A 473,738-nucleotide genomic window follows, 5' to 3' on the forward strand; every position below is an offset into this window, starting at 1 on the left:
CAAAGCCCAAAAGTGTCTTCAGATCAACCCAAAATGTTTTCATCAAGTTGCTACAGAATTTTTTAAAAAATGAAGTCAATGGAATTTTCTACTCCCCGCCTGCCTGATTCCTTCACTCAAGCGTAGCAGAAAACTGGCTACAGCTACAGCCCTAATTCTTTTGCAGAAATGTTTTTAGATTGCTTAAGAGAAAACCTTTGGTATATTGATAAATATACAATGCTTACGCTATTGTCTTACCTTTTACCCTTCTTTACCATGGCCATTAGTCAAGGTTCTACTCCTGAGTGTTAATAGACTACAGTACGGCTTAAGTCTACCAGTGTATATGGCATCAATCTATTCGAATACACATGGTCCCCAGGTGTACCAAACTATTTTGAAAACACGCGTAGGTGACTTGCTGTTGATATCGATCAGTGAGAGCAACTCACGGCGAACTATATAGCAATGTGTAAGTCAATAAATATAGTTTATTTAGTAACACTGTTAAACCGAGTCGGGTCATCCAGGTCCCACTTTACAGATTATCAGGGTCTGACCCCACTTGCTAAACTAAATGTGGACATGTTACTACATGTCGTAGCATATCCCTGCTTCTTTTGTGAGCCACGCCCACTTACATAAATTACTGTCTGTAGACATATGATAGCCATGCCCATTCATCAGTCCGTAGGTATACACGAATCCATGTCCATTATTGTCTGTAGGCTTATGTAGAGCCACGCCCACTGATCAGTTGTTATTTTATGAGTCATAATCTAGTATAATAGCACTGTGATTACCTCTTAAAGTATTGTGACTGGTTTTGTGAAAAGCAGGCTATTTTGTGGTCATGAGCTTGCAAAAAAAAATTCACAAACAAGTATATGAAAAAATTAGGAATTTTTAAATTAGAGTAGGGACAGTGCATAGTGCTGCAATAAAAAGTACTGAAACAAGCTGGATTGGAGTAGTACGTAATGTCCAAATACTGTAAAATAATAAGAAGTGAATATCCCTACTGTGCATTGTGTGTAGCACAGTAGGGATATTCACTTCTTATTGTTTTACAGTATTTGGACATTACATACTACTCCAATCCAGCTTGTTTCAATACTTTTTATTGCAGCACTATACACTGTCCCTACTCTAATATAAATTTCCTAATTTTTTCTTATACTTGTAATCTTAAGACCATCACAGATTTTATTCTATGGTTGTAAAGTAGTATATATCAAAACAGCCAAGCTGTGATAAAAGGGTATAGCTCCTAAAAAAGCCACAGTGAAAAATTATGCGAAATACTAGGTGATATCCAAGAAATGGTTGTGATGGTATGTACTGTATACAGTAGGTTAACTGCAAAAGTTTCAATTACAGGTAAATTTATGCTCTTTCAAGGATTCAGCACTAAATTTACCTAAATTGTCATAATTAAAAATATTGCTCCTACCATCACGGCCAAGAAATGGCTGTCACCTTGAATTTCACTTTTTTTCACCATGGCTTTTATGGGGTCACACCTTTTTCATGTCAATTCTTTTGTAATTATATGGTTTGGGGATTCTTTCTACCTGCCATTTTTCTTTATTGCAGAAAGGAAGAGATCCAGAGCAGACATTTGATTTGTGGATAATACATACATATATATATATATATATATGTAATATATAAACCATGGCTATGAGGTGTATTGCACTTATATACACCCCAACTCCGAAGTCAGAGGAAGTTACTGTTGATAAATGCCAAGGCAAAGCCGAGGCGTTTATCAACAGTAAACTTCCGATGACTGAGGAGGAGGGGTGTATATAAGTGCAATACACTGAAGTGAACCATAGTTCATATGATATATACCATGTTTCTAAATTAATCCACACTACATTACTTACTAACAACCCATATGCACACAAACCAACTTAAAGTATATACTTACACTTAATTCGCCATAGTTTGGCATGGTAGACACGCTGGAAACATCCCTCTCACAATTCAGCCCTCACAATGAAGAATCAAATTGATTGTGGGACTTAGTAAACATATCTCAATATATCGCCAGGACTTGTCCGTTCATATCAACAAACATAGGAGTAACGTTACTTGCTGCCACCCATCATCAAAGTCGCTAGGTATGGTTATAAAATGAGTCCAGTGGTTGGACTCGTACTGGATGGGGTGATTGATCGCCTAACGTGACGAAGGCTATTAGCCTGAGTCATCTGGGTGATTAGTCATGCTAGTGTGGGCATCATTCGCCCGCCCACGTCAGGCTATCAGCCCGTAATCGTGACACATTATCGTGACATCCCAGGTGAGTATATATATATACTTACCTGGGTAAGTATATATATATACTCACCTCAGGTAGGTATAAATATACTCACCTGTGGGTTGGGGTGTATATGTCCTATATGCAACCAGCGGCGCCTTTGAAGTTTCACGTGATCATGGTATATATATATATACTAGTGGGGCAAAAAAATTATTAATTTTCAACAAGTAGAATAGGGATCAAAGATTTGATTTTGAAAAAAACTGCGTAAACAAGAAGTAATAGGGATGATAATCCACAAAATTCTATGCATCATCAGTTCAAAGCAAGTTATTTGAATAGTGTACACTCAATTTGCGATTCCTATTTCAACATTTTAACAAAATTTAACCACAAGTTGAAAAAGGAATCGCAAATTGAGTGTACACTATTCAAATAACTTGCTTTGAACTGATGATGCATAGAATTTTGTGGATTATCATCCCTATTACTTCTTGTTTACGCAGTTTTTTTCAAAATCAAATCTTTGATCCCTATTCTACTTGTTGAAAATTAATAATTTTTTTGCCCCACTAGTTTCATGATTTTTTTCATGTCCATGCACATGGACTACTTCAACCTTAAATATACGTTCAACAGTACATGATTGTTTAATAAAGAAACCCATTGTAATATCAACTGGCAATAAACAATTACATAAATAAGTTTAATAAACAATTAGTTAACAATACAGTTAACAATACAGTAAACAATACCACTTTCCTTTGACGAGTAGATAAATCCACTAGTGTGACCGTTTACTGCAACGAAGCGGTGCGAAATCTCAACACGAGTAAAACACACGCTTGACAAAACGTGGTCGAATCCAATTAAAGTGCTGAGTATACGGAGTATCCTGCTTTTTATTTTTCAATCGCGTACGGAAGGGACACACCCCTTTTCAATTCGAAATTTACCAGTGTGTTCCAATAGCTTACAAGCCTTGTTATGTCGACTCTTAGCTGGTAAACAGCTGAAGAATATAATAGAAAGTATACACGAAAGGCGTACAGTAATAGTTTAAGTGACGAGGTGCGGGCCACACCCCCTTCACTGTCTCGTAATGAAGGAAGTCTAAAACCCGAGTTTCAGTGAACAATAGTTATGTTTAATGTTTAGTGTGATACAACTTGATGCATTTTAGTCCTGTGAGCTAAAGCAATGGAATTTTAAACAATTCTATATTATCATCTGTATGGCTTCTCGATCGAATGGCGTCTCGAAGAGTGATTCTTGCTCTATATCTCGCAATCGCATTAGAGAGGGAAGATTTTAATACCACACAGACCTGGGTACGAATGTTTTTTAAATACGCCATACGTTTTTAGGGCTGATATCTACTTCCTACGAGCTGTAGGCGCGCGAAACAAGAAAGAAAGAAGAAAGAAGAAGATGGAGAATCTAACCATTTTCAAAATTTAAAAAAACACCTAAAACCATTTCCCTTACTTTTAATACTTGTTGGCTAGTGTTGTAAACACAAAAGAAAGGTCTAGAATGTTTTAGAAATAAAATCTAAAGCCCGGAAGGCTGCTTTTGGCGTGCGTTCTATTAGAGTGTTTTGAAAAATTTCTGCCTGATCCCTATTATGTACCACTACCGTGGTACATGATATATACATTTTTTGCTATAAATTATACAAATTTGTTATTACTACTGTATGAAATTATTACATGAATTCTCCTCTACAGGTTCACTTGTGTTTAGCTGAACCCTCTAGATATTGTAATAACATGTGTAAGTGTGATAAAACCAGTTTGATGATTATACAGTAAGTGTATATACTCAAGGCTACAATAAGGCTAGCCAGTGATGGGCCTACATGAACAATAGCTACTCAATATGGGGAAGGAACACCTCTGAAAGGGGTCTGGGGTATGCCCCCAATTTTTTTGAAAGTGATTTCAGCAGTATAATATTTAATTGAGCATTGTATTAGGTGACTGCTGTAATAGGGTATCTTGAGTAGGGAACACAAAGGAGTAGGTATGGCCCACAAAATAAAATCACCCAAAAAAACAGCCTCAATTGATGGCCTCCATTCATAACGGAAATCGTCTGTACTTTTCATAGTGGCTGTTTTGATTGCAGAGGTGCTTTTCGAACAGTTATCGATTCGTACTGCTGTGTAACAAGTTGAACATAGCCAACAACGAAGCATAATATTATTATGGATACTCACTTTTCAGATGATAATTGATATAACTGGGGGGTGAGCGGCGCCATTTCTTTTTTTGGTATGCATGGATTGCAGAGGCGCTTTTCAAACAGTTTTTGATCCGAAATGCTGTGTAACGGGTTGAACATAGTCATAGCTGGCAACGAAGCATAATGGATACTTCACTTTTCAGATGATAATTGGGGTGCGCAGTGTCATTTCAGATACGGCATGCGTGGTTTCGCCAGTCATAATAATTATTTACAAAAAAAAGTTAACAAACAAGTACATAGAAAAATTGGAATTTTCAATTAGAGTAGGGACCATAGCACATCGATAAAAAGTACTGAAACAAGCTGGAGTAGTGCATGATATTAAATCACAGTAAAACAATAAGAAGTGTTATACTGTATCCCTACTGTGCTCAAGATACCATTATGGAAATGCACAGTAGGGATATTACACTTCTTATTGTTTTACTGTGATTTAATATCGTGCACTACTCCAGCTTGTTTCAGTACTTTTTATCGATACACCTCTTATTGTTTTACTGTGATTTAATATCGTGCACTACTCCAGCTTGTTTCAGTACTTTTTATCGATGTGCTATGGTCCCTACTCTAGTTGAAAATTCCAAATTTTTCTGTGTACTTGGTTTATAGTAGGAAATACTGTACATCTCACCCAGGAAACTTTCCCTCTGAAAATGAATGTGAGAGTGATTTTTCATGGCTCACTATAACTGCTATTACTGAATATTTGCATGCAGACTGCTGTACTAAGGTGACTGTTCTATTAGAGCATTTGTCCTGGGGCCAGAAGGGGTACTGGTTTGCTCTGAGTGCACCTTTGAATAGAAAATTAAGTGTGTGATATGTCTCTTGTGCAGAAGGAATGCAGTATTATGCCATGATAACCACCTAAATTGATTCATATTCCTTTGTTTTCATTGTTGTTGATAATGTGTTCCCTACGGTTGGAATTGGCTGATATTGGTTACTAACCGATTAATCAGTTTTGATTGGTAACTAACTGATTAATCAGTTCTGATTAAATCAATTGCTGATGTTAATCTCCACTGTGCTATGTATGTGGGGGAGGCTAAACATAAGTTATTTGGCATTTTAATTAAGTTATTGTGTTGATGGTTTAGCAGTGACTACAAGCCATGCCCATAATAAACTGTCAAAGTTTACCATAATAAACTGTCAAGTTTTAACCCATGCCTAACAGTAAACTGAGGTTTTAATTTTCTATGTAGTACCAGCCACTTGTCTCACTTGTATAACAGTAGTTAAACCTGTTTACCATGAGTAAATTTTACTTGTGGTATACATCTAACTTTACATTGTAGCCTAGAATGAGCTGTATATCAATATTTATGTCACTAATATCAAGAGTTCATAATAATAGAAGAGGGTACTCTTGCTAATATGAGCCATTTAATAATGATGAGGATGAGTGTTAGTGTTATTGGTGTATATCGGATCAGTTATTGGTATCGGCTAATTCTGTTGCTCAATATCGGTTATCGGAATAATTGCCTAATTTGGATATCAGTGCAACACTACCTACAATAATGTCTTCGGGAAGTTAGCAAAGATTATTCTTAACAAATGTCTTCTATTGTATGGTTGGTGTTCAGAACAGATATTGATTTTCACACAACGTCACCATCACAATACGTAAGAAAAATTCTTATAAGACTGGATCTGTGAAAACCCAGCATAATGGCACAAGCTTAAATTTTTAGTACAAGCAATTGATTGCAATGCAGTACAAGCCATTGAATTGAGTACAGTGGAAAAAATACTTGTGTAATTGAAACAAAATGTAAACATTTTATTATTACTAAAGAAAGGGCCTATTGACAAAAATCTAGATATCATCTCATTCGCCTACTCAAGGTGAGCTCACAAATCTTTGTTTCATTGCAAAGGATACATAAGTTATGGGCATTTGTTTATGTCATGTCGAAGCAACCTAACACAATCAATCTTTCTTTACTGATTTCATCTCTGTACATAGTAAATAAAGGTGATAGATGGAATAAGTTAACCAGCAATGGACTCCCCTATTCATAGCGAGCATGTCACAACTCTGTACTGCATTGTGTTAGTAAGTTACAGCTGTTTTTATAAGCACCTTTAATTTATTTTCCCAATACTTGCTGTACAAATTCACTAGTACAAATTGATCTTTCTGTTGTTGTTACTTTGTAGGGCTGTAACTCCAAAAGCTGTTGGCATGCAAGGCTGAAACTTGGCCAGAGCATACACTTGGCTAAATAAATATATCAGAATATGTTAAATGTGTCATTATGCCAGGTTATTGCAGAATCGGTCACATATGAGTTATGCATTAATTTGCAACCAAGCAAACTGATTGGTCACACCAGATTCTTGTAATCTAGCTTAAGTACATACATGATGCTAGAAAGACCAGACCCTTAATTCTTAATCTATGTGGCAGCTGTGACATTTGGGCACAGTCTCCTTTGGTCCCCTCCTCACATTCGTATAAATGTTTACGTATGGATAAACACAGATGGGTTTATAGATAGATGGGTACTGTGCATAGAAAGATATAGGTACAGTGTATGTAGGTAAATGAGTACTCACACACAAAAATTCTCATTACACTGCCCTTGCAGGTTACATGTTCCTCCAATGGGGGAGCAAAAACTCCTAACGTGGATTATACTATCTTCTGTGGACAGCAAGGCCTCTAGCACTCTTAATCCAACATGGACATAATCACATTGTTCACTTTGTTCACACTGCACTGCACTGCACTACACACACACACACACACACACACACACACACACACACACACACACACACACACACACACATGCACACACACATTTTTTGAAAGCATCAGGAAAGCAGATGTGTACCCACAGCCTACCTGTGACCAGTTTTAGGTACATGCCTAGTGTAGTAATGTATGTTGCCTACATTTTAATGGTATCTGAAGTCAGTCTCATCTCATTTCAGTGAAACTGCCAGTCGATTCAGTTATAGGCTTGCTGTGTTGCCAGGTAGCCAGTCTTTCAAATTTTATACAATACACTTACGTAATACACATTTACATGACGACATTATTTAGCTAAAGATTTAACAAGTGAATTCAAAAACAATAATCCAATAACAGGATGTGAGAGCAAAGTATTACATTTCACACACATGCACATTCTTGATAATTTAATCAAATACATATGCTTCCACCTCACCTTTCTGTTTTCCTGAAGCCATCTTAGTTAGTGCTATGCATCTACCATCACATCTCTTGTTATGTCCTACAGAAACAAACCAAATAAGAGGTAGGATACTGGAAAAGCAAGAATTCATGTAACACAAGTTTGCATAGGATTGTCTGTCTAGTATTCAATAGTTTAGAAATAATAAATTAAATATTGTAGATTTCTTGAGAAATGTAATAATTGTATACGCATATTCAAATTTTGACTTTCATAAAGTGAATGTTGTCTTGATGACTACAACATGAGCTAGTTACTATAAAAATTAGTGTAATATTTTCTACTGCAGTTGAACCAGATTTACAGTTATTGATGATCAAATATTAATATATGGTATCATAACCCAGGGGCGGATCCAGAGTTTGGAAAGAGGGGGGGCACCTTTCTGAAAAACGGTTGAAGACCAAAACAACTTGCTGAAAACCAGTTGAAGACCAAAAAAAAAAAAAAAAAAAAAAAGTCACGACAATAATAGCTAGTTATCCTTACCAACTATATCACATCTGTTATGTAAAATAAAATCCTATTTATAGCTTCATAGGTAAGCTACACTGCCTCATGAACATTGTGACTGCTTTATTAGAGTAATTGACTGCTCTATTAGAGTATCTCGATCTTGTATGCAATTTCTTGAAGGGGGGGGGGGGCATTTGCCCCAAATGCCCCATCCTGGATCCGCCATTGTAACCAATCCTATAATGCAACATATGCAAGTCAAATTAATCACAGATAAAAATTACTATGATCAATAACTCCGAATTACTAAAATATTAATCATTGAAAACTTTTGGCTACATATGTGTGGTATCTCATTAACCGTGGATCAATAATAAAAGCATAACAGGCTGGAGTGCTATACCAGCATAATGTTAGCATATTACATGTATTCAAGCTATATCAGGACACATGATAATGTGTCATGTGGCCAGTGCAGGTGCATGACAGACAAGTATGTATTTTACAGGAACCAAGAAAATTTAATGCTGTTTTCACACATTTGTAACTCAATAGTGCCTGAACAGAAATTAACTAGTTTTTGGGTGGACACTCCCTCCGGGTGGGGCACCCTATATTCCAAATGTTAGTTGAATCTGCCAATCCATCACTGAGATACACAACTTCAAAGTTTGTCTGATTATCTTTGCATATTTCTTAGCTTCTTACATTTCTTCTCACACTTCAGAAAAATTGCAATAACTCATGTGTGCAATAGTCAAATTTGGAGGGCAGTAAGAGCACACTGCAGCACATTTACAGCCCAATTTTTGTACAGACTGAACTAAGAACAAAGGGAATTATGTGCAATTTTGAAAGAGCAAATTTAAAGCGATTGGTTGTCACGTCTACAGAGTAATCCGCTTCACAGAATACCTTGAAATTGGTCTGTACATGAAGTTACTATCATACTGCAAACCTTTTTTAGTTAAAGTACTGAGAGTATTAGTTAAGGAGATATAAAGCAAAACCAAGTATGTAAAAAAGTGCAATCAAGATACTCCAATAGAACACCGCAACTGAGAAGTAAAAAACGTGAGCAAAAATGTCAGAAAAAAATTCTCCAGGCTTTGAACCAGGGACCTCTACACCCGTATTCCCAAGACCTTATACCACTTTGCCACTGCTGTCAGCTGCTCGCCTTACTTAATTTTTACCTTATAAATGAAAGTTCTGGGTTAGTACAAGTGGAAATTCTAGAACATTCTTTATGCACTACATTGAAGTGCTCAGAAAAAAATGTGCCCTCTATTAGAGTACTATAAAACTTATGAAAACAGCCGATATAATATTATTTGATTTACGGGAACCAACAAAACACTGTATTCATGTACCATGACTCTGTTGCATTTGAACTGTATAATTAACCCTTTCTGCTGCAGAAATTTCCTCAGTAGGGCATATCCCATTCCTAATTTGAGTCAGCTATCATTAGGATATACGTGTCTTCAAAATTCATCTTATTCCAGTTCTTTGTAAATAAATATTATGTGACCTACGTAATTTTAGAATATACGTACATTTATCAGAATTCATTTTATTGGTTCTTTGTTGTCTACAGGAACAGAGAAATGGATTGGCTAAGTTTCAGCTTCATAGGTTAAGCAGTGTGGGAAATACAGCAGTAGACAGCCAGATGAGCAAATAAATCAATATGTACAGAAGACATCGAGAAAATAATCTACAAGTGCTTACATAAACCATCATAATGTACTGATACAATGGCGTACGGAGTTGAATCTTTGCTCATTGTGTTCGCCATGAATTTGTGAATCCACCACGGCATAGCGTTTGCCATAGGTATTCTTCTGTGATCCAGAAGGAAGGCGAATTCATTAAAGAAAGGTCATTCTAAAGTTTTCATCACCACAATGTAAACAAACGTCTGTAACTCTGCAACCCACCTGTGTATTAAAATGAACAAAGATTTGTGAACTCCCTATAGATAGGGGAACACAATGATACCTAGGATTTATCCACTGGAGTGTCAATTCACCAATCAGGAAGGTGATAAAAACTTGCACAATTTTTTCTGAAGTTTGCATTTTTACCCATTGTTTTTAAATGCGTTTTATTACAAAAGTATTATTGTGCGTAGATCGATGGTTTTCTAAAATTAGGTCACATATAGTCTTCAACAATTCCTGTAGTAGCTAAAGGGAAAAATTTAAAAGGAAGCATCAAGGCCAACCATAGGCTGGCTTTGGAATTAGCATTTACAAAATGGAGTGATATTTGCACAAAAACAGCCAAGCTGTGGAAAAGATGCAACCTGTACATTGTTAAAATTCATTAGCATTAACATCGTTGCAGCCATTTGTTGGCTGCCACCTTTGATTTCACAACTTTTTCCAGGATATTTTAAGGCCGCATCTTTTTCACAACTTGGCTGTTTTTGTGCAGATATATACCGTATAGTAAAAAACTTTGTCAATAAAAAGTGTGGCGAAACCCCTCTGTTAATAAAATTGGCAGAAAAAAACTTTGGTGATTGAAACAATATTCACCAAAGTGTTTACCTGGTCACTCAATGTGCTCATGTGATCACCTAATATAATTGGGAAAAAACTTTGGCGAATTGAACGCTATTTGCCAAATTCTCCAAAGTTTTTTACCACCAAAGTTTTTACTATACGGTATGAGAATATGGAGCTTAATTCCTTGAAAATAGATCAATACTCCCATATAGAATGGTCAGTGGGAAATAAAAACTGCAATAGAGCACTCAAATGCATTCTCCATAGCTCCCTCTCTAATACTAGTCACTTTGTAATGAAATACTGTTATAGAACTTTCACTGATTAAAATGTTTCAGCTTATGTTTCTGGTGCCTTGCCTCATCTGTATTTTGCTAAACAAATTGTACAATCTTTATAATATGATTGTTAAAAGTTTATAATTTTTATACTTTTGAAGGATGTCTTATAGTCACTCCTTTCTTTTGTAACCTTTTTTCTCCTTTTAAGAACAACTATAATATACTGTATTATTGTCCCATAATGAAACAGTACAGTAGTACCATTTAAGTAGGGATCGTCTACAAAATTTGTATGCCACCCAAAATTCTGCTTTAAAAATCACTCGAGAGACATTTTACATGACGAAAATCACCTTTACGGAACAGTACTAATCCAATTATATAAAATATAATAAAACACTTACAGGTGGCTGGATATAGAATTCTTAAAAGTTTCCAAAACTCAAATTTTAGTCTCACTGCCTGCCTCAACTGACCACAGTCGCAAGGCTAGAGGCCAAACGAAGCAACGCATAGCCACCATTTTACATCACAATATCAAACTCACCAGTGGGATCTGCCTTTTGGGGTTCCGATGAGTGTAGGCTCTTTGTGCCTAGTCTTTTCTTTCATCTTCAATCAGGCTGCTGGTCTTCTTCTTTATCCAAGGAAACCATATCAAGGGTGTTAATTATCCGTATCAACAGTTTCTTTCAGCAACATATATGTACAGATGCCACAGAATTATTTTAGAGCTGGATGTCAGAAACGCTTCAGTCCTGACACTATACTAGCTAGATATCTGCTGCAAATTCGCAATTGTTATCCTGTTCGTGATAGGTTCATAACCACGTCCATCAATTAAAGGTCTAGGTGGACAAATAGTGATAGAGTACGGGGACCACACCTCTTAAAAATCTAGCTGTTTACTTAACAGTAAACAAGATTACCTCACTCCTTATTGGTCTAGCTAGCTGCACACCTCTTGGTTGACTTGAGATATACTCTAATACAACAGTCACTCTAATCGAACAGTCATGTATGATATTCTGTTTGAACAGTCACAAGTTACATTGTAGCTAGTAGCAACAAACTAAACACACTAATATTTTAAAAATTGCTAATTTAAAAATGAAGTAGGGATCTATGCAAAATATAAAAAGTAGTGTAACAAGAGATAAATTATAGTATTACAGCATAGCTCAGTGGGAAAGTTCCTATTTTGGCACATTAGCTATAACAATTATTTTGCTCAATGCCAAAGTAGGAACTTTCCCACAGAGCTATGCTGAAATACCACTACTTTTTATTGCATAGATCCCTAGTTTATTTATAAATTAACAATTTTTAAAATACTAGTTATATGTACTGCTTTGTAAAATGTAGTGTACCACATCAAATAACAATAAAAACTAAAGCAAAATAAAACAGGCCTGGTCACCTGGTCAACTTCGGGGAGTTGTTAGACTTACCAAGCTACATGGTAGTGGGCCGTGTGGCCCAAGAAGCCAGCGTACCACCCTGAGTAATTCTAATCCAAAACAGCCAAGCTGTAAAAAAAGAGTGTGGCCCTCACAAAGGCTATGGTGAAAAAAGATGTGAAAAATTTTGGCACCAAATCCACCTGAATTGTCGTCATTAAAATTTTTACCATTAACCTACCATCACAGCCATTTCTTGGCCGCCACCTTGGATTTCACATCTTTTTTCACCATAGAGGCTGCACTCTTTTTTACAGCTTGGCTGTTTGGATTAGAAAGTATATAGCTAGAAGGATCTGAATCAGATAAAAGTCCAGGAGAGACATCGATTTCCAAGTTTCTATTTGCTCTGCGGTCAGTGCATGTGAGTTACATATTACATATGAAAATAAAATTGCTATATAATACTTTGGATGTTTTGTCCTGTTTGCCATTTCTTGGCTGGTACATGCCTTTGGCGCATCCTTCCTGTCACACCATGTGGTAGTACAAGTTGTCCATTAACTCATCTCCAGGTTCTAGCATTTGTAGGGGCTCACTTAGCTCGATTGTCTTCTGATCAGCTATTGATCCTTCGTAACTTTTGAGACACAAATGTTATGGCTCTACTTAGTGTAAATCCTATCAATACTTTAACAGTATTTCTGTTTTTATAATTGGAAATGTGTACAGTGTAAGCCTGACCTAGAGGTGATGAAGGTTGCTCTATAAAAAACTCTATTATAACCTGGATACTGTTTTTTGAAAATCTTATATTTGTTAACAACATGCATTCCATAATGGGAATCGTTCAATAGGTTTAAAGTTGTGGCAAAGCAAATTTGTCCAAGTCACTGTTATGCATGACACAGATGATTGTGAGACAGCAAATTGGCTGGCCAATTCTAACTATGGATATTCCACCAGTCGCAGTAATGTTATAAACGACTCGTGTGTCTGATATATCGTCCACCTAACTGTTCTGATCAATATAATACCTCACTCATGGCATACCTCAATTCATTCGATAGTACCCAAAACATTGGTTTATTGGGAGATTTAAATTTTCCTGACATAGACTGGAGTATCTACAGTGGTAGTTCCCCCACAGCTGATGATTTCGCAGAAGTAGTATTTGGACTCAATTTGATTCAATGCATAACTGGCCCCACGCATCGCGCTGGGAACACCCTAGACATAGCCTTGTCTAATATTTAGTGGCCTTCAACATATTGAAACCTGCACAAACCTACCACCCAACCTCTCATCTGACCATTATTTGATAAAACTTCTCATTAACCATGTCCTCAGCAAACCTACAAAAATACGTATACAAAGATTAGATTACAATAAAGCTAACTGGGAGGACATGAACCAATTCCTTACAGAATATGACTTTACCTTAGCATTGAATTCTAAAAATGTCGAATTTATCTGGCTATACCTGAAAACTGCCATAAATAGTGCTTTAAATCTATATGTTCCTAATATCTCTATTAAAGAATCAAATCATCCCAAGTGGTTTAACCCAACAATCCGTCACAAAATCAAGTGCCTCCGCACTGCTAAGAGACAACTTGTGAGACATCCTACAGAAAGGAAAAGACTTAAAGTGGAGGATCTACAAAGGGAATTACAACAGATGATAACTGAAGCAAAGCATGATTATGAAACAAATCTAGCTTTATTCTATGCTCACAGTAATAGTAACAAAATTTTTAAATATATATCAAGTATCAAAGGGCGAGAAAGCTTTCCTGCTAAAATGTACCACATAAATGAATCAGCATCCACTGACTTGGAAAAAGCTCAACTATTTAACAATTATTTCCACTCAGTTTTTCCTACATTTACAGGTTCAACATCATCTGTATCTGACTTACAATCAAGCAGTGTCACTCCTCATGTTCAAGATATTCTGTTTTCTGATTCTGACGTCCTTGACTTACTTATATCTCTTGACGAAACCAAAGCTTGTGGCATTGACAGCTTTAGCCCAAAAATCTTCAAATACTGTGCAGGGCCACTACTTCATATAATTTGCCATCTTTTTCACACGAGTATATCATGCAGTTTTAATCCTCTTGACTGGCGCACTCATTGTGTGGTTTCTGTGTACAAATCTGGGGACAAAAGTTCTGTGAGCAACTACAGACCCATCTCACTGTTATGTATTTTATCGAAGGTTCTAGAAAGAATTGTGTATAATAATATAATTAATCGTGTCAGAGAACAATCCACCAAACATCAGTTTGGTTTCCTTCCTAGAAGATCTACGTTACAGCAGTTACTAGTATTTGCAGAAAACGTCTTTGAACCTAACAAATGTGAAGTGGATGTAGTATACACGGATTTCAAGAAAGCTTTTGACTCTGTCTCTCACCACCACTTACTTGGCAAATTACTAACCTTTGGAATAACTGGTAAAGCAAGACAGTGGTTTGAAGCATATCTACACAATCGCTATCAATGTGTCAAGATAGGAGATTCACTGTCAGAATTATGTTATGTACATTCAGGGGTGCCCAAAGGAAGTGTCTTAGGACCTTTGTTATTCGTCATTTTCATTAACAACCTACCCGAATTCATTCAATTTGCAACTCCTTTTATATACGCTGATGACACCAAACTTCTATATGCAATTAGATCTCGTGAAGATACTGCAAAGTTACAAACTGATATCAACAGAGCTTCTAATTGGAGCACCCTGACTGACTTACCTTTCCACGAATCCAAATTTATTCATTTACGTTTCTTCTCGACTACAACAGTCCCTCCTACATACACCATCAATGGAAATCCTATTAAATGTCTAGCACAGCATAAAGATCTTGGAGTAACATTCACATCTGACTTCAGCTGGTCAGCACACTATAACAACATATGTACGAAAGCTTACCAAACCTTAGGACTTATCAGAAGAACATTCTAGGTTAACAGTGCTGAGGCAAAGAAACGTCTATACCTAGCACTAGTCAGATCACAACTATTATATTGTTCACAATTATTGAGGCCTCAACTAATAAGAGACATTACTGCACTAGAACGCATTCAACGAAGAGCCACTAAATATATCCTTAACGATTATACATCCTCATACAAACTCAGACTGGAACAACTGCATCTCCTGCCTCTCATGTATCACTACGAACTCCAAGATATACTGTTTCTAATAAAATCATTAAAGTCACCCACTGATAATTTTAACATCTACAACTACATTACTTTTGCAAGAGGCAACACCAGATCTGGGATTAACCAAAAACTGAATCATCCAAGGACATCATCAGTAACACAACATCATTTTTACTTTAACAGGATAGCCAGACTATACAATTACTTACCAGTCATTGATCTTTCACTATCTACCAACACAATTAAATATCGTTTAACTAACTACTTATGGTCGCATTTTACTAATAACTTCAACCCTGAGAGAGCTTGTACATTTCACCTTTTGTGCCCTTGCCACCGCTGCTCTAGAGCGCCAATTTCTACCAATTTTAACAAACTCTAGCTATCTATTGTAATTATAAGTAACTAACAGTTGTAATTATTAGTTATTGCTCTGTATTGTATGTATGTTTCTTTGGCAGTGGGTATCTATTACCCACTGACCTTTAATGCAGTCCTGAACTGCATTAAAAAGTAAAAAAAACAAAAAAAAAACTGTTCTAACAAAGGAAGTTTTTGAGATCACCCACAATACATTTCATCAAAATCATTTTTATATTTTTTTCTTTTCAAATCCTCATTATTTCTCCAAGACTACTGTACTTCATAAAAAGTATCCAAGTTGCATAGTTTGGGATGCCTGTAATGTTTCAAAACAAAATAATTGCTTTTCTGATTTATTTTTAGCTTGGTGCAGTTTATTCTCCAGTTCCCTAATCCTTAACTCCAATTCACAGACTTTGCTTTCCAAAGCATGGAATTCACTTGATTGTGAGTCCATGACACAGTGTCATGTAAAAGCTACAAAATCTTGTACAACTTTTAGCAAATGTTGCTTGTCAGACATTTGTGAGCTCAAGTGTGAAGGCTACGGCCATTGTCAATGGTCAACAGAAGAGGTTCACTAGGTTAGTCATTTCTATAAACTAGGATAGCCATGGTTAGAATCTTACAAAGTGTTTATGTTCACAATTAATCCTCAAAAATTTGATATTATATTTGTCCAACTTTAAGCTAGCATTTAGCATATAGGGCTATGCAATTATATCGATTACCATAGATCAAGAAATTTCAGGTTATAAAATTGCCATGAAATTAATATGAAGTCTTTTTAATTTTGAATAGTTAAGATACACACAGTACAAAAAAATATTTTTATGCAAAAAATTATGGATGCAGTGAATAATTACTTTCGCATACTCATACAATCTTCCCAGATGGAAATAGCTATAGCGACAAAAGTATATAACACGGACAGTAACTTAATGTGTATTTTATACCGCTTTCTCCGCATCTTTACAGGTAAACTGGCAACCATCCGTAAGATCAGCTGTGGAGCCTCGATTTAGTGGAGCGTATTACAAATTAAACCAGAAGATCAATGCTATACCAGCTGGAACCAATGCATGCTAGCTACACTGTATATGCATATGTAAAGATCCTCGCTACGTAGCCATACACATGATTATTATTGTGTTGTCACATACACAATGGCATATTATGCTGAGAAAGTCCCAAGTTAAAGCTATTATGTTAGTGTCATTAATTTTGTATATCAATCTTTTATAACTCCTATAACTTAAAAGAGTACTAAGCCACGAGAAAACTACCAGAATTCATCCACTTCATAGTCAATTGTTTTTTATTGTTGTTCAGTATAGTGAAAGCTGCAGGCACACACATGTAGGTGTTAATCTTCACTGCTCAAAAATAATAGCTAACTAGTGATACAGGTGCAGCTACGCATGCAAAATGGGATCTCTGGCTAGCATCAGTCCTCAATCAATACTGTCATCTCATCGTGAGAGTAAAACAAGGCAGGTTTTTTGGTATCATGGGTGCCGCCCACACCTTTGTTGTTCCTACTGTAGTACTTGTGATGACAGTATGTCATTAGTGGTTAATTGAGGGGCCGGAATCAGTCAACTGTATTACAGCATCTCAACCTCAAGTCTCCAACGCTATGTTTTTCCTTTGGGTGGGGGAAAGTGTGCATTTCCCCCAATCAGATACAATAGCTACTAATATTATAGGGCACGTGATAACTATCCATTCGGGCCCGTGAGTGATAAACCCTTTGTCTTGGGGAGCCTAGCTGAGACGATCTGGGATGTTTTGAGAGTTATATTGTGCGGACGCCCATGCATGACATTCCCCATTATTCTTATCTATCATATATCTTAACCTATACAACAAACTTACTACAATCAGTGCTAGTCACCTCGCCAGTTAAGCCGACATTTCTCTTCTGATCTATATAACTGAAACAATTAGAGTACGTACTACTACAGGTAATTTGTGGCTGTGCGGGCGGGCGCCTAGCTATCTGCTTGATTGTACGTTTGATCACTGCACGTACGGCATAATAACACTTTTGAAAAACCTAAATAAACCATTAGCTAGCTAACCATTTTCCCCCCCGTTTAAAGTACTGATGTAATGACTTAACAACACAATCTGACAGTGGCAGTGACTGACAGGGGCGTGCCAAGGGGATTTCCAGGGGTTTCAGGAAACCCCTACTGAAATTGTCGGTAGCAAGCAAAGCCCAGGCCAGTGTGTCGCTGCTGATTTGTTGGCAAACGCAAAAATCAGCCCGAGTACATCATTATTATTGCAGTGGAGGATCTGGTGGGAGTGTCTGTACAGCCCTCTCCAAACAGCTTCCCTCGCAACTCTCAAACAATATAATTATTATACAAGATCGAAATACTAGTCTAATAGAGCAGTCAGTGACACACTCTGATAGAACAGTCACTAACACTCCTGCACAGTTGCTTGGTATGAAAACTTGCATCTACAACAATATGCCATGGGCACACTTAGCCTGCTACGTAAATGAGATTTTTAATTTGTATGAATAGTAATTCTATAGCTATTCAATTTACTTTGGCTCATGAGACATAACTGAACTACGACATGATTTAGTCATTCAGTCTTTGGTCGACAGTTTCATCAGGGTTTACATTGACTTGCCCTATATCCGGGTTTATGCTGACCTTCCTAACTTGCGAGCCAGTGAGTCACCCCCATCTACACTTCCACCTAATGTGATTGTGACCCCCTTTAGACCAGACATTGTTATCCATAATACCGTCACTTCTAGTATACTTTTATTTGAACTGACATGTCCATTGGACAGCGCCCACCATCTTGAGCAGGCTAGATCTCGCAAACAAAATAAGGCTGAATACCACCAAATTCTATCAGAGCTAGATTGGTTAAATGTTACCAACTTTTATGAGACTCTTGAGATCAGCGTTTTAGGTCACTTCCAGCAATTTTCAGTCACTAACACTTACAATGTACTACATTTTATTGATAAGGACATCAATATCACAAGGTCACTGGTTCGACGGATGCTGGATGATGCCTCGAAGGTTTGTATGGCTGCATCCCAGAGGATTTTTATGGCAAGGGATTGCCGAGAGTGGTTGTGATAATGTACTTGTAATTTAATATATTTGTTTTGTTTTGTAATCGTTGTTTTTGTTTGTAATTGTAATTACTTTTCTCCCTTGCCATGCCCACGTTGGTATCACTTGATCACCAGCCTTGTGGTCGCATGTGACCGAGGGTTACTGAATTTGTAAATGTATATACATGTCTCATTTATTATGATGGTTTCAACTCAACACTGATGACAGCCACTGATTACCTTAAACTTAAGTGGTATTCTACAGCTAATCTACTAGCTGGTTAGCGGCCTGGGTATATTATGTATTATGTTACTACTGATGGAGGCAACACAATTATAATTAATTTTGTTAAAGATACAAAAAGTGTGTGTGTGTGTGTGTGTGTGTGTGTGTGTGTGTGTGTGTGTGTGTGTGTGTGTGTGTGTGTGTGTGTGTGTGTGTGTGTGTGTGTGTGTGTGTGTGTGTACCAAGAGTCACGTTTTGTTAGTTTTAAGGCTCTTAGAAGTACTTAATGTTATTACTATAGGAATTTTAGAACTAAAATATGACACACAGTATATGCTCAGTTCTATAAGTATGATGTGCACTGAGCCAGCAAAACAGGACATGTGGGTACATAAATTTTTTCTGTTTTTTTTCAAAATATGACTCACAACAGTTTATGGTGGCCATCAAACTATAGCCATGAAATTTTCAAGTCAGAACTTTTTAAAGTTTAATTGGCTCTGTATATAATACTATGTCAGTATGTAGATATTGTAATACTAAAATACAATCTGCTATCTAGTGATGAGCTGTAGTTTGTGCCCACATGCCTGGTTTATACACGCTAACCACATTATGGTAGACAGGGCCTCACTTATGCATTGAATATATATGGTGATCAATTGTAAACTTGTAGTCACGGATATTACCAAAAGTAGCTACTGTGATTAGTTCTCATGCCATCCCTCCCTAAGGGCATTGTAAACAATACGTCACATTAGCTAACATGAAATGTAGCAATGATTACAATTATACCTACAGTAACTGATAATCATACATGTATGGTATATAGTTAATCACTTCATTACTCCTTGTTCTTTGTTAACATACCAGAATGTATTAATAGTTCAAGTATTTTTTGTTTCATAAAGTAAATGACATTCATTAGTTTGATACACTGAAGCCATATAGATTATATCTACAGAATCCCTTCACAGCATACTGCCTCAGTGATTGACATGTTCATATAATGACATTCATTGACCACATAGATTTTATTTATGTGAATCCCTTCACAGCACACAGTTTGCTGACTGCCATGATAGTAAAGAACTCATAATATAAGATATCAATATTATATGATATTATGCATGTTATATACATGCAGTTCATCTTACAGTCAACCGGCTGGATGTACATATTGCAGCAGTGATATCACTTGCACAGCATCAACAAGATTATGTAACAGAAATAACATCATGTTACATAATACCTTACACTATATTATAGCTGTGCTATTGAAGCTCTTACAAATGCCAAAAATGACTAGTCCAGTTAATATCACCTTACAGTATTTTTGTCAAATAGTGTATAGCTAGAAGTTCAGTATGTCTCACAGCTTATGACCTACGTAGATTGCGCAGTGCTACATGTGTGTTTGTGATTACGGCAAGTTGAAGGCTTTAAGGCTATGAGCCACCTGTATAAAAAACTGCCTCACTAAAAAAGCCAACTTTAAACTACAGATCCCTTGACGGGACATTTATATATTAATCCACTGTCAAAAGCAGCCACCTGCATACCAGTTCAGCCCAGAAGCTGCTGTTTTAGATAAGTTCCACTGTACAGGTACTTTAATCTCTTCTCAGAACTTTCCCTGAACACACTGGTAATATATTATCTAATCAAAAACAGCCAAGCTGTAAAAAAAGGTGCGGCCCCCAAAAAGGCCATGGTGAAAAAAGATGTGAAATCCAAGGTGGTGGCCAAGAAATGGCTGTGATGGTAGGTTAATGGTTACATTTTAATAACAACAATTCAGGTGAATTTGGTGCCAAGACCAAGCGGCACAAAATTCACCTGAATTGTCGTTATTAAAATGTAACCATTAACCTACCATCACAGCCATTTCTTGGCCGCCACCTTGGATTTCACATCTTTTTTCACCATGGCCTTTTTGGGGGCCGCACCTTTTTTTACAGCTTGGCTGTTTTTGATTAGATATCACTTCTTTTTGTATTTGTATACTGCAAAGCCGGCCTATGGCTGGCTTTGGGGCTTTTTTAACCGATGTGTTTTTTTCTTTACTACAGGAAGAAGAAAAGAACTTAAAGAAGAATTTTAGTACTTCAATTATTTTTGATTTTATTAGTAATTATACAAATTATATACATATATTTATTACATACCCATTATTCCCCACAGGATATTTTTTTGCAGCTGATCTCTCTACTGGGTGACTTGAAATGTAGCTGAACTATATACAGGATGGTTTCTTTGTAGCTGAACTCTCTACAAGGTAACCTCTTCTAGCTGGTCTCTCTACAGGGTATTTTGTTTCTAGCTGAACTCTCTACAGGCGATTTGTTTGCAGCTAAACTCTCTACATGGTGGTGTCTTTGTAGCCGAACTCTCTACATGATGATTTCTTTGTAGCTGAACTCTCTATAAGGTGACTTCGTCTAGCTGAACTCTCTACAGGGTGATTTTTTTGTAGCTGAACTCTCTGCAGGGTGATTTGTTTGCAGCTGAACTCTCTACATGATGGTTTCTTTGTAGCTGAACTCTCTACAAGGTGACTTCGTCCAGCTGATCTCTCTACGGGGTGATTTGTTTCTAACTGAACTCTCTACAGGTGATTTGTTTGCAGCTAAACTCTCTACATGGTGGTTTCTTTGTAGCTGAACTCCCTACATGGTGGTTTCTTTGTAGCTGAACTCTCTACAAGGTAACTTCTTCTCTACAGGGTGATTTGTTGTAGTTGAATTCTCTACAAGGTGGTTTGTATGAGGCTGAACTCTCTACATGGCGGTTTCTTTGTAGCTGAACTCTCTACAGAGTGATTTGTTTGCAGCTGAACTCTCTACATGATGGTTTCTTTGTAGCTGAACTCTCTATAAGGTGACTTCGTCTAGCTGAACTCTCTACAGGGTGATTTTTTTGTAGCTGAACTCTCTGCAGGGTGATTTGTTTGCAGCTGAACTCTCTACATGATGGTTTCTTTGTAGCTGAACTCTCTACAAGGTGACTTCGTCCAGCTGATCTCTCTACGGGGTGATTTGTTTCTAACTGAACTCTCTACAGGTGATTTGTTTGCAGCTAAACTCTCTACATGGTGGTTTCTTTGTAGCTGAACTCCCTACATGGTGGTTTCTTTGTAGCTGAACTCTCTACAAGGTAACTTCTTCTCTACAGGGTGATTTGTTGTAGTTGAATTCTCTACAAGGTGGTTTGTATGAGGCTGAATTCTCTACATGGCGGTTTCTTTGTAGCTGAACTCTCTACAGAGTGATTTGTTTGCAGCTGAACTCTCTACATGATGGTTTCTTTGTAACTGAACACTCTACAAGGTGACTTCTTCTAGCTGATCTTTCTACAGGGTGAATTGTTGTAGCTGAACTATCTACAAGGTAACTTCTTCTAGCTGATCTCTATACAGGGTGATTTGTTTGTAGTTGAATTCTGTACAGGTGGTTTCTTTGTAGCTGAACTCTGTACATGATGGTTTCTTTGTAGCTGAACTCTTTACAAGGTGACTTCTTCTAGCTGAACTCTCTAGGAGGTAATTTCTTTGTAGCTGAACTCTCTATATGATGGTTTCTTTGTAACTGAACTCTCTACAAGGTAACTTCTTCTAGCTGATCTTTCTACTGGGTGATTTGTTTGCAGCTGAACTCTCTACATGGTGGTTTCTTTGTTGCTGAACTCTCTACAAGGTGAATTCTTCTACCTGATCTCTCTACAGGGTGATTTGTTTGTAACTGAACTCTGTACAAGTGCGTTTTTGTGGGTGATCTCACTGCAGGTTGATTTGTTTGTAACTGAACTCACTAAAGGGTGATTTGCTTGTAGCTGAACTCCTTGCATTGTATCTAGTTTCTAGCTGATCTCTCTACAGGGTGATTTGTTTGTAGCTGATCTCTCTACAAGTTGATTTGTGTGTAGCTGATCTCTCTGCAGGTTGATTAATTTGCAGCCGATCTCTCTACAAGGTAATTTGTTTGTAGCTGAACTGTCTATAAAGTGATTTATTTGTAGCTGATCTCTCTGCAGGTTGATTTGTTTTAGCTGAACTCTCTACAGGGTGATTTACTTGTAGCTGAACTCCTTACATTGTGTCTAGGTTCTAGCTGATCTCTCTACAGGGTGATTTGTTTGTAGCTGATCTCTCTACAAGTTGATTTGTGTGTAGCTGATCTTACTACTGGTTGATTTGTTTGTAGCCGATCTCTCTACAGGGTAATTTGTTTGTAGCTGAACTCTGTACAAGGTGCTTTTTTGTAGGTGATCTCACTGCAGGTTGATTTTTTTGTAGCTGAACTCACTAAAGGGTGATTTGCTTGTAGCTGAACTCCTTACATTGTGTCTAGTTTCTAGCTGATCTCTCTACAGGGTGATTTGTTTGTAGCTGAACTCTCTATAAGGTGATTTGTTTGCAGCTGACCTCTCTACATGGTGGTTTCTTTGTTGCTGAACTCTCTACAGGGTGTTTTGCTTGTAGCTGAACTCTCTACAGGGTGATTTGTTTCTAGCTTATCTCTCTACAAGTTGATTTGTGTGTAACTGATCTCTCTATAAGCTGATTTGTTTGTAGCTGAATTCTCTGCAAAGTGTTTTGTTTGTAGCTGACCTCTCTTCAGGGTGATTTGTATCTAGCTGATCTCTCTACAGGGTGATTTTTTTGTAGCTGACCTCTCTTCAGGGTGATTTGTTTCTAGCTGATATCTCTACAGAGTGATTTTTTGTAGCTGACCTCTCTTCAGGGTGATTTGTTTCTAGCTGATCTCTCTGCAGGATGATTTTTTGTAGCTGACCTCTCTTCAGGGTGATTTGTTTCTAGCTGATTGCTCTGCAGGTTGATTTGCTTGTAGATGAACTCTCTACAGTGTAACTTGCTTGTAGCTGAACTCCTTACTTTGTGTCTAGTTTGTAGCTGATCTCTCTACAGGGTGATTTGTTTGTAGCTGAACTCCTTACTTTGTGTCTAGTTTGTAGCCGATCTCTCTACAAGGTAATTTGTTTGTAGCTGAACTATCTATAAGGTGATTTGTACATAGCTTATCTCTCTGCAGATTGATTTGTTTTAGCTGAACTCTCTACAGGGTGATTTGTTTCTAGCTTATCTCTCTACAGGTTGATTTGTTTGTTGCTGATCGCTCTAAAGGTTGATTTGTTTGTAGCTGAACTCTCTGCAAAGTGTTTTGTTTGTAGTTGATTTCTCTACAAGGTGATTTTTTGTAGCTGAACTCTCTACAGGGTGATTTGCTTGTAGCTGAACTCCTTACATTGTGTCTAGTTTCTAGTTGATGTCTCTACAGGGTGATTTTTTGTAGCTGAACTCTCTACAGGGTGATTTGTTTCTAGCTTATCTCTCTACAGGTAGATTTGTGTTGATTTGTTCATTGCTGATCGCTCTAAAGGTTGATTTGTTGCAGCTGAACACCCTGCAAAGTGTTTTGTTTGTAGCTGATCACTCTAAAGGGTAATTTGTTTGTAGCTGAACTCTCTCCACAGTGACTTGTGTGTAGCTGAATTCTGTGTAGCTGAATTCTCTAGAGAGTGACTTAATTGTAGCTGAATTCTGTGCACAGTGCATGACTTGTTTATAGCTGAACTTTCTTCAGTGTGACTTGTAATGTTCTGAATCTCTATAGTGATATATTTGCTTAACTCTCCACATGGTGATTGTCTTCTTGCTGAACTGTCTATAAGATTAACTGTTTGCAGCTGAACTCCCTATAGAATAACTTGTGATGTAATAAAATTCTATAATGGAATAAATAAACTAGCCGAATGCTCTATTAGGGTGACTGTTCTATTAGAGTATCTCGATCTCGCATTTGCTACACGGAGTTGGCTTTCGAATCATAACTCAGTGGTTTGTAATCCGATTCTTCTGTACTACTGCAAGGACTTTCTATGAAGATTATTCCAGCTATACGCCGATTTTCAGCTCATTGCTCTAAGCGGTTTGCCTAGTAGGCGTGAAAATTAATACTTTTTATTCATAAAAATCGATCGCGTAATTGTGACACAGGTTGGGTTTTGTGTCATATCTCCGTGGTCTTTATCTCGATTCCTTTCAAACCACCAAAAGGCACTCCTACGATGGTTACTCCATCTACATAGCAATTTTTAACTCATTCCATGAAGCGGTTTACCCTGTAGGCGTGACAACAAATCGATCTTGTTTTACGCGAATAATCGGTCATAACTCCTGAACCATTCATCGGATTTGTACCAAATTTGATGCTAGGATTCGCCTTTGGACTCCCTTTCTTTGTGCCAAATTTTAAGGCGATCGGAGTACGCGTTTGCTTGTTATAGCAATTTTTGCAAGTGTGCGAAAAGACGAAGAAGAAGAAAAAAAAAAACGTAGAAAAAAAACGAAACTTTGGCAGCTCGTATCTCGGAAATGGCTGGAGCGATTTCCTTCAAAATTGGAATGTAGACTTCCTTGGCTGGCGGAAAACTGTGTAGCAAATTTGGTTCCAATCAGATAAGTGATCACCGAGATACAAAGGTGTGAAAATGACGTTTTCGTTCTTCCTGTCAATATACTCACGGGTGTGGCGCGCCGGCTTCTTGGGCCGCACGACACACTACCGTGTGTCTTGATATGTATATAAAAATCAAATATTTACAAGCTTCCTCTGTGCATGTACGTATCATTTCACTCATTTTACAATTGCACTAATTTCTTTTTTTAAATGAATTCTGTGGAAAACTTTGTAACCAATAATTTAAATACAACAATGAACAATTTTTAAGAGGCTCTGCGCATGTGCACATTTAGAATTACATGTATGTACGCATGCCGATGTATGCATGCATAATATAGTGTATAATTTCACAATAATATTATTAATTATTGACATACTGTATGACTATTTATTGAGCAATCAGCAACACTATAAAATTAATGTTTAAAGGGAAATCTAGATCTTATAGAGTGATTACTCTTAGTATTGGCACCAAAACCATCATTACAATACGTATGTACATTATACATAATGCTATTCAGACACATAAACAGTACCTACAGTAGCAAATATTGTGTAATAAGCCAACAAGCAAGACAGATACATTATTTATGTAATTGTCAGTTTAAGATTACTAACTATTATTCCTTAATTCCTTGAAGAGGAAGAACAGTCATAGGAACTATCAGCCCCTGAAATGTATTATGTATTATAGTTGTGTGTGTATGTGTGTGTGTGTGTGTGTGTGTGTGTGTGTGTGTGTGTGTAGTTACAGTTGTTAATTGCACATATATGTCCTTTCCTATTTATAGTAAGTAAGCATTTATTACTGTACTTAGTGGCACTTTTATGTCACAATAAGTTAAGGTATGTGTAGGTACATGTAGAGATGTGTACTCAAAACAGTTTATCAGGTTTGTGCCGTTTGTCTATATACATGCTACAGCTGGTGTCTTACACATAGTCACATACCTATGTGCTCTATATATGTAAAAAAGACTTCATAATATGTTTATGGGGAAGAGTATCTGACTGGAGCACATTTAGTAAACACATTGCTCAAGTAACATCTCAGGCTTCTCTTAGAAAGGCTTGAACTTTTCAATACTAATCATCACCTATCAACAGTTCTTTGTTATTAGTAGTAGAGGTGTACATATGATCAAAAGTGAACTTACAGCAGTGTGTTTGTACAGGCCATACTGGCAGTTATACACTCTCCCCCATACATTCTTATGAACTCCTGGTGTGTAGCTACACACATGAGCATATATAAGGTGTATAAAAGCATATAATTATACTCCAGCATAAATTTTGCAGCTTGCAGCATATTGAGGAGGCTACGAAGGGATGGTAGACAACACAACCTACACTATTTTCCATGAATTTTGTGTTTGTATTAATGAGACAATAATAATCAATCTCTGAGATATCTATTTTGCTTTTGAATTAACACTAGACAGTGAGATTGGTTTTTCGCAAAACTTTTTGATTACGTTAATGTACTGGAGTCCACTAGTGATACTGCAGAATGGTATTATGGTTGATCACTTTCAATAGTTACAGGAAGAATGAATGTAGAAAATAGTATAGTAACTCTTGTACATATTTACCAGTACAGCATTCATCATATAGCATACATACAGTAGCTAAGTAGAAATCAGTAATTTCTATGCAAAGCCACATACATATAACCTGCTTGCAGCATAAGTACCTGTATGTGTTTAGCTATGTGCTTTAATTGCATGACCTCCATTCCTGGTCAGCAAGCGTTAAGGTTAACTACAATAATAGCTGCAGGATCCTTACACTACCAGATACAGTGCATGAAATTTCCATGAAAATAACCATGAAAATATCTATGGTTTATCCCATGAATTTTAATGTTTCATGGGTACTGCACCAATGAAATCTCTGCAATGCCATGAAATTACCATGATAATCTGATCAATAGACGTATTTCATGGCCCATGAAACAACCAATGGTATAACATAATCAACTTTCATGGTACATTTCATAGGGGAGATTTAACATTTCATGGAAAATTCATAGACGTTTCATGGCATACTTCTCTGGTAGTGAATTAGTGAAGCACTTTCAGTATCACTACAGAATATTTAGCTGGAGGTCTCACTAAACACTCCACATTAATTACATAGCATACTCAGTATAAACTTGATTTATTTAGCTATGCTCAAACACATACAGAATAACTTCTCGATTCTGTGTACATGGGAGATCCTATCTTTATGTGTATACATTCAATTCAACATGGTGATCAATTGTAAATTATTACCATCATTAGCCTATGGGATAATGGGGTATTAGTTCTCATACCATCCCTCCCTAAGGGTATTGTAAACAATACGTCACATTAGCTAACATGAAGTGTAGCAATGTTTACAATTACCTACAGTAACTGATAATCATACATGTATGGTATATAGTTAATCACTTCATTACTCCTTGTTCTATATGCTGACATATGACTCATTATGCCATACCACTTCAATATCATGTTTTGATAGTGTCAATACTGGGCTTCTGTGGATACAATCATTATAGCTATCAACAGGCAAAGCATCTATATATGTTATGCACATTCATATGAGCATACAATTATGTTAATAGCATACCTGTACAAACAATTCACACTAGTAAAGTTAAGTTCAGAAGTATGCGTGACCTTATGTCCATGCATACTGCAACAAAAAGACTATAGCTACTGTACCTTTGAAGCACAGACTAAAGCCACTTAAATTATTAACCACTATAGCTATTGTAGGCATGAATTCCTTCAAACCTTTGTGTACTTACTGAGCGAAGATGTTTTTATGCACGTACCATAAAATTCAAAGTACTCAAAAGATATGTACATATGTACAAGTATCTAAATGTTGATCTTGTGCTTGAAATGATGCAAGAAATGATCATCATTTTACATACGACATTACAGCTAGATGTCTCTGTGTATCCACATTTGTGGGAACTGAAGACAACAAGTTAAAGACAGCAATACCATAAAATTCAATTTGGATACTGAATTCTGCAATACAAATGTATAGGAGATTACTGCTCTACGCTGACTACAGAACAGCACATAATGTATAGTTTACTGCAATCCATACAGATGTGGCTGTAAGCAACAAGTGTATTAGTGAGTATATCACTTAAGAAATTCTAATATGCACGCTTCAGGCAATTGTAAACTGCGTAATAATGATGTACTTGTCATTGCATGCCCTCTTAATATTCTGTTGTTTACTGCACACTGGTCTCTGCATACTAAAAGTACCAGAATTTAGTAAACTGCACTTGAAATAATACATATAATACATTTGTTCATCAAACCATAATTTACTACTAGGAGATATGATTGTTATTTTACAAATGATAATATTATGCACTTTAATTGATTTGAATTTATAGCTATAAAAAAGCAAAACACAATTCTCTCTTAGGCCACAAAATGTTAATTATATGTTTTTGGTTCCCTTCCTGGTAATTTTTTGCTTAATGAATTATGCAATCACCATACAATAAGTTACAATATTAAATCTGTTGAAGGGTTTTCATGTCTTGTAAACACTCATTATAAAGATGGACTAACTTCATACATTTCCCTATAATTCCATGTACTGCTATATCAAATGTAGTGTACCACAACACAAAGTTGCAAAAAAAACCAGCCTGGTAACTTGGTCAATTTGGGGAATTGGTAAGACCAGAAACATATAATTAACTTTGCACAGCCTAATGCCTAATGCAAGGCAAAAAAAAGATGCTGTCGAAATACTATCAATGATTATCAGAGGGAGAACTATCATTGGAACTATCTCCTCTTATGGATCATGTATATCAACTAGTTGTGTAGTTCATAGTTACTTTAGCTGATCATACACATATACTTATGTCCTTAGCTATTAATAGTAACCATGTACATTATGTAATTTGTGATGTCACATACATAGATAATACACAAAGTACACCATTACAGCATGAATATACGAGTGTACATAGTTATATCTACAAAAGGCTAAACAATTCTAACTATGAAATTCCCAGAACTATTGTACACTGTATGCATTATACAGTGCACAAGTACCTGTACACTAGCTGTAAACATAGGATGATAGCTTTCTTGGAAAACATCTTATTAAACTCATAATTCAGACAGTACTTTGTGAGTTTGTTCTGTCAATGTCCTTTGACCTAAGTGGCTCTTACAAATCTCTGTAAACTGCAACATTTAATAGTATTCATAGCAGATAGTTAATAATAATATATTATTATTATTATTATTATTACTTTATGGCAAGTATGCCAAAGGTCTGCAAGCAACTGGTGCTTGCAGCCTAAAACACAAGTTATACATACATTATAATTACTTTAACTAATTATAACTTAGCTATAGTGTTTGAAAGTTTGATGGTGGCGAGAGATCGTGACATTTGCTGCACGGACATAGATAATGGTAGGTACAGTGATTGTCATCGTCAAAATGAGTTACAAAATGATTCCACATAAATTTCTTTAGTTTAGCCTTGATGGTTGCAATTGATAAATTGGTATTGATTACAGGAAGAGCATTCCACAAACGAGGAAGGCGATGGAAATAAGAGTTTCTATTTAAGTTTGTACTATGGAGACGATGTTTGAGTTTATTATGTGTAGAGGATCTGGTGTGACCCTGAGTAAATGTAATGTACCTATTAATGTCAAAGTTTCTTGTGGGTGACTTAAGTGACTTGATCGCAAACAAAACATCCTGAATCTCGAGGATATACATGAATGGTAGAAGATGAAGTTCTAATAACCTGGATTTGTAGCTGATATTATAATTATTCAAGATGTGTTTGGTTGCTCGACGTTGAATACGCTCAAAACATAAGATGTCCTTGATTAGGTACGGTCGCCATAACTGAGAGCAATAGGTAAGATGAGGACGAACTAAAGTAATATACAGATGTAGCTTGACTGATGGGTAGTGATTGGAACAAAAAGTACGTCGTATCAGAGCCAACGATTTATATGCTTTAGATATTATAGAATTGTAGTGATTTGACCACTTCAGGTCACTGGAGACAATCACTCCCAGGTATCATACTACTTCATGTATAAGACCACATGTTGCCTTTGGCAGTCGAAACGCAACCGTCACAAATTACGCTTTATTACCTCGGTTTAGTTGCGCGGTCTTTATTCGCCGGGAAAACAAAACGCTTTTCACTGTGGACACCACCTAAATTAACAGCGCTCGCTAGCTTCGACGGCTACGTCTTACGACAAGTTACATTAATATACGGAACAACACGTCACTAAGCTTTCCCAATGCACTGATATCTAGCAGCTGCACTGCCTTAGCAACAAGCTCCAACGCGGTCAGCAAACATGGTAAGTTTATCACATTGTGGTTTTCATGTGTGGTACAATTTGTTTCAGAGTATGTGGGGCTTCGTAATCATGCTAAACGCGTAGAGAAATGTTTAGTGTAGATAACAAAATAATAAAAACTTGTGCACTATGGCTGTAGTACCCACTATACATTTATACAATAATAGCATGATAATACAATATTTAACAATAGTCATCAGATGGAGTGGACTCTCCAAGTAAGGAAAGATCTGCCACTTGCTCTCAGCCAGCTGACAGTGTGAAGTGCTGCACCCTATGTGGTGATAGAGGTAATGGTAAGCAAATGACTAAGTACAGTTACTGGGGGAGTGCTGAAAAGCATTTTGTGTACACACACCTTGGAAAATGCCCCCCAGATGAAAGCTATGTTTGTAAGAAACATTTAGTAGAAGCCAAACGACACCATAATGACAACACATTTACACCAAAATGGAAAAAGGCTAATGAAGTTCACAATTCTCCTAAAGGCTGTATACATCCACAGTGTCATGACAGATTTCATGAAAAACTTATGAAGCCTGCTTTTGCCACAATCACTGCATTGAAGACTCACCTTGAAGTGCAGGTAGCTGATGACATCCCATTTCTGTTGTGTCCAGCTTGTTACAGCAAGGTATACCATCAGTTTAACTCCCCAAGTAGATGTTCATCTTGTGGAGCTACATCAAAACATGGACAAAAATTCATTCGCTACAGTCCCAATCTTACACTGATATCACAGTACCTCACAGAAACAATTGGTACTGAGATAGTCATAGGACCAAGTGACAGAATATGTACAAGCTGCTACAACACACATAGTAGCATAGTCAAGTCCATAGAATGCCAACTGAATGGAACAGATGAGATGCTAGAAAAAGAAATTGAAACATGGGAGGTCACCATTAGAAAACATGATGACGATAAACTAACAAATGCAATTCTTACTGCAGTGCTTTTTGTTGCCCAGTCTTTACTGTCACAAAAGGCTGTTCTCCTGCCATGGGTATGCCAAGTATTCCTTGAAGCCTATGGAGTCCAGTATAGTGAAGATGTGAAGTCGGTCAACCTAGAAGAGAGAGAAAGGATAATTCAATTTTCATCTCGGTGGCTACTAGATCACCTTATTGTTCACCTCCATCCCTATATGATGCACAAGTGTATACACATGAGATTTGGTACGGTGTTGTACCGAAGAGGGGCAGATCTCTTGGTTGCCTTGTCTTGGGCTCTCAGTTCATCACAGCTTGTGTCATCATTTGAACCTAGTAAACATCATCATAAATCACAAAGTAAGCATCCTAACACAGAGACCACACTAAAGGAAGCTAGTGTTATAATAAATGACCTAATCCATGAAGAAATCAACAAATTATCACCATCACTTTTAATCAGTATTGATGATAGTCTCAACAATGTGAACCCGTTACTACTACAGTTCTTAACATTTATCACTGACACCATTCGAGAACGTAAAACTTCTAGCATTACCTCACATGCAAAGAAAATTCGACTGTTTTTTATCCTGTGCCAATTAATGTTTTGTACCAATCCTAAGAAACCACCACCAATCTACGACATAGTAGCAGATACCATCGAAGTTTGTGGGGGATCTCGCAAACTTATGAGAATTTTAAACAGATTGGGATGTTCCAGTTCCCCAGACACCCATGACAGATTCGTGACATACCATGCTACGGCTCGACGTCAGGCAGCAATCTGGGATAAAATTTCAACTACATACTTTACTGTAGCCTCAATTGATAACTTCAACATGCTACAGAGTTATTCTGCTGTTTACTGTGGTGATCAACAGCGGAGTTACCATGGGACAACTCTGCAGCTTGTACAACCAGGAGTACCATTAATACTAACATCAAGCAATGAGTTTCAATCTGAACTAGAGACAGCCACTACAGCAGCAGGTACAGATGTGGAGATGACCACACCTCCACCACAATCACCTCCCATTAGTATTCAAGAAAGCAATCCAGCTTTTACAACCAATAAACTGATTCGACAGCAGCAACGACAAATGTCACCAGAGAACTCTCCTCACAAGCACGGAAAAAATGGACCCAAGCGCCAAAGGACTGTGTCAGTTAACAGCTTAGTACCTTCTCTACAGACCAATTTAGATACACTACCACCACCTCAACTCACACTTACCTTAGAGAGTTTCCTAGAGAACAACCATCAAGCAAATGAGAGGATATCATTGGACAATAAGCTGTTTTCATACATTATCCAGAAGTATTGTTTGCACTACCGCCAACACACAGATAGCGTTTCACCAAATGCTGTTATCAGTGATGTTAGAGTATTTCTAGATGACAACAGGCACTGTGATTTACAGCACACACAGTGTACATCAGCTGTACATTATATGGAATTATTGGATGAGAACCCTGACTGTGCAGAGACAATGTCAATGGTAGCAGAAGATCTGTTGGCAAGATTTGATGGAGTCCAGGATGGATGGGTGATTTTAGTGGGAGATGGGAAGACCTATAGACACCTCATGAATGTCAAGAAACAGTATAGCACAATGTTGAGAAAGCTACTAATTTTTCCAGGAGACTGGCACATTATGAAAAACTACCAGCCTATTTTAATGAAGGAATACTACTCTGCCGGTCTAAGAGAGCTGGCTAAGAATTCTGGCTATCATGGGACCACACTTAAGTCGTTGGAGCACTGTTCAAACTTTAAACGTACACACTATTTCTTGCTGCAAACATGGGAGGCCTTATACAGGGAAATGTGGCGTGCGTATGTTTTAACCAATAAGACTACCATCACTGAGGATGTCACTTGCATACTCCTTACTGGCATACAGACAAAGAACTCACCTAAGAACATGATGGAGAGAATTTGTGAACTGGTGAAGGACAGCAACAGTGGAGAAGACTTCAAGAAGTTTGTGAAACAGATGGGTGAAAATGACAAAACATGGAAGTTTTGGACCCAGTTTGTTTTTACTGACTGTTTTTGTTACTTTGCTCTGTATTTAGCCATAAGGAGTAGCAATTGGGAGTTACGCATAACCAGTTTAAAGCTAATGGCTCCCATGTTTGCAGCATTTGACAGGGAATATTATGCCAGAATATTGCCCCACCATCTTGGTGAGATTCAACACTACCCACCAGTGCTTTTGAATTGCTTGGAAAGAGGAGCATTTACTGTCAAGCTAACTCAGCAACATTGGCGAGCTGTAGCCCTCGATGAGGCACATGAAATGTGCATTAATAAAGATTTAAAGACTGCCATAGCTCGCCCTACTAAACCTTACCTGCAGAAAACCACATTGTTTTTAAATGATCGAATTAAAGTACACAAAAATCTTATTCAAGAATTGTTCCCAGAACGTTTCGAACACCACAAAGAGTCAAATAATAACATCCTTGATGATTCTCCTCAGGCATGCAAATATGAACAAAACATCAAACAGCTTTGCAGTGTTGCTTCAGAAAATCAGTTGTTTTGTGTACAGCCTAAGAATAGAGAGCTTTTGAATGTATTCACTGGACAAGTAGCCACCAATGAGCAAGCATGTGATATGCTTTCGTTTCGTCAGATTGGAGAGCAAGCATTTCAGGATTACGTCAAGTACCACATGTTGCAGTATCCAACCACAACAAAGCCCACTCTAAGACAACATAAACTGTTGACTATGGCAACGAAAAAAACAGTTAAACCTAAGGGCACAGCCAAGGAGAGAGATGATAAACATCTAATCACATGTTTACGACGCCATTTAGTTTGGTCCAACTATCATAAGCTTGGGAGCCCATCAGAAGTACAATATTCAGAATGGCCACGGGCACTAGCGGATGAGCAAGGTAATCCTCACAAAGGTAATAAGAGCACTTGGACCACTAAGCTGGCTAGCCGGTATCAGTCAGCTGATGCTCCCATCCTAGTTTCACACTTGCCATTTATACCTCACATTGCTATTATCGATGCCATGTTTATACTAAACACAAGACCACTTCGCCAAACTAAGACTTTCTCTGAATATACAGTCTTTCTTTTTAATCAGTTCATTCTACAACACTTTAAGGCCGGTACATCAGAGGTTCATTTAATATTTGACAAACCTAATGTGCAAGCGTTTAACCCCAAACAGTTTGAGCAGGCAAGACGGTACTCAAACAGCAACACTGACCATCAACATGGCTCTTTTGGTCCTGACGCTCAAGTACCAAACAAGTGGCAGGAGTGTTTACAGTGTCAACAGTGCAAGCGATTATTAGTTGAAGCTGTTGGGCTAGCTCTACTTCAGAAGGGACGCTATCTCCTAACATCTAAACAACGACTGATTCTAGCTGGGTGTTTCTCGGGTTTAGGTGAGAACACTGCATGGTTGTTAAGCCCCAGTGAACTTGTTGCAGAGCAACTTGAGGAGTACTACTCAACTGCACAAGAAGCTGACACCAGAATGTGGCGCCATGCTGTGCAGTCACAAGCTAGCAGTGTTCTCATCTATTCCCCAGATACTGATGTCTACAACATTGGATTAAGTTTCGTGAAGCAACATCCTACAACTACGTACATAGTACAAATTAATGTTCCACACTCTGACAGCAACAAGTACATCAACATTAATAACTTACAAACAGCAATGTTGAAAGACTTTGATTTAAGGAGTATGCGGCAGAATGACCTGGGCTTGGTATTGCAAACTTTATTTATTTGCTCAGGATGTGATTACATCTCCTACTTCAGGTCCATAGGCAAGGCTACAGTACTCAATTGTTTCTTTCAGTACGCATCATTTATCTGTGGACAAAACATGCCTGGTTGTTTACATGATACATCACCACATAACAAAGAACAAGGATTTTTAGCCTTTGTTAGATTGGTCGGATCATTGTATTTTAGAAAGCATTTAAAAACATTTGAAGCAGCTAAAGGACATAAAACCCCCATCCACCTTTATAACTCCATAGATCCATTGTTACAAGCTGAAGAGAGGCACCGGCTATGGCTAAACCAAATTAGAGAAGTAGTTGGTACCAGAATCATCCATGAAGAGGAAAGAGTACCCACTGTGACATCTCTTTGGCAGCACTGGCTACGATCATGCTGGATTAGTCAAATGTGGCAGCAATCTAGTAAGCCAGACATTTACGGATCACTACCACCCCCAAATGACTATGGTTGGAAACTGACTGATGGAAACTACACCATTGAATGGGAATCCCCTGATACGCAACAGAAAATAAGGGATAACATAGAATTTTTGCTGAAAGGTTGCAGCTGTAAAAGTGGCTGCAATACTATGAAATGTGGATGCAGAAGGAAACAAAGAAAGTGTGGTCCAGGGTGCCTATGCCAAAGTTGTATGAACACTGATGAATGTGAGAGTAGCAGCAGTGAAGATGAAGAGACTGATTTTGAAGGAACCAGCTGTGATGAACCTGAAGTAGTATTAGAGCCAATAGAAGAAGAGATTATAACTGAAGATGACTTTTATGATACTACTTATGAATACTACATTGTTTAACAATATTTTATGTATCAGTTTTTATGTAAGTTAATGAGGTCTCGTACTACACTCTATCAGTTTGCACGTGGTACAATTTGTTTCACAAAAGCACATACTTTTATATTGCTTATACAAGTAGGCCATACAAACCTTTCAAAATCCGTAAAGTCAGATTTTGTGCACTCCTCATCAGTTTTCAAAGGTGGATAAAAGTTCGGGGCAGTTAAAGAACGTCAACTTTTTCATAGACAAATACTTCCAACTCTTGAGTTCCAATGATTAACGAACTAAACAGCTGTCTTCGCCATGTATTCTCAAAGACATTTTTAGCAAAAACACCACTGCATCTCTTCAAACAAACGCTAAGTCTCGCATCCACGTGGTACTTCGGAATCGCCATTTTTCACATTACGTAATAATTGCGCTGCAACTAAAAATGCCCATTTTTTGACGGTTGCGTTTCGACTGTTGGCATTTTCTCTTGAGTTTGTGAACCATTTTCAAAGTCTAGGGGAGACATAGGTGATTCTAAGGGGGGGATGGGGCTATAGCCACCCTGCTGAAAAATAACTTTTTAAAAATCTTTGGAAAAAGTTGCAGTATAGATTGGTATTGTTATTTTTAACATTTTCATACTTTTAGCATACATTAGCATACATTTTAGGCTGTTTTCGAACCTTCAAATTGCAGAAATCCTGCAGCTTCTGGGGGTTGCACCCCAGACCCTCCTGAATTTCTACTGGCTTCTATATTGTAAAACAGAAATATGGCATGGCTACTATATGTACATGTAGCTATGTGAAATGACATGATAGTAGCTACATAGCTACACATGTGTCTACTTATGTATGTAGCTGTGTAGATTAATAATTGGCAACAGATTTGTGCACCTGACAAGCTTTCTCTACAGAGAAAAACCATCAATATTATTTTGATGAATAAAGTGTAGCACAAAAATAAGTGAACACACAGCCACAGATGAGGTAAAATACCTCTCGAGTGGGTATAGCAAGAAAATGAATTAAGTTACAACAAGAGTTCATAATATAGTAGCAATATTATGAACTCTTGGTTACAATAATAAGTACTTAAATCCAAAAAATAGAATTGAAGTGGTCAACATTAAGACTCTCCTGACCATTCTGGGAAATCTCTTGCCCCATGAATAGCCTTCCCGAAGATAGAGATTGAAACAGCATGCAACTGTCAAATCAAAATTCATCTGCAGGTTGATTTTTTTTTTCATTTTGAATATAATTAAACTGTTATGAAATGACAAAAGGAACATGTAATGGCCTAAGGCACTTATTTCAATTGTATCACAAAAAATAGGGAATGCTTAGACTACAAAAAAACTCATGGTAATCTCTCTTTCTTTGCAATTGTTTTCTATCCCTGGCAGTCTTGAATGTTCTAGGAGCATGTCAGTTCTAATAAGGCCACGGCTTCTCAGCAGGATATTGTGTATGTGGTAGGAGGAATTGTTGCTTGCAGAGAGGCACTTGCATGCAATCCAGGTAAATCAGCATAAACTGAGACCATGTTTATAGTTCAGTAGTCAAACAGTGCAAAACGTTATGGATTGGCAATATGTGACATGGCCCTGTGTCAAGGCACTGGGACAGCCACTCAAAACATGAGCAGTGTTAGGATGAGTGCAACTACATAATCTGAACTTTGTATGTGGCAATGTTTTAATTTTAACTGACTGCAGTGAGTAGAGCGGAGTCAGAGATGCCACAAAAATAAAGGAGAATTACCCTGGGTTGCATCCAAGACACATGTAGAAAGTACATTTTGTTACTCAACAATCAGCTTGCACTGATTCCATCATGTACTCTGTCAAGTCTTATAACAACTGATGAATTAGCTATAGTCTAAGATGAGAAATACTATCAGTGGTATGTTTGGAATGAGGCAAATACTGTAAGCTATCAGGCAACTGGAACTAACTTGAATTGTTTGAGCTCTACTAATGAATCTTTTGTCACAACGTAAACATAGCTATTGCGACACATCGAGACGTGTGGGTCAAATAACAGAAGTCTTAGTAATCCCACTGCCTACGAATTACACCTACATGATATGAATCAGAAGTCATTTGCGCATACCATGACATATCGTATATCGTGCTATAAAAACTCGAATTTGTCTGAAATGCAAACAAGCTAGGACGTTGCTTTTCAGAAATGAGAGCAACTGTAACATTTTTTGTTAGCTTGCTCCTCTACTGTGAGCAATCCAGTGCACAGCTTACTAGGGAGGAGAAACAAAGCGGCCTGGACCTACACAATGACTTGAGGAGACAAGAAGGAGCCTCCGACATGTTATTAATGGTATTGTTACTATTACAATATACACATCCCGAGATAAAGCCTCTTGTACAGCTGTACAGCGAGTGACAATATTAAATTCCGGCTATGGTTACGTCCATCAATTATTTAATTTAGTTGTTAACTCCGTTTCGATCTACGTAATAATGTGCCCCCCGCGAACTTTAAATTTGCTGCTGCTGCTGCTCTTACAGTATATGTACAAACAAGCAATTGTCAAGACTAAAATAACAATAAACACTATTTACATGCAATAAATACAAATATTTCTATAGCTATTGTTGTTTATTTTACTCTACAGCAATGGGATCAAGATTTGGCAGAGTTTGCACAGCAGTATGCTGATGAGTGTAGATTTTCCCACAGCAGTTCAGCTGATCGGATGGGCCTTGTTAATGACTTCTCGTGGATCGGTGAAAACCTTTATGTTACGAGTGCCACAAATCCTGACAGTGTATTGGACACCGCAATACAAGCTTGGTATAATGAAATATCTGATTACGACTACAATAGCAACACTTGTCAACCAAGTAGAGTATGTGGACACTACACACAGGTAAGAAACAGCATTAATTTTCCCTTTCATATTATATATCATTCTTAACATGAATACAGTAAAATGGTTCAAGTGCATGTACACATTATTACACATGTAGATTAGTATCAACTATAACTGATTTTAGGTTTTACACATATCCAAACTCTACAGGTGGTGTGGGCAAGATCATATTTGGTGGGATGTGGGGCAGCCTCCTGTACTAGACTATATGATGCTGGATTCTCATCAGGAACTCTTGTTGTGTGTAACTATGCACCAGGGTGAGTTACTCCCTTGTAAAACTGAGCATGTGACTACAACAGTACTCCTTATGAATACAACATGATGATGACAATGTACACATTATGTTTTGTGTGTGAAGCCAGTCGTGGTGTATCAGTTTACAGATTACCATTTATTGATAAATTCCTTGTAGCCATTGCCATGAATATCTTGGTGACGATGTCTGCACATCAATAAACAAGTGATAGGTGTATTAAATTTGGACGAATTTTAAGTGTAGGTTAGAATGTAATAGTCCTAAAATGATGTTTCCCTGTTCATAATCAAGCATGAACATGATTTCCATGACTGTATTTCAGAACTCTGACAAAGAGTTTTAGGCATGAAATTATGGTTTTTAACAGTGATTTGATAAGGTCACCTCAGTTTGAGATTAGAAGTATGGTATATCAATAATGAGGAAGTGGTTTTAATAGGTCACAATATTGAGCTTGTCTTAATAAATAAAGAGGTATTACTGAATTGTGCAACTATAGTTATATCACCTAGTAACACATAATTATGATAGTACACAAACAGACAGTGTGAATATTTCTAATGAAAATAAACAGATTCAGTTGATCACTATTATAGAGTCACTTCACACTACATTATATCTTGAACGGTGCACATCAAATAAACTGACTACCAGTATGTAAACTATTAACTTTCATATACTGTTTTGATCACCACAATCACTAGAACAACAGTGTGGTAATGCTGATTGTAGCATGTTATGTAACTACTTTCTGTACGTATGGATTAGTTATGTTATCATCATTATAGAGGTAACATTATTGGTCAACATCCTTACACTGTTGGTGGAGCCTGTACTTCCTGTCCAGTTGATGCTAGCAATTGTGTGGATGGACTGTGTTGTAAGTTTAGCAACATGTAGTACACTGTTGCTATGTATAACTATCTCCATCACTTCCGTCTATGTAAATGACAAAGGTCTTACTCAAATACAGTCCAATTAATAATTTGGTATAGTTGTAAAAGTGAGAATATCTGAAGCATGAACAATGTCAGATTTTAGCTAATAATTAGACAAACTGTGTAGGTAAAATTTTAAAAAAAAACTTTAATTCATTTGCTGATAGTGTATTAGCACACCTTTTTCATAATATCTTTATCAGGGTCAGATCTAGACTTTTTAAAGCGGAGGGGTCACAACATGCAGCTCATCAAGTATTAGTTAAGGTTAAATTTGGCTTCCATGGAATCCTTGGATCTGCTCCTCACATCTTGTAATATAAGTGCATAATAGTATGGTATGTTGTAGTTACTGTATGTATGTGTGTTTGAATAATTATGTCTTGTGAGGAAACAACAAAATCAATTGTGTAGTTATGTTGTTAACTTTACATGACCTGTTACACAGCTGCTCTGAGTGCACCATTTGCGGTACCTGATGATGACAATGCCGGAGAGATCATAAAGCCTAGTGAGTTTCAGTTGTACTGCTTATGTAGTAGTATGTAAATATACTGTATCCTAGATGGTTTGTATTATGTATTGTGTAAATGCTTAACTTCAAGGAAGTTGTTACATCTATTTCATAATCTCACAAGAAGGTTGAACTACTTCAACATGACACCTCAGACTAACATGGGGATTAACATTGCTTATGAAGTACAAACTGTAATTGCCATACTGCATAAGTGATCTGATTGGTAATATTGGAAAAATTAATTGCCACCTTATTTGCTCAATAAGTACAGCTTGCCTATAGTCTCACATGACCTAGAAAACAGTCATTTGCCAAGTTTGTTGTTATGCTTCATTAGCCAATCTACCAAATACAAGAGTTATAATGGCACAAATATTAATGTAATAGGCTAGCAAAAGCATTAAGCATTTTACGTTAGAGATGTTTAATTAAAATACATGTTGTAAATACCAAAATACAGTGAAATAATGAACAAACTACTAATTATTACTACAATTTCATATTCACATTTTGCAGAGATACTCTAATGCAGTAGTCACAATAAATAATGCACATACTGTAAACAAATAGTCAGCTCTCAAGCATGCTTATTAATTACATCTGAGAGCTTAATTTTGAGCATGAAGGGCTTGAAGTGCTCAAAAGCATAATATATCTTTTCAAAGCAATATTATTGTGTATCCCAGGGCCTTCTCTAATCTACCATAAAGCACAATAATTTGTTTCTTTATGTAATAAACAACCAGGTGCCATGTTTGGTTGTGTAATCACATCTCATAGAGTTATTACATTTGACCAATGTCCCCTAGTTTGGCTTAGGCAAAATACTGTACATATTAACATTTGCTTCTTCTGTGTATTTACAGAAGTGAACTCAGTTGTTCCTCGTAATGGCGGTCTTGGAGGTGGAACAAGAATAACCATCTCTGGAATAGGTATGATGGATACCTTACTGTACAGTATGTTTGCTTTGAATAATATTATTGTGTCCCTACAATTGGATATACTATATGTACTTAGAATTACAAGTGCTAAAAAAATAACCATGAGCTGCATTTTTCCAGTTCTTAGTCACTTTCAAATTCTTTGTAAAATGTTATACATTGGCATAATTTAGTGAAAGAAAATGTGTTGCTATATTATTCTCCTAACAAAACAACTATATAAAACAGATTGCTTCATTACTGGCCATTGTGTAACATTTTTTCTGTAGGATTTAGTCCTGACCAATACAGTTATGATGATCCTAGTAAGGGTAATCGTGTCTACTTCACTAATGGTGACAACAGAGTAGAATGTCAAGTATACACCTACTACACTACCACTGAACAAATAGTGTGTGATACTGGGTATGTGGTATTCATTATAATATTACAGGGTTTTGCATATTACAAAATCACACTAAACTTCAAGTGACATAATAGAAGAAACTTGTGTAGCTGTAGATAAAACTTTTATCATGCACCTTATAAAATAAATTATTAATCACTGTCCATGAAGCTATGCTTATACAATGTACATGCATAGCAAATGGAGCCCAAAAGTGTTTTTATTAGAGGTACATGCTGTCCACCACCTATGACAATAACGACAGTTATTTGCTCTTCCTGCTCATTGGGGAAGCTTGGATATCTTTAGCTTTAATATAATATCACAAGTGACAATGAGTTAGCTGCTTCCTGCAGTGTCAGGTCACTGAGCCTCTTTGTTTGTGCATGTATGACCTTTCTCAGAGTTTGATTTTGTTGAGGCTCTTTCCTATTGACAATCCATTAAGTCAGAAATGCATTCTTCTAAACTTTATCTGGTAATTGAAATCCACTTTTGCAAAGGAATTTGTGAAAGAAGTTTTGAAGAATTGGCTTACAACACTCCCATTGAATGATCCAGAATGAACTCGATTTTGCTATGCACCAGCTCTGCCTTACAGGATGCTTTGGCCTTGCATTATGGATAGCCTCCCTTCTGTACATGAGCTCTTGTACTTTTAGGGTTTCCTTTTCTGTGGATCATGTGCTTTCTTGTTCAAAGGAGAATTACCTTTTCTTTGCCACAATAAGATGAGTAACCTAATTACAACCATTTTGATGGAGGTATGCTTTCAAGTGTGTACTGAACCAGAACTGCAGCCTGTCCATAATCCCTACCTTAAATACTGAAGAGGGGACTAGCTTGGACATCACCATGACTGGCATTTGGGGTGGTGATTCTGAGAGATTTTTTTGTGGATGTCCATGTCTTCCACCATCTACTTGCCCCTTCTAATACTTCTCCCATGCTTTCATCAAGCATGAAAACATCAAGCATCAAGCTTATGGCCAGTGAATTTGTCATGTTTCATTTACACCTACAGTATATTACCGAGGACAGGAAATCAGCTCACAGAGCCACAGTGTTTTACAAGCAACTGCATGGCTTCTTTCGTATTGGCTAAGTTGGGTGATGAGTACCCTGTAGTCTTGGGTTGGCTTCGGTGCTGTCTGGGTTTTCTCTGCTCCAGCCAGCCATTCAATGTATTTGAAGTGCATGCTCTTCCATTGATGTCTACACTAGGACTGCACCACCAATGGATTTTGCACAAGTGGAGTCCCACCTGCCTGAGTAACATACCCGCTGAGCATGTTATTCCATTTTTTGATTGTTTTGCAGTTGTCCAGAATTGGCCATTCTATATGCTGGGGTGGTAGGCAAAGGCAGTCCATCAAGCTCAAGAAAAATAAATTAATAAATTAAATTGGAGTTCATGTCAAGAGGATGATATAATTATACTCATATGTTGCTGATTTACTCAATAGTCAAGGATGTACTATAGGTGTTCTGTTAGTAATGTGGGCTAGCATTTTGCTACATACCACTAACTTACTATATATATATATATATATATATACAAACCAAAATCATACCAATAATGTACTATCTATAGCTATATGTGGCATGCTAAGTAGTAGGGAGTCAGAAACAAACGACTAAAAACTCTGTTGAATGCAGAATAAAATTCCAGACCAGGTAGTGACTTGATCCACATACAACTTGCAGTTTATGCCTCTATGGCTGAGGAGCCATACAGCATTCAACCAGTACTTAACAATATGATCTTTCCTATTGTGTTTAAAACCCCTCATGGTTCATTAAGGGTTGTTTGTGTTTCATTAATAGTCATATGCTATTATTTTTGATTAGTCCTTCACCTACTGGTCAGGCAGGAAGTTATGCACTTAATATAATTATTGATGGTAAAACTGTCACCGAACTTGAAGGAAGCTACTGTGGGAGTTGCAACTTTGAAGTGAGTGAATTATAATTGAACTGTTTGTGACCTACTATGTCAGTGTTGTTACTACTGTATGTTTGCTTTAATCTGAATAAATTCCATACATAGTACCGAGATGACAAAACACCAATGATTGAATATGTTTTTCCACATGCTGGTACCCCAGGTATGTCAGTTAAGTATATAATTCTAGTACAATGTACATGTAAGCACGAATACTCTTGCATCTTAGACATCCTATCCAAGTAGAGAGCATGCTTGAACACACACTGTCGTGCTCTAATAGTCATATTCTATGACTATATGTTCAATCTGAGAAACAATGTTCTTGTAGCTATTATGTTTAAACAAATGTGAAACTGCAGTACATGCATATTCATAGCTGCCTGCTCAGAACATATTTCTGCTGTCAACTCTTCTTGTATCAATGGGATTACTTATTAATGTTATACAGGATCAGTGGCATATCTCACTGGAAGGACCTACACAGTTAATGTTGATGATCCTGATGAGGAGGACCTCATCACCAGGTACGCTCCAGTGAAAAACTCACAAGTAAATGCTAAAAGTTTAACATCATTATTAATTTTTATTTCAGAATATTTGTTGGTAATGAAGTATGTGATCCAATTGATTCTGTCACCGGAGAATCGTAAGCTATTTTGTTCTATTGTATGCTGTATGTACAAGTACACAGAAAATTTTGGAACTTTCAACTAGAGTAGGGACCATAACACATTGATAAAAAGTACTGAAACAAGCTGGAGTAGTGCACGATTATTAAATCACAGATCTTACTGTATGATATGTGACTGGGCCTGCGAAAACAGTCCACATGCCCTGTTTTTGAAAGGCCCAGTCACATATACTGTTTTTTAATTTTTGTTTTATTTTAGTGTTTAATCAGTACTTCTTGTACCACACAGGAATTTTTATGATAATCTATTGCATCTTTCAAATTGTGTAGGTACAACAGTAGTCTGTCTGATACCACTGGTATGGTTGGCTGTTTACCAATGACTGGAAATAGAATCGGTTAGTGTTTAACATAATTCCATTGGTACATTGATGTATGTACATAAATGGTTAGCCAATTGCTTGTAACATACAGAGATTTAATTACCTTACTATCTAAATAAGTTGTTAGAAGTAAGGATGATTGTTGTTATACAAACTGAACAACTGCTGAATAATTCAGTATGGTGTTGTTACTGTGTGGTTTAGTTGTGATTACCTTAATATGTATTTCATCTTTAGCTTCCATGAATGCAACCTTAATTGTTCCGAGTTACGGGAGGTAGGTATATGCAACATGCCTAAAATATAAGATAACTTCATGCATTTCTGATAAACACTTTCTGGTATTGTTAAACTCTTTTTGATTATGTAGCGCTGTCACTTCAATGGAAGATTATTCTCTGGACAACAATTTGAGACCATACATTTACCAGACACATGCTGGTGAGTGAAGATATTATGATTGTTCTAATTAAAGTAGCTAAATATTTAAGATGAACTTTGTTAGTGCACTGTAGTTAAATTTACAAAGAATGGAATAATCAACATGTGCTATAGGTAACAGTTGGCCTGAGTCAATTATGTTCTAAATTGTGCTCAAAATGCTTCAGGAATTTCCCTATTATGCTCTTCAGTGTTCAAATCATGTTCCTAGATTTAACAACGTTTCTTAACATTTCAAAAAGTTTTAATCAATGATTGCTGTATTAAAGTATTTCACTACAAAATGGCTGTTCTATTAGAGAGTGTTGATCTAAGGAACTGTGTACAATGCATTTGAGTGCCTTAGCATTTTCCACTGACTGCTCTATTAGGAAATGTGACTGGATCTGGGAAAACCGGTCTTATTGCCCATGTCAGCAGATTTGATTTTTCATCATAAAGACAAGCTACGTGAATAAGCTATTAAATTTCATTACCAAAATCAGCTAGACTTGAGTGGTCTGCTTTTGCTGGCTGCTTTTCCCAAGTACAGTAGCAATCTGTACAAGAGGTCTGGGGCCCTAATGGAGCTCTGGCCAGCCAGGGAGTTTGGGTCAGCTGTATATGGCTGTACAGCACCATGGTGTTGAACAAAGACCTGTGCTGTAAATGTGCTTTCATTTAGCCAGTTTTGAGACTAAAATGGCCCATAACTTGGCTTAATTCATCCCTAAGCCTTCCTTTTCAATTTTTTGACCAACCTTTTGCCCTTCTTCTGGGCCCCCGCTTCCCTCCCTTTTTGGAGCTTGCCTGATACAGTCAATCTCAGTTTAAACACTACAGGGGTGCATCTAAAATAGTGGGAAACTTAGCTGTTGGCTACTTGCACATGGATGCTCTAAAAGGTAAGGAATTGATGTAAACGAGTGAATATTTGATACACATAGCTTCAACGATTAGCGAGTTACAACACATTAAATACTTAAAACTGGCATTTCAGAATACTTTTAAGTAGGCGATAAGACTGGTTTCCCAGACTGCATCACAAATATTGATTTATTTTCATAGCATCAGCTCCATAGTTTGCTCCTAATTAGCTAGCATTATGCTAGCATAACACTCCAGCCAATTATTATGCCAGCATATATGACACAGACCTACATAGTAAAAGTATACAGTGTTTTGAGGTAGGTTTTTTGAATATGATTTTAGAAATGTGATATTGTCTGTACAGAGATTTTATAAGATAATAAGACATTAGTGGTGTAACACTTATCTAATCCAAAACAGCCAAGCTGTAAAAAACGTGTGCGGCCCTCAGAAAGGCTATGGTGAAAAAAGATGTGAAATCCAAGGTGGCGGCCAAGAAATGGCTGTGATGGTAGGTTAATGGTAAAAATTTTAATAACGACAATTCAGGTGAATTTTTGTGCCGCTTCACAAAATTTACCTGAATTGTCATTATTAAAATTTTTACCATTAACCTACCATCACAGCCATTTCTTGGCCGCCACCTTGGATTTCACATCTTTTTTCACCATAGCCTTTCTGAGGGCCGCACACTTTTTTTACAGCTTGGCTGTTTTGGATTAGATTTCATTTCTTTTTGTATTTGTATACCCCAAAGCCGGCCTATGGCCAGCTTTGGGACTTTTTAACCTATGTTTTTTTCTTTACTACAGGAAGAAGTAAAGATGAAGTAGATATACTTTAAATATTTTATCAGTAAATGTACAAATTATATATATAATACATATGTGACTGGATTTGCAAAAAGGGGCCTTCCACAAACATCCTATTTGCCAACTTTGACAATTGATAACTTCAGATTGGAAAGAGCTATTGCCTTGAAATTTGGGCAGTGGTGATTTCTTTGCAGCTGAACTCTCGACATGATGGTTTCTTTGTAGCTGAACTCTCTACAAGGCAATTTCTTCTAGCTGATCTCTCTACAGGGAGATTTGTTTGTAGCTGAACTATCTACAAGTTAATTTCTTCTAGCTGATCTCTCTACAGGGAGATTTGTTTGTAGCTGAACTATCTACAAGTTAATTTCTTCTAGCTGATCTCTCTACAGGGTGATTTGTTTGTAGCTGAAATCTGTACAGGTGATTTGTTTGCAGCTGAGCTCTTTACAGAATGGTTTCTTTGTAGCTGAACTCTCTACAAGGTAACTTTTCTAGCTGATGTCTCTACAAGGTGGCTAGTTTGTAGCTGAACTCTCTACATGGTGGTTTCTTTGTAACTGAACTTTCTTCAAGGTGACTTCTTCTAGCTGATCTTTCAATAGGGTGATTTGTTTGTAGCTTCACTCTCTACAAGGTAACTTCTTCTAGCTGATCTCTCTACAGGGAGATTTGTTTGTAACTGAACTCTCTACAGGTGATTTGTTTGAAGCTGAACTTTCTAAATGATGGTTTCTTTGTAGCTGAAATCTCTACAAGTTAACTTCTTCTAGCTGATCTCTCTACAGGGTGATTTGTTTGTAGCTGAATTCTGTACGGGTGATTTGTTTGCAGCTGAGCTCTTTACAGAATGGTTTCTTTGTAGCTGAACTCTCTAAAAGGTAACTTCTTCTAACTGATCTTTCTACAGGGCAATTTGTTTCTGGCAGAATTTTCTACAGGGTGATTTCTTTGCAGCTGAACTCTCTACATGGTGGTTTCTTTGTAGCTGAACACTCTACAAGGTAATTTCTTCTAGCTGATCTCTCTACAGGGAGATTTGTTTGTAGCTGAACTATCTACAAGGTAACTTCTTCTAGCTGATCTCTCTACAGGGTGATTTGTTCGTAGCTGAATTCTGTACATGCAGGTGATTTGTTTGCAGCTGAGCTCTTTACAAAATGGTTTCTTTGTAGCTGAACTCTCTACAAGGTAACTTCTTCTAACTGATCTTTCTACAGGGCAATTTGTTTGTGGCAGAATTTTATACAGGGTGATTTCTTTGCAGCTGAACTCTCTACATGGTGGTTTCTTTGTAGCTGAACTCTCTACAAGGTAACTTCTTCTAGCTGATCTCTCTACAGGGTGATTTGTTTGTAGCTGAACGATCTACAAGGTAACTTCTTCTAGCTGATCTCTCTACAGGGTGGTTTCTTTGTAGCTGAACTCTCTAAAAGGTAACTTCTTCTAACTGATCTTTCTACAGGGCAATTTGTTTGTGGCTGTATTTTCTACAGGGTGATTTGTTTGCAGCTGAACTCTCTACATGGCGGTTTCTTTGTAGCTGAACTCTCTACAAAGTAATTTCTTCTAGCTGATCTCTCTACAGGGTGATTTGTTTGTAGCTGAATTCTGTACAGGTGATTTGTTTGCAGCTGAACTCTCTACAAAGTAATTTCTTCTAGCTGATCTCTCTACATGGCGGTTTCTTTGTAGCTGAACTCTCTACAAAGTAATTTCTTCTAGCTGATCTCTCTACAGGGAGATTTGTTTGTAGCTGAACTCTCTACATGATGGTTTCTTTGTAGCTGAACTCTCTACAAGGTAACTTCTTCTAGCTAATCTCTCTACATAATCTCTCTACAGGGAGATTTGTTTGTAGCTGAACTCTCTACATGATGGTTTCTTTGTAGCTGAACTCTTTGCAAGGTAACTTCTTCTATTGATCTCTCCACAGGGCGATTTGTTTGTAGCTGAACTCTCTACATGGTAGTTTCTTTGTAGCTGAACTCTACAAGGTGATTTTTTCTAGCTGAACTATCTCTTTCCATAGTTGCATGAACTCCCTACAACGTAACTTCTTCTAGCTGATCTCTCTACAGGGTGACTTGTGTGTAGCTGATCTCTATACAGGTTTCTTATTTCTAGCTGATCTCTTGAATTCTCTTCAGGGTGACTGCTCTATTAGGATGACTGCTCTATTAAAGTATCTCGATCTCGCACTTGCCGCACCAAGTTGGATTTCGTGTTATAACTCCGTGGCTTTACGTCTGATTCTTCTACACCATTGATGAGCCTTTCTAAGATGATTACTCCATCTGTACAACGATTTTCAAAGCATTACCCTAAGCGGTTTATCTGGTAGGCGTGGCAAGCAGTCGTTTTTTTATTAGCAAGTACGAGTACGATCTACTGACACCTCATCAGTCAGGATTTCGTTCTGGTTATTCCACTCATGATGTGCTGCTGTATGTAACAGATAAATGGATTAGGGCTATTGATAGAGGTGAATACACTGGAGCTGTGTTTTTGGATCTGGCTAAGGCCTTTGATACTGTTGATCATGCGATTCTGTGCTCTAAGTTGCAGTGTTATGGTTTTCACGGAGCGTCTTATGCCCTGTTATGTGACTATCTGTTAAATCGACAACAACGTCTGGTGTTTAATGGTAACACATCAGACTGGGGCACTGTTACAATTGGTGTGCCCCAAGGATCTGTTTTAGGTCCATTGCTTTTTGCTTTATACATCAATGATTTGCCATCTGTCGTTGATTACTCTACTATGGACCTGTACGCTGATGATGCTGAGTTGCATTATAGCCATTCAGACTTGGGTGTTGTGGAAGCACAAGTTCAATCTGATTTGGACAAGGTAGCTCAGTGGATCAGTAGTTCTCATTTATGTCTTAATGTTGTGAAGTCAACTGCCATGCTCATTGGAAGTCGGCAAAGAATTTCGGGCAAAAGTTTTAATGTCTCAATTGGGGGTATGGCTTTAAGCCAAGTTGACTCTGTTCGATATTTGGGTGTTATAATTGATCCCACATTATCGTGGTCCTTACATATCACTAATATAGCCTCTGGAGTTAGATCAAGATTCTCATCAATCTTTCGGTATGGAACTTTGACACCTGCAGTGCTATGTTTGCTTTATTCAGCTTTTGTCCTACCATTGTTTGATTACTGTGATGTTGTGTGGTGCCCCACCACCGCTAAGTTTACTGCACTGATTGAAAGAACTCACTCTAAGTTTATGAAAAAATTGCCAGCATTGTACCAGAGCAAGTTTTCCTTTACTTTGGTGGAACGTCGTAAGTTTCATACAGCTATACAGATCTTTAAATCTATTCACCAGAAGCTACCTTCGTATCTCCACAATATATTTCACTATTCCAGAGATATCACAGGTCATATTGGTCGAAACATTAATAGACTCTTTGTTCCTAGAGTAAACAACAATTATGGGAAAAGAAGTTTTTATTACAGGGGAGCTATGATATGGAACAGTTTACCATCAACTGTTACTGAAGCAACCAACTTATCTAAATTTGTACGGTTATATCATGATAAATTTAGTTGATTGTATCTGTGTAGTTTTGTGTACTGTTCTTTGTATACCCTTTTGTGTTGTATGTTTATGTATGTATGTATGTATGTATGTATGTATATATGTATTTGTGTATGTATGTATGTATGCTTGTTTCGCAGGGCTCCACTGAAAATCAGTGTTTTTCACTGAGTGGAATCCCTGTTTAAATATTACAATTACAATTACAATTACAGCTGATCTCGATTGCGTAATTGTTACACACTGTTGGTTTTTTTGTTGTATCGTCCTGGTTTTTAGCTCGATTTCTTTCAAACCACAAAAGATTTGAGGTTCAATAGTCAACCTATTCACCCACCGATTTTCAGCTTCTTCCCATACGCGGTTTACCCTGTAGGCGTGACAACATATTGGTATTATTTTTCGTGAATAATCGCTCATAACTCTTTGCCTGTTTATCGTATTACAGCCAAAATTGGTACCGAGATGCGCCTTTATATCCCCCTTATGTGTGCCAAAGTTCAAGACAATCGGATATGGAGTTCGAGTTTTATAGCAGTTTTTGTAAGTGTGCGACAAGAAAAAGAAAAATAAGAAGAAAAAAACGAAGAAACTGAGCCAATTTTTGAAGTCGCATATCTCGGGAACGCGCGAAGCGATTTCGCTCACATTTGGAATGTGGAGTGCTGCAGTTGGAGGGAATGTCCACAGCAAAAATCGTCTTGTTTCATCAAGGAAGCACAGAGCTACGGAGGTGCGAAAATTGCGTTTTCTTTCTTCCTGTCAATATACTCACGGGTGTTACGCGCCGGCTTCTTGGGCCGCACGACACACTACCGTGTGTCTTGATATAACACATAATTATAATAGCTGCAGTGATATACACACATGAGTGCTACCATGGGAAGCTTAGGAAGTTTGGTGACTCATTTACAATCCAAACTTTTTGTAGTTCCAGGGCTTAGCTACAAAGCATTATAATTAACATTGTGTAGAAAGGATGGTCTACACCAATAGTGCACATGTACACCTGTATTTCAGTGTGAGAAACATACTATATGTAGATGTCAATCTAGGAGGCCTAGGCTCTGGGAGCATGCTCTCCAGGAAAGATCCTCTGAAGCCAAATTTGAAAGTAGTTTGTCATAATACTGTTACTAAAGAATGGCTGGCTGTTGTATTAGGGTGACTGCTCTATTAGGGTATATCTTGATCTTGTTTGCACAGTTCCTGGAGTCTCATAACTCCCTGTAGCTACGCCTGCTTACCCTTAGAAGATTATATAACTAGCATAATGAACAAAGTGCTATTCAACTGCATATTGTATGCTACTTCTAGGCTCAAAATTTGCATGACACATACATCCAAGGCTGGTATGCATCAATACTATGCTTTGGGATAAATTGTTTGACTTCAGGATAACAAACCAAATTAACAATGGTTTTATAGACAACTATAATTATCTCAAGACTTGATGTTTAGTGGTTTATTGAAATATACTATAAATATTTTTTGAAGAAGCACTAAGGATGATTTCTCTATCACCTATGCAGACATAACTGGAGTAAGTCCTAATATGGGTAGCATCAATGGAGGAACTACCATCACGATATTTGGAAAGCACTTTGATCCTAATGCCACTGACACTGAAGTGTTGGTAGGAGGTGAGATATTATTTAAACTATTACACTATTCCTGAATGTATGTTCTATTTGATATGATAATCCAGACACAAAATATATATTTTTTATATGTACACCAAACCTTTTATTTAGTAAAGACAAAAATAGTAACAAACTAGTGTATACAGGGTACATGCTTCTTCATAAAATGAATACAAGCATATAATTTTATACTGTTTTGTGCTCATCATAAAAAAAGAATTTTCATGGAATTTGTTGAATACCTTGTTACTTATAAGTCACAACATTAATCCAATCTTATTTTTGGATGTGAAAGGAACACTATACTGAGATAAATTATGTAGCAGATTTTTAATCAGTGAGCACTCTAATTTGTGAAAATGTACATATAGAAAAAGTACATACAAATTGTGACCACTGTTTACACATCCATCACTTAGGGGTACCTTGTGACATTCAAGATATCACCACAACAGAAATTACTTGTATCACTGGTCCCAGTCAAGGAAATTATACTCACTATGCAGGTACATGTAATTAACATGTTTGCCTACATGCTACACTACATAATAATAATAATAATTATCCATTGCTGCTTTGTACAGGTGGTAGAGGGTTACGTCGTCAACTATACGGACATAGGTGGAATTTAGAGAATTTTAGATCAAATGCAAATGCTAACCCACCAAAGAATGAGAGCTATACTGAAATTGCATTTGCAACTTATCTGCGACCAGCAGAATTTGGAGAGAGCACTTATTTCAACACAAAATACACAGGGTTTTTTGTACCTCCATTTAGTGGCTTCTACACACTTTATGTTTTATCTGATGATCAAAGCAGGTTTTATCTTAGCCATAACATGTCAGCAGAACATGCTGAACTCGTAGCATATGCTGATCGACATACTAGAGGCCAATGGAATCACTTACCTACACAGAAGTCTATACCTATTGAACTAGAAGGTGGTAAACCTTACTACTTGGAAGTTTTACATACCCAAGGTCCTGGGGCTTGGAATCTTGGATTTGGTGCTAAATACCACAATACTAATCTCACATCTAGTGAGGTATATGGAGAACATGAAGAACAACAAATAGTGTTATCAGCAGAGCTTAAGAAGGAAACACAGGTAAGAGAATATGCTATTGTGTATACACCAATGTTAGATTAAGTATGAACAGATAGTACTCATAGTAGACATCATAATAGGTCAAATCTTTCTTCTAGAGAGATTTACCAGGAACTCATAGTAAACAATTTCCTTGTAGTCAATAATAAAGTTCATACTATATGTAGTTCCCAAGGCCCAAGGGTTGTATAACTAACATAAATCTTTATATTTTACACTATGTTGACCTCAATTTACCATGATGTAACAAATAACAGCAAAACAGGTTTCTTCCATATTCCAGCCTTACACCAAGCATGTTAGCTTCATTTTCTGTAATGCAATAACATTTCAAAGTACATTTTATTATGTGTATGCATGGCCTTTGTTAGGTGGTCACCATGTATATTGAACCAATGATATTGAATGTTACAATCACTGGATCTGCATCTTCACCATTTACACTACGATATGGTTCATCAGAATCAACTAGCTTAACTGCCAGCACATCAGAAACTCAGTTTGACTCAGCTGTGACAGCAATCATTAATGGGGCTAATGCATCGAGCATTATAGTGACCAAGAGTGTTGTTGATGATCAAACTACATTTCAAGTAGTATTCTTTGAGGCAACACAGAGAACTACTACCTTAGAAATTGGGCAATATGATTCATCATTTATAACTATTGCTATTGTAACAGTTCAAATGGGTCGTTTTCCTAATGACTTGATGTTAGGTTTATCAACTCGAATGACAGACACCATCTCACTACCAGACAGTGATAACAATTTCATAGTAGGCCAACTCCATGACATCATCTCAGTCACTTGTACTAAATCTTCAGCTGGTCAGATATACTGGACACACAGTTATGATGGTACTACTGGTCATATTTCTGGTACATTTGATAATACAGTTAATCCACAATGTGGACGATACTCACTAAAGAATCCATTTACAGTATTCACAGCAACTGCCAGTGTAGATGACATCACTGGAAACACCATGCCACCTTACCCTGTAGCAGTTTATAACTGGGTAAGGTAACAGTATGTGTATCCTGTAAGAATTTGCCACTTACTGCAACTGTATGCCAATTCTCAAAAACTGCATAAAAATTGTAATTTCATAATAAAAGCAAACGTTTTGCCCCCACCATTATTACATAGCATACCATTATGGATGGATCAAATGCTACTGCCATTTTATAAATTATTACACTGGTATGTAACACAGACTGACGTATCACTACTGGAGCTACCACTTCAGACTACTGGAACAACTGTGTGCAGTAAGATTGCTAATCTATGGCTATTTTGCTATAGGAGACACGTGTCTTCATTCACTATACAAACGTATTCCACAGATACAGCAATGAGACTACATAGAGTAATAAATCTACTATATCTTTACAAACAACCATACAGTTAAACACCTAATACTTCTAGCATTTACTGAGGCTTCCCATAGCACATAGAATTATTATGATGGCCAGACTCGTAAACACTCCACACAAATTTCATGGGTATGTTAGACTATTGATTAAAGTATTACATATAAGATTAACCATAAAATGCTACTTTGGTATACATACAATAGAGTAACAAGGCTGCTCCTGCAAATAAATAGCAAACCAAACCATGGCTATCAATCATGTGCATCAAAATTAAAATCTCAGTAACTATTGGAGCCTCTAATGTTTGTTATTGGTCAATGCTTGTAATAAAAGATTAAGGTACATAGAAAAGCCACCTTTCTAACTTTCATAAGTAATAAGTCTATACACTAATCCATCTGCCACCTTCCTATTAAAGTCAACAAATCTCGGCCCAAAGGTGGCTTAGACAGGTTTCACATTTAGAGCTATCAACTGCTATAATAAAACTGTCAGCACCACCCTAATACAGCAGTCCCATTTTAAATTTCTTCCAGTTGCAAGTAACTGCTTAATTCACCTGAAGCAACCCACTATAAATACTACCAAATAGCTTCTAAAATCTAAAATTTTCAAAAGGGATGTCCGTACCTGTTGTATACATGTGCTTAAAAGGATGTCCGTACCTGTTGTATACGTACATGTGCTTAAAAAATACTATAGTATTTTTAGATGTCCGTACCTGTTGTATACATGTACATGTTGTATACATGTACCATACCTGTCGATTTTGAAAATCTTAGATTTCAAAAACATCGTTGTACCTGTTGTATACGTACATGTGCTTAAAAATACTATAGTATTTTTTAAGCACATGTATACAACAGGTACGAACATCGTTTTAGTCTAATATGTTACTTTCATTCTCTAACCCTCACTCTCTGAACTGTTCTATGACCCCTGTTTTGTGCAGTGTTAATGTTTTGTTTCCCATTATAACAGTGCTTGGATACATATGGTACATAAGTTGATGATTTTCAACAATGAACACTTCTGTATATTGCTAGGCTCACATACAAGCTAGTATAGCTCAAATTCATCTGACATAATACACCACTAGTGATAGCAGCAATGCATTGAATTCTATGGACAAGGGAACATGCATCTCTGTACCATATTTTTGATTACATAATTTCTTACAGTAGATGCAACAGAATGGCCTGCTACTCCCAACATCTTATGTAAGCTGCCTTAGCCATCCAGTTGAGTGAAAAGTTCAACTGGAGTAATTTTGCATCACTAGCAAATAAAGAAAGGCTATGCTATGTCTGTGTCACACAAAAATGACATTTAACCTTGTTATCATAACTTTGTTTTGTGGTGTCAGTGATGTAATGTGATGTACTCAAGAATGCTCCTCTTTACAATGTCCTAATAAAGTATTTTAAAATTCATTTTTGTACTATATACAAGACATCCATGCCCAAACCCTGCAGTTTACCAAATTACATGTTTCCTTGTCCTTACGCTTCAAACTACAGTACTCCTGGTAATAGCTATCATTCCACAATATAAATTCATTTATTGTATATACTTGAAGGTTACCTTTATATGTAAAATGTGTATTTGTAGTTTTGCTTTGCATATCGTGGAGCATTACCATTAGTACTGAATACTCAACCTTCTGTATTAATGGCTGATGGGAGTAGAAGAGTTTATGGTGTTGCAATTCCACTACCTGAAGATGAATTTCCACGCTCCTCAACCAGTTGGTCTTACAGATGTATAAATCTTTATGAGTATTACACTGTGTCCAGCCATTTTGCAGGAGTAGGACTTGAATTTACTGTTCATCAGTTGCTGTTCAGAATAAGTGGTGATTTATGGGTTGATGAACTTTCCATACAGCAAGGAAGTAATCAAAGTAAGATATAGCTATCATTATACATATGCCGTAATAATCATCAATACAAATGTGTGTCACTTAAAACAATAATTCATTACACATTCCTCTAAATAAAACGTGTATACGTATAAATCTAAACCACAACAGCTAAGTTCTGAAGTACCTGTATATGTACATATAATATATATATGGCAATTACTGGTGTGAAAGAGAAGTGATGTCAAAGTTGGTGAGAAAGAACTAGCTGCAGTTATGTTAATATCAATACTCTGGGTAACAACTATCATTGCAGCTACCATCTTTCATAACAAATCAGTAACATTTAACAGGCTGCACATATTACAACTCTAATGAGGTGGTGTTGATACTTGCAATTTAAAAATTATTTAGCTTTAATTATTATGAGTAGTCCTTCTAGAGTGGTTATTCATTGTTACTAATGTTGTTCTTCGCTATTAAATGATGGGAAGAAAATTATTGTGTGCTTAACGAGTGCAATTCTAAGAACTTACTAACCCCTGTACTCTCTTTTGTGCAGTTTTTATTCAAGAACATCCAGTTAGACCCAATGGAATATACATTGATGAAATAGATGTGCAGCACTCTGTTGTACCATATGAAGGCCTGACTCTATCTGATTCATCCACTTTTGTAACAAGATATCTCACCTATACTGTTAAATACACTGTACATGACTGTGCTGTTGGTATACCACTATTGAGTTACACTACTACTAATGATGACTTGATAAGTGTCCAAAGAACTGTTGGTGCAACATCTGGGGTGACAGGTGAATTTACAGTCTCTGCACCACAGTACACTACCACAGGAGCTCAAACAATGCAAACCTTTTCATATAATGTTGATGATTCCACACTTGAAAAATGGCTTGAAGAAACATTTGATATTGGTGATGTACAAGTCACAGCAAGTGGTTCATGTCATGCAGTGACATACAATATCCAATGGTTGGAAAGAGGTGGTGATCAAGAGCCACTGATGGTTGATGGTAGTGGCTTGGTCCAAGAAGTTGGAGATAACACTTCTATAGCAGTAGAGACAATTACTAATGGTGGAGTATTTCTGAGGCCTTTCAGAGGTGACATGCTCAGGCTCCCAAAAGAAGACCCTCAGGTACTTTAACCATAATTTTTTAGTATGCATACACAGAGAAAGAGTATTATTTTATTTTTGAATATACATATATTTATTGCTTATATAGAGTTGTGTGATAATGTAGCATATAATTTACTGATGTAAGTTATTTTTCTGTATTCTATAGGTTGAGGTCATAATCAACAGAATCCCATCATCTTGCAAAAATGACAACTGTAGCTTCATTTTCTCAGCTAACATGACCCCAACTGTGACTTTCATTTCTCCAATAACTGGTCAATCTGGAACCATTGTTAATATCACTGGTAGTGATTTTACTCCAAATGTCACAAGTGTGACAATAGGTGATGCTCCTTGTTACATACTGGAAGCTGATGATAGTTTTATTTCATGCATGGCTGGTGTAAACACAGCTGGTACATATGATGTATATGTCATGATTGAGTCTAAAGGTCTTGCAATGAGTAATGCTACATTTGAGTACACCTTAACTATTGATGGTGTGTATGACTATGATAGTGGTAGTATAGGAGGAGGTACTCTAGTCACCATACAAGGTGAGGGATTTCCTGAAGTGGATGAACGAGATTTTACAGATCTCATTGGTGAATTTACTGTTGTACATTTCTCTAATGCCTCACACATATCACAAACGCCAAGCACAGAACTTACCATTAGGTTTGATAACATTGTCTGTATCATTGTCAAGTCAAGTAATTCACATGTCACTTGCATGAGTGGTCCTCATCCAGAAGGCATGGTTGACATCACTGTTAATGTCAATAGCATCACAGCTGTCATTGAAAATGGTTTTCGGTATTCAACTACAGCTATTCCTGTAATAACTAGTATCACACCTTATCATCTAGCTGTACATACAGAGACTACCATCACTATAAGGGGGTCATGGGCAGTAGGCATGGTATATATGAATGGTGCAGATATTAGAGTTGTGATAAACGGCCTAGCTTGCGAAGTGATAGCATACAACAATGACAGTATTGATTGTGGAGCCCCACCACAAGCACCAAATACTTATCCACTCTTTGTGTCTGTCAGTGGGATGGGTTTTGCGATTCAAGAAGCAGCTGTTACTAGTAATTCAGAATTCTTATATCCACCTGTACTTTATCAACTACAAGTGTCTTCTGTAACCCCTACTATTGGTTCAGTGCTAGGAGGAACACCAATTACCATATACGGAAGTGGGTTTACCACAGAATCATCTGAAATTAATGTCACAATTGGTGACATTCCATGTAATGTTACTGCTGCTAACACAACTAGTATAGAGTGTATTACTGGCAGTACTTCTAAGACTGCTACTGTGCAAGCTGCAGTGATAAATTCCACTTTAGTCTGGGACCCATCAGTTGTTGTACTACAAGCAGGAGATAACGTTGAGTGGACATGGAGTGGTGGAATTTCTCTTGACCTATTCCAGGTTGCCAATGGCTCCAGTGTCTATGATGGTCAGGGATTCAAAACCAGCCGTATGCAAGATGGAAGTTTTGCATATACTTTTTCAAAGTCTGGTGTATATTTCTATGCCAGTGATTTTGATAGCTCTACACAACTTAGAGGTGAAATTATTGTTGAAGAAGTAACTGAACTTACTTTCCCAGTAACAGTAATGATCGGAGATAGTTATGCAGAATATTTGATCACTGACAACCAAGGTAAAAGATCTATATTACCTGGATCATCATCTTGTGAAGGTACACCATTTCCTGAAGTTGTCACTTTTGCATACCTCTCATGTACCACTCCAATGGTATCTTCCATATCTCCACTCAATGCAACCCTACAAGATACAATCACCCTCACTGGTGAAAGATTTTCAGATGTTACAGAGCTCAACACAGTGAAGATAGGAGATCATGACTGTACAATAGTTGACATAACTCACTCTTCAATTAGCTGTATTATAGAAAATACTGCTATTCCTGTTAATGAACCACTATCAGTTGAGGTCTCAGTGTTCAGTTGTGGATATGCTCTTATTGCTATAAATGATGAAGTTGACAGGACAATCACTTTCTATGCATTCATTGATAACTACACTCCCAAAGTTGGATCTATTTCAGGTGGCCAAGAACTTTCAATCACAGGCTCAGGATATCTTGATACCACAACAGTGGACATTGATGGCAATGAATGTGAGATACTGTTTTACAACTATACCAATATTGTTTGCATGACTCCAGCATATTCTGGATCAGGAGAAGAAATTCAGTCTGCAGTGGTGGTCACTACTAATGGACTAGAAGCCAGGTGTAGACTATCCTCATGTTACTTCAACTACTCCTTGTCATCCACACCAACAATCTCCTCAGTAGACCCAACCAGTTTTTATGGTGACATTCCCATCAATTTAACACTAACATTTGATAACTTCTTACCTCTTTCACCATACGATGTGACAGTTGGATACTACCCTTGTGATGTCATAGAAACATCTAACTTGTCAATCATTTGTACACTCTATCCTATTCCAGCTGGAGATTACACTTTGGGAGTTACCACATCTTCTGGTGAGGCTATGTTCACTGTATCTCCTAGAGTAAAAAGTGTGGCTCAACTCATGTCGCTTAATCCATCCACTGGTAGTGTTAAGGGTGGCAACACCATAGTGATCATGGGTAGTGGATTTTCTAGTGAGACTACTAACCTTAGTGTGCTCATTGGTGAGCAAGAGTGCCAAGTTTTGTATAGTAATTACTCTGTCGTTTACTGTATTGTGCCTCCACAAACTGATATGTACAACACAGTAACAGTCACAGTCAATGATGTGGTCTTCCCTACTGCTACATACAATTATAGCACAGTAGAAAATTCTCCACAGATAATATCCATCACTCCCACATCAGGTCAAGGTGGAGACAATGTAACTATTACTGGAGATTTGTTTGCTACTATTTCTTCAGACAATGTGGTCACTATTGGAGGTGCTGAATGTGTTATCTATGATGCATCAATAACAGAGATTAGTTGCACCTTGGGACCAACACTTTCCGGATCTTATAAGGTTAATGTCTTGTTAACTGGTACAGGATATGCTGTAGGAGATGTTGACTTCATGTATGTGCTAATGGTCTCCACAGTTTCACCAATGCAAGGAAGTTTTGCTGGCAAAAATACTCTTACTGTCTTTGGTGTGGGATTTGAACCAGCTTCCACTTTTGTCACCATCTGCAATCAATCCTGTATTCCTACTAATGATCCTCCTAGTTTAACCATGTTAAATTGTGAAGTACCAAGTTATACCTACCCTGGATCAGATGTAGTATGTGATGTTATCGTGACCACAATGGACACTATTTATGTAATACAAGATGGGTATACCTACATGAACAGCTTGACACCACAAGTAACCAGCTTCTATCCACAAATGGGAGGAACAGCTGGAGGAACTACATTAACAATAACAGGTAGTGGATTTTCACCAAGTGCTATTGTCACTATCAGTGGGGTACAGTGTTCTATAATTTCCATGAATGATTCAACCATTACATGCCAAACTGGTGCCATTGGCAGAACTATCAAAGCTGAAGTATTGGTTGAAGTTGAAGGAAACTTTGCTGTGACTGGTGGGCTAACATTTTTCTATGTAGATTTGTGGAGTTCTACGTACACTTGGGGAGGAGAATCACCACCAGTGGAAGGGGATTTTGTTGTTGTACCCAGAGGACAGACTTTAGCACTTGATGTACATACTCCCATCTTGTCATTTCTTCTCATTCAAGGAGGAACTGTGATGTTCCTTGATACTCAAGATGTCAGCTTGCATACTCAGTTTGTTCTAATCACAGACAATGGAGCATTACAAGTGGGAACAGAAGATGAACCCTTTACCCATAAAGCAGAGATAGTCCTTTATGGCCATGTTCTGTCTACTGAATTACCCCTGTATGGTGCTAAGGCATTAGCTGTTCGTCACGGCACACTGGATCTGCATGGAATTCCACTCAACGTAACATGGACTAAACTTGATGTTACTGCAGACCCTGGAGATACCATGATTACTTTACAAGAAGCTGTACCATGGGAAGTTGGTGGAAAAATTGTCATAGCATCAACTAGCTATAGTCAAAGAGAAAATGAAGAAGTGGAAATTACTGCTATTGATGGGTCAAGGACTGTGTTAACCATTAGTCCTCCACTGCAGTACCAACATTTGTCAGTTAAACAGACAATAGCTGGACAATACATTGACACTAGTGCTGAAGTAGGTTACTTGACCAGAAATGTAGTTTTCAGAGGTAACAGGATTAAAGAATGGGACACTACAATACCAGATTGTCCCGAAGAGTTCATGCCTGGCCAATTTGATGTGCAGACTTGTTTCCAGGGACGGTTTGGAGAAGAAACAGAAAGCGATCAATTTGGAGGCCAAATCATGTTACACGCACGAGTTATGGATCAACATTTAGTAACAGGAAGAATTGAATATGTTGAAGTGACTCATGCTGGACAAGCATTCAGACTTGGTCGCTATCCAATACATTTCCATCTCAATGGAGATGTTACTGGATCATACGTGAGGGGATGTGGTATCCACCACACTTTCAACAGAGCTGTCACTGTACATGCTGTAAACAATTTGCTAGTTGAGAGGAATGTTGCTTACAATATAATGGGACATGCTTACTTTTTAGAAGATGGAGTAGAGGTTGGTACGATCATTCAAGATAACCTTGGTGTGTTTGTGAGAGGTTCCAGTAGTTTACTTAATGTTGATGTAACACCTGCTACTTTCTGGGTCGTCAACCCAAACAATACAGTAAGAAGAAATGCAGCTGCTGGTGGTAGCCATTTCGGTTTCTGGTATAGATTGGAGAGGCATCCCAGTGGTCCATCATTCACTGATACAATATGCCCACAAAATGTCCCTCTAGGAGAATTTGATGATAACAGTGCACACTCAATGGGCTGGTATGGCTTGTGGGTATTTCAAACATACTTTCCCAAAGTGGGGGGAGAATGTGATGGTACAGAAGATCAACCTGCTATATTCAATAGATTGTTAGCATGGAAGAACATTCGAGGAGTGGAATTTCATGAGAGAGTTGGAGCACTACAAGTGCATAATTCTACAATGTTAGACAATGAGCTTGCTGGTGTAGAGATAACAGAAAATATTGGAGAATGGGGTGAACGAGGACCACTAGTCAAAGATGTACTAATAGTTGGCCACAGTGACCTAAATTCAAATAATACTGATTTCTGTTCTGAATCTGGTCTTAGATCACCAAGGTCATATTACTTAACAGTCTCAAATGTAACCTTTGTTAACTTTGATAGACCAGGCTGTTCAGCCATACTAGCTTGTTCAGACTGTAAAGTTTTTCAAGGTGGCTTTCTAACAAGATATGAACACATCACTTTAATTGATTCCCCTAACTTTTCAGAATGGCAATGGAACTTTGAACATGTCCATAGAGATTTAGATGGCTCTCTGTTGGGATTTCCTAATAGTTCACTGGTTCCTTACAGTGGTGTACTACCACCTGATCACTGCATGCTACATGAGTCCACCAGCAACTCAATTATCAACAGCAGTGTGTGCGATGCCACAGTTGATTTTGTAAGGATAGCCATACATAGTGTTACGCCATCATCTATATCAAGCCGGACAATTTACCTGACCAATGAATATGGAACTGTGAATTTAGACTATGTGAAAACAAGACTAACTGGTCCAGCAGGGTACATGGCTATATTTCCTAAAGGACATGAATATCTTTTTAGATGGGATGAGGGTGATCACTTGACAAACATATCATACACCATGCTGATTTCTGGACTAGAGGAATATGAGTATATTTTGATTTGCCACAATTTTTCCCAATCAATTGATGGAGTTGTTATAAATGAGATAGAACAAAATGAAACTAACACAAAGCCGAATCCTGCTGTCCATAGTACAGGTGATTGGTTTATTGATGACTCTAACCTGCTAACATATTTGGTAAAAGGTCAACGTGGTAGTGATAGTATAACAATTAATTATGCATCTTTTCGCTGCTTCTATGAAAACTGTGTTCCGCCAACTCCACCACCCACTCTCCCTCCAGGTGAAGTTAATGATACACAAAACTGGTCAGATGTTTCAATCTGGGAAGGAGGACAACTCCCACAAGAAGGTGATAGTGTTTACATTAACTGTACCCTGTATGTGATAATTGACATACTAATCCCGAGACTGAAAAATATTACAATATGTGGTGGACTGGAACTCCTAGACTCTCTCAATCATACAATTGAAGTAGATAACATATTGATAGATGGGGGAAGACTGGTGGTAGGCACACCAATCAATCCCTTTCAAAACATGGCCACTATTACTTTACATGGAACTCAAAATACACCAGAATTTATTTTGCCACCGATTGGGCCCATCCTTGGGGCAAAAGCTATTGGAGTGTTTGGCCAAATAATTCTCCATGGCCAAGAAAGACTTGTTATTTGGACACATTTAGCAAAGACAGTACTTCCAGGCTCTAACACTATAGAAGTAGTTGACACTCCAGACTGGAGAGTAGGAGAAGAGATAGTAATAGCATCAACTTCTTATGAAATGTCACACACAGAAAAATTTGAAATTCTTGCTATATCAGGCAACACTATAACACTTAATGGAAACCTACAGTATAAACATCTTGGTGAAGAGACTACAACAGATGATCACATATTTATACAAAGAGCTGAAGTAGGCCTCTTAACAAGAAATATTAAAATTCAAAGTGGAGATTTTGCCATAACTGATGATCAAGCCTTTGGATGCAGAATACTTGTTGGCTCATACACAAATTCATTCTCAGTACAAAATGTTGGAAGTGCTCAAATAGATGGTGTAGAGATCATTAATTGTGGACAAGAAGGATACCCAGACTCCTTTGATCCACGGTATTCATTTGCCATACTCAACACTAGAACTACTGCAACTGATACTGACATTACTTACATTAGAAGAAGCAGTATTCATGATGGCTATAACTCTGGCATTGGTGTGTTTGGATCAGACAATGTATTGGTCTCTGATAATGTCATTCATAGTACTGTTGGTCCTTCAGTGATTTTACAAGGATCAGGTCACACACTGGAAAAAACAATGGCAACTGTAGCCTTATTTCCTGGGACATATCGTGGCATTGATGATCCCGAGAATGTTAAATGGACTGCAAATTTTGAGCTAACTGGTACTACAGATTTGGTGCTAATTGGAAATGCAGCTGCAGGTGGTGGGAAAGTTGGTTTCCATGTTGATGGTGAGCCATGTGATTCTCCAGTAGTTAATGGTACACCTCGATGGGAAGGAAATGTGGCCCATTCCACATTACATGGAATACACATACCATATCCTGATGGGCTGCCCCAATGTTCACAGCTGAGCCACTTCACAATTTATAGTTGTTACCATTATGGTATTTTTGCATACAGTCAGTCTGGAATTTATATGCAAAACAATGTCTTGGTTGACAATAAAGCTGCCATTTTGTTATACGTGTATGCTCCACGCTCCCTATCACATCAAACATCCACAAAGCAAGTAAGAATAGAAAACAGCATCATTGTTGGTAGTAGTCCACATTTAACAGCAGAAGATGACAGTATTGTTCCAGCAGTAGCATCTCATCCTAAATCATTTCAATCTATACTAGCACCCAATGGTGGTCATGTTGGACTGATACTTTCTAGCTTTATGTCTGGCATAGGGCACTTTCCTAAATTTTCTTGGGCTTCTCTCAACTCATATCCAGCTATAAGTGGTTTAACATCATTAGATAGTGTAAGCTTCATAAACTTTGGTAGACGTGGCTCCATGCGAGATATTGCATTTATGAGTAATCCCGTCAGTGAAGACTGCCAACATCCCACTTATGTGTCCAATATAAAGCTGATTAATGTTGATAGCAATTCACTTTACTATAACCACATGCCCAATCTTGGTAGCGTAAATCCTTCTGACTGTGTTGATCTGGACTGTGATGGTCAGAAACACATTCTTATAAAGGATTTAGATGGGTCACTGTTGAACTCTGGTCCTGATGGGACAATTATATCACAAGCAGAGTTTGAATGGGATGGAGATCCCAGAAGGGGTCTTGGAGATTTCCGCATTCCAAAAGTATTAACAGAAGATACAAGCAATTCCTTGCCAGTAGATGACCTGTTTCCTCTGAAAGGAATTGTGAGAGGTGGTAACAGATCTGAGTCCAACTGCACTTGGATTTCACAGTGGAATTCCTACAATTGTACTGGACTAGACCATCTAATGTTTATCTTTGAAAGTTTAGATGAAGACACAGAAGTACGAAGGTTGTCACCATTTGCTCTGGCTGCTAGTGGATTTATCGACTTACTAAATGGACCACAAGATCAAGGATGGTGTGGTGCATGGCTACACATGTCAAGAAAGAATCTCAACATTTTATGGCCTCATTGCTCCAGGATTAAACTATGAATTAGCTCTATCCAGCACAAACCCACAAAACATGAGATTTCATTTGGTATATGCTGAAGAGAGTGATGCCATAAGAATTGCCTTTAAGTACACCAATCCACAAAGGCTAGATATTTACTATGGAGACTCTTACATCAATCCAAAAAATGTTGAAGAAGATGAAAATGGAGAGCTTGTGTTTAAGTCAAAAGATCCCAGTTTACCATATGATCAGTTTCTTCCTACACTTGATGATCCAGCGGGGTCTAACTTTTATGAGAGATCATTGGAACAATTGTACTTCATCCTTCGTGGCAATACACCCATCACTGTAAGAACAGCTCCTGTAATCCAGTTGGCAATTAATCTTCCCCCTGTTACTGTTGATGAATTTTTTGAAGATAACTTAGTTAACAATCTTGCAACATTGCTTGGTATTGATAAGAGCAGAATCAGGGTGGTAAATGTTATCTCAGAAGCTAGCAACCGCAAGCGACAAGTAGAAGGTACTTCTGTGGAAATAGAGATCGGTAATCCACCTGAAACTACTCTTAATAATGAAAATGATACAGCAACTAATGAAACTACCACCACTGATCCAAATGCTCTAGATTTTGATATTCTTGAGAATGTCACTAGTATGGTAGCTGAGGTTATTCAAACTGGTCAGCTGGAGGAAATGCTCAATATATCTATTTTATCTGCTGATGTACAGCCACCAGTGGCACCACCAGTAGATCCCACTAGTGGTGTACGAGCAACACCAGATACAGGTGGCCCACAACCAGGGGAAGTTGAGAATGGTACACTAACTTTTGGAGATAGACTAAACACTTCAGAATCTGATGACACTGGTCCTATTACACTGGCTATTCCAAGTGAGCTACGATTACTGTCTCAGCCAGAAGGTGGCATTGAGGGGTTGTCACTGACTCCTACTCCAATCCTTGCTGTGTATGACAATAATGGAGAAGTAGTTACTAACCTTGGAATAGGTGATCCATGGGTAGCATCTATAGTTGTAACCAGCACTGGTCAGAGCAGTGTTCAAGTGATGCCTGATACGGAGGTCACCTTCATTGGAGGATATGCTAATCTTACTGACATTTCAATCACTCATCCAGGGTTTGGTTATGTTCTTACTTTCACAGTTACCGATCCACCAGTTGGATTTACTATGGACACTGCTCCATTTGATGTCTCAAAAAGAGAATTCATAATCAATGTTGTTCAGGGTTCTCAAACTGGTAGCACTGCATTAGAATTATCACCATATCCCATTGTAGAACTGTTAGATAAAGGAATTCTGGAAAAAGTTACTAATATTGGATGGAGAGGCAGAAAATGGTTTGCCAAATTAAAGTTGAAAACTGCCAGTGGATCATCAACTGGTCTGGAATGGACTGCTGAATTCAACAGTAATGATACTACCGCTGCATTTAGCAAAGTGTTGATAAGTACCCCTGGAAGCTATCTGATGGTGTTCACTGTATTTACTATTCCAGACTCTGACATCATCATCGCTGGGGTGGAGTACAGCCTAACAATCTCAACATTTCCATCAGCAAAGATGGGCTTTGTACTGGATGCGGATTATGACACTGTAGTTAGTAATGACAAAATGTCCTTTATTTCTTCTGTTGATAATCAACTCTCTAATATTCTTCCAGACATCACAATCTATAACATTTCAATAGCCAAGGGCAGTATTGTTGTTGATTTCTATATTCAGTCTGCGAATAGACAGGCTGTAATGGATGCCATAAGCACTTTTATGAACACTGACATTGTTATTGAGTATAATGGACAGACCTATTTTGCAACAAGCAAGACAACTAGCTTCATAGGTGCTTCTGATGATGATAAGAATGATGATAATGATGATGATGAGAATGATGATGATGATGAAACAGTTATAATAATTGGTGCTGTAGTGGGTGGTACAATTCTAATAGTATTAATGGGCCTGTTCATATTAGTATGCTATTCATGTCATAAGAAACGCAATTCAAAAGAATATGCCACAACTAGTCATGGTAATGCCGAAAAATATGAGACTCGAGAAATGAACTGGCAAACATCATCAAGTGCTCTTGTTAAAGAAAATGAAGGTGCTTCCATGATGACTTTCAATGACAAACCTGAAAAGCTTGCTATTGATAATCCTGTATATACTGGAGACTACAACTAAATCATTAACATCAAAAAGTATTTATATTAAACATTTTGAATTAAGTTAGGCAGTAAAGGAGCCAATTATGCAATATCTTACTCATGCATCCTGTAATAGATTTTAACTATACATACATGCATTTACTTAACATAATAATTTACTGCATTGCAATATTTTAGGCTGTTAGCAATATTTAAACCCTTTTTGTACTGTACATTGTATGTTCAATGTGTATGTGAATTGGACAAACCATTTTGTCAACACCTCGGTCACCATGGTAATCAACACACAAAGTATAATGCATGACTGTAAAACTGATTTTTAGTAGCTAAACAAACATGATTCGTAGCTGCCACTGAGATTCACTTGACATATTAATAGATGTAATTTAATGTCTTTTAGTCAGTGAATCTTAAGAGTGGCTCTACTGCAGCTGATTTTAATACTCTGAGATTTATTATAGGTGCCAGGCTATCAATATGCACTGTATTGTCCATGAAAAATGGCTTGGCCACAAAAAGGGCAAGTCTATGAAAGCAAAATAAACTTGCAACCAAAAGAGCTGACAATTGGAGTAGCCAAGAACGAATGCTAACATAATTATACAACTCACTAAAATCTAAATTATTGATTCATTAAACCTTTATCATTGACTTGTATTTTACATTCAACATTGTTACATTACTGCTTAATTTCTCAAATTCCAATTGGCTAAACTCCAATTGGCTAACCTCCAATTAAAAGAAATTAATCAAGAATCCACAAAGGTTTAATGTAGAACATGATTCATTTATATACAGGTCCAATACTGGTATTAAAGCTTTGGTTAGTTGTATTCGCATTCATTCTTGGCTGCTTCACGTAATAAGTTTTTTCAGCCACCAGTTTATTTATTTCCATGAATGTGCCCTTGGATCACAGACAAGCTGATTTTACATTGAGGATTTCACTTTGCATTGGTATAATTTTTATTATTGGTATGTGATCTGTTACTAACCTGTAAAACAATATCCTGGAAAGCATTTTGACCACTGGCTACTTTTCATGGACCATCACAGCACATTAATTTTAGCTAAATATGGTGTATCACAATTTTTACCTTAAGTAATTCACCAAAGTCAGAGCTTTCCTTTATATTCATCACTACCAATAAGTGACAATAACTATGGATATTGAGCATAATGGGCTCAAACCACACCTAACATCTCAACACTGTAAAGGGAATATCTGTCTTCTGTAATAACAAGACAATAAATGTTTAAGAAAAGTAATGACAAAAAAAGTTATCGTCAGTCATGAACATTTGATTAAGTAAGCAAATTTATGTGCCCAAGTTTTCGAAACAAAGTTATAGGCTCTCAAGTTCATATTATATACTATTAGAGGTATGTGGAAAACTCCTTATTGTGCACATAAAATTAATTATAACTAGCACATCTAAATTTCCTGGTATTATTACATATCCTTAAATTAAAATTGCAATTACATCACTGACCAGATAAACTAAAGGTATACAAATTTAATAACAGCAAATTAATTTTGTATGCAAGTTACATTATAATATTGTAGTTAGTGTCACATGCTATGACTGACTCACATGGTGCACAGGATGGCTGAACCAGAAACTTGAAAATGTTCCTGGTGTATTTACAGGGGCTGATACAGGAGGGGTGGATGGGGTGGCTAGCCAACCACCATGAATTGAACTACTTTACTTACACATGCAAATCAAAGCATTAATAGCTAAAGTACTCATACCAATCATATAAAACACTTGTAGTACACATTTTTCTGTTATGTTTAGTCACAAACTCTTTGCATATTTGTTCAACATTCAGTGGGAAACTAAATCCTTGCATTGCTAACACTCCGAGGTTACCCAGTCTTTAATCATTCATAGTGGTGCGCAACCATGAGTGGATTTGCCTGAGACAAGAAAAGGTCCTTTCTGCTTCACTGCTTCTGACTAGTATTGCCAATATGCAGAGGAGTTCTTGTATATTGGGGAAGAATATAGGATTTGCATCTTCACTCAACAAATGAGTTATAGACTTATCCTTTAAAGTTGCACAGAATTTACTGCAGTGAGTTTTCCATCTTCAATTAAACCTTCTTGCCCAATTTCACTGTCATTGATACTTTCATTATTGGTTGGGGTTTCACTAACAGGCTTCGTTACTTGTTGAGCTTTAAGTTTTGATCCAAAATAATCTAAAATAGACTTGGACATCTGTACAAACTAGTACATGGCATCTTCAATGCACTTTAACTGAAGTAAAACTTTCAGGTGTCACAATGTGGTTATGTTCATTTACAGCTGCAGTTGTTAACTGGACATATGCATCATAGCATAGCTACCAACAATTTGCTAAACTTTACTTATAATAGCCACTAACATTTATCATTGTTTCTTTAGGTTCAGTACAAGTGGCCAGCACAAAATTTACATTTATAATTTTCAGTCAAAATCACTTCTAGCTTCAATCTCAGGAGGGCAATTTTCAAAATTTTCCTTGGGGGGGCATGCCCCCAGACCACCTAGTAAGAGCATGCTTTGTACACTGAACCTATTAACAAACCTTCCCTTCCCTACACTTTGATAAATCCCCACTTCATTATGGCAGTGCTCATTGTATAAAAAACTAGCAAAAGCATGAAACTAAGCCAGCCACCCCCTTTGATTTATTTCTCGATCAGTCCTTGATTTACAACTGTGAGATGTTTGCCAGCTGCTGCCAACATGGCCACACAAATTGCACACTGTAAGTGTCTTGCTACCAGCAAATGGCAGAAATGTTTGTCTTTTTATTATTTTATTTATTAAGGCTTTACAGCACAAGTGCTAGGACATCTTGTCTTACATTTGCCAGTTTTTCGCATCATGATCAGTTAGTCTGGTGAGGCTATTTCTTAGGGAAAAAAGCATCGTCTTTTATTTGATCCTCTATCCTGAACTGATCCTACAACTTTTTTCTATGACATTATTATATGGTTAAAGATTGGTATTCAAACTTTCCTGGCTCAGATGCAAACTGTGCATATACACAATTTGGAAGGGAAGGTTTGGCACTTTTGTCATAATCAAAATTTCCCTAAAAAGATATGCAACAGTTCCACAATACAGGGGTGGATCTAGTATTTCCCAAGTGGCTAGGAACATCTATAGTAGGACTAAAATATGTGGCAACTACAACTAGTAGTGCAGTGTGAGAAGCACACTTAGCATGAGGAACCTGATTTATCTAGGGCATCTATAGGCATGCACTTACAGGAAACTTTTGTTTGCAAATTTAACTTTCTGAGATGGAATTTGGCAGTTATGTTGACTGAACCTTATTGAATGAGCATGTGAGCCACTTTAACTACACGTAAGTGATATTTCTAGCAGTGGCCAGTGGTAACTAACATTCATATAAAGGGCACAGCATAAATACTGCAATATGGTTTGAGTTCATAGTTGAAGTTCAAGAGGTCTAGGAGTTGGTCTTTGTTCTTTATAGTTACAATAATTTTAATGATGGATGTGTAGTTGACTGTTCTATTAGAGTATTTCAACAGTTTTACCCTTTGATACGCACTTGTTGATTCCTAGAAGAAATTATCTCTTCTGTCTTACTCTTTCCATGTTTTCATTGCCCATGTATGTTTTATATGCAACTGCACTTGTACTGTAGCGTCTACTATCTTTTAGCTAGCACATAGCAAAATTTTGGAGGGGTTGCTTCACCCCTCATGAACCAACTCTTGCAATAGAATGTGTTTGCTTTTTCTGAAGGTATATATAGGTATGCTGCATGTGTAGCTATATGGCACTCACATATCTCCTATAAACAAGGGAAGATCCTGTATAGAACATTTGGGGAAATGCTTACCACTAAAGAGACTGTAATGGCTTTTGCTGACTATATATGGAAATGTGTAACATTCAGCATGTGTGTGTGTGTTGATGTGTCCTACCTGGCATGTGTGTGTGTTGATGTGTCCTATCTGGCATGTGTGTGTGCTGATGTGTCCTACCTGGCATGTGTGTGTGTTGATGTGTCCTATCTGGCATGTGTGTGTGTTGATGTGCCCTATCTGGCATGTGTGTGTGCTGATATGTCCTACTTGGCATGTGTGTGTGTTGATGTGTCCTATCTGGCATGTGCGTGTGTTGATGTGTCCTACCTGGCATGTGTGTGTGCTGATGTGTCCTATCTGGCATGTGTGTGTGCTGATGTGTCCTATTTGGCATGTGTGTGTGTTGATGTGTCCTATCTGGCATGTGTGTGTGTGTTGATGTGTCCTACCTGGCATGTGTGTGTGTTGATGTGTCCTATCTGGCATGTGTGTGTGCTGATGTGTCCTATCTGGCATGTGCGTGTGTTGATGTGTCCTACCTGGCATGTGCGTGTGTTGATGTGTCCTACCTGGCATGTGCGTGTGTTGATGTGTCCTATCTGGCATGTGTGTGTGCTGATGCGTCCTATCTGGCATGTGTGTGTGTTGATGTGTCCTACCTGGCATGTGTGTGTGTTGATGTGTCCTATCTGGCATGTGTGTGTGCTGATGTGTCCTATCTGGCATGTGCGTGTGTTGATGTGTCCTACCTGGCATGTGTGTGTGCTGATGTGTCCTACCTGGCATGTGTGTGTGTTGATGTGTCCTATCTGGCATGTGCGTGTGTTGATGTGTCCTACCTGGCATGTGTGTGTGCTGATGTGTCCTACCTGGCATGTGTGTGTGCTGATGTGTCCTATTTGGCATGTGTGTGTGTTGATGTGTCCTATCTGGCATGTGTGTGTGTGTTGATGTGTCCTACCTGGCATGTGTGTGTGTTGATGTGTCCTATCTGGCATGTGTGTGTGCTGATGTGTCCTATCTGGCATGTGCGTGTGTTGATGTGTCCTACCTGGCATGTGCGTGTGTTGATGTGTCCTATCTGGCATGTGTGTGTGCTGATGTGTCCTATCTGGCATGTGTGTGTGTTGATGTGTCCTATCTGGCATGTGTGTGTGTTTGATGTGTCCTACCTGGCATGTGCGTGTGTTGATGTGTCCTACCTGGCATGTGTGTGTGTTGATGTGTCCTATCTGGCATGTGTGTGTGTTGATGTGTCCTATCTGGCATGTGTGTGTGTTTGATGTGTCCTACCTGGCATGTGCGTGTGTTGATGTGTCCTACCTGGCATGTGTGTGTGTTGATGTGTCCTATCTGGCATGTGTGTGTGTTGATGTGTCCTATCTGGCATGTGTGTGTGTTAATGTGTCCTATCTGGCATGTGTGTGTGTGCTGATGTGTCCTATCTGGCATGTGTGTGTGCTGATGTGTCCTACCTGGCATGTGTGTGTGTTGATGTGTCCTATCTGGCATGTGTGTGTGCTGATGTGTCCTACCTGGCATGCGTGTGTGCTGATGTGTCCTACCTGGCATGTGTGTGTGTTGATGTGTCCTATCTGGCATGTGTGTGTGCTGATGTGTCCTACCTGGCATGTGTGTGTGCTGATGTGTCCTACCTGGCATGTGTGTGTGTTGATGTGTCCTATCTGGCATGTGTGTGTGCTGATGTGTCCTACCTGGCATGTGTGTGTGCTGATGTGTCCTATCTGGCATGTGTGTGTGTTGATGTGTCCTATCTGGCATGTGTGTGTGTTGATGTGTCCTATCTGGCATGTGTGTGTGTTGATGTGTCCTATCTGGCGTGTGTGTGTGTTGATGTGTCCTATCTGGCATGTGTGTGTGCTGATGTGTCCTATCTGGCATGTGTGTGTGTTGATGTGTCCTATCTGGCATGTGTGTGTTTTGATGTGTCCTATCTGGCATGTGTGTGTGATGATGTGTCCTATCTGGCATGTGTGTGTGTTGATGTGTCCTATCTGGCATGTGTGTGTGTTGATGTGTCCTATCTGGCATGTGTGTGTGTTGATGTGTCCTATCTGGCATGTGTGTGTGCTGATGTGTCCTATCTGGCATGTGTGTGTGTTGATGTGTCCTATCTGGCGTGTGTGTGTGTTGATGTGTCCTATCTGGCATGTGTGTGTGCTGATGTGTCCTATCTGGCATGTGTGTGTGTTGATGTGTCCTATCTGGCATGTGTGTGTTTTGATGTGTCCTATCTGGCATGTGTGTGTGTTGATGTGTCCTATCTGGCATGTGTGTGTGTTGATGCGTCCTACCTGGCATGTGTGTGTACTGATGTGTCCTATCCAGCACGTGTGCGTGCTGATGCGTCTTGTCCAGCACGTGTGTGTGTGTGTGTGTGTGTGTGTGTGCTGATGTGTCCTATCCAACATGTGTCTGTGCCGATGTGTCCTCCTTAGTTGAACCATTTGCAAAAATACTGAGTCACAGTGTGATGGTTGGGTGGCTGAGAGCCTCACATAGTGAGGACATCATGCAGGTATGCATGGAGAAGATCTAAGTGCATGTGTGCAACATGTAATATTAGTGTATGTATGCTCATATAAGTTGGCTGATTATTAGCATGTTGCAAGTGAATGCACACCATTTATATGTCTTCAGTCAGTTGTAGCTTGAGACTAGCATTCAAGCATAATTAGTTATGCTCCAATAGAGCAGTCAAGGGCACTATTCAGTGGACTGAAACATGCACTGGACTCAGGTGACCGGACTGGACTAGACTACTGGACTGACATATATATTTTTGATTTTTACACATTCTGTGATTGGATTTACTGAGTCTCACTAGTTAGGGAACATACTAAATGCTGAATACAAGCACTGGAATATCTGAAAACTGTCTTAATAGCTACTTGTGTTTTCTATGTACTGTATGTTGTGCAATGATGGTGATAATTAACTAGCACTTATCTGCTGCAGGAAATTAATGTGATTGCCTTAGTTAGCTAGCAATTACAAAATAATTTTCAAGTTGATCATGTTCTTATAGAATCCTTTTAGAGCAAAGCGAGGTAGTCTTGTGTGGCCAGACCTGTATTTCAATGCAGGAGCATACTAATCAATCACTGCCTCGTTGAAAAAATCTCTAATTGGTAAGCTCCCATGCTGAAGTAGAAGTCAGGCACCTCTTGCTACTAAAGCTCACATCTCAAAGGAGTGTCATCACTTATTAACTACTGTTGTTACATTCCCTTTAACATTACTATACACCATGATTAGGAGTAAGTGCTGTATAGTGATGTATAACAAACAGTAGAAAAAATCTGATTGACTATATGAGACAGTTTTCACATAATCCACTGCTCATATTCAGTGTTTAGTAGTGCATTGCAGCTTCCCTGAGTGCCCTTAACTATCAAGACTCAGTAAATCCAACCCAGGAGCAGATTTAGGATTTTTTGAAGGGGGGGGGGGGGCTAAGCTGGACAGGGACATAGGTAACTAGGGGGGTTTGGGGGCATGCCCCCCCCCCCCCCCCCCAGGAAAATTTTGGAAATGAGGCCCTCTAAAGGTGAATCTGAGAGTATTTTTAGTAGTCTTTCGGTGGAAAATAATGGAATTTCAGTTTATCATATATCATTCAAATTTTACTTTTCCATTAAATCAAGACTGTTTGCAATATGCACTGAGTATAGCTATCATGCATGCTGATAATATTTTCAGTTATAGCTACCAAGCATTTAGGTATAGCTAGCTCAGGGGCAGATTTAGGGGGGGCTGTAGTCCCCCCTTTCCTTTCTAAGTTAGTACTTGGCCAATAAAACCCTAAATCTTCTGTGTATCAAAAGCAGACTTATTTCAGGAACTATGCATCACTACCAACACAAATAATGTCTATGTAACTATACCTATTGTTCAACTCTGTTCCAGGAGAGTATAGCTTCCTTTTCCTCAAGAGTTCTTCAAGAAAAGGTTTCGATTGTGGGTTGCATCTTTAGTTACAAAAGTTTTAATTGTGGGTTTTGTTTTATTCAGATAATTAGCAGTGTTTTCCACTATGGCTATAAGAGGTGATTAGTTTTTTTATATATTATTCAAAAAGTGTTACTTGAATTGGTTTAATTGGTTAGAGTTATCAGCTTCAGTATAACATGTATGTAGTTACCAACTCAGCCATTTAGCAAACAGTAGTCTTTTGGTATTTTACAAGTTTATAAGGCAGCTATAGCACTTTTGTCTATGAATGTTAAATTTGTATCAGTTACCTTTTGATATGATCCCATGCTGTGGGTTTTGGCGCTGGTATTTGTAGCTAGCTATAGATCAGTCTTCATAACCCAGCAGATCTAGAAATAAGTTGACTATCACAACAGCAAATTCAGAAACCCCATAAATGCAAATATAGTTGCACTTTGCTAAGGATTTCCAGTGGACTAGCTAATAGCTACTAGTACCCTTCACTGCATTCTGCTTTTCAGTACACTTTATTATTGGTGTTAAGGCTAACAAAATGTGGCTAGACTAGGAAGCATGCATATTAATAATTGTGATGTTCAACACCACTACTACTTAGCTATACAATCATGCAGACTGCAAAATCATCACAGTCAAACTTGTGTAGTTTGTAGTCATAGTCACCCAATGTTGATGAATCCCAGATGGTCTTTAGAAGATGATGGCCTAGCATTCCATAAAGAGAGTCTGCCTTGAATTTGATGCTGAGGCTGGGGTAAGCATATTCCACAATTCTTCCAACTTCATGATGTGTGAAATAATTTACTCCTTCCAGTGGGATACAGCATTATTTTTATCAGTAAGTTAGACATTTGAGGCTGTTGAAGAGGAGCTGATGCTTTATGATATATACTATCTAATCCAAAACAGCCAAGCTGTAAAAAAGTGTGCGGCCCTCAGAAAGGCTATGGTGAAAAAAGATGTGAAATCCAAGGTGGCGGCCAAGAAATGGCTGTGATGGTAGGTTAATGGTAAAAATTTTAATAACGACAATTCAGGTGAATTTTTGTGCCGCTTCACAAAATTTACCTGAATTGTCATTATTAAAATTTTTACCATTAACCTACCATCACAGCCATTTCTTGGCCGCCACCTTGGATTTCACATCTTTTTTCACCATAGCCTTTCTGAGGGCCGCACACTTTTTTACAGCTTGGCTGTTTTGGATTAGATTTCATTTCTTTTTGTATTTGTATACCCCAAAGCCGGCCCATAGGCCAGCTTTGGGACTTTTTTAACCTATATTTTTTTTCTTTACTACAGGAAGAAGAAAAGATGAAGTAAATGTCCTTTAAATATTTTATCAGTAAATGTACAAATTATATATATATATATAATACATATGTGACCGGATTTGCGAAAAGGGGCCTTCCACACACATCCAATTTGCCAACTTTGACAATTGATAACTTCAGATTGGAAAGAGCTATTGCCTTGAAATTTGGGCAGTGGTGATTTCTTTGCAGCTGAACTCTCTACATGATGGTTTCTTTGTAGCTGAACTCTCTACAAGGTAATTTCTTCTAGCTGATCTCTCTACAGGGTGATTTGTTTGTAGCTGAATTCTGTACAGGTGATTTGTTTGCAGCTGAGCTCTTTAAAGAATGGTTTCTTTGTAGCTGAACTCTCTACAAGATAACTTTTCTAGCTGATGTCTCTACAAGGTGACTAGTTTGTAGCTGAATTCTCTACATGGTGGTTTCTTTGTAACTGAACTTTCTACAAGGTGACTTCTTCTAGCTGATCTTTCAATAGGGTGATTTGTTTGTAGCTTCACTCTCTACAAGGTAACTTCTTCTAACTGATCTCTCTACAGGGAGATTTGTTTGTAGCTGAACTCTCTACAGGTGATTTGTTTGAAGCTGAACTTTCTAAATGATGGTTTCTTTGTAGCTGAACTCTCTACAAGTTAACTTCTTCTAGCTGATCTCTCTACAGGGTGATTTGTTTGTAGCTGAATTCTGTACAGGTGGTTTGTTTGCAGCTGAGCTCTTTACAGAATGGTTTCTTTGTAGCTGAACTCTCTAAAAGGTAACTTCTTCTAACTGATCTTTCTACAGGGCAATTTGTTTGTGGCTGAATTTTCTACAGGGTGATTTCTTTGCAGCTGAACTCTCTACTTGGTGGTTTCTTTGTAGCTGAACTATGTACAAGGTAATTTCTTCTAGCTGACCTCTCTACAGGGTGATTTGTTTGTAACTGAATTCTGTACAGGTGATTTGTTTGCAGCTGAGCTCTAAACAGAATGGTTTCTTTGTAGCTGAACTCTCTACAAGGTAACTTTTCTAGCTGATGTCTCTACAAGGTGACTAGTTTGTAGCTGAACTCTCTACATGGTGGTTTCTTTGTAACTGAACTTTCTACAAGGTGACTTCTTCTAGCTGATCTTTCTACAGGGTGATTTGTTTGTAGTGAACTCTCTACAAGGTAACTTCTTCTAGCTGATCTCTCTACAGGGCAATTTGTTTGAAGCTGAACTCTCTAAATGATGGTTTCTTTGTAGCTGAACTCTCTACAAGTTAACTTCTTCTAGCTGATCTCTCTACAGGGTGATTTGTTTGTAGCTGAATTCTGTATAGGTGATTTGTTTGCAGCTGAGCTCTTTAAATAATGGTTTCTTTGTAGCTGAACTATCTACAAGATAGCTTCTTCTAGCTGATCTCTCTACATGGTGATTTGTTTGTAGCTGAATTCTGTATAGGTGATTTGTTTGCAGCTGAGTTCTTTAAATAATGGTTTCTTTGTAGCTGAACTCGCTCAAGGTAACTTCTTCTAGCTGATGTCTTTACAGGGTCACTAGTTTGTAGCTGAATTCTCTACATGGTGGTTTCTTTGTAACTTAACTCTCTACAAGGTAACTTTTTCTAGCTCATCTTTCTACAGGGTGATTTATTTGTATCTGAATTCTGTACAGGTGATTTGTTTGCAGCTGAGCTCTTTAAAAAATGGTTTCTTTGTAGCTGAACTCTCTACAAGGTAACTTCTTCTAGCTGATGTCTCTACAAGGTCACTAGTTTGTAGCTGAGCTCTCTACATGGTGGTTTCTTTGTAACTGAACTCTCTACAAGGTGACCTCTTCTAGCTGATCTTTCTACAGGGTTATTTGTGTGAAGCTGAACTCTCTACAAGGTAGCTGATCTCTCTACAGGGAGATTTGTTTGTAGCTGAACTCTCTACATGATGGTTTCTTTGTAGCTGAACTCTCTACAAGGTAATTTCTTCTAGCTAATCTCTCTACAGGTAGATTTGTTTGTAGCTGAACTCTCTACATGATGGTTTCTTTGTAGCTGAACTCTCTGCAAGGTAACTTCTTCTATTGATCTCTTCACAGGGCGATTTGTTTGTAGCTGAACTCTCTACATGGTGGTTTCTTTGTAGCTGAACTCTACAAGGTGATTTTTTCTAGCTGAACTATCTCTTTCCATAGTTGCATGAACTCCCTACAAGGTAACTTCTTCTAGCTGATCTCTCTACAGGGTGACTTGTGTGTAGCTGATCTCTATACAGGTTTCTTATTTCTAGCTGATCTCTTGAATTCTCTTCAGGGTGACTGCTCTATTAGGATGACTGCTCTATTAGAGTATCTCGATCTCGCACTTGCTGCACCAAGTTGGATTTCGTGTTATAACTCCGTGGCTTTAAGTCTGATTCTTCTACACCATTGATGAGCCTTTCTAAGATGATTACTCCATCTGTATAACGATTTTCAAAGCATTACCCCAAGCGGTTTATCTGGTAGGCGTGGCAAGCAGTCGTTTTTTTATTAGCTAATCTCGATTGCGTAATTGTTACACACTGTTGGTTTTTTCGTTGTATCTTCCTGTTTTTTAACTCGATTTCTTTCAAACCACAAAAGGTTTGAGGTTCAATAGTTAACCTATTCACCCACCGATTTTCAGCTTCTTCCCATACGCGGTTTACCCTGTAGGCGTGACAACATATTGGTGTTATTTTTCGTGAATAATCGCTCATAACTCTTTGGCTGTTTATCGTATTCCAGCCAAAGTTGGTACCGAGATGCGCCTTTATATCCCCCTTCTGTGTGCCAAATTTCAAGGCAATCGGATATGGCGTTCGAGTTTTATAGCAGTTTTTGTAAGTGTGCGACAAGAAAAGAAAAATAAGAAGAAAAAAAAACCGAAGAAACTGAGCCAATTTTTGAAGTCGCATATCTCGGGAACGCGCTAAGCGATTTCGCTCAAATTTGGAATGTGGAGTGCTGCAGTTGGGGGGCATGTCCACAGCAAAAATCGTCTTGTTTCATCAAGGAAGCACAGAGCTACGGAGGTGCGAAAATTGCGTTTTCTTTCTTCCTGTCAATATACTCACGGGTGTTACGCGCCGGCTTCTTGGGCCGCACGACACACTACCGTGTGTCTTGATATAGCTAACTATATCTAAATGCTTGGTAGCTACAAATGAAAAAATTATCATGTATGCATGATAGATATACTCATCAATGCATATTGCAATCAGTCCTGATTAAATGGAAGTGTTTTGATAAACTGAAATTCCACTGAAAAACTGTTTAAAACACTCTCAGACTCACCTTTAGAGGACTTAATTTTCAAAAGTATCCCGGGGGGGTGCCCTCAGACCCCCCTAGGTTGTCATGCTTCACATGCTAGTGTGCTTTGCACACTAATGTAGTCACTATTCCAAATAGCTAATTTGACCATGGATACTGCATGAATCTTACCACTAGGGCCTTGTGAGAAGGATTGGTATCTTCTAATGTCTGGCTAGTTACCTATGTCCCTGTCCAGCTTAGCCCCCCCCTTTCAAAAATTCCTAGATCCGCCTCTGTAGCTATATGCCATAATGCATCAGCTCCTCTTAGCCATGCTCTAATCAGCTAAATCTGTCTGGCAGAAACATGTATAGCGAAGTAGTAGTGGTGTTGAACATCACAATTATTAGTATGCATGCTCCTAATTAGCCTCGTGACACTTTGTTAGCCATAACACCAATAAAGTGAACTGAAAAGCAGAATGAAGTAGTAGCTATTAGCTAGTCCACTGAAATCATTTTAAATCACACTAATCACCTCTTATAGCCATAGTGGAAAGCACTGCTAATCATCTGAATAAAACAAAACCCACAATTACAACTTTTGTAACTGGAGATGCAACCCACAATCGAACTTGTTTTGAAGAACTCTTGTGGAAAAGGAAGCTATATTCCCCTACAACAGAATTGAACAATAGGTATAGTTACATAGACATTATTTGTGTTGGTAGTGATGCATAGTTCCTGAAATAAGTCTGCTTTTGATACACATAGGAGATTTAGGGTTTTATAGGCCAAGTACTAACTTAGAAAGGAAAGGGACGGGGAGGGGGGGGCTATAGCTCCCTTAGCGCCCCCCCCCCCCTAACTCCGCCCCTGCAACCATAGAATGTGTCAAACTAAAAAGATGTGTCAGTCCAATAGTCCATTCCAGTCCAGTCCCCACTGAATAGTAATGCCCGCAGTCAATAGAACATTGTTATAGTATTTATTTTGCTGAAACGTATTGGATTTCAGGGGTTTTCATCAGAAATTTGTATCTGTGTGATATACTTTGTGTAATCTTTACAGCTTTTTTCCTGGATTCTGTGTGATATAATTACATTATTGAGCTACATGTAGCTACTTTATGATAGCAATCTGTTGAGTATTGAACCATGAAGTTCTCCAAATGGTTGAATGCTGCACACTCATACCCCACATCTGGTGGAAACACAGTGGTCAAGCTACCATGTGAATCTTATGGTGAAGACATGCATCAGTAACTGAAGGTCTTGAATAGACCCATGCACCTTTTTAATGCCAGATTGTAGTAAACTAACGTTTAGGCTGAATGTTCTGGTAAGTGTTTGATCTGTTAGAGTATCTCATGATCAATCTCATGCATTTTCAATGATCGATACAAAACTTGTTACAAAAAATTCTACTGTTCACAACAAGATGTATGGATTGGTTAATGAGTACAATTGCTGCCTTTTAGCTTCATCTTAGTTTGGGATAAATGATGGAGCACTGCATCGATCTCCACTTAATATATTTCTCTACTTCTGGAAATTTGATCCATATAGTTAAGCACAGTATATATGTAGTACAGTGCATATTATAAAGGATTTCAAATAGTCCATGCAAGTGAAATGTAGATAGTACACTACAACCTACTGTATCAACGAAAAATGAGGTTTCATAAGGAGATAATGACTTTAAAAGCCTAGTCCTTTTAGGTGACCTAGCTGTTTTGATAAAGTCATGGAACAGATGTTTGGAACCTAGCTATTATTACAATGTGAACAGATGGTCTTTGTGAAGAGGGTGGTCTATATAAAAGGTGACCATAAAGTGGTCTTATAAGGTCTGTATGCCTTAAGCAATCTTAGAAATCTTATTATTACAATGTGGTCTTTGTATGAAAGTGGTCTTTATAAGAAGGTGGTCTTAAAGAGGTGGCCAATAATCAAGGGTTTTACTCTAGGGTACATTTATATGATTTGACCATTTGGCCATTTCCACTTTCCGTTTCCATTTCCACTGTTTCCAATAGCCCATTTATACGTAGCAGCTTATTAGCTATGTCAAATTTTTAAATTATCTAACTCAATGGTTCATTAGAATTACTGATAAGGCTACACACCACTGCTTTATAATTATTTTTGTGTGTGAAGAGAATGTACAGAAAAGCACACAAGGCTACAAATAGAATAGCTAAGTATGTGAATCTTTTCCACTGATAACAATTTACAGTATGGCAAAAATCTACCCAATTTTCCCATCATACTGTGAAGTATGAACTGTAATTTCTTTATTTATGTTTTTCATGATAAAAATTTTTGTGTAACAATATTTTTGTATGATTTATGCGAATGACTGCTCTATTAGAGTAGCTAGTTCGATTTTACATAAAAATTTTCATGTAATACAAGTTTTGCAATTGCGCACAAAAAAAAAAACAATGAAAAAATACAGTAATTTTGAATCTCAGTTTTCTTTAAAATGCTCATTTTTGCCTTCCCTATAATATTTTTCTATGAAATATGAATCCCATTTTTCTTTTCAGACTCATTATATTCTTTTAGTTACTACTGAATTGATCAATTTACTCATAAATACATAAAATTTAATGTTTGTCAACACAACAATTGTTCAGCAAAATAATCATAATAAATTATGATTAAATAAATAAATTTATATTTGCATCAGCAGTGCAAGATACAGAAGGGTATTTGCAAACAAAGTATCAAATAATAATAAATAAGATATTTAAGCAAAACTGTGTGTATAGTAAAGTTGTGTGTAATATTTCTGTGACATCAGATATCCACACATTTCTCAGTGATTCAGTTTTCATTATAATATTCTATCTCAGCTTTATCGTTGAAATTCACAGTGGAAGGCCTAACAACAAATTCATTCTCTTCAACATAACACTGTGATGCTCCTTGCCAATAAAGTTCTTGGATTTCGTACTTCTTGGTGTTGTCATGGTGATCATTACTAGCTGCAACATGGATCCTCCATACTCTAGAATTAACCTTCTTGTAACGTTGATAGCTGACAAATGCCAGTAGAAAAGCAAATAGTAGCAGAATTACACCTCCAACGACAGTAAAAGTAATGATCAGTTTCCTATGTTCATCATTATCATCATCACCTGATTCACTAGTTGGGTTTATAAATTGGGATGTCTTATTGTTAGCCACATAGATCTGTCCACCATATTCAATTTCAATATCTGTATCGGTAAATGTGCTTATAGCATCTGTTACATCTTCTTCACTGTCAGATTGAACAAAAAACACAACCACAATACTGCCGCTGGCTATTGAAATATTATAGATTGTGACATCTGGGAGGATATCAGTGAGTTGACTCTCAACAGAAGTAATAAATGATGCTTCATCACTACCAACTACAGTGTCAAAGTCAGCATCCAATACAAAGCCCATCTTGGCTGAAGAATATACAGTGATTGTTATACTGTAATCTGCTCCAGTGACAGTAATGTCAGAGTCTGGATTAGTAAATGCAGTGAAATACATCACATAACTCCCAGCAGAACTTATCAACACATCACTAAATGAAGCAGTAGCATCAGTACTGTCAAATTCAGCAGTCCATTCAAGTCCAGTTGATGATCCACTGGTAGTCTTTAGCTCTAATTTAGCAAACCATCTTCTACCTCTCCATCCGAGATTAGCAACCCTTTCTAAAATTCCTGTGTCTAGCAGCTCAACTATGGGATATGGTGAAATTTCTATTGTAGTGCTGCCAGATTGAGAGCCCTGAACAATGCTTATTATCAATTCTCTTTCTGAAACATCAAATGGAGCAGTGTCCACAGTAAATCCAACTGGTGGATCAGTAATTGTGAAAGTAAGAACATAACCAAACCCAGGATGAGTAATTGAAATGTCAGTAAGATTAGCATACCCTCCAATGAAGGTGACCTCTGTATCAGGCATCACTTGAACACTGTTCTGACCAGTGCTGGTTAGATTTATAGATGCCACCCATGGATCACCTACTCCAAGATTAGTAACTACTTCTCCATAATTATCATACACAACAAGGATTGGAGTAGGAGTCAGTGACAATCCCTCAATGCCACCTACTGGCTGAGAGAGTAACTGTAACTCATTTGGAATGGTTAGTGTAAAGGAGCCACTGTCTTCAGTTTCTTCAGCGCTTTGCATTTCTGAAAACGTCAGTGTACCATTCTCAACTTCTCCTGGTTGTGGACCACCTGTATCTGGTGTTGCTCGTACACCACCAGTAGGATCTACTGGTGGTTCCACTGGCTGCTGCATATCAGCAGATAATATAGATACATTGAGTAGTACTTCCAATAAACCGGTTTGAATAGCCTCAGCGATCATAGTAGTGGCATTAACAAGAATTTCAAACTCTACAAAATTTTGGTCAGTAGTGATGGTTTCATTTGTTGTATCATTTTCATTATTGATAGAAGTTTCAGGTGGATTTCCAATCTCTATTTCCACAGAAACACTCGCTGTCTGTCGTTTTCGGTTGCTAGCTTCAGATATGACATTCACCACTTTAATTCTGCTCTCGTCAATACCAAGCAGTGTTGCAAGATTAAAAACCAAATTCTCTTCGAAAAATTCGTCAACTGTTACAGGAGCAAGGTTAATTGCCAGCTGGATTACAGGAGAAGTTCTTACAGTGATGGGTGTATTGCCACGAAGGATGAAGTACAATCTTTTATCAGATCTCTCATAAAAGTTAGACCCTGCTGGATCATCAAGTGTGGGAAGAAACTGATCATCTGGTAAACTGGGATCTTTTGAATTATACAAAAGCTCTCCATTGCTATCTACTTCAACATTGGTTGGATTAACATAAGTGTCTCCATAGTACACATCCAATCTTTGTGGATTGGTATACACAAAGGCAATTCTGATGGCGTCACTCTCTTCGGCATACAATAAATGAAATCTCATGTTTTGTGGGTTTGTACTGGATAGAGCTATTTCATAATTCAATCCTGGAGCAATGATGCCATAAAATGTTGAGATCCTTTCTTGACAAGTGTAGCCACCACACCATCCATGATCTTGTGGTCCATTTAGTAAGTCAATAAATCCATTAGCAGCCAGAGCAAATGGTGACAACCTTCGCACTTCTGTGTCTTCATCTAAACTTTCAAAAATAAACATTAGATGATCTAGACCACTACATGAATATGCATTCCACTGGGACATCCATGTGCAGTTGGACTCAGATCTGTTACCACCTCTCACAATTCCTTTCAGAGGAAACAGATCATCTACTTCAATTGGTAAACCAATGCTTGGATCAGCAATTAATACTCTGGGTATACGGTAATCTCCTAGACCTCTTCTGGGATCTCCATCCCATTCAAACTCTGCTTGTGATATAATTGTCCCATCAGGACCAGAGTTCAACAGTGATCCATCCATATCCTTTATAAGAATATGTTTCTGTGCATCACAGTCTAGGTCAACACAGTCAGAAGGATTTACACTACCAAGATTGGGCATATGATTATAGTACAAACAGTTGTCATCAACATTAAACAGCTTGGTGTTGGATGCATAAGTAGGATGCTGGCAGTCTTCACTGTTGGGATTGCTCACAATTGCAATATCGCATACAGAGCCACGTGTACCAAAATTAGCGAAAGTCACTCCATCTAAGGTAGTCAAACCACTAATGGCGGGATATGAAGCAACTGAAGCCCAAGAAGATAAAGAGAAGTGTCCTGGACCAGACAAGAAGCTAGAAAGTATCAGTCCAATATGGCCACCACCTGGTGCTACCATGGGAGAAAATGATATAGGGTGAGATGCTACTTCAGGAATAATATTATCATCATCTGTTAAGAAATATGAACTAGCACCAATAATTACATTGTTTACAATTTTCACTTGCTTTGTGGATGTTTGATGCGTTAAAGCACTTGGAGAATACACATTTATTAATATGGCTGCCTTGTTATCAACTAAGATATTGTGCTGCATGAAAACCCCTGATTGACTGTATGTGAATATTCCATAGTGATAACAGCTGTAGATTATGAAGTGACTGATCTGTAAGCATTGAGGGAGCCCATCATCATAAACAACATGTACTCCATGTAATGTGGAATGGGCCACATTTCCTTCCCATCGAGGTGTACCATTAACTACTGGAGAATCACATGGCTCACCATCAACATGGAAACCAACTTTTCCACCACCTGCAGCTGCATTTCCAATTAGCACTAAGTTAGTAGTACCAATGAGCTCAAAATTAGGAGTCCACTCAATATTCTGAGGATCATCAATGCCACGATAAGTTCCAGGAAATATAGCTACAGTTGCCATTGTCTTTTCCAGTGTGTGATCTGATCCTTGTAAAATTACTGAAGGACCAACTGTACTATGAATGACATTATCAGAGATCAATACATTGTCTGATCCAAATACACCAATACCAGAGTTGTAACCATCATGAATACTGCTTCTTCTAATGTATGTGATTTCAGAATCAGCTGCAATCATTCTTGTGTTGAGTACAGCAAATGAATAACGTGGGTCAAATGAATCTGAGTGTCCTTCTTGTCCACAATTGCTGATTTCCACTCCATCCAACTGAGCATTTCCAACAAGTCTTACTGAATAGGCATTTGTATATGAGCCAACAAGTATTCTGCATCCAAAAGCTTGGTCATCTGTTGCAACAAAATCTCCACTTTGTATTTTGATATTTCTTGTTAAGAGACCTACTTCAGCTCTCTGTATGACTGTGTGGCCATCTATACTAGTCTCTTCACCCAGGTGTTTATAACTTATAGTGCCATTTAATGTGATGTTGTTGCCTGATATAGCAAGAATCTGAAACTTTTCTGTATGTAACATTTCATAAGAAGTTGATGCTATCACTATCTCTTCGCCTATGTTCCAGTCTGTAGTGTCAACCACTTCTATTGTGTCAGATCCTGGAAACACTGTTTGGTTTAAATGTGTCCAAATGACCAACCTTTCCTGGCCATGGAGAGAAAGTTGACCAAATACTCCAATTGCTTTTGCTCCTAGGATGGGACCAAAGGGTGGTAGAATGTATTCTGGTGAAGATTGAGTTCCGTATAAAATGAAAGTGGCCACGTTTTGAAAGGGATTTGTCTGTGAACCTACCACCAATCTTCCCCCGTCTATCAATATGTTATCTACTTCAATTGTGTGATTGAGAGCATCTAAGAGTTCTAGACCACCACATATTGTAATGTTTTTCAGTCTTGGGATTGGTATGTCAATAATGACATACATTGTACAGTTAATGTAAACACTGTCACCTTCTTGAGGGAGCTGTTCTCCTTCCCAGATTGCAGCGTCCGACCAATTTTGTGTAACATTTGGAGTACCAGGAGGAAGAGTGGGTGGTGGAGTTGGTGGAATGCAGTTTTGATAGAAGCAGCGGAATGATATAAAGATAATAGAAAACTGAGCTCCACCAGGTTGACCTTTAACCAGAAACGTTAGAAAATAAGATTCATCAATGTACCAGTCACCAGTACTATGAATAACAGGATCTGGCCTTGTGCTGGTTGCATTCTGTATTCTCCCATTAATATTAATCCCATCTACTCTTTGTGAAAAATTATAGCTGATCCAAAAGTACTCATTTTCTTCTAAACCAGAAACGATCATAGTATAAGATATGTTTGTTAAGTGCCCACCATCATCCCATCTTATGACATACTCAAGTCCCTTAGGAATTATAGCCATGTAACCAGATGGGCCTGTAAGCCTTGTTAAGGCATAATCTAAATCAGTTGTTCCATATTCATTAGTCAGAAATATTGTCCTGGTTGATATAGATGATGGTGTCACACTGTTTATGGCTATCCTTACAAAATCAACTGTGGCATCACATACACTGCTGTTGATTTCTGAGTTGCTGCTGGCCTCATTTAGAGTACAACTATCATGTGGGAGTACACCACTATAAGGGACTAGTGAACCATTAACAATACCAAGCAGAGAACCATCTAAATCTCTATGTACATGTTCATAGTTCCATTGCCATTCTGAAAGATTTGGAGAATCAATGTATGTAATTTTTTCATATCTTGTTAGGTAGCCACCTTGAAAGTCTCTACAGTGTGAACATGCTAGTATGGCTGAACAACCTGCTCTATCGAAATTTACAAAAGTTACATTTGAGACTGTTAGGTGATATGAATGTGGTGCTGTAAATCCAGATACAGAACAGAAATCAGGATCATCTGAGTTTAGGTCACTGTGGCCAACAATGAGTACGTCTTTAACTAGTGGTCCTCGCTCACCCCATTTTCCAACATTTTCTGTTATCTCAACACCAGCAAGTTGGTTGTCTAACATTGTAGAATTTATTACTTGCAGTGCCCCAACTGTTTCATGAAATTCTACACCTCGATCATTCTTCCATGCTAAAAATCTGTTAAAGACAGCAGGTTCATCATCTCCACCATCACATGCACCATTAACTTTAGGGAAGTACGTTTGAAACACCCACAAACCATACCAACCCATTGAGTGTGCACTGTTATCATCAAATTCTCCTAGAGGGACATTTTGTGGGCATATTGCAGTTGTGAATGATGGACCACTGGGATGCCTCTCCAATCGATACCAAAAGCCAAAATGGCTACCACCAGCAGCTGCATTTCTTCTTACTGTATTGTTTGGGTTGACGACCCAGAAAGTAGCAGGTGTTACATCAACATTTAGTAAACTACTGGAACCTCTCACAAACACACCAAGGTTATCTTGAATGATCGTACCAACCTCTACTCCATCTTCTAAAAAGTAAGCATGTCCCATTATATTATAAGCAACATTCCTCTCAACTAACAAATTGTTAACAGCATGTACGGTGACAGCTCTGTTGAAAGTGTGGTGGATACCACATCCCCTCACGTATGATCCAGTAACATCTCCATTGAGATGGAAATGTATTGGATATCGACCAAGTCTGAATGCTTGTCCAGCATGAGTTACCTCAACATATTCAATTCTTCCAGTTACTAAATGTTTATCTATCACTGGTGCATGCAACATGATTTGGCCTCCAAATTGATCACTTCCTGTTTCTTCTCCAAACCGTCCCTGGAAACAAGTCTGCACATCAAATTGGCCAGGCCTGAACTCTTCTGGACATGCTGGTATTGTAGTCACCCATTCTTCAATCCTGTTACCTCTGAATATCACATTTCTGGTCAAGTAACCTACTTCAGCACTAGTGTCAATGTATTGTTCAGCTATTGTCTGTTTAACTGACAAATGTTGGTACTGCAGTGGAGGACTAATGGTTAACACAGTCCTTGACCCATCAATAGCAGCGATTTCCACTTCTTCATTTTCCCTTTGACTATAGCTAGTTGATGCTATGACAATTTTTCCACCAACTTCCCATGGTACAGCTTCTTGTAAAGTAATCATGGTATCTCCAGGATCTGCAGTAACATCAAGTTTAGTCCATGTTACGTTGAGTGGAATGCCATGCAGATCCAGTGTGCCATGACGAACAGCCAATGTCTTAGCACCATACAAAGGTAATTCAGTAGACAGAACATGGCCATAAAGGACTATTTCTGCTTTATGAGTGAAGGGCTCATCTTCAGTTCCCACTTGTAAAGATCCATTATCTGTGATCAGTACAAACTGAGTATGCAAGCTGACATCTTGAGTATCAAGGAACATCACAGTCCCTCCTTGAATGAGAAGAAATGACAAGATGGGAGTATGTATATCAAGTGCTAAAGTCTGTCCTTTTGGTACAACTACAAAATCACCTTCCACTGGTGGTGATTCTCCTCCCCAAGTGTACGTAGAACTCCACAAATCTACGTAGAAAAATGTTAGCCCACCAGTCACAGCAAAGTTTCCTTCAACTTCAACCAATACTTCAGCCTTGACAGTTCTGCCAATGGCACCAGTTTGGCAGGTAATTGTTGAATCATTCAGCGAGATGACAGAACACACTACTTCACTGATAGTTACATTAGCACTTGGTGAAAATCCACTACCTGTTATTGTTAATGTAGTTCCTCCAGCTGTTCCTCCCATTAGTGGATAAATACTGGTCACTTGTGGTGTTAGGCTGTCCATGTAGGTGTACCCATCTTGTATTACAGTATTAGTACTGATGTCAGTCACAGTAACATCACAGACTACATCTGATCCAGGGTAGGTATAACTTGGTACTTCACAATTTAACATGGTTAAACTAGGAGGATCATTAGTAGGAATACAGGATTGATTGCAGATTATTACAAAGGTGGAAGCTGGATCAAATCCCACACCATAGACAGTAAAAATATTTATGCCAGCAAAACTTCCTTGCATTGGTGACACTGTGGAGATTGTTAGCACATACATAAAGTCAACATCTCCTACAGCAAATCCTACACCAGATACTAAGACATTAACCTTATAAGATCCAGCAAGTGCCGGTGCCAAGGTGCAACTAATCTCTGTTATTGATGCATCATAGATAACACATTCAGCACCTCCAATAGTGACCACATTATCTGAAGAAATAGCAGCAAACAAATCTCCAGTAATAGTTACATTGTCTCCACCTTGACCTGATGTGGGAGTTATGGATATTATCTGTGGAGAATTTTCTACTGTGCTATAATTGTATGTAGCAGTAGGGAAGACCACATCATTGACTGTAACTGTTACTGTGTTGTACATATCAGTTTGTGGAGGCACAATACACTGAACCACAGAGTAATTGCTATACAAAACTTGGCACTCTTGCTCACCAATGAGCACACTAATGTTAGTAGTCTCATTAGAAAATCCGCTACCCATGATTACTATGGTGTTGCCACCCTCAATACTGCCAGTGGATGGATCAAGTGATGTCAGTTGAACCACACTTGTTACTATAAGAGATGCAGTGAACATAGCCTCACCAGAAGATGTGGTAACTCTCAAAGTGTAATTTCCTGCTGGAATAGGATGAAGTGTACAAATGATAGACAAGTTAGATATATCTATGACATCACAAGAGTAGTATCCAACCATCACATTATATGGTGAAAGAGGTAGGAAGTTATCAAATGTAAGTGTTAAATTGATGGGAGTGTCACCATAAAAGCTGTTAGGGTCTACTGAGGAGATTGTCGGTGTGGATGACAAGGAGTAATTGAAGTAACATGAGGATAGCCCACACCTAGCTTCTAGTCCATTAGTGGTTACCACTACTGCAGCCTGGAATTCTTCTGCCGATCCAGAATACACTGGAATATTGCAAACGATATTGGTGTAGTTGAAAAACTGTATCCCACATATATTTCCATCAATGTCCACTGTTGTGGTATCAAGAAATCCTGATCCTGTGATTGAAAGTTCTTGGTTTCCATGGATAGAACCAAATTGTGGAGTGTAATCATCAATAATTGAATGGAAAAGGATTTTTCTATTAACTTCATCATTTATAGCAACTAGAGCATATCCGATGCCAGATACTGATACCTCCACTGGCAGTGGTTCATTTATTGGCATGGTAGTATTTTCTGTAATACAGTCAATCCAGGAAACATTAAAGTCAATAACAGTGCAATCATAGTCTCCTATTTTCACTGTGTTTTCCTCATATGAATTAGAAAATCCTTCACCAATAATATTGATTGTATCTTGAATGGTAGCATTCAGAGGGTTGATAGCAGTTACTATTGGAGTAGCACAGGTTAGGTATGCAAAAGTAACAAAATCAGGAAATGATGCACCCTCACAAGATGGTGATCCTGATCCTGACCCATATAATACTGACCTTTCATCTCTCTCATCCGCAATGTAATGCTCTGCACAGTAATCTCCAATCATTATTGTTACTGGGAATGTAAGTTCAATTTCTTCTTCAACAATAACTTTCCCTTTAAGTTGAGTAAAAATATCAAAATCACTGGCAAAATAGTATATGCCAGGCTCTGAAAAGGTGTATTTGAAACTTCCATCTTCCACACGGCTAGTTCTAAATCCCTGACCATCATAGACACTGCTGGAGCCACTAGCAACCTGGAATAGATCAAGTGTAATTCCACCACGCCATGTCCACTCAACAGTATCTCCTGCTTGTAGTACAACAACTGATGGGTCCCAGACTAAAGTGGAATTTATCACTGCAACTTGTACAGCAACAGTCTTGGAAGTGCTGCCAGTAATACACTCTATACTAGTTGTGTTAGCAGCAGTAACATTACATGGAATGTCACCAATTGTGACATTAATTTCATATAATTCTGTGGTAAAACCATCTCCTAAAATGGTAATCAACGTTCCTCCAAGAAGTGAGCCAATTGCTGGGCTTACTGAATGAACTTGAAGCTGATAAGATACAGGAGGATATAAGAATTCTGAACTATTAGTGATGGAAGATTCTTGAACTCCAAACCCAACTCCATTGACAAGCACAAAGACTGGATAAGTGCTCTTCTCTTGTGGTGGAGCTATACAATTGATAGTGATGTTGCTGTATGTCACCACTTCACAATCCAATCCATTTATTGTGATACTAACATTGGATTCATTCACTGATGCAAATCGATTACCAGATATAAAACCAGCAAATCCTGACCCACTTATAGTGATGTTGGTCTCTGTATGTACAAATAGTTGATAAGGTGAAATATCGGTTATTACAGGGGTGGATGCAGTTGAATACTGAAAACCATTTTCAATAACTGTTGTAATGCCATTAACATAGATAGTAATATTAACCAAACCTTCTGGATGAGGACCACTCAGGCAAGCAACATGTGTGTTATTTGACTTGATAATGGTACAGATTACACCATCAAGCCAGATGGCAAGACCTTCAGCAAAAGTATCCAATATATCTGACTCGTTAAAAAAATGTGTATTAGCAAACTTTCTGATGATGTAGGAAATGTCTTGTTCATCAACATCGGGAAAGCCCTCACCTTGTATGGTGACTAGTGTGCCCCCTCCTATACTACCATCACTGTATTCATATACACCATCAATAGTCAGTGTATATTCAAATGTAGTATTGCCAATTGCAAATCCTTTAGATTCAATTAGGGCATATACATCATATGTACCAGCTGCATTTGTACCAGCCATACATGAAATAAAACTGTCATTGTACTCCAGTATGTAACAAGGAGCATCACCTATTGTCACACTTGTGACATTTGGAGTAAAATCACTACCAGTAATATTAACGATAGTTCCAGCTTGACCAGATTTTGGAGAAATGAAATCTACAGTTGGAGTCATATTCACTGAGAAAAAGAAACTACAGTTGTCATTTTTGCATGATGATGGGTTTTTATTGATTATCACCTCAACCTGTGAAACATAATTGAAACATGTATAAATATTAGAAATCTATTTCACATACTTTCTAAAAATGTATCGTTTTAGACATTGCACTGTTTGCATTAATGTAAACAGCAATAGCTTGGCATTTATAACTAGAGTTTGGAAAATTTAGTGTATCAAGAAAATTTGCTGAATTTTATTTGTAAATTGGCTATATTGCTCAATGTTGGCTGCATAATTATAAAAATCACCCATTTTTATCTGCCACCCTGCTTCATGTGCTAATATACCAAACTTAAGTCACACCAAAACTTTTGTTGTTAACAGTATTTATTTACCTGAGGGTCTTTCTTGGGAAGTCGCAGCATGTCACCTTTGAGTGGTATCAAAAATACTCCACCATCAGTGATGGTCTCTACTGTTGCACACGTGTTATTTCCAATCTCTTGTGTCAAGCCACTACCATCAACCACCAGCAGTTCTTGGTCGCCACCCCTCTCCAACCATCGGATATTATGTGTCACTTCTTCACAAGTACCGCCTTCTATGACTTCCACATCACCAGTATCAAGTGTTTCTTCCAGCCATGCTTCCAGGTTAGAATTGTCAACATTATATGGAAAAGCTTGAGTGCCAATGGTAGTGTACTGTGGTGAAGAGATTGTAAATTCACCTGCTACCCCAGATGTAGCACCAACAGTTCTTTGGACACTTATCAAGTCATCATTACTAGCAGTGTAACTCAACAGTGGTATACCAACAGCACAGTAATGTACAGTGTATTCAACAGTATAGGTAAGATATCTTGTGACATAAGTGGATGAGTTGGAGATACTAAGTCCCTCATATACAATTAGATCTCTTTGTACCTCTACGTCATCGATATATATTCCATTGGGTCTAGCTGGAAGTTCTTTTACAATTACTGTATAATTGTTTTACAATAAATAGACACTGTGATTATTTTTATGGTATAATCTTACTTTGATTAGTTCCCTGCTGAATTGAAACTTCATCCATCCACAAATCACCAGGTGTAGCATCAAAAAATATTTGGTAAATAGTAAACTCAATCCCTACATTTGCAAAGTATCCACTGTCTTCTGTAAAGTACTCATAGAGATTGATACAGTGATATCTCCAACTGTTGGGTGATGGTGGAAAATAATCCTCTGGTAGTGGCACATTTATACGATACAGTGGCCTTCTTCCATCTTGTAGCAAAGTGTATGTGTAGGTACTTAGACTTGAAGGTAGAGTTCCACGATAAGAAAAGCAAAACTAGAGTCACAGAAAAGTATGTGGTAATATTATGCAAGCACCAATTATTTTATACAGCAGTTGGACTGTGTATGTGGATATGACATCGTACTATATTTTTGCTTGATATGGTATATACGTGTATGATCACCATCCATTTTTCACCTTTTGGTTTGCTTTGAATGCTAAGCAGCACCAACTGTTTATGCTAATAACCACATAGTGATTTTGTTTGCCATACATATTAACAGTGGCACGTCTAGACTCACTGGCTTGGTAGAACATTGAAGAACAAAAAAGGTAATGATCATCTGAAAATGGCTGCCCTCCACCAAAAAGTATTGATGAAGTACCTATAAATCCTTATTTACAACTATGTAGTTTGCTACATTGTTTTTGTGCATACTGTGACTGGTTTATTAGAGTGATTGATTGCTCTATTAGAGCATTTCGATCTCACTTTTGGTGGGGCACCATAACTCTTTGGTAGGGCAAAGGCCCCACTAGACCCACCCATAGATATGCCACTGGAGTGGAATTAATACCAAATCACATGGTTTTAGGCACCGGCCTATTATGCCCAAAATTTTACCTATTATGCTTTTGAGCATTGCTAAAAAATTAAGCCTATTATGCTCAAAATAATGCTATCAAAATCAAGATTATGCTCTAGAACTGACTGTTTTATTAGAGTATATCAGCCTTTCCTGACTGCTCTATTAGAGTAAGTGACTGCTTTATTAGAGTATCTTGATCTTATTTCTGCAAAGTGTGAATAACCAACAAAGAAACGATTTAATAAGTTATATTACATGTTTTTAAATATGAAATGCACTAATAATACTATTGGCAGTGAATATTTGCTTTCTTTCAGACGCATGTATTGCGCATTTAATTAATTTTTCTAACATCGTCCCTATTTAATATGCTCAGGGGTGGATCCAGAGTTTGGAAAGAGGGGGGGGGGGGGGGCACCTTGCTGAAAAAAGTTGAAGAGCAAAAAAAAAAAAAAAAAAAAGGTCACAACAATAATAGCTAGTTATCCTTTACCAAATATATTCTATCACGTATGTTATGTAAAATAAAATCCTTATTTATAGCTTCATACGTAGGTAAGCTACACTGCCTCATGAACATTGTGACTGCTTTATTAGAGTATCTTGATCTTGTATGCAATTTCTTGAGGGGAGGGGGGGGGGGGCATTTGCCCCAAATTCCCCATCCTGGATCCGCCATTGATGCTGGCATTATGCTTGATGCTTTTGGTCACCTATTATGCTTTAAATTATGCTGGCATAATCGGCCGGTGCCTACATGGTTTGTTCTGTTATTGCACAGTAAAGTTGCCAATTTAAAAACAAAATCACAGAAGCTTTTCAAGTGCAAGAAAAGTGATATAATATATAGGCAATCAAATATACTGACAATAGAAACCTTTCAAGTGTAATGTTGATATTTTGAGTAGTCAATCAGATATTACTAAAGCCTTTTAAGTACAAAACAAATGATATATCAATTATTTAATCAGACCGAGAAGCCTTTTAAGTACTGGAAGATTTGATACAATCACCTGTTAGAAGTTATGAGCCACACAGAACTGGATAGATGGGTACTACAAACCATGAAGGGTGATCACTTTGTGGTTAGTAGGCAATCACAGACACTTTCATGCAGTTAAGAAATAATTGTACTCATAACAGCCAAAATTGCACTCTGTGATGAATCCAAGTGAAATTTTGGCGCTGCTATGAGGCTCGGCAATGAAGCTGATAATATTATGTCTATACAGGAATTAGTATTGGTAATTACATTCATTTTGAAATAATTGTACTCCTAGCTGCCAAAATTTCACTATACTTTAAGCAAACAATGGCAAAGATGTTTTTTCTGATAAGTGTGGAAGAACCTTTGCTAACCTGAGTAAGTGACCTTCCAAAATTCCCTTTAATAACAGTGCTGTTTTTATTGCAAAACTTAGAAATTAGCTTGATGTACCCTCACTGCTTCATGCAATGTTGTAGGGTGGTGGAATATCTGCACACTTATTTCACTATGCTTACCCTCTGGAATATCTCCACAGGAACATCACCCACAGTTGTTCCTGTAATATCATTTACACTTGCATATCTTCTAAATATAAGAAAAGGGTCCTTTAATGCATATCGTCCACACTGTGGATCTATTGAATTATCAAGGGTACCCCAAATGGGACCAGTACTGCCATCATAACTGTGTGTCCAGTATATCTGACCAGCTGGAGATTTAGTACAAGTCACTGAGATTATATCATGGAGTTGGTCCTGTATAAAGTCATTGTCACTGTCTGGCAGTGAGATAGTCTCTGTATCTCTATGTGGTAAACCTAATACTAAGTCGTCAGGGAAACGACCCATTTGGATTATGTTGATGGCAACAGTGATAAGTGATGAATCATAATCTCCAACTTCCAAGGTAGCAGTTCTCTGTATTGACTCAAAGAACACAATTTGAAATGTAGTTTGATCATCAACAACACTCTTGGTCACTACAATGCTTGATATGTCAGCTCCATCAATGATAGCAGTAACAGCTAAATCAAACAGACTTTCTGATGTGCTGGCAGTTAAGCTAGTTGATTCTGATGAACCATAACGTAGTGTAAATGATGAAGATGCAGATCCAGTGATTGTAACATTCAGTATCATCGGTTCAATATACATGGTGACCACCTAACAAAAGAGATACAATTACTCTTATTGTTACCCACTGTCATGCTTAGATAGTTTACATAATATGACTATGGTCCCTGGATGATCACATATTGTATGAAAGACATGTATTAACTGTACATAATTTTATGATTACAGCTATAATAGCTACATTGATGTAGTGCCACATGCCTTAGTATATAATTACCCCTCTAGGCCAGAAATCAAACATAAATATTATTGATGTCGCTCATAGATCATAATTTATGTCAATAAATTGTGTAACATTTCAGATGATGACTAACAATTGCTTAGCTTAAGTTTCTTGTGTACTCTTCAAGTAAAGTACTTCATACACAAGTTGCTTTTAGCAGTACATTTTCACAGTAGACAAAATTGACTGGTTTTTTCTTACAGCTACATTTGATATTCAATTGCTCAAAGGTCGGATGGAATTCCATATCGATTTGTATATATACAGTAAGCTAATGTTTTGGTATGCACCCGCATTAATCACTTTTTACAATCTACTGTACTAACAACAATGAACATCATTAGCTGTACATACTTCATGGTGAATGAAAAGTGTCCACTATATACTGCCTGTATGCTTCAGCCACTTTACTGTATGTACGTGATGTGTTCTCACTTGTGTTTCTTTCTTAATCTCTGCTGATAACACTATCCTTTGTTCTTCATGTTCTCCATACGCTTGACTGGAAGTCAGATTAGTATTGTGGTATTTAGCACCAAATCCAAGATCCCATGGGCCACCACCTTGAGTGTGTAAAACTTCCACATAGTATGGTTTACCGCCTTCTAGTTCAATTGGATCAGATATTTGAGTAGGAAAAAAATCGTAAAGACCCCTAGTATGTTGTCCTGCATGGACATTTAACTGAGCATGTTCAGCTGACATGTTAGAGCTGAGATAGAGTCTGCACAAGTCATCACATTTGATATAAATTGTGTAATTGCCACTCCATGGAAATACAATAAATCCCACATATTTGGTGTTGAAATATGTGTCCTCCCCGAATTCTAGTGGCCGTTCGGAAGTTGCAAATGCAATCTCAGTGTTGCTCTCGTTCTTGGGTGAATTGTCCCTTGCAAATTCCCTAAATCTATCAAGGTTCCAATCGTGGTCATATAGTTGACGAAGTAGCCCTCGACCTCCTGCACAGAATAGTAATTTGGTAAATATAACACATTATCCCATAAAACTAACTTTTCACATTACCTGGATAATATGTATATTCTCCTAAGCTTGCACCAGTAACACAAGTAATTTCTGTTGTGGTGATATTGTGAATATCACAAGGGACACCTAATTAAATAATATTGAGTGTGTAATAACTATAAGAAGTGATGTACATGTATACAAGTTTTATACAGTGTGCTATGCATGGATATCAAAGAATAATGATTGAGGCACACTTGAGGAAGTCATACACTAGTAAAATGTTCTGAGTTAATGTATACAGTGGAACCTCAGTTATCTGAATCCCACTAATCCGGATTCTCAGTTAACTGAACTACAGAAACAACTGCTCTATTAAAGTATTGACTGTTCTATTAGGGTAGTTGATAATACTGATTTTAAAAAATTCTTTAGCTACTTTAAGGTTGTTTATACACAGTTTCAGGGAAATGAACGTTTCAGCCTTGGTCCTAAAGGGTTTGGACAACTGAGGTTCCACTGTATTCATTCATAAAAATAATAGCAACCTTTCAAGTACAATCATTCATGCCATGGTATAGAATACAGTACTGCTACTAACACGTAATCAACAGGTAAACAATTACAACTATTATGACATAACACTCAAGCTTGTCTTGTAATGCTGCTAACATCTGTCTGAATCGTAGCAAGATGAAAATGTGCATGCAAATACTTAGCTATAGTTACGTAAATATAAATAAATGGAAAAACATTGAACACATAGAAAATTATCTCACCTCCTACCAACACTTCAATGTCAGTGGCATTAGGATCAAAGTACTCTCCAAAAATTGTGATGGTAGTTCCTCCATTGATACTACCCATATTGGGACTGACTCCTGTTATGTCTGCAAATAAACAAGAATTTGCAAATGATGTATAATTATAAAACTATTTCTTCTTAACCGTCCAATATTTACTTACCAGCATGTGTCTGATAAAGATACAGCCTCATATTGGTGTCCAGAGAAAAATCCTCCAATTGAGTAATAGCACTACACAATATAGTGAATAGTAACATCAGTATTAACCATATATTACAGTTTGATAAAAGGAAGTTTAGAGGATAATTAAAATGTGGCTGGGGCTACACAAACTCAACATGTGGACACATAAAATTTGTTAATTCTTTCAAGACTCATAATTTATCATAGTTACATGTATAGTAACATGACTAAAAAATTGTAATGCCTATGTAGCCTGGATAATCAAATTTAATATTGACTTTGTATTACAAACTACAGAATGAAGTTGTTCTATTCCAGTTTTTGAGATATACCTGTTGTGTGATGGAGTGAATTTTGTGTCCACATACCCAGTCATATTATATTTTGAATCAAGTGGAAGGTTTTTATGTACAGTAGTTGTCAAATGTGTAGAATTTTAATTTCTAGGATATGTTATAAGCAATATAAAATTAATGTTCTGGAAAAAGGTTTGCACACTAACATACTTTTATAAAATTAATACAACCTTTAGCTAATTAGGCTTTTGGGCATATGTGCATATAGCCAATAGTTAAAAAAAATTCTATAAAAACTTATTCATAAATCAACTACCTTGTGTATATTACATACAGTACATTTATTTAGGTTGAGTATAAAGTGTAACTATTTTCTGTAACATGCTAAATAAGATATAAGGTAACTTGTTGAATCCAGTCAATTGTGTACTATAAAAGTTTAATATTGTACTAGGGTAAGTGATGTTGACTAGGCCCAGTAACACGGAAATGGTGAACAGTCTAGACAAAGTTTTACTGCACGATATATGCCAGCATACAGAACATACCTCCCATAGCTTGGAACAATCAAAGTAGCATTCATGGAATCTATAATATAACAGGTGTATAAAGAAATGTAATCAAGATCGGAATTGTCTACAGTTTTACAACTTATTATATTTTAAGTCACTGACCACCATATGATTGCACATAAGCAATATTATATATTACTGAATGCTCTATTAGAGTTTAAATTTCACTGCTGTTCAAGAGTACATACTGCTAAGAGATGGCTATTTTATTAAAGTTCTTTGTTTTATTAGAATATGCTGATATTGGTGAGGTGATCATTCTGTGGGTCACTGAATAATTTTTGCTGCAAGCTTTATTTGTGCTTATTATTTTGCAGCAGCCATCCAAGATAAATAGCCCCAGAGAATCTCTATCATGTGTAATTTATAACTTCATTAATCTATCCAATTTGGGTAAACTATAATCTATTTGTGTGCTAGTCTATTTTACTATATAGTAGATGATATTATTGGCTATTTGGAATTCCTCAAGAGTAGTACAATGAGCCAAGTACTTTTCTACTCAATTATGTGTTTTTCTAGTTTCATTTGCTACAGGCTGCTGCACGTACAGTTGATGTCACATCATAAAAGATATCTAAATAATCTTTGTGGTCTTCTTAACCCTTAGTATGTGCATGGTGCTGCTTCACTTTACTCATATTCCACAAGTTTGGGTCTTGGCATTGCTTAGTGTTGGTGACAGTACAATAATGCTGTGGTGTTCCGGTTCCCAGAATCTTGCTGCAATAAGATACCTTTCTTTTTTGTCAATGTATTATTTAGTCTCATTGGCATACATATGTACTGTATCCTTTTTGATGGGAAAGGAGAAAGACTACATGAAATAGGAATATATAGGCCTGAGTCAATCATGCTCAAAATTTTGCCCAAAATGCTTTCAGGAATTTCTCCACTTATAATGCTCTTCGGTGCTCCCATTATGCTCCTAGGCTAGCAACATTTCTAACAATTATGTTGTAACATTCAATCAGTGAATACTCTATTAGAGTATTTCACTACAAAGTGACTGTTCTATTAGAGAGTGTAGATCTAAGGAGCTATGAACAATGCATTTGAGTGCTCCATTGCAGTTTGCAGTTTCCACTGACTGCTCTAATAGGAACCATCTATCTATTTCAGGGAATTAAGTTCCATGGTTTAAAATATTCACCCTACAGTATATGCTAACATTATGTTGGCATATTTGACATAGGCCTAGTAGGACTATACCACACCTCCATAGGACAACTACAATAACCAATAATTTATAGCATTGGCCTTGATCATTTCAACTTATATGGACTGGTTTAATTCAAACTAGTACAACTCACCTTTAGTCTGAATTATTACATGTCCTCTAGTCAATTACTATAGGGCTACTCTACAGAACATTATTGCCTAAGTTAAAATTTTAGCTTAATGAAAGAGCATAAATCCATGTACATTTTTAGTAGATAGATGGAATTTTAAACATGCTATTTAAATCACCAAAGTACATGATCCATTTTATACTGCACACTAATAATATCAGAACCAATGAACTAACCAATTCTATTTCCAGTCATTGGTACACAGCCAACCATACCAGTGGTACCAGAAAGGCTATTTTCATACCTGCAAAATCAAAACAGACTTTAGCAAACAACAAAATTTAATTATTTCCATAATATGTTATAGTAAGGCTAATAATTCTGTATGTTCTATTAGAGTACTTTATGTGTACTCAGTTTGTAACACTGGGTTTTTGCTATTTTCAAATTCAGAAGAGATTTTTATTAAATATCGTTTTTAAATCACTGCAAGGTTGTAACTAGAGTATTTACTAAGAGAGTAACAACTTACGATTCTCCAGTGTCAGGATCAATTGGATCACATACTTGATCTCCAATAAACATCCTATAATAATTATAATATAAAAGGTGGTCATATGTACAATTTTATGACCAGATTACAGCACATATGTGCCACAGTACCAGGTTTAGGCCCAAGTAAAATGTGCTCAAAATTTTGCCTAAAATGCTTTCAGGAAAAATTCCCAAATTTTTCACCTATTGTGCTTTTGAGGTGCTCCCATTCTGCTTGCATTAAGCTATATAGGTTGGCCAACATTTCTTACAATTGTCTTGGAACACTTTGCTTTCTATTACAATATTCTACCACAAGGTGACTGTTCTATTAGAGATTATCAATCTAGTAAATGTAGTTTGCTGCTGGCATAGCACTCCAGCCTATTACGCTATCTATTATGCTGGCATATTTGACACAGGCCTAACCAGATTATTAGGTGATGAAATCCTATACTTTCATGTTTTTTTTTATAAAATACAGGGGTGTAGTTGCTCACAAAAGATAGTTTATTTTGACGACCCTAACTGAGCAAGATTAGTAGGATATTATGATAAGTTTTCCAGGAGTAAGCTAAAGAGTTAAGAGGTTGAGCTATGTGAAGTTTGAAGCATACAGTACCATTCTACAGGTCTGGGGGCATGAAAAAGTTTCAGATCTTTAACACCCTGAGATATGATTTTTACTGTGTTGGACCAGGTAAACTAAGTAAGGGTCAAAAACAACAAAATGTCACTGTACTATTACTATTAGAGTGTTTCGATCTTGTTCTAAGACTGTGGTTGAATATTATCTGAGAAAATTTTGATAGCTATTTACCTTACAAAGTGCATCCTTTGTAAAGCATACAAAAAATTAGCCTATCCAAAGCCTATTTGATGGTAAAGTGCATTAGGGTAATACTGTTATCAGAAGAATTGTGACTGTTCTATTAGAGTATATTGATCTTAGCACAAAAATTCAGACTCATTTGCCTCACAATGTAGTTTATAACTATAAGCATTTTCTTCTGGCTTTCTGTACTTCTAAATACAGAATGAATGCATGATTCCTAATTCTGGTGTCAATATAATCTGTAAGTATGGGGGGCAAGACAAGAGCCAGGGACTTTGGCCCCACTTGGCCGTCACACAGATCCACCTATGCCACATAGAGTAATATTATGTATAATAAACGCATCCAACTTATATGTTATCAGAACAATAATAGCAGTTTAGGGCATCAGACTTTATTATGCAGTCTTTAATAATTATAAGTATATTAGCAATTCAACTTTGCTGCTATTATATTAAGTAACATGTAAATTCACCTGGTAATAAGGTCCTCCTCATCAGGATCATCAACATTATCTGTGTATGTCCTTCCAGTGAGATATACCAGTGATCCTGTATAGCAAAATGTCAACATAATGTGTCGATAAAGCATGAACAGTAATAGAAAACAAACATCAATATACTTTAGTACAGCAAAATTCACCAAAAAGTGTGACTACAAAAAGTGCATAAATTTTCTCCAGTGTAGCTAGCTATGCACATATGTGACCGGATTTGACAAAACCAGGCTTCCACACACATCCAATTCTTCGACTTTAATCACTTGTAACGTTCCCAGTCAGCAAGCTATTGACCTAACATTTTCACACAATTCTCTCATCGCAATGTGCAATAACAGGTCAAAAGTTGAAAGTGATAGCTTATTCTTACATTGAGTTATAGTTCTTTGGAGTCACAAAGCTGGATGTGTGTGGAAGCCTGGTTTTGTCAAATCCGGTCACATATATATATATACTCGGTTGTTCACTAGAGTTTATATTATGTCATCATGGATTCTACAGTTATACATGTATAGATTTTTACCAGAGTAACCCATGTTTTCAAACCATCACCGTCTCACCCTCCCATAAGTTAAAAGTGCGCTTAAACATGTGGTACTGCATAGGATATACTGCACTGCATTTATAAACAGATATAAATGGACAGCAGGGACGCATAGAATAATTTCCAGAAAATTGAGGTTGTAAGAACAATTCTTGAATAATAGGACGATTTTCAGAAATATGTAATTAAAGCTCAAAAGTTACTATCCTGTTTGCAGTATGCTATATGAATTCCCTTAGAGATTCCCCCAAAACACTGCTAGCATAAAAGCAGTATAAAAGATCTAATAGAGCATTCACTTACCCTAATAAAGTAGTCACAAAAATATTGGTAGTAAACTGACTACTCTATTAGAGTATCACAATCTTTTAAGATATAATTTGCAACCGGATTTGTGAAAAGGGGTCTTTCACACACATCCAATTCACCAACTTTGACAATTCATAACATTGTATTAGAAAAGGCTATTGACCTAAAATGTGGTCTGTATAGTGAGCACTAACTTACCTTAACTGATGGTCATGCTTATGTATGCCCTGAACTAACACTAAGTTATGGTTATCCAATTTCATAAATTGGAAGTGTGTGAGAGACCCATTATTGCAAATCTGGTGCTTACTATGCTAGTAATTGCCTCTACAGTCATAGAATTAAACAAATGTATTTAACTGCATTTCAGGAATCATTATTAGGGAATAACTGCAGGAATAATATGGGTAAAGGAAAAAAATTAATAGAAAACACAACAGGAAGATTTAAAAGCCTATTTCACAGTAACTTCCTCCTAGTTCACAGTATACATATGTTTTCCACATGAGTTATACACTGCATTTTGTACCATGTACTGTATATCATATTGATGGTATATAATTACACAATAGTGAACTCCTCACATGCAAAGTCACACATACCTGGGGTGCCAGCATGAGGAAAGACATATTCGATCATTGGGGTTCTGTCATCACGATACTATAAGACAATAATAATATTATTATTATTATAACAAGCAAATGTGAATTAGCTCTTAGATGTACACAGTGCATTCATGGCAGGGGCAGATCCAGGAGCTAGCAAGGGGAGGGGCACAAACAGGCTAAGTTGTAGGTGGTTGGGGAGAGCCAGATTCTCTTGTTAGTTCCTACATTGCAGCAAATAATCACCTCATAGTAGTATCTCACTGTTGATTATTTTAGCCATTTTGGCTTTTGTAGATGGTTGTGAAGTCTTAAAAGCTGTTTAGCTAAAAGGCTGTGAATGTCTTAAATAGCAACAACACAATTATTTTAGAGACGCTTAGTTTGAATGAAGGTGCTGGGTGACAGTTTAACAGCTAGTTTGACTTTGATTCGCTTTAGTTTCAGGTGAATTTGTAATAATGCTAGTACAATGTGCTTATTTTCATGATGAGTTTTATAAACTGATCTTGGCCTGATAAAGTTTAGTATTTTAATCAGAAGTATGGCTGGCTCCTCCACAAGGGATGGAGGGGGGGGGGGGGGGGGGGGCATTTGCCCCAAATGCCCCATCCTGGATCCGCCATTGCATGGTTTACATAAAATGGGTTTTAAAATAATTATAATTAATCTGTAGTGTGTGTTATTACTCACATCAAAGAAGCAACCACCACAGTAACTTCCTCCAAGTTCAGTAACAGTTTTACCATCAATAATTATAGTGAGTGTGTAACGTTCTCGGTCTACATCAGTAGGGGATGGACTACATAGCAAAATAACAGTGACTTAGAAAGGAAATCAGATTGAGTCACTACAATGTACATTAATAGTATACATTGATGGAAACTCTGCCTAATAAGTGTCGGAACATAACAAAAGTTATCTATAATGATCCTTGAATACAGATTTCTCTAGTAACCCTATAAAAATGCAGCCTTCCATTTATAGTAAACAACAAATGCATGGATTAACTACAAATGCATGGATTAACTACAAATGCATGGATTTGATCACAAAATGTAATGATCATGGCATAACCCATTTTAACAGCACCGTAAAAGGCAAGTCCTACAAAAAACCATAATAGTTAGTTAGAGAGACACAATATGTGCTATCTTAATGTAGATTGTGTATATAAATTTAAGAACATACATATATATACACCACATACCCAGTATCACACACTATTTGTTCAGTGGTAGTGTAGTAGGTATACACTAGACATTCTACTCTGTTGTCACCATTAGTAAAGTAGACACGATTACCCTTGGTAGGATCATCATAACTGTATTGGTCAGGACTAAATCCTATTGTTGGAAGGACACATAGCTAAAATTTTAAACATAACAATAGTAGTAGTAGTAGTATAGACATAATAGTACAAGAAACAAAGGAGGAACAGGGTCTAAATTGATGAAAGTTACATTGCCAGGATAAGATGGTGTAGTAGTACTAAAACTGAGACATGCTTAATGCACTCGTATATAGTATATAGGGCACAGAAGCACAAAGCATACAGAATTATTATATTGTGGGAATATAAGTATTGTACAGTATTATGCTACACAAAGTATAGGACTGGTATGTATTTTTAAATACAGTTTTAAGCTGCATAATAATTTTAAATGTTGTTAAGTTATGCTGACTTGTCAGACTTAATTTGTGCCCGGGTCTGCAAAAATAGGGCATGTGGGCACATGATTTTAGCCTACTTTTTCAAAGTCTTGTCACTCATATCTTTTTGTACCATTATGCTATGGCACTGCAATTTTGAGCTCTTAGTCAGCATTTAATTGGCATCATGATGCAGGTTACAAAATGAAAATATACTTATTATCATTATTACTGTGTAAACCTCATGCAGAGTATACAACACAGATAATCATACAAATGAGTGCCATAACAAATAGTGTGCTAGTTTATCTTTAAATTCATCTAAATTGTTGATCATTGCCAGTGACTCGGGGAGATTATTCCACATCTTGGTAGTTGAGGGTAGGTATGAACGTGCAAAGGTTTCAGTTCTGATGGAAGGGATGGTATAGCAGCAGGAATGACCTCGTGTGACTGAATCCAATGGTGTCAAGCTTATAGTGGTTTTGACAAGAGCCTTCTCACTTTTGTAAAACAAGACATAAAGCACTAGCATGCTTTTTATCATTTATTGCCAGTTGTTTTATAAGAGTCATTCATTCATTATCTGAAAACTGCAAGAGCAAATTCAGTAAACACACCTATTATCACCATTTTTCATGGATAAATGTGATCGAGCTTGCAAAAACAGAGCATGTGGGCAAACACTACACCCTGTCACTCTACAGGTGATATTTGAGTACTCACAATTACTAAACAACTAGGTACCTCTTCCAGTGATAGTTATTCTTGTTCCACCTCCAAAACCACCAGTCCGAGGACTAACTGAGTACACTCCTGTACAGTAAATAATTATTTAATATTATATACGTAACTATTAGACATAGCTTAGCATGTGTACTACAATTAACTGCATGGATATATGTGTACAGTAAATACTCCATGTACAATACAACATCACAAGTTCTGATTTATTTGATTAGTCACTATCTCACTAGGGATCTGCATGAAGGCTATCAAATGGGCTTGCACCAAATATGCTGGCATACTTTCAAGCATGATAGGCTTGCAAAGGCATCAAGTATCAATACACTAGTGCATTTTATATCAAGAAAATTTGCAATGTTATTATTTTATTGTTTTATTTACTCTTTGTTAAGATATACTTTAATAGATCAGCCACTTACTCTAATACAGCAGTCAGGAAAGCTGATATACTCTAATAAAACAACCAACTCTAGAGTATAATTTTGATTTTGGAAGCATAATTTTAAGCATAAAAGGCTGGATTTTTTAGCCTCAAAAGCATAATTGGCTATTTTCAAAGCATGATTGATACTACTAAAAGCCTGTGTAGCAAGGAGCCAGAAATATGTTATTAATGAACGCAGAAAAATCCCAGACCAGGTGGTGACTTGATCCACAGACAGCTTGCAGTCTAGGCAAGTGCCTGAGGAGCCACATAACATGGGATCCAGTATTCCATCTGCATTCAACCATTATACTTAAAGGACATTGAATTATGTGCCAAGTACACGCCATTGTCAAAAAAGTTATTATTAAATATCTCACTAGGTGGTTCTGTTCCTTCAGTATTATCATCTTGATCTGGTACCACAGATGGTGAGCTCAGTGCAGCTACATACATAAATAAGAGTCATATGTTTTGTCTGATACTATATGGGAAAGATGATCAGGTAAAGATGATCAGACAGTGAATTAGTATAGCAAACTTTTAGAGGGCTATGATTATGCCAAAAGTATTTTTGATGAAAAACAAAATGCAAACCAAATATGTCACATGCGACAAATTCCCAAAAACAGTAATATATAAAAGTTTGGAGTAGCTATATACTGTATTTGCAAAGAAGCTATGTGGAGATTGCCACTACAGTCTTAACACTAATTATTGAGAATGTGTAATTCATTTATACATAAGCCATATTAGTAAATTTGCATGAGGCACCCATTACAGAGATAGACCGGCTGTGGATATACACATATTACATGCCAAGATAGTCATAAACTTACAACACAGTCCATCCACACAATTATCACCACTTGGACAGGAAGTACAGGCTCCACCAACAGTGTAAGGATGCTGACCAACAATGTTACCTCTATTACATAGAATCAACAACAAAATTAGTGTGGTATACCCATCAAGTAAAATATTTGCAAAGCATAATTGTCCATATGCACAAGTTACATATCTACAGCTATTTGCCAGAATTTCTTTAATTTTGTTGAAATTCTAGCACCCAAAATTTGTGAGTATCATTGCATGGCTTTTCATGCAAGTTGGCTTATTATATACTAGCAAAAAAAAATCAAGGTCAAAATTTCATGTTTATTGCAGGTCATAATGGAGTCACATGCTCAGTTTTACAAGGGAGTAACTCACCCTGGTGCATAGTTACACACAACAAGAGTTCCTGATGAGAATCCAGCATCATATAGTCTAGTACAGGAAGCTGCCCCACATCCTACCAAATATGATCTGGCCCACACCACCTGTAGAGTTTGGATACGTAGATGTCAACATTATTTGCATTGCATGATATTCTGTACATACTTATCCATTTATGTTATAGTGGTATACTTCTATAGCTCAAAGTATACACCGATTAAATATTTACTAGGTTATACCTGTGTATAGTGTCCACACACTCTGCCTGACTCACAAGTGTTGCTTTCATAATCATAATCAGATATTTCATAATACCAAGCTTGTATTGCATCTTCCACTATTTCATCTGGTTCTAGGGCACTTGTAACATAAAGATTTTCACCGATCCACGAGTAACCATCAACAAGGTCCATCCTATCAGCTGAATTGCTGTGGGAAAATCTGCAACCATCAGCATACTGCTGTGCAAACTCTGCCAAATCTTGATCCCATTGCTGTAGAATGTATACAAACAACCATGCAAAACCAGTTTGTGGAGATATGTTATATATAAATAGCTTCAAACACATTCACCAAAATGTGCTTATAACCATACAGTACACAACATTGTTATCAGCTATGGTGCAAATTATTTTGATTACTTGAAAAATCACACATTTTGTTAATCATTTGTGTAGGAGATACAAATAATTGCAGGGTTGAGTCACTTATCAACACATTGTGAGTAGAAAATGGTTTTGTTGTTGACCAGCAAAACAGATAACTTAAGTATCGGATCAAAGGTTGGGAAAGATTCCACTGAACTATAGCAAGGTATAATAGTGAAAGTCTCTCCTATATATATATATATATATACTCTTCAGCACTAGTCATTAATTTCACTGCTGTATCTTACCTTTCATAGAAGGGTCAGCATGTATGTAATTTTGTTTGTCCCAAAATAATGATAATATAATGTAGCTGTATAACCCCCTATATATAAATGTCACTGACTAAACATAATATCTAATAGCCATTCTGTGTACCTGGAAAATTGATAGTTCTGCAGACTACAAGCTACTCTGCCATACTAAGTCATATCATTGGCTTCTACAGGTCAGACAGTTTGATCTCCTTTATAAAGAGTTTTCTCATACAATCATATCAATGCTGCATATCTAATAAAGCAATCCATGTTGCAATAGAATGGACCATGCATTGTATGGGAAATCATTATCAAGATTCTGTAGCTGATTGATTCTGCCTATACGTAATTCCCTCCAAGTATATTGTTATAGACCTTCAGTGCTGGTCACTGTAAAGCATTAATACAATACAATACAATAGTTCATTGAAATTTATTTTGACATTTGTACTCATAGCACTATACAAAATTAAGAATAGCTACTTTACTATAATTATAGTATAAGGCTTCTTCTTACACCTCTATACTTGCTATGTGGGTGTGCCCCTTCCCTTTTCTGGATTCTCTCTTAGGGATGCATCACACTTTATTTTAATTATATTGCTATATTTTTAGTTCACTGAAACTATCATGATTTAGGAACTATAACAATATGTAATGTAATGCAGTTTACAGAGTTTTAGAGTAACACTGCCAATGGTATAGCTATATAGATAGCAACTTTATATAATCAGATGTAAACTAGTTAGCTATACTAACAATATGGCTATATGATTCCATACTACATGCATGCATATGAGATGTCACCAAATAAGTAAATACTATATTCTGCTTTCGCTACATGTACAGATTACTTAATAAAATCTACCAGTTGCCGTAGCATTAAGCAGTATAGCTGACTGTATAGCTATTCATATATTCATACAAAACACTTGACCAATGATCATAATGGAAAGTTGATAGCTGTAATGTAGATGACATCATCAGATACCCACGTTTTGGTTACTATAGATACCTGTGGATATAGCTACCATCTCAGTAGTTGCACAAATATACATGTGCATAGCTTGTCTAGCAACTCCTGCTTGTCATCACTTACCCAATCATGGTAGTACTGCATGAGTCCGCAGTTATATCTAACCAGCTATTACATTAAAATATAATAAGCTGAACTCATTTAGTGAGGGTGACTATTAATGGTATCCTTTGTTAATTTGGTTACCATGGAATGCATGCAAGGTGGAGGTGATAAGAAAAACAAGATTAACACCTTGCGAAGTGCTGATTCAGTGTTAAAATCTGGCAAAACAACCTAGCTCAGTGCACGCCGAGACCGAGAGCTCACTCAACCCGTGTAGCTGATGTATAGCTGGTACCGGCAGTAAATTGGTAGTTCCAAATATGTGACGGGTATTTGCAGAACTGAGAGGTCTTCAACACCGGCACATTCGCTTGTTCAAAAACGAAAAAATCGATCTAGCTATAGCTACTAGCTAGCTAGTTAGCTATCGGCAAACTGAGAAACATCAAAATAAAATTGGTCAAGACTGTGACCCTTTTCACAAATCCGGTCCGTGTGTGCGGATTTGAAGACAATATCATCGCTAGCTAGTTCTGTATTTAATTCACAATAGTTACCATACCATTAGTAACATATCGGAGGCTCCTTCTCCTCTCCTCAAGTCATTGTGCAGATCCAGGGCGCTCTGTTTCTCTTCCCTAGTAAGCTGTGCACTGGATTTCCCGCAGTAAAGGAACAGACAAACACACAGAGCCACAGTTGCTCTCATTTGGTAGAACACGAGCAACCAACTTACAGGCTGATTATAGAGGCATCGGATAGTTGTTTTTATACGTAGCTAGTTACGTATGCATAAAATTATATGCACCGCGTGATCATGCCGGAGTGGCTAATGTCATAGAATAGTATGGGTACCCGAATAGTATAGAGGGCGCGCCGAGGATGTTAATCTATGCCAATGCGACGATTAAAAGGCAATAATTATTGCGAGGTGCAAATCTATTTATATTATAATTATAGCTAGTCACAGTTCCAAATTATGACGCAACGCGATATCTATATATAGGGCGTGGCACTCTGGTTATGCAGCAGGCTGCAGCTCCAAGTTTTGCAAAAGCCCCATAATTGTCTCCAGACTCCTGTATAAATTTGCTCAGTCACTAAACCTGCAAGACACAAATTATTTCAGAAGAATTAGCTTATCTTTACCAGCTGCAGAATATATTCATTTCACCACCAGACACACTAGACATGTACATCACCATCTGTTTCACTTAATTGTGCCACCAAAAAACACCACCACCTACATGACAAGTTATTAACTATCCGGGAATGGAATTTTCTGCCACCGCAACTAATTGAACTGAACAATTTAGCTACATTTTCAAACTTGATTGAACAGCACTTATAATTTGTAATTGTTTGGGCTTAATCAGCTTTGCTGTCTGCCCTTTTCCCCCAAAAAATAAATAATAATTTCTTGAATGATACAAAAGGTTAGGCAAAACTGTTCACATAAAGATAATGAACTTTAGTTTTCCAGCAGAACCGTTAAGCTTCACTGAAGTCTGTACCCCACATATTGTAATTCACTGCATGATGTATGCATACCGATAATAGTTGGACTACTGGAGTGCATGAAAGCTTTTTATCTGGAACATTTTCTTCTGCACATGTGCAGTATAGCTACAAAATGTGGTGTGTTACAAATAGATACATAGTACTTTATTTAACTTAACAAAAGTGCTGTATTCTTAAAGTAATGAATACTATATAAAAGTGTGTACATGTTAATGATCTAGTCATCTTCATTAGCAAGTGGCCCCAGTTTATCATCAACCAAAGCCTCATTGTAGTATTCCTGCTCTGGTCTTTCATTGAAACTCATCATGGAAGATCTAGTTATATATTCATTTTCTTCAGTATGACCAGATGATGCTTGCCAATTAATTTGTCGTATCTCATACTTATTTGTGTTGTCATGAGGTTCTTTGCTAGCTGTAACATGGATCTTCGACACTTTGGAATTCTGTCTCTTGTAGCATCGATAACAAATAAATATCAACAGACAAACAAGCAGTAGTAGAATTACCCCACCAGCTGCAGCAATTATAATAATCAGTTCTGTACTAAGTCCATCATCATCGGATCCATCTGTTTCACTTACAAATTGGGCTGTTTTATTGATAGCGATATAGGTTTGTCCATTGTATTCAATTTCAATATCTGCACTGGTAAATGTGCTTATGGCATTTGTTACATCTTGTCTGTTCTCTGATTGAACATAGAAATTAACCACAATACTGCCCCTAGCTACTGAAATATTATAGATTGTGACATCTGAGAGAATATTAGAGAGATCACTTTCAACAGAAGTAATGAATAAAGTTGCATCATTACCAACTACAGTGTCAAAGTCAGCATCTAGTACAAAGCCCATTCTTGCTGAAGGAAACACTGTGATTTTAATGCTGTACTCTGCTCCACTGACACTGATGTCAGAGTCTGGATTAGTAAAGGCAGTAAACTCCATGATGTACTTCCCAGGGTTTCTTATCAACACATCACTAAATGAAGCAGTAGCATCATTACTGTTAAATTCAGCAGTCCATTCCAGACCAGTTGATGATCCACTGGCAGTCTTCAGCTCTAATTTGGCAAACCATCTTCTACCTCTCCATCCAAGATTAGTAACCTTTTCCAAAATTCCTTTATCTAACAGTTCTACGATGGGATATGGTGATAATTCTAATGCAGTGCTACCAGTTTGAGAACCCTGAAAGATGTTAATTACCATTTCTCTTTCAGAAACATCAAAAGGAACAGTTTGTGCCATAAATCCTACTGGTGGATCAGTAATTGTGAATGCAAGAACATAACCAAAGCCTGGATGACTGATGGAAACATAAGTAAGATCGGCATATCCTCCAGTAAAGATGACCTGCATGCTAGGCACCAATTGAACACTGCTCTGACCAGTGCTAGTTACACTTATAGATGCCACCCATGGATCACCTATTCCAAGGTTAGTAACTACTTCTCCATTATTGTCATACACAGCAAGGATTGGAGTAGGAGTCAGCGACAATCCCTCAATGCCATTTACTGGCTGAGATAGTAATCGTAGCTCACTTGGAATAGCCAGTGTAATAGGACCAGTGTCATCCGATTCTGAAGCATTTTGTCTGTCTCCAAAGGTTAGTGTACCATTCTCAACTTCTCCTGGTTGTGGACCACCTGTATCTGGTGTTGCCCGTACGCCACCGGTGGGATCTACTGGTGGTGCCACTGGTGGCTGTACATCAGCAGATAAAATAGATACATTGAGCATTTTCTCCAGCTGACCAGTTTGAATAACCTCAGCTACCATACTAGTGACATTTTCAAGAGAATCAAAATCTAGAGCATTTGGATCAGTGGTGGTAGTTTCATTAGTTGCTGTACCGTTTTCATTATCAATAGAAGTTTCAGGTGGATTACCAATCTCTATTTCCACAGAAGTACCTTCTACTTGTCGCTTGCGGTTGCTAGCTTCTGAGATAACATTCACCACCCTGATTCTGCTCTCATCAATACCAAGCAATGTTGCAAGATTGGAAATCAAGTTCATTTCAAAAAATTCATCAACGGTAACAGGGGGAAGATTAATTGCCAACTGGATTACAGGAGCTGTTCTTACAGTGATGGGTGTATTGCCACGAAGGATAAAGTACAATCGTTTTACAGATCTCTCATAAAAGTTGGATCCTGCTAGATCATCAAGTGTAGGAAGAAACTGATCAAATGGTAAACTGGGATCTCTTGATTTGTATATAAGCTCTCCATTGCCATCAACTTCAACATTAGTTGGATTAACATAAGTGTCTCCATAGTAAACATCCAATCTTTGTGGATTGGTATACAAAAAGGCAATTCTGATGGTATCATTCTCTTCAGCATACAATAAATGAAATCTCATGTTTTGTGGGTTTGTACTGGATAGAGCTATTTCATAGTCTAATCCTGGAGCAATAAGGCCATAAAATGTTGAGATCCTTTCTTGACAAGTGTAGCCACCACACCATCCATGATCTTGTGGTCCATTTAGTAAGTCAATATAGCCATTAGCTGCTAATGCAAATGGTGACAACCTTCGCACTTCTGTGTCTTCATCTAAACTTTCAAAGATAAACATTAGATGGTCTAGACCACTACATGAATATGCATTCCACTGTGACATCCACGTGCAGCTAGACTCAGATCTATTACCTCTTACAATTCCTTTCAGTGGAAACAGATCATCTGGTTGAATCGGTAAGCCATTGCTTGGATCAGCAGTTAATACTCTTGGTATACGGTAATTTCCAAGACCTCTTCTAGAATCTCCATCCCATTCAAACTCTGCTTGTGAAATAATTGTCCCATCAGGACCAGAATTCAACAGTGACCCATCCATATCCTTTATAAGAATATGTTTCTGTGCATCACAGTCCAGGTCAACACAGTCGGAAGGATTTACACTACCAAGATTAGGAATGTGATTACGGTAAAGTGAGTCACTATCTACATTAATCAGTTTTGTATTGCATACATAAGTGGGATGTTGGCAATCCTCACTTATGGGATTGCTCACAAAGGCAGTATCACGTACAGAGCCCCTTACACCAAAGTTTATAAAACTTACTCCGTCTAAGGTAGTTAAGCCACTAATGGCTGGGTATGAGGTAATTGAAGGCCATGAAGACTTGGGGAAATGTCCTGGACCAGACAAGAAGCTTGAAAGTATTAGTCCTATATGACCTCCACCAGGTGCTAGCATGGGAGAGAATGATTTAGGATGAGACATTACTTCTGGAATAATGTTATCATCTTCCATTGTTAAGTATGGACTAGCACCAACAATGATGGTGTTATTAATTCTCACTTGCTTAGTTGATTCCTGATGTGTTAGAGAACTTGGAGAATACACATTTAAGAAAATGGCAGCCTTATTATCAATTAAGACATTGTTTTGCATGTAAACTCCTGATCGGCTGTATGTGAATATTCCATAGTGATAACAACTGTAAATGGTGAAGTGACTTAGCTGTAAGCATTGGGGCAGCCCATCAGAATATGGAACATGTATTCCATGTAATGTGGAATGGGCAACATTTCCTTCCCATCGAGGAGTACCATTAGCTACAGGAGAATCACATGGCTCACCATCAACATGGAAACCAACTTTCCCACCACCTGCAGCTGCATTTCCAATTAGGACTAAGTTAGTAGTACCAATGAGCTCAAAATTAGGAGTCCATTCAATATTCTGAGAATCATCAATGCCACGATATGTTCCAGGAAATAAGGCTACAGTTGCCATTGTCTTTTCCAGTGTATGGCCTGATCCTTGTAAAATCACTGAAGGACCAACAGTACTATGAATGACATTATCAGAGATCAATACATTGTCTGATCCAAACACACCAATGCCAGAGTTGTAGCCATCATGAACACTGCTTCTTCTAATGTATGTGATTTCAGCATCAGCTGCACTAGTTCTAGTGTTGAGTATGGCAAATGAATAACGTGGATCAGATGAGTCTGAGTGTCCTTCCTGTCCACAATTAATGATCTCTACACCATCTATCTGAGCACTTCCAACATTTCTTACTGAGAAAGCATTTGTATAGGAACCAATGAGTATTCTGCATCCAAATGCTTGGTTATCAGTTGTGACAAAATCTCCACTTCGTATTTTGATATTTCTTGTCAAGAGACCTACTTCAGCTCTCTGTATGAACGTGTGATCATCTATTGTTGTCTCTTCACCAAGATGTTTATACTGTAGGCTACTACTGAGTGTTATAGTGTTGCCCGATATAGCAAGAATTTGAAATTTTTCTGTGTGTAACATTTCATAAGAAGTTGATGCTATTACTATCTCTTCTCCTACTCTCCAGTCTGGAGTGTCAACTACTTCTATAGTGTTAGAGCCTGGAAGTACTGTCTGTGCTAAATGTGTCCAAATGACAAGTCTTTCTTGACCATGGAGAATCAATTGGCCAAACACTCCAATAGCCTTTGCTCCAAGGATGGGCCCAGTGGATGGTAGAATGAATTCTAATGAGGTTTGAGTTCCATGTAAAATAAAAGTGGCCATATTTTGGAATGGACGTGTTGGCCAGCCAGCAACTAATCTTCCTCCATCAATCAGTATATTATCTGCTTCAATTGTATGATTGAGTGAGTCTAGCAGTTCCAGTCCACCACATATTGTAATATTTTTGAGCCTCGGAATTATTATGTCAACTATAACATACAGTGTACAGTTAATGTGAACACTATCACCTTCTTGAGGGAGCTGTCCTCCTTCCCAGATTGAAACATTTGACCAGTTATGTGTAACAGCGGGAACACCAGGAGGAAGAGTTGGTGGTGGAGTTGGTGGAATGCAATTTTCGTAAAAGCAGCGGAATGTTCTGAAGGTAATAGTAAACTGAGCTCTACCAGGTCGACCTTTTACCAAATAAGTCAGAACATTAGATTCATCAATGTACCAATCTCCTGTACTGTGCATAGAAGGATCTGGCTTTGCATCAGTTGCGTTTTGTTCAACTCCATTAAAGACAACCCCATCCACTTGCTGTGAGTAATTGCGGCTAATCCAAAAGTACTCATTTTCTTCTAATCCAGAAATGATCATGTTGTAGGAAATATTTGCCAATTGTCCACCATCATCCCATTTTATAACATACTCATGTCCCTTAGGAATTATAGCCATGTAACCAGATGGACCTGTAAGCCTTGTTATCACATAGTCTAAATCAGTAGTTCCATATTCATTAGTCAGAAATATTGTCCTGGTTGATATAGATGATGGTGTCACACTGTTTAAGGCTATTCTTACAAAATCAACTGTGGCATCACAAACACTGCTGTTGATTTCTGAGTTGCTGCTGGCCTCATTTAGAGTACAACTATCATGTGGAAGTACACCACTATAAGGGACTAGTGAACCATTAATAATACCAAGCAAAGAGCCATCTAAATCTCTATGTACATGTTCATAGTTCCACTGCCATCCTGAAAGATTTGGAGAATCTATGTATGTAATTTTTTCATATCTTGTTAGATAACCACCTTGAAAGACTCTACAGTGTGAACATGCCAGAATAGCTGAACAGCCTTGTCTATCAAAATTGACAAAAGTTACATTTGAGACTGTTAAATAGTATGAACGTGGTGCCCTGAAACCGGACACAGTACAGAAATCAGGATCATCTGAGTTTAGGTCACTGTGGCCAACAATGAGTACATCTTTAACTAGTGGTCCTCTCTCACCCCATTCTCCGGTATTGTCTGTTATTTCCACACCAGCAAGTTCATTGTCTAACATTGTGGAATTGCGCACTTGTAATGCTCCGACTTTCTCATGGAATTCAACTCCTCGGTTGTTCTTCCATGCTAACAATCTGTTAAAGATGGCAGGTTGGTCTGCCCCACCATTGCATGCACCATTTACTTTAGGGAAGTACGTTTGAAACACCCACAAACCATACCAGCCCATTGAGTGTGCACTGTTATCATCAAATTCCCCTAGAGGGACATTTTGTGGGCATATTGTATCAGTGAATGATGGACCACTAGGATGCCTCTCTAATCGATACCAGAAACCGAAATGGCTACCACCAGCAGCTGCATTTCTTCTTACAGTATTGTTTGGGTTGACAACCCAGAAAGTAGCAGGTGTTACATCAACATTAAGTAAACTACTGGAACCTCTCACAAACACACCAAGGTTATCTTGAATGATCGTACCAACCTCTACTCCATCTTCTAAAAAGTAAGCATGTCCCATTACATTGTAAGCAACATTCTTTTCAACCAACAAATTGTTGACAGCATGGATGGTAACAGCTCTGTTGAAAGTGTGGTGGATACCACATCCCCTCACGTATGATCCAGTAACATCTCCATTGAGATGGAAATGTATTGGATATCGACCAAGTCTGAATGCTTGTCCAGCATGAGTTACCTCAACATATTCAATTCTTCCAGTTATTAAATGTTGATCCATCACTGGTGCATGTAACATGATTTGGCCTCCAAACTGGTCACTTCCTGTTTCTTCTCCAAACCGTCCTTGGAAACAGGTCTGCACATCAAATTGACCAGGCCTGAACTCTTCTGGACATGCTGGTATTGTAGTTACCCATTCTTCAATCCTGTTACCTCTGAAAACGACATTTCTGGTCAAGTAACCTACTTCAGCACTAGTGTCAATGTACTGTCCAGCTATTGTTTGTTTAACTGACAAGTGTTGGTATTTCAATGGAGGATCAATACTTAACATAGTCCTTGACCCATCAATAGCAGTGATTTTCACTTCTTCATTTTCTCTTTGACTATAGCTAGTTGATGCTATGACAATCTTTCCACCAACTTCCCATGGTACAGCTTCTTGTAAAGTAATCATCGTATCTCCAGGATTTGCAGTAACGTCAAGTTTAGTCCATGTTACATCAAGTGGAATTCCATGCAGGTCCAGTGTTCCATGACGAACAGCTAATGTCTTAGCACCATATATTGGTAACTCAGTGGACAAAACATGACCATAAAGGACTATTTCTGCTTTATGGGTAAAAGGTTCATCTTCTGTTCCCACTTGTAAAGCTCCATTGTCTGTGATTAGAACAAACTGAGTATGCAAACTGACATCTTGAGTATCAAGGAACATCACAGTTCCTCCTTGAATGAGAAGAAATGACAAGACAGGAGTATGTACATCAAGTGCTAAAGTCTGTCCTCTCGGCACAACTACAAAATCACCTTCCACTGGAGGTGATTCCCCTCCCCAAGTGTATGTAGAACTCCACAAATCCACATAGAAAAATGTTAGTCCTCCAGATTCAGCAAAGTTTCCTTCAATATCAACTAGTACTTCAGCCTTGACAGTTCTGCCAATGGCACCAGTTTGGCAGGTAATGGTTGTGTCATTCATGGAAATTAAGGAACATTCTACCCCACTAATAGTGACTTTACAGCTAGATGAAAATCCACTGCCTGTTATTGTTAAAGTAGTTCCTCCAGCTGTTCCTCCCATTAGTGGATAGATGCTGGTCACTTGTGGTGTCAAGTTGTTCATGTAGGTATACCCATCTTGTATTACATAACTAGTTCCCATAGTGGTCACGATAACATCACAGACTATATCTGATCCAGGGTAGGTATAACTTGGTACTTCACAATTTAACATGGTTAAACTAGGAGGATCATTAGTAGGAGTACAGGATTGATTGCAGATGGTGACAAAAGTGGAAGCTGGTTCAAATCCCACACCGAAAATAGTAAGAGTATTTTTGCCAGCAAAACTTCCTTGCATTGGTGACACTGTGGAGACCCTTAGCATATACACAAAGTCAACATCTCCCACAGCAAATCCTATGTCAGTTACCAAGACATTAACCTTATAAGATCCAGTAAGTGCTGGTCCCAAGGTGCAATTAATCTCTGTTGTAGATGCATCAAAGATAGCACATTCAGCACCTCCAATAGTGACCACATTATCTGAAGAAATAGTAGCAAACAAATCTCCAGTAATAGTTACATTGTCTCCATCTTGACCTGATGTAGGACTGATGGAAGTGATTTGTGGAGAGTTACCCTGTGTACTGTAATTGTATGTAGCAGTAGGAAAGACCACATCATTGACAGTAATTGTTACAGTGTTATATCTGTCTCGTCTTGAAGGAGCAATACAGTAAACCACAGAGTAATTACTATACACAACTCGACAATCTCGTTCACCAATGAACACAGTAACATTTGATGGCTCACTGGAAAATCCACTACCCATGATTACTATGGTATTACCACCCTCAACACTACCAGTGGATGGATCAAGTGATGTCAGTTGAGCCACACTTGTTACTCTAGGAGATGTAGTGAACATGGCTTCACCAGAAGACGTGGTAACTCTTAAAGTGTAAACTCCAGCTGGAATAGGATAAAGTGTACAAATGATAGACAAGTTAGATATTTCTATCATATCACAAGGGTAGTATCCAACTGTCACATTATATGGTGAAAGAGGCAAGAAATTATCAAATGTTAGTGTTAAATTGATGGGAGTATCACCATAAAATCTTGCTGGGTCTACTGAGGAGATAGTTGGTGTGGCTGACAAGTTGTAACTGAAGTAACACGAGGATAGTCTACACTTAGCTTCTAACCCATTAGTAGTTGCCACTAACTCAGCCTGAAATTCATCTTGTGAACCTGAAAATGCTGGAATTGTGCAGATAATGTTGTTGTAGTCAAATGACAGTATATCACATTCATTGTCATTTATGTCCACTGTTGTGGTATTGAGAAATCCTGAGCCTGTGATTGAAAGTTTTTGGCCACCTTGAATAGATCCAGCTTTGGGAGTGTAGTCATCAATGAATGCACAAAAAGTGATTGTCTTATCAGTTTCATTATTTATTGCAATAAGAGCATACCCACAACCGAACACTGAGACCTCAACTGACAGTGGTTCATTGATAGGCACAGTAGCAGCATCTTCTATAATACAGTTGATTGAGAAGAATGTCACATCAACTATAGTACAGTCATAATCTCCTATCTTCACTGTGTTGAGTTCTGGAACATCTGAAAATCCTTTCCCAGTGATGGTGATTGTATCTTGTATGGTAGCATATAGAGGGGCTATGGCAGTAACTATTGGAGTGGCACAAGTAAGGTATGCAAATGTAACAACTTCAGGAAATGATGCTCCTTCACAAGGTGGTGATCCTGATCCTGACGATACTGACCTTTCATCTCGATCATCCATGATGTAATGTTCTGCATAATAATCTCCGATCATTACTGTTACTGGGAAGGTAAGCTCAGTTACTTCTTCAACAATGATTTCACCTCTAAGTTGTGTGAAACCATCAAAATTGCTGGCATAGAAATATACACCAGACTTTGAAAAAGTATATGCAAAACTTCCATCTTTCATACGACTAGTTCTGAATCCTTGACCATCATAGACACTGGAGCCACTGGCAACCTGGAATAGGTCAAGAGAAATTCCACCACTCCATGTCCACTCGACAGTATCTCCTGCTTGTAGTACAACAACTGATGGGTCCCAGACTAAAGTGGAATTTATCACTGCAACTTGTACAGTAACAGTCTTGGAAGTACTGCCAGTAATACACTCTATGCTAGTTGTGTTAGCAGCAGTAACATTACATGGAATGTCACCGATTGTGACATTAATTTCAGATAATTCGGTAGTAAAACCATCTCCATTTATGGCGATTAATGTGCATCCAAGAAGTGAGCCAACTGCAGGGTATACTGCATAAACTTGAAGCTGATAAGATACAGGAGGATATAAGAATTCTGAACCATTAGCAACAGCAGCTTCTTGAACTGCAAAACCGATTCCATGAACAAGCGCAAAAACTGGATAAGTATTTGGTTCATGTGGTGGTGCTATGCAATTAATAGCAAGATTGCTGTATGCCACTACCTCACAATCCATTCCATTTATTACGACACTAACATCTGATTCATTCACCCATTCAGATCCGGCACCAGATTCCAAACCAGCAAATCCTGATCCACTTATAGTGATGGTAGTCTCTGTATGTACAGGTAGTTGATAAGGTGTAATACCAGTTATTACAGGAGTAGCTGTAGTTGAATACTCAAAGCCATTTTCAATGACAGCTATTGTGCCATTCACATTAATAGTAATATTAACCAAACCTTCTGGATGAGGACCACTCATGCAAGTAACATGTGTATTATTTGACTTGACAATGACACAGATGATGTCATCAAGCCAGATAGCAAAGTCATAATAGTGATGATGATGATGATAATAATAAAAGCAAGGTGCATCTGAATCATTGAAATGGCTGATAGTAAATTCACAAAATAGTTCAGTAAAATTTCGTTCATCCACATCAGGAAATCCCTCACCTTGTATAGTGACTAGTGTACCTCCTCCTATACTACCACTATCATAGTCATACACACCATCAATAGTTAAGGTGTACTCAAATGTAACATTACTCATTGCAAGACCTTTAGACTCAATCATGACATATACATCATATGTACCAACTGTGTTTGCACCAGCCATGCATGAAATAAAACTATCATCAGCTTCCAGTATGTAACAAGGAGCATCACCTATTGTCACACTTGTGACATTTGGAGTAAAATCACTACCAGTAATATTAACAATAGTTCCAGATTGACCAATGGTTGGAACAATGAAATCTACAGTTGGGGTCATGTTGGCAGAGAAAATGAAACTACAGTTATCATTTTTACAAGATGATGGGATTCTGTTGATTATCACCTCAACCTGTGGAATAAACCACAGAGAATAATTATACACCACAACATGGCGTATTCATTAACTACTAACTTTTAGGATTTCATAGACTAAAAGCCTATAAATATGTGTACATAACTATATGTTGGAAAGTTCTCTTTGGCTTTTATATAGTTACAGCAAGTACACAAAAAAATGGAATTTTCAACTAGAGTATGGACCATAGCACATCGATAAAAAGTACGGAAACAAGTTGGAGTAGTCCATGATGTTAAATCACAGTCAAACAATAAGAAGTGTTATATTCCTACTATGTGCCATAACGGAAATGCACAGTAGGAATACAACACTTTTTATTGATTTAATATAATGTGGACTACTCCAGCTTGTTTCCGTACTTTTTATCAATGTGCTATAGTCCCTACTCTAGTTGAAAATTCCAAATTTTTTGTGTACTTGTTTGCTAACTTTTTGTAAATAATAAATTATTATGACTGGTGAACCCAAGCATACCGCATCTGAAATGGCGCCGCGCTCCAGCTATATCAACTATTGTCAAGTATCCATTATGCTTCATTGTTGGCTATGTTCAACCTGTTACACAGAATTTCGAATCAAGAACTGTTTGAAAGGCACCTTTTCAATCCCCGCATACTGAAAGAAAGCAATGGTGCTGCGCACACCAGTTATATCAATTATTGTCTGATAAGTGAAGTATACATTTCGCTTCGTTGTCGGTTATGTTCAACCCGTTACACAGCAGTACAAATCTAGAACTGTTCGAAAAGCACCTCTGCAATCAAAATAGTCACTATGATAAATATGAACGATTTCTGTTATGAAAGGAAGCCATCACATGCTACTGCCAAATTGACACTTTTCACTGTCAGCAAAGATGTATGGGACGCAAAGGATGACACTGGTAAGTCCATGAAGAATGCATTGTATGTACTGCGGTATGCCAAAAGGTACCTCTCGGGCCAATGCAATGTAAAACAGTGAAAAAATCAAGCCTGTACAATTAGCCATTATCGAGTTACACTTGTCTGAAGACATCAGTCAATCAGTTACTCAGTCAGTTAGTAGAAAATTCTGTTAAATATATATATTTTTTAAATTCTGTAGCAACTTGTTGAAAGCATTTTGGGCTGATCTGAAAGTTTGTTTAGGCTTCGTTTTACCTAACCAATACTGCCTCATCATCATCAGGGAAAATCGAGGCTGGATTTTGGGGTGCTATTTCGTGGACCACGCCTACTCCTTTGTGGTCCCTACTATACAGTACTATTGTATTGTATGATTTGATCAATGCAAAAGTACTAAAAAAATCATGTCACTTGTGTCATTATTGTCACCAAAAGTAAATTAGCAAGTTTTAATACTTGAGTATTTCTTTTACTTTCTGTTGTAGCTAGAATAATAGCTTAATATGTTCAAGTGGTGACTGTTCTATCATAATATCATAACAACCTGAGGGTTACTGCTTTATTAAGGTATTTCAATCTTAATGTTTTTAGCATACCGGATCTCTTATATATACAGTATATAAAGTTACCCTGCACAAAAAAAATTCTGAAGGTGTGGTCATGATGTTATGGTTATGAATAGTAAAACTGGTGCTGTTAGTGATACAATCTACTCTCATGCAAAGAGCCATATTACGTGTGCGCTTCAAATAAATCTTTGCCATCTACAGCTATCACATAAAATATTATGTGTGACTGTAAGGAAAGTTCCAATACGAAATCCATTCATGTGTCAAATTAGTTCCTTACATGAAGAATATGACAATAAAAAGATGTGGAAATGAAAGGTTAAAGGCAAGACACAGGGAAAGCAAAATCATTGGAACTTCAAAGGGTATATGGTATGAGTAAGTGTACTATAGTTGTGTAAGGCGGAAGTTCTGCCATCTGTCATTTACCTTCTATATAGCTTTTTGACCGTTATCACAGGCAGGCAGACTGAACACCTAATTTCCATTATTAGTGCCTCTTTGAATTTACTAGATTAGATGTTAGCTACTTTAACAGTATTTTGGGAATGCCATTTTATTTTTGTGAGATCCTTACTATACAGTATTACTGTGCTGTATGATACACAAAACAGCAGACAATATAATAAAATCCTATATATGTGACTGAATTTGACAAAACCCGGCTTTGGCGCACAAAGCTTCGTTAGGAGATATGGCGATTTTAAGTAATCGTTGTGTAATAACTTCCCAGTGCCTACAGCTGTGCAAACAAAATTTGCACCAAGTATGCATCTATTTACTAACTATCACTGAGTGGGTGTATACATTTCTGATACCCAAAATTAGCCCTGTTTTGGGCAGCTTTTCTCGAGTGGGTGATAATATCACAGGTGGTAGTAATAGGGTGGGAGGGTGGGGGGTGGTGGGTGAGCTTAATATAGGGGTATAAAATGAAGCAAGAAGCTGATTGGAATCCAGAGGCCAAGTTTGGGCTCTCCATGGCCCTCCATGGCCCTCAAATCACTCCAAATTGACTGAGAACACTATTAGCGAGCTCTCTGTGAAGTCCCAGCTCACTACACACCATTATCACAAAGCCATGGCCATTCAATGGCACCAATCTCATGGCTTTGACAGGGTCGGAAGAAAGTTGCCATAGAAACCAGACTTGCCAGTCCTGAAGGAAGTACAGTGTGGAATATGATAGTGTATTAGGCCAGCAATCCATTTCTGGTAAAAATGTAAGTTTGATTTTGTGTGTGTGGAAGCTTTGTTATGTGAAATCCGGTCACATATGATATATACATCAGATATACTGTAATACATATTAGAGCTCAAGCATATTCCTTGCTGCAAAATTTTATCAAATAAGCACTACTTTTACTAGGCCAACACCATTAAACTGGTGAATCTACTCACTATAGAATATGCAAAAAATCACCATACATTATGGAGTATTGGCATGTTCACGTAGGTATAGCAACAGGGGAAGTTCTCTCCACAAGAATGAATTAGCCCCACCACTACAATTAATAGAACATTCAGCTACTCTAATAGAGCAATCATGCACTGAAACAAAACATTCAGATGCCAAAATTGTTACTAAATCCAATTTCAGAAGACTACAGTTGCAAAAAAAAGTGCTACTACTGAAGTCCCCACTATGCATGCATATTGATTAATCATATTACTAATTTACTATGTAAGTTAGAAATAATGTATCATTTATTTACCTGTGGGTCCTTCTTAGGAAGTCGCAGCATGTCACCTCTGAATGGTCTCAAAAACACTCCACCATCAGTGATTGTCTCTACGTCTGAAGAAGTGTTATTTCCAATTTCTTGTATTAAGCTACTACCATCAACCACCAGTGGTTCTTGGTCACCACCTTTCTCCAACCATTGGATATCGTATGTCACTTCATGACAGGTACCACCTCCTATGACTTGTATATCACCAATATCAAATGTTTCTTCAAGCCATGTTTCAAGTGTAGAATCATCAACATTATATGGAAATGTTTGCCATGTTTGAACTCCTGTGGCAGCGAACTGTGGTGCAAAAACTGTAAATTCACCTGTCACCCCAGATGTGGCACCAACAGTTTTTTGGATAGTTATTAAGTCATCATTAGTAGCAGTGTAACTCAACAGTGGTATACCAACAGCACAGTAGTGTACAGTGTATTCAACAGTATAGGTGAGATATCTTGTAAAATACTTTAATGAATCAGAGACACTAAGACCCTCATATGCAATTAGATCACTTTGTACATCTACTTCATCAATGTATATTCCATTGGGCCTAGCTGGGAGTTCTTCTACAAATACTGTAAAAAATGCAGCATGCAACTGCTGTGTGTGCAGAGTACAGTGTAATCTTACTTTGATTATTATTATCCTGCTGAATGGAAACTTCATCAATCCACAAATCACCAGGGGCAACATTGAAGAATATTTGATAGGTGGTAAACTCAAGCCCTCTATCTGCAAAATAGCCACTATCTTGTGTGAAATACTCATAGAGATTGATGCAGCGATAACTCCAACTATTGGGTGATGGTGGATATTCTTCTTCTGGTAGTGGGACATGTATGCCATACAGTGGTCTTCTTCCATCTTCTAACAATGTGTATGTGTAAGTATTCAGTGTTGAAGGTAGTGTACCACGATAAGCAAAGCAAAACTACAGAAAAAGAAAGAATAAATTTATGTAAAATTAAACACTATGTAAATATGTGGGACTTACACTCCACTCTATACAAGTATGTATGTCAGCATGTTTAATAATGTTTATGCATCTGCATGTATGGCGTGTGTGTGTATGTGTGTGTGTGTGTGTGTGTGTACATGCATGCATGCGAGCATGTGTGTGGTACAATTAAGTCTTTTCACACACATAATTTCATAATGTGACCAGGTTTGGTCTTATTGAACATGACACCAGGTTTACCACAAGTACAAACCTATCATTGTGAATACACTATTAAATTTCTAAGTTTCTTTACCTCCAGAAATTAATTTTAGAAAACTGATTCTAACCTATGTAGCTTCAAGTACCATTTTTTAATACTGGTATTATTTCTGAAAGCAGGGATTATAGATTTGAGATGATTCTCTTTGTTTAATGCTTTTATTGTAATGATCATTAAAATTCCTAAGGTTTGTTTACATGTGTATTGTGAGGCAAATAGTAGTCGAGTAATTGTGTTTTGCACTTGAAATGTGTCAAGTTTAGCTATGCTGCCACTATTGTTTCTCCTTGAGCAATCACTGCCTACTTAATTATATTAATTCATTTAGGCATGAGTCAAATACACTGTATGCTCAAAATTTTGCCTAAAATGCTTTTAGGAATTTTTCAAAAATTTCACCTATCATGCTGTTCAGTGTTCTCAACATGCTTGGATTATGCTTGCATTATGCTCCTAGGTTAGCAACATTTCTAACTGTAATCTTTACAACTTCTATTCACTGATTGCTCTATTAGAGTACTTCACTACAAAGTGACTGTTCTATTAGAGAGTATCAATCTAAGGAGCTATGTACAATGTTTTTGATTGTGACATTTTGCTACTTTCACGATTGTAGGATGCAACATATCACGATTATGATAACTATCACGATGTTATAACTTAATACGTAGTATCAACTTTGTACAAACTGTTCATTTTAACAATACACAGTGAAATTGTGTACAACTGTTCAAAACAATTAAGGTGATAGGCAGTTAGAGTTTAAAAACAGTATAGTATCCTTATAAATTACAATAGGTAAGCATTTTAACTATGTGGTAGGATATATTCATGCAATGAACTCTCAGTAGTCTAGGATTGTTTTCTAGATTATGTTCTTCCACAACAGTATGTACCACTATTTTGAATTCACATTAAAATTTGCATGTGATGTCACAACATCACAATTATTTGTAATACGTACATATCAACATTATGATGTTCAGAGACAATCTTGATTAATCCCACAATCGACATATAATCTCCCAGCCCTATGGAATTAAATTCAACCCATAAGCACTTTGACTCCCAAAATTTGCATCAAAACACTATGATGCAATAATCCACAGTACGCCTCATGTTACATTGTAGATACACTTCAATATTTGATAATTGTATAACACTACACTGTACCTCTTATAGTAAGTATTTACAAGTGTGCATTGTGGTACTACATGATCATGCTGTAAAATTACAATTATTCATACAGTAAGGTAGTAACTATAATTATATTAGGGATAGTAGAGGTTTAAAATATAACCAGATACCAGCCTTACAATACATTCATGGCACCTTGGCAAAATTGGTTACATAGGGTAAAAGTACCTTTAGAGTGGCCAAATACTTCCGATAAGTTACAGTAATACAGAATCTAAAATAATGCCTTTAACAGAATTTTCTACAGCCTGCCGGCCTTGCCTACCTTGTCTTCCTGCCTACCTTTTCTGCCTGCCTACCTTATCAGCCAGCCAGCCAGCTTGACACATGCTTTTTGGCATACCACAGTACATACAATACGCACATCATGAGCTTACCTCCTTTGTGTTTTCATTGACAACTCAAGGTGTCGGGCTACCCTGTCACAGTGGCTGACTATACACGATAATTGTCCATGCGTATTTCTGTAGTATCTGCAGAGCCTCTTCTCGTATTGTTCTTCAAATTAATGCACTGCTGTGCAACTGGTGGAACATGGGTTAAAATTGCTGCTCCGATCACTTTTGTTAATTAATAGTCAGGATGCATGATCACATGCAAAAAGGTATTAATCTTAGGTAGCCAGTCTTTCTTTTGGTGTAGTATGTGTGAACTCACTTGTCACAAATACGTATTAGTTAAGACACTGTAGCGACTGCTGTATGGGAAATATAGCACAAAAAGAGTGGGCTATATTTTGTCTTGAGACCACTCTTTGAGTGCTATATTTCCCATACAGCACGAGCATGGCTGTACTTTAACTGATTTAAAGAACTTCCTAGTTTGAGCTGGAGTATATGTGCGAAACCATTCAAAACTCACCAAGGAGTCTTCAAACAATTGACGTCGCTCTGGATAACGATCGGACATACTCTGTAGTGCTTTTTCCTCTGGTTCTGGGGTGCTTCTCCATTTAATTGTCCTTGTCGTCTCAATTTTTGGATCGAGCACCGCATAAAAAAATTTTTTCTGCCCATGCACAGTGTTATAATTACGTGCAATATAGCATGTGGTGGTTGTATGTAGCACTGCGGTTGTGTATATAGCGCTGTGCTCTCCTATTTAGCACTGTGGTCACGTACAACCATTCTGTATGATGAATATTTGCTTTCATCTTTCACTCAAAGTTCTTTAAAGTATGTTACAAAAAGTTAACAAATAAATGCAGGAAAAATTATGAATTTAAAATTGATTTGATGAAACAAGTTAAGTGAGGTCATCTACAACCTGAAGATACCATACAGTATGATAGTAATAGGTCATGAAGGTTTGCCTCACAATATATATATATATATATATATATATGTGTACCTTCATGGTGCCTATAGTATTGATTGGTATAGCCAAGCCCATAGGTGCCATCAGTATGACTCCAATAGGGTGCTACAAAATATTCTCTGACTGCCTGGCTGATTCCTTCAGACAAGCGTAACTCAACAACAACAGCAAAGGAAATGGGCTTGATTTTTCACTGTTCAACATTGCTTCAACTCAACAAGTCTCTTTTGGCATATTGCATTACATACAGTCATGCTCCATGGACTCATCTGTGTCCTATATGCTTCATCTGTCTTTGCTGACATGCAAGATGTCAATTTATGGTATATACGTAGCTCTGCACAATGGCCCCAAAGTTTTTGTTATGACTGGATTGATTGCAGAGGTCCTCTTTGTAGTGTTTTGTTTGTAATGTACACTACTGTATGTTGTTTACACCCTCCAAACTACTGAGTTGTGAAGGTGTGGAAAATAGCATATTCCTGGTTTTTGTAAAGTACACACTTGTCTGTTGCATCCCAAAACACATTGGCTTTTCTTGGCCAAATGACATACTATTGTGCTGTGTGTCCTGATTTGGCACATGTTATTTATTATTATAATTTATGTCTTCTGGATAACTTATTTGAATGTGAAGCACATTGTGATGGATCTTGGCAATTGACTAGTTAATCATATGACTGTCACAGCACAAATCCAAAATTTCCTAGGGCTCTACCATAAAAGCATTTTGAATGTTATACTGTGTAGCATGTGTACATATTATAGTGCATGTATTTGTTGTGCTTACCCATTGGTATATAACCACAGGAATATTTCCCATGGTAGTACTCGTGATATCATCTACACTTCTATATGCTCTATATATAATATAAGGGTCCTTCAATGAGAATCGACCACATTGTGGATCAATCGAATTATCAAGGGTACCCCAAATGGTACCAGTACTGCCATCATAACTGTGTGTCCAGTATATCTGACCAGCTGGAGATTTAGTACAAGTGACTGAGATTATATCATGGAGTTGGTCCTGTATAAAGTCATTGTCTCTGTCTGATAGTGAGATGATATCTGTCATTCGATTTGGTAAGCCCAACACCAAGTCATTAGGGAAACGACATAATTGAACTACAGTAATATCGATACCAATAAGTGAGGCATTATATTCCCCAACTTCTAAGGCAGTAGTTCTCTGTATTGTCTCAAAAAACACTACTTGAAAAGTTGTTTGATCATCAGTAGCAGTCTTGGTCACTCTGATGTCTGATCCACTAGCCCCATCAATAATTGCTGTCACAGCTGAGTCAAACTGATTTGCTGATCTGCTGGCAGTTAAGTTAGTTGATTCTGATGAGCCATATTGTAGTGTGAATGGTGAAGATGTGGATCCATTGATTGTAACATTTAGTATCATTGGTTCAATGTACATGGTGATCTCCTACAAAAGAACATACTAGCATTAAGCCAGCTATAGTACAATTGTGAGGATAGCTACTTGTCAACATGCATGTAAAATGTGGTAGAAGGTCTACACGTAGATACTCTAAGGTGATAACTATGCTAGTGGGAAATGGCTAATAAACATCACAATGGCTAATGTGGCAACGACCATCAGTGCCAATAACAAACTACTGACACTGGCTAAGCAACTCAAGTAACTAACACAATAGTTATGAGAAATTTGAGACTGCTTTATTAGAGAGTTTTGACGATATTTAAGAATATTTTTCCTGTTGTCTTAAAAGTAATTCAGCATGAAACCATGTACTTGTAATTCCCTCACAGGTGGTCAGCTAGTAGCAAATATATTCATAAGAGGCCTTGTGAAGGCACATTGCATTTCTTCACAAGGCATATTGTTAATGTGATTCATTATTACAATGAATAATATTATCTATATGTCAGCTTACATTACACTATAAGAGGACTATAATAGCAGAAATCAAAGACGCTTTCTTTGTTCTGGTGCAGGTTGAAATAGTTTTAAAACTCTCTAATAGAGCATTCAATAATGACCTCCACTTCTTGTAATGGGAATGGAAGGGCGCAAGGAATACCCTAAGTCATCTCAAACTCACCATCATACAAACAATGAAAATGTTATTACAGCTGTATGCTCTCAGTTAGCATTAGGGTCAGTTTGGTTAATTTTTTACTGGGTGTATATACACTGTAAGTTCTTCTTTCATAATGTATAACACCCTTACCGATTTGGTAGAAAGCACAGAAGGGTAGTTGTAACTTAGTTGTTACATACAGTACCTGTACTATAGGTCTGGAAGTAAGGGAATGCTAATCTTTTGTTGAGCAGCGTCAGTAGTGCCAGCCAATTAACATACTGCAGATTAATGAATTCTAAAATACATAAAGTTTGAGCAAATTATCAAGCATAATACTGTTGGTGGGAAATAAAAGAATCTGTGGAAAGAAAAATAGGCTAGGTATGAAATAGCATATTCCTAGCTACAGGTATTATACTGTATAGCAAATAAATCGATCATAATGGTTAATGAAAATCAGATAATAATTCAGAACTCTTTGTTTGGCGGCAACATAAAACTTGTACATCATTAGCTATTATTTGTAAATTTATCAGAAGTTATTACTTGATGCACATATTTCATTACTGTTGAGATAGCTATGAAAGCATAACTCATTAACAATCTGTTTCAAACCACCAATGTTAATGTGCAAAAGTACCTTCTCGATTTTTTTGTGACACAGACAAAATTGCTCTACTTTTGTATGCATACAATATGAACATGTACCCTTTCAACTTAAAAGAATTATGTTAATATTAAACCTGCTCTGTAGTTTTCAGTTATTAAAGCAATATGGTATTTGTACTAACTGAGTAGAAGACGTTCAAAAATCTACACTGTTCTTAACCAGCACAAACTAACTAACTCGGAGCAAAGCTTGGCTGTCTAGAAAGTCATACTATAGCAACCCTGGTAATTGTTTGCTCTTGTGCAACTGGACAGACATAGACATTCACACACTGACAATAATACAGGTAACCAGGAGCTGGCTTCTGACTGGCTGCAGGGTGCATATAAACTTTGTTAGCAATAAAAATACAAAACTACATCGCGATGAAATAAATAGTAATAGTTATCTTACATGTGTTTCCTTTATTATCTCTGCTGATAACACTATTTGCTGTTCTTCATGTTCTCCATATGCCTCACTAGATGTGAGATTAGTATTGTGGTATTTAGCACCAAATCCAAGATCCCAACCCCCAGGACCTTGGCTATGTAAAACTTCCAAGTAGTAAGGTTTACCACCTTCTAGTTCAATAGGTACAGACTTCTGAGTAGAAAAATGATTCCATCGGCCTCTAGTATGTTCGTTAGCATATGCTACCAGTTCAGTATGTTCAGCTAACATGTTGGAGCTAAGATAAAACCTGCTTGAGTCATCAGATCGGATATAAAACGTGTACCAGCCACTAAATGGAGGGACATAAAACCCAGTGTATTTGGAGTTGAAATAAAACTCTTCTCCAAACTGCGAAGGTCGTTGAGAAGTTGCATATGCAATCTCAACATAGCCCTCAACATTGGGAGGATTATCATTAGCATTTGTTCTAAATCTATCAAGGTTCCCATCACGATTATATAGTTGCCGAAGCAGCCCTCGACCTCCTAGAGTAGTGAAGAAGAAAAATGGTATATAGAATAACAAACATATTGGCAAAAGATAATTACCTGGATAATAAGTGGAATCACCTTGACTGGCACCAGTGATACAAGTAATTTCTGTTGTGGTGATATCTTGAATATCACAAGGGACACCTACGTGAGCAAGTGACATAGCAACCTTCATCAAGTGTATTGCTTCTTTAAAGTAAAAAATAGTATACTATTTTTAAATCTACTGTATGTACGTATAGTGTATATGTATATCAATTACAAATAAACTGAATATGAATTGATACACAGAAAAAAAAGAACATTACAGGACACACATTCATCTCACCTCCTACCAACGCTTCAATATCAGTAGCATTAGGATCAAAGTACTCTCCAAAAATTGTTATGGTAGTTCCTCCATTGATACTACCCATATTGGGACTGACTCCCGTTATGTCTGTAAAGTGTGTAGAAAATTAATATTTTGCACATAGAAATTTAGTGCTATTTGTATGCTAGCAATCCTGAGTAATAAGTTAACAAGTATTCTTTGTAAACACTTAAATGAATTTATTTTGCACTAAATTCATATTGATAGGGTCTCCAAATGAAAAAATCTATATCTTCGAATGATCAGCAATCTACATGTACTGTCATGTTAAGGGTCAAGGAGACACAGGTGTAGCAGCAGTCTGTCTGTTTCCTAGCATGAAATATTCTAAAGTATATTTAATATGTGGTGTACATTCTTCTTTTATGCCAACATGCACTCTCCCCCAAGCTTTATGAGGTTGTCCACTCCTGTAAAGTTTATACTTGGAGAGTTTTGGTAGTGACGTTGTGTCACCAATCAGCACAATTCAATGCTACCTACACAGCTTGTAGCTGCAGGAACTGCTCAAGCAATGAGCTTGTATGAACAATATGGAGATTGCTGAAGAATTTATTTGGAGTAGCGGTTGTATGTACATATGATACTACACATGTAAGTCTACTGTATTACTGTTATGCACAAGTCAATCTAAATGATGCAGTCACTAAGACTGGAATTTGTAGAGACAATAACTATGCATTTCTATTATCAAGAACGTGTCCCATCCCACTTATAAATCTGAAATTTTCATCTGATAAAACATTGTAGTCAATAAAATGTCATTACCAGCATGTGTCTGATAGATGTACTGCCTCAAATTGTTATCCAGTGAATAGTCCTCCAGTGAAGTGACACCACTACACAATTAGCAATAAACTACCTCTGTCATGAACTGTTAATATGTATTGTCAATAATACATGTACATAAGTGATATCTTCCAGTATGATAGTACTGTAGGGATAGTACTGTAGGTATCTTTTATCTTTACTGACAGTGCAAGGTGTCGATTCACGGTAGCACCATGTAATGGCTTTCCTACGGGAATCTTTTAAGTACTTTTTGTTGCAGTGATCCTTACTATCATCTAATTTTATTACACTTGTTAGTCAACTTTTTGAAACAGGTAATACAACTCAACATCTGCTCTTATTTTAATTTATCCTGCCCATTACATATGGATTACAATAAGTGGAGTTAGTCTTGAACTATTCTGCTTACTTTGACTATTAGAACTGTAGTGGACGAGTTTTCTGACACACTTGAAGCATTTATATGCTATAACAAATCGACATCTTGTTCTGTCACTAAAAGGAAATGGGGCACAAAGAAGGACAAGGTAAGTCTCACGATGTGTGCATTGTGCATACTGCAGTAAGCCAAAAGGCACTTGTCTGGTTGAAGCAATATCAAGCAAGGAAAACGTCATACCTGTAGCCATAGCCATTATTGATTTACACTCATTACCTGAAGGGATAAGCTGTATAAAAAAAGGCCGGGTGCGGCCTTCAAAAGTCTGGATGAAAAAGTTATGGTGGTGGCCATGCAATGATCTAATGATAATGAAATTTACTAATGGCTTTGTGCATTATAAAAATGTATTACATCAGCTGTTACCTTTAATATCACAACTTTTTTCATCCAGGTTTTTAAAGGCCACACTTTTATACAGCTTGGCTCTTTTTGTATAAATTTCACTTCTTTTGTGTTTTAAGTATCCCAAGACAGCCTTAAACTGGCTTTGAGGCTTGTTTTTACACAAAATCATTGTTCTTCTTATCTACAGATACAATGATGATGACATAAGACAAACTAGTGTTCTACCAATACAGAAAAATGTCTACCAATCTGATACCAAAGTCAAAGCATCTAGCATGAAATAATCAATTAGCTATGATTAGTTGCATTTTATAATATAACGGTGTTTGTGAAAAGAATAATCTAAACCCCCCAAGCCCCTTAAACAAAGAAATTACACTGAATTTTGAGGGCTTGTATTTCACAATAGCATTGCTACATATGTGGGGAGCTGAAGGTGGAGGGTGTTTGCAGTACAAAAATGATTCCAATTCAAGAAGGGAACACAGAGCTATGTACGCATGAATATTGTGTTTCTTCTACTCACAGTGTGGCGTACCGACTTTCTTGGCTGCACAACACACTACCATGCGTCTTGATATCATTTTTTGAGGGGAGGTACAAAATTTCATAATCCCTACTATACAGTAAACCTGCCAACTCAAAATGCATACTATATTGTTCCACAGTGATCTATAGTAGCTACGTATATGCTAATTAAAAATGAAGCAAAACAATATCATCATTGATTAATGTCGTAGAATACTATTAAACATAATTGCTTTGCCATGCTTTACAAATGTTCATTCTCTGCATTTTTGTAGTGAGAAAGCAACTATGTATAACTGTGAATATAAATACATAATAATTTACGTTGGTTAAAGTGTTTTATCTTACATGTATCTACTTATGAACACTGTTTGAACATACCTCCCATAGCTTGGTACAATTAAAGTAGCATTCATGGAATCTGTAGGTAATTAAAATATAGACACAGACACATATGTATTATTTTATACAATAGTAAGTAGTAGGGATCACCAGATTTAACATTTTCTACTATAACATCCAACTGCAAATATTAAATATTCTTTAAGTGAAGCCTGCTCTCTCTCAAAGTAACAATATGCATGGTCACTTTGAATTTCAACAGGTCCATGTATAGATGTTGAGTTCCAATTTACATAATAAATTAATTTGCTGTATATACAGTAACACTATTTCTTATACTGTGCAAAATATAGTAGTGGCTTGGAGAACTGAGGTTACACTTTACAATAAGTATGGACTAATTTCTGTTGATGCATAATAAACACAATGATATTAATCACTAACCAATTCTATTCCCAGTCATCGGTACACAACCAACCATACCAGTTGTACCAGAAAGGCTGTTGTCATACCTACAGCATTAAAAATTCTGCAGTAAATTGTAGTTCATCTTTGCACATACAGGTAAAATATGATATGGCAGTTATTATACCAATCTCAATCATTGTAGCAACTAAGCTTGCACCAGTATAATTTCAAGCAAAATAGAAAAGCATTAAGCATAACCCCAACATACATGTAATAGCCAGACATGATTTTCATAATTTAATTAAAATACATAACTGTATATACATTTGCACCAAAAACAGAAAGTACACATTTTATAGAAGATTGAAATACTCTAATAGAGCAGTCACTTATTCTAATAAAACAGTAAAGAAATACTAATACACTCTAATAAAACAGTCAGCTTCTTAATCAAAAATAGAATTTAAGCTTTATTTTTGAGTATTGCTCAAAAATATAACGGGCTGTTTAACCACTGCAATTATACACAACTAGGGTGTTTACATGTTATAGTGTTTGTATGTGCAACTATACAAATTTGTCTACAATGGAGGTCTCTATTAGCAAGGCTACCCAGAGAAAGTATTGGGCACTACACACAATTGCATAGAAAAACTCACAATTTAATTCAAGTCTTTAAAATGTAATAGAGCCACCAAGCACCATAACTCCTTAGTTAAACAACTTACGATTCTCCAGTATCAGGATCAACTGGGTCACACACTTCATCACCAACAAACAGCCTTAAAAACACAGACGTTACACATTATTAATGGCCAATTAGTCAAGATCATCCTACAACCAGTCACAATGCTGTAAAAATGAAGCACAAGGCAGAGAACACAAGGAAAAGCCAGATACTGTGCTGAGGCATTGATATACAGTACTTGATTATATAACTTGTAATACTTTTTATTAAATTAAAGCTAATGATGTCATGTAAAAAAGAAAATACTTTTAAAAGAAGGTTTTGATCATGTACATGATGAATTGACTCACAAAGAAAATTAAGCAACCAAAACAATGCTAGTCATAGATTTCTCCTGAGATAAAAACCATTTAGTCAGTTGTACAGGTAGGAACCTCTTTAGCATATACGCTGCTATAAAAAGTGTCATTTCTGTAAAATGTTTCACTATACCTGCTAATAAAGTCTTCCCCTTCTGGTTCATCAACATTAGTTGTGTATATTCTACCACTGAGACTGGCTACTGATCCTACGGGTGTACATGTAAACAGTAAAGATACTTTATATGGGAAGTGACTATTATAATTATTTGTGTTCATGACAGGGGCGGATCCGGGAGCTGGCAGGGGAGGGGCACAAATGGGCTAAGTTGTAGGTAGCTGGGGAGAGCCAGATTCTCTTGTTAGTTGCTACACTTTTGAAGCAACAAATAATCGCCTCTTAGTAGTGTCTCACTGCTGGTTTTGCCATTTTAGCCTTTGCAGATGGTTCTAAATCTTTAAAAGCTGTTTAAAAAGGCTTAAACAACCGCAACACGATAATTATTTGTAGAGGCGCTTAGTACACACGAAGGTGCTGGGTGTCAATTTCGCAGCTAGTTTGACTTTGGTTTCAAATGAATTTGTACTAAAATGCATGTTTTCATGAGATTTATAAACTGATCTTGACCTGACAAAGTTTAGTAATTTAATCAGAAGTGTATGGCTGGCTCCTTCACTGTTCCCACAAGTTGAGGGGGGGGAGAATTTGCCTCAAATGTCCCATCCTGGATCCACCATTGCATGAATTAGAGTTTCATGCTCAAGATTTTCACACAATAATCAAAGTGGTGTATTGTACAACAAATTGAATGTTGAACCGTGTTATCTCAAATCCAGTCATATAATAGGACTAAGAGGAAGTCACACATACCTGGGGTGCCAGCATGAGGAAAAACATACTCGATCATTGGTGTTCTGTCATCACGATACTGCAAAAATATTACAGTAAAATTATGAGCATAATATGTGTCTTGCTGAAGTATTAAATTTTATTATAATTATGGAAATAACTCCATAAATATTAGAACTAATAGATTACAACTAATAGATTAGTCAATTTAGTCTAATGTGTGCAATTACTCACATCAAAGTAGCAACCACCACAGTAGCTTCCTCCAAGTTCAATAACACTTTTACCATCAATAAATACAGTGAGTGTATAACGTTCTCGGTCCACACCAGTAGGAGATGGACTGATAAAACAATTTTAAAAAGAATGATGTTATAGTCACCATAATATCATGCAACCAGTATACTCTTATAGAGAAACCTGGCTAATCAGGTTAGGGAGAAAAATAGCCACTTGTAAACTTGCAATCATTTTACGTACACCCATAGAATATGTACATACACGTATAGATAACATTAATTTTGTGTATGATAAAAACATAATGACTGCTACACACACCACATACCCAGTATCACACACTATTTGTTCAGTGGTAGTGTAGTAGGTATACACTAGACATTCTACTCTGTTGTCACCATTAGTGAAGTAGACACGGTTACCCTTGGTAGGATCATCATAATTGTATTGGTCAGGACTAAATCCTACAAAAGGACATGATTACATGGTCCAATGGATAGGCCCTGGCCTATTATGCCCAAAATTTTACGTATTATGATTTTGAGCATTGCTCAAAAATTAAGCCTATTATGCTCAAAATTATGCTTTCAAAATCAAGATTGTGCTCTAGAACTGACTGTTTTGTTAGAGTATATCAGCCTTTCCTGACTGCTGTGTTAGATTAAGCGACTGCTCTAGAGTATCTTGATCTTATTTCTGCAAAGTGTGAATAACCAACAAAGAAATGGTTTATTAAGTTATATTACATGTTTTTAAATATGAAATGCACTAATAATACTATTGGTAGTGATTATTTGCTTTCTTTCGGGCACACATACTGCACATTTTGATTAAATTTTCAAATATCATCCCTATTATGCTGGCATTATGCTTGATGCTTTTGGTCACCTATGCTTTAAATTACACCAGCATAATCGGCCGGGGCCTACCAATGGAGACAGTGAATAGTATGGATTACACTAGGTCATTTATAAAGACTAATGTACGCCATTAGGAATTCAATATGCAATGAAGTAAATCCCAAACAATTCCTTAAGGAAATACACACAGAAATACACACTTACCGCTGCCTTCAATGGTTATTCTGGTATTACCTCCAAAACTGCCAGTACGGGGATCAACTGAACTCACTCCTGAAAAATAAACAATTAGCTACATAATGCTACGCCCCTAGCTAAAAGGATCTAGCAATTATATAGATACTGTATTTGATGCACATTTACATAATAATTATATGCATGACCAGGCCTGCAAAATAGGGCATAATATGGACATGCAAAATTTCCCCAATTTTTTTCAAATCTTTATGGCTCATAACTTCTGGTCCCATTAAGCTTTATATGCTCACATAATTTTCGGACTATTTAATTGGCATTGTAATAAATGTTACAGAATAATAGATACAGAATACAGAATGCAGTCTGAATACTGAGATATGGCCATTCGTACATTGTCATAAAAGTGTGCTTCAGCAAACAACTCACTCGGTCTTGGTTGCCCTTCATCATCATCACCCGGTACTACAAATGGTGAATTCAGTGCAGCTACATAGTAAGTAGAAAGAGTTAAAGTCAAAACATGTGTAGAATTATATGCATACATGTTTCTTTTAAGTACATGTTTATATAGCTAGTTGAATGATTACTGTTTGTATTAGTAGATGCACCCTGTAGTACATGAGGTTTCCTGTGTACAATAGCAACCAATGGTATTTAATGCACATGCTAAGTAAACATGACAAAATAAGCCTAAATGGTCACCATCTATGTTCAGTCATTATACAAATGAAGATTAGCTAGTACAAAAATCTGTACAGAAAAATTTATATGGGTATCTTTCATTACAAACTTAGAGAAGCCATCGTGTGCTACATACTATGAATTGAGACCTTGTACCATCAGCAAAATTGCTTGGACACAAAGGAGAACAAAGATAAGTCCATAACATGCATATTGGCTGAAGAATATCTAACAGTGAAATAATCAAACCATAGTCTTAGTCATTATCTAGTCTGAAGGCATCAGTCAGTCAGTCAGTCAGTCAGTCAGTCAGTCAGTCAGTCAGTCAGTCAGTCAATTAGTCAGTCAGCAAAAATTCAACCATATAAAAAAATATCACTTTAATAGAAGCATTCAGCTTTTGGAAACGTTCAGGGTCATGCTGAATGAACTTTTGTACCTAACCAATACTGCCAAGGTGCTATTGTTTATGGTCAATATTTTATTTGTGAGAAAGTTCCAGCCTTCATGATCCCTAATATACAGTACTACCATACTGTATAATAAATGTTCTCAAATTACAAAACTATATATGCTAAGAAGACGTTTTGTTTTCATAAAAACAAGGTAAGTGGCACTGCTTCTACAACCTATAGCTATGCAGCAATAATTGAACAATATATCTAAGGTATATCAAGGATAGGCCTACAGCACTGAGGTTGTATACTTGCCAAGATAGTTGTAAACTTACAGCACAGTCCATCTATACAATTTCCAGCACTACTGGGACAGGAAGTACAAGCTCCACCAACAGTATAAGGATGTTGACCAACAAAGTTACCTCTATAAGAATCAACACAGCTCAATTTATATTATTATCACACATGGAGGTAATTTACAATAGCACACACTTACATCTACAAAGCAAATGAATTCATTGTTACCTTTCTAGGGATTCAATCAAAGATATAGTGATGAAACTATTTTGTGAGATAGTTTCACAGTATACAGTCATACGATTAGTTGATAAAAGTTCAAGATTTAATTGATAAAAGTTTACGATTCATTGAACATTGGTTTACAAATCACCCCAACTAGTACTGAAAACATCATGTGGTTTAGATTCCATTATAGCTAACATTCTCAAACACTGAACGACATGACCCACTTGAAAAGTAATACTTTATAAAGTGTACACACAAAGCTGTGCCAGCCAGTGTTATTCACAGTGTAGTCACATACTCAGTTTTACAAGGGAGTAACTCACCCTGGTCCATAGTTACACACAACAAGAGTTCCTGATGAGAATCCAACATCATATAGTCTAGTACAGGAAGCTGCCCCACATCCCACCAAATATGATCTGGCCCACACCACCTATAGGGTTTGTATATATGTAATTGTCATCAGTCATGGGCGATGTAGCTACATAACAGCATTGATGAGATCAAATGAAAAGTATTCCATTAAGTACAGTTGAGGTGTGAATTGTACTTTATAGCCCACAAACTTTAATGGCTTAATAAAGTACAGCTATGACAAAAATTAAAATGCAAGATGTCAGCAACTTATTGTCAACAACACCAATGACAGCTGGGTGTTACCAACAGAATAGTGTAACATAGTAATCAGCACATATACGTAACTACATGTAAGTAAGTACAGTGGAGAACAAGTGATAACTTGCACAGTGTGGTCAGCTGCCATGATAGTGCACTGAATGTTTTGTGCTTCAATTCACTAGGAAAGTTTGATGAATAGTTTGAAGCATAGCTTTGCTCATGCTTTATGAAAAATATAGTACTGAGTGCTTGGCCTTGATGCTAGTACTGCACGCATCGCACTCGGTTTCACATAGTTTATGATCAGCTGCATACCTGCATGGTGCTTTTTCTGTATAGCATTTGCAGTAATGCATACTGCACACCTGGACTGGCTAACATTGTATAATGCGTGTTCATTATGACTAGAGATTTATGACAAACACCATATCTCACCTGTGTGTAGTGTCCACATACTTTCCCTGGTGCACATGTGTTACTGCCATAGTCATAATCAGATGTTTCATTATACCAAGCTTGTATTGCAGCATCTACTACTGATTTAGGATTTGAGGCACTTGTAACATAAAGGTTTTCACCAATCCACGAGAAACCATCAACAAGGTCCATCCTATCAGCTGAACTGCTGTGGGAAAACCTACAACCATCAGCATACTGCTGTGCAAACTCTGCCAAATCTTGATCCCATTGCTGTAGAATGAACACACAAATAACAAGATACATAATTAGTTAGCAAATGTAAATATACCAGAAATTGTTGCATTGTGTGTAAATCCAGATTAGTAGCTATGTTTAAATATGATTAATACGGTATGCTTAAGATGCAAAATAGTTACCGGTATGGGGTTAGGTCATTTCCAGTCTGTCATCATATTTGGACAGAACGTTAATCAAAGAAACACTCAGTTTCACTCATGTGATTTTTTTGAGCATTAGCAATTTATTAACTGTTTCTATCGCATCATTTAGCATAAAATGTGCGTAACTGGCAAATTACTTCATCCCACTAAATGTAGGTGGTTAGGTATGCCATTACACCAGTCTCCTTTGTCAATGTGATCAATTTTCAATTTGAATTTAGTACAAATATAGCTACAGAGTGATACTCTATCTGATTAACAAACAACCTGACAAGTAAACCTGCCTGTACGCTATAGCTACACTGTGAGGTTACATAAAAACATGTATAGAAGTTGCATGAGAGGTAATGCGATCTACATATCTGAGTTCACAATGAGCATCAAATTTCACATCATAGAGTACTTGCATATACTAGCCACATCATAAAGTAATTGCATATAGGTACACCTTTAGTATGTCTTCTGTACTGCAGCTACCTAACCCAAAATGGTACTGTAGCTATTAAATAACTAGCTAGTCCCCCCCCACCACTCCACCCCCGACCCATAAAGTATGGGTCGGGCGCGCGAGACTAACGTAGGTACAGTACACAGTGCGGCTACGTATGACCTCGCGGCAGTAGCTAGCTAGCTAGCACACGTAAACATAACATTTTCAAATGCACAATCCAATCATTTCAATACCATTAGTAACATGTCAGAGGCTCCTTCTTGTCTCCTCAAGTCATTGTGCAGGTCCAGGGCGCTTTGTTTCTCCTCCCTAGTAAGCCCAGTAGAAATCTCGGTAGGAAACTGCGCACTGGATTGCCCACAGTAAAGGAACAAGCAAATATAAAACGTCACAGTTGCTCTCATCTTCCAAAAAGGCAACTGCTTTGAGACGCACAATCTAATAGTTGGCTCTTTATATGCAAGTGAGCCGTGCATCAGTGATGACGTAATTAGATGGTTGCTGTGTAGGTGTAAACGTGGGCGGAGAGTTTCTAGGTCTTCTGTTATTTGATTCTGACTTCTCGATAACATGAGCATACTTACCGACATAGTCTATAGTGTCGCTGCGTACCGCGGTTATATATAGTTATAGCTAGCTACCCGGGTACATGATGAACTCGAGGCCAGACAAACATTCGTCACGTGCACGGCATTTATCCCTAAGGCTACGAATCTGACAGCAGGTTCGTTTATATTATGTAACATTAAAATTCATATTTAGTGTACACTGATCATGACATGTTGGAGGTTTGGGGCTGAGGGAAAAATCCTCAATATTTACTGGTCCACCATATAGCTAGCTAGCTACTGTGACTATTGGAAGTTTTTTTCCCTTTTTCCCTTTTATTTTGTAATACATTTCAAAAAAGAATTTTCAATGAAGAACGTCATAATTATTTTGGCTTCACTCACTGCCAGAGAAAGTTCACTGGCAGTAGCACGCATTGGTCTACCACAAGTATATCTTGCACCTCTCAAAGACATAATCACTGATTTTAACAAGGAAAAGTTGAAAGTTTGCAATTGTTGCTGCTGAAAGTGATATTTGAAAAAAAAAAACATGAACATCAGACAAACTGTTGTTAACGTACAACCCCATATGACTGCAGACACTAAAGCCAAAGTAAGCATGTGATGTTTTACACTGAATAAGCTTCAGTTTGTATGAGTTCAGGGATGCAAATTTAAAACCAATCACCCCAAACTTGTGTTGCATGTACGTATATGTACTAGTATTCACTATGATTAGTAAGAAGAAATTTGATATGCTGAACTTCATAGCTATTCAGCATAAGATGTTGGGTGTTTCCAATAAATGATTAAAGAAGTAACTAGCTATGACCTCCTTTCAATATCAGCTAGCTATATTGTCACAGTAACTATAGTTACGTGTATGAATGTGAGGAATGAAGAGGCAGACAATTTGTGATCATAAGCATCAGTGAATTTCAGTAACAGCATAATACTACAGGTATTCATTCTCTGGAGTGCTTATGTATGCAATAATGTCTATCTTCCTTACCACAGCTCCTTCAGGTGTTCAAATCATTGAATAGATGGTATTCACGAGGTTGCTAAGACCGTAGTCTTACACCAACTACAGTGTTACCAGCATAAATGGTTAAACTATTTCCATCATCACAATGAGTCATAAGATGTTCTTACCACTTTGTAGATCAAACATTTGCAATTGTACTAAAAATACCATATTTGAGAGATCATATATATGTGGGGATATGTTGATTAGTTAGTGAAACAAGTTCATGGGCGCAGGAATCCATAAGAAACTCAAGGCGTATAGGCTCCAAATGGACAAGAGGACACGATATTATTGTGGAGTGTATGTTGCTGTGTATAGCGTTGGATGTTGAAAACCATCAAATAATAATAGGATGGCTCGTAAACATCTATACATGACGTGCATGATTGGAAACACAAATGTATCGTGTCAGAATTACAAATCTGCATAACTATCATAATAATAATTTACTTGGAATGCTGTGGCTTTATTACTTTAGCTCTAAAAATCGACATGGCAACTATTCAAAATCAGTTACCACTCAGAGCTTTAAAATGATGTTTAAGCCTTTGAAATCGATTGTGGCACTACCCAACTGAACTATTGAAGGTGTGCTATTTAACCAAGGGAATATGGTATGTAGATATTGTTGTCAATAAATACACTAGCAGTTTGCTTTATGTATTACTGTAGTGATGGACGCACATGTACTTCAAAAAAGAGCAAGGCTCATTGCATGTAAGCTTACAAATAAAATAGAATGCAAGAAACAGGTACATCCATACTTGCACGTGGTTGCATATTGGTAAATTATGTGTACATATTTATATGCACTACAGTGTACGTATATCATAATGTTGATATACCACATTTACTTGGTTAAATGTTAGGTCATAAAATCAATGCGGTAGCTATTCGAACTTGACCACCACTCGATGCTTGAAAACGATGTTGAAACCCCTTACTTTCAAAACCAATCATGATACCACTTAAGTGCGGCTACTATTATTGAAGGTGCGGCATTTAACCAAGTAAATATTGTAGTTGTTGTTATAATTCATCATCGGATGCAATGTTCTAGATGTAACTCAATTTTTATATACATAGCTTCCTCTAATACTTTCACCATCTACATAGCTATAACTGTCTTTGATTAGGAGCCAGCGTTCACAATACAGCTCTTACAACCTGTGTAAATGTGTAATTACAGTTTGTAATGCATTCATAAGTAGCACTGATGCCTGATTTTGGCTATTTTGTAGTCCAATATGGTGAACTGAGATGAGGAAAGGTTAGTACTAGTATATCATCAATCACTATAACATGTAGCAAATTAATTCAAAGGATGAATTTATTTTGTTGCCAATACTGAACATCATACAATTAGCTAATACAATTTCCTTTAGTTTTACTAGCTCTAGATCTGCCAAAGTTCTATCAATTCAGGAGATCACGCGTGGCTGTTTGTTGCCAGCATGTGATTATACCTGTGGAACTACAAAGTGAATGATCACATGACTATCACACTAGTTGCTATGTAGTAGGCAAACCAAACAAATGTAGCTATGTATGTCAGTTACATTATGACCAAATATGTGTAAGTGGTTATCAATTCCACAGTATACATAGAACAGCTAATAAACAATACTATAAATAGTTGAACACAAATATGGACCCCGATATGAACATTCATTATTACAATCATTAATTTATATATATAATTGCAATTAAAATATAGAAAACAATGCAATACGCCTTATCCATACTAGGATACAATGAAACACATTTTCTATGCTATGTTAGCCACTCTACATTGTTTGTCAAAGCTCGAGCAGAATGTCAACTAATGTCAAAGCTCAAGCAGAATGTCAACTAATGTCAAAGCTCGAGCAGAATGTCAACTAAACTAAAAGTGAAATATTGTCATTTCAGCTTTAGTCCATAATACTAAGTCTATCACAACACATGCCAGTAAGAAGCATGTGTACAACTGTGCTGTATATAATTCATTCACAGAACTACAGGTGTGGTGTATTGAGCATATACAGTAAAATGGTAGTGAATCATACAGTGGAACCTACGTCTGAAAAAGAAATTTCTATTATTGAGAACATGTGCAGTATGGAGCCAGATCTGCTGTAGGCTGTTGGGACTGTTTGTCTTTATTACAATTTGCCCCTAATTTGGTAAGTGAAGTTCCACTGTATATACTAATACTATAATTTTCTGCAATAAGACTCGGAGTCCAGTAACCACAGATATTTAGAAAACACGATAATGTACACAATGGATATAATAGTACAGCAATAATATCCGAGTGTTACGTACTATTCGGTATTAAGAATAAGCAAAGAAATTTCAATTGTCAATAATATTATCATGTGACATAGAGAAGACATACATGCACACTGTTTCCTGCTTATATTTCAGTCTAGTAGTTATTTGTTTAGAGGATTCATAGCATAAAGGATGACTATAGGTGATGAAGAAAATATAACCTTATTAAGTACTTTATTATTGATCTTGCTTGCTTCCGAGTAGCATTTAATCCATCTCCACGGTACAAATTCATGAAATACAAGACACACTACACAGCAGAGTGTAACACGAATATTTCATTTTGTAACTCAATGGCAACCCTAGGCCTTTATGTTACAATGGCATACAACTGATTCATGTATAATTCTGTCATGTCAGGGATCCATAAAATGATTTGGTTATTGTCTGTATACTTGAGGTAGTTGACAGTAGCTACCTGCATGTAGGAAATTGCTGAATGATACTTGGTACTAGAGACTTTCCATGTTTTACACTCAAATATACACATGTCTGTGGTGAATTTTACGTATGAAGTATTACTATAGTAGACAACAGAGAGTGTGTTCTAGGAGCTTGTATAACAAAGCACAAAGTTTACATAAGATTATGTAACATACTTTTGTTCATGTTAAGCATCCCACTCGTGATATGGGAATATCCTGACTGTCTTAGTACTGCTACTTCATTATAAAATTGATCACTTCATTTCATCAGGAACTTGAAATACAAAACTGTGCACTTTTGTATGTATGTATGTATGCATGTATGTAATACTATGTATCTGTGCATAAATGTGTGGATGTGTATGTTGTTATAATATTATCTAATCAAAAACAGCCAAGCTGTAAAAAAAAGGAGTGTGGCCCTTGAAAAGGCTATGGTGAAAAAAGATGTGAAATCCAAGGTGGCGGCCAAGAAATGGCTGTGATGGTAGGTTAATGGTAAAAATTTTAATAACCACAATTCGGGTGAATTTGGTGCTGCTTGGTCAATTGACACAAAATTCACCTGAATTGTCGTTATTAAAATTTTTACCATTAACCTACCATCACAGCCATTTCTTGGCCGCCACCTTGGATTTCACATCTTTTTTCACCATAGCCTTTTCAAGGGCCGCACTCCTTTTTTTACAGCTTGGCTGTTTTTGATTAGATTTCACTTCTTTTTGTATTTGTATACCCCAAAGCCGGCCTATGGCCAGCTTTGGGGCTTTTTAACCTATATTTTTTCTTTACCACAGGAAAAAGAAAAAGATGAAGCAGATTTTATAAATACTTTAACTCATTCTGATTTTATCAGTAAATGTACAAATTATGTATATAATGCATATATCAAGAGTTCATAGTATAAAAAGAGAGCATATATTTATTACATGTCAATTAATCCCCACAGGATAATTTGCAGCTGATCTCTCTACTGGGTGACTTGAAATGTAGCTGAACTCTCTACAGGGTGATCTGCTTGTACGTAGATGAACTCTTTACAGGATTCTCTCTACAGGGTGACTTGACTCTAGCTGAACTCTCTGCAGGGCTATCTGTTTGTAGTTGAATTCTCTACAGGGTGATTTATTTGCAGCTGAACTCTCTACATGGTGGTTGCTTTGTAGCTGAACTCTCTAAAAGGTGACTTCTTCTAGCTGAACTCTCTACATGATGATTTCTTTGTAGCTGAACTCTCTACAGGGTGATTTGTTTGTAGCTGAAATCCCTACAAGGTAACTTCTAGCTGATCTGTCTACAGGGTGACTTGTTTCTAGCTGGTCTCTCTACAAGGCGATTTGTTTGTAGCTGAATTCTCTACAGGGTGATGTGTTTGCAGCTGAACTCTCTACATGGTGGTTGCTTTGTAGCTGAACTCTCTAAAAGGTGACTTCTTCTAGCTGAACTCTCTACAGAGTGATCTTTTCATAGCTGAACTCTCTACATGATGATTTCTTTGTAGCTGAACTCTTTACAGGGTGATTTGTTTGTAGCTGAAATCCCTACAAGGTGATACTTCTAGGTGATCTCTCTACAGGATTCCTTGTTTCTAACTGAACTCTCAACAGGGTGATCTTTTCATAGCTGAACTTTCTACTGGGTGATTTGTTTGCAGCTGAACTCTCTAAATGGTGGTTTCTTTGTAGCTGAACTCTCTACAAGGTAATTTCTTCTAGCTGAACTTTCTACAGGGTGATTTGTTTGCAGCTGAACTCTCTACATGGTAGTTTCTTTGTAGCTGAACTCTCTACAATGTGACTTCTTCTAGCTGAACTCTCTACAAGGTGACTTGTTTCTAGCTGATCTCTCTACAGGGTGACTTGTTTCTAGCTGAACTCTCTACAGGTGATTTGTTTGTAGCTGAACTCTCTACATAGTGGTTTCGTTGTAGCTGAACTCTCTACAAGGTAACTTCTTCTAGCTGATCTTTTTACACTGCATATTTGTTTGTAGCTGAGTTCTCTACAGGGTGATTTGTTTGCAGCTGAACTCTCTACATGGGAGTTTCATTGTAGCTGAACTCTCTACAATGTGACTTCTTCTAGCTGAACTCTCTACAGGGTGACTTGTTTCTAGCTGAACTCTCTACAGGTGATTTGTTTGCAGCTGAACTCTCTACATGGTGGTTTCTTTGTAGCTGAACTTTCTACAAGGTAACTTTTTCTAGCTGATCTTTCTACAGGGTGATTAATTTTTTTTGCAGCTGAACTCTTTACATGGTGGTTGCTTTGTAGTTGAACTCTCTAAAAGGTGACTTCTTCTAGCTGAACTCTCTACAGGGTGATCTTTTTGTAGCTGAACTCTCTAAAAGGTGACTTCTTCTAGCTGAACTCTCTACAGGATGATTTGTTTGCAGCTGAACTCTCTACATGATGATTTCTTTGTAGCTGAACTCTCTACAGGGTGATTTTTTTGTAGCTGAAATCCCTACAAGGTAACTTCTTCTAGCTGATCTTTCTACAGGGCGATTTGTTTGTAGCTGAGTTCTCTACAGGGTGATTTGTTTTCAGCTGAACTCTCTACGTGGTAGTTTCTTTGTAGCTGAATTCTCTACAATGTGACTTCTTCTAGCTGAACTCTCTACAGGGTGATTTGTTTGTAGCTGAACTCTCTACGTGGTAGTTTCTTTGTAACTGATCTCTCTACAGAGTGACTTGTTTCTAGCTGAACTCTCTACAGGTGATTTGTTTGCAGCTGAACTCTCTACATGGTGGTTTCTTTGTAGCTGAACTCTCTACAAGGTAACTTCTTCTAGCTGATCTTTCTACAGGGTGATTTGTTTGCAACTAAATTCTCTACAGGGTGATTTATTTGCAGCTGAACTCTCTGCAAGGTGACTTCTTCTAGCTGAAATCTCTACAGAGTGATTGATTATTTTGCAGCTAAACTCTCTACATGGTGGTTTCTTTGTAACTGAACTCTCTACAGGGTGATCTGTTCGTAGCTGAACTCCCTATAAGGTAACTTCTTCTAGCTGATCTTTCTACAGGGCGATTTGTTTGTAGCTGAGTTCTCTACAGGGTGATTTGTTTGCAGCTGAACTCTCTACATGGTAGTTTCTTTGTAGCTGAACTCTCTACAATGTGACTTCTTCTAGCTGAACTCTCTACAAGGTGACTTGTTTCTAGCTGATCTCTCTACAGGGTGACTTGTTTCTAGCTGAACTCTCTACAGGTGATTTGTTTGCAGCTGAACTCTCTACATGGTGGTTTCTTTGTAACTGAACTCCCTGCAAGGTGACTTCTTCTAGCTGATTTCTCTACAGGGAGATTTGTTTGTAGCTTAACTCTCTACAGGTGATTTGTTTGCAGCTGAACTCTCTACATGATGGTTTCTTTGTAGCTGAACTCTCTACAAGGTAATTTCTTCTAGCTGATCTCTCTACAGGACGATTTGTTTGTAGCTGAACTCTCTACATGATGGTTTCTTTGTAGCTGAACTCTCTACAAGGTGATTTCTTCTATAGCTGATCTTTCTACAGGGTGATTTGTTTGTAGCTGAACTCTCTACATGATGGTTTCTTTGTAGCTGAACTCTCTACAAGGTGATTTCTTCTATAGCTGATCTTTCTACAGGGTGATTTATTTGTAGCTGAACTCTCTACATGATGGTTTCTTTGTAGCTGAACTATCTACAAGGTGATTTCTTCTATAGCTGATCTTTCTACAGGGTGATTTGTTTGTAGCTGAACTCTCTACATGATGGTTTCTTTGTAGCTGAACTCTCTACAAGGTGATTTCTTCTATAGCTGATCTTTCTACAGGGTGATTTATTTGTAGCCGATCTCTCTACAGGACGATTTGTTTGTAGCTGAACTCTCACATGATTGTTTCTTTGAAGCTGAACTCTACAAGGTGATTTCTTCTAGCTGATCTTTCTACAGGGTGATTTGTTTGTAGCAGAACTCTCTACAAGGAAACTTCTTCTAGCTGATCTCTCTACAGGGAGATTTGTTTGTAGCTGAACTCTCTACGCGTGATTTGTTTGCGGCTGAATTCTCTACATGATGGTTTCTTTGTAGCTGAACTCTCTACAAGGTAACTTCTTCTAGCTGATCTCTTTACAGGGTGAATTGTTTGTAGCTGAAAGATCTACAAGGTAACTTCTTCTAACTGATCTCTCTACAGGGTGATTTGTTTGTAGCTGAACTCTCTACAAGGAAACCTCTTTTAACTGAGCTCTGTACAGGGTGAATTGTTTGTAGCTGAACTATCTACAAGGTAACTTCTTCTAGCTGATCTCTCTACAGGATGATTTGTTTGTAGCTGAACTATCTACAAGGTAACTTCTTCTAGCTGATCTCTCTACAGGGTGATTTGTTTGTAGTTGAATTCTGTATAGGTGATTTGTTTGAAGCTGAGCTCTTTACAGAATGGTTTCTTTGTAGCTGAACTCTCTACAAGGTAACTTCTTCTAGCTGAGGTATCTACAGGGTCACTAGTTTGTAGCTGAATTCTCTACATGGTGGTTTCTTTGTAACTGAACTATCTACAAGGTGACATCTTCTAGCTGATCTTTCAACAGGGTGATTTGTTTGTAACTGAACTCTCTACAAGAAAAGTTCTTCTAACTGATGTCTGAACAGGGTGAATTGTTTTTGTAGCTGATCTCTCTACAGGGTGATTTGTTTGTAGTTGAATTCTGTATAGGTGATTTGTTTGAAGCTGAGCTCTTTACAGAATGGTTTCTTTGTAGCTGAACTCTCTACAAGGTAACTTCTTCTAGCTGATGTATCTACAGGGTCACTAGTTTGTAGCTGAATTCTCTACATGGTGGTTTCTTTGTAACTGAACTATCTACAAGGTGACATCTTCTAGCTGATCTTTCAACAGGGTGATTTGTTTGTAACTGAACTCTCTACAAGAAAAGTTCTTCTAACTGATGTCTGAACAGGGTGAATTGTTTTTGTAGCTGAACTCTCTACAGGGTGATTTGTTTGTAGCTGATCTCTATACAGGTTACTTATTTCTAACTGATCTCTTGAATTCTGTTCAGGGTGACTGCTCTATTAGGATGACTGCTCTATTAGAGTATCTCGATCTCGCACTTGCTACACCAAGTTGGATTTCGTGTTATAACTCCGTGGCTTTAAGTCTGATTCTTCTACACCATTGAAGAGCCTTTCTAAGATGATTACTCCATCTGTACAGTGAATTTAAAGCATTACCCCAAGCGGTTTATCTGGTAGGCGTGGCAAGTAGTAGTTTTTTATTAGCTAATCTCGGTTGCATAATTGTTGCACACTGTTGGTTTTGTTGTTGTATCTTCCTGGGTTTTAGCTCGATTTCTTTCAAACCACAAAAGGTTTGAGGTTCAATAGTTAACCTATTCACCCACCGATTTTCAACTTCTTCCCATACGCGGTTTACCCTGTAGGCGTGACAACATATTGGTGTTATTTTTCGTGCATAATCGCTCATACCTCTTTGCCTGTTTATGGTATTCCAGCCAAAGTTGGTACCGAGATGCGCCTTTATACCCCCCTTCTGTGTGCCAAATTTCAAGGCAATCGGATAACGCGTTCGCGTTTTATAGCAGTTTTTGTAAGTGTGCGAAAAGAGGAAGAAAAATAAGAAAAAAAACCCCAAGAAACTAAGCCAATTTTTGAAGTCGCATATCTCAGGAATGCCTGAAGCGATTTCGCTCAAATTTGGAATGTGGAGTACAGAAGTTGGAGGGAATGAACACAGCAATATTCGTCTTGTTTCATCAAGGCAGCACAGAGCTACGGAGGTGCGAAAATTGCGTTTTCTTTCTTCCTGTCAATATACTCACAGGGTTGCGCGCCGGCTTCTTGGGCCGCACGACACACTACCGTGTGTCTTGATAAGCAATTAAAGCAAACAAATAATTAAATCAAAGTGAACTTTGACTTGCTGTATGGAAATGAACATCTAGATTACTCTTTGCTTATACATTCATTGTATAATTCAGCAAGCAATGAAGGCCCCACAAAAAATGAAAAAGCCCATATGTGACTGGATTTTGGAAAAACGATCCAAATCGCACATTAGAAGTTCCGAGATAAACGGTTTTAAAGAATTGAAGCCAGCACAACTCTCCAAGGATAGCAAGCACGCGTGTGAAATTTACACAAAAGATGCATCAATCTGTTACCTTTCAAGCCACTTCCAGTACTTGTAGCTGCTTGTACAGTTTCCCGCCAAATAAGATAGAAAATCTGAGCAGTTGGACGAGTGAAGTAGTATCACGAGTGCTCACAAAGGGGTGGAGGCTGGGGGTGGCTGGGGGTGGCGGGGAGGGCAAAAGTTAGACCTCAAAATGGAGGCAGACCACGATTGGAGTCCAGACACGAGATTACAGGGCTGTGCTGGCTCCTTAGTGGCTGATATGTAGCAAAATCAACAGAGAACACGTCTGGCCAACATTATACGGCTGTCCACCAGTAAACCACTGACTCTTGCCAAGCCAGGTCCTTCACAAGGCCTGAAACCGCCATTTGAGCACTCCACACCACCCAGAAAAGACGTGTGTTAAAACCAGCCCCGTGTAGTTTGAGTAGTGCTGAGGGTCAAAACTTGTAGTACGATAGTGTAGCTATCCACTGGTGGTGTTAGTTTGATTTTGCCTGATGTGCGATTTGGATCGGTTCTGTAAAATCTGGTCACATATATAGAAAATAATAAATAGCTTACACTGTCACATTAGAGCTACACTGTCACATTAGAGCTGCACTGCATATTTGAGGTTCAAAAAAACATTTATTAGTTACAATGCACATACAACACACATCTGAATATTTTGACCAATACTGAGCAAATATGTACAGCATCTAATTTTGGTGAACTTCATTTGATTCACCAAATTATATTTGCCAAACTTAAGCCCTTTCATCATTTTGAACTACTATAGCCATGTGAAGAACTTCTCAACAGTAATTGTACATGGCTTTATAACAAAACCAAACCACGTACTATAACTACTTCTCCTTGCATGACAAACTGCATCTGCATGCAGGAACATAATAATTGTGGATTTCCTATATAGTTATCAATACAATGCACTCTGTATTAAATTTGAAACTCATATAATCACTTGCGTATATGCTCTGCACCATTAAAAATGGTATTCAAGAGTTGGACATACGTAACATGTATAACACTACCATTAAAGCACAGCACCATCAGATTTTGTTAAGCCATAAACAGTACATAGAAAGGAAATGTGTATATATTAACCATATTTAGGTAACATGGATGTGTATACATTTAGAAGCTAGTGGCATTATTAGTAGTACAGACGTCAGTTTAACTAAAATGATGTAACAATGCCATATACCCTAAGGGAGGGATACTATAAGAACTAGCACAGTGATTATTCATAGCCATGTTTTCTTTGTTTATTGTGAATATTATTACATTCACATAATATGAGTTTTCAATTGTCCACCTTTGACCATACTGTACATAGTAAATGAACACATGACCACAATGATTCCTACATGTACACAACACTAAAGTCAATTACATGCATTTTAATTTTAGCTGGTTTGCCATACTCACTAAATGTACAGTAGGCATTGATGTACTGAAAGGTATATATGTAGTGTGACATTCTGGGGTCATGCAATGATATTAACTACATGTCAATAAACATGAGGTTACACTTACAGTGCATTCGGTTTCTAGTGGCAAAAAGAATGCAAAACTGTACAACGACTTTTCACCTACCTACTTCATGTTGTTTAGAATGGGAGACATTTTATCACACAACGATTTATTGATGAATTTAGACTTGTTACTGATGATAGTAACATGAGTACATGCACTTATGGAATGACATCACAAGAAAGTTTGAAGATAATCCTCAAACTTAATATTATCCATCAAGTTATACTGTTAATTCAATACGCACAATAATTCTACATACATTCAGCTGACTACACAACCACTCATCCAATCATTCATCCTATGAACCATTGTTTATCAAACAAGTTAGAACATGTGAATTCTAGTATGCAATTGCATATCTAAGGAGTTACTGTGTATTCTGTTATATGCTAACTGCTATAATGGTTCATATAGCTATGTGAAATGACTTAACTATCATAACTAATAAAATCACATCAATGTAGTTCTCATACCAACCATATTTGAACAGCACCAAAGTACAATGCTGACTTTAGCATACTTATACTGTATTATGCACTTTACACCCATAAACACTGTTAAAAGCTAATATAGCTTCAGTGCATATGCTCTGTATACCATTTCTACATGCTATTAAGTACTTTAATACTTCATCAGTGCATAAAAATTTATGCTATGCATAACTTAGCCTTCTACTCACATGCATAGCTACAGTGTTATAAAGTTACATACATAACTATGTATATAAATTTTGGTAACGATACTATTACATAGTGAACCCTATTACAGTTTGGTGCTGGTGGGTGTATGTGCATCATTGCTGATCCACTAACCTAGATAATGATGAGACCCAGAACTGACTTGGTTTAATTAAACCAGATGTGTGTGTGTATGCCTAGTGGTGAGTCTGGTAATACACTACAGAGGACAGTCCTTTGTGGTGTAGCTAATGGCAGCTGCCCTGTCCCTGACCATGTGGTGGAGACTAGGCAGTGCCCTAGAGTTGTTGGTTTTGCAACCCAGCAACATGGCCCCACTATGCAAACACTTCATGAATTGCATATACCACTTGCATCAAGATGGAACAAGTTAAGAAGCTCAGGTCCCTGCTATTGTCTGTAGCTCATCCTCCCACCATGAGTCCCACCTAGTCAGAATTCAAAGCCTGCAATTCTAGGTTACTCAGTGTCCCTTGGCCAGGAAGGTGTGACATGTCTCATAGGGGGTGGGGGCTGGGATGAAGAGGATCCTGAGACAGGCAGTGAAGAAGTGTATGTGTGTGTCAGTATGTGTGTGTGTGTGTGTGTGTGTGTGTGTGTGTGTGTGTGTGTGTGTGTGTGTGTGTGTGTGTGTGTGTGTGTGTGTGTGTGTGTGTGTGTGTGTGTGTGTCAATAGCTACATTCGTGTCACGATTTGGGAGCAGTTAGCCCTGCAATTGCCAAGTTAACAGTAGCAAAAAAAGTAAAAGATAAAGAGTGTTATTTTAACCAAACACTAACACAGGTATACTTTGGTATTAAAGTTTTAAGCTCACTTGTATATGTCAACGATTAATAGGGTGGTAGCCCTACTGATGTACCATGTGTTTCTTATACCATTCAAGCAATTGCACATGATCAAAGTTTTCATGCTGCAGTTGGTATTTTTGAGCTGGCACTTACAAGTCAGAGATCTTAAACAAGAATGTGCATATACTGTCTGATCCATACATCACCCTGGCAAAAGGGGCTGGAGGAATATATATACCACACCTGTGGTTGAGATCAAAAGCGCCGCGCTGTGGTATATAACTGATATACCATGGAAAACTGAGGTATATAACTAATATACCACACTTTGTGGCTACGCTTACCATATGTGACTGGATCTGCGAAAACCATTCTTATCGCCCAAGACAGGAAGTTTGATTTTTTCACACAAACACGAAGCTTAATGAATGTACTATCAAATTTCACTGTCACAGTCGACCAGAGTAAAGTGGTCTGCTTTTGCTGGCTGCTTTTTTAAAGCACAGTGGCGAGCCGTACAAGTGGTCTGGAGTCTTGATGGAGCCCTGGCCAACCAGGAGATGGCTGTGTGTGGCTGTACAGCTCCGTGGTGTTGGACAATGACTTGTGCTGTAAATTTCCTTTCATTTTAGCCAATTCTGAGCCCTGAATGGCCCATAACTTGGCCTAATTCATCCCAACACGTTTCTTTTTAATTTTTGAACACCATCTTTCCCGCCTTCCAGGGCCCCCGCCTCCCACCCTTCTGGAGTTCGCCTGATACAGACAACCTCGGTTTAAAAACTATCTAAAATGGTGGGAAACTTGACTGTTGGCTACTTCATCAGTGGATGATCTGGAAGGTAAGAAATTGCTGAGAAACATGTGAAAATTTGGTATGCGTAGCTACCACCACTGGCCAGCTACAACACTCTGAATATTTAAAACTGATGTTTCTCGATACTTTTAAATAGGTGATAAGACCAGCTTTCCCAGAGACAGTCACATATATGGTGTAACTTCACACATTCCATAAAATCCTTATCTAAACAGTAAACAAGTCTCTAATAACAAGCACCTAAATCAGCCAACAATTATTCACCTGAGCAATTTTCGATGAACTCTTGTCTCCTTCACTAACTCTTGTCTCCTTCATATACGTACCACACCTGTGGTTATGATAAAAAGCGCCGTGCTGTGGTATATAACAGATATACCACGGCAAACTGTGGTATATAACAGATATACCACGGCAAACTGTGGTATATAATTGATATACCACGCTTTGTGGCTACGCTTACCATATTTGGTGTAACTTCACACATTCCATGAAATCCTTATCTAAACAGTAAATAAGTTTCTAATAACAAGCACCTAAATTAACCAACAATTATTCACCTGAGCAAGTTTCAATGAAATATTTGTCTCCTTCACTAACTCCTGTCTCCTTCAATAATCATGAGTAAATGGCGTGGCACCGCTATAGAGTCTAAAACGTCTGATCCATCAAGGATTTCAAGTCTCTAATACCGACAAGCACCTAGAATCATTCACCTGAGCAAAAAGATTTTCGATGAACACTTGTCTCCTTCACTAACTCTTTCCTCCTTCACTAGGGTCCGCAATCCGAAAAATCAACTTCTACAAATCAATCCCCCTACCATAGTGGGATGTTCATTGTAGTATCCCATTGCTTGATCCACCATGAAACCGGAGGGACGATTGTTGTCTTCACAGAAATATCGTTTTCAGTATCTCGCAAGATGCAAAATTTATTTTTAAAATTTCGTTCTCCACACAAAGGACCGAATGAAACTTGCTACTTAGCCAAATCGTATCCAGAGTTGTTGTAGTTGAAAAGTACGCACAGAAATAAGTAAATGATCTGCTGGGTGCCCGGCACAGGGTTGTTTTCTTTGAAAAAACAGACAAAGAGATACGAAGTTTCGAATTCAAACTGCCCTACCACCCAGGGTAAGAGAAGCTAACTCTTCCTCATAGTATTTCGATATAGTTGGGTGCATAGTCTGTCTATGCTGTTAGTTTGGAAAAGATCTGAGACTTCTCACCATCTGGGTGACGAGCGTCAAATTTTTCTGCAACATCAAAGAATTGTGTCGCGCTTTCTAGCCATTTCCAGCGCTTCTGCAGCCACAACAATCATCAATTATAAACTAAAACTATGGTAAAAGATGTCCCTGAACGTTTGGTAGTAGCGGTTGTCAATTATTATTTCATCCACGGCTTCCACGCCTCGCTCTAAGCTATGCATCCAGGGAGGCAGCAAAATCGTCCAAATTTGACTTCACCCATCACGCTCCACAGCAGCTTCAAGTTTTCACTAGATCACCCTACATCACCATTATGCTGCAAAACATCCAAAAACAAACCGAAAAAAGCATAAAATCTTTCATTTTTGATTCGAGCTAGGTGGACCTCCTAGTGAGCTGCTGGTATATTGCACAAGGCCGGAGGAGACGGTCCGGTTGGTCAGGCCTGAGCCGGACCAATAATCTGGAGTTGAACCAACTAGTTGACCAGCTCGAACTACATTACTCTCATGCAATCTTTGGACGATCACATCTACATGTGGCTACGTACATTTTACAGATGTTATTGAAAACGCATGACACGAGTAGTTACCTAGTTTCTCAGCCTAACTAAAGCACAGAACTACACGTATAGTACCTCCAATTACCTTACAGTACAGCATAGCATTCGTATCGTTTTGTACAGAAATGATTGTGGGTTCTACATACAGTATCACGTGTGCTGACAGTTGGTATTTATCACGTGTAAGGCAGGTGCCTTCTTTGATTCTAAATCAGCACACTTATATCACAATTCAATCTTCATAAAATAATCATTAGCATTCCTTGGCTTCTTTTACTGGGCGCGGAAGGGCTGGCAGTGACAAACCAGATGACTCATTCTGCGGCAAGAAGCTGTACACCCATACATTACATGGTGCAGGCCATCTGGATGAGATGTTGAGTAGAAATCACTCCTCTTCAACTACCCACTCGTCCTGTCGAGACACTGAGCAAACTCAGTCTCACCCACATAGCGCCATTTTCGAATACTGATTGGTCTCGTGACTGTCCACCAGTATATTTACGTGGTGATCCGTTCACTTCATACAAACCAGTATAGTAGTATACTGTATTTTTGTAGCTGTGTAGCTTTTTATTGTAGCTGTGTGCATTCACTGTATAGTACTTGTATCCTAGCTAAAGGGGGCCATGCTGCATGGGTTCCCTGTGAAATTTGGGGGGAAAGTTGCAAGTTGCTAGCTAGTTTACTTTAAAATTTAGCATCAATTTTAAATTTTAAGGCATTTTCAAGCCTTTAAATTGTAAAAATTCTGCAGCTCCTGGGGGTTGCACCCCCAGACCCTCCTTGAACTTTAAGTAAATGAACCATACAGCAAGTTTCATGCTGTGTCCCCTGTATGTCAGGTCTACAATTATAGATAGTACAGAAAGTCTGCAGAACAACAGATAGGCTTGAGCATATTTATATAGCTAGCTAGCAGTGAAATATCACTAAAATTGCATATCTGAGTGTCTAATTTTCAAAAATTTCCTGTGGGGGCATGCCCCCAGACCCCCCTAGAATGCTCGTGCTTCGCACACTGTGCAACAACTCCTCTCTCATTGGCATGTATATAGTAGCAATTTCAACATTATAGTCAATGGCCTGACCAACTCAACTTTCCCTCCTCCGGCCCTGTTGCACCATATGAAATCACAGAAACACCAACTACTACTACTACCAAACGTTTTGATCCATCCTTTATCATCATTCTAAACAAAATTAAGTGACCAGTGTGTCATCAGAAGTACTGGAAAGTACTTTGGTACCATTGAGAGAATCCCTTGAAATGACGCACGAACTTTTTGACGTTCTTCACCCAGATGGTGAGAAGTCTCAGATCCTTTCCAGACTAACAGCATAGACAGACTATGCATCCAACCTTATCACATCACTATGAGGAAGAGTTGGCTTTTCTTGTCTTGGCTGGTAGGGCAGTTTGAATTCGAAATTTTGTGTTTCGTTTTCTACTTTTTGAGAGAAAGCAACCCTGTGCCGGGAACCCAGTGAACCATTTGCTTATTACTGTGCGTACTTTTTAACTACATTAACTCTAGATAATACCTAGCTAAGTAGCAAGTTCTATCCTGTTCTTTGTGTGGAGCACGAAATTTTAAAAATAATTTTTGCATCTCACGAAATACTAAAGTCGATATTTCTGTGAAGACAACAATCGTGCCTCCGGTTTCATGGTGGATCTAGCAATGGGATACTACAATGAACAACCCACAATGGTAGGGGGATCGATTTGTAAAAGTTGATTTTTCGGATTGCGGACCCTACCTTCACTAATCGCAAGTAGATGGGCGTGGCACTGCTAAAGAATCTAAAATGTCTGATCCTTCAAGGATGTCTACTCAACAGGTACTGTTTCACTACAACTTGCTATCTATAATCGTTTCATCTACTGGGGAGTAGAATATAACAGTTATAACATGATTACTCCGGATATGACAAAAATATATGCACTCGTGCCCTGCTGGCGCTCGTTCATATATTTTGTCATATCCCTTGTAAGCGTGTTATAACTATATAATATATAGACAACTAGCTATATAATTATTTACTTCCTTTAATTCAGCAGTAACCCTCATGCACAGGCTCTGTAAACCAAGGTTAGCAAGGTCACCTGGATTATCAACCAGATCATTGTCCATGTCAAGTGATATCTGGGTTTGACCAGGATTGGATTATGTATGATAATACAATCATGAATGCAAATGGCAAAAAAATGTATGTATTTATGTACAGCTAGTTTGTACACTGTACACTGTGGCTCAGAAAAGTGTTTCTTAGCTACAGTATATGATACATATAACAATCATAACCTACTCTTGTTTGTATTTACCAATACATACACACAAATAATTATAATCACATTCATATAACATGTACTCACTTTTCACATTCTATTTTTTCCCACAAAGTATCTGATGTAGAGATGGATGATTTGCTGGACCAGGATGGAATCCTAGTGCGATGGATACATCAAACATTTTTAGCCATAATAAAATCAGGAGATTAGGTATAGCTCAAAGCAAGGACAAAACTGAGGCCATCGGCACCACTTCTAATAAAAAGATGGCTTTTTCCCAGCCAAATAGACAAGGAGAAAATGGACTGCCTATGTGAGATCACCTGAATTACACCATCTCTGCCCTATCTTTACTAGATAGTTTATTTCATAAGCGCCAATGCTCATATAGCAAACACCTCATATACAAAGTAGAGAAAGTGAAGTCCCATAGTTTTAGTCTCATATAAGCTAGCAAAGGAAGCTGCGTATGTGGAAAATGAAGCATAGCTACGCAAATACTGAACGATAAAATAGTGTAAACTCTCAATTATTGGCAAAAACAGTTTTAATTATCAGCACGAGATTACATATACTTAACATTTATTAGATTTGTTAAAGTAGGCCTGTAGCGATGTAGGGAACTCTAGCAAACGTTATGCAGAAATGCTAAGAGGCGATAATGTGACTATTAAAGGAGGGAAAGGAACACCGCAGTCACACTTAACTCTGCTCAAGTTTTGTCACCATTTAGTGCTCCCAAGAAGTGAACAGATGTGTCATTGATGCTGTTACATTAAAGATTTGGACAGGAAATATACAGGTTCCTAGACAGGCGCTGAAAGATAGAAACACTATGTCAGGTTGTTCACAATACTAATCCTGGGCTCAAGCCCTCTATATCACATGCTGCTGGCAAACCCATTAGAATATTACAACAGAAGGATATGGCAAAGGAAGAAAGCAGCTTATTTGATTAAAACTTGTTCATGACAAGAAAAGGCAATCACCAAGTAGAGAAGTATTGTGGTTGTCCAGTGTACTATCAGTATGTACATGCCATAGGTCCAGTATACTAAAGGTGATGATGACAATGTGAATCATCTGGCAAAGGATCAATTTCTTCTGTTAAGTTATTGCAACCTTTCACTCTTTCAGGTACAAGACGCAACATTGCAAACACTGACAATGTAGACACTTCTGATCATGATAATGATAACCATTGCTGTGTACATGGAGACTCCGGTAGTCATGATCAGTTATGAACAAGCTTGGAAGGAAGCTGATTTGTCCTTACTATGTATTGTAGACTCAACACTCCATTATTATGTGGAATAAGAGTAACATTGATGTCACTGTACAAAGGTTACAAATTGCCCAAAAAGGCCAAGACTAACAACATACCAGTGCTGTAACAATGGTAACATGTAAACAATGGAAACATATAGCCTTAGGTTTCATAGATCCTTACAACTGTGAAACACGTCTGGCTGATAAGCTGGATCAGTTGCCACACAATTCTCTGAATGCTTCCTTGTTCACCCTTGTGACGAACTGGCATGGTTGTTCTGTTTAGTCTACAAGAAGGTTAAAGCAAAGATCAGTTTAAGGACTTGTAGTTTTTGTTGTTGTTGCATTGATAAAGATAGTGTTTCATGTGCTATTGACTGGTTGTAGCTGTACCTCGCAATCCAATCATGGAATTGATCTGAAACTTGGTGAACGTGTACATTGTTACACACTGAATTGCACCATTTATAGCAGAGTTTTCGGCTGCAATGCATTTTAGCACCTGGTAAATAATTATAATATGTAACATACTATATGTGTATAGTTGATAACAAGTACCGGTGGTTGATAATACCTACTTTGCATGGTCTCAGTCTACAGCGCAGCCACACTATTTTATTGCTAAAAGATAGCCAAAGCAGATGGTGAAAACTGGTACTTTTTAGGACCCAAGTTATGAGTCAAAGGATGAGACTTGGTTGAAAACCAGTTACTTACACTAACTATCTGTCACATTAATGCATACATTTGTAATTGGACTTAGTCTAGTATTTTGTAGAGGCACTCTAGACATTTCCAGCAATACAAAGTTTTAGTTGATGCGACATTCCTACTCAAAGTTACACAGTTTGGTAATTAATATGCTGTTAATTGAGAGTTTACACTACCAATGATGTAGTTATAGCTATATCATAACTTCCAAGGGAGACCTCAGCAACAGTCTACATATAGCTTGCCCCTACACCCTTCTTCATCAATGTACTATAATGATTGCAGGGCATGTGGACACAAATTATACTGACATGCCTCCACAGTACTGGGACAAAATATCTGCACTGATTCTGTGATTTCCATTGCAGAGCCGGCCAATTAACTGTTTAACAAGTGCAAAAATTGTGTGGCCATAGCATATTTGTGCCCACGTTCACGTGCCCTATTTCATAGATAATATACCTCAGTACTAACAGTACGTACCATATATATTAACCTAAATATTTCGAGGGAGAATTTTCGCTGATTTCGTGGTTTTGGGGGTTATCAGCAAAAATTTTATCCTTGAAATTTTTAGACCTCTAATACATTTTGGGAATGTTTGCAAATTTGCAAAATATTATTTTATGAAGCTCGAATTCGTGAGGTTGAGCATGGCACCTTTACTCCTCTTGTTTTCTCTGCAACGGTTGGGATGGCTGATCAAGCTATTGTGTTTTACAAACGTCTAGCTTCCCTCATTTCACAGAAGAGGAATGATCACTATGCTGCTGTAATGGGACTAATTAGATGTTGCTTGTCTTTTTCTCTACTACACTCTGCAATTAGATGTCTACCCCCCGTTCTTCTGTGGCAGATTCATTCGTGAGAATCCAGTTGCTGCTGTCGATTTGATCCAGGCAGAGACTGGGTTCTCTCCATTATATAATTGTTAATTGTATTTAATAGCAATAGTTGTTATTAATACTAATTAAATTTTTTTTTTAAATAAAAAATAAATAGTTAAATAAATTTTTTTTTTTAATTTATAGTAATTTAAATTTTTTTAGCTCAACCTCGAAATTATACGGTATTAACTTACCGATATTATCCGGGCGCTTAGCAAGGCTTAAACTTATAATTAATAAGCGCGCGCTTGAGGAAAGGTGTTGTGTCAGGCGAGACAACGTAGATACACTCGTATATATTGTAAGTAATTTATACATTGTGTGCAGTGGTACGCCGGCTACCTATACGTAAAATCGGGTGGGTTGGTCGGCGGTGACACACTGTCAGTTTCAATCAGGAAAGGCGCTTGTGCGCTTACAACTCGATACCAGTAGCTATACAAATCGATACTAAAGGCGCTATAGCTGGTTGATTTCTGTTGTCTTAGGCTTGATTGTATGTAATACAGCGTTGTATACAGTGCGAGTGTTTCAATCCAGTGTCCAGTATAAAAGGTGGAGGTGATTTTCCCTCTAAAATTCTTACAACAATAGCAGTAGCCGCTGCATAATAAGTAGCTATAGTTGGTGATAAGCTAGAGCGGTCAACCCTAGAACCATCACTATTGTTGATTTGTAAATTTTGTCCATTACATAATACTTTCAATCTGTCTTCATACAGACAGCAGCTAGCTAGCTAGCTATAAAAGCTCGCAATAATTATTATTATGATTTGGGGAAAAGGGCAGACAGCAAAGCTGATTAAGCCCAAACAATCACAAATTATAAGTGTTGTTCAATCAAGTTTGAAAATGTAGCTAGAGTGTTCAGTTCAATTAGATGTGGTGGCAGTGAATTCCATTCCTGGATGGTTCTTGGAAAGTAGCTTGTCATGTAGGTGGTGGTGTTTGCAGGTGGCACAATCAAGTGAAACAGATGATGATGTCTAGTGTGTCTGGTGGTGAAATGAATGTATTCAGGTAAAGATAAGCCAATTTCTCCATGCATTATTTGATAGAACAAATTAAGCCTCTGTTGCTTCCTTCTCTTCACTAGGGGTAACCAGTTGAGCTGTTCCAGCATGGCACTAACACTACTGTGATAACTATAGTCAGATAGAATCCATCTAGCTGCACACCTCTGAACCTTTTCTAAATTGATATCTGAGTCTGATAGTGTGGGTCCCAGACAACGCTTGCGTACCCCATTACTGGTCGAACCATTAGTAGATAAGCAGTTACCTTGACATGTGATGAACACTTACTAAGATGATGTTTAAGGAAGTTCAACATCCTTGTAGCCTTGTTAGCAACGTTTGTAACATGGGTGTCCATGAGAGGTGATCATCTAGCATAAGTAAAATAGCATAACTGACTAATTCAGTTTATCCGTCTTCCTTCATTTGGCTATAGCTACATTCTCAGGACCAAATAAGAGTTTCGGAGTTCATAGAGCAGTGACTCAGTGGGGTTTGGCTATGCCAGACTATAGCTATACTGCTAGGCATGGTTCTATAATCTCTGTTCTCTTTAAAACTTAGTAGTATTCACGTTTGTCTTAAGCAATAAGGCCATTGAAATGTTCATTCCTAGATTTCCACATGCTTCAATGGAAGTGCTACAAACCTTTCATTATAGCTATATGGCATGGATTTTCAAATATTTGTGAAACTTCCATTGCTGACTGCCCACCTTCATTAGGGATAAATAGTTTAGCCTAATGTAATTTCCCGTGTCTTCCAGAACAACACTATATCAGTCCACGGAAAGGTGATTCCTGATGTGTATGTTGCCTACGCATAATGACATCGCACCAAAATTTACTATGGTGCCTATATACGTTCATTCTTACTGACAACCACACTACACAGCTATAGCTACAGTATGTTTGTGTTGTAAATAATTGTGTTGTCAATGTGTACTGTGCACATGTGCCAAATAACTATAATGATGACAAATTTAATGTGAATGTGGAGCAATGTGGTACATATGTACCGTATAGCCTAAATATTTCCAGGGGCAAATATTTCGAGGTTGAGCAATGTTGCTAAAAATAAAATTTTCGCGGATTTGCAAACACTCCCAAAATGCATTAGACTATATGGAGGTATAAATATTTCGAGGCTAAAATTTTCAATGATAACCCCGAAAACCATCAAATCAGCAAAAATTTCCCCCCTCGAAATATTTAGGTTATACAGTATGTATGCATATAATGTACATGCATATACACAGTGTGTATGTATGTACAGTATGATACAGCTATTCAGAGTCTATGAAGTTGTTAAACTAGTCATTTGTCTGTAGGAATTCCAGGATTCTTTCCAATACCTACACACAATACCACTAATCATGGACACATGATATCATGTATGAATTCTAGTCCTCAATATGTTCTTGTATCACAGTAGAATGAGTGTCACATACCTGATATGTGTACAACATAATATAGCTATTGTTGCTACAGAACTTCTTAAATCACAGTCAATGCATACCCACACTTATGTTGGTGCCTGGTGCTTTGATGTATTGTAGGGCTAGTTGTATGTATTTATAGAATCTCAGACGGTAAATTAAACTATATATTATATAAACTCTTACAATGCTATTGGCTTCATGTTAGGCATGGTAACATAATACAGTTTTTATTACAATCAGTATTAAGAGGAAATTAAAACTTTTAAGGTCGATTAGAGATCACAGAAAAAAGTAGTGAAAAGAGGGAGATCACCTACACCAGAAGAGATACTAGTGGACATTAAATCCCTACTCCAGTCAATACCCACGACCAAGGGTTTCAGATTAGGTGCAACCATCTGGCCTCACTACTTTTTTGGTTGTAAAAAAATAAAAACTTGATGAAGCAAAAACTAAAAATAGCAACAAACTAAACATGCACTACAATACATGACATTAATTTTATTTGTAATGGCAACAATTAGTGGTCTGGATTTCTGAGCACTGCTCAAAAACATAATAGGCAATTTTCAAAGCATAATTGGCTCAAGCCTAACTTTGGGATCCACTACCTAAAACTTAAATGGTTGACCAATGTATGTAGATATCGAACGAACATTATTATGCAGCAGGCTGCAGCTCCAAGTTTTACAAAAAAAACTTAATTGTCTCCAGACTCCAGTATAAATTTCTTCAATAACTAAACTTGCAAGACACAAATTATTTTTTGAATGATACAAAAGGTTTGGCACATAAAGATATGAGCTTTAGTTTTCCAGCAGAACTGCTAGGCTTCACAGAAATTTGTACCTCACACATTGTAATCTACTGTACGATGTATGTATAGCAGTAATAGTTAGACTACCGGAGTGAAAGCTTTTTATCTGGAATATTTTCTTCTGCACATGTGCAGTATATTATATAAAATATGGTGTGTTACAAAATGTGCTAACTGTTCAGTATACATAAATAGATACACAGTATTTTATTAAACTTACAAAAGTGCTGTATTCTTAATTAAAGTAATGCATACTATATTTAAATGTGTATCTAGTCATCTTCATCAGCAAGTGGCCCCAGTTTATCGTCAACCAAAGCCTCATTGTAGTATTCCTGCTCTGGTCTATCATTGAAACTTATCATGGAAGATCTAGTTATATATTCATTTTCTTCAGTATGACCAGATGATGCTTGCCAATAAATTTGTCGTATCTCATACTTATTTGTGTTGTCATGAGGTTCTTTGCTAGCTGCAACATGGATCTTCCACATTTTAGAATTACGTCTCTTGTAGCATCGATAACAAACAAATATCAGCAGACAAATGAGCAGTAGTAGAATTACCCCACCAGCTGCAGCAATTATAATAATTAGGTCTGTACTAAGTCCATCATCATCGGATCCATCTGTTTCACTTACAAATTGGGCTGTTTTATTGATAGCGATATAGGTCTGTCCGTTATATTCAATGTCAATATCTGCACTGGTAAATGTGCTTATGGCATTTGTTATATCTTGTCTGTTTTCCGATTGAACATAGAAATTTACCACAATACTGCCCCTAACTACTGAAATATTATAGATTGTGACATCTGAGAGAATATTAGAGAGATCACTTTCAACAGAAGTAATGAATGATGTTGCATCATTACCAACTACAGTGTCAAAGTCAGCATCTAGTACAAAGCCCATTCTTGCTGAAGGAAACACTGTGATTTTTATGCTGTACTCTGCTCCACTGACAATGATGTCAGAGTCTGGATTAGTAAAGGCAGTGAACTCCATGATGTACTTACCAGGGTTTCTTATCAACACATCACTAAATGAAGCAGTAGCATCATTACTGTTAAATTCAGCAGTCCATTCCAGACCAGTTAATGATCCACTAGCAGTCTTCAGCTCTAATTTGGCAAACCATCTTCTGCCTCTCCATCCAAGGTTAGAAACTTTCTCCAAAATTCCTTTATCTAACAGTTCTATGATGGGATATGGTGACAATTCTAATGCAGTGCTACCAGTCTGAGAACCCTGAACGATGTTGATTACCATTTCTCTTTCAGAAACATCAAAAGGAACAGTTTGTGCCATAAATCCTACTGGTGGATCAGTAATTGTGAATGCAAGAACATAACCAAAGCCTGGATGACTGATGGAAACATTAGTAAGATTGGCATATCCTCCAGTAAAGGTGACCTGCATGCTAGGCACCACTTGAACACTACTCTGACCAGTGCTGGTTACACTTATAGATGCCACCCATGGATCACCTATTCCAAGATTAGTAACTACATCTCCATTATTGTCATACACAGCAAGGATTGGAGTAGGAGTCAGTGACAACCCCTCAATGCCATTTACTGGCTGAGATAGTAATCGTAGCTCACTTGGAATAGCCAGTGTAATAGGACCAGTGTCATCAGATTCTGAAGCATTTTGTCTGTCTCCAAAAGTTAGTGTACCATTCTCAACTTCTCCTGGTTGTGGACCACCTGTATCTGGTGTTGCCCGTACACCACTAGTGGGATCTACTGGTGGTGCCACTGGTGGCTGTACATCAGCAGATAAAATAGATACATTGAGCATTTCCTCCAGCTGACCAGTTTGAATAACCTCAGCTACCATACTAGTGACATTCTCAAGAGAATCAAAATCTAGAGCATTTGGATCAGTGGTGGTAGTTTCATTAGTTGCTGTACCATTTTCATTATCAATAAAAGTTTCAGGTGGATTACCAATCTCTATTTCCACAGACGTACCTTCTACTTGTCGCTTGCGGCTGCTAGCTTCTGAGATAACATTCACCACCCTGATTCTGCTCTCATCAATACCAAGCAATGTTGCAAGATTGTTAACTAAGTTCTCTTCAAAAAATTCATCAACAGTAACAGGGGGAAGATTAATTGCCAACTGGATTACAGGAGCTGTTCTAACAGTGATGGGTGTATTGCCACGAAGGATGAAATACAATCGTTTAACAGATCTCTCATAAAAGTTGGATCCTGCTAGAGCATCAAGTGTAGGAAGAAACTGATCAAATGGTAAACTGAGATCTCTTGATTTGTATATAAGCTCTCCATTGCCATCAACTTCAACATTAGTTGGATTAACATAAGTGTCTCCATAGTAAACATCCAATCTTTGTGGATTGGTATACAAAAAGGCAATTCTGATGGTATCATTCTCTTCAGCATACAATAAATGAAATCTCATGTTTTGTGGGTTTGTACTGGATAGAGCTATTTCATAATCTAATCCTGGAGCAATAAGGCCATAAAATGTTGAGATCCTTTCTTGACAAGTGTAGCCACCACACCATCCATGATCTTGTGGTCCATTTAGTAAGTCAATATAGCCATTAGCTGCTAATGCAAATGGTGACAACCTTCGCACTTCTGTGTCTTCATCTAAACTTTCAAAGATAAACATTAGATGGTCTAGACCACTACATGAATATGCATTCCACTGTGACATCCACGTGCAGCTGGACTCAGATCTATTGCCTCTTACAATTCCTTTCAGTGGAAACAGATCATCTGGTTCAATCGGTAAACCATTGCTTGGATCAGCAGTTAATACTTTTGGTATACGGTAATTTCCAAGACCTCTTCTAGAATCTCCATCCCATTCAAACTCTGCTTGTGAAATAATTGTCCCATCGGGACCAGAGTTCAACAGTGACCCATCCATATCCTTTATAAGAATATGTTTCTGTGCATCACAGTCCAGGTCAACACAGTCAGAAGGATTTACACTACCAAGATTGGGAATGTGATTACGGTAAAGTGAATCAATATTAACATTAATCAGTTTTGTATTGCATACATAAGTGGGATGTTGACAATCCTCACTTATGGGATTGCTCACAAAGGCAGTATCACGTACAGAGCCCCTTACACCAAAGTTTATAAAACTTACTCCATCTAAGGTAGTTAAGCCACTAATGGCTGGGTATGAGGTAATTGAAGGCCAAGAAGACTTGGGGAAATGTCCTGGACCAGACAAGAAGCTTGAAAGTATTAGTCCTATGTGACCTCCACCAGGTGCTAGCATGGGAGAGAATGATTTAGGATGAGACGCTACTTCTGGAATAATGTTATCATCTTCCATTGTTAAGTATGGACTAGCGCCAACAATGATGGTGTTATTAATTCTCACTTGCTTAGTTGATTCCTGATGTGTTAGAGAACTTGGAGAATACACATTTAAGAAAATGGCCGCCTTATTATCAATTAAGACGTTGTTTTGCATGTAAACCCCTGATCGGCTGTATGTGAATATTCCATAGTGATAACAACTGTAAATGGTGAAGTGACTTAGCTGTAAGCATTGGGGCAGCCCATCGGAATATGGAACATGTATTCCATGTAATGTGGAATGGGCAACATTTCCTACCCATCGAGGAGTAGCATTAACTACTGGAGAATCACATAGCTCACCATCAACATGAAAACCAACTTTCCCACCACCTGCAGCTGCATTTCCAATTAGCACTAAGTTAGTAGTACCAATGAGCTCAAAATTAGGAGTCCATTCAATATTCTGAGGATCATCAATGCCACGATATGTTCCAGGAAATAAGGCTACAGTTGCCATTGTCTTTTCCAGTGTATGGCCTGATCCTTTTAAAATCACTGAAGGACCAACAGTACTATGAATGACATTATCAGAGATCAATACATTGTCTGATCCGAACACACCAATGCCAGAGTTGTAGCCATCATGAATACTGCTTCTTCTAATGTATGTGATTTCCGCATCAGCTGCACTAGTTCTAGTGTTGAGTATGGCAAATGAATAACGTGGATCAAATGAGTCTGAGTGTCCTTCCTGTCCACAATTAATGATCTCTACACCATCTATCTGAGCACTTCCAACATTTCTTACTGAGAAAGCATTTGTATAGGAACCAACAAGTATTCTGCATCCAAATGCTTGGTTATCAGTTGTGGCAAAATCTCCACTTCGTATTTTGATATTTCTTGTCAAGAGGCCTACTTCAGCTCTCTGTATAAACATGTGATCATCTATTGTTGTCTCTTCACCAAGATGTTTATACTGTAGGCTACCACTGAGGGTTATAGTGTTGCCTGATATAGCAAGAATTTGAAATTTTTCTGTGTGCAACATTTCATAAGATGTTGATGCTATTACAATCTCTTCTCCTACTCTCCAGTCTGGAGTGTCAACCACTTCTATAGTGTTAGAGCCTGGCTGTACTGTCTGTGCTAAATGTGTCCAAATGACAAGTCTTTCTTGGCCATGGAGAATCAATTGGCCAAACACTCCAATAGCCTTTGCTCCAAGGATGGGCCCAGTGGGTGGTAGAATGAATTCTAATGAGGTTTGAGTTCCATGTAAAATAAAAGTGGCCATATTTTGAAATGGACGTGTTGGCCAGCCAGCAACTAATCTTCCTCCATCAATCAGTATATTATCTGCTTCAATTGTATGATTGAGTGAGTCTAGCAGTTCCAGTCCACCACATATTGTAATATTTTTGAGCCTCGGAATTATTATGTCAACTATAACATACAGTGTACAGTTAATGTAAACACTATCACCTTCTTGTGGGAGCTGTCCTCCTTCCCAGATTGAAACATTTGACCAGTTATGTGTAACAGCGGGAACACCAGGAGGAAGAGTTGGTGGTGGAGTTGGTGGAATGCAATTTTCATAAAAGCAGCGGAATGTTCTGAAGGAAATAGTAAACTGAGCTCCACCAGGTCGACCTTTTACCAAATAAGTCAGAACATTGGATTCATCAATGTACCAATCTCCTGTATTGTGCATAGAAGGATCTGGCTTTGCAGCAGTTGCATTTTGTTCAACTCCATTAAATACAACCCCATCCACTTGCTGTGAGTAATTGCGGCAAATCCAAAAGTACTCATTTTCTTCTAATCCAGAAATGATCATGCTGTAGGAAATATTTGCCAAGTGCCCACCATCATCCCATCTTATAACGTACTTATGTCCTTTAGGAATTATAGCCATGTAACCAGATGGACCTGTAAGCCTCGTTATCACATAGTCTAAATCAGTGGTTCCATATTCATTAGTCAGAAATATTGTCCTGGTTGATATAGATGATGGTGTCACACTGTTTATGGCTATTCTTACAAAATCAACTGTGGCATCACATACACTGCTGTTGATTTCTGAGTTGCTGCTGGCCTCATTTAGAGCACAACTATCATGTGGGAGTACACCACTATAAGGGACTAGTGAACCATTAACAATACCAAGCAGAGAACCATCTAAATCTCTGTGTACATGCTCATAGTTCCACTGCCATCCTGAAAGATTAGGTGAATCAATGTATGTAATTTTTTCATATCTTGTTAGGTAGCCACCTTGTTTGACTCTACAGTGTGAACATGCTAGTATGGCTGAACAGCCTCGTCTATTAAAATTGACAAAAGTTACATTGGAGACTGTTAAATAGTATGAACGTGGTGCCCTGAAACCGGACACAGTACAGAAATCAGGATCATCTGAGTTTAGGTCACTGTGGCCAACAATGAGTACATCTTTAACTAGTGGTCCTCTCTCACCCCATTCTCCGGTATTGTCTGTTATTTCCACACCAGCTAGTTCATTGTCTAACATTGTAGAATTGTGCACTTGCAATGCTCCAACTCTCTCATGGAATTCAACTCCTCGGTTGTTCTTCCATGCTAACAATCTGTTAAAGATGGCTGGTTGGTCTGCCCCACCATTACACCCACTTACTTTGGGGAAGTATGTTTGGAACACCCACAAACCATACCAGCCCATTGAGTGTGCACTGTTATCATCAAATTCCCCTAGAGGAACATTTTGTGGGCATATTTCAGTTGTGAATGATGGACCACTGGGATGCCTCTCCAATCGATACCAGAAGCCAAAATGGCTACCACCAGCAGCTGCATTCCTTCTTACTGTATTGTTTGGGTTGACAACCCAGAAAGTAGCAGGTGTTACATCAACATTTAGTAAACTACTGGAACCTCTCACAAACACACCAAGGTTATCTTGAATGATGGTACCAACCTCTACTCCATCTTCTAAAAAGTAAGCATGTCCCATTATATTATAAGCAACATTCCTCTCAACTAGCAAATTGTTAACAGCATGTACAGTGACAGCTCTGTTGAAAGTGTGGTGGATACCACATCCCCTCACATATGATCCAGTAACATCTCCGTTGAGATGGAAATGTATTGGATATCGACCAAGCCTGAATGCTTGTCCAGCATGAGTCACTTCAACATATTCAATTCTTCCAGTTACTAAATGTTGATCCATCACTGGTGCATGTAACATGATTTGGCCTCCAAACTGATCACTTCCTGTTTCTTCTCCAAACCGTCCCTGGAAGCAAGTCTGTACATCGAATTGGCCAGGCCTGAACTCTTCTGGACATGCCGGTATTGTAGTCACCCATTCTTCAATCCTGTTACCTCTAAAAACTACATTTCTGGTCAAGTAACCTACTTCAGCACTAGTGTCAATGTATTGTCCAGCTATTGTTTGTTTAACTGACAAGTGTTGGTATTTCAATGGAGGATCAATACTTAACACAGTCCTTGACCCATCAATAGCAGTGATTTTCACTTCTTCATTTTCTCTTTGACTATAGCTAGTTGATGCTATGACAATCTTTCCACCAACTTCCCATGATACAGCTTCTTGTAAAGTAATCATGGTATCTCCTGGATTTGCAGTAATGTCAAGTTTAGTCCATGTTACATCAATTGGAATTCCATGCAGGTCCAGTGTTCCATGACGAACAGCTAATGTCTTAGCACCATATATTGGTAACTCAGTGGACAAAACATGACCATAAAGGACTATTTCTGCTCTATGGGTAAAAGGTTCATCTTCTGTTCCTACTTGTAAAGCTCCATTGTCTGTGATTAGAACAAACTGAGTATGCAAGCTGACATCTTGAGTATCAAGGAACATCACAGTTCCTCCTTGAATGAGAAGAAATGACAAGATAGGAGTATGTATATCAAGTGCTAAAGTCTGTCCTCTGGGTACAACTACAAAATCACCTTCCACTGGTGGTGATTCTCCTCCCCAAGTGTACGTAGAACTCCACAAATCCACATAGAAAAATGTTAGTCCTCCAGATTCAGCAAAGTTTCCTTCAATATCAACTAGTACGTCAGCCTTGACAGTTCTGCCAATGGCACCAGTTTGGCAGGTAATGGTTGTGTCATTCATGGAAATTAAGGAACATTCTACCCCACTGATAGTGACGTTACAGCTAGATGAAAATCCACTGCCTGTTATTGTTAAAGTAGTTCCTCCAGCTGTTCCTCCCATTTGTGGATAGATGCTGGTTACTTGTGGTGTCAAGCTGTTCATATAGGTATACCCATCTTGTATTACATAGCTAGTTCCCATAGTAGTCACGATAACATCACAGACTACATCTGATCCAGGGTAGGTATAACTTGGTACTTCACAATTTAACATGGTTAGACTAGGAGGATCATTAGTAGGAATACAGGATTGATTGCAGATGGTGACAAAAGTGGAAGCTGGTTCAAATCCCACACCGAAAATAGTAAGAGTATTTTTGCCAGCAAAACTTCCTTGCATTGGTGCAACTGTGGAGACCCGTAACACATACTCAAAGTCAACATCTCCCATAGCAAATCCTATGTCAGTTACCAAGACATTAACCTTATAAGATCCAGTAAGTGCTGGCCCCAAGGTGCAATTAATCTCTGTTGTAGATGCATCATAGATGGCACATTCAGCACCTCCAATAGTGACCACATTATCTGTAGACATAGTAGCAAGCAAATCTCCAGTAATAGTTACATTGTCTCCATCTTGACCTGATGTGGGACTGATGGAAGTGATTTGTGGAGAGTTGCCCTGTGTACTGTAATTGTATGTAGCAGTAGGGAAGATCACATCATTGACAGTAATTGTTACAGTGTTATATCTGTCTCGTCTTGAAGGAGCAATACAGTAAACTACAGAGTAATTACTATACACAATTTGACAATCTCGTTCACCAATCAACACAGTAACATCAGATGGCTCACTAGAAAATCCACTACCCATGATTACTATGGTGTTGCCACCTTCAACACTACCAGTGGATGGATCAAGTGATGTTAGTTGAGCCACACTTGTTACTCTAGGAGATGTAGTGAACATGGCCTCACCAGAAGACGTGGTAACTCTTAAAATGTAATCTCCAGCTGGAATAGGATAAAGTGTACAAATGATAGACAAGTTAGATATTTCTATGACATCACAAGGGTAGTATCCAACTGTTACATTATATGGTGAAAGAGGCAAGAAATTATCAAATGTTAATGTTAAATTGATGGGAGTATCACCATAAAAATTGGCTGGATATACTGAGGAGATTGTTGGTGTGGATGACATTGAGTAATTGAAGTAACATGAGGATAGTCTACACTTAGCTTCTAACCCATTAGTAGTTACCACTACTTCAGCCTGAAATTCATCTTGTAAACCTGAAAATGCTGGAATTGTGCAGGCAATATTGGTGTAGTCGAATAACATTATATCACATTCATTGTCATTAATGTACACTGTTGTTGTATCAAGAAATCCTGAGCCTGTGATTAAAAGCTTTTGGCCACCTTGAATAGATCCAGTTTTGGGAGTGTATTCATCAATGAATGCACAAAAAGTGATTGTCTTATTAGTTTGATTATTTATTGCAATAAGAGCATACCCACAACCGAACACTGAGACCTCAACTGACAGTGGTTCATTGATAGGCACAATAGCAGCATCTTCTATAATACAGTTGATTGAGAAGAATGTCACATCAACTATAGTACAGTCATAATCTCCTATCTTCACTATGTTGAGTTCTGGAACATCTGAAAATCCTTTCCCAGTGATGATGATTGTATCTTGTATGGTAGGATATAGAGGGGCTATGGCAGTAACTATTGGAGTGGCACAAGTAAGGTATGCAAATGTAACAACTTCAGGAAATGATGCTCCTTCACAAGGTAGTGATCCTGATCCTGATGATACTGACCTTTCATCTCGATCATCCACAATGTAATGTTCTGCATAATAATCTCCGATCATTACTGTTACTGGGAAGGTAAGCTCAGTTACTTCTTCAACAATGATTTCACCTCTAAGTTGTGTGAAACCATCATAATTGCTGGCATAGAAATATACACCAGACTCCGAAAAAGTATATGCAAAACTTCCATCTTTCATACGGCTAGTTCTGAATCCCTGACCATCATAGACACCAGAGCCATTGGCAACCTGGAATAGGTCAAGAGAAATTCCACCACTCCATGTCCACTCGACAGTATCTCCTGCTTGTAGTACAACAACTGATGGGTCCCAGACTAAAGTAGAATTTATCACTGCAGCTTGTACAGTAACGGTCTTGGAAGTACTGCCAGTAATGCACTCTATGTTAGTTGTGTTAGCAGCAGTAACATTACATGGAATGTCACCGATTGTGATTTTAATTTTAGATAATTCAGTGGTAAATCCATCTCCATTTATGGTGATTAAAGTGCATCCAAGAAGTGAGCCAATGGCTGGGCTTACTGAATAAACTTTAAGCTGATAAGATACAGGAGGATATAAGAATTCTGAACCATTAGCAACAGCAGCTTCTTGAACTGCGAAACCAATTCCATGGACAAGCACAAAAACTGGATAAGTGTTTGGTTCGTGTGGTGGAGCTTTGCAATTAATAGCAAGATTGCTGTATGCCACTACCTCACAATCCATTCCGTTTATTATGACACTAACATCTGATTCATTTACCCATTCAGATCCGGCACCAGATTCCAAACCAGCAAATCCTGATCCACTTATAGTGATGGTAGTCTCTGTATGTACAGGTAGTTGATAAGGTGTAATACCAGTTATTACAGGAGTAGCTGTAGTTGAATACTCAAAGCCATTTTCAATGACAGCTATAGTGCCATTCACATTAATAGTAATATTAACCAAACCTTCTGGATGAGGACCACTCATGCAAGTAACATGTGTATTATTTGACTTGACAATGATACAGATGATGTCATCAAACCAGATAGCAAAGTCATAATAGTAATGATGATAATAATAATAAAAGCAAGGTGCATCTGAATCATTGAAATGGCAGATAGCAAATTCACAAAATAGTTCAGTAAAATTTCGTTCATCCACATCAGGAAATCCCTCACCTTGTATAGCGACTAGAGTACCTCCTCCTATACTACCACTATCATAGTCATACACACCATCAATAGTTAAGGTGTACTCAAATGTAACATTACTCATTGCAAGACCTTTAGACTCAATCATGACATATACATCATATGTACCAGCTGTGTTTGCACCAGCCATGCATGAAATAAAACTATCATCAGCTTCCAGTATGTAACAAGGAGCATCACCTATTGTCACACTTGTGACATTTGGAGTAAAATCACTACCAGTGATATTAACAATAGTTCCAGATTGACCAATGGCTGGAGCAATGAAATCTACAGTTGGGGTCATGTTGGCAGAGAAAATGAAACTGCAGTTGTCATTTTTGCAAGATGATGGGATTCTATTGATTATCACCTCAACCTGTCGAATAAACCAAAGAGAATAAATATACACAACAACATAACATAATTTGTAGACTAAAAGCCCTATAAATACGTGTAGACATAGATAATGTATGCGTTCCTAATGGATTGGAAATGTGCAAATTTCCTGAAGAAACAGAATTGCAACGTTGTTTCTTTGCTGCTGTTTACACCACTTGTAGCAGGTAGAGTGTAGTAGGCTAGCTAGATATTCACTGCTTCATTGTATATTTCCACTGTTTCGATAAAAGTTCAGAAAACAGGCACTACTTGTTTAGCTCAAGATGAGCAGTACTGTAGCATAAAATTTATTTCAATATAGTACACGTTTCTTTGGTTGTGTAAATGCGGTGACAAGAAGTTGGATAATAGTACTGTTGCTGAAATATTAGCTGGTGCGTACCTACCATTGTCACCTGTCACAAACAGTATTTCTCCCAATGTCCACAGACATGCTGTGTTCTTGTTCAGTACACAACGCAACACAATAAACAATGTAAAAGGAATATCCATGCCTTCAAACTGGCCTTCAAACAAACCAGAGAAGCCAAAACAGCCACTCAGTACATTTCCTAATGTATTGGTGCATGATAGGAAAATAATTTAATGGGCATTTCCAATCCATTTTGAATGCATACATTATCTATGGTGTAGATAACTATATGCCTCTTTGGCTTTTATATTGTTATAATTTGATCAATGCAAAAGTACTATAAAAAACATGTCACTTATGTCATTACTTTTCACCAATATTAAATTAGCAAATTTTAATACTTGAGTATTTTATTTTACTTTGTGTTGTAGTTGGAATAGTAGCTTAGTGTGTTCAAGTGGTGACTGTTCTATCATAATATTATCATAACAACCTGAGGGTTACTGCTTTATTTTAATCTTAATGTTTTTATTATACTGGATCTCTTATATATTATGCCCAAAAGGTTCTGAAGGTGTGGTCATGATGTTTGGCAAAACTGGTGCTGTTAGTGATACAATCCACTCTATTGTAAAGAAGCATATTACACGTACGCTTCAAATAAATCTTTGCCATCTACAGCTATCACATAAATATTTATATGTGACTGTAAGGAAAGTTCCAATAAGAAATCTATCCATGTGTCAAATTAGTTCCTTGCATGAAGAATATGACAATAAAAAGATGTGGAGATGAAAGGTTAAAGGCAAGGAACAGGGAAAGCAAAATCATTGGAATTCCAAAGGGTACATGGTATGAGTAAGTGTACTATAGTCATGTAAGGCGGAAGTTCTGCCATCTGTCATGTACCTTCTATATGGCCTTTCGACTGTTATCACAGGAAGGCAGACTGAACATCTAATTTCCACATAATAGTGCCTCTTTGAATTTACTAGATTAGATGTTAGCTACTGTAACAGTATTTTGGGAATGCCATTTTATTTTTGTGAGATCCTTACTATACAGTATCACTGTGCTGTATGATATGCATAATATTAGACAATCCTATGATACATCAGATATAACACATGTTGGAGCTTAAGCATATTCCTTGCTGCTAAAGCTTACCAGATAAATACTATATACCTTTACTAGGCCAACACTATTAAACTGGTGAATCTACTCTCTTTAGGATGTGCAACCTTATATGCCAAATTTTTGAAAAAAATCACCATATTTTGTGGAGTGTTGACATGTTCACATAGGTATAGCAACATGGGAGAGGAGGTAGTTCCCTCCACTTTAATTTTAGAAATGGTTTAGCCCTACCACTATAATAAGATTGAAATACTTTAATAGAACAGTCAGCTACTCTAATAGTGCAGTCATGTACTGAAATAAAACATTCAGATGCCAAAATTATTTACTAAATCCAACTTTAGAAGACTACGTTTGCAAAAAATTGCTACTACTGAAGTCCCCACTATGCATAATATGTATTGATTGATAATTTAGTATGTGAGTTAGAAATAATGTAACATTTATTTACCTGAGGGTCCTTCTTAGGAAGTCGCAGCATGTCACCTCTGAATGGTCTCAAAAACACTCCACCATCAGTTATTGTCTCTACTTCTGAAGAAGTGTTATTTCCAATTTCTTGTATTAAGCCACTTCCATCAACCACCAGTGGTTCTTGGTCACCACCTCTCTCCAACCATTGGATGTTGTATGTCACTTCTTGACATGTACCACCTGCTGTGACTTGTATATCACCAATATCAAATGTTTCTTCCAGCCACATTTCAAGTGTGGAATCATCAACATTATATGAAAAGGTTTGCATTGTTTGAGAGCCTGTGGCAGTGTACTGTAGTGCAGAGATTGTAAATTCTCCAGTCACTCCAGATGTGGCACCAACAGTTCTTTGGATACTTATCAAGTCATCATTACTAGCAGTGTAACTCAATAGTGGTATACCAACACCACAGTCATGTACAGTGTATTCAACAGTATAGGTAAGATATCTTGCTACATAAGTGGATGAATCAGAGACACTTAGATCCTCATAAGATATTAGATTACGTCGTACATCTACTTCATCAATATAGACTCCATTGGGCCTAGCTGGAAGTTCGTCTACAAAGACTGCACAAAAAGTACATGGCAGGTAAACAAAGTATGCCATTTAATCCATATATAGTTTAACCTTACTTTGATTATTATCCTGCTGAATGGAAACTTCATCAATCCACAAATCACCAGGCACACCATCGAAGAATATTTGGTAAGTAGTAAACTCAAGGCCATTATCTGCAAAAAAGCCACTATCTTGTGAAAAGTACTCATAGAGGTTGATACAGTGATAACTCCAGCTGTTGGGTGACGGTGGAAATTCATCTGCTGATAGTGGCACATTTATACGATACAGTGGCCTTCTTCCATCTTCTAGCAAAGTGTATGTGTGAGTACTTAGTCTTGTAGGTAGGGTTCCACGATAAGAAAAGCAAAACTACAGACAAAGAAATAAAAAATTCATCTGTTTTACCTGCTTGCTTTTGTCTGTGTTGGTATTTTGTGTGTGTGTGTGTGTGTGTGTGTGTGTGTGTGTGTGTGTATAAAGTATGTACGCGTTGAGCTGGATCCTCCAAAACATTTAATAACTCATGGATGCAATTACACATGATCTTGAAATTAGGCTCATTTGTAGCACTGATTGACCTACTAAAATATTTCAACATGTTTTTGTTCAAATGTCTAACATAATATTTACAATCAATCAAAATGTTTGCCACACTTTTTCTATGGGGAAGCCATAAAGTGCTGTGTCAATTACAGCCATTTCCCTAACTGGTAAAGGAGCCAAACCGTACATTTCTGTTGTTGACACCTTTGCTGTTACCACTAATCATCTGACTAGCTGAAATGTTAACTCTCTTTAGAAAAGTCCACTTATAATTTTTAGCTGTTATTCAGGATCCAGCTCAACACAGGATAAATTACAAATTTTAAGTTGGATTAAAACAAGTAGTGAAATAAGGGAATAGCAAAAACAAGAGAGGCTGCCTATACCTGCAGTAATGGTCATTTATTTAATCCCTATTTATAATTTTCCTTCTACTTGTTTGTTTACTTTTTAAATAACATACTTATGACTAATGAATCCATGCATACCACATCAAAACAAAGAATGGCACCATAAAAATGCTCAGCCCAACAATTTAAAGTTCAGTGGCCATTATACTTCATCTTCAACTATGTTCCACCCATTATACAGTGATACGAATGAAGAACAGTACAAGAAGTGTCTCTGCAATCACTACAGAAATTACAGGCGACAAATGTAATATCTACCACCACATGCACAGCCACTGGGAAGCTGTATTGTGCTACTTTGAGAATCGTCACCTTGTGTTGTCAGCAAAAAGAACTGGGACACAAAGGAGGACAAAGGTAATTCTGTAATGTGAGTATTGTACATACTCAGGTTGGAAAAAGGCATGTGTCAGAACAAGGTGATGTTGAAAAGTGAAAAACTCAAGCCCATAGCCTTATGCATTGTTGAGTTACAGCTGGTGTATGCTTGGCTAAAGGCATCAGTTAGATAGTTAGTTAGTCAGTTAATAAAAAATTTAGTCAAATAGGAAATTTTTAAATTCCACAGAAACTTGTTGGAAAGATTTGGGAGTCGCTCTGAAGGCATTTTTTGTGCTTGGTTATATATGCTTAACTATACCGCCAAACTGATTTGAAGGAAAACTAAGGCAGGCAAGAAAGCCAAAATCACCATGATCAGTACTACCATAATGTTTGACCATTGTATAAAACTCTGTTTTATTGGATAGTAGGGTAGTGGGAAATAGTGTGGTTCATGATTAATTTATAGCTAATGAACAAAGGAGCCATAATGACATTCCATTAAATTTTTTTACCTACGTGTATATAGAAACACTACCATGACACTTTAAAGACAGCAAAAGATGCTGATTCATGTAGTGCATAATGGCTTCCTTGTGCTGACTAGCTATCACCTTTATAACACTAGTCGAATATTATTGTGATTAGATATGTAAAAATGTATATACATGTACACTGTACCTTTCTCAAACACAAAATTGTGAAATATTTTATAAAATTTGTAAATCTTTTATCATTATCATTGCTCTGAAATTTTCCATAAGTAAAGCTACAGTAATTGATTACGTTTTGATATATAAAAGAGCATGATTACGTTTTGATATATAAAAGAGCATAATCAGTACAAGGTGCTAACAATAATACCATTATTGTTTGCTAAAAATTTTAATGTGAGGAAAATGCAAATCTGGTAATCTGATCACATAATATTATATATGTCTGGCTAATGGCTAACTGGCTAAAACTCATCAGGCATGTGTGACAGGAAACAATTGCTTTTTGTCATTTTTTTCTTTTTACACCATATGGGCAGGTTCACCTGTCATAATTCTGCTACAAAGAAAGTAAACAAACAACTATACAACAAAAATTAGGGTCATATAAATAAGAGTAATCTAACAGGGAGGTCGCCTGCACCACCAGATATACAAGTAGACATTCACATAAGCTGAAGCAGAGAATATATGCCCAGTAGTACATCTGCAGTTGTAAGCAACCTCTCTTGTTTCTTTACATTGTATTTCTGCGATGATCCCAATTGAACTTAAAAATTCTTATATACTTTTCCTTGTGTTTATCAACACTTACCCACTGATATATCACCACAGGAATATTTCCCTTGGTGGTTCCTGTAATATCATCTGTACTTCTAAATGCTCTATACACAAGAAAGGGGTTCTTCAAGGAGAATCGACCACATTGTGGGTCAACTGTATTGTCACGTGTACCCCAAATACGACCAGTAGTATCGTCATAGTTGTGTGTCCAGTATACCTGACCAGTTGAAGATTTAGTACAAGTGACTGAGATGATATCATGGAGTTGGTCTTCTACAAAATTGTTATCACTGTCTGGTAGTGAGATGGTGTCTGTCATTCGAGTTGATAAGCCTAACTCCAAGTCATTAGGGAAACGACCCATTTGAACAGTGACAATGTCAACAGTAATAAGTGAGGCATTATATTCCCCAACTTCTAAGGTAGTAGTTCTCTGTGTAGCCTCGAAAAACACTACTTGGAAGGTTGTTTGATCATCAGTAGCAGTCTTGGTCACTCTGATGTCTGATCCACTAGCCCCATCAATGATTGCAGTCACAGCTGAGTCAAACTGATTTGCTGATCTGCTGGCAGTTAAGCTAATTGGTTCTGATGAGTTATATCGTAGCGTGAAAGGTGAAGATGTGGATCCAGTGATTGTAACATTCAGTATCATTGGCTGAATGTACATGGTAATTTCCTGCAAAAAAACATAGCAACATTAAGCCAGCAATAGTATGATACCTAGCTACTTGTCAGCATGTACATAAAGTGTAGGCACGCAGGGGCGTAGCCAGACTTTTGATGATGCCAGGGCCTAGTAAGGTGCCATGCACATACCCATTTCTGTGACTTTATCATCTTCATGTACCAATATAGAAGCTGCTAGAACTTACCTTAAAACCCGATAAATGTGGCAACTTTACCAGCAAAAATTACTTGAGGCATATAAGGATGGTAGTAGTAGTATTATACTACTATAATGTAGATGCAGTTTTTGTGAAGTGGACACATAATATAGAATTAGGTACAGCATGGCATCGTATAGGTATGGTATACTAGTATATATGGTACAAGTGAGTACAGTAATCACAACTCACATGTGTTTCTTTCTTTAAGTCTGCTGATAACACTATTTGTTGTTCTTCATGTTCTCCATGTACCTCACTAGATGTGAGATTGGTATTGTGGTATTTAGCACCAAATCCAAGATTCCATGGACCAGTACCTTGATTGTGTAAAACTTCCAAGTAATATGATTTACCACCTTCTAGTTCAATAGGTACAGACTTCTGAGTAGAAAAGGTACCCCAATCATTCGTATATTGATCAGCATATGCTATCAGTTCAGTATGTTCAGCTGACATGTTAGGGCTAAGATAAAACCTGCTCCGGTCATCAGATCGGATATAAAAGGTGTACCAGCCATTAAATGGAGGGACATAAAACCCAGTGTATTTGGAATTGAAATAAAACTCTTCTCCAAACTGTGAAGGTCGTTGAGAAGTTGCATACGCAATCTCAACATAGCCCTCAACATTTGGAGGTTTATCATTAGCATTTGCTCTAAATCTGCTAAGGTCCCAATCAAGATTATACAATTGTCGAAGCAGCCCTCGACCTCCTAGAGCAGTGGAGAAGAAAAATGGTAGAATAACAATCATCTTGGCAAAAGATGATTACCAGGATAGTAAGTATGATCGCCTTGGCTGGCACCAGTAACACAAGTGATTTCTGTTGTGGTAATATCTTGAATATCACAAGAGACACCTGAGTGATGTGGAAAGCATGTGACATAACAACCTTAATCAAGTATAATTACGTATATTGTTTCTTTAAAGTTAACAAAACAGTATTAAATATGTAGTGTATAATCCATTACAATTAATGCACAAAAAAGAATATTAGAGGACACACATTTATCTCACCTCCTACCAACACTTCAATGTCAGTAGCATTAGGATCAAAGTGTTCTCCAAAAATTGTGATGGTAGTTCCTCCATTGGTACTACCCATATTAGGACTGACTCCTGTTATGTCTGTAAGGTGGGTATAGAAATAAATAGTGCTATATGTATGCTAGCAATCTAAGTAAAAACTAAAATGTATTCCTTGTTAACACTATGAATTTAGAAAAATATTGCACTAATTGCCACTAAATTCATATTGATAGGGTCTCCAAAAATCAATATCTTCAAACGATCAGCAATCTATATGTATTGCCATGCTTAGGGTATAGATCTAATCAAGAACATACAGCTGTAGCAGAACAGTCTGTCTGTTTCATAGCATGAAATGTTCTAAAACGTATTTAAAATGTGTTGTATTCAATGACGTACTTCTTTAGGCCAACATGCACTGTCTTCCCCCTCCAAGTTTCATGAAGTTATCCACTCCTATAAAGTTATCTATACCAAAACAGCCAGGTTGTGAAAAAAGGGTGCAGCTTCCAAAAAATTCCTGGGTGAAAAAAGTCATGAAATCAGAAGTGGCAGCCAAGAAGTGGCTGTGATGATACGTAGGTTAATGGCAAAAATTGTAATAATAACAAATCAGGTGAATTTGTGTTTCCTCCTTCAAGTTTCACTACAATTAGGCACAAAATTCACCTAAATTGTTATTATTAATATTTTTGCCATTAACCTATGTCCTCACATCTTGGGTACCACTTCTAATTCCACGACATTTTCACCATGGCTTTTTTATTAGGCCATATCCTTTTTTTTCACAGCTTGACTGTTTTAGTATAGATATCACTTATTCTTGGATTGGTATACTCCAAAACTGGCCTGTGGTTGGCTTTGGAGCTCCTTTTACTTGTTTTTTTTTCTTTACTACGAAGAGATCAAGAGCAGAATTCTTTTGTACAATGCATTATTTTAAAATTGATTACATAAATTCTCTCCTACCGGTTGGCTGGCTTGTAGCAGAAATCTCTACAAGGTCACCTGTTCGTAGCTGAACTCTCTACAGAGTGATTTACTAGACTCTCTATAGGGTGAATTTTTGGAGCTGATCTCTCTACAAGGTGACCTGAACTCTCTACTAGGTGACTTGTTTCTAGCTGAACTCTCTACAGGGTGACTTGTTTGATCTCTCTACAGCATGGCGTGCTTCTAGCTGATCTCTCTAAAGGGTTACTTGTTTCTAGCTGATCTCTCTCTACAAGGTGATTAGTTTCTAGCGGATCTCTCTCTCTACAGGGTGATTTGTTTGCAGCTGAACTCTCTACAGGCTAACTCATTTATAGTTGAACTCTCAACAGGTGGCCTGTAATGATGTAGCTGAACTTTCTACATATGATTGTTTGTGGCTGAATTCACTACAGAATGACTTGCTACTTACTGAATATTTTAATAGGATGACTGCGGTATTAGAGTATATACCTCAATCAAGCAAATGTTACACGTAGTTTGATTTCAAAGTATACATGCATGCTATACTGTGCTACGAACACCTACTTACACGTTGCATCAATAGTCTCTGTCCCAGTGTTTTTATTGTTGTGAATTCTTCTAAACTAGAGAAAGGTTATTCTATGATGACCAATCCACCACATACCAATTTTCAGCTCATTGCTATAAGAGGTTTGCCTAGTAGGAGCGGCAACTAAACATTTTTATTAACAAAATACAATTGCATGATTGCTATACACTGTTGGTTTTTGCATTGTATCCTTGTGGTCATAAATTTGATTTCTTTCAAAGGCACTCCTGTGACAGTTAATTTGTGTAACTACAGACCAATTTTCAACTGATTCCTTACCCTGTACGTGTGACAGAAGTTAGATATTATTTTACGTGAATAATTGTTCATAACTTTTTGTATATTTTGATTGGATTTCTGATACTGATATTCACTTTAATAACCTCTTTAGTGTGGTAAATTTCAGCTTGTTTGGAGTATGTGTTTGTATTTTATGGCAGATTTTGCAGTGTGTGAAAAGAAGTAGAAGAAAACCTGAGACTTGTATCTTGGTAATGGCTGAAGCGATTTACTTTAAATTTGGTATGTGGACTCCCCTATCTAGTGAGAATTTCTACCGCAACATTGATTCCAATTGGTTAATGGATCACAGGGCTACATATGTGTGAGAATTACATTTTCTTCCTATCAATATACCTACGGTGTGGTTTGCCAGCTTCTTGGGCTGCATAACACACTACTGTGTGTCTTGATACTTGGAGAGTTTTGGTAGTGATATTTTTTGTGTCACTGATCAGCAAAATTCCAATGTGACTGAATTTGACAAAACAAGGTTCTAGTTTTATGACTTTGAGAGATCATAAAAATATGCCATTAGCTCCAAATTTTGAACAGTGATTTTGTAATGCTATGGAACCAATGTGTGACTATTTCAGGTCAATAGCATGCTGGCAGGTCACGTTACAGTTGGTCAAAATCAAATAAATGGAAGCCTAGTCTTATCACAAATGTTACCTAGCTTGTCCAGCAAACTGAGAATGACATCATCCAATCCATTAAATGTTTACAAAAACTGCAGTTCCTTGTGCATGATTCACAAAAAGGTAATTAAAACTATATTGCTTATAAGATATGACTTCTAGCATAAATGTGAACAAAGGCGTAATATCCGTGTTATGCAACCTGACTGTCTGGATACAAATCCACTCAGGAGAGGACAGTAAACAGAATTATTTGAATAGCATTATTAACCAGCATACTATTGTATGCTGGTCAGCTTATGTATGTGGACTTACATATGCTGATACCACATATGTAAGTCCACTGTATTATACCATCTTATTCACAAGTCAAGTTATGAGCTGTCTAGTTGATGCAGTTGGAAAGGTTATATGTAAGACTGGTTATTGTAGAAACGGTAACATTTATACATTTCTATTATCAAGAACATGTCCCGCCCTCCTAGAATTATCATCTGACACAACACTGATGTAGTACAATTACATAAAATTTCATTACCAGCATGTGTCTGATAGATGTACTGCCTCAAATTGTTGTCCAGTGAATAGTCCTCCAGTGATGTGACAGCACTACACAATTAGCAATTAACTTTTATGTCATGAACTGTTAATATGTATTGTCAATAATACATGTACGTAAGTGATATCATACAGTACAATAGTGCTATATATTAGGGATCACAGAGATTATTTAAATTCTCACAAAAATATTGACAATACAGCACTGCAGTTCCTTGTGCATGTAAAAACAGCTAAGCTGTATAAAAAGGGTGCAGCCTTCAAAAGCCTGCATGAGTGAAAAAGGTTGTGAAATCAAAGGTGGTGGCCATGAAATGGCTGCAATGATCTAATAATAATAAAATTTAATATGGCTTTGTGATTACAAATATGTATTATCACTATAACCACTACAGCTTTTTTATGGTTGCCACTTTTGATTTCACAGCTGTTTCAACCCAGGCTTTTAAAGGCCATATCTTGTTCCACAGTGCACCTAGAAATCTATATTAGCTACATATATGCTGATTAAAATGAAGCCAAACAAATAATTAGAGTTGCACCGATAATCGGATCGGTTATCGGAAAACCCAATTATCGGCACTAAATTAGCACATCGGTATCGGTATCGGATTAAATTGTACTGTATGAGCCGATACAGTATATGCACACGTGATTTACGCATGCCCGGATACATTGTAATTTGCTATTGTTCTCGATTGTTCTGTGAAAATGGCGACCAGCGAGAGAAAAACGTCTGTTATATGGAAATTCTTTTCCATCGCTGAGGATAGCAAGTTTGCCGTGTGTGGCAAATGCCAGGTGTGTGTTGCAAGGGATGGCACCACAACGAAGTCGTTCACTACCAGTAATCTCATGCAACATTTGCAAACTAATCATCCAGAAGTCTACAAAGAGTATTCGGAAAAAAAGGCAAACCAAGAGCCTAAACAGCTGAAAGAAACAAGAAAAAGATCACTACACCGACAACGTTTTGTTAGTAAACTAAATATTGTATGCTTTTTCAGTTTTGTTGGTGACATATTATTTTATTACTACAGTAAATATAGTTATGATATATCGGATCGGCTAGTGACATCGGCACTAAAAGATTCTCATTTATCGGCTATCGGAACATTGGCTAATATCTTACATCGGTGCAACTCTACAAACAATATTATCATTAAATGTTATTGAATACTAATAAACATAATATACTTTGCCATGCTTCACAAATGTTCATTTTCTGCAGTTTTGCAGTGAGAAAGCAACTATGTACCAGGTTATATCCATTGTGAATACAAATACGTAATATGGCAATTTATGTACATAGGTTTGATTGTTTTATCTTACATGTAGTTACTTATGAACAATGTTTGCGGCGTTTGCACATACGTACCTTCCATAGCTTGGTACAATTAAAGTAGCATTCATGGAATCTGTAGGTAATTAAAATAAGGACGTGGACACATAAGTATTTATAGTAGTAGGGATCACCAGATTTAATATTTTATACTGTAACATCCAGCTGCAAATATTAAATATTCTTTAAGTGAAGCCTGCTCTCTCTCAAAGTAACAATATGCATAGTCACTTTGAATTTCAACAGATAAAACAAATGTTAAGATTCCAACTTGTGTACATAATAAATTAATTTTGCTGTATACTATAGCACTAAAAAATTCACTTTGCAAAGTACAGTAGTGGTTTGGAGAACTGAGGTTACACTGTACAATAAGTATGGACTAATTTCTGTTAATACATAATAAACACGATGTTATTAATCACTAACCAATTCTATTTCCAGTCATCGGTACACAACCAACCATACCAGTTGTACCAGAAAGGCTACTGTCATACCTACAGCATTAAAATTCTGCAGTAAAACTGTAGCCCATCTTCTTACATACAGGTAAAAAGCGATATGGTAGTTATTATATCAATTTAATCATTGTGGCTAGCAACTAAGCTTGCACCAGTATAATTTCAAACAAAATAGGTCAACAAAAGCAACAAACATAATATTTACACTTTAAGTAAAATACATAACTGCACATTTGCACCAAAAACAGAAAGTACATGTATTATATTACTGCATTTCATAAATATAAATGAACTGTTTCTAAGGTCTCACCATCATAGACATCAGAATTTGCATGATCCAGCAATTGAATTGGCTTGCTCTAACAGTTTGGAAGCTAATTGTGTACCATTTTATAGAAGATTGAAATACTCTAATAGAGCAGTCACTTACTCTAATAAAACAGACAGGAAATACTACGAACTACACTCTAATAAAGCAGCTCTTAAACATAATCTTAATCAAAATAGAATTTAAGCTTGATTTTTGAGTATTGCTCAAAAATATAATAGGCTGTTTAATAATTGGCTTAAGCCTAACCACTTCTATTATACACAACAAGGGTGTTTACACATTGTACTAAAATGACTAGAGACCTAATAATACATGTGTGTAACCATTATACACACTGTATTGTATATAATGGAGTCTCTATTAACAATGCTACCCAGAGAAAGCAAGATACTACACACAATTACAATAGAAAAACCCATATTAGAATTCCTTACAAAGTAATAGAGCAACCAAGTACCATAATTCCTCAGTTAAACAACTTACGATTCTCCAGTATCAGGATCAACTGGGTCACACACTTCATCACCAACAAACAGCCTTAAAAACACAGAAGTTACACAATATAAATGACCAACTATGTTGTCAAGATAATCCGACAACCAGTCATAATACTGTAAAAAATGAAGCACATGCTGGACAGAGAGTACAAGGAAAATCCAGATTCTATGCAAACTAGTCTTGAGGCATTGGGCACAGTTGATATAATACTGGGTCTGGGAAAACCGGTCTTATTGCCCATGTCAGTAGATTTGAAAAAAACTATCAAATTTCATTGCCAAAATCAGCTAGACTTGAGTGGTCTGATTTTGCTGGCTGCTTTTCCCAAGCACAGTGGCAATCTGTATGAACAGTCTGGGGCCCTAATGAAGCTCTGGCCAGCCTGGAGTTGGCTGTATGTGGCTGTACAGCACCATGGCATTGAATAACAACCTGCGCTGTAAATGTGCTTTCATTTTAGCCAGTTTTGAGACCTGAATGGCCCATAGCTTGGCCTTATTCATCGCTATGTCCTCCTCTTAAAGATCTTAAAACAACTTCTGACACTCCCCCGGGCCCCTGCCTCCCACCCCATTTGGAGCTCGCCTGATACAGTCAAACTCAGAATAAAAACTATCTAAAATGGCAGGAAACTTAGCTGCTGGCTACCTGTACAGTGGATGCTCTGGAAAGTAAAGAAGTGTTGTAAAACATGTGAAAATTTGGTACGTGTAGCTTCAACCATTGGTGAGCTACAACACATTGAATACTTAAAACTGGCATTTCTTGATACTTTTAAATAGGCGACAAGACTGATTTTCCCATACTGGGTCACATATAATACTTACAATTGATTATACCACTTGTAAAGCTTTTATCAAATTATGATTATAGCTAAGGATGTCATATGAAAAAGAAAATACTTTTCAAAACAGGGTTGTTGATCATGTACATGACGGATTAGCTCGCAAAGAAAATCAAGCAGCCAAAATAATGCTAGTACATAGAAGATTTCTTCTATGAAAAGAGCTATCAGTTGAACAGGTGGGAACCTCTTCAGCATGTATACTACTATATAAGTGTCATAATGTTTCACTGTACCTGGTAATAAAGTCTTCCTCTTCAGGGTCATCAACATTGGTTGTGTATATCCTACCAGTGAGACTTGCTACTGATCCTACATGTAAATATGACATTGGTAAAGTTACTTTGTAGATGAGAAGTGATTATTATAATTACAATTTGTGAAAGGTTTTCATGAATTACAGTTTTCATGCTCAAGATTTTCACACAATAATCAAAGTGGTGTTTATTACAGTATTTTGCAGCAAATTAAATATTGAAGCCATATTATCTCAAATCCAGTCACATAATAAGGTCTGAGATGGTACCTTAATGATGTTGTTAAGTTTTATACTGACAATAAACAAACGAAATGTGATTGCTCTATTAGACTGCTTTACTACCTCATGAGATCTTTTACTACAGATAAAAGAGTAAGGGACCATACCCATTCCTCCCCCATTTCTCCCATGCTACATTACAACACTATGTCATATAATACATTCTTTATGAAGTCACACTTACCTGGGGTGCCAGCATGAGGAAAAACATACTCAATCATTGGTGTTCTGTCATCACGATACTATAAGAGTATTACAGTAAAATTGTGAGCATAATATGTGCCTCGCTGAAGTATTTATTACAATTATGAAAATAACTTCATAAATATTAAAATAAGTACGTATGATCACAAGTAACAGATCAGTCTAATGTGTGCAATTACTCACTTCAAAGTAGCAATTTCCACAGTAGCTTCCTCCAAGTTCAGTAACAGTTTTACCATCAATAATTACAGTGAGTGTATAACGTTCTCGGTCCACACCAGTAGGGGATGGACTGATAAAACAATAAAAAAGAATGATGCTATAGTCACTATAATATCATACAACAGTATTCTCTTATAGAGAAACCTGTACAATCAGGTCTGGGAAGAAAAAAGCCACTTGTAAACTTGCAATCATTTTACATACACCCATAGAATAATTATGTACATACATCTATACTCAATATAGATAACATTTGTGTATGATAAAAACATATATGACTGTTGCACACACCACATACCCAGTATCACACACTATTTGTTCAGTGGTAGTGTAGTAGGTATACACTAGACATTCTACTATGCTGTCACTATTAGTGAAGTAGACACGATTACCCTTGGTAGGATCATCATAATTGTATTGGTCAGGACTGAACCCTACAAAAGGACATGATTACATGGTCCAATGGAGACAGTGAATAGCACGGATTCCACTAGGTCATCTATAAAGACTATTATATGCCATTAGGAATTCAATATGTAATGGAGTAAAACCCAAACAATTCTTTAAGGAACAGAAATACACACTTACCGCTGCCATAGATGGTTATTCTGGTACTACCTCCAAAACTGCCAGTACGGGGATCAACCAAACTCACTCCTGAAAAATAAACAATTATGTAATGCTATGCCCCTAGCTAAAAGGATCTAGCAAATATATAGATACTGTATTTAACACACATTTACATAATAATTATATGCATGACCAGGCCTACAAAATAGGGCATATGGACATGCAAAATTTCCCCAAATTTTTCAAACTTTTATGACTCATAACTTCTGGTTCCATTAAGCTTTCTATGCTCACATAATTTTCAGCACTTACAAACTATTTAATTGGCATTATAATAAATGTTACAGAATACAGAATGCAGGTACATTGTCTACCCCAATATTGAGATATGGCCATTCATACATTATCATAAAAGTTTGCTTGAGCAAACAACTCACTTGGACTTGGTGGCCCTCCATCATCATCACCTGGTACTACAAATGGTGAATTCAGTGCAGCTACATAGTAAGTAGAAAGAGTTAAAGTCAAAACATGCGTGGAATTAATATTGTGTTGTACACAAGAACGTTATACATACATGTTTCTTTTACATGCATGTTTATATAGCTGAACGATTACTGTTTGTATTAGTAGATGCACCCTGTAGTACATGAGGCTTTCTATAATTACACGATAGCAACCAATGGTGTTCAATGCACAGGCTAACTAAACATATTAAAATAAGCCTAAATGGTTATCATCTATGCTCAGCCATTACAAACGAAGAGTAGTGCAAAAATCCCTACAGAAAAATTAATATGGGTATCTTTCATTACAAACGTAGAGAAGCCATCATGTGCTACGTACTATGAATTGACACCTTGTACTGTCAGCAAAATTATTTGGACACAAAGGAGAACAAAGGTAAGTCCATGATGTGCATTTTGGCTGAAGAATATCTAACAGTGAAATAATCAAACCATAGTCTTAGTCATTATCTAGTCTGAAGGCATCAGTCAGTCAGTCAGTCAGTAGCCAACCAGTCAGTCAGTCAGTCAGTCAGTCTGTCAGTCAGTCAGTCAGTCAGTCAGCCAGTAGCCAACCAGTCAGTAGCCAACCAGTCAGTCAGTCAGTCAGTCAGTCAGTCAGTCAGTCAGTCAGTCAGTCAGTCAGTCAGTCAGCCAGTAGCCAACCAGTCAGTCAGTCAGTCAGTCAGTCAGTCAGTCAGTAGCCAACCAGTCAGTCAGTCAGTCAGTTAGTCAGTCAGTCAGTCAGTCAGTCAGTCAGTCAGTCAGTCAGTCAGTCAGTCAGTCAGTCAGTCAGTCAGTCAGTCAGTTAGACAGTCAGCAAAAATCCAACCAAATAAAAAATATCACTTTAATAGAAGTGTTCAGTTTTTGGAAGCATTCAAGGTAATGCTGAATGAACTTTTGTACCTAACCAATACTACCAAGGTGCTTTGTTTATGGTCAATATTTCATTTGTGAGAAAGTGCCAGCCTCCATGATCCCTAATATACAGGACTACCATACTGTATAATAAAATTTCTCAAATTACAAAACTATATTCTAAGAAGACATTTCGTTTTCATAAAAATAAGGTACTGTATGTGGCACTGCTTCTACAACCTATGCAGCAATAATTGAACAATATATCTAAGGTGTATCAAGGATAGGCCTACAGCACTGAAGATGCATACATGCCACAATAGTTGTAAACTTACAACACAGTCCATCTATACAATTTCCAGCACCACTTGGACAGGAAGTACAGGCTCCACCAACAGTATAAGGATGTTGACCAACATAGTTACCTCTATAAGAATCAACACAGATCAATTGACAGTATTATCATATATGAAGATGATTTACAATAGCACACACTTACATCTACAAAACAATTCATTGTTGCATGTCAAGGGATTCAATTAAAGGCATAGTGATGAAACCATTTTGTGAGATAGTTTACTAGCACGAATCTCAACCGACACACTCTTCACAGTATACAGCCACTAGATTAGTTGATAAAAGTTTAAGATTCATTGAACACTGATTACAAACAATCCCAAGTAGTACTGAAAACATCATGTGGTTTAGATTCCATTACAGCTAACATTCCTCAAACAATGAATGACATAACCCACTTGTAATGTAATACTGTATAGAGTGTACACCTACACAAAGCTGTGCCAGCCAGTGTTATTCACAGAGTGTAGTCACATGCTCAGTTTTACATGGGAATAACTCACCCCGGTGCATAGTTACACACAACAAGAGTTCCTGATGAGAATCCAACATCATATAGCCTAGCACAGGAAGCTGCCCCACATCCCACCAAATATGATCCGGCCCACACCACCTATAGGGTTTGTATACATATCATTGTCATCAGTCATGGGTGATGTAGTTACATAACTGCATTGGTAAGATCAAATGAAAGTATTCCATTAAGTACAGTTGAGGTGTGAATTGTACTTTATAGCCCACAAACTTTAATGGCTTAATAAAGTACAGCTATGACAAAAATTAAAGTGTAAGATGTCAGCAACTTATTGTCAACAACACCAATGACAGCTAGGTGTTGCCAACAGAATAGTGGAACTTGGTTATCGGCATATGTAACTGCATGTAATTTATGGAAAACTGCTGAAATTTACAAATTTTGCATTAATAATAAAAGGTTTGTTGTACATACACTACGAGCTGGAAGACTAGTGATAACATAGGTAGTAACAATTTGCACCTATAGTTATACAACTAGTGTGGCCTGTAAGTCAGCTGCCATGTTACGAGCTCACTGAATGTGTTGGGCTTCAATCCATTAGGAAAGTTTCATAAAAAATTTGAAGCATAGCTTTGCTCATGCTAAACAAAAAAATATAACACTCAGTGCTTGGCCTTGATGCTAATATGTATAGCACTTGGCTTTGTAGTTTAGCATATCATGATTAGCTGCATGCCTCGTTTTTTCTGTATAGAATTTGCAACAGTGCATACTGTACACCTGAACTATGTAATTCATATTATATAATGCTCATTCATTATGATGACTAGAGAAAGACAAACACCATATCTCACCTGTGTGTAGTGTCCACATACTTTCCCAGGTGCACATGTGTTACTGTCATAGTCGTAATCAGATATTTCATTATACCAAGCTTGTATTGCAGCATCTACTACTGATTCAGGATTTAAGGCACTTGTAACATAAAGGTTTTCACCAATCCACGAGAAACCATCAACAAGGCCCATCCGTTCAGCTGAACTGCTGTGGGCAAATCTACAACCATCAGCATACTGCTGTGCAAACTCTGCCAAATCTTGATCCCATTGCTGTAGAATGAACACACAAATAACAAGATACATAGCAAATGTAAATATACATAGCTATGTTTTAAAATGATTACATATGCCTAAGATGCAAAATAGTTATGGGGTTAGGTCACTTCCAGATATTTGGACAGAGCATTAATCAAAGAAACACTTTCACTCAGGTGTGATTTTTTGAGCATTCAGCATTAGCAATTGATTAATTGTTTCTATTGCATCAACCTTATATCAAGAGTTCATAATATAAAGTAATATTGTATACTATAAACTCTTGCTTATATCATGCAACTAAATGTATGTAGGTGGTTAGGTATGCCATTATTCTAGTCTCCTTGACACTGTGATCATTTTCAATTTTGAATATAGCACTAATCTGAACTCCTATAGACTAGCTACAGAGTGATACTCTATCTGATGAACAAACAACCTGACATGTAAATCTGTCTATGTACACTGTGAAGTTACATAACAACATGAATAGAAGTTGCATGAGAGGTAATACGATCTACATATCTGAATTCACAATGAGAATCAAACTTCGCCACATCATAAAGTAATTGCATGTAGCTACACCTTTAGTATAATGTCTTCCGTAGTGTAGCTAGCTACCTAATCCAAAATGGTACTGTATGATGACTAACTGGTCCCCCACCCACCATTCCAACCAGTATGGATGACAATTAAACGTGACATGTTCAATGGCTACCATAACAGAAAAGATGCCGTTTCAGTATGTTATATAGCTAGCTACAGTACATAGCTAGCTACCATGTAGCTATATAGCTAGCTCGCAAAGCAACTACATCATTGCAGTGAGAGGTCAACTATACATAGTGACTCCTACGTATGACCTTGACAGTAGCTAGCTAGCACAAGTAAACAGAACATTTTCAAATGCACAATTCAATCATTTCAATACCATTAGTAACATGTTAGAGGCTCCTTCTTGTCTCCTCAAGTCATTGTGCAGGTCCAGGGCGCTTTGTTTCTCCTCCCTAGTAAGCCCAGTAGAAATCTCCGTAGGAAGCTGCGCACTGGATTGCCCGCAGTAAAGGAACAAGCAAATATAGAACGTCACAGTTGCTCTCATCTTCGAAAAGGCAACTGTTTTGCAGGCATTTAGAGACCCACAATCTAGTTGGCTTATTTATACGTGAGCCGTGCATGATGACGTAATCACATGGTTGGATAATAGTTGTGTAGGTGTAAACGTAGGCGGGAGAGTTCCTATGTCTTCTGTTATTCGATTCAGACTTCTCGATAACATCACTTATGATGAACCAAGGTATTGGTATTTTTTTGGCCAAAATCCTAATAGAACACAGGTCTAAACACCCACCTTAGGAAGCTTCTACAACCACACAAGAAGCCTTAGAAGTTAATTTGGAAGAACTTTAGGTCCACTGGAAAATATGAAGTCAAACGGAATGAATAAAAGAACCTTTTTAATTTTCTGAAATTTGCCATTTTGTTCATCTTCTGCTTATTATTTTTTTCCACAGGGCTAGAACAAAATGTGAGTACTTTTTGGTGATAAAAACTATCTTTCCTATGTCTTTCTTCACATCGATGACCTATTTTTAAATGCATATTACAATGATAACACATTCTCAAGCAAACTTGCTTCTTGTAGGTTCACTTTGCCATTGATCTTCTGACTTAGTTTCTGCAAGGGTGACCAACTGAACATACTAATTGTGTTAATAAGTGCCCAATCTATTTGTTACTATAAGTTATCTGCCCCTGATTTATGGAGAAACTACTGTTTTTCCTTAGTTTCTACCATATCCATTGAGTCCAAATAGAGATCTCTGTGTGTTTAACATGCTGGCTTGTTTGACTCTTGTTTCTTTTCTTTTTTCAGTGATCCCTATTCCCATGTTCTGAATTATTTTTACACTATGAGTACACTTGTCTATGTCGCAGCGTATCGTATTAGCTATAGCTACCCAGGTATATACATGAGCTGGAGGTCAGACTAACTTTTGTCAATCACGTGCACATCATTTATCTCTGGCTACTAAGGTTCGTATTATTATGATTCATATTTAGTGCACATGCACTGATAGATTGTAGATGAAAGAAAAATCCTCAACTGTTGGAGGTTTGCTAAAAGTGTTACTAAAAGTTTAAAACATGACCATCAGATGAAGTTAAATGTTGATTCTACACAATTATTTTACCGTGTCACCACAAGAGGTCATAACTTTTAAGACTAGAGCTATAGACTCCTTGCTAGATATAACTTTTTCTCTATTCACATAATTGATCAATGGAACGCTCTACCCCCTCAAGTGATAACTCTCAATCAATTTCTGAATTCAAGAGAAAGCTTGACCTATTTTGGTCAGAAACTGGACATGGACACAATTAAAGGCCAATGGCCTACCAATGTGTTTAATTTGTGTTGATTTTTGTCCATTAAATATAATAATAAAAAGTTCTGATGAACTGTTAAAATTCACAACCAAGCTACTGCAGTTGCAAAAAACACTAATAGAATTTTAGGACTTTTCAAGAAATCCTTCTGAATAGTACAACTCTTCCTTTGCTTTACAAATCTTTAGTAAGACCACGTTTAGAATATGCTAATGTTGTCTGGGGGCCGAGCTATGTTGGTGATTGTCAGATGTTAGAATCTGTGCAAAGAAGAGCTACTAAGTGCATTGCAGAACTATCTAACTTCCAATATGAAGATTTTTAAAGGTGTCTCAACATCCCTCCACTTACCTACCACCGTTACTGATCGGGCTGATATGTTAATGGTTTATAATATTTTCCATCGAAATGTTAATATACAACCTGGTCAATTTTTCCATCAATTGCCAAGTGTGACGAGGGGGCACAGTTACAAGATATTTAAGCCACATGCACATGAAAACTGTCCCCAGAAACTTTTTTTTGCTATCAGATCTATTAATGAATGGAACCAATTAGCTACCAAATGAAGTAGTGTCCACAAACTCTGTAAATGATTTTAAAATCAGATTAGATTATTTTAATTATGTTCTTCATTGTAATGAGCAGGACTCACAGGTTTATGCCTGTATTAATAAAATACAACCCCATGTGGCTACATAGACTATAGCCAAGGTAGGCATGTAATGTTTTACACTGAATAAGCTTCATTTTGTATCTATATCTAAGAGCTCAGGTATGCAGATTAAAAACCATTCACCCCAAACTGTATGTGTTGTTTGTATGTATGCACTAGCTAGTATTCAAAGTTTAATTGTAAGCAATTCAATATACTGAACTTTATGGCCATTCAGCATAAGTTACTAGTAGATGTTGGGATTTGTCAAAAAGTGATTAAAGAGGAGAAGCTAACTAGCTGTGACCACCTCTCAATATCTCAATATCAGCTAGTAGCTATAACTGCAGCTCATTCATGCTGTGTGTGTACAGTGTGATGGCCAAATTAGCTAGTTATGAATGTACAGAATGAAGAGGCAGACAAGTTTGTGATCATAATGCAACAGTGAATTTCAGTAACAGTATAATACTACAAGTATTTATTCTCCTTGGAGCGCTTATGTATGCAGTAATGTCTGTCTTCTTTACCACAGCTCCTTCAAGTATTCAACAGATGGTATTCATGAGGTTGAACTAAGACCTGTATGTGGGTAGTCTAACATCAGCTACAATGTTACCAGCATAAAAGGTTATGCTATTTCCATCATCACAACGAGTCATAAGATGTTCTTATCACTTTGTAGATCAAACATATGATAGTTCCAATTGCACCAATAATACCATATTTGATAGATCATATGTATGTAGGGTTGTTGATTTATTATTGTGCCAAGTTCATGGGTGTAGGAGCCTATAAGCAATTCAACACAAGGTGATGCATATGGGTGAGAGCACATAATATTATTGTGGAATGCATGTTGCTGTGTGTAGCACTGGAAGTTGAAAAACCACCAAGTAATAGGATGGCTTGTAATACATGAAGTGCCATGATTAGAAGCACATATCATGTCAGCATTACAAGTCATAACTTTACTTCGTTAAATGCTGCAGCATTTATTGCCTTAGTTTCAAAAATCAAAATGGTGACTATTAATCGGTTAACACTCGATGTCTGAAAATGATGTTTAAGACTTTATTTTTTGAAATTGATTGCGGCACCACTCAACCATGAAGGTGCAGTGTTTAACCAAGGGAGTAATATGTTTCTGGAAAGATGAGGAAGGTTTAGTACTAGTATACTAGTATACCATAAAATTTAATCACAGTAACATGTCACAAATATGTTCAAAGGATGAATCTACTTTGTTACTAATACTAAACATCATACAATTAGCTAATAAAACTAAAGTTCCATCACTTCAGGAGATCACGCGTGGCTGTTTGTTACCAGCATGTGCATATACCTATGGCACTACAAAGAGAATTATCTCATTGCTATCACACTAGTTGCTATGTAGTAGGCAAACCAAACAAGTGTAGCTATGTACTCCAGTTACATTATGACCAAATATGTGTAAGTGGTTATCGATTCCACAATATACATAGAACAGTGAACAAACAATACTATAAATAGCTGAACACAAATATGGACCCCGATATGAGCATTCATTAGTATAATCATTAATTTATATATATAATTGCAATTAAAATATAGAAAACAATGCAATACACCTTACCCATACTAGGATACAATGAAACATATTTTCTATGCTATGTTAACCACTCTACATTGTTTGTCAAAGCTCAAGCAGAATGTCAACTAAACTAAAAGTGAAATATTGTCATCTCAGCTTTAGTCTATAATACTAAGTCAATCACAACACATGCCAGCAAGAAGCATGTGTACAGCTGTGCTGTATATAATTCATTCACAGAACTACAGGTGTGGTGTATTGAGCATATACAGTAAAATGGTAGTTGAATCATACAGTGGAACCTACGTCTGAAAAGGAAACTCTCTGCTGTACAGCAAAATCAGGCTTCTGTAAATTTCCTGAATGCCAAATTTCTATTATTGAGAACATGCGCAGTATAGAACCAGATCTGTTGTAGGCTGTTGGGACTGTTACTTTGTCTTTATTACAGTTTACCACAAATTTGGTATGTGAAGTTCCACTGTATATACTAACACTATTACTTTCTGCAATAAGACTCAGGGTCCAGTAACCACAGATATTTAGAAAACATGATAATGTACACAATGGATATGATAGTACAGTTATATCCGAGTGTCACTATTCAGTATTAAGAATAAGCAAAGATTTTTCAATTGTCAATGATATTGTCATGTGACATAGAGAAGACATACATGCACACTGTTTCCTGCTTATATTTCAGTCTAGTAGTTATTTGTTTAGAGGATTCATAGCATATAGGATGCCTATAGGCGATGAAGAAAATATAAGCTCATTATTAAGTACTGTATTATTGATCTTGCTTGCTTCCAAGTAGCGTATAATTTTATGTTGAATTTGAATTCACTATAATCCATCTCCACAGTACAAAGTCATAAACTACAGGACACACTACACAGTAGAGTGTAACATGCATATTTCACTTTGTAATTCAATGACAACCCTTTATGTTACAACAGCATGCAACAGTACTGATTCATGTATAATTCTGTCATGTGAGGATCCATAAAATGATTTGTTATTGTCTGTATACTTGAGGTAGTTGACAGTGATAGCTTTTCACATCTCTTGGTAGTTGCTTGCATGCAGGAAATTGCTGAATGATACTTGGTATTAGAGGCTTTCCATGTTTTACACTGAAACGTACACATGTCAGTGGTGAATTTTATGTATGAAGTATTACTAGTAGACAACAAAGACTGTGTTCTAGGAGCCCATACATCTTGAAGCACAAAGTTTACATAAGATTATGTAACATACTTTTGTTCATGTTAAGAATCTCATTCATGATATGGGAATATCTTGACTATGAATATCGATCTTAGTACTGCTACTTCATCATAAAATTGATCACCCAATACATACCCATGCACTTCATTTCATTAGGAACTTGAAAAACAAAACTGTGCACTTTTGTATGTATGTATGCATGTATGCATGTATCGGTGCGTAAATGTGTGGATGTGTATGCTATTATGCAATCAAAGCAAACAAACAATCAAATCGAAGTGCACTTTGACTTGCTAAAGATACTGTATGGAAATAAACATCACATTTGCTGACACATTCATTGTACAATTCAGCAAGCAATGAAGGCCATCACAAAAATGAAAAAGCCCATATATAGAGCTTACACTGTCACATTAGAGCACCGTATATTTGAGGTTCAAAAAACATCTTATTAGTTACAATGCACATACAACACACATCTGAATATTTTGACCAATACCAAGAGTTCATAATATATATTATGAACTCTTGCCAACACTGAACAAATATAACATCTAATTTTGGCAAACCTCATTTAATTCACCAAATTATATTTGCCAAACGTAAGCTCTTTCAACATTTTGAACTATTATAGCCATGTGAAGAACTTCTCAACAGTAATTGCACTTGGCTTTATAACAAAACCTCGTACTATGACTACTTATCCTTGCACAGCAAAGTGCATCTACATGCAGGAACATAATAATTGTGGATATCCTAGTTATCAATACAATGTACTCTGTATTAAAACTTATAAAATCACTTACATATAATCATGCTCTACACCATTAAAAATGGTATTCAAGAGTTGGACATACGTAACATGTATTACACTACCATTAAAGCACAGCACCATCAGATTTTGTTAAGCTATATACAGTACATAGAAAGGAAATGTGTAATGTAGTGATTAACCATATAGAGATAACATACATGTGTACACATTTAGAAGCTAGTGGCATTATTAGTTACTGTAGTACAGACGTCAGTTTAACTAAAATGATGTAACAATGCCATATACCCTAAGGGAGGGATACTATAAGAACTAGCACAGTGATTATTCATAGCCATGTTTTTCTTGTTTATCGTGAATATTTTTACAAGTATTATGAGTTTTCAATTGTCTACCTTTGACCATACTGTAGATAGTAAATGAACATATGACCACAATTATTCCTCTATGTACACAACACTAAAGTCAATTACATGCATTTTAGCTAATGTGCCATACTCACTAAATGTACAGTAGGCCTTGATGTACTGAAAGGTATATATGTAGTGAGCCTTTCTGTGACATTCTGGGGTCATGCAATGATATTAACTATATATATATGGTACATTCGGTTTCTAGTGGCAAAAAGAATGCAAAACTCAATAACAACTTTTCATCTACATACTAATGCTGTTTAGAATGAGAGAGGTTTTCCATCAAGTTATACTATTAATTCAAGTACATACAATAATTCTACATACATTCAGCTGATTACACAACCATTCATCCAATCATTCATCCTATAAATCATTGTTTATCGAACATGTTAGAACATGTGAATTCTAATTATTACTAGCACAGTGGTTGCTAGAATCATAGATATACAGACAAGTACCCGGGATTGGAATCATCCGGTTTTTCGTGCCGGATCATTGTTACCGGAAGTAGCAATATCTTCGAATTTATCACACAGAAGACTACTTCTACTCTTGTGAGTACTTCCTAAAACATTAATACTTAGTTGCCATGCGCTATAAGTCTGGTTTCCTGGATAATGGTGGCTATGCATCGAGGGACACACCTACAAACCAGGCCCTACCGCTAATTAATCATCCCCTTATGCGAGGAAGGCCTACCAACGACTAAACAAACACTCTCACATATTGACATTTTACAGAAACGTATTGTGAATGGCGTATTTCACTATCCCGCCTTTTTCGAAGGGGGTAACAATGATCCGGCGAACGCGTTTGTATTGAAGTTATTGGCTCACGTGAGATGATTCCAATCCCGGGTACTTGTCTGTATATCTATGCTAGTATGCAATTGCATAAGGAGTTACCGTTTATTCTGTTATGTGCAAACTGCTATAATGGTACATATAGCTATGTAAAATGATGTGAAATGACCTAACTATCACAACTAATAAACTAATAAAATCACACCAATGTAGTTCTCATACCAACCAGTACAATGTTCACTTATGCACTTTACACCCATTAAACACTGTTAAAAGCCAATGTGGCTTCAGTGCATGTGCTCTTTACATCATTTGTACATACCATTAATTACTTTAAGTACTTCATCAATACATAGAAATTTATGCCATGCATAACTTAGCCTTCTACTCACATGCATAGCCACAGTGTTATAAAGTTACATATGTAACTATGTACATAAAATTTGGATTAAATCAGATGTGTATGTATGTGTGTGTGTGTGTGTGTGTGTGTGTGTGTGTGTGTGTGTGTGTGTGTGTGTTGGTAAAATTAGCCCTGCAATTGCCAAGCTTATGTATTTATGTATAGCTAGTATGTACACTGTGCATTGTGGCTCAGAAAACTGTTTCTTAGCTACGGTTAATTGATACATATAACAACTCTTGAGAGTAGTGCTTTTATTTACCAATACATACACAGAAATATAATCACATACATATAACATGTACTCACTTCTCACATCCTAGTTTTTCCCACAAAGCATCTGACGAAGAGATGGATGACTTGCTGGACCAGGATGCTACCACACTGGAATCCTATAGTGCAGTGGAAACATTCGGCCATAGTCAAATCCGAGGTTAGGTTTAGCTCAAGGCAAGGACAAAGCTGAGGCCATTGGCACCAATTCCAATAACAAAAGATGGCTTTTTCCAACCAGATTGACAAGGGGAAAATGGGCTGCCTATGAGAGATCACCTGAATTACACCATCTCTGCCCTGGTTTATTTCTTAAGCACCAATGCTCATGTAGCAAACACCTCATATACAAAGTAGAGAAAGTTAAGTCCCATAGTTTTAGTCTCATAAAGCTAGCAAAGGAAACTGCGTATGTGGAAAATGAAGCATAGCTATGCAAACACAGAACAATAAAATAGTGTAAACTCTCAATCATTGGCAAAAACAGTTTTAATTATTAGCACAAAATTACATAATACTTATTTTATTAGATTTGTTAAAGTAGGCCTGTAGCGATGTAGGGAACTCTAGCAAACACTAAGCAAAGATGCCAAGAGGCAAATGTGACTGTTCAAGGAGGGAAAGAAAGACCGCAGTCACACTTAACTCTGCTCAAATTTTGTCATCATTTAGTGCTCCCAAGAAGTGAAAGCAGTCAACAGATGTGTCATTGATGCCGTTACATTAAGATTTGGACCGGAAATAAACAGTAAAATCAGGTTCCTAGACAGGGTGTTGAAAGATATACTGTATGTCAGGTTGTTCACAATACTAATCCTGGACTTGCAAGCACTCTATATCATGTGCTGCTGGCAAGCCCATTAGAATATTGCAACAGCAGGGTATGGCAAATCATTGTTAATGGTTTTTTTGCTATGGTTTTTAATGATTAATGGGTGTGGTTAGTAAAACTTGTAGGATTTTTTGTGGTTTTTTGTGAGACTTACAATCAGGCACTTTGTTGCAAAAGTAATTGAAACATTAATGGCCAATAATAAGGTGCACATGCTGCTAATTGAGAATCGTGTGTCAGTACATACACACCTGTAGCGTAAGCGACCGATTATCAACAATATGTATTATCGACCTAACAATTTCCCATAAAAATAATGAATTCCGTACTTGTTTTCTGTACCCTTTTGCATGTTGTTAATTGTCAGAGAAGAACTTCAGAACACATAAACTAGGCCAAGTGATTCCTGTTACAAGTTTGTGTTATAACTCAAAGGTGAGTCGCAAAAGAAGTTTGCAAATTGCCCGAAAAGGCCAAGACCAACAATATACCAGTGCTGTAAACAATGGTAACATGTAAACAATGGAAACATATAGCCTTAGATTTCATAGATCCTTACAACCATGAAACACGTCTGGCTGATAAGCTGGATCAGTTGCCACACAATTCTCTGAATGCATCCTTGTTCACCCTTGTGACGAACTGGCACAGTTGTTCTGTTTAGTCTACAAGAAGGTTAAAACAAAGATCAGTTTAAGGACTTGTAGTTTTCGTTGTTGTTGTTGTTGCAATGATAAAGATAGTGCTTCATGTGCTATTAACTGGTGTTAGCTATATCTCGCAATTCAATCATGAGATTGATCTGAAACTTGGTGAACGTGTACATTGTTACACACTGAATTGCATCATCTATAACAGAGTTTTCGGACGCAATGCATTTTAGCACCTGGTAAATAATTACAATGTGGAATATATTATACGTGTATAGCTGATAACAAGTACCGGTGGTTGATAATACCTACTTTGCATACAGTGCAACCACGACTATTTTATTGCTAAAAGATAGCCAAAGCAGATGGTGAAAACTGGTAATTTGTAGGACCCAAGTTATGAGTCAAAGGGCGAGACTTGGTTGATAATCAGTCACTTACACTAACTATCTGTCACATTAATGCATACATTTGTAATTAACTTAGTATAGTATTTTGTAGAGGCACTCTAGACATTTCCAGTGAAATGAAGTTTTAGTTGATGTGACATTCTTACTCAAAATTACAGTTTGGTAATTAATATGCTGTTAATTGAGAGTTTACACTACCAATCATGTAGTTATAGCTATATCATAACTTCCAAGGGAGACCTCAGCAACAGTCTACATATAGCTTGCCCCTACACCCTTCTTCATCAATGTACTATAATGGTTGCAGGGCATGTGGACAGAAATTACATAACAGATCATGTCTCGCAGTACCGGGACAAAATATCTGCACTGATTTTGTGATTCAGTTTCCATTGCAGAGCTGGCCAATTACTGTAACTGTTTAACAAGTGCAAAAATTGTGTGGCCATAGCATATTTGTGCCCGCATGCGCGTGCCCTATTTGATAGTATACCTCAGCACTGACAGTAGGTATATTATCCGGGCGCTTAGCTAGGCCTATAATTAATAAGCGCGCGCTTGAGGGAAGGTGTTGTGTCAGGCTGGGTGAGACAACGTAGATACACTCGTATATATTGTAAGTAATTTATACAGGTAAGCATATACTGTGGTATACGTACCTTTACGTAAAATCGGGTGAGTTGGTCGGCGGTGACACGTGACACTGTCTGTCAGTTTCAATCAGGAAAAGCGCTTGCGCGCTTACAACTTTTAATCGATACCGGTAGCTACAAAACGATATTATTTATACATATAGTCGACATACTTAGGCTATACGGTACTAAAGGCGCTATAGCTGGTTGATTTCTGTCGTCTTAGGCTTGATTGCATGTAATACAGCGTTGTATACAGTGCGAGTGTTTCAATCCAGGCCCGGGTCCAGTAAAGGTGGAGGTGATTCCCCCCCCCTAAAATTCTTAAGCAGATAACAATAGCAGTAGTCGCTGCACAATAAGTAGCTAGTTGGTGATAAGCTAGGGATGGAGAGCGGTCAACCCTAGAACCATCACTATTGTTGATTTATAAGGCCCCTATTTGATGATTATTAGTTTCTCATCCAGCCTTTCTAATTATTATGATGCGGGCGGGAGGGTATTACCATTATGCCATTATTTTATAATATTAACACACTGATGTACAAACCTTGTCCAAATTGTCTTTCTTTCTTACTACAAACATTTCCTTCACCAGCTGATTCTACTTTTCATGATTGCCAACTGTTTTTCGACAGTCAACTGAAACAGTGGCGGATCTAGGAATTTATAAAGGGGGTTTCCAGTTTAGAAGGTGGAGATATATATTGACATGAGATACGCAAACGTTTGCACTACATCGTCTGGTTTGGTAAGGTGAGACCAAAAAAAAAAAAAAAAAAAAAAAAAAAAAGGTCACAGCCTAGTAATAGTACATAAAATATATTAAAAACTTCCTACACACTACTTTAGTAGCTACTGTGACTGCTCTAATTACAGTATCTCGATCGAGACGCACGCCGCGATAATTAAAACATTTAATTGTTACGCAATCATTTTTCAAAGGGGGTTTCCGTGGAAACCAATGAAACCCCCCTGGATCCGCCACTGCTGAAAGCCTGCTTTGACTCATGAAGTCGATAGAACACGATTGCAACTGGCACTGCAGCAATTTGCTAAGGAAAACAACAGTTCTCCTGGCGATATATAGCGCACAGAGTAAATAATGGCTTACCATGCGGTAGCTTAAGAAGGATGCGGGTGGTGGATGAGAAACTAATAATCACCAAATAGGGGCCTAAACATTTGTCTATTATATAATACTTTCAATCTGTCTTCATACAGACAGCAGCTAGCTAGCCGGCTAGCTAAAGCTCACAGTAAAATAACATGACTGACTATGTCTAATTCAGTTTATCCGTCTTCCTTCATTTAGCTATAGCTACGTTCTCCTGACCAAATAAGAGTTTGGGAGTTCATAGAGCAGTGACTCAGTGGGGGTTGGCTATGCCGGACTATAGCTACTGCTAGGCAGGTTCTATAATCTCTGTTCTCTTTAAAACTGAGTAGTATTCACGTTTGTCTCAAGCAATAAGGCCATTGAAACATTCATTCCTGAAGTGCTGCAAACTTTTCATTATAGCAGCTGCTGTTTGACATGGACTTTCAAATATTCACGAAACTTCCACTGGGGGTTCTAGTTACCCATCGCTGACTGCCCACCCTCATTACATGAGGAATAAATTTAGTTTGGTCTAACGTAATTTCTTGTGTCTGCCAGAGCAATACTATATCAGTCCATGGAAAGGTATTTCCTGATGTGTATAGTGTATACGTAATTTATACACATAATGGCATCGCACCAAAATTTATTATGGTGCCTACATATGATACATACATTTTTACTGACAACCACACTACATAACTATAGCTACAGTATGTTTGTGTTGTAAATATTTGTGTTGTGTACACTGTGTACATATGTCATTCAAATAACTATAATGATGACAAATTTAATGTGAATGTGAAACAATGAGGTACTATATGTATACATATTATGTAGATACAAATGCTGTATGCACGGTGTGTGTGTGTACAGTATGATACAGCTATGAAGTTGTTAAACCAGTCATTTGTCTGCAGGAATTCCAGGATTCTTTCCAATACCTACACACATTACAACTATCATGGACACATGATATCATGTATGAATCCTAGTCCTCAATAGGTTCTTGTATCACAGTAGAAGGAGTGTCACATACCTGATATATGTACAACATATAGCTATTGTTGCTACAGAACTTAGTCAATGCAACTATACCCACACTTATATTGGTGCCTGATACTTTGATGTATTGTAGTGTTAGTTGTATGTATTCAAAATCTCAGACAGTAAACTATAAAGCTATTGGCTTCATGTTAGTACCAGTAACATAATACGATTTTTATTACAACCTGTATTAAGGGGAAATTAAACTTTTAAGGTTGATTAGGGATCATAGAAAAAGTAGTGAAACAAGGGAGGTCACCTACACCTGAAGAGATACTAGTCGACATTAAATCCTCAGTCAATACCCACGACCAAGGGTGTCAGAGTAGGTGCAACCATTGAGGCCAGAGCCTCACCACTTTTTTGGTTGTAAAAATAATCAAAACTTGATGAAGTAAAAAATAAAAATAGTAACAAACTAAACATGCAGTACATTACTTGATGACAATAGTAATGGCAACAAATAGTAGAAACGACACTTATCTAACTTGTCTTTCACCCAGAATCTTGCCAGAACAGCTTCATGTCCACTCCCTCCTTCATAGTAAGGGCCTCTAAAAAGAAATTATATTTAGTTTTGGCTTTAATTCTCTTTGTAACTACTTTCAAAACATTCCTTACAGTTTATCTCCTTATTAATGAATAAGGTTAAATAGTTAAAGAGGTGCTTTTTAGTCAGTGTCTAGTTTTATCCTAATATTGAACTCTTGTCAGATAGCTAGCTAGCACCTTGCACACTGTATTGCAGCCCAAAAGTACATGAAACTTTCTTGGGGAAACATGCCTCTAAACTAGCTGCCTTCAGGACTAACCCATACTACTTTCACTTTTACTCTAACTCTCCTGTTCACAACTGAATTAGGGATTTAATGTTCACTAGTATATCTTCAGGTGTTGCCATGCAACCTCCCTTGTTTCACTACTTTTAATTTCTGTGATCCCTAATCAAAATTCTTATACTTGTTTGTTTCTTTTTTGTAGCATTATTACGACTGGTGAACCCATGCATACCACATTATAACAGAAGGAATGGTGCCTGGTTTATTGTTTTCATCTGAATGCACCCAACTCTATCATTACTGAATTAGCGAAGTGGTCATTATACTGTATGTTCATTTCAGCTACAGTATGCTACACAGTGTTGTCAATAAAGAACACTTAGAGAAGGACCTTTGCAATCAATCCAATCACAACAGAAAGCTCAAATGATTCGTAGGGAAGCCATAATCATGCAGTGCTACCACAAATTGACACTTCGCACTACCATATAGCCTAAATATTTCAAGGGGCAAATATTTTGAGGTTGAGCAATGTTGCTAAAAATATAATTTTCGCAGATTTGCAATCACTCCCAAAATGTATTAGATTATATGGAGGTCAAAATATTTCAAGGGTAACATTTTTTATGATAACACCCAAAACTGCAAAATCAACAAAACTTTTCCCCTCGGATTATTTAGGCTATACGGTATCAGCAATAATAAATAGGACACAAAGGAGGACACAGCTAAGTCCATGAAGCATGTATTTTACATACTGCAGTATGCCAAAAGGCACTTGTCAGGCTGAAGTGACATCAAACAGTCAAACCCATATTCTTAGCCTTTATCTAGTTATGCTTGCCTAAAGGCATTAGTCAGTCAGTCAGTCAGTCAGTCAGTCAGTCAGTCAGTCAGTCAGTCAGTCAGTCAGTCAGTCAGTCAGTCAGTCAGTCAGTCAGTCAGTCAGTCAGTCAGTCAGTCAGTCAGTCAGTCAGTCAGTCAGTCAGTCAGGCAGTAGAAATTCCACTATAAGATTTTTAAAATTTCGTAGCAACTTTTTGGAAGCATTTCAGATTGTACTAAATGCACTTTTGGGCTTGGCTGTACTTAACCAATACTGCCAAGGAGCCATGAAGGTATTGTGAGGCTGGTTTTGATATTTTGGCCAGAAAAGTATTGACCCTTAATATACAGTACTACTTGATATCTCAGTATAATATGTATAATAGCTCTAGATGTCATGAAAAGTAATAGTATAAATAACACAGAATTCCATGAACATATGTATGTTGCAGCGTTGATTGTTGTGACATCAATACACAGTGAAGTACAATGCAAGTTATAGAGCATGAAAATACAATGCTACATATAATACAATGATAATAGCTATGCTGAATGCAAGCATTTAAAATCAATACAATTGCAGAATGAATAATGACAAGAAACATTTGTAGAGTTCAGTGTAAAAGCGTAACTACACCTTGCCTGCAAGGAATTTCTACAGTATGCATGCGTGTACTGTGTCAATAACAATGTTAGTATAAATGGTAACTGTTGTGCAACAAAACATTACTTAGTTGTCTACAAAGCACTTTCAGTATCATCATCTTCAGTTATCCCTGGATTAGAGATTGTAAGCTGATCACAGCTATCTTTTTGTTCAACTTTATTGCTGGCACTGAGAAATGTTGTATAATCATTTTGTTCAACATAAGCTTGTGTGGGTGTTTGCCAGTAAATCTCTCGTATCGTGTATTTCTTTGTATTGTCACGTGTGTCTTTGCTAGGTGCAACAGGAATCTTCCACACTCTAGAATGACTTCTCTTGTAGCATCGATAGGAAACAAAGGCCAGTATGCAAGATACCAACAGTAGAGCTGTACCGCCTACTGCAGCAATAATAATGATAACTTCTCTGTTAATTTCATCATCGTCATCAGATCCACCAGTAACACCTATGAATTGTGTTGTTTTGTTGATAGCAAAATAAGTCTGTCCGTTAAGGTCAATGGTAATATCTGTATTGGTGAATATCCTTATGGCATCAATAACATCTTTTCTGTTCTCAGATTGAACATAGAAAACAATCACAATACTTCCCTTGGCTACTGAAATATTATAGATTGTGACATCAGGAAGAATATCAGACAGTTTACTATGAACTGAAGCAACAAATGGTGTCTCATTATCACCAACTACAGAGTCAAAGTCAGCATCAAGTACAAAGCCCATTTTTGCTGAAGGATATACAATGATTTTTATGGTATAGTCTGCCCCAGTGACAATGATGTCAGAGTCTGGACTAGTAAATGCAGTGAACTCCATCAGGTATCTTCCTGGTGTAGTTATCAGTACTTCACTGAATGTAGCAGTAGCATTATTACTGTCAAATTCAGCTTTCCATTCTAGACCAGTTAATTCATTTCCAGTAGTCTTCACCACTAATTTAGCAAACCATCTTCTGCCTCTCCATCCAACATTAGAAACTCTTTTCATGATTCCTTTATCAATTAGTTCTACAATAGGATATGGGGACAATTCTAATGCAGTGCTACCAGATTGAGGGGCCTCAAAGATGCCAATAACCATTTCTCTTTGTGAAACATCAAATGGAGCAGTTTCAACGGTAAAAAATTCCACTGGTGGATCAGTAATTGTGAATGTAAGAACATAACCAAAGCCTGGATGACTGATGGAAACATTAGTAAGATTAGCATATCCCCCAGTAAAGATGGTCTTCATGCTAGGCACCACTTGAACACTGTTCTGACCAGTGCTGGATACATTTATAGATGCCACCCATGGATCAACTATTCCAAGATTAGTAACTACTTCTCCATTATTGTCATACACAGCAAGGATTGGAGTAGGAGTCAGTGACAGCCCCTCAATGCCACCGGTGGGTTGAGATAGCAGTCGAAGTTCTTTTGGAATAGCTAATGTAATTGAACCAGTTTCATTAGGCTGTTCAGCACTCTGCTTTTCTGCAAAAGTTAGTGTACCATTCTCAACTTCTCCTGGTTGTGGACCACCTGTTTCTGGTGTTGCTCGTACACCTCCAGTAGGATCTACTGATGGTGCCACTGGTGGCTGTACATCAGCAGATAAAATAGATACATTGAGCATTTCCTCCAGCTGACCAGTTTGAATAACCTCAGCTACCATACTAGTGACATTCTCAAGAGCATCAAAATCTAGAGCATTTGGATCAGTGGTGGTAGTTTCATTAGTTGCTGTGTCGTTTTCATTAGTAAGAGTAGTTTCAGGTGGATTACCAATCTCTATTTCCACAGAAGTACCTTCTACTTGTCGCTTGCGGTTGCTAGCTTCTGAGATAACATTCACAACTTTGATTCTGCTCATATCAATACCAAGCAAAGTAGCAAGATTAAAAATCAAGTTCTCTTCAAAAAAATCATCAACAGTAACAGGAGGAAGATGAATTGCCAACTGGATTACAGGAGCTGTTCTAATAGTAATGGGTGTATTGCCACGAAGGATGAAGTACAACCTTTTGACAGATCTTTCATAAAAGTTAGACCCTGCTGGATCATCAAGTGTAGGAATAAACTGATCATCTGGTAATCTGGGATCTTTGGAATTATATAATAGCTCTCCATTTTTATCCACTTCTACATTTTTTGCATGGACTAAAGTATTTCCATAGTAGACATCTAATCTTTGTGCACTAGTGTACACAAATGCAATTCTTATAGTATCACTTTCTTCAGCGTACAACAAGTGAAATCTCATGTTTTGTGGATTAGTACTAGTTAGGGCAATTTCATAGTTTAGTCCTGGAGCAATGATGCCATAAAATGTTGAAATTCTTTCTTGACAAGTGTAGCCACCACACCATCCATGATCTTGTGGTCCATTGAGTATATCAATAAAGCCATTAGCAGCCAGAGCAAATGGTGACAGCCTTCTCACTTCTGTGTCTCCATCTAAACTCTCAAAGATAAACATTAGATGGTCTAGTCCAGTACATTTGTAGGCATTCCACTGTGACATCCATGTGCAGTTGGATTCGGATCTATTACCACCTCTCACAATTCCTTTGAGAGGAAACAAGTCATTTACTGGAATTGGTAAGCCATTTCTTGGATCAGCAGTTAATACTCTCGGAATACGGTAATCTCCAAGACCTCTTCTGGGATCTCCACCCCATTCAAACTCTGCTTGTGATATAATTGTCCCATCAGAACCAGAATTCAACAGTGACCCATCTAAATCCTTTATAAGAATGTGTTTCTGTGCATCACAGTCCAGGTCAACGCAGTCAGAAGGATTTACTTTACCAAGACTTGGTCTATGATTAAAGTACAATGAATTGCTATCAACATTAATCAGTGTAATGTTGGATACATAGGTTGGATGTTGACAGTCTTGACTTGCAGGATTACTCTTAAAAACAACATCACGTTTAGTGTTTCGTGTGACAAAATTTATGAATGTTACATCATTTAAGGTTGTCAAGCCACTTAATGCTGGATATGAAATGACTGCAGTCCAAGAAGATGTAGGGAAATGTCCCTCACTAGAAGGAAAACTAGACAGAATTATTCCAACATGGCCACCTCCTGGTGCTAGCATAGGAGAGGATGAACCAGGTGCAGAAGACACCCTTGGAACTATGCTGTCATCTGCTAATGATAGATATGGACTAGCACCAATAATGATGGTGTTTTCAATCCTTATCTTCTTTGTTGATTTCTGATGTGACAGAGAGCTTGGAGAAAATACGTATGATAGGATGGCTGCCTTGTTATCAACCAAAACATTATTATGTATGTAAACTTCTGGTTGAGTATATGTGAATATTCCATAGTGATAACAGCTGTAAATTGTGAAGTAACTGAGCTCAAAGCATGGAGACATCCCATCACTATATCCAACATGTATTCCATGTAATGTGGAATGAGCCACATTTCCTTCCCATCGAGGAGTACCATTCACTACTGGAGAATTGCACGATTCACCATTTATGTGGAAACCTGCCCTTGCACCACCTGCAGCTGCATTTCCAACCATTTCCAGGTTTCTTGCATCATTCAGCACAAAATTTGCAGTCCACTGAGGATTTTCAGTATCCTCAATCCCAGGATATGTCCCAGGAAATAAGGCAACAGTTGCCATTGTTTTTTCCAGTGTGTGACCCGATCCTTGTAAAACCACTGAAGGACCAACAGTACTATGAATGACATTATCAGAGATCAATACATTGTCTGATGCAAATACACCAATGCCAATATTGTAGCCATCATGAATACTGCTTCTTCTAATGTATGTAATTTCAGTGTTAGTTATACTTCTGGTGTTTGATATAGCTAATGAAAAGCGTGGATCAAATGAATCAGCATATTCTACTTGTCCACAATTGCTGATTTCTACTCCATCTAGATGTGCATTTCCAATACGCCTTACTCGAAAAATATATGAACTAACAAAGATTCTGCATCCAAATGATTGCTTTTCAGTTGTAGCCAAATCTCCACTCTGTATTTTGATATTTCTTGTCAAGAGACCTACTTCAGCTCTCTGTATTAATGTATGACCGTCTATAATAGTCTCTTCACCCAGGTGTTTATATCTTATTGTGCCATTTAATGTGATGTTCTTGCCTGATATATCAAGAATGTGAAACTTTTCTGTATGTAACATTTCATAAGAAGTTGATGCTATTATTATCTCTTCTCCTACTCTCCAGTCTGGAGTGTCAACCACTTCTATTGTGTCAGATCCTGGAAGTACTGTCTGCGCTAAATGTGTCCAAATAACAAGTCTTTGCTGGCCATGGAGACTTAGTTGCCCAAATACACCAATAGCTTTTGCTCCAAGGACTGGTCCAGATGGTGGTAGTATAACTTCTCGTGAAGTTTTGTTGCCATGTAAAGTAAAGGTGGCCATGTTTTGAAATGGTTGAGTTGGTGACCCAACCACTAATTTCCCTCCATCGATAAGTATAAAGTCTGCTTCAATTGTGTGATTTAATGCATCTAAGAGTTCTAGTATCCCACAAATAGTAAGGTTAGCAAGTCTTGGGATCGGTATATCCAAAATGACATGTGAAGAACATTTAATAAAAACTCCATCACCCTCTTTAGGCACCTGCCCTTCATCCCATATTGAATCATTTGACCAGTTTTGTGTCAGATTGTTAGGAGCATCTGGAGGTACAGATGGTGTTGGAGTTGGAGTTGGTGGTGGTGTAGGCGCAATGCAGTCTTTGAAGTAACAACGTATTGTCCTATATGTAATAGAAAGCTGTCCTCCACCAGGTTGACCTTTCACCAAATAAGTAAGAACAAAGGATTCATCAATGTACCAGTCGCCTGTATTGTGGACAGCAGGATCTGGTTTTGTGCTGATTGCAGAACGTACCACTCCATTTATAGTAACCCTATCTACTGGCTGAGAGTAGTTGCGAGTAATCAAAAAGTAGTCATTTTCCTTTAAACCATTGATGATCATAGTATATGAAATATTTGCCAAGTGTTCAAAATTGTCCCATCTTATGTGATATTCATAATTCTCAGGTAGTAAACCCATTAGCCCAGGTGGCCCAATTAGTCTACTTTTCGAGTAGGGTAGAGAAGTGGTTCCATGTTCATTGGTCATGTGTAATGGTCTTTTTGATATAATAGACGGTGTCACACTGTGTATGGCTACTCTTACAAAGCCAATAGTGGCATCACAGACACTGCCAGGGTGTACTGAACTGCTACCTTGATGTCGAGTACAGTTATCAGGTGGTTGTACACCGCTATATGGGACTAGTGCCCCACCTGGAATGTCAGTCAATGAACCATCTAAGTCCCTATGTATAAACTCATGATTCCATTGCCATTTTGCCATATTTGGAGAATTGATGAAGGTGAGTTTTTCGTATCTTGCAATGAAGCCACCTTGTGAGCCCCCACAGGCTGAACATGCTCCAAATGCTACACAACCTGATCGATCAAAGTTAACAAAGGTAGTATTAGAGACTGTTAAAAAATAAGATCGCGGTCCCTTCAAGCCTGTACCAGTACAAAACCTACTGTTGCCAGAATTAAGGTCACTATGGCCAACGATGAGTGTGTTTTTAATTAGTGGTCCTTGTTCACCCCATGCACCATAATTTTCCGCAATCTCAATGCCAGCAGCACCATTGTCTAACATTATAGAATCATGTACTTGTAATGCTCCGACCCTTAAATGGAATTCAATTCCTCGGTTGTTCTTCCAAGCCAGTAGTCTATTAAAGACAGCAGGTTGGTCTGCCCCACCATTACACGCACCATTTACTTTGGGGAAATATGTTTGAAACACCCACAAACCATACCAGCCAAATGAGTGTGCACTGTTGTTATTGAATTCCCTTAACGGAACATTTTGTGGGCATATTGTTGTAGTAAATGATGGACCACTAGGATGCCTCTCCAATCGATACCAGAATCCAAAATGACTGCCACCAGCAGCTGCATTCCTCCTTATTATATTGTTTGGGTTGACAACCCAGAAAGTAGCAGGTGTTACATCAACATTAAGTAAACTACTGGAACCTCTCACAAACACACCAAGGTTATCTTGAATTATGTTACCTACTTCCACTCCATCTTCTAAAAAGTAAGCATGTCCCATTATATTGTAAGCAACATTCTTTTCAACCAACAAATTGTTGACAGCATGGATGGTAACAGCTCTGTTGAAAGTGTGGTGGATACCACATCCCCTCACGTATGATCCACTAACATCTCCATTGAGATGGAAATGTATTGGATAGCGACCAAGCTTAAAAGCTTGTCCAGCATGAGTCACTTCAACATATTCAATCCTCCCTGTTACCAGCTTCTGATTTTGTACTGGTGCATGTAACATGATTTGTCCTCCAAATTGATCACTACCAGTTTCTTCTCCAAACCTTCCTAGGAAGCATGTCTGTATAGCAAACTGGCCTGGATTAAATCCTTGTGGACATGCTGGTATTGTGGTAACCCATTCCTCTATCCTGTTACCTTTGAAAACTACATTTCTGGTCAAGTAACCTACTTCAGCACTAGTATCAATGTATTGTCCAGCTATTGTTTGCTTAACAGACAAGTGCTTGTAACGTAATGGAGGATTAATAGTCAGTACAGTCCTTGACCCATCAATAGCAGTGATTTCTACTTCTTCATTTTCCCTTTGACTATAGCTAGTTGATGCTATGACAATTTTTCCACCAACTTCCCATGGTACAGCTTCTTGTAAAGTAATCATGGTATCTCCTGCATTTGCAGTAGTGTCAAGTTTAGTCCATGTTACATTGAGTGGAAAACCATGCAGGTCCAGTGTTCCGTGACGAACAGCTAATGTCTTAGCACCATATATTGGTATCTCTTGAGACAAAACATGACCATAAAGGACTATTTCTGCTTTATGGGTAAAAGGCTCATCTTCAGTTCCCACCTGCAAGGCGCCATTATCTGTGATCAGTACAAACTGAGTATGCAAGCTGACATCTTGAGTATCAAGGAACATCACAGTTCCTCCTTGAATGAGAAGAAATGACAAGATGGGAGTATGTACATCAAGTGCTAAAGTCTGTCCTTTTGGTACTACCACAAAGTCACCTTCTACTGGTGGCGATTCTCCTCCCCAAGTGTACACAGAACTCCATAAATCTACATAGAAAAATGTAAGTCCTCCAGACTCAGCAAAGTTTCCCTCAACATTAACCAGTACTTCACTTTTAACAGTTCTGCCAATGGCACCAGTTTGGCAGGTAATTGTTGAATCATTCAATGAGATGACAGAACACACTACTTCACTGATAGTTACATTAGCACTTGGTGAAAATCCACTGCCTGTTATTGTTAATGTAGTTCCTCCAGCTGTTCCTCCCATTAGTGGATGTATGCTTGTGACTTTTGGTGTTAAGCTATCCATGTAGGTATACCCATCTTGTATTACATAACTAGTACTCCTACCAGTCACGATAACATCACAGACTACATCTGATCCAGTGTAGGTAAAACTTGGTACTTCACAATTTAACATGGTTAAACTAGGAGGATCATTAGTAGGAATACAGGATTGATTGCAGATTGTGATAAATGTTGAAGCTGGCTCAAACCCCACACCGGAGACAGTAAGAGTATTTTTGCCAGCAAAACTTCCTTGCATTGGGGATACTGTAGAAACTCTCAACACGTACAGAAAATTAGTGTCACCTACAGCAAATCCTACACCAGTTACCAAGATATTAACCTGATAAGATCCAGCAAGTGCTGGTCCCACAGTGCAGTTAATTTCTGTTTCAGATGTGGAATATGTGATGCAGTAAATGCCACCGATAATAACCACATTGTTTACAGCATTTGTAGTAAACAGCTCTCCAGAAATAGTTACATTATCACCATGTTGGCCTGAAGTTGGACTGATGGATGCAATCTGTGGAGACGTTTCAGCTGTATTGTAATTATAGGGAGCAGTAGGAAAGACAACATCATTGACCATGACTCTTACAGTGTTATGCCTAACTTTAATCGGTGGTACAATACAGTGAACCACAGAGTAATTACTATACACAACTTGACAATTTTGTTCACCAATTAACACAGTAACATCAGATGGCTCACTAGAAAATCCACTACCCATAATTACTATGGTGTTGCCACCCTCAACACTGCCAGTTGATGGATTGAGTGATGTCAGTTGAGCTACACTTGTTACTCTAGGAGATATAGTGAACGTGGCCTCACCAGAAGATGTGACAACTCTCAAAGTGTAATCTCCAGCTGGAATAGGATAAAGTGTACAAATAATAGACAAGTTAGATATTTCTATGACATCACAAGAGTAGTATCCAACTGTCACATTATATGGTGAAAGAGGTAGGAAGTTATCAAATGTTAGTGTTAAATTGGTGGGAGTGTCACCATAAAAACTGGTAGGGTCTACTGAGGAGATTGTTGGTGTGGATGACATGGAGTAGTTGAAGTAGCATGAGGATAGTCCACACCTAGCTTCTAGTCCATTAGTAGTTACCACCACTGCAATCTGAAATTCTTCTCCTGAACCAGAATATGCTGGAATTGTGCAAACAATATTGGTGTAGTTGTAAAACAGTATGTCACATTCATTGCCATCAATGTCCACTGTTGTGATATCAAGAAATCCTGAGCCTGTAATTGAAAGCTCCTGATTACCTTGGACAGAACCAACTTTGGGAGTGTAATTGTCAATGAATACATAGAAAGTGATTGTCCTGTTAAGTTCCTCATTTATAGCAACTAGGGCATATCCAGCACCATATACTGAGACTTCCACTGCAAGTGGCTCGTTGATAGGCACAGTAACATTTTCTATAATGCAGTCAATTGATAAAAGAGTTGAGTCTACTACAGTACAATCATAGTCTCCTATCGTCACTGTGTTAAGTTCAGTAATATCTGAAAATCTTTCACCTGTGATGGTGATTGTATCTTGTAGGGTAGCAGTGAGTGGAGTAATGGCAATTACCACTGGAGTGGCACATGAGAGGTATGAAAAAGTGACAACTTCAGGAAATGATGCACCCTCACAAGATGATATACCTGATCCAGATGAACCTGATCCTGATGCAGATGAACCTGATCCTGATGAATAAAATTCTGATGAACCTGATCGCGATGAATAAAACCCTGATGGACCTGTTAAACCTGATCCTGATTCTTGACTGCCTTCAATGAAATATTCAGCATAATAATTCTTGATTCTCACCATTACTGGGAAGGTAAGTTGAGTTACTTCTTCAACAATAATTTCCCCTCTAAGTTGTGTGAAACTATCAAAATTGCTAACATAGAAGTACACACCAGACTTTGAAAAAGTATACGTAAAACTTCCGTCACGCATATGACCAGTTCTGAATCCCTGACCATCATAGTCACTTGAGCCATTGGCAACCTGGAATAGATCAAGGGAAATTCCACCACTCCATGTCCAGTCTACAGTGTCCCCTGGCTGTATTACAACAACTGATGGGTCCCAGATTAAAGTGGAATTTATCAATGCAGCTTGTACAGTAAGAGTTTTTATGGTACTGCCTGTTATACATGTTATGTAAGAAGAATTTGCAGCAGTAATGTTACATGGAATACCACCAATTGTGACTTCTATTTCAGATAGGTTAGTAGTAAATCCACTTCCAAATATGGTGATTAAAGTTCCACCAAGTGTTGAGCCAATTGCTGGCATTATGTCAAAGACTAGAAGTTGATAAAATACTGGTGGATATAAAAATTCTGAATTACCAGTTATTGCAGATTCTTGAACTGCAAAGCCAAATCCATCAATGCATACAAATACTGGGTAAGTGTTAGGCTCTTGTGGTAGAGCCGTGCAGGTTATAGTAATGTTGCTGTATGCTACCACGTCACAATTTAAACCACTGATTGTGACACTAATATCTGATTCATTCTCTGGAAATTGATCCAGACCAACAAATCCTGACCCCCTTATAGTGATGGTAGTCTCTGTATGTACAGCTAGATGATAAGGTGTGATACCAGTTATTACAGGAGTAGCTGTAGTTGAATAGTGAAAACCATTTTCTAGGACAGCTGTTCTGCCATTGATATTGACTGTAATATTAACCATACCTTGTGGATGAGGACCACTCATGCAAGTGATATGTGTATTATTTGACTTTACAATGGTACAGATTACATCTGCAAGCCATACAGAAAAGGCTCTGACAGGAATTTCTGATGTAAATGAATCATTTAAAAAGCCAGTGACAGCAAATTTACTGACAAAATCAGTCATGTCTCGTTCATCCACTTCTGGAAATCCCTCACCTTGTATAGTGACTAGAGTACCTCCTCCTATACTACCACTATCATAGTCATACACACCATCAATAGTTAAGGTATACTCAAATGTAGCATTACTCACTGCAAGACCTTTAGACTCAATCATGACATATACATCATATGTACCAGCTGTGTTTGCACCAGCCATGCATGAAATAAAACTATCATCAGCTTCCAGTATGTAACAAGGAGCATCACCTATTGTCACACTTGTGACATTTGGAGTAAAATCACTACCAGTGATATTAACAATAGTTCCAGCTTGGCCAGTAATTGGAGAAATGAAAGTCACAGTTGGGGTCATGTTAGCTGAGAAAATGAAACTGCAGTTGTCATTTTTGCATGATGATGGGATTTTGTTGATTATGACCTCAACCTGCAAAACATGTATATGTTAGATAATATACGTATAATCATGCTAACTGCTTTATAAGAATTATTTGCTCATTGACTGTTTTATTAGAGTATCTTGATTTTCACAGAGGTCACAAACAAAGACCACCAATGTTTAATTGAGTTTTTTGGATTTAAATGATGCACCAACTAAAAGCCCTTCCTTCTTCAGCTGTATTTGGCCATATTGGCATTATCAGCCTTGGCATCATGACTAAACCGCATTTGTACAAGCTGAAATAAAAAAGATTAGGTGTGCAGTGAGGTCCATTTGTGAAGAACTAGTGTACAAGAAAACTAGTCAGTTGTTCATAAGTTTTGAAATAATATTATATAAGCTTAAGTTCAGTGTATACTAGTGGCATATTTGCTTGTTCTATAGCATTTACTTAAAGCAGTTACATATACACTTTAGTTGAAAATGTGTGTACATGAACGATACATATTAACTACAAAATTACCTGAGGATTATTCTTAGGAAGTCGCAGCATATCACCTCTAAATGGCCTCAAAAATACTCCACCATCAGTTATTGTCCGTGCTGTTATAGAAGTAACATTCCCTACCTCTTGTATCAAGCCACTTCCATCAACAACCAGCGGCTCATAATCCAGTACTTTGCCCAGCCATCTGATGTTGTATGTGGTACTGTGACAAGTACTGCTCATTGTAACTGCCAAATCACCAAAATCAAATGTCTGTTCTAGCCATCCTTCTAGCAATGAGGCACCAGCATTATATGGAAAGCTCTGCATTGTTTGAGAGCCTCTGGCATAATGTTGTGATGCAGAGACTGCAAATTCACCTGTCACCCCAGATGTTGCAGCAACAGTTCTTTTGACAGCTATTAAGTCATCATTACTAGCAGTGTAACTCAACAGTGGTATACCAAAAGCACAGTTGTATACTGTATATACAATGGTGTAGGTAAGATATCTTGTAACATACATTGATGAATTGGAGACACTAAGACCTTCATAAGATATTAGAGTGCGACGTACACTTATGTCACTGATGTTTACTCCATTTTGATTGGCCGGCATTTTGGTCACAGTGACTGTGTCAAAAAAATTAATTATACTTGTGCAGTTTAAACTATGCAATACTCAAATAAAGTGTAAATACATATCGTATTTCATTAGTCTACATACTGTGTGGTGGTTACATACAGAAAGAATGATTATTAGGAAGACCTTATGTACACTGTTCATCCATTTACGTAAAACTTAGCTACTAGTACACTGGTATATCCTTAGTTAATTAGACTATCCTAAACGTTGATTACCTAAACAAACTACTGTTTTGTTTGGTGATGCGCATTCTATAAGTGTGTTTGAATGCTCTATTAGGAGCAATATTCTGTGTGTAAATCAAGAATCGTCTTATATCTAAACACACATATTATAATTACTAAAGTAATCATATATCTAATCCAAAACAGCCAAGCTGTAAAAACAGTGTGCGGCCCTCAGAAAGGCTATGGTGAAAAAAGATGTGAAATCCAAGATGGCGACAAGAAATGGCTGTGATGGTAGGTTAATGGTAAAAATTTTAATAATGACAATTCAGGTAAATTTTGTGAAGCGGCACAAAAATTCACCTGAATTGTCGTTATTAAAATTTTTACCATTAACCTACCATCACAGCCATTTCTTGGCTGCCACCTTGGATTTCACATCTTTTTTCACCATAGCCTTTCTGAGGGCCGCACACTTTTTTTACAGCTTGGCTGTTTTGGATTAGATTTCATTTCTTTTTGTATTTGTATACCCCAAAGCCGGCCTATGGCCAGCTTTGGGACTTTTTTAACCTATGTTTTTTTTCTTTACTACGGGAAGACGAAAAGATGAAGTAGATGTACTTTAAATATTTTATCAGTAAATGTACAAATTCTATATATAAATACATATGTGATCGGATTTGCGAAAAGGGGTCCTCCACACACATCCAATTTGCCAACTTTGACAATTGATAACTTCAGATTGGAAAGAGCTATTGCCTTGAAATTTGGGCAGTGGTGATTTCTTTGCAGCTGAACTCTCTACATGATAGTTTCTTTGTAGCTGAACTCTCTACAAGGTAATTTCTTCTAGCTGATCTCTCTACAGGGAGATTTTTTGTAGCTGAACTATCTACAAGGTAACTTCTTCTAGCTGATCTCTCTACAGGGTGATTTGTTTGTAGCTGAATTCTTTACAGGTGATTTGTTTGCAGCTGAGCTCTTTACAGAATGGTTTCTTTGTAGCTGAACTCTCTACAAAGTAACTTCTTCTAACTGATTTTTCTACAGGGTGATTTGTTTGTAGCTGAACTATCTACAAAGTAACTTCTTCTAGCTGATCTCTCTACAAGGAGATTTGTTTGTAGCTGAACTCTCTAGAGGTGATTTGTTTGTAGCTGAATTCTGTACAGGTGATTTGTTTGTAGCTGAATTCTGTACAGGTGGTTTCTTTGTAGCTGAACTCTCTAAAAGGTAACTTCTTCTAACTGATCTTTCTACAGGGCAATTTGTTTCTGGCAGAATTTTCTACAGGGTGATTTCTTTGCAGCTGAACTCTCTACATGATGGTTTCTTTGTAGCTGAACTCTCTACAAGGTAATTTCTTCTAACTGATCTCTCTACAGGGTGATTTGTTTGTAGCTGAACTATCTACAAGGTAACTTCTTCTAGCTGATCTCTCTACAGGATGATTTGTTCGTAGCTGAATTCTGTACAGGTGATTTGTTTGCAGCTGAGCTCTTTACAGAATGGTTTCTTTGTAGCTGAACTCTCTACAAGATAACTTTTCTAGCTGATGTCTCTACAAGGTAGCTAGTTTGTAGCTGAACTCTCTACATGGTGGTTTCTTTGTAACTGAACTTTCTACAAGGAGACTTCTTCTAGCTGATCTTTCAATAGGGTGATTTGTTTGTAGCTTCACTCTCTACAAGGTAACTTCTTCTAGCTGATCTCTCTACAGGGAGATTTGTTTGTAGCTGAACTCTCTACAGGTGATTTGTTTGAAGCTGAACTCTCTAAATGATGGTTTCTTTGTAGCTGAACTCTCTACAAGTTAACTTCTTCTTGCTGATCTCTTTACATGGTGATTTGTTTGTAGCTGAATTCTGTATAGGTGATTTGTTTTTTTGCAGCTGAGCTCTTTAAATAATGGTTTCTTTGTAGCTGAACTCTCTCAACGTAACTTCTTCTAGCTGATGTCTTTACAGGGTCACTAGTTTGTAGCTGAATTCTCTACATGGTGGTTTCTTTGTAACTGAACTCTCTACAAGGTAACTTTTTCTAGCTCATCTTTCTACAGGGTGATTTATTTGTAGCTGAATTCTGTACAGGTGGTTTGTTTGCAGCTGAGCTCTTTAAAGAATGGTTTCTTTGTAGCTGAACTCTCTACAAGGTAACTTCTTCTAGCTGATGTCTCTACAAGGTCACTAGTTTGTAGCTGAGCTCTCTACATGGTGGTTTTTTTGTAACTGAACTCTCTACAAGGTGACCTCTTCTAGCTGATCTTTCTACAGGGTGATTTGTTTGAAGCTGAACTCTCTACAAGGTAACTTCTTCTAGCTGATGTCTCTACAAGGTCACTAGTTTGTAGCTGAGCTCTCTACATGGTGGTTTTTTTGTAACTGAACTCTCTACAAGGTGACCTCTTCTAGCTGATCTTTCTACAGGGTGATTTGTTTGAAGCTGAACTCTCTACAAGGTAACTTCTTCTATTGATCTCTCCACAGGGCGATTTGTTTGTAGCTGAACTCTCTACATGGTGGTTTCTTTGTAGCTGAACTCTACAAGGTGATTCTTTCTAGCTGAACTATCTCTTTCCATAGTTGCATGAACTCCCTACAAGGTAACTTCTTCTAGCTGATTTCTCTACAGGGTGACTTGTGTGTAACTTATCTCTATACAGGTTTCTTATTTCTAGCTGATCTCTTGAATTCTCTTCAGGGCGACTGCTCTATTAGGATGACTGCTCTATTAGAGTATCTCGATCTCGCACTTGCTGCATCAAGTTGAATTTCGTGTTATAACTCCGTGGCTTTAAGTCTGATTCTTCTACACCATTGATGAGCCTTTCTAAGATGATTACTCCATCTGTACAACGATTTTCAAAGCATTGCCCCTAGCGGTTTATCTGGTAGGCGTGGCAAGCAGTCGTTTTTTTATTAGCTGATCTCGATTGCGTAATTGTTACACACTGTTGGTTTTTTCGTTGTATCTTCCTGGTTTTTAGCTCGATTTCTTTCAAACCACAAAAGGTTTGAGGTTCAATAGTTAACCTATTCACCCACCGAGTTTCAGCGTCTTCCCATACGCGGTTTACCCTGTAGGCGTGACAACATATTGGTGTTATTTTTCGTGAATAATCGCTCATAACTCTTTGCCTGTTTATCGTATTCCAGCCAAAGTTGGTACCGAGATGCGCCTTTATATCCCCCTTCTGTGTGCCAAATTTCAAGGCAATCGGATGTGGCGTTCGCGTTTTATAGCAGATTTTGTAAGTGTGCGACAAGAAAAAGAAAAATAAGAAGAAAAAAAACGAAGAAACTGAGCCAATTTTTGAAGTCGCATATCTCGGGAACGCGCGAAGCGATTTCGCTCAAATTTGGAATGTAGAGTGCTGCAGTTGGAGGGCATGTCCACAGTAAAAATCGTCTTGTTTCATCTAGGAAGCACAGAGCTACGGAGGTGCGAAAATTGCGTTTCTTTCTTCCTGTCAATATACTCACGGGTGTTACGCGCCAGCTTCTTGGGCCGCACGACACACTACCGTGTGTCTTGATTCCTACTGCCTGCTAGGTACCAAAAACAAGTAATACTACATCTATAAACTGAAGTTTACAAAAAAATTAAAGCTTGATTGGGGATCACAGTAGTGAAACAAGGAAGGTTGCCTACACCTAACAGATATACTAGTGGACATTAAATCCCTAATAGTCTATATCCATGACTGAATTATAGAATAGATGTCCACTAGTATATTTTCAGGTGTAGGTGACCTCCCTTGTTTCACTCTTTTTATTTCTGTGATCTTAAAATTGAATTTAACATTCTTAACTTTTCCTTATACTTGTTTGTTTAGTTTTTGTAAAGATTATAATTGGTGAATCCAAGTATACCACATTAGAATGGAAGGATGGTGCCAGGCTTAATGTTTTGTCTGAACAAGTGCCCAAACTATCAATTACTAAAATAGTGATGTGGTCATTATACTTCATTTTCAGCTATGTTCAGCCCATTACACAGTGTTACGAAGAACACTAGGATAAAGGCCTCTGCAATCAACCCAGTCACAATGAAAAACTTGAATGATTCCCATCAAACATAGAGAAGTCATCATGCAGCTTTGCCATGAATCAACACCTTGCACTGTCAGCAAAGATAAATGGGACACAAAGGAGGACACAGGTAAGTCCATGAAGCATGCATTGCATGTGCTAAGTATGCCAAAAAGCAACAGTATGGAATGAAGCGATGTCGAACAATGAAAAGTCAAACCTGTAGCTTAGCCGTTATTTAGTAATGTTTGTCTGAAGGCATCAGTCAACAGTAGAAAATTCCACTACTGAAATAAAAGAAATTAATTTTGTAGCAACTTTTTGAAAGTGTTTCAGGTTGTACTGAAGGCACTTTTGGACTTGCTTATATCTCACCAATACTGCCAAGGCACCAGGAGAAGGTATTGTGAGGCTGGTTTTAGGGTGATAATTTTGTCCAGAAAAGCCCAAACCTAAATATGCAATAGTATTGTACTTCATTATTTGTGGTACAAGTCTTACTTTGATTGCTTCCTTGTTGTATGGAAGCTTCATCAATCCACAAATTGCCATTTCTTACGAACTCCAACCTGTTAACAGTATAATCAATACCAACTGCTGCATATCTGCTGAACACAGTAAAATATTCATAAAGATTGATACATCTGTAAGACCAACTGGTGGTGGAACGTGGAAACTCATTTTCAGGCAGTGGAATATCAATACGTTGAAGATTTCTATTTCCATCCTCCAGATACACATAAGTGTGACTGATCAGTATTGAAGGTAAGGCACCACGATATGCAAAGCAAAACTAAAATAAAAATAAATTTTCTTTATAAATCAGTCAAAGCTTGAATTAAAAAGAAATAGTAGCTATAAACTGTGTATGTAAACATGTTGTATGTACTAGAGATGCATGCAATGATACAGTGTGTAGACGTATCAATATGTTGCTTCTGGTGTATCACAATACAACGATATACAAAGTGGAGTCTAAACAATGGTCTATGTTGATTTTAATGTTAATTTTTAAGAGAAATAAATGAGCTAATGTTCTTTGAGAAGCATTGCATACTATTTAGTTTAACCACAATGTACAATAATTTGATTGTCAGCCATGTTAACAAGCCACGATATGCCAATATATCACGATACACGATATATCAATACGGTTTGACTTTGTATCGATACAGCGATATTGTCTACATACATACATATACGATATATTGACATATTGTTGCATCTCTAGTATGTATGCATGTACTGTACCCCTAAACATCAGAACACAAACATTCTATAAAAAAGCTATACATTATAATAATGATTGACTCTGGCATAGTTATGGCTACATCATTATGGGCATGTAATTATTCTGGGCAATATTTGCTCACCCAACACCACAGTCAGTTTGTTTGTATGCATGTTGTGGTCTCTGTCTTAAGAAGTCAAATCAAACTCATCATGATATAACTACGTATTACATTATCATACGTTTTATTCTTACCCAGTTGTACAAAATCACTGGAATGTCTCCCTTAGTTTGTCTAGTAATATCATCATTGCTTCTACCAGCTTGGAATATACGAGTTGGATTTCTCACAGAGTATCGTCCACACTGTGGATCGACTATGTTGTCATACGCACCCCAAACGTCACCATTGGTACCATCATAACTGTGTGTCCAGTATACCTGACCAGCTTTAGATTTAGTACAAACAACAGAAACGAGACCATATATTTGGTCTCTTAAGAAGTTGTTGTTGCTATCTGGTAGGGAAATGGGTTCTGTTAAGCGAGTTGGCAAACCTAGCACTAAATCAGTAGGAAAACGACCCGTTTGAATTGTGGTGATGGTGATATTAATAAGTGACGAGTCATATTCTCCAATTTCCAAGGTGGTGTTTCTCTGAACAGCCTCAAACAATACTACTTGAAATATAGTTTGATCATCAACAACACTCTTGGTCACTACAATGCTTGAAGCACTAGCCCCATCAATGATTGTTGCCACAGCTGAGTAAAACTGATTTGCTGATCTGCTGGCAGTTAAACTGACTGGTTCTGATGAGCCATATTGTAGTGTGAATGGTGAAGATGTGGATCCAGTGATTGTAACATTTAGTATCATTGGTTCGACATACATGGTAATTTCCTACATAAAATAAGCAATTTTATATAATTAAAAGTCACCATTATAATAATGTATTTGTGCATATACAAGTACTACTAAGGTACACTGTAATCAGAGGGATCTTATAGCTTAACCAATTGCATGTACAGTACCTGGCAACCCATAACTTGACTTGTGAATGTGGTACCAGCTTGAAACGTGATCGCCTAGCATAGCACTTTGAGATGATAGAGGTTAAATGAGGAGTTATGATTAGTTAAATGTTAAATATGGAAATTTGGAAAAACTATTTGTAAGAGCAAATCCATTCACATAAACAGCTGTACTCCGTGTACAGGGATGTACGTAAAATACTATAATAGATCACTTGCAATCTTACATGTGTTTCCCTTTTAATCTCAACTGATATGTGAATCTGTTGTTCTTCACGCTCTCCATATACTGTATGGGAAGTCACATTAGTGTTGTGGTATTTAGCACCAAATCCAACAACCCATGGGCCATTATATTGAGTATGTAGAACCTCTAGATAACATGGTTTACCACCAACTAGTTTAACTGGTGTAGATTTCTGGGTACCATAAGTATTCCAAGCAAAAGTATACCCTGGAACATTAGCTATCAGTCTAGTATGCTCTGATGACATATTTGGGCTAAGATAAAATAAGCTTGCATCATCAGACCGGATGTAAAATGTGTACAAACCGCTAAATGGAGGCACAAAGAATCCAGAGTATCTAGAGTTGAAATATCCATTGCTTCCAGATGAATCTGTGATTTCAACGTAGCTTTCTTCATTGGCTGAATTGCTACTTGCAAACTGTCTAAATTCATTAAATGAGTTTCCAAAATGTTTATACACTCCACGAAGTAGCCCTCTACCACCTACAGGGTATGTTTAATAAAGAAAGGTATGCAATTATGTACATATAATGTTAGACCACATTGTCATCCTGAGTACAACAAAATAATAGATATAGATAGTACAAATTTTCACTACCTGGATAATAAGTAAAGCCTCCTTGACTAGCCCTTGTGACACAAGTAATTTCTGTTGTGGTGATATCCTGGATGTCACATGGAACAGCTAGGTGATGATATTATAAATAGTAACAACTGTGCAACATTAATTTCTCTACAGTCTAGAGCCCAATTTACTAAATGAGCAACAACATTGTATAATTAAAGTGCATATTACCAACATTCAATGTAAACAAATGTCCACAATATTTCTCTCACCTCCTACCAGTACCTCAAAGTCAGTAGCATTAGGATTAAAATATCTTCCAAAAATTGTTATGGTAGTTCCTCCATTGATACTACCCATATTGGGACTGACTCCTGTTATGTCTGTACAGTGACGAGTATATAAAATTAATGGAGAATATAACAATGTACATAATTGTATTGTATGGCATAGAAGTCTACAACTTCCACTGTACATTATGTCATCAAAGTACTATAGTTGTATGCAAGCAAGCATGTGAACACAAGTATGTCAAACCCGACTTGTATTCATCACGCACATACATACACGCATGCACGCACAAGCACACAGTCACACTAACACACAAGCACACACACACCCATACAAGCACACACACACACACACAGTCACAGTCACACAAGCACACACACACGCACACAGAGTCGCACTAACACGCACGCACACACACACACACACACACACACACACACACACACACACACACACACACACACACACACACACACACACACACACACGCACACACACACACACACACACACACACACACACACAGAGTCACATACATTATTATTTATTACAGTCAACCTGTACTCTAATAGTGCCGTCACAGTGATGGTATAAAACAGTGTGACAGGGCAATCAAATACTTCATTGTATTTATCACCAGAATAACATCCAAGTATATAGTTATATTAGCACACTGTACTTCTGCAGGGCAGACTAGATAATCTAGTTCAGTCATGGTACTGTCATTTTGGTTATCAATATGTTTAAATGGTGAAAAATGCAACTTCAATAACTTCAAAAGCTTAAGTAAGAAATTCATTAATTTTATCCCTTGCACAAGGTACAATATACAAATAAACAGTATACGTACAATCACACACAGTATGCCATATGTAATCAAATTACCAGCATGAGTTTGATATAGGTACTTTCTCAAATTATTGTCCAGTGAGTAGCTAGCAAGTGGGGTGATCGCACTACATATTTACCAAGGTACAAAATAAAAGGCATTTACTATTAGCTACAATGAACTCAAAATTAATACTGAAAATGTATTATAAGTGAAATTATAGAGCAACCAGATGTATCATGAACCAGACCCTAAATCTCAGAGTGGCACCTGTTGATTAGAGATTGGTTATAAGCACCCCCTCAGCAAACTACTGTAGCTATATCCCATGTCATTTTATTTCCATAAAATGACAAATTTTGGTGTATGTTATTGTTGTTAGCTGCATGAACTATAATAAGTGAAATGAAGCTTTCCATAACACAAGGCACTACTAACATATGCATTTTCAACTTTGTAATATCATTGCTCACAGATAGTATTACTGTATCATAAGCCACTGCTGTATCAGAAGCCATAGCATGCAACAAGGTTGATGAACACAATTGGCATGGTTGGCTAATCTTTTCCAGGGGGGAAAGAGCACTTTAGATAGGCACCACCGCTCAGGGGTGTCTGGTTTATGGTACTCCACAGCCAGTGCCAGTGTGTGTGCCTAATTCCTCATACCTAATAACACTCTCTTTAAAATTTGCTGTAATGTTTCCTCAACTAGGTGTTTTAAGTTTGACTATCCAAGGGAATTAGCTATATATACAATAATTATGGCTAACTTAGTCAAAGATATATGTATCACTTATATCTGGACACTTTAAAAGGTGCAATGTTGCACCAATTATTGATACTAAAGTACATAAATAAAACATTAGTTTTGTGCATTAAATCTGCTATACAAATGAAGGGTTTAACATGATTGGAATTTATGAGATACTGATGCAACATCATTATAATATATTCATAAAGTACTTCTCTAAACAATAGCACGTACCTTCCATAGTTTGGAACAATGAAGGTGGCATTCATGGAATCTTTGTAACAAAGACAAACACATATGCAGTACTATAAAGTTGCAGTTGTATAGTGTAAATACATACTATCACATGTAAGATACTCATAGCATCTAATAGAACATTCAATACTGACCTATTCTATTTCCAGTCATTGGTAAACATCTAACCATACCAGTTGTGCCTGAAAGACTACTGGCATACCTATATAGCATGAATACATTTGTGACCAAATTTGACAAAACAAGGCTTCCACACACATCCAATTTTCTATATAACACCAACTGTAACTTGACTACTCAGTACGCTACAGTATTTATTAAACAACTGTCCCTCTGGGGACCTTCAAGGAGGCTAACAGTAAGCCTGTGAAGCAGAGAGTCAGAAACCTGTAACTCTGAGTGCAGAAAAAATTCCAGGCCAGTCGGTGAATTGATCTACAAACAGCTTGCAGTCTAGGCAAGTGCCTGAGGAGCCACACAACCTGGGATCCAGGATTTCCTCTCATTCAGCCAGTACTTAAACATCTTGACTTTGGTTTTTTCATTTAAGGGTTATTTATAGGATAACAATCGATCTTAAAATTTTCACACCAATCTTCCATAGCATTGTAAAATATCAGGTCAAAATTTGTAATGGTATACTCCTACAATGAGTTATGTCATAAAAGTGGATGTGTGTCAAAGCCTGGTTTCATCAAATTTGGTCACATTTATACAATGAAATATAAAAGTTATGAATGACAACTTTCATCAAGCTGCATGCAGGGGTGATGGAGCTGTCCAAAGAGGATGGGGGGCAATCTTAGCAATGAATGTTATTATGTTACACAGTGCACGGAGTGTGAAGTTATACATTCTATTCTGGAGGGTCAAGCATGCTCCCAAGAAAAGTTTCAGACTTTAAAAACTGTGCTGTAGTACTTTTGTTCTTTTCACTGTGTTGTTATGATAAATCAAATAACTTTTTCAAGACGCATACTCTAATACTTTATTAAAGTGGTTGACTGCTCTATTAGAGTATAATAAGAAGGATTATAATCCTTCTTATTACACATGGAGATACTCTAATAGAGCAGTCAACCACTTTATTAAAGTATTAGAGTATATGTCTTAATTAAGCTTTGACCAATAAAAAAGGACCCCATTTTGACCCACTGATGCGTGCTGTGTGCATGTGGTATATATAAGGGATTGACAAGTATTATTATTAAGACACAATACTGAATCTACCATGCAGTGTACTGATCATTAGAATAGTAAGTATATTCACCCATTCTTAAAATGTGAAACAGTGAGCTTAATGGACATAACTTTTTGCATAATTAAATAGCACACAGTGTGTATATGGCAGAGTATAATTGTGACATGTTATATATACGTATATATATGTACTTCGTTCACGAATATTTGAACAGGGCTCTGTATATTAATGAATGGGGTTTGATTATCCGAACTTTTTGCAATTGATTATCTGATCAACATGTCTTGGTCCCAAAAGGGTCGGATATAATCAAAGGTGTACTGTACGTGGAGTAATTCCCTTAACTGGCTTGTGACAGCATCTTAAGCAGCCTCTGCTGTTTTGTGCAGTCCTGCCAGATACAGCAGTGTGTTTATATGCATAAAATATGCTGAAGTGTGATAGAAGAGTAGTCAAATAATAACAATTCCCACAACTCTCAGTACTATCTATGAATGTGTGCTTAAGCAACTTACGATACTCCAGTATCAGGATTAACTGGATCGCATACTTCATCACCAACAAACAGTCTAAAAGTGAGGACCATTAATAGCAACATTTTCGTGTGTGTGAGACCACAATATAATATTTACATTATACCAGTAATTTTATTACTTTCTATATAGCTAGCAAAATTATACTATTGGGACATATATACACTTCAAAATAAAGTTTAAAAAGTTGTGAGAGAATGCGAATTGCTTTGCAAACCCTTTTGTAATTAAAAGTTATCTTCTGTGTTGTAAGTTATGGGCAGGTCGGCCTAATTGCTTAATGTTGTAACAAGGAGCCCCTTCATGTTGTAACAAGGAACCCCTTGATGTTGTAACAAGGAACCCCTTGATATTGTAACAAGGAACCCGTTGATGTTGTAACAAGGAGCCTCTTCATGTACTAACATACACATGATAGATTATTTATTGTTGTACTGTACTATATAATCATGCATAAAGAGTATATAAAAATATACATGATATCTACCTGGAAATAAAGAGATTTTCCTCTGGGTTTCCAACATTAGTAGTGTATGTCCTACCAGTAAGAAGCACCACTCCTCCTGCATATTTATGTACATGAAAAAAGACCTGTAAACCTTGATATATATAGGTGTCATACTGATTATAATCAACCTATACTGTATTAAGAATAAAAGAGAAAGCCATTATTATGCTAGCATAATAGAATAGGTTTTTATTAGGTTAGGTGGATATTGAGATTAATCACATCAAAAATGAAAGATGTTTATTGATGAAGCAATCAATGAACAAAATATGTAAATTTATTTCCCTCTAAATCAACACTCTCTAATAGAACAGTCAATGTACAAGATTTTCAGAAATGTTTGGTACATTGGACCATAATACCAGTATGTCAATTGACTGACATGTAGTAATGAAAGATAGAAAGGATTATAATCAAGACATTGTATGTGACCTAATTTGGGAAATTGTCGACCTACGCACATCAGTAGACTGTGAGATATGCAATTTTTAACACGGAAGGTCAAAGGCTACAAGCTTGAAATTCTAACCATGAAGTCAGCCAACCATAGTAACAGAAAATGGCTAAGTAGGTGATATGGTGTCTCCAGCTGCAGCCTTAATATTGGGTTCTCAAAACTACAAAATTGAAAGAAAACATCTGGGAACTGTCCAAGGTTTTTCATGTCTCTAGCTTCGTGTTTCAGCTGGCCAGTGGCATTGTAAGGTGCCACCAGAGTGTTCCCAATGGCTGTCACATATCTCAAAAAATCCACTCATGAAAAGCAGCCTGGTATAGCTGTGTGCGAATGTGTAAAGTATTGGTGTGGCTATCCATTCATGGTGAAAAGTGAATTTTACTGGTGTCAGAGCTCAAAATAACAGCCTGTCATCTGTCATTTCCAACCCAAAAGCCACAATGACCGACCAAATAAAAAATGGCCTGACATTATGACCTATCAAATAAGCTTTTAAAAAGCATTGTATACATAAACTGGTTACCGTTATGTATCCATGGCCGACCATGTTATGTGTTTTGACAGATAATGTAAGAAGCCCTATATTGGGCTCTGGGTGTGTGCATAGATTGATGATTATCAAAAATTTGGACACATATATCTAAATAATTATAAAAAAAACATATTTTTAAATTTATAAATAATCCATAGTGTAATAGTTATTATGAACAGCTGTGTACTTTATTAGAGTATTATTGATTTAAGTGTTACAGCACATGTCACTATACAATATCAGGTATACCTGGAGTACTAGCAAGTGGACCAACAGATAGAACTGTTGGTGTTCTGCCATCATTATACTAAGAGAGTAACACAAGACACATAATACTTGCAGGTAAAAACATTTACAAGGTGTACCATAGTGTGAAATTAATAATCACTGTTTTTAACTTTGAAGATTTGTTGACAAGTAAATGCTGTGTGTACGTATGTGTGTGTGTATACAGAAGAAAACAGATGCAATTATATAGCTGCATTTCAGGAATATACAATTTCGGGAATAATTATAATACAGTAGGTGAAGAAAAAAGAATGCTAGAAAGTACAATAGGTACATGTAGCCTTAAAAGCATATTCTGCAGGTCCCTAAGCATCTTGTATGAGTATAAAAAGAGTACGTAAATTAGTGTCCAATATGAGTTCTCCTTCAACCCATGGCCACTTTGCACTCAAACAACTCCTAACTGATGAAGATATTGGGCTAGCAAGCTCATCACAATTTTCCACAAACATCATTCTAACAAGCCATCATATAATGATGCCAATCTTGTACTCTTGGGGTCTGAGAAAAGCTGCTCGGAAACTAGTAAAACTTACTAGTTCTGAAGAAAGGATATGTGAAATCTGGTAGTCTATCATCATTCATTAGTCTAGCAATCAAAGTTTGATTAAAATGTGAGCTTGATTTTGTGTTTGTGTGTGTATGTATGAGTGTACGTGTGTGTGTGTGTGTGTGTTTGCATAATATGTGGGATAATCTCAAATTTTGATCACATAATACTAATTGCCAACAGTCTATACTTATAGGTCAAACATACAATATAGTAGGCATATGTACATCACTGTACAGTAGTGGATCCTTACTAATCTGAACCTTATACACTTATCTGAACAGCTCAAGTCTGCTCCACTAAACATTATTTTATTATTAATGTGCATTCTATTAGAGTAAATGTATGTTCTGTTACGTTAATTGAACAGAGCTTTAATTGTGTATGCATACGTAAATGGCATGGACTTCATTTATCTTACACAGATTAGCTAATCTGGACCCTTTCGTCAAACACCAGAAACAAAGGTATTCAGATAACCATTTATATACATCTTCTTGTGATTATACTTCATCATTCAGTAGATTACAGATACATACATATCAATACCCTTTTGCCTGATGTAAAGCAGAACTTGTAGCTATACCATGAGAAGCCATTGACTCAGGATACTACCTTGAAATACTACCACCAATGTGAGCCTGTTAATATAGGGAGTCAGAAATGTGTAACTAAAACTATGTGAAATGCAAAAATACATCTCAGACCAGGTGTTGACTTGATCCCCAACAACATGCAATCTAAGCATGCACCAAAAGAGCCAAAACTCTGCATCCTCTGCAGTACGTAAACACTGACTTCTTACCAGTGATGGGTTTTATCACTAGGAACCTGTGAAAAGGCTAAGCCTGTAAACACAGTGAGTTATTGGAAATTGAGAAAGGCATACTAGAGGTTGAAAATTCAATAAACAAAGTGCACACATCCTATTGCTACATCATGACATTTAGCTAATATTTGTAAATTATAACAGAGGCATCATCAGCTATACAGTTGCTGATATTCTACAATTACACATGTAGTTTAGTTTGGTGTAGTTTAGTTTAGTGTAGTTTAGTTTAGTGTAGCTTAGTTTAGTTTAGTTTGGTTTAGTGTAGTTTAGTTTAGTTTACATACAATACAGTAAATGCTTACTTGAAAAAAGCAATATCTGCAGTAGCTACCTCTAAGTTCAGAGACGGTCTTGCCATCAATGACAACTGTAAGCCCATAGTCTCCTGTGTGACCAGTAGGCGAGGGACTAATAGAAATTAAATATGTAAACACAACATTGGTATTAGAGTCTAGTTACTGTAGGATTTTTATATTATACATTCTCATAATAGGAGACAGCATTATTTAAATATTGTACATTATTATTATCACTATTATTCTCTTATCCAACACCTCTGTAATCTAGAATACCTCTATAATCTGACACTGTTTTATGTACCAAAGAGACTTTTTCTATGTATATACCTCAATAGTCTGACATCCTCACCAATCTGACACAATTTCCTTGTCTAAATAAGCATCAGATTATAGAGATATCACTATATGCCACCTTAATTACTGTTTGGTTCAATATATGATTAAATTCATTGTAATGTTCACACATATATATACACCACATACCCAGTATCACACACTATTTGTTCAGTGGTAGTGTAGTAGGTATACACTAGACATTCTACTCTGTTATCACCATTAGTGAAGTAGACACGATTACCCTTGGTAGGATCATCATAATTGTATTGGTCAGGACTAAATCCTACCGAAAAACCAAAGTGTGAGGTATTTGTGCTATGGATATGATTTCTGGTTTATATACATAACTACAGTAGACCCTCTGTTATCCAACCCTTATCCTGAAGTTGAGAACAACTATTCTTCTGTTAGAGTATTTTGAGTGTAGGTGTATGTTCTATTAGAATATTCAACAGAATTCTGTATAAATGTATGGGCTTCAGTTATCTGACCAATTCACTTATCTGAACACTTTTACAAGACCACTGGGGTTCGAATAACTGAGGGCCCACTGTAGTTAAATAATAGCTGTTACAAAAAATACCATAAACCGTATATATTAAGCATTAAATGAAACTGAGGCTTACACTTATTTAACAAAGCAAGCTCATTCATTAGCTAATGATTCAATTCCGATTTTTTTTCCAGGTAATGTATTTATAGTAGCCACAAGTACAGTATACTTAATACCTCTTCCAGATATGGTTATTCTGGTTCCACCTCCAATACTTCCCAAACGAGGAACAACCGAGTTCACTCCTACAAAATAATTTACCATAATATGTCATGATCTTGCGAAAATAATTCTTTAGGAAATGGTATACAGAGTCCACTATCCATGATGTCTGGAGTTCATTGGAGACAGCTGGAAACTTGTGGTTTACCTCTGATAAATATATTACATCTACCATTTTCTAAGACATCAAAATACTGGCAATTAGCATCAGTGTTTGAAGTATAAATCATTTAAGAATCAGTGTTAGAAATTAGAATGACACATAAGAGCCTTGATCAGCCTCAAGATCTCAGTTTTTATGCATTGTTCTAACACCTCATCTTCAGGTGTTTATACTACAAAGGTGCTAGTTTCCATGTGTTTACCATTAGAAAAGATATCGGTATATTAAAAGACTAACTGCTGTTAGCTTTGCTTCTGAGCTCAAATTTGCATAATTATAATTATACAAAAGTCGTCTGCATAATTATTAAAGAATGCTAAGCTGTAAAAAGGTGTGGCCTTCAAAACTCTGGGCAAAAAGATGCGGATTCAAAGGTGGCAGCCAAGCAATGGCTTTTTAGCTGAAACTGATAGCATATCCACGGCCATTATTAACATTAACATCATTACAGCTATTTCACCTTTGATTTCTATCCAGACTATTGAAGACTACATCCCTTTTCATAGCATAGCTGTTTTTGTATAAGACTAATGAAAATTGATTACCAGTTTCTTGCTCAGATTTTTGAAAATTTGATGCGGGTGGGTGATTATTATTCATTATTTTCCAAAAGCACAACACACATCCCAAACATGAAGATTTCTGATAAAACAGAGAGATCCTTACATAGCTAGCTATATCTAAGAATGTAGTATAGTAAAGGATGAAAGTAATAAGCTAGCTTATACTACTCCTATAATCACTCTAAAAGCTACAAATTACATAAGTTACTCTTGTATTAAATAGCTAAAGTATATTACTAATCCATATTAGAATATTCAGCTATTTCTGTAACACTCCATATTAGAATATTTAGCTATTTCTGTAACACTCCATATTAGAATATTCAGCTATTTCTGTAACACTCCTAATCAAGTGATTTTCCATTAGAGTATAACCAAGAGTAAATTTACACTTGGTATAACTGATTGCTCTAGTGGAGTAAAAGTGATGCTCTATTTCAGTCTGAAATACCAATAATACCATGTGGGTGTATCAAAGACATGCAAGCGATGATGTGAAACTGCTAATCAAGTTTCATTGACCTAATTTCACTTCTTGAATACCCCAAAGTAAGCCATGGGACTTGTTTTTACCCAATTTCTTATACAGGTACAATCATTATGATTATTATGGACACCCATTGTATTTGTTATATAATGACTAATAGATACTATAGTGTATTGTGATCATGTGTTACTTTTGCACAATAGAGTGTACATTTTTGAGGATTTTTAATAGAACGCACTTAGATTCTCCATTGCTATAAATTATAATATAGACTTATAAAACTATGAGCTTATAGTATTTCATTACCAGAATTTTCATTTATAAGATGTGAACTGAACAGCTAAAACTTCCAAGTAGTAAGGTTTACTACCTTCTAGTTCAATAGGTACAGACTTCTGAGTAGAAAAATGATTCCATCGGCCTCTAGTAATCAGTGGTTAGGGAGTTAGTTATGGAAGTCCCTGGCTTGAACTCTAGACACTGTTTGTTTGTCTTTTGTGATATTCGGTGGCTGTTCTGTTAAAGTATTTTGACCTTTACAATTTTGGTTTTTCCAGTTACTCTGTAGCTGTCACTGCAATTTCTTTTGAACCACAAAAGGTTTGAGCTATGGTGGTTAACCTTATACACAGGCCCAAAGGCGTAGGCAGGAGGGTGGAGGGGGGGGGGGGGGGTTTGGATGGGTTGGACGAACCCCCCTTTCAGAGGCAGAAATTAAAAAAAAATAAAAATCACACCAAATCTTACAGCCCTGGAGCTCTCCGGTAGCTACTTGCCCACTGGAGCTCCTCTGTACTACTCTTGAGGGTCACATCACATTAATGCTTAACCATTGAAAGCATATCTATTGAATCATGCGATCAATTGTGCACGTGATGCATGGTTGAAATGCCGTGAGTGAAATGGGTAAAATTATTATTATTATTGGTTAAATAGGGCAGACAGCTGAGGCTGATTAGGCCTTACAAGGTACAAGTAAATACATTACAAAAATTCATTTATGGCCTCTGAAAATTTTGTTAAATTGTCCATTTCTATCAGTGGTATTGGTAGTGCATTCCATTCTCTGATCGTTTTCTGGAAAAGCTTGTCATATATGCAGTGGTACTTAAAGACCATTCAATGGTTGGTTGAGACTTATTACAAGGCAGCAGCTGCTATACTTGAGTGGTCGTGTTATACATGTGTCAGGTGAGCACAAACTGTGAATTGTTGATGTGTATTTACTTGATGAATGGTTTGTTTATTTGTTACATGTTGTGGGGACGTGATGTAACGAACTTATTGGAGTACAAGCCAAGTCTGAAGTTGCTGACCATCAACAGGAGGACCGACCGAGAATATAATGTATAGCTGGAAAGAAGTATTGCCAACTAAGGGACTCGAGTGTGGAGGGCTTCCATGTGCTAGGAAATTGAAGTTAGCTGTCAGTATGCTGTCTGGAAGTGAAGATTAGTTAGTTTTACAATAGGTTTATAGTTTCTATAAACTGCATAAACAGCAGTGTGTAGGTTTTAGCTAGTTAGATGCACAAACAGAACCGTTTAATGTTACTTCCTAAGGCAAATTTTGTGTATGCACCAAACATAGTCTAGGGGAAGCACCCAGGCTTCCCCTTGAGTCATTCCACATTAAATCTGAACCACCTTCAAAAAAATCCTGGCTATGCTCCTGAGGCCAAAATAAAAATCAGCTTTTATCCAAATGTCTAATTTTTAGCAGAAAAGTTTGGCCAAAGAAAAGTATGTGGTGGATTTTGTGAATGAGCAGTGCATAGCCAAATTAAAATTCACCATTTTGTCTGTCCAGTACAAATCTGTATTAGCTAATGAGGAATTCACCAAACTTGTTCTTGCTAATAATAATAAATATGGTGACAAATTCACCAAAGTTTACTTCTGCCAAACTTTCCTACTATATGGTAACTCCTTGAATGTTTATCAGATTTGAATCAAACTTGGTACATAAATTCACCTCAATAAGTCCTTACTGCACACCAAACTTATCAGCAATCAAGGCACAATTTCACATTTTATACTGTTTGTGTAAAGCTGGTGCAGACTTTTGGTGATGCCAGAGCTTAGCTGTAAACAGAAGACCAAAAAGAAGGTAACTACCTGCCCTCCCCTCCAACTATATCTCCTTATTTATAACTACATACATAGCTTGCTAAACTGCTTATCTGAATACTGTGACTGCTCTATTAGAGTATCTTGGTCATCACTGCTCTCTTAGAGTATCTCGAATTATTGATACTAGGGCCTGGCCCCGGTGGCCCGGGTTCTGGCTACACCTCTGGTGTAAAGTATACAAAAAGACAAAGAAAAGTAGCCCCATGGAAAAAATGAAGAAACAAAAATAACATTTTTGAAGGTGTCATTATAACACAAAAATTGTGTGCTTTCAAGAAGGGACAATGGAGTGATGCATGGGTTTTCTTTTTCCTGTTAATATATATATCTACAGTGTGGTGCATGGGCTTAACCCATAGTGTACATTGTGCGTGCGTGTGTGTGTGTGTGCGCGTGCGCGTGTGTGCGTACGTGTGTGTGTGCGCGCGTGTGTGTGTGTGCGTGTGCATGCGTGTGTGTGTGTGTGTGTGTGTGTGTGTGTGTGTGTGTGTGTGTGTGTGTGTGTGTGTGTGTGTGTGTGTGTGTGTGTGTGTGTGTGTGTGTGTGTGTGTGTGTGTGTGTGTGTGTGTGTGTGTGTGTGTGTGTGTGTGTGTGTGTGTGTGTGTGTGTGTGTGTGTGTGTGTGTGTGGATCACCCTAAAAGCACTCACAATTAATCTATAGCTCTACACATGCATAATGAACAAACTTACTGGGTACTATTGATCCTCCTGTGTTATCATTTGGGATCACAAATGGTGAATTCTGAGCAGCTGTTTACAAGAAGTAAAACACACATCATCATTGCATCACCATTTTCACTACATACAGAGTATACAGCCAGGAACAATGTTTATGTAAATGTGTACTATCTTTTTTTGCCAGATAACCTAAGTTGTGGACATGCACATAATTTGGAGATTGTCATAAAGAGTTGTGGTATGCTTCCAAGTTTGACATTAAACTTACAACACAGTCCATCCACACAATTGCTAGCACCACTTGGACAGGAAGTACAGGCTCCACCAACAGCATAAGGAAGTTGACCAATAATGTTACCTCTACAATAGGTGAGATAAAATAAACGTCTACAACTTGATTAGAGCTCAAATGAATAGTGGTTTTTACTATTCGAATACTCTTTATCTACAACTACTGAATACTCGAATATTCTTTTTCAGCATTGGTATATGGACGAGATATCAATAATCCTGTTGTACAAGATGTCTCTTTAATACAATTCAGAATCAACATGATTTGATCACTTATGTCATAGATATGCTTACGTAGGATCAAGTACTCTACACACTGATGTTAGATATTTCCTTTGAAACGAATATCCGAATAACAGAATATTCGTTTGAGCCCTACACTTGATGCAACCAACATTATTTTATTAACACTTTACAGTGACCAGCACTGAAGGTCTGACATGTGCCAGCACATGTGCTGCATGTGCTGGCCACATGTGTGCGTTAAGCACATTATTGCAATAGATACTGAAACATAATGCTAGCAAATTAAACAGCTGAGACAATGTACACTGTAGTTTCATTAAGAAAGATTTCAGGTCATAAAACAGTCCATAAACACCAAATGCAGAGTCAATTATTACTGCCTGACATAGGCCATTTGTCGGGCAAATATTGTGCATGGCCGACCATAATGGAACCTGCCTGACAAAATGTCAGATCAAAATAGAAGGAAGATAGAGAGTTTTATAGTGAAGCATTGTCAATCAATTAGACAACAATAATTGAATTATTATAGGTTGAGTCTCTCTATTCTATCAATGTATCGTAAGGATTTCCGACAAATTGTGTAAAACAGTAGTATATCAATGTCAGGAAATGCTTTAGGTTGCCTGACATTTTCATTGGGATTTGAAAAAGATTTCTGACCAAATGTATTTTTTCTATGCATTACTGTGATATACTTTAATACAGCAGTCATAGTGATACAGCTAGTTCGTAACTAACATTGACTCCATTCTTGAATTAAGCAAAAGAGTTAATATACAAGCTACATGTAGCTGTGTATGTACAATGCATGCATATCTATTCAATACTTTTCATATGATTCATTTGTAATCTATAACTCACCCTGGTGCATAGTTACACACAACAAGAGTTCCTGATGAGAATCCAGCATCATATAGTCTAGTACAGGAAGTTGCCCCACATCCCACTAAATATGATCTGGCCCACACCACCTACATGTAAACATGATCAACTATTCTGTACAATTTATTACAGTTATGTATTATATACTCTAATTCAGAATGTACAGTGGGGTAAACAGTGCATTGTACCTGTGTGTAGTGTCCGCATACTTTCCCCGATGCACATGTGTTACTAACATAGTTATAATCAGATATTTCATTGTGCCAAGCTTGTATTGCAGTGTTCATAACTCTGTCAGGATTTGAGGCACTTGTAACATAAAGGTTTTCACCGATCCACGAGAAGCCATCAACAAGACCCATCCGATCAGCTGAACTGCTGTGGGCAAATCTACAACCGTCAGCATACTGCTGTGCAAACTCTGCCAAATCTTGATCCCATTGCTGTAGAATGAATAACAAGATAGCAAGTTAACAAAATTAATAATGTAAAATCTGCATATACATACCAGAAATTGCTAATAGTAGTGTCTAAACAGATTAGTAGCTTTGTTTAAAATGCTATAATTCAAAATAGTTATGGGGATAGGTCACTTCCAGTCTGCAATGGCAGATCCAGGATGGGACATTTGGGGCAAATCCCCCCCTTCCCCCTTTCTTGTGGAGGAGCCATACTTATGATTAAAATACAAACTTTATGCTAGCTTATAAAACTCACGAAAATATACACATTTTACTAGCATTGATTACGAATTCACCTGAAGCTAAAGCAAACGAAAGTCAAACTAACCATGAAATTGTCACACAGCACCTTCGTGTGTACTAAGCGCTTCTAAAATAATTATCGTATTGCTGTTGTTTAAGACGTTCAGAGCCTTTTAAACAGCTTAAAAGACTTCACAACTATATCTGCATAGGCCAAAATGGTACTGTAAATCAACAGTGCATACTACAAAGAGGTGTATTATTTGCTGCTCCAAAAATGCAGCAACTAACAACGGGATCTGGCTCTCCCTAACCACCTACAACTTGCTTGTTTGTGCCTCTCCCCTTGACAGGTCCTGGATCTTCCCCTGGTCTGTTATCATATTTGGACATAAAGAAACTCTGAAAGTCTTTCACTTGAGTGTGATTTTTTGAGCATTAGCAGTTGATTAACTGTTTCTATCATGTCATTTAGCATAAAATGTGCATAGCTGGCAAATAGCTTCTCCCACCTTATAATGCAACTAAATGTATGTAGGTGGCTAGGTATGCCATTACTCTAGTCTCCTTGACACTGTGATCATTTTCAATTTGAATATACTGCTAGTATTAATTAGTGTTGCACCGATATGAGATTTAGCCGATATTCCGATAACCAATATTGAATAATGCTTTCAAGCCGATAAATGTAGCTGATCCGATATAGCAGAGCATATTTATTTTGTAGCAATTTTTACTAGAAATTTGATTGTAAAGAACTAATTGAGCTTGTTTATGGCAGCAGTATTGCTACAACAACAGCTGACAGTACACTGAAGAAGAAATAACAACATTTGTGATGCAAGATGTGCATCTCAATGCGTTTGTAAACATCATTTGGTGTACATGATCATGTATTTTTAAATACATACATATATCTGTATCTGCTACTTTTTTCATTGTGGCGCCGATCCGATACCGATATACAAAAACCAAGGCGATATATGGTTTTTCCAATAATCGATCCGATTATCGGTGCAACACTAGTATTAATTCCTACAGCTGGACTAGTTACAGAAAATTAGCATTGTCTCAGAGCTGTGATAAAGAAGCCAAGAAGGAAGCCAAGAAGGAAGCCAGGAACAAAAGGCAAGCAAGAAATTCCCTTTCATCATTTTAACAATATTCCACTATATGCATGCAACTTTAAATACAGCCAGTATACAATGAATGGAGCAATAAATAATTTTGGTGACAAACTACTGACCAAAACTTTACACAGTGAGTTATACAAGTCTATCTTTGATTTATAGATAATAGCTATACTGTTCATGGTTCTGACAAATATAAGTTTGTTTACAAGAGTTAAATAAATAGCTATACTGTATGGTGCCAATAATTTATGTCACATAAATTCTTTTAGTTGTATGCTTGCAGAACTGTTGGTTTGATGATGCTGAATGCTGAATGTTTATTCAAAAGAATTTTGTGAAAGCTAGCATCACCTTCTTTTAATAGTGGAAATTACCATTTGGCGTGCAGAAGAAACATGACATAGTAACTCAAGAACTGTGTAGTTCAGTTGACAGATACAACATCATTATCATGTATTGTAACCAGGTATGCGGGTACAAAATTATAAACAACTGGTCATTTAACAGGTCATATCTAAAACTCCAATAGAAGTTCTCTTTGACATTAGCACATAGCTAATATAGGACAGCAAGCCAGGCGTGTTTACAAGCCTGAAGCCATCAACTCGTTATCCCATATCATCTAATGTCTACTTTTAGAGCAGTTTGCCTTGAGTTCTGGCGCCCTCGAACGCATCCTGGTATTTTCAGTTGTCAGTGTTAAAGGCAGTCCACAAACACGTGGAATTAGCATCGTGCACGCCTAGCTATATCAAATAGCCAGCTCTTATAATCAGGATATCGATAAGCGCCTGGCGCGTATTGGTACGGCAACGCGAGACTAGCTATATCATCCCTTGCAGAAGAAGTAACCAGCTAGTATCTAAACTCAAATGAACATGTGTTCATAAAGTTACGCACAAGGAGGTAATCATTAATGAGATGATTGTATGTGATAACTCCAAGACACATCCACATTAGTAACGCGGACATGGCCTACTCTGTCTAGCTGCCATAGCGAAGATACCAATCACGACCAGTGACAAGTGGCGGCAGAAAGCAAATAGGAAATTCAGAAATAAGCATGCATGCTCAGTACAGATTAATGCATGCATTATAGCTTTATATGTACCGTACCATTAGCAACATGTCGGAAGCTCCTTCTTGTCTCCGCAAGTTATTGTGCAGATCCAGTGCGCTCTGTTTCTCGTCCCTGGTAAGCTGTGCTCTGGGTTGCCCACAGTAGAGGAACAAGCTCAAGTACACACAAAACGTCAGTTCTGCTCTAGATCTCATTTTCGAAATAGACAAGAGCATTCACGATTCACGTAGCTAGTGGGTCCTTTTTATAGTGCGCGTACTTTAATTTCGCGGGCGATTACGTAATACACTGATCATCGATATCATGATAGCCTTGTATAGTTTTTGTACGTTGTAGGTGCATATATATCTGATACTGAATCCATTAACAGGTAGCTGTAGTAGATGAAGCTGTTGATGGTTTTACATCAAAGGCTAGTTTTAAATCAGGGTATAAACAAAGTGTCTGTACTGAACAACCAAAGAATTTAAAGTATCTCATCTGCAGAAAAATCATTGCAATAAGCTGATTCAGTGTACAGGTGCATGGCCTGTCAAAATAATTATTCAGAAAAACCATATGTACTGAGAGAATAACAACACCAACAAGAATTCTCCAGCCATTGTGTGTGTGTGCATTTGCTGTAAAAGATTGTGTTATAGGTAAGAAGAATCTCAAAATGCCTTAATACCCGTTTAACTACTATGACTTCAAATATACTCCGGGTAGTGCAAGCGGAATCTTATCTATAAACACATTTTCCAACATTTGTTATATACTTCATTACCAAGGTTCCAACTATAACCACTTATTAATACTAAATGTAATTTATTTCTTAGGTGCAATAGTTATATATTTCTCTAGCTCAGTCACTATATACTTATAGTACTTAGTTTCTGCACGAACATTCTCCAATAGTGCCTATAATAAAATATTCACCTTGCATGCAACACCTCACACACATATGATAAGTCCTATTTAGCATGTCCCAAGTAAGATTTGTCCACTGGAATTTATGTGTCTATCATGTACATATCACATGTTTTTTTTAGTACAATTCACACACGTAAAATACATCATTTAAGTGACAAAGGTTTCAATAGACAATGTATGTAGCTACATATATAATATTAATATAATTAGCTATCAGGCCATGATGGAGGCTGAATGCCATAGTACTTGGCTGCTAAGTTTCTCTTTGGAACCTTGGCCTTGTTTGGAATCTTGGTCTTCTGGTGGCTAACTTGATGACCTTTAGGCATCCGAGGTTTCCCAAGTTTGGCACTGAAATGAAACAATACCAAGCAATTTAAAAGTAAAATTTGAATTCTTAACATTACAAAACTTTTTATATTTTACTACTGTAGATCGGGAAATTTTTCGACAGTAAGAATATTTCGGGATTGCCTCAACTAACGAAAATAAATTACGTGAAACATTTATGCCTATGAATATTTTATACTTGCAAAATATTGTTTTGTGGCTTGTCATAAGAACTAGTGCACTAGTTTGAATGCTGAAGAATTGAGTATGTGGTTGGAGAAAAAAGTCCTACAGGGACTTCTCTGCATGCCAGGCACACCATTGTACTAACTCTGAATAAAGAGATTGAGGCATGCTAGCTCAGCCACAGCTGCAGGGATCTGTTACAATTACATGCTCATCGTTTGACAGGTGCCGGTTTAACATCATTGTACCTAGATGAATGTTATATCTTAAGTGCTGCATTACGTACTTATTCCTGGTGCATGAGACTAAGGCAATAGTAGCGACAACTATGCTAGCTTCTTGTACTGACTGCAGACACAGCATAGAGGTTAGTATCTCTACATCATTACAAGTTTGGGAAAAGGCTGCAATGGACACTGTACTTATATGGCTTCCTCATTGGAATTGTATAGTGAAAATTTTGATAGGCCGTAAATATTATGTCAAACATTTGAACAAAAAGATTTTGAAATATTTTTAGTGGGTCTAGCAGTACTACAAATGAGGAAGATTGTGTGTAATTGCATCCATGAGTTATTAAATGTTTTTGAGGATTCAGCTCAACGTGAACATACTATAGGCTGCCCACAAAAATGTAACATAATAAATATATTTTAAAACTAAATAACCTCGAACAACAACAAAATACCAGATGTACGGTATATACACAGAAACACATCTATTCAAACACTAAGTTACTGGGATATCTCATTAAATATACATACCACTATTAAGTATTTTACAAAGTACTGCTGTGGCTAGATTGTTATTCATAACATAAAAGGAAGCCAAGTGTGCCATCATAGGACAATCATAAACAATTAAACCACTTAAACTCTCCAGCACTGACAAACAATCGTTCAAACACTACACAGTAGTCATAGCTTCACTGATTACATAATTCATGTGACCACAATGTTTCTATACTCTGTTGAAAGAAAGCAAGGGAAGTCAAGCTACACCTATACTATGTAGATATCATTTCATGAAGCTAAAGAAACTAAATCATTAAAAAATATGACAGTCAATTATTATAACAAACACTTAAGATATTACACACACTACACTATATATAAAACTTGTATGATGGGAATATGTATATGAGATCTAATATAAATAACCATGTGTAAACATATGTATCAAAAATAGACACATATGTACGCACGTAAATGAAAGGATTTATTTATATACAAATCTTCCGTACAAATTGACAGATACAGTGTACCTTCCAGAAGATAGAGGAAAATTGAACAAGTCACTTTTAGACTTCTCCATCTGATACTCGAATTTTGTTGGCTTGCTGGCCTCAGCTTGTCTTATCTGCTGCAGTTTCTGTACACAATACTGACACTGGCTCTCCTTATTCACTGGAATGTCAATGAAATTGCACATATGTAACAAGTGACAGTATCCTGATTAAGTGCTGAAATGGAGAAAATATATCAAACATTCAAATAAGCATTTATGCCACATTTAGTATACTGTTCATACCAGCCTTCTGTATGGCATAAGGTTTTCCGTGCTTGCGAGCAACATCTAAAGGGTCCTCTCCAATGTTGTTCATTATTGAAATGTCTGCTCCATGTTCCAGCAGACACTGAAAACAACGTACATGACCATTAGCTGCTGCGAAGTGTGCTGGTGTGAACGAATCATCTGTGGGTAGAGAAATGTAGAATTACATAAAAATCTTGCAACCAATACTAAATCCCCAGCTATGTATATCATACATATGTATGTAACACTTTCACACCTCAGATCAAAGGAGCCGCCTGGGCTACATTTCGTATGTAGCCCAGCTAGCCGGGCTACATTTCGTATGTAGCCCAGCTAGCCGGGCTACATATGAAATGTAGCCAGTCTACAACTGGGCAGTGTTTATATAGACGTTGGTGTTGAAATCGATTGTGGGGATCGATCAAAACTCATGTGATTAGGATGCACGACTTGGATTTCGCTATGAAAACCACTCAGACAGAGAACATTTTGTTATCCTCGCCATCCTACAAGTTGAAAAATGTTGGGCTAAGGTGAAAACTAGTGCTATAGCTTATTCACCAATTGTTTCCGCACGTTTTTGAATACGGACACATCCCCATCACGAAGCTATCACTCTGTATGGAGTAACCACTCTACAAGCAAGCTTATACCTATCTAGGCCTTTAGTGAACTGCGTAGTTTTTCCATAAACGGTTCAATAGCACTGATTAAAACATTAAACTTGTGTGACAGAAATTCTTCGTGATATCTCTAGGATATGCCCATTTCTCATAACCAAACGTAACCAGAATGTACTAGCTGCTGATCCATAATCGAAAATTTTAGGTATGCATATATAATACATCCAGTGGCTGCACTCGTATTGGCTTGGGTGATTGATTGCCCTGTACAGGCTATCAGCCTAATTAAGTGTTACATATTAGCTGTAACACTGGCATTCGGGCTTTGCCTGATATGTATGCCCTCTGCCCTTGGGCCTTCAGCCCTCGGGCAGTCAGGCATACATATCAGGCAAAGCCCTCATGCCCATATTACAACTATTACATGTATACACAAACTTCTGTATATTACAAGACTGCACTAGCTACTGTATGTATATTATCACCAAAAAATATCTTTAGCTCAAACACAGCAGCTAGCTAGTAGCTCCAAGTAACCAGAGAAGCTCTTTGAAGGCAGTGCATGATGTATGAAAATAACAGTAGTTCACAGCACACAAAGAATTATTGGTATGAATTGATTTGCTGTATGCAATAAACGGTGGTTAATGGTAAACATTGCTGGTGCCACATTAGCTACAGGATGTACTGTGACGTATTGTTTACAGTGTCCTCAGGGAGGGATGGTATGAGAACTAATTACAATAGCTATTACAGCCCACAGGCCAATAATGTGAATACCTTCACAAGTATGTACTATAATGAGCATACTTTCAGCTGTTTACATTAATTGCAGATTCGAGCTATTATGTTGTAATTCGATCTGGAGCGATTAATGCTTCAATGTAAACACACGCTGAACCAAGCCATGCAAATTCGAATGGGGCTACCTACCAGAGATGGTCCAGTTCGATTCAATGTGACTCACATCCGCATGTGAACAGTTGCTTCGAGTTAACTCTAATAAACGGTATAAAGATATGGACAGTTGCAGCTAAAATGGCGACTGTAATGATGAAATGAAGCAACAGCAAAGTATTTAGGTGACAATATTGAAAGACAGTCTCAAGAACAATGCAAAGGCTCAAAGCAAACATGTACATGTGCAAATCAATAGTTAACTAACTACATGGAGTTGAGAGTAGTCGCCAACACCGAGGCCAACACTTAAGACTTTATCATGCCTACTAACCTGGCAAAATAGAGAGCACAAATCCTTTTAAACCCTATCAACAACCTTTACTTCGATGCAAATTATGATCGTGGGTTCAAGTTTTTTTACAGATTGGAGCAAGCCTGGCCTTTGTAGTATAAATGGGGCTCAAAAATCAATCTGGATTGTACTGAAGCAATCCCATCCAGAGTGATCTGGAGTATAAACGTGCAGATAGTTAACACTGTCATAAACATTGCACACACAAGGCCAGCTGCATTAACTTGCAAATGCGTAGTTGGTCTAAGAGATCTGCATATGTAGATGATTACATACGTATACACATGGACAAACTGTTAATTTCTATGCAATTCACACTGTAGCACTGTTTAAGACTAAATATAGCTAAACCTTAATGTAGTCTGGAACCTTTAATATCATAGAGAACTGAACAACAACCATGTGATTTCTATCAAAATGACAACTTACACAAAACATTGGTCTACTTACGCATACATGTTTATTGGATGAAAGATTTTTACCCACAGAGCAGATGAAGGAGGAAAGCAATAGCAACAGAGTAACATGTAAAAACCAAGTCACAGAATACTCTAATAGAGCAATCATTGCAGTAATAACTATGGATGTGGAATTGATCGTTTAACCCATAAAGCTGTGTAAATATACATAACTATAAACAAAGTATTATAACTGGCAAAGCATGCTACCTATGGCTACGCAATTTACATGATTCTACTTGTGATGTAAAATAATACCTAGGGTTTTACCCTAGCACTAAAGCATGAGGCCAAAACTCTCCATGTAAACAACTTTATTTGTTAAATAAACATTTCATCCAAACCCTTTATGAAATGCTCCATAACTAGATGATGGATGCATATCAACTTGCATTAAGATCCATTCGATTCACCATTATGGGCTTGCAAAAACAGGGCATGTGGACAAGTTACAGAATGCAAAATATTCTATTCCAGTACTGAGATACGACAGGTTTAGTGTAGTTTGTGCCCACACAAATTTCAAATCAACCCATATAACTCACATGATCAAACCCACAATCGAAGTTGTATACATGGCGAGAAGACTGAATCACAGAAAACCCAATTATTGTTTATCACTTCAAAACAAGTGAGCCTCGGTACTTCCTCAAGTAGTCCAATAGATAGACTTTCAAATCAATGTTAGTTTTAGGATAAAGAAGTTAAGCTACCCCATGTCCACACCAAGGGCATTAAGGGTTAAACCCCACCCATTCGGTTTTTGGTCGCCATGTTTACCTGTATTGTTGTGTAAAGATGCATTCCCTAAAAGCTTGCATGACTTAACTGGCCTTGAGGGTTAACCATTAACTGCAACAGCATGGCATACATAGGCCTTGCCATAATCTGTATGGTACATTTCATAGTAAAACACGCTAGTACTGAAGCACTCGTCAAGAAAGGTCTCATTTCTCAATTCTGGGATAACCGCCAGGCTAGTGTGCACTTATTATGTAATAGTGCAGAGTGATTCCTTTCATAATACGTACATAGGTGAGCTTAATCATTCTGTGAGTATTGCTTGATAACAAAGAAAGTGTGCTATATATACACATCGCTACAGTCAACAGTCGGCTGCTTTATCCTGGATGTGATGTAGATAAGACCAACTCATGTGCAACAGCGAAAATGGGACAAATTACGAAGAAGTCAGCTGCATATAGAATGGATTGGATCGCACTGTAAGTAAAATGTATACATTGGCTCTTTGAAGTATAATGGTATAAAACATCTTGTAAAGAGTTAGTTAGGATTCCATTGTTTGCTCAGTCTGGACTTTGCTGTTCGATAACTTTGTTGCAGTTACTATTACATGTATGTAAGCAAAAACAACTGTAGAGCAGGATTTTTTTTGTAGGGAGCTGAATTACCATAATTGTGAGCTTTTCGAGGCAAATTTTTTTTTTGTGGATTGGCAGCCAACCACTACCCCCCACCCCTCAAAATTTGCAGCATGGTTAAATGTTTGCAGCATGATCAAATGGCAAGTATTATAAATGCATAAAAGATTTTCCCAGCAAGTGTACAGGATGATTAGTATGATGTGGTTTGCCAATTTGGCCAGTGGTCCCTGAGAATTTGGCTGTCAATATGTTAAAATTTAGCATATGGTGGAAGGTACACGTCTTCTGTGACACATGTCAGGGTAATTAATAACATACCATAAACTACAGTGGTTTTCTATTGTGGTATTACGCTCTACCAGCCTGGCATTTGATCTACATGGCCATGTGAAATTGGTTTCCTTGAGACCTTTCAGTAGACATAGATTCCACTGCACTCTCTCAGGAAGTATCTATTTCAGAATACATTGATATACCATGCGCTCGCTCATGCAAAACTAGCTACCATGTATTAGTTACTTTAACCACTATAACAGTAACATCACCCCTATAAGATACAGTTCTCATATCATTACAGTATACATATAGTATTGGTGCCAAGGATGCTAGTGGACTGGACCTGCTCCAATGCAAATATCCAATTATTATTTTAGGAAACACTTGTAATTGTTATCTTCAGCAAACCCACAGAAAACCATGCATTGAGAATAATAATAACAGTATGCTTCTCTTACTGTACTTGCTATCAATGCTATGGAACACTCAATGTGTACACGATAAACAAAGCAATTCTTCCATGGTGACACACAAACAATAACACTATATACACAAACAAGCACACAATTAAAACATTAACTCCCCATAATTCTTGCTACTTTTAAGGAAGGCACAGCTTGTACGCAATTAATAGCTCCAATGAACTTAGTTCGCATACCATACATCCTACCATACGTCACAGCATTTAACCAAACATCATTAATCTACTAAATCACATAAACACACAGGTAGTTAAAATATTAACACCTAGCACACCTCCATAATTCCTGACTACCTTTAAGGAAGGCACACAATCAACAATAGCATTTGTGTAATCAGTTTTCAAATGGTGAATATACATTTTCCAGTACTTAGGCTTGCTATAAAGGTTTGCAGGGAGGCATTTACAAAACCAAGAGTCCATAATAGAAAAATAAAACATAAGAAGCAAAGTGTACGTAAGTGGATAAAATAACGATACCCACAACACCTTCAACTAGAATCTCAGTAAATGTTAGTTTTGTTACAGAATACCTCTTTTTACAATAGTATTTTGTGCCTGTTAAAACATATCTCTGTACCAAAACTTCTTGTTTAGTGGATTTAAACATGTACGGAGAACTCCTCACTCTACATCCACCCAATACATGAAAAAATCCAAGATGATTTGTATATGTAGGCATACAGGTGACTAGAGAACGTCTCCCACAAACCTTTACAGTGGAACCTACATATTTATGTGAATACTTTAAAATAAGGAGGATGCATGGGGGAACATGTCTAAATGCAAGTACAAACACAGCGTTAAATTTGCCTTTGATTGATATCTCTACTGGTATTGATTAGTGTTGATAAGATGAAGTCTTTAATATGAGAACATGACAAAGGTGCTACTGTGAGTTCAAACATATTTAAATAGGGATTGCAAAACAAAAAGGAATCACCGGAGTACATCAGCAGGGATTGTGGTTACACTGTGTAAACCTACAAATCCCTAAGTTGATTCTGCTCATATTGACGGTCTCAGCAAAAACCCACCAAGTTCAAATTTTCTTTTTATTTGCATACCTACAGTGTCCAAGGAATGGATCACCAAAGTTTCAGCTTGTTGTTGCTATAGCTATTGAATACAAGGCATGCAATTCTAGTCAGAATATGTAAGTGCATATGATCTCCAGGAAGACTATGATGGAAGACCAACTATTTGTGTATGACATGCACGTGATCTGATGTGAATGCTTCATGGACACTTGCAACAACTGATGTGCCAGAATCAGTGTCACTGGTGGTGGAAGTACTGTACTGTTTTCTCCACACGTAAGCATGATGCAAGTATCATACAGTACGATAGTAACTGTATAGTAGGGACCACAAAGGAGTAGGCGTGGCCCACCTAAATAATATCACCCAAAAAACAGCCTCAATTTCCTCTGACGACGATGAGGCAGTATTGGTTTGGTAAAACTAAGTTTTCAGATCAACCTGAAACACTTTCAACAAGTTGCTACAGAATTTCAAAAATAATTTATTTTACGGAATTTTCTAGTGAATGACCGACCGATGCCTTCAGACAGGCGTAACTCGATAACGGCTAAGGCTACGGGCTTGATTTTTTCATTGTTTGACATCGCTTCGGCCCGACAGGTGCTTTTTGGCATACCGCAGTACATACAATGCATTCTTCATGGACTCACCAGTGTCCTTCTTTATGTCCCATTCATCTTTGCTGACAGCAAAGTGTCGATTTGGCGATAGCACATGATGGCTTCCCTTCGTAACGGAAATCGTCTGTATTTGCTATGGTATTTGTCATAAGTGGCTATTTTGATATCAGAGGTGCTTTTCAAACAGTTCTTGATTCGTACTGCTGTGTAACGGGTTGAACACAGCCGACAACAAAGCATAATGGATACTTCACTTTTCAGACGATAATTGATATAACCGGGGCATGCGGCACCATTTCTTTTGGTATGCATGGATTGCAGTGGTGCTTTTCGAACAGTTCTTGATTCAAAATGCTGTGTAATGGGTTGAACAAAGCTGACAACGAAGCATAATGGATACTCCACTTTTCAGACGATAATTGGGACGCACGGTGCCATTTCAGATGAGGTAAAATGTGGGTTCACCAGTCATATTAATTATTAACAAAACAAAGTTAACAAACAAGTACAGTGGATCTTCACTAATCCGAACTCCAGTAATCCGAACGCTCGATAATCCGAACAGTACAAATGACTGTTTTATTAGAGTATTTGCAAACAAATGTATGTTCTATTAGAGTAATTGAATTAGGTTTTGTATATAATCAATGGGTTCACTAATCCAAACAAATTCACTAATCTGAACAGACTTTTGTCAACTTGAGAACAGAACTGTTCGAATTAGTGAGGATCCACTGTACACAGAAAAATTCCAAATTTTTCTGTGTACAGTATATACAGGGAAACCACATGTGGGTTGTCGATCAGCAAGTTCTGGTTAAGCATGAGGGTTGTTTATACAATGTGGGAAGACAATATGGCATCCACATTTTTTAAAATAATTGTGACTGGCTGCTGAATGAAACCTGGTCATTTTCACAAAATTGCTACAAAAACGTATTGGGTAAAAATATGTTGTCACAAAAAATTTACACACATTTTAATCATTTTGATACGTGGTGAGATAAAACTCAAATCAATAAAATCTTGAATTCGCCTGTTCATAGAGTGATAAAATCTTTTGATGTTTCTATAATAAAGTGCGTGAAAGTATGGGGGTTATGATGCAGCCGAAACAGAGTTGTCATTTCTTTGTTAAAATGGCCCTTTCCTTTGTACACACGGAGAAATATACCTTGATGGATTTGCCAGTTCATGGGGAACAGATTGAGCCAGGTCCCATATTCATAGCTTGTTTCAGTCATGAGTTATTATCAATTAATTATGCACCTGAAGTTTACATATTTGCTGTACTGTGTGGTGTTTTTGCTCCATGATTATTGTACACGAGTGGGCTATTCAGGATTGAAAAATAGAGCAGTCATGGAAGTAGTCTAACAAAGCAGTCAAGTATCTGATGATAACAAAGCATGTCTAGTGTCAACTACTAGTTGATGAAATACAGCTGTGCTCTAATATAACAACCACTTGTAGTATTCAGATAGAGGTGCACAGATCAGGCATATATATGTATGTATGCACACATACATGAAGTACATTACAGTACACTACAGCTGTACACCATCAAAGCTCGGTACGTACTGTACGGTGCTACTTGTGGTAACAGCAATAGCAAAAAACAAACTCCTCCCCCCCCCCCCCCCCCCCCCCCCCATGTGTGTAGAATATGGTAGCAATACTTTACATACTGCATTGGGGCTGATTGAGCTACCCCACAGGGGTAAAGGGCATGGATCCACAGCTGGGACTATTTTTTCTTTTCCCTTTTTCTTTCCACTTAAGTGTGATGTGAGTATAACAATAAAAAGTGTTACACCTAGTAAGCAGTATAGACATACAGTGTCTATACTACCAAACCACTTAACTGAGAGCATATACGTACGTAGTCAGACGATACACAATATTAACTCAACACACTCACCATCACACATATTAACAGGACAACCAGCTTCCAGTAGCCAATGTAGCGTCTCCAGTGCTCCATTCTGAGCAGTCTACACAAGTGATACACATATGTACATGTACAATACATTTGTACAGTACAACATGCACCACCCAAGGGATCACCAAAAAGTTATGGCTACTGTATACTACATTCACTAAATATATTAAAATCTAACTGGATTTGTGAAAGAGGTCTTCCACACACATCCAATTCCATGAACTTGGGAGATCATAACTTAATGTTCAGTTGAAATTTTCTCCGTCCATTAAGCTATGTTGGTACTCACTACTGACCAAATTTCATAATACCTTTTCTTAAGTTATTAACTGTCAAAGTTGATAAACAGGTGTGAAATACCCTTTTTTTGCAAATCCAGTCACAAATATGTATCATAATAGTACGGTAGAGTACAGTATGTAGGAACCATGGAGTAGGGCTAGGACGAAGCTTCAAATATTTTGTGGGTTCGAAGGTTAAGTAAACTTCAAATTATAAAAAAAGCTTTGTAATGTACTCATAGTCTACAAAAGAATTACAAACACACGTCGTTATCTTAATTGCAGCTGCTTATTCATCTTGCACGATCAATGTTCGTCTCTTTATGATTGATCTTTGTTTGTGTGGCCCACTTTTAAAACATTGTAGTTTAGCTTGCTACCATAGTTGTAGCCTTAAAAAACACCTTATAAAGTGATAGATAACTCATAGAAAATGTCCTTTTAGCCATTAGTTGGTGTTTACCTGTGCATAATTGCAGTATAGCAGACCTGCCCATTTGCAATCAATCAATCGCATCATTCAGAACTGCTGCTGTGCATTTTCCAAATGCTTATAAACTTATTAAATAGGATTAGAAAGATAAAACTTAAGAAGGATGTGCATAAATGCAAGAAAACTTGTTACTTGAAAGTTAACACTGAAGCTGCGAATGTTCAAACATTTTAGTAGAGAATGCTCAGAGGTAAATTTCAATATTTGTCTTAGCCCTATCATGGAGGTTTGCACCACCCAAATTCCAGGTGAGCCTTTGCAACAGGATTGGTTACGCATATCAAGTATACACAGCTCTTTTAAGTCTTTAAGTCCACAGGCACGAATGGTGTAAACTAAAAGAAAAAGTTGAAAGTGATACCATTACTTTGTATGATTAACACCTTCAGACAAGCTCAAACAATAGATTTACAATGGATTAACATCAAAGTCTGTGGGATACCTTTTCAAACTTACACTTCAAAGTTAACCATCGATACAATGATCATGCCATACAAAACTCCTTAGATAGTAAACACTGATTCACTTCAAATCTAATTCCTTGTAAATACCACAAATATGTACTACGTAATATACAGGGAGAAGCAAACATAATCACTCAAAATGGAGACACTTATTAAGTACAGTTTAAACTATACAGTACTAGTGTACATACGATTGTTGTATGGAGTACACATACCTTGTGTAAGAGACCTCGCTGATGATTGTCTGCAGCCACCAGTTTAGCTCCCTTCTTCAGTAAATATTTTAAACATGGCAAATGATTGTTCTTGGCAGCATCATGGACTGGCTGATCTCCTTTATTGTCACCAGATAAAATATCAACTGCATTATCCACCAGTAATTTAAGACAATCAAGGTTACCGCATGCTGCAGCATAATGCGCCGAGTTTCTGCCCTCAAAGTCAAGACCATCTAGTTCCATACCACGTTCCAACAAGAATTGTATAACATCACAATGGTTTCTAGTAGCTGCAAGATGTACGGCAGTTCTTTCATATTTGTCTTCTGTGCAAATGTCTGCTCCCTGATTGCATAACAGGTTGAGGCACAGTATTTCACCATTAAGGGCAGCATAGTGGGTAGGAGTCTGGCCTTTGTTGTCAGCAGCATCCAAGTCAGATACATATGAGAACAATAATTGAATGATTCGTGATTGTCCACTAATGCACGCCACATGGAGTGGGGTTTCACCAGAATTGGAACCAGAATCTGGATCAGCACCTGAACTTACCAGATGCTTTACAATATCAAACCTGCCATAGCTACATGCAAAATGGAGTGGACTCCGACCAGACAAATCCCTGGCAAACACCAGAGAAGGATCTTCCTTAGTCAACCTCTTCACCTTGTGAAGGTCCCCAGCCTGGCAAGCAGCGACCACATCATCTAACAATTTGGAAGGAAAAACTGAAACTGTTGAAGGACCTGCTGGGTGTGGAATAAGGTACTCAGTTTTCTGCACTAAAGAATTAGAGTCACAGGAGGAAGACCCGGAAGAGCTAGTGGTAGCTGAACTACCAGATGATCCACTACTGGTCCCTGACACTGTTGATTCACATCCACTGGCACTTGACAATTTGTCTGGCTTCACATAACTTTGACTGACCGATCGTAACTCATAGACACTCTTGTTCAGACTACTGGGAGTGGTGCTGTCTCTACTGGTCTCGCTGTCTGCTGTAGAAGATAGTGATGCATTTTGAAGGCCAGTCCTCACTCTGTGAAAACAAACGAAGCTACCACACTAGTACCATCACAGGTAGTACATGATATAAACAACAAAATACACAGGGTAAATCAGTCATACAAGAACACACTTAATAAGCTCATCTAATCCTAAATCTAGATTTGCTAGGTGTCTGATTGAATCGCTACAAATAATATTATAAGTGCTACTATAACTATGCGACACACCCACCCACATTGATGTCCTGTATGTAGATATTATGTACAGGTATACATGTACATACACACACACACGCACTTCTGCTTGTCTGAAGACCATCATCTTTGCCCAAACCATCCATGTGGTTGTGGCTGGGTGTACACAGTCACCCAGCCAGGGGACGTTATTTACAAGCCATTGAATTTATGCTAGGAGAGAGAACTCACCAATGTTGGGACAGTTACTCTTTAAAAGTAACTAGTTACATATTACAAGCAACAGAACTATTTAGTTACATATTATCCAAAAAAATAAAGCAACTATAATAATAGTACATTATTATATTACTTATCATGTGACATGATTATGTTGTTGGGCAATATGCAAAGCTTGGTTATAGGTAAGAAGCTGGTAAATAAGCTTCATTCAGTAGGATTTATTACTTCGTTGTGGTTAGGCGTTACTCAGTGGATTACTAATGAGATCAGTAACTTGGTTACTTGTAGTAATAATAATATTACATAATATTAGACTCATTACAGTAACTGTATTACTTAGGTAACCAGTTACATTTGTTAGCAAAGTAACTTGAGTTATATTACCTGTTTTTATAGCGTATTTCGTTATATTACTTAGTTACCACAAAAGTAATATTATTATACAATGTGTTACATAAGTAACACGTTACCCCCAACACTGGAACTCACCTAACCAGGGGATGCTGAGTAGCCTAAAGGCCAGGTGAGAGGAAGGTGGATAGGCCATAAACAATTTCAAGGACCTGAGTCAAAGAATTGGTCCACCTCATGGAAAGCATGGTATATGCATAATGTACAGCACTTTCGGTGGCTTGCAAGGCCAATGCAAGGGAGTCCCAGACCTTCCAGGTGGACACGTAGCATACCAGCTCACACATATACGCATGCATTTGCACAAACTACATGCACACCACATACACAAGTTACACGTGCAACACACAAACACACCACATACAATTAAGCATAAAATTAACAAAGCTACACACAACAGGTATTGGTATACACTAAGCAATGGTACAATATTAACTGCATACAGTATCTCAGATAGCACTGACCCATCAACAATATGGCCAGTGGTCCCATTATTCAGTACATCATCTTCTTCGTCTTCAGAGGTAGTCAAATATGATGACCTCCTGGAGGTAGTAGCTGATGATGAAGACTGCACATCCTCACTATCTGACATGCTGTAATAATATCACCAATAACAATGAAGAGATCCCTCTAATGTTTCTTTTGCAAGCAATTAAATTACATTAAGCACTTGTAGGGGTAAACTTCAGCCAATAGCAAGCTAATTTTCATTTGGCAAAATAAAAATTCAAACTCAATCTATAGCTACATATAAATATGACGCTGGGAGTAATCGGCAGGTTAAACTTTGGTGAATCACCACAGTTTATTCACCAAAGTTTTCCTCTATACAGTATATTTAAACTTTACGTGACAGAATAGCAATAGCCTCTGTTGGTATAAATCCTTAACCCTAATACTTTGACAGGAGGGTGAACGTTTATGAGACAAACAAAAAGTAACCATATACAAAAACACTAACTAGTGTTGCATAGGTAGACTGCCTTTCCAATGGTAGGGGAAAAAGACCTATATAAACCTCCACATCACACAGAGAAATAGACTACTTCCCATGAGTTCTGGAAACCACGAAACGGATAGTGTACTTTTTGAGAGGATCGCTTTGGAGATAAACGGCACACATGTAGCGACTTTGAGGGACAGCATCACCTGGTCAGGCTGCTTTTCAGCTCACCGTGTGCCGTCTGGTTTCACACATTCAAACACCTCGTCTACATTCATTGTTACACACAAACACTACCTTTCCTCGATATTCACCAAGCAGGCCGTTTTGTCTTATTCCAAGTTGTTTTCGCGTTGCCATTGACACCAAAGCGGAGAAATCGCTTGTGGGATAGACTATTCTAAATAACGCATTGGTTGACCATAGATAAGGTAAATGCGGGTATTTCCGGACAGCGCACAATTCCGGACACTTTGGCACCTTTACCAAGCTAGCCCAGGAACGAAACAACGGATTGCCTTGAAATTTCTGGTGTGAATAGCTATTCTTATAGGGATTATAAAAATCGAAAAGTGTGTTCTAGTTGATTCATTCTTGGGTGCTATACATAAAGTGTCCGGAATTGTGCGCTGTCCGGAAATACCCGCATTTACCTTACTTATAATAGGGATTGGCAACGGAGGCGTAAACGGAAATAATCCGCGTTTCGCTTTCCCGTAATACTGTTAAGCTGTAGCTAATCTGCTAAAGCATGAATTTAACTATAGGACACCCTCACATCTCTCTCTGGCTTACCTGTACTGAATATTACTTCAAGGCCGCACTGACTGTTCTATTAGAGTTATTGACTGCTTTATTAGAGTATATCTGAACCTTTGAAGTCGGAATTGATGATTACACTACATCAGCTTAGACCATTCAAGTTCAAATGAGATACTGTAGCGGACTGGGTGTGCCCCTACTTTTACAGCTCCTGGACTTGAGTAGGAGTAAGACCTAGTATGTATACCAGATTGTAAACTGAATTTGAAGTCAGCGAAGCATCATCCTTGGTCTCAACAATGAGGGACATTCGTTCCATGAGGCAGTACTGTCACACAGGATCAAACATAGTACAGTTTATACACCCTATACAACATGATTCATGTGCCACACAACTCAGTTACAAATAACACCTTGCCAGGCTATTATTTACATGTCATTTGAAACTACATGATGTAAACATTGCAAATCCGACTAGGAGGTTGGTTCTTGCTCTACTCTTGCACGGGCCTGTTGCAGCTTGTTTTGTGTTATACTTCTGACTCAATCTAGTCTGCTAGCAGGTCTGTAGGTTCTGCAACTGCTCACTCAGATGTTAACAGCTTACCTAGCATTACAATCAATCAAAAATCAAATTAAGACTACTACATAAGCACACCACAAATAAATCATAATTCAGGGTTCTGCCCAGAAATTCCTGAGTGGTGGACTAAAGTTAACATGAACTGATATATTAGGGTATACTGCATGTGTATCAGTGATGTGTGTAAGAATTGTATATACTGGTCGGATTTAAGAGGGTACTGGTCGCTTTGAACCACTGCCAACCAGTATGGGCAGAACCCTGTGAATCATTACACCAGAGTAATTTCTCCTGCCAGACATTTTATGTGGGCAGCAGGAAAGACTCCTAGTCACTGTTGTTTTCCCAATGCAATAAATTATGTCATATTTTTGCACTAAAAGTGATAAATTTACATATGCGTAATTCAACTCTGTATTGGGGAAGTAAAGAACCTAAACCCACAGTATTTTCAAAGTTCAGCAAAAAAAGAGGCTGTAATCCACATTCAATCATTTGCTGTGCAAAGAATGTGAACTACTGTAAATCAGGAAAAATTCGTCGTCAAAATATTTTCGTCACTGGCTGTGTCGAGGAAAATTAAAATGACGAATTATTTTAAACTATTATACGGACAATTTGCTCATACAAATATTAACATACACCTAGTTATTCAGCCAAAAATTCGTTGATCATGCAAGCGACGAAATATATATAGCGTCGAAATTTTAATAGACGAAAATATGTAGCGTCAATTTTTTCCTGATTTACAGGTATACAATGTGTAGAGTTAGTCCTGTCAACACTCCAGCTGTGGTCATGGAATATGGAGAACAGTGACCAGGTGATTTACTTGCAGTCCACAAACAAAATGTCTGACATGTAAGACTAATACCAAAAGAAATTAGATACATACCTTTGTGCAATATGCAATTTCATTAAATTGTTTACTGAGGTAGTTGGTAAAAGTCATATTATTATGTGCATAATTGTATTCGTGAAGACAATAATTTGTTTGAAACAAGTTCGAAAAACATGTCATTCATTGCACCCCTATGTGTTGGTAATGCAGCACACACACAAAAACACACTTTTGTACTACAAAGTCACACACACGCACGCACGCACGCACGCACGCACGCACGCACGCACGCACGCACGCACACACACACAAAAGCAAAGCTTTTGGTAACAGTATAGCAGCCACGCACACACACATTAAAGCAAAGCTTTCAGCAATAGCATCAACGTAATTCCAAAAACCCAGTTTGAGACCATTGCTAAAGAGCACACACTAGATCATTATCTGTTATATTCTTCCCTCTGGTTCTTAGGTAGTCTTCCAACCTTGAATTTCTTGTAATTTCTCTCCTTTCATCATAGTTCTGATGCCAAGACTATACATGTGAAATTTTCTGTTGCTCATTTTAAACTCTGCCTACACGAAAGTAACAGGAAGGATTTGTAAACTAGATATGGAGTCACATTCTCCAAAGTAACTATTTGTACTGAACCATGGAAATTCTTCAGTCAGTACTTCACGAAGCTCAGTAAAACTACACAAACTTGTACAAATATCGCTCTGAAATGCCCTGTAAATAAGCATCCTCCCTCAAACAACGCCCCTATTGTTAGAAATTTTGATCCATTAACACTTCCAAGGTCAAAATTCGAGCATGGGAAATGTTACCATGGTTTAGGAACGTTGTCACTTCAAAAAACTACACAACGGTAAATAGCGTTGAACTCCACAGTAAGGCCCCTATTTGGTGATTATTAGTTTCTCATCCACCGCCCGCATCCTTCTTAAGCTACTGCATGGTAAGCCATTATTTACTCTGCGCATGCTCAGAAGAACACGTGATACCAAACTGTTATAATTTTTTGTTGATGAACGCTACAATGCGCTATATATCACCAGGAGAACTGTTGTTTTCCTTAGCAAATTGCTGCGGTGCCAGCTGCAATCGTGCTCTATCGACTTCATCAAAGCAGGCTTTCAGCTGACTGTCGAAAAACAGTTGGCGATCACGAAAAGTAGTGAAGGAAATGTTTGTAGTAAGAAAGAAAGACAATTTGGACAAGGTCTGTACATCAGTGTGTTAAGTTATATTATAAAATAATGGCATAATGGTAATACCCTCCCGCCCGCATCATAATGATTAGAAAGGCTGGATGAGAAACTAATAATCACCAAATAGGGGCCTAAACAACAAAATGACAGCGCGCTAAAACACACAAATAAGAAACTTACCCATCCAATGTACTTCATATAGCCATAGCATCAGCTTTAACGCACGAAGAATACGTGCACTACACGCCTGCTCGAGTGCCAGTCACTCAAAGGCTCCACCATTTTCTACTTCACCAGCGAAACAGCGAAACGCACATTGATTTACGAAAATAATAATTTTATAGTGCGTTTCCAATCCCTATTATAAGTCTAGTATCTAAGAGTTGACAGACCTAAGTTCACGTAGGAAAGGTAGTTAGCATATTCTACGTATAGTATATCTAGCTATGGCCATAGATTATATATTCTATCTAGCTATGGCTATACTGATAGTGGTTTTTTTTTTTTTTTACTGATAGTCTAAGATTAGGCCAATGAAACTTGATTACCAGTTTCTCGCTCAGATTTTTGAAAATTTGATGCGGGCGGGCGGGCGGTTTTTTAAATTTTTTTTTAAATTTATTTTTTATTGATTAGCAAAACCCATTGGGTAAATCGCTAATGTACAAAAACAAAATTTTAGTGTCTATGCATTTTGCAAACGGTTTTTGAAAATAAGTAAGTCTATATTGTCAAGATCTTCCATATCCAGTCTGGTATTGATCTTGGTAAGAAAGAGTTACTATATCGATTTGTTCTGGCATACAACTGTAATAGCTTCAAGGGATGGTTATTATTCATTATTTTCCAAAAGGCACAACACACATCCCAAACATGAAGATTTCTGCCAAAAGTGAGTCTACATTGATTACTCCTGCATTAAATAGCTAAAATACGTTACTAATCCATATAACAAGTGATTTTTCCATTAGAGTATAGCTCATTGCTCCATTAGAGTAAAAGTGACTGCTCTATTAGAGTATTTCAATCTGAAATACCAATAATGAAATTCCATGCGGGTGTATCAAAAGCATGCGGGCGATGACGCGAAACTGCTAATCAAATTTCATTGGCCTAATATTTCATAAATAATAGAGGGCGTACCCTCTATTATCTCTGATTGTTTGTTACTCGTTATGGGTATTAATTCATGTAATTATGTTCACAGGCCACGGAAATGGCATTGAGCAAACAAGTTAAAGACCGACTCACCTTTGTGCAAACCGTCGAGGAGAAGTACAACTGCCCGATTTGCTTGTACGTTTTATCTACGCCATATCAAACTGAGTGTTGCGGTAACCATTTGTGTAATCCTTGTGCTTCTTCAGTGAAAAAAACAACCAGAAAATGTCCGATATGCCAAGTTACACCTCTAAATGGAATGGTAGACAAAAACTTCATGAGACAGTTGTATGGACTAAAAGTTCTCTGTATATATGAAGACAAGGGGTGTGTATGGATAGGAGATTATGGAAAGATTGAGAACCATTTACAATTAGGGAAAGAGAAAGGTGAATGTGAATTCGTAATGGTAAAATGTCCACTGTCTATACAATGTAAAGAAAGTATTGCAAGAAAAGTCTTAACTGATCATGTCACTAATGTTTGCAAGTATCGCCAATTTTCATGCAAGTTCTGTGGTTTTCTGTCAACTTATGAGGTCGTCACCACCCTGCATAAAGATGAATGTGAGTATTATCCAATACCTTGTCCAAATTACTGTTCAAAAGACACCTATCCTCGTTGTCAGGTTAAATATCATATTGCTAATTGCCCTGAGCAAGAAGTAGCTTGTACATTTAGTGAAATAGGATGTAAAGAAAAAATGAAGCGTCAAATGTTACAAAAACATTTGGGGGACAACACTATATTGCATCAAACAATGATGTGTCGTACTATTACAGAACAAATGAACAAACTTGAATCACAAAATACTACAATACGGGATTTAGAAAAAGATAAAAAAGAACTTGAAAGCAAAGTCCATGATCTTACACGGGAGGTAGTTACCTTAAAACAGCAATCATGTGAAGATCAGTGGGTTAATGGTTTAAGGTCTGTGACCAAAAAGATAATGGGAAACAACTGGCCTTTATATTTGTCTAAAATGGTTGAAATCACTGCTATAGAACCAATTGTACCAGTTGTCTTCAAAGTTCCATTAACTATTACCAAAAGAGAATGCATTGGAAGGTGTTATGGTTACCAAGTACACAATCATTATGATGCTCCAATAATATATCAGTCTTCACCTTTTTATAGCCACCACAATGGTTATAAGTTGTGCTTGTCAGTTGAACTTGTATGTCGTTGCCTTTGCTGCACAGCACAACATGCACAACAACCATATTCATATGAAGGTCATGATCCTTACCAATACGAACGTCCTGAAGATGTAAAAGGTGTATTCGGCACAGCTTGCTATTCTCAATCAGCATGTATTCCTCAACCACATGAAAATCTTAGCCTCTTGATTCATCTGAGTACAGTTAAGAGCGAGTATGACAGACAACTAAAATGGCCGTTTCAGAAACGCATTGCTGTTAATCTACTAAATGATGAAAGTGATAGTGACCACAATTCAATCACAAAAGAATATATAGGAACAACAACAGGCTCAACATTACAAATAGTGCCAACTGAATTAAAATCTAGACAACAGCACACAACAGCATACCGCGACAGAATAAAGTGGAAAGCAAAACAGCCAATCAAAAAGCCAAGCAGCAAACAAATGCAGCCACCAATGTCTCAGCAAGATGGACATCCATTAAACTGGTGTGACGATACTCCATTTAGCATAATAGATCGTCAAGGTCCACCTCAGCAGCTTAAACCACTTCAAGACAAATACAATTCTGAAAACAGCATACTTTTTTCATTTGATGCTAATGAATATGTATCTCGAGCATGTGGCAAAAACACAGACAATATTAAGGAACATTATAGATGTGAATGTTACTTTTATTTAGAAGTTACATTGTGAACTATTAGGTGAAATGTAAACTATAAGGTCCAATAGCATTCCTTAGAAACTGAAGTATAAAACACCATTTATACTATAGTTAACTTGTGGCTATTATAATCTGCACACACAAATTCAATTCTGTGTGAATACTGTATAGTGGGTTTTCCATCATAATTTATCATGAGTCTTTAAAGCATGGCACATTTCTGCAAACATACTGTAGAAATTGAAACGCATTTAAGAATTTCATGTTGGATTGATGCATACAGTGTGGTAGTGTGCGTACGTGCGTGCATGTACCTACATGTACATCCACGTGAACAAACCCATTAAATGATAACAGCCAACATGCAAGTTTAGTATTGATTTAGTATGGAAATTAATTTTAGTTTTGTTGTAGTCACAACAGTTTTTAGTTTTGGTTAACTTGAACAATTTTAATTTGATTAGTTTACTACAGTGGAACCTCTTATTACAACATTTTGCAACCAAGAATTTTTGGCCACTTTTTGCTGTAACTGAACTGTGTCTCTCTACAGGCTAGGATGACTTGTACCTAACTCTCTACAGGGTGACTTCTAATGTAGTTTATAGAGCTGAAACGATCATGTTTTAAAAAAATATATATATTTGAGTACTCTCTAGAGCTAATCATGAATACTAGATACTTGTAGTCATACCCATTTGACATGTTTTATACTGACTAAGCAGTTTACAGCTTTTCAAGCAACAACAATGATACACACACTGTATTAAAGTACTGATGTTGGTGTTCCTGGCAAGAAATTATGCCAATCAAACTCTGTATCCTTCATCGTGCCACTCCCTGATGGCAAATGCATCATGTGATCTTAACAAGTACTCGAGTACCAATTTTACTATCCGAGTACCAAAATCCTTAACAAGTACTCAGGTATTGTTTCAGGACTTTCAGCCCTAGTAGAGTTTAACTCTAAACAGAGTGACTTGTAATGTACGTTGTAGCTGACAGTGACTTAACTGCTGTCTGCTGTTGGAAGATAGTGATGCACTCTGAAGGCCAGTCCTCACTCTGTGTAAACAAACAAGACTATCACACTAACACCATCACAGGTAGTACAAGATATATACAAAAGCATACACAGGGTGAATTACTCATACACGTACGTGTACAAGAACACACTTGTAAGTTCATCTTAAATCTTAAATCTACATTTGTTTGGTGTCTCATTGGATTACTACATTAGAGTACTACTATAGCTGCATAACACACAACTCGCAAATACATATTATGTATGGACGTGATGCATGCATTCACGCAAACTGCACACTCACACACACACCCATGCACCACATACACTCACACACACACACATGCACGCACACACTCACACACACACCCATGCACGCACACACTCACACACACACCCATGCACGTACACACAGAGCATAAATTAACAAAGCTACACACAATAGGTATTTGTATACACTAAGCAATGGTACAATATTAACTGTATTTAGTAGCACTAACCTATCAACAATATGGCCAGTGGTCCCATCATTCAGTTCGTCATCTTCATCTTCAGAGGCAGTCAAACATGATGACCTCCTCTTGGAGGTAGTAGCTGTTGATGAAGACTGCACATCCTCACTATCTGACATGCTGTAATAAATATCATAATAATACAATGACTCAGATCCATCATAAGTGTTTGTAGTCATACTCATGCTGAAGCTAGCATGGGACTGTATATTTAAACAGTGTGATGGAGTAGCAATAGCTGCTTTTGGTAGAAATGCTGCATATATTAACCCTAATATTTTGCTGGTATGTACCGGGGCCATTTAATAACTCAATTGAGACAAACAAAAGCCCACTATATACAAAACACTGTCTAGTATTGCATAAGTAGACTGCTTTTCCAATGGCAGGGAAGTGACCTGGACACAACAATAGCCTCTCTATTGCCTGCATAAGTCTCCACACAAAATATGCCAACATACAAAGGAGGAACAGAAATAAGGCTATTACTGACCATGATGTTCTTGAAATTATGAAACAATTGATTATTACTATTGTTACTGGGAAGACGACACAGCTGTGGAAAAAAAGTTACAAAACAACCACGATATTTTTTAGCTACGTATTTACAAAAATTAGTTATCAAGTTGCATACACTTTACTGAGGTTGCATTTGATGGTAAATTGTTCTAATCTTTAACTGTTCTGGAGTAGAAACTTTGTTGGTGTGAAAGATTAGATGAGTTTGGCAAAATGAAACACCTTGGATGATATAACCTGGTCGATCTTTCTATTGAAATAAAATAGGGTGGAACTGATAGTGAGTAATCTTGATATGCATTATCTTAAAAGAGAGTTTATAATCTAGCTATTTTCTGGAGGCTTGGTCAAGAGAGATGCTGTATTATAGATGTAACTGAGCTATAGGCCAGGCAAACTTGATTAATTGTTTCTCATCCCCGCCCGCATCCATTTTATCCCACCGCCTCTAATTTCATTAATTCTGTTATCAATCACGTGCACATGTATTTTGATGCTATTATTAAGGCTGGCTATCATTTTACAACACAGCAAACATCACTTGCACCTCAGAAATGGTGGTAAAATGTAAGTACTCAGTGTCTGAAATTACAGTCAGACAATTTCTGACCATTTTTAGCATTTGTCTGACCAAGTGTCATGTTGATCTGACATAATGTAAGCACCATCTAAATTGTAACAAAATATTTTTGTGTGTTTCTGCAGCAGGTTATGTAGCTAGTATTCAATATCCAATGGTTTAGTACCTTTTGTATATAACAGTTATCATTAACACTTTGCATCTCATAAATGACAGTACTCTCTATACACATGTATATCTGTACAGATTGTGATTGTGTCAGACCTAGGTGAAATATGTCTGCCCATTTTTGAATTTGTTCTAACATTTTGTCAGGGCATTGTAAATTCATACACTGTAAGTTCAGGCTCTGAGTACTAGTTCTTAGTTAATCTTTATAGTAACAGACAGCTTGATTTGGAGTATTTCTTTAATAATGAATAATGACCTCCCACCCGCATGTAAATCCAAATTTTGTGGATGAGAAACAAGTTATAAAGTTTGCCTGGCCATATTGATAAATTAAGACCCATCTAGATGCCCTACAATGTTTTTCCTTGAACTGTTGGGTATTGTTTTGATGAACAACTACAGCATATCCCACTTATGTGACAGAGAACCATCATTTTAATAAATGACACACTGCTTTTTGAGAGAAAACAAACAGATAAACTGCAAGCGTGTAGCAGTGTAGTGCCATTGAGGGTTAGCTTTATCAGCTTCAACTAGTAGACTACTTTTCAGCCTTGTGTGTGCTGTCTGGTTTCACTCGCAATGCCGACTTACATCATAGAATGATAAACAACTTCGAATACATTCATTGCTCCACACAAACACAAACTATACTTACTGTTCCTCAATATTCACCAATCAGGCTGTGTTGCTGTATTCTTCGCATTGCCATTGCAATCGAATCGCTTATGGGATACATTATTCTAAATAACGCACATTGCTGACAGACCCCGCTTCATCCTTGTTGCGTGCTGGCTTAACAGGTTCTACATGCTGTACTGTAGTAGTGTTGTAATGTATTGTTTATGTTGTAGATCTCACAATGGCTCAAAGTAAATCGTCCTCGAGATCGTCCTTCAACTTTTACAAAGATCAATTCACCTTTGTGGAACCTCCATCGCACCATTTCAGGTGTCCAATATGTTTAGGCATTTTGAAAAAGCCATTTCTAACTACCTGTTGTGGTAATCATTTCTGTGAATCCTGCATCTCAGTAAAGAAAGAAAGCACAATATGTCCCTTGTGTAAAGCCACACCCATTAATGGCATTATAAATAAAGAAACCTAAAAGTGTATTGTTTTTATAAGGAGATGGGGTGTGAATGGATTGGTGAACATGGAAAGGTAGAAAAACACTTGGACTTTGACAACGACAAAGGTGAATGTCAGTTTGCAGCTGTAAAACGTCCATTATCAAAGAAGTGGGATAACACATTCACACAGTGCCCACTTTTAAAACATCGTAGTGTAGCTTGCTACCATAGTTGTAGCTTGCTACCATAGTTGTAGCCTAATAAAAAACCTTATAAAGTGATAGATAACGCATAGAAAATATCCTTTTAGTCATTAGTTGGTGTTTACCTATGTATGATTGTAGTACAGCAGACCTGCCCATTTGCAATCTCAATTGCATCATTCAGTACTACTGCTATGCGCTTTCCAAATGCTTAAGAAGGATGTGCATAAATGAAAGAAAACTTGTGACTTGAAAGCTAACACTGAAGCTTTGAATGTTCGAACATTTTATTAGAGAATGCTTGGAATAAATTTCAATTTGTCCCAGCCCTACCATGGAGCTTTGCACCCAAAATCCAGGTGAGCCTTTGTAACAGGATTGGTTACACATAATCAAAGCATAAGCAGCTCTTTTAAGTCTTTTTGAAGCCCACAGGCATGAGTGGTGAAAACTAAAACAAAAGCTTGAAAGTGATCCATTACTTTGTATGATTTAACACTTTCAGACAAACTCAAACAATAGATTTACAAAGGAGTAACATTTCTGTGGGATTAAAACTAAGATTACCTTTTCAAACTTACACTTCAAAGTTAACCACCAATGCAACGATCATACCATACAAAATTCCTTAGATAGTAAATGGCCATAAGCACATTGACTTCAAATCTAATGCCTTATAAATACCACAAAAATGTATTACGTAACATACAGGGAGGAGCAAACATAAGCACTCAAAATGGAGACACTTATTAAGTACAGTTTAAACTATACAGTACTAGTGTACATACGATTGTAGCATGGAGTACACATACCTTGTGTAAGAGACCTCGCTGATGATTATTTGCAGCCACCAGTTTAGCTCCCTTCTTCAGCAAATATTTTAAACATGGCAAATGATTGTTCTTGGCAGCATCATGGACTGGCTGATCTCCTTTATTGTCATCAGATAAAATATCAACTGCATTATCCACCAGTAATTTAAGACACTCAAGGTTACCGCATGCTGCAGCGTAGTGTGCCGAGTTTCTGCCCTCAAAGTCGAGACCATCTAGTTCCATACCACGTTCCAACAAGAATTGTATAACATCACAGTAGTTTCTGGTAGCTGCAAGATGTATGGCAGTTCTTTCATATTTGTCTTCTGTGCAAATGTCTGCTCCCTGATTGCATAACAGGTTGAGGCATAGTATTTCGGCAGCATAGTGGGTAGGGGTCTGGCCTTCGTTATCTGTAGCGTCCAAGTCAGATACATACGAAAACAAAAGTTGAATAATTTGTGATTGTCCACTAATACACACCACATGGAGTGGAGTTTCACCAGAATTGGAACCATAATCTGGATCAGCACCTGAACTTACTAGATGCTTTACAATATCAAACCTGCCATAGCTACACACAAAATGGAGTGGACTCTGACCAGACAAATCCCTGGCAAACACCAGAGAAGGATCTTCCTTAGTTAATCTCTTCACCTTGTGAAGGTCCCCAGCCTGGCAAGCAGCGACCACATCGTCTAATAATTTGGAAGGAAAAACTGAATGGGTGTGGAATAAGGTACTCAGTTTTCTGCACTAAAGAATTAGGGTCACAGGAGGAAGACCCGGAAGAGCTAGTGGTAGCTGAACTACCAGATGATCCACTACTGGTCCCTGACACTGTTGATTCACATCCACTGGCACTTGACAACTTGTCTGGCTTCACATAACTTTGACTGACTGATCGTAACTCATAGACACTCTTGTTCAGACTACTGGGAGTGGTGCTGTCTCTACTGGTCCCGCTGTCTGCTGTAGAAGATAGTGATGCATTCTGAAGGCCAGTCCTCACTCTGTGGAAACAAACAACAAAACTATCATACCAGTGCAATCACAGGTAGTACGTGACATAAACAAAAGCATACAATTACACAGGATGAATCACTCGTACTTTTGTACTTATAAGCTCTTCTAAAATCCTAAATCTATATATTTGCTTGGACTACTACATTAGAATGTTCCCATAACGATGCAACATACTAGCTATAAAGTACTTCTCCAGTGAAGTGATATGAGCATGACATGGTGCAATTCAGCCACAGAAACTTACTTTGTTGTAGTGTCCTGGCCTCAAAGGCACTACCCATACACTATCACTCTTTGTTCATGCAAACAACTCTGTCTCCAGTACTGTCTGGGCCCAAAATGCAACCAATTACAAGGCTGACTATAATACTCACTCACTACTGCAAAAGTATAATGTAGCGCGTTATCTCCAATTCTGTGCATAATGTAAAGTCCTCTTGTTGGCTTACCAGGCAATCTGACCTTGCCAGGTGGACACACACATACACGCACTCACGCGCGCGCGCGCGCACACACACACACACACTCAGAGCATAAAGCTACACACAATAGGCATTTGTATACACAAACAGCATCTCAGATAGCACTAACCCATCAACAATAAGGCAAGTATAGTCCCATCATTCAGTACATTATCTTCATCTTCAGAGGTAGTCAAATACGATGACCTCCTGGAGGTAGTAGCTGATGAAGATTGCACATCCTCACTATCTGACATGCTGTAATATCATAATAATACAATGACTCAGATATCTAAATATTTCTTTCACAACTAATAATAATTACACAAGTGCTTGTAGTCAAACTGATGCTGAAGTTAGTATGGATTATTACAACGTGATGGAACAGCTTTTGGTATAATGCTGCATTATTAATATTTTGTGGTATGTACAAGGTGGATGGACGTTTAATAACTTCCACACACAAAAACACCGATAATTATTATTAGTATCACATGGGTAGACTGCCTTTCCAACATCCAAATAAAAATATGTCAACACACACAGGAGAAACAGAAAGAAGGCTATCGCCCATAATGTTCTCAGTTCTTCAAAACTATGAAACGGATAGTTTGCCTTTGAGAGACAGCTCAAAAAGCGAGTTTACAGGGAGATAAACGGAACATGGTAGCGCCCTTGAGGGTTAGCTTTATCAGGTAAGACAGCATCAGCCGGTAGGCTGCTTTTCAGCTGTCTGGTTTCCTCGTTGGTTTCACACATGGCGAGCATTGCCGAATCACATTTCTCTATATTCGTTGTTTCATACAAACACAAACTATACTCACGTTTTCTTGATATTTACCAAGCAGACCGTGTTGCTGTATTCCTAGTTGTTTTCGCGTTGCCATTGACACCAAGGCAAAGAGACCACTTGTGGTATTTTACTCTAAATAACGCGCATTGTCGACAGACCCCGCCTCTTCCTTCCTGTTCCTTGTGTGTTCGTTATCAGGTTGTGTCCCTTTGCTCACATGTACGTTATATGCTGTAGTGTTGTGTGATAGACTCTATATCTATGATTTGTGTTGTAGATCTCACAATGGCACAAAGTAAATCGTCCTTCTACTCAGTTTACAAAGATCAGCTCACCTTTGTGGAACCTCCATCGCACGATTTCAGGTGTCCAATATGTTTAGGCATTTTAAAAGAGCCATTTCTAACTATTTGTTGCGGTAGTCATTTCTGTGAATCCTGCGTCGTCTCTGTGAAGAAAGAAAGCACCAAGTGTCCCCTATGTAAAGCCACACCCCTTAATGGCATTATAAATAAACATTTCAAAAGAAACCTAGATCAACTAAAAGTGTATTGTTTGTATAAGGAGATGGGGTGTGAATGGATTGGTGAATATGGAAAGATTGAAAACCACTTAAATTTTGACAACGAGAAGGGTGAATGTCAGTTTGTAGCTGTGAAGTGTCCACTGTCAGTTTGTTGTGAATGTACTATCTTGAGGAAGAATCTTATGACTCATTGTAAGATTTGCAAGTATCGCCAGTTTACATGCAAGTACTGTGGGTTCATTTCAACTTATGAAGACGTTACCACATGTCATTACAATGATTGTATGAACTTCCCAATGCAATGTCCTAATCATTGTTCTAGAATGACTTATCTTCGTTGTCAGCTAAAAGATCACATTGCTGAATGTCCTGAGGAAAACATTCCTTGTACGTTTAATGAAATGGGGTGCAAAGAAATAGTCAAGCGTCAAATGTTGCAGAAACATTTAGACAATAGTGCTGTCATGCATCAAATGGTAATGTGTCAAACTATTACTGAACAAACACAGAAACTAGCATTACAAACTACTGCAATAGAAGGTTTAGAAAGAGACAAAAACGATCTTGAAATTAAGGTTCATGATCTTCTGCAGAATCATTTTTTTATGCAAGATACAATACAGGCCTTAGAAGAAGACAAAAGAAAACTTGAAAAGACTGTTTATGGTCTTACAAAAGAAGTACATACCTTAAAAAGCTCATCAAGTGATGGAAACTGGATTAACAGTTGGAGGCTTTCAGTGTTAAGTATGAGGACAAGCAACTGGCCATTGTATTTGTCTAAAATGGATGAAATAAGTGCTATCGAGGCAATTGTACCAGTTATCTTCAAAGCTTCCCTTACTGTAACTAAAATAATTTCCCGTAGTTATGGTGGTTATAGACGTAATCATCATCATCACTACAGTGCTCCTTCATATTGCTCTCCTCCATTTTATAGTCATCATAATGGTTATAAGTTATGCTTGTCTGCTAAAGTTGTATGCCATTGCCCAAGTTGTTGCAAGAGTAGCATTCCACATTCATACAGTAACCTTCCATCAAATTGGTATCATTCTGATCGTGAATGTTATGAATATGATGCAGTGATTTGTGAGGACTACTTTAGTTTGTCAGTTGAACTAAGTCTAACAAGGGGTGAATATGATTGCAAACTTAAATGGCCATTTGAAAAATGTGTAACTGTGTCTCTGCTGAATGAAAAATGCAGCAACGGTCACACTTCTATTAAAAATGTATATAAAGGAAAAAAAGTTGGCTTAAACTTAACAATAAAATCATCCACTGACCTAAGGTACAACCAGATTGGACAAATAAAAGGCACTGATTCTGAGAAACAGGACACTCTAAGTAAGATAGTTAGCCGACTGAACACCGTAAAAAGTGATGAGAACCAGCTGTGGGAAATTCAAGGTGCCTATATTGCAGCCAATCCTAACTGCATACTATTTCCTGTGAAAGCTGGTTATGATCGTGACTATCAGGATGTGGACATACAGCCACCATCATATTATGGTGATAGAGACCTGGGCAATTGCATTGGTGAACGTAACTATCACTTTTACTTAGAAATAACTATGTGAATTACATCCAGCCACATGTAAATATCCACAGCTGATTGATTGATGTCATAATTATTATGGAATTGTATATCATGTATGCATGTACTAACTATAGCTATATAATGTATATATACACTTATAGTAAGTTCGCGTTGAGCTGAACCCTCAAAAACGATTAATAACTTACGATTGCTACATCGCATGGGGCTCCTGTATAGCTCGATACGTAGCGCTTCTCGATCCGCTAAAAATATATTAAAAGCGCTTCATTCGAATGTAAGACACTCCCGTTATGGCACTGTAAAGTTTCGCCATACATTTTCAATGGGGAAGCCTCTAAAGCGCGGCCCTTTGATGGTCGTGTTGACACATGTTTGTGGCGAAGCCAGACGTCACATACCCGCCCTCAACACGCATGATTTCACCATCCCTTATGTAAGAGGCTGTAATACACTTTTACAAGAAAAATAAAACAGATTTGTGACCGGATCTTGGAAAACCTACCTTTTGGGCACAAGCAAGTTTTTTGGGAAAACTCAAATGAAAATTTCAACAATATTTTTTGCATTATTTTTTTTGCACATTTGGATAAAGCAACTATTAAACCTTCTTGCTGTGAAGTTTCACACCCATAGCTTCTTTTTCATAGGAGATATGGATGATTATATTAGACCATGTAGTAATTTCACATGCGTGGGACAACAAGTAACTTACAAATTGGGTGATTTGTTCAGGTGCTGGAATGGCTAAAACTTAGTCTTAGACAATGATACATGGAATTTAATTGCAGAAAAGTACCAAGAATACTTCATTAAACTATCAGAAATGTGTTTTAAAGTATTTTAGATGGTAAGAACTAAATTATTAGTAAACAAAGTGATTTGTCACCATTTGTCACCCTTCATCACCCACAGAACTCGATACATTACCATAAAAGTTAGTTTTTAATGTACAGGACAGAAAATCAGCCATATCTCAGGAATGCTTAAAGATATTAAGCTGAAATTTTAACACAAGATAGATGAGCACCTATTACCTCATTTAAGCTATAAAACAGAAAATTGATCCATGTGCCAAAAAGGTAGGTTTTCTAAGATCAGGTCACATTTTGTGTGTGTAAAACAGAGTTGCATAAGTAGAAGAGCTGGGGCCACTGTTGCACTGTATTTAGAAGATAAGTGGCCTGCTTATATTCAGGTAAAAACTTCTTCAGCCTCAAAAGAGAAAAAAACCAAATTATAACAGCTCAAAATCCGTTATGTAGCATTGGTGTTCCTGCAAGTGAGCCAAACAACATGTATTTTACTTCACATTCACCACAGCTGACTATCGTCTTCTGTTCCCATTTAGTCAATTTGTCATTTTAATACTTTTCTCATCACTTCACACATGTACACAGTTTTTCCAGCCAGCATTTTGTTTTTGAAGATACATTCCCAAAAAACTCTAAAAGTTTCAACAAATGAAATAATACTGTTTGTATGAATTTGGGCTGATAGTACCTGTAGTGACTTCCAAACACTCCTGCACTGATTAAATATACAAGGGATGGTATGTTCAACTTCGGATAGCACAATAAAGCAATGATATTTTTTATTAAAGTGCACACACTTACACGTACTTCATCTGTATTTTTATGTACTTCACAGAGTTTAATCCCAGCTACCTGATGACTCCTGGGGAACAAAATCAAGTTATAACACCAATGCTGCAAATATCAAACAATCTTACATCAGATGAAGTAAGCCCAGAAGAAGACTTGGACCTGCTGCTGCTAGTGGACAATTCATTAATACCACCATCACCATCTTCACTATCACTGCCGATTTGGATGAGGAATTGCTCTAGAAGTTCTTCATTACCCAAGTCTCATCCAAATACACAACTGGTCTTCCTTCAGTTCTGTTGCACCTCGTTCGTCTTTAATATTTATGATACTGATGGACTGTGCAGGGCTGCTCATAGCATACCCTGCACATACGTGTAGTGAAATTAAAGCACAAACAGTTTCAATGCTAACCTCTTGTCATTAATCGTCTTGTACTTAAATCCCATATCACTCAACACTCTTTAAAGCAATGTTCTACCCCCAGAGAAAACACCATCATTCTTAAGTTTGGCCTAAGACGGAGTAAGTGACAAAGTTCCAGGTTTCAAAATTTAACTTACCAAAATCTTTGAGAGCGATAGATTTCCTCCCTTCCGTACAATGAATGGATCTTGTCTGATAGTATCTGGGTTAAAACTGTCTGTATCAACAAGGACTCGTGAACATTTGTACCTGACGATTACAAAATTGAGCGGGCTTGTGCAAAGTGCATTTTGTACCTTTTTCTTGGCGTAAATAAATCGCCTTTCTTGCGGTGCTCCATTCTAATGGATGTCCTTGAAATCCCTGCGTGGCGTAATGTATGCCAAAACCCAGCAAAGAAGGCACGATACAATACCGGTGGCCTTCGAGATTCTCTCCGTGATGTTGATAGAAATTTTACATTTCTTCGCTTCTTGCTTAAAGTACTCCCATAGTTTCATAAGTAGATACTTCGTTTGGCTGTTTAACGTCTTCCCAAAAGGGTTTCGCTCCGCACTCGCTGACGGTATACTGGACGCCATATTCTCAACAATTAAGTGCGCGCCCGTAACATGGGTTTACGAATAAATGCGTCATAAACATTATGTTTAAAGCCTTTGATCTTGTATGGCTTCTTAATCAACAACTCAGGATTCAGCTCAACGCGAACGTACTATAGCTGTCTTTATTAGTAAGTTAATGCACATGTTTTGACAATAAGATGTTCATCATTATTTGTAAAAAAAATTAATTAACTAGTCTGTCAACACCAGTTATTATATAAGAAATCGGACTAACATTTGGCATGTATAAAAAGTAAACATATTTATATATAATGGTGTCATTTAAATGTACATAAATTATTTATAAAATGATTCCTATATTATGCGTGCTGCATCGGCCTTGATTACTAGTTTCTCATCCACAAAATTTTGGAATCTAAAGTGGAGGAGAAATCATCAAAGCCTTTTAAAGCCAATTCATTAGCATGGCTTTGTAGTTTCTCATTTGAACGTAGTTTAATTTATTATATAACAGTTAGAATATAGTTTCCCATCCAATCATTTTGAAAAATAATTAAGTATATACAGCTGCCTTATCAAGTAGTCTAATATATTGACTTTGAGGTTGTTTGAATGTTTGGTATAAATAATGAACAGTTTTATGCAGCAATGTTAATGTAGATGGCAAGTACGTAGTGACCCAATACACTAAGCCGGCTCAATTGTGTCGTAATGGGAAGGAAATCCCCAAACGATCTAATTCACACACAATTTGAAGGTACTCCTCCTTTTTTGTGCACCTCTGCTCCAATGCTGATCATGCATGGGGTTCTTGTTAGATAACTGTTATATAGTAGCACATATTCAGTGACAAATGCCTTTATAAGGTGGGTCTAATGTCTGTTGTAGTCATGCATCATTATAACTATAATGCTAAGACAAAAAAGTTCATTATGATCTTCAGCATATTGATGAAGTAAAGTCCAAAGCCCCACCTCTAGATCTTCCTCTGCAGTGGTAACTGTAGTCACCGAATGTTGAAATATCCTACTTGAATAGAACCAAGGCTATTGACATTCTTGAAAAAGTACAGAGACGTGCAACAAAATGTGTACGAGAACTATATAGCCCATCTGCCATATGAAAGTCATCTTGAAAACTTAATCTCTATTCTCTATTTTGCAGATGCAAAGAGGTGGTATGATTGAAACATACAAAATACTTGTAATTAGTAACTGTAACTTTAGGATAGAGACGTAGCCTGTACCTCCAAATCATACACACAATTAAGTTAGCTAGCTATACCCATTAAAAACCATACATTATATCACTATAGTGTCTGTCCAGCAGATTCTTAAATTGATTAGGGAAGTTGGATTGATTGGGGTAAAGAATTCCAATCGTTAATCACTCAAACTGAAAATAAAAGTGGTCTTGATAAGCAATGTGTGTGTCGCTTGAATAGTGTCGTGTTGTGTTCTCTTGTTGTTGTGATTGATAATATTAGCATGGTGGGACACAACTGGGCATAATTGGAGCATAATAAGGAGCATTGGTCAAAACAGTGTTTTCTCCTTTGGGTTGGGAGAGGGGGGTCAGGAATTTTGGGGGTGACCAGGTGCCTGTAAGTCTACATATATAGTTGTCCAAGTTCACTATAATTTAAAATAGTTGAAATAGTTATGAAACTGGTTGGCCATTTAAGGCTGTGTCATGAGTGTTGATTTTGATTTTTGTGTGAATTGGGTGAAGCCAAATCCTATGGTTGGTAGAGCACGATGCTGATGACATAATATCTAGGACAACCATGTGCACCTCATAAATGTAATTATTCTATTAGTAGTGTACTGCATTTTTTTGTTGAATCTGGTAAATAAACAATTTGTGTGAGATCTCTAAGATATTGTATTGACTATCATTGTATCAAGAGTACATAATAATAGAGGAGGAGAGTGTCTAACTTCAGTGGATGCACTAAACTCACTGCGCTCAGACTTTGCACAATCAACTATAACACCAAAGGTGACAAATGGCTTGCTCTATGAATGAGGTTGTAATACTTCTATTGCTTCAATTAGAGAATATTAACAGTCTTCTGTTGACTTAAAGGTATTAATTTATTACTAGAAGTTTTATGGATTGAAGTACTGTAGGAGGGTTTGAGCACAGTGTGTTTGTATGAATTATATTGAGCACTCTCCTCCCTACTCTATTATTATGTACTCTTGATTGTATAATACCAACTGCATGGGTGGATGAAACTTATAGGCTATTTTAAATTGAATATTAGGGTCTTTTCATGGTTACAGATTTTTTTTCTTAAATCAGGCTTCCTGATATTTAATCTGGCAGTATATTTCAGGGGCGGCTCCTGAGATTTCCGGAAACCGGTCTCGTTCAGATCGAGATACTCTAATAGAGCAGTCAATCACTCTAATAAAGCAGTCACAATATTCAGAGCAGCAGTGTAGCAAGCTTTATAGCTATATAAATAAGAATCTTTATAGTGTATTTTATCAGTGATATTATTATATAGTTAGTGGAGGGCAGTTATTCCCAGTAAATGATTACCGTTTATTTTGGTCTTCACCAAGAAATCTATGTAGCTATGCTCTTGATCAGAAACCAGTCACCAAAAGTCCTGGAGCTGCCTATGTGTTTGCTGGCTGTGCATGCCATTTTGGCCTAGAATATTATTTTTACAAAATTACACTCTCTGAGAAGACATTTTTGATAGTTAATTAAGCATGCTATTTAAGAAACTGGGTAAACTTGTACTATATCGTTGTATATGTACCCTATAGGAGACTTAAAAGTTAATGATCTGATACTGAATCTGAAAGCATTTTAAGATTGCATGTGCAAGTTTTAATCTGGGAACATTGTACATCTTGAGATTGAATCTGAGAGCATTTTAAAGTTTTGTGTGCCATTTTACTTAACCTAAGTATAGCTATAGTGTAGCAGTCACTTACAATTTTAGGGGGGTGAGTCTGAGATTTTAGGGGGACTTTCCCCCCTAACAGCCCTAGAATAAACACTGAGTCCAGGGGCGGATCTAGGATTTATAAAAGGGGGGGGGCTAACTCAAGGTACTAATTACTTGGGTAGAGGTGTGCGAAGCACACTTCCCAGCATGCAAAGCATGCTGGAACTAGGGGGGTCTGGGGGCATGCCCACCCAGTAAAATTTTGAAAAATAGATGCTAAAATACTGCAATTTGGAGGCATTTCCACATAAAATTCATAATATTTTCTGCCTGTAGATATTTTATATACTGCCTTTAGATTATAGGTATGGCTCTCTGAAGCATGTTGTTAATGGAAAAGTTTGGGTAGGCACAGACAACCAAGTACATGATGCACCCCTCTCACAATTGCACAACACTGAATAGGTGCATGTTAGAATAATAATGCTGAAAGTGGAAAATTTTGAAATTTGAACAATACAAGATTGAATCTGAGAGCATTTTCAATAGAAATTGTGTACCTGAATTAAGTATTGCCATACATATTAACTACACAAGTAGATGAATGAAGCCCTTTAAACAGATCAATGCACTTCATTGTATGTATAAGTGCAGGCGGATTTGAAAAAATTCCATAACAGAACCAACTAAATGTTTCAGTGAATGTTCTATTAGAGTAGTTAGCTGACTGCTCTATTAGAGTATCTCGATCTTGTACACCTCCAATGCTGATCCAGGTCCTTGTTGTATAAACTTTAGCATAACTCCACTGATAATACCTTGGAAAGATGTTTATAAGGTGATTTTATGGGTATTTGTATTATTAGTGATCATATAATTATGCTAAGACAAAATTTCATTATAATACTCAGCATATTGATCAAGTAAAGCCTAAATATAAAGGGGGGGCTTCAGCCCCCAAAGCCCCCCCCCCCTGAATCCGCCCCTGGAGTCAAAAGCACAATAGGCAATTTCAAAAGACTGATTGATTGATTGTTGATTTAACCTCATGGTAATCGGTACAGCCATTCTTCCTCACTGGAGTGAACACACATATATGGAACCCCTTTTTGAAAGAGTCTCTTACTCGAGATACTCTAATAGAGCAGTCAAATCGAGATACTCTAATAGAGCAGTCACAGTAGTCTTTTGAGGAGCAGTGTAGCAAGCTATGTATACAGTTATAAAATTAATAAGGAAATGTAAACGTAGTTGGTGAGAGCATCTATGGTGAGGGGCAGCTACTGTCAGCAGGTGATAACCTTTTTTTTCTTGGTCTTCAACTTACAGTTAGGCTGAAGTTACAATTCCAAAGTGGAACCCCCCTTTTTAAAAGTCTGGATCCGCCCCTGTTTACAATTATAAACTTTAATACAAATACTAAACAAGGTTAAGACATGCACATAACAAGACAATTATAAAGTACAACTACTACTCATACAAATTAATGATCATGCATAAATAGTGGCTGGGAAGTTGGAAGGCTCAGGCCTACTACCACCGAATCTGGACGGTAGAAATGATTTAGTATCACAAGTGTACTAGACCCTTACTTTTGTGAAAGGGTATGCAGGTGAGGCACAGACAGTGACCATATAATAAACTTTATAATTAACACTTCATCTAATTTGATGGTTTCATTAAATCTTTTTATATTGAGTTTGCTTTAAGGTATGTGGGTATTATGAGTCAATCAGTTAAAAGCATTCTTATCACCTGACCCCAATAAACTACACTATTCTAAAATTTCTAATATTATCCTACCATGTAGTGGGCCGTATGATCTTTTCTCTAAAGCACTATATACATTATTTATGGTGCAGCGGTGTTTGTGCCACAACCACAATCCCTCACTATCAGTTCCGAATGAGAGCCATCATTTATGATTGAGGAAATTTTTTACAACTTCCATTATGGGAATGTAGTTATCAATTCTGGAAAATAGAACAATTATATCATTATGGGATTCTTGTGATTTATGTGTGATTTCCATAATGGTTTGGGACTTGCAGAATTTATTTGCATGCTTGTGGAAAGGTAAATGCAAGCTCTAAAGTGGGCATCCATTATGAGGATTGCACATACAAGACAGGAATTTATAAATTTCCACAATGGGAATTGTTCTATTTCCCACTATTATTCCCACAATGGAGCGATATTGTAAAAAGAATACTGAAAGCATGTGGGTCCTTGGTCAACATGCGACCACAAACAGAACCAAGTATGGAACCATTGTGGGCATGGCAAGGAAAGACAAAAACAAAAAGCAACAAACAAACCGGCAAATGAGACTACAAAACTAATCATGTACTATAGTTACCAATACAAAAATAATAAGCTCAGTACAATGATAAGCATTATTGATCTAATCAGTGGTCCACTCTTTACAATCCCTTGCTAGAAAGATCCTGAAATGCTGGTAGAAGCAGCATCATACAAACATTTCTTGATAAAACCTTTCGATATATTCAATTCGGCAGTAACTTACTCTAATAAATACGCACCACACGATGTAGTGTCCGGCACGCCCTTTTTTTTACTTCGCCAGGTATCCGGCAGAGTGTAGAGTCTATAATTAAAACACGTTTTAACGTATATCTCGTTTAGCTATTTATTCAGTTTTGTAGGTAGCTACACAGCTCAAAATGGCACTAGGACAATCAGTAAACAAAGATCGAATCACGTTCGTAGAGCCGCCTTCGGATGATTTTGTGTGTCCAGTGTGTTGGAGGATTTTAAAAGAGCCATTTCTAACTATTTGTTGCGGTAATCATTTCTGTGAATCCTGCATCGTCTCTGTGAAGAAAGAAAGCACCAAGTGTCCCCTATGTAAAGCCACACCCCTTAATGGCATTATAAATAAACATCTCAAAAGAAACCTAGATCAACTAAAAGTGTATTGTTTGTATAAGGAGATGGGGTGTGAATGGATTGGTGAATATGGAAAGATTGAAAACCACTTAGATTTTGAAAACGAGAAGGGTGAATGTCAGTTTGTAGCTGTGAAGTGTCCACTGTCAGTTTGTTGTGAATGTACTATCTTGAGGAAGGATCTTATGACTCATTGTGAAAAGATTTGCAAGTATCGCCAGTATCGCCAGTTTACATGCAAGTACTGTGGGTTCATTTCAACTTATAAAAATGTTACCACACGTCATTACAATGATTGTATAAATTTTCCAATGCAATGTCCTAACCGTTGTTCTAGAATGACTTATCTTCGTTGTCAGCTAAAGGGTCACATTGCTCAATGTCCTGAGCAGAATGTTCCTTGTACGTTTAGTGAAATGGGATGCATAGAACCAGTCAAGCGTCAATTGTTGCAAAAACACTTGGAAAGCAATGTTATTCTGCATCAAACAATCATGTGTCAAACTGTTGCTGAACAAATGCAGAAACTTAAATTACAAAATGCTGCTGTAAAAAGTTTAGGAAAAGGCAATAGAAATCTTCAAGGAACAGTTCATCAGCTTATGCAGGGACACTGTATTTTACAAAACACACTACAGGGATTAGATGAGGACAAAAGAGAACTTGAAAAGAATGTTTGCCAACTTACAAAGGAAGTAGCTACATTGAAAAACCCATCAACTGGTCACTGGATCAAAAATATGAAACTCGCAGTTTCTAAACTGAAGTTAAGCAACTGGCCTTTGTATTTGTCTAAAATGGTTGAGATTACTGTTATTGAGGCAATTACACCAGTTATCTTTAAAGTTTCATTGACTATTACTAAAGAATTATGCCCAAATCGATATCGTGCTGGAGATTGTCACAGCAATCACTACAGTGCTCCTTCATATTGTTCTCCTCCATTTTATAGTCATCATAATGGTTATAAGCTGTGCTTGTTGGTTAAGGTTGTATGCCATTGTCCTTGCTGTTGCAAAGATCGTCGTTGCTTAAATCATTCAGGCCAGCTTACTTATGAAGATTTACTTTTAAGTTCCTACTGTGAAAGACCTATATATGCACATAACAAGACTCCTGATGAGGACTACCTCAGTTTGTCAGTTGAGCTAAGTGTAATGAGGGGCGAGTATGACATACAACTTAAGTGGCCATTTGAAAAGTGCATAACTGTGACACTACTAAATGAAAAGAGCAGTAATGACCACACATCTATTAAAAGTGATTATATAGGAAGGAATGCATGCTCACAGTTAGCGATAAAGTTATCCCCTGGCAAAAAAAGCCAGCAAGTTGGGCTAGTGAAACACATGGTTCCTGCACATGACACTCGTGATAGTAAACGTAACAAACATAGTATCGACAGATTCATGTACATTCCATCATCTAATATCTGTCAAGCTAACCCTGAAATAAGTGATGAACAGCGTCTACAAAAAATACAAGGTGCTTACATCTTAGCTAATCCTAATTGCCTACTTTTCTCTCTGAATTCTGGATATGTCCATAAATATGTTGACAAGAAGCCACCACGTCATTTAATAGAACTTATGGAAGATAAATACATTGGTGAATGTGACTTTAACTTTTATTTACAAATCACAATGTAAATGAATTCACATGCTGTATATTAATATCAAAGTCAAGCTATATAAACGTTGTGGACTTGCCAGGACCCCAAAAAGGAAATATAAAAAGTGGCTAGAAATGGCTTAGGTTGATGCCAAAATTTTAATACTGACAATTCAGATGAATTTACTCCATTGTATCAGTAGGATTTGGCATAACATTCACATAAATTTCCATTAACCTACTACCATCATATAGTCATATCCTGGCTGCCACTATTTATTTCACGATTTTTTCCACCCTGCATGGGCTTCTTGGGAGATACACCTTTTCTTACAACTTGCCTGCTTTGATTTAGATATCACTTCATTAATTTTTGTAATTGCAAGCCACAAAACCAGTCATAAGCTGGCTTTGGAGCTTCCTTTAAACTTTTTTCTCTTTGCTATATGAATTGCTGATCAAGACAGATATATTTGTGTACACACCTTTGTGTTTCTGCATCTTTAAAACTAAATAAAATGATTATCACATAACTTATAAGGTGGCTTGTTATGTGACTGAACTGTGTGCAGGGTATTTATACATAAACTACCTACAGGATGCTCTACATTTTGACTTGTTTGTAGTTGAAGGGTAGCTTGTGATGTATCACTAACTGAACTCCCTACAGGGTGAATTAAACGTAGACAGAGTAATTTGTAACATACAGTAGCTGAACTCTACAGGGAGATTGTACTGTAGATCTCTCTACAGTGTGCTGTAGATCTCTCTACAGTGTACTGTAGATCTCTCTACAGTGTACTGTAGATCTCTCTAAAGGATTTGTTGTAGATGAATTATCTACAAGATGAATTATCTACAGGCTGACTTGGGTGCTTGTTTGTAGCTGAACACTCATAGGTGACATGTTTGCAGCTAAACTCTCTATACAGAGTGTCCTTTAGTAGCCAACTCTCTACAGGGTAAATTGTTTGTAGCTGAACTCTCTACAAGGTGACTTTTTTGTAACTGAACTCTATACAGGGTAGCTTGTTAGCTAAACTCTCTAGAGGATGATTTCTAATGTAGTTTATAGGCGATCATGGTTTTTTAGTATTTGAGTATATTGAGTACTCACGAATATTAGTTACTTGTAGTCATACCCATTTGACATGTTTTATACTGACTTTAAGCAGTTTACAGCTTTTCCAAGTAACAACAATGATACAGACATTGTATTAAAGTACCGATGTTAGTGTTCCTGGCAAGAAAGTATGCTAGCTTTCATGTCACTCCCTATGCATCATGTGGGCTGGGTCATGTGATCTTAACAAGTACTCGAGCACCAATTTTACTATCTGAGTACCAAAATCCTTAGCAAGTACTCAAGTATCGTCTGACTTTCAGCCCTAGTAGAGACTTCCAGCCCTAGTAGAATTTAACTATCTACAGAGTGACTTGTATGTTGTAGCTGAACTCTCTAGAGAGTGACTTGACTGCTTTCTGCTGTTGAAGATAGTGATGCACTCTGAAGGTCAGTCCTCACTCTGTGGAAACAAACAAGACCATCACACTAACACCATTACAGGTAGTACATGATATAAACATACACAGGGTGAACCACTCATGCACATGTACAAAAACACACTTACAAGCTCATCTAAATCTATATTTGTTTGGTGTCTGATTGGATTACATTAGAGAGCTACTATAGCTGTGTAACACACACAATTTGCAACTACATAATACGGGCACATACACACACACACATGCATTTGCACAAACTGCATACTATTTACACCCACATACACTACACTAGTGTTACACCGATAATCGGTTGAATTATCGGTAACAGCCGATATTAACTAATTTTACAAGTATCGGTATCAGCTACGAAGGAGAAATAATTTGCCGATTAACCAAAACCCACAATCAATCGTTAATGACAGCAATGAACAGATGAAAGTAAAGAAAGTGGTGAATGTAGCAGTAAGTGGTTTGCCATAAATGGTTTGTAACTGTTTTGGCGTGTTTGTTTGCACAAGTATGGTTGCAAGGCTATAGTAGGATGTGTATATTTATCGGCCGCCCATGCAATTTATTGATTATTCTTCACGAGTCCCACTAAAAACACTGTTTGATAAGCTGGCTTAGATGTTTTAAAGCTACTTGGCTTCCTTTTCCATGAAAGGGGTTAGTGGCAAAACTGTAGAAAATATTGTATAAGTCAGCTGCCCACGCAATTAATTACATTGATTACATTATGTAGTTCATACACATAAACTTTAGGTGATTTTCTGCTCCTCCTCCTCTGTTATGAAGAACTGAAGAATATCAGTAAATATCGGCATATCGGTTACAGGAGTAGGCAAATAATCAGTATTGGTAAATGTGAAAAAATGCATATCGGTGCAACACTACACTACACATAGTAACACCACACAACACACACACCATAAATTAACAAAGTCACACACAATAGGTATTTGTAATTAGAGCTGGGCAATATTTCAATATATTGGCAATATCGCGATATTGAACTACACAATATATCATATTGAGGTAAATGATAGAACCACAATACTATCGTCTAGACAATATAATTGCCAATATCGCCTAATTAAATCTGGCTAGTGGTTATGTTTCTTGCACTTGCTATATACATACAAGGAAATTTGGGCAAATTCCAGCTGTTGTCTGGCACCATTTCACATTCTATGATATAATATGATGCAATAATGTGTTTGTAATGTTACTAGTCTCACTGCTTGGTTATATTCAATATTTAATCATATCGTGAATATAAGCTTGTCAATATATCAAACAGCATTATTTTCAGTATCACCCAGGACTATTTGTAATATACTAAGTAATGGTACAATATTAACTGTACATAGTAGCACTAACCTATCAACAATATGGCCAGTGGTCCCATCATTCAGTACATCATCTTCATCTTCAGAGGTAGTCAAATATGATGACCTCCTGGAGGCAGTAGCTGATGATGAAATCTGCACATCCTCACTATCTGACGTGCTGTAATAAATATCATAGTAATACAATGACTCAGATCCCTCTAATACTATCATAAGTATTTGTAGTCATACTCATGCTGAAGCTAGCATGGGACTGTACATTTAAACAATGTGATAGCTGCTTTTGGTAGAAATGCTGCATACGGCTACATTAACCCTAATATTTTGCTGGTATGTACTGGGGCCATTTAATAAGACAAACCAAAGCCCACTATATACAAAACACTGCCTAGTGTTGCATGGGTAGACTGCCTTTCCAACACCTGGACACAACAATAGCCTCTCCATTGTCTGCATTAAGCCTCTACACAATATATGCTAACATACAAAGGAGGAACAGAAAGAAGGCTGTTACTGACCATGATGAAACAACTGATCATTAGAAACAGTTGAAATTATGAAACGACTGATTATTAGTATTGTTACAGGGCAGACAACACAGCTGTGGGAAAAAGTTAAAATCAATCACACTATTTTAGCTACGTATTTACGAAAATTAGTCATACACTTTAATGAGAAGTTGATGTTGTCACATTGATGGTAAATTGCTCCAATCTTTAATTGTTCTGGAGTAGAAAATTTGTTGGTGTGAAAGAGTAGATGAGTTTGGCAAAATGAAACACCTTGCATAATATAACCTGGTTGATCTTTCCATTGAAATAAATAGGGTGGAATTGATAGTGAGTAATATTAATGCAATATCTTAAAGAGTTTGAAATCCAGCTGTTTTCTGGAGGCTTGGCCAAGTATCATAGATGTAACTGAGCTATAGGCCAGGCAAAATTGATTAGTTGTTTCTCATCCCCCTTTATCCCAACGCCTCTAATTTCATTGTTGCTGTAATCAATCACGTGCACACGTATTTGATGCTATTAAGGCTAGTTCTCATTTTACAGCACAGCAAACATCACTTGCACCTCAGAAATGGTGGTAAAACGTAAGTACTAGTTCTTAAAAGGCTTTAGCTAACCTTTATAGTGACAGACAGCTTGATTGGAGTATTTTCTTTAATTGAAAAATGACCCATGGAAATCGGAATTTTTGTGGATCAGAAGCAAGTAATCAAGATTGCCAGGCCATATTGATTGAAATCATTTAGGACCCAAATCTCACGCATATACATACTTTCTCACTCTTAACTCAATCATTTTTCTTGATCTTCCATCAGCCACTGTCATGGTGTCACCATTATGTTATGCTGCATTCTGCCTGCCATGCACTTAAATTTGGAAAGTACTGCGCTTACATTCAAATAATTAATTTTATATTGATAATAATGTTATGTAATATGATGGAGTATGTGCTTGATTCTTCAAGTGAGGATGATCTTTAAATAATTGAGCAGAGTGGTGACACTTCTGAGGAAGAGGAATCAGATACAGATGTGGTGGCAAAAACTTGATCCAAAGGGAAAGAAAAAAAGCGGGAGCAGCAGTGTATAAATCAAAATTTCAAACACAGTGGTAAAAGAAACATCCATTTTTTAGTCCCAGTAGCTCATGACACTAGCAAGTTTCATTGTGGTGTATGTAACAAGGACAATTCTTGTGCACATCAATAGGAGAAACTGACGTCATAAGGCACATCAAAAGCACTCAGCATACAAAAGCAGTTAAAGCAATGAAACATACACAAAAGTTTAGTTTTTTGCTTAGTTACAGTAGTTCCAAAGCACTCTTACTAAAAGAGAAGGTAATCTAATTGAATTATAACTTTGTACATAATACATGCTTGTAGATAACTAGAGCAGAAGTTAAAGTTTCTAAATGCCTTGTGGAGCACAATATTCCACTGAGTGTGAAAGATCACTTTAGTCCTTTGTTTAAGGATATCTTTCCTGATAGCCCCATACAACGTTGAAACCGGGTCACTACTGCTGACCCGGATGTGACCCGGATTAATTAAAGCCGAGACGTGTTTCAGCTAGTCTCGAGCGAGCAAACGAGTCTACATTTTGAGCGTTCCATTCGTGTTGAGTAAATATTGTAACTTCAGCCTAGCTGTAGGTTGAATCCCAAAAAAAAAAAAAGGTCTTCACCTACTGACAATAGCTACCCCTCACCATAGCTACCCTCAGTTTCGTGCTACACACTACACTTACTAACAAATGGGCGTGGCTGAACGTATGTTGGTAATGTGATAAGTGGGCGTGGCTCACGAAAGAGCTACGCGATAGCATTTATAAGTTTCCACGTCGTCAAACAAACAATTTCGTTTCTCACGTGATCCAATCCGGGTCAGACCCGGATAAATTGTAAACCGGGTCAGACCCGGATAAATTGTAAACCGGGTCAGACCCGGATGACCCGACCCGGTTTCAACGCTGGCCCCATAGCAAAAGGCCATACATCTGCTAGGACTAAAACAACTTGTATCATTAACAGATCCCTTAGTCCACAATTCAGGGAGTGACAGCAATGAAATCCTCTCCATTTGCATTTGCTATTGATGGATGCGATGGCAATGGCATGGACCCTCTCACAGTTAGAATCTTTGATTTACAAAATAAAAGAGGTATCTTTTAGGCATCTGCTTGGCATCAGGTAATCAAAAACTACTGTAGTCTCGTAATACACACTGATATCTGTATAGGCACTGACAGTGGTACAGCTGAAACAATCTTTGGCAAAATGGATGAGACATTGCAGAGTACCATATTTAATGGGAGAATTGTATTGGAATGAGCACAGTCAACACATCTGTCAACCTGGTAGTAAGAAATTTCATCATGACACAAGTAGTACAAAAAAAAAACTCTGCTACATATTTCATGGATTTCCCTTGCCACATCATACATAATTGTGCATTAAAAGCATCAGAACAGCTTACAAAGGTAATGTTTATAATCAGATGTATTCCATCTTATATCTAAACTCATAACTACGTAACTAAATTTGATGTTGAAGAGCTCCTAAATGATAATTTCTATTACTTCGATAAAAGCACAAAAAAGAAAAAAATGGTTTGCTGGAGTATTGCACATTCTGTGACATAGAATACAGGAAGATTCTAGAACACATCAATGTTAGATGGCTCTCATTAGAAATAGCTATTGCTCGGACATTGCAGCAGTTTCGCACTCAGGTCATACTTTTATCATTAGGTAAGTCAACTACTATCAACGTACCTTAGAATAATTCACATATTGTCTGGCATTAAAGATGACACAAGTGATCGCTCTCAACAACTTAAGAAAGCTTACACACACTCACTATCTGAAGTTTACTTGATGTTTTACCACTTCGCACTACAGATATTTGTAAAGTTTAACAAATTTTTGCAAGATGAAGACCCTATAATTCCAGTGATATAGGATCAGTTTAACAGCTTCAAAAAAAAGCTTGTGGGAATATTTGTGAGAGTTGATTCCATCAGAAGAGCTGCCTCCGATATCACTATCATACAGTACGATAGTAACTGTATAGTGGGGACCACAAAGGAATAGGTGTGGCCCACAAAATAATATCACCCAAAAACCAGCCTCAATTTTCCTTGACGACGATGAGGCAGTATTGGTGAGGTAAAACTAAGCCCAAACAAGCTTTCAGATTGACCCGAAATGCTTTCAACAAGTTGCTACAGAATTTAAAAAAAAAAATTATTTGACGGAATTTTCTACTGAGTAAGTAACTGGCTGATGCCTTCAGACAAGCGTAACTTGATAACGGCTAAGGCTACGGGCTTGATTTTTTCACTGTTCGACGTCGCTTCGGCCCAACAGGTGCCTTTTGGCATACTGCAGTACGTACAATGTATTCTTCATGGACTTACCAGTGTCCTTCTTTGTGTCCCATTCATCTTTGCTGACAGTGAAAGGTGTCGATTTGGCGGTAGCACGTGATGGCTTCCCTTCATAATGGAAATCGTCTGTATTTTTCATAGTGGCTATTTTGATTGCAGCGGTGCTTTTAAAACAGTTCTTGATTTGTACTGCTGTGTAACGGGTTGAACATAGCCGACAGCAAAGCGTAATAGATACTACACTTTTCAGATGATAATTGATGTAATTGAGGCGTGCGGCACTATTTCATTTTTTTTGGTGTGCGGGGATTGTAGAGGTGCTTTTCGAACAGTTCTTGATTTGAAATGCTGTGTAACGGGTTGAACATAGCTGACAACGAAGCGTAATGGATACTTCACTTTTCAGACAATAATTGATATAGCTGGGGCGCGTGGTGCATTTCAGATACGGTATGCGTGGGTTCATCAGTCTTAATAAAATTATTTAGAAAAAAAAAGTTAACAAACAAGTACACGAAAAAAATTGGAATTTTCAACTATAGAGTAGGGACCATAGCACATCAATAAAAAGTACTGAAACAAGTTGGAATAGTCCATGATATTAAATCACTGTAAAACAATAAGAAGTATTATATCCCTACTGTGCATTCCCGTTATGGTATCTTTAGCACAGTAGGGATATAACACTTCTTATTGTTTTACAGTGATTTAATATCGTGCACTACTCCAACTTGTTTCAGTACTTTTTTTGATGTGCTATGGTCCCTACTCTAGTTGAAAATTCCAAATTTTTTCGTGTTCTTATTGACTATAGGAGTGAAAACCAATTGACAGGTTAGAATATACGTATTTACAGTGACTTAGCGTTTGTTACTTTATATAGATCAAGACCTACATATTGGTTTTCTTGCAAGAAATGTATTGTGGCCACTTGAATGTGAAGGTGATGTCATTACACATCAGGTTAAAGTGTTTTTTTAATGTTTGTTAAACCTCGTTTATACATACAGTATACAGTTACTATGCACCACATCATTACATCATAATAGTTCTCTGAATGTCTTTTAAAACAATTCTTTATCCCTACAGCCAAAAACCCTGATGGTACAATGAGATTCCCTAAACTTTCAAAAGTACTAAGACTAGTGTTAACATTACCACATTCAAATGCAGTAGAGGAGAGGGTATTTAGTATGGTAACTATGCCTAGACTGCATGTTGCGGGGGATCAAGTCACCGCTGGGTCTGGGATTTTTTTCTGCATTCTTCAACGTTTTAGTTACATGTTTCAGATTCCCTGTATTCACAGGCTTTAGCCTTCCCCAGTGGGATAGCATTTAATAAAACTAAAACGAAACATCATTTAGGCCTAATTTGGGTATGGCAGGCACACTCCAGAGTATTTTAACAATTAAGTTGGGAAATTCAGAGCCATGCACAAAATACAAGCCATCCAAGGAAGTATTGACCACAGCTAAGAAAGCTACGATGGAATACAACAGAGCACGTTGCAGTTCCTCTGCTAGTACCACTGCTACTGGCAGCTCTTCTGCAAGTTCTGCTTTTGGTTCTACTACTACTACTGTTACTATTTATACTAGTCAGTAGTGTACAATAGATCTATAGTGACTTTGAGTGATGCAAGTTGGGGGCTTGGGGCCATATAGCTAGTAACATGATGATAAATAACAGCAAGAGTAAATAACTGAAGAGAGAGAAGTGAGCTAGCACTGTAAAGTAGAGAAGCCATCCTGTAGTGCTGTCAAAGTAAGTGTAATAAACACCTGCTAGCTCAGACTGTTTGAAGTACCCAGGCATGATTTAAAGTCTGGGCACTTCAAACAATCTGAGCTAGAAGGTGTTTATTACTTCATTCAACACTTACTTTGATAGCACTACATGATGGCTTCTCTACTTTACAGTGCTCATTTTTGATGCAGTATATGGCAGTTGGATACCCTCTCCCATTCTTTACTCTTGATAACAGTGAAATATACAAATGTGAACACAGGATTAACGGTATTTGTAATTGTGTCTTAAACATCCTAATAATGGATTTTCTCTTAAATACTACTGAACCATGTAACGAAGCGTCAGGCCACTGAGACTAACACAATGTGAATGAGTATAGGCCTGGTAGCAGAACATCGTATAGTCATCAAGAAAGTATATACCGTGAAAACTTCAGATTCTGCTGCATTCAACAATGTGGCATTGCAAAGAGCTCCTATGATTTTGGTGATGTATTACAGAACAATTCAGTAAATCCGAACATGTGGCTTGATTTGGTTTGTTGATATATCGTCACGGTGATGTCTGCTGATAGGAAAGAAACTCTGGAATATATGGTAGATTATAGGTGTTCTGTTTTAGGATGTACGTTCCCTATATTATTCAAGTGATTCCCATTGTAACTCATTTAGTATCTCCATAACACTGACATCATAGCTACATAGCTATGCACCTGTGTCTCTTTTTACATATAAAAACTAACAAACTATGTAGTAACACATAATTATTACCTAGTAGTTAGGTAACCGGTGCCTGTTCTAGACCCTCAATCCACTAGTGTAGCGTAATTCTGTCATTCAGCCACTCGCAGCACCTCACACAGTTTTGATGAGCAATATTAGGAATCTCAAGTGTGCTCGTAATAATTAGATGGGGGAAATTTAGACAAATTTGATGAAATGCTTGCCATTAGTCAAAATTTTCCTCGTCAAAGTTCATGCGACTAGATAATTAGAATACTTCTGTTGTTGATTCGAATGGCCGGTGGTGTGAGACTGAGGTGTCAAAGTGTCCCAACTATGAACTAGTTAATCACTAGGTGAAACTGAATGACTCTGGGATAATTGGAAAGGGAAGTCTGAAGTGAATTACCACCGGCAAATCTGATTCCATGCCTTCCATTCAGGCGTTGTGGTAGTTTAGTGTAACATAAAGGTAACACACTTGCAGGGGTGTCACTATTCAGTGGAATGGACTACTGGAACACTGGACTGAACTAATGGACTGACATATTTTTGGCTTTTGCACATTCTATGCTTGGATTTATGGAGTCTTGCTAGTAAGCTAGCACCCTTAGGGCACCTGCAGCCCACTCAAACGCTAAGGCAAGCAGTGGAATATATGAAAACTGTATTTCACCGTTCATTATGCCACTATACAGCACTTATTCCTTACCCTGTAAAGCTGCAGGCAGTGCAGGGAACTTTATAGTTAACCAGCGATCAACTTGCCAGTAGACAATATCTTTCGAGATATCCTTAGAGCAAGCTTGAGGAGCAAGCTAGTCTTGCTGCCAGACTTCTGTTTCAGTGCAGGGGCTTATTAAAGACTATAAGCGCCCGTGCTGAAAAATATCTAATTAGTAAGTTCCTGCATTGAACTAGAGGTCTGGCCACATGCTCCTCAAGTTTGCTCTAAGGATATCTTGAAGGATATTATCTACTGGCAAGTTGATCGCTGATTAACTAATGCTGTCACATTTCCTGCACTGCCTGTGGCATTACAGGGTAAGGAATAAGTGCTGTATAGCTAGTGGCATAATGAACAGTGAAATACAGTTTTCATATATTCCACTGCTCATCTTCAGCAATTGAATAGGCTGCAGGTGCTCTGAGAGTGTTAGCTTACTAGTAAGACTCCATAAATCCAACTATAGAATGTGCAAAAGCCAAAAATATGTCAGTCCAGTCCACTGAATAGTAACGCCCCACTTGCAACCTTCATTTATGACCGATATAGTCTACTGTATAATGCATTTGCACTTTTGTTTCAAGTCTTAGCTAAGTGTTACAAAGTTGTACACTTTGAAATTCACATGACTATATGCAGCCCATATAAAGATGGGTTGTTTTGTATTTGCGCAGCTCTCCTAAGATAACAACGGGGGATGTGCTGGTGTGAATTTGATTAAGTGCAATGCATGGGGAAAGTCCTGGCTGCATCCAGGAGAAGGGTATCATTCATAGATTCTTCAGTAAGTTGGCATCTCTGCTTTATCAGCATCAACTAGTAGACTTTGTGTGTGCTGTCTGGTTTCACACTTTGCGAGCAATGCCGACTCACATAAACGATAAACAACTTATTCATTGTTCCACAAACTATCCTTACCGTTTCTCCAAGCAGGCCATGTTGATGTATTCCAAGTTGTTTTCGCGTTGCCATTGACACCACTCTCTGGACACCGCTTGTGGGACACGTTATTCTAAATAATGCGCATTGCTGACGGACCCCACCCCTTCTCTGTTGCGTGCTGGCTTAACAGGTTCTACTTACATGTACTAATATTGTTGTAATGTATTGTTCGTGTTGTAGATCTCACAATGGCTCAAATTAAATCGTCCTCGAGATCGTCCTTCAACTTTTACAAAGATCAATTCACCTTTGTGGAACCTCCATCGCACGATTTCAGGTGTCCAATATGTTTAGGCGTTTTAAAAGAGCCATTTCTAACTACCTGTTGTGGTAATCATTTCTGTGAATCCTGCATCGCCTCGGTAAAGAAAGAAAGTACAAAATGTCCCTTGTGTAAAGCCACACCCATTAATGGCATTGTAAATAAACATTTCAAAAGAAACCTAGATCAACTAAAAGTTTATTGTTTGTATAAGGAGATGGGGTGTGAATGGATTGGTGAATATGGAAAGGTAGAAAAACACTTGGACTTTGACAATGACAAGGGTGAATGTCAGTTTGTAGCTGTAAAATGTCCATTATCACAGAAGTGTGAATGTACTATCCTAAGGAAATTTCTTGCAACTCATTGTAAGAAGGCTTGTAAGTATCGTCCATATTCATGTAAGTATTGTGGTTTTCAATCAACCTACGTGGAGATTACCACTCAGCATAATGGTGACTGTGTCAACTACCCACTGCTTTGTCCCAATCATTGTTCAAGGATGACTTATCCTCGTCATCAGCTAAAGGAGCATATTGCTGAATGTCCTGATGAAAAAGTATCTTGTACTTTTAGTGAAATGGGCTGCAAAGAACTGATAAAGCGTCGACTGTTACAAAGGCACCTAGAGTACAATGCAGTTTATCACCAAACAATTATGTGCCAAACTTTTAATAGGCAGATTAAGTCATTAGTTGATGACAAACAGTCATTAGTTCATGATAAAGAAATGCTTGAAAGAAAACTTGAAGCACAAAATGAAACAATTCAAGCTCTTGAAGAAAAAGTTAGTCATCTGTCATCGGAGATGGAATCATTAAAAATGAAATCAAAATCTGTATCTAGTGATGAATACAAACCTTCACTTGGAGAAGAATGCAGTATCAAGACTCTTAGAGATATAGCGTCAAAACTGCGGGAAACTAACTGGCCTTTACATTTGTCTAGAATGGTTGAGATCAGTGCTATTCAGCCATTTGTGCCAGTTATTTTTAAAGTTCCATTCACTATTACTAAAGAGCATCGTGCACCATGGTCAAGGGTGTATAAACCTGCTGACAAACGCAACCATTATAATTCTGCAGTTTATTATTGTTCACCATTCTATACCCGTCCTAATGGTCACAAGCTACAATTGTCAGCAAAAATTAAGTGCCATTGTGGTGGTTGCTCAGATTATGATTATTGTGAGAGTTCTCGTAAAGACAAGCTAAGCTTATCAATTGATGTGCATGTTGTAGAGAGTAAATACGACTCGCAACTTAAGTGGCCATTCAACAGAACAATCGCTGTAACTCTACTCAATGAAGAAACTAATTACAATCATCACACTGTTAACCAAAAGTGTTACTGTACAAGTCCTACTAAGTTACATGTGGCAGCTCCACAAGGTGAAGCTCCTCAGCAGCCTGATGCACGTATGTATGGATGGTCAGTCGACTATTTAGAATCCCAAGCTCAAGAGCAGCAAAAGTTACATAAGCATCATGACTTCATGATATTTCCTTTTGATGTCAAAGGTAATTTTTTGCAAAACAAGGAAAAGTCTCCAGTGTATCGAGGAAATTACATTGGGGAACATCAAACATATGTCTATATACAAGTCAAATTGTAGTTGAATTGTACATTATATATATAGTATGTATATTGCTGCACTACATGCATCATTGCTATATTATTGTTTAAAAGGTATACATGTATGTAACACATGATCCTAGCTCATGATCTCATATGCTTTTGTCCCAAGGAAATACACAACTGTAAAACTGGAGCTCTTCAACATTTTTAAACATGAAATTATAAATGTTTTTTTTTCTGCATGTGATAATCAGCATTGCTAACTAGTTACTTGTTAATCACACTTTAATTTTGTATGATCCAAATGTAACACTGATTTCATATTTAACATGTCTATTTAATTGATCATGTATGCACATCTGCACATGCACGTATCATGCATGCATGTAGCCAATTCTTGTTTGTTGCCAGCATGCTTTATCTTTTGAGTCATTAGACAATTAGGCCAGCCTGAGTCAAATACGCTCAAAATTTTGCCCAAAATATATACTTTCAGGAATTTCCCATAATTTTCACCTAATATGCTTCTCAATGTTCCCATTATGCTCCTACGTTAAAAATCTTGGAACATTTTAATCAGTGAATGCTCTATTAGAGTATTTCACTACAAAGTGACACAATTTTATTTAATTATGGAGTATCGATCTATAAGGAACTACTTTGCAGTTTCCACTGACTGCTCTATTAGGGAGTATTAATCTATTTTCATGGAATTAAACTCCATAGTTTGAAATACCCATCTAATATGCGCTTAGCATTATGCTGGCATAGCACTCCTGGACCAGCCTATTATGCTTTTTATATGCTTACATATTTAATGCAGGTCTATATATAGGCAATGCCTGCAGGCTGCAGACTCTCAGATGTGGAAGTCAAGGTGACTAGTAGGGGTTGTTGGAGTATAATGGTATTGGAGTGACACCTTCTTCAAATATCAGTGTTTTCAATAATAGCTTAGCTTTTATTGTTACTGAGCATGCACGGTCAGCACAGCTGGTTAACCAAAAGAGAAAATGCAACATCAAGCAAGTATATATGCATATACAATTAATACTGCCATTAGAAATGGATTATAAATGCTCCTCCAAAAGGAAATCTAATGAATAAGCATTGTCGGGGAGAAAAAGATCTAGGGTCATGAGACTAATCACATATGCAATCACTGATGGACTGGACTCGTCTTCTTTTTTTATGGCAAAAGGCAAATACATTTGGGCAATTGCTTATTGTTACACTGAATTAATTAATGTAGAATGTGTAAGTGGACCTGCACATGTCAACTTTTATTGCCTTTTCATTCTTGGAGTTGTATATGCACAATTAACAACTTGCTGAGCAGGTATATTATTAAGCTCATCAATCTGTACAGAAATAGAATCACCATACATTGTCAATGTGATGGCCATCCCCTGATTGAAAACCATCATTGTTAAAATGAGAGAGTATAATACATTAAGTCAAGAGTAAATAATGGAAGAGGCGCGGCTGTCTTCTGTACCAGACGTGTTGATAAGCCTCTAATCAATACTTCCATAATTTGCGAGATTTTACTAACAAATCCGATTAACTCTACGCGCTCATTTTTGATGGTCTATGTGGCAGTTAGATACTCTCTCTTCCATTATTTACTCTTAAGTACATGCATGAAAAACCTCAGTCACATGCGACCACAAAGACTGGCTCAAAAACAAAAAGAAACCAGTGTGGGCATGGCAAGGGTGAAAGTACAAATATATAATGCTACAGTTATCTCTAATTATAAGTTACAAGATCCAGAGTTTAAGTAGGGCAGAGCCACTCCCTGCAGTCTCGTGCCATAAATTTTGAGATGCTGTAATGCAAATCTTTGAGGCACTATCTAAAATCTGTCTCACTGATGCTTTTGATATTGGTAAATCTTGAGCAATAAAATGAAGAACATTCAAAGTGTTGTTGACAGAAAATTATTGGTAATGTCCTAGTACACTAATTTCAAAGGTTTCATAGAAGGTTGAAGAGTTCAGCAGATCTAATTCTGCTAGAATTTGATGGTATCTACTTTTGTCTTGTTTATATACGAGATCAAACCTGTGAGAGGTGATGATCCTCATTAACATAAGAATTTACATTATGTGTAGCACAGCATAATATAGTTCAGGGATTAATTGCGGAGTGTTCTGGTAATATTAAAATTAGCATTAAAGTCTGTAAAGGGTTTCCAGGAGTATCCCTTTGGATTATATGTAACTACTTGAAATATTAACTACTAGCTTCCAAAATCAGGGATCCATCATGGAGTGGGATACATTATGTTAGTTAATTAATAGTTTTTCACATCACAGTATCAACTATCATTTGCAGTAAGAAAGATCAAGATACTCTAATAAAGCAGTCAGGTGGTATCAAACACTCTAATAGAACAGTCATTTAACTGCAAAGGAAACCCTTTTCAAAATTCCTGTGCGTGCCCATGCAGTGATTTTAAAGAATTTTGCTTACTGTCTCGATACTTAAGTAATTGCGCAGTACAGCTGTCTTGGGAATTGGTCATTAAATGTTGAAGATTGTTGTATTAGAACTATAGTATTTATCATAGTAATTCAGATCAAGATATCTAACTATATTCAATATGCATGCTACATTCCTGACAGTGTACTGTACAATCCCTGGACCATGCATCATAGCACAAGTGTAAATATCCAAGGCAGCAAAACTTAGTCTAGTATGCAGCTAGCAGAAGTTGAAATAATTGTATAGCTAATTGTAAATATAACTGTGTGTTTAAAATCTGTACAAAAATTAATGGAAAATAATTCATGCAGTCTTGTAAACCCAAAACTATACTTTGATCTATGGAAATATGATTTAAAGCCATCAAAAACCTTGGTGGTATCTACATATAAGAAAATATAGCACTTGAACTGCTCTATACAATGCCACCCAACATTGCTGTGGTGACAGTTTCACTGTTGATTACGATCTACCATGCTCCATACATTTTTGTATTGGAACCATAGCTACATTTTTTCAGTGAATTCATGTCTGTAGCCGTTATTTAAATGAATAAAAATAACTCATTTTCATTGTGTATTATTATGATGTTCTTATGATGGTTTTTAATAGCAGCTGGCACTAATGCAGCAGCACCCATCATTTTAGGGGGTAAACCCTACTAAGCAGCTGAGTACTACCACACTGTTTTATGTTTGTGGATGAAACAGTTCATTATGTGGTAGTGATTAGTGAATCAGCTTATTTGGCAGTGTAAAGCTTATTGGGCCACATAGGCGTACACAGCTATTAGTTTCTCATTCCCACTGTTTTTTATATGTACTGCATCAAGCATCATTGGTGCACCCATGCAGTCAGCATCTTTAAAAGTTAGTAATCAGCTAGCTACAACTGAGAAGATTGAATTTTGACCCAAGTGAGATTGAATTTTGAACCAAGTGAGTTATCTAGATTTCAGCTATCCACATATAGCTAGGGGGCATGTTACTAATTCCTATGGCTTCATATATTGCAAAATCTTGGTTTTCATTGATCTGTGCCTATAGCTTTCCATCATGATCATCAGTTGCATTTGTGGTACATAAAAATCACTATTTCCAGTTAGAAGTACTGACTTTAAGACCCAGTTTAGTATTTTAGACCTACAGCATGGGAATTCTACAAATTTTGAATCTAGCCTCCCAATTTTGGTTCTTAAACTGTTGTCTGCTACCTAAGTATATTATTTTTAACAAAAGTACGTATGGAAGTAATTTTTTGGAGTATTTTGATCAAATGAATCCTAAGGTCGCTGTTCCTAACTCTCGTGGCACTAGCTATTCAATCCAGGTTCACTCTTCCTAATGCTATACAACCGTGTTTCTTAACTGGACAAATGAGTCCTAGTGTTTAAGTATCAAACAACTGGCTACTTGTACACTGTGACTGCTGACCAGCTAAATTCCACTTCATTAGTATTATTAACTTAAAAATCAAAATTATTGTAACTCCCTGTATCCACTAGTGGTATTTGTCTTCAGAGAAGGAACCATATAGCCAGTGCATAGCCGTATGATGGGTAGCTAGCCAGACCGCTTTTTTTTCTTTTCTGTTGTGTAGAGTAGGGGCTGGAAAAAGGGTCTGCCTGGCTTACTCTGTGTGTAACATTCCAGGATAAATGTTGATTGCAGCTGATTGGCAAAGCCCTAAACTTGCATGCATGCACACCATTCATCACTAGAGAACCAGGTATACAGCTATATGGATCATGCTATGCTTTTGAATCCAGGGGTGGATTCAGGGGGTTCAAAGGGCTCCTGGAACCCAAAGAGCCTAAATATGTGACTAGGCTGCTGCGAAAACAGGGCATGTGGACACAAACTACACCCTGTCACATAACAGGTCGTATCTCAGGGACGGAATAGAATATTATTTGTTTGCAACTTTTAGCATAAAGTCAATAAAAATGTTTTAAGTATTTGTGACCATAGTACAGTGGCATTAAAAGTTATGGGTGATGAAAGTTAAAAAAGTAGGTAAATTTATGTGCCCACATTCCCTGTTTAACAGGCCAGGTCACAATTTACTTGATGAGCTGCTGCCAAGTCTAATCCAGTGCATCAAAATCATTTTGTTAATCAAGTAAGTAGCTACTCATTTCAAACATTACTGGTGACAAAACACTCATTTCAACACCTTTCTTCATGGCAGAACCACTTAACACTACTACCCCAGCATCTTCATATGGAATCGCATGCTTACCTTTTTTGTTGTTGTTTATGTTTTGTTGTAATGTACATATTTTCATCATTAATGATGGTTTTTCTTCTGTCATTTCGGTGGTTTCAAAGCTGTACATGCAGTTAGCTACTTATAAAGACTTCAGTTGCATTCCTAAATGGTAAATCAATTTAACAGTGATACATTGCTGGAGAGTATTTAGCTATTTGCTATGAAATATTACTGTTAGATAGCTAAATTTAATTATTACCAAGTTCCAGAGTGGAACCGGGTCAATGCCCAAAAAATCTTGTGCTTTTAGAGGGCTTCACCAATCAGCAGCAATCAATGTTACACAGAATTCTTAACGTAGGTACACCAGACCCTCCCCTCCTCACACACAACACACACACACACACACACACACACACACACACACACACACACACACACACACACACAACACACACACACACACACACACACACACACACATCAGTGGCGGATACAGGGGGGTTGCAATGGTTTCAGCTGAAACCCCCTCTGAGAATAGCGCGCGCCCAAACTCATTAACGACTTGTCGTGTGGGTGATAAAATCACCATGAGTTATACCAAGAGTATACGTAGTGTGTTATAGTAGGACTTTCTACTGGCGAAACTTTCACTTTTTCCTTTGAAATCACAATTACAGCGTTGAAGAGCAGGTTGTGACCTTTTTTTTTTTGGTCTTCGACTTACAGCTAGGCTGAAGTTGAGTGGAAAACTCCCTCTGAAAATTTCTAGATCCGCCACTGCACATACACACACACGCACATACACACACACACACACACACACACACACACACACACACACACACACACACACACACACACACACACACACACACACACACACACACACACACACACACACACACACACACACACACACACACACACACACACACACACACACACACACACACACACACACACACACACACACACACACACACACACACACACACACACACACACACACACACACACACACACACACACACACACACACACACACACACACACACACACACACACACACACACACACACACACACACACACACACACACACACACACACACACACACACACACACACACACACACACACACACACACACACACACACACACACACACACACACACACACACACACACACACACACACACACACACACACACACACACACACACACACACACACACACACACACACACACACACACACACACACACACACACACACACACACACACACACACACACACACACACACACACACACACACACACACACACACACACACACACACACACACACACACACACACACACACACACACACACACACAAAGCCGAGCACAAAGTAGTTCGATCGCTACCCGGTGAAGAACACAAACTAAAGCTGACCCTAACACTATAAATGCAGGAGGTTTGCCTGTTAAACACTGTTTGAAGGTAACCTTTTGGTTAGGCCACTACAATGAGATAACTTGTTTCTCATCAACCGCCCGCACCAAAATTTTCCCATGCAAACTCATTATTGCACGAGATTGCAGCATGGCTTTTTTTTGAGTGTAGTGTTAGTGGGTTTAATTATCACGTAGAAAAGCACTATTTCTATGGAAAACTGCAATCCCATTGAGATACAGACACTATTTTTGAGGCTTTTTTTTTTACTTCTGTGTTGATTAGAGTGCTTTCTGGAGCATCAACAACCACCAAGGCATCAACAGTGAGTGCTACAGTGTATATACACTAGCATTGGGTACTGTGACCTGCATGCCCTATGTGGAGGAGGGCCATAATATCTTACTGAAGAGTCATAGTAGCTTTAGTGTTGCTACTTCTGCCACAAGCTTGCACAGCCCCTCCCCCTAATAAAACTGACTAGCCTACACGTGCTAACACCGCTGCTGTACTGGGGTATGATACATGACCCCAAGACTGGTGGAAGTCTCGTAAAGGACTTGAAAGCTTTGTTACTGAAGTTGAAGTTTATGTGAACTCAGTCGGAGTTTTACCCTTAGCGTGCACCAGTGCTTGGTGTGCACCCAGCCAATAACCTAAAATAAAGGATTATTATACTGGTTTTGTACAAATATATACATCCTGCAATTTTATAGCTATGGCTTGTGCAATAATGAGATAACCCGCCCGCCCGCATGTGTTACTCTATGAGAAGTTGATGAGAAACAAGTTATCTCATTGTAGTGGCCTTAGTTTGAGGCGTTTGTGAGGGCAGCTATCACGTGACGAGGCAATGCTTTCGAAATAAAGCGAGTTCAAAACATTACCTGACTCAGCTGAGTGGTGGCGTTGTTATTAAGCCAGTACATGTTTACAAGGAGTGTGCTGTTTTTAAGGAATAGCCGTCTAGCTACTAAGCACTATGGTGCATTTCCAGTGCGATAGGTTGATCGAATTCGTGATGGATGTAATAGTTCTACTAGGACGTGGAGTGCTACTTCACGTTGGTAGTGCATTGCTTTCACTTGGGCTCACTATCCCCTTTGCTGTAGCAGTTGGTGAACTAACTGGTACCGGTTTAATTTCTGTGATTGTTCAGGGTGCAGCACTGATCCTGGAGTTGCCAATGTGCATACCACACTGCGCTGTCATTGGCTCGAAAAGATGTTTGAAGTACACTGTATTTCATGTAATTTATGTTTCAATATTTCTTTTAACTATAACTTCGATGAACATTGCATCAGCAGTACTTTTGGCAATAAGCACGGCTATACAGACTGACACTGTTGGAGAGAAGGTTTTTGGAGGGATTTCTACATTTTTTATCCTTTTTCATACTTTGTCAACACTGGCATTCCATCTTCAATTATGTGTTGCAGTTTTTGATCAAAAGCCTGCAGCTCCTTCTAACGAGATGAAGTCAGCTAAAGCACAACCTGACAACCAGACACTTCAATGCAGCAATGACAATGATAAGCAAATCATCAGTGGCAATGGAGAAGATGTCAAAAATTGAATTTAAAAATACACTGGGACTCATGCAATAAATTTATAATAGGTTGTAGTGATTTCATACTATAATTGCATTGACTTGTTTATTTTGGCTGTTGTATATCTATTCACCTATTCATGTATTAGTCTCCCATAGGTTAACCATCTGTCTCAGTATTGTTAAAGTGTTGTAGTTAATAAATGTTCTTTGTTAGTTTTGCACTTTGTACTTTATATATATATATTTATGATTGTAAAACTCACAAATTTGAGTATAAAAACAATGTCTTTAGATTATTAATTACTGTTTTTCATTGAATGTGTCAGTGTTGATTGAAGAATACTATCAAAATCATTTAGGGAAAAAATATCATTGATTGGTAGTTGATTCCATAGGGTAATTGATCTTGGGTAAAAACTAAATTTGTATGCATCAACAGTAGCAGATGGTTTGATGAATTTATCCTGGTTTCCTCGTAAACATCTTGTAGAATGTACAATATAACTGGGGATAGGAAGCTCTACTAGGTGATTGACAATCTTGTAGAACATCAAGAGACGAAGCCTTGTATGGTGGTACACTATGGATTTTAACTTTAGTGAATTTAGGATATGTGCTATACTACTTAATCTGTGGTAATTTGACACAATAAAACGAGCAGCACGCTTCTGAATAGCTTCTAGTTTATTGATGTAGTATTGCATGTGTGGGGACCAAACTGTTGCAGCATAGTTTAAAATTGGTAGAACAAATAATTTATCTTGTAGGCATCTGAAACACTCTTTGGTTACAGTGTTTCAGATTTCTTCGTAAGAATGCTAAAGTGTTATTAGCTTTTTGGCAAACAGTGTCCACATGATGGTTGAATGTAAGCTTGCTATCAAAATTGATACCCAAGTATTTAGCATTTACAACAGGATTCAGTTTTTTGCCATGGAGGGTGTATCCCATAATGTAAGGATTATGTTTTAATGTGATTGTTAACATCATGCATTTCTCTATATTGAATTTCATCCCCCAGGTCTCTTCCCATATTTCCAGTTTTCTCAAGTCTTCTTGAAGTATTTTAGCATCATCCGCTGTATCAATCTTTCTGTACAAAATACAGTCATCAGCGAATAAACGACAGGAAGATGATAAATTGGTGGTAATATCATTAATATATGCTAAAAATAATTATGGTCCCAACACACTTCCCTCCCCTCTTTACCTCGTAACTTTTTTAAATAACCCTGTATGTTTGTACCAATTCATTCTGTACTTTACTATGATATTGAGTTTAACTGTGAAGTCTTGAACGTGTGCGCTCCGGCTATACTTACTTAACTAGTCACAGTTATTACAGTGGCGACGAGGATTAACTGGCTATGACAGCTACAGTAGCAGGGATTCATGGAACTATTGGGGAATTCAATTCTACTCAAGAGGATTGGACCTCTTATGTTGAGAGACTATAGCAGTACTTCGCAGCAAATGATGTAGCAGAAGGCAAACAGAAGGCTGTACTTCTAAGTGCTTGTGGAGTAGCTACTTACCGTCTCATCAAAAATCTTTCAACTCCAGAGAATCCTGCAGACAAATCATATACTCAGCTAGTCAAACTGGTACAGGATCACCATAATCCAACACCTTCTGTGATAGTGGAACGCTTCCGGTTCAACTCCCGTAATCGCCAACAGGGCGAGTCAGTTGCAAATTTCATAGCAGAACTGCGACATCTAACCAGATATTGTGAGTTTGGAGGTGCTTTAAATGACATGCTACGTGACAGATTGGTGTGTGGCATAGAGAATGGCCGCATACAACGACGATTACTTGCAGAGCCCAACTTGACCATGGACAAAGCAGTGGAGATTTCAATTGCCATGGAGTCGGCAGATCGCAATGCAAAGGACTTGCAAAAGACTCAGCTCCCTGCAGTGAATGCTGTTCGACCACCAGTAAAAACTCACTCCAAAGCTCGCTCCAATGCCCCACCCCAATCTATTGGTAATGTGTCACGCACACGAGTGGTAGAGTGCAACCGATGCGGAGGACCACATCTTGCAACAGAGTGCCAGTTCAGAGATACTGAGTGCCATTTGTGTAAAAAGAAAGGACACTTAGCACGCGTTTGCCGCAGCAAGAAGGCAGACACAGGCAGACATCCACACCAAAGGAAGAAAACTAAAAGAGTTTATTCCCAGAAAACCCATTCAGTGGTAGCTACAGAGACAGCGGAGAATGACACTGACGCTTCCGCATACACTTTATTTAATGTTTCTAGCTCTCCTTCTAAACCGTATGTTGCATGTTACAGTGCAGATTAATGGGGCCGAGCTACCGATGGAAGTAGACACAGGAACCTCATTAACTCTAATAGGCAAGAGCACTTTCGACAAATTATGGGAAGCTCAAGCAGCCCCACCCCTTCAGTCCACCAACAACAAACTCAGAACTTACACTGGGGAAAACATTGAGGTACTGGGTGTTGCTAATATTGATGTATCTTTTCAGGAGCAGAATCACAACCTGCAGCTACTAGTGGTTGCAGGAGATGGCCCTAGTCTTTTGGGCTGTGATTGGTTGAGTAAGATCCGCTTGAACTGGGCAGAATTGTACCACACTCAGCAACCAACCATTACCTTACAAGACCTTCTGGATAAGCACAAGACTGTGTTCAGTTCAACATTGGGAATGGTGAGAGGGGTCACTGCTAAACTTCATGTTGATCCACAGGCTAGACCCAAATTCTACAGACCACAATCAGTACCCTATGCCATGAGAGAGAAGGTTGAGGTGGAACTGGAACGCCTCCATAAACAAGGCATCATTGAGCCAGTACAATTTTCTGACTGGGCAGCCCCAATTGTGCCAGTTCTGAAGCCAGATGGTAGTGTCCGTATTTGTGGTGACTACAAATTGACAGTGAATTCAGTTGCCAAACTTGACACTTATCCACTACCACGTATAGATGATTTGTTCACATCATTGTCTGGTGGGAAATACTTTTCAAAGCTCGATCTGGCTCAGGCCTACCTACAACTACCCTTGGATGAAGATTCAAGGAAGTATGTGACCATAAACACACAGAAAGGGCTCTACCAGTACACCAGACTTCCTTTTGGAGTAGCCTCAGCTCCTTCTATTTTCCAAAGGACAATGGAAAACTTACTTCAAGGTATACCAAAGGTCTGCATGTTTTTGGATGATATTTTAATAACGGGAGCCACTGAAACAGAACATTTGAACAATTTACACGAAGTTTTGACTCGCCTGGAGCAAGCAGGTATGCATTTAAGGAAGGATAAGTGTGCGTTTTTACTTCCTCAGGTGGAATACTTGGGACACAAAATCTCCCAAACTGGTCTACATCCTACAAAGGAAAAAGTCAGAGCTATTGTTGAAGCTCCTGCCTCGCAGAATGTTTCCCAGCTGAAGTCCTTCCTAGGAATGTTAAACTATTACAGCAAATTTTTACCCAATTTGTCTTCTGTTTTAGCTCCACTTTACAGTCTTCTACACAAGAACACAACTTGGCAGTGGGGAATGCCACAACAAACTGCTTTCAAAGAAGCAAAGAAACTGTTAACCTCATACATGACCACAAACCCCTAACTGGCACTCTGACCACAAACCCCTAAGTAGCCAGAGTGCCTTTTTTAAAGTGCGCTCCGGCTACTTACTTAACTCACAGTTATTACATAGGTAGCTATGTAGTAGTTTGGCATAGCACACAGGTCAGATTGAACTAATAGCTAGAGCTGTTTTTTGCTTGAAATTATTGCCATTCAAATTTTAATTTACATAACACTCTGTATTCCCAGTTGTGATGTACATGTTATTTACATGTTTCTGACTCCCTGTATTCACAAGCTTGGTCTTCTCACATGCAGGATAGCACATCAATGTCTCAAGATATAAGCTGTTGTCAGTTTATATACATACTGCATATATGCACTACATACATGTGTTAGCTCATGGAGGTGATGATGGGGCATTGATACACACAATATTTTTTTTGTTGATCATTTATTTATTTAATAATTAGGCATTACAGCATAAGTGCTGAAGGTGTTAAAGTACTGTATGTTTGAAAAGTCAATGACAAGAGCAAAAAATCAATGACTCCATTTGTGTAGCCTCAATTGAACCTGCAGCCATGCTCAAACGCTTACAGGAGTTTGCCAGGTAGCCAGCTTTCTCTGTGCCAACTTCATCCATAGGAACCTTAGTGAGTGACTTTATTGTTTCAAAGTGCCTCAAGTGGAACCAAATTGATAAATTTTTGTTAAGGCCAACAAGAATTAATAGTCCTGCCACAAACTGTTTTAAAGATTTTAAGCACTGTATGTTTGAAAAGTTGATTGAATCTTAATGCTTGATAATGATGTGTCCATGGATTCAAATACAAGGGCTATTTCTTTAGACCAAAAACCATGTGTACGTGTTCACTTGGTAATTAACACTGTAAAGTAAACAAAAAATTAGGAATTTTGAAATAGAGTAGGGACCATAGCACATCGGTAAAAAAAATACTGAAACAAGTTGATATTAAATCACAGTAAGCAATAAGAAGTGTTATATATCCCTACTGTGCTCAAGATACCATAGCGGAAATGCACAGTAGGGATATAACACTTCTAATTATTGTTTTACTGTGATTTAATACTCCAACTTGTTTACTTTTATCGATGTGCTATGGTCCCTACTCTAGTTGAAAATTCCAAATTTTTTCGTTTACTTTTTTTGTAAATAATTTTATTATGACTGGTGAACCCACGCATACCGCGTCTGAAACGGCGCCGCGCGCCCCAGCTATATCCGATATCGTCTGAAAAGTGAAGTATCCATTACGCTTCGTTGTCAGCTATGTTCAACTCGTTACACAGCAATACGAATCAAGAACTTTTCCGGAAAACCTCTACAATCTACGCATACCAAAAGAAATGGTGCCGCGCCCCAATTTTATTAACTATCGTCTGAAAGGTGAAGTATCCATTACGCTTCGCCGTCTGCTATGTTTAACTCGTTACACAGCAGTACGAATCAAGAGCTGCTTGAAAAGCGCCTTTACAATCAAAATAGCCTGGTTATAGTAGGGATGAGCCTATTTTGCTTTTTTTTCCCACCTATTTTTCTTTCCAGCAATTCTTTTATTTTTCACCTATTTTGCTCAATATTTTGCTCGGGTTTTTTCTATTTTGCTGAGCATCAGTAAAAATTAATTGCAGTATCTCAAGCTTGCAAGCATGTGTGACTGCTCTATTAGAATATTTTGTACATAGTGACTGCTCTATTAGAGTATCTCGATCTTTTGTCACCATTTCCTATGAGCTCATGTTATCCTAATTATGCTAATACCATGCGTGACTGTTCTATTAGAGTATCTCGATCTTTTTCATACAAAATGTGCTAAGCTGCCATTCCTTGGTGCCCATTTTTCCAATTTTCCACCTATTTTTCCAGCATTTTGCTCTTTGCTTTTACCAACGTATTTTTCCAAAAAATTTGCCGGCAAAATCGGCGCATCCCTAGGTTATAGCCACAATAAAAATACGGACGATTTCCGTTTTGAAGGGAAGCCATCACGTGCTCGCGCCAAATCGACGCTTTCCCTGTCAGCAAAGATGAATGGGACACAAAGGAGGACACTCACCATGAAGAATGCATTTTACAAGTGTAATCAAGCGATCAAGACGAAATTTCGACGATCAAAATTCTTGATCCCGGTCGCAAGTGTATCAACTGGCCTCGCAACTGGCGGTATGGAAGTGACTACCCCTTGCTATGTGCATCCGGGGAAGCCGTTCCATCTCTTACAGACCATGTGATGCTTCCCCGGAACTGGGCCTTGTAAGTACTTTTAATTGTCCCCATTATTGTTGTTTCAGTTGCGTCCAGCACACATGCCTTTTGGCTGAGGGTAGTAGGCGGGAATAATAATAATAATAATAATAAAAAATAAAAAACCAGTTGCTTTAGCCGTTATCGAGTTGCGCTTGTCTGAAGGCATCAGTTAGTCAGTCAGTCACTAGAAAATTCCGTCGAATATAAAAAATTAAAATTTCGTAGCAACTTGTTGAAAGCATTTCGGGTCGATCTGAAAGCTTGTTTGGGCTTAGTTTTACCTCACCAATATTGCCTCATCGTCGTCAGGGAAAATTGAGGCTGGTTTTTGGGCGATTTTATTTCGTGGGCCACGCCTACTGCTTTGTGGTCCCTACTATACAGTTACTATCGTACTGTATGATAGCTAACTACATAAATGCAGCATTCTTCGTCATTACATATATAGGTATACTAACATCTGAGAAGATAGATATTAAAATCCTTGCAATTGATTGTTATAGGAAATAAATTTTGGGTAACTAGCTAAGTGGCCTCTGTATCTTTATTTACAATAAATTAGTTTTTTTCCATTTTATTATGTATTTGTTTATTTTATTAGTAAACATGCAGACTTTCACAGATGCATAATTATACAGTAGCTGTAATTATTAAATACTGTATAAAAGAGTTTTCTAATCTAACTGTTTCTTCAGGCTTGTGTGAGGTTGTGTGAAACTCTTAGCTACCTCAGTTCCCGATAATTAATTATTAGTGAGGGTCTAAGGGAGACTATTAGGAGAAGGTACTAATTAAGCTGTTTAGTCGCTAGCAACAGGCAGTAGAGGTAGAGCACTATGTACAAAGTATGCATATGTGTGTAGTGTACGTGTGATAGAGTAAGTGGCCATCTGATGAAACAATAATAATTTTGTGAATGTCATGTCAGCCATCATCACCATGTCAATAATCCAGGATCATTGTCATCTACTGTATGTTATTGTGTAAGTGTCATCTGCAAGTCTTCATTGGGGATTAAATTAGCAGCTTATCTAGTCCAATGTACATACAATATTAGTTGTTTTTGACAAAATTGAACATGTACACAAAGTGAAGGTATAGAATGTACAAAGCTATTGACAATCACAATGCTCCACTTTTAAAACATGTGGTTTCAATTTCTACTATACTGTATAAAGAATATATGTATAGTTGTTATAATTAGGAAGTGCCTTTTATCCAAAAGTCATCACCCTTAATTTTAGTACGGCCATTACATTATATTCTCTTGTAGTTAAGAAGCATAGATAGATGCACTTCCCAAATGTTCAAGCCATCTGAACCTTTCAGCTTATACAATGTTTCAGCACTATAATTTAAAAAATAAGAAGAGCTGTGTCTCTGCTACATACTATGTCTTAAACATTTATTTTATAACAGTCAGAGTGTACAGTACTGTGATGCGGTATTGATTTAGGATTTTAACATCCCTAGTCTTGAGCTTTGAAGAAAAGTGTAGTATCATCTATAAGATTGTTAACAACCAACTTGATCAAAGGGAAAGGTACAAATACTGGACTGGACCATTGGACTGGGCTACTGGAATGGACTACTGGACTAGTGTTTTTTGGATTGTATTTTTCAACACCTTTGTTAGGTACATTGGCTGTTATACTTTCTTTAACACACTTGTATAATCATAACTGCTGGCCCAATACACATACTGTATGAGTGTGACATGTCCCAAGATTATTGCATTAGCTATGGTATGGATGATATAAGTTAATTCCCTATTGAAATCATTTCATGCTATAGAAATGCTGCCTTGTTGTCTTCTCTACCAAATCAGTCTATTTTGCAGATAAGACAGGGGCGTAGCCAGGGGGGGTTCAAAGGGTTCGGATGAACCCCCTTTTCAGAGTTAAGTTTTTTAAATCGTGATACTGGTTAACTAGAACTGAATTAACTTACACAAATCCACTGAAATGGGTAGCTACAGGTCTTCAGGCAGAGGAATTCAAGTACCTCTACTCGCTATTGCGAATGAATTTATAAGAATACACATGTTTACACGTGTACACGTGTTTACATGTGCACACCTACGAAATAAATGAAGCGTAAAAGTGCTACCTCAGGTGGCATTCTAAAGTTTTTTTTCGAAAAGAATCCATGCAGAATCTAGAAGGCCAGATTCTAGTAAGTTGTAGCACATGGCTGTGGAGATTCTATACTTAGGGCAGAACCCCCCTTTTGGAAATTCTGCCTACGCCCCTGTAAGAGTTATGCACATGTATGATGATATTAAGCTAATTTCTACATAAAGAAGGGGCAATTGGAAACAGTGGAATGGAAACTGGAAACAGAAAATGGAAAGCAGATCGGTGTATATAGAGTTAAAACCTCAATTAGTGGTCACCTCTAAAAAACTACCTTTTTACAAAGACCACCTCTGTACAATGACCACGTTTTAATTAGGTTCTGAATTATAGCCAAGGCACACTTAATGATCTAATTGAATAGACCACTTCATGATCACCTTTGATAGAGATCACCTCTTTACCAAGACCCCTGTAATATTTGATAAACTCCAAGCATGTGTTTCATGACTCATATAAAGGGATCAGTGTCATCTCCCATATTTTGGTCCACATTTCATTCAAGTTATCTGGCTATCTGCATCATTATCACTTAGTTTGTACCAGAATGTGCCATAATTATAGCAATAGTGAAATGTACACTATTAATTTACTGCATCTAAGCTATAGGTCTCACAAAGAGATGATGATCTTAAGAGCCTAGCCTTTTTTGCTGACCTAGCGTAACGGCTTTGATAAAGTCATGAAATATTGATATTTGGAACTTGGGGGTGGTCTTTATAAAAGCTGACTATGAAGTGGATTTATTTTTAAGATCGTTAAGTATGCCTTAGCCATCTCTAAGATCTAATTACAACATGGTATTTGTACGGAGGTGGTCTTTGTAAGAAGGTGGTCTTTAAGAGGTAGTCACTAAACAAGGGTTTTACTCAAGGGTACATTCATGTGACAATTTGACCATTTCCGTCTTTCGTTTCCACTGTCCATTTCCGGTTTCCATTTCACTGTTTTCATTTACCCACAAAGAAGGTAGTGGTACAACACACAATGTCGTACATAGTATTACAATTCACTACTTGTCTGATATGATTATAACTATGTAGCAGCTATACTTGTACAGGTGTAATTACAGTAGTGGACATGTATAATTATGTCATTTCAACATCTAGTTCCATGAAACGGTAGATCCAGAATATCTCTCTATATTATACTGCTTACAGTTATGGGATCAAACAGGAAATAAAACATTTACTATCAACATATATACATATTCAGCTTTGAAACTATAGGCATGCTATAGAGTCTGCATTGAACAGGATGCTTTGGTGGAGAAAGTACCAAGTATAGGCATTTCTGAGGGATACATTTTTTCAAATACAGCAGCAAACACAACCCTGTACCCTGGAATGTACATTAAAAATGAAATTAAAAACCAAAAAACACCAGTCCAGTACATAGTCCATTCCAGTGTTTGTACCTTCCCTAATCAAAGTCCCACATTCTACTGACCTATTCCTAGCCTGTTAACGCATTCACCAGAGGCCACAATCAAAGATTCCATCACATCATACTCTAACAACCCAACACAGCAATTTCTTTCTTTTCAAGGCTATAAAACTCGCTACCTCAGTAACTTATCCAACAACCATCACTATAATTATGCATATTTAAACAGCAGTTGAAATCATTTCTAACATCATAAATAATATTATAGCAAACAATGTTAACTCATATAACTAAGTGTAATTTACGTATTGTAATGTATGTGTATTTATCGTTAAACTAAGGCTGTACATTATAATTATTAAAATTAGACTGGTTGTATGGAAAATGAAAAGGACATTGTACATCTTGGTTGTACTATAATACATCTTGAACAGGTTATACAACAGTGTGTACATTCTCCAAACCCTTTATAAAACATGGGCCTGCCATGCCAAATATAGGAGCCTCGGGCTATGAAATCCACGTACAGTGTGCATCTCCCAAGTACACATTCTTTATAATAATATTTCTAACACTGAAATTACATCTACAGAAACGAAGGTGTGTATGAAATAATTGAGTTGCAAAGATACGTATACAGCACTTATGTACAAATATGAGGTTCCTGTGTTTTGCAGTGTACTATATATAGCTAGTTGTAGCAAATATCAAATGCCAGCTGCTGAAGTAGCGGTTGACTGGCGTCTGTTAAAGTGCAAGCATATCCTTTTTCCCTCCTATAAACCAGTCGTTGGATAGCTTCATATTCTTTTGGATTAGCTTGCAACTGTAGACGTATATATTAGTTATAGTGGCACTTAATTATTATATAAAATTTATAATTAGGCCTGAGTCAAATTTTGCTCAAAATGCTTTCAGGAATTTCCCAAAACTTACACCTATTATGCTCTTTCAGTGTTCTCATTATGTTTGCATTATGCTCCTAGGTTAGCAAAAGTTTCTTGGAACATTTTAATCAGTGAATGCTCTATTAGAGTATTTCACTACAAAGTGACTGTTCTATTAGAGAGTATTGATCCTAGGAACTATGTACATAGTTAAGAGCTCTATTGCAGTTTTTACAATTCCCACTGACAGCTCTATTAGAGAATCAATATCAACCTAGTTTGAAGGAATTAAGCTCCATATTTTGAAATATCCAACTAATATGCTAGCATTATGCTGGCATAGCACTCTAGCTGCATATTTGATGCAGGCCTACACATATGGTATTATGAAAAATATATATGTAGTGTACATTTCATACTGATATGCAACAAATTAAATGTGGGCTTACCAGGGACAAGTCAATTCCATCAAATTCAGGACACAAGTCTCTGTTTCCAGGAGTTCCTGGTAATCCAGGTGGTCCAGGGGGTCCTTGTACACCGATTTCACCTGTAGGGCCTCTTCTGCCTGGATGACCTGCCAATCCTTTGTATCCCTTTGGACCACTTTTACCAGGTATTCCAGGAACACCTCGTAGTCCTTTAGATCCCTGTGGTCCAGGGTAACCTTGAAGTCCTCGAGCTCCCCTCCTTCCTTTTTCACCTTTTCTTCCAGTAGGGCATCTGTAGTCAGCTGTAAGGTGAGGTCAGAATTACAAAATGTGGACTGAGATCATCGATTATGATCTTTCAGCATTTTCAATTGTCATCATTATAACTTAACACATTTCCATTGCAGCATTGTAAGTGGGTCAGTACTGCCGACCCATTTGACCCACTGACTCAAAATAGTAATCCGGATGGGACCCGCATGTGAACCGGTTTAATTAACATAGAGTCGTACCCCAGGAGCTAGCCACTAGTTCTACTAGTCAGCCCTACATTTCTTTAAACTATAAAAAATTGTCTGCAAGAAGTGAGTAGCTACGTATTATCAAGTGGGTGTGGCTCCACATACATATTATCAAGTGGGGTGGTTCCATGTAAGTTTACATGCAGCTACAGAATTTCCAGAAGTTAGTTATCAACATTTCAAGTAGCAACACGGGTCTGGTGATGCATGCATGCCCACAGAGCGCAGGTGGTACAATTCTGATAAGTAGGAGTAGTTCTACATACGTATACTCTGCACAGATAACAAAGCATATTCCTGAATGGTGGGTGTGGCTCCACGTAAGTTTCTTGAGTGTTTATAACTGAATTTCCATCAATACAATAGAGCTTGTTAACTTATAGTCACATGTGATCTCATCCGGGTCAGACCCAGATATTCAGTGAAGTGGATAAGACCCACTTAACCCAGACAAAATGTGACTTAAATGACCCGGATAATCCGGATAACCTGGCCCATTTACAACGCTGTTCCATTGTAGTGTACTAGCAGCCACCATATTGCTACTCTACTGGTAATAATATAATAATAAAGCTCACATTTCATTAGGATGATGCTAACAACCAGCAAGACTATACAGTACATTTTCTTACTGGCTCTGGTATCTCTTCCATTAGCATTGCATTTTTGACCAGGAGGTCCATCAGAACCTGCACTCCCTGGAGGACCATCATCTCCTACTGCCCCACTTCTCCCTACTAAACCTAATAATTATTAGCATTACAGTCAGTAACAGATTATCACAGTGTAGTGTTAAAACAGTAGTATGGTAGTACTATATAGTTGAGATCATCAAGTTTGGACTTTCCTGCTCAAAAAATATTGTCACTAATAAAAAATTTAAGAGCAACCCCAAACCCTTCCAACAAATTTCTATGTTTTTTTTCTATTTAACTGCACTTTTCTACTACAGTTTGTTGATCAACTACCTGACTGACTGATTGACTCCTCCTGCCATGCAACTCTCAACTATGAATTCTTCACTGATCGATGTGGCCTGTTAACATGCCTTTTTGCTAACCACAGCAGCTACAGCATATACACCATTATGATGGACTTAATTTTGTCCTAATTCATGTGATATTTTTTCTCCACTGCTACATAAGGTGTTGATTCACGGTAACACATCATGGCTTCAGTGTGACAATCATCCATAATTTCTGTAGTCAGTAGATTGTTTTCAAGAGGTGCTTCTCATACAAATTGTTCATAATGGGTTGAATGTAGAAAACAAAGTGGCACTGCCATATTGCTTTCCATCTATTGATTGTTGGGATGTGTGATTGGGCACTTAATGGAGTTACTGTAATTCGTTTTATCTTCATGCAAAAATTTTAGTGTTAAATTTGTATGATTTAAGTGAGTTTAGGTGAGGTTAGGTGAGGTTTAGGTTGAACTGCTCTATTAGAGTAGTTCAATCTTATGTAAAAATTTTCGTGTAAGAAATTTTCGCACAAGTTTTGTAAACGAAAATTATTTTATAATGGGAAAAAAATTAATTACGGTATATACGTGTTTGATGCCGTTATTTCTTTTGACGTGGTATGTGTTGGTTCACCAGGCAAAAATCATGTAAACAAAAAAAAGTATAAAGAGAAATTAGATTTTGCAGATGAGTAGGGATCATAGAATTAAAAAGAAGGTCTTCTTCTATATTTGCAGCCATGTATATATACTAGTGGACATTTTATAACCTACTTCAGTCATGGGTGCACTATCAACAAGCTGTATATGACTGAAGTAGGAATTAAACATATCAGTTTGCATTCACCTGGCCTCTTGCCACAATCAGTAATATCTGTTCAGTGTTTTTACTTCCAATGGTTTTGTACTGGAACATGTACTGAAATCATCCATAATAAGTATATGGGGTATTTGAAAAAAGCCTTGTAACACACTCATAATGAAGCACCTTTTTGATAAACAGCTCTGGTGTTCAAATGGCTTCATAGTGCTACTAAATGTTTGGGCAACTTGTTCTCGTAACAAGAGTTGCTAAAGAAGAACAAGGGGCCAGCTAGGTGGAGATGACCGACTATAGTATAGCAGGAGATGCTGACTTCCCTGCCTTTTATTTACAAATTTCTTAATTTTTCATACACTTTTGTAACTACAATTAATTTATTTACAAGCATACAATTATATTATACCTGTTTCTCCAGTTTCTCCTCTGAAACCTTTGCTGCCTTTTTTCCCATTAGGACCAATTGCTCCGCCACGTCCAGTACCACCCGGTGTACCTAATTCACCGCTGTAGCCTTTAGGACCCCATTGACCGCCGTCTCCTGGTATTCCAGGGGGACCTGCAAATATATAATTATTTGCATTGACTTTTTGGCAGAACTACAGTGACTTACCTGGGACACAGTAAGAGTTTGCAACTGGACCTGGTGGCCCAGGCATAAACTGATTGGTATCAGTATTGATTATTATTTGATGTATGAGACCTCCAGATGGTTTGATAATGTAATACTCATCCAGCATGATTTTAAACAGTTTACAAACACAGGGAAAATGGCCTGGAGGTCCAGGGGGGCCAGGGATACCAGGTGGACCTCTTAATCCTTGTAATCCTTTGGGTCCTATCTTTCCATCCTTCCCTATTTGATTTATATTGCATAGTTATTATGATATTCTTGCTTATAGCTACCTTTTTCTCCTTTGTCTCCACTAGCACCATCATACCCACTAATCCCAGGATCACCAGGGAGTCCTGTGTAGCCTCTCACTCCATGAATACCTGGATAACCATTATCACCTTTGAATCCTTTCTCCCCTAGTGGTCCAATAGCAGCTACTCTTTTGCCACGTAGGCCAGGTGCACCAATCTGATTATTAGGAGGTGCAAAATAAAAGGCCAATATTGTTATCATGGCAATGTACCTTCTTTTCTTCACACAATAATCCTTTTCTACCTGGTTGTCCTTGTTTTCCAGCTATACCAGGAGGTCCAGTAGCTCCTGGTTGACCTTGGTATCCAATATTTCCACGGGTACCTTTACTGCCATTGTCTCCTGGGTAACCACGTGGACCTACAAATGGATAGCAAAAACATGTCATGTTGACATTTAGATTTCATAACGTTAAAGTTTTCCAGTAGATCAAGACACACGGTAGTGTGTCGTGCGGTCCAAGAAGCCGGCGCGCCACACCATGAGCATATTTACAGGAAGAAAGTAAATGCAAATTCACACCTTTGTAGCTCCGTGATTCCTTATCCCATTGAAACCAAATTTGCTACAGAAGTGCCGGCTAGGTAGGGGAGTCTACATTCCAAATTTGAAGAAAATCACTCCAGCCATTTCCGAGATACAAGCGACCAAAGTTAGGTTTTTTTTTCTTCGTTATTTTCTTCTACTTCTTTTCGCACACTTTGCAAAATTCGCCATAAAACACGAAAGCGTGCTCCAATCGGGCGGCAATTTGGCACACGTAAAGGACTCATTAAGGCGAATCTCAGTACCAAGTTTGGTAGGAATCCGATGAACATTCACGGAGTTATGATCGATTATTTGCGTAAAATTAGGTCGAAGGTCTGTCACGCCCACAGGGTAAACCGCTCGAAGGAATGAGCTGAAAATTGCTATGTAGATGGAGTAACTATCGTAGGAGTGCCTTTTTGCAGTTTAAAAGGAATCCAGGTAAAGGCCATCGAGATATAACACAAAACCCAACCTGTGTTAAAATTACGCGATCGATTTTTATGATTAAAAAAACTATTAGTTTCCACGCCTACCAGGCAAACCGCTTAGAGCAGTGAGCTGAAAATCGGTGTGTAGCTGGAATAATTATCATAGAAAGTCCTTGCAGTAGTACAGAAGAATCGGATTACAAACCACTGAGTTATGATTCCAAAGCCAACTACGTGTAGCATATGCGAGATCGAGATACTCTAATAGAACAGTCACCCTAATAGAGCATTCAGCTACGTTTATAATTTTACTCCATTATAGAATTATATTACATTGCAAGTTATTCTGTAGGGAGTTCAGCTACAAACAAGTCGCCCTGTAGTCAGATCAGCTAGAAGAAGGTACCTAATAGAGAGTTCAGCTACAAAGAAACCATCATGTAGAGAGTTCAGCTGCAAACAAATCACCCTGTAGAGAATTCAGCTACAAACAAATTGCCCTGTAGAGAGATCAGCTAGAAGAAGTTACCTTGTAGAGAGTTCAGTTACAAAGAAACCATCGTGCAGAGAGTTCAGCTGCAAACAAATCCCCCAGTAGAAAGTTCCACTATGAACAGATCACCCTGTAGAGAGTTCAGTTAGAAACAAGTCATCCTGTAGAGAAATCAGCTATAAGAAGTCACCTTGTAGAGAGTTCAGCTACAAAGAAACCACCATGTAAGAGAGTTCAGCTGCAAACAAATCAACTGTAAAGAGTTCAGCTAGAAAGAAGTCGCCCTGTAGAGAGATCAGCTAGAAACAAGTCACCCTGTAGAGAGTTCAGCTAGAAGAATTACATTGTAGAGAGTTCAGCTACAAAGAAACTACCATGTAGAGAGTTCAGCTGCAAACAAATCGCCCTGTAGAGAATTCAGCTACAAAGAAATCACCCTGTAGAAAGATCAGCTAGAAGAAGTTACCTTGTAGATAGTTCAGCTACAAACAAGTCATCTGATAGAGAGATCAGCTAGAAGGACCACCTTGTAGAAAGTTCAGCTACAAAGAAATCATCCTGCTTCATCTTTTCTTCGTCCTGTGGTAAACAAAAAATGATAGATTAAAAAGCCCTAAAGCCGGCCTATGGGGTACAAAAATACAAAAAGAAGTGAAATCTAATCCAAAACAGCCAAGCTGTAAAAAAAGAGTGCACCCCTGAGAAAGGCTATGGTGAAAAAAGATATGAAATCCAAGGTGGCGGCCAAGAAATGGCTGTGATGGTAGGTTAATGGTAAAAATTTTAATAACGACAATTCAGGTGAATTTTGTGCCAAGACCAAGCAGCACCAAATTCACCTGAATTGTTGTTATTAAAATTTTTACCATTAACCTACCATCACAGCCATTTCTTGGCCGCCACCTTGGATTTCACATCTTTTTTCACCATAGCCTTTCTCAAGGCCGCATTCTTTTTTTTACAGCTTGGCTGTTTTGGATTAGATATATATTGTAGTTATAAAATCCTTGACACTGTCTCTTGTATCACACAGTATTCAGGTTTTTTTTGAAAAGTTATACTGATAGTCTTAATTGACATCAGTTCATTGTACAGAGAAAAGTCACTTACTCCATATACGTGCTTACTCCCTTTATGGTAAATATTTTTTAATTTACTGTAGTAGGTACTGAGATGTACAGATACATATGGTGGGAGCTGAATTACTATTCCAATAATCAGTACTGTACATTTTAAATTTGAATTTTTATGTTAACCATTTGCTACAAAATTGTATGTATACAGACATCAGTACTATACAAAACATAAAGTCTTCACTCTTTGATTATTATTCCTGTAGTAAAGAAAAAAGCAAGTACCGCATAGTAAAAAGCTTTAAATTTGGCGGTAAAATAGTGTGACGAAGCCCCTCTGTTGAAAAAATTGACTGAAAAAACTTTGGCGATTGAAATAATATTCGCCAAAGTTTTTACTGTACGGTACGTAAGGTCAGGATAACGACAAGGTGTCAACTCTTCAGTTAGCTAAGTAGTATATTAAGTGTATAGGTAGCTATCGTTGTTGTAGCAGTACTTTTGTAGCTACTGATTAACGACGTGGTAGTAAAGGCGTGCTGGCTTCGTTATCTCTTGCACCGATGTAGGAAGCACTGACCGTATTTACTTTTCCCGCAGTGACCTCCAGTAGCAGAGGTTATCACGTATATCAAAGTATTTAGCCAAATCCATCGCGAGACGATGAACTAGCTGACGCGCCGGAAGCCGGTCGGAAATTCTATCCCAAGGAGTGCTTACGCCTTACAACAGTGGGACGAATTCCTAGGAAGTAAGGAAGATCTTCACAGTCAGCTTGATTTAGTTTTATTGCGTGGTGGTACGAGCTGACCTTCATCTCAAGTTCTAGTTATTCAATGTGCTCATGTGATAGCTAATCTAAACAAAGTGGATATAGTACCGGTGTCACAGTGATATGTGTTTCCCCGAGTTTCGTGTTTCCCCGCACACATATCACTAGGGATCCCTGTTTCCCCACACACATATCACTAGGGATGCGTGTTTCCCCGACAAAGGCGCTAGTGATATATGTTTCCCTTCCAGTTTATCAGTTTTTATAGCTACCACACCCAACACCCACGTTTAAATTCTGCTGCTGATATACTACGAGTCGACTAGCTAGCTACTGCTGCTCTATAGCACGCGTCACAGTACTATAACTACTGCTGTCAGTACTATACTATAGCTGCATGCTACTGCTACTATACTGTTACTAAACTGCAGTCACTGCTTAGTACTGCCTCTACTGCTACTAGCTGTAGCTATAGATCTATTATATACACTCATGCTATTTTTATAGCTACTACCTACTGCTTATACTGCTAGATGCTAATATTGCTAGTATTACACTAGCTACACATGCTAGCTGTTACTGCAGTTGCTACTGTTGCTATACTGCTTGCTACTACTGGTATTTTGTGTATAGCTGAAACCGAATTTAAATTGTACATTTTGCATTCTTGATGAAGCAATTTAACTTTTTACTTTTACTTTACAGTGTCCAGCATGAAGATCTGATAGCAACTAGTGCGGCTGCAGTCTTTGAGCTAAAACATGTAGACTTTGACATACTTATAACACAGATGAACAGAAAATGGGCCAAAGAAAGGAAAATCCCTCCTACCCCAGGATTCAAACTGCAGGCTACCCAATGTCTAGTCAAGCACCAAACTCAGTCTCCTCCATATTTGGTTAATTCTCTGTTTCTTGGCACACAGAATAGGATTCATCTACCCTGCATGCAGTGTTGGGAGTAACGCGTTACGTAATATTATTACTTTTGTGGTAACAAAGTAATATAACGAAATACGCTATAAAAACAGGTAATATAACGCAAGCTACTTTACTTACAAATGTAACGCGCGTTACCTAAGTAATATAGTTACTGTAACGGGTCTAATATTACGTAACATTATTACTACAAGTAACGAAGTTACTAATCTCGTTAGTTATCCTCTGAGTAACGGCTAGCCACAACGAAGTAACGAGGCCTACTGAATGAAGCTTATTCACCAGCTTCTTACTTATAACTAAAATTTGCATATTGTCCAACAACGCAATCATGTCACGTGATAAGGTGGTAGTTTCATACGTGACAGCTTAAAGCTGTGGACACAAAGTAATATAATATGTAATATTATTACAGTTACTTTATATGGGTAATATGTAACTGTAACTAAATAGTTCAGTTGCAAGTAATATGTAATATGTAACTAGTTACTTTTACAAAGCAACTTGCCCAACACTGCCTGCATGGTACATGTTACATGCTGCATGTCTGCGAATCTATAAGTTACAATAGAATGCATTGTGCTACCAATAAAGACAAGCAGTTGGTCTTAATTCAGTACAATTCTAAGAGCTGCACTGCATATTATATCTCTTGTATGCATCAATTGTGTATATACAATTGAGTTAATACTTATGTGCACGCATGCATGCTAAGTTCATATATTCAAGTAGTTTTTAGCTATATACTTGAGAGATATTCACTGGACACGCAGGGTTTGCACTACTATATAGAGTGCTTAAGTTGAGTTTTCTTGAGAGGTTTTGGACAACTCGAGATATTTTACTTTCAACTGATAGTGAGACTTTCAACTTCTTAAGAGACTTTAGTTACTCAAACTGCTTGTGAGAGCTTAGAGATTTTTGACTACTTAAGAGATTTTACTTTAGTGACTTGATTAATTTAGGTATTTGAGAGATTTTAGACTATATGCTTGAGAGCTTTTCACTTGAGAGACTTTTGACTATACTTGAGAAAATCTACTTTATAAAGATATTTCAGTACTTGAGAATTTTTACTTAAAAGTTATGTGACTACCCAAGAGACTTTCACCTGAGAACTTTAGACTACTTGAGAGATTTTATATTTGAGAGATCTCAGATTTTTGCTTTACAGATTTTCCAGTCAGTTATGTACTTCCAAAGTCACTTTACTGTACAGGTATTAATCTATTGCAAGATATCTGCATGGACAAGAAAATATTATGTGCAGAGCATGCAGGAGATGAAAGTTTAAGCCATCCATATACTATTGTGATTGGGTATGCCAGCATAATGTGAGTGTTGGATTTAGTTATGTTGTTCTTGTTTTCTCTTCACAGGTGAAATATGACAAATGGACACACATGCTATTTGGAAGTGGCTGAAGCCAAATTCTATATACTGTTTATAGAATTCCATCAAACTATGTGCAGAAAACATTACACAGTATAGTAGCTAACTTAATTTTTATTATTGTATGTGTGTTATCTAATCCATTCTCATACATATTTGTCTTCACTTCAGTACTAGTAGCAACAAGTAGTAGCAAGTATAGTATAGTTGTACTAGCAAGTGTTAGCTATAGTAGCACCAAGCAAAGTATAGCAGCGAATAGTAGCTGGTAGTATAGTGGCAAGTAGTATAGCTATAGTGGTAGCAGCAAGTATAGGAGCAGTATAGCTATAGCAGTAGCAGCAACAAGCAGTAGTCTAAGTAAAGCAGCAAAAGGAGCTCAGATCCTACATACAGTAGCTGGCGCAGCTAGTAGAAAAGTAGTATAGCAGCAGGAAAAGGGGCAGCAGTGGCTATAGTAGCAGTAGTAGAAGCAGCAAAGTAAAAACAGTACATGTGACCGGATTTCACATAACAAGGCTTCCACACACACAAAATCAAACTTACGTTTTTACCAGAAATGGATTGCTGGCCTAATACACTATCACATTCCACACTGTACTTCCTTCAGGACTGGCAAGTCTGGTTTCTGTGGCAGCTTTCTTCCGACCCTGTCAAAGCCACGAGTGGGAGATTGGCGCCATTGAATGGCCATGGCTTTGTGATAATGGTGTGTAGTGAGCTGGGACTTCACAGAGAGCTCACCAATAGTGTTCTCGGTCAATTTGGAGTGATTTGAGGGCCATGGAGAGCCCAAACTTGGCCTCTGGATTCCAATCGTCTTCTTACTCCATTTTATACCCGTATATTAAGACCACCATCCACCCCCACCCTCCCACCCTATTACTATCCACCCCCACCCTCCCACCCTATTACTATCACCTGTGATATTATTACCCACTCGAGAAAAGCTGCCCAAAACAGGGCTAATTTTGGGTATCAGAAATGTATACACCCACTCAGTGATAGCTAGTAAATAGATGCATACTTGGTGCAAATTTTGTTTGCACAGCTGTAGGCACTGGGAAGTTATTACACAATGATTACTTAAAATCGCCATATCTCCTAACGAAGTTTTGTGCGTCGAAGCCTGGTTTTGTCAAATTCAGTCACATATGTATGTAGTAAGACTAACTCATGTGATTACTTATTATGATTATGTCATTAATTACTGTATATAGCCAATATTTGAAGTGTTGTACAATAAGTATGCGCACGTGTGTGATTGAGAAAGAATCAATAATTGTGAATCATTGTGTGTTGCTCGCCTGCGTACGATTACATTGGCGTAGTCGGCAACGTTTCTCGCCCTCGTCGAGTTCCTCTTCGTCAAAGCTTAGAAACCGTGGTACCGTGGCATAATACGGTACCCTGTAAGGGGGCTCAGGGAGCGGATTGACAGGACTCAGCCTCAGTGTATTTGCCGTTTGCAGAGAATGGCCAGCAAACCCGTAGTTTTACCGGAGATTTTCCAGGGCAACACCAGTTGGGACGATTGGTTGGAGCACTTTGATCGAGTAGCAGCTGTGAATGATTGGACGGCCAATGCAACTAAGCTTAAATGGCTTAAAGTCCGCCTAACTGGTAAAGCCGCAGCAGCGTTGAGACGTCTTCCGGATGAAACAAAGAATGATTATGGAGCTTTGACTGAGGCGCTCAAGAAACGTTTCGAACCAGCGAGCAAGAAAGACTTGTATATGGCAGATTTGCAGGTCAGAAAGAAGCGCAAGGACGAAGACTGGGCGTCCTTTGGTGACAGTTTGCGTCTGTTGACGGAGAAAGCTTACCCAGGCTTACAAGATGAAGCACAGGAAGTGCTAGCTCTCAATCAATTCTTAGCACAATTGGAACATCCACAGATAAACTTTGCTGTGAGACAAAAGCAGCCAAAGACAGTTGACCAAGCTGTACAATACACTATGGAAGCTGAATCATATTTGAACCCATACAAACGGACCACTAATGCTATGGTTCCTACGCATCCAGGCCTAAAGGATCCTGATCAATCAGTAGCAGCTGCAATTAATAGAGAAGACTCACAGTCAATGATGCCTGCAATCATGAAGAGGCTGGAAGCAATTGAGATTCAATTAAAATCAGCAGCCAAGCCTAAGAGAAAGTGGGATAATTGTAGTACCACAGCACCAGGTAGACAAACCCAAGCAGCTGGTCAGCCTTCCAAGTCAATTGTATGTTTCAAGTGTGGTCAAGAAGGCCACTTTGCACGGGGCTGTGCAGCTGGAGTCACACAGCAGCAGCAACATACTGTTTCTAAACAGTCCATGAATGCAGTAACCAAAGCAGACAATAGTGACAGTGAATCTGACAAAAGTGATCAGTCAATGAATACAGTGATCCAAAGAGACAACAACACCCCTCCTACTGAAGATTTGATTCCAGTGAGCTTGTCTACAGTCACCCCTATTGACTACAGTCTGCTGGGAACCATTAGTGGCATACCTGTGAAATTCTTAGTGGATACTGGAGCTGCAGTGTCCATTCTGAGTAAACAGGTTTGGAATAAGCTAGCTCAGCAAGGGGTAGGTTCCCTAGACACAGTGTCTGGCAAGAACTTGGTGAGTGTGGAAGGGTCCCCATTGAAATTGTTAGGGATAATCAATCTACAAATTGTGTTTGAACAGCAATCTTTTGATGTGTGTTTCTTAGTTGCAGACTTCCTGACCACTGAGGCTATTTTGGGCCAAGATTTCCTGAGGAGGTACGACTGTATTGTTGATGCTGGTAAAAGTCAGGTCACTTTTCCCAATGTTGGTATGACCTTCAACCTTATTTGTCCAGCAGGGACCTCTCAGATTGCTCATGTGAATGTTGTATTGACTGATACTTTCAGAGTTCCAGGATGTAGTGAGATAGAAATAATGGCAGCAGTCCCAGATGCTGCATCAGAGGGCACTTGGATTATTGAAGGCGATGTCATGAAGCGGAATCCATTGTTGGTAGCCAGAGCATTGGTGACGCCTACTGATATGGCAGTCCCTATTTGTTTGCTTAATCCCAGACCTGAATGTATCACCGTGAAGAAGGGCACAGTGGTTGCACACATGGAACCAGTCCAATCTCTAGACACCTCATTTGTTGGAGCATGTCAGTCATTGTCATTGACATCAGAACCTATGGAAATCAAGAAGCAGTTGATTGAAGGTATGTTAATGAACCTTGGCACACATGTAACTAATTGTCAGCAACAAAAGTTGCTACAACTATTGCTGGAGTTTGCTGATATTTTTGCAGTGAATTCAGATGATATGGGTCGTACTGGTAGGATAAAGCACAAAATTTATACAGGTGATGCTCTTCCAATCCGCCAGCCACTGAGACGCGTGCCACCCATCAAAAGGAAAGAAACACAAGAGCTGCTACATAAGATGTTACAGAAAGATGTCATTCAGCCTTCCTGTAGCCCTTGGGCTTCACCTGTTGTTGTAGTACGGAAGAAAGACGGTAGCCCACGATTTTGCGTCGATTATAGAAAGTTAAACAAGGTGACAAAAAAGGACGCCTACCCGATTCCCAGAATCGATGACACTTTGGATACCCTGGCTGGGTCTTGTTGGTTCTCTACTTTGGACCTTATCAGTGGCTACTGGCAAGTTGAACTAGCTCCACAAGATAGAGAAAAAACAGCTTTTTGTGTACCATATGGACTGTTTGAGTTTAAAGCGATGCCATTCGGGCTCAGTAATGCCCCGGCAACTTTTCAACGACTCATGGACATGATTTTGTCAGGACTCAAATGGAACACCTGTCTAGTGTATTTGGATGATGTGATAATTGTTAGCCGCACATTTGAAGAGCACCTCCTGAGACTAAGACAAGTTTTCCAAAGGTTCAGGGAAGCAGGCTTGAAATTGAAACCAGCTAAGTGTTTATTCTGTCAACCAGAAGTGTGTTTCCTTGGCCACATAGTGTCTGCTGATGGAATCAGTACTGACCCAGCTAAGACTGCCATGGTGGCTGAGTGGCCTACACCAACTTCTTCTAAGGATGTTCAGAAATTTTTAGGCCTAGCAAGTTACTACAGGCGATTTGTGCCTGGATTTTCCACAGTAGCTAAACCACTACATCGATTGACAGAGAGAACAGCTCAGTTTAGGTGGTCACCTCAATGTGCCGAAGCATTTGATGTACTGAAACAGCGTTTAATCTCAGCACCAGTTCTGTCAATACCAGACTTCACAAAGCAATTCATATTAGATACTGATGCCAGTGAATCAGGCATAGGTGCCGTTCTATCACAGAAGTACACAGATGGTTCTGAGCATGTTGTCGCATATGCCAGCAGAGTGCTGAGTAAACCAGAGTGACGCTACTGTGTGACCAGGAAGGAGCTCCTGGCAGTTGTTAGTTTTGTGAAGCACTTTAGACCCTACTTGCTGGGAAAGGCATTTATCTTGAGGACAGACCACGGTTCTCTCACTTGGTTGTCCAATTTTCGAAACCCTGAAGGTCAGCTTGCTAGATGGCTCGAAGCCCTCCAGGAGTATGATTTCAACATTGTGCATCGGCAAGGCAAGCTGCATGGTAACGCTGATGCCATGTCCCGTAGACCTTGTACTCAATGTGGAATGGATAGCCACGGCAACTTGGAGGAAACTGCTGTAGCACCAGTCAGTCAACGTGAACAACTTTTATCAGCATATTCTATGGATGACCTGCGGAGACTACAGATGGAAGATCCATCTATTGGCTTTGTACTACTGGCAAAAGAAGCAGATAAACCTCCCTCCACAGATGTCACTAAAGGGCAGAGTTTGCCAACAAGACGACTGATAGAAGTATGGCCATGCTTGCAGTTGATCAATGGGCTCCTATATAGACAGTATGAAGATCTTGTAACTGGACAGGTAGTGGCACAGTTGATTGTTCCTCAGGTACTTCGAGATGCAGTTTTGGAGGAGATCCATGGTGGAATTCTAAGTGGTCATTTGGGTGAAGAAAAAACCTTGCAGCGACTTAAAAAGCGTTTTTATTGGCCAGGTCACTCTAAAGATGTAAAGAATTGGTGCCAAACATGTGCAACGTGTGCTTCACGTAAAACACCTGTACCAAAAAATTGTGCACCACTGCAGACAATCAAAGCAGGTTCCCCAATGCAAATTATTGCCTTAGACATTATGGGCCCCCTTCCTGAAAGTGCAAACAAAAATTCGTATATTCTTGTTACTGCAGACTATTTTACACGTTGGATGGAGGCGTTTGCCATTCATAACCAGGAGGCAGTTACTGTAGCTCACAAATAAATTGATGAAGTATGTTGCAGATTTGGGATTCCAGAACAAATCCATTCGGACCAAGGAAAGCAGTTTGAAAGTGCGCTGATCAAAGAATTATGTAAAATTTTAAACATCTCTAAGACAAGAACGACACCGTACCACCCACAGTGTGACGGGTTGGTGGAACGTTTTAATAGAACTTTACAAGATATGCTAGCAACAACACTCCACCATCACCCTTTTGACTGGGAAGATGCCCTTTCTAAGGTATGCTTTGCATATAACACAAGTGTTCATACCACAACAGGTTTCTCCCCATTTTATCTAATGTATGGTAGAGAACCACGATTGCCAGTTGACATTGTTTATGGGACACCCACCCCAGAGCACTTATCAGTTGCCAGCTATGCTCGCAAGACATCCAAACTGTTGCAAGAGGCATATGATCAGGTACGGCGTCGTTTATCAGCTGGACATGAACGGCAGAAACAGATTTATGATAAACGTGTTCATGGAGAACCTTTTAAGGAAGGTGATACTGTTTGGCTCCTTGATACAGTGGTAGAACCAGGACAGTCTAAGAAGCTTCACTTGCCTTGGAGAGGTCCTTACAAGATCCTACAGCAGATTACGGATAGTGACTATCGTATAACACCCCTGTCAGGAAGTTCAGCTCCAAAAATTGTTCATTTTAATCGCTTGAAATTGTGTAAACCTGATACTCGCTTTGCACAACAGCCCCCAGAGAATGATGAACAGACCCCTCCTCTGCTTTCTCCTAGTGATGCCACGGCAGCTTATAGTACTGTTGGGGACAACCTTGAACTAGTTGATGATGATGACGCTACAACACAGCACCGACCACCCAGAGTTCGCCGTCCCCCTGGCCGTTATGATGACTTTGTCTCCCATTGATTTCCAGTACGGGTCGTACTCTTTGCAGAGGGGAGCAGTGTAGTAAGACTAACTCATGTGATTACTTATTATGATTATGTCATTAATTACTGTATATAGCCAATATTTGAAGTGTTGTACAATAAGTATGCGCACGTGTGTGATTGAGAAAGAATCAATAATTGTGAATCATTGTGTGTTGCTCGCCTGCGTACGATTACATGTACATGCACTTCGAAACTGAGCGTCAGGGAAACACGCATCCCTAGAGATATGTGTGCGGGGAACATAATACCCGGGGAAACATATATCACTGTGACTTGTAGATTACTAGCCAGTTAGTGATATGTATGCGGGGAAACACAGATCCCTAGTGATATGCGTGCGGGGAACACAAAACGCGGGGAAACACATAGACTATCACTGTGACACCGGCACTGGTTACAAACGTGAACGGCTATTTTACCCGCACAAGTCCATCATTTGCTGGACTATCAAACAAACCAGTTGTGTCACAGTCTAGGCGAGCTAGAGTTGGTATGCGTCCAATATGCCCCGAGCATTCGACTCAGTTTAGGGCATGCATCTAGTAGTTTTCCGCGAGCATTCAACTAGTAGGTTGCCCCGAGCATTCAACTTTAGGGGACGTGAAAAATAGTTCCTTAGCAGGCTAGAATCTGCTGGACAGACACTATAGTAATATAATGTATGATTATTAATGGGTAGCTATAGCTACTTTTTTGTGTGTATGATATGGATGTACAGGCTACGCCTCTTTCCAAAATTTACAATTACAATTAGGATTCAGCTTTGGTTTCTTCTTCACTCTTGTTATAGATAGAAGTCACTTCAATCGTATGTTTATAAGGTAGAAACTAAAGGAGGTGGCTAGCTGCAGCACCCTTGGCATAATCGTTACGAACGTTACTTATGAGTACGGATACCTGGGTTCGAGCTTTTTATTTTTTCACTTTCTTAGGTTTTTTGTCTAAGTTATTTTTTTTTAAATGCACGTGACTGCTGGCACTATATAACTTACCTAATCTAAAATAATTGGTGAAACAAACTTTGGCAAATTGAACGTGCTATTCTACTGCCAAAGTTTCTTACTGTATGGTACTAAGAAATGTCTGAACCTAGCCCATGGCCAGCTTTGGGGATTGCAATTACAAAAATAAGCCATACAAAAATAGCCAAGCTGTAAAAAGATGCAACTCCCAAAAAGTCACAGTGAAAATAGTTGTGTAATCTAAGGTCATGGACAGCCAAGAAATGGCTGTGATGGTAGGCGATGGCGAAAGTTTTAATAAGGATAATTCAGGTGAATTTTGTGCTAGCGAAACTTAGAGGAGGCAACATTGAATTGTTGATGTTAATTTTTTTTACATTAACTTACCATCATGACCATTTCTTAACTACCACCTTTAACTGCACAAATTTTTCACATTGGTCTTTTTGAGGGGTGCACCTAATCGCTTTTCTACTTTGGCTGTTTTGGTATAGATATTGTGGCTTCTTTAGGTGTGTAATCTTTATACCTTTTGCTCCAGGAAAGCCAGTTTTTCCTCTTTCTCCTTTATCACCAGGTGGGCCTGTTGGTCCAAGAGCTCCACGGAGTCCTTGCTGACCTTTGGGACAAAGGGATGATGTAGTGGGAAAGCCTTTACGGGTTGATTCTGCACGTCTGCTTATCTGATCGTCTGATTCCAAATACCTACAGCATGTATATATTCAGTATGGTATGAATGCATACACATATATAGTTGTTTTTTAAATGCACACATGCTTACAGCTAAAACAAATAAACTGGGAATCCAAAAGTGCTGCAAGTATCAAAGAATGATGCTCACTTTTCTTGTTCTTCAAGTTTAGCTAAAATTTCTGCTTTGCTGATTGCCCATGCAGTTAATACAGTTCCTCTCCTGATGTGAAACTGGCTTTTATCAAAGAGTGTGTTGTTGTAGTTGTAAACATTGGTTCTGTTTATCTCATCATCTTCTTCTAAGTAGTGCCTTAAAATTATTTCATTTGGATTAAGTGGATACTTGTGACCTCTCCATGCGTCAAAGTAACTCTTATGCATAGGCACATTGGAAGAAAGTGTGTTTACTACAACTCGCAGGTTTTCGATATCTCTCTTGCTAAGTCCAGGACAATGAGATAGTCCTGGCTTTCCCTTAGGACCTGGTAATCCTGTTAGTCCTGGAGGGCCTCGATCACCAGGATCCCCTTGATAATCTGATCTTCCTGGATCACCTGGGGGACCTACACATAGACATAATCGTTCTCTTAATAATCACTGTTTACAAGCTATATTACCTTGTAATCCATTCTTTCCATTTGTTCCTGGAGCACCTCGGGCACCACGAAAACCAGGTTGCCCTGTTACACCCACCCACCCAGCTTCACCTGGATCACCAGGTTCTCCATTTACTACAAATTATAATGATAAGATGCATACACCATGGTATTTTGACTTAAGGTACGTTTATAAAGTGATAAGGTGCCTCTTGTACATACAGCATCAGTTATAGCTATATATAGTACAAGGCTGAATATATAGCTATTTTTAAGTCACGCCTAGGTATTGGGAATGCTATAACTATATTTGTAATGAATCAAGCTGCTGCAGTTGTGTATCTACCTGATTTAAATTCTCTCTTATGATAATCTTAAATAGCTGAATAGCTGTGGTAGACTTTCTCTCAAAGAATAGACATGCACTAGTATTATATATGTAGAAGCAGAAGTAGTAGATTAAGCACCAAATAGTTGCTGAGCAATTTGGCCAGCTAGCATAAATTTTTGATGTAACATTGTCATCAGTTTTGTGTCTTATCTTAAAAACTAGCATTAACTACTGTAGCTATCCAGTGACTCTAGCTATCAGAGTTATCAAACTACTTGAATCCCCTCCCTGGTTATACTGAAATTCTACAATGTCCGGTAATCAAATGTGTACATATTTCTGTAAGAAATCTTTTCTTGGCACTTGATTGATGTGGTTTGTTGTTCAAAACTATGTGTATTAGTGCAGCATTATTTTGTTAAAAATGTGTTAGCATATACCGGTACATACATATTGTATAGTTATAAGTATAATACTGACTGACCGGATACACAATATAGTGAAGGGCTTGAGCTTCCAGTACATTTACATGGTGTACCAGGTAAACCAGGAGGACCTTTAAAATAATGTACACATACACATATGTGACCAGGCCTGCGAAAACAGGGCATGTGGGCACAAATTACACCCCATCACTCTACAGGTCATATCTCAGTACTGGAAATGTATATTTTTATTCTGTAACTTGCATCATGATGCCACTTGAATGCTTACTAAGAGCGGAAAGTTGCAATGCCATAGCATAATGGTACAAAATGTTATGAGCGATGAAAGTGTGAAAAAGTAGGCAAAAATCATGTGCCCACATGCCCTATTATCGCAGGCCCAGTCACATATAATATTTTTTTTAGTTACATGTTTATGACTCCCTGTATTCACAGGCTTTAGCCTTCTCACAGGTCCCTAGTAGGATAGCATTCACAGATATGTATTTAACATTTTTACCTGGAATTCCTTTAGGTCCTGTCTTTCCTTTCCATCCAGGAGTCCCCATAGTTCCTTTTATGCCTTTACTTCCTTTGTTACCCTGAATGCCATCAGGTCCTTCATTTCCTATTTCACCTCGCTGACCTGGTAGTCCTGTATCTCCATCTGGACCAGTCTGTCCTCTACTACCAGTAAACCCTCTGCTTCCTTTATATCCAGGTGGACCTTTAACACTCATTGACTATTGTGTGTGATGAATGATGAATTTTGCATCCCCACATCAGAGCGTATAATGCACAGGAAAGAACAGAAGAACAAGTACTTCACATTTCACAACAAGCAACTACACTTAACTGTTTCCGTGGGAATACATGATGATGCAAATGCACAACAGCAATATAGCAATCTTAGGCTACATGTAGCTAGCTACATATTAAGGTCATCATTTGTGACAATAATTATGATGAAATAAAACTTCACAAAGTTAGCAATATAATAATATTGCTAACGCACTAATGAAATTGTACATATGTACAACCATACAAGCTTCCAATTTAAGATGGCTGAGAATTTGAAATTAGTTAATAACAAAACTTTCAATTGTAGAAATTTGTAATGAGAGTTTCAAACTGGATTGAATACAAATTCAGTCTCTCAAGACCAGCACTAAAGCTAATGTCTGCATGTTCTACTTCATAAGCTTTGTGTGCATGTTTGATTACAGTTAGCTATACTTAAACTCACATTTGGTGAAAATTCAGCTATATGGAAATCAGCTCCAGTACCACCTTTTGAGCCATCTGACTTGAATACAAGCTTAACATCACTCAGTGGGCCTTTCCCACCATCCAAGCGGGAATCAACAGAGCTGCCACAAGTCATTATTGTAGTTACTTGTCCATTCCTAGTGTGATGATGTTCCAAACAATCATTGCATCTCTCATTAGTATTCTCATCTTCTTCTATGTCAAATGGAGAGAAGGGATTGAAGATGTATGAGTACTGGTGCTTGGCTCGACGTTTTTTCAAAACGTATGTGCAGAATTTATTGTCAGGATAGTCTCCAACATCACTACCACTACCACCTTTGTTTGGTGTTGTAATATGAAATAGACCGTCTGCAAATATACCCTCTGAAATTTCTATTCCTTTGTCAGACCCTTCCAATGGTTCATTTTCAAAATCTTGCAGCTGACATTTGCGATTCTTGAAGTGGATGTTGTAGCAAGCTCTGTAACTGTAAGTACCAAGCATTTACTTTGTTAGTTTGTTAATAATGAAATTATGTAGACAAATGTATTTATCTACAAAATGATACTGAAATTAATTGTATTACAGCCATATGTACATAGCTAATTTTTTTATTTGAGCGCACTTCAGTGAACCAGAATAGTGATCTTTTGAAAACTATTAATAATGGCTACCGCAGTGCTAAACAGAAAGGTATATATAATTATAATGTACATATAGTAACTCTAGTTTACTGATTAACTTTATGCCTTGTACAATACAGAAAGTACACAATAAAGAAAAGAGAAAAGTCTTTATTGTACATACAACATGCAGTACAAAACTGCCTCTTTGATCTGCAAGCTTGAAGCAGTAACAGTATTTGTATCTGCATACCTGTACATACATACATACATACATACATGTTAATAGTTACATTACCTTTCTTTAAAGTTATTGCTTGCTTTCTTTTCAGCTCTAATTTGTACTGGTGTTTTGGTACATGTTGTCAAACGTGCATCAGAATGAACTTTACTACTGACAACAACCACAAACAATGCAGTAGTGGCTACAAGAGTCAGCACACATGTTGATCTTCTAGAAAACATCCTGACAGCTACCGGTGGAGAGAAATAATCAAATAATAATATGACCATATTGATACTTACTATTCACACTATAGTTAATAACCGCTTGCAGTCAAGAGCACTAGAGCAGTTACAGTGTACTAGTGACTGCTGTTTGGTGTTACTGTTTGTGTATATGTAGTCAACAAAGCCATAGTACTGTGAGGAAATTACATTACCCTTGAAGCCATTTACGTTGCCTAAAAATATTGTGTGTCAAGCATTATCGGCAAAGAAGTGAGGTCTGCAGTACCAAACAGCTTATCACATTGTTTGTGCATAGCTGTAAAACTGAATGCCTACCTGTTCTTTTCGGATGCATGTTAGAATAATTTGTTTTGGCATAGCTATAATTTTATGATAAATATAGTACTATGGTGTAAAGTATTTTTATATGCTAATTGCTTAGTAAATTTACAGTGTCAACTACTTACAGAAGCTAACAAGATAAAATTAAGTATAAAGTATTTGTGTGCAATGAATATACTTTATTTAATTTGCTTTATTCTTTATTGATTCTAATACATTTTGTATACTTAATTGTATATGCACTGCACATAATTATGGCAACCACTGATTCATTAGATTATTAACATAAGTGGATGTGACAATATAAAAACACAATTAGTGACTACCCACTGAGACATAACAAATGCTACTCCTTCAAATTTAAACATTGTAAAAGCCTGGACCATAAATTTATTTTAATTATCACAGTCGAGAACAGTCAACAGTATTTATTATTATTATTATTATTAGCGCTTTACATGCACTTATACATTTTTGAAATGTATACTATAGCATGTAGTATACATTTCAACTTGGGTCCAAATATAACAATAGTATTTCTCTTTTGGGGACTACGTAACTGGGTGAGAGTCTGTTTGAAAACTACATCATTACACTTTATAGCTGTCCTTCTCTAAGCCACAACCATGAAGCTAAAACAGTTGAAACAGTTGACTGGTTAGGTGTAAAGCTGTGTAATCCACATGTTCTAAGATTGAGTTCTAGATAGATTCTATGTGGGAATATTATTGTTATAAGGAAACCGTTTTGAAACCTTCTGGAATCTGATAGTATTTCTATTGATTATGAATGTTATTTTGAAGGCAAACCGACTCAGAAAATTTATTTTCAAAATTACACATTCTGAGTTTGGGACAATTTTTGATAGTTGCATGCGCTGAAAACAAACCTAATATAATTAAAATATGTAAAATTACTGTAGGCTCATGGATAATATGCTGGCACGTTTTGTTACCAGCTGATATAAAATGATAGCAGATGCCCTTTGGTAGATGCAGATAAAACAAATGCTCTAAAGTAGTATAGATGCTCTTTGTTATATACCATATAGAGACTTCGTCTTAAAAAGTTAGATTACAAATCTCAGATTAAATCTTAGCGCATATTTACAGTTGCATCTGCTTTTTTTTAAGCAAGGCTGAAAATTTTTAGCATTAAACTGTTTAAGATTGAATCTGAGAGCATTTTTGTATGCCATTTTAAAAGAAGCTTAACCTCAGTAGTTGTCACTTACAATTTTAGGAAGAATCTGAATGAGCAGGGATTTTTCTTCCCTCTAGAATAAACACTAATAGATTGTTCCTTGACAGGTGTATATGCTATAGTATCAGCTAGCTAAACTTTAAAAATCCCAACTAACATACAGTATACCTTCTGTTATCAACATTGATGATATAACAGCAATAAAAAAGTAGATTGTCAGTTATCTCAGTCAAGTCTTCTTGCTATCTTCTCCTCCAGTCTCAACTTCTTAGACTATTTTTCTAGATTCTTCTATAGTATAGCTCAATGTTAAGCAACAATGCCACCAGTTAAACTAACCTCACAGACTCAGGATATTTGTCATTGGTTAATCCTTTTATACAGCAAGTTGTTATTGTGACCTCAATTAAATAACATGCTTGGTCATGTAGTCCTCAACAATAAAAAGCTTATTCTTACATCCAAATATGGTTATCACCAGAAATAAGTCAACAGTTCTTTGCAATAAACAGCTGATTCTGTAAACATCCAAAAATAGTTATCTACAGATTCTCTAACACTTAATGCAGGTGTGACACACATAGCACATAATTATGTACACATGTGTTTTTTTGAAAAACAATCCAAGTGGGTACTTAAACAGCTGGTAGCTGTGATTGCACACTATATTATTTATGATGCTAATTACTGTCTTCTGATCCTGCTTTTACAGGAAGCTAGTCAATCAAAAGATGCCATCCGCAGCTGGTGATGAACATCAGTAGTCATAACACTTTAGAAGGCCTGCACAACCATGCAACCTAACTGGTGCTCTACTATGCCATGAAATAAGCCTGACACTTTAACATGCAGAACAGCATTTAAAATACTCTTGGATTGTAGTACCACTATGTAGCACTTGAGGCACTGGTTGTGTGTACCAAAATGTGAATGACATTACCTGTCATACAGCAATACATATTATGAGTGGCAAAACAAAAGATATGTAACCTGTATACTGGCAGTAACATTATTGGGGGTACAGGTAAGAAGGCAAAGCCTGTAAACATGGACTACAGTACTTAGTGGTTCATAAAATAGATTGCCTATGTTTTTTTGCCAAAATTCTAATACACTGCACACCATAACTCTGCTTAGGAAGCCACAAAAGAACCCTTAGAAGTTAATAAGGGATGCTGAGTAAGTCAATTGTTGTCCCCAGCAATGTGAAACTGCTACATAGTGTGATATAGTTGAGTATGTCTCCTAGATAAAAGAAGCTATGGGTGTGAAACTTCACAGCAAGAAGGCTTAATAATTGCTTTATCAGAATGTGCAAAAAAATTAATTAAAAAAAATCTCTGAAATTTTCAATTGAGTTTTCCCACAAATTTTGCTTGTGCCCAAATGTATGGCTTTCCAAAATATGATCACATTAATTTTTATGAAGTAAAATTAGACAAGTGCTCTCTCTTCTAAGTTGTAAGGTTGGTCACTTAGGTGATGACAACAATGAACTAATACTGTCCCTAACTTTTCTTCTCCAAGGTTGGTTCAATACAAAGTGAGCTGCTCTATGCTGAATCATTTCAAATTTATTAATTTGATTTTGGTGGTAAGGATCCCAAATAGATGAAGCATAATCTAGTACTGGTAACACAACCTGCTTATAGCTTAATTCTTTCAATGCTTTTGAGCAAGTGCGCAAGTTATGATTCAAAAATCCAATTAATTTCATTGCTTTGCCACGTACATAGTTAACATGTGGTTTCCAAGAAGGTTTATGGTCAATGATAACTCCCAAGATAGGACGTTGTTCAACGATGTTAAGAACTTGACCTGACATTGGGTATAAGAATCCACTTTTGTAGTGGTGTTTGGACAGTTGCATGATACAGCATTTATTGATGTTAAATTTCATTTTCCACTTGTCAGCCTAGGCAGAAAGCCTTTGTAGATCTTCCTGAAGTATTTGGTGGTCAGTGACAGTTAATTTTGGACAATAAATCAAACAATCATCTGCAAATAATCTAACTGTGCTCTGAATGTCAGTGACCAGATCATTTATATGTATACATACCAGAAACAAGGTGGGTCCAAGAAATGAGCCCTGGGAGACACTTGATGTAACTTTGCAAGGGGTAGAATATGAGCCTTCGACTACAACTTGCTGTGTTCTATTAATGTATAGGCTAGTGTTATGCCAGCATAATGCTAGCATATTAGGTGGATATTTCAAATTACGGAGCTTGATTTCTTGAAAATAGATTGACCCTCTCCAATAGAGCAGTCAGTAGGAACTGCTAACTGCAATAGAGCACTAAAATGCATTGTACATAGCTCCTTAGATCGATACTCTCTAATAGAACAGTCACTTTGTAGTAAAATACTCATTCATTGATTCAAATGTTCCAAGAATATTGTAAGAAATGTTGCTAACCTAGGAGCATAATGCAAGCATAATGGGAACACTGAAAGATCATAATAGGCAAAATTTTGAGAAATTCCTGAAAGTATTTTGGGCAAAATTTTGAGCATATCTGACTCAGGCCTACTAGTGGATATTAAATACCAATTTCAGTCATAGACAGTGTACTACATATACGTATATATATATACATGTAGCCATGATTAAAGTATGGGGATTAAATGTTTACTAGTATGGTTCTGGGGTGGTCACCACCAACGGGCTTTCTTTGATGTTAAGGTGTTTAATCCAACTGCTTCGTCATACCGTGCTACACCAGTGGCTTCATTGTATCGGAGATTTGAAAAGGAGAAACGTAGGAAATATGAGCAGAGGATTAGGGAGGTTGAGATGGGTTCATTTACCCCATTAGTCTTTTCAACGTTTGGTGGAATCAGTGGATGTACCAGCATCTTTTACAAACGTCTAGCCTACTTACTGTCCCTGAAGAGAGAAGTTCCCTACAGCAGCGTGATGTCTTGGCTACGTTGTCGCATCAGCTTCTCGTTGCTCCGCTCAGCGATTGCGTGCCTTAGGGGGGCGCGCTCCCACAGTGGTTGTTCCATCATAGATATTAGAGTACTCTAATATCTATGGTCCCATCAGCCATAGGGCACTTGACCTTGTACTATCAGAGGGTCGGGTGCCTTCCCCCTAATTATTTAAATTGCTCCCTTTAATCTCAGTCCAATTTTTGTCTAGCACTTCAACATCTAGTGCTAGGGGTGGTGGCAAGGGGTGCTGGTTACCCCGGGAAAAAAAAAAAATGCATTAGAGCGACCTCAGTCAAAATTTGCCCAAAATGCTTTCAGGAATTTCCAAAATTTTTACCTATTATGCTCTTTCAGTGTTCCATTATGCCTGCGCTATGCTCCTAGGTTAACAACATTTCTGTACAGTAATCATAAGTAAGAAGCTGGTGAATAAGCTTCATTCAGTAGGCTTCATTACTTCGTTGTGGCTAGGCGTTACTCAGTGGATTACTAATGAGATTAGTAACTTTGTTACTTGTAGCAATAATATTATGTAATAGACTCATTACAGTAACTATATTACTTAGGTATTAGGCCAATGAAACTTGATTAGCAGTTTCGCGTCATCGCCCGCATGCATTTGATACACCCGCATGGAATTTCATTATTGGTATTTCAGATCGAAATACTCTAATAGAGCAATCACTTTTACTCTAATAGAGCAATCAGCTATACTCTAATGGAAAAATCACTTGTTTAGGAGTTACAAAAATAGCTGAATATTCTTATTTGGATCGGTAACGTACTTTAGCTATTTAATGCAAGAGTAATCAATGTAGATCTTACTGTTTTTTGACAGAATTCTTCATGTTTGGGAAGTGCGTTGTACTTTTGTAAAATAATGAATAATGAATAATAACCGCCCGCCCGCATCAATTTTTAAAAAATCTGAGCGAGAAACTGGCAATCAAGTTTCATTGGCCTAATGCATTACATTTGTTAGTAAAGTAACTTGAGTTATATTACCTGTTTTTATAGTGTATTTCGTTATATTACTTAGTTACCACAAAAGTAATAATATTATGTAACACGTTACATAAGTAACGCGTTACTCCCAATACGTTACATAAGTACGTAATGCGTTACTCCCAATACGTTACATAAGTAATGCGTTACTCCCAACACTGTATGCTAGCATAGCACTCCAGCCTATTATGCTTTTTGCTATGCTGGTAGCTATATTTGATGCAGGCCTAATCTAGTATACACACTGAATAGCTGCAGGTATAGATATTGTTGTTTATTACGTAGCCTGGGTTTTGTACAAATAAGTGCAATGTTACAGCAGAAGTTGTTAATCGTTTAAATATTTCAAGATCAGTGGTGGATTGATTAGAGAGGAAATACATAGACTGTTTCCATTGGTGAATAGTGACTAGTTACTAAGTTGAAGCATATTTATGATTAAATTTCTGATCATGATGCATGGGCTCAGGTAGCAGTTTGATTTAATGTTGACAGGCAGTGCAGTGGTCTGGAACAAGTAACATGATTTGCTATCTTGTACAGTAGGATAAGGCAAGCTTGCTTTCTACACTCTTGAAGAGACGGCCAATTTAATTCATTTAACATTTCTGTGATACTGCCATGGTGGTGTCTGTTCAAAGGCACATTTAAGACAAAAAAAAGCTGGTCAACATTGAGTTTAGAGTTGTCATTGTTTGTGGTGTGGATCCCAGGTGGCACAGCAGTATTCAGTAATAGTAGCAGGGACTGTTCGTAGGCATATTCTTTGAAGTGCTTATGACAGGAATAATGTAGATTTTGTTTTTAAAAACCAAGTAATTATTTGCAGATGTAGTCAACGTGATCATGCCATGATAGTTTGTTGTTAATACAAATTCCAAGCTATCTTTTGATTTTAATGATACTATAATATTACTCCATCCATTTGGTATGTGATGGTGTGATGTGTGGTGACTTATAAGATGCAGTTAAATGCAGTAGATTGAAGTTCCTCTGTCATTCATTTGCCCATTTTATAAGAATAGTTAAGTTATCTTGCAGAATCTTCTGATCACTTGGAGGATGTAAGGGTCTGTAAATTATGATATCTTCTGCAAACATTCACAACTCACTGTGTATGTTTGTAGTTATGTCATTTCTTTATACCAGGAAAAGTACCGGTTCCAGAACTGAGTCTTGTGAGACATCAGATGTAACTTCACAAGATCTGGAATAGTGGCCTTCTGTACTACTTGTTGTGTTCTGTTATGAAGAAATTATTCACACCATTTTAGTAAACTCCCACTCACTCCATAATACTCCAGTTTGTGTAGACCTAATGCATGCACAACCTTGTCAAAGGCCTCGGAGAAGTCTAGTACTGCCAGATCTGCCTTGGCTATATTGTTGACAGTCACGAAAAGTTGTGACTCACCAGAAGTGATGTTCTCTGAATCCAAAATTGCAAGATGTCAGTTGGGTGTAGAATTTTTATTAATTGACTGTGCTCCATTGCTTTGCAGATTACAGAAGTTAGTGATATCAGATGGTATTTTTTTGGGATTTGTTTTGTCTCATTTTTTAAAACTGGTGTGTCATATGCATGCTCCATTGAGTTATGCATGCTTCCATTGAGTTGGTAGTCTACCACAGCTGAGAGATGTATTCGTGCCTGAATGAATTGTATCATATGCTGGATATTTTTTGAGATAATTAAAACTTGTTTGCAATGGTTTTAATTTATACCCATAGCTACCTGTTGGCTACTGGTCGATATCTTGCTTCACGACTGAATTATGATTTATCAAACCAATTACTGGCCAAATGCTCCATGACATCCAGTACCACCCGGTGTAACTAATTCACTACTGTAGCCATCTCTTGGTGTTCCAGGGGGACTGCAAATATATAGATATGCACTGACATCTTGACAGAACTACAGTGACCAACCTGGGACACAGTAAGAGTTTGCAACTGGACCTGGTGGTCCAGGCATGAACTGATTGGTATCAGTATTGATTATCATTTGATGTATTAGACCTCCAGATGGTTTGATAATGTAATACTCATCCAGCATGATATACAGACACAGGGAAAATAGCCTGGAGGTCAAGGGGGGCCAGGGATACCAGGCGGACCTCTTAATCCTAGTAATCCTTTGGGTCCTGTTTTTCCATCCTTCTCTATTTGATTTATATTGCATAGTTATTATGATATTCTTCCTTATAGGTACCTTTTTCTCCTTTGTCTCCACTAGTGCCATCATACCCACTAATCCCAGGATCACCAGGGAGTCCTGTGTAGCCTCTCACTCCACGAATACCTTGATAACTATAATCACCTTTGGATGCTTTCTCCCCTAGTGGTCCAATAGTAGCTACTCTTTTGCCACGTAGGTCAGGTGAACCAATCTGATTATTAGCAGGTGCAAAATAAAAGGGCAATATTATTATCATAGCAATGTACCTTCTTTTCTTCACACAATAATCCTTTTCTACCTGGTGGTCCTTGTTTTCCAGCTCTACCAGGAGGTCCAGTAGCTCCTGGTTGACCTTGTTATCCAATATGTCCACAGGTACCTTTACTTCCATTGTCTCCTGGGTAACCACGTAGACATACAAATGGATAGCAAAAATATTATTATTGTTATTATAGCTATGTATACGTATGTAGAATTGTGCACTATACACATATGTTGACATTTAGATTTCATAATGTTAAAGTTTTCCAGTAGATATATATATATTGTAGTTATAAAATCCTTGACACTGTTTCTTGTATCACACAGTATTCAGGTGAAAAGTCATACTGATAGTCATAAAAAATCATTATTAACTTAATTGACATTAATTCATTGTACAGAGAAAAGCCACTTACTCAGTATATATGCTCACTCCCTTTATGGGTTGAAACAAATATTTGTTGATTTACTGTGTAGTAGGTACTGAGATGCACAAATACATAAGGTGAAAGCAAATTCTTCTAATGAGCTGAATTACTATTCCAATGATCAGTACTGTACTTTTTAAATTTGAAATTTTATGTTAACCATTTGCTACAAAATTGTATGTATACAGACATCAGCATAAAGTCTTCACTCTTTGATTATTATTCCTGTAGTAAAGCAGGGGCGAATTTAGGGAGGGGGCTAAGGGGGCTGTAGCCCCCCCCCCCTTCCCTTTCTAAGTTATGCAATTGTCAATTTCATGCCCCACCCCCGGGCATCCCCACACCCCAGGTGGGGATTTGACATTGCTTCTTGTCCCCACCCCTGGGGCAATTGACAGTTGTCAAATTCACTGACCGATTTTTGGTAGTTGCATTTCTAAGCAGGTTAAAAAAATAAATAAATAAATAAAAATAAAAATTGCACTTGCTATAATTTTACTAGCTACAGGGCAGGTTTATTACTAGTCGCATACATGAAATATTCGCTTAGTCATCCTTGAGGTGTTGTCAAATCCCCTACTATGGGGGTGGGGACATAGTGGGGATTTGACAGCCGATTTTGCCCCAGTAGTGGGGAATTTGACACCATGATTTGTCAAATCCCCTGTATTCCCCCACCCTCCCCGGGGGTGGGGGGGTGGGGTGTGAAATTGACAAGTGCATTAGTACTTGACCAATGAAACCCTAAATCTTCTATGTGTATCAAAAGCAGGCTTATTTCAGGAACTATGCATCACTGCCAACACAAATAATGTCTATGTAACTATACCTATTGTTCAACCCTGTTCCAGGAGAGTACAGCTTCCTTTTCCTCAAAAGTTCTTCAAGAAAAAGTTTCGATTGTGGGTTGCATCTTTAGTTACAAAAATTTTAATTGTGGGTTTTGTTTTATTCAGATAATTAGCAGTGTTTTCCACTATGACTATAAGAGGTGATTAGTGCGGTTTTTAGAATTTATTATATGATTCAAAAAGTGTTAGTTGATTTAGGTTAGAATTATCAGCTTCAGTATAATTGATAATAGTAATATATAGTTACCAACTCAGCCATTTAGCAAACTGTAGTCTTTTGGTATTTTACAAGTTTATAAGGCAGCTATAGCACTTTTGTCTATGATTGTAAAATCTGTATCAGTTACTTTCTGATATGACCCCATGCTGTGGGTTATGGAGCTGGTATTTGTCAGTCTTCATAACCCAAGCAGATCTAGAAATAAGTTGACCATCACAACAGTTAATTCAGAAGCCACATAAATGCAAATATAGTTGTACTTTGCTAAGGATTTCCAGTGGACTAGCTAATAGCTACTAGTACCCTTCACTGCATTCTGTTTTTCAGTATGGTACTAAGACTAATTAACAAAGTGTCACTAGGCTAAGGAACATGCATACCTATAATTGTGATGTTCAACACCTGTCCACTGCTACTTAGCTATACATGTTTCTTCCACACATTATTCCACAAAGGCTTCCCCTATTGTCTGGCTTTGCCAGTTTGATCATGGGAGTATTTAGAAACAGCATTCTTCATGCAGACTGCAAAATCATCACAGTCAAACTTGTGTAGTTTGTGGTCCTAGTCTCACCCAATGTTGATGAATCCCAGCTGGTCTTTAGAAGATGATAGTCAAGTGTTTTATAAAGAGAGTGTGCCTTGAATCTGTTGATGTTGAGGCTGGAGTAAGCATTTTCCACAATTCTTCCAACTTCATGATGTGTGAAATAATCTATTCCAACCTTCCAGTGGGATCCAACAACATTATTTTTAGCAGTAAGATAGACAGTTGAGGCTGTTGAAGAGGAGCTGATACATTATGGTGTATAGCTAGCTATATCTAAATGCTTGGTAGCTACAAATGAAAAGATTATCATGCATGCATGATAGTTACTCAATGCATATTGCAATCAGTCTTGATTTAATGGAAAAGTAAAAGTGTTTTGATAAACTGAAATTCCGTTATTTTCCACTGAAAAACTGCTAAAAAAACTCAGATTCACCTCTAGAGGGCCTAATTTTCAAAAATTTTCTGAAGGGCATGCCCCCAGACCCCCCCGGCCTAGGCTAGCATGTTCCAAATAGCTAGTTTTGACCATGGATACTACATGAATCTTACCATAAAGGCCTTGTGAGAAGGCTTGGTATCTTCTAATGTCTGGCTAGTTACCTATGTCCCTGTCCAGCTTATAGCCTCCCCCCCCTTTCAGTAAATCCTAGATCCGCCCCTGCACTGTAGACAGTAACACTAGTTAAGACATGCTTCAGTGTAGAACCACAGTGCAAAGTTTCACAAACTGCAAGAATAACCCCTGTTCACAATTTCTAAAAATTATACCACATTGGATCCACTGCATCCTGAGAAACATACTACTGCATAGCAAATACACCATCATGTTTAATCTATAATTATATAGCTAATCCTTCAAACTTATCCAGTTATAGCTTGGTTATATCCTATTTCCTCATGTATTATACTGCAAACCTTGTTCTCTAGTATTGATCCCTTCAAGCATTTCCATAGCTAATGATAATTGGATCAACTGTCAAGATGAGACTCAGTCCCCTGAAAAATAATTTTTGTAACCAGGCCTGCAAAAACAGGTCATGTGGGCACAAACTACACCTTGTCACTCTACAGGTCATATCTCAGTACTGGAATAGAATATTTTCATTCTGTATAATTACATCGTAAAGCCAATTAAATGCTTACTAAGAGCTGAAAATTGTACTGCCATAGCATAATAGTACAAAAAGTTATATAAGTGATGAAAATTTGAAAAAGTAGATAAAAATCATGTGCCCACATGCCCTATTTTTGCAGGCCCAGTCAAATATACACTTGCTTTCAGAGTTAAAAAAAATCATTACAGTCATGCATCAACTACAGGTAAAGCTGGCTGACCCACTCCCTCAAATTAGCACCGTGTGACTTCTCTATTAGTGCACTTTCAATTGTTTAAGAGGAAAATCCAGCAATTCTGCAAAAAACATGCATTTTTCCAATCCATATGAAGACCTTTCTTAGGAATTATTTGTTGGTCATTTTAATTCCCTAATCTTACTTATGCACCCAATATAATGATACTGTATATATTTTGTGTTCAAATGTAAATCATTGCCAAATGTGGATGGCCTCATGAAGGTATGACACAAAAGAAACTATTGCAGACATATGGCAATGTAAATTTAAGACAGCATAGTTCAGCGATGAAGAAAATACTCTGGAAAATAATGTCAAGTGTTATCAGCCATCTGTTTCTATGTGATTTAGCATCAGGAAAAAAAAAACAGCTTAATATTATTAATTTAGTGTTGTTACCTGGAAATTTAAATATTTAAAAAAATCTTCCAATACAGAATTTTGTAAGTACAGTATATTGTAGCCATAAATACTGCATTAGACAGGCAGATGTTTCAAGTTAAATAACATCTAAACTTCAGTCAAAAGGCAATTTTGTTATAGGTTAATTCACATTGATATTGGCTGGAAACTTGATTTAGCTACTTTTACACAGAAAAACAATACCTGGAAGAAATCCTACAGGAGATTCTTTATTATTATTTTTATTTATTAAGGCAGCACCAAGTGCTGAGGGTCTGTAGGACGCCTGTTCCTGCAGCATGTTTAAAGTTGTTACATAAACTATGTTTGAAAAGGTAGAGAAATGACATGACTAGACCTAGGCAGCAGCCAAACTCAAACTCTTACAGGTCCGGAGTCTGCCAGGTGGTCAGGCTGTTTTCTCCTTTTTAATTTCATGTATATGTATCCTTAGACAGAGAGTGATGCATTATTTCAAAGTACCCCATGTGGAACTTTGTGTTAGTTTGTAGTTCCGTGGCTAGGACAAAATCAAATCCACCAGGACCACCATATACATAATTATGTGACCGGATTTAGCAAAATCAACCATATAGGTGCAACAGCCAAAAATGAGATAACATCAGCATGAAGTCACTACACTATCAGGCCAACAATTTCAACAGTTGGAGAGTTTGTACACTCTGGACAGACGAGCAGAGAGCTGAATGTGTAATATATGTCTGTTTTGTGAATATTTCAGTCTATTTCCTGCCTCTGACGGGCTGTTTTGTGGTCTGTTACCTTCACATTTATCATCCTCACATCCATTTTGTAATTGTAGTGTATTTTGTAGTCTATCTCTTGCCCACCCCACCACCCTGAAGACTCATGATACAGCAACACTGGCAAAAAAAAAACCTATCTAAAATGGGGGAAGCTCTACAAGGTTTCCTTGGCCACCAGGTGCTCTTAAAGATTGTAAATTGTTTTTTTCTTTTCAATGAATTGTTATTTTAACAGGGAGGCAGCATCAACCAAAGCTGTTCTTCACCTATGCCCTGCACATAACATACATATAAACACACACCTAATACAGTAACTACTTATGTACAAACTAACATTACTAAAATGTTCCTAAAATAATAATGTTACAGTATTTGGTGAAAAATCCATATGTGTAGTTGTCAAGGCTGGTGACTAACAATGCTTTTAATAATACATTTTTCTCTGAATCAACAATGCACCCATAAGGGTGATTTTCCAAAATCCAGTCACATACTATACTAGGGAAATTCCCTGTATTTACACCCACATGCATATAACACATGCATGGCACACACACTCAAAAGTGATACAGTTAATGCTTATGGTTAAAAACTGTAGATTAATTACTTTGATTAGTGAAGAGATAAGAGTACACATAAACCAATTTAATGATAAAGGAACTATGTGGAACATTTATTGAGTATTATCTGCATATAATTTGTACATATGCAATATTTAAGATATATAGCTATACTTTTTAACACTGCATTAATTTCCTTCTGAAAATATTTGTACTGCTCATGTTTGTATGTATGAGTTACAAGCGTGCATAGGGTTCTCTGTCCTGCGGTCCTAGTCATCAGTACTATAGCAAATGTCAAATGCTAACTCTTGCAGTAGTGGCTGACTGGCATCTGTTAAAGAGCAGGCAAAATTTCTTTCTCTTCTGAAGGCTAGTCGTTGAATAGCTTCATATTCTTTTGGATTAGCTTGCAACTGTAGAAACATTGACAGAGGTACATAATTATAAGACACATAATATTAATGAAGACAAAATTATGTGTACTTACCAGTCCCAAATCAACTCCATCAAATTCAGGACACAGGTCTCTGTTTCCAGGAGTTCCTGGTAATCCAGGTGGGCCGGGTGGTCCTTGTATACCAACTTCACCTGTAGGGCCTCGTCTGCCTGGATGACCTGGTAATCCTCTGTTTCCCTTTGGACCACTTTTGCCAGGTATTCCGGAAACACCCCGTACTCCTTTTAGACCCTGCCGTCCAGGGTAACCACGAGGACCTCGAGCTCCCCTCACTCCTTTTGCACCTTTTCTTCCAGGAGGGCATCCATCTTTAGCTGTACAAGCAAGTTTAGTTGTAAAAGTTATACCACAGCATGTGTACTGAATTATTACAACTGTCAGCAATATTTTTCTAGCATATAGTCTTGCACCACTTTTCAATAAAGCTGCATGGGTTATACACAATACCTATAATTTCTATATATATATATATTGTGTATTATTCTACTGGATTTTATGAACTATAGCTACATGTACATAATGTTCATCTCTTCATTTGAATTTTGTTAAATGCAACTCTTTCACAATTTTATACAGAACTACTGTATCACATGTGTTCTACTTTACACTTACTGGCTCTGGTATTTCTTCCATAATAATGACATTTTCGACCAGAAGGCCCATCAGGCCCTGCGCTACCTGGAGGGCCATCATCTCCTACTGCCCCACTTCTTCCAGCAGACCCTATATAATATATATTTAGTGACTAGAAATTTATCACAGCTACAATGTACTACAACTACATACTGTATGCTTTTGGCTATGAATTACAAATTTTGAAAACAACATTATACCTGCTGCACCAGTATCCCCTCTGAAGCCTTTACTACCCTTCCTTCCTTTAGGACCAACTTCTCCATTATTTCCAGGACTTCCTGGTGTTCCTCTATCACCACTGAAGCCTTTAGGGCCACGTGAGCCAAAGTTTCCTGGTATTCCAGGAGGTCCTGCAAAATAAATAATAAAAGTACTGAAGTCTATAGTGCATATACTGTACGGTAAAAATCACTATTTGCAAACTCCCTGAATTCAATACTGTATACACAGAAATGCATCCCTAATACAAACCCAGGCTTTTAAATTCACAGTCTATAATGTTTGCATCTGAAAGTAAAAATTAATCAAAAAGGCAATATTCTTGGTCATTATTGAAAGATTCAACTGTATAGTCTACATTGTCAGTAGAAATACAGTGACTGACCTGGGATACAGTAAGTGTTTGCAATTGGGCCTGGTGGTCCAGGCAATATCTGAGTAGTAATGGTGTTGATTGTTCTTTGATGTACTTCACCTCCAGAGGGTTGGATAAGAAAAAACTCATTCAGAATGATTTTAAACAATCTACAAACACAGGGAAATCGGCCTGGTGGTCCAGGGAGGCCAGGGACTCCTGGTGGTCCCCTATACCCTGGTAGTCCTCTAGGTCCTTTTTTTCCATCAACTCCTACTCAGTTACAATGACATATACATCAAAATTTAAATACATACAGACCTCTTTCTCCTTTACTTCCACTGGCACCATCAAGCCCATTAATCCCGGGATCACCAGGATTTCCTGTGAAGCCTCTCACTCCACTTTGTCCTGGATCACCACGGTTGCCTTTGCACCCTTTCTCCCCTGGCGGTCCAATAGTAGCTTCTCGTTTCCCACGTTGGCCAAGTGCAATCTTAATTATTAAGAGAAATTTATATTTAGGTGTTTCGAAGGAACAAGTTTACACTGATTGCCACCATTCTTGGGGGTTACAAAACAAAGCCTAATATATTATATATTTGCTTCTAAACTGTAAGCACTAGTTTTTCATTGATACTGTATTATAATGGTTTCTTTTATGATATCTTAAAATGTCACCATAGATTCGAGATGATCACTTATTAATACGTATTCCGATACTGCTTAATCGTGAATGCAAAATTATTGTTCATAAATGGCATATTATATATATCCTAGTGATTCATGCTTCAAAGCTTTAAAACTGGTTTAGGAACTGTACAGTAGTTATTTCCCAGCAAACAGTCCAGTAAGATGTTTAATTATCACCTTGACAACATAGAAGTGTTGTGGTTAAATTGATGTATGCAGCTTACAATTAACATGTTATGCTGACACTGAACCGTGGTTATTGATATTTTAAATTAATCATTATGTTGTACATATTTGATTGCAGAAAGACTGCATGTGGTACACATTTAATAGTGTTTAAATGTTTTTGCTGCATTTACTGTTTGCAATAAACATTTTTTTACTTGAATAGAGGCCAGTTAGATCAAAGCAGTCATAGAGTACCTTAGTTATTGACATTACATTTGCATCAGACCCTGTCAATAACTAAGATATTCTACTCATGCTGTAATATTAAGTACCTGCTCTTCTTCACATGGTAATCCTCTTCTACCTGGTGGTCCTGGTTTTCCAACTGTACCAGGGGGTCCAATAGCTCCTGGTTTGCCTTGATTTCCAGGACCTCCAAGGCAACCCTTACTGCCAATGTCTCCTGCATCACCAAATGGACCTTCAGCCAAAATATATTCACATTAATTCACTATAGGTATAATATCTCCTGTAAATTAATGTGCTGCTTTTCTAGGGATTGAATAACCCTTTCACAACAACTCCTGTGATTGTGAAATGCTATAGCTATGTCATAATGTTCACATGAAAATTAATGAACTTTACATTTTCTGCAAAAGTATAATTTTGGTGTTTTTCATTGTTGCTAATGACAGACAGATAGATAGAACACATGAAAACGTTTATCTTGCAAAATGTGTCTAATCATATAATTATGACTCAGTCTGACAAACCAATCTTATAGTTAGCCTTTCCAGATATCCAAGTATGACAACTCATAACTTTACATGCCTATGAATTTATTGAATCTTTGCCTCATAATTGTGCTATGTAGCTGCATAAAACTGCATGACTTGCTATATTTTAATATCAAGACAAGTTGTGAATTTTGAGTTGCGCCAATTGGAAGGCTGGTTTTGTAAGACTGGGTCATTATAATGAGTTCACAAGAGTTTGCTCAATCAAATGCTTTAGAATACATGGTACGTATTTAACACATGTACAGCGTAGTGCTATTAATGCATTGCACATAGGTAAGCCATTGTGATAAGTTTATAATATACACGTTCATCCTATTTAAGTTGCTACAGTAATGTGCTATCTAATCCAAAACAGCCAAGCTGTAAAAAAAGTGTGCGGCCCTCATGCCAGAAAGGCTATGGTGAAAAAAGATGTGAAATCCAAGGTGGCGGCCAAGAAATGGCTGTGATGGTAGGTTAATGGTAAAAATTTTAATAATGACAATTCAGGTAAATTTTGTGAAGCGGCACAAAAATTCACCTGAATTGTCGTTATTAAAATTTTTACCATTAACCTACCATCACAGCCATTTCTTGGCCGCCACCTTGGATTTCACATCTTTTTTCACCATAGCCTTTCTGAGGGCCGCACACTTTTTTTACAGCTTGGCTGTTTTGGATTAGATTTCATTTCTTTTTGCATTTGTATACCCCAAAGCCGGCCTATGGCCAGCTTTGGGACTTTTTTAACCTATGTTTTTTTTCTTTACTACAGGAAGAAGTAAAGATGAAGTAGATATACTTTAAATATTTTATCAGTAAATGTACAAATTATATATATAATACATATGTGACCGGATTTGCAAAAAGGGGCCTTCCACACACATCCAATTTGCCAACTTTGACAATTGATAACTTCAGATTGGAAAGAGCTATTGCCTTGAAATTTGGGCAGTGGTGATTTCTTTGCAGCTGAACTCTCCACATGATGGTTTCTTTGTAGCTGAACTCTCTACAAGGTAATTTCTTCTAGCTGATCTCTCTACAGGGAGATTTGTTTGTAGCTGAACTATCTACAAGGTAACTTCTTCTAGCTGATCTCTCTACAGGGTGATTTGTTCGTAGCTGAATTCTGTACAGGCGATGTGTTTGCAGCTGAGCTCTTTACAAAATGGTTTCTTTGTAGCTGAACTCTCTACAAAGTAACTTCTTCTAACTGATCTTTCTACAGCGTGATTTGTTTGTAGCTGAACTATCTACAAGGTAATTTCTTCTAGCTGATCTCTCTACAGGGTGATTTGTTTGTAGCTGAATTCTGTACAGGTGATTTGTTTGCAGCTGAGCTCTTTACAAAATGGTTTCTTTGTAGCTGAACTCTCTAAAAGGTAACTTCTTCTAACTGATCTTTCTACAGGGTGATTTGTTTGTAGCTGAACTATCTACAAGGTAATATCTTCTAGCTGATCTCTCTACAGGGTGATTTGTTTGTAGCTGAATTCTGTACAGGTGATTTGTTTTGCAGCTGAGCTCTTTACAGAATGGTTTTTTTGTAGCTGAACTCTCTACAAGGTAATTTCTTCTAGCTGATCTCTCTATAGGGAGATTTGTTTGTAGCTGAACTATCTACAAGGTAATTTCTTCTAGCTGATCTCTCTACAGGGTGATTTGTTTGTAGCTGAATTCTGTACAGGTGATTTGTTTGCAGCTGAGCTCTTTACAGAATGGTTTCTTTGTAGCTGAACTCTCTACAAGGTAACTTTTCTAGCTGATGTCTCTACAAGGTGGCTAGTTTGTAGCTGAACTCTCTACATGGTGGTTTCTTTGTAACTGAACTTTCTACAAGTTGACTTCTTCTAGCTGATCTTTCAATAGGGTGATTTGTTTGTAGCTTCACTTTCTACAAGGTAACTTCTTCTAGCTGATCTCTCTACAGGGAGATTTGTTTGTAACTGAACTCTCTACAGGTGATTTGTTTGAAGCTGAACTTTCTAAATGATGGTTTCTTTGTAGCTGAACTCTCTACAAGTTAACTTCTTCTAGCTGATCTCTCTACAGGGTGATTTGTTTGTAGATGAATTTTGTACAGGTGATTTGTTTGCAGCTGAGCTCTTTACAGAATGGTTTCTTTGTAGCTGAACTCTCTAAAAGGTAACTTCTTCTAACTGATCTTTCTACAGGGCAATTTGTTTTTGGCAGAATTTTCTACAGGGTGATTTCTTTGCAGCTGAACTCTCTACATGGTGGTTTCTTTGTAGCTGAACTCTCTACAAGGTAACTTCTTCTAGCTGATCTCTCTACAGGGTGATTTGTTTGTAGCTGAACGATCTACAAGGTAACTTCTTCTAGCTGATCTCTCTACAGGGTGGTTTCTTTGTAGCAGAACTCTCTAAAAGGTAACTTCTTCTAACTGATCTTTCTACAGGGCAATTTGTTTGTGGCTGTATTTCTACAGTGTGATTTGTTTGCAGCTGAACTCTCTACATGGTGGTTTCTTTGTAGCTGAACTCTCTACAAGATAACTTCTTCTAGCTGATCTCTCTACAGGGTGATTTGTTTGTAGCTGAACGATCTACAAGGTAACTTCTTCTAGCTGATCTCTCTACAGGGTGGTTTCTTTGTAGCTGAACTCTCTAAAAGGTAACTTCTTCTAACTGATCTTTCTACAGGGCAATTTGTTTGTGGCTGTATTTCTACAGTGTGATTTGTTTGCAGCTGAACTCTCTACATGGTGGTTTCTTTGTAGCTGAACTCTCTACAAAGTAATTTCTTCTAACTGATCTCTCTACAGGGTGATTTGTTTGTAGCTGAATTCTGTACAGGTGATTTGTTTGCAGTTGAGCTCTTTACAGAATGGTTTCTTTGTAGCTGAACTCTCTACAAGGTAACTTCTTCTAGCTGATCTCTCTACAGGGAGATTTGTTTGTAGCTGAACTCTCTACATGATGGTTTCTTTGTAGCTGAACTCTCTACAAGGTAACTTCTTCTAGCTAATCTCTCTACAGGGAGATTTGTTTGTATCTGAACTCTCTACATGATGGTTTCTTTGTAGCTGAACTCTTTGCAAGGTAACTTCTTCTATTGATCTCTCCACAGGGCGATTTGAACTCTCTACATGGTGGTTTCTTTGTAGCTGAACTCTACAAGGTGATTTTTTCTAGCTGAACTATCTCTTTCCATAGTTGCATGAACTCCCTACAAGGTAATTTCTTCTAGCTGATCTCTCTACAGGGTGACTTGTGTGTAGCTGATCTCTATACAGGTTTCTTATTTCTAGCTGATCTCTTGAATTCTCTTCAGGGTGACTGCTCTATTAGGATGACTGCTCTATTAGAGTATCTCGATCTCGCACTTGCCGCACCAAGTTGGATTTCGTGTTATAACTCCGTGGCTTTAAGTCTGATTCTTCTACACCATTGATGAGCCTTTCTAAGATGATTACTCCATCTGTACAACGGTTTTCAAAGCATTACCGTAAGCGGTTTATCTGGTAGGCGTGGCAAGCAGTCGTTTTTTTATTAGCTGATCTCGATTGCGTAATTGTTACACACTGTTGGTTTTTTCGTTGTATCTTCCTGGTTTTTAGCTCGATTTCTTTCAAACCACAAAAGGTTTGAGGTTCAATAGTTAACCTATTCACCCACCGATTTTCAGCTTCTTCCCATACGCGGTTTACCCTGTAGGCGTGACAACATATTGGTGTTATTTTTCGTTAATAATCGCTCATAACTCTTTGCCTGTTTATCGTATTCCAGCCAAAGTTGGTACCGAGATGCGCCTTTATATCCCCCTTCTGTGTGCCAAATTTCAAGGCAATCGGATAACGCGTTCGCGTTTTATAGCAGTTTTTGTAAGTGTGCGACAAGAAAAAGAAAAATAAGAAGAAGAAAAAAAAAAACGAAGAAACTGAGCCAATTTTTGAAGTCACATATCTCGGGAATGCGCGAAGCGATTTCGCTCAAATTTGGAATGTGGAGTGCTGCAGTTGGAGGGAATGTCCACAGCAAAAATCGTCTTGTTTCATCAAGGAAGCACAGAGCTACGGAGGTGCGAAAATTGCGTTTTCTTTCTTCCTGTCAATATACTCACGGGTGTTACGCGCCGGCTTCTTGGGCCGCACGACACACTACCGTGTGTCTTGATATTGTTGTAGGGGAGATACATTATGTATTGGCACAGTAAAAAGTCATTGTACACTTTAGGTTATCATCATTGTCCTAGAAACTGTGCCAACAAACTGTATACGGTGCAATGAGGTGCATAAGTAATAGTTGGACTTCAGACCACAGGGGTACATAATTTAGTAACCTGATGGCCCTATGTCATGATGCCTGAGTGAAGTGAAGGCACTACTACAGGGCCTGAGGGTTATAAATTACGTAAAACCCCTGTGGTCTGAAGGCTAAACCCTTTATGTCATTGTTGTACCTCAACACTCTTGACAGCTGCTTGCAGCAAAAAAAATAGCATTAATTAGTGGAAACAAGCCATTACTCCACCTGTAATTTTTGTTACATGTTTAAACTTAATTTTCAGGTAGTGATGCATTGCCAGCTCTACTATTGTTGGTGTGCATAATAACATGAAATGGGTCTAAGTAACTTAGACACTGCTAAAATCCACCACAAAAGAGCATAATAGATATTAGCAATGTAAAAACACTTAATATCAAAACACACGGTAGTGTGCCGTGCGCAACACCCGTAGTATATTGACAGGAAGAACAAAAACGCAATTTTCGCACCTCCGTAGCTCTGTGCTGCCTTGATGAAACAATACGATTTTTGCTGTGGACACTCCCTCCAACTTCAGCACACCACATTCCAAATTTTAGCGAAATCGCTTCAAGCGTTCCCGAGATATGTGACTTCAAAAATTGGCTTAGTTTCTTCGTTTTTTTCTTCTTATTTTTCTTCCTCTTTTCACACACTTACATAAACTGCTATAAAACGCGAACGCTATATCCGATTGCCTTGAAATTTGGCACACAGAAAGGGGATATAAAGGCGCATCTCGGTACCAACATTGGCTGGACTACGATAAACAGGCAAAGAGTTATGAGCGATTATTCACGAAAAATAAGACCAATATGTTGTCATGCCTACAGGGTAAACCGCGTAAGGGAAGAAGCTGAAAATCGGTGGGTGAATAGGTTAACTGTTGAACCTCAAACCTTTTGTGTTTGAAAGAAATCGAGCTTAAAACCAGGAAGATACAACGAAAAAACCAACAGTGTGTAACAATTACGCAATCGAGATTAGCTAATAAAAAAACGACTGCTTGCCGCGCCTACCAGATGAACCGCTTTGGGTAATGCTTTGGAAATCGTTGTACAGATGGAGTAATCATCTTAGAAAGGCTCATCAATGTTGTAGATGAATCAGACTTAAAGCCACGGAGTTATAACACGAAATCCAACTTGGTGTAGCAAGTGCGAGATCGAGCCGGATACTCTAATAGAGCAGTCATCCTAATAGAGCAGTCATCCTAATAAAGCAGTCACCCTGAAGAGAATTCAAGTGATCAGCTAGAAACAAGTAACCTGTATAGAGATCAGCTACAAACAATTCACCCTGTAGAGAGATCAGCTAGAAGAAGTTACCTTGTAGGGAGTTCATGCAACTATATGGAAAGAGATAGTTCAGCTAGAAGAAATCACCTTGTAGAATTCAGCTACAAACAAATCGCCCTGTAGAGAGATCAATAGAAGAAGTTACCTTGCAGAGAGTTCAGCTACAAAGAAACCATCATGTAGAGAGTTCAGCTACAAACAAATCTATCTGTAGAGAGAACAGCTAGCTTGTAGAGAGTTCAGCTACAAAGAAACCATCATTTAGAGAGTTCAGCTTCAAACAAATCACCTGTAGAGAGTTCAGCTACAAACAAATCTCCCTGTAGAGAGATCAGCTAGAAGAAGTTATCTTGTAGATAGTTCAGCTACAAACAAATCACCCTGTAGAGAGATCAGCTAGAAAAAGTTACCTTGTAGAGAGTTCAGCTACAAAGAAACCATTTTGTAAAGAGCTCAGCTGCAAAAAAATCACCTGTACAGAATTCAGCTACAAACAAATCACCCTGTGGAGAGATCAGCTAGAAGAAGTTACCTTGTAGACAGTTCAGCTACCATCATTTAGAGAGTTCAGCTTCAAACAAATCATCTGTAGAGAGTTCAGCTACAAACAAATCTCCCTGCAGAGAGATCAGCTAGAAGAAGTTTCCTTGTAGAGAGTTCAGCTACAAAGAAGCCATTTTGTAAAGAGCTCAGCTGCAAACAAATCACCTGTACAGAATTCAGCTACAAACAAATCACCCTGTAGAGAGATCAGCTAGAAGAAGTTACCTTGTAGATAGTTCAGCTACAAACAAATCTCCCTGTAGAGAGATCAGCTAGAAGAAATTACCTTGTAGAGAGTTCAGCTAGTATTAGTATTAAATTATGGACAATGTACAATCATTACAGGTAACTTAATAATAGGCCGAGGGCCTTTTAGTCTGTCCATATCCAATTTGATGCCAGTAGTTTAATATGCAAAACCTCCATTAAGGAGTATGACGCATATATTGTATATCTTATAAAATTATTCAAGAGTTTCTGATCAAGTTCATCACAATACTTGCTTGAGACACTGCATCGCTAAAATCTGTTCTGTAGCTACTTTGATCGTGATATTATATGGCTTGATATGATGGAGTTGGTCTAAATTAGGAAGCTTCTCTTAGAACTATTTTACCATTCTTAATCCGATACAATTTATCCTGCTTGTTGAGCTCACTTAGCCTAGCACGTAGTTGTTTGTTCCGTATTTGCTCTAGCTACAAAGAAATCACCATGTAGAGAGTTTAGCTGCAAAGAAATCACCCAGTAGAAAATTCAGCCACAAACAAATTGCCCTGTAGAAAGATCAGTTAGAAGAAGTTACCTTGTAGAGAGTTCAGCTACAAAGAAACCATTCTGTAAAGAGCTCAGCTGCAAGTATATCACCTGGACAGAATTCAGCTACAAACAAATCACCCTGTAGAGAGATCAGCTAGAAGAAGTTACCTTGTAGATAGTTCAGCTACAAACAAATCACCTTGTAGAGAGATCAGCTAGAAGAAGTTACCTTGTAGATCGTTCAGCTACAAACAATTCACCCTGTAGAGAGAGAATCTAGAAGAAGTCACCTTGTAGAGTGTTCAGTTAAAAAGAAACCACCATGGAGATTTCTGTAATAAAAATATGTATTATATATATAATTTGTACATTTACTGATAAAATATTTAAAGTACATCTACTTCATCTTTTCTTCTTCCTGTGGTAAAGAAAAAAAGATAGGTTTAAAAAGCCCCAAAGCCAGCCATAGGCCAGCTTTGGGGTATACAAATACAAAAAGAAATGAAATCTAATCCAAAACAGCCAAGCTGTAAAAAAAAAACAGTGCAGCCCTCAAAAAGGCTATGGTGAAAAAAGATGTGAAATCCAAGGTGGCGGCCAAGAAATGGCTGTGATGGTAGGTTAATGGTAAAAAATTTAATAATGACAATTCAGGTGAATTTTGTGCCTGGACCAAGCGGCACAAAAATTCACCTGAATTGTTGTTATTAAAATTTTTACCATTAACCTACCATCACAGCCATTTCTTGGCCGCCATCTTGGATTTCACATCTTTTTTCACCATAGCCTTTTTGAGGGCCGCACCCATTTTTTACAGCTTGGCTGTTTTGGATTAGATATTTATTTACACTGGAGATTTTGGTGTAATATAGAGTACTAGCTATTTAATGATTTCAAGCATAATGAAGTTGGTACCCTGCAGTATCATATCTCAACTATGGCTTTTGAATTGTGACAAAGTGGCTAAATTTTGGTAACACTGTTAACAAAACAATAATGATACAATAATAAATGATGTCATACCTTTTGGTCCAGGAAAACCAGTTGGTCCTCTTTCCCCTTTATTACCAGGTGGACCTGATGGTCCAGGAGATCCACGTAGTCCACGGCGTCCTTTAGGACAGAATGATGATACTGTAGGAAAGCCTCTATACATAGATGCTGCTGAATGTTTTATTCTTTGATGTGTTAAATCCAATTCCAAATGTCTAGAATATGTGCAAATTGAACACATGTAATTAACAGCAATGTTGTGGTGTATTCAGATTAACAGATCAAATAAATAGTGAATTGAAGGTTATGTGTACGTAAAGGTTTGATAAGTAAAACCTACTTTTCATATTCTTCAAGTTTAGAGAGCATCTCTTCTTTGTTGGTTGCCCATGCAGTTAATATGGTCCCTCTCCTAATGTGAAATTGACTTTTATCAGCAAGTGCATGAGTGTAGTTAAAACTGCTAGTTTCATTATCTTCTTCCAAGTAGTGCCTTAGGATAATTTCATTTGGTTTTAGTGGATGATTTTGACCTCTCCATGCATCAAAGTAACTCTTATGCATAGGCACATTCAGTTTATTTACTACAACTCGCAGGTTTTCAATATCCCTCTTGTTAAGTCCAGGGCAACGAGATAGTCCTGGTTCTCCTGGAGCACCTGGTAAGCCAGGTGGTCCTGCAGACCCTCTAATACCTGGATTTCCTTTATTACCAGGCCTTCCTGGATCACCACAGAGACCTATATGCCAACATAATTATTCCTTATACATTTTACAAGTTGTCTTACCACGAGGCCCACTCCTTCCATTTGTACCTGAAGCACCTTGGGAACCTCGAAGACCACGTGGCCCTGTTGTACCTCTCATGCCAATATCACCAGGATTACCAGGTACTCCAGTTACTGTGTGTGAGACAGTTACAGAATATAGTTAATGTACTTGAGGCAAATACATACATGATATTATAATAAGACAAACAATAAACCTTATTTCAAAAGCAGTACCTTGTTCTAATAAGCAAAAAGCACACTTTATGATAATACATATGCTCCATTATTCTGGCATAATTTGAGCATGATACCATAATTAGCTTTATTTTCATGCAAAAATTTTTCGTGATAAAAAAATTTCGTGTAAAAATATTTTCGTATGATTTATACGTAAATGACTGCTCTATTAGAGTAGTTCGATCTTGTATAAAATTTTCGTGCAAGAATTTTCGTACAAATTTATTTTGTATACGAAAATCATTTCATAAAGGAAATTACGGTACGTAGCTGCCTGAAGCATCAAGAATAATGCTAGCATAATAAGCAAAGTCATGTTATATAGCCCATGAGAAAGCCATGCTCTAATAGAAGTTAGAACAGTACGTTTTACATGGGCACCATTATCAAGGCCGCCCATCCATAAGGGAATGGGGGGCAACTGGAGACATTTTTCCCTGGGCCCCAGCCTGAAAGGGGCCTGGGGCCCCTTGAATACCTGTTTAAAAGATCGATATACTCTAATAGAGCAGTAAAGATCTCTATACTCTAATAGAGAGTCATAGTATTCTTCAGAGGAGCAGTGTAGCAAGCTTATGAATAAAGAGATAGTTGGTGAGGAGCAGCTATTGTCATTGCCAGCATGAAATGACTTATTTTTCTTTGTCTTCGACTTACAGATAGGCTAAAGTTGTGATTCAGTTTCAGAGTGGAACCCTCTTTGCCCCTGGGGCCCCACTTTAACTCTTTGCCCTGGGCCCCTTAATTTCTCTGGGCAGCCCTGACCATTATCTTTCTTTTGGTCACAAGTTAAAACATATTAGTATAATATCCACACTGTACGTACATACATACATACATACATACATACATACATACATACATACATACATACATACATACATACATACATACATACATACATACATACATACATACATACATACATACATACATACATACATACATACATACATACATACATACATACATACATACATACATACATACATACATATTTTTATATATATAAGTGAAAGTTTTTACTAACTGGATATGCAGTATGGTGATGGAATTCCAGGACATTTGCATGCTGTACCAGGTAAACCAGGAGGACCTTAAAAACAACCAATACATACATATATTTACCTAGATAATATTACCTGCTTTTCCTTTAGGCCCTCTTATTCCTTTACGTCCAGAGCTCCCTACAGACCCTTTTATACCTTTACTTCCCTTATCACCCTGCACACCATCATTTCCTGTATTTCCAACTTTACCCTTCTGACCAGGTGGCCCTTTAACTCCATCTGAGCCAGTCTGTCCTCTCTTACCAGCAAACCCCCTGCTTCCTTTAGACCCAGGTGGGCCTTCAACACTTAAATTCTAGCAGAAATTTACAACAAATTTCCACTGTAACATTAGATGCATTTAATAGCAATATACAGAAGCTTGACATCGGTACCTGTGTACTTCATATGGAGGACAGATGTGTAGTTATAATTATAAGTAAGTTGTCAGTTTGTAAATGGCAAATGTCTATGTAATGATTAAGGCGTTGTTACAGTGGCCCTGATGATTAAAAATTACTGTTGGCACATCAAGTTTTGATATTGGTTTGGAAGATCCAAGGTACATGCATTCTATTGAGATTTCCCTAAACACAATTTTACAAACTAAAGAAAAAGACATCACACAAGAATAATCCTGTATGCAGTTCATGCCAGATCAATTAAGCTTTCTTATAAATGGTGTTTCTTGTTTGTCTATATAATATATTTTCATGGTTTTGTCATATTTGTCAATGAACTGTAATATGAGCACCTGTAGATGTAAATAAGGAGGATAAAGCTGGTAAATTGTCTGACAGCTATTTATTAAGAGATAATTATCATTGTCTGAAAGTTCACACCTCAAACTTAAAGTAGGAATTCCAACCCTATTTTAAATTTGGAAAATGACATTTGTATATGGTGCTCAATAGATGGTGCATTAATTGCTGATCTCAACAATATATAGTTTGTTGGGTTGGAATTGGCTACTTGTAATTGTAATATTTAAACAGGGAGTCCACTCAGCTTAAGCTGATTTTCAGTGGAACCCTGTAAACAGCAAACAAAGATACACAACAACACAAATAAACACCAGAAATAAAGACACTTAATTAAAATACAAATACTTAAATGATGACATGCATAGTGCTTCAAAACTAACTGTCCAAAGACTCTCTAAAGAATAATTGAATTAGGAAGCCATCTTGGACTGTTTTGATTTGCAGTTACTTCTAGCTACTACTTTGTACATGTACTGAGAGTAATTTTAGAGTTTAGTGGACTTTGTATGCTTTGTGCTGAGCAAAGTTTGTTTAACCTAATGCATACTTGTCAACACAATGGTGTATAATGTTAGGCAAGTGGCTATCTCAAGTAAGTAAAAATATAGAAAATCAAGCTAAACAACTAAAAGCAGAGGTGTTGCAATGATGCTATAATACCTAAGGCAGTGAATGACACAACCATACGAAAATTGCTGTGTAGCTGAAAATCACTAACTCAAGCAAAGTAACCACAGCTTTAAAGTGGCCACTATTGAATACCTTCCATCTGACAGCACATTTATATATATATATAATATATTCTGCATACACTATAATATCTCTTAAAGATTACAAGGCAACACAAAACTTAGTTAGATGTAAATATAACACGCATGTTAAAACTAAGAATTCAAACTACGTTAGATTTCCACAATGATTAGTGTATTGATCAGGGCTTATGGTAACAATTGTAAAGTGTCAGGGAAAAGTTCCTAACAATCAAATGCATTGCACTTTGGAAGTGTATAAACAGTGGAATGGACTACTGGAATGGTGGAGTGGAATTATTTTCATGCTAACTGTAACAAAATTAAGTTATTAATGTACAGCAGAATGAAGAGTAGAAATGAAGCTACTATGTACATGTAAATTTGAACATAAATACAGCAACTGGAGTTGTTATCTTAGTAGTAACTATGTGTATGATTCATATAGCATGCATCCATAACATTGCATACAAAACTAGACTATTATGACTTGCATTACTTGTTCTGTTTGATGCTCCACAACATGTATTATGTCAGAGCTATATGTACACTGCATGTGTTGCCAGGATTTTTACATTTCTGTAGGTATTCAAATTGCATAATATAAAACTGCAATAGAAATAATTGTAAATCCTTACGAGAAGTATCACCATCAATAGCTAACTGGATTTCCCATTTGAGAACAGGGAAAAGTCAGAACTTTTAAAAATTCCATTCCACCATTCTAGTATTCCATACCATCCTTTATACACTCTCCTACACTTTGCCTGTTGTGCTGCCAAGTAGCCTGAGTGCTGTTTGTCAAAGCCACAAAACTACTGCTTTTATGGGGTTTTGGGACAGCAGAGGCTAGGGGTTGGGTCCCTCCCTCCCAAGTTTTAACATTTTATAGCAACCAATTGGTAGTATTGGTAGAATAAAATGTCATACATTTAGTTCAGATAGTAGGCTTCCCCCAATACTTTGAATGAACATAATGTCCTGCCAAATTCAGTGATGGTTGAAAAATGGGAAATTTGTAAAAATAAATATTTTGTCCATTGTCAGGCCATTGTCATAAACCCTGGTATGGCCAAACCCATACCAAGGTTCATCTTAATAGGAGCTCGGATGGCAGAGCAATCACCAAATAAATGTGAGTTGTTATTTTGTGCTACTGTAGGGTTCTATTGGGGAATTTTTTATAAAATATTTTGGATACTGGAATACCCTTAGAAACTTTAAAGACATTATTATGAAACCTGCATGATCCTTATACTATTGCATGCCCTTTTTGCTTTGTTACCTTTTGTCTGTCGCATGGATGCTTTGCAAGAGAAAATATGAACATATGTAGAGTAGAACCAGGTGCACACTTACAGGAAGTTAGGGCACAACAGCTATGAGAATAATGTGTTACTATAGCAGTTGTGGGAAATGAATATTCAATTCAATTATTAGCTTTATAGTGCAATGTTACAGGTGTACATGGTTGCACAACAGTAAAAGTGAGTTTGTGTACAATTGCACTAAAGGTAATCTGGTAAGTACCAGACCCCATAACTTAAATTAGAACTTATCATTACTTATATAATTACAATTAGCTACTAAGTGTATCAAAGTTGGGTGGCTTGGGATGTTTGGAGCAGATGCTACAAGGACATGTAAAGTGGAAACTATGCTGGTTTTCTGGATCGAAGTTTCTCATAAAATGCTGCCATAGGATTTTATTTAGTTGAAATTTAATGGTAACAAAGGATTAAGTCAATTACTGGTAAGCTGTTGAAAGTTCGAGGAAGTCTGTTGAAGTAGAAATTTCTTTGTTGATTAGATGACGTAAAAACATGTTCAAGTTTGTTACTGGAAGAAGACCTAGTAGAATGATGACAGAATTTGATAAGGTCCGGATGTCTAAATGACTGGATGGATTTTGAATTGATTTTATGAAGAACAGAATGTCACACTGGTCATAAATATGCATTAAAGGTAGTGGATTGAAGGCGAGTTTTATATTCAGAAACATAATCATTGAGGATGTATTTGGTAGCTCGGTGCTGTATTCTTTCAAGAGCAGAGATATCTTGGATAAGGTAAGGATGCCACAATGGGGAACAATACAGTAGCTGGGACCTTACTAGTGCTATGTACAGAGTTCTTTTAGTTGTAGTGTTAATAGAATGGCTGAATGTATGTCTAAGCAATCCTAGGGTTCGATAAGCTTTGGATAGAAATGTAGTGATAGTGGTTTCTTTAGGATAGGTCAGGTCACGATGGGTGTTGCTAGATAATATCGAGAAATCGTCAATGTTGTAAGAAGTAGGGAACTTTGTATTAAAGAGAGGTGAATAAATTTCTCAGTGTTAAAAGATAAGTTTGAGTCTTGAGACCAGTCAAATAAGGAGTTGAGGTCATCCTGGAGTTTGATAGAATCAAGCAGTTCAAAAATGAGTTTATAGCATTTAGTGTCATCTGTAAAAGATAAAGCATTGGAGTGATGACTGGATAGATACAAATCATTAATGTAAACTAAGAACAAAAGGGGGCCAAGGATGCTCCCCTGGGGAACACCTGATAAAACTGGAAGTAGAGTTGAGTAAGACCTGCAGTTCGAATCCTGGGGTTGGAGGGATTCTTTTCCTTACTTTGGCCCCTTTCTGTTACACCTTTTCAACTATAAGTCACTAAGTATAAGCCCTTGTAATTAGGTTAGGTAATCCTAAGGCTGCAGACTTTCAGTGCTGGTCATTGTAAAGCACCAATAACAATAACAATAACAACAAAGGAACCACTGAGTCGTACACATTGGTATCTATTATAGAGATATGTTTTGAACCACCACCACAGGTTGCCAGTAATGCCAATTTGCCACAATTTTAGAAGTAGTTCATTGTGAGGAACTTGGTTGAAAGCTTTAGAAAAGTATAAATAGATTACATTTGTTTGGGCTTCGTGTTCATAAATATCTTTGAGGAAGATAAGAAGTTGTTGCAAAGTTGAGCGTCCTTACATGAATCCAAATAGTGAGGTAGAGATATGACTAGCAATAGAATTTGTAACTTTTTCATGAACAATATGTTCGAGTACCTTGGACACAATGCAGAGTAGGGATATAGGTCTATAATTAGTAACACAATTTTTGTTGCCAGCTTTGAAAATAGAGGTGATGCAATGTATCTGTCATTCGGAAGGAAGACACAATGGTAAATGACATATGAAAATAAATAGTGTAAAGGTTTGGTTAAAACAATAGCACAGTTTTTTAGGACAGCAGGACTAATTCCATCAATACTAGTGGCCTTTGAAGAGTCAAGAGATAGTAAAGCAGTGTAGACTTCGTCTTCAGTTATATTAACAGAGTCAGTGGTAGAATTTGTAGTAGGCATGTCTTCAAATAGAGGTAGGGAGTAGGTACTCTGAGAGAACACAGAGTAAAAGTACCTGTTGCTTTATCAATGTCATGGGTGGCAGAACTATCATCAAAGAAGACTGTAGCAGGGATAGAAGCAGATTTAGTGATGTTTCTTACATGCTGATATATTTTTGAGTCATTACTGAAGGCAAAATTGTGGACTAGATTTGCTAAAAGTTGGCCTTGGCTTGTTGGATGCTGTTTTGGAGGTTATCATCTGCTGTTTTTATATGATTAAAATTGTGATCAGTAGGATGAGATTTGTGTTTCTTTCATAGAGTTTGAAGACACTTAATCTAATAGTGTATATTTGAAGTGTACCATTTTGGAAACTGAGAAGAGGTGGTTCTAATTTTAGGATTAAACAGGTCCATTCCCCTAGTTATATTGTTCTTGATAAAGAGCCAGATAGAGTCTATGTCAGTTAGCTGTTCACAGGCAGTATAGTCAATATGAGATTGGTAATTGATGAGGCCAGGATAATTGGCTTTAGAGTAATCAAAGATAACTAGTGGAGTATATGAGAGGTGTTTGGTCTGCATGTGACTTAACTCTGAAGGAGACAATAAAGTGATCAGATGATATCAGTTGGTAATGGGGGTGAATAGATATGTTGTACATAATATCTTCATTGTTAGCAATTATTAAGTCCAGAGTATTTCCTTGATTGTGGGTTGGCTCATCAACCAGTTGAAAGAGGTTTAGCTGAAACAGTAAGTCACAAAATTTGTTAGATTTTGGTGAGGAACCATTATAAGTGGCCCAGTTAACATCAGGGAGATTGAAATCTCCCAACAGAATAATTGGACTTGATTCATTGACTATGTTGGTAAGGTAAATATGCAGCAGCTCATGGTAAGTATCACAAGAGTTTGGAGGAATGTAAACAACACTGATTATAAATGGATTTGATGTAGAGATGAGAACAGTTAAGATCTCAACATTAGATGGGGATGACAATTGTCTACTAGTGATGTTATCCTTTACGGCACCCCCACCTCTAGAATCTCTATCTTTACGATAAATGGTGTAGCCATTGGGTATATTTCATTGTCAAATATATCTTGAGATAACCAAGTCTCGGTGATACACAAAATGCTAAAATCAGATGAACAAATAAAAGATTGGAAATTGGATAGTTTGTTGATGAGACTTCTGGTATTCATTAAGCAAATGTGCAGATCATTTGGTTGAGTGTCATGTGGGACAGAAATTTCAATGTTGATTGTAATCATGCGAGTTATTGATACTGCTTACAGTATTGATATCACTAGAAATTATTTCGGAGTTATCATTGGTAAAAGCATTTGAATCATTTGTTAAGTTAAAAGAAATGTTTTAGGGTGTACCAGGAACTAGTCAATTGTTGGAGGACTCCATTGCAGTTTCAGTTTGTGGAGATTGGGAAAGGGTGAATGATTTGGCCATGTAGTTTAATTGTTGAGGACAAACATTTTATTATAACAAATTCTAATGACTTTACGCTCAATACCATTTTGGATTAGAGACCCCATCTCTTTTAGAAGAAGTGACTCAATTATTCTTTCTTCTTTTGACATGTCTGGTTTGATTCTGATATCTTTAGAAAGTGATTTAGCTTTAAATAAGAGCAGTGATACATTAATAGTTTGGGTTAGTCTAACTAGTATTGGGCGTGGTTTTGTAGATTGGTCACGATACTTTTCTAGTCTCAGTAGAACACAAATAGATAGGGATTAATGGAGTTTTCACCTTCTGTAACAATGGATATAACTTTATCTAAGTTGTGAGTGAGCTGTTCATTCCTAGGAGTCCCCTTACTACATTCCTTTATTCCATATATTACTACATTAAACTTGCGATCTCCTTGTGCTTTATCATCTGCCTTGTCAAACGTTTTAGCAGTTGTTGCTGATTGTGTCTGCCTGTTGGTGACGGAAACAACAGGGGTTGACTGTATATCCGGTTCTGGCTTTGGAGAAGAGCCTAGTGGGTTAATAACCTCATTGATTGGAGATGCTGAAACTTTCAGAGCTGTTACTTCTTGAGTGAGATTATCAATGGTAGGTTTAATTCTTGCAATTGATTTTCTTGAATGCTTAGACAACAGTGTGGGCAGTAAAATGGATCTTCTCCTTCCTGCAACATTTTGTAGAGAGTCTGTGAGAGTCCGGCACATTGCCGGTGGATCCAAGCATTACAAGTACTTTCACAGTAAATTGCCTTGTTCCCCTCTGTCTTCAGTGGCATCAATAATAGGATCCAAACAAATTGGACAAATTGTTGAAGTATCACCTGGAGAGTTCATTGGAGGTCGTTTCCTCTTAGTACAAGGGGTTGCCATGATGACAATTCTAGTATTAATAAAACACGAGAGCAGACAGTTAAAGTACAATAGTTTTTTGACCTTTGGTGGTACCCTTAAAAGAAACTAAGCCACGGCACAACAGCGTATGCGTCTGGGGGTTAGGATCTTTAATGACAGAGACATCACGTCCATCTAAAATCAGCCTTGCTTGGTTTCTTGGTAACCCTTGTGACTAATGAAGACTTTGAGAAGTAGTAAGATGGCTTTGTAGACTCAAAAACACACAATTAGGACCAGGTAACGTATAGCACTATAGCGCCAAACAACCCTGCCAATCATACTCCAGTACTCAATCTCAACACCCTCTTAAGTATTGCCATTATCTAGTATCCACCGACATTTCCCCGAATGGAACATCACTGGCTTGACTCTTGAACAATTTATAGAATCCCTATCTACTTTATTATCAAATTTGTATTTGTGTATTTGTACATTTAGTGTGTTACCCTTGCAGGGCTTTGCTAATTATTACTAATAATAATAATAACTCCATTCCCTCATTTTTTTTGAATAATACAGCTTAAATACACAATAAAATAATTGCCCCAAATTAGTGTACAGTAGAACTGTACAGAAAAAGGCTGAAACTTGTAATCATAGAATAATGGTATATAAAATTTCAAGAATGGCTTTTGGTAGCTCTGAAACTACCCTCTATTCAATTAGAAAATTTTAACATTATGTAAAGTGTGTATCTATTATAATGCACGATAAATTTGTTACGAGATGTTTACTAGCCAAGCTTCGTGTATATGCATGCTTAGTTAATTACATGAACTCAACTAACTTCGACAATAATTTCAGCTATGCGGAAACTAACTCCTTTGCGACCAATTGAGCCATCTGACTTGAATGTGAGTTCAATTTTACTCAATGTGCTTGCACTGTCATTCAGCATGGGATCGACAGAGTCTCCACAAAAAATCATCTTACGGTCATTTCTATTCATGGTGTGTTGGAATTCCATGCAATCAGCACATCTCCTTTCAGTAACACTATCTATCTCTACATCAAATGGACATTTATTATCAAAGACATAGGAGAACTGATGATTTTTTTTTCTTTTCTGTGGCATCAAAGAATATTTGCAAAATGTGTTGTCAGGATAAACATCTTCAGGAGTAATTGGTGTCATAATAGTGTACAGCACAGATACATTTCGACCCCTTATAATATCTGATGAACTATTCTCTTGAGGCAATGGTACTAAAAATGGTTCTGGTTTTGCTTGAAGCCTGCACTGATTGTCACTGGGGAAGATATTGTAGCAAGCTCTGTAACTATGTAAATAAGAAATACTGTTACAAAACTGTACGAATCAATACATTCATTTATACAATATGATTAATAAATAATGGAAGGCATACAACCTCATTATTTCTTACTCTGATACTTGAGGATCAATATAATTTTGTAAGAGGTGTATATGGATGACATAATAGGCTTTGCTGTATTAATTTTGCAAGTTAATAAGATGATAGTTTTTTAAGATGGGCATGCTTGTTTACTGCATTTTGAAAAGATGACCATTGTAGTATGCTTGGCATCGTGATTGTAATGCAGTCACAATAATTTCTCTTCTAGGTAGGTTTTATTTACCTACATAAGTCAGTGTTGTAGTTTGAAGTAGTCTGGCAACAAGGACTAGGTAAACAAGTTGGCTATATAATAACAGATTTGGGTTATAAAAATTTCTACCTTTAAAAATATGTGTACATTCTTTATCTAGCACAATTCCATATATAGCACTTGTAAGTAACTGTGATGCAAGTACATTGATAGATGAATATATCAACTGAAGCTTTAAATTAATGTTCCTTTTGTCTGTGGATAAAAGTTACGATGCAGAAATTTAGTAAGAAAAAGTTGCACGCATGTACTTATATGCATGTATTGCATATACAGCTAATATGCAACAATACCTCTGAATGTACTTATGTCCTGTCTGATACAATGCAAGGTTAGCTCTGTATCGGTTTATACATGTTTGGCTATATACGTACAGTAAAAAGATCACCACTTTGTATACTGCATGTATAAAGTAATTATCCACATATACTACTTACCTCTGGTTATTACTCAATCTACTTTCACATTTAAATTGTCTATCTGTTGTGGAACAATTTGTCAATAGTGCATTAGAATGAGTAAATTCAGTTGTTACAGTAACTACCATAAACAAAGTATTTATGGCTACTGCACTTAGCAAAAATGTTGATGCACTACCAGACATTCTTGATATTGGTACCTACAATTGAGAAAACAAGGCACTGTATATCCGTATGTACATAAAAACACACATCAGAGCTAAATCATTATATTATATTACTCATACAGTACCTACCAGTAGTTAAAATGTCGATAGCTCCATAGTATAGTTGAAGTGGTCAGTAGGAGATAATATACTAAGGACTACTGTAACTGTAACTGTTGGTGTGGTGTAATTGTTTTATATTATTAATTTTGTCGGCAGTAAAGCCACAATAACACCACAAAGCCATTAAAGCAGTATACATTTAAAGCCAGTTAAGTATATTAATTTATTTTCTTATATACATGGTGAAAAGTATGTGCCTTCATCATTAGGTTCCGAATATTAAAAATGTCATGTGCTAACCCATGCATTCATAAAATTAATGGATAAGTCAATCTGTAGCTTATAAAACTTAAATGTCTGCAATAACTTATTCTACAGTATGTAGTCATTACTGTTAGCTAGCACTCATATTGACTACCCTTTAGATATTTTGAACTACAGGGTGTATAATCACAGGTGTATAAGCACAGGTGTATGTACATATTCTGTCATATGTGCGTAGTTATTAATTGTGTTTTGTCAATAATTGACTGCCCTTCTCTTATATGCAAAATAAACAACAATTAATATCCGGTTCACATTGATTAGGGTTTGCAAGTTAGGCTTTTTGATTAAGACTAATGTGAAAGCTGGGTATTTATATCTCTTAGCTTATAAGCTGAAAGGGAAAGAATGTATAAATTTACCAATGAGGTTTTGATAAAGAAACAGACAACATGCACTGAATTCTAATATGAGAAAGTATGACATGTCAGTTAAACAACTCTAAATCCAATGGGATAGCACTTTTGAAAACTTTGAAGTAATTTACCCTTTTAAAATGCAACTTTTTGTGCTGAGTTTGTGTAATTTTGAAATCTATTATATTCTATATTATACTAAAACTTATTATGGCTGTTTAAAATTTTGTGATGTAAACTAATCTAATATCAAGACAGTATAAAAATTATCACCCAATTATTAAGTCGGTCAAATAATGAAACCAAACCAACTGAGAATTGTGCAAAAATTTTGTATCTACACAACTACACAATGTACTCAAAAAGAAAAAGGAATGAGCTAAGGTTAACAAAAGCAAACCAAATAGTGATTTATGACAAATCAATTATGTTGCACTCTCCTAGGTACAAGAGCTGACTTGAGTGCTAAAATATTTCCATTGTGTACATATACTATTGTAGTTACAAAACTGTCAGCTATTGAAGAACACCCATAGATCATGTACTGATGTGGATAAATGTGATCAGAATTTGAAAACTGGGTTTTCCACATAGTTCTCTCTTAATGAACAAGTTGATGTTAGCAATCTGCTGTAATCATGAGGGGAAATAGCCAAGATGGCTGTGACAATGCCTTAGGCCAACCACTCCAGGTGTCAGAAGAATGTGATACAGCACAAAGGAGTGCTTAGTTATGAATAATTGAGCTGTTCACAAGTTGTTAAAAGTAGAGTAGCTTGAACATCATTCTTCAATGGGTACGGAGATAGAAAGACCTTTAAAGAATGAGGGAGTGAAATTCACTCCAGAAAATGGCACAGTATAGCCATCAAACGAGACAGGTAAAATTACATGAGCTCATGCAGAAAGGCTAGATTAGCTGAACATTGTAAGTCACATAAACCATAGCATCTCAACTGAAAAGTGAAAGTGGCTTGTGACCAAGCGCCATCAGATATGTCACAATGCATGATTGTACTAAAGCACTCTTGTTCAAAGTGTGAAGGAAGGACCCTAAAGAAGAAGGCACACAACGCAGAAGGTGAGTGAACTTGCAAAACACTTACTAGACAAACTTCTAAGCAAATGCAATTCCATTTGAGGATTGTCTAGGTAAGCAAGTTTATCCTCAAACTCAAGATGAGCAGGACCAACAAAAGTACGTACATGGTGAGGCAGACAGGAGGGCTACAGGTAACTCTAATAAATCAAAATAATATTGGTGGAAGAATCTAAAGAAGATAGCAAAGGGGCTGGAAGTGTCTGACAACCACTTATAGAAGGAATTTCAGAAGCCAAATCTAATGGAGCATTATAGCTTTGGCCGGGTTGGAACCTGGCTTTCAAACATGTTCATGGTGGCCTATGAGCTTGAGGGAGCAGAGCAAATAAAATGGTTTTAGCCAGTAAAGAAGGCAGCATGTGGAAAAACAGCTCAAGTGATGTGCACTGAATTAATACAGAGAAAAGGAGGAACAGAATTTACCATAAATTGGACAAGAAGCTGAGTACTCAGTCATGGACACACTACTCTGGGGTACCTAACATGAGAAGCAACCACAATAACAGGACTTGCTAGTGCAGGAACAACCTTAAAGTTTGCTGAGGAAAAAACAATTTTCTGCTGTACTGTATTGTACGTATTTTATTCAACATAAGGAATAGATACTAAGGATTTCCAAATTCATCAGCATAAAAGTGTACTGTGTTGTTTATTCAAAAGTCCAGCTGCAGCTTTCCTTCAACAGAGACATGATCCTCACACACTGATCTTAAATTGCAGAAAGGATGCCTCAAATACAAAGGATGACACATCTCAGTAAGGCAAAGGACAGCTAACATCTTAGCCATAACTGAATAGCTCTTAATCTAGATCTGTCTCCTGCTTAAGCTCAGCTAACCATTTCTAAAAAAACCTATAGCCTCACAGGCCATATAACCCAAGGAAGATGACATTAAGTGGTACACACCATGTTTAACTTCAGATTCACGTTCACAGTAGCTATATACTCTTGCCTCTTTGACTGCTCATGTTTATGATTGATAGACAACAGACAATCCGAATAGTAAGAGGAATGCATTAATACCATAATATTAAAAAATGTATCCTGGTGAGCTGTCCAAAATCTCCTTGCTTTGACATCAGCACAAACATACCATCTTTAATATAATATTTGTGGTGAGGTGGTCACTATTCAAAGGTTGCATGCAAACTGAGTTTGATGCAACATTATGACAATCTACTTCAGCTAAAAGCTACACAGTGAAGTCACAAAGTGTATCATTGTGTATATGTATTGTTGGAAAGATATAACATGATCAACAGCAAAGACCATTCCATAATGATAGTGATGAGGAACATTTGGCTTCACTAATAAAAATCACACTGACTTATTGAGGTAGAAATTTATGTATCTCTACTGAAGAATCAAAAGGAGGGCTCTTCTTTTTTTAGAGAACTCAACACATTGCATACTGTATAATATATGTATGTTTACAGGAAAACTAGGATATAAATTATCAAAATCTTGACTATGCATGCAGGACATGCATGGTGGTAATTATATATGTAATGTACTTATTTACTAGTGTTTACAGTACAAGTGCTGAAGGTCTGTAGGACACTTGGTCCTACAGCCTGTTTAAAGTTATTACATATGATAAAGTGTAGTTGGAAAGGTGGAGAAAGGAGAAAAAACCCATGGCTGGACCTATTATTTTAGGTTTTGAAGGATCAAAGAAGCATTTAGTATCCTGAGTGGTTATTAGCTGAGGATTTGTAAATCTTTGCAATTCCTTTGTGCACTCACATGTGGACCCATCACATGAATATTTATTAACAAATACCGGTAACATAGTTGTAATGATTTACGTATAGCTGAGTGAAATACTGATACATGAGTTTAAAGCTGTCAAAAAGCATAGCCATGCTAGTTACCTGTGCTACAGTCAATAAGGACATGATTCATATATTTTAAGACACCATTATTACACAAGCACAGTTAATCCTAACCAAACTAAAACTACACATTCACAAAAGCTAGCATTCCACCCTGGGCATAAAAATAGTAGTGGACAATGTACACGTACAACTGATGAACTATACTGCATAAGTAAAGCTATATGCAATACAATGTGTTTGTTTACCTGCAGCAGTCATTGCAGACTGGGGACTACATTATAAGTCATAGTGTCATTGTCATTACTGTAACTTCTGGTTACATTGCTACAAAATTACATATGTTTATCAACAAGCCATGAATATAATATGATGATACCTTTTGGTCCAAGTAAGCTAATTAGTATTTCCTGGATACCATTGTGTCTTCTGGGACAAAGGATGATGTAATGGAAAAAAATTATGGATTTATTCTGTATATGTCTCGCTGTGACCTACATCCAATTCCAAAATTAATACCTATGTATGTATACTGTAGCATGTACAAATGAAATTCATGTGCATGGATACAGAAATGATGCATTTTGTATGCACACATACAGTTACAAAAATGTGAATTGTAGATTAGGTAAAAGTACAGTAACTGTAAGTAACTGCTCACTTGTCCTGTTTAACAACCATTTCTTCTTTGCTGATTGTCCATGCAGTTAGTATACAGTTCCTCTCCTGGTGTGAAACTGACAGAGAGTGCATTGCTGTTAAAGATGTAACTATTGGTCCTGCTTATCCCATAATCTTCTGCTAAGCAGTATTACTCTGTATATGGGTGATGTGTATCACTTACAGTTACAAGCAGTTACCAGTAGCTTAAGGTGTTAGCTTGTATAGCTATACTGTAGTTGTCAGTATTTACTGCCATGTAAATTTCACTTGCCTTCTCTTTTGTATGCTAGAAGTATCAACTGTTCGGTAAATATTACCAAGCTGTATATCAAACTGCAGCAATTGATCAGTAGCAACCAAACATGTCACAGACATAACTATAAGCAAAATATTAGTTTAATAAAGGTTTAAAAGTACATAGCTAGCAATTTATTTGCTCATCCTCAATCCTCAGTTTAATACCACCTATAGCTAAATATATTATGTATATGACTATTAGGAATTGGATATGTCACAGTATTAAGTGTGAATCTTACATTATAATATGTAGGTAGCTATATACATACTGTATCTATCTCCATGCATACGGCAATGCATGTATAGTTCAATGCACATGTATAATCCAGGAAACTGGGTGGGTGGAGATAATGCACTTGCTATCATAGTTTCAAAGAACTAGCTAATCATTGTACGTACAACTTAACTACAGATAGATACCGGCTAGCCCAATCCCTCAAATTAGTATGCCATGAGACTGCTCTGTTAGAGTATTTTAACTGTTTCAACAGACGAATATAATTTTATGTAATTAAAGCAAGCACTTAGCTGCAAGTGCAAACCAGTGGTATATTCAGACTTTTCACATGCAAAGAGAGTTTCAGATTCTACAGTGTAGCAAAGGAGAGCTTTTACAGCAACAACAAAACAATTAATTTTTTAGAGGTAAAGAAGATGTGAAGTAATCAGCGTTTTAGGTGATTTTGCAGCAAAGGTTTACACAAATTAAGGGTGCTCTGCACAGTTCATGTACGGCTCCCATGAAATTACCATAACTCACAAATGGTTTGGGCAAATATACTGTACTTTCTTAATGGACATAAGCTAACACTAGAGCACACTTTAGTCCAAACCCAACTGCTAATTTGCTGTAGAATGTGATTTATAATTTAAACTAGAACTAGTCTTACAGTTTACACACTAGAGCCTTGATACTTTCATGATACACTATACAAAACAGTGCATTTTTATTTTTGTCTTTTAGCTTCTCAATAATCAGATACTCAACTTCCGGTTTGACACTGCCACCAATCTTTCTTTTCATTTCCATGCTATTTGTCACCCGAAGTTGCTATCAAAAAACCATAAGCACTCTTTTTTAAAGCAAAATTACTACAGTAACTCATCCCAAATTTTCATGTCTTTTGGGTGAAAAATGACAGACCAGTTCTATTTTAAACATAAGGGTGTAGAATAGCAAGGGACGTGCCTGTTGCCTAATGCACAGGTGCTAAAAATTCAGTAATAAGCCACAGACTAATAATTAACGACCATAATATTTCTATCAACGTAAAAGATAACCTGTTTGGTCATGTGACTTGGGAAGCCTTATGCAAACTGTACAGAGCACCCTTAATCAGTCCTTGTGTCTATAAAGCTATGCATGCATTTCTTTAAGTGATATCTGAACTGCTTTCGACTTCAATTATAGTTACTTAATAAGCTAAAAAGTGGCATGACTCTTATCTGGAGATGCTATGACTTGTGAGCCTGTTATACAGGGAATAAGAAATATGTAACCAATATTATTTAAAACTCTGTGGAATGCATACAACCCAGTTGTGACTTGATCCCCAGCAACATGCAATCTAGGTACGTATGAGTGCCAAAGGAGCCAGGAAAGACAGGATTTGGAATCTTCACTGCATTCAACCTGTGTTTAAACATTGACTTCTCGCCAGCTAAACTAAAAACGGTGTTCTATGGCACCCTTGGAATGTTATCATTTACAAACTCATTCATGCTGTTAGCATGGTTTTGAAGTACATAGTATAATTGCTAATCTATTATACAGGAAGGGTATAATATGTGTGGAAAGATGCTTAGTGACTGTTGTAATCTTAGCGGACAATGCCGCATTGCCAGAATTATATGCTATGCAAAACTTGAGTAGGGTATATATACATAATGTATGATTGTAGATTGTGTAAAAAGTGGTATATATCCATAACTTATCATGAGTAGAGGAAACAGAGTTTAGTTTGTAAACTGTAAATGATTCAGAAAAGTTAAATTGTTTAATAGATTTAAATATTTTTGGACAGGTTCTGGGAACAACGCAAGAGTCTTATGGAAACCAAAACAAACTATACATCACTATTGAATCAAAACAAGAGTACAGTGATGTAAAGTAAGGTGCACAAACAAGTGAAACCTACACATGTATATACTGTACATGCACAATTACATATACACAGAGACACTCATGCACTATAGCTACAACATCTAGTAGTGGTGATCTGCTCATGATCAAAGTATACTCAGCCAGTATGACTTTCAATCCTTATAGTTATTTGTTAATCACACATTTTGTGATGAACTTCTGAAATCTTACTTTGATATAAATGACACTATTTCTTTGATGGTGAAGATCTAATCTCACACCTATAAATATTTTATATATAAATACATATTGTGATCAAGTCTTCATTATTTCTTACATTTTAATGAGACTAATGAAATCTTAAAGTGTGTACATGTATAACAAAAAGATTATATCTCTTAACTCTTGTACTAAAATTATATCTTTGTTCATATTTCTTCACCTTAATAAAACTAATATATTAAGGCATGAGTTGATGACCAGTAAGTGTCATAACCTACCCACACAGGCCATGTGTGAAACTTTTCACCATTTTAACAGTATTACACTTTTATTGCCTTCATAAATATGGATAGTTTATTGTCTAATAGAAGATGGTCCAGTGTTAAGATAAATACCAGGAGACTATCAAGTATTTATGAAGTTAGTATTTATGTAGTTGTTCATATCACAATTTGTGTGCATAAAAATTACTGATAATTGTATTAGCAAAGTGAAGATGACAGTGCTCTGCTGGAAAAATTCTTTTTTGATGTTGGCCATAGAAAAACTTCAGAAGACCAAGGTCAAGATATTTCTCATTCAAATTCAAATGATTGTGAGCAAGTATGGAAATTGCATGACTTGTTAGAAGATAAAACTGAACTTGAGCACTTTAAAGTAAGCACTGATTGTATGTATGTAGCTAGATACAAAGAAATTAGCCAGAAATATGGCTTACAGCTAACATGGTTTTATATAACATAACACCACCAGTTATACTGGACTTTGTAAATTTTAGGCTTACTTTCATGGAACAGTGGCAGTACAAGATTTAAGATGCTGGGAGGAGATAGAGCATTTTCAATCTATTCCACTTTCTCAAAAGGACTTTAAGGACACTAAAGCTAGACTAATTGAAAAGACTTTTCTTCACAAAGACTACTATCTTGGATCACAAAGTCCAGCGGCTAGCAAAAAACAACAGCTAAAAGTATGCTTGCACCTATGGCTGGATTTGAGAAAAGGGCCCTTCCACACACATCCAATTCTATAAATTTGAAAGACCATAACTCTGTGTTCCAAAAGCACAGAGCCCAGAAAATGTCTCCATCTCTTAAGCTGTGTTGGTGCTAACTACTGACTGAAGTTGATGTCAATGGTCTTTTCCATCTGAAGTTATGAATAGTCAAAGTTAGAAAATTGGATGTGTGTGGAAGACCACATTATGCAAATCCAGTCACATTTTATTATGCATATTTTTATAGGCTATTACCTATATTCCACAAGTATCATTACACTTGACAATTATACTGCCAGGCCAGCCATCATTCCTCAGAATAAAACAACTGTATAATATTATACTCAAGCATCAAACATTTAAAGAATAACTGCACAATTAAATTCTTCTTTACTTTGTAGGTGCATGTCAAGCTAAATTTTATTAATTAGTACTGTAGCTTGGTCAAAGGTGTGCTTGCCTTGTTGTAAATTTAAAAGAATAAAAGCCATAATAAACATTGTTTAAAATCAATGTTATTATCCAGGTTGTTAGTGTTGGAGGAGGGATGTATGGGCAAAAGATCCCTCCACAGTTTTCATCAGCCATACTCAGTGATGTACAGAAGTGTGCAAGAGATAGGCTAGAAAAGAAGTGGATACCTATTTTTATGAGATCACCACAATTTAGAATAAGACACAAAGACTCTAAAAATTTGGACGATAGAAGAACAAGCATTAAGGTATGTATGAGAATATAGTGCAAAATACAACATAATATTTACAGATGCATACGTAAATGATTTTCAGATTGCAGAACTGGTTAGCATGACAAACAATGACCTTGTATGTGGTAGTTTTTACAAAGTACTCCAGGATAAAACAACACATACCAATTATATGGAGTACTTGAGCATAACACAAGAGTCAGGACAGTACAGTGTTAACAATTTGCTATTTTGGCTTGAAGTTCAACGATTCAAGGTAACAGTATAATAGAGCATAGCTATATCTATGATGCCTCCTTTTATTGATCACAGGAAATGTGTTATCACAGAATCACAGACACCATACTGATAAAGAAGATGAATGCTATTATCAACTGCTACTTTTTGTCCCCTGTTCTTCCACAACTTCAAATTAATGTCACTAAAGAGATAGCTTCAGGCGTCACCAAAACTGTAAAATTGAGTTCGCTGGTTTTCAAGGATGCTGAGGTTAGCTATAGCTATTACACTAATGATTATGCAACTTCTCAAAGCTATTCTCTGATAAAGTATAGCTAGCTAGATGGCTACCCAGGACCATGCATGGTAAGAACTTGGAACAGAATGTCTACGGTCTTGCATCCCCTTGACATTAAAATTGCACTGTTTGGGTGATTATTGCCAAAAAGAACTTAACCAAATTTAATTTAACAAAGTTTTTAATTAATTAGTCAAGCCAAAATAAATGTTTGCAGATGTTGTGCAAAATATGCTGCATGAGGTGAAGAATATACTACTCAACTTTATTATTGAATGAATCTTTATCTTTCCCACGGATGTACTTTCTCTTAGAGTATTGATTACTGTATTAGAGCTGCACAAATAGTATTTCTTGCTATATACATGTATTCCAACAGACTGCTGTGATCAAAGATTTGATAAGACAGTATGTGTCATTTCAAGACTTCAGTGCTGGCTATGATCAAGATATATTGCCATTTGAAAAGTTGCAAACTGAATGCATTGCACGGAAGGAAAGTTTGCAGAGAAAGCAACAATGTCTTGCGTCAAACAAAAAAGCTTCACAAATACCAAGGTGACTAATACTTATTATGTAACATGTGCAATAAAATGGATGGTTTGTACAGATTACAAAGGAACTACAAGGAATTAAACCAGAGTGATAGCATTAAGCCAAAGATTAATGTCTCAATTCAGTTTAGACTGTCCAAGCCAAGTGTATTATATGAGATATGTGACATTGTAGCAGTCGAGTGTACTCAGTCTGTCACTTCAGATTAAAGCTATTATGTTTTCATATAATGATAATGTATAGATGTTTGGCTAATATACATTGTGTATGTATACATGTATGTGTATTAGTATTGGTTTAGTTAACTATATAACTAAAACTAAAAGTACTTCAGGAGTGGATCTAGGATTTTTTGAAGGGGGGCTAAGCTGGACAGGGACATAGGTAACCACTGAGCCAGCTAGTTATAACTAAAACTAAAAGTACTTTTAGTAAGACAAATATGTATTGGTTAACTAAAACTATAACTAAAAGCAAATCTGTGTTGTAACAAAAACTAAATCTATAACTAAAATACAACAGAATAGTTTACTAAAACTAAGGAAAAGATTACTAAAACTATAACTAAAACTAAAAGATTTTCTTATGTACAACTAATACTATAACTAAATAAAACTAAAACATTTTTAGAAATGTTACTAAAACTATAACTATATAACTATAAGATCTTAACATTTTTAACTAAAACTATAACTAAAACTAAAACAACACAGAGAATATAACCATAACTAAATCAATAGCTAAAAGGAATTAAGAAAAATTACTAAAACTAATATTATTGACGAAACTGACTATGACTATAACATTAACTAAAACTAAAAGTCCTTACTAAAACAACACTAATATGTATGATATTCATGTGCATCTGGGTCGTAAATTGTCATCTTCCATTAGTGAAGACATTACGAGCAGCTTCTACACTTTTATCAACTACAGGATGGCGTATAGGCTGAAGATACTGTAGCAGTCAGACAGTAGTATTCATTGCAAACAAATCACTTGCTACCAGCAAAAGTAAACTCCTGTAGTAGCAGCCAATAGAAACAAGCAGCTACATACCAGCGGTTTTATAGAATATATTTTATAGTAGCAACAAATTAATGTAGTCTGTTCTGAGCCCTCATTTCTAGTTAATAACTTTTGTTACATGGGCCTGCTGCCCAAACATTTAAGGAGCACTGTGAAGCCCTTTAAATCCCAGAACTGTTTATCAAAAAACCAATTTGATACCATGACAAGCAAAAACAGGTGAGATTTAAAAATATCTCATACATTAAGTAAGTATGGATAATTCAGGCATGCAAACATGTTTACAACATGAAAACATGCCTGTTCCAGTAAAAAACCACTGGGAGTGAACATGTACATGTGTTCATCTCTTTGATAGTAATGTTTTTAGTGGGGGGCTCAGGTGAATGCGAACCAAGTATAGTATATGGAGCAAGTAGTAAAACTGTGTCTTTATTGCTTGGTCATTGGGCTGCACTGCTCTCCAAATCACCTGCCATAATATTATTATTCATGCATTATTGCTCGTATCTATACACTTGTGCCATAGTTAGTGATTGATAACTAGCCGTATGGAATGTGACTACAAGAAGTTGACAAAACCAGGCTTCAGGGCACAAAAAGACTCACCAGCTCTGGAAAAATATAGACAGCATCATTAGACTGGCAGCTCATTTGTGATAAAACCATGAGTTTGATTTTCTTTTTGTGTTCATGGAAGTTCGGTTATACATACATAGGCATATAGCATCTGTATGAAGTATTATATAGTAGACATATTAAAAATTTAAAATTATGGATCGCTGAAAAAAGCCACGAAACAAGAAGGGATTGCTGGGGGTGGTAATGTAAACCACAAATCCCTATTTTGACTCTCTGTCATAAATTGTTAGTTACATGGTCTGTCAATTTGAAGTGAGTCAAAATAGGAGTTTGTGGTTTACATTACCACCCCCAGTGATCCCTTCTTGTTTCGTGGCTTTTTTCAGCGATCCCTATTTCTTATTTTAAATTTTTAATATGTCTAGTTTGTGTACTTTTTTCCAAATCCATTTATGGATTACAAGTTAATTGGCACATTAGTGTAGTAAGCTAACAGACATTCCTCAGTTTAAAAGGTTAACTCAATAACTAGATATCTTAACGCATTATTAATTTCGTATTTATAGAGTCAAAATAGGGATTTGTGGTTTACATTACCATCCCAGCGAAATTTTTAATATGTCTAGTTTATGTACTTTATTCCAAATCCATTTACGGATTATAAGTTAATTGATACATTAGTGTAGTAAGCTAACAGAGATTCCTTAGTTTAAAAGGCTAACTCATTAGATATGTTAATGCAATATTAATTTTGTAATCTATGATAAAGACTTTTCATCCTGATTAGTGCACACACAAAATATAAGGCAGGATACATTAATTCCTAGTCTATACTCAGTGTTTGAGCCATCATTGTCACACTTGGTGCCGTTGCTGAAAACACACTGCTATATGAGCTACCTATCTGTCAGAAGAATTACTGATTGCGCACCTATCATACAGGAGACAGTGTTGATGACAGCACAGGAGACTTGAAGAAGAATAAGATGTCTTAGGTGTTTATTCTAACACAAGGACAAGAATGAAACTCTATGATACAATTTATAAGAATGGTAACTGTTAGTGTTATAATTCCTGTATAGTCCAATTTTTTTTCAAAAGAGAAGATAAATTTTTACGTGATATAACGATGCATACATCAAGCACGTGCACTATAGGTGTAGAGTTGTCTAGTAGAATAGGTAGTGAAGAGATAGCTATACATTGTAGCTGTAGTGCTATTATTGTAGCGATGACGCTTTACAACACCTTTGTATAAATGCACATATGAACAGGGCTGAATACAGCAGCAACACTGTGAGTTGGTATTAATCAAGCAAATAGGAGATGGCTTGGCTTGGCCGAAAAGTCTTCCTATGCCGGTGTCTGCATGTACAAATCACAATGTCACTACTAGTGGCCAGTGCATGGCGTAGCCAGTCTTACATGATTACCAGGGATTTGGCAGTCATTAACCATGCAGGAGTACTTTAAACTGGCATATTGAGTTTTAATTGCCAGGACTTAGACTGGGCTCTAGCCCTGGAAAGCCTAGGTTTAGCCTGCTAGCAGCAATGTGTCATAAAGTGGAACACCATAGGTATAGTCAGCAAAATCTGGTTAGCATGTGGTCATAGCTAAATGTTTGCAACTGTCAATGTCACTAGCTGATCGGAGAATGTGCTAAAATAAGTATAGTAGCTATATAGTTACAGTGACATAAGCACAGTAGCACACAATCCTCCCATATAAGACTGTCAGGCTTCACACTCTGTAAGTTGTTTATGACATGGACACCATATGGGAGGGTTGTTGATGATATGTGGTTAGACCACAAAATATTTTAAATGGTAGGGTTGTAATAAACACCCCACCCAACCTTTTTTGCGTGTGAAAAGCAGCCATGATATCAGCGCTACCATTTATCTTCCACCTACAATGGACAAACAAAGCACTCACTGTGATGGCTAGGAAGAAGAATAAACTGGATGCCTTGCATGCGCGCTTGAACGGCTTCTTGTAGCGAAGACGGGCAGCTCACTAGAGACCCTATTATGGCGATCTTGTAAGGTTAAAGAGTGCTGCACAACTTCAATTTGCCATCTATTAACGTTATAAACACCATAGTTGAACAATACGCATCCTGAGCACACAAGATCCCGTAATTTTGTTCTTCTACGGCTTCTTCCGTATACGGAACAGCAGGCGATGGCGAAGAACTTAGAAATTTATCGAGGCGGAGGCCGGTTAGTGATCTGTGGAGTACGGGTTAATTAATGGGTCATAGACACGCGGAAGGACTCGGTGAGTAAGGTTGTGTAGTTTTTATCGCGAAAAAATGGAAGCCTTGGGCTGTACACGAGTGAAACAAAATAATAAATATTCGTAAATAGCTAGCTATTATGAACAATTCGCGTAAAATTCGCAATTTTTGAATGTTTCCAAATTTCGTCTAGACTATCTATATCACAATTTTTCTGAGTTCAGTGTTTTGATAATAAGCATTGGGTGACCTGCAGTTCGATTCCGACTAGACATTGAGTGACCTGCAGTTCGATTCCTGAGGTTGGAGGGATTTTTTTTCCTTACTTTGGCTCCTTTTCTGTTACACCTTTTCAGCTATAAGTCACTAAGTCTAAGTCCTTGAAATTAGGTTAGGTAATCCTAAGGCTGCAGCACATGTTACTGTCAGACCTTCAGTGCTGGTCACTGTAAAGCATTAATACAATAAATACTTTAGGATTAAGGAAGAAAATCCATCTCTCCTGGAGGAGACTGAGTGTGGCCCCGACTAGACATTGGGTGACCTGCAGTTCGATTCCTGGGGTTGGAGGGATTTTTTTCCTTACTTTGGCCCCTTTTCTGTTACACCTTTTCAGCTATAAGTCACTAAGTCTAAGTCCTTGAAATTAGGTTAGGTAATCCTAAGGCTGCAGCTCATGTTGCTGTCAGACCTTCAGTGCTGGTCACTGTAAAGCATTAATACAATAAATACTTTAGGATTAAGGAAGAAAATCCATCTCTCCTGGAGGAGACTGAGTGTGGCCCCGACTAGACATTGGGTGACCTGCAGTTCGATTCCTGGGGTTGAAGGGATTTTTTTCCTTACTTTGGCCCCTTTTCTGTTACACCTTTTCAGCTATAAGTCACTAAGTCCAAGTCCTTGAAATTAGGTTAGGTAGTACTAAGGCTGCAGCACATGTTGCTGTCAGACCTTCAGTGCTGGTCACTGTAAAGCATTAATACAATAATACAATACAATACAAAAGCCTTCTGAGGGTTATTTTATGCTCGAGTCTGCTTTCTAAGGCTGGTTTTAGGTGACTGCTCTATTAGGATTTTCAAAAATTCCACTACGATCCTTATTAGATAAGATGTCTCAGTATTACCATTAGTGTTGCACCGATATGCATTTTTTCACATTTACCGATACCGATTATTTGCCTATTCCTGTAACCGATATGCCGATATTTACCGATATTCTTCAATTCTTCAGAACAGGAGAGGAGGAGCAGAAAACCACCTAGTGTATAAACTGTATTTGTAATATCAATGTAATTAATCGCGTGGGCGGCAGACTTTTACTATTTTTTTACAGTTTTGCAACTAACTCCTTTCATGGAAAAGGAAGCCAAGTAGTTATAAAACAACTAAGACAGCTTATCAAACAGTGTTTTTAGTGGGACTCCAGACCCTTTGTGAAGAGTGATCAACTAATTGCGTGGGCGGCCGATAAATATACACAGCCTACTATAGCCTTGCAACCATACTTGTGCAAACAAACAAGCCAAAACAGTTACAACCACTTACTGCTACATTCACCACCTTCTTTCTTTACTTTCACCTGTTCATTGCCGTCATTAATGATTGATTGTGGGTTTCGGTTAATCGGCAAATTATTTCCGCTTCGTAGCCGACACCGATACTTGTAAAATTAGCTAATATCGGCTGTTACCGATAATTCAACCGATTATCGGTGCAACTCTAATTACCATGGCAATCCTTTCAAAACATATAATAGCATCTTCCTATTATATTCAAGCTGAAGTAAAAATGACTTAATGCTTTTTTTTTTCAAAACTGAACTTTTGGAATTTTTTTTAAAGTTAAAGTTTTGAAAAGAAATTAGCTAAATGATTGTCAATCAACTTTGCTCACTCTAACAGCAAAAAGTGGAACATCATTCTGCCAGTATAATAGCTATATAGCTACACTGCACATTACAAGGTGTTTCAGTACAAGCAGTTGATGGGTGAGAAAAATGAACATTTTGAGAAACTGAAAAGAAGTGCAACTCCACGGTAAATAGCAGGTGGTAATACGAGAGCCGCCATGTAAATTTTAGCATAACACTCTGATATGCACCGTGTAGCTATCAGAATCACGTGACAGCTACTGTACTTCACCATAGATTATACCCAGGAGTATATAATCTCATAGCGCTAGCTATGACTGTGACTCAAGTTCCGACTGAGCTGCTATAGAGCATCCGGTATTAAAGGCCGTTAAACTGTATCTCAGTTATCCCTGAAATCCACCTAGAAGCTTTTGTCACTGTATCCGTTATTTTCCTCGAAGGGTTCCCTCTCCTGCGTGCGGCGCCTGCTCTGCATTTGGCGTGACCGGTGGACCCCGTGAACTGATTGCTTTAAATAATGCACGTTTTCGAGAGCATTGCTTAGTACAACGTAAGTTGTTCGCATCTCTGTTGGCATGTTTTACTGACTTGTATATTCGCAGGCTCGAATGGCACTGAGTAAACCATCGATCAAAGAACAGGTTTCCTTTGTACTATCACCTTCAGAGGAATTTAATTGCCCGATTTGTTTAAGCATTCTATCTGAACCATATCTTACTGCTTGTTGTGGCAACCATTTCTGTGAGCCATGTGTTGTCTCGGTGAAGAAGAACAGTGGAAAGTGTCCCATATGCCGAACTACACCGTTAAATGGATTCATCAATAAACATTTTAGGAGAAAATTACACGACCTACAGGTTTCTGTATTGCGTGTATAAAGGAAAGGGCTGTGAGTGGATAGGGGATTATGGAAAGATTGAGAAGCACTTAGACCTAGAGAAAGAAAATGGTGAGTGTCAATTTGTTACGGTAAAATGCCCTCTGTCAATACATTAATTCCAAGAAAATCTATTACCAACCATGTTAATAAGATTTGCAAGTATCAGGGGCGGATCCAGGGGAGGGGCTTTGGGGGCTGAAGCCCCCCCCCCTTCATATTTAGGTTTTACTTGATCAATATGCTGAGTATTGTAATGAAATTTTGTCTTAGCATAATTATATGATCACTAATAATACAAATACTCATAAAACCACCTTATAAACATCTTTCCAAGGTATTATCAGTGGATTTATGCTAAAGTTTATGCAACAAGGACCCGGATCAGCATTGGAGGTGTACAAGATCGAGATACTCTAATAGAGCAGTCAGCTAACTACTCTAATAGAACATTCACTAGAAACATGTAGTTGGTTCTGTTATGGAATTTTTCCAAATCTGCCTGCACCTATACATACAATGAAGTGCATTGGTCTGTTTGAAGGGTTTCATTCATCTACTTGTGTAGTTAATATGTATGGCAATACTTAATTTGTGCTCTCAGATTCAATCTTGTATTGTTCAAATTTCAAAATTTTCCACTTTCGGCATTCTTATTCTAACATGCACCTATTCAGTGTTGTGCAATTGTGAGAGGGGTACATCATGTACTTGGTTGTCTGTACCTACCCAAACTTTTCCATTAGCAAAATGCTTCAGAGAGCCACACCTATAATCTAAAGGCAGTATATAAAATATCTACAGGTGTGAATTTTATGTGGAAAAGTCTCCCAATTGCAGTATTTTAGCATCTATTTTTCAAAATTTTCCTGGGGGGGCATGCCCCCAGACCCCTCTAGTTCCAGCACGCTTCACATGCTGGGAAGTGTGCTTCACACACCTATACCCAAGAGATTAGTACCTTGAGTTAGCCCCCCCTTTTATAAATCCTAGATCCGCCCCTGAGTATCGTCAGTTTTCTTGCAAATTCTGTGGTTTCCTGTCAACCTATGAGGTAGTTACCACTCTGCATAATGATGACTGCTTGAAGTATCCAGTCCCCTGCCCTAATCGTTGCTCAAATCAACATATCCTCGTATTGAGCTTAAAGATCACATTGATGAATGTCCAGAGCAAGAAATACAGTGTACATTTAGTGAAATGGGCTGCAAAGAAAAGCTTAAGCGTCGAATGTTACAGCAACACTTGGTGGATGGTGTAATTTTGCATCAAACGGTGATGTGTGCAGTGTTAACTGAAAAAGTCAAGCTGTATGCCAATGACAAAACTGCCCTTGAGAAAAAGCTTTCTGCACAAGATGTTATAATCAAGAATCTACGAAAAGATAAAGAAGAACTTGAACAAAAGGTTGATCATCTCACAGAGGAGATAGATAACCTAAAGCCAAAAAAAGATTTTTGGCTTGAAAACCTAAAATTTATGGCATCTAAAATGCGAGTAACAAACTGGCCACTCTATTTATGTAAAATAGTTGAGGTAGCTACTATTGAGCCATTTGTACCTGTTGTCTTGAAAGTTCAATTACATATTACTAAAGAGCATAGGTTGAACAACAGTGGCCCTACGTATCACTATATATCAACGCTCTATAACTGTATGCCCTTTTATAGCCATTCCAAAGGCTACAAACTGCAGTTGTCTGCAAAAGTTGCCTGTCACTGTCCTACCTGTCCAAAAATGTGTTTTATTCATGGTTATAGACTAAACAATCTGAGCTTATCGGTTGAGGTGCATGTTATACAGGGTGAGCATGATGTAGACCTCAAATGGCCTTATAAAAAGATGATTAGAGTAACCCTTTTGAATAAAGAAACTGATGATGGTCACTGCACACTTATGCAAGAGTGCAAGTCAAATTGTGAAGGATTTGAAGTTTCACAAGGTAAAGCTAAACAACCTGAACAGCTTTTGTATATGCAGTTGGCAACAGCACTGTCAACACATGGCATTTATCTGCCTCAAGATTTTGATGGTTCAAGCAACCATTCTGATGAGATACTTTTTCCTCTGAACTTAAAAGACGAATTTGTGAATTGTAGGCCACACGTATCTGCTGAACAATATTCAAGCAGCAAATATATTGGAGAATGTCAAAAGGATTTTTATGTACAAGTCACCTTGTAAACTAGCTATACTATATTATGCATATTAGAGCACACTGATTTTATACTAATGTACAACATGTACATGTGATCATGTGTACTGTGAACAAAGTATTTTGATTGTGATTCGTCAGCATGTGCCAGTATGCATGATTTCTTAGCTAACCATACAACAATGTGTTTCAGCATGCGATAATGAGAATAGTTCTTTTTCTCTTTTCACACTTACCACACTGTATAATATGTGTAGTGCTATGTGAACTAGCTGTTACATATGTTACTAGTAGCTAATCTGATATAGCTACAGTGCATATTGTCCCACTGATAAGTACGTACACATACCTGTGAATACTATAACAGTAAAATTTCCAGTATATTGGCAAGCATGTATTGATTCAGCCATGGTAAAAATGCAATGCTGATCACTTTCTGCAATTGTAAAGCCAGACTGTTGAGTGATGAACTGGATTTATTGTTGACACCAAAAGTTGTCCTATAAGATTGCAAGTATACAGGACAGAGATACTATACGTAAGAACAAAAAGTTGAAGTATTCTGTGTAGAGCTAAGCAGGCAGTGTGAAAGTTACTGGTATAGGTTACATGATAATTTGGATCCATCCTTTAGAGGATCTCAGTCAACATTACATCAGACCTGGCATAATTGAAGGGTACAAATGTACTGTAGTGAGACAGAAGCTAACTGCAGAGTGCAGAATAATATGGAGATGTTTGATGCTGTCAGGGTGTTTGAGCTAGGATAAGTGGTATACAACAGTGCAACATGTTCACCCTTCAACAGTATTTTTATTTCCACAAGGAACATATGGCTGTAACCAACAATTATGGTACTGAAAAGAGAAAGATGAGATTTATAACAAATTTGTGTGTGTGTGTGTGTAGTTGTGTATGTATTTAGTATGTGGATATATGGCATACGGGTTTACAACTTACAGCTAGGATAATAGACTGCACCTTCGTATGTAGCTAGCATTATAACATTCACATTGTAAAAAGTATCCTGTGCCAAAAACAGCCCAGCTGTAAAAAAAGGCGAGGCCAAGAATGCACAAGTACATGTTCATGGAGTGCTTGCAATAAAAACAATACTACTGAGATGATAAAAGATGATTACACTGCATTGTTACCAAACTTAGTTTAACTAAAAATTTACAATTGGTTTCTACTTGGCCATCTTTTAATTTTAATATACAGTGCAAGAAGATGGCCAAGTAGAAACCAATTGTGAATTTTTAGTTAAATTAATTTTGGTAACAATGCAGTGTAATCATCTTTTATCATCTCAGTAGTATTGTTTATATTGCAAGCACACATGCACAGCTAGTTGGATGTGATAATGTGAAGCATATAGAAAATGAATGCATAAAAGTGCCTATACTGTAAATGCTTTCTTGGCCAGATTTTGATATCATGTCTTTTGGTTGTAGTTACTCCATGAACATGTACAGTGTACTTGTGCATTCTTGGCCTCGCCTTTTTTTACAGCTGGGCTGTTTTTGGCACAGGATATCACTACTTTTTGTAGAATGGAGAGCATACAGTTACTGAAGATTGGCTATTATATTACATAGGAGACACTGCATGCATGCATGCATAATAACAGCTTCAGTATGAGATTAGCTACGTAGTTAAATCAGTAGCAAAAGCTTCAAGTTCAGTGTTTAGAAGCACTACTAAAAGTGACTTGCTAAGAGAAAACTCGTTCAAACCGTTCAAATTTCCCTCAAGGACTCACGTGATATTTTGCGTGATGTTCACGTGAAAATAAGAACCGGGGATAGTGTGAGGGATAGTGACAAAGTTGAGGCTACCATCTTAATGTTTCTTCCTGAAGCGGTGGATTGGTGATATAACTATAGTCTGTGTGCGTAACAAGTGGAGGCGAATCGGCTGCGAGTTGTTGCTGAATGGCGAGACTAGCTGAATGTATGCCTCGGAATGGACTTGACTTGAAGGCGCTGAATGCATCACACTGATTCTCCCAATGAATTTCCAAGTAAGTTCGTGTATAAGTCATTGTAAACAGATATATAACTACCGTCGTAATCAGTTTTAGACTGGAATCCCCCATGGGCCACGCCATAGTAGCTTCCTGGGATTATATGTATATGCTTTTCGGTAGGCCAGATCCTTGTAGCTGGCTTGTTCTAGCAGCTGTGTGGGTCAGACCGCGAACAAGTTGAGCTGAACCCTAGTGAGAAAACAGCTAAAAATGAAAGACTTTTTCTCAACAGTTCAACCAACCAGATGGTTGGTGATGACAACGAAGTTGTCAAGAGCAGACAATTGCTTCCATCAACAGTTCAAGACTATATACTTTTATGGCTTCCTCTAATGTATGATGAAATCTTTGGCTATAAATAATGTGTCAGGCATTTGAATGATTAGCAAGTAAGTCAATACTACAAAACTAATAAGTTAATATTTTTGAGGGCTCAGCTCAATGCGTACATACAGTATACCATAATTACTATGCATCGATTGATTGATGTGATAATAATATAAGCAGATCTGAGACAACCATGGACCCTACTATATAGTAACTGGGCAGACATATAGAGTTATGTATACTCTGATGTAATTGCTGAGCATTGTAGTTTGCCAATGGTCAAAGCTAAATTAACCATTTTAGATAGCTTTTTGTGATGTTGAAGGTGTTAGGCAAACTCCAGTTAGGGGCAGGCAATAAAAGATTATTTTTCAAAACAGGAGAGGAACATGCTTAGGCCCGCAAAGTACAGGCTTAGTCTACTTACCCCAGTAGATGCACCATATTATATATAATTATAATGCACATATCAACATATTTCCCTACTAACCCCCTCTTCGGGCATATATAGATAGGGCTATAGTGGGCACAACTGAATGTTAAATGCCCCATGGTGGGACAAACCTATTGTGTTAAATCCCCACCATTGGCTCCAGTTGCAACGTGGGAGATTTGACAGCGTAGAAAAAAATACTTGGGTGCTTAATGAATGATTGTCAAATGTCCCATAGTGAAGCAGCAGTTTTATGTCAATTCACCTTGTGAAGCCCCACTTACATCCAAGGGGAGTGGTAGGGTAACACATTGGTAGGTGCATAATGGGTTTGCATCATAAACCTTGTGTTGAAATGTAGTCTGTCTTGCTTTTTTCAGCTAATGTGCTTATCCTCAAACAATCAGGACTGGAAAAACTACAAATTGTCTTCTACTTTTATCTATCAACTATCCAATCACTGCTAGTTTATTAAAATTTCCTTTGCTGTTGTAACTTGATTACCATTATGCTATAACCATGAGTCCCTCCTAGTTTATATGTCTCCTAGCAACAAATATTGTTAACAATGTAGGTGAGAACCACAAAAGAAGTCGAGTAATATACTCCAAAATTGGTCATCAATTGCTGCAGTATGCTGAATACATCTTGGGAATGACTATGTTGGATGCTCACTTTAACAATAATCATAATAGTGGAAGAAAGACATGTTCGTCTGACTATGATTACACATTTTTAGTTAGCTGTACCTTACCATACTGTGTCCCTTTCTGTATATGCAGGGTGGATACTGATGTTGTGACTGTTGGCGGGTGAGTTTATGGTCAATGGACAAATCACGCAAATGGTGAAGAAAACATAATATGTGGTACCAAGACCCCACTACTATAATATGAACTCTTGGTGGTACTTCATAGTCAAACACTAGTGTATCTGGCTTCTTGTGCTATTGTAGTCTTTTTTTTTTATGGGATTATCATAATGTAAATGTTTACTATTACAATATATCATGCTATCATTAAAGAGTTTCTATAATTATGGGTGGTTGCATGAGTGTCTACGAAGTGCTGTGACTGAAAGGTGATACGTTGGTGCTGCATGGCTTTTTAAGTCAACACTGAAGTTTCACAGGCACTGAAGAACTGGAGCGGAATTAGAGACGTGCACGGGTAATGTAGCAGTAAATTACTTCAACTGTATCACTACAGCGGGTATGAAACAGCTGGCTATAGCTAGCTATGTACGGCCCTGCATGGGCCGGAGTCAGGTCACGCCGACGAGTCAGTGGAGGCATAGTCTCGCGTGGCCAGACCACTATTTTCTTCGGGGTAGCGCTCCCTCGAAAAAGGGAGCGCTTATAATCTCTAATCGATAAGCGCCACCCCGAAGAAAATAGTGGTCTGGCCACGCGAGACTAGTGAAGGCATACCGCGGCGAAATTAAAACAAATCAGTGACTGCTCACAATTAAACCAAGAGTTGACAAATCGGCCAGCTCGCTATGGCTAATGACCTTACCCACTTCCACACTGTTTGGGTTTGGGAAATGAGGCGGGCGCCCACACCTCGACGTCATGGTGGCAAGTTTGAATCTTCAAAGAGCACAAAAGCGATCTCATAAATTAACAAACAACTTTTAGCGAATAAATGTACAGATACACTGTGTAAAAAGCCCCTAATAGCCGCAGCCTTTTTACAATACGACTTCATGGTTGAAGGAAAATCGCTTCAATGGGATGCGATGACGAAGAAAATGAAAAAAAGAACGATGCACATTTGAATAAATAATTTAATTAACGCATGGTAAATGGGTGGGCGATAGAACAAACTACTCCAACAATTCGCCTGACTTTTCGTGTGGTAGTTACTCATTATACAAAGGTTACATCTGGTTTCGAGGTGGAATCTTTTAGTAAGCCTGAGATTTCGCCATGCGGATTTTAAAAGATTGCGTAATAGATTCCTCATGTAAATGACTCACAGTAGTGGTCGCGTGTTTATTAATTTTGTGGGCGCGCGCTTTGTGCTTCTCATTATCGTGAGTCTTGATAAACCTTCTGTACCAGATGAAAATTATTGAGTATGAAGTACAAAACAAAGGAGTTTAAAATGTACAGATACAGTGGCAAACACTGGCAGAGAATTACACATGCATACTTGTTAATGGCACATGCTTTAGAAGTCTTATAATGGTCACAAATCACAGTATTTCTTTGATGATATTTTACCTATGTATATATAATTTTTGGCTTGTGAAATGTTGTTATATAATGCTTTCTACCCTACTGTATATATTTGCTTGATAATGTGTGTTTACTATGGAACATGAAATTGATACTGACGCCTGTGGTTTTGGTACATAGCAGCTATTACTATATGTGCCAGTTAAAAGATAAGTGAGATGAAGACTAGGAAAGTGTCATGTCCTGCCCACACCAACTGGTGTTCATGTGTGAAAACTTCATCATTTGTTTAGCATATACTATACTGTTTTTTTATAGATGGATACATTTTTTTCTGTTAGAGAACGGTCAAGTGTATCCAAGGTACAGTGCTGTATCACAGTTTTGTAATATATATCTGGTGAATGTTGGTAAAATTTTATCTGTTATAGCTATTTGGGCACTTACGTAATATATGTAATATTTTGTGAATTTTGCCAATACCAGGAGCAAGAGTGTTCTAATGAATGGTTAGGTTGTCCCACTCTTGACTGTGCCAACCCATTATATAAAGAATTTGGGGGGAATGCTCATCTGTTCTCTGCTGATTATGATGGGCGTTGGACACTGCCAGATGTACTAGCAGATAGCACTGAACTTCAGTACTTTAAGGTAAATTACAGGTACATTATATTATTACTATCATATGTTTTTTTACTGAACATCCAAAGTTTCTTGCCAGAATATACATGTAACTCACTTCAATGATTCAGTTACAATGAAGCTGCTGAATGAACATAGATTGTATTTTCATCAGTGACTTTAATTATTGGGACACTCCTTTATATGGGTCTTGAAGATTTTCAGTGGTAGCACTACTACAGTAGAAGTCATGCTGGCAATATCTGCATACTAGTGGCTGGCTTTAGTTGATTATTCTGGTGTTACAGATTGTTATAAAATTTAGATGACGTTATTGAAATGTGCTCATTAGCAGAAATTTGTTCAAACTTGAACGCTCTATTAGAGAGTTTTATTATAGTAATTTTGTGGATTTCAGTTAATTGAAGGTAAACGATCATGTTACAGTAGCTTACTATACCACGATCCATTAGAAGACTACAAAATGCACCATAAGTGGTAATAAATTCATTGGTGGTATGATTCACGTTAAGAAAATCCTCGGCGATAGGTATTTACCACACATGACCACGGATGTCGCCGAAAGCCATATGAACACGCTTAGCATTTCTAAGGATTTAATTAAGCAGACATACCATAATGAACCACCACTCAAGGATCCACTGTATACTGAAGTTAGATCTACAACTATACTGGAGATGCAAGTTGAATTACGACAAAACTCCCTAATAGAGTAGTCACTTCATTTCTGCTAATGTATATAAAGCTTGTTGATATTGCTGTGTGGATTCTTCAAGAAAATACATTTTAATTTGAAGGAATCCAGCAGCAAAAATAGTGAAACAAAGGATAGTATTATAGCATAGCTATTATATGTGACAAAATTTGACCTACATACCACCATTTGTAAAACTAATTTAAAAGTAGGGATTTTCCACATAACTATGTTGTAATGATCATCATCATTCATAATGACCACTGCTTTTTGTTGCTGGATTCCTTATTTTATTTAATCATTTTAAATGTACTGTTTTAAGGCTATGATACTACATGCATGTGCGCCATGCTGTTGCCAAGTTAAGAGTTTGTAGTAGGTATTATTTGTAAGAGAAATTGTCTAACTAGAGTGTGGCTGTCAAACTTAGTACTACAGGTCAAATACCAATGTTCCACTCTGTTCTCCACAATGATACTAGGCTTCGTCATATGATAACTGCAGGACTTAAAGGTGCTGACCTGTGTTAAATATGCAAAGTCTTTGTATTCAAGAAAAAACAGCAAGGTGTTGATTCTTTACTTGTAACAGTGGGATATACTGACAGTAAGACATTCTTCTCCATACAAATATTATAAACTCTTAATTGGCATGGATGGCTGTTGCAATATGATGGTGACTGCTTTATTAAGAGTTTCACTGCTTATGTCGAGTCAGTTATGCAATAGATTAAGGGGTGTGGTTGCCATCAATTGTCTTGCAGCTAGATAGTTTAAAGGTACAGTCACAGAGGTCTGGTTATTTAAGGGCAGGGTTGATCCCCAAATGTAAGCAGTATATTGAAGCAAGATACTCTGGATCAACTACTGTACTATAGATTTGCACAAAGATACAGTGTCAAATTTTTCATGGAACTAGTGTTGAAATGAAATGTAACGTATATCAGCTACTGTAGTTATACCTGTACAAGTAGTTGCTACATTCATACCAAGTAGTGCAATGTTGTACCACTACCTTGTTTGTACACATTGGCTTAGTACCATCATACATGTCATAATTATTATCTGCAAAATAGAAGGATTTAGTAGAGAAGGCAACAAAGAGGCATTTCTAAACAATGACGTGAAATTGCAACAGGAAAAAAAACTATCTCGCCAATACCATAGCTAGCACAATAAACTTGGGACATTCACATTTACATTCAAGCAGTTATGACTAAAAAATGCATTGAAGAAAGTGTAACAGCCAATATTCCTAACACAAGTGTTGAAAAATGCAATTAAAAACCAAATAAACAGTAGTCCAGTTCAGTGACTGGGGATGCACTACAGTTTTATTTAGCCGATGGTGTTGTGACTGGTTTTGGCTAGTAGGCAGACTATAAAATTGGATTATCTATAGTGATTTTAAAATAGCCAATACTTAATCTTCTAGAGGCAGATCCAGAGGGAGGCACAGGGGGCACATGTCCCCTCCCCCAACTCCTTCCTTCATCTCTTTCAAAAAAAACATTCCATACAAGATTAAGATACTCTAATAGAGCAGTCAATCACTCTAATAAAGCTGTCTTCATGAGGCAGTGTAGCTTAACTATGAAGCTATAATAAAAATCTTTACAATATATACATTTGGTAAAGGACAGCCGTTCAGCCATTATTGCTATGACCTTTTTTTTGCTCTTCAACTTTTCAGCGATGTGCCCCCCCTTCTCCAAACTCTGGATCTGCCCCTGCCTTCTGTAAGTGTTTTCTTGTTTTTATCGATTTATGTTAGATGCACTAAGACTCTTCTGTAATATACTTTTCATCATGTGTAATGAATATTTCTATAATGCTTTTTGTTGTTTTGGTAGATGACCTTTATCCCTGCTATATTAAACATTAAGTATACCATGCTGTATGATAGTAATACTTTTTTATACAGAATAATTTACCAATGATTTAAACATATATATGTAAAAATGCTACTTGCATCTGTCAGCAAACTAGTAGCATATGAACATAAAATATTCTGCACTAATTCTCATTAGCACTACATATGTTTTAGATGTTTCTTAATGAAGAAAGCGCCATACAAGATTTAAGATGCTGGGAAGAAATAGAAAAGTTTCACTCAAGTATGCATCCAGAGAAAGAAGAAGCAACAGCAAGACAGATTGAAAAGAGATTTCTTCACAAAAATTATTTATTTGACTCACAAAATCCTGCAAAAAGAGAGTTACAATTAAAGGTATTGAGCAGTTTACATTTATGGTGTATGGTATGTTCTTTTTAAATACATTTTGGAATTCCAGTATACATATATATCTAAATGTATAACTGTGTATAGTAAAGATCAAGTTTTAGTTTTTGTTTTACTAAAGACATGCCCTGTACTACTGTATTTGTGAAATGCATACCTTTTTAAAGGTTATCAGTGTTGGAGGTGGTATGTATGGGGAAAAAATACTACTATTACAACATTTGTCGGATGTACTCAGAGAGGTACAGATGTATGCAAGGGACAGACTAGAAAAGAAGTGGCTTCCTGAGTTTCTTGAGACACCAGAGTTTAAGAAAAGACACTCAGTTAAAAGACAAACCAACAATAGGAGATCGAGCATCAAGGTAAGAAAATAAAGATTTACCTAGTATATAGGTATTACTGATTATGGAGTAATCTATGATTACATATGTGTCAAAATCTTGGCATCTTTTCTAACTGTTGTACATGTACTAGTTGTTACTAGCTATGTTTGTTACATACTACTATTACATACATTATCTCAGTATGTCAATGTACATATAAACTTCACATTGTACAGTAGCCTTCATATGCCTGTTGCATTTTGTAGGTGTCAGAGACAAATTTGAACATAAGTAAGTGGAATGTTAGCAGTATCTATAAAGGACTGCAGGATGATGTAACTTATGTAAATTTCATGGAATATCTGACAATAACACAAGAGCCAGGACAATACGATGTCAACAATGTATTGTTTTGGATAGAAGTTCAAAGATGTAAGGTAAACATCCTTGGTCATGTTATATTAAGACTCACGGTAGTGAGGCGCGCGGCCAAGAAACTATGAAGCGCATGCCCAATTAAAAGACGCGGCCACTACTGTGAGTTATTTACGTGTAGGGTTGGTTTCGCAATATTAGCCCTGGATTATGCAACATCTCTCAATGGATTTGTATTGGGTTACGTAATAAAAAAAATCTTTAGTCGTCGCTTTCTTGCGACCTTGCTAAAATAAAAAATATAGCCGTATTTAGACATATTTCACTTTATTTCTCTACCTTGTATTACACGTATTGTCATGTTATACCAGTCATCTTACCCGTGTTTGTACCAGCCATCTAGGCCTGACACTATCTAATTCTGGTTGGCCCTACGCGTATTTTCTCCATTCAAACCTCTAATCCCTACAATAACTTTTGAAGACACGATGTGGACACAAGCCCTAATGTCTGACAAACAAGTTGTGAAAGCGTGCAGACCCGTAAGTTCCCTAGGGAAGGAATTTTAAGCAGAAATCTTTTAGAGTCCATTTAGTGCCACACCCCATGTGAGCATTTATAATCGGCAGATGTCTTATAAATAAGGTGTGAAAGCGTGATAAAAGAACGTACAGACACTAGGGAAGGTGTATAAATCGTTAGTCAATACTCCATTTAGTGCCATGTACCACTTATGCAACTATCAATGTATTGCCCCACTACCCCCCTTCGGGCATATATGGGATTTGACACAGCCGAATGTCAAATGCCCCATAGTAGGGCAAACCTATCGTGTCAAATCCCCACCATTGGCCCCAGTTGCAACGCAGGATTTGACATAGCGAAGGAAGTTATAACAAAAAAATATTTGGGTGCTTACTGAACGATCGTCAAATGCCCCATAGTGGGCAGCAGTTTCGTGTCAATTCCCCCTGTAAATCCCCACTTACACCCGGGGGGGGGGGGGGGTGGGTGGGTGGGGAAATACATTGATAGGTGCATTATGATACAAGAAATATTTTGCAAGTTGTGTGGAATAACCAAAACTCATGTACATGGTCACAAACCACATTCCAGACAAACAATTGTTGTCCTACATTACATACATAATGAAAGCCACAACACAAGCTCCGCCTTACATTGATGGTGCTTTGTGGAAGTGTGAAACTGCCGTGGAAGTGTGAACTGCCGTGACAGCTACTAATAAGGCAATTCTAATTGTGGATAAAATGGCTGCAGAATTCATGAAAATTTCTTGCAGTAGAGTAAACATGTAACAGTGCTATTACAACACATAACAAAAATTTAATAAACATCAGTTTAACACCAAGTGATTATTTCTTAGATGTCTTCATGATGACACAAGATTAAGTGAGCCCTGTAAAAGAACAAGCATGCAGGCACTGAATTAAACATTAAAAATTATATTCAAGGCTATAAGTGAATCTGGTGTACCAGAGGTAATGTAAATGTGTTTTGGTGCCTAAGTATGTAAACATGAACACGAGGAGACCTGTCAAACAACAAGTGGCCACCAAACAGAATGTACAACATGTTAAATATATTTTGTAGCTATACAACAGGAAAATTCAGGATTGCAATTGTTGCAATTCCCACTTTTAAGCTAAGCAAATACCTGATATATTGTTTAACCCATTTTACAACCAATACCTGATCTTAAGTAACATTAAGTTACACTTGTGCATAAAAGTACAACTTACAAAGCAATTGCTGTGAGCTTGTGCACATATATACCTTAAGTTAAAGCTGCTAATCAGACAACTGGCCAATTATCACTAGGGCTGGGCTTGTGGTCACCGCAAAACACATCTTGCTTGGTATTCTGACAACACAAGAGACCAGTCCTGTAAAACAACAAGCAAGGCATTTTTCCCTGGTCAAACGTGACTTACCATGGCTACATCTGGCTGCTAGTACGTGAACTGCTATGACCAGATGGCGTCTGCAAAACCGACGGTGTCATTAATACGCACAATACACCAAAAAATCTGGGTACTAGGAAAACATTAATACTATACGCACAACACGTAAACTGACCTGGTTATTAGTTTGTTACCATCATATGAGATAGTACAATATCAACTAATCATGTAGAAATTCATGACACCTTTTGACGTCACAATATTGAGCACTACAAAAAGAAAACACCATATAATTCCTCAAGTTTTGTATGTAAACTGATCCGAAATTCACAATACTAATAAGGGTCCTACCTGGTCCAGAGTTAAGTATCACAACCACATCCACTGTTGGTGGGTAATTAAATCACTATGACTAGATTGCCTGTAAAAACAGATAGGTGAGCATTAAATGCAATACACTTAAATTTGTCACTTTTACACAAAATAAACATTTGGGGATTTTATTCGTTTAAACAGTTGACATTGTTACACAGAGACTTAATAGACAGGCATATCAAGAAGTTTGCGGACATTTGCTATACTTTTGTTCATGGCAAAAATTCCATCTGGAACAGGCATGACCAATACATTTCAATCGAAAAATTATTACAAATTTAATTAATTATCGTATACCGCCTATCTCGAGTCTGTTTAGTAACTTTCTGAATTTGATACATGTAGAACAACTCTCTGCAAGTACAATGATGCCAAACGAAGTCCAATTCACGGAAATTTTGGCTCGTCAAAATGGCCTAAACTGACCAGATTTCCCCATACATTTTGTATTGAGTGTTTTGGAGTCATGCAATAAAAGGCATAATAACTAGTGCTGAAACGAGTAGCAATTTTTACTATTCGAATAGTTGTGAACAAAATGACCGAATATTTGATTATTTTTTAAGCTTATACTTCTATTTGAATAAGTACTGAAACCTTTTGTTAGAGAGCAAGGTAAAGCCTAAGAGCTATTTCTATCTTTTCTAAAATAGAATTTTCACGGCATAGATACATCACTTCATTCACAATCTTAAGTTTCAATGCTGGCTTTTCTATCTGAATACAGTGTACAAAGTGCTAATGATTATTCGAATAGTGTGGTAACGAATCGAATAGTGTCATACCAACCGAATAGTCAAATAACCGAGTAATCGTTTCAGCACTAATGATAACCCATGACACGTTATAGATACCTCAGATTCGAACCAGATTTGGAAATAGATGTGAATAGCGATTAAGATAAGCTATAGCAGAAGGAAATTTAGCTTGTCATTTTAAGGTTGAAAATCACTTACTTTTTCTGTGGCAAACTGAATGCCGGATATTTGGAAAGGAACGCTCTGATCTATTTCGATGTCTTAACAGCCATTGTTAACCTTCACTACATTAGTGTTACAATGAAACAAAAGCACTGTGAATTAGTTCTGCAGGTTAGTTTGTGAAAATTACAGTGTTCCGTGATTAAGCTAAATAATGTCTGTGCCATGTAGCAAACTTCTTCATATGTTTCACTGTACATAAATTCAGTAATTTAGACCAGAACATGTGACTCATGATGGGTATACCTTTTCATACAAACATTGATAGCTGACACAGATTCGCCTACTGACTTTCACCTGCAGCCAAAGTTCCAAGACTTCTAATGATGATGTAAGTGGAAAATGACAAGATACCCAGGTTTTTTGGTAATTGGTCCGTACACCTTGTCAACAATCTCGCCATGAGATAATACGAGCTAGTGGAGCTACCAGGAGTTTTTGCCTGGCGGGTCTCTAAAATACCGTAAATTCAGTTAATCAGTGTGTGTTGATGATCTAATCCTCGATATAATCAGTTTCGTTAACCTCCACTCCAGACTCTTATTCTTTCATACTTCAGCAATGGTGTTCGGCCTCTGCATTAAAGTATACCTCACCATGACATGAAATCCAGTTACAATAAGACTTAATGTAGTCTCGTTACTTCTCTCTCCTTCTTGGACTGCCATTTTAAACAACATTAGTTCAATTTTAACGAGAATTTTAATTAAAACCGCATATCACGTGTCCGCTTGGGACATTCCAAGAGACTTTACCTAAATAGATCACATGATAATTGTCAGTCTTGTGTGGTACTTGTCCTTAGTCATAGCACAACAATGCGGTACGTGTGTACTATATCCTAGCTATATATAGGATTGTTTGTGTGCTGCTAATTTTTTGTGATGATGCATATGGTCACATAGAACACGTGATGGTAGGGCAAATGCCCACCCCTAGCTATGCCTATAGCTTTTTTTATAGCTACTCTATTATATGTTACTGATACATCAGGGGCACCAGAGTAAGGTGAAAGTGGTAGCTAAGACTAAGTCAATTTTAATTAAGTATACTGCAACTTTTAGTCCTTCAGTGACCAAATTCGCTTCATCAAATTTGAAAGTTTAATTCCAGTCAGAAAGGCTAGGATCTCAATGCACTGGTTGTATCTACTGTATTGGCTCTGATGCCCTATATTTACATTGTCCAAAAGATGGTTAGAGTTCCATATTAAAATGAACTCTTGTTATATGCTTGCATGGACTCTTGATAATAATGGTTATACTGATGTATTTAGCTTTCAGGTTGTGTATACAAGGTATTCTTTCATCTGCCAGTATAAATTGCTATTCCATGCACTATGAGGCCTAAGGCTCTATATGCTACACACTAAGAATCAAATTATATAATGTTCTACACAATGATAAGATAATTGCCAGAGCAGAGTTCATGGTTATAATATCAGCAAAGAGTTTTAAATATTAATTGAGATGTTTTATTTAAGTGCATTTTGACTGTTCCTCCTATAATTATTGTTCAGTTATCGGATGTCTTGTTGGTTTCCCTCCATCCTCTTTACTGATCCCTCTTTATTGATTCTATATGACTAGAAAATCTGTACACCTTGTCAATCCAGTTGCAACAGTTGATCTAAATATGATGATGATGCAGTTATTGAGACGAAGAGATGCATAGTGTTTCCCTCAGTGCCACAACACACAAACACTTGAAATGTAATCTGAGACTTATGTGTATATAGCTGCAGTGAACTAAGTAAGATCACTATAGCTGCTGGTAAGCATTGCGTCGTATTATCATCCATCATGATCAGTGCTTGTGCAATAAATTGTCTTTATTATGAATTCAGTCAAAATTATGCATAGCTAGCTGTGTAGTAATTTATTAGGCACCCAGTTAATGCTTAAGTTTGAGCATAAGATGCCTGAAGTATTTACCACAGATATATTTTGTAAATAATATTATTTAAAAAAAAGATAAATATACTCTAATAGAACAGTCAGTGACCAGCTGTGTAGTAATTGTGAACTAATTAGGCACTTGCTAAGTATGAGCATAATCTAAAGCATTTACCACAGATATTGTAAAATTTTGTTAATAGTAAATGAATGCCACAGTAAACATAGATCTATACTCTAATAGAACAGTCTGTCTATTCTACACTGTAAATTCATACTTCCAAATTTACAGTGTGAACAGTGTCTGTAATGTGCATGCCTTTGTCAAACACAATGATAGGTGCACATGTTTGACTCTCCAAGATAATAATATTATTCCAAATATCAATCATCTAAATGTTACCATTTTAACAATTTTGTTGTTCCACCAGTGAGACTATCATTATAACAAAAATGAGTGATATCCACCCCAAATACACCTTTGCTGTAAAAAAAAGGTGCGTCCAAGAAACTACAAGTACCTGTAGCTAATCCAATATAATTAAAGACAGCTCAGTTGTAGGGAAAGACTTCATGAAAGTACGGGTAAAAATAACTGGTAACTTAAAGAGCTGATATCTGGAGCGGCCAAGAATCAATCTTAATCCAACTACTTATACAATTTTTTTTAATCCGTGCAAAAACACCTAGCATTGGCTGTAAAAAAAGTGCACCCATGAAAGTAACTGGCAATTGAAATAGCTGATATCTGAAGCGGCCAAGAATGAATGCTGATATACAACTAATTGGAATTAACAAAAAGTTTAACATTGAACCTTTATCTTTCAGCTGTGTTCTAAATTCGCTCTTGCTGCATCATAAATTGATATATTTTAACTCTATAAGCTAATTGGCTGGTAATTTGGCCGCCTTTTTTTTGCTCTATACATTGAATATTAAAAAAAGCGGCCAAATTACCAGCCAATTAGAGTTAAAAGAAATCAATTTATGATGCAGCAAGAGCGAATGAAGAACACAGCTGAGAGATAAAAGTTCAATGTTAAACTTTTTGTTAATTCCAATTAGTTGTATATCAGCATTCATTCTTGGCCACTTCAGATATCAGCTATTTCAATTGCCAGTTACTTTCATGGGTGCACTTTTTTTTACAGCCAATGCTAGGTGTTTTTGCACGGATTAAAAAAAAATTTGTATAAGTAGTTGGATTAAGATTGATTCTTGGCCGCTCCAGATATCAGCTCTTTAAGTTACCAGTTATTTTTACTTTCATGAAGTCTTTCCCTACAACTGAGCTGTTTTTAATTATATTGGATTACAGGTACTTGTAGTTTCTTGGACGCGCCTTTTTTTTTACAGCGAAGGTGTTTTTGGGGTGGATTAATTTTACTGTTCACTAATATATTCACTATTAAACTACTAGTCAAGATATGACGCCATTCAATGGCTATGGCTTGTGTTGGAGTAGTGTTTGGTGAAGTGAAGTGTTGAAGGTATCCAAAAAGTTAATCATTCCTTTTCACTAAAAAAAAGCTATTTTATTGTGAGTAGAGTCTATGGAAACCACAATTAAACCTCTGGCCTTCACTATACTAACACACTCACCACCATTATTACTACCACATGTAATCTTATTTCCTGTGCAAAGGTGTTGTCTAAAAAGCAGTGCTTATTCAGAAGCTTATTAGTCTTCTAACGACAATCAGATCAGTATCATATCAGAGCTGGTATTTGCTGTTTCAGTATTTGAAACTCATTCCAATTATCGTCATCATCATTAATGCAATACAAGCAAAGTTAGGGCATAAAGGCTGGAAATAGCATTAAGCATGAGATGATATGAACATTACATATTGGGTAACAGCACCTCGTCACATTTGCACAAAATTCTAATAGAACAGTCATTGCAAAGTATAATTCTATGATACTAGATGTCAGACCAAATACAAATTTGCGACTCTACACTGCACCACTTCAATGAAATTATTTGTCTTCATAAAAGCAGTATTTTGGGGACCATACTTCTACCACTGGCAGGACTGCCAAAAGACTTTAGGGGGCCGAGGACAAATTTAGAATTTGGGGCCTCTGTAATTAATATAGCTAGGTAAAACCTTTGCATGTGAAGCATGCCAATCTAGAGGGGTCTAAGGGCAGTGTTGGGCTGCTATTTTTAAAAAGTAGTATATTACTTATTACTCGTTACTGCCACTGCAATTAAACATGTAGTTATTATATTAACAGTAACTAGTAATATGTTATTATTACATATGTGACCGGATTTGCGAAAAGGTACCTTTTTCACACACAAAATTTGACTCATTTTTGAACTTTATAGCTTCATAACATTTTAATCATTTCATGTAATCATCTGAAATTTTGCATGAGTGTAGCTACAGTATCTGGCTGCGTTTTGATGTACAGAGCAACTTAATCAGTATAAGAAGGAAACAGTTATGACATTTTGTTTGCTGGTATGTAAAATGTGTGGAAAAGGTACCTTTTCGCAAATCCGGTCACATATTACAAAATGTATAAAGGTACTTCATTAGGTAATAACATTACAATAATGCGCTATAGTCAAGCAACACGTTAGCACTTCGTTAGGTAATAATATTACAGTAACGAGTAGTTATGCACTACTTTAGTAACGCATTACTTATGTAAACTAACAATCCGTTACATATTACTAGCATAAGAAATGTAGCGCGTTATATTACTTCGTCACTACAATAGGTAATAATATTACATAACACATTACAAAAATAATGCGTTATGCCCAACACTGTCTGGGGGCATGCCCCCAGGAAGTTTTTGAAAATTAGACCATCAAAGATTGAGTAATTTCAATAGTTTATCACAGTATAATCAGGGGAAGATCTAGGATATCCCAAGGGGGTGCTGAACTAAGGGCATTTTTATAATGGGGGGCTTAAGAGGATGATACAACTATAATAGTGCACACTCAGCATTTGGAGCATGCTTGGTATCTGGGGGCATGCCCTCACAGAAAAATTTTGCAAATTTAACTTTCTGAAATTGAATTTGGCAATAATGTTGATTGAACCTCACAATGCTTATTGACTAAGCGTCACTTAAAGTAAATAATATCATTATATTATCTAGCAGTGGTACCAACTCCTGACCCCTTGAACTTCAACCTTGAACTCAAACCATACTGCAGTATTTATGCTGTGCCCTTTAATATAATATGAAAGCTAGTTATATACTTATAGTTTAATGATGATTGTTCTATTAGAGTAGTTGACTTTAGGAGCTTTTTCTGAATCAGCAGTTTTACCACCTTTGATCCCCTTTTGTTGTTTCCTTGGAGAGATCAGCTGTTCTCTTCTCACTCGTTATTGCCCATGTATGCTGTAGATGCAACTGCACCTGTACTGTAGCTCTGTAGCTTCTACTGTCTTTCTAGCTAGCACATACAGACTGTAGTAAAATTTCAGAGGAGGATGCTTTAGTCCCCATGCACTACCATATCCACTCTTGGTATAATTAATGACTGTTGTATTAGGGTATCTCATTATTTTTATAGTAAACTTTCTGCCAGCATATCACTTAGGAAATTTTTAAACACCATACCATATGCCAGACTGATTTTAACAGTTTGTTAGAGTAGGTACTATAACTGAATATTTGCCTGACTGCTGTATTAGGGTGACTGTACTATTAGAGTATCTCAATCATGATGCACTGAAATTACACTCTATTATAAGCGCCTTATGCACCTGGAAATCTACTCATTACTTATTGAGTTTGCTAGCTAATACATGGTATCTCTTACTGACAGTGGCTTTAAATTCCTGTCTTTGAGTCTACAGGAAATATTTACACTGCTCTTTGTTCATTTTTAAATGTGTAGATAATCAAGGTATTAGTCCTGTTTCGCTTTAGGATACTTTACTCAAAGCTGATTTTTGCTTAGGTTCCTAGGCTATAGTATGTTCACGTTGAGCTGAATCCTCATCAAAAACATATAATAACTCATGGATGCAATTACACACTATCTTGAAATTTGGCTTCTTTTGTAGTACTGCTTGACCCGCTAAAATATTTCAATGTTTGACATAATATTTACGGCCAATCAAAACTTTCACAATACATTTCCTATGGGAAGCCATATAGACACAGTGTCCATTACAGCCCTTTCCCAAACTTGTAGTGGAGCCAAACTGTACGTGTCTGTTGTTGACGCCTTTGCTGTTACCAATAATCATCTGGTTGGCTGAATGTTAACTCTGTTGACAAAAAATCCACTTTTAATTATTAGCTGTTTTTCAGGATCCAGCTCAATGTGAACATACTATAGTGGTGGTAAATATCTTGTACAGACTCTAGCTTCTGTGTTTGCTATCCAGTGCCTAACTGGTGAAGTTGATAATAAATAAAAATGTAGCTATTGGGCAGCTATGAGGCCCTCTTGGACAAAGTGGAACCCAGGAAAAAATGCTCCAGTTGTCCAAATCCTCCCCCCCCCCCCTAATTACTGGCCTTACCATATTGTTATTATTACCATAGATTTATTGTTATTAGTGCTTTACAGTGACCAGCACTGAAGGTCTATAACAGGCTTCCTCCAATTTTGCTGGCAAGAGCTACATGATGTGAAATGACTTTGCTTGGTTTACTTTGTTGTAGTGCTCATTGAATGTTACCTTAATTCACGTGGCTTTAGACATCAAGAAAATTACTGCTTAACGTTGCCATATCAACTAAATTGGTTTATAATGTCAAGTTGTCAATTCACTTATTTAATGTATATCCACCATGACCACAGGAAATGGAAGCTGGTGGAATCACAGACATCATCCTGACAAAGAAGATGAATGCTATTATCAACTGCTACTTTTTGTCCCCTGTTCTCCCACAACTGCAGATTAATGTTACTAAAGAAATAGCTTCAGGTGTCATCAAAAGTGCAAGAGTGTCAGTACAAACTTTTAAAGATGCTGAGGTTTGTTATAATGTACAGTACAGTATATGTTGGTCTTCGCTAAAGTCTACTTAGTACAGTAGAACCTCAATTATCCAGACCTCACTTATCCAGATCTCGGTTAACCAAACCATGGAAATGACTGCTTTATTAAGAGTTATTGCGACTGTTCTATTAGAGAAGTTGAATAATACTGATATTCTTACCATGCTAGTTTAAGATTATTTAACACAGTTTCAGGGATACGACTTATGGATCATCCCTGGCTCCAAGGAGTTAACATAACTGAGGTACCACTGTAGTGACCAAAGACCTAATTTACATATACAATGTAATAATAATATTAATAAACACAGACCATGTAAACAATGCAACAAAGATAAATACTGCAGTGGAATTTATCTAAACTAGTCATGTTTGGATGACTTATTTTCTTGTTCAAATTAAGTTATTTATTACTTTTCAATAGTTTTGTTTTGTTGTTGTAATATAACTGAAGTTACTTTCGATCACATGTCATTGGCGGAGTGGAGAAATGGAATACGTTACATATACCAAGACTCACGGTAGTGAAGCATGCGGCCAAGAAACTACAAAGTGCATGCCTCAATTAAAACACCTGCTACTACTATGAGTTATTTATGTGTTGGGACAGTTTCATAATTTTAGCTCTGAATTATGCAATCATCCTCAATGGAAATGTACAGTACAGCAAGCACCGGAATTGTAATTACATCGTTTTCTTGTTGCAACTGCGAAAATAAGAGTAGGTTCACTTTATCGTGCTGATATCTCAGTTTGTGTTAGTGTTATCACCATAATCATAGAACATAACTGTCTTTTTGTGGATCAATACTGGCACAGGAGTTTTCTAGTACTGGATTTCTTGTACAGTGGATTTTACTTACCAAGCGCCTAATCTAAACAATAGATTTTAAAGACACCGCATGGACATAATCCCTGCACTCATATAAACGTATTGTGAAAGTGTGAAGAATGTAAATTCGCTGGAAAAAAAAAATCACATTTGTGCCTGCAGTGCATATTAAACAAGCGTTACATTCACTTATATTCTAATCATATTTGCTCTAGACTAAATGTGTTATTTGCTTGACATTTGTTGTTGAGTGTTGGAGAAGATAAACCAGATTTGCAGCACATGTGGCCTGTATTTGTGCAATTTCACACGCATGGACAGATGTAGGATAGATGCTATGAACCTGAAGTGCATGTATAAGACATATGTAGCATACACATGGCAAATTTCACTTACAAGCTACGTAGTTTAATTTGATTTGACTATTAATTTGATTTGAAAATAAAACATGAAAATAATTATACAACTCCAATAACAGTTTTCTACTTTTAGTTTAAATGAGTTTGTCAGTCACTAACTGAAAAGTTCTTAAGGTGTTGGTATTGGTATGTGGATTCTCCAACATAGCCCTGCTTCTTGTGCTATGACATCTATTTTGTTGTTAAGAGACTTCCACAACCTGTAATTTCAGCTTCTTTTTTCCGGTGGACGATTAGATGTCTTATCTCTGTCCGTGCATTAGCTGCCACCAGAAGTTTACCCGATACTTCATCGGTTGCTCCTAGTACTTCTTCATACGTTCATTTTGATTCTGCGCCAATAGTTGAAGAATTCTGTAGTGCTTTACACACTTTCTTTCTACAAAAATAATATCTGTAACACATTGTAATACAAGCCACAGTAATTCTTACAATGTGCCTTCTCTGTCTTCTACTAGAATTGCAGTGCAAGCTGACTGTTGTTATGTTTTTCATTTTGATTTTGCGCCAATAGTTGAAGAATTCTTTAGTGCTTTACACACTTTCTTTCTACAAAAATAATATCTGTAACACATTGTAATACAAGCCACAGTAATTCTTACAATGTGTCTTCTCTTAGAATGGCAGCGCAAGCTGACTGTTGTCATCTTTCTCTCCTGGCATGGGTGGCCTTTCTGAAGTCACTGCTCCTATCAGAAAATGGATAACTGTACACACAGAACACACATTTTTGGAACACACGTTCAATAGTAATAGTTAATTCTGTCAATACTACTTCATTTGTCATGTTATCAATAACTGCTTGTACGTTTTCTTGATTACCATCCAATGAAGTCTCTGGCAACATTATGGGAGTAAATTAAGTTTCTCAAGTAACATGTATTCATACTTGAAACTGAAATACTCGTGTGTTTCTTCTACAATCTTATCATCATCCAATACGATATGTCATGGACAACTTCCTATGATCACTGAATGATTACTTTTAAGCAGAAAATGCAACTTACTATATATACACTATTAAAGTATCTTGGTTTGTGAACAGTCCTTGTCACATCTTTACCATAGTTAGAATAAACCTTTGGTCTATAGTCTGGATACTTCTTGTTGTACTAGATTCAACACAAGTTGGCCTTCTTGAGATGAAATATGAGCACTGAAATGTTATCACATAGCCCAGTAACTGAATTGGTTACATCGTTAACTTACGAGTCTTCTCTATGGTTGAGTTAATGGCTTTGTTATAGCTTGCCCCAGCGTTGTTCTAACCGATGGGCATCTGTCACTAATAGAACATTACGGCCGCCCTGACGATGACAGTTTTTCTCAGCGGAGTTCCTCTGGAAGTGACAGTTTTTCTCAGCGGAGTGCCCCTGGAAGCATACTGGGAGTGACAGGGATTCTGGGTTTCTTCCATGATTTTCACACAGCACCTGTTTGTCACTCGCCCATGCTTTCCTGTGACATGCAGCACGTGAGCTCTTTTCTTCATGGAGTCCTAACACTCTAGCAAAAATTATGCCGAAACCATGAGGAATCATTTGCTGTTTGGGCTTAGATGATTAAGCTGCTAGCTATACATAGTACCCTGGATCTAATGTATCAGTTCTGAATATCAGATATTCTGAGGGACTGTATGGATGCTAGCTGTGCTGTTTCAAGAGATACGATGGTATTTCCCAATGTGCAAACAAATAATCAAGTTGAAATTTGGTAGTTACCTACAACATGTTAACAGTGATATAAATTTATCTTTATTTGATTAAAAAACTTTTAGTACTTCATCAAAGATTTTACTAGAGCAAGATACCTTTCCTCCAAGCAACTTACCAATATTTTATCTCTATATACAGTACCATACAGAGATTTGTGCAATGCAGTATTATTTGTTAAACCTGTACCACTGTATACTCACTACATGGATTTAGCAGTAGCTAATAAAGTTTCTTGCCTTAAAACTTTTTACTGCAAGTAAATCATCAAAATTAATCCATTCATTGGTGGTTTGGAGAGACAGCGTCATGGTAGGAGGTATACATTCAACATGCATTGAAGCGTATATTGGATTGGAAATGATGGCCGTATATTGATGTGGCCTGTTCTGTATGTTATAATATCAGAATCTGCTGATAGAAAATGAATACAAGGAAATTTGTATGACAAAAGTACAATGATTTGAAAATCCACTGCCTCTATACCAGCTCAGCTCAGGCCAACTTATTTTGGTATGCTACACTTAAAAAGCCATTTGGCTAGCATCACTTCTACTAGTAATCAAATTATCAAAATCAAGCGTATTTCACTAAACACTGCTGTCCTTGCTGTGTCTGTCAGTAAAAAAGTTATTTTATATGCATGACAACTCAACATATGTTTGGAATAGCTGATTTATACTTAATACCATAGGCGGTGGAAACGGGGGGGGGGGGGGCTAGGGGGCTGAAGGTCTGCTGAGGGGCTACCCCCCCTCAGAATGATATCACACCGAAATTATCCTTCTTGAGTGGGGCTGAAAACCGTGATAAAGATCAAGATACTCTAATAGAGCAGTCGCTCTAATAAAGCAATGAGTATGTAGCGAGCTATGTAAGGATTTTTATGTAGTTTATCAGCTATAAATGTGTAGCTGGTGAGCTATTGTCAGTTGGTTGTGACTCTTTTTTTTGGTCTCACCTTACCAAACCAGAGATAAGTCTGGGTCAGCCCAGCCTCCCCTCATATCAACTACTTCCTCGGCCCCTGCTTAATACAGTGAGTTTTGTAAACATTTGTTCATATGATAGTGAGCTATAGTGCAAAGTGTATTTAGTTTAATGTGTAATTCGTATTCACTTCATATTTAAATCATATTCATATCATGTGTATCATACATGGGCCACACTAGTAAATATAAGGTACATATATATGTGCCATGGGATTGTAGATGAAGTAAATGTGTTACTAAATGTGCTGCACAAAACCACTAGCATACATATGTTGCAAATATCACATGTGATCTTCAAATCATATTTGGGTTGTCTCACATGATGCACATATAGTATAGACAAATTCATAATTTTTTCCAGTGTTCCCTAGGGAGAGTGTTTTCAGGACAATTCCATTTAGCACCATCCATGTGGTATCAAGTGATTTGCCTTTACTCGTATAGAGATTGTCACAGATGTGGGGGTGAATAAAGTTAATGGTGGTCATGCGCAGTAAAGCCAAACAGCTAGCGATTAATTACTCATATCTCATGTCATGCAACTAAACACAATGGCTAATTGATACATGCAGCAATAGCTATGGCCAGATATCTAGCATTTAATTCAATTGCTCATATCACATGTCATGCAAGTAAACAATGGCTAACACGCAGCAATACAATTCAATATTTCACAAAGTGCACTTTTAAAAATAAACCACTGTCCCATGTTGACATAATTTATATACAATACTTTTCTTCTTAATGTTGTATCTGCAATCATCTGCTTCAGGGAATATCAATCCTCAGTGCTTCCAGGGAGGGAGGGCATGCCCTCAGACTCCCCTAGAATGAGTGTGCTTTGTGCTTCACACACTATCCACCTTTGTGATAGAAATACTCGTAGTGACCTGATCACAAATATAAGCCAGCTAGGTAGGGGGCCCACTTTTACTTTTGGCCCCCTGATTTCTTTGAGCAGCATTGCAAATCCTCTACATGTCATCCAGCTGTCCAGCACTTGACAGCCAGTTCTGGGGGTGGCATTTTATCTAGCCTGGGAGAAAATCCTCCACTCTGGGTCACATACCTGGATTTAAGAGTAACAATATGAAGTTATATACAAAGTTATACTAGTACCACCAATATGAAGTTTGCACAAGCAATATATATGTTGTGTATGCATATACAGTTTACTGTATGTATATTGTGCTCATGTACAATGTGTGTGTGCGTGTGCGCGTGTGCATGTGTAAAGGTGCAAAAAAGTACATGTGCACATGCGTACCTGTTTGATCTTCCTTTACAAAAAACTGCAGTCCGTTTACCAACAACCTATGCTGCAAGTGGTAAACCACTAGTACTCCATGCCTTCCTCCAATAAAACCAATATCTCATTTTCACTATGTAGACCTGCCAAGAAAACAACACCTTCAAACTGAAGAGAAGAGATCTTGGTAACAAGTTCGGCATGCACTATTGCATATTTACCATGCACAGACAGTCAAAAATGAGAGGTTCTACAACATCTCATTGCACATAAATGTACCTGGAAAACCAGGACTGACACCTTCATATCAGGGTAGTGTCATAATCTAGACACTGGTGGTTAGTACCATTACTGGTACTGTAAAATAAAGCGATCTGGCCATGTGAAACTATTCGGACACCAAACATCTTACATACAGTAACACAAGCCTGACTCTAAAATAGGCCTGCGCCTATTATGCCGGCATAATCTTGAGAATAATAGGTCACCAATTTCGTGAGAATAATTCCGGAATTATAGGATAGCTCCAGGCATAATTTTAGAATAATCGGACGACCACGGGAATAATTGGTGGAATTAGGGGGCGTGCCTCTTCTTGATTACCTAGAAGAAAGAGTTAAGCTACTACAAATGATATAAAGCTGACAGGAGTGCTGGCTGAAAGGAGCTGAAAAGCCTCTAAAAGATCGATATACTCTAATAGAACGCTCAAATACTCTAATAGAGCAGTCAGATCGTTTCATGCTAACAACCTGCAGCCAGCATCAGGGATTTAACTGCATGGTGGTTATCTGCAATATTATTCTGAAACTTGTACATCTTATACCAGTGTATCTTCTTCAAGTCTTTGAGCATTATTATCTACCTAACTTAGTAGTTACAGCATATTATTGTAATACACTAATAATTAAATACACTTGAATTATTACTGTAAATAGCTATTCTAAGCCTGCTGTAACTATTAATAAAGTCTATTATGGATAGAAAAATGATGTGTAAAGTGGAGTACTTCATATATGGCTATTAATAATTAGGACAAAACTACTTATAGTAGCATCTTGAAAACTAAGCGACTAGCCACAGATATATACTGAATGAAAATAATTATGGAATAATATGCTGGATACAAGAATAACAAAAAGAATAACAGGAGAATTTTTTGGGAAATTCTGGAAAGAATAATAGGTAAAATTTTGAGCATATTAGGCTCAGGCCTACTCTAAAACACAAATCCAGTCATTTAGACCATTGCCGGTCAGCACGCAGCAAATATTCACTTGTGTTTATCTTCTACCTGTAGTTGAAGTTCCTGGGACTTCCAATGACACAGCTATCCAACTCCACACTAGTTGTCCTATATAAATTCAGTCATTTAGAACAATACCAGTCAGTATGCAGGCAGTCAAAACTCACGACTATAGCAACATAATGCAGACTTCCGTGATATGGTTCCATCAGCAGCAGCAGTCATAGACCACAATGAGACCTTGAATAAATAACAAATGACCTCGTGCAGTGAAGACCTCATAGTATAAACAACAAACTGGCACTAAAAATATGTAATACAATTTCTTACAGTTACACCAGGCAAGGCAAATTTTAACACCTGGCAAAACTTGGCCATGATCTTAGGAAACTTACTTCAGTTCTTCGACCTTTTTCAATAGTCAGCATAGAGAAAAAAGGTGACCAAAATATCAGTCAAATAGAGTTACAAAGAATTAATTTAGGATGTAGAAAGGGAGAATGTATAGGACACAAATGAATGGTTAAGATTCAATGTTACAAATCCATTAATAATAATGTAATTAGTTGTAGCAATCAACATAAATTTTATTCTTGGCCGCTTCAGGTATCAGCTGTTTTGGTTGCCAGTTAGTTTATTTACCTGTTCTACAGCCAAGGTGTTCTTGCATGGATTTGGTAAAACTTTGATAATCATAGTTAGTTGTAGTAAGCTTGATTCTTGGCCGTTCCAGATATCAGCTCTTTCAGTTACCAGTTGATTTCATGGAGTCTTTTTCTACAGCTGAGTTGTTATTTATGTGGGGTTACAGTTACTTGTAGTTTCTTGGATGCACCTTTCTTTTACAGTAAAGGTGTTTTGGGGGATACTAGTTACTTCAACTGACTTGATTTGAAAAGTAATATATATATATATAAACTGCTAGCTAAAAGTGTTGGTGTTATAGTGTGATGGATGTACAAACGTTACTATACTGTGTGATAATTTTTCTCATTTTGGAATTTATATTCACCTATTTGAGAGGTAGTCTTTTATACAGGTGATCACTAGGATGCATTCCACTGTAGTTTCTTTTTTATGGTATGCATTGATGGATCGTAGTGTAGTTTTCTACAAATATGGCACTATTATAAGCTTAAGTGTTTATACATACTGCTACAATAGGCTGCTGTATACAAAGATGTGATGAAACTCTGGATACAATTTCAAGAATTTTGTTCTGGCTACAATGAAAATATATTGCCATTTGATAAATTACGAAAGCATTGTGACAGGCGTAGAGATAATGTTTTAAGTGAGCAGCAGTGTCTTACAGTCAATCGAAAACCTATTTCAAGGTGAGCAGATTTTGCTGTACCTATATGCTATTTTAAAAATGTGACCCAGTCTGACAAAACCAGCTTTGCCATAACCTAACTTGTTGATGATAAAAATATGAAACTTGCACTGCTGCAAGTGTGGTCCAGTTGTAAGTTAATTGAATGAAGTTACATACTATGAATAATGTTTATGGATTTGGCAAGGGTAAGACTGGTTTTGTCAGACTAGGTCACAAATTAAGCAGTTTTTCATGCAGATTGCAACATTCTAAGCACAAATTATTTTACAAGAACAAAATCACAAGAGAGAATAAGAAAACAACTCTTCAGTTTAGACTTTCTCAACCATACAGTGTACATGTTGAATGAAACATTTAACAGTCAGTGTTAAAGATAAAACGATGACAAGTTATACAAACATATTATGTATATTCATGCTAACCCAGTCATGTATTTATTTATTTCATTAATTAATTAAAATATATAACTACACCATAGGCTTTTCAGAGTATCTCCCCATCCTGTACTTGCCAAGTCTAAATTTTGAAAAGTTGTTTGTATAGGAACTGAGACTAGGTAATCAATTTTCTACCAGTCTATACCTACGTCCCTTAATTGTGATTGAGAGTTCTTGTCTTAGTTGAACAGTTATATATCTATTAAAATTGACAAGGTAGTAATACAGGGGTGGATCCAGGAGGGTTTCTCAGGTTTCTGGAAACCGGTAAATGGATTTGCAATGTTAGATTGAGGTACTCTAATAGGGTAGTCAATCACTCTAATAAAGAACTCACAGTATTCAGAGAAGCAGTGTAGTGAGCTATGTAGCTATAAATAAGGATTTTCATGTACTTTATCAGTGATAATAATAATTATATAGTTAGCTGAGGGCAGTTGTTCTCAGCAGGTAGTTACTTTTACTGATCTTCAACTGAAGTCTATAGCTAGCAATGCTCCTGATTAGAAACCAGTCATGTAAAATCCTTGAGCCACTTATGTAATGATCAATATCATATGCTTCTATCGAGGAGATCTTCACCTGAAGTGCAAATGTAATCCCAGTCTTAGCCACAGTACAAATGTAGTTTATTGCTACAGAAAATTATTGGCTGGAGTGGGGATTAAACTTGCATGTCATGATGTATATAATTATGTTGCCAGTTTTTAAATGATGAGAATGCTTTAAGGAGGAGTCATGTAATGTAGTATTTGTATTATTGCCTTGGGTAAATTACTGCTGTTGGACGCAACGTGTGAGTACAGTACCATAAGCTCATGTAATTTAGTACACTGTGTCATAAACAGTACATTTCCTGAAGTTATGAATCGTAAAAGTTGGTATATTGGATTTGTGTGGAAGACCCCTTTTTGCAAATCTGGTAACATTCATTAATGTGGCTATATCATTAGAGTAGTTGGCCACTCCATTAAAGCACATCACTCTTTTGTTAACAAACAAACATGGACCGGTGAAAAGTAGTAAACCATGATCCCTTCATTTCTGCCACCAATATTTGCAGCTTCTTCAAAACTGGATCGGAATGGTGGGTGCTCAGCAGCATCATATATAATTGTCATAAATGCAGTCAATATGCTACCATCAGAAATGTTGATGCACAATTGGATATTGTTTGTATACTAAGAATAAAAACAAACTATACATATATAGATGAAATCAATGTACTGTAATACGTATAATATCTGACGCATTATACGTAATTACTAATTCAGTGCCCACCACTAACAGTAGTCAATATGTAACTGGATTTGTGAAAAGGAGTCTTCCACACACACCCAATTCTATGAACTCGGATGACCATAACTTAGTGTTCAAGAAAATTTCTCCATCCACTAAGCTATGTTGGTGCTCACAATTGACCAAATTTCAGGTCAATAGCTTTTCCAATTTGAAGCTACGAGTCATCAACTTTGGTAAATTGGATGAGTGTGGAAGACCCTTTTCACAAATCCGGTCACATAATTATGTCAATAGGTTAGCCACTGGTATTAGCAGTGGCTAATACCAAATACTACTGGTATTATACCACTACTTGAATACCACTGGTATTATCATTGTAGTAATTAGTCAGTCACCTTATGCTACTGACTACTGTACTACAATCACTACTTTTGGTGTAATTGTGTTTATAGACAGTAAAAGCCATAACACTGTAGGGCACTTTGTTCAATATCTGAAGCACATCTAAGCTTATGTACGTAGTCAAGTATGAACATGTTGTTTAGAATTAATTTTGTTATAATAATAATGATGTTATGCATATCAGGAGCGTAGCTACAGTGTCGGCAAATGAGGTAGTTGCTTCACCAAATATTGGTGATTGAATTGAGAAACATTCGACCATTTTAGATACATTGAAAGTTTGCATTAACAAAATTTATATCAATTTGTATGCTAATTAGTTCTGCATACTGTATAAAATATTAAAGAGTTCATCCGGAGGCAGCTCAAGGGAGTTTCTGAGGTTTCCATAAACTGGTCAAGCAAGATCGAGATACTTTTAATAGAGCAGTCATCCTAAAAGAGCACTCATTATAATATAACAGTCAAGCTGTGATGCCATGGTTTTATCTTGACTTTTAGCTGCATAAATAGCTACTACAAATGCTGTACTCCCAAATGCCAGCCTACATGCTAATTAAAACCCATGTGTGACCAGATTTAGCAAAATGAACCATATGGGCACAAAAGCCAAAAGTGAGATAACACCAGCATGAAGTTGCTGCACTATCAGGCTAACAATTTCCATATCAAACTCACCTTCAACTTGTCGGGTCTGCTTTTAGTGGACTGTTCTCTGGCGACCTGTATAACCACCCCAGACGTCTATACAGGTTTGTGAACAACTATTTCCTGCCTCTGACAGACTGTTTTGTGGTCTGGTGCCTTCAGTTAACATTCTCATCCATTTTTTAGTCTATCTCTTGCCTGCCCCACCACCCCCCACCCCTTTTTGAGGACGCGTGATACAGCAACACTGGTGAAAAAACCTATCTAAAATGGTGGGAAACTCTACTAGGATTACCTTGGCCACTAGCCACTCTTAAAGGTTGTGAATTGCTCCAACTTTGCTGAAAAATCCAAATGTGTAGCTGCCAAGGCTGGTGAGTAACAAAGCTTTAAATTATTAAAATACGTTTTTCTCTGAATCAACAATGCGCCCATAAAGGTGATTTTCCAAAATCCAGTCACTTATTTGAGTGTTGTATAAAGTACACAGCTAGCCGTGCATATCTGAGTGACAGTGTATAAGTAAACAAAATTTCTTTAATACAAACAGCAACTTTCCTCTGATTGTTTTCAATAGCTTTAGAAAATGGCATACATAAAACCCTTTGATCTTTGGGAGGTAATAAGGCCTTTAAAATCATTAAGTCACTAAGAGACCTCTGGAGAGTTTCTCTAATATGGCTTAAGACCTCCTGCATATCCCCAGTTGATGGAGTCACCACAATAGCACACCTCACTGATGTGTTGAGTAGCATTGCAGGTCTCACAGATGATCAATGATCTGCTTGGAGGCATTGCAGATCATTGAATGCTCTTTCATAAATAACAATGTGGAGAATGATTGTGGATTTACATTTTGTACCAGATATGATGACACGATGATGTTATACTCGACCCACAATCAATTCATCTATCATACACCCAAATCAGTTAGAGACAGATCTTTAATTTGTGGCTTTATGAACTCTCAGCTTTGCTTAAAGTTTTAAACCCTTATAGTATAGTCTGTTTGCATTCACCTGAGCCCTCATTTCTTGTTAATAATTCTTGTTACAAGGGCCAGCTGTTCAAACATTTAGTAGCACTGTGAAGCCCTTCAAACACCAGAACTGTTTATCAAAAAGCGCTTTGTTATGGGCAAGAACAAGTGAGTTATGAGGCTTTTACAATATCCCATACATTATTTTAGTACGGACGATTCAGGCGTGCAAACATGTTTGCAACATGAAAACATGCTTGTTCCAGTACAAAACCATTGGGAGTGAACACATGTTCACCTCTTTGATATACTATATTTGGAGGGGGCTCAGGTGAACGTGTACTGACTATAGTAAGAGTGGCATAGTACAATAGTTGTGCATTTTTTGATACAATTATGAAACTTTCCATAAAAGTTGTATTCCTTGTGACATACTCTTTTGATACAATGCCATTGCATATTTGACCTTTGGTGACCTTTACAGCCATTTTTGTATTGAAAATTGTCTTTATCTCCCTGAGGCATCATTTTGCACAGTTTCATATTTAAATGTGCTGCTAAAACAAACTACTCCGCTTTTATTTGAAAGCCAATAGGTGATTGCATATGATTTATATTAGCCATGAAATTCTATGAATTACTTGCCCATTAGTAATTTACACCCCAAGGGCAAAGAATTTTATGACTTATAAAAATGATCATAACTTTGTAGTGGAATGAGATACTAACTTCAAACAAAATTCATAGATCAACATCTTTAATTTGATACCATGTTTTAATAGTGTAAAATAATGCCTCAGGGAGATAAAGACAAGAATGATTAATTTTAATGAAAAATGGTCCCCAAAGATCAAATCCGTGATGGCTCTATATCAAAAAACATAATGTCACAAGGAGCACAATTTGTGTGGAAAGTTTCATAGCATCACAAAGTGCACGAAATGCTCATTTTTTTGGTGCTATTCCGTTCTACTATAGTAGGTCTCAAACTATATCATAGCAATTCAATATTCAGAGGTTGTCAGCATTTTCAAGAGAACTGATTTCTAAGATCCTGTCTATGTATTTATAATTATATAAACAGTACCTGCTAAAAACCTAAACAGAATTTGTACAGTGACAGTCATTACTAACTAATGTACTGTAGCACATTTTAAGTGTAGTTAGGAGCTAGTAATTATGTAGTCAAATGGGAATAAAGTGTGTATCAGTGAGAAACAACTTAATTCTACACATGCACAAAACTAATTTTAACAGTAAGAGTGAGCCATTTTGCTACAAAAAAAAGCAGAAATAACATGTACAACTAAATGTACTTGTTATATATTAAGCTTGTACTTTTCTAACACTGCACTATTAACTTTTGTAGACAAACATCTTGAACTCTGTACATGTTGTACTGTATGTAGCTATGTACAAGACAAATTGAGATGAAAATGTGCATAAAAGGAGAGTATTTCATTCTACAGTCCTATGTCCCTGTCTTGACCAGCATAGCAATAGTTAATAGCCAGCTGTTGAAGTAGTGGCTGACTGGCATCTCTTAAAGAGCAGGCAAAATTCCTTTCCTTCCTGAAGACCAATCGCTGAATGGCTTCATATTCTTTTGGATTAGGTTGCAACTGTAGAAATAATGACATATAAGGTATATAATTTAGAGAAGACATTTGTAGACAAAATTTAAACATACTGCTCAAAATATGTATTTTTATTTACCAGTCCCAAATCAACTCCATCAAATTCAGGACAGAACTCAGAGCTTCCAGGAGTTCCCGGTAATCCAGGTGGTCCAGGGGGTCCTTGTACACCAACTTGACCTGTAGGGCCTCGTCTGCCTGGATGACCTGGTAATCCTCTGTTTCCCTTGGGACCATTTATACCAGGTATTCCGGGAACACCTTGTACTCCTTTAGGTCCCTGTGCTCCAAGGTAACCACGGGGTCCTCGAGCTCCCCTTGCTCCTTTTACACCTTTTCTTCCAGGAGGGCATTCATCGCTAACTGTACAAGCAAGTTTGTTCATAAACAGCTTTACAAAATGTGTGCTGACATCATTAATTCTCATATATTATACCTTTATACTCTTTTGTTATATAAAGTCATTGAATTTCAGTACTTCCAATAACAGTACAATGTATATTATTGATAATTTACAACCTGTACTGTATACATATAGCTAAACATTCACTATATTGTGTGCAGTTGCAGCAATGTAGGGAGAAGTCTGTTTTACTTATTCTACCCAGAAAGTATTCTCATGCTAAGTAACTTGCTCAAACCCTGTTTGCTTAGCACTAATCTCTGTTAATTGGCCATTCCCAACTGCAAAGCTCTGATGTTCTATTAGGGTAACTCAATTTTCATTTCTTTAAGAAGCTGCACTTTGCTGATCATGATGTGTTGTGTGTGACTCACAAACAAACTAAATGTGTAAAGTTTTCCAGTATCAAAACTGCACCTATCATACCACCATTTTGCTTACTACTATCAGTTGCCTGTTTATTATACCCCAAATTTTGTTGGAAACAATTGACACAGGTACATCTCTTGTTTTACATAATTGCTAGTCATGGCTGTGTTTCAGATTGAAATTTGTGGCATAATGGCACAAAAATTAGCTGGCAATTCCAACAACCATATTGGGTAAGTTTTCTTGTCAATTTGTCAAGAAGGCTACTGACAGTCAGTGTAGCAGCAGGGAGTAAGTTAACGTATAAACTTAGTGGCATGTAGCAAGATCAGTTATAAAGAGCATCTAATCAAAAACAGCCAAGCTGTAAAAAAAGGTGCGGCCCCAATAAAGGCCATGGTGAAAAAAGATGTGAAATCCAAGGTGGCGGCCAAGAAATGGCTGTGATGGTAGGTTAATGGTTACATTTTAATAACAACAATTCAGGTGAATTTGGTGCCAAGACCAAGAGGCACAAAATTCACCTGAATTGCCGTTATTAAAATGTAACCATTAATCTACCATCACAGCCATTTCTTGGCCACCACCTTGGATTTCACATCTTTTTTTCACCATGGCCTTTATGGGGGCCGCACCTTTTTTTACAGCTTGGCTGTTTTTGATTAGATATCACTTCTTTTTGTATTTGTATACTGCAAAGCCGGCCTATGGCTGGCTTTGGGGCTTTTTTAACCCATGTGTTTTTTTCTTTACCACAGGAAGAAGAAAAGAACTTAAAGAAGAATTTTAGTACTTCAATTATTTTTGATTTTATTAGTAATTATACAATTTATATACATATATTTATTACATGCTCATTATTCCCTACAGGATTTTTTTTGCGGCTGATCTCTCTACTGGGTGACTTGAAATGTAGCTGAACTATATACAGGATGGTTTCTTTGTAGCTGAACTCTCTACAGGTGATTTGTTTGCAGCTAAACTCTCTACATGGTGGTGTCTTTATAGCCGAACTCTCTACATGATGGTTTCTTTGTAGCTGAACTCTCTATAAGGTGACTTCATCTAGCTGAACTCTCTACAGGGTGATTTTTTTGTAGCTGAACTCTCTGCAGGGTGATTTGTTTGCAGCTGAACTCTCTACATGATGGTTTCTTTGTAGCTGAACTCTCTACAAGGTGACTTCGTCCAGCTGATCTCTCTACAGGGTGATTTGTTTCTAGCTGAACTCTCTACAGGTGAATTGTTTGCAGCTAAACTCTCTACATGGTGGTTTCTTTGTAGCTGAACTCTCTACAAGGTAACTTCTTCTCTACAGGGTGATTTGTTGTAGTTGAATTCTCTACAAGGTGGTTTGTATGAGGCTGAACTCTCTACATGGCGGTTTCTTTGTAGCTGAACTCTCTACAGAGTGATTTGTTTGCAGCTGAACTCTCTACATGATGGTTTCTTTGTAACTAAACACTCTACAAGGTGACTTCTTCTAGCTGATCTTTCTACAGGGTGAATTGTTGTAGCTGAACTATCTACAAGGTAACTTCTTCTAGCTGATCTCTATACAGGGTGATTTGTTTGTAGTTGAATTCTGTACAGGTGGTTTCTTTGTAGCTGAACTCTGTACATGATGGTTTCTTTGTAGCTAAACTCTTTACAAGGTGACTTCTTCTAGCTGATCTCTCTACGGGGTAATTTCTTTGTAGCTGAACTCTCTATATGATGGTTTCTTTGTAAATGAACTCTCTACAAGGTAACTTCTTCTAGCTGATCTTTCTACTGGGTGATTTGTTTGCAGCTGAACTCTCTACATGGTGGTTTCTTTGTTGCTGAACTCTCTACAAGGTGATTTCTTCTACCTGATCTCTCTACAGGGTGATTTGTTTGTAACTGAACTCTGTACAAGTGCGTTTTTGTGGGTGATCTCACTGCAGGTTGATTTGTTTGTAGCTGAACTCACTTTGCTTGTAGGTGAACTCCTTGCATTGTATCTAGTTTCTAGCTGATCTCTCTACAGGGTGATTTGTTTGTAGCTGATCTCTCTACAAGTTGATTTGTGTGTAGCTGATCTCTCTGCAGGTTGATTAATTTGCAGCCGATCTCTCTACAAGGTAATTTGTTTGTAGCTGAACTGTCTATAAAGTGATTTATTTGTAGCTGATCTCTCTGCAGGTTGATTTGTTTTAGCTGAACTCTCTACAGGGTGATTTACTTGTAGCTGAACTCCTTACATTGTGACTAGTTTCTAGCTGATCTCTCTACAGGGTGATTTGTTTGTAGCTGATCTCTCTACAAGTTGATTTGTGTGTAGCTGATCTTTCTACTGGTTGATTTGTTTGTAGCCGATCTCTCTACAGGGTAATTTGTTTGTAGCTGAACTCTGTACAAGGTGCTTTTTTGTAGGTGATCTCACTGCAGGTTGATTTGTTTGCAGCTGAACTCACTAAAGGGTGATTTGCTTGTAGCTGAACTCCTTACATTGTGTCCAGTTTCTAGCTGATCTCTCTACAGAGTGATGTGTTTGTAGCTGAACTCTCTATAAGGTGATTTATTTGTAGCTGAACTCCTTACATTGTGTGTAGTTTCTAGCTGATCTCTCTACAGGGTGATTTGTTTGTAATTGATCTCTCTACAAGTTGATTTGTGTGTAGCTGATCTCTCTGCAGGTTGATTTGTTTGTAGCCGATCTCTCTATAGGGTAATTTGTTTGTAGCTGAACTCTCTATAAGGTGATTTGTTTGTAGCTGATCTCTCTGCAGGTTGATTTGTTTTAGCTGAACTCTCTACAGGCTGATTTGTTTGTAGCCGATCTCTCTACAGGGTAATTTGTTTGTAGCTGAACTCTCTACAAGTTGATTTGTGTGTAGCTGATCTCTCTGCAGGTTGATTTGTTTGTAGCCGATCTCTCTACAGGGCAATTGTTTGTAGCTGATCTCTCTACAGGGTGATTTTTTTGTAGCTGACCTCTCTTCAGGGTGATTTGTTTCTAGCTGATCTCTCTACAGGGTGATTTGTTTCTAGCTGATTGTTCTACAGGTTGATTTGTTTGTAGATGAACTCTCTACAGGGTAATTTACTTGTAGCTGAACTCCTTACTTTGTGTCTAGTTTGTAGCTGATCTCTCTACAGGGTGATTTGTTTGTAGCTGAACTCCTTACATTGTGTGTAGTTTCTAGCTGATCTCTCTACAGGGTGATTTGTGTGTATATAGCTGATCTCTCTGCAGGTTGATTTGTTTGTAGCCAATCTCTCTACAGGTAATCTGTTTGTAGCTGAACTCTCTATAAGGTGATTTGTTTGTAGCTGAACTCTCTACAGGGTGATTGCTTGTAGCTGAACTCCTTACATTGTGTCTAGTTTCTAGCTGATGTCTCTACAGGGCGATTTTTTGTAGCTGAACTCTCTTCAGGGTGATTTGTTTCTAGCTGATCTCTCTACAGGTAGATTTGTTTGTAGCTGATCTCTCTACAAGTTGATTTGTGTGTAGTTGATCTTTCTACTGGTTGATTTGTTTGTAGCCGATCTCTCTACAGGGTAATTTGTTTGTAGTTGAACTCTGTACAAGGTGCTTTTTTGTAGGTGATCTCACTGCAGGTTGATTTGTTTGTAGCTGAACTCACTAAAGGGTGATTTGCTTGTAGCTGAACTCCTTACATTGTGTCCAGTTTCTAGCTGATCTCTCTACAGAGTGATGTGTTTGTAGCTGAACTCTCTATAAGGTGATTTATTTGTAGCTGAACTCCTTACATTGTGTGTAGTTTCTAGCTGATCTCTCTACAGGGTGATTTGTTTGTAATTGATCTCTCTACAAGTTGATTTGTGTGTAGCTGATCTCTCTGCAGGTTGATTTGTTTGTAGCCGATCTCTCTATAGGGTAATTTGTTTGTAGCTGAACTCTCTATAAGGTGATTTGTTTGTAGTTGATCTCTCTGCAGGTTGATTTGTTTTAGCTGAACTCTCTACAGGCTGATTTGTTTGTAGCCGATCTCTCTACATGGTAATTTGTTTGTAGCTGAACTCTCTACAAGTTGATTTGTGTGTAGCTGATCTCTCCGCAGGTTGATTTGTTTGTAGCCGATCTCTCTACAGGGCAATTTGTTTGTAGCTGATCTCTCTACAGGGTGATTTTTTTGTAGCTGACCTCTCTTCAGGGTGATTTGTTTCTAGCTGATCTCTCTACAGGGTGATTTTTTGTAGCTGACCTCTCTTCAGGGTGATTTGTTTCTAGCTGATTGCTCTACAGGTTGATTTGTTTGTAGATGAACTCTCTACAGGGTAATTTGCTTGTAGCTGAACTCCTTACTTTGTGTCTAGTTTGTAGCTGATATCTCTACAGGGTGATTTGTTTGTAGCTGAACTCCTTACATTGTGTGTAGTTTCTAGCTGATCTCTCTACAGGGTGATTTGTTTGTAGCTGATCTCTCTACAAGTTGATTTGTGTGTATATAGCTGATCTCTCTGCAGGTTGATTTGTTTGTAGCCGATCTCTCTACAGGTAATCTGTTTGTAGCTGAACTCTCTATAAGGTGATTTGTTTGTAGCTGATCTCTCTGCAGGTTGATTTGTTTTAGCTGAACTCTCTACAGGGTGATTGCTTGTAGCTGAACTCCTTACATTGTGTCTAGTTTCTAGCTGATGTCTCTACAGGGTGATTTTTTTGTAGCTGAACTCTCTTCAGGGTGATTTGTTTCTAGCTGATCTCTCTACAGGTAGATTTGTGTTGATTTGTTCATTGCCGATCGCTCTAAAGGTAATTGATTTGCTGCAGTTGAACACCCTGCAAAGTGTTTTGTTTGTAGCTGATCACTCTAAAGGGTAATTTGTTTGTAGCAGAACTCTCTCCACAGTGACTTGTGTGTAGCTGAATTCTGTGTAACTAAATTCTCTAGAGAGTGACTTAATTGTAGCTGAATTCTCTACACAGTGCATGACTTGTTTATAGCTGAACTTTCTTCAGTGTGACTTGTAATGTTCTGAATCTCTATAGTGGTATATTTGCTTAACTCTCCGCATGGTGACTGTCTTCTTGCTGAACTGTCTATAAGATTAACTTGTGATGTAATAAAATTCTATAATGGAGTAAATAAATTAGCCGAATGCTCTATTAGGGTGACTGTTCTATTAGAGTATCTCGATCTCGCATTTGCTACACGGAGTTGGATTTCGAATCATAACTCAGTGGTTTGTAATCCGATTCTTCTGTACTACTGCAAGGACTTTCTATGAAGAGTATTCCAGCTATACACCGATTTTCAGCTCATTGCTCTAAGCGGTTTGCCTAGCAGGTGTGAAAACTAATACTTTTTTATTCATAAAAATCGATCGCGTAATTGTGACACAGGTTGGGTTTTGTGTCATATCTCCGTGGTCTTTATCTCGATTCCTTTCAAACCACCAAAAGGCACTCCTACGATGGTTACTCCATCTACATAGCAATTTTCAACTCATTCCATGAAGCGGTTTACCCTGTAGGCGTGACAACAAATCGATCTTGTTTTACGCGAATAATCGGTCATAACTCCTGAACCATTCATCGGATTTGTACCAAATTTGATGCTAGGATTCGCCTTTGGACTCCCTTTCTGTGTGCCAAATTTCAAGGCGATCGGAGTACGCGTTTGCTTGTTATAGCAATTTTTGCAAGTGTGCGAAAAGACGAAGAAGAAGAAGAAAAAAAACGAAGAAAAAAACACGAAACTTTGGCAGCTCGTATCTCGGAAATGGCTGGAGCGATTTCCTTCACATTTGCAATGTAGACTCCCTTGGCTGGCGGGAAACTGTGTAGCAAATTTGGTTCCAATCAGATAAGTGATCACTGAGATACAAAGGTGTGAAAATGACGTTTTCGTTCTTCCTGTCAATATACTCACGGTGTGGCGCGCCGGCTTCTTGGGCCGCACGACACACTACCGTGTGTCTTGATAATAGATTTAAGCTCAGTGTACATAAATTACATGTTAACTTACACAATTATAGGCAGTGCTGTCACTGTCACATGCACTCTGATTGAGACTTACTGGCTCTAGCATTTCTTCCTTTATGAGCACATATTCGACCAGGTGGTCCATCAGGGCCAGCAATTCCTGGAGGACCATCGTCTCCCACTGCCCCAGTTATTCCAACAGATCCTATAATAATCAGTACTACTAGAAATTCACCCTCTTGTACTTATGGTCACATAAAAGTAATTATAAAGTTTTCATCCCAACCTGCATCACTGCTTAGCTTTTTGCATCATAAATTAGCACTCATTATGAGTGCAGCAGTGAAACATTGGTGGCTAGTTGCAGTAGAACAGAGGATGTAAATTGCTTGCATACAGCCTACCCTTATTACCAATTTTTTTCAAATTGTGGTGGATGATAATACTTTATGATTTAGAAAGTAACATTACGATACCTGGTTCACCAGCTTCCCCTCTGAAACCTTTGCTACCTTCTCTTCCTTTAGGACCAACTTCTCCTTCTTCTCCAAGATTTCCGGGCATTCCTCTGTCACCAGTGAAGCCCTTAGGACCTGGTGAGCCACTGTCTCCTGGTTCTCCAGGGGGACCTGCATGAAACCTCTATTTAACATTTAACACGAATGCTTCCCTAAGAAGAAAAATCCAGTATATACGCTTTTGTGGCCCATGTACAAGTGTACATTACACTGTGCAAAATATAATTATTATGTTTCTATGGTGTTTCTGTAATGCAGGAAATGTATAAGTTTCTCCCAAATTGTCATAATTCATGTACATTTCCTGCAAGGAATTTTGCACATTCCTTAACATAAATTACTGAATATTAAATTAATTGTGACAATTCCTTACACAATTCCATTTATGTTTCCTTTATACTCCAGGAATTATGCACATTCGGGTGTTTTTGACTGAAGGGAATGTTATGAATGAAATCTCAGGAAACACATTTTTTTGCACAGTGTTATGGAGAGTTAATCTAGACACACTATTACTAGAAGACACAGTGACTGACCTGGGATGCAAAATGTGTTTGCAAGTGGGCCTGGTGGTCCAGGCAATATCTGAGTAGTAACAGTATTGATAGTGTTTTGATATACTTCACCTCCAGAAGGTTGGATAATGAAAAGCTCATTCAGAATGACCTTAAACAGTTTACAAACACAGCCTGGTTGGCCTGGGAAGCCAGGAGGGCCAGTGACTCCAGGAAGACCCCTAGACCCCGGTAATCCTCTAGGTCCTTTTGTTCCATCAACTCCTATTCAAGTACAATGACAAATACTTCTAAAGTGTTGTGTTCTTCAACTACAGACCTCTTTCTCCTTTGCTTCCACTAGCACCATCAAGTCCATTAATCCCAGGATGACCAGGATTTCCTGTGAAGCCTCTCACTCCACTTTGTCCTGGATCACCACGATCACCTTTGCACCCTTTCTCCCCTGGTGGTCCAGTAACAACTTCTCGTTTTTTACGCTGGCCAGGTATGCCAATCTACAAAGCAGATAGCTACATATTATGGATTGTTATTTTATGCATTTTCGAGGAACAGATTTACACAGGAGCCTGTGTTCTGCGGAATAACGGAATAGCAGAATAACGGAATAAGCGAAAATCACATTCTAAATATTTTGTTATTGTTTATAGCCTCTATAATGTTTTAATATACATTCCGGGCCTCACCTCGTAGAGAACACAATCACGATGGCACCGATCCTCGGGAAGATCTTCAAATAGGATATGTACAAAGATATTCACTCTAGAACAAAGCTAAACTACTGTTAAATACACTTCACTACATAATCGCTAGAAAACTAGAAGTTCTTTGTGCTATAATTGCTCATACCAGCTGTCACACACGAGCAGCTAGCTAGCTAACTGGCCGAATAGTTTAGGATAAAACAATCCACCCCCTAGGTGGCTACCCTGCATACATGGAATAATCTGACCTTTCTTATAACTCTGTTACCATTTCCTAAAGTGTTTCAAATAACATCAGAGCTCCAACCTCGGCTCTAACCGGGGGGGTCCTTCACATACAAAATCCATCTACGAAATTTCGAAATATGGAAATTTGCCAACCAAATTTCTAATTTCTGGATAAATTTCTACCAAATTTCCGAATTTCTGGCTTGGAAATTCTTGGGTGCTACGAAGTTGTAGCTTGAGTTGTAGTATATTCCGTGCCTTAGGCTACTGTATTATGGTTTCAGTATGGGTTCAAGCCGAGCCAAACGGTTCACTAGAGGTCTGGTAAGCCGTCGTGACTCTATCATGGTTGGGGTGAGGTAGGAATTTGAATAAAACACTCACCAGTAATCCACGGACACACCAAAATGACTTGCACTGTGGCCTTTGCACAGTGGGAATCGAATCAGCTCGAAAGTATACAACAAATTTACAAAGCAGATTACGGACAAATGCTAGTGCGTATAATCTAGATGGCGCTATACGTCTTCTATTGATAGTGACCCCTCTTCCTTGCATCTGGCCTCATGTATATACACATATAAATCCATGCAATATAAACTTACACTAATAAAATAATCAAAATTCAATGCCAAACATTATAAAAATTTTAATCGTATGGATTTATGTATTTAAAATTTCAGTTAATATTTCTGAATTCCCAACAAAAATTCTACATTTCTAATAAAAATTGCCAAATTTCTATGGTCATCGACGACATTTCTGGAAGTGAAGGACCTCTCAGCTCTAACACTTCGTATATAACTCTAATAAATTTGAGCAGTTGCTCGTGTGTGACAGCTGGTATGAGCAAGTATAGCACAAAGAACTTCTAGTTTTCTAGCGATTAAGTAGTGAAGTGTATTTGATGGTAGTTTAGCTTAGTTAGATTGTTCTAGAGTGAATATCTTTTTATTACTATTAATTAGCAAAGCCCACCAGAGGCAACACGCTAATGTCCATTACAATTACACACAATACCAAACAGATTGTTCTTAAAAGTGTCAATGTCAATCTTGTCAATATCAGAGATAGGTAGTTGGTTCCATTGAATAATTGTTCATGGTAAGAAAGAGTATTTGTAAACATCTTTGTACATATCCTATTTAAAGAGGATCGGTGCCACCGTGATTGTGTTCTCTACGAGGTGAGGAATGTATATTAAAACGTTATAGAGGCTATAAACAATAACAAAATATTTAGAATGTGATTTTCGCTTATTAGGTTATTCTGCTATTCCGTTATTCCGCTATTCTGTATTCCGCTATTCTGTATTCCGCAGAATACAGGCTCCCGATTTACACTGCTTATTTTATCCTAAAGTCTTTAAAATGTAATGGAAAATCCTAGTACAAAATCCATTTGAGTGTAAAATATATTATTAATTGCTTTTCTTCACATAAACTCTGGGCTTTTATGATGTTCATATTGACTGCTTTTAGTACTTAATATATTTATGGGTATCTTGAATACAAAACCAGTCGAAAACCAAAACATCATTATATTTATTAATGATAACTAAAGTACCTGATCTTCACATGGTAATCCTCTTCTACCTGGTGGTCCTGGTTTACCAACTCTACCAGGAGGTCCAATAGCTCCTGGTTGGCCTTGTTTTCCAGCTTCTCCAAGACATCCTTTACTGCCAATGTCTCCTGGATCACCACGTGGACCTATAACCAACAAAAGTATTGCATAATTTGGTTGACAATGATACGTATATATGCATATATGGTACTTATAAGAAAGTAAGGAGTTTAAAAATTCATAAGTAGTCAGTTTTTTACACACGCACATAATTATGAATAGATTCTAAATTTGTAAATACTTCAATTTATATAACACCATTTCTTGGATGCTACTGATTACTAAGCCTAGAAACATAATTATGTGACCAAATTTTGGAAAATCACCCATATGGGTGCATCCAACACACATTAATGTTTAGTTCTGAAACACAGCATTACAAGTTTAATTTCTACCCATTTAAGGGTAGAATAAACCATAGATACCTTGAATTACTGTACAAGAAAATGTTCAGAAATATTTGAAAAGTGTTTTCTGCTATTAGCAGCACCATGCTAGTTTCAAAAGTTCTAATTGTTCCAGGCATGACAATAAGGGTGATTTTCTTAAATTCGGTCACATATAAAAGTATGGTATACTCATTAGCTATGATTTTCAACCTTTGGAAGTCTACACAACCTGTAAATGCCACAACATGTTATTATGTAACTGTATACCAATGTTATATCGAAAACGTTTGTGTAAAATAAATTGTAATATTTTGGACAAAGCAATAAATAAAAGTGTCATTTGTTATTATAATTATTATTTTTGTTTTCATTGTTGCCATAATGTTGTGGCAACAAAAGATTTTTATTTTAAGCATACAATTCACAAAGTTTACTCACACAAAGTTAATTCAACATCCCCAGATTTACATGCAGTGTTTATCTGAAATACGTGCTATATAATACAGTACTAGTTATATACAGGATATTATTATTATAATAGGACGATACACAAGGGAAGTCAATGTGATCAGTGCATGTTCATGCCTTATGGTATGGAGTTGATGTATCCTAGTAAGTGAGGTAATAAGAATTTTCAGAAGATACAGTCAATTTACACTTCAATGCTAGTGGTACTGTACACTTACAACATTTAATTTAAAAAGTGTGAAATCGTATTGTATTATCAACAGCTATACATGTGGAAAAGTGTAACTTCAACCAAGTAGATGGCACATTTAATAGTTACTAATGGTTACATACCTTTTGGTCCAGGAACGCCAACTGGTCCTTGTTCACCTTTATCACCTGGAGGACCAGATGGTCCAGGAGCTCCACGTAATCCTTGGTGACCTTTGGGACAAAACGATGATACATTAGGAAAACCTCTGTATATTGATGCTGCTGAACGTCTTATTCTTTGATCTTCTAAATCCAAATCTAGATGTCTAGTGTACACATAAAATCACACAGATAAATTAGACAATGTTGTATTTGAAATGCATGAAATATAGTTTGACATATCAACTGAACAGTGAATTGAAGGGTATTGTAACAGTTTGATAAGTAACACTTACTTTTCATATACTTCAAGTTTAGCTAGCATTTCTTGTTTGCTGGTTGCCCATGTAGTCAATATATTTCCTCTCCTAATGTGAAACTGACTTTTATCAGATGATGTATGAGTGTAGTTAAAACTGGTAGATTTGTTTATCTCATTATCTTCTTCTAAGTAGTGCCTTAAAATAATTTCATTTGGTTTTAGTGGAAGATTGTGACCTCTCCATGCGTCAAAGTAGCTCTCATGCATAGGCACATTGGAAGAGAGTTTATTTACTACAACTCGCAGATTTTCAATATCTCTCTTGCTAAGTCCTGGGCAACGAGATAGTCCTGGTTCTCCTGGAGCACCTGGTAAGCCGGGTGGTCCTGCAGGTCCTCTGATACCTGGATTTCCTTCATTACCAAGCTGTCCCGGATCACCACAGAGACCTATATACCATAATGGTTTTCCTTAAGATACGTGGACATTATTTGTATTATTTGTTTTTAATACAATAGAGCCTGTAGTAAAGATCTGTGGGAAACCTGTGCCCTCAGATAGAAAAATGTACAAATTACAAGCAACAATTTATGGACTTATAAATTTACTTCATTGGTAAACTATATGTACATATATAATAATTATATTGTTACAATTATAAATGTGACTGTCTTAATGTCATGCGTGAAATAATTAGAAATTCACTGTTTTACCATTAAGACAGTTTGGCACCTCATAGGTGGTGGAGATGGGGGGGAATAGTAAGAAAAGGTTGAGCTACTCTAATAGAACAGTCTAGATCTAAATAGCAGTCATAGTATTCAGAGAAGCAATGTGGCAAGCTATACTTAGCTACGTATGCATATAGTTATAAATAAGGAGAATAGTTGGTGGAGGGCAGCTATTGTCAGCAGGTAGTTACAGTTTTTAAAATTATTATTTTTTATGGTCTGCAGCGTACAGCTGGCCTGGCCCCCTCACTCTTTGGCCTGCTCCACCGCCCCTGTGGCACTTGCTAGATTTTTTCTCAGAATTTGTAGTAATTAAAGGTACTGACTAACAATTGCAATCATTGTAAAGCTGATTAATTGCTTGGAATACTTAATTTTGGTCATAAATATTTGAGTTATCAAATGTGACTGATTTTCCAAAATCAGGTCACAAATGTGACTAACAATAATTATTAGATAGGAATTGGTTGTTTTTAGTATCAGTGGCATGGACATAGAAGAAGAAATTAACATGTTAAATCAGTGTTAAAGTTAACTGCAAAATGGTCCCATAGATGTTTAATAATTTTTGTTTGAGGAGGCAAGGATAAGTTTGTATGTGCTCAAGTTAGCATGTTAATGACAGGTTGATGGTTCCAAAGTCTTAAAATGCAATTGAAATAAAGTGACTGTGATTAGCAGATACTGTTCTGGGATGACATAGTTTCAGGTATAGACTTCAGATCTGAATTATGCTTTCAACGTCAAAATTATCTGTTGGAGTATTAAAGATTTGACTAGAAACATTAGATCATTCAGTTCATATATTAGAGGTAAAAAGTTCAGTTTGAGGTGAAGCTAGTTGTAATTGGTGACTCTGCGCTGAACACTAGTTATGTCTGAGGTCTCCATATTGAGAATAATATAGTTAGTTGTAATCTAACTAGTGAAATTGTTGTTTTTGTTGTTGTTAGTGCTTTACAGTGACCAGCAGAAATGTAAAGTTGCTTCTTTTGCTTCTATACAATTTACTTGAATGTGCATCTGACCAGGCCTAGATTTTCCTTCTATGAAGTCAACTATGAATATGTTTCTGATCAGGTCTAAGATTTTGATAATTATTCATAAAAGTTATCTTACCACGTGCCCCACTCCTTCCATTTGCACCAGCGAGACCTTGTTCGCCACGAAAACCACTTGGTCCTGTTTCACCTCTTCTCCCAATATCTCCTGGATCACCAGGTTCTCCATTTGCTATAAAATTAGCATCGAGAAAGTTACGAAACATTACAGTGGTTACGTATGTGAGAAAAGCATCAAAAGTGTTTTAGAAACATTTTATACCATAAACATATAAACTTTTGAACTTGACAAATGTGTTTTGCGAAAGTTATGTATGTTGGTCACAAACATTAAACACTCTGGAGTCAGACAGAAAAACAATTACAAAAAGATGTCTTAATCAATGCAAGGATTTTTTTATTTGCAAATTTAGAGGAACTATCTTCTACTATATTCTAGCATAAATTCTAGGTAGGCAAATCATCAAGCATAATGCTAGCATAATAGGTAGAACTTTGGAGGAGCTGCTGTACAGAGAAATAAAATTTGCAATGAAAATTAATACTATTAGATCATTTAACATACAAATCTCCACAAAAAAATTGATAATAACTAAATACAACTGTTCTGGTGTTTATCAAAGCATCGATTTTAGCATTGAGCCACTGTATATCATGAGTACCCTAGGTACAAGCCATTTACAATGAAAATATAAGCAAATATTTATGTTACAGTTGCAGCTAGCTTTGATACAATGTTTTACATAACTTGAAAGTTTTGGCATAATTGGAAACAAGAAAGCATGAATATGAGTATAATAGGCTGTTTTCAAAAACAGTATGGGTAATTATAAAGGATAACAGACTCAAGTCTGTATATATTCTTGCTTGGAAGCTACTGTAAATATGTGATGAGTTACATAGCTAGATAATTTTTAAGCAAGTACAGTGTATATAGTAGACTTGCAATGTGAAGATAAATTCTTCAATGGCAAGCTAATTTGTGAATAATGTAGTAGTACTACGACTTTTAGTATGATTATATGTACGTATTAAGTATTAACTAACGAGATACACAATATAGTGATGGAGTTCCAGGACATTCACACGGTGTACCAGGTAGCCCGGGGAGACCTTTACAAACAAACAAACAAGTTATCATTTTTATTATATGCATACACATACAGTGCACATACAGATCTGTATCATACCTGGATTTCCTTTAGGCCCTCTTATTCCTTTTTCTCCAGTAGTCCCTACAGATCCTTTTAGACCTTTATTTCCTTTTTCACCTTGAGCTCCATCAGGTCCTGTACCTCCCACATCACCTTTTTTACCAAGTACTCCCATATCTCCTTCTGGCCCAGTCTGTCCTCTCCTACCAGGAAACCCCCTTCTTCCTTTAGATCCTTTTAAGCCTGGAACACCTGCTGCCTATCAGACGAAATAAATTCCTACTGTAACTTTACATAATTAATGAACTAAACATGTACTGGAGTTTGATTGGAATTTAGAATTACTTTTACATACAGTATGCAGGCACACTTAATAATTATTGTAAATTGTTGGCTGCAAAAGGCAATGCTTTTAATTTCAAGTTAAGTGGTAGTCATGAAATTGTTGTTGCATTAGCACCAACAAATAAATACATTGTTCTGAGTACACTGGTTGCACCACTAGTTCTTGACATTGCATTACATGTGTGGAGTCTGCATTATTATGTCATCATTCATTAAGAACAATTTTGCAAACTGAGGAAGGCACATCATCCAAAGCAGTTAGTAAATAAGGTGATACACAGTGTCCAGTATGTAGTTATAATGTTGCTAACCTTCTTATAATTTTTTTATGGTGAACAAGTTTGACAACACCAGGCACCCATTTTTGTACATTAACAAAGGTTTGTGCATACATAAATTTCAATCTGAAACTGCTTTGCTGTCCAATTATATTGTTTGGATCAGAAAAACTGTAATCCAAATGTATATGTATACTGTATGTAATGCATTTAAGCAGGTGTCTGTCTCTTTTAGTCTTTATGTACTAAGTCCTTATGTACCAAGTCTTTATGCTACACAGACTCACAGTAGGATCATATTCTGCTATGCGAAAGTCAGCTCCTCTATGACGAATTCCACGAGTTCGACGATCTGACTTAAATGTGAATTCAACATCAACCAGTGTACTTCCACCTTTATTCAGACTGGGGTCAACTCTTCTTCCACATTGAAGCAATTTGACCACATTATTCATGGTGTCACGATGTTCAAATTCCATGCTATCATCAGTGGCGGATCCAGGATGGGGCATTTGGGGCAAATGCCCCCCCCCCCCCCCCCCCCCTTCAAGAAATTGCATACAAGATTGAGATACTCTAATAGAGCAGTCAATTACTCTAATAAAGCAGTCACAATGTTCATGAGGCAGTGTAGCTTACCTATGAAGCTATAAATAGGATTTTACTTTACATAACAGACGTTATATAGTTGGTAAGGATAACTAGCTATTATTGTCGTGACCTTTTTTTTTTTTTTTTTTTTTTTTTGGTCTTCAACTGTTTTTCAGAAAGGTGCCCCCCCTCTTTCCAAACTCTGGATCCGCCCCTGATCATAACATGTACCTTTTGAGCCACCTTTCTCAAAGTCAAATTCGAAATCATCAAAGACATAGCTAAACACATGATTGTATTTACGTGGTATCAAAGAATATGTGCAAATTCTGTTGTTTGGATAGTAACCACTTCCTGCGACTGGTGTCTTAATTTCATATAGGGTGTATTCATTTATGCCCATACTAATATGATCTTCACCTTCTTCTGTATCTAATTTGATTACTTGTCGTCCTTTTATACGACGCTTGCATTCAAAGCAGTTAGCTACGTCACGATCATTATAGTCAATACGATAACAAGCTCTGTAACTAAGTGACAAATTCTGGTGTAATAATGCACAAAATACCCAAAATATATACATGTACATTAATAATTACGCCTTGTAAAATACTGTATATACAATGCAAAGAAAATTAGAAATTTTAAGTTCAACTAGGGATAATGTAAATAAAAGGTAGTGAACAAGGGAGGTTGCCTATAGCTACAGCTAAAGACATACATACTAGTGGACATTACATACATACTAGTGGACAGTGTTGGGAGTAACGCGCTACTTATGTAACGCGCTACGTAATATTATTACTTTTGTGGTAACAAAGTAATATAACGAAATACGCTATAAAATCAGGTAATATAACTCAAGTAACTTTACTTGCAAATGTAACGCGTTACCTAAGTAATATAGTTACTGTAACGAATCTAATATTATGTAATATTATTACTAAAAGTAACGAAGTTACTAATCTCGTTAGTAACCACTGAGTAACGCCTGCCACAATGAAGTAATGAAGCCTACTAAGTGAGGCTTATTCACCAGCTACTTACTTATATCAAGACTTGCACATTGTCCAACAATGCAATCGTGTCATGTGATAAGGTGGTAGTTTTACACGTGACAGCTTAAGGCTATGGACACAAAGTAATATAATATGTAATATTATTACAGTTACTTTATTTTATGGGTAATATGTAACTGTAACTAAATAGTTCAGCTGCAAGTAATATGTAATATGTAACTAGTTACTTTTAAAAGTAACTTGCCCAACACTGCTAGTGGACATTAAAGTCCTTACTTCAGTCTATAGATTGAATGCATTATGTATATTATATCCATTAACGTATCTTTAGGTGTTCTCCCTTGTTTCACTACTTTTTATTTCTATAATTTCCCAAATCGAATTGTGACCAGATTAGTTAAAAGGGTCTTTCACACTCATCTAGTTTACCGTTACAAACATTTGATGATTCATAATATCAGCTTGGAAAAAGCTACTGACTTGAAATTTGGTCAGCAGTGCACATTTAACATACGTAGCCTAATGGATGAAGAAACATTTGGATTGAACACATGCTCAAACTATCAATTACTGAAAGTACCAAGGGTTGTTTCCAGTTATGTTCAACCTGTTACACAGTGTTACAAAGTATGAGAAGCACCTCTGCAATCAATCTAGTCACCATAGAGAGAAATGGAACATAAAGGAGGACAAAGGTAAGTCCATGATGTGAACAGTACAGTGAAACCTCAGTTATCCAGATCCCACTTATGCGGATTCTTGGTTAACTGAACTATGGAAATGACTGCTCTATTAGAGTAGCGACTGTTCTATTAGGGTAGTTGAATGACTGGTATTAAAAAAAATGGTTATTTATAACACAGTTCCAGAGACATGGACTTTTCAGACTTATGGACCACCCCTGGTTACAAGGGGTTTGGATAACTAAGGTTCCACTGTATGTACTGTACTGGCAGTATGCCAGAAAGCTACTGTCAGGCTGGAACAACATTTAACAGTAAAAGATCAAGTCTGTAGCCTTAGACATCATCACGTTACATGTAGCTATGCTTGTCTGAAGATATCAGTCAGTTAGTCAGTAGTCAATCAGGCAGGCAGGCAGGCAGGCAGGCAGGCAGGCAGGCAGGCAGGCAGGCAGGCAGGCAGGCAGGCAGGCAGGCAGGCAGGCAGGCAGGCAGGCAGGCAGGCAGGCAGGCAGGCAGGCAGGCAGGCAGGCAGGCAGGCAGGCAGGCAGGCAGGCAGGCAGGCAGGCAGGCAGGCAGGCAGGCAGGCAGGCAGGCAGGCAGGCAGGCAGGCAGGCAGGCAGGCAGGCAGGCAGGCAGGCAGGCAGGCAGGCAGGCAGGCAGGCAGGCAGGCAGGCAGGCAGGCAGGCAGGCAGGCAGGCAGGCAGGCAGGCAGGCAGGCAGGCAGGCAGGCAGGCAGGCAGGCAGGCAGGCAGGCAGGCAGGCAGGCAGGCAGGCAGGCAGGCAGGCAGGCAGGCAGGCAGGCAGGCAGGCAGGCAGGCAGGCAGGCAGGCAGGCAGGCAGGCAGGCAGGCAGGCAGGCAGGCAGGCAGGCAGGCAGGCAGGCAGGCAGGCAGGCAGGCAGGCAGGCAGGCAGGCAGGCAGGCAGGCAGGCAGGCAGGCAGGCAGGCAGGCAGGCAGGCAGGCAGGCAGGCAGGCAGGCAGGCAGGCAGGCAGGCAGGCAGGCAGGCAGGCAGGCAGGCAGGCAGGCAGGCAGGCAGGCAGGCAGGCAGGCAGGCAGGCAGGCAGGCAGGCAGGCAGGCAGGCAGGCAGGCAGGCAGGCAGGCAGGCAGGCAGGCAGGCAGGCAGGCAGGCAGGCAGGCAGGCAGGCAGGCAGGCAGGCAGGCAGGCAGGCAGGCAGGCAGGCAGGCAGGCAGGCAGGCAGGCAGGCAGGCAGGCAGGCAGGCAGGCAGGCAGGCAGGCAGGCAGGCAGGCAGGCAGGCAGGCAGGCAGGCAGGCAGGCAGGCAGGCAGGCAGGCAGGCAGGCAGGCAGGCAGGCAGGCAGGCAGGCAGGCAGGCAGGCAGGCAGGCAGGCAGGCAGGCAGGCAGGCAGGCAGGCAGGCAGGCAGGCAGGCAGGCAGGCAGGCAGGCAGGCAGGCAGGCAGGCAGGCAGGCAGGCAGGCAGGCAGGCAGGCAGGCAGGCAGGCAGGCAGGCAGGCAGGCAGGCAGGCAGGCAGGCAGGCAGGCAGGCAGGCAGGCAGGCAGGCAGGCAGGCAGGCAGGCAGGCAGGCAGGCAGGCAGGCAGGCAGGCAGGCAGGCAGGCAGGCAGGCAGGCAGGCAGGCAGGCAGGCAGGCAGGCAGGCAGGCAGGCAGGCAGGCAGGCAGGCAGGCAGGCAGGCAGGCAGGCAGGCAGGCAGGCAGGCAGGCAGGCAGGCAGGCAGGCAGGCAGGCAGGCAGGCAGGCAGGCAGGCAGGCAGGCAGGCAGGCAGGCAGGCAGGCAGGCAGGCAGGCAGGCAGGCAGGCAGGCAGGCAGGCAGGCAGGCAGGCAGGCAGGCAGGCAAGGCAAGCAGACGAAAATTTGAGTTTTGGGGATTTTTAAAATTTTATTTCTGGCTGCCGTTTCTTGCTTTTAATGCTGTATGTATTTGATGTTAGATGGACTAATAGTATTCCTTAAAGGTGGCTTTTATCCTGGAAGATGTCTCTAGGATGGCCTTTAAAGGTGACATTTTAGGTGGCATGCATCACCGCTTTGAGAGGTTAAACAATACTACCATACTATTTGATAGCTTTGTAGATTCAGATTGTCATGATAACCTATAATTTATCTAAACCAAAACAGCCAAGCTGTAAAAAAACAGTGCGGCCCTCAAAAATGCTATGGTGAAAAAACATGTGAAATCCAAGGTGGCGTCCAAAAAATGGCTGTGATGGTAGGTTAATGGTAAAAATTTTAATAACGACAATTCAGATGAATTTGGTGCCGTTTGGTCTTGGCACAAAATTCACCTGAATTGTCGTTATTAAAATTTTTACCATTAACCTACCATCACAGCCATTTCTTGGCCACCACCTTGGATTTCACTTCTTTTTTCATCATAGCCTTTTTGAGGGCCGCACTGTTTTTTTACAGCTTGGCTGTTTTGGATTAGATTTCACTTCTTTTTGTATTTGTATACCCCAAAGCCGGCCTATGGCCAGCTTTGGGACTTTTTAAACCTATCTTCTTTTCTTTGCCACAGGAAGAAGAAAAGATGAAGCAGATGTACATGTACTTTAAATATTTCTGATTTTATCAGTAAATGTACAGATTATATATATATATATAATACATATATTTATCACAGAACTCTCCATGGTGGTTTCTTTGTAACTGAACACTCTACAAGGTGACTTCTTCTAGCTACTCTCTCTACAGGGTGAATGTTTGTAGCTGAATGATCTACAAGGTAACGTCTTCTAGCTGATCTCTCTACAGGGTGATTTGTTTGTATGTCTCTACACGGTCACTAGTTTGTAGCTGAATTCTCTACATGGTGGTTTCTTTGTAACTGAACTCTCTACAAGGTAACTCCTTCTAGCTGATCTTTCTACAGGGTGATTTGTTTTTAGCTGAATTATGTACAGGTGATTTGTTTGCAGCTGAGCTCTTTACAGAATGGTTTCTTTGTAGCTGAACTCTCTACAAGGTAGCTGAACTCTCTACATGGTGGTTTGTTTGTAGCTGAACTCTCTACAAGGTGACTTCTTCTAGCTGATCTTTCTACAGAGTGATTTGTTTGTAGCTGAACTATCTACAAGGTAACATTTTCTAGCTGATCTCTCTACAGGGTGATTTTATTTGTAGCTGAACTATCTACAAGATAACATCTTCTAGCTGATCTCTCTACAGGGTGATTTGTTTGTAGCTGAATTCTGTGTATGTGATTTGTTTGCAACTCTCTACTAGGCAACTTCTTCTAGCTGATGTCTCTACAGGGTCACTAGTTTGTAGCTGAATTCTCTACATGGTGGTTTCTTTGTAACTGAACTCTCTACAAGGTAACTTCTTCTAGCTGATCTTTCTACAAGGTGATTTGTTTGTAGCTGAATTCTGTATAGGTGATTTGTTTGCAGCTGAGCTCTTTACAGAATGGTTTCTTTGTAGCTGAACTCTCTACAAGGTTACTTCTTCTAGCTGATGTCTCTACAAGGTGACTAGTTTATAGCTGAACTCTATACATGGTGGTTTCTTTGTAACTGAACTCTCTATAAGGTGACTTCTTCTAGCTGATCTCTCTACAGGGTGATTTTTTTGTAGCTGAACTCTCTACAAGGAAACTTCTTCTAGCTGATCTCTCTACAGGGAGATTTGTTTGTAGCTGAACTCTCTACAGGTGATTTGTTTGCAGCTGAACTCTCTACATGATGGTTTCTTTGTAGCTGTACTCTCTACAAGGTAACTTCTTCTAGCTGATCTCTCTACAGGGTGATTTGTTTGTAGCTGAACTCTCTACAAGGAAACTTCTTCTAGCTGATCTCTCTACAGGGAGATTTGTTTGCAGCTGAACTCTCTACATGATGGTTTCTTTGTAGCTGTACTCTCTACAAGGTAACTTCTTCTAGCTGATTTCTCTACAGGGTGATTTGTTTATAGCTGAACTATCTACAAGATAACTTCTTTTAGCTGATGTCTCTACAGGGTCACTAGTTTGTAGCTGAATTCTCTACATGGTGGTTTCTTTGTAGCTGAACTCTCTACAAGGTAACTTCTTCTATCTGATCTTTCTACAGGGTGATTTGTTTGTAGCTGAATTCTGTACAGGCGATTTGTTTGCAGCTGAACTCTCTACATGATGGTTTCTTTGTAGCTGAACTCTCTACAAGGTATCTACTTCTAGCTGATCTCTTTACAGGGTGATTTGTTTGTAGCTGAACTATCTACAAGATAACTTCTTCTAGCTGATCTCTCTACAGGGTGATTTGTTTGTAGGTGAATTCTGTATAATTATAGGTGGTTTGTTTGCAGCTGAGCTCTTTACAGAATGGTTTCTTTGTAGCTGAACTCTCTACAAAGTAACTTCTTCTCTACAGGTTCACTAACTTGTAGCTGAATTCTCTACATGATAGTTTCTTTGTAACTGAATTCTCTACAAGGTAACTTCTTCTAGCTGATCTCTCTACAGGGTGATTTGTTTGTAGCTGAACTCTCTACAAGGTAACTTCTTCTAGCTGATCTCTCTACAGGTGATTTGTTTGCAGCTGAACTCTCTACATGATGGTTTCTTTGTAGCTGAACTTTCTACAAGAAAACTTCTTCTAGCTGATCTCTCTACAGGGTGATTTGTTTGTAGCTGAACTCTCTACAAGGAAACTTCTTCTAGCTGATCTCTCTACAGGGAGATTTGTTTGTAGCTGAACTCTCTACAGGTGATTTGTTTGCAGCTGAACTCTCTACATGATGGTTTCTTTGTAGCTGTACTCTCTACAAGGTAACTTCTTCTAGCTGATTTCTCTACAGGGTAATTTGTTTGTAGCTGAACTATCTACAAGATAACTTCTTTTAGCTGATGTCTCTACAGGGTCACTAGTTTGTAGCTGAATTCTCTACATGGTGGTTTCTTTGTAACTGAACTCTCTAAAAGGTAACTTCTTCTAGCTGATCTTTCTACAGGGTGATTTGTTTGTAGCTGAATTCTGTACAGGCGATTTGTTTGCAGCTGAACTCTCTACATGATGGTTTCTTTGTAGCTGAACTCTCTACAAGGTATCTACTTCTAGCTGATCTCTTTACAGGGTGATTTGTTTGTAGCTGAACTATCTACAATATAACTTCTTCTAGCTGATCTCTCTACAGGGTGATTTGTTTGTAGGTGAATTCTGTATAATTATAGGTGGTTTGTTTGCAGCTGAGCTCTTTACAGATGGTTTCTTTGTAGCTGTTCTCTCTACAAAGTAACTTCTTCTCTACAGGTTCACTAACTTGTAGCTGAATTCTCTACATGATAGTTTCTTTGTAACTGAACTCTCTACAAGGTAACTCCTTCTAGCTGATCTTTCTACAGGGTGATTTGTTTGTAGCTGAACTCTCTACAAGGAAATTTCTTCTAGTTGATCTCTCTACAGGGAGATTTGTTTGTAGCTGAACTCTCTACAGGTGATTTGTTTGCAGCTGAACTCTCTACAAGATGGTTTCTTTTTAGCTGAACTCTCTACAAGGTAACTTCTTCTAGCTGATCTCTCCACAGGGAGATTTGTTTGTAGCTGAACTCTCTACATGGTGGTTTCTTTGTAGCTGAACTCTACAAGATGGTTTCTTCTAGCTGAACTATCTTTTTCCATAGTTGCATGAACTTCCTACAAGGTAACTTCTTCTAGCTGATCTCTCTACAGTTTGAATTGTTTGTAGCTTATCTGATCTCTTGAATTCTCTTCAGGGTGACTGCCCTATTAGGATGACTGCTCTATTAGAGTATCTCGATCACGCACTTGCTGCACCAAATTGGATTTCGTGTTATAACTCCGTGGTTCTAAGTCTGATTCATCTACACAATTGCAGATCCTTTCTAAGATGATTACTCCATCTGTACAGCAATTTTCAGAGCATTACCCCAAGCGGTGTATCTGGTAAGCGTGGCAAGCAGTCGTTTTTTATTAACTAATCTCGATTGTGTAACTGTTACACACTGTTGGTTTTTTCGTTGTATCTTCCTGGTTTTTAGCTCGATTTCTTTCAAACCACAAAAGGTTTGAGGTTCAATAGTTAACCTATTCACCCACCGATTTTCAGCTTCTTCCCATACACGGTTTACCCTGTAGGCATGACAACATATTGGTGTTATTTTTCGTGAATAATCGCTCATAACTCTATGCCTGTTTATCGTATTCCAGCCAAAGTTGGTACCGCTATGCGCTGTTATACCCCCCTTCAGTGTGCCAAATTTCAAGTTAATCGGATATGGCAGTCGCATTTTACAGCAGTTTTTGTAAGTGTGCGAAAAGAGGAAGAAAAATAAGAAGAAGAAGAGGAAGAAGAAAAAAAACCAAGAAACTAAGCCAATTTTTGAAGTCGCATATCTCGGGAACGCTTGAAGCGATTTTGCTCAAATTTGGAATGTGGAGTGCTGAAGTTGGAGGGAATGTCCACAGCAAAAATCGTCTTGTATCATCAATGCAGCACAGAGCTACGGAGGTGCGAAAATTGCGTTTTCGTTCTTCCTGTCAATATACTCACGGGTGTTGCGTGCTGGCTTCTTGGGCTGCACGACACACTACCGTGTGTCTTGATTTTTATCAAAGCAATATTTTACAAAGAATAATTCAACTAAAAATAATTAGCTATCCCTTTACTTCCTGCAGTAAGAATAAATTAAAGTCAGCCCCAGAACTGGATTATGGCTGGTATTGGGACTTATAACTACAAAAGGAAGTGATATATATATCTAATCCAAAACAGCCAAGCTGTAAAAAAGGAGTGCAGCCCTAAAAAAGACTATGGTGAAACAAGTGGCACAAAAATTCACCTGAATTGTCGTTATGAAAATTTTTGCCATTAACCTACCATCACAGCCATTTCTTGGCCACCACCTTGGATTTCACATCTTTTTTCACCATAGCTTTTTTGAGGGCCGCACTCCTTTTTTACAGCTTTGCTGTTTTGGATTAGATTTCATTTCTTTTTGTATTTGTATACCCCAAAGCCGGCCTATGGCCAGCTTTGGGACTTTTTTAACCTAGCTTTTTTTTTCTTTGTCACAGGAAGAAGAAAAGATGAAGCAGATGTGCTTTAAATATTTTTGATTTTATCAGTAAATGTACAAATTATATAATTATATAGTACATATATTTATCGCAGAACTCTTCATGGTGGTTTCTTTGTAACTGAATACTCTACAAGGTGACTTCTTCTAGCTGCTCTCTCTACAGGGTGAATTGTTTGTAGTTGAACGATCTACAAGGTAACTTCTTCTAGCTGATCTCTCTACAGGGTGATTTTTTTGTAGCTGAATTCTGTACAGGTGATTTGTTTGCAGCTGAGCTTTTTACTGAATGGTTTCTTTGTAGCTGAACTCTCTACAAGGTAACTTCTTCTAGCTGAACTCTCTACATGGTGGTTTGTTTTTAGCTGAACTCTCTACAAGGTGACTTCTTCTAGCTGATCTTTCTACAGGCTGATTTGTTTGTAGCTGAACTCTCTACAAGAAAACTTCTTCTAACTGATCTTTGAACAGGGTGAATTGTTTGTAGCTGAACTCCCTACAAGGCAAATTCTTCTAGCTGATGTCTCTGCAAGGTCACTAGTTTGTAGCTGAACTCTCTACATTGTGGTTTCTTTGTAAATGAACTCTCTACAAGGTTACTTCTTCTAGCTGATCTTTCTACAGGGTGATTTGTTTGTAGCTGAACTCTCTACAGGTGATTTATCTGCAGCTGAACTCTCTACATGATGGTTTCTTTGTAGCTGAACTCTCTACAAGGTAACTTCTTCTAGCTGATCTCTCTACAGGGCAATTTGTTTGTAGCTGAACTCTCTACATGATGGTTTCTTTGTAGCTGAACTCTCTACAAGGTAACTTCTTCTAGCTGATCTCTCTACAGGGCGATTTGTTTGTAGCTGAACTCTCTACATGATGGTTTCTTTGTAGCTGAACTCTCTACAAGGTAACTTCTTCTAGCTGATCTCTCTACAGGGCGATTTGTTTTTAGCTGAACTCTCTACATGATGGTTTCTTTGTAGCTGAACTGTCTACAAGGTGACTTCTTCTAGCTGATCTGTCTATAGGGTGATTTTTTTGTAGCTGAACTATCTACAAGGTAACATCTTCTAGCTGATCTCTCTACATGGTGATTTGTTTTTAGCTGAACTCTCTACAAGGTGACTTCTTCTAGCTGATCTTTCTACAGGCTGATTTGTTTGTAGCTGAACTCTCTACAAGAAAACTTCTTCTAACTGATCTTTGAACAGGGTGAATTGTTTGTAGCTGAACTCCCTACAAGGCAAATTCTTCTAGCTGATGTCTCTGCAAGGTCACTAGTTTGTAGCTGAACTCTCTACATTGTGGTTTCTTTGTAAATGAACTCTCTACAAGGTTACTTCTTCTAGCTGATCTTTCTACAGGGTGATTTGTTTGTAGCTGAACTCTCTACAGGTGATTTATCTGCAGCTGAACTCTCTACATGATGGTTTCTTTGTAGCTGAACTCTCTACAAGGTAACTTCTGCTAGCTGATCTCTCTACAGGGCAATTTGTTTGTAGCTGAACTCTCTACATGATGGTTTCTTTGTAGCTGAACTCTCTACAAGGTAACTTCTTCTAGCTGATCTCTCTACAGGGCGATTTGTTTGTAGCTGAACTCTCTACATGATGGTTTCTTTGTAGCTGAACTCTCTACAAGGTAACTTCTTCTAGCTGATCTCTCTACAGGGCGATTTGTTTGTAGCTGAACTCTCTACATGATGGTTTCTTTGTAGCTGAACTGTCTACAAGGTGACTTCTTCTAGCTGATCTGTCTATAGGGTGATTTGTTTGTAGCTGAACTATCTACAAGGTAACATCTTCTAGCTGATCTCTCTACATGGTGATTTGTTTGTGGCTGAATTCTCTACAAGGTAACATCTTCTAGCTGATCTTTCTACAGGGTGATTTGTTTGTAGCTGAACTATCTACAAGGTAACTTCTTCTAGCTGATCTCTCTACAGGGTGAATTGTTTGTAGCTGAATTCTGTACAGGTGATTTGTTTGCGGCTGAGCTCTTTACTGAATGGTTTCTTTGTAGCTGAACTCTCTACAAGGTAACTTCTTCTAGCTGAACTGTCTACATGGTGGTTTGTTTTTAGCTGAACTCTCTACAAGGTGACTTCTTCTAGCTGATCTTTCTACAGGCTGATTTGTTTGTAGCTGAACTCTCTACAAGAAAACTTCTTCTAACTGATCTTTGAACAGGGTGAATTGTTTGTAGCTGAACTCCCTACAAGGCAAATTCTTCTAGCTGATGTCTCTGCAAGGTCACTAGTTTGTAGCTGAACTCTCTACATTGTGGTTTCTTTGTAAATGAACTCTCTACAAGGTTACTTCTTCTAGCTGATCTTTCTACAGGGTGATTTGTTTGTAGCTGAATTCTCTACAGGTGATTTATCTGCAGCTGAACTCTCTACATGATGGTTTCTTTGTAGCTGAACTCTCTACAAGGTAACTTCTTCTAGCTGATCTCTCTACAGGGCGATTTGTTTGTAGCTGAACTCTCTACATGATGGTTTCTTTGTAGCTGAACTGTCTACAAGGTGACTTCTTCTAGCTGATCTGTCTATAGGGTGATTTGTTTGTAGCTGAACTATCTACAAGGTAACATCTTCTAGCTGATCTCTCTACATGGTGATTTGTTTGTGGCTGAATTCTCTACAAGGTAACATCTTCTAGCTGATCTTTCTACAGGGTGATTTGTTTGTAGCTGAACTATCTACAAGGTAACTTCTTCTAGCTGATCTCTCTACAGGGTGAATTGTTTGTAGCTGAATTCTGTACAGGTGATTTGTTTGCGGCTGAGCTCTTTACTGAATGGTTTCTTTGTAGCTGAACTCTCTACAAGGTAACTTCTTCTAGCTGAACTGTCTACATGGTGGTTTGTTTTTAGCTGAACTCTCTACAAGGTGACTTCTTCTAGCTGATCTTTCTACAGGCTGATTTGTTTGTAGCTGAACTCTCTACAAGAAAACTTCTTCTAACTGATCTTTGAACAGGGTGAATTGTTTGTAGCTGAACTCCCTACAAGGCAAATTCTTCTAGCTGATGTCTCTGCAAGGTCACTAGTTTGTAGCTGAACTCTCTACATTGTGGTTTCTTTGTAAATGAACTCTCTACAAGGTTACTTCTTCTAGCTGATCTTTCTACAGGGTGATTTGTTTGTAGCTGAATTCTCTACAGGTGATTTATCTGCAGCTGAACTCTCTACATGATGGTTTCTTTGTAGCTGAACTCTCTACAAGGTAACTTCTTCTAGCTGATCTCTCTACAGGGCGATTTGTTTGTAGCTGAACTCTCTACATGATGGTTTCTTTGTAGCTGAACTGTCTACAAGGTGACTTCTTCTAGCTGATCTCTCTACATGGTGATTTGTTTGTGGCTGAATTCTGTACAGGTGATTTATTTGTAGCTGAGCTCTTTACAGAATGGTTTCTTTGTAGCTGAACTCTCTACAAGTTAACTTCTTCTAGCTGAACTCCCTACATGGTGGTTTGTTTGTAGCTGAACTCTCTACAAGGTGACTTCTTCTAGCTGATCTTTCTACAGGGTGATTTGTTTGTAGTTGAACTATCTACAAGGTAACATCTTCTAGCTGATCTCTCTATAAGGTGATTTGTTTGTAGCTGAACTCTCTACAAGAAAACTTCTTCCATCTGATCTCTGAACAGGGTGAATTATTTGTAGCTGAACTCACTACAAGGTAAATTCTTCTAGCTGATGTCTCTACAAGGTCACTAGTTTGTAGCTGAACTCTCTACATGGTGGTTTCTTTGTAACTGAACTTTCTACAAGGTTACTTCTTCTAGCTGATCTTTCTACAGGGGGATTTGTTTGTAGCTGAACTCTCTACAAGGAAACTCCTTCTAGCTGATCTCTCTACAGGGAGATTTGTTTGTAGCTGAACTCTCTACAGGCGATTTATTTTCAGCTGAACTCTCTACATGATGGTTTCTTTGTAGCTGAACTCTCTACAAGGTAACTTCTTCTAGCTGATCTCTCTACAGGGTGATTTGTTTGTAGCTGAACTCTCTACATGGTGGTTTCTTTGTAGCTGAACTCTACAAGGTGATTTCTTCTAGCTGAACTATCTCTTTCCGTAGTTGAACTCCCTACAAGGTAACTTCTTCTAGCTGATCTTTCTACAGGGTGGATTGTTTGTAGCTGATCTCTCTACAGGGTGACTTGTTTGAAACTGATCTCTATACAGGTTACTTGTTTCTAACTGATCTCTTGAATTCTCTTCAGGGTGACTGCTCTATTAGGATGACTGCTCTATTAGAGTATCTCGATCTTGCACTTGCTACACTAAGTTGGATTTCGTGTTATAAATCCGTGGCTTTAAGTCTGTTTTATGAAAGGAGCAAGAAGAATAAACTTGCCTACAATGCTATATTCATAAGGCCATCTTAACTTGTAGCAATAATTACCAAGTTACCATAAAATCCACTACAGTCAAATGCAGTGAAATGATTATACCAAGGAAATTTAACCAAAAGGATAACTCTTGCAGAACTCTCTACAAGAGTGACTTGTTTGTACGTAGTTCATCATGAACTCTACACTGCCCCCAGTGACTAGTAATGTAGCTGAACTCTTTGTGACTGAACTCTCTACTGGGTGACTCACTTGAAATGTAGCTTGGGTGACTTGTAATGTAGCTGAACTCTCTACTGGATGACTTGTTACATAGCTGGATTTTTTACAGGGAGACTTTATATGCAGTTGAACTATCTACATGATGACCTGTACGATAGGTGAGTGCTCTATTGCTACTGGGTGACTTTTCATGTAGTTGAACTCTGTACAGGGTTACTTGTAAATGTAGCTGAACTTTCTACAGGGAGACTTGTAAGGTCTGCTGGGTGATGCTGAAGCTGAACTCTCTATAAGGAGACTTGTAATGTAGTTGAATTCCCTGCAGGAAGACATTTAAACTTGTAATGTAGCTGAATTCCCTGCAGCTGAATACTCTGCAGAGAGACTTTCAATGTATAGCTATATATCTACGTAAAATATCACCTAGAAGAGGGTTCAGCTACAGACTGTCTACAACTATACATTAAATGTCTTCCTGCAGGGAATTCAGCTACATTACAAGTCTCCTTATAGAGAGTTTAGCTTCAGCATCACTCAGCAGACCTTACAAGTCTCCCTGTAGAAAGTTCAGCTACATTATACAGTCTCAATTGCATGACTTGTAATGTAGCTGCATTCTACCTCTAGCTGGGTGATTTGTACTAACTGAGCTCTCTACTGGGTGACTTGTCAATAGCTGAGCTCACTACAGGGAGACTAGTAACATAGCTGAACTCTCTACTGGGTGACATGTGATGTAGCTGAACTCTTGGGTGGGTGACCTGTTATGTGACTACAAGGAGACTTTTAATGTAGCTGCAGTAATGTAGTTGAACTCTTTACTGGGTGACCTTTTACGTTATCTTAATTAAGCTAGTCTCCACTGAATGTAACGTAGCTGAACTCTCTTTAATGTGAATTCTCTACAAGGTGATTTTTTTGTAGCTGAACTTTCTACAAGATGACCTGCTGGTAGCTTACCTCTCTATAGGGTGACGTATTTGTAGTTGATACCTCTTTACAGGGTGATTTGTTGGTAGGTGAACTCTCTATAGGGTGACTTGTTTCAGTGCAGCTAAACTCTCTACAGGGTGACTTGCTAGTACCTTAACTATTAACTCTACAGGGTGACTTGTTTGTAATTGAAGCCTTTCTACAGGGTGATTTATTGTTGGTAGGTGAACTCTCTACAGGGTGACTTGTTTGTAGCTGAAGCCTTTACAGGGTCACTTGTACCATAACTGACCATTCTAATTAAACGGTATGGTAGTACCATTTAAGTAGGGATTGGGCTGAAAATTTTGTGTGCCGCCCAAAAATTCCACCTTTGAAAAGCACCCTAGAAACATCTTACATGACGAAAATCACCTTTACAGAATAGTACTAGTTCATATGATATATAATACAGCATACAATATAACAAAATGCTAACAGGTGGCCGGATATAGAATTTTTTTAAATTGCCAAAAGTAGAATTTTAAACTCACTGCTTGAATGCCTGATCACAGTCGCAAGGCTAGAGGCCAAACGAAGCAGCGCACGGTCACCATTTTACGCCACAATAACAAACTCACCAGTGGGATGTGCCTTTTGGGGTTCCGAAGAGTGTAGGCCCTCTGCGCCTTGTCTTCTCTTTTATCTTCCGGCTGCTTGCCTTTTTCTTCATCCAATGAAACCTAATTTTTACAAACGCCTTGCTTCCTTGCTATTGGATAAATGGGACTCAAATTATGCTGCTGTAATGGGGTGGATCCAGTGCTGCTTGTCTTTTTCACTTCTGAGGTCAGCAATTAGATGTCTGAGGGGTTCTAGATCCTCCTTTGGCCACTCTTTATGATCAGCACCAATTGACCTCATTCAAGTAGAGTCAAAACTTCCATCAATTATGCAGTAACTCTTATTGATTTTTTTCTTTGTACTTTTAATTTGCTGTTCTTGTTGTTTTATTGGTTGTGAAGTTATAATAAAATAAAATAAATAAATTATAAAAAAATATTGAGGCAGTATCAACTCTTTTTTTCAGTAGCACATTAGATGCCACAGAATTATTCCAGAGTTGGATTTTTGAAGTGCTTCGGTCCTGGAATTACTATAAGAGGTACACTGCTGTATTCAAGGAAATTTTGACGTGAAAAAAAATTTGACGAATTTGACGAATCGGTTTAATTCCTCAAATTTAAATTTGTCAAATATTTATAAGCGCCCTTAAAAGCACAGGTTTTGCCTACAATTCTTGATTTTCGTCAACATTTTATTTGTCAAATCTGCTGAAGTCTGAATTCGTCAAATTTTTCCTACGTCAAAACTTCCTTGCGTACAGTAGCTAGATATCTGCAAATTCACTATTGGGATATGCAAAAGAGTGGGCGCCGCCAGACTAATTCGCGATAGGTTTGCGACTACACCCATCTAGGTTGACTAATCGCGATAGAGTACAGAGACCACACCTCTTCACAATCTAGCTATTTGCTAAACAGAGAACAAGACCTTATTGGCGTAGCTAGCTGTACACCCCTTGTCATTTTTAAAAAGAAATTGTCAATTAAAAAAATGAAGCAGGAATCTATGCAATAAAAAGTAATGAAACAAGAGATGATTGATGGTATTACAGCATAACTCAGTGGAAAAGTCCCTACTTTGGTGCTGAATAAAATAAATGTTACAGCTAATGTGCCAAAGTAGGAACTTTCCCACTGAGTTATGCTGTAATACCATCATTCATCTCTTGCTTCATTACTTTTTATTGCATAGATCCCTACTTCATTTTGTAAATTAAAAATACTAGTAGAATACGGAGCTAACTGCTTTAATAGGATGACTGTACTATTAGAGTATTTCAATCGTGCAATTGCTACAGGTAATTGGTTTTCACATAAACCGAAGCGATTATTTGGAAAGACCTTTATGATGATTAAATCTACTAAGATTTTCAGCTGGGCATGACAATAGATTGCCTTTAAAACTCAGGGGCGGATCCAGACTTTTTAAAAGTTCCACTCTGGAATTGCAATTTCAGCCTAGCTGTAAGTTGAAGACCAAAAAAAAAAAAAAAAAAAGAACAAAGGTCATTACCTGCTGACAATAGCTGCCCCTCACCATAGATACCCTCACCACCTATATTTCCTTATTAATAACTCCACACGTAGCTTGCTACACTGCTCCCCTTAAGAATACTGTGACTGCTCTATTAGAGTACCTCGATCTTGACTGCTCTATTAGAGTATCTCGAGTAAGAGAGGCTCTTTCAAAAGGGGGTTCCATGGAACCCTTTGAACCCCCCTGGATCTGAACCCCTCTGGATCTGCCCCTGAAACTAGATCATGTGCCCATACTCATGATTGGAATTTTTGTTATAACTTGACAGTCTTTATCTCAATTCCTTTCAAACCACCAAAAGACACTCCTACTATGGTTAATCTATCTACAAACCCAGTTTTCAACCTGTTTACTAAGGTTGTTTTCCCTGAAGCCATGACAAAACAAATGCTTTTGAAATCTTCTGCATAATTCTTTTGTTTTACTCTGATCTGTGCAAAAAATTAAACCATAAAATCATGTATTATAAGTTGAATTTTCACCAGAGCATTTCAATAGTCTGTAATATAGTCATTGAAAAGCTGTTATATAATAATTTTTTGAGGAAACTTACATTCAAAGTATTTTTCAAGGTTGAGGCTATTGCTGACCTACAAATACAGTGGAACCTCTCTTAACAAACTCCCCGAATTAAGGCCACATAGAAAAAACCTCCATAATAAGAACAAAAATTTTGGTCCCAACAAGGTCTGGTTAATACAGAGAAAACCTCTATATTTCAGCAAAAAGTGGCCAAAATTCTGGGTCCCAAATTTCCATAAAAAGAGGTTCCACTGTATACAAATATATATATATATATAGAAAAAATGAAAAAAGTGAACCCCTGACACATTGTTACAACAGTGTATATACCATGTACTGAAGTCCAAGACTCTTACCATTCAACCACTGGTCCCAGCTACTTACTTCCCTTCTTTTCTACCTAATAAATGTTACAGTAGTTGAGAAGGATGCTCTATTAGAAGAAGTAACCATGCATGGCAAAAAAGAAACCAAGGTTGAACCAGGCCCTAACACTAACTGAGATTTGTCTATTAAGCATGATGATGTCTTTCACTGTCTGTATGAAGGTAAATTTTGATGAGTTCAAAGCAAACTAGGGTTGAGGAACTGTCCAATTGAAGTGCAATTACATGTCAGTTGCTGTTGTTGCTGAGTTTGTGTGTCAGTAGTTAGCTATATGTAGGGCTACGAGGGCCTCGGTGAGGAACGTTGGCAGATGAGATGTCAGTGGCTAAGCTCGTAGATCTGGGCCATGACTATGAGGAGTTTGGATGAATCCTCCTTTGGCTTTGTCAATTTTTAAACTGCATTTGGCAGGCTGGCAGATGTGACATGCTTAGTTGCAGAAAAGAGACAGGCCATAGCATACAGCTGTAGATACAGTAATATACCTTACCTTAACATTAATAATTATATATTTTCTTTGCTGTAAGCAGCTCTCAGTTGGTTAACTTGAGTATAGCCAAGCTTCACCCCTACACACTTTAAATCTGGCTGGAGCTGAAAACCACTTAAAAGATTGACATACTCTCTAATAAAATATTCTTAGAAATACATTAATAGAATAATCAAATGCATCATTTTGTAATGGTTTCAGCTTTAAGATACTGTAATACCGAATTTGTGTTGCATGATACAGTATGATAGTACTGTATATTAGGGATCATACAGTTTTGGGCTTTCTTATCATCCTAAAACCAGCCTAAAATTTCCTTCATAACAGCTTGGCAGTATTGGTTAGGTAGACATAGCCAAGCCAAAAAATGCCTTCAGAGTGACTCCAAACCTTTCCCAACAAGTATCTAAGGAATTTAAAAAAATATTCTGTGTAACACAATAATTTTATTTTGACTAAATAACTAACTAACTGATGTATTCAGCCAAGCATAACTTGACAATGGATAAGGCTACGGGCTTGATTTTTTCACTGTTTGACGTTGCTTCGTGCCTTTTCGTCAACCGCAGTATGTACAATGCACGTACCATGGACGTACCTTTGTCCTCCTTTGCGTTCCAGTTCTTATTACTAACAAAGCAAGGTGTCGATTTGCAATAACGTGATACGGCTTCCTTCTTGCTGTGTCATGTTTTTCGCCCGCATTTTCCATAGCGACTGGATTCATTGCAGTTTCTTGTAGTGTTCTTCGTTTGTAATGCTGTGTAATGAGTGGAGCATAACTACAAACGAAGAGTAATGGCCACCTCACTTTTCAATCCGTAATTGATTATTGGGGTGCACATTTAGATGCAAATTTATTTTATGGAATGCCTGGTCCCATTTTTTCTTTTAAGGTGGTACACGTGGATTCGGTAGTCATAATTGTGATATAAAAAAGTAAACAAACAAGTGAAAGGAAAATTAGTAATTTTAAGCTGGATTAGGGATCAGTGTTGGGAGTAACGCATTACTTATGTAACGTGTTATGTAATATTATTACTTTTGTGGTACCTAAGTGATATAACGAAATACGCTATAAAAACAGGTTATATAACTCAAGTTATTTTACTTACAAATGTAAAGCGTTACCTAAATAATATAGTTACTGTAACGAGTCTAATATTACATAATATTATTACTACAAGTAACGAAGTTACTAATCTCGTTAGTAATCCACTGAGTAATGCCTAGCCACAACAAAGTATTGAAGCCTACTGAATGAAGCTTATTCACCAGCTTCTTACTTATAACCAAGATTTGCACATTTCCCAACAACAAAATCATGTCATGTGATAAAGTGCATGGTAGTTTCACACGTGACAGCTTAAGGCTGTGAACACAAAGTAATATAATATGTAATATTATTATAGTTACTTTATTTTTTGGGTAATATGTAACTGTAACTAAATAGTTCAGTTGCAAGTAATATGTAATATGTAACTAGTTACTTTTACAAAGTAACTGTCCCAACACTGTTAGTGATCAAAGAACAAAAAAGCAGGGAAACAAGAAAGAGCTGAAAGTTGTGAAACAATTAGGGGAGGTTGCCTATACCTGCAGATATACTAGTGGACATGTAATCCCTAATTCAGTCATGGTTATAGACCGAAGAGTATGGATTAGATGTCCACTAGTATATCTGCAGGTATAGGCAACCTCCCTTGTTTCACAACTTTCAGCTGTTCCCTGCTTTTTTGTTCTTTGATCCCTAATCCAGTTTAAAATTCATAATTTTCCTTCTATTTGTTATACTATATGCCTCACCTTCACCCTTTTTCGAATTTATAAATGCTATCACAGGGAAACACCTATCTCGTCTTGCTGAAAGTTGTGAAACAAGAGAGGTTGCCTATACCTGCAGATATACTAGTGACATCTAATCCATACTCTTCGGTCTATAACCATGACTGAATTAGGGATTACATGTCCACTAGTATATCTGCAGGTATAGGCAACCTCCCCTAATTGTTTCACAACTTTCAGCTCTTCCCTTGTTTCCCTGCTTTTTTGTTCTTTGATCCCTAACAGTGTTGGGACAGTTACTTTGTAAAAGTAACTAGTTACATATTACATATTACTTGCTACAGAACTATTTAGATATTACCTAAAAAATAAAGTAACTATAATAATATTACATATTATATTACTCTGTGTCCACAGCCTTAAGCTGTCATGTGTGAAACTACCACCTTATCATGTGACATGATTGTGTTGTTGGGCAATGTGCAAATCTTGGTTATAAGTTAGAAGCTGGTAAATAAGCTTCATTCAGTAGGCTTCAATACTTTGTTGTGGTAGGCATTACTCATTGGATTACTAACGAGATTAGTAACTTCATTACTTGTAGTAATAATATTACGTAATATTAGACTCGTTACAGTAACTATATTACTTACTATAGGTAATGTGTTACATTTGTAAGTAAAGTAACTTGAGTTATATTACCTGTTTTTATTGCGTAGTTCATTATATTACTTAGGTACCACAAAAGTAATAATATTACATAACACATTACATAAGTAACGCGTTACTCCCAACACTGCTTGTCCATTACCTTCCTGTACAAAGTCCCCTCACTAGCATGGCCATTTTGTTTTGTGACGTTAGAAATTGTCATTGCATATATCATCCATATTAGTGAGACACATGAATCCACATGTTGGAGGAAACTCATAGGTGATCTCCATGATGGCATAGTCACAAACAACACTCATAAAATGTGACCAGATCTACGAAAAGGAGTTCATCGCCTTTCCAATTGCATGTGCCTGGCAATCCGTAACTTGACTTGTGAGTATGATACCAGTCTGAAATTTGGTCACCTTACACTCCTAACATAGCACTAATTCTAGATGTAATTGTAAGACAATAGGTTAAACAAACAATGTGTTATGACTCATAAAACATGGAAATTTGGAAAGGCTATAAGACCCCTTTTCGCAGATCCTGTCACAAATATTGTTTCCAATTCAACAACCCCCCTTTGATAGTTCACATTGTAGTTTCATTATTTTCAGCACAATGACTCAGTAAAGAAATGTGATGGCAAGAATTCCAAATAAAAATTATCTAAAATCCATACTCGCTCCCCTGACTGCTTATTTATTACAGCACATTGGCATAGTTCTAGGTGAAAAATCCTCAGAAAAATCAGGGTAATTTCCAGAACAACAGGCAATACACACTCAAACTAGGAGAGTATAATATGGATTACAGCTGTAAGCTTACACATTTGATACACATAGATAATTACAACCTGTAACCAGACAAGCATTCTTTTAAACATATCCCTATACATGAGTGAAATAGAGGCATGCAGCTACAGGATTCACCTATCAACTTCCTAGCACTTGTCACAATACATGGAGAGCCATAAAATTCTGAGAAATTCAGTACATATATACTCAGATCCAGCGTGGTATCCCTTGATCATCTGCCAAATTTAGTAACAAGTCACGCATGTATTTATAGTATACATTCATGCACTCAACAGTTAGAATGCAGGGATTTAAATTATAATTACGGTAATGTGAGACGACAGGATATCAAAGTACCACTCATAGCTTTTATCATGAATATTTCCACATTTTGTCAATATGAGTGCAAATACATTACTGATATTTAAATATATTAAGGCTTTAATTTGACTGAGATGCGTATTTAAATACAGATACATTGTTACGCAGATGATATTATTATATAACTATGTATAAAACATGCATGTACCCATAATTGTGTGTACAGCACAACTCTGTGTCTAATAAGCATCATATCGCTTTCTATTATATACAATGGCTATGTACATTTTACATATATTTGTAAGCAGTATAATAACACCATCCACATTAATACCTTGTTTTTTCATCATAACCCTTTCTTTTCAAATCATCCAATTCCCTGTCTGTTATTGCAGCTGTTTTGCAAAAATCATTCAAAAATGCATTAGCATGTTGCAATCCTGTTGTATCAGATGCAGCAGCCACCATAACTACAGCATTAATGGCTGCTACAGTTTTCAAAAATACTGACAAACCATCAGACATCCTTTGTACATAGTTGCTAGTTACTGCATTGGAGAAAAACAAAGCACTGCGTACATGTACTGTGCAATGTTACAAAAATCATATAAGTTGGATTAGGGATCAAAGAATTACTGTAAATTAGGGAATAGTAAAACATAACTATTATAGTGAATCAAGAGAGGTTGCCTATACCTGCAGATAAATGGACATTTAATCCCTAATATACTTCAGTCTATTAACTGTGACTGAATTAGGAATAAAATGTCCATGCAATATCTGCAGGTATAAGGAACCTCTCTTGTTTTGCTACTTTTTGCAATTCCCTTGTTTCACTATTTTTGATTCCTATTCATAGTTTTCCTTCTACTTGTTTGTTTACAACAGAATTATGACTAATGAACCTGTACATACCACATCAAAAGAAAGAATGGTGCCAGGCATGCCATAAAAGTAAATTTGCATTTGAACATGCCCCCCCCTCCCAACAATCAATTACTGAAAAGTGCAGTGGCCATTATGCTTTGTCTGAACTATGGCAAATTAGTATGAGTTGATTAAATTTAAGTTAGTTTGTGTGCATGACTCGTTAGTGTTTTGTACAGTGTGTGTTAATTATGAGACTACTGTATACCGTATAGCCTAAATATTTCGAGGGGAAAAAGTTTTGATGTTGAGCCTTGTTGCTAAAAATAAAAATTTCGCAGATTTGCAAACACTTCCAAAATGTATTAGATTATAATATTATGGAGCTCTAAATATTTCAAGGCCTTGTAACCATTCTACATGTGGACACCCAAAGAGATTCTTACCATTACCAGTAAGAATTAAAGCTTACTCAAATTCCTTTTTTCAAGTATTATCAAGTTTTGGAACTCTCTATCAAATGATGATGTAAATATTTATGATCTCAAGCATTGCTTTGATAATTTTTGAATGTAATCACTTTGTGCATATACGCTCCTTGTGAGGCCTGCACAGTAATAATAATAATTAATTAAGGATAAAAGTTTTGCTGGTAACCCCCAAACTACAAAATCAGCAAAAGTTTCTCCTTTGAAATATTTTGGCTATACGGACGGTATAATGAACCATGCCTCACTTTGGTGTATTGCACTTAACACACCCTACTTCTCAGTCATTGGAAATTGTTTACTGTTGATAAACCCCTTGGCTTTGCCTTGGGGTTCAACAACAGTAAATTTCCTCTGACTTCAGAGTAAGGTATAAGTGCAATACACCCCATACCCATGGTTTATATAGTACATATACAGTACATATACAGTACATCAATGTATAATTGTATACAAATGCTAACTCAGTACACAATTGACATACAGTACCTACCTTTCATAGTAGCTGTGTAGATAGCCAACTATTTGGTAGCTGAAATTATCAGTCAGACACTTATACACTATTTGGTTCAACTGTTTTTATACTTGTAGTAAGTAAAGCCATAACAATGTGAAGCTGTTGAAATTATACTGCAGCCATTTACATATTTGTTTTCTTATATAGTCAAAATATGTACATGTTTTCATCGTTAGAATCTGTATAAATATATTAAATAATTCTATGTGACTTTGCCTGGTGTTACACTGTAGTAGTACAGGGACAAGCTTTATACATATGGTATGTACAGTAGCTACACATGGTACTCCCTATATTTCCTAGCATACGGCATAATTGATGTGCCTATAATTATCTCTTACTCTCGCTGATTATTATGCTTTGACTCCTCTCATCAAGTAATCTATACAACACTGCATGCTTATAATCAACACCATTATAGCCTGCAGTGTACATCAAGCACTTAGCTTGACCTCCCTCACCTCAATATCCAGTGTTGAAGTGCTACATGTTCACTGGACAGTTTGGTAGTTTTATTCTTCATATAAAGTTTGTGTGAGAATAGTGTGTAATGTTAACTAGTATTCAACCATCAAAGTACAATGGCGGGCGTATCCAGGATGGGGCATTCAGGGCAAATACCCCCTCAGAGTCCCCTTACCATGTGGAGGAGCCAGTCATATAGCTACTTCTGATTAAAACACCAAACTTTGTCAGGCCCAGATCAGTTTATAAAACGCATGAAAATAATTATGTGACTGGATTTTGGAAAAACGATCCAAATTGCACATTAGAAGTTTCGAGATAAGCGGTTTTAAAGAATTCAAGCCAGCATAACTCTCCAAGGATAGCAAGAAAGCGTATGAAACTTACACAAAAGATGCATCAATCTATTACCTTTCAGGCCACTTCCAGTACTTGTAGAGTTTCCCACCAAATAAGATAGAAAATATTAAATATATACAATATAATTCTAATTTCAATTTTCATCGTGATGTTTACCTCGAATTTTATAGTTGTGTAGGAGACACCTTAAGGGGATCAGAGGAACCCCAGAAGAGACACAGGTGTACTTTGCACTGTTGATTTGAATCCTTGTATTGAGCGGCGGCCGTAATTGAATTCATGAACTGACGGAAACGAGAATAGCCTATTTTGTATGCGGTTCTGGATTTGGGATTTCTAAATATTTAATGGATTTCTAATTGGATTTCTCAGTTAGTGTACGAGAGTCCCAAGACGTTGGCTACCCCTCGGGTGGCGGGGTGGAGGGTGGGGAGTGGGAAAGCCAAGGATTAGACTTTAAAATGGAGGCAGACCACGATTGGAGTCCAGAGACGAGATTACAGGGCTGTGCTGGCTCCTTAGTGGCTGATACGTAGCAAAATCCACAGAAAAAATGTCTGGCCAACATTTCCAGGCTGTCCACCAGTACTGTTAATATGTGACTATACCTACCAGAGTATGGCTGTCACAATGTACTGAGATTGTATTATCCGTAGAGGGGTGGAGATGGTAGAGGCACTTCTCATACTGTTTTTCAATGGTGGTACATATTTGAAAGAATATCTACTTCAATGCACAGTAGCCGTGGTGCATGCTTGCTCTCATTTTTTGTAGCTGGATTGGTGGAGAGGCACTTCTCACATTATTCTTCATTTATAATGCTGTAAAATGGCTGAAAACAAAGTGGGATATATATATAACCAAAATGACTTTCCAGTGATTGACAGTCAGGGCTCACGTAAACCACAAACTATGATTAATCCTCAACAAATTTACAAATAATTACCATAAATTATAGCCTAAATATTTCAAGGGGCAAATATTTTGAGGTTGGGCAATGTTGCTAAAAAATAAATTTTTTTCAGATTTGCAAACACTGTATTAGACTATATGGAGGTCTAAATATTTCAAAGCTAACATTTTCGCTGATAACCCCAAAACCGCGAAATCAGCGAAAAGTTTATCCCTCGAAATATATTGGCTATACGGTAGCACATATAATTGCACACACATATATATATATATGTCTGTGTGACCCGGTCTGACAAAATGGAGCTTATAGCCTGTCAAAGTTTGACCATAATTTCAAAGTTTGAAATATTATAACTTTTACTGTGGGCATAAAAAAACTATTTAAAATTTGTATCACTTTTGTAGAACTTCATGGAGATTTTACTAAAACTATTATAGCTTACACAGAAATGGAGATACACATTATTAGGCAAACACATGTATTTTCTTGGTATAAGCCCCATTTTTTCAGACTCGGTCACACATGTACACACACACACACACACACATATATATATATATATATATATCAAATCTTGTTGCAATTCTGCTGTTTTTCCTGGGCACATGACTATGCTCTGTCTGCCCAGTAATAATAAATAAGTAAACATTCTCAATTAAATAAATAAGTCTAGCCAGTGCCATTCTTTCCTTTGATGCAGTATGCATTGATTCATCAGTCATTAATTGAGTTTCAAAAACCAAACAAACAACTGTAAGGAAAATTATAAACTTTATATATTTGAGTAGGGTTCATAGAAAATTAAAAGCCAATGAAACAAGAGAGGTCATCCATACCTGCAGCTATTCTAGTGGACATTTAGTGCCTGTTTCAGTCACGACTACTTCATGGCCAATTAAATGCCCACTAGTATAGCTGCAAGTGGCGTTGACCTCCCTTGTTTCTTTGCTTTTTTTATTTCTATGATCCCTACTTAAATATTTACATAATTATACTGTAATGGTGTGAATACTACTATTGATTCTAAGTACGTATAATCATAATGCTAGATTGGAAAAGCTATTGACTCAAAATTCGGTTAGTAGTGAACACCAACCTATTGCCTAATGGATGGAGAAAATTTAGGCTTTCATGTACCTTGAACTCTACGGCCTTCCAAGTTCATAGAATTGGATGTGTGTGGAACGTCCCTCTTCAAACGTTCAGTCACATACGTAATATGCATACATAATTCACAGCCTTCGGTTAAAGAAAAGTCACTTTAGCTAGCCATATTGATCAGGTGAGACTCAAACATAACTACATGTAAGTCTGAACAATCAATAATCAGAATATGTACCTATTTGTTTTACATTACAGATACACTATAGGATGAGGTACAAGATTCAAAGAAGCTAATAAACAATCAAGTGAATTTCCAAAAAACTATAGCTAAGTGACAATTATATATATATATATAAATGCAATAACTTTCAACATTTAGCTCATAAACTAGAATGGAGCTTTGAGCTTACACATCTTGCTGGATTTAAAAATACCTGAGGACTTTATTAAGGTTTTTATGTAAGCCTGAATTGCAATAAGAAGCATAGGCAGATCTGAGGGGGGGCCAAGGGGTGCTGTGCCCCCCCTGGCCCTTCTCTGGCCCCCCCTTGGACCTACAGTACTATATGTATACCAAAACTAGAATCATGCACTCACACTGTATTTAGAAGAAGAGAAAGCCAATGGGCAAATAGAAGACAACACTTATATATGTAGTTAACATTTATAGTTAAACTGTACACCGTAAAGAAAGTGAGGCAAATAAATTTGAATTTTTGTGCAAAGATCGAGATACTCTAATAGAGCAGTCACTACTCTAATAGAACAGTCGCAATTCTGATGTCATCAATTTAACAATGCTAGCTACTCCTTATTTTGATTTGGTATACACTTTACCATCAAACAGGTTATCTCAGATAGGCTAACCAATCTTTGTATGCATTGTAAAGCATACACTTTTTTAGCTAAGTGTTATCAAAAATGCTCTGAAATTCAAACCTGGGAGGTCTGATTTTTAAAATTTTCTCCAACTACAGTTTTACAAACTGTATGTCCATCATTCATCCAGCTATATGCTGAATAAGGTTATGCAAATGAATAGAACTTGTGTTCTAGAATTTCCCCATAGCTCATAGTAGAATAAACACTGTTGTGTACTAAAACTTCTTGCCCCCCCTTGGCCCCCCCTGACAGTGTCTCCTAGATCCGCCTATGATAAGAAGGGTTGGGCATAACATGCCTGGAAACTTCAAAGTCACAGACAGTGACACAATGTTAATATTGACTCTGTAGGTTGGGCAACTGATTTGATAGTGGGTACAGCAACTAACAATCATTTACTAACCTAACTCTGAAGCTATTAATTTGTAACTCATTGTGTCTGCTTAACATTGAACTGCCCCAAATATATAAGAAATTAATGGTCAACATTTAGTCTGCCTAAAATTGAGTTGTATAACAATGGAGGATAAACGAATCAAATCAAGACAATATAAACATAATAATTGACATACACAAAAACAAGAAAAGGAACCATAATTGTGACCAGATCTGCAAAAGGGTCTTATAATCTGTCCAATTGTATGTACGTACCTGGCGACCCATAACTTGACTGGTGAATATATTAATTTAGTCTTTTTATATCACTATTAGTAGAGGACCTGACTAAGTTATGTATGCACTTCATTTAGGAGAGCACATCTCAACTGTTTTAGGGTAAGTTTACCCCAGGAAAAACATGGGGTATGTGCCGAAACCTATATTGTGACTGGATTTTGGAAAAACGATCCAAATCGCACATTAGAAGTTCCGAGATAAACGGTTTTAAAGAATTGAAGCCAGCATAACTCTCCAAGGATAGCAAGCACGCGTATGAAATTTACACAAAAGATGCATCAATCTGTTACCTTTCAAGCCACTTCCAGTACTTGTAGCTGCTTGTACAGTTTCCCGCCAAATAAGATAGAAAATCTGAGCAGTTGGACGAGCGAAGTAGTATCACGAGTGCTCACAAAGGGGTGGAGGTTGGGGGGTGGGGTGGAGGTTGGGGGGTGGGGTGGAGGTTGGGGGGTGGGGTGGAGGTTGGGGGGTGGCGGGGAGGGCAAAAGATAGACCTCAAAATGGAGGCAGACCACGATTGGAGTCCAGACACGAGATTACAGGGCTGTGCTGGCTCCTTAGTGGCTGATATGTAGCAAAATCAGCAGAGAACACGTCTGGCCAACATTATAAGGCTGTCCACCAGTAAACCACTGACTCTTGCCAAGCCAGGTCCTACACAAGGCCTGAAACCGCCATTTGAGCACTCCACACCACCCAGAAAAGACGTGTGTAAAAACCAGCCTCGTGTAGTTTGAGTAGTGCTGAGGGTCAAAACTTGTAGTACGATAGTGTAGCTATCCACTGGTGGTGTTAGTTTGATTTTGCCTGATGTGCGATTTGGATCGGTTCTGTGAAATCTGGTCACAGGTCCGCAACGCGAAAAATCGATATCCTCCAATCAACTACCTAACTATTGTCATGTGTTAGGCTAAGTGTAACTTGAATAACACCAGCGTGGCAGCCAAGTTTGTCACTTTGTTCTGGTAGAAAATGATACAAATGTCTT

At 37.5% G+C, this 473,738-nt stretch overlaps 24 protein-coding genes and 7 long non-coding RNA genes across 41 annotated transcripts; 11 read left to right on the forward strand and 20 right to left on the reverse strand.

Annotated features, from left to right (window-relative positions):
• Positions 1–31,173: 31,173 nt before the first annotated feature.
• LOC136253097 (uncharacterized) lies at positions 31,174–37,037 on the reverse strand. Its single transcript, XR_010699951.1, has 6 exons — positions 36,724–37,037; positions 32,206–32,347; positions 32,031–32,151; positions 31,828–31,953; positions 31,657–31,762; positions 31,174–31,356 (listed from the first exon to the last, which is right to left on the reverse strand). It is a non-coding gene; the product is annotated as an uncharacterized lncRNA (long non-coding RNA).
• Positions 37,038–38,762: 1,725 nt separating this feature from the next.
• LOC136253572 (GLIPR1-like protein 1) lies at positions 38,763–41,394 on the forward strand. Its single transcript, XM_066046238.1, has 6 exons — positions 38,763–38,909; positions 39,208–39,462; positions 39,616–39,725; positions 40,513–40,604; positions 41,111–41,173; positions 41,228–41,394. The coding sequence occupies exons 1-6, from the start codon at positions 38,763–38,765 to the stop codon at positions 41,392–41,394; spliced, it is 834 nt and encodes a 277-aa protein (XP_065902310.1).
• Positions 41,395–44,226: 2,832 nt separating this feature from the next.
• Positions 44,227–66,723, forward strand: LOC136253573 (fibrocystin-L-like). Its single transcript, XM_066046239.1, has 17 exons — positions 44,227–44,313; positions 44,379–44,465; positions 44,559–44,616; positions 44,905–44,980; positions 45,049–45,102; positions 45,418–45,485; positions 45,708–45,747; positions 45,841–45,911; positions 50,034–50,543; positions 52,657–52,767; positions 53,187–53,273; positions 53,352–53,878; positions 54,250–54,897; positions 56,867–57,002; positions 57,063–57,158; positions 57,679–58,274; positions 58,423–66,723. Exons 1-17 carry the CDS (start codon positions 44,227–44,229, stop codon positions 66,721–66,723), a joined length of 11,553 nt encoding a protein of 3,850 aa, XP_065902311.1.
• Positions 66,724–66,754: 31 nt separating this feature from the next.
• LOC136253574 (fibrocystin-L-like) lies at positions 66,755–68,893 on the forward strand. The gene has a single exon (XM_066046240.1). The coding sequence runs from the start codon at positions 66,755–66,757 to the stop codon at positions 68,891–68,893; it is 2,139 nt and encodes a 712-aa protein (XP_065902312.1).
• A 15,176-nt stretch (positions 68,894–84,069) lies between these two features.
• On the reverse strand, positions 84,070–88,521 carry LOC136253575 (fibrocystin-L-like). The gene has a single exon (XM_066046241.1). It carries the CDS (start codon positions 88,519–88,521, stop codon positions 84,070–84,072), a length of 4,452 nt encoding a protein of 1,483 aa, XP_065902313.1.
• Positions 88,522–88,543: 22 nt separating this feature from the next.
• On the reverse strand, positions 88,544–112,871 carry LOC136253576 (fibrocystin-L-like). The gene is made up of 22 exons (XM_066046242.1): positions 112,725–112,871; positions 110,417–110,671; positions 110,172–110,281; positions 109,799–109,887; positions 109,340–109,405; positions 108,536–108,604; positions 107,346–107,481; positions 106,829–106,937; positions 106,133–106,190; positions 104,654–104,729; positions 103,342–103,395; positions 103,046–103,113; positions 101,494–101,533; positions 100,627–100,697; positions 100,440–100,550; positions 99,721–99,807; positions 99,130–99,656; positions 97,854–98,501; positions 95,517–95,814; positions 94,872–95,458; positions 88,757–94,560; positions 88,544–88,715 (listed from the first exon to the last, which is right to left on the reverse strand). Exons 1-22 carry the CDS (start codon positions 112,869–112,871, stop codon positions 88,544–88,546), a joined length of 9,582 nt encoding a protein of 3,193 aa, XP_065902314.1.
• An 865-nt stretch (positions 112,872–113,736) lies between these two features.
• Positions 113,737–123,912, reverse strand: LOC136253204 (fibrocystin-L-like). Its single transcript, XM_066045833.1, has one exon. The coding sequence runs from the start codon at positions 123,849–123,851 to the stop codon at positions 113,901–113,903; it is 9,951 nt and encodes a 3,316-aa protein (XP_065901905.1). The 5' UTR covers positions 123,852–123,912; the 3' UTR covers positions 113,737–113,900.
• Positions 123,868–145,386, reverse strand: LOC136253577 (fibrocystin-L-like). Its single transcript, XM_066046243.1, has 22 exons — positions 145,216–145,386; positions 144,107–144,361; positions 143,377–143,486; positions 142,861–142,952; positions 141,876–141,935; positions 141,456–141,524; positions 140,720–140,855; positions 140,389–140,497; positions 140,176–140,233; positions 139,438–139,513; positions 138,986–139,039; positions 138,294–138,361; positions 137,889–137,928; positions 136,169–136,239; positions 135,356–135,466; positions 135,085–135,171; positions 134,495–135,021; positions 132,162–132,809; positions 128,268–128,568; positions 127,617–128,212; positions 124,046–124,436; positions 123,868–123,875 (listed from the first exon to the last, which is right to left on the reverse strand). The coding sequence occupies exons 1-22, from the start codon at positions 145,384–145,386 to the stop codon at positions 123,868–123,870; spliced, it is 4,038 nt and encodes a 1,345-aa protein (XP_065902315.1).
• Positions 145,387–147,927: 2,541 nt separating this feature from the next.
• Positions 147,928–166,648, reverse strand: LOC136253113 (uncharacterized). Its single transcript, XR_010699962.1, has 3 exons — positions 166,559–166,648; positions 163,434–163,505; positions 147,928–148,037 (listed from the first exon to the last, which is right to left on the reverse strand). It is a non-coding gene; the product is annotated as an uncharacterized lncRNA (long non-coding RNA).
• A 2,953-nt stretch (positions 166,649–169,601) lies between these two features.
• LOC136253578 (fibrocystin-L-like) lies at positions 169,602–199,761 on the reverse strand. Its single transcript, XM_066046244.1, has 21 exons — positions 199,577–199,761; positions 198,406–198,660; positions 197,577–197,686; positions 197,052–197,143; positions 195,787–195,846; positions 195,368–195,436; positions 195,078–195,213; positions 194,741–194,849; positions 194,538–194,595; positions 194,052–194,127; positions 192,957–193,010; positions 192,111–192,178; positions 191,718–191,757; positions 190,320–190,390; positions 187,304–187,414; positions 187,059–187,145; positions 186,476–186,999; positions 185,428–186,075; positions 182,917–183,214; positions 182,255–182,850; positions 169,602–180,291 (listed from the first exon to the last, which is right to left on the reverse strand). The coding sequence occupies exons 1-21, from the start codon at positions 199,745–199,747 to the stop codon at positions 169,762–169,764; spliced, it is 14,163 nt and encodes a 4,720-aa protein (XP_065902316.1). The 5' UTR covers positions 199,748–199,761; the 3' UTR covers positions 169,602–169,761.
• A 3,113-nt stretch (positions 199,762–202,874) lies between these two features.
• Positions 202,875–209,820, reverse strand: LOC136254220 (uncharacterized). The gene is made up of 3 exons (XR_010700377.1): positions 209,716–209,820; positions 207,201–207,283; positions 202,875–203,044 (listed from the first exon to the last, which is right to left on the reverse strand). It is a non-coding gene; the product is annotated as an uncharacterized lncRNA (long non-coding RNA).
• Positions 209,821–213,875: 4,055 nt separating this feature from the next.
• Positions 213,876–250,162, reverse strand: LOC136253579 (fibrocystin-L-like). The gene is made up of 22 exons (XM_066046245.1): positions 250,004–250,162; positions 247,260–247,493; positions 247,030–247,139; positions 245,897–245,988; positions 245,641–245,700; positions 241,559–241,627; positions 240,977–241,112; positions 240,497–240,602; positions 238,774–238,831; positions 237,515–237,590; positions 237,010–237,063; positions 235,428–235,495; positions 235,273–235,312; positions 234,341–234,411; positions 233,437–233,547; positions 233,198–233,284; positions 232,577–233,082; positions 231,571–232,218; positions 230,586–230,877; positions 225,275–225,870; positions 224,358–224,796; positions 213,876–224,297 (listed from the first exon to the last, which is right to left on the reverse strand). Exons 1-22 carry the CDS (start codon positions 250,160–250,162, stop codon positions 214,180–214,182), a joined length of 14,130 nt encoding a protein of 4,709 aa, XP_065902317.1. The 3' UTR covers positions 213,876–214,179.
• A 792-nt stretch (positions 250,163–250,954) lies between these two features.
• Positions 250,955–265,679, reverse strand: LOC136253121 (serine/threonine-protein phosphatase 6 regulatory ankyrin repeat subunit B-like). Its single transcript, XM_066045738.1, has 7 exons — positions 265,547–265,679; positions 264,768–264,899; positions 262,466–263,507; positions 260,992–261,064; positions 252,927–253,091; positions 252,661–252,802; positions 250,955–251,231 (listed from the first exon to the last, which is right to left on the reverse strand). Exons 2-7 carry the CDS (start codon positions 264,896–264,898, stop codon positions 251,087–251,089), a joined length of 1,698 nt encoding a protein of 565 aa, XP_065901810.1. The 5' UTR covers position 264,899; positions 265,547–265,679; the 3' UTR covers positions 250,955–251,086.
• Positions 265,630–271,874, forward strand: LOC136253120 (TNF receptor-associated factor 6-like). Of its 2 annotated transcripts, none has more exons than XM_066045735.1 (3): positions 265,630–265,664; positions 269,030–269,058; positions 269,855–271,874. In XM_066045735.1, the coding sequence occupies exon 3, from the start codon at positions 269,864–269,866 to the stop codon at positions 271,670–271,672; it is 1,809 nt and encodes a 602-aa protein (XP_065901807.1). In that variant the 5' UTR covers positions 265,630–265,664; positions 269,030–269,058; positions 269,855–269,863; the 3' UTR covers positions 271,673–271,874. The 2 variants fall into 2 exon arrangements, with proteins under 2 accessions (XP_065901807.1, XP_065901808.1); XM_066045736.1 differs by lacking the exon at positions 265,630–265,664 and having other exon boundaries at positions 269,855–269,943; positions 270,015–271,874.
• Positions 271,875–272,319: 445 nt separating this feature from the next.
• Positions 272,320–273,289, reverse strand: LOC136253124 (uncharacterized). Its single transcript, XR_010699967.1, has 2 exons — positions 273,165–273,289; positions 272,320–272,705 (listed from the first exon to the last, which is right to left on the reverse strand). It is a non-coding gene; the product is annotated as an uncharacterized lncRNA (long non-coding RNA).
• Positions 273,290–274,270: 981 nt separating this feature from the next.
• Positions 274,271–277,109, reverse strand: LOC136253580 (serine/threonine-protein phosphatase 6 regulatory ankyrin repeat subunit B-like). Its single transcript, XM_066046246.1, has 3 exons — positions 277,103–277,109; positions 276,535–277,058; positions 274,271–274,342 (listed from the first exon to the last, which is right to left on the reverse strand). The coding sequence occupies exons 1-3, from the start codon at positions 277,107–277,109 to the stop codon at positions 274,271–274,273; spliced, it is 603 nt and encodes a 200-aa protein (XP_065902318.1).
• A 52-nt stretch (positions 277,110–277,161) lies between these two features.
• LOC136253123 (uncharacterized) lies at positions 277,162–301,928 on the reverse strand. Of its 3 annotated transcripts, none has more exons than XR_010699965.1 (3): positions 278,849–278,983; positions 278,155–278,282; positions 277,162–277,550 (listed from the first exon to the last, which is right to left on the reverse strand). XR_010699965.1 is itself a non-coding variant. In XM_066045740.1 (3 exons), the coding sequence occupies exons 1-3, from the start codon at positions 301,821–301,823 to the stop codon at positions 277,178–277,180; spliced, it is 522 nt and encodes a 173-aa protein (XP_065901812.1). In that variant the 5' UTR covers positions 301,824–301,928; the 3' UTR covers positions 277,162–277,177. The 3 variants fall into 3 exon arrangements, 1 of the variants encoding a protein (XP_065901812.1); XM_066045740.1 differs by lacking the exons at positions 278,155–278,282; positions 278,849–278,983 and adding exons at positions 293,816–293,944; positions 301,804–301,928; XR_010699966.1 differs by lacking the exons at positions 277,162–277,550; positions 278,155–278,282; positions 278,849–278,983 and adding exons at positions 292,050–292,455; positions 293,816–293,944; positions 301,804–301,928.
• LOC136253119 (TNF receptor-associated factor 3-like) lies at positions 278,937–281,343 on the forward strand. The gene is made up of 2 exons (XM_066045734.1): positions 278,937–279,036; positions 279,095–281,343. Exon 2 carries the CDS (start codon positions 279,103–279,105, stop codon positions 280,924–280,926), a length of 1,824 nt encoding a protein of 607 aa, XP_065901806.1. The 5' UTR covers positions 278,937–279,036; positions 279,095–279,102; the 3' UTR covers positions 280,927–281,343.
• On the reverse strand, positions 282,088–283,586 carry LOC136253115 (uncharacterized). Of its 4 annotated transcripts, none has more exons than XM_066045727.1 (8): positions 283,353–283,586; positions 283,234–283,300; positions 283,075–283,186; positions 282,926–283,026; positions 282,637–282,876; positions 282,527–282,581; positions 282,408–282,434; positions 282,088–282,351 (listed from the first exon to the last, which is right to left on the reverse strand). In XM_066045727.1, the coding sequence occupies exons 1-4, from the start codon at positions 283,516–283,518 to the stop codon at positions 282,976–282,978; spliced, it is 396 nt and encodes a 131-aa protein (XP_065901799.1). In that variant the 5' UTR covers positions 283,519–283,586; the 3' UTR covers positions 282,088–282,351; positions 282,408–282,434; positions 282,527–282,581; positions 282,637–282,876; positions 282,926–282,975. The 4 variants fall into 4 exon arrangements, with proteins under 4 accessions (XP_065901799.1, XP_065901797.1, XP_065901800.1 ...); XM_066045725.1 differs by having other exon boundaries at positions 282,408–282,466; XM_066045728.1 differs by having other exon boundaries at positions 282,521–282,581.
• LOC136253090 (TNF receptor-associated factor 3-like) lies at positions 288,981–291,034 on the forward strand. The gene has a single exon (XM_066045692.1). The coding sequence runs from the start codon at positions 289,093–289,095 to the stop codon at positions 290,965–290,967; it is 1,875 nt and encodes a 624-aa protein (XP_065901764.1). The 5' UTR covers positions 288,981–289,092; the 3' UTR covers positions 290,968–291,034.
• On the forward strand, positions 301,711–304,012 carry LOC136253122 (TNF receptor-associated factor 3-like). The gene is made up of 2 exons (XM_066045739.1): positions 301,711–301,957; positions 302,008–304,012. Exon 2 carries the CDS (start codon positions 302,016–302,018, stop codon positions 303,702–303,704), a length of 1,689 nt encoding a protein of 562 aa, XP_065901811.1. The 5' UTR covers positions 301,711–301,957; positions 302,008–302,015; the 3' UTR covers positions 303,705–304,012.
• Positions 304,013–321,263: 17,251 nt separating this feature from the next.
• Positions 321,264–344,337, reverse strand: LOC136253286 (collagen alpha chain-like). 2 transcript variants are annotated; one of them, XM_066045923.1, is made up of 16 exons: positions 344,319–344,337; positions 344,148–344,270; positions 342,283–342,457; positions 341,356–341,848; positions 340,630–340,852; positions 340,169–340,240; positions 339,375–339,488; positions 338,906–339,320; positions 338,594–338,769; positions 325,473–325,621; positions 325,240–325,417; positions 324,947–325,189; positions 324,740–324,892; positions 323,183–323,293; positions 322,048–322,331; positions 321,264–321,537 (listed from the first exon to the last, which is right to left on the reverse strand). In XM_066045923.1, exons 2-16 carry the CDS (start codon positions 344,161–344,163, stop codon positions 321,403–321,405), a joined length of 2,937 nt encoding a protein of 978 aa, XP_065901995.1. In that variant the 5' UTR covers positions 344,164–344,270; positions 344,319–344,337; the 3' UTR covers positions 321,264–321,402. The 2 variants fall into 2 exon arrangements, with proteins under 2 accessions (XP_065901995.1, XP_065901994.1); XM_066045922.1 differs by lacking the exon at positions 344,319–344,337 and having other exon boundaries at positions 344,148–344,313.
• On the forward strand, positions 332,051–333,646 carry LOC136253287 (uncharacterized). Its single transcript, XM_066045924.1, has 2 exons — positions 332,051–333,440; positions 333,595–333,646. Exons 1-2 carry the CDS (start codon positions 332,364–332,366, stop codon positions 333,607–333,609), a joined length of 1,092 nt encoding a protein of 363 aa, XP_065901996.1. The 5' UTR covers positions 332,051–332,363; the 3' UTR covers positions 333,610–333,646.
• Positions 344,338–355,608: 11,271 nt separating the features above from the next.
• On the reverse strand, positions 355,609–378,398 carry LOC136253128 (collagen alpha-1(I) chain-like). 3 transcript variants are annotated; one of them, XM_066045745.1, is made up of 15 exons: positions 378,321–378,398; positions 378,043–378,224; positions 376,764–377,256; positions 368,822–369,044; positions 368,710–368,775; positions 367,461–367,574; positions 367,013–367,412; positions 366,703–366,887; positions 358,362–358,510; positions 357,490–357,664; positions 357,289–357,441; positions 356,792–356,944; positions 356,571–356,681; positions 355,989–356,272; positions 355,609–355,914 (listed from the first exon to the last, which is right to left on the reverse strand). In XM_066045745.1, exons 2-15 carry the CDS (start codon positions 378,207–378,209, stop codon positions 355,771–355,773), a joined length of 2,817 nt encoding a protein of 938 aa, XP_065901817.1. In that variant the 5' UTR covers positions 378,210–378,224; positions 378,321–378,398; the 3' UTR covers positions 355,609–355,770. The 3 variants fall into 3 exon arrangements, with proteins under 3 accessions (XP_065901817.1, XP_065901816.1, XP_065901818.1); XM_066045744.1 differs by having other exon boundaries at positions 357,199–357,441; XM_066045746.1 differs by lacking the exon at positions 357,289–357,441.
• A 7,123-nt stretch (positions 378,399–385,521) lies between these two features.
• LOC136253581 (regulator of G-protein signaling 22-like) lies at positions 385,522–388,160 on the forward strand. The gene is made up of 8 exons (XM_066046247.1): positions 385,522–385,596; positions 385,663–385,833; positions 385,955–386,146; positions 386,700–386,894; positions 386,962–387,135; positions 387,192–387,368; positions 387,776–387,954; positions 388,007–388,160. The coding sequence occupies exons 1-8, from the start codon at positions 385,522–385,524 to the stop codon at positions 388,158–388,160; spliced, it is 1,317 nt and encodes a 438-aa protein (XP_065902319.1).
• A 10,135-nt stretch (positions 388,161–398,295) lies between these two features.
• LOC136253141 (uncharacterized) lies at positions 398,296–400,525 on the forward strand. Its single transcript, XR_010699971.1, has 2 exons — positions 398,296–398,734; positions 400,075–400,525. It is a non-coding gene; the product is annotated as an uncharacterized lncRNA (long non-coding RNA).
• Positions 400,526–402,014: 1,489 nt separating this feature from the next.
• LOC136253582 (regulator of G-protein signaling 22-like) lies at positions 402,015–423,913 on the forward strand. Its single transcript, XM_066046248.1, has 7 exons — positions 402,015–402,045; positions 402,169–402,333; positions 405,065–405,247; positions 405,427–405,624; positions 405,852–406,022; positions 415,922–416,098; positions 423,737–423,913. The coding sequence occupies exons 3-7, from the start codon at positions 405,065–405,067 to the stop codon at positions 423,911–423,913; spliced, it is 906 nt and encodes a 301-aa protein (XP_065902320.1). The 5' UTR covers positions 402,015–402,045; positions 402,169–402,333.
• Positions 407,912–408,275, reverse strand: LOC136253142 (uncharacterized). Its single transcript, XR_010699972.1, has 3 exons — positions 408,234–408,275; positions 408,058–408,151; positions 407,912–407,962 (listed from the first exon to the last, which is right to left on the reverse strand). It is a non-coding gene; the product is annotated as an uncharacterized lncRNA (long non-coding RNA).
• Positions 417,412–418,689, reverse strand: LOC136253140 (uncharacterized). 2 transcript variants are annotated; one of them, XR_010699970.1, is made up of 7 exons: positions 418,583–418,689; positions 418,381–418,529; positions 418,263–418,335; positions 418,115–418,210; positions 417,976–418,062; positions 417,806–417,922; positions 417,412–417,752 (listed from the first exon to the last, which is right to left on the reverse strand). It is a non-coding gene; the product is annotated as an uncharacterized lncRNA (long non-coding RNA). The 2 variants fall into 2 exon arrangements; XR_010699969.1 differs by having other exon boundaries at positions 417,976–418,210.
• A 5,040-nt stretch (positions 423,914–428,953) lies between the features above and the next one.
• Positions 428,954–445,056, reverse strand: LOC136253130 (collagen alpha-1(I) chain-like). Its single transcript, XM_066045749.1, has 13 exons — positions 444,863–445,056; positions 443,989–444,211; positions 443,846–443,911; positions 442,857–442,970; positions 441,041–441,455; positions 440,727–440,911; positions 439,477–439,622; positions 437,298–437,475; positions 437,000–437,242; positions 436,422–436,574; positions 436,040–436,150; positions 429,336–429,619; positions 428,954–429,241 (listed from the first exon to the last, which is right to left on the reverse strand). The coding sequence occupies exons 1-13, from the start codon at positions 445,052–445,054 to the stop codon at positions 429,083–429,085; spliced, it is 2,469 nt and encodes an 822-aa protein (XP_065901821.1). The 5' UTR covers positions 445,055–445,056; the 3' UTR covers positions 428,954–429,082.
• A 282-nt stretch (positions 445,057–445,338) lies between these two features.
• LOC136253583 (uncharacterized) lies at positions 445,339–468,382 on the reverse strand. Its single transcript, XM_066046249.1, has 3 exons — positions 468,325–468,382; positions 466,811–467,024; positions 445,339–445,696 (listed from the first exon to the last, which is right to left on the reverse strand). Exons 1-3 carry the CDS (start codon positions 468,329–468,331, stop codon positions 445,339–445,341), a joined length of 579 nt encoding a protein of 192 aa, XP_065902321.1. The 5' UTR covers positions 468,332–468,382.
• Between the last annotated feature and the right edge of the window lie 5,356 nt (positions 468,383–473,738).

The sequence above is a fragment of the Dysidea avara genome, chromosome 4 (assembly GCF_963678975.1).
Source record: "Dysidea avara chromosome 4, odDysAvar1.4, whole genome shotgun sequence".
Taxonomy (NCBI): domain Eukaryota; kingdom Metazoa; phylum Porifera; class Demospongiae; order Dictyoceratida; family Dysideidae; genus Dysidea; species Dysidea avara.

Excerpts from the sequence above, each read along its gene's own strand:
- LOC136253580 (XM_066046246.1), bottom strand. Across the intron at positions 274,343-276,534 it reads AGCGAGGTCTCTTACACAAG|ATCAACATGACACTTGGTCA; the intron begins GTATGTGTACTC and ends ACATTATGTCAG.
- LOC136253582 (XM_066046248.1), top strand. The coding sequence starts at position 405,065 with ATGTTTCTTAATGAAGAAAGCGCCATACAAGATTTAAGATGCTGGGAA. Across the intron at positions 405,248-405,426 it reads AAAGAGAGTTACAATTAAAG|GTTATCAGTGTTGGAGGTGG; the intron begins GTATTGAGCAGT and ends ACCTTTTTAAAG. Across the intron at positions 406,023-415,921 it reads TAGAAGTTCAAAGATGTAAG|GAAATGGAAGCTGGTGGAAT; the intron begins GTAAACATCCTT and ends CCATGACCACAG.
- LOC136253581 (XM_066046247.1), top strand. The coding sequence starts at position 385,522 with ATGGATAGTTTATTGTCTAATAGAAGATGGTCCAGTGTTAAGATAAAT. Across the intron at positions 386,147-386,699 it reads GCAAAAAACAACAGCTAAAA|GTTGTTAGTGTTGGAGGAGG; the intron begins GTATGCTTGCAC and ends GTTATTATCCAG. Across the intron at positions 387,955-388,006 it reads AAAGCTTCACAAATACCAAG|ATTACAAAGGAACTACAAGG; the intron begins GTGACTAATACT and ends TGGTTTGTACAG.
- LOC136253123 (XM_066045740.1), bottom strand. The coding sequence starts at position 301,823 with ATGGCCTGCTTGGAGAAACG. Across the intron at positions 293,945-301,803 it reads ATGGCCTGCTTGGAGAAACG|CACGTCAGATAGTGAGGATG; the intron begins GTAAGGATAGTT and ends TATTTATTACAG. Across the intron at positions 277,551-293,815 it reads ACTGGCCATATTGTTGATAG|AGTGAGGACTGGCCTTCAGA; the intron begins GTTAGTGCTACT and ends TTGTTTCCACAG.
- LOC136253573 (XM_066046239.1), top strand. The coding sequence starts at position 44,227 with ATGGCTGAGGAGCCATACAGCATTCAACCAGTACTTAACAATATGATC. Across the intron at positions 45,748-45,840 it reads ATTGTTCCGAGTTACGGGAG|CGCTGTCACTTCAATGGAAG; the intron begins GTAGGTATATGC and ends TTGATTATGTAG. Across the intron at positions 52,768-53,186 it reads CACTGAAGTGTTGGTAGGAG|GGGTACCTTGTGACATTCAA; the intron begins GTGAGATATTAT and ends TCCATCACTTAG.
- LOC136253575 (XM_066046241.1), bottom strand. The coding sequence starts at position 88,521 with ATGTATGTCATTATTGACATACCAATCCCAAGACTGAAAAACATTACA.
- LOC136253576 (XM_066046242.1), bottom strand. The coding sequence starts at position 112,871 with ATGAGAGCAACTGTGGCTCTGTGTGTTTGTCTGTTCCTTTACTGCGGG. Across the intron at positions 106,191-106,828 it reads GTGGTGGTTGCTTCTTTGAT|TATCGTGATGACAGAACCCC; the intron begins GTGAGTAATAAC and ends ATTGTCTTATAG. Across the intron at positions 101,534-103,045 it reads AATGACTGGAAATAGAATTG|ATTCCATGAATGCTACTTTG; the intron begins GTTAGTTCATTG and ends GTTATATTATAG.
- LOC136253579 (XM_066046245.1), bottom strand. The coding sequence starts at position 250,162 with ATGAGATCTAGAGCAGAACTGACGTTTTGTGTGTACTTGAGCTTGTTC. Across the intron at positions 245,701-245,896 it reads TTGTGTGGATGGACTGTGTT|CTGCTCAGAATTCACCATTT; the intron begins GTAAGTTTAATG and ends TCTTGTAAACAG. Across the intron at positions 233,548-234,340 it reads CCTATATCAAACTCATGCTG|ACATAACAGGAGTCAGTCCC; the intron begins GTAATTTGATTA and ends GTCACTGTACAG.
- LOC136253115 (XM_066045727.1), bottom strand. The coding sequence starts at position 283,518 with ATGGCGTCCAGTATACCGTCAGCGAGTGCGGAGCGAAACCCTTTTGGG. Across the intron at positions 283,301-283,352 it reads GAGAATCTCGAAGGCCACCG|GGATTTCAAGGACATCCATT; the intron begins GTATTGTATCGT and ends TACGCCACGCAG. Across the intron at positions 283,027-283,074 it reads TATCGCTCTCAAAGATTTTG|GCCAAACTTAAGAATGATGG; the intron begins GTAAGTTAAATT and ends ACTCCGTCTTAG.
- LOC136253286 (XM_066045923.1), bottom strand. Across the intron at positions 338,770-338,905 it reads AAACTTGAAGAACAAGAAAA|GTATTTGGAATCAGACGATC; the intron begins GTGAGCATCATT and ends TACATGCTGTAG. Across the intron at positions 322,332-323,182 it reads TGGAAGAGATACCAGAGCCA|CTGACTACAGATGCCCTACT; the intron begins GTAAGAAAATGT and ends CTCACCTTACAG.
- LOC136253121 (XM_066045738.1), bottom strand. The coding sequence starts at position 264,898 with ATGTCAGATAGTGAGGATGTGCAGTCTTCATCATCAGCTACTACCTCC. Across the intron at positions 263,508-264,767 it reads ACTGGCCATATTGTTGATGG|AGTGAGGACTGGCCTTCAAA; the intron begins GTCAGTGCTATC and ends TTGTTTTCACAG. Across the intron at positions 252,803-252,926 it reads TTATGCCATACAGAAGGCTG|TGAATAAGGAGAGCCAGTGT; the intron begins GTATGAACAGTA and ends TTGACATTCCAG.
- LOC136253574 (XM_066046240.1), top strand. The coding sequence starts at position 66,755 with ATGAGATTTCATTTGGTATATGCTGAAGAGAGTGATGCCATAAGAATT.
- LOC136253090 (XM_066045692.1), top strand. The coding sequence starts at position 289,093 with ATGGCACTAGGACAATCAGTAAACAAAGATCGAATCACGTTCGTAGAG.
- LOC136253578 (XM_066046244.1), bottom strand. The coding sequence starts at position 199,747 with ATGAGAGCAACTGTGACGTTCTATATTTGCTTGTTCCTTTACTGCGGG. Across the intron at positions 197,687-198,405 it reads TATGTGGACACTACACACAG|GTGGTGTGGGCCGGATCATA; the intron begins GTGAGATATGGT and ends CAAACCCTATAG. Across the intron at positions 187,146-187,303 it reads CATTGAAGTGTTGGTAGGAG|GTGTCTCTTGTGATATTCAA; the intron begins GTGAGATAAATG and ends CACATCACTCAG.
- LOC136253204 (XM_066045833.1), bottom strand. The coding sequence starts at position 123,851 with ATGAGTGGTCCTCATCCAGAAGGTTTGGTTAATATTACTATTAATGTG.
- LOC136253128 (XM_066045744.1), bottom strand. The coding sequence starts at position 378,209 with ATGTCTGGTAGTGCATCAACATTTTTGCTAAGTGCAGTAGCCATAAAT. Across the intron at positions 367,413-367,460 it reads TGGAAGGAGTGGGCCTCGTG|GTCTCTGTGGTGATCCAGGA; the intron begins GTAAGACAACTT and ends GTTGGCATATAG. Across the intron at positions 356,945-357,198 it reads AAACACTTACTGTATCCCAG|GACCTCCTGGAATACCAGGA; the intron begins GTCAGTCACTGT and ends TTTATTTTGCAG.
- LOC136253583 (XM_066046249.1), bottom strand. Across the intron at positions 445,697-466,810 it reads GGTTATGATGAAAAAACAAG|TTACAGAGCTTGTTATCGTA; the intron begins GTATTAATGTGG and ends TTTGTCACTTAG.
- LOC136253120 (XM_066045735.1), top strand. The coding sequence starts at position 269,864 with ATGGCATTGAGCAAACAAGTTAAAGACCGACTCACCTTTGTGCAAACC.
- LOC136253119 (XM_066045734.1), top strand. The coding sequence starts at position 279,103 with ATGGCACAAAGTAAATCGTCCTTCTACTCAGTTTACAAAGATCAGCTC.
- LOC136253130 (XM_066045749.1), bottom strand. The coding sequence starts at position 445,054 with ATGGAATTTGAACATCGTGACACCATGAATAATGTGGTCAAATTGCTT. Across the intron at positions 444,212-444,862 it reads TAGCAGAATATGATCCTACT|GCAGCAGGTGTTCCAGGCTT; the intron begins GTGAGTCTGTGT and ends TTCGTCTGATAG. Across the intron at positions 443,912-443,988 it reads AGGGCCTAAAGGAAATCCAG|GTCTCCCCGGGCTACCTGGT; the intron begins GTATGATACAGA and ends TTGTTTGTAAAG.
- LOC136253122 (XM_066045739.1), top strand. The coding sequence starts at position 302,016 with ATGGCTCAAATTAAATCGTCCTCGAGATCGTCCTTCAACTTTTACAAA.
- LOC136253572 (XM_066046238.1), top strand. The coding sequence starts at position 38,763 with ATGAGAGCAACTGTAACATTTTTTGTTAGCTTGCTCCTCTACTGTGAG. Across the intron at positions 38,910-39,207 it reads CCTCCGACATGTTATTAATG|CAATGGGATCAAGATTTGGC; the intron begins GTATTGTTACTA and ends TTTACTCTACAG. Across the intron at positions 39,726-40,512 it reads GTGTGTAACTATGCACCAGG|AGGTAACATTATTGGTCAAC; the intron begins GTGAGTTACTCC and ends TCATCATTATAG.
- LOC136253577 (XM_066046243.1), bottom strand. The coding sequence starts at position 145,386 with ATGAGAGCAACTGTGACGTTTTATATTTGCTTGTTCCTTTACTGTGGG. Across the intron at positions 142,953-143,376 it reads GTGTGTAACTATGGACCAGG|AGGTAACTTTGTTGGTCAAC; the intron begins GTGAGTTACTCC and ends TGATTCTTATAG. Across the intron at positions 140,234-140,388 it reads GTGGTGGTTGCTACTTTGAT|TATCGTGATGACAGAACACC; the intron begins GTGAGTAATTGC and ends ATATTTTTGCAG.
- LOC136253287 (XM_066045924.1), top strand. The coding sequence starts at position 332,364 with ATGGCCAGCAAACCCGTAGTTTTACCGGAGATTTTCCAGGGCAACACC.